The 571,134-nt window shown below is 33.4% G+C and overlaps 24 protein-coding genes and 1 long non-coding RNA gene across 35 annotated transcripts; 14 read left to right on the top strand and 11 right to left on the bottom strand.

The window, feature by feature from the left end:
- Positions 1–75,876: 75,876 nt before the first annotated feature.
- LOC126770751 (uncharacterized) lies at positions 75,877–136,903 on the bottom strand. The gene is made up of 38 exons (XM_050490287.1): positions 136,819–136,903; positions 135,713–135,879; positions 135,010–135,079; positions 134,380–134,511; positions 128,716–128,857; positions 125,459–125,601; positions 123,081–123,308; positions 122,606–122,707; positions 122,082–122,243; positions 121,828–121,929; positions 120,986–121,077; positions 120,737–120,854; positions 120,004–120,123; positions 118,824–118,922; positions 118,037–118,144; positions 117,243–117,338; positions 115,857–115,945; positions 115,235–115,358; positions 114,372–114,566; positions 114,034–114,093; positions 113,320–113,548; positions 113,188–113,241; positions 111,777–111,928; positions 110,527–110,646; positions 108,725–108,940; positions 108,206–108,280; positions 107,117–107,309; positions 106,126–106,203; positions 105,552–105,685; positions 104,830–104,982; positions 103,570–103,703; positions 102,976–103,093; positions 101,237–101,361; positions 100,303–100,568; positions 100,104–100,168; positions 99,208–99,367; positions 96,957–97,153; positions 75,877–76,004 (listed from the first exon to the last, which is right to left on the bottom strand). The coding sequence occupies exons 2-38, from the start codon at positions 135,877–135,879 to the stop codon at positions 75,894–75,896; spliced, it is 4,929 nt and encodes a 1,642-aa protein (XP_050346244.1). The 5' UTR covers positions 136,819–136,903; the 3' UTR covers positions 75,877–75,893.
- Positions 136,904–144,189: 7,286 nt separating this feature from the next.
- LOC126770750 (cell adhesion molecule Dscam2-like) lies at positions 144,190–200,830 on the bottom strand. Its single transcript, XM_050490286.1, has 34 exons — positions 200,647–200,830; positions 192,699–192,918; positions 185,237–185,382; positions 168,195–168,353; positions 167,686–167,814; positions 166,724–166,829; positions 166,434–166,635; positions 166,074–166,293; positions 165,685–165,832; positions 165,448–165,614; positions 165,283–165,373; positions 165,029–165,207; positions 164,780–164,925; positions 164,573–164,708; positions 164,338–164,457; positions 163,951–164,136; positions 163,644–163,788; positions 161,656–161,813; positions 160,977–161,214; positions 158,912–159,051; positions 158,305–158,375; positions 156,726–156,966; positions 154,665–154,846; positions 154,346–154,469; positions 154,044–154,173; positions 152,925–153,106; positions 152,389–152,565; positions 152,074–152,303; positions 151,661–151,973; positions 150,922–151,150; positions 146,994–147,100; positions 146,342–146,488; positions 145,579–145,650; positions 144,190–144,330 (listed from the first exon to the last, which is right to left on the bottom strand). Exons 1-34 carry the CDS (start codon positions 200,651–200,653, stop codon positions 144,305–144,307), a joined length of 5,274 nt encoding a protein of 1,757 aa, XP_050346243.1. The 5' UTR covers positions 200,654–200,830; the 3' UTR covers positions 144,190–144,304.
- A 65,492-nt stretch (positions 200,831–266,322) lies between these two features.
- Positions 266,323–267,502, top strand: LOC126770853 (uncharacterized). Its single transcript, XR_007669494.1, has 3 exons — positions 266,323–266,461; positions 266,803–267,001; positions 267,181–267,502. It is a non-coding gene; the product is annotated as an uncharacterized LOC126770853 (long non-coding RNA).
- Positions 267,503–268,693: 1,191 nt separating this feature from the next.
- LOC126770763 (ankyrin repeat domain-containing protein 27-like) lies at positions 268,694–272,173 on the top strand. The gene has a single exon (XM_050490310.1). The coding sequence runs from the start codon at positions 268,934–268,936 to the stop codon at positions 271,709–271,711; it is 2,778 nt and encodes a 925-aa protein (XP_050346267.1). The 5' UTR covers positions 268,694–268,933; the 3' UTR covers positions 271,712–272,173.
- LOC126770761 (serine/threonine-protein kinase/endoribonuclease IRE1) lies at positions 272,162–293,350 on the bottom strand. The gene is made up of 14 exons (XM_050490306.1): positions 293,155–293,350; positions 292,955–293,072; positions 286,337–286,588; positions 285,694–285,885; positions 284,372–284,612; positions 283,707–284,277; positions 279,072–279,253; positions 278,724–278,873; positions 277,714–277,853; positions 277,176–277,366; positions 276,676–276,809; positions 276,403–276,550; positions 275,111–275,332; positions 272,162–274,940 (listed from the first exon to the last, which is right to left on the bottom strand). The coding sequence occupies exons 1-14, from the start codon at positions 293,227–293,229 to the stop codon at positions 274,446–274,448; spliced, it is 3,111 nt and encodes a 1,036-aa protein (XP_050346263.1). The 5' UTR covers positions 293,230–293,350; the 3' UTR covers positions 272,162–274,445.
- Positions 293,351–293,727: 377 nt separating this feature from the next.
- On the top strand, positions 293,728–322,688 carry LOC126770758 (testis-expressed protein 2). Of its 2 annotated transcripts, XM_050490301.1 has the most exons (21): positions 293,728–293,896; positions 294,268–294,699; positions 294,790–294,896; positions 295,615–295,759; positions 296,928–297,436; positions 299,005–299,092; positions 304,426–304,579; positions 309,482–309,694; positions 309,942–310,012; positions 310,782–310,975; positions 311,246–311,367; positions 311,797–311,956; positions 312,504–312,620; positions 313,481–313,585; positions 314,699–314,857; positions 315,404–315,593; positions 315,725–315,825; positions 316,472–316,593; positions 317,005–317,089; positions 317,759–317,898; positions 318,457–322,688. In XM_050490301.1, the coding sequence occupies exons 1-21, from the start codon at positions 293,878–293,880 to the stop codon at positions 318,644–318,646; spliced, it is 3,423 nt and encodes a 1,140-aa protein (XP_050346258.1). In that variant the 5' UTR covers positions 293,728–293,877; the 3' UTR covers positions 318,647–322,688. The 2 variants fall into 2 exon arrangements, with proteins under 2 accessions (XP_050346258.1, XP_050346259.1); XM_050490302.1 differs by lacking the exon at positions 313,481–313,585.
- A 1,727-nt stretch (positions 322,689–324,415) lies between these two features.
- On the bottom strand, positions 324,416–352,552 carry LOC126770818 (meteorin-like protein). Its single transcript, XM_050490397.1, has 5 exons — positions 352,269–352,552; positions 328,571–328,782; positions 328,176–328,466; positions 326,197–326,383; positions 324,416–325,891 (listed from the first exon to the last, which is right to left on the bottom strand). Exons 1-5 carry the CDS (start codon positions 352,361–352,363, stop codon positions 325,675–325,677), a joined length of 1,002 nt encoding a protein of 333 aa, XP_050346354.1. The 5' UTR covers positions 352,364–352,552; the 3' UTR covers positions 324,416–325,674.
- Positions 352,553–357,488: 4,936 nt separating this feature from the next.
- LOC126770831 (transmembrane protein 70 homolog, mitochondrial) lies at positions 357,489–358,811 on the top strand. Its single transcript, XM_050490423.1, has 2 exons — positions 357,489–358,011; positions 358,554–358,811. The coding sequence occupies exons 1-2, from the start codon at positions 357,562–357,564 to the stop codon at positions 358,752–358,754; spliced, it is 651 nt and encodes a 216-aa protein (XP_050346380.1). The 5' UTR covers positions 357,489–357,561; the 3' UTR covers positions 358,755–358,811.
- A 268-nt stretch (positions 358,812–359,079) lies between these two features.
- LOC126770806 (UNC93-like protein MFSD11) lies at positions 359,080–380,413 on the bottom strand. Of its 2 annotated transcripts, none has more exons than XM_050490377.1 (8): positions 380,059–380,413; positions 373,054–373,223; positions 367,719–367,895; positions 365,915–366,080; positions 363,842–363,953; positions 363,137–363,262; positions 361,560–361,864; positions 359,080–361,305 (listed from the first exon to the last, which is right to left on the bottom strand). In XM_050490377.1, the coding sequence occupies exons 1-8, from the start codon at positions 380,143–380,145 to the stop codon at positions 361,087–361,089; spliced, it is 1,362 nt and encodes a 453-aa protein (XP_050346334.1). In that variant the 5' UTR covers positions 380,146–380,413; the 3' UTR covers positions 359,080–361,086. The 2 variants fall into 2 exon arrangements, with proteins under 2 accessions (XP_050346334.1, XP_050346333.1); XM_050490376.1 differs by having other exon boundaries at positions 359,081–361,305; positions 365,909–366,080; positions 380,059–380,411.
- Positions 380,414–381,496: 1,083 nt separating this feature from the next.
- LOC126770822 (E3 ubiquitin-protein ligase SIAH1-like) lies at positions 381,497–384,335 on the top strand. Of its 4 annotated transcripts, none has more exons than XM_050490410.1 (5): positions 381,497–381,675; positions 382,137–382,201; positions 382,359–382,554; positions 382,939–383,080; positions 383,240–384,335. In XM_050490410.1, the coding sequence occupies exons 2-5, from the start codon at positions 382,176–382,178 to the stop codon at positions 383,854–383,856; spliced, it is 981 nt and encodes a 326-aa protein (XP_050346367.1). In that variant the 5' UTR covers positions 381,497–381,675; positions 382,137–382,175; the 3' UTR covers positions 383,857–384,335. The 4 variants fall into 4 exon arrangements, with proteins under 4 accessions (XP_050346367.1, XP_050346368.1, XP_050346365.1 ...); XM_050490411.1 differs by having other exon boundaries at positions 381,497–381,679; XM_050490408.1 differs by lacking the exon at positions 381,497–381,675 and adding an exon at positions 381,701–381,926.
- A 3,438-nt stretch (positions 384,336–387,773) lies between these two features.
- On the top strand, positions 387,774–397,428 carry LOC126770765 (rho GTPase-activating protein 44). The gene is made up of 6 exons (XM_050490312.1): positions 387,774–388,140; positions 388,412–388,662; positions 388,768–388,943; positions 392,268–392,511; positions 394,521–394,670; positions 394,945–397,428. Exons 1-6 carry the CDS (start codon positions 388,088–388,090, stop codon positions 396,720–396,722), a joined length of 2,652 nt encoding a protein of 883 aa, XP_050346269.1. The 5' UTR covers positions 387,774–388,087; the 3' UTR covers positions 396,723–397,428.
- Positions 397,417–400,114, bottom strand: LOC126770805 (tyrosine--tRNA ligase, mitochondrial). Its single transcript, XM_050490375.1, has 8 exons — positions 399,877–400,114; positions 399,646–399,793; positions 399,130–399,308; positions 398,838–399,054; positions 398,496–398,574; positions 397,997–398,272; positions 397,734–397,922; positions 397,417–397,655 (listed from the first exon to the last, which is right to left on the bottom strand). The coding sequence occupies exons 1-8, from the start codon at positions 400,011–400,013 to the stop codon at positions 397,492–397,494; spliced, it is 1,389 nt and encodes a 462-aa protein (XP_050346332.1). The 5' UTR covers positions 400,014–400,114; the 3' UTR covers positions 397,417–397,491.
- Positions 400,115–400,793: 679 nt separating this feature from the next.
- Positions 400,794–405,007, bottom strand: LOC126770811 (phosphoribosyl pyrophosphate synthase-associated protein 2). 3 transcript variants are annotated; one of them, XM_050490385.1, is made up of 7 exons: positions 404,763–405,007; positions 404,542–404,655; positions 404,314–404,433; positions 402,563–402,851; positions 401,952–402,121; positions 401,573–401,687; positions 400,794–401,460 (listed from the first exon to the last, which is right to left on the bottom strand). In XM_050490385.1, exons 1-7 carry the CDS (start codon positions 404,780–404,782, stop codon positions 401,155–401,157), a joined length of 1,134 nt encoding a protein of 377 aa, XP_050346342.1. In that variant the 5' UTR covers positions 404,783–405,007; the 3' UTR covers positions 400,794–401,154. The 3 variants fall into 3 exon arrangements, with proteins under 3 accessions (XP_050346342.1, XP_050346341.1, XP_050346343.1); XM_050490384.1 differs by having other exon boundaries at positions 404,542–404,659; positions 404,764–405,007; XM_050490386.1 differs by having other exon boundaries at positions 404,789–405,007.
- A 499-nt stretch (positions 405,008–405,506) lies between these two features.
- On the top strand, positions 405,507–413,899 carry LOC126770764 (WD repeat-containing protein 3). Its single transcript, XM_050490311.1, has 16 exons — positions 405,507–405,780; positions 406,190–406,399; positions 406,620–406,817; positions 407,504–407,677; positions 407,897–408,093; positions 408,381–408,601; positions 409,038–409,158; positions 409,596–409,797; positions 410,197–410,286; positions 410,476–410,613; positions 410,875–411,144; positions 411,372–411,536; positions 411,618–411,683; positions 412,099–412,244; positions 413,161–413,383; positions 413,725–413,899. The coding sequence occupies exons 1-16, from the start codon at positions 405,610–405,612 to the stop codon at positions 413,872–413,874; spliced, it is 2,742 nt and encodes a 913-aa protein (XP_050346268.1). The 5' UTR covers positions 405,507–405,609; the 3' UTR covers positions 413,875–413,899.
- Positions 413,900–414,028: 129 nt separating this feature from the next.
- On the bottom strand, positions 414,029–438,653 carry LOC126770774 (uncharacterized). The gene is made up of 9 exons (XM_050490324.1): positions 438,189–438,653; positions 437,388–437,540; positions 425,794–426,576; positions 420,884–420,995; positions 419,918–420,051; positions 418,623–418,775; positions 418,190–418,475; positions 417,893–418,101; positions 414,029–417,783 (listed from the first exon to the last, which is right to left on the bottom strand). Exons 1-9 carry the CDS (start codon positions 438,339–438,341, stop codon positions 417,703–417,705), a joined length of 2,064 nt encoding a protein of 687 aa, XP_050346281.1. The 5' UTR covers positions 438,342–438,653; the 3' UTR covers positions 414,029–417,702.
- Positions 426,505–437,382, top strand: LOC126770801 (TLR4 interactor with leucine rich repeats-like). Its single transcript, XM_050490369.1, has 8 exons — positions 426,505–426,783; positions 426,873–427,047; positions 427,443–427,625; positions 428,448–428,671; positions 428,740–428,938; positions 432,850–433,028; positions 436,719–436,888; positions 436,960–437,382. The coding sequence occupies exons 1-8, from the start codon at positions 426,766–426,768 to the stop codon at positions 437,231–437,233; spliced, it is 1,422 nt and encodes a 473-aa protein (XP_050346326.1). The 5' UTR covers positions 426,505–426,765; the 3' UTR covers positions 437,234–437,382.
- Positions 438,654–439,554: 901 nt separating the features above from the next.
- LOC126770770 (H(+)/Cl(-) exchange transporter 7) lies at positions 439,555–445,621 on the top strand. The gene is made up of 15 exons (XM_050490319.1): positions 439,555–439,931; positions 440,023–440,127; positions 440,238–440,436; positions 440,605–440,714; positions 440,962–441,105; positions 441,298–441,475; positions 441,761–441,910; positions 441,997–442,138; positions 442,237–442,375; positions 442,680–442,943; positions 443,023–443,199; positions 443,418–443,627; positions 443,762–443,932; positions 444,283–444,444; positions 444,965–445,621. Exons 1-15 carry the CDS (start codon positions 439,800–439,802, stop codon positions 445,064–445,066), a joined length of 2,385 nt encoding a protein of 794 aa, XP_050346276.1. The 5' UTR covers positions 439,555–439,799; the 3' UTR covers positions 445,067–445,621.
- A 2,213-nt stretch (positions 445,622–447,834) lies between these two features.
- LOC126770749 (protein abnormal spindle) lies at positions 447,835–457,343 on the bottom strand. Its single transcript, XM_050490284.1, has 8 exons — positions 457,207–457,343; positions 456,929–457,126; positions 456,350–456,547; positions 450,338–456,076; positions 449,378–449,564; positions 449,014–449,195; positions 448,365–448,484; positions 447,835–448,267 (listed from the first exon to the last, which is right to left on the bottom strand). Exons 1-8 carry the CDS (start codon positions 457,216–457,218, stop codon positions 447,956–447,958), a joined length of 6,948 nt encoding a protein of 2,315 aa, XP_050346241.1. The 5' UTR covers positions 457,219–457,343; the 3' UTR covers positions 447,835–447,955.
- Positions 457,344–458,795: 1,452 nt separating this feature from the next.
- LOC126770768 (E3 ubiquitin-protein ligase ZNF598) lies at positions 458,796–464,755 on the top strand. The gene is made up of 10 exons (XM_050490315.1): positions 458,796–458,890; positions 458,971–459,160; positions 459,624–459,872; positions 460,160–460,245; positions 460,988–461,226; positions 461,380–461,494; positions 461,668–461,816; positions 462,010–462,123; positions 462,320–462,516; positions 462,604–464,755. The coding sequence occupies exons 2-10, from the start codon at positions 458,990–458,992 to the stop codon at positions 463,732–463,734; spliced, it is 2,451 nt and encodes an 816-aa protein (XP_050346272.1). The 5' UTR covers positions 458,796–458,890; positions 458,971–458,989; the 3' UTR covers positions 463,735–464,755.
- Positions 464,756–465,595: 840 nt separating this feature from the next.
- On the bottom strand, positions 465,596–470,243 carry LOC126770778 (signal recognition particle subunit SRP68). The gene is made up of 6 exons (XM_050490329.1): positions 470,015–470,243; positions 468,202–468,323; positions 467,898–468,125; positions 467,351–467,539; positions 466,746–466,876; positions 465,596–466,669 (listed from the first exon to the last, which is right to left on the bottom strand). The coding sequence occupies exons 1-6, from the start codon at positions 470,112–470,114 to the stop codon at positions 465,640–465,642; spliced, it is 1,800 nt and encodes a 599-aa protein (XP_050346286.1). The 5' UTR covers positions 470,115–470,243; the 3' UTR covers positions 465,596–465,639.
- Positions 470,244–471,486: 1,243 nt separating this feature from the next.
- Positions 471,487–472,876, top strand: LOC126770849 (60S ribosomal protein L29). The gene is made up of 4 exons (XM_050490450.1): positions 471,487–471,617; positions 471,745–471,799; positions 471,911–471,975; positions 472,721–472,876. Exons 2-4 carry the CDS (start codon positions 471,763–471,765, stop codon positions 472,838–472,840), a joined length of 222 nt encoding a protein of 73 aa, XP_050346407.1. The 5' UTR covers positions 471,487–471,617; positions 471,745–471,762; the 3' UTR covers positions 472,841–472,876.
- A 1,556-nt stretch (positions 472,877–474,432) lies between these two features.
- Positions 474,433–475,392, top strand: LOC126770842 (uncharacterized). The gene is made up of 2 exons (XM_050490443.1): positions 474,433–474,844; positions 474,944–475,392. Exons 1-2 carry the CDS (start codon positions 474,687–474,689, stop codon positions 475,281–475,283), a joined length of 498 nt encoding a protein of 165 aa, XP_050346400.1. The 5' UTR covers positions 474,433–474,686; the 3' UTR covers positions 475,284–475,392.
- A 1,974-nt stretch (positions 475,393–477,366) lies between these two features.
- LOC126770804 (facilitated trehalose transporter Tret1-like) lies at positions 477,367–490,784 on the top strand. 2 transcript variants are annotated; one of them, XM_050490373.1, is made up of 8 exons: positions 477,367–477,790; positions 477,939–478,036; positions 481,920–482,054; positions 482,961–483,044; positions 483,799–484,077; positions 485,136–485,253; positions 487,725–487,856; positions 488,758–490,784. In XM_050490373.1, the coding sequence occupies exons 1-8, from the start codon at positions 477,742–477,744 to the stop codon at positions 489,255–489,257; spliced, it is 1,395 nt and encodes a 464-aa protein (XP_050346330.1). In that variant the 5' UTR covers positions 477,367–477,741; the 3' UTR covers positions 489,258–490,784. The 2 variants fall into 2 exon arrangements, with proteins under 2 accessions (XP_050346330.1, XP_050346331.1); XM_050490374.1 differs by lacking the exon at positions 482,961–483,044.
- A 183-nt stretch (positions 490,785–490,967) lies between these two features.
- On the bottom strand, positions 490,968–496,208 carry LOC126770783 (eukaryotic translation initiation factor 3 subunit D). Its single transcript, XM_050490342.1, has 10 exons — positions 495,909–496,208; positions 495,565–495,755; positions 495,327–495,480; positions 495,012–495,121; positions 494,185–494,323; positions 493,897–494,057; positions 493,634–493,765; positions 493,002–493,208; positions 492,161–492,356; positions 490,968–491,227 (listed from the first exon to the last, which is right to left on the bottom strand). Exons 1-10 carry the CDS (start codon positions 496,099–496,101, stop codon positions 491,067–491,069), a joined length of 1,644 nt encoding a protein of 547 aa, XP_050346299.1. The 5' UTR covers positions 496,102–496,208; the 3' UTR covers positions 490,968–491,066.
- An 804-nt stretch (positions 496,209–497,012) lies between these two features.
- LOC126770799 (facilitated trehalose transporter Tret1-like) lies at positions 497,013–512,594 on the top strand. 3 transcript variants are annotated; one of them, XM_050490366.1, is made up of 9 exons: positions 497,013–497,070; positions 502,809–502,854; positions 505,423–505,520; positions 506,626–506,760; positions 506,830–506,913; positions 507,355–507,624; positions 508,105–508,225; positions 509,594–509,728; positions 509,961–512,594. In XM_050490366.1, exons 2-9 carry the CDS (start codon positions 502,812–502,814, stop codon positions 510,509–510,511), a joined length of 1,437 nt encoding a protein of 478 aa, XP_050346323.1. In that variant the 5' UTR covers positions 497,013–497,070; positions 502,809–502,811; the 3' UTR covers positions 510,512–512,594. The 3 variants fall into 3 exon arrangements, with proteins under 3 accessions (XP_050346323.1, XP_050346324.1, XP_050346322.1); XM_050490367.1 differs by lacking the exon at positions 497,013–497,070 and adding an exon at positions 498,858–498,876; XM_050490365.1 differs by lacking the exon at positions 497,013–497,070 and adding an exon at positions 499,074–499,242.
- Positions 512,595–571,134: the final 58,540 nt, after the last annotated feature.

Genomic DNA, 571,134 nt, shown 5'->3' with positions numbered 1-571,134 from the left:
GGTTCTCGATGTCACCGCCTAACTGTGACATCAATTCCATCGCGAACAAAGAAATTTGGCAACTCCTTTCTTTGTCGCACTTCCAAAAAATGGAATTCCTTACCAGCTCACGTGTTCCCCTCCTCTTACAACCCGGGTTCCTTCAAACGAGGCGTGAAGAAGCATCTTGCGGGCCGACAAAGCAAAGGCGGCTAGTGCAGAACGTTTTTCCCGTCTGTACTGGCCGTCGTCGCGTTTGGACTCTACTACCACTTACCATCAGGTGGAGTAGAGTCATTTGCCCTCCCGGCGAATATATAAATTGGCTTTTTAATCTGGTCTTAGTCTGGAATCTGAATCTATTGATTATATTTGGATCCATTTTGTTTTTTTTTATTTAAAAAAAAAAAATATTAAAGCAAACATATTCTCATTCACATCAAATAATAACGTAGAAAACATTTCACGACAAAAGCACAAAGCAGTAGTTTCATATATTTTTTAACAAGTAGTCGACCTTTTTCAGGGCCGGCTACTTATTTTTTAATGTATTATTTCTTCTTTATCTCCCGTGCGTAACGCCTGAGCCATTTTTAATATCCGTTCTAAGATGAATACGAACTTATATATAAATTATATTGTAGAATATTATACGGATTTCGCTTATATAACATGAATATAATTTCTCTTTTCTGTATCTAATCTATATAGAATAATGAGAATGAAAATTTTGTCTTAAAAAATTATAATATAATCAATGACTTATTAGAATTTTATTACTAGAGACGAATCAATAAATTTTTTAGAGATTTTTTTCCGTTTTTTTATATACTAATGTGAATGAGAATGTATCATTGAAGATGCAACATGGTTTTTTAAAGAACGGGAACTATTGTGGTAATAATATGAGTTTAGGTTGCTCGAATCGAAAGTTACAGATGTATTTAAAAAAACATAAAGACGAGATAGCACAGTAAATAAATCTCATAGTTCCCACCAAAGTCCTTAGATTCAAGTCCGGACGGGAATATTTACTGAAAATCGCTATGTACAAATGCAGGCTAATACCACAACGGTTAGCAGTGAGCTAAATTTGATCTTGAAGAACATTTACATACAAATATTAATAATATAGAAATGTTTTCATTTTGGTTTTACAGATTAATTAGAAAAATTTAATTTAAATGAAATAAAAATGGAAAATAATCTTGATTATTATATCTCTGAAAATGAAAAAATATATGTTTGACGATAAAGTAGTGACAAATAATCGTTTTACGGAATGGTCCAGTATGCGATGTGTCATGAACTAGACGACACAGCTTGTATTCGCTCAGTACCCATATATTCATTGGTTTACATTTTTTACCTTCATCATCTTCGTATGTTGCAGTACTCACAAAAAACTTATTTTAATAAAAATAAAAGGCAAATTAGCAACCAGATGATACGAGATGATTCGAGAGCGGCATAGTCACATAAAAGAGCGGCATGCCGTGTGCCGTCACAGCATATAAGTCGCTCTTACCCCCAATACCACTATACTACCGCTTTACCTAAGTTTGAATAAGCAAATAAAAAAAAGATTTAATTATGGATACAGTTTATAATTATATGTAGCGTAAAACGCACTTTATTCATTTTTTGGGCCAAGTTTTCGGAAGTTGAACTCCATTATTGTAGACTTTCTTGTTTCTCTGTAGAGGGTCCTCCAGGCGTTGTTTAGCGAAGTAGGACGCCCTTTCATCTCAGTCATTACGCAGCATCTTTATGAGATGTATTTTCTTAAAGAGCACATTGTCGTAATGCGGGGATATTTACAGACGTGTGCATTACGCAAACACTTCCCCTTCGCCATCTGAATTTAACATTGCACTGAGATTTGCTTTGTTACTTTGCTTATTAACTATTATATTTTTTGATATTTGCAAAAAAAAAAAAATTTATCATATGTACTTATATTACTGTTCATAATTATGTACGCCGTTATGTTATTTATGTCTTAAGATTTTTTAATTATATTAAAAACTAACACATGGTGTGTTCTCCTATTGAATACCTATTTGAATATAAAAACGCTTCGGAAACCTTAGTGTGTTACACGTATTTAAATATAATGTATAACGACATGTATATATGTATTATATTATATTATATATATATATATATATATATATATATAAGTTGGTGATTTATGAAATTATAGCAAATTATATCTGATCAGAACAATAACAAATTAAAGTCAAAATATAAATTGGTATTATTAGCGAAGAGTAACAAGAGTGAGTCATAAATTGCTTAACGAGCAAAGAATCTTTCCGTTGACAGTTTCATCGAAGTTACTGAAAACTTTTCCGATGTTTCTTAACATTGTTATTATTTTTGTTCAAGTTGTAATTATTTCTGAGTCAACGTAAGGAAAAAGATAAGTAATATTTTTTCTCAATAATAAGAATTTGCTGAATCATTTTTTAAGACATTTTAACGGTATGAATTTTATTTTATTTTATATATAGGAGAATTACAAGCTTAAGGTAGATGGGCAAATGAAACACTGAGCCACTGAACGTAATCTAAAGATGACCAGCATCGCACACATACAATACAGTGTACAAAAAATTAGTCATTGTTCACCACCAAAGTGCTACCAATCAAGGGGAACTAACATGTTATGTCTGTTACCATTGGCTCACTCACCATTTAATCCTTAACACACCTTCTCGTCAAGGTAAGAGGAGTGGGAACATTTTCAGCTTACTTTTTTTTTTAAATGTGAAAAAAATTCACCAAAAGTCGGGACGATGGAGACGAGAAAGGCAACAATTTAACTGCGGAAACTGTTACGTTCGGTGATTGTTCAGCAAAATGATGTTAACGATGGAATTTTATTGAGAAATCGTTTGAGGCTATCTCGCATTGTTCAAATATTGAATCGAGTGTCCTTGAGATTATAATTTAGCAATCAGTAGAGTTCGATTTAATCACATCAAGGATAAAGAATTATGTTACGATAATACGGTTGTATACTTGTAATGCTATGTGAATTTAATGAAAGATTTAAGTAAACCAGGCTCGTACCAACGATACTATAATTAGTTATTACAACTTCGTCTATAATTAGTCATATATTTTTAACTAATATTGTAACTATACTCAACATATGTCATATGCTTCCCCCTTCCTTCTTAAGTCCACGCGAGCTGGTTCTCGATGTCACCGCCTAACTGTGACATCAATTCCATCGCGAACAAAGAAATTTGGCAACTCCTTTCTTTGTCGCACTTCCAAAAAATGGAATTCCTTACCAGCTCACGTATTCCCCTCCTCTTACAACCCGGGTTCCTTCAAACGAGGCGTGAAGAGGCATCTTGCGGGCCGGCAAGGCGAAGGCGGCTAGTGCAGAACGTTTTTCCCGTCTGTACTGGCCGTCGTCGCGTTTGGACTCTACTACCACTTACCATCAGGTGGAGTAGAGTCATTTGCCCTCCCGGCGACATAAAAAAAAAAAAAAAAAATATGTTCACCAGACAGAACAACAAAAACAGTCACGTGAACTCAAAAACAAACTTTTATTATAATAATAACTGAGTATTTTGAAATCAACGATTTATTAAACATATTATTAACATAAAAAAACAGTATTATTATAACGTTACACGACCCAAAAATATTTTCCGTAGCGCAGCCGCGGGCGATGAGACAATATTTTTATTTGGAGCGGTCCTAACATATAGTCTGGCGCAATAAAAAATCTAATTTTCTATATATTGAGGTGGGTACCCAAATGGAGGCAATATCGAAGTGCTGATTTGTCGGCCCACTGAATATTGGTCTGGCGTTGATTCAAATCTGTGGGAATGCTACGTTAGGAAATTGACGATGCTTACCTTTCAACAACGTAGGTAACTTTTGCTATATGACATACGATATTTTTTGTTCATATTTAGAACTTAAATTAATATTTACAGATGAAAATAAAATTATTATTTTGTTTTTTATATTGCTAACATAATTATATATATAAATGAATATTTAATTTTATTTTCATTCATTTTTATAAAATTAAAAATTTTCATTTTTAGGAGACGCAAGCAGTTAATGAAAATAAAATAGACTATAAAAAGGAAAAAGTGATAATAAAAAAAACTAAAAGTAATATATACATATTTTTTTTAATTAAAAATCATAACAGCAGTTGTTAGTTTAAAATGAAATACTCCTAATATGAAAATAATGCATATTACATACATATTATATACTGGAAAAAAATATAATTATTAGTTTACGTTATTTCATAAGGAGTTTAGAACACGAGCTAGTCGTGTTCTAAGCTCCTTATGAAATAATCCACTCTCGTATAGTCTTATTGTACCTTATTGATGTAAATAAGTACGATGTAAAGCTTTGGTCTTACACATGCATTCTCATCGCCTATCTTTTTTTGTTAACGTTACTGGTGTTTCTGATACCTGCAAGTGTAAAATAGGATTTATTTAGAAAACAAAATATATATAAAAATACACTCGTAAATTATAGAATTTTGTTATTATTTTTAATTCATTTTTTTAAATTGTAATAATATTAGGCTCCAATTTGCCATAATCAGTAATCTTGTTCGTAAGCACTAAAGCGACCACAGTGTGTGGTTGACGCGTTCGTTGCAGACACGTTCATAACAGTATTGGAATTTGTAGTCCATGCTCAAAATACAAAGCCTTTAGTCTATTTAAGGCTCTATTATATTCTTTATATACATATATTTTACAGTTGGTATAAATTTATTTGTTTAAAGAAGTTCATTTTCAAGAGAAATCTAAAGAAACAGTTAAAAGTAAATTTTAGCAAGAGGTAAGAGTTCTGTTTCAGTTTTCTGATTTCAGAAACGTGTCTCGTATATGAGTAGTGAATCATTGAGGAAGATTATTAAAGGAGACGCAAATAGTCTATTTATATATACATATATATATATATATATATATATATATATATATATATATATATATATATATATATATATATATATAATAATATAATATATATAATAAATAATAAGAATAACTTATTACAGAAATCCTGTGACGCAAATATTTAATTCAATTCTTTACGCAAAAATTCTTTACGCAAATAATTTTACTAATTTTCGTAATTATATATGTTTTATTTAAATAATCAAAAGGATTGAATTACGTTTACTTTTATAATTAGCAGAGCTATCTTTAAATACATCCATCCATCTTGGCTTGGTGTGTGAGTCTGTCTGAGGAGGCATCGTCCATCATCATTTATTCTACCGCTAAACAGCTGCACTACTTAGTATTGTTGTGTTCCGGATTGTAGGATGAGTAACCCAGAGTAATTTCAGGCACAAGGGGACACGACTTCTTTGTTTTTAAGGTTGGTGGTGGTTTATCGAGTGGTTAATGTTTTCTACAGCGCCATTTTCTATTGACCATTTACCAACAGGTTGCCCATTTGCCAGTACGCTTAATTATTTTAAATAAAAAAATCAGGATTTCGTAATAATTAGTTACTTTAATAAATACCGTTTTATATTTTTTGTTATGTATATAAATATATTAGTATACATAGGCCACTGATAGTGAAGCTAATACGGCTATTGACAAAGGCAATCCGCGTCGAGCTGTGACTGGAACAAAGTGCGGCCCAGCCATTACCGAGCATCCCCCTAATGGAAGCAAAGTGGCCGATTACAATTACCACCGAGTGGAAAGTTGAGCTTTCACCATAATAGTACCTTTACAACTTACTTGATAATCCCTGTGATTGTTATATCTTAAGTTTTGAATAAAGTTTTGTACGGAACACTCGAAAATGCAGGTAGTAATTTGTAGCATAAAAATAGTTGTGCTATTAATAGTTTATATGTTTATTAAAATTAAGAAACATATAAAAATTAATAATAATCGAATTGTCATTTTATTATTTGTTATCAATTGCTTGCGCTTCAGGTTTTTAGTGTAAAATCTTACAAATAAAAATAGCTTATTAACTTTATAATCATAAATTTTCAGGATTATCTGAATACGGCTAGAAGAAATTGTTCTATTTTAGTACATTTGAAAGACGTGGTACTTTTTATTTTATAATTACTATAAATAATGTCTTTCTTAAATATTGCACATGTTATTTTTTAAATATATGACAGTCATGGTGATCAGGTACTCTTATATTTACCTGTCATATTCTAATACTCGTATAAATATATAATGTTATTTTAACCACTAAGTACGCGATGAATTATGAATAAAAACTGCGTGAATACCTATACAATCCAAACAGTATTTTTGAAGGTGTTATAATAATACAAGTTAATAATTATATTTTGACACATTTAATATTGTAGTCAAGCTTATAATAATTGTGGTTGAAATCCCTTTAAGTATTAGAACAAATATAATTGCGTCGACAATTTCTTTTAGAGGACGACGACAATTTTCCATTCGAGAGATTTACAAATGACTTAGGAAAATTCGACATTATTCTTTTATGTTTTATTAAAGAAACATAATAAAAGATAGAATACGTTCACACGACTCTTTTTTGTCATTTATTAAAGTTATTCAGTTTTAATTATGTTCAAGATTTGCCAAGTGGATAGTTTGGTTGAAACTTAATCGAAGATTGCGGGTTTGAGCCCGGACAAGATTTGAGTCTCATGGTTAATTTCGGCGGCGTAGGAATACCTGCAAATGTCGGATGAAATTCGGCCACATATGTATCCATCAATCTGAATTGTAACGTGGTTAACTGAGATTTAAACTCACTCCTCGAGAAGAGAGGGAGCTTTAGCCCACCTGTGGGTACATTATCAGGCTGTTATTTCACTTTACAATATTTTAAATTATTAATTTATATTATAAATATTGATTTATATTATAATTCTATAATATTATATATGATTGAATGTTTTATTTTGTTTGTGCTCATGCATTTGCTCATCGATCATCTTATTAAGTTGAAAGATTTTACAGGTGTTGTTGGCACTTACATAAACTTTTCGAAGAAAGTTTCGGAGGTTTTGCGTTCGTTCGAAAGCTTAGTATATCGTATGTATATCGTACGTCAATAGGGGTTGCGCGAATTAGTAGGAAATTAATTATAAAATATAAAACGAACGAATGTTAAACCAATGATGACAGAAAGGGGTAAATCTACTAAACGACGTTTATAAGTAAGGCTGTAAATTAATAATAAATGTTTGAATGAAAAGGTTTACGTACCACGTTTTAAGTTCAAAAATCATTACAATTACATATAGTTTTAAAGTAAAACATCAAACAGTATTTTAGACGTACCCTTACCCAAGAGAACCATTTGGTCGGAAAATTGCTAATGGAACTGACTCGAGTACAAAAAGGACACTCCTGATCTAATACACATTTTTTATGAAAGTATATTCTACCTATAGTAGAAGATTAAAGGGATTTTTATATGAAACGTGGTTTGCTTAACTTAAGCACTTTCATTTGGTAAATGTAAGAATATGAAACCTTTTATTGATAATGGCGATTATTGATAATAAAGAACATGAAATCAAAGTCAATAAAATGTTGTATGCATTCCATTAATTTTAATACAAGCTGCTCTGTTCCCGCGGGTCGTAGCATGAAGGTATATAGTCCCTTTTCCAATAAAAGGGTTAAAAAACATCAAATCGGACTGGTAGATCCTGTGTTTAGGATTCAAACAAAATTTTCAGCTTTATAATATCAGTAAAGATGATAATATTAGTAAATGAAATTACGAATTGAGGCAATGAATTGAAAAATTCACTCTTATTAAGACTTATATTATATATGTATATATTTTTTTAAATCGAACAACATCTACGTTTTCTTTATTTTATTTTTATTGAACACATGGGCGTATTTTAGTATACTATTTTAATAATACTTCTTACACTAATTTAATAGTATAGCTAAAAATAAATCACCAGCAGCAGTGCTGTTGTCTGGAGTTCTTCGTTTTTGGAGAACTTGTTCGGTACTGATTTTTTGGTTACTATCATTATTATTATTTCGCAAATATCGTTATACACCGTATTACTACTTATTTTCCATATATATATTAATATGATGTATATTTATAGTATATATTATTAGTGTTTATACTTTTTTTTGACTGATGGACCACCTGATGGTAAGTGATCAGCACGGTCCATATACTGTGCAAGAAATTTTAATCATCCCTTATAATGTCAATGTGTCACAAACCTTGGTAACTAAACGGCACATCCCTTATGCCTGTTAGTTACTCCACTACACTCACAATTCAAATATACCACAACTGGTATTGCTGTATGGCGGTGGAATATCTGATAAGTGGTTGGTATCTGCCTTCCACTAAGACATATTTTAATGATAATATTTTATGAATTCCGCTGTCCGCAAGTTAGAAGATTAAGTCCCTGGTCTTTTATTTAAGGTATCGTCACTGTAATTCAGTAACATGATACTTTGAAATTTAAGATTTTTTATTGGATTTTTTTTAATTTGAATTGCCTAACGTTATTTATGGGTATTTAAAACTGGTAAATATCCATATAAAACTAATTCAAGTAACTTCCGAAGAAAGTTATTTATTATTACATTTTGCCCATCTGTCGTTTGCTGTTTCATTCTATCTATTTAAAAACGAAACTTATAGAAAAAAATACAATGAAATCTCTCACCTTAATTAAATAAGATGAAGCTGAGAATATTTAATTTTTTTTTTAAATTTCGTCCATAGTCACGAATTTATTAAAAAAGTTAGACAATGGATTAATGTTCCCTTCACTTTTTCTTGATAAGTAATTCTTCGGCGCGGAAAATCGCAAAAGGGTTTTTAAAGTGCTACGTAAAAACGGGGAGATGGTGGGGATTAAAGGGGTGCTCGTGGGCGGACCACAAGCTCGTTAGCGACAATTTTTCTCAAAGCTGTCTCGGGAGAATTGTCACAATTCCGATTGTGACGAATTATACTAGTAACTGTGTGGGGCATCATTCTTGTTCAATTAAATATGGAAATTTAAAACTTAGAAGATATATAAAGAATAATTTCTGTTTATAATTCATCTCGTGCTTTTCGGTGAAGGAAAACATCGTGAGGTAACCTGCATGTGTCTAATTTCATCGAAATTCTGCCACATGTGTATTCCACCAACCCGCACTGGAGCAGCGTGGTGGAATAAGCTCCAAACCTTCTCCTCAAAAAGGGAGAGGAGGCCTTAGCCCAGCAGTGGGACATTTACAGGCTGTTACTGTAAAAAGAATAAGCCCCCCACGGGACACACGGTAGATGCTAAACATCTAAAATGACGCTCGTTGAGATAATTTATAAAAAAGAGAAAACCACTATATAAATATGTAGTGATATATAAATAAAACATAGACTTTCGTTTCTAAAATAAATATATTTTATATACTATTATTATAATAGTGTATAGAATGCTACTCTCATTAATTATTTAAATTAGTTATATCTGAAATATCTCACATGAAAAAGTTAAAAAGGAATATTTTAATGTAAGAAAATAATATTATAATTTATTTCATGAATTGATTAGACGTAAACTCTGAAAAACATTTCTTATTCCCGATTTATTAAATGTCTTTGCCACCAATAATTTCACTCAAATATAATTCAAGATTAATTGTAATAATAACAAAGATTTAATTCAATAATGACGGTTGATCAATAAATATAAATTATCTTTCGAAGTAGAATAGACACATGTTTCTTAATAGCAATCATATTTAGTTGGCTTTTATTTTGAAATATTGCCCAGCTCTATTACTTAGGAGGCTCGGTACTGGTTTGGATTTAATCAAAGTCCGCAGCGTGATTGTATTAAAAAGTAATTTATTTTAGTTGGCGCGGAAGCATGGCATGCGCTGTTAATTACGAAACTAATTAAAAACGTCGATTCTGTAATTAATCTCTTTTGCTGTAGCAACACGGTGCGTCCTTTTAAAATCTCTCGTTTATTTTAGTCAACCACACTTTTACCAATTTTTGAAGCGACAGTCAGGATTTAGGCAAATGGACAAAATGTTCGCAGCTGTTGCAAAATATTTTGTATAATTTAAATTAACTTTTCGACGACGAGACAAATAAGTATCAATTTGTCTATTAATTCTAATTTATTAATAATTGTACCTGTGTTACAATTTGTATTTAAGATTATTCAAATAGGAAAATCACAAATGACTTAGTATACCCATTTGAATTTTTTTAAATAAAATAGACAAGAGCTTATTAAAATTTAACTAGTCTTATGATGATGATGATGATAACATTCTGAACAATTTTGGCTAAGGCAGCAATTGTGAAGAGAGATTAGCCAACTGCAAGGACATATAATAGTGCACAAATGCACTCACTATACCCTTACTTTCATAATCCGGTGGAAAGGCAATCCGACACAACCGGAAAGAATTCAGTCGCAGGAGGAACGGCTTTACGTGCTTTCCGAGGCTCGAGACTGCACACACTTCTAAATTCCAGAGTCCTGACTACTACTGAGAATTTTCAACAGAAAAATTCAATTACTTTTCATTGGCCCGGTTTAGAACCTCGGAATTTGTGGTCTGGTGGTATATTTAGTGACTAGTGCAATGGAGCAGGTTCCAGGTTTAATATATTTTAGTTCTTTTATAGAGGGTTTGTTACTTAAACTACTTACACTTCCTGACTAATCAACTCCGCTGTTAGATATTATTAAAACTTTTCGTATAATCTTAACACAAATCGTAAGATGATCATAAAATGGGGGTTGTTTTCTTGACCCGTTTGGTGGATACACATGTGACAGAATTACAGTGAAACTAGACACACGTAGGGTCAGCTCACGATGGTTTTCATTTAGTACGATATTAATTTAATACAAAAATTAAGCACATGAAAATTCAGTGTCGTTTGTCTGGGTTTGAACACACAATCATTCGAAAGTTTTCCTTCTATGTTTAAATCAAGCTTAGATTTGAACTTCAGGATTATGAGTAGACCGGACATTTCTTTTTTGATAGAATACACCACCAATATCCAAATTCGCAATTCCTAGTTGGTGTACAAAAACATCTTAATCAGAACAGTCGAGTGGATACAACTCCTCGCCGCAGTATTCCCATCAAATATGAAAAGCTTGTGCCGAAAACCATTTCGGGGCAAGTTTAATAACGTAGCTAGGAAAATGTTTATTACTTTCGTATTTTAAAATTTATACTTTTCGACCCTGCTGCCAGCACTGTGTCAAAGCAATAAAACAATTTCTACTTTTTATTACGTCATATTTACATAATATATCCGTGTGAATCTGCTACAAACTACTCATGTGTTTTGAACTCATTTCAGCTGTGAATTAAAAACACGATCTGAGTTTCATGAGATCGGGAAATTTTAATACTGTTAAGTTTAATTAATAATATTTATAGATATATATTTTGCAAAGAGTGTTGAACATCAAAATATACGCTATTCAATATCCTCCAACCCTCCAATCCTTGGGGCGATACTGAAGCCAATATAAAAAAAAAATAACAAAAAATAACGGACAAAAAAAATCCAAACATACATAAAAATATATACGTAAACAGACGAATTGAGAACATTCTCTTTTGACTTGGTTAAAAAGAATCATAGTTACCTTACCTTTTTATATTTCTAGTTTTTCAGAAAACGCATGTAATGATAGTATTACAAAATACAGAAAAAGTACTTCCAAGTTGTATGTTGTTGTGCGTTGTTGTTGTAGTATTTCGGTATGCCATACCATTGGCATACTGAATGGAATTTTTATTAATTCTTTTTTCTACCTATGGTTGAGCCCATATAACATATTAAACATGAAATTTAACGAACCCACGCCTGAACTTATAGATAACACTGTTACATTACGTTGTGGAAAATGGCTTTTTTTTCGATTTCGATCAAACTCGCTACGAATATAACGAAATAAATTAGGGCAGTGGTCACAAGCGTGACATTCTAAAGATTAGCAATTAAACTAACGATTATATTAGGTTTTTTCCAAACTAACATTTTAAAAATTGCACTTTTCGTTTCAATGTCCAAATAATGACCGACATAAATTTATGATAAGACATGCCTATTGTAAAACGATATTGGCTGATTCATTTAAATATTTTGTTTTGATTATATCTATAATGAATATCTATGAGATCTTAAATATTAACTGATATTATTTGGATTCAGTACATAATGATGATATGACGATGATGATAGACGAGCCGGTTGGCGTGGTTGGTAGAACACTTGCCTTTCACGCCGAAGGTTGTGGGTTCGATTCCCACCCAGGACAGACATTTGTGTGCATGAACGTGTCTGTTTGTCCTGAGTCTGGGTGTAATTATCTATATAAGTATGTATTTACAAAAAAAAGTAGTATATGTAGTATATCAGTTGTCTGGTTTCCATAGCACAAGCTTTGTACAAGCTTAATTTGGGATCAGATGGCCGTGTGTGAAAAATGTCCCAGGATATATTATTATTATTACTGATATAATAGAAGTTATAATTTAAACATTATATATTACTTCTTTATCATCACGTCGAACATAAAGAGTCTTTAGGTCTTAGAAATTTTCTAAATTTTTCATATAATATATTTAATGCACATTAACGGTAATTAAAGTGGTTTCCAAGAGAATTTCTTACAGCGCCTGGATGTATGGTCAATGGTGTCTACTTAATTTGTTCATATTTTTTGTATCATTATATTATAAAACAAAGGTTTTTTATTATGACACAGAACTACACATTATAAACTAAACACACTAAACACTACATACTTTATATTATAAAAAAAAGTTTCCCCTGTACTTTGTTTTATAATATGTAGTAATTACAATACTAACTTATTATGTTGACTTTTATTGTAAATGTGTGAAGCTGTGACGGGTAACTAGTAACCTTATAAATGTATGGATAATTATATTGTTAGAGAATGTCTTCCGACGGGGCGTGGCCTAGCGGCGCGACTTGATTACGTGATGATCATCATAGTGGGGACTGGCCCTGCCGAGCACATCGGCCGGCCAAGCTGGCTTTAACACACTTCTGCTTGGACTCTCGGTTGTGGCGGATATCTCATAAATAATATTTCTTTAGTTGCTCAGTTTTGATTCCTTAGTTCTATTTGAGTGTGTAAATTGTACGTGTCGATCTACGTTTACTTTATTGTTGTATAGTTGATGATTGATTTATCTCTTTTTAAAAACCTATTTTTATCTTGATTTCTAATAATATTATATGATAAATTATTGAACATTTCAAATTACACAATATAAAGTAATTATTTTTTCGAGGAACGCGGAACATAATATTAGGGAAAACAACGGACAAACGAACATCATTATGGAGCAGACGCTTTGAAATTGCATGTTTAATTGATTTATATTAATTTAATATCAAATAATAATTATATTTTCTTTTGTCCCACTAAAGACGTAACTAAAGGTATACTAAACAGCTTTCATTATTTATAATCCCCAATTTTTATAATTTTAAGTATCAAGATGTAATAAAAATATTTATTGAAATTGTTTATCAATTTAATTTATAAATAGCAGCAATTTGTTCAATTAATAATTCGTAATACAATTCTAAGTGTTCAAATGCGTCGTGAAAATAATTTAATACCAAAAGTGGGTTAAACCTTGGATGCAGTTCTAAAGTTCTTAATAGAATTTACAGAAGAACGTGGTTTAGTTTCGAGTTATTTCTAGTACGGACTGTCGTATTCTTCCATTGAAATAATTACCGGAGGTGTCGTTTAGAATGTTTTAATAGAAATACGATATAATGTTATTTTATATAATGACAACACTAGTTTAATATTCTTAAAAGGTTTATCTAGATATTTGTATTTTATTTGTTTGATACAATAATTAAGTAATATTACTGTAAATAATTTTTCGCTTTATAAAATTGAGTTTTTAAAAGTGGCTCGAATGTTTTGCTAAAAATTCGTAAATGGTTATTGGTGTCTATATATTTTTATTTTGCGGTCAAATAGTTTAAATATAGAAAACATGTATACTTTTCAAATCATAACAATTATAATAATCTTCATATTTACTTTTAATAAAAAAAGTACATTGTATACTTATTTCTTAAATGTCATTTTAAATTCTATAATAAGCGAACTCAACCACACGCTACGTATGCACATTCTCGTTTTCGAAATAGCCTTTTACAACGCATTTTAGAGCAGCGGTGGGAATTTGAATAATAAATAATAGCGGGTAATGGTTGCACATGAAAACCCATTATACAAAATTGCTATCGCTATGTGAAATTAAAAAGTCGACAATGAAAGAGTTGGTTAGGTGTTTAAGCTTCTACTCAAATGTACCGAGTTATAATTTTATCTCCTTTGATTATTTGACGTTGTTACCGTTTTTTTTTATATTATAGTATTAATTATGCAGTAGTTTACGCAATAACGTTAAAAGGGAGCTTCGCCTGCACACCCTTCTCCCCTCTCCACTCCCCGCATTAGTGGACTTTAGATGACTTCAATAATACGCCAGGATCACAGGAAATCCTAGTGACGATGTGAGGGAAGGCACGATACTCGAAAACAATATATCTTTATTCATTACATGCAAACGTTACACTTGCTTATTGATTGTGAAAAAAGTTTTCTACTACGATTCGGCTTTAAGCACTTAAGGCCTGAGAAGAACCGGCGAAAGAGAACTGTGCATGCACGTGCGTGTCGTCGTCATCGCATCGCATTGGGCGGAAGAGATCACCACCCGGAATACGCTGGAAGTGTGCTCATGTGTGATAATGATAACGAAATCTCTCTAATTTTAATAAATAAAAATAACTTTTTACTTGGACTTTTATCCTGTAAAAAATTGCTTGCTCATTACTATCATGATATTGATCTATATGAAAATAATATTAATAAATAATAATAATAAAAGAATATGATTAATAAAAAAAAAAATGAAGTATATGATTAATAAATAACCTTTATTGCTTTGACTGTTGACTAGTCTTACACACAGGCATAAGTAGTGGTTCGTTTTATAACTACATATCAATAAATGTTATTATAAATAATTACATATAAGAAAAAAGCCTAGCCTACTTACGCGTACTATAATCCCTTATCTCGAAGATCCCAATATCTTTATTCATGTTTTTATTCAAATACCTTGAAAACAGACCGAAATGTGGCTTAGAAAAAATAGCGAACAAACAGACATATGAGAAAACAGCTTTGTTTGAATACTATATAAAGTACGTATACCGGTAATATATTTTTTAGATTTTTGTGATGACGATTAAGATATGAACTATAAAGAAATTTAATATTATTAGTATTGGACATAATATTTACACTAATAGTTCATTTATTTAATTATTTATTTAATTTTAGTTGATTATTAATATTATGATTTGATGATTTATACCAATAAGCTTTCAATTATAACATAATATGATTAATTAACAGGAATAAATTCCAGACACGTAACACTGACTCTTTCTACTGATCGTTGCTGTAATATTTTGTTGCACACAAAGCTCCTATTATTTTTAATTGAATAACTCTATCACATTTCACGTATTCTGATAAAGCGTTATATGAACGTTTATTTTAAACTAAAATAACGAAAGTGTTTTTTGTTCATTTATTGCTGCAATATAAATTGAAATCGGGAATAATTTCATTAAATTTGATGTAAAATTACCACCGGCTCAGAATGCAGTTTCTATCGAGAAGAACCGGCAAGAAAGTCAGTAGTAAGTAGAAGAACAGTTATTTTCGTTAATCTAAAAATTGACATAAAAATAAAAAAATTGAACTCAAAGTTCTTTAATAAACTTTTTATATAATTATGCACAGTATAAGTTTCATTTCTCATGTAATTTTATATCCCATATAAAATGTTGTCTCATGTTGTTGTGAAAGTTTGTGAATATCTTCGAGTATTCGCAATTTCTCGTAACGGCTCGTTAGCTTAGCGGTTAGAGCGCCCAGCTAATTTCATTAAAGTGGAGGTCGGGGGTTCGAGTCCCTCACGAGCCGGGACATATTTTGCTTTTTTTTTTTTTTTCTAATGCTTTTTTATTTTATTGACTTCTTTAAGTCGAAAGCAATGTGATTACTGGAAGTTTGTGTTTGATGTCAAAGATGATTCTTCAATCAATTTTTTAATAGACCGAACCAGACCTATGAAAACGGTTTATGCTTCACTAAGCTAGGGAAGCTTTTATTTTTATAGAAACGACTTTTGTTAAGTGTGTACAAAAAAAAACCGAGTCTCAATTGGGTATGAGAGGATGGGAAAATAATTTTATTAATAATAAAATCATTGAAATCTCTTACCAATCGAGCCTAAGCCAACCGAGCTAAGTTATAGGAATTTGACTGTAATACTTCGCTTAATCTACTTTTTAATATTTTACCTTCCTATTTAAAAAAAACTTTTTCATTATTATCATATAGTAATACACATAAATATTATTGCTCAGCTACTCATTTTAAGCCATATACAAAATATGTAAATATTTGAAATTTATAATGTTTCCTTACGTCTTACATCCATATTTATTTGAACAAAATCTCTATTCATCCGTTGTAATATAAGGCGCGTCTATATACATACATATTTGAGCTTTAGTATTTGTCAGGCCTAAACAAATATAGAGAAAGGTATAAAGAGTTTCGTATACTAATTTCACAGAATAAACATTTTTTTTTCTCAAAAATCTTTTATTTGAAGATATTGTAAGCTAGGTGGCAAAGGGTTGTCAGGCTAATTAATTATTTGAAGCTGCAAATTGCTTTAGTATTTATGTATGTACATTTTACATTAAAAAAAGGTTATTTGCGCATTATTTTTTAGCTTTAAGCTGAACGTTGTAAAAAAATACAACTTCTAGAAAGTTATTTGATTTTTTAACCTTTATAATCATATTTTATTTCTATATATAATGCGATCACTGGTATGTTTTATAATTGAAAATTAAATAATATTAAAAGAACAGAAAATTTTACGTAAGGTAATTGACAAAAAAATATTATTCGAAGATTTATTTAATTATATTTTAACTTTCTGCGTTTTTGGAAATTAAAACAATCAATCTATCAATTAATTCTTTATTCAAGTTGGCTTATAAGGGCTATTTTGAATTGTATATTACAGTATTGAATTAAATGTAAGGCGATCACCGGTGCGGAATGAAGATTCTACTATTCTAAGAAACTTATCTGTAATGAACACATGTAACATGAATGTTAATTACAGATATCAATAAAATACAATTAAATTTATGCATACTGCTTGGAAAACGAAAAATTCTAACTACATGCTGTTTTATTATTTACTAACATAATCTTTTGATGAGTACCTTTTTTATCAAAGTTTTTTTTGACATCAAATTTAAATTATTATATATTATTAATAGGCAAAGTTGATAATAACTGTGTTATTATAAAAACGGATACTTATATATACTCCCGACTTTGCAAAGTCGGAATAGAAGTGTAGATTATGATATAATATTGTGATTGAAGCGGAACATTATTTAGAAAATAACAATATCCAAAAGAATATATTTACTAACTTACATCTAATATATAAAAATCTCGTGTCACGGTGTTTGTGGTACAACTCCTCCGAAACGGCTCGACCAATTTTTATGAAATTTGTTATGATATTTAGGAGGTATGAGAATAGGTCGTAAAGTCATATTTCATACCGCTAGCTGATGAGGATGTCCCACATGTCCAGATTTTTTTTTCTATTTTTTAGACATTTTTTTTATTTGTATTTTATTTTGATTTAGCATAAAAAAATACATATAACCTCAAATTTTCACCCTCCAAACCCATCCATTTTTTAATCAAGATTTTAGTATTTTTGTATGAACAATATCAAAATAATTACTTATAGTGAACCTCATCGAACTTTCGTCTACGTCATTTACGAGCAGCGGCACGTCATTTTGACATTTAAATATTTGCAAAATATTTAACGATTTGTTTAATTGATAAGAAATAAAAACGTGTTTTATGATATTGAAAAGGTTGGTAAAATACTAAAAGATCAAATACATTATCGGTATAGCGTTTTTATCAGTAAATACAACAATTTGGTCTACTTGTGTGTGTGTTACAGTGAAAAATGTAGGCAAGACGCAAGGGGGCCCATTTGGGCCATCGAAGTAATATAGCATCAAGCATGCGTAATAATAAAGAACAAAGAACAGATGAACAAATCCAACAAAGTAACGAAAATGTGCGTGTGAGCATGTCACCATTGAACGGCTTGCTCATCGGCATGTATCCAGTAGCAAGGCTGTTCCTGAAGTCCATTCGCACACTAAAAAATATCGTAAAGGACTTCGTTCCACTCCAGATCTCTTCTTCCCCAACCATACATTGTTTTTTTTATATTGTTTTAATTTCAATCAATCAAATCAATTAACAGCCTTTCGTATTCCACTGCTGAACATAGGCCTCTCCCAAGGTGCGCCAAAGCACCCAGTCCTCCGCGTTCCGCATCCAGTCGGTCCCCGCCACCTCCTTAAGGTCATTGGTCCACCTGGCTGGAGCTATAATCATATGCTCAGCGTTAAAAAAACTATCGAAAGAAAAAAAAAACAAAATCAATGATCATTATTTATGAAACAATAATAACAATATTTAATTTATATTAGATTCTGTTTTGATTATTTGTAACTTAAAGAGAGTTTTGAAGTTTAATTTATTTTTAAAGGGCTTAAATTACTTCGAAAATATTCAAAATAAAATCCTATAGAAATAATATCATTATTCTGAATCAAATGTAATTGTTTAATGCAATAAGTAAAACTTAATTCCAATTGAACTCTGTTAGCAGCGCCACCTTTGAATAGACTGTTTGTTTGTATAGTTAGAGTGAAATAAATCATCCTGAGTTGTGTAAAATATTAAACTGTTTCAAAAAATATTTAGCAGTAATTCAATTTGTCTGTTTTAATAGAAACTGTTACTTGCTAATAATTGAATCAATAGAAAGGCAATGAAAAGACGCGGTTGCCTTACTGGAATTATAAAAAGATTAATTTAAATTAATATCTTAGGAGTCACGGCAAAATTAAAATTCTCGCACAAGAAGAAAAAATATGGTGATGGCCAACGATGCGACAGCGAAATAGCCAGCGCAAAAATTATGTTCCATTCGTATGTACCATGTTTATCCCATGTTCTACCGCCAAACAGCAATATTTAGTATTGTTGTGTTCCGGCTTAAAGGGCGGATGGAGCCAGTGTAACTGTAGTTACACTGGTTCCATCCATGACACAAGGGACAATTTAGTTCCCACGGTTGGTGGAATGGTTAATATTTTTATAGTGCCAATGTATATGGGTGGAGGTGACCATTTATCAATATTATAAAGAAAACAAATAATGGACCACCTTTTTCAAAAGTTCTGTCTCATAATGTGGGACGAATGTACGATGCCACCACTCACACAAAAATCCGTAGACTTCCTAAGAAAAATAATAATAAATAAACGCATGAAAAATTCGCAGGGTGGTGCTTTATGCATATATGTATGACTAGCTGACCCGTGACCACTTCGTTGGGCGGTAAACATTTTTACTTGTGATGAAATTATGTTTGTGGTTCAGTTAGTACTGTGCTATGATTTATTTCCTGGGTGCCATAACTCGCGTTGGACAAACATTAATAAAATAGTCTCGCGTATCTGATATTTTAAATTATCTCTTAAACTATGCAACTTCTGTGACTTATTTTCCAAATCCGACTACCACGAAAGTTTTCTCATTTTTCGGGTTAATATATAATCTATGACACTCACAAATAACGTGGCTTTCTATAGTGGCTAAAACAATTTTCAAAATCAGTTCAGTAGATCCAGAGATTACTTCGTACAACCTCACAAACTTTACCTCTTTATAATATTAAGTATGAAAATCAATAAGTTGCAAGGCCAAACGATGTCCGTTTGTGGCTTAGATTTGGGCACACCATGTTTTTCACACGGACAAGTATACGTGGCATGTTCCTGGGTGGGCAAACCATCGAGCTTTTTGTGTTGGCTAAAGACGGACTGACAAAAAATATCGTAGACTCAATTGCTCTTCGAAATTAAGTAACTGCTTTAGGATAAAAATATATTACTTTTTTTACTTTACATTTAACTTTTAATCAAACAATGAATGAATGTCCATTACATTAATGAAATGCATTGAATTGAAAAAATGAATGGTTGGTGTTTTTTTGTTTTTATCTACGGTTATCGACTACAGCGCTTCTTTCCTTCTTCTGTCATAAATCCCATCTCCACACACTTACAATAAATTGTTACTTTTTATTTAAAATTCAAAATATTCAGTATACATAATTTATATGGTAGAACAACGTTTGCCGGGTCAGTTAGTTATTATATAATTATCACTGCGTCTTCTTTTGCTTGCTTTGACATCTAGTCCAAAAGCAAATCATCGGCGTGTATAGCAAATATTAAAATATGAACAATTTTATTACTATATATAGTTTGTTTAAAAGTTTCTTTATCATAGTAAAATAATATTTAACCGATGATAGTTGCTTGCATTGCATGTATGTTTTAACACTGAAGATTTCCAGTAATCGCATTGCATTCGATTTAAAAAAGTATATTACATAAAAAAAGCATTAGAAAGAAAATAAAATCCAAAATATATCCGGCTCGTGAGGGATTCGAACCCCCGACCTCCACCTTAATGACCTTAGCTGGGCGCTCTAACCACTAAGCTAACGAGCCATTGCATGATATTTCGAATACTCGAACATATTCATGCACTTTGACAACAAAACCCTCAATTATGCAGTTATTTTGTTTATATATTACAGGGTAAATGAAGTAAATGAAGCTTATCATACTGTACAGGATTATATAAACGATAAAAGAGCTTAGAATTCATGATTTCATGTTTTATTTTTAATAAAGGATACATCAATATGACATTGAATGCAATTATTATATGTAAATTTTCAGATTAACGAAATTAGTGTCGTTAATCTTGTAAAATGACGATTCAAAAGTATGTGGCTTGTATCGATTTCTAAGTTTGACATGACGTGTGTTGTTACTGGTAGTACGTAGTAACGTAAACTATGGATGTTCTATATTATTTAATATATATATATTAAATAATGTAGAAATATGAATGTGTAATACATATTATGTATACATTTTAGCATTCTGCACTCCTTTTCTATATAAACTTTAACAAAGTTTACAAACAAACTAACTAATTTTACAAAGTTTTCTCGTCGAATTAATATATGAATAAATCACATAAAGATATGCCTGCCTAAGAAACATTAAATTAAAAGCTTTCATTAAGACACCTGCTTCAAAGTAATCCAGTACATTACAACATTCATTAAAATTTATCGTAAGCGTAAAACACTAATAATGTCTTATTAGAATTCTCCACCGCAATTTGCAGAGGGCTCTAATGATTGTAATGAATCAGTTGAATGCGCCTTGATTTAATTTTAAGAGCACGAACACTGTAAGAGCTTGATATAACTCTTGAATAAGGCTTAGTTCAGACCACAATAGACAGTGAGTAATTCTTATATTACTAACACGACAAAATTGTGCCTAGATCCCTTCAAAATATTAAAAATGTGTCATCAAAAGTAAACCTTCCGTCCTTCTAACTTCAAGGTTGCTTTGTTTCTATTAATGGGCAAGTTGGTGTTCGGAAGGAACGTCCCATTATACCAGTTGATTCTTTGGTACATTTTTAAATAGTTGTTACTATATACTTGTGATATGCGAAGCTATTATGTGATACATACAATTCATTGCCAGTCTCATAGACTTTTACATTATATCTGTCATTATCATTAACCTGAATTATGATGCACCTCTATATTTGCTGTCTAGTTTGTTAATATTTCGAAAATTTTGCTTCACGAGCACAACATTGCCAATTTTAAAAGGCACAATTTTAGCTTTAGTCTTATCAAAGTAAGTTTTTTGAACATTAGCTCGCTCGTCCATCCTTTGTTTCGATTCTTGATGGCAAATATCAAGGTCAAAGCGTTCAATATTATCTGTTAAGGCTGATAAAGCGGGAGGAGACTGATTACAGCCCATAAGAAGCTGGAAAGGTGTGTGTGTGCTTTTGCTAAACGTACTATAAATTGCTAACTGCACTTCACCTACAACATCCTTCCAACCTCTCTTGGCAGACGTATTTTCAGCAATGTCAAAGCAGTTTGTCAATACTTTCATCATTCGCTCGACTTGCCCATTCGCATGACTAACGCCACAAGCGATAAAATGTATTTCTTTTGATCAACGTTCGCAAAAACTTCTAAATTCTTTGCCCGTATATGAAGCAGCCTGATCACAAACTATTCTTTTAGGGGTTCCAAATGTATAAATTAATTCTTTAAGACAATTAACAGTAGCTAAAGCAGTAAGGTTTTTGACGGGTTTCATGTAACAATATTTTGTAAAAGCGTCTACGAATACAATGACGTACTGTTTTACAGGTTTATTGCCACTTAATTTGCCAGTCGTATCCTTATGAACTGTGTGATAAGGAACGGGACGCTTATCAATTGGGTGAAGGGAAATTTGACGTGAACCAGATTTACTTTTATTAATTTTGCATGTAAGACAATTATCAATAAACTTGCGAGTACATTTAGACATATTTGGGAAATATAATAAAACTTTTCTCTGATCTTATCCAATGGTTTTTTCCCAACCAAGATGCTAAAGAGATCCATGATAAATTTGTATGATATGCCACCGATAACTTTTTGGAATGAAGACATTTTTTTATTTTATTATTTTTCGTGGAAAATATACGATAAAGTAGCCCGTCTTGTAATACATAACTGGATGCTAGATCCTTGTTGATACTACAATTTTTTTAGATTCAATGATGTTTTTAGTTTCTAAATCATTATTCTGTTCTACCTCTAACCATGTAGTATAATTATTAACATAATTTATATTCATAGATATGGGATTGCGGCTTAAATAGTCAACGTAAGGTATACGATCACCTTTGCGATATTCAATTTCGAAGTCAAATGACTGTAAGTATGCCCACCATCTGTGGACCCTGGGAAGAAGTTCTTTTTTGTTCCGGGATGCCTTAAGATCATTACAATCGGTTACAACCTTAAACGGTATTCCTAACAAATAGTGGCGGATATGTTTGATCGCTCGTACCACTGCTAAGTTTTCCAATTCATACGAGTAGTAACGACTTTCAATTTCAGTGGAACGCATGCTAAAATATTCAACAACTTTCATTTGACTCATGTTTTTGAAAAAGAATACCTCCCAAGCCTGCAGAACTGGCATCGGTATGAAGTTCAACAGGTTTTGTGGGGTCAAACAACGTCAATACAGGTTCAAAAGATAGATGTTTAAGGATAGTGTTTCTAGCAGTATCACGTCCAGTTCCATTTAACAATATTACGGGTTAAGTCATACAAAGGTATCATGGTCATTGAAAAGTTTGGTATAAATTTTCGAAAACATCCAGCAAGTCGACAAAATTGTCGCACTTGCTTAACTGTTGCTGGTACTGGAGAATTTAAAAGAGCTACTAATACTCTATTTCTGATTGTAGAAACTTACATTTTTTTGAAATTTAGTGAAAATCCGGTTTTGTGCAATGAATCTAGAATTTCTTTTAAATGATCTATAGATCATTATAATCTTAATAAGGTAAATCTTAATCAGAATAATATCAGTGGTTTTGTGCAATGAATCTAGAATTTCTTTTAAATGATCTTAATCAGAATAAATCTTTTAAATGATCTATAGATCATAAGATTTACCTTATTAAGATTTATTTTACAAGGTATACCTTGTTCCAGCGTTTCAGAATAAATAATAACATCGTCAATATAAATTAGGACAAATTTATCTATGTACGGTTTAAGTGCTGTACTGATGGCCCTTTGAAAAACGGAAGGGGCATTGCAGACCAAAAGGCATGCGCAGAAACAAACAGACCGTCAGGGCAACAAAGGCAGTTTAACAAAGGCAGTTTTTTCGATAGAGTCTTCAGCTACGGGTATCTGGTGGAACCCAGCTGCCATATCTAATACTGTAAAGTATTTTGCTTTTGAAAGTTTGCTTATTAGGTCATCAATAATAGAAAGCGGAAAATTGTCGCGAATAGTATTGCTATTGAGTTCTCGGTAGTCAACACACATTCTGTCACTACCATGTTACTAACAAGCAGAATGGGACTCGCGAAAGGAGAATTACTGTCACGAATAATTTTGTTATCTTTTCAATCTTGAATTAATTTTTTTACGTGTTCACGTTCAGACGGGGCTAAGCGGTATGGTCGCCTTTGAACTATTTTATCTGGATTCTTTAAGCGTATAGTCAATATGCCTGTAGTTACTTGTGAAACTGCATTACCGGATGTATACATATCAGAAAAATTATATAATAGTTTGCATAAAGACTTATTTCAGAACTAATGCCAGGAGTAATATTTAACTTATCAAAATCAATTTTATGAACAGTATTTATGTTGTAGGAACTGCGATAAATTGAAGGAAAATACTCTGAAAAAGTGACTTGAAGTCCAGGGATTTCAAAAAGATTTTGACCAAGCAATATGTCGTATTATATAAACCTATCTGGAACTAAAATAAAATCTAACTCGATACTTAGGCCATCAACACAAACTAAACACTTTTTTTCGCGTTGAATTAAATGAATTGTCACAAAGCCCCGACAAAAGTGTAGTCTCGTATGTTATTTTACCCTTAATGGAATCGGCTACCCGTGATAATGCATGAGAGAACAGCACCACTATCTAAACATAATTAATTACGATTTTCTATTTGAATGATTTTTGAACTTTTATTAGTCATTGTAAGAGAATTTATAAAAGTGGATTTATCAATTTTTGATTTTTTATTTAAAAGTTGGAAACAATTTTCAATATTAGGGCCTTTTTTATTGCAATGAGCACAAATAGGAGCCGCAGGTTTTTGAGCTAAAATCTTAGATTCGTTAGAGGTTGAGGACATATTTGGATTATTATTAATGACACGGCAATCTCTTTGTACATGACTTAGTTTGTGGAATTTATGGCAACGTTTTGTTTTAAAATCTAGCATTATGTTAGGCTTGAATCGTTTAGGAACAATAACGTGATCATACTCTTTACCTGGTGTTTTGCTTTCATACGAGTTTAAGCTTTGAATTAACTGTGGCAAATTTTTTGGCGTTAGTCGTAACAAATCAGTACAAATACGAGCATCCATCATTCCTGAAATAACTGCCTCCACCAAGCGCTGTTCAGTCACCTCCACGCAAATCACCCTTTTCGCCAACTTCCATTTTCGTGTAGCATATTCAGAAAGACTACCAGCTTGCACACTTGTGTACTCAATGAAGAGCGTTAAGTCATCGTAGTATCGCGTTTCATTGTCCTGGATTCACGGCTGTCGCTTGCTGCTGTTGAATTGGTTGGAACGGTGTGACTGCTACTCGCCGCAGTAGATTCCCTTCGGGTTATTGCGCCGCTGGGTGATGACGTCTGGCCTTTTCGTGTAGAGTCGTTTTTTCAACTGCTAGAAGCTATGCAACCCGCTGTATATAGTCCCAGGATCGGAAATGAAGGACCAGCATCCTACGGTGCTTGAATTTGCTCGGAGATCTCGTGATTTGAAGCATCAGGTTCACCAACATTAATTTTGTTGCACCTGGAATCATAACAATTTCTCACCGTAGTTAAGGTTACATAATCCCACTTCTGATGTGAGAGAACGGGAGACAAAATAAATAGTAAAACCAATTTATAAGAAAACAAAGTATATTTAATACAATAACAAGTTATTATACTTATTTCTAAGCACTGAGTACAATCAATTCGATACATAAAATAATTAAGTCAAATTACATAATTAACAGAATAAATACAAAAATACGCTCACCTGGGTAATTACCAAATAAACAATTTAGAGCACCGATAGTGCTATGTTCAACACTGAACCACTTCTGATCTGTTGACATCTGTCGAGCCTTATAGTATAAAGACTTTCCATTTGAATCAATTGAACAACCGTGTTATAAGACCGGAACTTGATTAAAAAATATTATCTCCCACATACTTTATTATTTTTTAGTAATATTATAATGGTAAAAATTATACAATGTATATATTTACTAGCTTTCTTTATTACAAATTATTGTAATAATCATCAATTTTGTGGTTTCACATCTGTCGGACGTCCCGTAACGACCACGTTTTTTTTATTTATATACCTTATAGTATAGTTATTATTAACTGCTATTCGATGTTTACTGTACGATTTCGTTTTATCATAACAAAATTCGCTTGTGAATCGCTGGAATCCTTACGAAAGCTGTATATATAACCACATATAACTCTTCTTATAATATTCTTGGTATTTTGTCAATGTATCTTTATTAAATACTAAGTTAGTATTGCATGCGATATATTTCTGTTTGTTGTGCTTCTGACATCAACTGTGTTGTGTCAACGTCAAAGTTTTTTTTTCATTTTTGGCGTGTATCTACGCTATTTGCGCGCAAAATGTTCTGCCAATGTCACGTATAAAATGGTGTGAAAAAGTTTAGTTGCTTATTAAATTTTTTGTGACAAACTAAGCGTATTTCTCAAAGACACAAGTTCTTTTAACAATTAATATCTAATGTCAGAATAATATCGCTTAACACAATCAGCTAGAATTACTTAACACAATAGGCCTAAGTTTAATCAAATCAGCTTGCAGTGTAAAGGACAATGACACTTGATATTCAATGCGTAGCCTAGGATCTCGGATGTATGTACCTTCTTTAACATTTCCGCAACACCCTCTATTCTGACATGGCCCACGGACAGATTAATCTGTCACATGACTCAATGTCATCTGCCGTTGCAAATGATGCAAAAAAAAAAGATAAATACAGGGGTGTATTTATAGTGCTGGGAAAAAAAACCCATCATAACGATCTCCTTTTTGATATCGTATCCGCAACCTTTTTAATGAGGACATTTGTTACAATATTTTGAACTTTACTCTAGCTTTTATTTAAAATGACGAAGCAAACGTTACAATTGTGTATCTACAACCATTATATGTTTGTTACAAGTTTTATTGACAAAAAACGTATATGTGTAGAAATATTTTTTCCCTTTGTAAAAATTAAGCTCAAATAAAAATATTGCTTAGTCTGTTTATTCATGCATAGTGATGCATGCATAAACAGACTAAAGTCACTTATATTTCAAGTGTCAAGTTCATGAACTATACCTATACCTATACACACCAGAAAAAGAGAAAAAGAAATGGATTATAATATTGATACTTCAAAAAAGGCTAAGTATTTTTGTTCAGGGAATGAAAGTTATTTTGAATAGATTTTTGAGCCAATAAATTGTGAAATCATATCAAAGTTTCTCCCCAAAAAGGGCGAACATACTCAATACTAATGGAAAATAATATTTTCTTTCAACTGTTTACACAAATGCATAAACATCCACAACAGAGAGCACATTAATTTAGTTAAGATAGTATAATTAAAAATACAGCTAACTAAGGTATCTTCAATATCCATTACTGCATGACAAGCATCGTTGCAGTGCTGTGCAAACAGCACCGGTAGCGCGTAGTCAGCGATATCGTGTGGCCCAAATCATAAACTTACTACATCAATTAATATTAAAACTAATGAAATAATATCAGAGGCCCATATATACTAACACATAAATATAATATATATTATGTTATTTTATGCTAATATTTACAAGTTTTTTTTTATTATATATTTGCCGGGAAGGCAAACGACTACTCCATCTGATGGTAAGTGGTAGTTGAGTCCAAACGCGACGACGGCTAGTACAGTCGGAAAGAATGTTCCGCACTAGCCGCCCCCGCCCTGCCTGCCCACAAGATGCCTCTTCTCGGCTTGTTTGAAGGAACCCGGGTTGTAAGAGGAGGGGAACACGTGAGCTGGTAAAGAATTCCATTTTTTCGAAGTGCGACAAAGAGTTGCCAATTTCTTTGTGCGCGATGGAATTAATGTCACAGTTAGGCGGTGACATCGAGAGCCACCACGCGTAGACACATGAAGGAACGGGGAAGCAGATATTAGAGAGAATAATTCCTCAGAGCACTAAAATTACATAGAAATAAACTATTGTCATTTGTTCAGAATATTATTATTTTTTTTATTTTATTTTTCTCTGTATTTTCAATAATTGATAATATCAAAAAGTTAATTAAGAGAATAGCACTGTTACTGCTACAGATTTGTTGCTGTATGCCTAAAAAGCTTTTTACCGACGATTTCACCTCGATTATTGATATAAAAAGCTGTCTAAAGAGATGCACACCTATATAGCTTATTTACGTTCTAATTCGACAATCTAACTTAAAATGATAGTTCGAAATGGCCTAGTGGTTAGAACGCGTGAATCTTAATTGAGGATCGTGGGTTCAAACCCAGGCAAGTAACACTGAATTTTCATGTGCTTAATTTGTGTTTATGATTCATCTCGTGCTTGACGGTGAAGGAAAACATCGTGAGGAAAACTGCATGTATCTAATTTAATTGAAATTATGCCACATGTGTATTCTACTAACCCGGATTGGAGCAGCGTGGTGGAATAAACTCCAAACCTTCTCCTCAAAAGGGAGAAGAGGCCTTAGTAGAGCAGTGGGACAAGTATTGTAAAAACGAAACAAAAAATCAAATTTTTCATTTCATAATAATTGTAAGTCTCCGTCTGTTCGCAATAAGTTCAGTGTTATGTTATCAAACACAATTATGTGCTTACATTAACTTACACCAAGCCCGATATTTTGATGAGCACTTCACCAGAGCTTTACTAAAATGAATTAATATGACTTTAGTGTTTTTTTTGTATTTCACAAATATAAATTATAAACAAAACCGTCGTAAATAAATCGAGCACAATACTTATTCTATTCATAAAACGTAGGTATTCTAAGAGTTCTTCTGTTTTCTGAATTATTTATCGAATTCCTCTACTGAAAGATGATGGGGACATGGGTATCCTGCTGACTCCAGATGATGCTGCAGCATTTAGAAAAGAGGTGATGATCTTCAAACAGCTGAACAGATTTTCTTTTGTCATAGCTAAAAACGCTCTCAGTCAACTCGTCCTTTAATAATAAAAAAAACTAAATCAACATCGGTTCATCCGCTTAGAACCTAATGCCACAGATAGAGACACTAATGACACACATACAAATGGAAAACTTATAATACCTCTTTTTGCATAAATGATTATTATTCATATGTTTTTCATATAGTTCAATATATATCAATATATATTATATATTCAGTATATATTATATATTCAGTATATATATCACAGTAGTATGCGCAAGCGAACCCTTGACGCCTCCCGAAGAGACGGCGTGGGTACCGCTGGTTTTTTAGTGGGTACTCTGGCGCATACTCGGCACCGGTGAGTCCCACATGCCACCCACTTGTATATATACATATATACATATACACACATGTCCAGATAAACACAATATATAGCCTATGTCCATCTAGGAAGTACCCTTCATATGGAGGAAGAATTTTTCAAATAAGTAATAGTTCCGGAGATTACTTTCCTTCGAAATTTTGTTACAGTTAGTTAGTTTTAAGTAAATTGCCTTACTGATTAGTCATTTGTATTTTTTTTTTCATCAATCGCGGTTTATAAATTCAAAATTCGCGGGAGTTATATGTATTTTATCAAAATTAATTAATATGTCGCATAGTATAATTACAACAACAAATTATGAAACTTATTTTTATAAATGAAAGCAGGCTTGAAGTGTTATGTTACTTATATTTTACTAGCTAACTAACTCTTTAAGCCGGAACAGAAGAGTACTCAGTGTCAAGTGAAAGGTTATTGGGCAGATGGACTTGCGCGTCTTGCATTTCACTAACATTGCTTAAGCTACTTGTGTGTTAAAAAGAGACACATATACTCGATAAATAAATAAATAAAGGTCCTCCAGACCGATATCGGCTACGGCGGGCAATCTCAAGAGAGATTAGCCTACTTCGCAGGACATATTATACACACACACACACATGTGCGCTATAATATGTCAAACACAGGTGCACTCTCTATTCCCTTACTCTTAAAATACGATGGGACGGCAATCTGACACGACCGGACAAAAGTTCAGGCGTAGGACCAACAGCTTTACGGGCTTTCCGAGGCACGGCAGTGTACACACTTCCAACTTCCAGATCTCGAGCTACTGAGAATTTTCTGACAAAAAATCCAATAATTTTTTATAGACTCAACCTGGGAATTGAACCCAGGACCTCCGGATCAGCGGCCTAATATCTAGCCACTAGACCAACGAAGCCGTCAATAATACTCGATACTACCTAAATGAAATAGACATAAACTTTTGTGATACCAAAATTTATTATATTTAAAATAACTTTAATATTCTGAAAATCGTAATTGCATTTCTTTATTGTGTCATATTTTTAAAATAAGAATCGGTCTCAAGAAAAAATGTAAATAGAGGTTGGTGCTTCGATAAAATAAAATGAGGGTGGGGGGTTCGTTAGTGCAGGAGTTTCTCAGCGCCCTCTACCGATCGTCAGAACTTTAATATATATAGAAGTATTTAAGAATTATTAAAAAGTGTACTTTATTTTTATGATAGCACAGTACAAATTCCAATTGCGTTTATCATTTTAAAAATACTCTAGGAACAAAGAATGCATAAAGTTCTGCAATACAAAGGATTTTCAGAACAGTAACAGACATAATGTCTAATTAGATGATTTTCTGCTTTGAGAATCGAAGATAAACTCTTTGTATAATAATTGCTGAGAAAAAATTTGCTCAATCATGATTCAATACTGTTTTAAATTTGATTTTATAGATACTTCGAAACTATGTAAATTTTGTCTTATTATTTAGACAATTAGGTCTATGTACAAAACAGCAATTGCTGGTACACTTGGTGGTAGGGCCTTGCCTCTTTGCCGCTGGTTAGGTGTCACTACTCATCGCATATTTCTACCAAGCAGTAATACTTAGTATTCTTCTGTTCAAATTTGAAAGGCGAGTGAGGCAGCATTTGGACATCTGGTTATTATTTTTAAATAAAATTAAAATATTAAGTTGTTAATTCCTATTGATAATCAAACTCATGAAAAAAAATTTAATCCTTATTCTCATTTTACACTCATTGCCTTCTCTAGTAAGATAAATCAATTTCGCTAGGGGTCTTGGACTAACGATTCAAACGAAGCTATTAGTAATAGATAATTTAGCTTTAACCAAAGAGTAATTATTTGAACGATAGTAAAATTATTCTTAAAAAATAGGATAAGACAATATTGAAAGACGAGACGCCCAGTAGAAACAAAAAACCAAACCGATGATTTTAGAATTAACAATTTTAAAAGCCAGCATTGAATTTTTGAAATTTGAATATTGTGTGAAACCCGGGCGTCAGAAAAAAATCTGCCATGTGTATATCCACCAATCCATATTGATGCTACGCGATGTAATAAGCTCTAACCTTATTTTCATAAGAAGTGGAAGCCTAAGCCCAGTAATAAATGTGACAATGAGTTTGTTTGCTACGCTATCGTCTTAACAGCTCAACCGATGATCATGAAATGTTGCATACACGTAAGGGGTACAGAATAGAACATCAAGGGTACCACACCTTCCCCTCACCTGCAGGCGAAGCTGCGGGCGGGAACTAATTTTACAATTTACTAGCTGACAAAGATGTGTTGGGTGTCCGCGTAAACGTGTGTTTGTGATTAGGTGTACCTTTTAAAAGGTGAGTGTACTTATTTGTAATGGCATGGTAGTGGTAACAGCCTGTGAATATCCCACTGCTGGGCTAAGGCCTCCTCTCCCTTTTTGAGAAGAGGGTTTGAAGCTTTTTCCACCACGCTGCGCCAATGCCGGTTAGTGGAATACACGTGTCAAAATTTCAATGAAATTAGACACATGCAGGTTTCCTCACGATGTTTCCCTTTACCGAAAAGCACGAGATGAATTATAATCACAAATTAAGCACATGAAAAACTTCAGTGATGCTTGCCCAGGTTTCAAGATTCACGCATTCTTATCACTGGGCCATCTTGGCTTATTATTTGTAAATAATTACTTAAAATGATTTTCAGTCTCATCGCAACTTAAATTAAGAAGGCAATCATATTTTGTCTTGCATTGTCTTAATGTAAACCGATATATGTTTATTTATTTATATATTATGTTATATATTTTAAAGATGCAAGCAAATAGATTTGAATTTACGGAGTCAGTAAATATGATACTAAGTAATCAATTATAAAGTTTCACGTTCAAATATTTATTTAGTGACAGTAATACTCTCTAGTCCATTAATGCAATAGGTTTTACTTAATTGTTTACTTTACATAAACTGATTGAATGAGCACTCAATTCAAAAAGGGGATCCTGTTAAGACGTTCATTTAAAAATGTGTATAAAAATTTTTCAACTAGTGACACGTATTGAAAACATAATAGGCGTGCATAGGAGTTATTATTACCTTCCAAAGTTCGGAAAGTTATTGATATGGCTCAGAATATTTGTTGAAATCGCCTTAATAATTTGCATAGCTGCAGTTCTTTCGCACCGTGAATTGGTGACACATAAAATGGAAATAATGAACTATGTGTTGGTTCTTGGAAGTTCTTGTTCGATAGTACTATTATCTATATGTCATTCAGAGAATTTTAAGAATTTGACGTATTCGATTGAAAAAAGTCATGCATACTTCGTAAATGATTCGGTTTATCTAAAGCGATTGGATAGAAGATTTAAATATTTGACATCTATAACCACAGTTTTGTTCGTAATAAAAATCGGAATACTAATTTATACTCATATTGTTGATGAAGAGGCCATCGTTATATTACGTATGTTAGTATTTCATATTTTTCTGCTCATTTGCAATATGCGCTATACTATTCAATATATCCTCCTTTACACTGTTTTGTTTTTACTATCCGAACATGTAAAATGTATAACGAGGAGAATTTCCAAAGAAAGTAAATTCAATTCGATTGAAAATGAAGAAAATGAAGACATTCAAAGCGTAAATGAAGATATTATTCAACATAGAACTAGCTTCGATGAATGGACCACAGTCTATACCAACATCAAGAAATGTTCGAATTTAATCAATTCTATATTTGGTGTTCAGGTTGGTTTAAGTATTTTAAATTTAATTAAATATAAAATTTATTTTTAATTAGGCGAACAATCAAATGATACCTGATAGTGAATGGTCACCACTGCATATAGACGTTGGTACTTGATAAAAATTTTACACATTTATTAACAAAACTCACCAACGTGCAGGAGTAGCGTAGTGGAATAAGATCTAACTCCTTGAGAGAAGAGGACATTTTGCTGGACATTTTACTTGTTTACATTACAAATGATTTTAAGCAACACAAATGTTTGTAATCGCAACAACTTGGAAGTAATAGTACCTCCAATAAATATCTAAAAGATTTAATACCCCATCTTATTGTCTCCACATCTGATAAACCAACATGAGGGTATGTTGGTTTATCGTTTGTTTTGTTACCCAGATAATAGGAATTACGACTCGACGGGAATGCTGCAAGCATTCTAGCTGTATGTTATTTTTACAGCATTTATTTTAAATTGTGATCTGTAGATATTTAAACGCTAAGTAATAAATAATCATCAACTATGTAATAAAATACTTTATGAATGAAGATAATGTCATTTTGGTCACGATAAAATCTTAAGGACGATTATCCAACTACGTAATAAATATTTTAGTGCACTAATGTGTGCACAAATAAAGGTGAAGGCATCCCGGCACAAGCGCAAGACCAACAGTTTTATATTTTTTTCGAAGCACAGGGGGATAATCGGCCACCTGATGGTAACTGGTCACCATCGCCCATAGACATTGGCATTGTAAGAAATATTAACCATTTCTTACGGGTTTACTCACTTTTCCCACCAGAATACAACAAATCTACTTTGTTGCGAAACAAATGTATTGCTGTTTGGTGATAGAATAAGTGATAAATGTGTGGTATCTTCCCAGCCAGAGGTGCACGAAGACCTTCCACCGAGTAAAAAAAAAAAAATCACTGTCAATTTATAAATTTCGAACTGCTTTTAAATATTTATCGTCGATACTCTCTGAACCTTTTATATACTATATATTATATATCCTATATATTTTTATATATATCGATACTCTTTGAACATCGGGATAGGCTGCTTAAAAATCTAAAGTAAAATGAAACGGAATTAAATGGAATAAAAAATTTGGAAGATTTTATTTCAATATTTAATGGATTTGTAATTTTGTTTCAGATTACTCTCATGCTAATTACTTTAACATTTTTCTTCATCATGTATTTGTACGCGTTTACATTTTTAAGCGTTAATGTAAGTAAACACGCATATATTTCATATCACAGCTTTGAGTAGTTTCACCGATTAGGTTCTATATTAGTATATAAAAACAGGAAAGAGGGATATAGCATCTTTGATCTTAGATAAGAGGTTGCCGGTGCATTAACTGTAAAACGTGTAGGCTAAGTTTTTCTTGTTATAAGTAAATAAACAGTTGATAACAATATATTATCAGCTTATATATTTATTTATTTTAGGGCAAATTAAAACTAGTGGAATGGATGGTGTATAATTATAAAATTACGGTTTTTCTGCTTCTTCTTTTTGCGATCTCCTGGAGTGCACAGAGTGTTCAGAACAGTTCTCAACTGCTACAACGTCGCCTTGGAAAACTATTGATTATTTCACTATCAGGTAATAGTATTTTAAACAGTAACAGCCTGTTAATGTTACACTGCTGGGCTAAGGCCTCCTCTCCCTTTTGAAGAGAAGGTTTGGAGCTTATTCCACAACGCTGCTCCAATGCGGGTCCGATATGGCAGAATTTCAATGAAACTAATAACATTTTAAAATATATTATCATTATACATTATTATTATACATTACTACTATTATGTACTAATTATTCACATTGATGAATATGTTTAAATGAAACAGATCGCGTCCGATCACACCTGGTTACATAATTATCAGTATTGGTCCGTTTTTCAATAAAAGTAAATTAAGACACTATTCAAATTTTCTTTCTGCAGTACTTTCTATCCTCATGAGGACAAAATTTTAAGCTTGTTCCGTCAACTGCTTTACTGGAGGTTGGTTCTTTTTAATGACTAACCATTATTTATTTAAAAGTCAAAAACAGTACTTTGAATATGCAATGCAAAATATACAATACAATGCAAATGAGAAGGTTTGCATACTGATGATGAAATCCCTTACTGGATGTATTCAACTTATATTTAGTTTAATGGTTGATTATTTTATGCAACATAAAAATGCATTCTACAAATATATATATAGTTTGTGTTATAATATATATATATATTATATAACACAAACAACATATACTCATCAGATATTCTACCGCAAAACAGCAATACTTGATATTGTTGTGTTCCGGTTTGAAGGGTGAGTGAGCCAGTGTAATTACAGGCACAAGGGACATAAAATCTTAGTTCCCAAGGTTGGTGGCGCATTGCCTATAAGCGATGGTTGACATTTCTTACAATGCCAATGTCTAAGGGCGTTTGGTGACCACTTACCATCAGGTGGCCCATATGCTCGTCCACCTTCCTATTCTATAAAAAAAAACAACAATACCAAGTATTCTGTTTTGCGGTAGAATATCTGATGAGTGTGTGGTACCTACCTAGACGAGCTTGCACAAAGCTCTACCGCCAGTAATGGGGGGTAAAGGGTCCCCCCATTCTTTAAATTTGACAATTTTTGTCATAATAATTTGATTTACTTTTAAGTTAAACGTAGTCTAATAAAATTACTGTGTATTAATTCCTAATTTTGAATAATTAAAAATTGAATTATTTAACATCAACAAATATCAATGATTAATTTATGCTCAGCAAAGCTTGTAGAGGTCATATATATGCGCTAACAATAAATCAAATGTTTAGTCCTAGGTTTATTCGTAATATCATTTAAGTCTAAGAGCTCGTGAACGCCAGGCCTATACCATAGTATAAAAGCTGAAAGTTAAATTATAAGATGATAAAATTTACACACAAAATCGTTCGAATTTTGAGAATCGTAAAGGCTCGTCCTCGACCTATCATAGTCGACAAAACCCGAACTTCATACTAGCCAGTTCACTCCTCAATGTCCCCTACATTACGCAGAAAAACTTTCAGCTTTTATCCTGTGATGTACGTCTGGTGGTCACGGGTTCTTCTATGTAAACAGAAAACCGCCACAATTAATTAGTTATCTCATTATGTAATTTTTCGCTTTCGTTTGCTTTTTGCTTGCTTTTGTTTTTTATTCTTAAATTTTATTTCGATGGCAGCAAAGTAGATCTATATAATAGCAATTTTTCAGTAGATGACATTGAGTAAAAAATAGTAACCATTTCGAGATTTATGTATCAATTAACAAGAGATTTTTCATGATGATTCAAAATAACATTTTCTATTTATTGTATGTCATTGTTTTTCTGAAATAATGTAGATGTATTTTTTTACTTTGTAAAAGATTCAACGTAAAAGAAGACATCTGCCTGATATCTGTTTATTCGTTGTAATCAAAATATGGCTCTTTCTAATTAAAATATTTAATAAATTAAAGTAACAACGTCCAGTACTATTTTTAAAGAAATCTAAGCGGCATAAAAACAGTATTTAACATTTTTAGACTAAAATTTTATAGACGTCTTCATTTACTTTGCATATAACATTTCACATAGCTTTATTTAGAAAAAATAAAAGTATTATTACATAAATTAAATGAGTTAACTGAGAGCAGCTATACTTTTATTTTTTCTATTCCGACATATTTTAATGTCTGTCTCTGTGCTTTATTTATTATGACTGTAAACAATACCTTCATAAGAAATTGTATTCTTTTAAAACTGAAAGGTATACTACTGTATTTAAAAAATAAGTACTTATGATTAACAAACCATTAAAAAAACGAGTAATTATAAATTTCACAAAACACTGAGAAGAAAATCTTCGCAAATAATGGATTATTTTAAAACTAATTTGATTACCATAAAAAAGGTTATAGTGAATCACCCTTAAATGATACACATATGATATCGTGGACATTTATTTATTATTTAAAAAAACAATTCGTACATACGTGATTGTTGCTTAACTTTAATCGTTTAGGCAGCGCACGTAACGGAAGCTCTCAAAAAGAATACATTTTCCCCGTTTCTGCAAACATTTTTATTGATGCTTAGCTCCTATTGGTTGTAGCTTGTTGTTAAATATAATAGCCTATAGCCTTTTTTTGATAAATATGCTATTCAACATTATTTTTGATAAATATGCTTTTTTGATAAATATGCTATTCAACAAAAACATAATTTTTAATTTGAACCGATTTGAGTTAAATACTATTTTCTTAAGATAAGAAAATAGTTTTTAACTCAAATTCTTATAATTAGCAAAAATGCCTTCAAGCAAATGTTCTGGTTGTACGCATGATTTAAAAAAAGATGATGCAATGCATTGCTCGCGATGTCTTGATAAGTATCATTATGGTTGCCTCAATATATCGGCTACTAAATTTGATACTTTCTCTAGCGAATTTAAGGCCATGTGGATATGTCCGTCGTGCCGTTGTAAGGAACCTAAGAAAGATAACACTAACACACCGATCCGTCCTACTTCCACTCTCAGTAATGCTCAGTTACATGAAAATGTTACTTTATGCACTAAGTCGAAGTCCTCGACTCACTGCTCATGTATTTCCGCTGACAGTATTCGTGAAATTATACGGGATGAATTACGCTCTGCTCTCAATAGTCAATTGTTGGAAATTAAAAACCAAATTTCTGTTTTTGATCAATCATTAAGTTTTCTAAGTAATGAATATGACACAATAAAAAAGGAAATTGATACACAGAAAAAATACTTAGCGGATCTACAAAAAGAAAATGAAATGCTTCGCACATCTATTCGCGATATATCACTACGTCTCAGACAAATAGATCAGCAGTCCCGTGCCTGTAATCGAATCCAATGTGTTCCGGAGCATCGCAGCGAAAATATTCTTAAGCTAGTTCAACAACTGGGTATAACGATCAATTGCCCAATTAAAGATGAGGATGTATATTACGGCTCACGTATCGCCAAAATGAATAGCAATTCTCCTCGCCCTCGTTCTATTCTTGTCCGCTTTAGTAGCCCCCGCCTGCGTGACAACTTCATGGCTGCATCACTGACTTATAATAAGAAAAATCCGAAGGAAAAATTAAACACGAGCCATTTAGGTATAGCCGACGAGAAAAAATCTTCAATTTACGTTGTAGAAAATTTGACTCCGGAAAACAGGGTTCTTCATGCCGCTGCAAGACTTAAAGCCAAGGAACTCTCTTATAGACATGTATGGGTGCGAAACGGTAGAATATTGGTCGTCGTCTAGTTATAAAGAATATAGAACACGCCTGGAGTCTCTTTTACGATCTAATCCAAAATTTTTCTGGTCTTTTTATAAAAAGAAAAAAACAAATAATAGTATGTGTCCGGCTCAAATGACTCTGAATGATGATACTGCTTCCAATGACCCTGATATTTGCAACTTATTTGTGAGACACTTCAAACCGGTTTTCTGCGAGGAAGATGCCAACTCACACGAATCGCCTAATTCGATAGGCGACAAAACGGTTAACAACGTTTGTAACATCTATGTCACTCCAATTACGGTACTCAATGTTATAAAAAGAATGGATCCCCATAAAGGAGCATCAGCAGATGGTATATCTGCATTATTTGTTAAAAAATGCGCATCTGCATTAGCATATCCTCTTTCCATCATTTTTAACAAATCTTTATCTACAGGAACTTTTCCGTCAGCCTGGAAGAAATCTTTAATTGTTCCACTATTAAAAATGGAAGTGCTGAATTAATCTGCAATTATAGACCGATTTCTATTCTCGTTACATTTGCAAAAATTTTTGAGAAAATAGTATATCCTGTGTTAGAATGGCATTTCAAACAGGTTATTACTCCATTTCAGCACGGTTTTTTCAGTCGCAGATCGACGTCGACAAATTTAATATCTTTTACCCACCTTGTTACCACTGCAGTCGACTCACGCCAGCTTGTTGATGTCATCTACACTGATTTTAGTAAAGCATTCGACAAGGTCCCCCATATTATATTACTCAAAAAGTTATCCGAATATGGTATCCTCGGTCGTTTGCTCGACTGGTTCAAATCCTACCTTGACAATAGGGAATCCGTAATAGTAGTCAATGGATATGAATCTAAACCATTTAAAACACTTTCTGGAGTACCGCAAGGGTCTCATTTAGGTCCTATATTATTTAACATTATTGTTATTTGATTTTTATAAGTGAAATATTTCGTCTACAATCTGTGTTCACATAGTTGTTGGGTTATAACTTAGCTTGCTTATAATGTTTACTTATATATTAAATGTGTCTTTAGTTATAATCTGTTTTGTGGACCATAAATAAATAAATAAATAAATAAATAAATAAATAACATATTCATTAACGACATATGCGACTGTTTTTGTAATTCTAATTATTTCTTATTTGCTGACGATCTTAAATTTCTTCATATCATCTCCTCCCCTAACGACGTTGAATTGCTCCAATGCGATTTAAATCGATTAAGTAACTGGTGTGACAAAAATGGAATGAGTCTCAATGTTAGCAAATGTCATCTGGTCAGTTTCAGCAGATTGAAATCCAGTCCACAAAGAACATATAGACTTAAAAATGTCTGTTTACGAGAATTGACTGAGATTCGTGATCTAGGCATCATCATTGACAAAAAATTACGTTTTCACACTCATATTGATTCCATTTGTTCAAAGGGATTTAAAAGTCTTGGTTTCATTTTACGCAATTGTAGTGATCTGAAAAATCCTTCGACTTTGATCACATTGTACAACGCTTTTGTCCGTAGTGGACTTGAGTATGGCAGTGTAGTCTGGAACCCGCACTACGATGTTTACGTCAAAAGGTTGGAAAGCATTCAAAAACGCTTCTTATGGCATCTCTGCTTTAAATTCAGCTTAGCAAAAAAACTCCCTAATTACAAAGATCGAATAGCCTTTTTCAAAATGAACACCCTTGCCGATCGAAGACGCTTACTGGACAACATGTTCATCTATAAACTTATTAACGGCACTTTGGATTGTCCAGACTTATTATCGCGGATACATATTTCTGCACCTTCCAAGTCTTTGCGCACTAGCAAACGCACGATTTTTTCAGAGCATTTGTCTAAATTTAATTTGGGTCATTACTCCCCTCTCAATAGAATTATGAGAGCCTATAATTCAATAAGCGGAGACAAAGATTTAGATATTTTCGGTAATATGAAAAAATTTAAAAATAAAATATTAATTAAAAATACTCAAAATTGTTTAGTTTAGATAGTTTACTTATGTTCTTATCTTTATTCTAATTTATTGTTGTTATATAACGGTTTTTAATTAGCTTTTTTTACCTTCTGTTTGTTGTCGCTTAACTCTTATTTTGTGAGTTTCTGCTACGGAGTTTTTTTTAAATTCGAATGTAGATGTATTCATATACGTACCAGATATTTTTAATTACTTAGAAAAATTAAAAACTTTAATAATAACTTGTAGATAAGGTTAATTAGTAGACAACGACATCTGCATTTTTGTGAAAATATTTTGCTGCCATTGATTTGTTAATTAACGCATTGGCGTGGTTAGGAAAATTTTATATTTCTAACAGTTTTTATATCTATAGGCGACGAGCCCTTACCATCAGGTGGCAGATTTACACACATACCTTCAGATTATAAATTAAAAAATATATATCTACTGTACATTTTAAGTGCATATATATATAATAAAAAAATAAATCATTGATTTATTTTCAGAAACGGACACATTTAAAGCGACTAAGGACTTTCTGCACTTGGTATCAAATCGTCCGATCAAGACACAAGGGTTCGGATCAATCAATGTGGACATGACTCTCGTGCCTAAATTCGTTATGTTTTTCACTTCTTACACTGTTATAGCTCTTCAATTCAATAATGTAGTTTGAAATAATGTTTTTAACGCACTTAAAAGTATATTGTCTTATAGGATGTTTAAATTAATTAAGTTTCTTTGAGTAATTCAATAATAAATCGTTTTATTTGAATAATATTGATACTTTCTTCAATTTCATAAAATAGAGACTGGCAATATTTTCTAAATAAACTGTCAGACTTTAAAAAAACATTTTTAACGATACCCGAACGACGATATAAAGTGATGAATTAATCTTGGTTGTATTTATGAACTGGTTTGTTGTATCAAGATTATTACTTTAAAATATTATTAACATAATATAAAATTTTATTAACATACAATTATTCACTTGGTGGTAGGGAACCTATTTACACCTATTCGTCACGTATTCTACCTACTTCTTATCGTTTTTAGTTTAAAGCGTGATACAGCCTTACAATTTACATACAAAGTAATTTTTTAGGTTTGATTACGGGTAAATAAATTTAAAAAATACGCATTCTGATATTTTATAATATTTGTTGTAACAAAATATAGTTTTTAAATGAAAGTAATAGAAGTAGAGGTACAACGTTTCTTTTAAAATCTGTTCAAATTATCGAAATCAATTCATAAATAAAGAAAATAAAAACAAATGAAAGCAACATCTTTTATATAAAAAAATATTACACAATAAATGAATATTGAAATCTATGAATAATAATGATTTAATTAATATCAGAGACTACATTGAAACGGGAGGTAATAATGATAGCAATTTATGAATAATCGAATTTATATTTCAGTCTTAATATATTTTTTCATTTGACAATGTTATTATACCGTTGCCATGGACACATTCTAACATTTGTTATCATAGTTGCCATAGCATCATTTTTATATAAAAATAAACGAATGACGTTCCGAAAAGAGGTAATTGGGTATTAAGTTGTCTTGTAATGGCATGGCATGACATGGCTTGGCTTGGCATGGCTTGGCATGGCTTTATGTAGGGTGGCATGTGGCATGGCATTACAATATACTCATTTTATTTAATGTATTTTAGAATTAATTAATTTTATACTGGTTAATTTAAAATATAATAATTATAACACATTGCACGCCTGATATGGCAAACTTTAGTTAGAGCGAATTAACAAATAATATCCTCAAAATGTATTTACAGCCTTTATGCAATAAATAATATTCTTAAAAAAAAAACTGATATCAGTTTATGAATTATAGATGATAAATCCAGTGTTATTGTTTTGCATTTTTAAGGGAATCGTATAGGAAATATTTTCTTTAGAAGAATTTAATCTCAAGCTAAATTCCGGAGCTATCTGTATGCGATCTGTGGTGAATGGGCAAAGTGTACAAACAACCTGAGATATCTTTGCTCAGGTGTCGCGAGACGTGCACACACGGCTCGCAGAGTGGGGGCGACGTACAATGATCACTGAAATCTGTGCAGACAATGGATAGTGTATATAATTATTTACTAATTTGTTAGCGAGAGCCGAGACTGGACGAGACTTCTTAATGGCACGAGTGATACTTTTGAATAAAAAAAAAATAGTTTACGTGGATTTTAAGCGATAATTACATTTTCAAATTCGTGAGCACTAAGCTTTTGTGAACTTAAATCGGCTTTTTAATTTATTTAATTTATTGTCATTGCAACAAAGCATCGGAATTATGTGTCGGTATGAGTGGGATGATATTCTACCAAATGTGTACCACGGAATCTGAATGTATTGTTTTATTATATTAAATAGGTAGACTGGCAAGTGCACCAACTGATGTTAAGTGGTCACCACAGTCCACCACCCACGAAATTGTAATATTAATTAACCATCCCTTACGTATCCAATGCGCTACCAACTTTGGTAAATAAAATAACCTCCCTCACCCTTCAAACCGGACCACAACAATATTAATATTTAATTAATATTATTTTTTTTTCGCCAGAGGGCACGACGTATAAAGAAAATGTATAATTACATATAATTCAGTATACTAGGAACAAAAACTTCATGTCTATAAACTTACATTATTTATTCTCATACAGAATTTAAGTTAAAGTGCCGGCTAATACCCCGTCCGTAGTTTATGAATCCGTGTCTAAAGTACTCATATTACACATACACTCTCGGCCCGATGAAAGAGCTCTCTAGGGGCAGACGTCGGACCTTTTAATGGTAACTGCTCGCTCTCTTGTCGCAATGAAAAATAAGAATGGCAGTTTCATTGCGAAACAAAGGTAGCACGTAACAAAATATTGGAAAACTTTGGTAAAAAATTTTTTAAACCCAAGAGATATAATAATTAATTCTAACGATAAGTATAAAAAATACAGCTTGAATTATTACTTAGAATATTATTACTTTAAAGTTTTTTTTTTTAATTAATATTCTAACATATTTTAAATTATTCAAATAATATTATATTATATTCTCGAACGAAAAGTGCCGAGAGACCGTTTTAAAATTATAGAAATTTAGTATTCCTTGTAAGTTGAAAATGAATAAATTAGCACAACCAATTAATCAAAATAACATTTACATTTTATAGGATCGTTTAACTATCGTAAAATTAATGAGAACTTATAAGATTTAATAATTAAGTTCTTAGTTATAAATTTTTTAGCAGATGATTACTTAAACACTGATTTTCAATTTAATTAAAGTCAATTTATTTACTTAATACATACATAAATGTATCATTCTCTCTTTCTCTTAAACATATTTGTATCAATTATCTCTTTCTATCATCATTGATTTGACATTTGAAAGAATAACCTACTAAACAACTTTAAGGTACATAAATTTAATAAAGAAACAGTTTGTAAATGGCCCTCTCTGGTATAGAACTCGAATAGGTTTTATTCCACCAGTAGCAGCGTGCTCCAATATAGTAGACGCACATTTGACACATGCAAGTTACCTCACGATGTTTCCTTCATCACCCAGCAAGAAATGAATTGTATATAGCACATAAGAAATCAATAGTTCTTGGTTAGGTTGGAGCCCACACTAATCTGTAAGATTCATATAACCACTAGACTGTCTCGACTAAAAATTAACTCTTAATATTTAAACGCTATTAAATGATAAAAGTAAAAATTTCAGTGATACTAGTGTCTTTAAAAGTCAACATCGGCCAGTGTTTCGGGCGCGTTAACCCGTCAGCTGAAATTAGGTTATCCGGCGATGTGAACGAGTTATGCAAATTGAATCATCAGTTTTCCAACGTCCGGTTAATACAGTTCTTTCTCCTGTACGTGGCTGCGGGGAAATTGTGCTGTTTTGCATTTTGATGAAATATTTCGCTCGTTCTTTCGCCAATACTGTTGCATTTCTAAAGTTAAATTGCATATTTCGAGTCTTCTCTTTGAAATTGCTATTTAGATACAGTAAAGTATTTATATTCGATTTAAACGTATTTTCTATTATTCAATTTCAATCAGATTAAATATATTCACAGTTGTATATATTATATAAATTGTCAATATATTCACAGTTCTAGTAATAATCACGTGTGGCATGTGTAGATCTAGTCTAAAACTAGTCGTTATTCAACAATATTTATATTATCTTTAGCAGAAATGATTCGGATTTTATATAATAACAGTATATAAAAACCTCGACTTTGTCAATCATACAAATGTATGAATTTGTCATTCAATTACCATTAAGAATTTAAAAGAACTCAATTGAACACATCCAACAAGTCATAAGTCGCGTCAATATTGAATTAAAAATTTTACCTTTCTGTGCGCTAACGAAACGGCGGTTTTTTTTACAACGCTTTTGTGATAGTCCTATATTCCTTTATAATTATTAAAAATTAATAATTTACGTCAATCTTGGTAGCTGTTCAGGTTGTATTTGCACTTTGAACTTAGTATCTTGAATAATTAGTGCTTTTATTATCATTGATATATTTTTATATATTCTTTTTTGAATCGAATTGATACTCCTGCAAGTGAGCCGAGCTACTTGTAGGAGTGTTAGTGGGAAAATGTTATGTCTCTTGTTCCTGTAGCTACATTGGGTCAGTCACTTCAAACAGGAACACATCAATACTAAACATGTACCGCTGCTTGGCGGTAGAATATGTACAATATGATGAGCGGGTAAGACCTACCCAGACGGGCTTTCACAAAGCCCTACCACCAAGTAAAATCACCTATGTACTGATCAACTATATCATCGATATTATTGGATGCATTATTTAAATGTTGTAACGAATAACCAAACATAATAACTTCGGCATTTATATAAAAGTAGAAAAAAAAACATATGAAAAACACTTAACTTAATTGCGTTCATTAATACAACAGAAACGTCAAAGAATATTGAGCAGTTAAACCACAAAAAAACCCATCTTTTAGTCAATAAACTGAAAATGAGTAGAAAGTCGAATGAATGATTTGTACTGCGTTCTCTTAACTAATTCAAATTCTATAAGAAACTAGTTTGTAGTTGGTAGTTAATTTGCCCTTTAATGTAATACGTTATAAAATTACATCACAATGTCAGTAATTCGAAATATAAATTCCATAATCTATCCTCGTGCTCGGCGGTCTCGTTATCGTGAGGAAATTTACATGTGTCGGATGAAAATCTGCGACACGTGTATTGACTGACTCGCATTCGCGTGTTGGAATAAGCTCCAACCCTACTTACAATGAGGAGAGGACTCAAGCTATGGGACAGTTACATGTTGTCACTTTCTGATATCTAAAACTGCTGATGACGACCCAAGTAGGTGCATAAAATACATGTACCCAGACACTTCACTTGAGGCGTATACCCTGCTTCCATTGTAGAGCGAATGTGATGTATATTGAGTTGTTGTGGTTGATTGTCCACATCGCCAACACATAAAAATGTTTTAATAAATTATTGTCAAGAATAAAAGAAAAAAAAAATAACTATAATGTTTTATGTATATGTATTTATTTATTTTATATACTCCTTTATGTTATATCTGCCTTTTTTTTCTTCTTTCTTTGTCTTAGGTTGCCTGAATGAAATCAGTTTGTTAGCAATAAGACCTTGTACATCTTTCTTGCTTGCAGGTGTATTGTCAGTCTTAAGATTGTATTTAATGGTAAAGCCTGGTCCTTCCGGTAATATCTTAAAAATCGCGCTTTTGAGGATATCCAGACAACGTGGCGGTGTGGACGCAATTTCAAATCAATGGCCAGGATCAATCCAATCTATCGCCGTGAAAGATGCAGTGATCCAAAATCTGTGCGCAGAGCTTTGTCGTCCACACTTTGAGTTGTTTTTTTTGTGTTGATTTGAATTAAAAACTATTTTTTGCTTATATTTCATTCTTTAATCTTTTTTTTATTTTTATAGCTTTATCAGTAATAATTATAAACATAAATGATAGGTGTGTGCTTAATGATTTATGTGTTTTCACGATTTACGTCACAACCCCTAGGCCGTTACAACTCCATTATTCTAATGAGGTTTTTTCCTTATATTGAACGTTATCAATTCTAAAGTGACAGTCGTTGATAGGAAACAACCGTTCACCCTTAATAATTTCTGTCTGTAAATATGAGTATCAAATTTTTAAAATTTCTGCGAACTTTTGAAAACCTTCAATGTGTATATAGAAATTTTAATTCACTTTCGAAAGGATGGCGATTATTTATGTGTTTGAGAATATTTGCAGATGCCGTCTTAGTTTCATTTTCTATTCGATTGCTTTATAATTATTATCCTATACTTTTACAGAAACGTGACCTATTGTTTTTCACCCTAAATGTATCAACATCCGTTGTAATAATCGCATTAGCGTTATATCATTCAAAAAAATTTACAAAACTCGTTATTTATATTGAAAAAAACCACGCTCATTTTTCGACAGACAAAATATATGTGAACAATTTGGAGCATAAGTATAAAACTACGATATTATTTAATATTATTTTTATTACGTTGTCTCTTTTAGCACAAGCTACTCACACATTATTTAAACACGTCAGTCTTAGTTATTTTTCTTACATTCACATTTATAATATGACAATGTGTCTTATGCGATTTTTAAGTGTATACTCTATGCTATATTCCTACTTGTACATATTATCTGAACACATAAAGTGTATAACTCGAAAGATATCTGAGGAGAGAAAAATTCCAATTTCGACGGTATGCGAAGAATTAGCGACAATTCAAAAGGAACTCACCAGTTTTGACAAGTGGACAGCAATTTATATGGATATTAAAGAATGTTCGAATCTAATTAATTCTATATTTGGTTTACAGGTTAGTTTTATGTTAATTTAGTTAGTAACGAAATACACAAAGCTCAAACATAAATGTACTTTTGTTTCAGAACACAATATCACTTATTACAACAACGATCTATTTTATAACTAATCTGTACTCATTGGTATATATCAGTGTCAATGTAAGTGTCTGTACCTACTTATTTATTTAAAATTATTCGTTCGTTTTATGACTCGCTTGTAAGATCAAGAGGTACTGGTTTCAAACCCCAGGTCGGGATAATTAAAAGTTATTCGGTTTTTCTGACGACAAAGTTTTAGTAGCAGCCCGGAGTCTGAAACCTATAAGTATATACAATTCCGTACATCAGATAGCACATAAAGCCACTGGTGATGCGCTTGATTATGTATTAAAATATTGTAATTAGTAATTAATTCAGATTGATGTTTCGTCGAAGTCGTCATACAGGGGGTATGACGACTTCGTCTGACGCGCACTCTACTACCCTATATTTGTACCTATATATTTACGTGTGCTTGGCACGTACACTATTAATTTCGTTGCTTCTCCGTGTGAGTGTGTACACAATCAAACTCTTTGATTTTATTTGCTCCATATTTATTTATTAGTTTATCTTTAATTATACAATTTCGATGTTTTACATCTGGCAGGCGTCACGTGACAGCCATGTTTTTAACTAATTTTTCCCGTTTGGACATGCAACCTGATAATATATCGTACAGCATCAACATCAATAAGCAAAGGCGCCATATTAACTATTTATTATTTTTTATTACAGGATACTTTCATGTCAATGTTAACATTTTTGTATTTCATGAGAATCATAATGTATCAAGCAGGCATTTACTACATATGTAGGAGTGCGCAAACAGCACAGAACAGTGTCGCGGAGCTGCGTCAATGCTTGGCGAGTTTACTTATTCTTTCGTTATCTGCAAGTATGTTTGTCTTATCATTTATTACTCATAACATCCTAATATAATTTTAAAGTCAACTTTACTAATACAAAGGAGATGTATTTGTGTTAAACATACCATATACTCACAATGCCCTATATTGCTGTGTTCTGGTTTGAAGGAAGAAACCAGTATGATTAAAGGCACAAGAGATATAATATCTTATTTCTCATGGTTGGCATATTATTGATACTTACCATATTCTGATATCTTCTGCTGGTGGTAGGCTTTGTACAAGCTCGTCAGAGTAGCTACAATCCACTTATCAGATATTCTATCGCAAAACAGCAGTACTTGGTATTCTTGTGTTCCGGTTTGAAGGGTGAGTGAGCCAGTGTAATTACAGGCACAAGAGATATAACATCTAAAATCCCAAGTTTACATTACATTTCTTACACTGCCAATATATATGGGCGTTGGTTTCTACTTACCATCAGGTAGCTCATATGGCCCGTCCACTTATCTAACCATTCTATAAAAAAAAACATCACTTGCTCGTCTATCATCCTAAATTTAATTTTGATATGATAATGAGGATTTAGAGGGTGCTTTTACGTTTGAATTTGACTAGTGTATGTTGAAAATGTCCATCGGAGCTGAAATCGTTAAATAAGCCTACACTATAATTCAGATATTAATATTCAGAACGATATATTTTAAAAAAGTAAATTAAAGTTTTGTACATATTATTTATTAATTGTCATTGGTGATGTTGGAAGTAGTAGTATGATCATAAATTTATTTTCGATAGAAAAGTGCAACTGATAAGGTTTATTGCCCGTTCTTCGGGGTAGAATCTACATTCTTAAACGATAGTAGCCAGTAACAGCCTGTGAATGTCCCACTGCTAGGCTAAGGCCTCCTCACCCTTTTTGAGGAGAAGGTTGTACGGAAGCTAGCGGTCCCGATGGAATACCAGCCATAGTGCTGAAGAAGTGTGCAGCGGAGCTGTCTCCTGTGTTAACGTGCCTGTTCCAACTTTCTCTCTCTTCGGAATGTGTGCCGGAGGCTTGGAGAAGAGCTAATGTGCAACCGTTTCCAAAAAAAGGGGATCGGTCTGACCCGGCAAATTATCGGCCAATAGCTATCACCTCCGTACTTTGTAAGGTGATGGAACGGATTTTAAACAACCAATTGATCCATTACCTAAAAGATCACTGTTTAATGAATGATCGTCAGTACGGGTTTCGACCAAAACGGTCCACAGGTGATCTTCTAGCGTACGTAACACACCTCTGGGGTGAAGCTATCGACAAGCATGGAGAATCGTTGGATGTCAGCCTCGATATCTCCAAGGCTTTCGACAGGGTCTGGGACAGAAGTCTTCTCTCCAAGCTGCTGGCATATGGTCTGCCTGCTCAGCTATGCACCTGGATTGCCAGCTTCCTACACAAGCGTAGCCTTCGTGTTTTAGTTGATGGTTGCGCTTCACAATTCTTTGTAGTGAATGCTGGGGTCCCCCAGGGATCTGTGCTATCTCCCACACTCTTTCTTTTGCATATCAATGATATGCTCTCTCTTGGGATCATACATTGCTATGCAGACGATAGTATAGTGCATGGTGGATACCACGGACGCGCAGTGGCTGGGCGAGCGGAAATTGAGGAGAGGTAGAAGGATCTTGCCATTGAACTCAATAGGACGTTAGAGCTCATCGCCAAATGGGGCTCTGATAATCTTGTTGAGTTTAATACCAAGAAAACACACTCACGGCGAAGAAGTCAACATTTTCCCCTCTTCCCTCCCTCTGTGGTACTCCGCTGGTGATGCAAAGCAAAATCGCCATGCTGGGGATTGACGTTTGCTGCGACCTTAGTCCAAGGGATTACATCGAGGCTGTTATTAAAACAGCTTCACGGAAACTCGGAGTTCTGAACAAGGTGCGGCGTTTTTTCATGCCACAACAACTGTGCCTGATGTACAAAACACAGGTACGGTCTTGCGTGGAATATTGCTCGCACCTTTGGCATGGCTCCGCTAAGTACCTACTTGAGGCCTTGGACCGGTTGCAGCAACGTGCCGTACGCATTATTGGCGACGTAAAGGTCAAAAACACCCTTGAACCTTTACAATTGCGTCGTGAGATAGCAGCACTGAGCGCTTTCTACCGACTGTATCACGGCGAGTGCTCTGAGGAATTATTCTCTCTAATTCCTGCTTCCCCCTTCCTTTATAAGTCTACCCGTGCTCGCTCTCGATGTCACCGCCTAACTGTGATATCAATTCCATCGCGAACAAAGAAATTTGGCAACTCCTTTCTTTGTCGCACTTCCAAAAAATGGAATTCCTTACCAGCTCACGTGTTCCCCTCCTCTTACAACCCGGGTTCCTTCAAACGAGGCCTGAAGAGGCATCTTGCGGGCCGTCAAGGCGAAGGCGGCTAGTGCAGAACGTTTTTCCCGCCTGTACTGGCCGTCGTCGCGCTTGGACTCTACTACCACTTACCATCAGGTGGAGTAGTCATTTGCCCTCCCGGCGAATATAAAAAAAAAAGGTTTGGAGTCTATTCTCTATATGGAATACACATGTGGCAGAATTTCAGTGAAATTAGACGCAGGTAGGTTTCCTCACCGATGTTTTCCTCACCGTCAAACACGAAATGAATTATGATCACAAATTAAGTACATGAAAATTCGATGGTGCTTATCCGGGTTTGAACCCACGATCATCGGTTAAGATTCATGCGTTCTAGGGCATCTGTCTTTCGATAGCTTCATATTAAAAAATTGTACAAATACAATTTAAAAGTTTGTTATGTGTTTTTCAGATAACGAAGATCATAAAGTGATTAAAACTTTCTTACGACTAGTAACCAACTGTCCAATAAAGACGCAAGCGTTTGGATCTATAAGCATCGACATGTCACTCATACCTAAATTCCTTATGGTACTTTCATCGTACACTGTTATGGCGCTTCAAATTAATAACGTAGTCTGACTTCCTCTTATACACAACAATGGTTAGTTGACAAAATTTTATAATTATTTGCGAATATGTAAATAAATCATCGCATAATCAATTCCATATTTAACGAAGTTGTTAGAAAAACTTCGACTAATATCGACTCTTTTTTTTGTACTTACTTATATAAGTAAAAAAAAAGTACTCCCATAAATTAAAATACAGTGCAACCTTAATGAAACGTATCTAAATATAACGACCTCGATTTAACAAATTTTTCGTAATCCCCTTGAATTGTCCAAAAGAGTCAATGTAAAATATCCCTTTACATTACGATCATTTTTTCAACTATCAAGAAAAAGTATATACACCTCTAATTAACGAATTTTTTTTCAACCCAAAACCTTTATATAAAGTTCCCACCAATGTATGACTCTTAATCTAATAATTACGTAATGTTGAGGTGAATAAAATTATTTTTTTACCTCTTTATAACGAATTTTTCCCAACCTAACCTCAACATAACAAACCTCAGTTCAACGAATTACTTGATAAAACGAATATTTAATTGTTCCCTTCCGATTTGTTATATTGAGGTTGCACTGTATATTAAAATATTATAAAGGGATATGCTACAAGAGAGTTCGTCACCATTTCATACGGTGAAGATTTGTACAGTAGCTATTTTTAATTTTTATTTGTATATATTTATGGTTTAATTATTAATAATTATTATGTTATTAAAATGCTACTTATGTCATAAAATATAAATGCGACTTATGTATAAAATCAAATTTATATAATGCTTAGATACTGTTACTTGTTTATTTTTGTATCTAGTTATTAGATTTTAATAAAATGTAACACATTCTGCGTTTTATTTATTCAAGCACTCAAACTAATGTTGTTTGTTAAAGTTTATGTAAAATATGTACTGACGTAATATGTTACTACATTACACTGCATTTATATTATATGTAGTACAATAAGCTTTGTGTTATATAAGTTATAATATAATGTTACATACATTATTAAATAAGAAAAGCATGAGATAAAATCCTTCTTTAACCTGTAAGAAGTCGCGGCCGGCAGCTAGTTTAAGTATAAAAGAGGACACCTTGCTTGCCCAATAAAGGAAGAATTAACTTTGCGGAGATGGAAACTTGGTGCTATTATGTTTTGGCAAATATAAATATTATAGAAGGTGGGTTACCAGGGTGGCGGCGAAAATGACGATACGTTATATAAGAAAACACTTGTAATGCTCGTTACAACGGTTACAATACCAATGCCCGATATATTTAAAACTGGCGGTATTTATACAAAAACATCTTGACCTAATTTAATACTAAATTTACAAACTTAAAAGATAATATTAAACATTGTTTATCTTAATTATTCTAATGATTATTTACGGACAAATATTATTTAATAATACAGGATTATGTAACATTAAATATTAAAGATTAATATATTACACCGGAAGTTGATAAGCAGCAGATAACCTAGCTAGATCAGTAAAATAAGATTCTAGTAGCTTAATCCTTACATTATACATAATAAAACAAAATTATTATAGCATTGATTAATCGACATAATTTGAGAAAATATAAATAAACAATAAGCACTATTTATTAATTGCGCCGGAAGCTGACAAGCAGAAGGCGCCATTAATAAATAGAATAATATATAATAAAATGTTCCAAGTATAAACAAATATGAATCAACTATTTATTTGATTATGAAATTTCTAATTAAATTGTTAAACAGAAGTTCTATACTTATAAATAATCATCAAGATGTACCCGAACTAGCCGTATATGTAGGACCGGAAGTATTAATTGATAACATTCGGCCATCCTGTGTATGCCGTGTCCCACGGCGATCAGCGCTGCTATTGGCGCCTGGTTTGTCGCTGCTGTACGGCACCTGAAGTTGACATGTCTAAGCCGTAATTAAATCTTGTATTATCTAATTTAAGTATACAACTTTTATTTATCCTAGATAACACAACTTTTATTGGTCCTCCTTCACACAGTTTTTATTTATCCTATATCACACAGCTTTTATTTGATCTACATCACACAGCTTCAATTTGTCCTACATCACACAGCTTTTATTTGTCCTACATCACACAGCTTTTATTTGTCCTACATCACACAGCTTTTATTTGTCCTACATCACACAGCTTTTATTTGTCCTACATCACACAGCTTTTATTTGTCCTACATCACACAGCTTTTATTTGTCCTACATCACACAGCTTTTATTTGTCCTACATCACACAGCTTTACTTTATCCTACATCACACAGCTTTTATTTGTTCTACATCACACAGCTTTTATTTGTTCTACATCACACAGCTTCAATTTATCCTATATATCTTTTTTTTTTTTTTATTACACAGCACCCGGCTTTTATTTAATGTAATTTATACAATCTCTATCCTAAAGTAGTTCGATTTTTTTTTATCGGATAATTGATAGAAAGAATGGATAAATATTTTGTATAACAGTTTATTTTTCTCAATACAATATTTGTTCTGCACAAGTTTTGTTCTATAAATCTCATAACTTTCTAAACTGTCATGTTTATCAGTAACAATTTCCGCGCGTGCTATTAGTCTATTCGGTTGCCATTCAATAACTTCGTTTCCGATATTAATTATTTTTTAAAAAGCAATCTTTCGACCTTACAAGTCCCCCTAAAATTACATAGGACATACAGCCTAACTCAACATATACAGAACTCACAAGATATGTTTCATTACTATTAGTATCGAGATAAACTTGCACCAAAGCAGCACTTTGTTGTGGTATTATACAACTGTGTCTCAAATACACTGGAAATTTTGTTATAAAGTCTGTATCACATAGTTTTATATCACTAAGAGTACTATTAAAAGTATCACTACTACCAATAAATTTAACAGAACTTTGTGATATAATTAAACTGATATTAAGTTGATTTATCATTGATTGTCCGTATATTAAATCTATATCAGCTATATCGTAATTGGTTAATTCTACGAATCCACTTAGAACAACATTGTCTATGTGAACATCCACGTGGGATGTTCCCAAAGAGGTCGAATGTGCACCTCCAAAACCTCTCATTGTAACAACGGACGGCTGAATTTTTAATTTTAGCTTATCAGCATATGCCATAGTGAGAATATTTAATTTGCTGCCCGTATCTATGTATGCGATGAGACTACAACCATTAATTGCTACTACCTTTTTATACAAATCTATGTATATGTTGTATGTTGTAAATAAAACATCACTTACTTTTTGGTGTGAAGAGCTGGCCGCATGCCAGCAGCTGGCAGACGTGTGACCCGGGCGATGGCACACCTCGCAGCGTGGCACCTTGCAGTCCTTTGCTTCATGACCTTCTCTTCGACAGGCGTAACATTTCTTCGGTTGAAAGTCACTCCCTCTTGCAATTGTAGCAACGGCGTCCGCTCTTCGCCACGTGGTAGTCGGTCGCGGATGGCTGGCTTCAATTTGTCTGTAGTTTTCCAATGACGACAAATATCCGTAGTATAGTTGCTGTGGTGTACTGCATTGGAAAGCTTTCGCGTTGGCTCTTATTTCCATGGGTAGACCGCGAATTATGCACGAAATTGCAGACTCGCCAATGATATTGCATTTTTTTAATAAGGAAACCTTCTCGTGGAAATATTTTGTCATAGTTTCCGTATTCGTTTTCTTTCTAGCAAGCATAGATTCAAGTAGATCCACAAAGTCAGTAGAACGTGGGAACGCGGTCCCTAAAGCGTCCTTCCACTCCATCCATGTGAGGTCATAGTCATCCAGATCGTCATACCAGTCTCTAGCCGACCCTCGAAGACGTATCTGCATGATGAACTGTCGATCTTTGTTGTCCCATCCGTACACGTCTCCCAATTGGTCGATCTTATGCAACCATCCCTTGACGTTGCTAGATTTTTCATCCGGTCGGAACGTTGGAATAACCTCCGCATCGGTTTGGGTGACACGCCGCTTCTTATATCGCCTGTGTTTCTCCAAGATCTCTTCGTCATCGGATGAAGAAAAAAAACTTGATGATTCGTCGCTGTCGAGTACAGCGTTCTCGCAGCGTCTCCTTTTCTTCGTACCAAGTCCGTCGATATATGGGCCAGACATTATCCCACTTCTGAAGTATAGAAGGTGGGTTACCAGGGTGGCGGCGAAAATGACGATACGTTATATAAGAAAACACTTGTAATGCTCGTTACAACGGTTACAATACCAATGCCCGATATATTTAAAACTGGCGGTATTTATACAAAAACATCTTGACCTAATTTAATACTAAATTTACAAACTTAAAAGATAATATTAAACATTGTTTATCTTAATTATTCTAATGATTATTTACGGACAAATATTATTTAATAATACAGGATTATGTAACATTAAATATTAAAGATTAATATATTACACCGGAAGTTGATAAGCAGCAGATAACCTAGCTAGATCAGTAAAATAAGATTCTAGTAGCTTAATCCTTACATTATACATAATAAAACAAAATTATTATAGCATTGATTAATCGACATAATTTGAGAAAATATAAATAAACAATAAGCACTATTTATTAATTGCGCCGGAAGCTGACAAGCAGAAGGCGCCATTAATAAATAGAATAATATATAATAAAATGTTCCAAGTATAAACAAATATGAATCAACTATTTATTTGATTATGAAATTTCTAATTAAATTGTTAAACAGAAGTTCTATACTTATAAATAATCATCAAGATGTACCCGAACTAGCCGTATATGTAGGACCGGAAGTATTAATTGATAACAATATTCATTTAGTTTTATAATAAATATTCATTTTTATCAGTTATAAATTACATTGAAATAGTCTCTTCTATAGGAAAAAAACAACATTTACCCAAGTTGGAGGGATGGGTGACCTAACGTGTTAACAAAAATTACCTTATCCGGCGATGTGAAAGAGTTATGCAAATCGAATCATCCGTTTTAAAACGTCCGTTTAATATAGTTCTTTCTTCTGTACGTGGCTTCGGTTATACTGGGCCATTTTTAAAAGGTTTCAAAAACAGAAGAAAGTTATATATCGCCAATTATAGTTGATTATTAGTCGGCTAACAATAACAATAAGTAATAAATATATATAACGTCATATAAATTCAGTATTAACTAAAACTAACATAAATAGTCATACGTCATTATCCATTGTTCTTTTTTATTATTAAAGTCTTTAACCAGTCACGTTTTTTTTAATATATGTTCAACGATTACTAGGAAATGCTTTAACTCACCGACACCAAGTGCACCGGAAAAAAGTCAGAGGTACAAATTTCGTCTTTTTGAGGGCCTCTAATATCTCATCATCTGTTGGCACCTAGTTGGTATTAACGGCTTCTATACTGTTACGGAAGACGGTACGACGCTCTTTTATGTCCATCTACATATCTCCAACCCCTCTCGCTATTCTTTCATGTATATATATATAGATATTCTCAGGTCGGGCCAATAAAAAAGTTATTGGATTTTTCTGTCAGAAAATTCTCAGTAGCAGCCCGGAATCTGAAAGTTGGAAGTGTGTACATTCCTGTGCCTCGGACAGCACGTAAAGCCGTTGGTCCTGCGCCTGAACTCTTTCCTTTCGTGTCGGATTGCCGTCCCATCGGATTATGAGAGTTAGGGAATAGAGAGTGCACTTGTGTTTGCACACACACTTGTGCACTATAATATCTCCTGCGTAGTTGGCTAATCTCTCTTGAGATTGGCCGCCGTGGCCGAAATCGGTGTGGAGGACATTATTATTATTATTATTATATATATACTTTGTCACTTTACCTATAATAAGAATGTATAATATATTTATTTTAGTAACGAAACTGTTTTAATTTATTTTATTTCGTATTCCTTTAATAGTTTCAATTAATTATAAATTACTTTAAACACATCCAGTCTAATATTTCACATCCGATTGTTGCATTTTTTTGTTTATTTCAATTTGTCGAAATGGAGTAATTGACCCAACTGATTACTTCCAAGAGAAAACTCGAGTGTTACCGTCACTATAAAACGGATCTCATAAAGCTTTCGCAGGCTGGCGGGGCCATTACTTTGCAGATGTTATCACAACATAAAACACCTAAATTAAAACCTATAAAATATCGAGGACATGATTTATGTCACACGTTAATGTGGACGAGAAATTGTGAGCCCTGTTATGGGGAGGTCGTAAAATTTTCTTTTATTGTAATCGTTGTGATCCCGACTAATTGACATTTTGTGAAGAAAGGTATTTTCTGTTTTTCATCTCGGTGAGCTTATAGGTACATATGTATCTTTCTACTGTTGAAAGTTTTGCTTAAACACTCCCTAAATTCAAAGTGAAAATTTTACTTTAACAACGATGTAGTAGGAAGTGCTGATTAGTTTTATTTGAATAAATAAATTATAATGACCATAAATATTTGAAAAAAAAAATTAAACACAATGGTCACACCTGTAGAGTCCTTTTAAATTCGTCTGAGATTAATTTTGAACCACCGAGCATAACGATCCTCTCTGAGTTTCAATCATACGTCGATCTGGAAATGTTGTAATATAAATAGGATAGAAAACAGAGCGTTTGCTTGTATTTAGGTCACCTGACAAAGTATGTAAAATACATAATATATTTTTCAGGCGCCAATAAAGTCCGAGCTTATAACTTCGTAGTTTTTCCCATTTTCACTATTGGGGATGAAATTGTTTTAAGCTGAATTGGATACCCCCAAGAGAAATTCCGCATGGTCATAATTATAAAACATAGACCACGCTAAAGTGCCTGTAATTAATTTTTACAAGTCCCAGAAACATAGTGGATGAATCGTATTAAGCATTAAGAAATGCATAGTCGGAAGGTATAATCTACTTTGAGGCGAAAATAGAGGTTCTGATGGTTGTCTACTTACATTAGAGGGACATGGCTAATAGATAAGGATTGTAATTCAGGTTTTTTTGGCTCTTACACTACAAATTTTCGATGTATTTTTTAATTGTGATAGTAATCCACTTCTTATATATATTCCTTTTATCAGGCGCCCCATCCAGCGATGGCTGCTATCAGCCTGTAATTTTTTCATGTTGCACAACATACCGATTCACTATCAATTACATTATATATCAACATGAGCACCTTCGATATATATATACTTATTGGTAATAATAAAAATGTATTGAGTAAATACAAGATTATGTAGTTGATAAAAAGCATAGATTTAGTATTCGTTGATTTTCATACAGGATAAACAAAAATAATTGCTTAGGATTATTTAATGTATATTTTTTGATTGATAGACTAGATAAAAGCTGGGTTTCTTACTGGTTCATTCTCCATAGAAACTAAATTCAGAACTAGTACCCGTGGTTACTTTATAAATATAAATATAAAGTTTTAAATCCTTTAAAATTACGATTCAAAAGTGCTTTGAATAAAGTAAGTAGTCTTCAAAAATTATAGTCAAACTCTATGGGATGCGTTACAAGGTAAATTTACATTTATACACACGATACTTCCTTTAAATTATAAAAAAATGCATTTAATAAAACAATAGCATCCTAGCGTTACCAATTTTTAAAATTAATTAATAATTTCACGAAAAAAAAAATAGCGCGGCATTAAATAAAATGAATTACCTAGTAATCTAAACTTTTGTTAAAATAAAAACAATAAAATACAATACTTGGAAAAGATAATTTCCGGCAAACAATGTAGTCAAGTGTAATCGTTAATTGAAATTAAATCAATACAATAACAATATATAAATATAATATAATACATAAGCTACATAGAACGGTATCTACATATATCATAAAACGAACTTTGATCGAAAGTTGTGTCGTGTATTTTAATAAAAATGAAGAAAATTCTCAAATTCATTAGCGCTGTTGAAAATTGTTTGTTTATTTATAGAAATTATTCCACTTTTTCGAATCTATGGAAATTTTTGAGCTATATTGGACTTATTTTTGAAATTGCATGGGCTACTTTTAAAATAACAACTCGTATGCTTGATTTTACAAGTATGATATATAAAGATGTAATCCCAAACATTTTTTATACGGTGAATTTTGGATATTCTATATTTGCTATATTTTTAGCTTTCTATCATTCTAACACATTTCAAACTCTTGTCACATATCTCTCGCAAACCCATGCTTGCTTAACTATGAACTTTTTATATTTAGAGAATCTGAATAGAAAATATAAAACTCTATTATATATATATGCCATTAATATTGCTGCCATAGCAACTATACAATTTCATTCTTACATCGTCACGCATCGCATAAGCACGTATCGCAACGTATTGGATATTAATATATTCTATATTGCATATATTGTCTGAGCAATTGATAGCTTTAACTAGTGAGATATCGGACGAGAACACAACCGTTATTTCAACAGTTAGTGAGGTCGTTATAAACGATCAGAAAGTCAGCTTTAATAAGTGGACATACATATACAGGAATATCAAAATTAGTTCAGATTTAATTAATACAATATTTGGCTTGCAGGTGAGTATTACAAAGAAATAATAACTATTACAATAATGAATAATAACACAGAAACAATATAATAGAATTATATAACATATATTATATTGAATTTTTTCGATAATATTTTGGCAACTAATATTCTTGTGACGTTCTCGAATAAGGCCATCTAGAATAAACATCTTTTACAATTACAAACCTTTCCCAACTTTCCTTCCTGCAGACACCGTAACACCTCTAAATATTTCAAAAGACGCCATAAAGGCTAGGATTCTAACCTGAAAGGTTTGTTTAGTCTGCTTCTCTAAATTAAGACGAGGAAAAATCTATTTGATAAGTTAGTAAGAGAGTTAAACAAATTTAACTTCAAATTTCAGAAGCAATCACACCGGTCTTTTAAATTATGTTTTAAAGTTATTATTAAATTAATTAAACGTTTTTAATAATTTACATTGAAGCCTTAAATAGATACAAATAATAATAAAAACAGTTACCGTAGCAATAGTGACATGTTATTTACAGATAACAGTTTACCTCGTGTCGACATCAGTTTTCCTTATTCTCATTATTTATTCCGCAATATTTGCCAGCGTTCAAGTAAGTATGTTCATTAATAAGAATGTATTTAAATACCATATTATATGATTTTATCCACCTTTATTATGTTGATATTTATTGAAATTTTGCAGAGTTCATTGACACTAGGTGAAGCATGTCTTTCGATTTTTAAAATATTATTGTTAAATTTTATCATAGTTAGCTTATGTCAGAGCGCTCAGCGAGTTCGCAACTGTGTTGATGAACTGCGACATCGCTTAGGAAGTCTGCTAATACAATCGGTTTCTACAAGTATGTTTTTACCATATTTATAATTAAATTATTGTTGTCATTAGTAACTATCAGTTTTTTGCGCACATTTATTTTCCACAATAATATTAAAATCCATTTTATTTTATATATTTTATTTTATTTAAAAAAAAAAATAAATAAAAGCGCACTAATTACATTTAACAATACAGAGAAAAAATAGAGTGTGAATAGAGTTTTTAAAATATTTTATTTTACGTTTATTTATTTTCATTTCAGACATGCAAAACTACAAAGAAATCAAAGATTTTTTGCGCTTAATATCAAATCGACCGATTAGAATACAGGCATTCGCTTCTATCGATGTGGACATGACGCTTTTGCCTAAATATATAATGTTCTTTACTTCTTACACTATTCTAGCTTTACAGATAAATGAGGTAGTATAGGTATACAAATAAAATTAACCGAACAGTATTCGTATAGTTTATTAATTAACAGTATTATTGTTGTCTGTTCATAACTGTATTTTCCGTTTAAGCCATACTTACTTTCTATATTTATTTAAAAAATATTATATTTTGTATCTAGATTTTCATGTATAAGGTTATGCATTTAAAAAAATATATATTGTATTAAGTTCACCATTGTATTTATTGTTTAAAGTAAAGTACTTAAGTAAATGTTCAACGTTTTATATTATATTAAATTTTTTATTCGCAGCCAATACTACTGTATGATAAATAACAATATTGCAGCGAATATTTCTAATAAACGGATTATGCGTGTGACTTTTAACTTTAGCTTTTCCGATTAGGTATATATGTGTATATTTATTGGGTTTTTCTGTCTGAAAATTCTCAGTAGCAGCCCGGAGTCTGGAAGTTGGAAGTGTGTACACTCCCGTGCCTCGGAAAGCACGTAAAGCCGTTGGTCCTGCGCCTGAACTCTTTCCGGTCGTGTCGGATTGCCGTCCCATCGGATTATGAGAGTTAGGGAATAGAGAGTGCACTTGTGTTTGCGCACACACTTGTGCACTATAATATCTCCTGCGTAGTTGGCTAATCTCTCTTGAGATTGGCCGCCGTCGCCGAAATCGGTCTGGAGGACATTATATTATTATATTATATGTGTATATATTGTAACCTTAGAGCAACGATTGATGTTCTGTTAGCGTCCTGTGTTAAATAAATTTACTAAAACTACTACGAAACGAAGGTTTTATTTAATTATCTATAAGTAAATATGTTTAGATTTAATTTTAGTACAGGTCCAAAATTCCATATTTTGATTAATACGAATCGACAATTTTGACACAAATCTTTATATAAGTGTTCGACTGTAAACCACACAGTCGAATGTATAATGTATATATTATTTATATGGACTTATTATTTTGTGCATGTAAATCTTCGCTTAATATACATGCAAGAGATCCATTAAAGATTCAGATCATAATTGTGACTCATTAGAACTTACTCATTACTTTAAAAAATATCACGGTGGAATGGATTATTAAGACTTTTGATTGATATAGTTTTAAATATTTGTTTTCTTTAGTTTATATACCTATATTATATATATCACCTGCGAACCGTGTAAACACATGGTTCAAAGGTTCCCTTAAAGCCGGCAAAGTATCAGCAATTCCCCGAATGTTGCAATTGGCCATGGGCGAAGGTAACCAAAAGTCGAGATGGCCCAGTGGTAAGAACGCGTGAATCTTAACCGATGAACGTGGGTTCAAACCCGGGCAAGCACCTCTGAATTTTCATGTGCTTAATTTCTGTTTATAATTCATCTCGTACTTTTCAGTGAAGGAAAACATCGTGAGGAAACCTGCATGTGTCTAATTTCATCGAAATTCTGCCACTTGTGTATTCCACCAACCCGCATTGGAGCAGCGTGGTGGAATAAGCTCCAAACGGAGAGGAGGCCTTAGCCCAGCAGTGGGACATTAACAGGCTGTTACTGATTACTGAAGGTAAGCAATTACCATCAGATGAACAGTCTGCTCGTTTGCATCTTAATTATATATAATAATAAATCCGGAAGTCGCATATATTGCGTGACTTTTTAATGTGATCTAAATATTATTATACATATTTTGTAGAATAAATGAAAGTCAATATATCTTGTCTTTTTGTTATTGTTTTATTTTATATTATTAATACTAAAGTTCGACAAACAAAAACTTCGTTAGAAAATGTTAGATATTTTGTTTTGCTGTTCTGTAATCCGATTAAAAGCATTTGAGTAAGTAGATTAACAAATACAAGGAGCATGTCATCGAATGATCAACGACTCATTGTTTCATATAAAGCCAATCTTTATGATGACCACTTGCTTTCAGGTGGATTATTTGTTTATTCGTATTTCCGTTGTTAATATTAAAACCCATCGTTAAAGGTACATATGTATCTAATAATAAAATAAAAATAGTTATAATTACATTTTCCCACATCATTTGTCCACGGCGTTTCATTTAAATTATCACTTTAGTGAAATATCTATCAAATATATTCTTAATATTAAAGCAGACTGCAATATCTCGTGATTTGATTTATCGATTTCATTATACATATTGTCTTCATCATATCTAGCTTGTCTGGACAATTAATTATTTTGTATGCTACAATTTGAAAATCAAAATATATATAAAACTTCTAAAATTTATAAATTAATATGTCATCTATAAGATGGTATAATTTCTGTTTCGTTAAGTTTTGCTTATGTTAATTTGGCTTCGCTAATAAAAAGGATCAATCAAATTTTCAAATTAATTTATTTACTTTCATACTTTTATTACTTTGCGCAGACAATGTCAAGTGTAATAAGTTAACTGAAATTAAATCAATCATCACGTTGCTCAGTGTCGATTATATAACTTAATATGAGTGAAGTCGCTTTGTCGTGTGTTGAGCGTTGGAAATAAAAATGAAGAAAATCCTAACATTTCTCACCGCTATTGAAATTAGTGTGTCTGTTTGTAGATGTTATTCCTCATTATCATATGTATGGAAAATTTTAAGCTCTATTGGACCAATCTGTGAAATTTCGTGGGCTACTTTCAACATAATAACTCGTATTCGTAATTATGAAAGTAAACTTGATAATAATGCAATTTCACACATGTTTTACGCTGTTAATCTGGGATATTCAATATCCATTATATTTTTGGCTTTATACAATTCAAAAAAAATTCAAATACTTTTTGCAAATCTCTCGCAAACCCATGCTTACATAAATATGAACCCTTTATATCTAGAAAATTTGAACCGGAAGTATAAAACTATAATATGTAATTATATCATTGCTTGTATCGTTTTAGTAACTATACAATTATACCACTATATCAACGATTTTTTCTCTAGTGGCTTAACTGCAATACTAATCAATACTATTGACAATATTCATTTATTTATGCACCAAGTACGTATGATAACACAATGGCTGATTATATATTCACTATTGCATATATTGTCTGACCAACTGGTCGCTTTAACTAGTGAGGTATCGGACGAGAATACAACGGTTATTTCAACGGTTAGTGAGGAAGTTTTAAATTATCATGAAATCAAATATAATAAGTGGACTACCATTTATAAGAATATAAAAAATTGTTCAGATTTAATTAATGCAATATTTGGCTTGCAGGTGAGAATTACAAAGAAATTAATGCTATTACAATAATGTTTAATTGTAACTTTTTTTTTAATGTCCAGTTAACATCTTTGTATATATTTTTTCTTATTTTGAAATTGTAATAAATATGAATGTTCTTTACAGATAACAGTTTACCTCGTGTCGAGTTCACTTTTATATATTTTAATTTTGTATGCTACAACTCATGCCAGCATTCAAGTAAGTATTTATATTAACTTATATATACTTGTTATCAATTTAACGCATAACTAAAATATTATTAATATTCAGTAAAAATCAACGGGACTGTTGACTGTGAAGAGAAAACTTAAATATATAACATGAAATATCTTTATTTGGTGGTAGCACATTGTGCAAGCCCGTCTGGGTAGTTTACCGACTGATCACATATCCTACCGCCAAACAGCAATACTTAGTAGTTAAATATTGTGGTATTCCAATTTGAAGGGTGAGTGAACCAGTGTAACTAAAGCTACGAGAAACATAACATCTTAGTTTCCAATATCGGTAACGCGTTAGCTATTTAAGAGATGCTTATTATTTAATTTACTTTGCTGTGAAGGATGCTTACATCGCTTCCTTCGTATAAAGAAAGATTTCATTATTTTGGGATGTAAGATTCGTCGCAATTACATGATATGTCGTTCCTTTAAAAATATTAAGAAATAAGATCAATTGCCCTCAAATAGATCGATAAGAGGATCTATTTGCATTTTTCAAGCTGTGTCACTATGCGAAGGTTAGATCGTGTTGGGTTAGTGCACACGCCATTTGCCAGAACAGTAACACAATATGTCATAATCTTTTGATATTCAGTAAAGTCCTCATTTCACAGGGTTCAATGACACCAGTTAAAGTATTTATTACGATTTGTAAAACATTACTGTTAAATGTAATGGTAGTAAGCATATGTCAAAGCGCTCAGCGAGTCCGCAACTGTGTCGATGAGCTACAACGTCGCTTAGGAAGTCTCCTACTACAATCAGTTTCTACAAGTATGTTTTTCTACTATAAGCTTAGTGTTGCCATTGTAACTAATATACAGCGTATATCACACTAGTTATCGGTAAATTATTTTCTTTTTCTTATCTTTTATATTTTAATTTGATAAAAAATTATTCTTTAATAAACCAAGAGAAAGCAAAAAGTCATAATATTCGTTTTCGGAATTAGACAAAAGTATAAAGCTATTACTACGATTATATATTATGTAAAAATAAACAGTTTTGACTCGCCGCAAAAACCTCTCGTGAAATGTCAGAAGGTGATAAATGACATTGACTAAGTTATACGTATATATACAGTCTGTGAATATCTAAGTGAGTGGGCTAAGGCCTCCTCCTTTTGAGGAGAAGGTTTGAAGCTTACTCCACTACCCTGCTCCAAACCGGGTTGGTGAAATACACATATGGCAGAATTTCAGTGAAATTAGACACATGCAGGTTTCCTCACGATGATTTTCTTCACCGTAAAGCACGAGATGAATTATAATTACAAATTAAGCACATGAAAATTAAGTGGTGCTTGCCCAGGTTTGAACCCACGATCACCGATTAAGATTCACGTGTTCTTACCACTGGGCCATCTCGGCTCATTGACCAAAATAATTTTAACATTTGTTGAAATGTAAATACAAACATCAAAATATCATCAAATCACTATAAGTCGGTTGTCAACATATCACGAGTAAGTAATGAAGTGAGTCCTTACAAAATAGCACTGTAAAAGACCGACGGTAGTTCTATTAAACCATAAAATAATGATTTATTTTCATTTTCTTTTCAGATATGCAAAACTACAAAGAAACTAAAGACTTCTTGCGTTTAATATCAAATCGACCGATTAGGACACAGGCAGTCGCTTCTATCGATGTGGACATGACGCTTCTGCCTAAATATATAATGTTCTTCACTTCTCACACTATTCTAGCGTTACAGATAAATGAGGTTGTGTAGTTATATTGTTGTAATAATCAAAGCTTTATTGAACGCATCACGTTGTTTGTTGTCTTTACGCAACTTTAAAGCGTTCTGTTTTTGTTTTAAAAATAACAGATTGTGTCTGATGTTTCATTAAAATTTTAAGCAATTTATTTTTACACATGGCCGAGATGGTCCGCTTGTTTAAATCATCATAGAAAACCTATATATACACGCCATGTGTTGGAGTAGCGTGGTGGTATAAACGCCTAATCTTGTTCTCAAGAGGCAAGAAGGCCCGCCCACGTGTGGAACATTTGAAGGTTACCTTTACTTTAATGTATTATATTAATATAATTGTGTACTTGAGAGTTAGTTAACTATAAGAGTAATTGGCCATAAATATGGCATAATTGTACTACTAAGAAGTGAGGGTTCAGTATTTCATATTTTGATATAATTCCTATAAACTTTTTTGTTATGGACAATGTGGATGTATTTTTACTACAATCAACTTAGTTTTCCCTTTATTTTAGTAGTTAGCGTTCTGTGTAACAAAGTTACTAAAATAATATGCATAAAAAGCTCATTTAATATAAAAAAAGTGTTATTATGATTTAATTCTCCAGATTTTTATGGGTATTTGCTGCCACTGTGGTTAATATTTCCCCCGATTTATGTAGAATTTATTTTACTGGTGAGTAAATTGACTTTTGTATATCAAAAAAACATTGACGTACGCTCGAATTTGCTTAAGTTTTATTTTATACTTTAAAGAACATATTCTACAAATAAGTAAAATTACTAAGTAGTTTTTTTAAAGGAGATCTTTATTAATATTGTTATGTGCCCATCCAAGCCTGCGAGCCAGCCAAGTCAAGTTGGGGCGTTTGTCGGAGCAAAGTATTGTCAGTTAATTCCGCCACAGATAGCTTGTCGAGTAACATAGCTTATTGCAAACGTTGCCGCCCTTTCTGTGTTTGATAGTGTGAATTGTGATAGGATAGAACCTTTAAATAGTTTGCAAGTAAATTCCTGTGATTATTCGATATCATTCGATACGATTAATTAAAACTTCTTAAATAAAGTGTAATTATTAAATATTGAAACATATGTATTATTTCTTGTCCCTGTCACAACATACATAAGTATAGGATTCAGCTTATACTTGTAGTTAAAGTAATAATGAAATATTAAGCGCTCTATTGCTTCGTTCATTCAAAAGACTGTATCAGTCTAAGTTAAAAAATAAAATATTGTAATCTTTATTACAACCAGAAACATACTGCGAATTCGTGAAGTATGAAAATAGTGTCATTATGATATTACAAACAGCAATTTGAATAAATATGATTAACTTAGCATATTATAGTCGGTTACTTCATTAAAAATTCATAGCTTTACGCTTACACCGAATCTGAAGAGAGGTGTTATTAATATCGTTATTAAGCTAAAATGTGAGATGTTTTTGACTTTATAGTCAAAAGATACTTATGCATACCATTATGCTTAAAATTAGAATGTATGACAAAAGGTACCTTAAGATATATAATAATAATGTCCTCCAGACCGATTTCGGCCACGGCGGCCAATCTCGAGAGAGAGATTACCCAACTACGCAGGAGATATTATAGTGCACAAGTATGTGCGCAAACACAAGTGCACACTGTATTAGTGAATATATCAGACATACGTCATAGAGAAGATAGATAGACAAACCGGGAAACCCTTAGGGGACTGAAGGCCCACATAGCCAGGCCCCGAATAGAAGTGGTACCATTGGTTTTAAGTGAATACATCGGCGGGCTCAGCGTCGGTGAATCCCACATACCCTTTTTTTTTTATATGCCCCGGGATGGCAAATGACTCTACTCCACCTGATGGTAAGTGGTAGTAGAGTCCAAACGCGACGACGGCCAGTACAGTCGGGAAGAATGTTCTGTACTAGCCGTCCCCGCCTTGCCGGCCCGCAAGATGCCTCTTCACGCCTCGTTTGAAGGAACCCGGGTTGTAAGAGGAGGGGAACACGTGAGCTGGTAAGGAATTCCATTCTTTGGTAGTGCGACAAAGAAAGGAGTTGCCAAATTTCTTTGTGCGCGATGGAATTGATGTTACAGTTAGGCGGTGACATCGAGAACCAGCTCGCGTGGACTTAAGAAGGAAGGGGGAAGCAGGAATTAGAGAGAATAATTCCTCAGAGCACTCGCCGTGATACAGACGATAGAAAGCGCTCAGTGCTGCTATCTCGCGACGCAATTGTAAAGGTTCAAGGGTGTTTGTGACCTTTACGTCGCCAATAATGCGTACTGCACGTCGCTGCAGCCGGTCCAAGGTTGGTACTTAGCGGAGCCATCCCAAAGTTGCGAGCAATATTCCACGCAAGACCGTACCTGTGTTTTGTAGAACAGGCACAGTTGTTGTGGCGTGAAAAAACGCCGCACCTTGTTCAGAACTCCGAGTTTTCGTGAAGCTGTTTTTATAATAGCCTCGATGTAATCCCTTGGACTAAGGTCGCAGCGAACGTCCATCCCCAGCATGGCGATTTTGCTTTGTATCATCAGCGGTGTGCCACAGAGGGAGGGATGAGGGTAAAATGGTGACTTTTTCGCTGTGAGAGCGCACACCTGTGTTTTCTTGGCATTAAACTCAACAAGATTATCAGAACCCCATTTGGCGATGAGCTCTAATGTCCTATCGAGTTCAATGACAAGATTCTCCCGCCTCTCCTCAGTTTCCGCCCGCCCAGCTATTGCGCGTCCGTGGTATCCACCATGCACTGTACTATCATCTGCATAGCAATGTATGTTCCCAAGAGAGAGCATATCATTGATATGCAAAAGAAAGAGTGTGGGAGATAGCACAGATCCCTGGGGGACCCCAGCATTCACTACATAGAATTGTGAAGCGCAACCATCTACTAAAACACGAAGGCTACGCTTGTGTAGGAAGCTGGCAATCCAGGTGCATAGCTGAGCAGGCAGACCATATGCCAGTAGCTTGGAGAGAAGACTTCTGTGCCAGACCCTGTCGAAAGCCTTGGAGATATCGAGGCTGACAGCCAACGATTCTCCATGCTTGTCGATAGCTTCACCCCAGAGGTGCGTTACGTACGCTAGAAGATCACCTGTGGACCGTTTTGGTCGAAACCCGTACTGACGATCATTAATTAGACAGTGATCTTCTAGGTAATGGATCAGTTGGTTGTTTAAAATCCGTTCCATCACCTTACAAAATACTGAGGTGATAGCTATTGGCCGATAATTTGCCGGGTCAGACCGATCCCCTTTTTTGGGAACCGCTTGCACATTAGCTCTTCTCCAAGCCTCCGGCACACATCCTGAAGAGAGAGAAAGTTGGAACAGGCGCGTTAACACAGGAGACAGCTCCGCCGCGCACTTCTTCAGCACAATGGCTGGTATTCTATCGGGACCGCTAGCTTTCCGTATATCGAGTAATTGCAGCTCCGCACGCACATCACGTTGCCTGATTTTGATGTCAGGCATCGTATGGCCACATGCAAGTATTGTAGGTGGCAGTGCACTACAATCATCGATGACGGAATTGTCGGCAAAGAGTTTAGCCAGGAGATCAGCTTGTTCTTGCGGACTGTGAGCTAGCGATCCGTCCGGATTTCTGAGCGGTGGCAGCGAAGGTTGGCAGAAATTGTTTTGCACAGACTTGGTCAGACGCCAGAAGCTATGGGAGCCCCTAGGATGCGAAATAAGGTCATGACCAATCTGTACAATGCGCTGTGCATCCGCTCTCGTGTATGCCTTCCTACAGGACTTGGAATTTTTATTGTAGTTTGCTTTCAGTGAGTCAATGTTAGATGCTCCGCTAATGCAGCCGTTGATCCTGTGGGGAAAAACGAAAACAGAGGACTGCTTGCAAGACTTGTTCATCTTATCAAGCCGTCTAGCGATACTATTCATGACGACTCTTAAGAGTTAAGATGAACTGTTATATACCTGACTCAAGGAGAAGATAAGTCTGTTGCAATTCAACAGAGTTTTATTATGTTTTCATATTCACCACCATCGACCATGAACCAATATACGGCATATATACCTTTAACAGTTGTTGGTGAATACTACCTACCTACTCGTATCTGCATTAAGTCCTACTCGAAAGGTAAAACTCTGAAAAGGAAGCTGATCAATTTTTTTTTTTTTTTTTTTATAGAATAGGAAGGCGGACGAGCATATGGGCCACCTGATGGTAAGTGGTCACCAACGCTCTTAGACATTGGCATTGTAAGAAATGTCAACCATCGCTTACATATCCAATGCGCCACCAACCTTGGGAACTAAGATTTTATGTCCCTTGTGCCTGTAATTACACTGGCTCACTCACCCTTCAAACCGGAACACAACAATATCAAGTATTGCTGTTTTGCGGTAGAATATCTGATGAGTGGGTGGTACCTACCCAGACGAGCTTGCACAAAGCCCTACCACCAGTAATTTATTTGGTATCATCAGTATTTGACAAGCCTCATTAAATCCTTACATCGTCATTAGCCATTACGCAATATTTGAATGTGCTGTGCATGTGTATGTGCTTAAATGTAAACAAAGAATGTTCTCATAGTTCTATGGAACCAGCTATGATAAAATTAGATATAATAAATTGTTAAAAACTCGCAAAAAAGACAGCTTTTCTACAGTAACAGTTAATCTAATGCTTACGAAATATCACATTATATAATGACGGGCTTATTATGTGTCTTATTGTATGTTTTTTTTTTCACTGAATATTTGGTCGCAAATCGCCCATGTGAAATAACCTTATATATTAAATTAATTATATTTATTTTGTTACGATGTTTCCAAATATATTGTATCCATTATTTTGATGACATTACATTTTGAATTTCCATTAGTCTTTACTTTCACAAAATAATTAAACGAATCGATCGTTGAAAGACTAAATTAAGTTAAAATATTAAAACACAATCATTCGTTTTTACACCGTGTTAAACGAAGGATCTAAATTCCAAAATGAATATCAATTTTCTGAAATTCCAAATCACTCTCGAGAATTTTCTTGGTATTTTTAGAAGATATTCTTCATTTTCTAAAGTATCGCGAATGATCGGGTGGTCACGACTTGTCGTAGAATTTACTTTGAATATTATTTGGTTCTATGTTCATTGGTATTATCCACTTGAGAACAAGGGTGACAATTTATATTACATTTTAATTACTTTGTATTCCATTTCTGTGATTCTATTGGCAATATATCATTCAGGCAAATTTAACAAATTTTTGACATATATTTCAAAGAGTCACGCTTACTTTATTACGGACTCTATATATTTACATAATTTGAATCGGTTGTTTAAAATGGTATTTTTATTTTATTTTTTTAACTTAGTGTTAATAATTAGTTTACACGTTTATAAGAATATTTTACGTAATCATTACTTGCTCTATACTTTTAATTGTTTCTCATGCAATCTTCGTTTCGTTGTTGAATACGTCCTTATGTGGTTGCTTTTATATATGTTATCTGAACAAGTAAACTGTATAACAAGAAAGATATCGAAGTCAAAAGATACCCTCACTATAACAGGAAAGGATGTTTTGAGTGTAGAGGCTTCAAATCAACAGAAAGACGTCAGCATTGAAAAGTTAACAGATATTTATATAAATATCAAAGTATCCTCAGATTTATATAATACCATATTTGGATTGCAGGTTGGATATATAATTTATTACGATTAATTAAGGTCACTATGAATGGTTTTATGTCTAAGAGGCAATATTTAGCAATTTTTTTATTGATTGTTTTTATAAACTATTAATTATTATTATTAATGAATCCGGTTGCTCAACATGATACATGAACTGCTGTCAGGATGTGTATATAAAGTTGGATGAAATATTCGGTACATCAAGTGGTCTTTACGATACATAAGCTCACGTTTAGCTTACATTTTATAGATATCAGAGTCGGTATATTTAAAAAAAAACTTAAACTCAATATTTTATGGGATATTTGACGGAAATAGGTTTTTGGGCATTTGAAAAAATATACTTGTGAAATAAAAATTACCTATATTTATTTCTTTACGTATTTTTTTATACACAATTCTGTATAACTGTTTATGTTGCAATATTTTTTATTATTTGATTACTAATTATGTAATCATTATATTTTCGGAATCAGGAAAACCATTATATTTTATTTAAATAAGTATACTTACAATTTGTGATTCCTCATAAATATGAATACTTTAAAACAACCAAATTTAATTCAATTATAAAAATGTTTAATATTTCATTTCATTACAGATTACAATGTATTTGATGTTGTCAACAGTTTTCTTTATCATATGTATGTATGATTTCGTATCTATAAGTATCCATGTGAGTATGAAATTAAGGGAATATAAGACCGTTATTTTTTAAATATAATATGTTGTTAAATATAATTAATAACAATATACTTTTTTTTGTGTGAACGCACGTAAGCATATTATATAATAGTCTTCTAATGTCGGTTATAAATTTTTACAAATATTCATTTTTTTTTTATTTTAAGACTTGATGACTTGGAAATAATACCTTTATGTTGCGTTGTTAATCGCTCTTATTTTTCAGGGTTTTTTAACATCATCCTCTTTATTTATATTCTTTGTCAGGATATCAACACTACTAATCGCTCTTTGTACCTTGTGTTGGGGGGCGCAAAGAGTTCGGAACAACTTGAATGTACTACGACGTAACCTAGGAAAACTACTTCTAAAAACACTATCTGCAGGTGTATAGTTTTCGTTTGTTCTTTTGTACTAAAAAATAATTAAAGTAGCAGTTCCTAAATATCCCTTTGCTTAACAAAACTTGCCTTTCTGCGGCTTCGCATTGCTGGGTTTGTATACATACAATATAAAATCAAATAATGTAAAATAAAATATAAAATAATATTTGTCAGTATATTTGTCAGCTTTAGCATATATAATCTCGGAAACTTGAAGATTACACAAATTAAATAAAAGCCTTAATGTAACATTTGAAGTGATAGTACATGTATTTTTTTATTTCAGACATGAAGTGTTACAAGGAAATAAAAGATTTCATGCATTTAATATCGAGTCGTCCACTCGCGACACAGGCTTTTGGCTTCATCGATGTTGATATGACGCTGATACCGAAATTCGTTTTATTCTTTACTTCCTACACCGTTACAGTTTTGCAGTTGAATAATGTGGTCTAGTTTTTAATAGATTTTATAATTTGCAACTTTGCAATCATTATTTTCTATAGAAGAAGTTGGCGGACGGGCAAATTGGGTACCTGATGGTAAATGGTCATTGCCATAGACATGATACTCAGAAATATTAAGCATTCCTTACATCACCAATGCTCCACTAACCTTGGAAACTAAGGTGATATGTCCCTTGTGCTGTAGTTACACTAGCTTAGTCACGCTTCAAACTGGAATACAACAATACTAAGCTAATAGTAATCTGTTTGGTGATAGCTTAGTTTGGAGGGGCACATTGGAGTGGATCATCAAACGAACTCATTATTAGAAAATTTCAAGTAATATAATAGATAGTGTATTTTTAAGCTTTTATTATTATTAATCAATTAAACGTATGCCCTTGTGTAATTATTTTATCTGAATTTATTTGTAATTATATTATGATATTATTATTTATGAATAATAATTTGATTAACAATTTATAGCCATATACTGTGAAAAATGCATGCCGTGACTCCTTGTCTGTTATAATTCAATAAACTTCATTATAGAAATGTTTTCACTTTCTATTATTGTTTGCGTTTATTGGTAGTTCTTTAAATACAGTGACAGCCTATGAATGTACCACCTTTATCACTTCATTTCTTCAATTATTAAGAAAGTTATTTAGTTAAATATGATTAAGTACATAAACGCTTTAGCTTTATCTAAAAACGGTATTGAGTTATTACAAACAATATCACATAACGCAATATTCTATTTATTGAATACACGACATGTATTGGTTGAATATTATGTAAAGCATTAATTGTATCGTCAAGTTACTCGTGGACTGCACGGATACAGTAACCCTTAACAGTCTGCATGTGATGCTGCGTTTAACCGCCTCCACTACGGGAAATTTTACTTGACAATCTTTTTTCATACTATATAAGTGAGAAAGTTTGTTATATAATTAAAACATTAATTACGTTAAGTGTTTTCCATAACCTGAGCTGTATCTCGATACATAATAAATTAATAATTTTAACCTAAATGTAATATAGAAATTTCACTAAAACATCGGTCATTTTTTAATTGATTTTCAATCGTCTTATAGAATGTTTTTCTTATATGAAGAATAATCAATGAAAGATAGTACTAAGCTAAAACAGCTATTCTAAGGTTCTCCCATGACCCATGATCGTCAGTTAAGATTCACGCTTTCTTACCACTAGGCCATCATGGCTCATAAATAAATTATATTATCAATAAATACTAAAATTACAAGTTTATAATATAAATACAACACAATAAATACGATAGTAAATAATAGTCCTCAAATAAAACAAGTACTAAGAAAATAAAAAAAAAGTAAGATTTAATAAAGTCCAAATTCATTCATGAATAAAAGTACAATACTAGCTTGAGATCCAATTTTATATTTAACAAAGCAACACGGCAATGACACATTTCGTCAGACCCAAGCAAATATGAGAAGGAAAAGTACGCAACAGGGCTAAGGTACATAATCCTCTACCGGCGGCGAAATTAGCTTTTTCATGTAATAAAGTAAATACAATATTTGGCTCTGTGTATATTTTGTTTTTGGAGATTCAGCCTTTAATTAAGAAACAATACAAGATGACTTATATATTTCGATTAAATTTATCAAAATTTAAAAAATAATTAATGAAACATCAATATAGTTCTACTGGTTAAGAATTAATGAAATAACAAATAACTTTTGTTCGTAACTGTATATTCAACTGTTCACTATGGCATCTGACGACGTAATGCCAAAAGTGGGCGCAGCGCAGCGGTTGGATTGCATAAAAAAAATTCTGATTACTCGGATAGAAAGTATGAATATTTGTTCTAATCTTATAAACTAAAAGGCACTAATAGTAGTGATGAGAAGATCGTCAAGTGGATAACACTTGAGGCAAGCAACTCTGATTTTTACGCGTGTTAATTCATCTCATGCTGCGCGGTGAAAAAATACACAACGAGGAAACCTGTATCTACCGGATGTTATTCTGATCCGACCAACATTGAAGTTATATCTAAAAAATAAATATATTATTAGCCTCTGTGATTAAAGGTAAATTAATGTGGTAAGGAATGGTTAACATTTCTTGTAGTTTTATATTCTTATAGTCTTTTTATTGATAGCACTAAAGCTTGCCAATAGCTACGAAATAGTAGAAATAAAAAAGAAAATTTTATGCCAAATAGAGGAGAAAAAGGTACCAAATTGTTATGTGTTTGCTCTGTTGCAAGCAATATTTATTGATTTTTGTAATATTTGACAAAGTAGCGTATCCATTTTATTTTATTTTATGGTAAACATTTGTATAAAAACTGTAATTAAGCAATAATGTTATTATTTAGAATTACCCAATTTCGGTATATGTTTTGAAATAAAACTAGTTGTAATGAATTTATTTTAAATATAATAAGAATAAAATAAAAAAGGATCAATATATTTACTTATTTTTCTTCCTCATTATTATCTTCATTATATTTTCGTGAACAGAATATCGGTTCTTTGTGAAATAATTATTTCTGCATCCGGAAAGTAAGGCAAAATGTCATTCCAGGAATCCAGACTCAAGCTAAGAATACTCACCTAAAAGAAATCAGCTTAATAAACTGAATGTAATATTACCGTTTATATTATTAAATTTGGCGATACCATATTATAAGTAATATTGAACGAGGCATTTTTAAATTATACGCATTATTTATATTATTGTATATGTATGATTATTGTATATGTATGTGAGCCGAAATGGTCCAGTGGTAAGAATACGTGAATCTTAACCGATGATCGTGGGTTCAAGCCTGGGCAAGCACCACTGAATTTTCATGTGCTTATTTGTGATAATAATTCATCTCGTGCTTTACGGTGAAGGAAAACATCGTGAAAAAACCTGCATGTGTCTAATTTCACTGAAATTCTGCCACATGTGTATTCCACCAAACCGCATTGGAGCAGCGTGGTGGAATAAGCTCCAAACCTTCTCCCCAAAAAGAGCAGAGGAGGCCTTTAGCCCAGCAGTGGGAGATTCACAGGCTGTTACGGTACGGTTACGGATATGTATAATAAATAGAGATATAACAAAATATCACGTGACTACAAAACATGGCACCTTTATTTGGAACATTATAATGTTAACGTGCTTGTAATGATGAGAACTAAGGTTGTTTTTCAAAACTAAAAATGCGATTGATTGAACTTGAAAATGAATATGTGATAGGTTGTTTCATCGTGGTCGAAAGCTCTGTAGTAGGTTTTATGTTCGTTTTTTTAATTATAAGCTATTTCGTCTGCTGCTTATCTGTTAGAAAATTATCAGACCTTTTTGAACGAATGCTGCCAATACAAAAAAGGTAAGATTAGTTTGTAGATAAAAAAATATACATATATATAATATACATATAAAATATATATATATATATATATATATATATATATATATAGTGTTGTAAACAATAAACAATGAGTCAACGTACGTTATTTATATGAAATAATTTTGTCAATGATAATAAACATATTAATACGTATAAACGAAAAACTTACTGACTGACAGCTGGACTATTTGGGCTTTTACGCAGTAGGTTAGCACTAAAGAAGGATTTTTGAATAAAATTGTCACTTAACAATTCTGAATTATTTCAATAGTGAAGCCGCGGGAAAAGCGCTAGTGAATATATAACAGAAGAAAAGTGTATAGTTCAAGCATTGTGAATTACCTTAGTTTCAGCTCGGTAGGAGAAACAATGTGGCAACCCATAGTTTAGGCCTTGCAGTATGCCAAATACATCTCCAGGCCCATGTGTAGTTTCAGTGAGATCTTCTCGCACAGATACTACTGATACGGTTCCTGAAGCCACCCAATGCATGCGAGCCTCGCTGTCTCCGCCTACTACTATATAATTGTCTGGAAAAAAACAATGAAATCAAAGGCGCTTGTTTGAAAATAGAGAACAGAGAGTAAACATAAAGAATTTACCATTTTTTCTTTTAAGTTTATTAAAGAACGTTAGTTCGTATAACGTATAACGTATATATGAAGAGTCGTTCCAAGAACGTGCGAACGTTCGTGTGTACCAAGAGGGTTCCTAGCCCAAAAAACAAGATTTTATTCTTTGTGTTTTTGTCTTTCTATAAACGATCTATGTGGTTATAATATCCGTGCGAAGCCGAGACGATTAGGTATTATATTGATTAAAAAAACGTAGAAATGTTTGTTTCCTGCCGATTAAATATATTTTTTCATATCACGATTTACACCATAATTATACATAGTTTATATCAAGAGTCTCTTCACAGTGATGTATGACTCAATTAACTAACTAATTTTGCTCTATTTATCAATTTCATCATCGCCAACTTCTTATTAATTTCGCACGCATTTTGTTTGTGTTGTTTCTGTTTATATATTATCTATTATAGAACTTTTTGGCAATATCATTTATGAATATATTTTAATTAATCTGATTATTTAATATAAGACCTTCTTATTAAATCTTTTGTTCGAGATAAAAAATAATATGATTACAATATCGCCTACAAAGGTTGTAAATAAAATATAAATACAATTATAAAATTAAATTTATGATGTTGTAATTAATTTTATACAGAGTATACATGGATAATAAATAATATACCGAACTATAGGTTAAAATATAAATTGCGTTCTAAATTTAAATTTTTGATGTCATCATTAAGTACTCGGACTGTTATTAATACTGATTCATAAACAGATTAATTCCATAGAGATTTCATTAAATTTTAATTAAAGTGATTAAAGTAATATTTTTTTAAAACATGTTTTTTTTATATAAAAGTACGTATTATTTATTTTTTGATTTTGATTAATCTATTCGTATTTTGATAGCAGATAATATATATATATATATATATATATATATATATATATATATATATATATATATTATGATTATATATTATAATTAATGTATTTATATAATAGTAAGTATGAGGCGAGTTGGCCCAGTGATTAGAACTCGTATCCCCGAAGCCCAGTCGGGGGACTGGGTTATGTGGGGAAATACGAGGGAACCCATGGGGGGCCATGGAAGCCGGGTACCTTTCTGAAGGTTTGCACTGCGTGCAAAAAAAGTAGTTAGAACTCGTGAATTCAAAACGATTCTCGTGCGTCCAAACCCGGCAAGCACCACTGAATTTTCATGTGCTTAATTTTTGTGATGATGGTGATGGAAAACATCGTGAGAAAAACCTACATGTGTCTAATTTCACTGAAATTCTACACATGTACATCATCCACTAACCCGCATTGGAGCAGCGTGGAAGAAGCTCCAAGAGCAGCGTGGAAGATGCTCCAAAACTTCTCCTCAAAGAGAGGGGCCTTAGCCCAGCAGTGGGCTTAACAGGCTGTTATATTATAAAGTATTTAAGCAATAGTCATTATATACATTGTTTTTATATTTAAAAAAAATATAGTAGAATATATTATATTCATAAGTAAAATATGTAGATGGATATTGAATAGATTTGATTGTATATTTTAGATTCAAAATTAAAATAAAACGATTTCACTAGCAACTCAAAATAATGTACGGCTTAAAACAAACATAGATTTTATTTTCATTGATACAATAAGTCTTATCAAATAAAGGAAATTCTTACCTGGAAAATATATAGAGTAATCTAACATCACAGTGAGCTGACGAAGGAACGGTTCGCCAGTGTGGAATGAAGTTTGACTTTAATATACCCTCAAATAAACTAAAAAACTTTTTCTACGTATAGTCTACTTACTTTTTATTTTAATAATAAAGAATATAATTTAATCGAAACTGTTTACAGCTCTTACAGCTCTTTAGAAAATAAGAAAAAAATTTTTTTTTTCATGATATTCATAAGGATATTTCCTTGTTTTCTAAATAGAAATATTACCGATCAGCGCATTCATCACGATTATATTAGCAATATTTGACCGCGTGCTATGTTAATCGGATTACGACTTTATCCCTCTTATTAATAAAAGTTGTATTGCGATTGAAAACACAATGCTTTGTCTTCTTCTGTCAAATGTTAAATTACTGATGACAAGAAGTGAAATAAACAATACAGCTAATATTATGCGTATTTACAAGCTATACCACGTTTATAACTAGGTCCGTATGATTTATTTTGTCAATTATTATATTATTAGAATTGACTAATCTAATTGAATGTGCCAATATATACAAAAAAAAATAGTCAAATGTCGTTCAAAACAAGGACATAATACTAATAACAATAATTACCTGTCTTCCTCTTTCCGTTACCCAAAGCTGTCGGACATATTTCCAAAACTTCTTTAATTGGTAACCTATAGGTATAACAGGATCCTATGTATTTACATTAAAATTGTAGAAGTTTGAATTATTCTGTATTACGAGAAAAGTAGTTATATAAATATACTTGATTTATTAAAATAACAAACTTTAAATGAATTATACACACTTGACAATTCCTGGTTTTTCAGGACATCAATTAGTTCTTTCGTTGATTTCTCATAACTGTTTAAGACATATTTAGTCGAATACCTGCTTCCCCCTTCCTTCTTAAGTCCACGCGAGCTGGTTCTCGATGTCACCGCCTAACTGTGACATCAATTCCATCGCGAACAAAGAAATTTGGCAACTCCTTTCTTTGTCGCACTTCCAAAAAATGGAATTCCTTACCAGCTCACGTGTTCCCCTCCTCTTACAACCCGGGTTCCTTCAAACGAGGCGTGAAGAGGCATCTTGCGGGCCGGCAAGGCGAAGGCGGCTAGTGCAGAACGTTTTTCCCGTCTGTACTGGCCGCCGTCGCGTTTGGACTCTACTACCACTTACCATCAAGTGTAGTAGAGTCATTTGCTCTCCCGGCGAATATATAAGAAAGAATACGCAACTTGCATGCTAGTTGCTATTACAGTTGCTGCCAACATTTTACCACGTATGAGGTATATAACTAGTGTGAAATATCGATCAAATATATGCTTAATATTAAAGGAGGCTTTGACTCACGTGAATTGACTTATCGATTTCATTATACAAATTGCCTTTAGCGTATCGAACGTAGCTTGTCTGGACATTTAATAATTTTTTTTTTATTTTTTTTTTAAATTCGCCGGGAGGGCAAATGACTCCAAAAAAAAACACTTCAAAAAGTAGAGTCCAAACGCAACGACGGCCAGTACAGACGGGAAAAACGTTCTGCACTAGCCGCCTTCGCCTTGCCTGCCCGCAAGATGCCTCTTCATTTCATTTCATTCTTTTTCTTCTTTTTTTTTGTATGCTACAATTTGAATATCAATATATATAAAAAACTTCTAAAATTTATAGATCAATATGTCATCAATAACAGTAGTATAATTTATGTTTCGTTAAGTTTTGCTTATGTTAATTTGGCTCCGCTTATAAAAAGGATCAATTAAATTTTCAAATTAATTTATTTACTTTCAGACTTTTATTACTTTGCGCAGACAATGTCAAGTGTAATAAGTTAACTGAAATTAAATCAATACATCACGTTGCTCAGTGTCGATTATATAACTTAATATGAGTGAAGTCGCTTTGTCGTGTGTTGAGCGTTGGAAATAAAAATGAAGAAAATCCTAACATTTCTCACCGCTATTGAAATTAGTGTGTCTGTTTGTAGATGTTATTCCTCATTATCATATGTATGGAAATTTTTGAGCTCTATTGGACCAATCTGTGAAATTTCATGGGGTACTTTTAACATAATAACTCGTATTCGTAATTATGAGAGTAAACTTGATAATAATACAATTGCACACATGTTTTACGCTGTTAATCTGGGATATTCCATATTAATTATATTTTTGGCTTTATATAATTCAAAAAAAAATCAAATTCTTTTTGCAAATCTCTCGCAAACTCACGCTTACTTAAATATGAACCCTTTATATCTAAAAAATTTGAACCGGAAGTATAAAACTATAATATGTAATTATATCATTGCTTGTATCGTTTTAGTAACTATACAATTATACCACTATATCAACGATTTTTTCTCTAGTGGCTTAACTGCAATACTAATCAATACTATTGACAATATTCATTTATTTATGCACCAAGTACGTATGATAACACAATGGCTAATTATATATTCACTATTGCATATATTGTCTGACCAACTGGTCGCTTTAACTAGTGAGGTATCGGAAGAGAATACAACGATTATTTCAACGTTTAGTGAGGAAGTTTTAAATGATCCTGAAACCAAATATAACAAGTGGACTGCCATTTATAGGAATATCAAAATTTGTTCAGATTTAATTAACACAATATTTGGCTTGCAGGTGAGAATTGCGAAGAAATTAAAGCTGTTACAATAATGTTTAAATGTAACTTGATTTTTTAATGTCCGGTTAATATCTTAGTATATATTTTTTTCTAATTTTGAAATTGTAATAAATATGAATGTTCTTCACAGATAACAGTTTACCTCGTGTCGAGTTCACTCTTATATATTTTAATTTTGTATGCTACAATTCATGCCAGCATTCAAGTAAGTATTTGTATTAAGTTATATGTACTTGTTATCGATTTATCAATTTCATGCGTTACAAAAATATTATTAATATTTTGTAAAAATCAACGGGACTGTTGACTGTGAAGAGAAAACTAAAATATATAACATGAAATATCTGTATTTGGTGGTAGAACATTGTGCAAGCCCGTCTGGGTAGTTTACCGACTGATCACACATCCTACCGCCAAACAGCAATACTTAGTATTGTTGTGTTCCAATTTGAAGGGTGAGTGAACCAGTGTAACTAAAGCTATGAGAGACATAACATCTTAGTTTCCAATATTGGTAACGCGTTAGCTATTTAAGAGATGCTTGTTATTTAATTTACTTTGTCGTGAAGGATGCTGACATCGCTGCCTTCATATAAAAAAAGATTGAATTATTTTGGGATGTAAGATTCGTCAAAATTACATGATATGTCGTTCCTTTAAAAAATAAAATTGATTGCCCTCAACTCTTATCGATCTATTTGCATGTCTCAAGCTGTGTCCCTATGCGAAAGTGAGAGCGTGCTGGGTTAGTTCACCCGCCATTTGCCAGAACAGTAACACAATATTTCATTATTGTTTTGATATTTAGTAAAGTCCACATTTCACAGGGTTCAACAACACCAACTGGAGCATTTGTTACGATTTGTAAAACATTATTGTTAAATGTAATGATAGTAAGCATATGTCGAAGCGCTCAGCGAGTCCGCAACTGTGTCGTTGAGCTACAACGTCGCTTAGGAAGTCTCCTACTACAATCGGTTTCTACAAGTATGTTTTTCTACTATAAGCTTAGTGTTGCCATTGTAATTAATATACAGCGGATATCACACTAGTTATCGGTAAATTATTTTCTTTTTCTTATCTTTTATATTTTAATTTGATAATAAATTATTCTTTAATAAACCAAGAGAAAGCAAAAAGTCATAATATTCGTTTTCGGAATTAGACAAAAGTATAGAGCTATTACTACGATTATATATTATGTAAAAATAAACAGTTTTGACTCGCCGCAAAAACCTCTCGTGAAATGTCAGAAGGTCATAAATGACATTGACTAAGTTATACGTATATATACAGTCTGTGAATGTCTAAGTGAGTGGGCTAAGGCCTCCTCCTTTTGAGGAGAAGGTTTGAAGCTTACTCCACTACCCTGCTCCAAGCCGGGTTGGTGAAATACACATATGGCAGAATTTCAGTGAAATTAGACACAGGCAGGTTGCCTCACGATGATTTTCTTCACCGTAAAGCACGAGATGAATTATAATTACAAATTAAGCACATGAAAATTAAGTGGTGCTTGCCCAGGTTTGAACCCACGATCACCGATTAAGATTCACGAGTTCTTACCACTGGGCCATCTCGGCTCATTGACCAAAATAATTTTAACATTTGTTGAAATGTAAATACAAACATCAAAATATCATCAAATCACTATAAGTCGGTTGTCAACATATCACGAGTATGTAATGAAGTGAGTCCTTACAAAATAGCACTGTAAAAGACCGACGGTAGTTCTATTAAACCATAAAATAATGATTTATTTTCATTTTCTTTTCAGATATGCAAAACTACAAAGAAACTAAAGACTTCTTGCGTTTAATATCAAATCGACCGATTAGGACACAGGCAGTCGCTTCTATCGATGTGGACATGACGCTTCTGCCTAAATATATAATGTTCTTCACTTCTCACACTATTCTAGCGTTACAGATAAATGAGGTTGTGTAGTTATATTGTTGTAATAATCAAAGCTTTATTGAACGCATCACGTTGTTTGTTGTCTTTACGCAACTTTAATGCGTTCTGTTTTTGTTTTAAAAATAAAAGATTGTGTCTAGATGTTTCATAAAAAATTTAAGCAATTTATTTTAACACATGGCCAAGATGGTCCGCTTGTTTAAGGCATCATAGGAAATCTATATGTGTTGGAGCAGCGTGTTGGAATAAACACCTAACCTTCTCCTCAAAAGGAAAGAACGTGAACCTTCAACTGCCCAAGTGGGCACGTGTGAAACATTTGAAGCTTACCTTTACTTTATTGTTCTTTTACATTAATATAATTGTGTACTTGAGAGTTTGTTAACTATAAGAGTAATTTGGCCATAAATATGGTATAAATGTACTACTAAGAAATTAGAGTTCAGTATTTCATATTTTGATATAATTCCTACAAACATTTTAGTTATGGACAATGTATTTTTACTACAATCACCTTTGATTTCCCTTTATTTTATTCACAATAATATAGTAAAAATTAATACTGTAGTGAGCGTTCTGTGTAACAAAGTTACTTAAATAATATGCATAAAAATCTCAATTCATATAAAAAAGTGATATTATGATTTAATTCACCAGGTTTTCTTGGTATTTGCTGCTACTGTGGTTTCAATTTATTTCACTGGCGAGTAAATTAACATTTGTATATCAAAAAAACATTGATAAACGTTGCGAATTTGTTTAAAATTTATTTTATACTTTGAAGTACATATTCTACAAATAAGTAAAATTAATTATCAATCAACAGCCAATCGTTGTCCACTGCTGAACATAAGCCTCTCCCAAGGTGCGCCAAAGCTCCCTGTCCTCCGCCTTCCGCATCCAGTTGGTGCCCGCCACCTTTTTAAGGTCGTCGGTCCACCTGGCTGGAGGGCGCCCTACGCTGCGCTTGCCGATTCGCGGTCTCCACTCTAGGACTCGTCTGCTCCAACGGCCATCGGTCCTACTACATACGTGACCAGCCCACTGCCACTTCAGCCTGCTAATTTTGCAAGCTATGTCGGTGACTCCGGTTCTTTTCCGGATAATCTCATTTCTGATCTTATCCTTCAAAGATACTCCGAGCACAGCTCGCTCCATAGCACGCTGAGCGACTTTGAATTTGTGGACTAGTCCCGCAGTTAGTGTCCACGTTTCGGCACCGTATGTCATAGCAGGTAAGACGCATTGGTTGAAGACTTTGTCTTCAAACATTGCGGTATAGACGACTTGAGGACTTGACGAAGGTTGCCAAATGCTGCCTATCCCAAGCGAATTCTTCGATCGGCTTCCTTCTCGAAGTTGTTCCTACCGACTTGTATTATCTGTCCTAGGTATATTCACTAACAACTTCGAGAGGTTTCCCCTCGACGTATATCGGTCCCGGCACGACATTCCTATTGAACATGACCTTGGTCTTGTCCAAGTTTATACCGAAACCGACACACCGGGAAGACTAGGCTACGCAGCATTTCGGTGAGTTGTTCCAGCGACTCTGCTATGATGACGATATCGTCGGCAAATCGAAGGTGTGAGATGTACTCGCCGTTTACATTGACTCCATACTCAGTCCAATCCAGCGTCTTGAAAACGTCTTCCAACGCGTTGGTGAACAGTTTCGGGGATACTACATCCCCCTGTCTCACCCCTCTGCGCAGTTGGATCGCCTTCGTCTTACAATCCTGGATGAGGACAGTCATTGTAGCGGTGTTGTACAGACATCTCAGTACCTCGATATATCTCCAGTCGATATGACATCTCTGCAATGAGTCGAGCACTGCCTAGGTTTCGATGGAGTCGAAGGCTTTCTCGTAGTCCACAAATGCCATACACAGCGGCTGATTGTACTCTTCTGTCTTCTGCACAATCTGCCGAACAGTATGGAACATCCGTGCGTCCACGGTGCTGTAGCCTGATCGAAAGCCGGCTTACTCTGGAGGCTGGAACTCGTCAAGTCGTCTGGCGAGACGGTTCGTGACGACTCTTGAGAACAGTTTATACACGTGACTCAGGAGGGAGATTGGTCTGTAGTTTTTCAAGAGGGTTTTATCACCTTTCTTGAAAAACAGTACCACCTCACTCCCGCTCCACGTTTCCAGGGTCTTGCCATGTTGGATGACGGAATTAAAGAGGCTTGCTAGCTCTTTCAGGACCGGAGTCCCGCCTGCCTTAAGCAACTCTGTTGTGATTCCGTCATCTCCCGGGGCTTTGTTGTTTTTAAGCTGTTCTAGAGCCGCCCTAATCTCGCCTTGGTCAATGACCGGGAGCTCCTCGGAGAAATGGCGCATAAGAGGGGCACGCTGGTCATCAATACTGATTCCCACGGGTTTATCCGACCTTAAAGAGAACAACTGCCCATAAAAAAACCTCTCTACTTCTCCGACAATCTCAGGCCTAGAGGTAACGACCCCACCATTTTCAGTTTTAAGTTTTGTCAGACGCGGCCTCCCAAACTTGCGAGCGAACACTGTCGATCCCCGTTTTAGCTCAATCGCAGCCTTGATGGCACGGGTATTGGAGCGTCGGAGATCGCGTCGCGTCAGCGTTTTTATTGTTCGGTTTAAGGCCTTATCTGACAAAAACGATGGTAGTTCTCGTCGTTTTCTCATGAGCTCGAGTGTCTCAGCAGAGAGTTTTGGTACATTGTCTCTTCTCTGTGGCGGAAAACACTTGCGGGATGTGTTTTGCAGTATTTTGACCAGCGTCTCGGTTCTCTCATCAATGCTGCTTACGGTTTCCAACGCGGTGAATTGATTTCGAAGTTCCATTTTGACTAGAAAACCGACACCACCCTGGGAGAGGTTATCACCTTCGCGGAAGTAGAGTAAGTTACCGGACTCTAGAGTTATCGTCTCCTTCCCCTGTCTTCGGACTTCAGATAACCCCAGTATATGCCAGTTTATATGACTTAACTCTACTTCTAATTCGGCGAGGTGATGGTCCAGCCTCATCGAGCGTCCATTGTACGTTGCCATGTGAAGTCGTCTTATATGGTAGCCTGCCGTGAACCGGTGATTCTTAGCACCCCCTGCCTTGCCGATACCGCGACCGCTACCTTAGTCGGGCCTGCCGGTAACTGGGGGCCTTTTTTTGGGCGCATCTGCCATTAGAGAGGGTTTGCCCATACTCGCCGGTCTGGGCAGGCGTGTTGGCGAGCGCAGTAGGGGGGTAAGATGTGTATGGGAGGGGGGACGCTGCTGCCCATCCCCCCTTTTCCCCGTCCCTCAGTCGCCTCTTACGACACCCACGGGATGAGATTGGGGGAGTACTATTCTAAGCCGGTACTCCACGGCAAATTAATTAAGTATTTTTTTTCAAAATGAGTTCTTTATTAATCTTGTTATGTGCCCATCCAAGCCTGCGAACCAGCCAATTCACGTTGGGGCTTTTGTCGGAGCAAAGTATTGTCAGTTACTTCCGCCACAGATAGTTTGTCGCGTAACATAGCGTATTGCAAACGTTGCCCCCCTTTCTGTGTTTGATAGTGTGAATTGTGATAGGATAGAACCTTTAAATAGTTCGCAAGTAAATTCCTGTGATTATTCGAGATCATTCGATACGATTAATTAAAACTTCTTAAATAAAGTGTAATTATTAAATATTGAAACATATTTATCATTTCTTATCCCTGTCACAACATACATAAATATCGGTTACAGCTTTTACTTGTAGTTAAAGTAATAATAAAATATTAAGTGCTCTATTGCTTCGTTCATTTAAAATACAGTTAGTCTAAATTAAAAATTAAAATATTGTAATCTTTATTACAACCAGAAACATACTGCGAATTCGCGAAGTATGAAAATAGTGTCATTATGATATTCCAAGCAGCAATTTGAATAAATATGATTAACTTAGCATATTATAGTCGGTTAGTTCATTAAAAATTCATAGCTTTACGCTTACACCGAATCTGAAGAGAGGTGTTATTAATATCGTTATTAAGCTAAAATGTGAGATGTTTTTGACTTTATAGTCAAAAGATACTTATGCATACCGTTATGTTTAAAATTAGAACGTATGACAAAAAGTATCTTAAGATATATAATAATAATGTCCTCCAAACCGATTTCGGCCACGGCGGCCAATCTCAAGAGAGATTACCCAACTACGCAGGAGATATTATAGTGCACAAGTGTGTGCGCAAACACAGGTGCACTCTCTATTCCCTAACTCTCATAATCCGATGGGACGGCAACACGAAACGACCGGAAAGAATTCAGGCGCAGGACCAACGGCTTTACGTGCTTTCCGATGCACGGGAGTGAACACACTTCCAACTTCCAGACCCCGGACTGCTACTGAGAATTTTCTGACAGAAAAACCCAATAATTTTTTATTGGCCCGACCTGGGAATTGAACCCAGGACCTCCAGGTCTACGGCCTTACATCAAGCCACTAGACCAACGAGGCAGTTCTATCTTAAGATATACAAAACAATTTAACAGATATATTAATAAATCTTCACAAATGATAACTTTATTATTAAATGATGATGATTTACCAGCCAGCAGTACATACACCATACAACATTCACCAATTTACGTTTAAAAACTAACACGCTGTTTTAACGGCTTCACCTGATAGGCAGTTTTCTTAGATGTCGCAAAGGTATTCGACAAAATTAAGCACTACGTTCTCATATTTTATAAGCTTACTAGCTGCCTATTCTGACTTCCCACGGGAAGAATAAGGGCCTACATAAACCGTTCATATCCTAATATATAAACATACATATGTTACTATATTGTTTTACGCAGCGCATTAAAGCCTCAATTATCATCAATTTCCGATGTCTACAATAACCATCGTCATATTTTAGCCTATTTACCCAAAACGTTAATGAATTATAATACATTTAAACCTTTCTCATCACTTCGTCGATTGGTGATAACCGTATAAAATTTGTTTGGTAGTTTTTGAGTTTATCGTGAATATATCAGACATATGTCATAGAGAAGATAGATAGACAAACCGGGAAACCCCTAAGGACTGAAGGCCCACATAGCCAGGCCCCGAATAAAAGTTGTACCATTGGTTTTAAGTGGATACATCGGCGGGCTCAGCGTCTGTGAATCCCACATATCCTGTGGAGGAAAACGAAAAAAGAGGACTTTTGAGGAAGGCTTGAAAGACTTGTTCATCGTACGCGGACTAAATCTTATCAAGGCGTCTAGCGATACTATTCATGACGACTCTTAAGAGTGAAGATGGACTGTTATATACCTGACTCAAGGAGAAGATAAGTCTGTTGCAATTCAACAGAGTTTTATTATGTTTTCATATTCATCACCATGGACCATGAACCAATATACGGCATATATACCTTTCACAGTTGTTGGTGAATACTACCTACCTACTCGTATCTGCATTAAATCCTTCCTACTCGAAAGGTAAAACTCTGAAAAGGAAGCTGATCAATTAATTTATTTGGTATCATCAGTATTTGACAAGCCTCTTTAAATCCTTACATCGTCATTAGCCATTACGCAATATTTGAATGTGCTGTGCATGTGTATGTGCTTAAATGTAAACAAAGAATGTTCTCATAATTCTATGGAACCAGCTATGATAAAATTAGATATAATAAATTGTTAAAAACTCGCAAAAAAGACAGTTTTTCTACAGTAACAGTTAATCTAATGCTTCCGAAATATCACATTATATAATGACGGGCTCATTATGTCTCTTATTGTATGTTTTTTTTTCACTAAAAATTTGGTCGCAAATCGCCCGTGTGAAATAACCTTATATATTAAATTAATTATATTTATTTTGTTACGATGTTTCCAAATATATTGTATCCATTATTTGATCATTAAAAGACTAAATTAAGTTAAAATATTAAAACACAATCATTCGTTTTTACATCGTGTTAAACGAAGGATCTAAATTCCAAAATGAATATCAATATTCTGAAATTCCGGATCACTCTCGAGAATTTTCTTGGTATTTTTAGAAGATATTCTTCATTTTCTAAACTATCGCGAATGATTGGGTGGTCACGACTTGTCGTGGAATTTACTTTGAATATAATTTGGTTCTATGTTCATTGGTATCATCCACTTGAGAACAAGGGTGACAATTTATATTACATTTTAATTACTTTGTATTCCATTTCTGTGATTCTATTGGCAATATATCATTCAAGCAAATTTAACAAATTTCTGACATATATTTCAAAGAGTCACGCTTACTTTACTACGGACTCTATATATTAACGTAATTTGAATCGGTTGTTTAAAATGGTATTTTTTTTAACTTAGTCTTAATAATTAGTTTACACGTTTATAAGAATATTTTACGTAATCATTACTTGCTCTATAATTTTAATTGTTTCTCATGCAATCTTCGTTTAATGTACCACCTTCATCACTTAATTTCTTCAATTATTAAGAAAGTTGTTAATTTAAATATGATTAAGTACATAAACGCTTTAGCTTTATCTAAAAACGATATTGAAATTATTACAAACAATATCACATAACGCAATATTCTATTTATTGTATACGCGACATGTATTGGTTGAATATTATGTGTATCATCAAGTTACTCGTGGACTGCACGGATTCAGTAACCCCTAACAGTCTGCATGTGATGCTGCGTTTAACCGCTTCCACTACGGGAAATTTTACTTGACAATCTTTTTCATAGTATATAAGTGAGAAAGTTTATTATATAAGTAAAACATTGGTTATGTTATGTGTTTAATATAACCTCAGCTGTATCTCGATACATAATAAATTAATATTACCTACATGTTATACAGAAATTTCACAAAAACATCGGTAATTTTTAATTGATTTTCAATCCTCTTATAGAATGTTTTATTATATGTAGAATAAGCAATGAAAGATGGTACTAATTTTTATTTGATGAGCTTTAATAATAATCCTTCTATTGTAAGGTATGAATACTACACACACACACACATACACGCACTCACACGTAATATGTCTGATTAATAACATGCCCATTATGTATTTATATAAAGTATAGATTTTTTTGAATTAAATATTTTATATATTTAAAATAAGAACACAATGTATTATAACTTATTTTTTATAGATATTACTTTGACCAGTCTACAACTAGAACGTTTATAAGGCGACTTCGTGTCGTGAGCTCGAGTGCACTATTCGCTTTGAGTTAGAAACTTCAGATCTGATGGGAAAAGACCACTAAGTCGATCTCAGCTCGCTTTAACTACTGATGAGCGGTCTCTCTATCTGCTCTGGGGCAATAACATTCTATATCAACCTCGACGTTATGAAAACATTATCACGAGTTCCTTTGGATGATAGATTAAGGAATCTATTTAAAAACATGATAATATGTATTAACCTCTATAATTAAGATTTATTTAACATTACTACATATTATAATATATATCTCTTATTTTAAATTTATGCTTAGAATATTATTATATTATTTAAATGCTAACAGGCAACACAAATATTAAACAAATAAAACACCTGCTCATATAATTGAATCGGAAATATAAGTATAAGAGTAAGTCGATGTAAAACAAAATAATTAAATATTTTTTATTCCGGTGATGTTTTTGTTATCAACTTAATAAATAGGTACTTTCCTCGCACTTGCTTAAAGTGGTGCTTGCCCGGATTTGAACCCATAATCGTCGGTTAAGATTCACACTTTCTTAGCACTAGGCCATCTCGGCTCATAAATAAATTATATTATCAATAAATACTAAAATTACAAGTATATAATATAAATACAACACAATAAATACGATAGTAAATAATAGTCCTCAAATAAAACAAGTACTAAGAAAATAAAAAAAAGTAAGATTTAATAAAATCCAAATTCATTCATGAATAAAAGTACAATATTAGCTTGAGATCCAATTTTATATTTAACAAAGCAACACGGCAATGACACATTTCGTCCGACCCAAGCAAATATGAGAAGTAAAAGTACGCAACAGGGCTAAGGTACATAATCCTGTACCGCCGCTGAAATTAGCTTTTTCATGTAATAAAGTAAATACAATATTTGGCTCTGTGTATATTTTGTTTTTGGTGATTTAACCTTTAAATAAGAAACAATACAAGATGACTTATATATTTCGATTAAATTTATCAAAATTTAAAAATAAATAATGAAACGTCAATTTAGTTCTACTGGCTTAGAATAAATGAAATAACAGATAACTTTTGTTCGTAACTGTATATGCAACATGTCTGTTCACTATGGCCTCTGAGGACGTAATGCCAAAAGTGGGCGCAGAGCAGCGGTTCGATTGCATAAAAATGTTTCTGATTCCTTGTATAGAAAGTACGAATATTTGTTTTAATCTTGTACACTAAAAAGCACTAATAGTAGTGGTGAGAAGTTCGTCAAGTGGATAACACGTGAAGCAAGCAACTCTGATTTTTACGCGCCTAATTCGTGTTAATAATTCATCTCATGCTACGCGGTGAAAAAAAAGCAAGATGAGGAAACTTGTATCTATCGGATGTTATTCTGATCCGACCAACATTGAAGCAGAATGATGAAATAAGCTCCAAATCTTCTTAAAAAGAAAGAGCCATCAATAGGATATTCACAGGTTGGCATGCGGCCAAGGGATGGCGTCACAGAAGGCACCAGGTATCATGAATCGCCCACCAAGTGTCGCCAATAAGTTAAACAAGCTATAATCAGTTCAATCTATATACGTATATAAAATAGTTAAAATTGTATCTAGTATAAATAGTCTTATGATAGAGTCGTAACTAAAAAGTTAAAAATTACACTACAAGTTGACAGCTTCACCTCAAATATAAAGTGGAAATAAGCTTAACTAGAATGAAACACGTGTGGAGTAACGTGACACTAGGATTTAAAGCTCATATCATCGAGTTTGCGGCGCTTTTATAGCGAAAAATTTGTACTAAATAAAGTGACATTCAATAAAAGCCGCTATGAATGGTAGTGATTTAAAAATATACATACATATGTTATAAGCTAATTAACATCACAGTGGATAATAGACACAACCAATTAATAAAATTAAAACACGACTCATTATGATTAGACTTATCAACTCTGTTACAAGCCAATATACCTTTCCGATATAGAAATATATTATGTTCTTATTTCGAAAGTGTTCGACTAAAGCAAAAAGAACTCGAACTTATCCCAGCATGCTGAATTCACTGTAATGTAAAATAATCTCTCAGCCCGTATTATTGTTATTCACTTATTCGTAAGTTAATAAAGACAGCTTTTTAATACTTTATCTATATTAATAAAAAATAAAATGCGGCTCAATGGTAAGTGCATCACTTGAGGACACGTTCGTGTTCGTGTTTTTTAAATATTCGTAATAGTCCGAATTCATTTTTAGGCAAAGAAAAATTGGGAAAATTGCCCGTAAAATTTGGGAATTCGGTAAAAACTGAGAGTACTTTTTCGTTTTTGTTTTAAGTGAAAATTCAATAGGACAACGTCTGTCAGACTGGTTAACTAATTTACGAATAGTTTTTAGCGATTATTTTTATTTTTATGAAAATCATATTGAACATATTTTGACATTGCAATAAACTAATTCTATTAAATTCTTTACCGGCTTCCTAATTTGGTTAAAATTTTATAATTTTTTTTCGCATTTATCACGTTTAAATTTCAACCAATAATCAAAATATTAAAATTTAGTTCATTGGGTTCAACAAATCGTTAATATTTCTTACGGCGCTAATGTCTATGAACGGTGATGATCACTTCCCAACAGGTAGCCCATCTACCCGTTCACCTACTTCCTATTTATTATATAAAAGTCTTTCCAATCACCCGTTATTCTAGCATCAAACAGTTCGTTTGATTTATTGTACACAAAACTTATGCTCCATGAATAACCGTGGGCCCGTACCCGACAGGCACACGCGACGTAACATTATATATCACGCCGTTGGCGGAGCATTAACGGTTACATTGTGCATTGAAAAGTAGTCTACATTTCTTACAGAACAAGTACTCGTAGTAGCGTAAGTGGCCAACATTAGATCCTATGTATGATTTCGTCTTCTTTGTGATTTGATTATGAGTGATGACGGTTTTCTAGGTAATAGATCCATTCTGTTTTCGTTGTTATATCCGAGAATGCTTATAAGAGTTTGTGACTAGAGACATTTGTGTGCATGAACATGTCTGTATGTCTACATAAGTATGTATTTACAAAAGAAAAGTATTATATGTAGTATATCAGTTGTCTGGTTTCCATAGTACAAGCTCTGTTTAGTTTGGGATCAGATGGCCGTGTATAAATAATGTCCCAGGATATTATTATTATTGTTATTAAAATAGTCTATTTAAATAAACTAAATATTTTGATTTCAAATGGAGTCCAGTAATGTGGAGCAGCTCTTACTAAATAATTCGACATTTCGATTGAGTCGACATAGGTGGTTGTATAATTAATCCGCGGTCAATTGCATCATAGATGAAAGCTTTATAGGACAATAATTGAATCGGTAGCATTTCACCATTCAACGCGATTTCCATTGTATCGAAGTTATGTTAAGCGGATTACCAGCTGTTCCACTTAAAATGGGAGCTAACAATACTAAGGCATTAATTTTATTGTAATTAATACAACTTGCAGCATAGTTTATTCATCACCAGCTTATCGTGTTATTTGGAACTCTGTGATGCTTTTAAGATAAAGATTAGAGATAGATAAATACAATGAGCTAGTTTTACGTGAGCGAGAACTATCTATTTTTGTTGGGAATGTTGCATTTTATAAATTTTTGTAAGCGATAATGCCTCTGCACGCTGTTAACATCGTACATATACTTGGTGATAGGGATTCTTGTCTGGTTAGGTGTAATCCACACCACCCAAACTTTGTATTGTTCTGTTCCGGTTTGAAGGGTGAATGAAACATTTGGGCCAGTTTCATTTCAACCACAAGTAATATTAGCCTCTGTGATTAAAGGTAAATAATGTTGTAAGGAATAGTCAACATTTCTTATAGTTTTATATTCTTATAGTATTTTTATTGATAGCACTAAAGCTTGCCAATAGCTACGAAACAATAAAAAAGAAAATTTGATGACAAATAGAGGAGAAAAGGGTACCAAATTGTTATGTGTTTGCCTCTTTATATATAGAGAATAAAGTATTTTTAATTTTCTCATTTCTTACCAAAAGGGATATGAATTATCACTATATTTTGGGGCTCTGTTGCAAGCAATATTTATTGATTTTTGTAATATTTGACAAAGTAGCGTCTCCATTTTATTTATTTTTGGTATTTTTTTTTATAAAAACTGTAATAAAGCAATTCCTTTTGATAATGTTATTATTTAGAATTATTCAATTTCGGTATATGTTTTGAAATAAAACTAATTATAATGATTTTTTTAAATATAATAAGAATAAAATAAAAAAGGATCAATATATTTACTTATTTTTCTTCCTCATTATTATCTTCATTATATTTTCGTGAACAGAATATCGGTTCTTTGTGAAATAATTATTTCTGCATCCGGAAAGTAAGGCAAAATGTCATTCCAGGAATCCAGACTCAAGCTAAGAATACTCACCTAAAAGAAATTAGCTTAATAAACTGAATGTAATATTATTGTTTATATTATTAAATTTGGTGATACCATATTATAAGTAATATTGAACAAGGCATTTTTAAATTATACGCATTATTTATATTATTGTATATGTATGATTATTATATATATATGTGAGCCGAAATGGCCCACGGTTTACGGTGAAGGAAAAAATCGTGAAGAAACCTGCATGTATATGTGTCTAATTTCACTGAAATTCTGCCACATGTGTATTCCACCAACCCGCATTGGAGCAGCGTGGTGGAATAAGCTCCAAACCTTCTCCCCAAAAAGAGCAGAGGAGGCTTTTAGGCCAGCAGTGGGATATTCACAGGATGTAACGGTACGGCTACGGATATGTATAATACAAAATATCAGAAAGCACTGTAGTATGTTTTAAGTTCCTTTTTTATTATAAGCTATTTCGTCTGCTGCTTATCCGTTAGAAAATTATCATACATTTTTGAACGAAGCATTCGTTCGCCAAGACAAAAATGGTAAGATTAGTTTGTAGAAAAAAAATATATACAACACATTTATATTACTATAATATAATCTTTCACTTAAGTGTTATCTAAAACTCCTATTTAAATTCCAACAATTTTATTATGATTTCATATTTTTTATAAGTCTACGCTTCTGCTGGCTAAAAAAACAAAGCTGACCTAGCTTAAAGCTTGAAACTCACCACTTAGAAAGGAAAAGCGCTTGGGTACAATGCTGTTATTCTATTGGACGGAACAATCTCTTTGTATTTTAAATTTTGAATATAAAATATAATTGCATATAACGGGCCGGTTGGCATGGTTGTTAGATACTTGCCTTTCACGCTGAAGGTTGTGGGTTTGATTCCCACCCAGGACAGACATTTGTGTGCATGAACGTGTCTGTTTGTCCTGAGTCTGGGTGTAATTATCTATATAAGTATGTATTTCCAAAAGAAAAATAGTATATGTAGCATACTGATGGTAGAGCTTTGTGCAAGCTCGTCTGCTTAGGTACCACCCACTCATCAGATATTCTACCGCAAAACAGCAGTACTTGGTATTGTTGTGTTCCGGTTTGAAGGGTGAGTGAGCCAGTGTAATTACAGGCACAAGGGACATAACATCTTAGTTCCCAAGGTTGGTGGCGCATTAGTGATGTAAGCGATGGTTAACATTTCTTACAATGCCAATGTCTAAGGGCGTTTGGTGACCACTTACCATCAGGTGGCCCATATGCTCGTCCGCCTTCCTATTCTATAAAAAATATATATATATCAGTTGTCTGGTTTCCATAGAACAAGCTCTGTTTAGCTTGGGATCAGATGGCCGTGTGTGAATAATGTCCCCGAATATTTTTATTATTATGACTATATATATATTGAGCATATAATTTGTCATTTCGGTGCCCCATTTTTTTATTATTAACAACATAAACAATAAACAATGAGTCAACATATGTTATTTATATGAAATAATTTATGCCAATGATAAAAAACATATCAATACGTATAAACTAAAAACTAACTGACTGACATATCAACGCTGGACTACCTGAGCTTTTACGCAGTAGGTTAGCACTAAAGAAGGATTTTTGAATAAAATTGTCACTTAACAATTCTGAATTATTTCATAAGTGAAGCCGCGGGAAAAGCGCTAGTATATGTATTACAGAAGAAAAGTTCAAGCATTGTGAATTACCTTAGTTTCAGCTCTGTAGGAGAAACAATGTGGCAACCCATAGTTTAGGCCTTGTAGAATGCCAAACACATCTCCAGGCCCGAGGTACTCATGCGTGGTTTCAGTGAGATCTTCTCGCACAGATACTACTGATACGGTTCCTGAAGCCACCCAGTGCATGCGAGCCTCGCTGTCTCCGGCTACTACTATATAATTGCCTGGAAAAAAATATTTAAATCAAAGGCACTTGCTTAAAAACAGAGAACAGAGAGAGCAAAAACAGAGAGTACCCATAGAGAATTTACCGTTTTCCTTGTAAATTTATAAAGGATATTTGTTTCGATTTTTATTAAATAAGTTTACATGAAAACCAAACTTAAGTCCAGGTTAACACTATTTATTTTCCATGTGCTTAATTTGTTGATAAAATACATTTTATGTTGATACATATGTATCTATTAGTTTTTACTTAGTGGCCCAAGCCATCAAACCACATTATAGCAGCGTGGTAAACTAAAAAATCGAGGAGATATGATTATTTTGAAAAATAAAATAAAAAATATTTATAAAAAGTAGCTCAGCTATAATAATTAAAACTACGATCCTAAAGTAAAATTTAAAAATAAGTAAAATTCTAAAATATTTTCTAGTAATAAACTTAAATTATATATAAAAAATACATATTCTAAAGTATTATGTATGTTTATATTATCTATGTATTAAATAAAAATAAAAATTAAGTTTTATATGTTTGTCCTCTATGCGTTCATAAAGTATTTATCTGATTGTGATGAAAATTTAGTGTACCAAGAGGGTTCCTAGCCCAAAAAACAAGATTTTATTCTTTGTGTTTTTGTCTTTCTATAAACGATCTATGTTGTTATAATATCCGTGCGAAGCCGAGATGAATAGGTAGTATATTGATTAAAAAAACGTAGAAATGTTTGTTTCTTGCCGATTAAATATATTTTTTCATATCACGATTTACACCATAATTATACATAGTTTATATCAAGAGTCTCTTCACAGTGATGTATGACTCAATTAACTAACTAATTTTGTTCTATTTATCAACTTCATCGCGCCAACTTCTTATTAATTTCGCACGCATTTTGTTTGTGTTGTTTCTGTTTATGTATTATCTATTATAGAACTTTTTGGCAATATCATTTATGAATATATTGTAATTAATCTGATTATTTAATATAAGACCTTCTTATTAAATCTTTTGTTCGAGATAAAAAATAATATGATTACAATATCGCCTACAAAGGTTGTAAATAAAATATAAATACAATTATAAAATTAAATTTATGATGTTGTAATTAATTTTATACAGAGTATACATGGATAATAAATAATATACCGAACTATAGGTTAAAATATAAATTGCGTTCTAAATTTAAATTTTTGATGTCATCATTAAGTACTCGGACTGTTATTAATACTGATTCATAAACAGATTAATTCCATAGAGATTTCATTAAATTTTAATTAAAGTGATTAAAGTAATATTTTTTTAAATCATGTTTTTTTTTATAAAAGTACGTATTATTTATTTTTTGATTTTGATTAATCTATTCGTATTTTGATAGCAGATAATATATGTATGTATATATATACAGTATACACCATCAATTTATTCATATACTTAAATATAATTAATGTATTTATATAATAGTAAGTATGAGGCGAGTTGGCCCAGTGATTAGAACTCGTATCCCCAAAGCCCAGTTGGGGGACTGAGTTATGTGGGGAAATACGAGGGAACCCATGGGGAGTGCCATGGAAGCCGGGTACCTTTCTCAAGGTTTGGACTGCGTGGAAAAAAAAGTAGTTAGAACTCGTGAATTCAAAACGATTCTCGTGCGTTCAAACCCGGCAAGCACCACTGAATTTTCATGTGCTTAATTTGTGTGATGATGGTCATGGAAAACATCGTGAGAAAAACCTAAAGTGAAGAAGCTCCAAACCTTCTCCTCAAAGAGAGAGGCCTTAGCCCAGCAGTCGGCTTAACAGGCTGTTATATTATAAAGTATTTAAGCAATAGTCATTATATACATTGTTTTTATATAAAAATGTAGTGGAATATATTATATTCATAAGTGTAATATATGTAGATGGATATTGAATAGATTTGATTGTATATTTTAGATTCAAAATTAAAATAAAACGATTTCACTAGCAACTCAAAATAATGTACGGCTTAAAATAAATATAGATTTTATTTTCATTGATACAATAAGTCTTATCAAATAAAGGAAATTCTTACCTGGAAAATATATAGAGTAATCTAACAACACAGTGAGCTGACGAAGGAACGGTTCGCCAGTGTCAGCAAAAATGTAACAGCTCCGCAAATGTTGGCCGAACATCGCAGACATCAGGTCGCAACGAAGCACGTATGGAGTTTCCGCTACCAACACTGGTAACTGCGAAATACGTTTTGATCAAATTACACAAAAGGACTCGATGCCCAAATAGACGAAACATGTTGCTTTTAAACGAAGCTTACGGGTTCAAATAATTGCATTGAATTGAATTTTTATGTGTTAATATTTCTTTGTAATTCTTATAGTGAAAAATGATAGTGAAACTTGCGTATTTCGAATGTAGTTTGACTTTAATATAAATAATAACCTCAAATAAACTTAAAAACTTTTTCTACGTATAGTCTACCTACTTTTTATTATAATAATAAAGAATATGATTTAATCTGAAAGTGTTTACAGCTCTTTAGAAAATAAGTAAATATCCTTATTTTCATGATATTTCATAAGGATATTTCCTTGTTTTCTAAATAGAAATATTACCGATCAGAGCATTCATCACGATTATATTAGCAATATTTGACCGCGTGCTATGTTAATCGGATTACGACTTTATCCCTCTTATTAATAAAAGTTGTATTTCGATTGAAAACACAATGCTTTGTTTTCTTCTGTCAAATGTTAAATTACTGATGACAAAAAGTGAAAAAAACAATACAGCTAATATTATGCGTATTTACCAGCTATACCACGTTTATAACTAGGTCCGAATGATTTATTTTGCCAATTATTATATTATTAGAATTGACTAATCTAATTGAATGTGCCAATATATACAAAAATTCAAATAGTCAAATGTCGTTCAAAACAAGGACATAATACTAATAACAATAATTACCTGTCTTCCTCTTTCCGTTACCCAAAGCTGTCGGACATATTTCCAAAACTTCTTTAATTGGTAACCTATAGGAATAACAGGATCCTATGTATTTACATTAAAATTGTAGAAGTTGGAATAATTCTGTATTACGAGAAAAGTGGTTATATAAATATACTTGATTTATTAAAATTACAAACTTTAAATGAGTTATACATACTTGACAATCCCTGGTTTTTCAGGACATCGATTAGTTCTTTCGTTGATTTCTCATAACTGTTTAAGGCATATTTAGTGGAATACGCAACTTGCATGCTAGTTGCGATTACAGTTGCTGCCAACATTTTACCACTTATGAGGCATATAACTAGGATTATCATAGAAAATATATCTTCTACTATAAATTCATCGCCTCCTGTAGAAGTAAGCTCCGCAACAATTACGTACAAAGAAGTCGTGTAGTCCCATTGGCGTCGTGGAGTATCGCTATAATAGCATTTTATGAAATAGTGAGCATAGTCAAAAGGAATAAGAAATATTTACTTTTATATATAAAAAAATATATTTGTGTTATATTAATTTAAGTAAATTGTTAATATGGCGAATACATGTGATTATTACATTCTAATAGGTAGTAATTATTTTATTTTGCTTAGCTTATAAATCAGCGGTAAAAATATATACACGTAAACACTTAAAATGTACGAATAAAGACTAAGAATTATTTAAATATGTAAATTTAACCCCTTTGAAGATTATTCTAGACAAATAGACAGATAAAAAATGGTTTTTTTAGTTTTCGAATATTTTTTTTTATTTTATTAACAACAATAACAATATGTACTACGATAATAACTACCAATAAGTAAGTAAATAGCAATATTAAATTTAAAAAAAAACAGCCATTTTTTTTTATATTCGCCGGGAGGGCAAATGACTCTACTCCACCTGATGGTAAGTAGTAGTAGAGTCCAAACGCGACGACGGCCAGTACAGACGGGAAAAACGTTCTGCACTAGCCGCCTTCGCCTTGCCGGCCCGCAAGATGCCTCTTCACGCCTCGTTTGAAGGAACCCCGGTTGTAATAATAACATTTTGAAAATACAGACAAACACTTCAATTTTATTTATTTATGTATAGATAAAAATACTTACTCATCAATCAGATGAAGTTTTAGTGTTCGGATGATATTGAAAGGTGCGGTAGCAATCAGAGTTAGTAGCCAGACGCATGTTAACGTGTGTAACAGCAAAATTACTATCAAAAAAGTCATTGCAGACTGCAAACGATATACATAAATATTTATTATTTAGTAAAAAAGCAAAATAACAGCTTGTAAATATCCCACTGCTGGACTAAGGAATTTTAGGTAATGGTTTTGAAGCATATTCTCCGACGCAGCCCCAACACGGGTCGGTGAATACACATGTGGCAGATTCTCATTTGATAATTTCTGCATATAATTTATCTCGCGCGCGATTAAGGAAAACGTCATAAGGCAATTTCAGCCATGGCGGCAATTCTCCATATCCATCTGCACGAGATATATTATACACAGACTTGTGCCTCAGCGCACTTAAGTGCACTCTCTATTCTTTCATTATGAGAATCTGATGGAACGCGATATCCGACACGAGCGAAAAAAATGAAGGCGTAAGACCTTTAGGTACCTGCCTAGGCACGGCAGTGTAATATTCAAAGGCTACTACTGAAAATTGATTGACAAAAAAAGTAAAACCATTTTATTGGCTCAACTCAGGGTTTCAGGTTCTGTAGGACCTCAAGACCTCAGTTTGCGCAATCTTAAAAGCAAGCCACTAATCAAACCGACGTACTTAGATATATATAATATTATAGTATATCACTGTGAGAAACCGCAAAGCTGTTTCGGTTGACCTCCACTCCCACGGAAATATTTGCACTATTCTAAGAGCGCTTACACATTAACCTATACAAGCTCTTAATTTATCAAACAATATATACTGGTATTATAATTAAATATAAAACCATACTGACCGAAAAAGAAACAAAAGACTGTGCGACTTCATTTGTTTTAGCCTTTATTTATATCGATAACAATTATTGTACAAAAAAGGTTACCCTGTAAATGACCCACTGATAAAGTCTCTTGAAAAAGTTTGATTTCACAAGCCCACTCAAATACAGTAGATATTTAAAATGATTACAATTGTATCTAATAATAATGAAAATAATGTTTAAAGTTATTTTCATAATATTACCATTACATGCTTATTCTATCATCATATCATATCATCATATCATCACTACTGTTTTGTTTTGTCATAGCTGAGTCAGGCCAGTGGATAGAACCCCTGGATCTTTACCACAAAATCCATTTGGACCGCAAATCTGGGCAAAGCACTTCTTAATTTTCATGTGCTTGATTAGCGTGTACAATTTATCTCGTCCTTGGAGATAAAAGAAATCATCTTGAAGTTATCAAATTTTTCACTTGTATATTCAACACTTCACAGTTATAACCAATCCGTAGCCATTAATCGTCAATGGAGTAACGTCATGGAATATGATTCAAACCTTTTCATTGAGATAAAACGAGGTCCTGTGCCCAGCAGTGAGACATTTACCGTTATTACTTTGATTAATCATCATGATATGTACTGTTTTCAATTTGGTTTATATATCAAATACAGAGGTTGAATACCTCATATTTTTAAATAAAATGTTATATAATTATATACATATTGTTTATAAGAAAGTAAAAATTGTATGTATACTGTGTAATTAATATCTTGTTATTGGCAAGAGGTGAACAAAAAAATAGATGAATGTGACATCATATAATGTGAAAATATTCTTTTTCTAATTAATATAGATAACTGTAAATATCTAGTTTACAATATCGATAAAATACCTGCAATGTAGTGAGATTATTTGTAAGTTCAGCTGAAGTTTTCCGATAAAACTCGACCAGATACTTTAGTCTAAACAATTTATTTATCCTCAAATAATGCATAGCAGTAATAGGAATACTGAAATATTTAATAAAAATAAAAGAATTTTAACAAAAGTAAGTCTAGGTGCAATTATGAATGCTTCAATTTTATTTTTTATCTATTAATTAAAACCGTTAGATCCATTTCATGAAATTATATCGGTTTCTGTAATAAAGAGCAAAGTATGCGAACAACATGTGTACTTTCTAATCCCTCACTCTCTTAATTTCATTATTAGATGACACGAGCGGAGAGAGTCTAGAGAAAATACCAATGGCGTAGCATACTTTCCAAGGCACGAGTGCTTAAACAACTTCCGAACTCCGGGCTGCTACTGAGTATTTTTTGACAAAAAAACCCAAAGACTTTTGTATTGGTTCCATTCTAGGTTTAAGCCTAAGACTTATGGATCAGCCGTACACGCTATCTTATGGATCAACAGTTAGTTCTCACGATATATTTAGTGTACGTAACCTTCAGTTATATGTAGTATATATATAACGTCTACTCACGAGAAGCAGAAACCAAATAGTTCAAGTGGTAAATTAGTAAATACATCTGACCAAACCCACAACTTGTGTCTGTAATACCGGGCGCGACATTTCGTTGCATCGATTATTAGATCACCGTGTCGGTTGAGATAACCCTGTTAAGGTGACAAATGAATATAATCATTATCATATATAGATAGAAATCTGAATTAATAAATAATGCTACAGAATGGTTTTGTTATATGCATATTTCTTAAGGGGTTTGCAAGTAATTTTATCAATAAAATTCACTTCGCGCTAATTAAATTTAGTAAACATTGTATAACGGATATATACATATATAAACAAGCTTGATGTCTCTCTTTCTATAAAAAGTGAGCTAACATTCGAAAGAAGAAAACATTGTGAAAGAACGAAATACAATTTTTCATTGTTAATTAATGGTTTGACCATTATTTTGCCATTTTTTTTACATATTCACCCTTTTTTTTATAGAATAGGAAGACATTGGCATTGTAAGAAATGTCAACCATCCGTAACAGCCTGTGAATGTCCCACTGCTGGGCTAAAGGCCTCCTCTCCTCTTTTTGAGGAGAAGGTTTGGAGCTTATTCCACCACGCTGCTCCAATGCGGGTTGGTAGAATTCACATGTGGCAGAATTTCAGTGAAATTAGACACATGAAGGTTTCCTCACGATGTTTTCCTTCACCGTAAAGCACGAGATGAATTATAATCACAAATTAAGAACATGAAAATTCAGTGATGCTTGCCCGGGTTTGAACCCACGATCATCGGTTAAGATTCACGCGTTCTTACCACAGGACCATCTCAACCATCGCTTATAGCCAATGCGCCACCAACCTTGGGAACTAAGATTTTATGTCCCTTGTGCCTGTAATTACACTGGCTCACTCACCCTTTAATCCGGAACACAACAATATCAAGTATTGCTGTTTTAAATCTTGAAAACACCCGGATTATAATAGTTCAAGAACAAATACGTCGGGATATTCCACGCTCATCGCATGAGAAATATGGGAACAAAATGTCGTTCCAATGGGTGGAATGACAATGAAGTAAAAGTTGCTCTTAAGACCATTAGAAAATATAAGCTAATCCGTTAACTTTCGATGTTCCATGAGATCGAAAATTTTATATAATGGATCAGTCACCTATCAAACAGGTAAACAACAATACTAGCATTTAGGTGAGGCCTAGTACCTAACCACACGAGACACCTATGTAATAAAATTATTTGTTATAAATGAGACAGAACTTACCTGATGCATTGATAAATAAACTTTGATGTAGAAATATATGTCGAAAATTGATTGCAACCAAAATATAATGTAGCAGTTGTTTAAAGTTATAAGTTCGTACAATGTCAGAACGTAATTTGCTGTTACCATTATACTGGTTAAGTAACCGAAGCCCTTGAACGAAAAACATGATAATAATTTACTATAAATATAAGCGTCTCCATGGATCACAAACGTTGCATTAACATTTTGATTCGAAATTTGAATCACAGCGAATAAAAAAGTTTTTTTTTTAATCAATAATAATTTGAATAAACACATCTGGCGCAATGTCTCTTTTGAAATTACACACACATTTTACATCTCAACTTACTAAAGAATTATTTTCAATAATATTATTATCATTAAGACTTATATTATACTACTATTTATAATAAGGAAATGAGTAAGTCAAAGTTATTAGCATAACAATTTATCAAATCTAGCGTACCTCAATTGCACAAATCACTAAATTATTGAACGTGAATTGTAGACATTGTTGACAAAATTTCAGACATTGACAAGCACGTTGCACATATTAAAAAATTGCAATCGGTCAGTGTAGATTTGGCTTTTATATAAGTTATTAATATTGAAATCTACGTCTAACAAAACGATACTCCAATGGTCAAAAGGAACCTACAATATCGCCACAGCTAGGTATGAGCTATTGAAAGTAAAGCCATATTATAGTTAAAGAATACCTGATACATTCTGGACCCCGGTTTCAGAAGATTGTTAACATCTAAATAACTCTGATACGTCATAACGCTGACTGATGACTTTGCCTGGCTCACGTTGCTTGTTGATTGAGAACGTGGCAGTGAATATTGACCGCCTTTTTAAAAAAAAATAATGATGATGATATTCTCCTGACCGATTATGGAGATGGCAACTATTGTCAAGTTGTACAAGTGTGTGTGTAAACACAAGTGCATTCTCTATTCTTAGCAACGGCTTTACGTGCTATCTTACGTGCTTTCTGTTCTTCTTAACAAGGGAAGGTACCCTTGCGAAGCAGTAGAATATTTACAGAGTGGGACTGGTTCTCTCATTTTAGACTCCTCTAACACAAAATGCAAAGCATAGTTACTTGGCGTTTATATGATACCTGGTATAAATTGCACCTAATTGGAACTTAGTGCATTTTAAATATAACTATATTTTTCATATAGCTTTAAGAATATTAGAATTAAAATATACTAAGCAACCTTAACATTTCCACCCAATATATGTTTATCTATTTTACAGAAGTAGTATAGAGCTTAGAATAATAACCTGAAGTATCAAATTTACTGGAACCGCTTCGTGAATCAACTGCAGAATCTTGTGACATCAGATCGAAATCAGAATCGGCTACAAAAATAAATCTTGGTATAATTATAAATTTAAGATCTACTAAAAATTTTCTCAATTGCTTTTATTCGTCATGCGCCACCAATCTTGGGACCTAAGATGTTGTGTCTCTTGTGCCTGGAGCTTGACGGGTTCAATCAACCCTGCAAACCGGAACACAACACTACTAAGTACTGCTGTTTTGCGGTAAATATCTGATTAGTGGGTGGTACCTTCCCAGACGAGCTTGTACAAAGCCCTGTAGTACGTACTATTGGATATGAAAAGGGGAAAATAATACAATTGTCTTTTCGTTTTCTAATGATACCGAAATATAAATATGAGTTCACATCAACTAATTGAAGTAAAAAAAAACTTGGTTGTACACAAAACAAAAGAATAACAACATTATACAATGCTCAAGATTAAAGACCTGTAACAACAAAATTGGTATTCCTAATGAAAAGCAATGTCTACCAAACAACCTACGGGTAGAAGAGAAATATTGCTGCAAAAACAAAAAAAGTCAGGTGACATAACTATCTTTAACATATATAAAAATATATACAAATATATATATACCTACATATTACTACATATAATATACATACATATAACGTGCCATATTGACAGTCAATCAATTTCAAAGTAAAGCGTTGATATGGTATTAAAGCGGTTATGGCTGGTATTGAGTGGCTTATATACAATGACATCAGTTAAAGTGTGGTTTTACAGTTTTGTGGTCGTAAAATGTTATTTTTTAAAAATAACGACCCTATTAAACTTTGGTTCCATGTTCAAATATAGCATACACATTTTAAAAATCATTTTAAAGTTGTAAATTGAAACAGCTTTGTATAGGGCACGTAGCAGTCCCAGAAAACTTTTAATAATTTCAAGATGGAACAAACAAAGTTTGTTTCCAATTTCTCACCTGAGGAGTCGTCGTCGATGTTATCCATAGATATAGGTAGGATGTAATCTTTCGATATCTCGAATGCCTTGTACAACGGTTCTTGTATTCTTGGATAATACTTGACCAAATTAAAGAATGTTTGCGATGGTAGTACCAACAAATCTAAGTTTCTGCTAGCATAGATTGAAACTTCGGAACTTGAAATTGTTTGCTGAAAAGTCGTATGCAAAAATATATGTAGTGTAAGCTGTTACTTTCTAGTTTTAACCGACTTTGCCAATAAAAAAATGGTATTTATTTAAATAAATAATTTCTCTTTAATATATTTCATAGAATTATATGAGTATGTCAAATATCATTAAAATCTGCGTCCAATATGATCTAAGAATAAGTCTAGATGTATATTTATACTTCGATTTAAGTAAATATTTTGTGAATTAGCGTGCGTATAAATTAGAGACTGCACGAAGTCAAGTGGACTTGACAGGGTCAGCTGACATTCGAGTCTGCTTAACTACTATCGAGCCAAAACGCGGAAACACGTTCACAGCAACTCTTTTGTTGCCATGACAACCTAGAGCCTAACATGACAATAGCTGTTCTTCTATTTTTATTCATTATTTGATAAAATGAACTTGATAAAATCTATAGGTTTTTTGGTAAAAACGAATCAGTTTTGCAAATCCACAGGCGATATATCATCCTGCCTTATGTGCGGTACAATGTGCGACCGCATTTAAACATGCCGTGCATGTCTTGAGAGTCAGATGTCAGTCTGCACCTTTGTTACAGAATTACAGGAACATGAGACAAATAACTTAAATGATAAAGTAAAGTTAGTGAAGCATTCTCTATAAAAGTAAATTTACTATTAACACAATCAATGTTATATAACAAACTATAATAACTAACCAACCAAAACTAATAAACTCGAAAGAAATTTATAACATAAGCAGGTTTTTGTTTTTTAGTATCATTTTTTGGAAATTTATACTTTAAAGGGGGTGGGCTCTCCTTTCACTAACTGTGTATGAATTTTACCGGTACGAAGAAACTTTACCTTAAATGACCGCAAATATTATATTAAACGAAATCAAATATACTTACACCCGTAAAATTACCAAACATTCCACCAGGACCCATACAAGTAATCATTTCGTTATATGAACTTAAAACGTCTACCTGCATTTTGGATTAAAAAGTAATAATATGTTAATATTATTTTTATATCTTTGTGATAACTATACTTTTATTAGCACTACGGTAAATAAAAGTTATAAAAAATCATCATATTTATGTGTTTGAATATGAATAATGATGAAGAGAACATGCAGCATTTTAAAAGTGTATTTCTATACCATCCAAACTTCAATATAATAGTTTAAGGTTACTGTTGATAATAAGTTAGTATATAGCCTTTATATACATATTAGCGGCTCCATGTGGCTTCGTTTGCGTTAAACGATAGTACTCCGCCCCCGCGTGTCATAGCATAATGTCATATTATGTAAGTAGTAATAATCATAACGCAAACGGTTTTTCAAATCGTATGTTCAGCTTTATATAATAGTTTAGATATATTATTTACTATCATAAGTCACCTCCACCAATATATTATTTACATACCTTTCCTCTATAAATTATGTAAATCTTAGTCTGCATGTCCTTGCACTGTACCACAGTATCTCCTTTAAGAAAATACATCTCATGCAAGTGCTGCGTGATAACTCTGATAAAGGAGCGCTCGACTTTCCCGAACAAAGGAACTTCGCGCAGCGCCCTCTCGTACATGAACACGAGCGTGTCTTCCATTAACGCGGAGTTTAAACCACGGCATATTTTCTAAACTCATGATAAATGACTATAAATTTCATTATACTAGTTAAAGATGTATGTATCACTACGTATTGTAAAACAAACTGCCCACGCTGCGTTTATATAACAGTCTCAACGCGTTAAACGTAAAAAAATACCGATCGGGTTTTCATATGATTTTCACCAATGAATGAAGCAAGGAAAGTTTAACTATATAATTCAATAATAATTTATACGCAAAAAAAATTAGTCAAAAGTTAATTAATGTTTTAATTATTCAAAATATCATAGCTCTATTTCTTTTCAATTTATTTATTTATTAGTACTTTATAAGTACCTATATAGCACTGGTGGTAGAACTTGGTGCAAGCTCGTCTGGGTAGATACCACCCACTCATCAGATATTCTACCGCAAAATAGCAGTACCTGGTATTATTGTGTTCTGGTTTGAAGGGTGAGTGAGCCAGTATAATTACAGGCACAAGGGACGTAACATCTTAGTTCGCAAGGTTGGTGGCGCATTAGTGATGTAAGCGATGGTTAACATTTCTTACAATGCCAATGTATATGGGCGTTGGTGACCACTTAGCATCAGGTGGCCCACATGCTCGTTCATCTTCCTATTCTATAAAAAAAATATATTTATATAACAGTTTATGTCTTTATAGTTTAAGTATAGTTCGATGAAAGGTTAATTGAAAGGATGAAAGGTCTGTAAGGCATTGTTAAAACCGTTACCGTTACACATTCACTACACCCGCAAGTCATTTTTTTTCTCAATTTTGTAATTAAATCATTCAAGAAAACGAGTTTACAAAAAAGATAACATATTTTACAATGTGGGTTAGTAGGTGATTGTAACTTTTTAAAACCAAATATTTATTATAAATATTTAAAAACGAGATTGCCTATTGGATAAATTTCAAACGCCGTTGAATTTCGATATGCTTAATTTATGTTTTAATTACTAATCTCGTGTTAAATGGTGAAGAAAGGCATATGTCAGATATAATTCTGCGACCAGTGGGTTATCGACGATTGCGAAGCGTAGTAGAATAAGCTCTAAGATATCCGCGTAGCAAAATATCTTACGATACATGAGCATGAGATACTTGTAATAGTAATAATAGCCTGTAAATGTTCCACTGTTGGGCCGAGGGCTTCTCTTCTTTTGAAGATTGTTTGGGGTCACGCCGCTCCTATGCGAGTTGGCGGATATACATTTGGTCGATTTTCATTAGATGTAAGGTTTCCTTACGATATTTTCCTTAACCGCCAAACACGAGATGAATTATACAAACAAATTAAGTACGTGAAAGCTCAGCGGCGAATATTTGCAATATTCGACACAAATGGTATTATATATGCCAATCAGTTGCCTATATGACGAGACCGTATTTAAAATAAAAAAGGGAATCCGTCCTGTACAATTTTTAATTAAAAACGACCCTGTAAAACAGCGTTAAAATTTGTAGTAAAATACATTGATTAATTTTGAAATAGAGAAATCTAACTCTCATCCAAAGCGGACGAGCGTTTTTGTTCACATTCAATGTTAAAAAAGTTTCATTAAAAGATTTCAAAGTAACGAAGGTAATGAAAAATTCACGCACCTGTGGATCGCTGCCGTGAGTTCTTTTCCAGACGTATTCAAAATATTTCAAAGTTTTCACAGTCAACATTGGATCAACGTTCTGACGATTCAAAAAATCAACCAAATCTCTTGTTTTTTCCTGAAAGTTCGTACACTGAATTAATTTAAAATAATATTGTTTTTTTACCTTTCCTAATGAGTAATACATTGGCTCACTCGCCCTTTAAACTAGAACACAACTATACTAAGCTTGCTATTATCAGAAGAAAAAAAGAAAATCTCTCAAAGAGTATCTCACGAGTCAACGAGTGAGAGTTAATTAGTCGTCCACTTTCCGCGTACCCTAATCTTCATAGTTGAATATTATAACGTTAATATATATTTAAAGAGTCCTTGTAAATGCTTCTTCGTTATGACATACATTTTTGCTCAGTGACTTCAGAACATGCCGACAAATTGCTTTCAGCCTGAACTAATTAAAGCAGTTGGACCAAAATCTTAATTTTTAATATTTTTACATGAAAAGCCTTTTATTAAACTTTGCGTAGAATTTATTAACCATATTTTTTTGTACATTTTTTTTTCTAAATAAAATATCAAGCTAGAATAAATTCATTTCGAAAGAGTGAAATTAATTCGCAGTATCATATTCTTAGAAGGTTTTTATGACGTTAATAATGTTTTAAATTTACTGTGCTGTCATATTATATTCAACTCATCGTTCATCGTTTTCGTCGTTTTTTAAATATTCTTATTTTCCTCTACATTTTTAGTTTCATATTCATTCATCTTCGTATGAACTTGAATATTTATAACTATCTATGTACCTCTTAATAAGCTAGCTAGATCTATGAGAATTTTCCGCTACCACTGTTTTATAGTGGAACACATTATTGTTAATATGTTTTTACAGCATTATTTTGAATCAATCTTTAGTAAGCACCGATCTTTCTGCCTCAAATCAGCGTGTCCTGTTTTTTCTTCGTTAGTTGCACTCTATTGTTATCGCTTTAAATTACCTTACGTTATACTGTGTGACGTATAACTATCGCATTGCCATTATAACTAAAACCTAGTTGTATTCTCATCGATTATAGGGTCGTTTTTTAAGCCATCAAAAGTCGGCTATCACAAATGTTTAGTATCAATGTCTACATTAAATTACGTTTTTAACGTTAGAGGTTTATGCCTCTTACTTATAATTCAAAACGAAAATTTAAATCGCCAAAACCGAATGTCTATTAAGATGATAATAAAAGTAAATCTTACTGTATGAGAAAGTAAAGCGTGTGAGGCTGCGGAACGTGTTGATGCGATGTAGCCGTACATGCACGCGAAGTACATCAAACCAACTATTTGCAAAGCCATTGTCAACCAAACGTCAAACTTATTAGAAAGGGCTACTGGAGTACATCCGCAACCTAATTAATTCGACATACATTATGTTAGAATTTAATTATATATTTGTTTACAAAGAATTTGATCCACTCGAACATTACATTTAACGATATAAATAGAAGACATCAGAAATATTAATAAACTTCAAATTTCCAGAGCGAGAATTGTCACTTATGGTTAATAAAGGATTACATTAAAAGAAGCTACATAATTAACATCTCAAAACAAATCTCTATCCAATTCCAATTGGAGAATAAGTATGTACTTTCAAACATCATTTAGTATCTATGTGTATCAAAGTTACATAAGAGAACAATGTATTTTTTTTAAATTAGATAGGTGGACTGTCAAATGCCACCTGGCGATAAGTGGTCACTATCACCCATAGATATTGGCGCTGTAAGAAATATTAAGCATTCGTTATATCGCCAAAGCGCCGCTAACCTTGAGAACTAAGATGTTATATCCCTTGTGCCTGTAGTTACACTGGCTTACTCGATCCAGAACACAACGCCAGCTATTGCTGTTTAGCGGTAGAAAAATTAGTAATTAATGGCTACGTCCTAACGGACTGGGTACGTCCAAACGGCCAAAGCCTAATCCAAGTCATATCGTGTTTCTCAAATTTCAGAAGTCTACATTTTGATATTTTATTGCACAGAATTATTCTGATTTTATTATATGACATATATTTTATTTACGAGCGAAATGGAGATGCTCTCAGAAAAGTTACATAATGGAATTATGGTAATTACAAAACTCATATCGTATCGCGGACACAGGATAGCCACCCGTGTTTCAAAGTACTTACTTTTAAAAACAAGTATCGTAATTGTATCATTTTCAATGTATGAAGTGCTCATAATTTTTTTATCTCTTTTGTTTGTAATAGTTTTTAATTATGTTTCTAAGCTAATGGCTTCACAAAGCATCAGTAATGGCTTCACACAGCAATACCGATTTAATATTCAAATAAAAGTTTGAAGTATGTCACATGTCAACAGGAGATGTGGTTTTCGCGCAAAGAAAATATTATATAAAATATAATGTAGGTATACAAAAATTATTTCATTAAATTTGAACTTTATTTACCAATGCAATATTAAAGGATTATAAAGGATTAGCAATTTTACTTCATACCCCCTTTTAATAAAATTTTAATTGGTAAGTTACTGAAGCGTCGTAACGCCATTATAACCTCAGCGTGTTCATTCTTAAAATATATACATTATATACCAATAAAATATAAGTTAATACTACTTCTAAATTTAAATTTAATTACCAACAAATATCTCAAACACCCAGTAGAAGGTCTGAATATATTCTGTCACGGCATCTAAAAAAATTATATTTTATGAAAAAGAAGGCGACAAAAATTCACAAAATGGAATATTTCAATAAGTAAGTTTTTTACATTTTAGCCTATACTTCTTTCCAGAAAGCAGCAAAACTCTTGAACAATTTGTCATAATAAAACTTGAAGTGGGTACTGTGAAGGGCTTGCAGGAATTCATAAATATGAAGGCAGTTGCGAAGTTGACTAGTGCTAGGGCAATCGGGAGGAATTTAAGCAAAACGACTGCTTGATTCACTTGCATAATATCGCTCTCCCAGTACGAAAAGGCTCCAGTTATTCGGAATACCTACAACAAGTTATTTTTATATACTAACTGCACTTGCATATAATAATCATCTTTTGTAAATTAGTAGTTTTATATACCGTGAAATATCAATAGTTTGTATAGTTGTGTTTCGGTTTGAAAGAACAAAGGCATGTCTTTTTGAAGTGTTTACAAACGACTTATGGTGATATACTATGTATTTTGATATGTGTATTCTTGAAATGTTATGATTATTATGGTCAATGTCACATGCCACTTTCTTTCATTTCAGGACCGTATACTGCGGTAATTTTCGAGTTTATTCTTACAGAATAGCCCTCCTGTTTTTATGTGTATTTGTAATACTTGAAATTCAAAAACGTTTTAACTATACTATGAAAACTTATTTGTGTGAGGTACAGATAGGGATCTGTACCAGTTTCATTATTTGTGACTTTATTGTTTCTATGTTTCTTTTTAGGGATTGCATCTGGTATTTGTGTTAATCATATTAAGAATTCAATTACCAATAAAATACGATTAATCCTGCAGAGATCAGTATCAGCATGTTCATTTACAACTTTAAACTGGAAAATAAGTTATTATTATTACAAGATAATCGTTTTATATATTTGTAAGTTTCACGTAGCTAATGTACAAATTATGGCCGCACGGATTGCTAATAAAAAAGCTTCCAGCATTTCCCCGTTGACTTGCAATTCCGATTCTATAAACGAGAAGTGAACTCAAGATGGTTCACCAACTAAATCACTGTTTCATTCTCATCATCTCATCTCATGAAGTGAGTGAAAGAGATGGTAAGTAAACTAAATTATCAAATAATAGAAGTTATGTTAGTTCTCACCAGTTCTTCAAAAGGGAAAACGCTTATGAAATCCAAAAGGAAAGCGTGCTTCATATATCTGATAGTGGTTAAAAATGGATGTGTTATTAGTAACGATTTGTCATCGTAGTACGCCACATACGCCATTATTACAATGTCAATATATAATATTATATCGGCCCAATTGTAAATACCGATGTTTTTACTCTGTTTTGTCTGTAGCGATATAATTTAATTATTCAATATTTTATTTTTAAATTATTAACTTTTGTGTTTATGATTCATCTCGTACATAACGATGAAGGAAAACAAAGTAAGAAAACCGATAATGTCACCGATAGTGGCAGACACGAATATCCACTGAGCCGACATGGCCCAGTGGTTAAGAACCCTTCACGTCTTAAGCGATGACTGCGGATTTAGACCATCAATCAATTTTCATGCGCTTAATTTGTGTTTAAAGCTCGAACAAAACCGTTAGGTAACCTGTATGAGTCAGATGTACATCTGCAACTTTATCTATCCACTAATCCGCATTGGAGTAGCCTCCAACCTTCTCAAAATTTAATTTGTTGTAGAATTTCAATTGAACAAAAGCGTGAGGTCAAAAAGTTTCATTTTTACATTAATTAAAATATATGAATAAATCATAAACGTCTGTTAAAAATATTCCTAATTATATTTTCACTGAAATGCTTTGTTAAAAAATTATAATTATTCTTATGTATTTCGAAATATTTAAAATTTTATAACAATGCTTAATTACGTTACATATAAATTAATAATTTATACTCTTTCAAATTGAAATTTAAATATTTAATTAAAATTGGTTCCTATAAATTATATATAAAATTTTAGTATCATTATATAATATTAAAGCTCACAGCAATATTATAGGGCACGGTCAGCACATAATATATGGCCATTATAAATCTCACTGTGCACCAGAATTTTAAAAATAATCCATGCGGAGTTATACATCCAGGAAGGAAGAAATATCTTAAGTATCTAGAATAAAAATAGCTTTAAAAAATATATTATTATTTGAATTGTATTTAGTACATAATATATTAATTAAATAATGACTGGCCTCAAGAATTTGCTATCCTTGTTAACCGCGTTCGATTAAAAAAAATAGCTATATATAGATAACTAAACATTAGTTTCGCCAATTTGGCACAAACTCTGAAGGCTTATTATCAGGGAACTATTACTTAAAGTTAACATGTTAACTTGCTGTCCAATAGTAATTTGATTTAATAATATTATACGAGCGAATATTTTGTCATATTTTTTATTGTATTGCAAATTATTCTATATGATAATAACTAAATATATATAAATATTCGTTAAAATAGAATCTACATAGATGGATAACGACTGTTTTTTTATATTAGAAAACGTTTCAATGGTTTAAAAAAAAATAATGCTTCTGTGAAAACAATAAATTCTTAATTTATTTCGAAAATATATGTACAACTATTTTTTCTATTATATTAATGATACCTCATTACGCCTAGCCTATCAAAAGCCAGTATATATTGATCTCTCTGTCGTCGCCCGCTCACTACAACGAAACTCTCTTTAATTTCTTGCTAAAATCAAAACGAATCTTTATTAGCAGCATTAAAATTTGTCTTATTTAAACATATAATCAAATAGTTATAATTATAACTCGATTGAAAAAATTAAATCAGTGTTCATTAGGCTCTTAGTCCTTCACAGCGTGCCACACTCTGATGGAGTGTGCCGCTTGGGGACCTCAGCGCCTGTCCCTGGCGGCCTTAGTCGATGAAGACCTCTCGCTGCCGAGTGTGATAAACGCCATGCTTGGTAGCGAGAGATGCTGGTTGGAGACGGTCTCCTTCTGCGAAAATGTCATGTCGCAGAAGGAGGCAGCGGAGCGGGAGCGTGAGGAGAGGGCCTCCGCTGACTCGCTTCACCGAAGAAGACCGGGGAGAAGGCGTCGGCGCTATGCGCATCTTCTCCTCCCGCCCTAAGTGTTGCCGGGGATAGGGGGTCTTTGTACCCTGAGAACCCCCTAAGATTTGGAGGCCTGCAGAGGCGGGCCAACCGTCGGGGCGTCACGGTAGTATGCGCAAGCGATCCCGTGACGCCCCTCGAAAAGGCGGTGTGGGTACCGCTGGTTTTTTAGTGGGTATTCCGGCGCATATTTGGCGCCGGCGAGTCCCACATAGGGGGGTATGTGGGACTCGCCGGCGACTTCAAGTGGGGGAAACGCGTAAACGCGTTTTTCCAGAGAAAAAAAAAAGGCTCTTAGTCCTTAAAAAATAAAAAAATAAGAAGGCCATAATATATATTAGGTCTACGAAAAGAAAATGAGGTTTTATATCAATAATTCGTGAGGATACCAAGAATTGTAGAAGAATAAAGTTATTCCATGTTTTAATGAGATGTTTAATCTAAGGTTCATAAAACATACCTACTCGTATTTGTTCAAACTATTTGATTGATATAATATTTGCTTAGTTGTTCTTGAAAACAACTAAGGTAATAAAATATCGATATAGATTTTGAATCGACAAATTTATGGTATATATTTCAAATCGTTCTATTTCAATGTGATTCATCCAGCACTTATTATAACATTCAAACCATTATTTGGTATCGTAATCTCTTTGTTGATATATTGTAATAGGTTTCCGAACCGATAAAGTGAATATAAATAATAAATGTAAAAAAAAAGAAAATAATACTATACGTTTTGGTACATAACTAATAATTCTATAAATTTAACCCTTCAATTAAGCGTAAAGCTGGTGTTAGGAGGTCGACCAATAGGCGACCCGAAAACCATCGCACTATTAACGCTACATATTTGAATGTGTTTCATAACCCTATTTAATAATTAATAATGTTAGGCACTCTTACTGTTATCCTGTTTGTTTTTGTGTCTATTTTACCGACTAGTGGCTTACTCTCTTCGAATTGTGACGTCAGATTACGTATACCAGGGTCTTTGATAACCTAGAAAGTAGAGATATATTACAAATGCGAAATAATTTCATTATTTATTTATATTTGAAAACCGAAATGTTCATGTAACATATTACAACAATGTAACATATTATAACAAGATTGCAATAAAAAAAAACTAAAACATTTTTTTTTTGGATTTCATTGTGGTTGAGTTTTTATATGTCTAATTTGTTTTTATAATTCATATCGTGCGGAGCAGCTCTGTGGAATAAGTACCAAACCATATCAATGGGATGATTTTGCTCTACCCGTCCCGGCTTCGCGTAAGATAGGGTAGGGATATAGAGAGGGACAGGGCAAAAAAAAATAAAAAATAAAACAGTTATATTAAAGGACAAACATACAAAGAATACAGAAAACATATAATGTATACAAAAAAACTATCGCGAGCGTAAAACTCACCAAAGTTTTATCAAAATCGGAATTATTATTTAGGACCACTTATGCAACATTTGTCAACATTTTGTCATAGAACAGTTTTGAGGATAGAGCAATGGATTTTTTGCAAACAATACCAGTGCAAATTCTACTGATATCCGAATGAGGGTTCATTTGAGTTTCTCTAAATAGGTCAACGGAGCGAAACTAAATGAAACAATTCTTATTAAACTAATTGGTATACAAATTGATATATATATATACACAATATATTTACTGTCAGATAGTATTAAACACATGTATCATACGTTCATAATAGGCTGACTGATGTCAGGGAATGTGCTCAAGCTTAACACGAGCGCGGTGTATTCAACATGGAGCAATATGCAGTTTGTCGTTGTCAACACTGTATGCACCTGGATATGTTGGATAATTTATAATTCACAATAACTCGACTGCTTCATATGTCAAGGCTACTTAACAAGGGTGAAGATACCAAGAACTTTGATTCAAATTCCGGGTCATGATATTAAAAAGTTGGTATTTTGATTGTTCTTTTTGTTGGGAAATTCTCTGTGGCAAGATCGTTAAGCCTTTTTCTGGTTGTATTGGATTTGCCATAACATTCGTTTATGAGAGTGCATTTGTGTTTGCGTCTACACTTGTACATCATGCATTAGATTAATTCTCCTTTAGAAGAGCTGCGAAATCGATCTTCTAGACATCACTATCATTACAATTCATATAAGATTATTAAAATTCATATTAAATTATAAGATTATTAATGAATATTTCATTAATTTATTATTTGTATGGGCAAATCCTACAAGGTTCTCATTAATAATTCCAACAGTTTATTCGCCAAACAGGCACAGCATAACATCTGAATTCCCATTGGCAGTGTATAAAACAAGTGATAGTTTTTTATAATAACAATATCTGTGGATATCTGGATAGCGGTGGTCACTTACCATCACATTTAACCTATCATTTTTATTTAAAAAGATTAATAAAAAAGAAAATTGCATAATTTTCATATTTATCAACGAAACTAATGTTTTTTTTTTTTCTTCTAACAATAAAAATATATCTTGCCTTTGGAAGTCCATATAACATTTCCACCATTCCAATATTACTGTTTGGTCCGATTGAACATTCAATTTTTCCATTATGATTTAGCTTATTGCAATGACCCTATAAATAAAAGAGTAGTTATTTATTATACACTATCATTATATTTTATATTTAATGATATATCGATCAAAATTATAATTATTTTTATTGCAACGGGTTGGTAATCATTTTATATTATAATAATTAGTTATTTATTGGAACATAAAAGTTCAGAAAAATAATCAAAACGTTACATGATTAATTTTAACACCATATTTTTATTTTATATATAAATTTACATATTATATAAACAGCAAAAATAGTAACTTAATTGATTATTGCTTAACAACATGTCTTGTTTCAATGTCATCTATCAGTACAGTACAGTACAGTAACAGCCTGTTAATGTCCCACTGCTGGGCTAAGGCCTCCTCTCCCTTTTGAGGAGAAGGTTTGGAGCTTATTCCACCACGCTGCTCCATTACGGGTTGGTAGAATACACATGTGACAGAATTTCAATGAAATTAGACACATGCAGGTTTCCTCACGATGTTTTCCTTCACCGTTAAGCACGAGATGAATTATAAACACAAATTAAGCACATGAAAATTCAGTGGTGCTTGCCCGGGTTTGAACCCACGATCATCGGTTAAGATTCACGCGTTCTTACCACTAGGCCATCTCGGCTTGCACTAGGCCATCTCGGCTTATCATCTGTCATCTATCATTTCCAACAAATTACATTATTAATATACAATATTATATTAAGAACACAAGTGTGCGCAAAACCATGAGATTAATCGTTTGGATGATACTTATACAAAATTAAATTGCAAAATTTGTCCAAAGTATACTGATAAAGGTAAAGTAAAAAGCTTTAAAAGGGAGTTGCAAGTATATAAGAGTAGGTATATGTACATATATGGCCTATCGCTGAAAGTGAAGTCACTTAATATCATAGAAACATTAATATCCGATTTATATCATCGTATATAAGCTTAACAAGTAATACACAATCTAAATTGGCTTCAAAGTAATTTATTAAGATTAATGTATTTGCATAACTTAATTATGTTATATATTAATAATCAAAGTATTAATCATTAAGAACTTTTATAACAGACAATGACGATTGGTAATATAATAACGTAATTATCTTAACCTTTATCAAAATGTACATGTCTCGTCCGATGTCGCCCGCATGTTGGACGATCTCATTGTCTGGTAAAACTATTGTCTTTGCATTAGACGCAACTGTCTGGAGGAAATCTCGACTGCAATTCTGTATAAATGCTTTATTACTACAACCGATCATTTGCTGAGAAAATTTTCATTGACTGAGTACAATAAAAAAACATGTTTATATATCCTTAAGTAGTTTTTTATCCAACTTAATGTGTTCAGTTACCTATACCACGTGGACGTTTTTAAAGGCCGGCAACGCCCGGTGTTGCAGTTATCCATGGCCGGTCGTCACTATCCATCAGTTGCCTTCTGCCTCCCCCCCCCTCTATCATAAAAAAACGTAGTCTGTGCAGTTTTAGAAAAAAAAAAACAAAAAATATAAATACTGACCCCAACCACTTGAAAAATATTATATATAGTAATTATCTGGATTTGAAGACTTAACGAAGAAGATTACCTTTGTTTCCCCGTAAATGGATAAAAGTCACAAATTTGATGAATTAAGCATTCACATCTTATATGAAAAAATTAAAGTCAAGTAATAGCGTGGCTGATAATAGAGAAATGATAGTTTTTTAATTTAATCTAAGCGAATATACAGGTGGAACTATAGAATTAACCATTGGACTATTTAAAACAAAATTAAAATCATTATTGAATATTTGTTTGTAAATAGTGCGTAAGTTAAAAGTTAATGTGACAAAACATACTTGAAACAACGGACAGCACAAAAGTTTTTCAATCGTCTCTAGTGACAAGATTTCCTGTTGAATGTTACTGGACATATCTTTAAATATTTCTTCATTAAGGACTGCGCTGTTGTAGTACCTTTTCAAATATAAAATATTCTTTTTAATAGAATAACGGTACTCTTGATTTTTCAATAACTCCAAAAATATGCAATAATTTAATATATTTAACATATATATCCTATCTTATCTTGTGTTATATATACTTACCATTGGACGCAAAAGAATTTTTTCACTCGCGCTTTGATTTTACTGCTAACATAGTTTACTGAAAGGAAATAAAATAGCTCTCTCATGGATTCCTGCAACAAAAGCTTATCTCAGAATATATATTAAAAAACTATACAAAAAAAATGACAAATTATTAAATGGAAGTTTTACGAAAATATGGAATGTAACTTTAAGAAAATATTTACATTCTGGAATTTTATACTTTCGTCTGGTTATAGTTCGTCTTCAATAGGTATATTTAAACTGGATTTAAAGTGATAAAAAGAATATTGGAGGCCGTATATTCGCAGTTACTAGCAACATAAGATAGTACCTTGGACTTCCGCAAACCTCATTGCCAATATATTTAGTTCTTGTAATGTCTATGTACCGATCAGATTATTTGATGCGAAAGATGTAATTAGATTTTTAACCTAGTGTCGCTTTCTAGTAGTAACAAAAATTATATAATATCATATATAAACTTTAAATATATCTTTTTTAATCTATATAATTTTATATAATACAAGTAACTCTGCGCTGTTTCACCTTACTTAATGAACAGACTATTACGCAAAAATATTTTTTTCAAAGAGAAATTAGCGCGTTCTAACAATGTATTTTGCTTTATATTACGACTATACACTACTTATATGGATAAAAAAATCACTGGACTAAGATTATCAGATGGTTTTCATGATTATGCTCTCAGGTCTTCTTCTTAGAAATTATTTAATGTTTATAAAAAGATACCAAGTAAATATATATATAATATTAAAATAATAATATAATATTAAAAACTATACTACTTAAAAGCGACTGTAAAGATGAATTTAAATTACCTTGAATTTTAATTTCCTCTGCGTTGATAAAACGTAGATGGAACATATTTTTGCAATACAGAAACACGACAAATACGTTCCTAGTACTATTAAAATTATAACCTATGGACAGGAACAAGGTAAATTAATTGTATAAAGGATATTATTTAGAAGGAACCTTAGAAACAAGCTATTGGTAAAAAAACTAAAATCAGAGAAGCTTTGTTTTAATTAAAATGAATGATTTAAGGATTGTTTTTTTAAATACTTTATACCAAGCCTAAGTCCTCCACCCCCGGAGAAATAACTGAAGCGCCACTGCCAGTGAAAACAGATGTTCCAAATGAAAGAGCTGAAGATACAGGTGTTTCATGTTTCGCGTTGTTTCTGACAAAAATCTTTGTCTCCCAATAAATGAGTAAACCCATCCACGTATTCTGCAATAGTGGTACAAGAACAGAATCAAAGCTATGTTCTGGAATGAATTGATATTCATAATACATTTTGTTTTTTATTGGAAGTGCGGCTGTCCCAAAGCGAATTTGGGCAGTTAATGTAGTGTAACAGCCTCTATATGACCCAATGCTGGGTAAAGGCTTACTGAGGATAAGATTTGGAGTAAATGCATATTTGGAGCAATCCAGCTTCCTCACTATGTTTTATTAAACCAACGATTTTGAAAATTTAGTGGTACTTACTTGGGTTTTTTATCTCGGCAGCTATGCCACCACAAAACCTATGACTACGTTCAAGTTTAATGGTTGTATCTTTTGGCAACAAAATGAAAATCAAAAATTACCTCTCTGCAAAGATTTTTTGGACAGGCGAAAAGGAACAAAAGACATCCTGACCAGTAACAGAATATGATAAACAATAAAAAATACTTCGTCAAACATAAGAACTGAAAAGATGGAAAAAATAATAATATAATCATGATTATTATATAAAGAATATTTTTTTTTACTTTTTGTTTAATTTATTCATTCAATAATTGATACTGGTGGTAGGGCTTTGTGCAAGCTCGTCTGGGTAGGTACTGATGAGTGGGCATCAGATATTCTACCGCAAAACAGCAATACTTGATATTGTTGTGTTCCGGTTTGAAGGGTGATCTTAGTTCCCAAGGTTGGTGGCGCATTGGATATGTAAGCGATGGTTGACATTTCTTACAATGCTAATGTCTAAGAGCGTTGGTGACCACTTACCATCAGGTGGCCCATATGCTCGTCCGCCTTCCTATTCTATAAAAAAAAAAAAATTGATATTATTTTTACCTTAGCGTTGGTATTAAAGTTTTTCTGCCATTTCTCTAAGTAGTCCCATATGTGCCAGACTTGTAAAATCGGAAACACGACGGCTATTAGAGAAGCAATCGATTCCCCACTCGGGTCTAATGTATCAGTAAATATATACATTGGAAAGACTGAAAGAACGTCAAGATAAAAACCAATAGTGGACATTTTCTCCTCGGCTATCTCTCTTACTGTTTCCTTTCTCACATTCTGCAATTTAAATTACCGCACTATATCATGACTATAATGGAGATTAATTTGCATGTTGAAAATGAGATATGATTTGGTTCAAATGCTTGAAAAACTTTGTGATAAATATATCGTTACTATTATTCCGCAAGCTCAATAAAAGCTTAAATCGACTGAGTGACTTACTAATAAAACTTTATTATTTAAATAACTATTGAGTTTGGAAATAGAATTAGTTCTTATTTTAAAAAAAATATTATTATTAGTTAAAATATCATTGGAATGTATATTATCTAAACTTATTTTTAAAATATATATGTAATTTATTACATTTTCAAAGAAAATGTTTTTGGTATTCAAAGAAAAAAAAATACCAATAATAATTGATTGGTTTTTATAATGTTTCTCAATGTTTATTGTTAATGTAATTTTTATAATTAATTATTATTTAACGGATATACTTCAAGAGTGATCGTATATAAATTAGAAGTAAATGTCGACCCTTAAGAACCACTTGTCTAACACATTGGCTATTGTTAATATTAATATTTATAAAAATACCTAATAATATTTATATAACAATAAATTAAATAAAAATATATCCTCTTTTTATTTCCATTTATATTCAATTTCTGTCATCTTACTACTTAGCAAACATTTCGTTTATTTTATTTGTATAAAAATAGTAGCTATAAACTTTTTATTAACATAAAAAAATATTTTTTTTATTTATTAGGTCCTGACGTATAAAATTGGCGCTTTGTACAGGAGGAATATAAAGTAATTTTTTTTGTAAAATATATTTAATTAATCAAAGTATGCACCGTTGTTATCTATGCACTTTTGTCATCTCATAGGTAGTTCATTGATCTCTTTACTAAAAACCATGGGGGCGAGAATCAATAAACTCTTTGAAGGCGGTTTGGACTGCCGCATCGGAGTTAAATTTTTTTCCTTGTACGACGTTGTCCAAATTCCGGAAAAAATGGTAATCTGTTGGAGCAAGGTCCGGGGAGTACGGTGGATGTCGCAAACATTCCAATCGTAGCTCATCTAGCTTAGTGGTTGTTTGTTGTGCAGTGTGTGGTCTTGCGTTGTCGCGAAGCAGCAGTGGCCTAGAGCGATTGACCAATCTGGGTTGTTTAGCAGCTAGTTCTTCCTTCATGGCTTGCAAATTTATTTATTAAAAACAAATTAATGACTATTTTCAAAACTAAAATGTACCAGCTAAATGAATGTAAAAATTTGAATTTGAAATTCTTAACCAAAGACAAAACGCAAATTTCATATGTAAGGACCTAATATTATTATTAAAAAAATTGTTACTCGCAAATGAAGAAAACCTTTAGAAAAATTTGTAATTTGTTACTTAAATATCCATTGGTCACTAAAATACCATTTGTCCATTTCCTTAAAACTATTTACAACATTTCAAAAGCTTGGAAATCACAGTATCACACCTTTTCAACGACGGCGGTAGTGAGTTGAATATAAATATTGAGCAACAAGCCAGCAATCACGATTGTGTTCACGACTCGCTCCCAGTCAGACTGCAAGGAATCGGTCCAGTGGGGGCACATTATACACACAAATATTACCAACAGAAAGTGAGCTACATCGAACATGTTCGTCTGGAAATAAAAAACATATCTAGAAATATTGTAATACATCTACTGATGCATAAAAGTATAGTAACAGCCTGTGAATATCCCACTGCTGGGTTAAGGCCTCCCCTCCTATTTTGAGGAGAAGGTTTGGAGCTTATTCCACCACGCTGCTCCAATGCGGGTTGTTGGAATACACATGTGGCAGAATTTCAGTGAAATTAGATATACAGGTTTCCTCACGATGTGTTTCTTCACCGTCAACAAAGAGATGAATTATAAACACAAATTAAACACATGAAAATTCAGTGGGCTTGAATCCAAATCATCGGTTAAGATTCACGCGTTCTAACCACTAGGCCATCTCGGCTTTCATTCAATAAAAAAAATATCTAGAAATATTTTAATACATCTACTGATTCATAAAGATATACATAGTTTATTTCCTTCAAATTACTATTATTATATTTAATGTAATAAAAGTATGAGTGGTATTATTAGTTATTAGACGGGCAGATCTACTTTCTCTTGAGAAATTAATTTGGCAATAAAATGTTTTCAACGTACAAAATCAGTATTCGGTTCCAAAATCCAGGGAAAATTCGAGCGAAGACATATTCGTGGTTCGTCTACGGTTGTAACATGATTAGACATACAATATAATTCTAAGTATTCGGTTGTAAACTTCCGCTGTTTCTCATTATTTTCATCTATAAAAGATTTATATTAAGTTTGAAACGAGAGTTAATAAAATGCCGTTGATCTCCGATTTCAAAAAAGCGTAAACAGCTTTAGTAGCAATAACTAGAATAAATTAAAAAGTACATAACAATAATAATTGTGGACGGGAAAAGGCTGAAAAAAATGATAATTTTAAGTAACTACTAATTTTAACTGGTTTATTTTATTTTGTATATATTGATAATTATATTTTTACAATTTAAGTTTATTTGTGTGTAGTACATTTATAGTTAAAGTAACTACATACAAATACAAAGTGCCACAGGCCAAGCTGCCGCCATCAGCGGTATGCAAACGTCGCGTTTGGCACTATAAGTCGGCAGATTGGGACGGTATGCGCGATTACTATGTGTCAGTCCCTTGGAAGGAACGTTGCTTCAGTGGGAATGACCCGACAGCTAGTGCCGCTGCTGTTGCTGATGAGATCATATTAGGAATGGAATACTACATTTCTAGCTCAGATCTCATCAATAGGGGTACGCGTAACCGTTGGTTCACTCGTGAATGTGCCGACGCTGTATCATCCAAGCAGGCGGCATATCGCGCGTGGATCAACGGCTGCATTAGTGGGGCATCTAACATTGACTCACTGAAAGCAAACTACAATAAAAATTCCAAGTCCTGTAGGAAGGCATACACGAGAGCGGATGCACAGCGCAATGTACAGATTGGTCATGACCTTATTTCGCATCCTAGGGGCTCCCGTAGCATCTGGCATCTGACCAAGTCTGTGCAAAACAATTTCTGCCAACCTTCGCTGCCACCGCTCAGAAATCCGGACGGATCGCTAGCTCACAGTCCGCAGGAGAAAGCCGACCTCCTGGCTAAACTCTTTGCCGACAACTCTGTGATCGATGATTGTAGTGCGCAGCCACCAACAATACCTTCATGTGGCCACAGGATGCCTGACATCAAAATCAGGCAACGTGATGTGCGTGCGGAGCTGCAATCACTTGATATACGGAAAGCTGGCGGTCCTGATGGAATACCAGCCATTGTGCTGAAGAAGTGCGCGGCGGAGCTGTCTCCTGTGTTAACGCGCCTGTTCCAACTTTCTCTCTCTTCAGGATGTGTGCAGGAGGCTTGGAGAAGAGCTAATTTGCAAGCGGTTCCCAAAAAAGGGGATCGGTCTGACCCGGCAAATTATCGACCAATAGCTCAGTACTTTGTAAGGTGATGGAACGGATTCTAAACAACCAACTGATCCATTACCTAGAAGATCACTGTCTAATTAATGATCGTCAGTACGGGTTTCGACCAAAACGGTCCACAGGTGATCTTCTAGCGTACGTAACACACCTCTGGGGTGAAGCTATCGACAAGCATGGAGAATCGTTGGCTGTCAGCCTCGATATTTCCAAGGCTTTCGACAGGGTCTGGCACAGAAGTCTTCTCTCCAAGCTACCGGCATATGGTCTGCCTGCTCAGCTATGCACCTGGATTGCCAGCTTCCTACACAAGCGTAGCCTTCGTGTTTTAGTAGATGGTTGCGCTTCACAATTCTATGTAGTGAATGCTGGGGTCCCCCAGGGATCTGTGCTATCTCCCACACTCTTTCTTTTGCATATCAATGATATGCTCTCCCTTGGGAACATACATTGCTATGCAGATGATAGTACAGTGCATGGTGGATACCACGGACGCGCAGTGGCTGGGTGGGCGGAAACTGAGGAGAGGTAGGAGAATCTTGTCATTGAACTCGATAGGACGTTAGAGCTCATTGCCAAATGGGGTTCTGAATCTTGTTAAGTTTAATGCCAAGAAAACACAGGTATGCGCTCTCACAGCGAAAAAGTCACCATTTTACCCTCATCCCTCCCTCTGTGGCATACCGCTGATGATACAAAGCAAAATCGCCATGCTGGGGATGGACGTTCGCTGCGACCTTAGTCCAAGGGATTATCATCGAGGCTATTATAAAAACAGCTTCACGAAAACTCGGAGTTCTGAACAAGGTGCGGCGTTTTTTCACGCCGCAACAACTGTGCCTGCTATACAAAACACAGGTACGGTCTTGCGTTAAATATTACTCGCACCTTTGGGATGGCTCCGCTAAGTACCTACTGGAGGCCTTGGACCGGTTGCAGCGACGTGCAGTACGCATTATTGGCGACGTAAAGGTCACAAACACCCTTGAACCTTTACAATTGCGTCGCGAGATAGCAGCACTGAGCGCTTTCTATCGACTGTATCACGGCGAGTGCTCTGAGGAATTATTCTCTCTAATTCCTGCTTCCCCCTTCCTTCTTAAGTCCACGCGAGCTGGTTCTCGATGTCACCGCCTAACTGTGACATCAATTCCATCGCGCACAAAGAAATTTGGCAACTCCTTTCTTTGTCGCACTACCAAAGAATGGAATTCCTTACCAGCTCACGTGTTCCCCTCCTCTTACAACCCGGGTTCCTTCAAACGAGGCGTGAAGAGCCATCTTGCGGGCCGTCAAGGCGGTGACGGCTAGTACAGAACATTCTACCCGACTGTACTGGCCGTCGTCGCGTTTGGACTCTACTACCACTTACCATCAGGTGGAGTAGAGTCATTTGCCATCCCAGACATATAAAAAAAAAAAAACGTGTAAAGATGGGATAGTAGATCTTCACTTGTTTATCTAATCGTAAGCTCTTATTCTTAGTCTTATTAAAGAATCGCTTTTTGGAATATTACACAATCATTTTGATACAAATTATAGCACTGATTAATTATTTACTAAGAGATAAAAAATAATTGATTAAGTTTCGTAAATATTTTTACAAAACTAACTTTTTTTCATTGTATTATAATATTGAATGTTTTTTTAACTAAACTAAATTATTCAGAAATATTTATATTTAGTTTCAGTTGGAAAGTGAGTAGTAAATTTTATAACGTCAAAAGGCTATTTTCGTTTAAATATAGCCGTATATTTGGTCATAATATTATCAAAAATATGTAATTTTTCACATTTATATTAATACCTTAGATATATAGCTACACAAATACATATATACAGATACCGTCCTCAATTATTATTATTATTATTATTATATATATATATATATGTATATACGTTACATATATATTGTGATTTGAACCCAGTACCTACCTTTGTAGTACATGTGTGAATCGTCGACGAAAGTGGGGTCTTCTTCTTCAACTCCACTTAAATGATCTTTAAGTAGCTTCATTGGTCTGTAGCGTATCCTAATCAGCCTCGAATCGTTTCTATCATATTTAGTGATAGCTTTCTGAAAATAAAATCATTCTATACGGAGATAAATGTAGTAAAAAATAAGTATCTTAACGCAGGGTTGTGTATAAGAGATCAGTAATTACAGGCACAAGGGACATTAGTTCCCAAGGTTGGTGGCGTAAGCGATGATTAACATTTCTTACAATGCCAATGTCTATGGGCGTTGGTGACCACTTACCATCAGGTGGCCCATATGCTCATCCGCCTTCCTATTCTATATAAAAAAAATAACTACTTGAGTGATAGCACCGCCCCTTGCATGAATCATATTACAGACCGCAATTATGTTTATATAGTATGACTATTTTTAAGTTTTTTTCTTTTTTTTCTTGTATTTGTATTTTTTCCTTCTAAGTGTGCAATAAAGTTATTTAATAATAATAATAATAATAAATAATATCTTCAAGTGGCCAATCTTATAGAATACCTGTGCAGTATATATAAAAGTTCACAAGTGTGTGTAACGCAAGCTGATTTTTGATATTATCTTTCTATATTTATCCGATGCGACGGGCATTTGACACGACAGGAGAAATCAGGCACAAACTACAATTTAAGTGTGGTGGAATAAAGAAACCCACACACATACATACCTACAAGTACATACATGAACTATGAAAACATTGCAATCTTATTTTGGGCAGTCAGCTCATAAAAATTCAATAGCACTTGTTCAAATTGAACACGTAACCATTGCTGAAGATCTCGTAGTCTATCTGCTGGGCCATCAAGGCTCAATTTCATAAACGTAAGTTCTATATTGTTTTCAGACGTCTCAAGAGCGGACTGGAGACTAACGTCAGCCTTACGTCTACTCGAGCTGATATTAAACAAAGCTAAAATTTCATATTACGCTTTGGTATTGTGTAATATTATTTTTATATAATTTTAACTACATACTTTGTTTGTTTTTTTTATTTGTACATCGAATTAGGCTGCCTCTTACTGATCAATAATATAAACTGATTTTGTATCAATGAATTTACTTAAAATATTTAATTAACTTGTATGATTATATTGCCATCAGTAAAAATGTTTATATATTTGTATTTTTTTATAAATAATATCCTATTTTCATTAGTAAATTACTTTGTTTATATTAAGAGATATAAATAATATGTTAAAAATTCATTTAATTTCGCAGATCATTTTACATTTACCAATAATGAAATTTAAAATTGCTATTTTTTTAATAAATAAGGTTTATTATACTGTACAGGATTATGTAAATAATGACGAGTATGTGATTATTTAATTACATTTAATTATTTTATTGTAAAAAAAGAATAACTACTGACTTTTGCCGGTTCTTTTCGATATAATCTACATTCCGAACTTAAAACGACGATTCAAGTGCTTGTGAATAAAGTATGTTTTGAATTTAACTGTCATCACGTTGGTGAAAGTCCTTGGGTTCTTAATTTAAATATTTCATATTTGTTGTAGACTTATTGACGATGTTTAATATAGCTTATACGAGTTTTCTTTTAGTGACAAGGTCTATGGGCAAAAGTATCTATTCAAAGGGGCCTATTTGTTCAACTTTATTGTATAACTACATATTATAAAACAAAGTCTTTCTATCAGATAGACAAACCCGGCGGGGTAACTTTGTTTTATATCTTTGTGTTAAATCAAATGTAACATTAAATCGCTCTATAAGATTCCCATTCGTTACTGAGAACTAGACAAAAACGTTTTGAACAAGATCGATTGCACAAGTTACACATGACTTCTACAGACATACATACTCGTAAGGCACTACGGCAGCTTTCCCGCTTGCATTACAAAGATGCAAATGTGTAATAATTATTCAAATATATATTAAATTATACTGAAGTCCGTAATTGTATAAATTAATGTTTTTTATGTAAAGTGTTTTATGGAACTTTGCAGACAAGATGGGATGAATATGAATGGGCCTAGGTGTGAGGCATGATATTTGTAAGAAAGTAGGCGAAATGCATCTTTATCTATTATTTTTGGAGCTTATTCCACCAAGCTGCTTAAATGTGGGTTAGTGAGTAGACATATAGCAAAATTTCAACCGCAACATAAAGGTTTCCTCGAGATGTTTTTCTTAACCGCCGAACTCGAGATGAATTATAAACACAAATTAAGCATATGAAAGCTCAGTGACGCTTGCCCGGGTTTGAACTTGCAATCTTCGATTAAGATTACCGAGTTATATATTATATTTTATTAAATACCTGCTTAGCTTTTGATATTTTAATTCTAGTTTCAATTTTTTCCCGAATTTGTCTAAGCGTGGAAGGATTTTCTGTTAGAGCCCGAATAAAGTCTGTCCTCTTTAATACCTGCAAATATAATCAATCAATACCTAAACTTATTTTATTATTTCACGTTTACTTTGTGAATGTTTTATAATAACGTATGCTATTTGATTTTTATATACACAGATTCCTTTTAATGTTATTTATTTGTTTTAAATCTTCAAAGCCTTTGAAAGAAGCTTAGCTGCGTTCATTTAAATAAAATATATGGGTTCTTAGTAAGATATATTTAATGCCTTAAGCGCATTACTGTCAAGTAAATGTCATTAGCTTTACGTCACAAATATATTACATATACATAGAGTATAAGCGGTATAGGTAGGCGGATGAGCAAATGGGCACCTGATGGTAGGTGGTTACCACCGCCCATAGACATTAGCGACGTAAGAAATATTATCCTTTCCTTACATTGTCAATGCGCTACTAACTTTGGGAACTAAGATGTTATTTCCCTTGTGCCTGTAGTTACACTAGCTCATTCACTCATCAAACCGGAACGTTACGATACTAAGTACTACTGTTAAGTGGTAGAAAATTGTGAAATGTCAATATATACGACATTGTAAGACAGTCAAGAATACAAGCATCAAAACGGTGTTATTCTTTAAGTACTCATCCGTGAAATGGTGACAAGCGACTTACGGTTTTAAACTATTTTGATGTGAATATTCTTAAAATGTTACGTTTATTATGGTCAATATCGCATATCACTCTCTGGCATATCACGGGATGCAACAAAGTTGACTTCTGTAAATTCCTCTTCAAATAGATATTTAAATGTATCTTTACATTGCAGCAAGCCAAGGGGCATTTTAGCTAAATATAAATCTTAATATACATGTGACGGTTTTCATTACTAAATTACAAGTAATAAAAAACTGAGCGTGTAGTATCCCCTGTATGATTACGTTATGAGTTAAGTCATTTCACTTTACTCGCCTTATATGTTATATGAGGTCGTCAAGGGATATCAGGTTTAGTTCAAGATTATTTTTGAGTAAATAAATATAGGGCTATTTATGACTAATTATAATTGTATGATGATCAAACATAACTAGTGTTAACTTAACAGACGAACTCAAAAACAATCATTATTCATATACAAATTTACATTTTGAAATATGTAATTTATTTGTTTCAAAATTAGTTTTATTGATATTACTCAAGTTCGTCAATAGCTACCGAGCAAAAAAGAAGAGTAAATCGGTTGAACCATAGACGATAAAATCTACTGCTTTGATTATTTAATTTTATATATACCTGTAGTTCGACATACGTCGCCGCCTTTACAGTCACCTTCGATGGTATTGAATAAAATAAACTTATTTCTCCTAATACCTGAAACGACAACCAAATTTCTATATTATCTTTTACAAACTGACTTACATTAATATATTTTTTTAATTCGATTAGTTATTATAAATTCAGCAGGGATGCAAATTTGTGACTAAAAAAAAATAAATTGTTTTAAAAATATTTGAATTTTTCTAGAATTTTTATCAGCCATGTTATGTAATAATATAGTATAAAGTTATAAAAGTACATAATTATATCAGTACATTTTTTTAGGTTATAATAATGTATTAGCAATTTAAAAATAACTCTAATTAATTAACATATCTCATAAAAACATATTTACATTATATAATGTATAATTTTCGTATGAACTTCATTAGTAATCAATTACTTTGTCCTTATTTGTTCGAGGTTTCATCGAAGGAACTCAAGTTTTGCTTCGATAAAGTTTTAAGGAGTTTCATTATAAGCGAACTTCCTACGATACAATATATTTAACCCGCTGACCGAAATGACGTAAGCATAATAAATAAACTCACTGTTCCCTCTTTGAACGCAATCATCGGGCTTTCATCATCTTCATCAGACAACATCTCCAGCACGCCGCATTTGACGAATATGATACCATTCTTCACCACATCCTGGTTCCACACACACTGACCCGCGAGATACAGTTCGTGTTTCATCAACAAAGATACGTGTCGCATGAAGGATTCGTCTGTTAATTAAGATAATATAATTGGTTGGAAAGCAGATAAAGCTTGTGTCCCATTTTTCTCTGATCGTATTGATATAAATATCCTAGCGGTTAAAAAAATGCGAAAGGAAACAACACATGAGAAAATCATGTATGCACAAACAAGCAAAGGGGCAACAATGTGGAAATAGCTCCATAACACGGAAGACGATTTCTGTCTAGTAAAAATTTACGGGCTGTACTTGATTATTTTAAAACGATTAACACATAATCGATGAAACGAAGGAAATTAATACCCATATCTTTTAAAAGCAAGGAATCATGAAAGTGTCCGACGTTTATATCAAAAATGAGTTCCATCCTCAATGGCACTGGAAGTTTTTGTAGATGATGCGTGGTGAGAATGCCATCTTTCATCTTCCAAAGTTGCTGCTTATACAGCATTGCTTGTTCCACCAGCCATGAGGGCGCTCCGCGGAATTTAAGGAAATCAATCACATGATGGTACTGGATGAAAAAAAATCATTTCACTATACATTAATCCATTTTAACACATGTAACTATTTTTTTGATAAATTTGTAAGAAGTAGCGTATGTTAGTACGTTGTACTCAAAGGTATCTTGACACTTGTTATCATATTTTTATTTTCGTCTTTAATAATTGTATTCATTTATTTAATATATATCAAATGCCGAAAAGCGGGCTTAGAATGCGTTTTTCATTGCATATGATTCAGTGACGTCTACCGTCTTACTTTCGTCAAACTTTAATCACTTGACATAATTATTAAGTACTTATGTCAATTTTATACATTTGGCATTTATCACAAACGACATCGTCAATTAATATATTACTTGTCTGGACCCGTAGGTTGGGCGAAACGCTTTGTCAAACGATACTTTTATAAAATAAATTATATTGTATTTGGGTAGTTTATTTCTTTTATAAAGTACGAGTAATTTTTAATTGTACTTCATTGTCTCGTGGAACACTTAAAGTTTTATGAATTACCATTGAAATCGTAACACAGTCGGGCTCGCACCAATTTCTGACACCAATAAAAGATAACGAATATTCAAATTGAAAACAAAATTCAGACTGATATCTGTGACCAATTTGTGTTTACAATAATTGTCATACGTATAATCCAGAAGCTTTTAATATAAACATACAACAACCAATAAATAAAAATTAAATTAATGAGAAGTAAAGTAATTTAACGGTCTTACCTGTTCAACGAAAGTAGACCATCGACTATTTTCCAAAACAAGTTCCCAAGTGAGACCTCCAATAAAACGGTAACGCATGAAAACGTATCCAAATATCATCAAAAGTGACGTCAACCATTTTTCATGACTATGCTGAAAGTGTAAATAATATAGCTGAATAACTCATACCAGTAAATAGGATAAGTCGACCTTAAACGAAGGTCATATCTTGAAATCCAGATGGGCACACAGAGTATTTTTAATTCATGTGTGTGTGTATTAACGATACCTGTCACGATTAAAAGATAATTTTCATATACTGTTCACTGATTGTCGCTTCATCTTAGTATAAAATAAATTATAAAATATACAATTTCACGTATTTCATGTTTAGATTAGTTTATCTTCCTAGCAAGATTTCTCTATTAACTCCATTGTGTGGGAGAGAAATTAACCAATTACTAGTAGTGTGCAAGAGAGTAATAAGTGATAAAGTAAGTATATATATTTTTATGTATATTTTGTGATCGAGAATGAAATCTCAGCTGATTTTTTCTTTGAATTCCAAATAATTAAACATTAAAACAGCAATTACACGTTAATCTATTGTTTTTTTTTATTATACTAAAATTTATTTTAGTATTTAATTACAAGTGGAAAGCTATCACCAAATATGCAGTTGAAGAAACGCCCCGAGCTGTAGTACCAACATGAGATGTAACTGCAAAACGAACAGATTTATTTAACATTAAACTATAAGCATACAAGAATTTAAAACAAAATTCTCCCTGGAGCCGAGATGACCGTGTCTACTTGAATCTTAACTTAAGATCGTAGGTTCTAAAAATAATCGTGATAAACCAGATGTGTCGAAAACTTATCTGCCACATGTGTATTTCATAACCAGCATTAGAACAGCCTGGTGGAATAAGCTCCTAACTTTCTTCTCAAAAAGGAGAGGCTTTAGCCCAGCAGTGGGACATTTATTTTATTCTTTACTAACTTTTTTTTGAAGAATAATTTCAATTGAAAATCAATCCTATTTTAACCGTAATTTATATATTTATAGGTTTATATAAATAATTTTTGAGTAAGTACAAAAGCGAGGCAAATCCAATCTTTGTAGATATGAACATAAAAATAACAGAATGTTAATATATTTTTTTTATTTTTAAATTTTTATAGTAAGTGTACACTTAAAACAGCAGCAAATTTTAATAATATGTTTATAATTTGTTTTCGTTAAAATTAATTATATTTGTACATATTAACTTATAAATATATAAAAAAATTCACTTCATAAACATGGCCCAATATTAAAAGATTGAATTTAAATATTCAAAACTAATCTTACCTGTCAAATTCTATCTTTTTGCTAGTCATATCGTATCCTAATGAATAATAGTCCTTTATAGAATCTGTTTTACGCAAATAGTACCAGAGACATGTTCCACAGTGCAATACCAAAATTACGAATATTATGTGCTCCATGACGTATAGTTTTTTACGAGAATTCCGCATCTAAAAATTTTTTAATTTAAAATAGGAAAACAGTCTGGTTTTGTAAAAAGCCATACCATCAAATTCTATCTAAAAATAAATTATTTACTGTAGACCATTATATACCGAAGAAGAGATAAATATTAATAATTTTATAAAATATAAGCGTTGCTAGTCTAAATGATACCAGAGAAATACAGATAATTTCAATTTTTTTTTAATAATTTATTTTTCTTCATATATAAGTCAAACAAAATTAATATTTGGTTCACATTCGTCATGAGTTCATAACGTCTACGTGCAAAGACTGTCCTAATAAGAAACGTGTAAACGACCCAAAATATCAAAATCCGGCCTTATTTGAATGAGTCTACACTTCAAGTAAATCTTTATAATTTATCGGGAAATTGCTTTATAGGTCTGTAACACCCATTTAAAGAAAAACTTTAAATTGACGCTATGGACACATTATTGATTTGTAAGTTGTAAACCTAGTAGTAGTTTACTAGTACTACTAGTAGTACTTGTAGTAGTAGGTCTACTGGTGGTAGGCTTTTGTTTAAGCTCATCTGGGTACGTACCACCCACTCATCAGATATTCGACCGCAAAACAGCAGTACTTGGTATTGTTGTGTTCCTGTTTGAAGGGTGAGTGAGGCAGTGTAATTACAGGCACAAGGGACATAACATCTTCGTTCCCAAGGTTGGTGGATGTAATAAATGATTAAAATTTCTTACAATGCCGATGTCTTTTGGCGTTGGTGACCACTTACCATCAGGTGGCCCATATGCTCGTCCACCTACCTATTGTATAAAAAAAAACCTAACGAATAAGTGTACAACATGAATACGTCACACTTCGATTTTTATCTTTCTGTCATTATGAATTTAATACTTAACAGAAGAATAAAAAATTTCACGCATGACATAATATTTATAAAAATGAATTAATTTATTTACCTTTTCATTTACATTTTGGAAGAAACCAATCAGTCTGTAAATGCGTCCGATACTCAACCATCTCCCAAGTAGTAATATCTCATCGGATCCATGTTTGTGTTTAACTATATTTTTATAAAAATGTCATATAATTAGTATTAAGTATGTTGAAACAAATTTTAAGCATGTATAAAAGAAACATTGAATATGGATTGCCGAAAACAATAAATATTTACTTACATATAATAAATAACGGCACCAGGCTGATAACGTCGTAGGCTAATAAAATATAATTCCTCGTGTACACTCTAACGTGCAGTCGTAATATAGGCCAGAACATGTGTAATAAGTGTATGAAGACATCGGTAAAGAACAACATCTCGCCAACAACGATGCTCACATACAATAAAACGATGGGTTCTTTGAAATAATAAGCAACAAAGAGATGTACTATGTACTTGTATATTACCACGGATAATATCAAAACCTGAAATATATCAATCTGTTTTAACATTAATTCTAATCAGTAGAGCTATTCTGTAAATGTTTACTCGAAACACCGCAAAACACGATCGTGAAATGTCAGAAAGTGATGTGCGACATTGATTATATATAACATTTAAAAATTGCACGCATCAAAAAAAGCGCATCCACATATGTTGGCTTCCATTATGTAACGACTAATATACGAAGTGGTTGTTTTCAGAATAGCAAAATTTAAGAGTTAATAGCGAAATAGCGTTTACGGGTCGCCTATCGATGTAAAGTTGCAGGTTCGATTCTGACCACTAGGCTATTGTCGTCACTCCTAACACAAGCTGTACGCTTAATTGGAGGTTTAAATAGGAATATAATAATTTAGAATATAGAAATTATAATAATAGCAAAGCCCATTCTGAAGAAAGTATGTTTGAATTAGAGAAAGTACCACTTATTGTTTGTCTAAGTTCTCCACAAGACTTTTCCCAGCAGTTTTTGACGGACTAATACGATATATCATATCATAAAATTATATTTAACCTGCCACCACATATTCCATGGTGCCATTACCAACATCCGAGTCACAACACCGAATCGCCCTTCCCAAAGGCATTTTCCTCTATAATTATTAATTATGTTTTTTGCTGGAATATTTATATGGCTCGCTCGCCCAGTCGCAGCTGTGGCTATTGTGCTGAAATTTATTAAAAGCCTTAATATCGCAAGGACAAGCTTTAACATTATTCAAGCTGATTTAAATTTAAGTGAGTTATTTGGAAATTCAGAACACAGATTTTTTTATGTTAGATTGAAATAAAAAAAGATGGAATGTTTTCTTTTATTAAATTAGGTAGACCGACTACAACAGCACGGCAAATGGTAAGTGGTTACCACCGCCAATAAACATTGAAACTGTAACAAGTATTAACCACCCCTTTCATCGTAAACGCTCAACCAATCTTTACAAATCAGCTGTTAAGTCCCTTGTGCTTGTAGTTAAGCTGACTCACTCGCCCTTCAAACCGGAACACAACAATATCGAATAATGTTGTCTGGTGGCAGAATACGTCATGAGCGAATGTTTTCTACGAGACGGGCTTTCATAAAGTTCTACCACCAAGTAGACAGATAGACTTTAATTTTAAGCAAGTTACTAGATATTTACTAAATTGAGTAAGTAATCGCTATAATTTTAACATCGCATTGGGGTTTTATTTTTTTTAGTAGCCGTTCCGTGGAATTTCTCATTACTGCTCCTTTCCCGTGTATCGTATAGTATCCTTAAATAAAGGGGATATTTAATGGTAAAGGATTTTTCAAATGTAAAGGTATTTCTCAAAGTATATTTTATTAAACATATTCAACAACAACCAACCACTCTGGAACCAACCAACCGCTGGCTTTTCCGAACCGATGTGACATAGAAACCTTTGCTAAAGGAACTTATTCCTTAATGGCCGGCAACGCACCTGCAAGCCCTTCGGTGTAGGTATCTATGGGTAGTGGTAGTCACATTCCATCAGGTGAGCCACCTGCTCGTTTGGGCACTCTTACATAAAAAACTTACCCAGTAAAAGTTCCTAGAGACGGTTCGCTGACACTTCTTAACATCACGTTAGCTTAGTATAATCAACTTAATGAAAATCCTCAAGAAATGTAATACTAGACAAATCTATTGAGCATGGCTTAATAGATCTTGATAATTGTATTTTTATTTTATTTTTACTTCAATATATGTAAGACTTTTTTTGTTCTTTAAAGTACCATAGACAAAATAAAAGATAAAAATCATAAATAAAATGTGTTCCCACATATTTTTAATAGATAGATATTATCAATGATTTTTGTTATAAATAGTTATGATTATTTTTTATGCGGCTGTTATTAGCTATTCCATGCTGTAATGGTTAGTACAGTCGCTGTTTTTAATTTGGATTTATATATAGTCATTTAAATCCTCGATGTAAATAATTCAATTGTTTTTCTACATTTCAAATTTAGTAATGCTAACAGTTTAGCTAAAACTTTTTAATTATTGTCCCCATCCATCCTGGGTTAAGGTAAGGTCTACTCTTTTTTTTCATATTTTTTTTCTCTTTTAATTCATATAATTTAAATTGATGAATACACAAGTGGCAGATTTTCATTTAAAATTATTAACTTCTAAAATTGCTTATTTCAAAGATACATAATACGTATTAACATAGATACACCTTTTAATATGTTTATAAAATAATAAGATAAATTCAGTTTAATTTCAAGTTATATTTGATGACAAGAAACAGTTATTTAATACTTATACAACGAAACTGCGGTTGATAATTTGCATGTGAATACTAAAATATATCATACATAGTAGGCAGAGGTGTTAGTTCTAAACCGTTGATTAATAGGACACAGGAGACAGACTAATCTGTGAAGCTTGGCAATTTGTCACTAAACTTGTAGCATTAACTAAGTTAACTATTTTCAACTAAAGTCTCAATTTCACTTACTAATTATAGAATTTGAAATAAAGTGGAAAAATGTTACGAGCTAGTTGCACTACGTTTATTTAGTACACAAATATGTACATTAATAAAATGTTCAGAACTTTGGACTTCGTACGTTTTATATTGATTATTAAAGTATGAGTTTAATTTATTAATTTAAAACGTAAAAAGAAGTTACGTTCATGAAAATTAATCAGTTATTTATGACTTATAAAAAAATATTATAATGAAACCAAATGAATTTAAATGTTTTAAGGAGTCAAAGCAAATAAAAAAAAATATTTATATTTATAATACATACACCTTATCAAAATATAGTTTACTTTAAGACTATTCGCTGGCACCGATTTCAAATATAGCTGATTAGGTATGCTAAATAACAATAAAATAATAAAAAAACAATAATTATATTGTCTTATTTTTTTTTGTATGTTAAGCTGTTGACTAAACTTGCAGAATAAACTGTAAAATAACGATCTATAAGTACTCGAAGCACATATTTAAATTAAGTAAATTTATTATAGACTATTTGAAGTGTAGTCTTAAGATAAAAAAATAACATTATTATAATTTATTTTAGTGAAGTAACGGATTCGAAGCGCCACTAAGAGTTTTATGTAAACGACTGGATTTCCGTTCTTTAAAATCCACTCCATCTGATTGTTTTCCTTTCTATCTAAATCCTACCGAAGACAGATAAAATCCAGACAATCGTGAAACGTTTATTCGATTTAAATCGAAGAAAAATCGATATTCAAATTCGGTTTACTCATATACGATAAGCTAATCGATAAATGTACTTCGGCTACTTATACGTGTTATCAACTCGACCCAAAACTTCCTTTGGGTAGCCCTGATAATACTTGGAGGGACCGTTTTCCATCAAGCTGGATTTCGGGAATAAAATTTGCATACAAACGTGTTATATACGGTAATATACTTAGAGAAACTCGTTTTAGAACTAACATCTGGTTTCGGTAAACTTTTAGGTACGATTGTGTACGATAATAAGTATGTTATGATAATTTTTAATATTTCCATATTAAAATTTCAGTAATATTATTAAAAATACTTTAAATATATAATTATAATCTCATAGTAAATTATGTTAATTAGCAACAAATACGTTATTTGAATGACTGGGTAGTAAAAGTGTTACATAAATTAGTACTTACTATTTGACCCGACACATGCAAATTGCCTGACGATGTTTTTCTTCACCAGCATAAGATAAACAGTAAATTCAAATAAAGCACATTAAAATCTTTATCGCTTGGCTGGATATAAGCATGCCCATATAACCACGGCGCCACATTTTATCTTATATACATTATATACATATATAAATTGGATTAGAGGTGGCAATGCCTTCGGGTACAAAGATTTTAATTTTAACAAAAAAAAAACTTATTTGATTCATACGCGGTCGAGAATCGCAGCTGATATCATAATAACATAAAATAGTAATGTTTTCTTCTATGTAGAATGACTGCACCGGACGGCGCATTAACAGTCTGATCTACGCGTATCTACGAAAAGATTTAATTAAAGTGCTTTTGAAGACCACATCTAACTGTGTATTTATACCGAAGCAGCACTGATACAACCCTAAAGTGAACATCGTTGGTCGAAAGCACTGCAGTGCGCAATTTATATAACACTTTTACTACCCAGCCACATGTTGCAGCGATTTAATGCGCGCGGTCTAATGGCCACGAAAATCCTTTAGAATTAAAGAGAATTATCTAGAACTACTCTGCAACTGTTTCTATAATATTCTGAGGAATACTACGTTGTTATTATGAAGGGTTAAAGTAGAATTGAATATAGTATTCTTGGTACTATATTGGAGCGTTGAGATTTTAGAATTAAGCGTTGAGATTTTTACGTATAATTTATTTCTAAAACGTTTTATTATTGCTTCTAGTAACACTAAATACGGGGCATATTTTTATTGTTATTGTTATTAACTTTTATGTTATTTATAAATAACTGTGAGCTTCGGCTTCACACAAGTAACATTAGGGTTTATTATATATATTAAAAGAAATAAATCTATAAAAAAACATACAATCTGTATAATAATTAATATAATAATATATATATATATATATATATATATATATATATATATATATATATTATATATATATATAAATAATATATATATATATATATATATATATATATATTATATTATATATATATATATATATATATATATATATATATATATATATATTTTAAATTTGAATAAGCCTTAAATTTATTAATAAGCAAAGTTAAATACATTGTACAGAATATTATTTATATTTATTAAACGGATACGATATATAAAAGAAAGCCTGGCTTATTGATTTTCCACTCAAGTTCTATTAATGCGATAATCCTGTTACCGTCTAATTGCTCTGTCAGCTTTTAGACTGGATTACTGAATGAAGCACGTTCATAATAACATTGTCCTTCTTCAATCTACTTGGCTATTCTCAATACATTAATGCAATATATATTAAACAAATCCCATTATGATTACATATATTCGATATTTATTGGTTACTGGATATAACTATGTAGATAAAGAGCAATGAACTCTCATTAAGTTTTTATTATTAATAGATTTTCCAAGTTAAGAATACAAATACAATATATAATGCTAGTAATATAGACGATGCCTTCTTTCGTTGAACATTTTAAATATTTTATATTGTTGTTAGCTTACGGATTGTTTTTAAATTTTAATTGCATTTTAAAGAAATTGCCGAATAATAACAACAAAATTTCAATTAACGCTATTTAAATATTAAAGGTGCTTCCCCAACTGGTTGATCAGCCTCAATCATATTTATTCATCTTGTCATATTTTATTTTTGTTGGAAATCGATCGGATTGTTTGATGTAACACAAAATACGTATCAAGTACGTCTTGCTTAACAATTTGGCGGTCCAAATTGTTAAGCCGACCGACCGATTAGATGAAGAAGCCTTCATGAAACATGATATAAAGGCAACGAATACTCCATTAATTTTAATTCTTTAAGGAAAGTGAAGTAATGATAAATTATATTTGAATTTATTTAACGAATTTGGGAGTAATAATGGAAGTCACTCTTTGTTGATGTGCATTGGAGTAATGTTTTACATAAGATTAAGTTTCAAAAGATAATTAGAACAAATAAAAGTTTTTGTTCCGTTAAATTGGAACAATAAAAAAAAATTGGGTTTTCTGAAAATGCTAACGACAAAATAAATGTACTTATATACGAATAAAGTAATAATAAAAATATGAAAGTCACTTGTAAATCGGTCAGTCACATCGAAATAAGTTTGGAATAATTGAATTAAATAAAAAATAAAACAAACGAAAAAATAATTTAAAAATAAATAATTATACGTAGAACATCGATTTTTATTTAACTTTATCACAGTGCGACTCTTATCTTTGACTTGTTATGTAGCTCAGCGTAATAGATCTTTAGGATACAATAGGATATTATGGCGTCACTTCATTTGACGTAGCGTGCTTATGTAATTATTATTATTATTCCAAACGAAATAATGTGTTAGTATAGTATGTGATAATCAATGATAAATATAATATATATAATCAATGAGTGATTATATTTGCTTGATTTGCAAAAATATGTCAACCCAAATAGCAAATACATGTTTTTGCTATTTGGGTTGTCATGTATACCTACCGTGTTTTCAGTTAACATTAACCGCGTTAAAATATGCAAATCTTGGCGGTGACTACACTTAGTTCGCTCAGTACCTTCACACCGCTCATGCATTTATTGTTTTGTAAATAACAATTTGTATATTTTTTTTTTTACAATGAAATCGTCGATTTTTAACACTGGCTAGTGTGATCGCGATATTTCAACTAAGAAATCCAAATTAAAATTAATTTTATTATATAGCTATGAGGTTTTTTTAAAGATCTGATTTTCATTTGTTTTCCCGTCGTTCAATCATTCTTTGATATAACAGTTTCTGCGGCCATTCGCTTCAACGTGGCTTTGTATAATCAAACAAAGCGATATCAAAGCGAGGGGAAGTGCTTTTAATAATAGAAATATTTTTAGATATGTAACCACTTCAATATAATTACATACTAAATATATATAATTCTTTTATTTGTAGAATCGTCGACTTGATTAAGTACTTTTTTTAAAACACCTATACTTATAAATGCGAATATAACTCATACAGAGTTAAGCTAACCTTTGAACTGAATTTGGTATGAAGCATGCTTGAATCCTAAGTAAGTATGAAGGCTACTTTTTTAAACCTAACGGTAACCGCAGTTGGTGTTAAGCCGCGAGTGTAGCAATGGGCAAAACTTGTAATTTATATTTGTCTTTTTCCTATTAAGTACTTTCGAGGATTCTTGTGATTAAGGAATAAAAGAAAAACATGGTAATATAAATAGACAATATTATTGTAAAAATTTTTGTATACATATTAATATGTATAACGGAATTTTCTAATTAAGTTGACTAGATATTTTTCACTAAATGTTTTGGCAGTGTACTTCAACTTCCCGAGTCTTGTGAGCAACCTGTGAACAAAAAACGGATCTCCTTTAAAAATATATAACAAAACTATATCTGATATATATCTTAGGTGTTTTTGTTATTCCTTTTTTGTTAAATGAGAATATATCATTTTTAATTACGTTAAGAACACAGGTGACCAAAGTACCATCTGACTTTTAGTAATTGCGTGGACCAGATATTGGCACGGCAAGAAATATAATTAAACTGTCAATACACCAAACACCAATTAACCAACTAATTGGCAATTGGTATTGGTTCTGTTCAAGCTAGTCTGGTCCACTCATGATATATTCTACCGCCAAACCAACCAGTGAGCCAGTGTTCTTATAGAAACAATGAACATAACATTTTAGTTACCAAGCTTGATGGCGCATTGGCAATGTAAGCAATGGTTAATATTTCTTACGGCGTCAATGTCTATGGACTTACCCTGAGGTTGTCTATTAATCTACCTACCTATTTGTAAAAAAATCCCAACCAACAGCTACAATGAGCATAAAACGATATTAAAAATCTACATAAATTCATATAACATCATATTTATACAAATTAAATTCATTAAATTGAAACAGATTTATGCTAGAAATTAATTAAGAATAGTATAGAATGTTTGATGAAATAGGATTCCTGTAATAGATATATTAATTAACGTGCCAATACTAATTAAACCGATGCAAGGATATGGATTCTATTTGACGATAATAATTAGTCTTCGAATGAGTTATATTGAAATATCAGAATTAATCCTTAAAGTTGCATTTATAATATGAAAATAAACATATATATAAAAGTCGTGTTTATCTAGTGAAAAAAAAGTTACATCGTTCTTTTAAAACCATATACCCGTAAGTGGATACCGTAGTTCTATTATCTAAGAACTCACATCGAATTTCACACGAGTAATGTTGAAAACAAACTCACAGTGATAGGCTAATTTGATACTTGTAACCTTAGAACGTTATAGTTTGAAAAGTCAATGTCGACTGTCACTTTAGAACAATTCACAATCGTGTTATGTGAATAGCCTGACAGTTTATTGCGTGATATTTGTTTAGCTATTTTAAGTTTACTAAATTCTCATGTTATTTAAGACGGTTTATTCGAAATTGTATGCTAAGTTTATAATAGTTTTATTAGTAATTAACTTATTTAGTTATTATATCCTACATTATTCTATTTGTTTTTAGTACTTTTTACGTAAAGAGATAAACATATTATTAAAATATATATTATATATTTTTAAGACTTACCGTGATCAGGGCAGTAATGTCGTCGGCGTCGGCGTCGTCGTTGAGCCTCGCATGCGTCCACGCATGTTTCTTCTATACATAAATAGAATAGAATAGAAATATTATACAATTATAAAAAGAATTAAAAGAAATATTTGATTAAAATTGAGCTACTTCAATATTTAGATGATGAAGCATTTTCAAAATATATTTATTTGTGTACGTTATTTTGATTTTAAAATAAAGTAAATAAAAAATAATATGTCAATCGTAATTTTTTTTTGAAAGGTTCAAATAGTTATGCAGTGAGTGGTTGCGTTGAATACACTTTTAGCACTATTAAGAAGTAAATTGACACGTGAAATTGACCAATTAGTGCCCGAAACTTGTGGCTATTGTAACAAAAAAATTTAATTGTTTTGTTTCAGCTTGTAAATAACAACAGCTACAAATCAACATTTTTAAAAATAAAACTAACCTAACAACGTTATTTTCCTTTTCAATTAAGAGTGAAATTTTAGCTACAGTAATTATTACTTTGTTGCAGCACATACTCGTAGGTAAACTTTAGTATAAAATATGTATATAATGATATTGTTGTCCAAACTATATCCTGAGTGTCATGTTAATTAAAACTCAGCGTAATAAATTAAATATATTTTTAAATTTATAAGAAACACACAGTAATATACTAAGAAAATGAAGAAAAGGGTATCCTCTAATATTGTATTTTTATATGTTGGCATTTATTATAGTCTATCTGGAGTATTGAATAGCTCGTCACCATCACAACAGGGTGGATGTGCAGGCGGCGCGGCGTCATCTTCATGTCGGGCCAGCGCGCGCAGTTGCAGCGTGTAAGCGCGCGAGCCCCCGCCCGGCAGCGCATCGCCACCCGCGAACGTTGCGTACGGACTTATTTCATACACGTCTACGACAAAGTACAACGGCATTACTAAAATTCATATTAAGGTCCCGTATCCATCAAAGTGGAGACATGTGGATCACACACGCTCACTTTGATAGTTACCGGATCTTAAATAATACAACGACACGAACTGATATTCAATATATTTTCATTTAGTAAGAACTGAAATGACCGATGTATTTATTTATTCTTTATTGCAAACAATTTACAATTTATAAGAGAACAATAAGATCATTAAGTATGCAAAGTGTAAATTTTATATGCAATGAAATTTCATAATTACTCAACTCGTGTTCATAGTATTTATGTGACTTACTCCCAGCTTCCCAAACGCTGATCATAACCAAATTTTTCAGATGCTATATATTTCCTATTATGTTTGAATACAAAATGCAACCTATTGTGTTGGCTTATAATTGAGTTTTTTAGCTACTAATAAAACAGTTTACTAATAGAATAATAAAATTTCCAACAAATATCTTTCAAAATTTAGTGTTATTGTTAAAACCTGGCGGGTCCGGAGGTAGTTTGGGTGTAGGGTGCGGGGGCGGCCGGTACGTGCCGCAGCCCGGCTTGTCGCCGCTAGTGATTACACGAGCCACTGCCCCGTCGCTTCTGTATAAAAGACGAGTTACCTTTATAAAAATCTTTAAAAATATCAAGTTATCATTGACCTTTCATAAATAAAGGTAGTGTCCGCGAAATCGTTTAGGTGAATTTCGTAATATAACCTATTTGGTGACATTTTGTAATAAGATATGTTACCTGATCTCAATAATAGATGGTAATATATTGTCATTATTATGTATCCAAGTTTTAAACCGAAGCACAGATAGGTAGACAGATTAGTCTATGGTTTGTCCCAATCAAATGAAAATATATTTCATTCTTTTAGGCTTTTAGTTATTTTGTATTTTTTTTAAATATATTTTATATATTTACATGCAATTATTAGTCATCATTTTGCAACATTCAAATGTTACGCTACCAAATCTTTGTAACCAAGAAAACCCGGCAAGAAACTAAGTAATGACTATTTCAATCAATTAAATAACATAGGTATGTTAATAAACTATTACCTTCTGAAAATCAACAAATACTATTGTTACACATTTTCATCAACTATTATTTTATAATAATTTATTTATTAATCATTTTTAATTTCCGACTATTTACTTAATTACACGAAAATAATGTTATTTTGCAAATGTAAATATTATCGTGATATATCGATCTGAATGCCACCAACTAAAAATATGACGTCTATTAGTCTGTCTAGATTTCAAAAATGTTTTTCTACTGCAATAAAGGATATTGTTTTTTATTGTTACAATACACTATCTGTATTTCTATTTGCAGGTGCGATATGTGAAATATTGCCTTTGATTAAAAATTTGCACGAGTTTTAAAAACAAATCTCCAAAACTGTAACATTTTCTGACATCACTATTGTGTTTTGATTATCATAACCACCATGACCAATATCATAGTTTGTAATACACGATATACTATACCGAACCGAACCGAACCGAAACAGCCTGTGAATGTCCCACTGCTGGGCTAAAGGAATCCTCTCCTCATTTTGAGGAGAAGGTTTGGAGCTTATTCCACCACGCTGCTCCAATGCGGGTTGGTGGAATATTGGATAATTGGATATACTATAATAGACTTTGAAATAAAAAAAATGTATGTGAATAGATTTAAAACTGAAGTAACAGCCCGAGTTGAAGGCCTCCTTTTAAGGGGGTTTGGACTTTATTTTAACATGCTACTACACTGCGAATTAGTGGCAGAATTCCGTTCGACATACGAAGGATTCCTCACGATGTTTCCACCGATCACGAGATGAATCATAAACAAATTATGCATAACATTTGAGCCTGCGATCTTCATTGAAGATAAATGTATCACAAGCGATTATATATAAACATTACCAGGTAAATAGCAAACATTCCATCAACATTAACGTGAACAAAATACACGTCTCCGTGTTAAGCTCGATGCGCAACTAACATCCATCACACGTGTTTATACTCCGAACACCGTACTAACGAAACTATAATGCATCCATTTTACGACATCATATTGTAATAAAACATTTATAGCCTTGTTTGTTGAAATACGATTTTGTCGCGTAATATTTCTTTATGTGTAATAAAACCTGCGTTTATTGTAATAGAAGGTCCGTCGGATTTCCGATATATTAAGAAAGGCATAGTTCTAAATTGGACGTGTAATGCAAAATATCGATTTTGAACTACAAGCCATGGCGAGTTTTTTAGAAAGTTTAAACTATTTTTTTTCATATCCAATATCTTTCACTACATTATTACGAGATACATATATTCAATTACTTTAATTATTTTTTTCTCTACAAAATAAATAATATTAACGGTATTTTTATACAGGGAAAGAAATTATGTTTCAATTAAATTGTCAATAAAAATCTTAAGTCAGCTCGTTGTCACTTGGAACAAAAAATATGATATTTTCGTGCGTACAAAGAAACTTCTTGCGTCAGCAACGTTCATTCAAATTGTTCTTTTATCACTTTTCGGGTAGTTTTCGTACTGATTTTGACTCAAATACTCAAATACTCTTTGACGAGCCGGTTGACGTGGTTGGTAGATACTTGCCTTTTGCGCCGCAGGTCGTGTCGGTTTGATTCCCACCCAGGACAGATATTTATATTTATAAACATGTCTGTTTCCCCTGTGTTGAATGTAATTATCTATATAAGTATGTATTTACAAAAAAAAAGTAGTATAAATAGTATATCAGTTGACTGGTTTCCATAGTACGAGCTCTGCTTAGTTTAGGATCAGATGGCCTTGTGTGAATAATGTCCCAGGATATTGTTATTATTATTAAAATAGTTGTTTTTTTATATATACTCTTTTTTATTAAAATAATATAATCTTCTTTTAATTATACCTAAATCAGCCTGAAAGCCCTTGGAAAATTCTCATTTTCTTTTTAAAATATATATTATTATGTTAAAATAATTTAGGTGTAAACTCTTTATTTCAACGACTACACAATTCATTTAAATTACGAATCAAGTCTATTTTATTGCGCGCCGTTTTCAAAAAGTAGTTAAATTTTGATTATCAACATCATATTCTCATAAATCTTAGCATAGAAAATTAAATATTTCAACATGTTATACGCTGGTTACGAGAAGGTAACCCATGAAATCCTAAATCCAAGAATCGAAAATATGTTTATATATAATCTGTAAGTCTATTGTCACAACGACTACAAGAAAATATTTATTTTAAGTCGCTTAAATTATAAAGTTTGTCAGTGATGGCGCGACGGGGATGTAGCAAGTGATATGCGACATTGATTGCAATAGTTATGACATTTAAATGATATACGCATCAAAATAGCATATCACCATACGTCGGTTTCAAATTCAAACATTTCGGTGAGATACGACGTGAGTCCTTAGAGAGTGGTAATGCGGGCGGAATTGCACAAACCCCTTCCAATGGTTATAGCTGTATCGATTAAATTAAGTTTAATCACTTTTAAGTGTTCAATTGATTACAATTCAACCGAGCTTAGTTTAAATAGAATGTATTGTTAAGAATAATCTACTACTATTGGAAGAAATTGTTAAGCAAAATAAGCTTCGAATGCTTTACAATAGAGGCGGAATGAAAGCTACATAGAAGGCTTCGATACACTTTAAAGTAATATTAAATAATACTATGTAATGGATTTTAATACTTCAACAAAATGTTACATCTGAAGTATTATATTCAACAAATAAATAGATTCTTAAATAAAACTTCTTCGAGCTTTGTAGCATGCACGATTTTCGCAAACAAGCGTCTGATGCAAACTTGTAAGTATAAAATAAAAAGTGTATTGTATGCATTTGTTTTATTTTTAATATTTTTTATAATATAGTATCAAAAATAACCATAGTGTTAGTTCTCTATTTTCATAGAAATTCGTCTTTTTACACAGATACAAAATTTAATTTAAAAAAAACTATGTTTTTAGAATTAGTTTCGCATTACATGAAACTATCGCACACCGCAGGTTGCGTATGTATAAATGGAGATCAATGAAGAAATACCACAAATATACTACACGTATTAATCTTACAAAGACTTTGAAATTAGTGCACTTTGACTTCGAGTACTTGGACAATTGAAATAAACAAGTACATTTTTTTCTTTTTCTCATTAATCTACAAATAAAAATGATATATTTAAATTTACAAATCGTATCAAAGCTTATAATACAGTATATGTGTCGCACAAAAATGCTCTGCCCATTAATAAAATTGCATAAATTAATTAAAGCTTTATCTTAACAATAGCAAATCAATTAATTATTGCCAAAATAAATGTGCAGAGAAATCTGAACCAGGTGTAAACGAATTACAGAGATAAAAAACAAAAATAAATCTGTATCATTACCTTTTCCGCCTCAAAAGTATAGCCAATATAGTCAATGCTGCAAGAGATAGCGCTGCACACAAAGCCAATAACAATGCTAGTTCCCCAGCAGTTGCAGGAAAGGGAGCGTCAACTTCCTCTGCGTAACTTCCCTCAGCCGGCGTCGTTGTAAACTCGTACACCTCACGAGTCCAGCCAGCTTCGTTAGACGCACGTGCCGCTACACGATATCTTGAGCCTGGGTTTAATCCTGTATAAAAATAAATACATAAGAAGTTGAAGGATACATACAATGATACTGTATTTAGTTGCGGTATAATCAATCAATCCAGTGAAGAAAGCGTGCAATTATTAGACAATTTTACTTAGTAACATGAATGTGATTGCGTTGTTAGTGATAAAACATATTAGTTCGAGTATGACCTTACAACTGAAATCCTTTGATTTGATTTTTAAGCGTACTTCCAAATAACACGCTCTTATTTAATACCGTAAAGGACAAATGTCCTTATAAATATTACATATTATATAAATATATTATTCTATCCAACGGATACAAACGTAGTAAATGCACTAGACTTATAAGGCAATAAAATTATTATTACATTCATAAATGCTTAAAATAATATCAAATATTACAGGCTCTTATTAATTAAATGTACTAATATCTTAACTAAAATTAATTATAAAAAAGTACAATAAATAAGAGTTTGGGTTTAAGAATTGAATAATTTAGTTAAAATAATATAATATGACTCACCACCTAAAATAACCTCTCCTCCAACCGGCACATCTCTTGCTCCAGCGACCCCAGAACCAGCCCATTCTAATTTTAAAGCCACTGGCCCACAACCACCATCAGACCACATGCTCGTATCAAATCTTGCATGTGTGGCGTTTGCTCTTATCCATCTTGTATCTGGTGGCGCCGTGGGAGGACCCCCAGAAGTTCGAATAGATATTTCAGCCCCTGGAGCTCCACCAGCTGAGCCATAAGCTCGATATGCCGATCCACAACGGAGACCTGTTAAAGTTACTGGTCCTGGGCTTGCTGATTGTATACGCCATTCACCCTTAAAATATTTCTTGCATTATTGCTCCTTATAATAATCCTATTTTTCCTTAAAACTATTGGTAGCAATATATTTGATCCAAAATAATCCAAATACTTACCTCTGGTGCAGCAAGCCTCCAATGTAAAGTATACGCCTTTGGTAATGCATGACCTTGAGCTCTAGGAGCAGGTCTAAGTTCTAATTCCAGTTCTCTCGATCTTGCTTCCAATAAAGCTAATCCTGGAGGTATTGGTGGTCTCAGTACATAAACTCGCCATGTCACAGAATCTGAACCATGTGGATTTTCGGCCACACAAGTGTAATTGTCAGCATGTGATAATTCTAAGTCTATGAACAAAATAATGTAGTCAAAACGTATTTCAATTATATTTTGTAAGAAATAGAATTAAATGAACAACATTTGTAATCTCACTTCGTATTAAAAGGGCATCTCCATCCAAATGGAAAGGTGCTCGAGGATGTAAGGGACTTCCGCCTCGAAGCCAACGCTTAGCTGGTGGAGGAACACCTCCGACGACACAACGGAGTGATAATGAACCACCAGCGGCTCCTACTGCGACACCGCCGAACGAAGAAATACGAGCCGGTGCTGGTAAAGATTGAACTAAATAAATATAAAGAGGAAAAAAATTACAGCCTATTAAATTAAATACAAGTGATGAGATATGTCTTTATCATCGTTATGTGTCGTACGAGGTTTACTCGAACTTCAGTTAGTAACAATTCAATCTAGTATCGTACTACTGAGACCTACTTATAAATATAGTAATTTCAAAAACTAACCTTCAATATAAGGGATTTTTTAATATACTTTTTTATATTTAGTTTTTATTGAATATATTATAGACATAATAGACTATTGGCATTTCAAAAATCAAACACATTAATATAACAAAATAAAAAAATCAAATGTGGATTAATTAAAAATAATATTCATCATCCGCGTACCCAGTGCACTTGTCTGACAAGCTATAACCGAGGACGGTGGACCCTCTCCAATAACAGTAGCAGCTCGAACCCATGCTTCATAAGTCCTGCCTGCCCGAAGACCACGTAATGGCTTCATGCATTCAATCGAACCTTCACCATCAGTGCACGCATTGACTCGAGTGACATTTGCTTCTTGAGAACTAAAAATAGTTTTACTTACATTTCCTGATTTGGATTTTCTTAGTTTATCAATGTCTATAGTGAATAATTATGTAATGAGTCGATAGCTTTTGTTGTACAAATATTTTTTATGTAATGTAAGAAAAAACTTATCAGATTTTTGTTTCAGTAATTATTACCGTTTGAGTAAAGATTCAACACTCAAGAAATATATGATAAAGAAATTCACAGAATAAATTCTTCTAACATTTATTTCATTCAAAGATTATAACAACAAAATGGCGGTTCTAATGAATAAGGTTTTGTTTGAACTGGAAACGCATTGTAAACAAGCGTAGTTGATTTTAATTATTTCCTATTAGCTTGAAGCTTTAAATAGGTCACTTTAATAATGTTATATTAATGAACACAGAATATAAATTAAACAAAAAAAACTCTACCCGTAATTAAAATATTACAATAAATCTGAAAAATTACCCAATAAATAAATTTGTTTTTTATAATATAACAAGACTTGCTAAAATAGGATAACGTAATTAAGCATAAAGGTAAAATCACGTTATTAAATAAATCAAACTTATAATGTGAATTAATTGAAAAGTTTATTACATATTTTACATATTAGTTTGATTCCTGAATGGCTATTAAAACATGTTTCGACTTCGTGCAATGTTCCTCTATGCAAAGTCAAATATCCATACAAAACCTTACCACTTAAGTAAAAAAACAAACGTAAAATAAAAAAAATTAAACAAATACACTAAATTACAAATCTCCACAATATCAAAAGGTTCTTATATATTTATTTGCAGACTAAATTTAATTAATCTACAACCAAATATTTTTCTTTCAATTTATTTTAAATTAATATCCGTAATAATTCTCGTTCAATCTTTTTACACCCCCTTTTTATTTCAAGCCACTCACTAAATTGTAGACCAAGAAAAATGGACATACCCAGATAAATCTTTAACGTAAAGTGAATAATGAGTCAGTCTCCCATTAGGCTCAAGAGGCGGCAGCCAGGACGCTCTCAGCGAGCGCTCACTAAGAGCGATCAGTTTCATGCCACCCGGAGCGCTCGGAACTACAACATCATTCGTATCAATTACCGTCTTAGTAATAAATTCAAACGAATTCTTAACCAAAAATAATTAGATGTAGTAAGAGATTAAATAAGAACATTTCTTTTTTTAAATTGTAATACATCGTTCAGTTAAGAATAAGCTAAAAGTTTTAATTTAATGAAAGATACGTACCGTCTTCGTCTGTTTTGCAAACTTGGGGTGCAGATAATGGACCATCTCCGGCAGCGTTGTGAGCTCTTACTCTAATTTCATACTCAGCATAAGACGTTAAACGTGATACTGTTGCTTCTTCACCCTATCACGAAAGACCATAAGCATTTTGTTTAAAAGTATTTAATAATTTTATACTTTTATAAAAGTGTAAATGTTTTACATATTACATACAGTTATATCAAAAGTCGCTTAATACTTTTTCTTAGAACTTTTATAGACGGTTTAAATATTTACATAGATCACTTATTTTACATCTTTTATCGAAAATTACACTTACTTGTACTCTTAAATGTGCATCTTGAGTCGGTTGTAAAGGATCAGAATCTCGTTTAGTATATTGTAATGTGTAGTGGGTTATTTGTCCCCCCCTTGCGTCTGGGTTTGGTGGACGCCATGATACACGAAGCGAAGTCGAACTACTCGAGGTGCAAGAAAGGTCTTCTGGACCTCCAGATGGTGCTAGTAAGAAGAATGATGATCTAAATAATTCTTGTCAAATTACCCAACGTAAAGAAAATAAAAATAAAGAAAACAATATAATATGAAATAAAATCTTAGACACTGGCAAAATAGCTTGCAAAGGAAATTCCCAAAATACGAGGTCTTGGCTTCAGTTGAGATCAATATTAGCTTTCAATGGTAGCCATTAAAAACTTCCCAACAATCAGTGAAATATAGCCATACATATAACAGATCGTCTCATTTATCTAAATTGCTATTTTAACATTAAACAAATAAATTAATATTATATTTTTATAGAGCTTCATGAGAAAGAATAACAAAAATGAACACCGAAATACATACGATATTTGTGGATAATAATTTGTTAGGTATTGTTTTTGAAAATTCTTCTGCGAGTAAAATAAATAAAACAGATAAATAAAAACTTTACACTTTAACTTTTTGTTATAGCAACTTTCTAATTTTGCACGTATTATTTTGGACGACATTAAAATGAAAAATTTATAGCTAGTCTTTAATTCACAAAGAGCTATGAAAGTCAGTGCTAACCCTGCTTGCTTACTTACTGCTTTAGTGCAGGAGAGAATTCTACATTACAAAATAATTAAATGGAACATTTCGTAAGCTTCGTTTAAATTTAGACTACTGAAGCTCCAACCTCCTTTAAGCACGAAGGTTGAATACTTTAAAAGGTAATTTTTATAATGGATATATGTTTAGCTTTTATCCGTAGCGTTATTATTATTATTATTAAAACCTTTATATTATTATTAACCTTTCGTCAAGTAATGTTAATTGAATGACATTTTCATATACATTGGAATTAATTTATTATATGAAGTTATGTAAACAAAGTTACATAAGGATTTTTGTGTGATTGTGGTTCATTTTTTGAGTATTTATATTAATCAGAAGTTAAAATAACCTTATAGGACGCAATATATAAATAAAATCAATGTTTTTATGCAATTATTTAAAAATATATTTCGATGTTATAGCTGAAAACGTTGTATTAAGGTTTAAGTGTACAAACAGGTAGACTTAAGACATTAGGGAACAATTATTTTTTATGTTTCGTGAATATCTATAATATAACCGTCTTAAAGTTTTTAAATATGACGTCGAACTTTTTTATTTTACACAAAGTCACGGAGAGATGACATTAGGATTAATTCATTTCATTTTTAACATATAATAAGATCATTTTCAACATAGTATGAGAAATTCGAATACAAATTAAATAGCAAGCCTTGGAAGTGTAGCAGCGGTAATAGTCATGCAAGATTTTTAGACAACTAGTTACCAAATAAAATAGCAATAAAAAGTCAGATAAAATCGCATAAAAATGCTATCAATTTGTTCCGATCCGTTTGACCTGGATCGGAAAGGCCACGGTTCAATTAAGCCATTTTGCATTTTGATGGGAAAATTTACGATGGCCGCTTTGGTGTGGCAGCGTGAATATATTCATGTAGCTACGACAAAACTTATGAGTGCCTGTACAACTTCGCCTTTATTGGACTTCTAAAGTACATACTCGTTCTTCATATTTACATATTCAAATGAGTCTTGTTTTCTAGGGTCGTTTTTTCCCATTCCCGTTAAAAGTTTTTTTTAACTTTTTTGGGACAAAATTCGGAATGCTTCACTTATGTTTTAACATCTTTCTGGTGAATTATAAAATAGGTATATCACATCGTTTTTCACATACTTTTTATGATACTTCTTAGAGCGTAAAGTAGTTATCATTTCAAAGTCGGATTTGAATACAAATTTTTGGTACATACGATATTAAAATGATATGACGTAAATGGGTACAATAATAAGTTTCACTTTTAACTGTCTGTAATAGAAAATTTAAGATATAAAAACTCACGTGATTCTAACGTATGTCGATAATGGGGCGGTGACAGCGGTCCTGTGCCAGCTGCGTTATACGTTCTCACGGTAACACCATATCTAGTTGCTGCTTTTAAGCCTCTAAGTGTCGTGGTAGTAGCATCCGCACTTGCACCGCTTTCTGATCCTGTATCAATTGTCTTCCCCTCTTCAGATGCTTCCCACCACCGAATTGTGTAACCTAGGAGAGTTCCATGCCAAGTTTCACGTGGAGGAGCCTAAGTGCAAAAACAAAATAATACTATGATTGTGAAAGTTACCTTTAAATATGTATATAATATACGTATGAGTATATCCTAAATCTAATTGAGTCTTTTTTTAATGGAATTGAAAATAATATTAATGTATTAGATATTAATAATAAATAAGTAAATTACAGTAAAGAACTTCCAACAAAATTGGTGAAAATAATAACTTAAAAACAAATTCGTAAACTCTGTAAATGAAGAGAAAAACTATCGCATTCAAAAGTAAATCCGCATAGCCACTTTAAAAACTTAGAGCCAACACCGCTATATCTCGATAAAAACTGTATTTTTAAACAAACTTGCAAAAACTATTTTAATTAAAACTGAAAATTCTTCAACGAAAGTTGAAAAATAAGGAATTAAAAAAAATATGCTACATTTATATTCAGTTCGCAAACAGTAAAGGATTCAATTCTTTTAAAATGTATATTGTACACAGTTTTTCCCGCGAATATAAATAATATAATTCAGAATATAATTCAGATATAAAGAATTATAGAATAATGCATGTGTTCCAACATAGTAAATAAACATATAAAATATTGAAAAGATTTTGTTGTTTCAATAATGGAATTGTTATTGAATAACACTTTTAATAATTCATTAAATATATAATTATGATATAATAATTTTAAATATTTTACAGTTGTTTTTGTTTTTGGTCTGGAATCTCTTGTACGTCTTATGGTAATAATTTACAAAAACATTCCTGATAACAATACAAAAAGTTTCGATATTAAAAATAATCGTAATCTAAAACTTCATTTGGTTGATAATAAACGGAAACAATTTAATCAATATATGTTATATTATTATAATACCTTGGTGTAGCTCTAACGTGAAATGGACGCCACTTTAAAATTCTCTTTAAAAACGAGGTTAATGTAAATACGCTCTCTTTTCTTAAACTATTTATTTTAAAAGTAATGCTACAAAACTACCCACAACAACATAATATTATCTTATTAAACTTCAGCAGATTACTTCTGAAATTAACTTCTATTTTGAAACATTCTCAGTCCATTTAATTGGATATAAAGGTGAATTAAATTACAATGTTTGGTAATGTAAACGTTATCTACACTTGTAAAAACCTGTTTTTCTATCAATGCACAGCCAAAACTACGGTCTAGAAAGCTGATTTTTGAAACATAGGGTTATGTTAAAGCAAAGCTAAGAAAGGATTTTTAGAAATTTTAACTTTAAGGAGGAAATACGATGAGATAACTTTGTATGAATTTTAGTTAAGAAGTCAGAACGGGCAGCTGGTTATTTTAAACATAATACGGCGTCATTATGAGGTCTTACCTGCCAGGTAACTTGAAGTTCCCGAGCTCTGAGTGCTCGTACCGTGATGTCACGTGGAACACCTCCGGGCGCTTGTGTGTGTAAAATTAATTTAAGCCTAGTATTTACAATTAATTAATCCACAAAATTACTTATTTATTTACTAATGTATGCGTCTATATGATATAATTGATTTAGGTACAAAGAAAACAATCTGATAATGATTTTGGTATTTTTAATATACTGATTTTACTGTTGCTTAAGGTGCTGAAATGAAAATAATTCACTACAAATGTGTATAACATAATAAATTAACGTTTGTTTCTTTGGCCACTTGTACTGGATATAAAAGTTAAAGCCATATTAGATATGTAATTATATGAATCTTCAGCTATAATTTTTATTATGATTTTCACTTTATATATCTCACAATTTTCACTATTATATCTCTTATTTATTTGTCTAAATCATTCTTGAGCGTATGAGAAGAAATGCCTTTAAAGAAAGAAAAAAAACAGGTACCTTTTTATTCATGTACGTGTAATAAAAATAAATGAAATATTTAACTATTAATACTTACATTATATTAAATGTCGAAATGTTTACGATGACATGACACTAGGCTTACCTTCTTCCCGCGTTGTGAAATGCAAGGGCGATGTGTAGGCAGAAGCTCCTACGTCATTGAATGCCGCTAATCTGAGCACGTATCGGGTATCTGGCGACAGGCCTGCCACTGACGCGCCAGCTCTACTTGGTCCTTCAGTGCTACGAGGATATTTCAATTGCAAGTGTTATACAAAAAAGTTCTTTATTCAAGATGGTATATAATATATATAAATATTTCTCGTCATCGTAATTTTACAGGATTAAATTGCATTTAAAGCTGCTCTTCGGAATGTAGATCTAACAAGAAAAATCAGCTAGAAACTACAAAACAACGACTATATGAACTGTGTTTATTCTGTTCTGTGTTCTTTGAATATCATGAATCTTGAAATCTGAATTTGTGTTTTTTTATACAGTGCCATATTTGAGTGAATATCACTTGTAAAAAAAAATGGCTAAATTTTGTCTTTATAATGCTTTCTTGGAATGTGACCTAATAAAAACGAGTAACAGTTCATTTTCATTGTATCGTGTAACTATAAATATTAATTATAATATTAGACAATAATAATGTCCCTTCAAACCCTATAAACATATCTTCTCAAGAATATTAAACAGTGACAAAAATGGCAGAATTTCAAAGTTCTAAAAGTCTTGCTGGATTTGAACCCACGACTTTTGTTACGTTTATTTCAGATCTGCTTAAATGAGAGCTTATTTTCATAACACGGTATGTGTTAACCTTCATTATGTATACAGTTGGCAGTGAGACGAAATTAAAAGAGCACTCCACATTCATGAGACTCTAAAAACTTACGCGATATGGAGCAGTTCGGAATTAGCAAGAGTGGAGTACTTTGAACGAGTTCAACCAAATGCCGAGTAAATCTGCTAATTTTTGAGGTGAGAAATTTTAACACTGTTCAATATAATTATACTCATTCTATATGAAACATTTTTAATAACCTTAGCCGTTATACGAGTAAGTAAAGATAGAATCGAGATTGCATTTATGTATGTCTTTATAGAAAACTTTAATTTGAAATACCGTGACAGTAACGTAAATCACACTGATTAACATTGTTAAAAATGCGTTTTTTTTTTACGTATTGTTACTAGACTGCTGTTTTCATTCCACATAAATCGCAGTTAACGTCAACGCTATCAAATAGATGAAAAAACTCGCACTCGCAGTATTCAGTTAAAGTATTATGTCATTTGATTTATATTATGATTGCTAATTTAGCCTAAATTTATTAGAATGCAATTTGTAAAAAAAATTAAATATTGTTTTAATATTATTATGGAAATTAAAGTATTATTTAAATTTCATTTTAACTTTAATTTGTTAATGAAGTTACTACATAAAAATAGAATTTATCACAGAATTGTATAATTGATGTCATACTATTTTAAATTTACGAAATCACCAATTTTGTTTATATGTGACGCAGTGCTGTCATTTGGATAAATATTTCATTAAGCTCTGCATTAATAATATAATTAATTAATTAGTCATCAGCTATATTGATATCAACCCACGCTAAAATCACGGAACATAATTGTCTATTGTCGAAGTTACGGTAGATTGGTATTATAGTATGTGAATGATTGATAGATAGAAGTTATTACTTGCTCTCTTCTGGGTATCTAAAGAAATACCGGTTCCAATATTTTACGTACGTATGTACGTACGTACATACGTAAAATATCGATTCGTAAATGTTTGTGAAACATCTACGTCAATAAAATTTATTTTGATTTCAGTTTTGATATAATTAATGCACTTATAAATAGTAAACTTTATACACCTACTCATGCTTCACATAACGCTTCGCTATGCATCAATAAATTACTGACTTCAAATCGATCTTGATATGTCCCAAGAATATTGATTGATTTAGAAATAGGTCCCAAGATTTCGAACATAGTATGAATAATTAATATTGAAACAATACTTGATGTACACACAAAACAACATTGTATAAGCTATATCAGATAAACATACTGTTAAGTATAAATGTTCTATTATGAATTACTTAAAAGATTTATAATCAACTAAAATAAAGCATAAGAATACTTACGCGACGTGAAGCAAATCCGAATTAGCCAGTGTTATGTTAAGTACGTCAGGCGATTCCCACGTGTCGAGCAGAGCGGGCAGCGGCGCGTTAAGCGGAGAGTTTGTTAAATCGCGAGTGAGAGGGCGGTACTGCAATGAGTAGTGTGACACAAACGCGCCGCGAGCTACGCGCCACGTAACGCGCGCTTTACGCGACCACACTTCTGATATTCGAACTTCCTCGGGTGTGTTCGGGCGTTCTGCATCGAGAAATTGCAATTTTTACACTTTGTTTTAATTTATAAGTAACATGACATGACCGTTTCTCAATAGGGAAATAGTTTCAGATAAAAATACTGTACAGAATGGGATTCAAATCATTTAGTATTTTTGTTGTCCTTCATCTTCACTTAGTATGAGATTGTAAACGCAAATTAAATTCAAAAAATTCCTTTGCTTCGGTATACAACCGTCTTTTAATATCCATTTATTATATCCTGTGAACCTTATATAATAATAATAACTTAATAAAATAATATTTAACTTACACTCGTGATAGAAAAATTAGTGTAATTTTTAGACTAAATCAGTTAACTAGCACATACACCGAATTTACTGTGGTTATTTACACTTGCAGAAACATGAGGCCTGTTAAACGTCAAATTCCAAAGTGTAGTGGTCAGCACATAAAACCTTCTTACCTTTAACAAAGAGTCGAAATAGTAGCTCATCGCTTCCGTATAAGTTCCTGGCCATACACCGATAATCGCCCGCGTGTTCCGGACCCGCATGCGATATCGTTATTTCTGACGTCATTCCCCCGTTGCCTAAATCCCTCATTTCGACGCCACCTGAGCCACTGTGATAAAATACGCAGATGTTATCCAAGTTAACGATTATAGTTTTACAAGACTATATTTTGTCCTATGAAATGTACAAGCAGCATGATTTTTTTTTCGAACGATGTTAACACGCGTGACAATCTAGATATATGGCGAACGAAGGCTACATCGAAATAATTGCAAGCATTTGAACGTCACGACACTACTGCTCTAGTACGGTGTGCTTGTCAGCCTTATTCGTTTCGCCTACATTTGTTTTATATTCTGAACTTAAAAAGAATAAACATTCTTTACAATTTAATTATATTTCGTTCATGTAACTAAATTCTTTCAAAGAACGTTCAACAAATAAGGACACAATATTTATAGTAATTATATATACGAGTATTTTATTTACAATTCTATCTACTTTTATATTTAGGAGATTTTTCTTTGACTTTTTCAAGATGTAAATAAAGGATTATTTACATCTTGAACTACCAGCTAGGACTACTACATATTTATAGCCTCAAACTAATTGTAGCTTCGAGCTTAGTTTCTGAGATATGAAAATATGTTTGAATGAGGTTTGATACGTGATGTAAGATGACTTAATAATAAGTAATTGTAATTCTATATTGTACAATGGAGTTTGAGTTTGATATCATATTTGGTACAACAACAATATTTTGTTGTAATTTTGTAATCTTTTAATTTTAATTCTATCATTTTTTTTTTGTGCAACTCAAATATTTTACAAACTAGAGAATTGTGGCTTTGTTGGCGGGCGTTAATAACTGCTTCACAGTTTTACACTATACCAGTTATTATTGTTCACATTTTGTTTCTGATTTAATATGATGATTTTTTAATAAATTATTATTATTATTATTATTATCGTACATGGAGGATAATACTTATTGTATAGTCATAGTATTTATTTACATTTTTATTAATATTTATAGGAGGAATGCTAGTATTGTCCGATTTTTAAGTAAAATATATTACTATTTATACCTCCAATTAAGAGTATAGTTTGTGGACGTAGGAATGGAGACAACAATAGCCCAAGGAGTCATAATCGACACTCAGAAACTCAGAATCAAACTCAGGAGTCAGAATAATAACCACATAAACCATTGCGCTTGATATGTATTTTTATTTTTAAAAAAAACATATCGCTTAAAATCGTTAACTGACTTTACGAATTAATTACGAAAAAAACATTTAAAACTGTCACAATCATTTGGTCTTTTAGAATCCAACTACAATTATACGTGTATTTAATTAGAAAAGGTTTTTAAAATATATATATAAATATCACACATTGTATAGTGGCAAAATCTGCAATAAATAACGTACCATACGTAGAAAGCTTAGCGGCGCTTGATGAGTTAACACAAACGATAATATGGCTCGACAAATTAACACCATAAAACAGAATTCATCAGATTACTAGCGAATTAGTTCATTCCCACTCGCCTGACAGCCACGACATATTGAGCCTCGGACTAGCATGGACTTTAATAAATAGTCCCTAATTATTTAGCCGTATTTATGTTATTGTAAATATTTATATATACTTACTATTACATATTATATTACATTTTTGTTATTATATGTTTATTTTTTAAGCTTGTCGTTATTATATAGCTTAATATTTTTGTACAGAGTACTCATTATAAGACCTAATATAATTTAGTTATGTTTATTTTCAAAAACTTACAATTGGCTGATTGGTATGCCGATTTTATTGTGTTGTTTTGGTACATCACATTGCATTTTTTGTGCAATGTAATCAAAAAAAAGTTTTTGTAAATGGTCAATTTTAGAATAAGATGTTAAAAATTTAACCAAAAGATACTTACTGCAATGCCAGGGGTCTGGCGTCATGAGTCCAATGTATGTGTATTTCTGGTTCTCCTCGGACAGTACAAGTAAGTCGTGCCGTGGATCCTCTAACCACCCATCGAGTCTCACCTGCACCACCTCCACGAGAAAGCTTTGGAGGTTCTACAGGAAGGAGTAAATTAACATAACAAATCTGACAACCACATTTTTATTGCGGAGAAACTGTTGAAATTATTCTTGATACACTATTGCTACTAATATCTAAATCAGTTAACATTTTTGTCCAATAAAATATTCAACAAAGAAAATTGAAACATAATTTACCTCTTATATCTAGGTAAAAAGAATGATGCAAGAATGAATGCTGAACACGCGCCGTACATCGATACCACCCCTCATGCTCTGGCGTTGCGACCCGCAACCAAACCGTACCGTCAGAGAGTATCGAACCTTCGCTAGCATCACTTGATTCTGATTGACCCCAAAGGATGTGTCGCCAATTTTCTCCCTCTGTTGGGAATGCCACCGTTATTATAGCGGAAACGTGAGCACAGGAACACAGTAAAAATATACTAAAGAAGGATAATTGTTCTATATACATACATGTTTTCCAAATTTACATGTTTACTCATCGTTTTTTATAAGTTACAAAATAAATCATGGCTAAAAAAATATAAAAAGCAATGACAGATGAAAATTAATAATAATTACCAGAAGAAAATTCCCAAGATATTCTTGGCATCGGTTGTCCCTTAGCCGAACACGGCAGCAAAACAGCGGCACCAGCTGACACCGACGTATTCTGAGGGCGCCACACCCATGTTGGTAGTTCTATGCGGAAAAACTGCTTTATTTATTATGCCATTCAGCATGATCAGATAAAACGTCTTCTTAGTCATGTAACGATACGACAATTAATGTAAAGTTGTATTCTTAAAATAAATACCTTTAACTATAAGCGATGCGCTGTGAATCACGGTTCCAAAATCATTAGTTGCTTTACACGAATACTCTCCACTGTGCATGGAATTCAAATCTTGAATTACCAATATTGTAAAGAAGTCCATATTCTTCTGTTCCACCTGATAATTAAATTATATGAATTTTATCTTAACAAAACATCAAACGAAAATTAGTATTTTGTCATTATTACCTTTAAAGTTGATGGAATTGGTAAATTATCTTTGAGCCATGAAAACTGAATGGGTTTATCTCCTGAAATCAAACTACATGTAGCTTGTGTACTTCCACCCACTTCTAGTTCTTCAGGAAACTGAAATGGTGCTATTTTTGGTGGTTCTGTCAATAAAAGAAATATATTGTTTCACAATTATGTATCTTAATCCTACAAATATTAAAAGTTTGTAGTTAATATACACTTATGAAAGAAAATCTCTCTTACTATGAACATCTATTCTAACAGTTCTTCGCGCCAGTTCTCCACTTTCTGCTCTCACTTCACAAGTATAACTTCCGGCTATAGAACTTCTAACTGTAGTTAATCGTAATATGCCTCGTTCTTCATTCGTTTCTATTGATGTTTCAACTAAAGAACCATCTTCTCTACGCCAGATAACTTCCCTAACAATTTAAAAAAAAATGTCAATAACTTTAAAAATATTAAAGCGTGCCGATGAAACGCAAAAAGTGACTTACTTAATAGGATACCCAGAATATGGACAATATAAGGAGACATCTGTATCTGTCTTCACGTGTATTGGAGGCAAATATCTTATATTGGGAGCACCTGAAACGATTATTATTACTCATATGTAAAATCTATAACGAACGTACATAATTTTAAACTAAATTAATTATTACCAAAAACATTTAATCTTGCATGATGTGCCTGAGAGCCGCCTGAATTAGTTGCGTTACATCCATATCTTCCCCCTTCATCAGCGCTTCTTATTGTGATACTTAAAGTTGATACAATTGTCCCTTCTTCGCCTCCATTTAACGTTTCCGCTCTAGTATTCACACTATATCTTTGGACAAAAGATATGTTACAATAAAGTTTTTTAAAATAATCCGCTACAAAAGCAATATCTAACTTACTTTTCAGGAGCGGATGGCAAAGGTCTATCGTCTAAAGTCCACAAAATTCTCGGCGATGGTATTCCAGTAGCTGCACATCTAAACGCAATAGTTTGTCCGATTCTCGTTATTGCTTCGCTGAACGTCGATACCAGTCTAGGCGGCCTGTCTAAAACGCAGGTTCTGGATTCACAGTGTGTAATAGTAATTAACCGTGTTTTATCCGATTGTTTTTTTTTTCTTGCATTTATTTTGATGAATTTAAAAATAGCTTTGAATTTAGTATAATAATATTACTCAACAAAAAATACAGCTAATTTATTTATATTTACACGTGTAATATTGTTACATAATTTCAAGGTACTACTATTTCAACATTTGGAAACCATACAATATATCAAAAATATTACCAGCTATTACAAGTTCAGCACCAGCTACTGCAGAGTCAGAATGGTCATAAGCCGTGCATTGATAAAGACCAATGTGGTGTGGTCGAACCGGACCAAGGGCCAACCTTGGTTGAGGAGAATGTAACGGTCGGCCCTCATGCTGCCAGCTTATTGTGACCCCTCCCCCTCGACCTCCTTGAATTGAGCAGTTGAAATGACCGGTTGCTCCAGTGCCTAACATCTAAAATAGTAATTTCCTATAGAACGATCTCGATTTGTTAAAATTGATTTAATAATATTTCAATAGTTTCAATTGATATAAGATTTATACATTACACATGCGATAGTAAAAATCGTTCTTAAGCACAAATTATCACTTACCAGAGGATTTGGTGTAACTATAACCGTCAAGGGTTCATAAACCACAAGTCGTACAATCACGCGCGGGGACGTCTCCGTCCCCTGTGAACAAGCGTACCGCACCGCATGGTGCGTACGTACGCTTGGCAAAACGAGTGTACCTCCGCGCACAACCCCTTCACCCGCGGACACCCATACACCATTCGCCTCCTGTCGCTGCCAACTGACGATTATTTCCGTGAGAAATTTTGGTGTACATAGCTAATATGACATTATAATATTTTTATATATAATATTTTTAAAGCACTTACGTAATAGTATGTTTGTTGATATGTCTTAATATACATGGTAGTAAAACTGTATCCCCTGTACGAGCTTCGATTGAATTCACTTCTATGTTTTCTAACCAACTGCTATCTGTACACGACACGACACGAATGAGTTATAAGTAATCATAATGAATCAAAAATATAGAGAAAATAAAAAATATGAGTATAAAACATTTTGTTGTATATAGTTGTTGCTATAAATGACTATTTATCATGAAACTGAATATCAAAATGTTACGTATGCAAATCATGAAATTAATGGTAGGGAAATTATTTCGGTTGACAGCTTTAGCGCGCGTTAAAAATTTAACAATATTAAACAACGCATCGAAATGGATCGAATATCAAGTTGGACTAAATACATATAATGGATATTAAATGATTACATTCAGTGTCATTTACAAAAAAGCAAACGTAATAAAATTAACATCAATGATATATTATTGAATTAACATGGAAGCCTGGCTTCCCTCACGTTTGTGTTTATTTGTGACAAAAAGTTACCCGCGCTTTCATTAGATAAAACGTGATTTAAAAATTTAAAAACTTATTCTAATTTTGGACAACTTTTATACATTATATATTTATATATATATTATATATATTTTATACTAGTATATAGGAACATTAAGTATCACAAGTTTAAACCATGACATAAATTAATAAAATGTTGTAAACAAAGTAAATTATATTTTCTATAACCAACGGTGTGCGCAAAATTTAAAATTAATCGGCTTTCTATAAATAGACCTAGTTGTAAAGTAAAAGATTTGACCTATACGTGTAAGTCTTAAAAATTGGTATATATTTTATTCTTTTTTGAAACATATGAAGTTTTAATTATATAAATCCTTTCTGTTTTCTACTGAAACTTCTCCGTTTTATTTATAATGTATTCGAATATGACTTAAGCTAAACAGAATGTAGTAAACTATTGAAGTTACCATCTGTTGTTAACTTCAACGGCGGGCTGGGCGTGTCGAGCGCCAAACACGAATATTCCGCTTGTATATCGGCCTGCGTCAAATCTGAGCCAAGTAACAAGCCGCCGGCTCCCGACACCCAACGTGTTTCTAGAACAATTGCTGACAGCTCACACTTGATATTGTCATAAACTATCTGTAGTCGCTATGGAACTAAACAATCATCTAAGTTGTAAATTAATATTGTTTAACTTTCTAGGTCTGCCATCATAGTACTATTGTGATAGATTAAAAGTGAATGATCAGGTATATGACAAAATTTGTATTCCTCTAAGGTACTTTGAGGAATACAAATTTTGTATATAAATGAATCAAATGCTAAGGAAGTTTAATGGCAAAAATACAACACATTGAAATTTTAATGGCCAATTAATGCCATAACACATCATTTGTAACATGAAAAAAAACCACTATACACAAAATGTAATAAAAAAACACGCTTTATGTAAATATGGGCCTTATTGAGTTACCTGCTCCCATATACCCTGAGGATAAGGGCAGTCCATCCTGTAACCACGTGATATCAGCCAAACCAAACTGTGGCGATACTTCACACCGAAGCACCACGGATCCTCCAACCTTCGCGGGAGTAAGCTGGCGCACCAAGTGTGAGAGCACGCTGTCTTCGACTGAGACAAAATGATAGTAATTCTTAGACATTTTTTTATTAAATATATTATTAGATATTTATTACTTATTTAATGAAATAGGACCATTCACGTAAGACGGACAAATGGGCCACCTAATGCTACGTGGTCACCACTGCCTATTAACCATTGGCTTTATGAGAAATAGTCTTTACATCGCGCATGTGCCAATAACCTTGAGAAGAAAGATGTTATGTGTCTTGTGCATGTAGCACCACTGGCGCACTCACACTTCAAACCGTTGCGGTTTAAGCAAAAGCAAAGCATACAAAGTATTGCTGTTTGGCGCTAGAATATCTGATAAGTGGATGATACCTACCCAAACAGGCTTACACAAAGCCCTAACACCAAGTAAATTACATTCGTAATCGACGAAAATATATCATTTAAAATTATTAAAAGAATTTTAAGAATATTTGTAGGAATTATGAAACATTTCTTAGTTTTTTTGTTGGTCTTCAAATCCCTTACAAAATAACAAGCAATTGAATTAAATATCAGAGTTGCAGAAACAATTGCGGTAGAGGTCGCTTCGTTTGTCTGGCGTTATCGTTATGAGGTTTATTATGCGCAGAGAAATGATATTGTTACTTTTTATTATTTTCTATACTTATAAATGAGACGTTTTTTTGTGATGCCTAAATGAAAAAAAAACTACTAAGCAACTGCAGTGCTATTCTGTAAGAACTCAATATTTAAGATCACGGTGGTACATTTTAATGGGACACTAAACTTGGAAACTAAGATGTTATGTGTCTTTATTTACACTATCTCACTCACCCTCCACATCACTTTTGTTCCGGCAAAAGAATTTTAAGTATTTCTTAATAAGCTGAAACAGACATGTAAGCGACGCGCGTTGTGAAGCCCGGAAACAATTCTTGCTATGGATAAATAGTGGAAAGCCTGTTGCGGGTCGTTTATATGAATAAATGTGTGAAGCTAAGAGAATATTTAAATCACGTCTGAAATGGTGTCAAAATCATCAAAATCAAATTAAGATGGATATTTTAGCTTCACATCATTCCAACAAAGACTTCCACACTTTTTGTAAACACTCAAATAATTTAAATAATAAACCTGGCATTCCCGTGAGCGTTGATGGCGTTAGTGATTCTATTGAGATAGCAAATATTTTTGTAGATCACTTTTCTGTTAAATCGCCTCTAGGTTCTGCTTAATTTTCAGTCTGGAGATAAAATTAGAAAAAAAAAGTTACCGCCTTTGACATTGCACAGACAATAAATAATTTAGGTAGAGCTAGATCTCCTGACCATCAGCATCTACAACAGGCTGGTCCTCATTTGCCCAGAATCTTGGCAATGTTATTTTTCCTTTGGTCTATCTCATGCAAATAAAAAAAAACAATTGTGATACCTATTATAAAAAATAAAACGGGTGATAGTTCAGATAAGAATAATTATAGGCCTATATCACTAGCTACGATAATTTCCAAAGTTTTTGACAGTGTGCTCAATAATAAACTTAATAAATATTTTAAGCCACATGATAATCAGTTTGGTTTTCGATCCGGTCTCTTGACTGAAACTGCAACATTAAGTTTAAAGTAAACTGTAAAATACTATAAGGACCGTAAAATACCTATTTATGCATGTTTTCTCGATCAAAGAAGCCAAGATGGCCTAGTGATTAGAACGCATGAATCTTAACCGATGATCGTGGGTTCAAGCCCGGCCAAGCATCACTGAATTTTCAAGTGCTTAATTTGTGATTATAATTCATCTCGTGCTTGACGGTGAAGGAAAAACATCGTGAGGGAACCTGATGAGCATGTGTCTAATTTCATTGAAATTATGCCACATGTGTATTCTACCAACCCGCATTGAAGCAACATGGTGGAATAAGCTCCAAACCTTCTCCTCAAAAGGGAGAGGGGGAGAGGAGGCCTTAGCCCAGCAGTGGGATATTAACAGGTAATTACTACTCTCGATCTGTCGTAGACATTTAATTTGGTTGCCTATGATATCCTTTGGACAAAGCTGGAACAGACTGACAGATCCTTGGTTCACAGGGTGCGGGCCATCTCAAACAAAATTCTAATCATGGATAGTAACAGACTAGATTGTATATTTATAAAATACTGTTGTAAAGTTTCAGCTGGACCAGTAAATTTTATAAGTAGTAGATAGTAGTGTTTATTTTATTTTGTTTGTAATTTTGTATATGAGTCTTGTTACTTGAATAAATAAATTATTATTATTACTTTTTGGTGTATAATAAATAATAATTTTGCGATAAATATGATGAGTACCGACTCATACGGTATTTACCCAGACGGGCTTACAAAAAGCCACATCACCAAGTATCATCATCATCAGCCGAAAGACGTCCACTGCTGGACAAAGGCCTCCCCCAAGGATTTCCACGTTGGCCGATCTTGCGCTGCCCGCATCCAACGGCTTCCCGCGACTCGTTCTAAGTCGTCGGTCCACCTTGTAGGGGGCCTGCCCACGCTGCGTCTTCCGGTTCGTGGTCGCCACTCGAGAACCTTTCTGCCCCAGCGGCCGTCGGTTCTGCGAGCAATGTGCCCCGCCCACTGCCACTTCAATTTAGCAATTCTTCACAAGTATATAAAAACTTAACACCACAAAAAGTAGATGTTACCTTATAATCTTTTGCAAACCACAAATATACGTATTATTTAAATTCAAATGAATAAAAAAACATTAAACAGCCATCCATTAAAAACTCATTACAACTTTACGTAATAAAAACCTAAAGTAATATCAAGTAATTGCTTAAAAGCCTAACAATATTTGAGTTGGTATAAAAAAATTGTGACTACGAAGAGGACTTTATTATAAAACTGTTTTCATTTTCAATAAAAAGACCAACCCTTACTTACAAGAATGTTACATTTCGTTACCGAGACAAAGTCTTTTAATCTTTAATCAAAATTTTCCAATTACATCAGAGAAAGGTAATAAATATTAGAAAGGTAATAAATATAACAAAAACGTTGTTCCATAATATCCTTTTTTTTCATCGTAATAATGTAATTGATACTTTCTTAATTTTCATGTCATATCATACATCTGTATTATTTATTAAATCTGAAAGACGTTTTTTATTTAAATTCGTTACCATAGTCAGTGGTGTTCGTATTTGAATGTTGTATTCTACATTCCGAACCGGTGGTAGCTTTACATTTAATTTAATAATGTATACATGACAATTCAAGTGCCCTTATAAGCCTACTGAATAAATAATCGTTTGGTTTGATTTAAATAATTGTTATAATCAGTCACGCGAAGACGCTTGCTGATTGTAGACGCGTTATTGTCGGATTGCAAAACCGGTTTAATCACCACTGCGCTCGACACCGCGTCGTAACGTTGTTTACAATGTTGAGTGTTTTGTTCGAGTATAATGGATAAATATGACTACTAATGGATCCATATACAGGTTGAGACGGAACATATAATGCAAATTGATAGGAGTGATAACTTTGAGTATTCAGGGGAAGATGGAGAGATTAGGAACCGTGAGATGCATGACAACGATAGAAGACCAAATAAAAGAAACAAGGAGGCTAATAGAGAAGAAGTTTGGTTTACCGTACAAGGAAAGGTAAAAGGTTTGCTCGTGACAGGGACTTTAATGACTGGGAAAGAATACCAGAGGACCAGATTGAAGTTTGCATTACATCCACTGAACTAATTCCAAAACAATTTAAACTGGCTAAGATTTTGAAATCAGAGAACATACAGAATGTTGTTCGTGTTAAATACATAAACTCATTTAAAGTGTTGATTCAGTTTGACAAAGAAGATAGTGCTGAGAAATTAATAATTAACAAATTCTTTAATGAAAATGAATATAGGACATATAAAACTATGGAAATAAATCTAATTTAAATGAAATTTTAGAAAGTTTATATAGTAGTATACCAATTATGGGAGTAAAGAGGTTAAAACGCAGAAATAGCTCGGATGGAAGATGGGAAAATAGCGAGGCTATGAGAATATGTTTTAAAGGGTCATCGTTACCATCAAAAATTAAGATGTTCGACACCACAGTAATAGTAACACCCTATGTATTCCCTGTTACGCAATGTTCTCGATGCTGGAGATACGGACATACGATAAAAATTTGTCCATCTAACAAAATTTTTAGCCCGAAATGTGGTGACAACCATCTAAATTGTGAGCGATCTTCATTTATTTGTAATAACTGTGGCGGTAATCACATGGCTATGACCAGAATATGCCCAATTTATATTAAAGAAAAACGAGTTCGAGAGCTAATGGCAGAATTTAATTGTACATACAAAAAGGCACTAACTATTTATGTTCCACCCAGCCCCCCTCCAGCACCTGTTATTTCACGTCAAGCATTTCCAACAATTAATAAAGCTAACGATTCGTCTACAGTTAATGGTTTAAAAGAATCTACCGTAGATGAAAATCTCACAAGATCATACGCTGAAGTCAACAAAAACAAAATTAAACCAAATTTTTTACCAAAAAAGAAAAAACTAAGGAAGGCCGGAAAAGCAAACGTCGATAACGATGATAATATAGAAATAATGGAATTTAACAATTTGGTGACAGTGGAAGATAGATATTCAGAAACAGAAACAGTACGCAGTGAAGAACAAGGATATGGAAAAAAAGGGAATACATACAAAGATGAGCGAGGATTTGTTGAATGGAAATCAGTACTAAAAATGCTAAAAAATAAAATATTAAATAGTGGTTTGACGTGGGAAGAAAAGATTAAAGAATGCTTAAGTATAATTTATGAAGCTGTATTATCGACTATAGTGAGATTAATATCGGAGTGGCCATGTTTAAAATTCTTAAGCCAATATGGATAGGAACAATATTCCACCATCTATAAACATACTCAAATGGAATGCTGAAAGTCTACGACCAAAGATACCAGAATTCGAACTAATATTAAATCAGGAAAAAATCCATATTGCCTTAATCAGTGAGACTTGGTTAGATCCGGACAGCTTTTGTCATTTAAGTGGGTATAATATTTTTAGATCAGATCGCAGAGACGGATTTGGAGGTGTAGCTATAATAACACATTGGTCTATAAAAGCTCAACAAAAATATTTGAATATTTCGAACTCAGGAATTGAATATACATATGTTAAAATATTTAATTGCGGTGACATTGAAAATATAGTATCTATATATTGCCCCCCAACAGTTAACATCTCTTTTCAAGACTGGAATGGATTTTTTTCTAAGTTTAATAACAAGAATAATTGCAGGAGATTTTAATGGGCATCATCGTTATTGGTCCAGGAAACATGATATACGATGCTGTCAGATTTTTGATGCACTATTAGAGAGTAATTGTATTTCTCTGAATAATGGCAGTGACACTCGCATACAAATAGTCAATGGTCTGGTTCAAAGAACAACTCCTGATATATCATTAGTATCTGAAGACATAGCTATTAAATTAACGTGGAATGTTTTGAATGAAAGCCTAGGAAGTGACCATTTAATGATAAAGATTAAACTAGACATAAACTTAGGCTACACAGTTAGGAAGCGAAGAAATTTTAAAAAAGCAAATTCGACATTATATATATAAGTCATCAAAAAGCCCCTTCTTGAGTATTCAATTCCTAGCAACAATCAACTTGCATATAACAAGTTCATACATACATACATAGACATAGCCATAGTCAATGCAGCTGCAGAAGAAGCAATTCCATACACGAAAATTTTTGAAAATTCAGCAAGATCTAGTAATTTTAAGCCAAAGCCTTTTTGGTCACAACATATTTCGTCGTCAGTGGCTTAGAGAGACGCTTAGCCTTAGCAGAATTTAGAAGAAATCTCACTCCTAACAATCTTAATAGTCTGCAAGAAAAGATAGGACAGACACAAAAAGATACTAGACGTGGTAGATACAAATCATGGCAGAATTTTTGTGATAATATTAATGAGGAAACTTCATATTGTGAGATGTGGATTCGTATGAAATGGATCAAGGGCTACGAATCCACTCAGAATGTTATAGATAACGAAATTGCAGAAAGTTTACTACGAAGTTTAGCACCAGATTTTGTATCACCGAATCGCCCAATATTTAAGTCCGATAATGTGAAGCTTAAAACTCCGGTTACGGTACAGGAATTAAATAATTGTTTGAAACGATCAGATACAGCACCAGGGCAAGACGGCATAGTTTATTCAATGATTTATAATTTGCCCCATTCTGGTAAGAATATACTTTATATAACCAGTTTTTATCAGAAAGTTTCATCCCTAAGCAATGGAGGAAAGTTACAATAGTTCCTGTACCGAAACAATATATATATATATATATATATATATATATATATATATATATATATGTCGCAATCGTATCATCTCTGGAACGCTGGCGCCATCTGTCGGCGCTCGACGGAGTCAATGATTCACCGGCTGAGCGGCGCATACGACACTTCTTGTGCAGCGGCCAGTGCGGTCGAATATTGAAACCGACGCGCGTTCCTAGATATAGTGCTGAGTGATTGAACATTATAAACGAGTTCATTTATCTACTGTGTTTCGTTGCTCCAACATTACCCATCGACGCCCGCAACTTAGAATTTAGAAACTATGGACCGTACTAATGAAGCTGAGACTCATCCTGCGTCATATAATTCAAATAAAATAGTCAATGTGGCGGCAAACGATATTCAAAATGCGTTAGATGTATTTACTCAACGAAAAACCAAAGTTTGCATCTTTAGTAAATGCAGGTCTAGAAGTAACACGGCAATCCAACTGTTAAACAATAATTTTTGTTTACAAGAAGTCGATAGTGTTAAATATTTGGGAATGTGTTTAGATAGAAGCTTAAAATGGGGTAGGCACATTAATGAAATTAGAGACTAAACTCTTAAATTTTTAAATATTTTTAAAGTGTTTGCTGGTAGTAAATGGGGGATTCATCCAATACACCTACGTCGACTTTATATTTCAATTATCCGTAGCAGACTTGATTATGGTAGTTTCTTATACGATATCGGACTAAATAGTCACCTAAGTAAATTGGACAAAGTAAAAAATCAGTCAATGCGAGTTATTGGCGGCTTTATCAGAACCACACCAATACATGTCATGGAGAGTGAATTATATATACAACCTCTAAATATCCGAAGGAAATATCTTGCCAGTAAGTTTGTGCTAAAGTCTAGGTCTGTCGAAAATAACGTAACTGTAAATGTTTTAAAAGATCTAAACGATATGTGTAGTAATTATTACTGGAGAAATAAAAAACTTCCTCTGCTCGTTACAGTCTACAGAAATTCATGCCATTATTCTGTTATATCAAATAAAAAATTACTATGTCATTCTCTCCATACATGGGTCAGTGGTATAGACTTATCTAATAATATATTTCCAGTAGTAGAAGGAATAGCGATGTCAAAAACACTGTGTAAGAAATCAGACATGTTAAGTAGCTGTCGGACACTTCTAGATAACAAATATAAGTCGTTTTACAAAATTTTTACCGACGGATCCAAGGATACATTCGGTTCAGGTACAGCAATCTTTGACTCTCAGGCAGATATAAGAATTAAATTTAAAATTAAGGCAGATATATCTATAATGCATAGTGAGCTGATTGCAATTTCGGAATCATTGTCATATGCGTCATCTTGTACCGGAAGTCAGGTTGTTATACTGTCTGATTCAAAGAGCGCCCTTTTTCATTTGGCTCGGTTAACCTCGACCTTTCGAGGATACCCGGTAGCCTATGATATTTTAGAGTCCATATGCAATAGACAAAGTGCAAATAAAACAATAATTATCCAGTGGATACCTTCACATATTGGAATCATGGGCAACGAGGAAGCTGACAAAGCAGCAAAACAAGCTATTCATGACGGAATTCCTTATCAGTGCATACCGTGCAGTGACGGAGAAAGAATACATTTCACTGCCCCTCTCTTTCCCATGGGTGTCGTAAGAGGCGACTAAGGGATATCTGAGCGACCATCTGCTCATCTGGTGGTAGGATGCTAACATCCGCCTGGCTTGTTACCACCGTACGCATGGTGAAAAACTCGTGAAGTGGCTTGCAGCCGCGTTTCGAGGTCAGCCAGCGTACAGCAAGAGCCCGAGCGAGTATTGCCGCGATGGGTGTTGGTCCAATTGGAGACGGCTGTTGAACCAATGCCGGGGGAAACTGTATTGACCTGCCGGACAGGGAGACCCGAAGAAACGGCTGTTCCGCTGGCCGCCCGTGGCATAGTACAGGGGCCCGAGCGTGCCTCACCAGCTCGTGAAGCTGCCCCACCAGGCCACGCATAATCTCGGGGTGGACCGTCGTGCCGGTTGGTGACCGGTAGGTGGGGTCCCGGCGGCCACTTCCGGGGGGGTTCGGGGGCCCTTCCGTCCGGCGGGTCAGTGTATTTTCCCTTTTGGCAACCACTTGGGGAAACACGCCTCCACGCTTTGCCCATCCCTATCGTGGCAATACATCGCTCGCTTCACGTCTCTTTTCCATTCTATTTTTCCCAAATGGCGCAACAAAACAGAAATAACGGTCGTACAGTGGTGCACACCCCCACCATACCCTCGCTGTTTGAGGTCGAGTTCTCTAACATCCGAGGACTCCACACTAACCTCAACGCTGTCCACCACCATCTCGAGACAGCACGGCCAGCAATGTTGTTTCTCACGGAGACACAAATACTCCGTCCTGCCGATACCAGCTACCTTAATTATCCCGGCTACACGCTTGAAGAATCCTTCAAAGCGAAAGCCGCAGTATGCTTGTTCGTCAGGACGGATGTTTGCTGTCACCGACTGCGCTGCTTGGAGGACCCCTCCTTCTCCATGTTGGTGGTACGTGTGGACCTGGTTCGTCAGAGCCGAGTCTACGTGTGCCTCTACAGATCCCACAATGGTGACTTGGAGACAAGCCGATTATTTGACCATCTTAGTCGGGTGGCAGATGCTGCGCAAGAGCAATTTCCTAACGTGGAATTGGTGTTTTTGGGGGATTTTAATGCTCACCACGAATCCTGGTTGAAATCCCTCAAAACTGACCATGCTGGAAGAACTGCTCATGCTTTTGCTCTCACACATGACTTGACCCAACTGGTTGATCAGCCCACCAGGATCCCAGACATTGATGGGCAAGCACCTTCTCTACTGGACCTTCTGCTGACTTCTCACCCGGTGGAATATCAGGTTGTGGTTCAGGCTCCTCTTGGCTCTTCGGATCACAGCCTTATTTCTACCAGAGTGCCACAGGCCAAGCTGCCGCCACTAGCGGTATGCAAACGTCGCGTTTGGCACTATAAGTCGGCGGATTGGGACGGTATGCGCGATTACTATGCGTCGGTCCCTTGGAAGGAACGTTGCTTCAGTGGGAATGACCCGACAGCTAGTGCCGCTGCTGTTGCTGGCGAGATCATGCTGGGAATGGAATACTACATTCCTAGCTCAGATCTCGTCAGTAGGAGTACGCGTAACCGTTGGTTCACTCGTGAATGTGCCGATGCTGTATCAGCTAAGCAGGCGGCATATCGCAAGTGGATCAACGGCTGCATTAGCGGGGCATCTAACATTGACTCACTGAAAGCAAACTATAATAAAAATTCCAAGTCCTGTAGAAAGGCATACACGAGAGCGGATGCACAGCGCATTGTACAGATTGGTCATGACCTTGTTTCGCATCCTAGGGGCTCCCGTAGCTTCTGGCGTCTGACCAAGTCTGTGCAAAACAATTTCTGCCAACCTTCGCTGCCACCGCTCAGAAATCCGGACGGATCGCTAGCTCACAGTCCGCAAGAGCAAGCTGATCTCCTGGCTAAACTCTTTGCCGACAACTCTGTGATCGATGATTGTAGTGCACTGCCACCTACAATACCTGCATGTGGCCATACGATGCCTGACATTAAAATCAGGCAACGTGATGTGCGTGCGGAGCTGCAATCACTTGATGTACGGAAAGCTAGCGGTCCCGATGGAATACCAGCCATAGTACTGAAGAAGTGCGCAGCGGAGCTGTCTCCTGTGTTAACGCGCCTGTTCCAACTTTCTCTCTCTTCGGGAAGTGTGCCGGAGGCTTGGAGAAGAGCTAATGTGCAAGCGGTTCCCAAAAAAGGGGATCGGTCTGACCCGGCAAATTATCGGCCAATAGCTATCACCTCAGTACTTTGTAAGGTGATGGAACGGATTTTAAACAACCAACTGATCCATTACCTAGAAGATCACTCTTTAATTAATGATCGTCAATACGGGTTTCGACCAAAACGGTCCACAGGTGATCTTCTAGCGTACGTAACGCACCTCTGGGGTGAAGCTATCGACAAGCATGGAGAATCGTTGGTTGTCAGCCTCGATATCTCCAAGGCTTTCGACAGGGTCTGGCACAGAAGTCTTCTCTCCAAGCTGCCGGCATATGGTCTGCCTGCTCAGCTATGCACCTGGATTGCCAGCTTCCTACACAAGCGTAGCCTTCGTGTTTTAGTTGATGGTTGCGCTTCACAATTCTATGTAGTGAATGCTGGGGTCCCCCAGGGATCTGTGCTATCTCCCACACTCTTTCTTTTGCATATCAATGATATGCTCTATCTTGGGAACATACATTGCTATGCAGACGATAGTACAGTGCATGGTGGATACCACGGACGCGCAGTGGCTGGGCGAGCGGAAATTGAGGAGAGGCGGAGGAATCTTGTCATTGAACTCGATAGGACGTTAGAGCTCATCGCCAAATGGGGCTCTGATAATCTTGTTGAGTTTAATGCCAAGAAAACACAGGTATGCGCTCTCACGGCGAAAAAGTCAACATTTTCCCCTCTTCCCTCCCTCTGTGGTACTCCGCTGGTGATGCAAAGCAAAATCGCCATGCTGGGGATTGACGTTCGCTGCGACCTTAGTCCAAGGGATTACATCGAGGCTGTTATAAAAACAGCTTCACGGAAACTCGGAGTTCTGAACAAGGTGCGGCGATTTTTCACGCCACAACAACTGTGCCTGCTGTACAAAACACAGGTACGGTCTTGCGTGGAATATTGCTCGCACCTTTGGGATGGCTCCGCTAAGTACCTACTTGAGGCCTTGGACCGGTTGCAGCGACGTGCCGTACGCATTATTGGCGACGTAAAGGTCACAAACACCCTTGAACCTTTACAATTGCGTCGTGAGATAGCAGCACTGAGCGCTTTCTATCGACTGTATCACGGCGAGTGCTCTGAGGAATTATTCTCTCTAATTCCTGCTTCCCCCTTCCTTCTTAAGTCCACGCGAGCTGGTTGTCGATGTCACCGCCTAACTGTGACATCAATTCCATCGCGAACAAAGAAATTTGGCAACTCCTTTCTTTGTCGCACTTCCAAAAAATGGAATTCCTTACCAGCTCACGTGTTCCCCTCCTCTTACAACCCGGGTTCCTTCAAACGAGGCGTGAAGAGGCATCTTGCGGGCCGGCAAGGCGAAGGCGGCTAGTGCAGAACGTTTTTCCCGTCTGTACTGGCCGTCGTCGCGTTTGGACTCTACTACCACTTACCATCAGGTGGAGTAGAGTCATTTGCCCTCCCGGCGAATATAAAAAAAAAAAAAAAAAACCTTTACATAGTGAAATTTTAAATAAATTCAAGAAAACATGTAAACAAAACTGGCAGGAATATTTTGATGAACGATCGCGACATAAAGGTATATGGTATAAGACAATTGTATGTGAACTTACTCATTGCCCATGGTTTCAAAAAATTAAAAGTAGCAAAAAAAATATTGTGTTATTTATGAGACTTCGTTCCGGTCATATTTCGTCAAGCAAATTTAATTTTATGATGGGCAAAACCAACACCTATAAATGCGTACAATGTAACTGCATGGATGATGTTTATCACCGATTGATGGAATGTGCGCGGAATGCGTCGTTCCGGCCCCGTTTATTAAAATCATATAATGTGGGTATATGTAATAGTTGGCTTGCGGTACCATCATCAAACGAAGCTAAGCTATTATTGAAAATATATATATAAAATGCTTGCTCATTTTCAATAATACCTTATATAGAAAAGAAAAGATGATGGATGTATTATATTATTGAAGTAATGTTAAGTTAATTAGGTGTTAAGTTGTTTTGATTTAGTATAATTATTATGTGTTTTGCTTGTAGGGGGGTGACACAGTCAATCCGATGACTAAACTCCCAGGTAAAATAAAGGAAAAAATAATAATAATTGTTATAATCTTCTTCCTAATACACAACAATAATGTTTATATGTTCTTCCTACTTGAGTTCCTAACTATTGCGATTGTGGTGGAAGGATGGTAGGATGTTTTGTGAACGCGAGTGAAGGATCTAGCTCAAAAAAACCAATTATATTTTTTGTCCTTCAATATACGCTTAGCAAAATTTCAGACTTCACCCGCGCGTTCCTTACACGCTCTCTTACAACGACCGGTATGGTATTTAATTATTTCGCGTTGCACATATATACAAATTATTGTGAAGACTATGGTATAGTTATTTTATTTACAATATGATTTTTAATTTAAAGCGCTGTCAAATTTCTCTCATCTCCAACACCCCAGCGATTGCAGCGATTGCAAGCGACTGATTTAAAAAACAAATATGTGTATGAAGTATGGGTGACATATGACTGAAAATTAGGTTTTTAGTGGACAAAAAATATAGTAAGCTCTAAAAAAACTATTTACTGTTATAAAAATAAAACGAAAGAGCTTACAAAATCCCCAGTAACAGTGACATATACACTATATATAATAATAATCCAATTTTTGTCACAATAATTTACAGCATTACGAGTATAAATCATAAAAATGTAAAGATGAGAGAATATTCGTGTGTTTTTCTAACGAGAAATTTTTATACTTTGAAAATATAATGTAGTTTACATACAATATAATATTTTTAACCTAAAACTAAGTTTACCCAGATCAAATAAATGATTAGCAATTATGCTTTATACTTAAGATTATCATGTTCTATGGACCATCTCGCTTCACTCATCAATTCATCAAGCAATTTATATACTCGTATATAAGTATTGAAAGCGACATTCACTTTACACTTTACATAATTTTCTTTATTTATATGTATTATATAATTTGCTAGATATATCAGTATGGGAATGTAAACAAGGCAATATTATTTACATTTAATCATCTTTTTATTAATATTACCTTTATTGTGATTTTTTTAAATCAAATCTAAGAAGTTTCCTGTCTTCTTTGAGATTTGTTATTTCATCTTAATGCATTGCCTTCAATTAGAAGTGTGTTATTATAATTTTATTTAATTTCACAACGTATACTGTCTTATAACTATAACGTCGATATATATATAAATAAATGAGATGATTTATTTGTAATGCCTAATTGAAAAATTTACCAAACCAATATATACAAAACTTATACCAGAAGTTGCGGCGCGTTTTGGGGAAGTTTTTAGTAAATAATATTATTACATAAGTAGCTAGAACTTCGTAGTTAGTTTCCATACATTTAAAATGACTATTGACGTGACTATATATATATATATATATATATATATATATATATATATATATATATGTTTTTATTTTTTATTTTAGCCTACTGCGCGTGTTATAAAATTGTATTAACTTTTATTATTTAAGGAATTTTATCTTCTTTTACCTTTTACTGCACTGAATGTAACGTTTGTGTTGGCGTCATATGTACAAGGCGTAGACTGAAAAGCAGCCTAGCTGAGATTACGACCTTTTCACCAAATTATCAAATATCATATTGTTAACTCTTTTGTATGGATTTGTTACTTAATTTTGTTTTTTTTTTTCTTTTGGTGAATATTATTATTATTATTATTATTACATATCAATAGAGTTGCAATTAACAAGTTGATTGATGTATTTGTTTTTTTCAAAGACACATGTATTTTTCTTGAACGTCTGCCGCAATATGTCGCCAAGTGAATGTTAATGACGCTTCCACCGCTCTCGCATTTTAATATTCTCATAAATCGTTTGTAGCTTCAGTGTTTCATTAGCTCTTTTGTGTACGTGACTTTTAACGATGAATTAACATTTATAATACTACTAAGAATAATTAAAAGTCTTCTAAAACTTGATTTATTTTATACTCCATTCGAATCGTAAAAAGAAGAAGAAGCTTTACTTATTCTATGCAATTAAGTAATAGTATGCACTAAAATGATTAATATATCTTAATTTATAATATACTATTCCACTGAACTACTTATATCCACATTTTACTTCCAAAGTTCCAATAGCAACTTTGCTGACATTTAAAATGCTATATTTTTGAGAATTCGTAATGAATATATGTTATATATAGATAATTAAAAATTCAGATAAAGATATAGCGTCAATGCGATATCAAAGTTGTTTAATTTTTTTAACACTTCCTGTGGTTAGAATAGGCTATACGAACTGTACTACACTATGTATTGTCACCAACACCGATATAGTACAGTACAGTAACAGTCTGTGAAAATAATACTTTTTTTTTGAGGAGAAGGTTTCGGAGCTTATTCCACCACGCTGCTCCAATGCGGGTTGGTGGAATACACATGTGACAGAATTTCAGTGAAATTAGACACATGCTGGTTTCCTCATGACGTTTTCCTTCACCGTCAAGCATGAGATGAATTATAATCACAAATTATGCACATGAAAATTAAGTGGTGCTTGCCCGGGTTTGAACCCATGATCATCGGTTAAGATTCACGCATTCTTACCACTAGACCATATCGGCTCCAAAACACCGATATACGTGCCTGCAATATGAAATTCAAGCTATTACATTATTTGACCCACACATCATAACAGTTGCTGTAAAATAAAGTTAAAATAACTCCTGGTCAACCAAAATTGGGTATCTAGCAGTAAATTATAATATCTGATTTACCTGTAATAGTTTTCGGAGAGGCAAGTTTTAATAAGATAAACTGGAAATAGAGCCTCGGAGCTCAACGTTTAAGTAATATTGTTACCGCCGAAGAATTTTTCTTGAAAACATCCGACGAACAAAAGGAAACTTACCGTGTTCCAAACTCGCTCTAATGTCATTTTTAATCCCTTAATTAAAAGTTTTCCCGTGTAAAAACTCGGACGGCCGTGGGCTGTTTTTCATTTTATTTCATATTTTCCCCGCTGTAACGGAAAGTTAATTGGTTCAACTCAACTCAAAGTTGTAATTTGTTTTGCCCTCTTCCCAGTACATCTGTTTATTATGCAATCTGTTGTTTATGGTTCGGTTATTATCATGGCATTTCGAGCGTAAAACTAAACATTTACATACACCTACGATGGATCTTCATAAAGTCATCTATTTTCAATATTAAACTAACATTATTTTGCAATTGTATTTATTCTTACTTTCATTATTTTAAAATGAAACATCTATTGACATGCCTCGGGCAAGAGCGACTTCTATGCCGTGACGGCAAACCACATGAACCTCCCTTATACCATCATCTCGCTCTCCACCACCGCTCTTTATTCCCTGCGTGTGTGGTGCGTAAACTATTTACTTTCTTACTTTAGATAATTACAATAATAAGAAATATATTTATTATTAGCAGTTTTATTGGTTAGTTTTCCTTAACTATTAATTGTTTTAAAAACCATCAATATATTACTACGAATATACAACTACTAACTAAGAATATACTACTACTACACGTAATTAAATATTTATTTAAAAAAATCGTTTGACTCGATAGTCTAGTGGCTAGTTTATAAGGCTTCAGATCTCGAGGTCGTTGGTTCATCGAAAAGTTATTGGATTTATACTAATAATTTCGCAATAGCTCGGACTATGGAAGTTGGAAGTATTTTCACTCCCATGCCTCGGATATCACGTAAAGCGGCGCCTGAACGCTTACAAATTCGCCATCCCATTGGATTATAAGAAAGATGGACAGAAAGCTCTTGTATTACGCACACACTTGTGCATTATATAATACCAATATTTAATGCTAATCTCTTTTGTGGATGGACATCATAATTAAAAATTATTCTTACGTTAAGTAATTATTGCAATTATATTATTAAAGTTACATCTAAACCTGTTATAAAAGACAAAACCACCTACATTAATAAATTTAATAAAAAGCACCTAAAAAGAAAATGGATTGATAATTTATAACTGCAACATAGAAGATAATTAATTTACAGCTCAATGTAGAACATTCCAGAAATAAGATAGTCTTTTAACATGATTACTCCGGGCGGGCCGGTCTAGATAATAGGATGACAGAAACTAGATTTACAACTCGAATGTAGTTAACTTATTAATACTTTTTAAATTGTTAACTAAAGAAAAGTATAATGATTAAATAATTTAAGTAGCTTTTCAGAATTAATTAAAAATAGGATTTGGCATATGACATATTTCAAAACATAAGAGCCGAGATGGCCCAGTAGTAACACATGAATCTTAACCAAAAATTGGGAGTTCAAACGTAAGCGAGAACTACTTGATTTTCACGTACTTGACTCGTGTTTGTTTAGAATACATCTCATCATTGACGCTCAAGGAAAACACTTGACGGATAAAAATCTGCCCAAGAAGAAAAAGACAACAGCACCACCTAGCTCATCAAACTAGAACTAAGAACTATCCAGGTGACCGCAGAAGTACAAAAAGAAACCTTCAAAATTGATGAAGCTTTGTTTGAAGGTTGAGTGAGCCAGTGTTATTACATATAAAATGGACGAAATATCTTAGATCCCATTGTTGGCGGTGCTTTGTGATATAAGAACTGTTTTATACAGTGTCATTGTCTATGCACTAAGATGGCCTTCTAAGTGTCGTTATTTCATAAAATATATTAAAAAGAAGTCGCAATATATGTTCAAAATTACTTAGTGATATCCAAATCAGCATAAATACCTGGTTGAAGGAGCATCGGTCTTGACAATGTAACTCCTGCACGATTTGATGCTTTGCAGCGGAGTACTGCGCTGTTGCCTCCTCCTCCCGCGTCGACCAGCGACCGCCGCGCTCCTACCACTAGCCGACCATCGCAAAGAACATGTCTGTGAAAAAAATATAATGTTAAAATTATGTACAAATAGAATCTTTAATAATAGTCTCCAACATTTGTATACGTTAATTATAGTCACTATGTTTTTAATATCATTATTAAAAAATATATATAATGAAGTATTATTTCTGTTACTTCAAGCCGATGCCTTTCATAACATTGTATAATGTTGTTCTGAATGCGGTTTCTTAAGCAAATAAATTGTATTTTTTTTTCAATCAAACAAAGAAATATTTTTTTTACATACATAACATTAATGAAATCGCAAGATATCGACTGTGAACATCAGTATTTTGATTCAAACATTAATTCAAGATAGTAGTCCTTTGACCAGTAACGACTGTTCTCGTTAGAATGGTATTGATTTCAAAGTTACCAAACTGTCGTTAAGTCTTGAAACGATGTTTAAATGGTACTTCTTAATTAGCCCTTTCCTTTATATTAAATAGTAAAATAAAGCTTTGTCTCAATTTATATAACTTCTACAGAATATGTATACCAGATGCTTGCATGTGTGTATGTAATTTATTGAAAAATGCGAGAATAGAGCGAACTGTTTCAGTTACTACTATTAAATAGCCCAGTCCTCGTCCACCCTCTGGTAAAAAACTGAGTCTTTCTGAAACTTGTTGAGCACATCTCGATAGATAACGAAAGAGAAATCGCAATATTAAATAATAACAATAATTTGACACTTACGGATTATTTAGTAATAAATTTGTTTATTTATTTATTTATTTTTTTGAGATAGTTCAACCTAACTCGATGCTATTAGTCAACTCCGTGTGAGAAGCCCTGGACATCGGTCGGTTAGTATTCTTTGGAGTGCTTGCAGGCGATGACGTGCGACTGATGTGAAGGTGGAACCAAAGTCACTCTTGATATATCTTTCTATGGCACTCAATGAGTGATATGAATATCTTTTTCAGGTAATAGGCCTGTCTCCTTTCAATTATGAGACTATTGTATTCTTTTAGGAGGCGGTAGAGCGTCAAATTTGTTTTTTTTAAACGTTCTTCGGTTCATTTCTTATTTTATCTCTCGTTACACGATACAGTATTTGTTGTCATTAATATTCGAAGTTAACACATGACATATAAAACTTATTTAAATAACAGGCCATTATCTTAATACTCGTATCTCTAGAAGCATAAATCTTTGACCGTTTAGGGGTTTACTAAGATAAGGGTCATCGCGATCAAACAATATATATGACGGCGCGTTGATAATTTCAGTAGGATATTTACGTAGTAATCATAGTCTGTTCAATTTTAATTTTCTGATAATTATTGAGATTTTTTGTTATAACATTTTTTTTTATGACAGTTAGTTATTTGTGATAGAATAATCATTTTAAGAGCGGGTAATCCCGAATAGGGTAGTGCGTCGTAAAACGTGCTGACAGCTGATTATTCACTTGTCACCGTCACACGAGGCAGACATTTTCTAACCTATTGGCTTTCAATCCAAGTTAATCAAACTAACCGTATTTTATTTTTTGTAATTGTACTGGGAAATTAAATAACAGTGTACTAAACAATTAAAACGTGTATATATATATATAATATCCGACTTATATATATATATATATATATATATATATATATATATATATATATATATAAGTCGGAACTTCAGAAGGGCTTTTAAAATGATCTTGGCTGTTATCCTCCATGGTGGGCGTGATAATGGCGGAATATCCGAAATAAAGACACGTTTTAATTGTTTAGTACACTGTTGTTAAATTTCCTAGTACATATATATATATATATATATATATATGTACTAGGAAATTTAATAACATATATTTAATAACATATATATATATATATATATATATATATATATATATATATATATATGTACTAGGAAATTTAATAACAGTGTACTAAACAATTAAAACGTGTCTTTATTTATATATATATATATATATATATTACTATTATTATTATAATAAATATTATTGCCTCTACTGGTGACAGGGCTGGTTTATTTTTCGCCCAGAAAATCGTAATTACGATTCAAAGGAGGAAATGCTGCCAGCTCTCTTGCCACCATTCCACGCGGTCACGATTTATAGAGTAATTATTTTTAATTTGTATTTATTTGAGACTTTCATGTAAATAATATATAGTTACGAAGAATTAAGTATACGCTCCACACACTTACAAGAGATCAGAAAACGGTAACGGAGAGGTAGAGAAAGCGTTGACACTCTCTTATCGTTTGCCATTACGTCATACGAGTCGATCAAACCAAGACCCACAGACTGGTCTTTCATATGAAATAAATTTTGTGGATGACTTAAAATAAAGATTTTGTAAATAATTGTCTACGAATTTATTATTTGTACTTGATTTATGTAGTACGACTAAAGTTCTGACGTTATAGTCTGGGAGTAAAATCTCAAGAGAAAAGTTAAGTCTGTACTTGTCCTTGTGTATGTTTAGTGGCGAGGTGTCCAAAGTTTACTTCAACTTGGAGAGTCAACAACGCCGTGCTAAAGCATGCGTCAGTCTTGAAGTAATTCAAACTAACAAGTTCACGCGAAAATGATACGTATTGTGATGGGCTGTTGTCCTATTTTCCCTTTTATAATCTGCATGCAGTTGTTTGTACTGTTTTGTATCACTTTTTTATAATGATAATATGTTTCTATTGCTGATAGACTACAAAACCCAACCTAGTGTCACCCGATTGATTATTTAATAAAAAATATATACCTTAGCATATAAATAATTTAAATAATTATCGTGTTAAAAATAATAAACATACATTACATAAATAATTGTTATAAAAACATCGTAATTAACGTCACTAAACTTCAACTTGTATCTAAAAAAAATATCCCCAAAGATAGTTTTATTTTAATTAAATAGTTAATAAAAATTATTCAGCCAAGTCTATTCACTGCTTTTTTCCAAGTGGTGACAGGGACACATTTTCAATTCCATAAACTGTCAGGTGAAGAAAAACGTTGAACACGTGCCTCGGTCATTTGTCTTGGAACACGTGCCGTAAGTCAACTGTCACTATAATCGTTTATTTCATACCCACTCTGCAGTTTTATTACAAAGTAAGCTGTTCCATTTGATAAAGCATTGTTAGGAAAATGTAAAAATATTATTCCCGACTTTCAGAGTTTTAAGACAAATCGGCTACAGTTGTAGTTGTAGTTTCGTTAACTTAACCATGATAATAAAAAATGTAACATAAAAAGTAAAGTAACAGCCTGTAAATGTCCCACTGCTGGGCTAAGGCCTCCTCTCCCTTTTTGAGGAGAAGGTATGGAGCTTATTCCACGACGCTGCTGGAATGCGGGTTGGTGGAATACACATGTGGCAGAATTTCAGTGAAATTAGACACATGCAGGTTTCATCACGATGTTTTCCTTCACCGTATAGCACGAAATGATTTATAAACACAGATCAACCACATGAAAATTCAGTGGTGCTTGCCCGGGTTTGAACCCACGATCATCGGTTAAGATTCACACGTTCTTACCACTGGGCCATCAAAAATTTAACATAACACTCTGCAAATGTCCAAAATGAACCTATGCTTCACTTCGGGAGTTTCTTGTACTGGAAGATTTTCGAGATTATCCTACCTGTTCTCTTGCAGTTAATGGGATATATTTTACACATTCTACCAAACGCCGGTTTCCACACAATATTTTTCTACACCACGATACACGATTATAAATACAAATTAGGCAAATGTCCTTAAGATTTGAACTTGGGTTTTATCGTTAATTTTTCCAACCGGCCTATAAATGTCCCACTAGTAGGTTAAGTCGAGATGGCCCAGTGGTAAGAACGCGTGAATCTTAACCGATTAACGTGGGTTCAAACCCGGGCAAGCACCTCTGAATTTTCATGTGCTTAATTTCTGTTATAATTCATCTCGTGCTTTTTGGTGAAGGAAAACATCGTGAGGAAACCTGAATGTGTCTAATTTCATCGAAATTCTGCCACATGTGTATTCCACCAACCCGCATTGGAGCAGCGTGGTGGAATAAGCTCCAAACCTTCTCCTCAAAAAGGGAGAGGAGGCCTTAGCCCAGCAGTGGGACATTTACAGGCTGTTACTGTAGTAGGTTAAGGTCTTCTCTTCTTTTTGAGGAGAAGTCTTGGAGCTTACTTTACTATGCTGCTCCAATGAGGTTGTTGTGTAAACATACACGACATTTTACTTGAATCCGTTTATTAATGGTTCTTTATAAATCATATTTCTACCATAATACATTATATTTAATAGTAGTTAAGCTTAAGAATATATATTCTTATGATCTTATAGTTTGTACATTTTCTTACATATACATATAAAAAATATTTCTATTACCGTTTGCATTATATGCGCTTATTATATCAAATTGTAAAATTCAATAAATGATTTCACAATTCTTATCTATCCTCTTAGTGTGCCTCTAAACCGTTGGTAGCAATTACTAGCAGTATTGGTTTTCTTTTGTGGTTTATATGTTAGATGATGATATAGTTATAAATAATAAAATAAAGATAGTATAGTTTTAAATAATAAAATATGTGGTAATATAAAAACATATTTTAGCTCTTAATTTTTTCCAATAGTATTCCAAAAGATCATGAAAAAAAAATTGAGTCCACTGTTTTGTGAAACGGTAATATATATATATTTAAACAAACACACGCGGCTTGGTATATCGCCATTTAGTTATAATCCTTTACTAAAATAACGTACGTCAACTTTCGTGTACTATGGGAACACATCGTCGAGAACCCGATCGGAAACCCAACCAATTTATTAGCGGCGACCGGGAAAGTCGAATTAGTTATGCCACATATCATTCGAGACTGGGAATAGTTTGCTCGAAGTTTGCGATGAGATGTCCCATATCTCTAGCATCGAGCGAAACTATTTAATAGACTCGGATTTTATTTGGAAAAATTATAAATTAAATTTTCTTAAACTTTTAAGTTACGAAGTGAATCATCATTTTTTGATTAATTAATCATTAATTATTATTATAACCTCTGTTTAACATCATAAATGATTACAGTCTTTGAAAGCTTGAAATGATTACTTTATGTTTATTTCTAGTGACTATAATGTACTCCTGACCAAATTTTAGCTATTGCCCTAAATCACATAGCCATCTGCGCAAAACAAATTTTAGTGTACAAATACTGGTGCGCTGTATTTTCTCTTATGATACGATGGGAAAATTTGACAGATTTTTTTAACAAATATTATGTTTGCTACTACTGTATAATTATACTATATAGTTATTGACTGCCTCGTTGGTCTAGTGGCTTAATGTAAGGCCGCAGACCCGGAGGTCCTGGGTTCAATTCCCAGGTTGGGCCAATAAAAAATTATTGGGTTTTTCTGTCAGAAAATTCTCAGTAACAGTCTGGAGTCTGGAAGTTGGAAGTGTGTACACTCCCGTGCCTCTAAAGCACGTAAAGCCGTTGGTCCTGCGCCTGAACTCTTTCCGGTCGTGTCGGATTGCCGTCCCATCGGATTATGAGAGTTAGGGAATAGAGAGTGCACCTGTGTTTGCGCACACACTTGTACACTATAATATCTCCTACGTAGTTGGCTAATCACTCTTGAGATTGGCCACCGTGGCCGAAATCGGTCTGGAGTACATTATAATTATATATTTTTAATTTGATTATTAATTGTACAGACATTTAATATTTTTACGTCTGTATTATATTTTGTTATAAAAATTAAGCAATATCAATTTTTTATTGAAGAAAGTATTCTATTTCACACTATCAAAGAAATATCTGAAATGATAATACGTCCGTTTTTTTTCTTCAAATATCTTATCGTAATTTCTATTATATAAAGTAAAAAATAAAAATGTTACAAACGCAAATATTCTAGCATAAAATGTATAATTGTTCAACCGATGAAAATAATGTAAAAAGTTTATCCATGTATCGTAATATATAATCAATATTCATAATGTTCTCTTAACTCTGAAATGTACGTAAAGTAACTTTTAAATTCTCTATAGGTACGAATACCAACAACTGCGGCCACAACAAAGCAAAACTTAAATATGAAACTATAAGCAACAAAACCTTGTCCATTTTGTATTGGAACTTCAAATAAAAGTTTCTGAAAGCAAATCGTCCATGTAAATATAGTCTGGATCTAGAAAATTCTGAAAAGAAATAATCGTAAGATGAATTTATCATGAGCTTCAATAGTAGTCGGTTTATCGGCAAAATATTTAAAAAACTAGGTAGTCGTATTATTTTTTTAGTTACTTATTTTAGTCATTTTTCATAAGTTATTATACAATTATTTTATTAAAACTTTTGATTTCATTTTATAATATTTATATTATATATTCATTTTAACATAAAACTGTTGTTTTAATTAACACAGCGATACCATTTCTTATTAAAATAACATAAGCTATCGGTTTATATGATTAACTTAAAATGCTTATATTTTTAATGATCTGATTTTATATAAATATAATTGACTTAAGTATATAAAAGTATATATTTAAGAGAGGCAAATGTGCCACCCGATAGAAAGTAGTCACCACCACCCATAGACATTGGTGCTATGATATTAAAACCGATTCACCAATGCACCACCAACCTTAAAATATGTAAAAAGTTAAAACATTTATTTAATAAATTCTTCAATGATTTCTAATCAACTGTACCGAAGTAATCTAAAGATCAGTCAATCGTTTACGTACAGAATAGATGCGGATAAACTTATTCAAAGATCGATTTGTACATAACGTTCCTAACTTACTAAGTTTAAAACGAATTACCATACATTATATATTGGTTCGCTAAAATAATGTATAATGGAATTTAGTTTCGTAGCTGTGTGTCAAATTAAATAAATGTCTTTAGTACATGGGACATTAACCGACGAAATGACTACGATATTATTGTAAACGAACTAATAGATATCCATAAAATTTACTTTTCATGTAAATAGCATTAAAATAGTTACCTGAATTGAAAATGTTTACTGCAGATATTTAAAAAAAAACAATTAAAAACTTCATTTCAATTAAAAGTTAAATGTTATTCTCGAACCTTACAAGTAGTCTGAGTAAAATATTTTTTTATGAATAAATTAAGCACGTTACCGATCGTTTCGATTTAACAAGATTATCAATCTTGTTAAAATATTTTCGACCTCGAAAATTGGTATAGGCAACTAGAGCGAGAAACTACGAAAGCGCCGTGATTTACTATCCTGCATAATAACTAGGACGTTAAAAATTCGTGGTAAAATGTTTGTATGTTAGAAAATTACCTATATTTAATTTATTAGTACCTCAATCCAGGTATAGTTGTGATCACTTGGCCCTCAGCAGTGACCCAATGAACGTCAGGTGTAGGGTGGCCAGTTGCGCGACAAGCCGCATATGCACCACGTGTCGCCGGCCATAGTACTCGTGACGGCGGCTCCACTACGAACTGGGGACGCTTATCCCCCGAACTAGCCGCCAGGCCAACCGCTAATGTGATGCCGATGACCCATTGTATCTCGTAACCTGTGCATCAAAATAAATCATACAGTTAATTTTTCAACATTATTCAATGTATTTTTTTTTAATTGAAAACGTATTTTTATCGTAGTATCCCTTACATCGCAAATGCACCACCAATCTTGGGAACTAAGATATTATATCCCTTGAGCCTACCGTTACACTGACTCATTCTTCAAACCGAATCACAAAAAATTCCTGCTTGGCGGTAGGATATATGATAAGTGGGTGGTACTTATACAGACAGGCTTGCACAAAGTCCTACTACCACGTAAATATTATTCTGCAATTATATATTTTTTTTTTTTATAGAATAGGAAGGTGGACGAGCATATGGGCCACCTGATGGTAAGTGGTCACCAAACGCCCTTAGACATTGGCATTGTAAGAAATGTCAACCATCGCTTATAGACAATGCGCCACCAACCTTGGGAACTAAGATTTTATGTCCCTTGTGCCTGTAATTACACTGACTCACTCACCCTTCAAACCGGAACACAACAATATCAAGTATTACTGATTTGCGGTAGAATATCTGATGAGTGGGTGGTACCTACCCAGACGAGCTTGCACAAAGCCCTACCACCAGTACACAAAGCCCTACCACCAGTAATTATTGCGCTAATCCCAATATACCATTATAGGTGAAGGTGTTAGGACCTTGCTTCGCATCCGTAAAAATAAATTTAAAAAAACTTACGTTTTATTCTATGACGTCGTACAAACATAATTAAGCAACAAACATCCAAACACATAAACAGCTAGAGATCAGACAATTTGGCTAATAGTCAGAATCGAACCTACGACTTCACATCGTACATATACCCACATATATTGAGCTCATCGTGGAAGAAACTTCGACATTGAAATTAATTTTAAATTACAGTTATTTTAAGCACCTACTTAATGTGAATAAAAAGACAGTATACTAGAAAAAATAGCTAAGTATTTTTTAAGACGTCTATCGCCATGAACTGTCAAGGAAAGTGTAAAGTTGATAAAATTCATCAAACATCACACTCATCGTATATGTTTTAATTCAATACTATGATTATAATGAACATTACGAGTTTTTCATAAATTTTCATACAGCTTTCAAAATTGGAATACAGTTTTGTAGATTCACGATTTTTATGGATCCAATTAATCTATATTTTCACGATTTATTATAAAGCATAAAATGGACCGTAACATAAATCAGAGAACGCGTATATCGTACAAGCTCTCGTTATTTAGCACGATACGAATGCAAGGCCGATTATACAAGTTGAGATTTCAAAAAAATCTCGTATAACGCTGTATAATTTAAATTCGCCAATTTACACCCTCATATAAAAGTTGTCCTACATAGTTAATTTACAAGAGAATATTTCGTTCCATAACAAGGCTCGCGACATGAATACTAATTGTGTACACAAAAGGTCATTTAACAAAGTGATTATTTGAAATATCATGATTTATGTTTACATATTATAACGTGATTTATAATATTTATTTTATAACGTGATTTATCTATGATATATATATGCTAAAATATCACATTAAATAAAAGGTAAATATTTTTATTTGAATAAAATAAAACTAAAAGTGCTTATTAATCGTTTTACAATTGGAATGTCTGTTCCAAAAATAAATAAAAATATTTATTAACATAACAAAATTTACACAATTCTGTAAATTACTTTCAACCAAATAATCAAGCAATCGATAATTCCATACTTTTTTATAATTTTATACAGATTGTATGAATTTTATTTACTGCACTAAATCACAAAGACTAGCCATCTGCGCTAAGGAAATTTTAGTGTACAAGTTAACGTGCCGTTTCTCTCATGGTCCTAAACCATCGAAATCTAGACAATAGAATTTAGATATTACACCAACTGGATATATTATTTTCGTTTTTTTTTATACTAACTCATTGTTTTGCTCTTTGCTTGCATTTATTCTTTGCTTTGTGCGTCGAATCTTACAACTTATTAAGTATTTTAAAGCAGCCCACTCAACCGATTGATCTGAGACTTAGCAGATCATTTTATTGCTGATTACGATACAATCTACTGTATTTACAGTAACAGCCTGTGAATGTCCCACTGCTGGGCTAAGGCCTCCTCTCCCTTTTTGAGGAGAAGGTTTGGAGCTTATTCCACCACGCTGCTCCAATGCGGGTTGGTGAAATACACATGTGGCAGAATTTCAGTGAAATTCGACACATGCAGGTTTCCTCACGATGTTTTCCTTCACCGTCAAGCACGAGATGAATTATAATAACAAATTAAGCACATGAAAATTCAGTGGTGCTTGCCCGGGTTTGAACCCACGATCATCGGTTAAGATTCACGCGTTCTTACCCCTGGGCCATCTCGGCTTTTCTACTGTATTTAAAATATTACAATTTGCGATGCATGATATCAAATTACATTGCCTCTTTGGGAAGTGAAAATGTAATACTTAACCTCATTAATTTGCCATTGACAGTAACAAAATTCTAAAAAAATTCAAAATTTCTAGAACACAAACGAATGATTGACGTGAAATGACATTGAGTGATAATTTTTTGTCTTGTTTTCTTGATTGACATACAAACATGCATCGTTACCTTTTAAGTTCGGCAATTTAAGTGATTGTCAATATTACTACGACTAAAAACAATGACAAAAAAATAATTTATGATAAAAAGTGGCGTATTTGATGGCAAATGGCGCTGCTCATGCGGGTTGCAATATCATCCAACACATACAAGTTTCCTAACGATGTTTTCCTTCACCGTCGAGCGAGAGATGAATTATAAGCACAAGTTAGGCAACGCTCCCATGGAATAATCCAATATTACAAAGTCAAATTTTACAGGAAAATTTATTTTGTGTTTTTTGGTCATATATTTTGAATTCAAGCCATTTTCTGATAATTAGTTTACAGTACCTGAATTAAATTATATACACAGATGTTATATATATAGCGTCTGTGTATATATTCATTAAAGTATACCTTTGGTAAAATTTATTTACAACCATTTAACTGAAACTGTCTTTAGTGAATTATAAAAATAAATTCAGTTAACTCACGGTTATCGCGGTAAAATTGATAAACTTAATACCATATATATAATATCAATCAATCAATCAACAGCCAATCGTTGTCCACTGCTGAACATAGGCCTCTCCCAAGGTGCGCCAAAGCTCCCTGTCCTCCGCCTTCCGCATCCAGTTGGTGCCCGCCACCTTCTTGAGGTCGTCGGTCCACCTGGCTGGAGGGCGCCCTACGCTGCGCTTGCCGATTCGCGGTCTCCACTCTAGGACTCGTCTGCTCCAACGGCCATCGGTCCTACGACATACGTGACCAGCCCACTGCCACTTCAGCCTGCTAATTTTGCAAGCTATGTCGGTGACTCCGGTTCTTTTCCGGATAATCTCATTTCTGATCTTATCCTTCAAAGATACTCCGAGCATAGCTCGCTCCATAGCACGCTGAGCGACTTTGAATTTGTGGACTAGTCCCGCAGTTAGTGTCCACGTTTCGGCACCGTATGTCATGGCAGGTAAGACGCATTGGTTGAAGACTTTCGTCTTCAAACATTGCGGTATAGACGACTTGAGGACTTGACGAAGGTTGCCAAATGCTGCCCATCCCAAGCGAATTCTTCGATCGGCTTCCTTCTCGAAGTTGTTCCTACCGACTTGTATTATCTGTCCTAGGTAGGTATATTCACTAACAACTTCGAGAGGTTTCCCCTCGACGTATATCGGTCCCGGCACGACATGCCTATTGAACATGACCTTGGTCTTTTCCAAGTTCATACCGAGACCGACACACCGGGAAGACTCGCCTAGGCTACGCAGCATTTCGGTGAGTTGTTCCAGCGACTCTGCTATGATGACGATATCGTCGGCAAATCGAAGGTGTGAGATGTACTCGCCGTTTACATTGACTCCATACCTAGTCCAATCCAGCGTTTTGAAAACGTCTTCCAACGCGTTGGTGAACAGTTTCGGGGATATTACATCCCCCTGTCTCACCCCTCTGCGCAGTTGGATCGCCTTCGTCTTACAGTCCTGGATGTGGACAGTCATTGTAGCGGCGTTGTACAGACATCTCAGTACCTCGATATATCTCCAATCGATATGACATCTCTGCAATGAGTCGAGCACTGCCCAGGTTTCGATGGAGTCGAAGGCTTTCTCGTAGTCCACAAATGCCATACACAGCGGCTGATTGTACTCTTCGGTCTTCTGCACAATCTGCCGAACAGTATGGATGTGGTCCACGGTGCTGTAGCCTGATCGAAAGCCGGCTTGCTCTGGGGGCTGGAACTCGTCAAGTCGTCTGGCGAGACGGTTCGTGACGACTCTTGAGAACAGCTTATACACGTGACTCAGGAGGGAGATTGGTCTGTAGTTTTTCAAGAGGGTTTTATCACCTTTCTTGAAAAACAGTACCACCTCACTCCCGCTCCACGTTTCCGGGGTCTTGCCATGTTGGATGACGGAATTAAAGAGGCTTGCTAGCTCTTTCAGGACCGGAGTCCCGCCTGCCTTAAGCAACTCTGTTGTGATTCCGTCATCTCCCGGAGCTTTGTTGTTTTTAAGCTGTTCTAGAGCCGCCCTAATCTCTCCTTGGTCAACGACCGGGAGCTCCTCGGAGTAATGGCGCATAAGAGGGGCGCGCTGGTCATCAATACTGATTCCCACGGGTTTATCCGATCTTGAAGAGAACAACTGCCCATAAAACCTCTCTACTTCTCCGATAATCTCAGGCCTAGAGGTAACGACCCCACCATTTTCAGTTTTAAGTTTTGTCAGACGCGGCCTCCCAAACTTGCGAGCGAACACTTTCGATCCCCGATTTTGCTCAATCGCAGCCTTGATGGCACGGGTATTGGAGCGTCGGAGATCGCGTCGCGTCAGCGTTTTTATTGTTCGGTTTAAGGCCTTATCTGACAAAAACGATGGTAGTTCTCGTCGTTTTCTCATGAGCTCGAGTGTCTCAGCAGAGAGTTTTGGTGCGTTGTCTCTTCTCTGTGGCGGAAAACACTTGCGGGATGTGTTTTGCAGTATTTTGACCAGCGTGTCGGTTCTCTCATCAATGCTGCTTATGGTTTCCAACGCGGTGAATTGATTTTGAAGTTCCATTTGGAACTTTTCGGAGCCTTGAGCAGCTTGGAGCATGGTAGGTCGGAGAGTAGACCTCATCATTCTCGATCTTTCGGCTTTTAAGTTGATATTTAGAGTGCCTCGAACCAAGCGGTGATCACTTCCGGTATTAAACCTGTTGATCACTGAAACATCTCTAAATATGTGCCTTTTATTCGAAATGATAAAGTCTATCTCGTTCCTTGTCACGTTATCGGGGCTTCGCCAGGTCCACCTCCTCTGAGGCTTCTTTTGAAAGAAAGAATTCATCAAAAAAAGACCCTGCGCTTCGAGAAAGTTTACCAGCATTTGCCCCCTGTGATTTCTGCAGCCCAAGCCGTAAGGTCCGACTTTCGATTCACCGCTATCTTGTACTCCCACTTTAGCATTAAAGTCTCCCATAACAACATTGTAGTGGGCCCTCGAGGTGTCGTTGAGGGCCTTTGCGATGTCCTCGTACATCGCTTCGACCACATCATCAGAGTATGTCGAAGTTGGCGCATATACCTGTACAACCTTCAGGGAGTACCTGTCGGAAAGTTTTAGGACAAGGTACGCTACCCGATTCGACACACTACTGATTTCCACAATGCTGCTAATGAGATCCTTTTTGACAAGAAAACCGACACCACCCTGGGAGAGGTTATCACCTTCGCGGAAGTAGAGTAAGTTACCGGACTCTAGAGTTATCGTGTCCTCCCCCTGTCTTCGGACTTCAGATAACCCCAGTATATGCCAGTTTATATGACTTAACTCTACTTCTAATTCGGCGAGGTGATGGTCCAGCCTCATCGAGCGTCCATTATACGTTGCCATTTTCAGTCGTTTTATACGGTAGCCTGCCGTGAACCGGTGATTCTTAGCACCCCCTGCCCTGCCGATACCGCGACCGCTACCTTGGTCGGGCCTAGCGGGCTTGCCGGTAACTGGGGGCCTTTTTTTGGGCGCATCTGCCATTAAGGGAGGGGTTTGCCCATACTCGCCGCGCTGGGCAGGCGTGTTGGCGAGCGCAGTAGGGGGTAAGATGTTTATGGGAGGGGGGACGCTGCTGCCCATCCCCCCTTTTCCCCGTCCCTCAGTCGCCTCTTACGACACCCACGGGATGAGATTGGGGGAGTACTATTCTAAGCCGGTACTCCACGGCAAATATATATAATAATATTTATTCAATATACAACGAAAATTTTCACCACAAAGCGCTATTACTGTTCAAGAATTTTAACAAATCAAATATTGCTATTCTTCTATCATTTCAGTCAAATCTATGTTTTACTTCATCTTTAATTTGCTCAATTAGTATTAGTATATTTTTTCACAATTCACTGCAATAAACATGTAATCGCTATAACCGAATACTTAAGAACTATTTTCCAGTAATAATGTTAAATACGAATAGAAACGAAATTTGAAATCTTACATGGTATCCCAACTCACAGATGCTAAATTGAATATAAAATGATTTCCGGTAATAGTAGACTACTGTTGGACGTCAATTCGTGTTACATTAATGTTCGCAAAAGTATCGAAATTCGATCATAATGATTATTAAAAAATTGAGGAAAACAATATATGAATTTGAACCTTTCAATTTTTTGTACTCGTTTTCGAATTTTTACTTTATAGATAAAACTAGAGCTCAATAGTTACCAAACATAAAAAAAACGAAAATTGATTGATTGAAAAGAAAAAAATATATCGAGCTGTCTGTATATTTTTTAGTCTTTAGTTGTTTAGTCTTTACCTTTTTATATATAGATTTTCTTTTAGATACATTATTACAACAATATTTAGTGTTCATAAATTATTTTTATATTTATACATATATTATAAATAATTATTTCAATCTAAGCTCAAAGTTATACTCTAGCTATACAACTTAAAATTATGCTTAATTACTACTAGGAAAGACATTTCAATCTTGGCAAGCAGCAAAGTTATTCGAATCGTGAGTTAACGATAACAACAATGTCGCGGATAACAGGAAAAGTGTTTTCAATTAATCGAAACCGAATTTTTTCCACGAGAGAAACCAATCGGAAATGTTTTGGCATTTTAAATAGAAATTAACTCACAAATTTGAAAAATAAAATCGTAGTATGTTAAATGTAACAAATTGTTCTTATGTTCCATTTCATTTCATTCTTATCACTTTAAAATGTAAAGAATTTTTATTTGTAAAAAGTCCTAATCATGTCCTAAGCATGTAATTAATCGTTTCAATTATGATGTAACGAGTATTTTTTTTTATTTAATTAGATTTAGATAACAATATTACCGGAAATTAAATATAATTTTTAATAACGTCATATTAAAAATAATCAAGTAAAACTTAAATAAATAAATAAAAAATAGTAACATTAATTGTGCCGTTTGATTTAAATAATTGTTTTTTGAACTTTTTTCTATTTACTTTAGATGAAACATTTTAAAGAATACTAATGTAATTCAGTCATCTTTTAATAAATAAGAATAATATTTTCCTTGAGTAACGCATATATTACAATAAAGTAAATGAATTTGCTTTAAAAGAACAAAACATAAAATTCAGTTTTTCAACAAAATAGATACTGATAAAACGATAAAAGTTCCCTAATTATAAACAAACCTTTCATTCCGCAATCACAGCACACCGAATTTAGAAACCATTGTCAAAGTCGCAACACAATCAAAATACGCTAGTATCAGTCACAACATTTCACATCTTAACAATATGCTATACTTAATTCAGAAAGAAAATCATTTATGCGGCGCTACGCGTCGTTTAACGCAAAAGTTTTTCAGTAAATCGAATACCGCATTATACACATGCGTTTAGTTTGAAGTTCGCGCGCGGACTGAAGCGGCAGCGAACTGGGGACAGCCACCCACTCTTCGGATGATAATAGCTATACTGTTACGGGGTGGCTCAATTAGATACTATAGTCTATATAATATCCACATTTCGTAGACACATTATAGACAAAACTTACATTACTCTGAACTATGATGCTTACTTTGTTGGCGCTGGTATTATTTGAATAGTACATTTGAATATGGTAATATTATATTCTACAATGTATATCGAATCATATTACAATGTATTCATTGTCACACTATTAATGTTATTAAAATATATATATATCGATTTAATAAAAATGGCAACACTAAGATTTTTTTTTTTTATATTTGTACGAATAAACGCAAAAAATATAGTTACTTAGATAATGCTTATGTAAGTCTTGTTATTGAATTCGAAATACCTTAAGATTTTAACTTAACAATACCATTTTCTCTTATCGTTTGAATTTAAAGCAGTAGACGATAAAATCTATTTCCATCAGAAGACAAAGGACCTTACCCACAAAAAGAATGGAAGTAAGTCTTATTTCAAAGTGCCATTGAGCTGGCAACATTTAATTGCTTTGCAAAATAGCCAGCCAGCGATGCATTTAAATCGCCGTATAACCATTACACTTGAATAGCTACTCTCACGCTTAAAAATGCATAAAAGTTATGAAAGAGCTTTAGTTCGTAAAATAACTTTAGTTTATTATTTTAGGCCTTAATTCTTTTCAAATTACCGCGTTTCGTAAAATGGTAAAATTTTCAATATGAAATATACTATATTTAGAAACTATAATTAGATATATTTATGTAAAATTTATGAAATTTATAAAAATAAATAAAATGGAAATGTGTCTGTTTTTGAGCTGTCATACCAAATTAACTGTCATCTTTAAGTTGATATAGCAATTTTCAAGTTATCAAATCAATTATTATTTTTATTTTTTGAGAAATGACCTTTCCGTTTGGGGTTGTCTTCAAAACGGGTAAAATTACAAATATAAATAATTGATATAAGTTGGACCATCAGGTGGCCCATTTGCTAGTCATTTTATCTAAATTACAATATGCAAGATATATCGCCAATTATATAGTTTCATAATATTAAATATATATGTCACGTAAAACATTGGAAATTATAAAAATGTTTCAACAAACTTTCCAAACGTAGACATAACACAGTTATACCGCTTAACTTCTCTTAGATTTTACTTCTGGATAACTGCCAGACATCCATTATATAAAAATTATACTTTCCTCATAAAATTTACACATACATACATTTCAATGGTCAGATATTTCGAAGCAAAAAAATATTGAACATTTAAATAATCGAAAGAAATTATAAATCTAACAGTAATATTACGATATGAACGAAATACATTATCTTTGTTAAAAGGTTGCTGTAAGTTAAGCACTTTAAAAGCATGTTTAAGTATGTATGTAATATTAATATTTATTGTACGAAATAACTTCAAAAGTTTCACTCAACCAACACGTTTTGATAAACAAAGGAATACCTCCTAGTTAACGTTGCCTATAAAATATCAAGTATTTCGTTGAACTATTGGCTTGTAGTGAATGTAAAATCATTTAATTGTATTAATTTGATTTACCCCCAATTTTCATTTTGTAATAGATAGATTACGTCGTATATCTAAAATTAAATTTCATTAAATATAATTGTAAATGAGTGGCCCTCGATTTCAACTCGGCAAGTTATCAGACATTGATATAGTTGTAAACGCCTACGAATGTTACGCAAATGTCTACAATAATCTTGAATATATAAACTACCTATTACAAAAAAGCTACAATTTAACGACAACGTATCTTATGCTTGGATGCAATAACACGTCACACCAAACACTGTTGAATAGGGCACAAAATATAAACAACAAAGGAAATTTTGCACTATAACCTTAAAATGGCGATCCATAATTTAAACCCCATAATGAACAGGCTGAAAACCATCCAGACTAGCCTAGGAATTCAGAATCCCAACAAGAAAAAAAATAAAATCGCAATACAAAATTTATTATTGTGATGCTTTTTGGAAACCAAAACATGCAGCAGCACAAAATACCGAACTATAAACTGATAGAACAATACAACAAAGACACGGACAGAACGAAAAAATATGGTGATTTCAAGACAACATAAATTGCCTATTAAAAACGATCATTAACGATAATTTTGAATAGGATTTTCATAATATTTATAATACGAATGGATTCACCACATTATCAAATGAAATAATTTCTTGAAAGAATAATCATGAAGTTATTATAAGCGCTGTAACCAAGTTGCCCAGAGGAATAAGTTTGTATGTAAGCTGTCATGATTTGACAATTTATTAAGTCAAATAAGTTATAATTTTGAGTGAGGTTAACTGGAAAGACCTGTATGATATGAATTCATTTGAAATCAATAAAAGATTCCTTTTATAATGTTTGATGTCAATTTTATATTTTTATTAAATTAAATTACATTTTAATCTATGTTTACATTGGACGAATGATAAATAAATGTGCCGTCGAATAGGAGGGCGTTAGTAGCTACGACACAGTATAATACTGTTGCAGTTACTATAGTCTTAGAAATATCTTTCGAACGGGCGTGGCCTAGCGGCTCGACTTGATCACGTGATGGTCATCGTGGTGGGGACTGGCCCTGCCGAGCTCATCGGACGGCCAGGCTGGCTGGACGCACTTCAGCTTGGACTCTCGGTTGTGGCAGATATCTCATAAATAATATTTTAGCTGATCAGGCTTGATTCTTTTGACCTATTTTTGTGTCTAAATTGTACGTGTCGATATACGTTTACTTTATTGTACTATTTTTCTTTAAAAAATATATAAAAGTACAATATATTGTTTATGATATGTATTAATTGTTCAAAATCAATAAATAAAATAATATTTACAGTATTGATGTACGTTGATAGTTAATCTCGTTAAACAATGTTATAATGTGATTTGTAAAAATAAAATAAACTCATTGATGTATATGTAATGTTTCATTTTAAAAGCATGGTAGAAGTTTACGTATGAGTTCTGGCCGGACATTGCAGATTCAAACCCGAGCAGGCACCAATGATTTTTGCGGGGCTGAATTTATGCTTATAATATATTTGTGCTTGTCTCGTGTAGGAAAACGTCATTAGGATAATTTAGTTGGTAGGATAAAATTCACAATGAAGATCCACCAATGTACATTGTAGCAGCGTAGTGGTATAAGCTATAAGTAGTTTTCTGGTGGTAGAGCTTTGTGCAAACTCGTCTGGGTAGGTACCACCCGTCAGATATTCTACCGCAAAACACTCACTCACGGTACTTGGTATTGTTGCGTTCCGGTTTGAAGAGTGAGTGAGCCAGTGTAATTACAAGCACAAGGGACATAACATCTCAGTTCCCAAGGTTGGTGTCGCATTGGTGATGTAAGCGATGGTTAACATTTCTTGCAAAGTCAATGTCTATGGGCGTTCGTGACCACTTACCATCAGGTGGCCCATATGCTCGTCCGTCTTCCTATTCTATAAAAAAAAAGTCTTCTCAAGGCGGAGGAAGCCTTCGTTAATTTTGTTGCACGATATTTGAATAACGTGTAACTACTATGACCTTTATGAGTAAATACTGAAGTAATTATATTATTAATATCTGAATCTGCAACTGTTCTACAACATGCAATAGTTTGTTAAGTAAAGACAATTTGAAAAAAGTATATTTTGAATTATTTTTCACCAAAACACTGACGCAATGAATCATCAATTTCGATACTTCATAACTAAATCAAGTCTATGTGATGGACTGGAACTTGATCTTGCGTATAAAAAATATCGTCACGGGACACTCAACAGAACTTATTGAAACAAGTTATAATTAAAGAAAAACAATAAATAAATATTCTGTAACATAAATAAAAACAGTTTCATTAATAATATAAATACAATGTGTGTTTTTACGCACTACGTACACACAAGGGAGTTGAGAGCATGACGGCATGAAAAAGCGTCAGGCCGTGCGCCGTCACGGCATACAAGTAGATCTTTTTCCCAAGGCGCCATGATGTTTCAAATCAACATACTTCGTTGATCGTAACAAATCATCAGATTTATTACTTGATAATTAATCTTCACAAGTTATTTACTTCTTACATTTCTTGTAGATCAAAGCTTCCAGAGATTCTATATGTTGATTAAGACCTTTTCCGAATAACATACAATCAGGTCCCTATTCAGGAACGAGATTTTGTAACATCAATTACGTAGCCTATCCTTTCATCCTAATAAGATGGATAATGTCTTCATCGGAGTTATCGAATTCATTCAATCTATTGGGAGCCCTGATTTGCCTCCGCCTCGGATTCAAAGCGTAAAACATTTATCGCAAAATCGTTATTCGAAAAATAATGTTCATTTCAATTTAGTTACAGATTTATTATTCTTCAATAATAGTAATAGACTATTACTGTCAAACGCTGGTATTATTATTTTTACTGACATAATAGAACTATGAGTTTAATACAATTTTATGTATTCTAACCAAAATTACGTTAACCGACTTTGATAGGTGACGATAATGTGTTGATACACCGTTCACACGAGTCAGTTTATTAACTAAATTGATTTCAAAATTACTAAATTGATTACAAATCATATAAAAAAAATATCAATCAAATTGTAAAAATAAAGATAATAGAATTAGGTAAGAAAAATTTGATAACTCAACTTTCGTTTAATTTCATACTTCGATATATATATATTTTTTATTTTTGATGATATCTATGGACAAAGATATAAAAAGAAAATAGATAAGGTCGCGTAGTAAATCATAACTTTTACTTATAATGATTTACCTTTCACATCATCGTAGTCGGGTAAAAACATCTTTATGATAACTACAAATAAATTATAACTATATTTAGATTAAATATATACTTACATTTAATTAAAGTAATTATATCAAGACCTTTGTTAGTAACGAGTAATATATAAGGTTTTCGTCAAGGAAAGCAAAAATAAGGAAAAAATACAACGTAACAGAATGGCGGTAATCAATTGTCTCATTAGAGCTCGGCGTGAGCAGGCTAACGATATTAAATTAAGACTTGAACACACTATTCAAAGCATATTATAATATTTTAATAGTGGTCCGTAATATCGCTACATATTATAAAACGAAGTGCCCCGCCACGTTTGTCTATCAGTCTGTACTCAAAAACTACCAAAGGGATAGTCATACGGTTTCCACCAATGGTTATAGTGATTTATGAGGTATGTTTAGATGACTGAATTATACTCATTAATGTTTTGTGTTAACTGACTGAAATTTGATGATTATTGTTGATGATGTCGGAAAAAATCTTAGCGACTTGGGAGTCTCGATGTCGTGCGCCGTGTATTACGATAACCGTTTTCGACAGCTAGTGTAGATCGTAATTAATTTATAGCTTTCATTTAAAATATTATTAAACAAATCAATATTAAGTGTGTCTCAACCTTAGGTCGATATTGAATTAACATTCGTAGATAATAGAATATAACTGAAATCAAATATTATGATTATAATTCAGCTCGAGTGCCCTTATCAGAATTTATAACTAATTTGATTGTGACCTTTTTCTTCATAATAATTTTCTTTACTTTATTTAATATCTAACGTAATTCGCATATAATACGAATCTTGTTTCGAATATAAATTTATATAAATATCAACGGATATTTGTATTTGAAAATAGTATATTTGTATATACATATATAATATATATATATATATATATATATATATATATATATATATTATTCACGCGTTCTTACCACTTACTATATATATATATATATATATATCGTGGGTTCAAACCCGGGCAAGCACCAATGAATTTTCACGTGCCTAACTTGTGATTATGATTCATCTCGTGCTATACCGTGAAGGAAAACATTGTGAGGAAACCTGCATGTGTCAAATTTCACTGAAATTCTGCCACATTTATATTCCACCAACTCGCATTGAAGCAGCGTGGTGGAATAAGCTCCATACCTTCTCCTCAAAAAGGGAGAGGAGGCCTTAGCCCAGCAGTGGGACATTCACAGGCTATTACTGTTACTGTACTGTGTGTGTATTTTTTTATTAAAAAAGTTTTTATATGTATACTATCCACTGTTTTTAACTCCCCGATAGCATTACTGCACTTCAACTTCTATACAGCTTAACGCTTGGCAGGATTTGCTAGATTCGAAAAACAAAGTTGCATCACTTCCAGTTGTTTTTAATGAACAGAAACTGAAGAGAAATTGATATGCCGGTTCAGTATGTCATCCACTTTTATTTTACTATGACGAGTGCAAAGATTGAATAAAACCTTCAAGGAGAAACATTTTAATTTTTGAACGTAATGATAGTTATAACGTGTCATTTTTTAAAAAGTATAAAAAATGTAATCAAACAAACATTTCATATAACAACTTTTCATCCTTATGTACTTACAATAATTATGTTCTACAAATTCTTTAATAATGAAAAAAAAGGTTATTTTATATTAAAAACCCATACGGTATCTGGAATTTATCAGCACTAGGCTGTAAGTTCACATTTTACACTAAAGTTTTAAAGCCAACTTTCGTATCGTTACTTACTTGAACAGCTGTGACGCAGTTATGCGGTGTAGTCGTAAATCGTTAGAAGGTAAAAAGTGGACAAAGTTAGCGCTCATACCAGCGGCTTTTAAAAACAAAGTGAAAACATATGACTCTTTTAAGATAATATAACTTTCTAAAAGATAAAAAAGTTTAATAAAAATTTGTCTTACGAGGTACTTTAAACTTCTAAAGTTATATTTATATGTATTTTTTTTGTAATAGGAAAATAGAGCATATCTCAACATTTATGATCATTGCTTATAATGTCACAAAATTATATAATACTTTATCGGTGATTTGTTCAAGCATATTTATATCACGTGATCAAAAAAGTTATTGTTAATATTTTATATAGATATATATAATGTATGAATTAAAATGCGGTAATTCGATTATAATTCTAATTCGCAATTAACGGGATAAACCAAAACACAAAACAAAGAAAAAAAAACCTGACTATCTGTGCTTGGTAACTAACCTGTGCTTGGTATTGATATGTTCCGATTTAAAAATCGAATGTGTCAATATAATTACAGGCAATTACATGGTAAATCCAATGGCACGTTAACATTGTACAAAATAGTTTTTACTTCTTGCAGTACTATTGCAATGCCGTAGGTCATATGCATTTACCTGCCTTAAAATATTAGAAATCGAAAATAGAAAAACGTTTCTTATAACAGTGTAACAAGTGATATATTGTAACAAATAATTATTGTAACCGAATTAAGCTAGTGTTCGTCCAGTGGTCGAATTTCACCGTAATAACTTCCATCAACTGCTCTAAACGGCAAAGTAAATGTAAATAATAAATAACGTTCTATTTCCAAATTTTTTATTAATAATTCTAAAGCTCATCAATAGCTACCAACCAAAATAAGAATTGGCTGACAAACAGAGCAAGAATAAGTACTTAACTGCCTTCAGACATAATTACTTTAATAAAGACAAGATAAAAGTTTCAATTAAATATACACGTAAAGTATTACAAAAAGTTTTAGTCTTTTAAAACATTTCACAAACCTTAAATGTAAAAATAGGCAAGTTTTGTCACTAGAATGCAAAGTAAAGTCTCGCTTCTTTCAATGCAACAGCAGTTTACGAACTCGTCTGCAACTCGCAAGTTACATGTAAATTCAAATTTTAGTTGCAACTTTAACGGTTCGCAGGTAATTTGAACATGGAATGTGCATTTGCGTAATGTTTTAATACAAGACTGTAGGATTTAGCAGGAACTTTTTTCATAATAATATATTATAGAGATGCTTATTTATAAATATATGCAAATATATTTTATATGTATTTGTTAAATATTTAAAACGAGAGCTTTTAATTGAAAATATTAATTTGTTTTTCTGACTATATATGAAGAAATTAATATCAAATATATTTTAATGTAATGTGCCAATTGATCTACTTTTCTTCGATAAATTTATCATTTATTTTTCGTTCGTTCATGTAATGTTCATTTTAAATTAAGAGTCGAATTTGTAAATGAACTATTATCGTGGTATACTGGTGTGAATTAAAATAGGATGTAATGTAATTACACGTTTAGCGAAGACTGCGAGTTCAAGTCCGGGCAAGCTACAACAGTTCACGGTTGAAGTACGTACTCTTACAGAATAGCATTGCTGGTATGAATCTAAATAAGTTATATAACATTATCAAATATATCAAAAAGGCTCTGCGAACTCACGAGTACGTTCTCGTAGTGTGAGCGTTCTACCGCAGTCAAATGTCGGAGACTGGTGAACTATGATTCTTGAAACTTTGCCGTACGCTTTCTGATAGGAAAGTTAGTAATTAATTTATAGAGTACATTTTAATGTGACATTTTTTTATAATATAATTATTTTTTTTTTCGAAACATTAATATAATTTGATTTTATTTAAATTTATTTTTCATATGTGTCATGTTTTTTTTTTATAGATTAATTACTTTTTAAATACAGAATGGAATTATTTGAAAATAATCACCCCGTGGTTCGAAATTCAAAATTTTTACATGTACAAATTATAGGAAACGTCCGAAAATTGTACCAAGGACGCTGGCGCTAGTACCTATTTGAAGTGCTAAGCTTAGTCATTGAGCTAAGGAGGTATCAGCTCTTGGGTCACCAAAAGCTATCAACCACTGGTCTATTTGATAAATGGGTAAAGTAAAAAAAAATAATGTAAATGGTAATAATAGTAACGTTAACATATATTATAAAAAAAATCAAAATAAAATATATTAAATATATTTATTTCACAAGGTACTCTGTAATTTCATCGTACGAACGTTACCAAAGTTTCGACGCGCGATTTTACAGTCAAGATGCGAAGCGATGTCTGTAAATTGTTTCTGTCGACTTGCTACGATTAACCCACAATGAATTAATAATGTTGAATGGCAACCTGCATCTTATTCTCAGTTAGTTGCTGAAACTGTAACGAAGTTATAAAACTAACCGACATCGTGACATAAGTACAGAAATTAAATTTATACTTTAGTTACGTTAACGTAATGCATTTTACAACAAATTTCCAATAGTTGGTGCTAATTCATTTATATGCATCTCTGAATCGCGCTGGCAAGATATTTTGTACGAGGTAATATTTCACATCTATACAATGATTATACAATTTTTTTTATGAACAGTGAAGAAGGAACTCTAATTAGCTACCCTTAATTAAAAAAAAAAAACAAATCAATATTTTAATTTATAGCTAGACAACCGAGAAACAGTATTTTAATAAAGATTTTAATTATTAGCATCAATACTTAGCTACTAGAAAACGATAGAATTTTGTGCGTCATTCTTCGCGTGGGAGACTAGGACAATTTTGTTTGAATGGTAAAGCAAGCTACGACGGTTGTACTTATTTAATATAACTATCAGAATTTTCTTTTTTAATACATAATATTCATCAATATAAAGTAACACAGCAAAAGCTGTTTTCACTTAAAGGATTCGTAGGTAAAAATTAAGGGACGATTATTTCTGAATGATTTACATTGCTGGTATCGTTTTACATAAAAATCTGGTATGAATATAAACTTTGTCGTGGTTAGCGGTACGGATTTTCGGTCATTGACCACATAGTATCGCAATCTACGAAGTTCCCGACGGAGGCTTACATCCGGAATAGATAAGCCGCCCTTGTATCCGTTTCAGTCCAGGCCACTTGACTTGTTATGCTCCATTTAGTATTGAGTAGAATTTCATCCTACTAATGATCGTGTTGATTTGCTTCTAGAATATAAAATATTCCATTAAACTTCGTTAAATGTTTCTATTATAAGCATTAACAAGAATTTGAAGTAACTTTATTTACAAATGAGACATTATTATTGAAAATAATGATAACCGCTTTATGATGACGCAGTTCTCTTCTCCTATAACTTCCCTCGATATAATTAGTTTAAATTGAATTGTGTTTTCTTAATTTCCACGTGTTAAGGTCTCCCGACATTTTAAATCACCGCCGATCATGAGATGAATTATAAAATCAAATCAAATCAAACTATCTACCGTAAATTCTACCGCAAAACAGCAATACTTGGTATTGTTGTGTTCTGGTTTGAAAGGTGAGTGAGCCAGTGTAATTATAGGCACAAGGGACACAACATCTTAGTTCCCAAGGTTGGTAGCGCATGAACAATGTTGGTTAATATCTGTTACAATGCCAATGTCTATGGGTGTTGGTGACCACTTACCACCAGGTGGCCCATTTGATCGGCCGCCAACGTATTCTATAAAAAAAAAAAACATGAAAATTTGCGAATCTGAGTTCGAAAACGATACACACGTTCTAGACACTGGGATATATCTATCTATTTAACACATTTGGACACTATTACTCTGACTTAAAAAATATTACATTATGAAAAAAACTAAACGAAATCAGACAAAGATTATTGAAACAAAGCGCAGGACACAATGCAAGCGTGGCAGTGACTTGCAGATGGTAGCATCGCTAATAGCTGCATTGTTTGTAAAAACTACGCACTACCGGAGTACTAACACTTTTTTATTACACGGACCTTACACGGTGGTGATTTTGTAACACGTTTTAACAGAATTATCTTCTTTTCAAATCTAATTATCGAGTATCTGTCGACATATTTCAGCTGTGATATTTGTTACGTTTTTCATTAACTACCGTAACAGCCTGTGAATGTCCCACTGCTGGGCTAAAGGCCTCCTCTCCTTTTTTTGAGGAGAAGGTTTGGAGCTTATTCCACCACGCTGCTCCAGTAAGGGTTGGTGGAATACACATGTGGCAGAATTCCAGTGAAATTAGCCATATGCGTATTCGTCACAACGTTTCTTTCACCGTAAAGCACGAGATGAATTATAATCACAAATTAAGCACATGAAAATTCAGAGGTGCTTGCCCGGGTTTGATCCAACGATCATCGGTTAAGATTCACGCGTTCTTACCACTGGGCCATCTCGGCCTTTTCATTAACTAAGCCTTAATTTATTTATTGACTAAAGTTTATATGTATATAATATACATAATTGTTTAAGATATTAAATGTGAATATAAATAAAATATATCATAGAATAGCGAGACAAAGTGCAGTCCACAACAGCGACGCGACAAGGAAAAGGCTCGCTGATGGCAGTGCTGCTAATAGACGCGCTGTTTAGCAAGTGCGAGCTTCCGGACCGGTCGAGTCGGAAATGGCGCCTCCCTGTAGACAACCTTCATTTCCTCAGCAGTCCTTTGCGTTTGCTCCTTGGGGCGGTAATCTGGTTTTGCTTAGAATGCGACAAGCCGGTATATATTACTTTAGTATTGTGTTCCGATGGCAAGGAAATGTATTATGAATTATTTCGTATCTTCGCTATATATTGTTTCATTCAACGGACAAAATAATTAATATTTGATGTTTATCAATTATTTTTATTATAAAAACATATTCTATAGAAGGACTTTAAAATGAACGTTATCATAACTTTCAACATTCATCATAAATATGCAGAGCAACTTCCTCTAATTAGAGTGAAAGCGCCGAGAAAAAAAATAATAAAAACAATTTTTTTCTCTTTATAAACGTCGAGCGCTATTCGTGTATCAGAATAATTTATCTAGGCACCGTAATTTATGCAAGGAGTACGTTCGCCCCTCGAATAACATTTTTTTTTTTTGCAGGCATTAAATCCTTTTTGTTTCGAATGCGCTAAAGGAACAATAAAGCGGACTGTCGGTGAGAATGGAAGACAACGGGATCGCGACGGGTGTTGTCACACGTTTTCTCACAAATGAACATCGAGCAACGAGTATCTAGCGAACAATCCGTGTCAGAGATGACTTTTTGTTCATTTAACAATGACTATCGACTCCGAGCATTGTTTAACTCTTGCATTGCTGCTAACGAAAGTCTTTCATTTATATATACTTATTAAGTACTCATACAGAAGCCAATTAACTCCAAGTGCAAACCTCTTTAATTTATTTATTAAAAAAATATAGAACTGCGACGATGTTAATTTTCGTACTTTAATTTGTTTGTAATTTATGTTTAATCAGAACATTCGAAATGTATTGCAATCAAAAGTCAGAACTGCATTGGCCGGAGTAGTACGGTTCACGGAATTTTAATTTCCAAGAACGAGACGTAAGTACATAACGAATTCATTAATTTCAACCAAGTTTTCAAAGGGTACTGAATTACACTAATTTTATTTTGAAGTTGCAAATAAAATATAAGTACAAAGATCCTTATTATACTGGTTCCAGAAAATTAATAGATAATAATAATACTTAATAATAAGGATAAGTTAAGAAGAATAAGTTTAGAAGAGGCACAGAATTACACAGAGACAGTTACAAATTATGAATTATAAGAATAGGACGCGGCGGATACAATTTCTTAGAATTTTGAATCGAGTTAATCGCGGGTAAGCGTACAGCTGACTGCCTCGATCGGCCGGTGCATCGTCCATCCGCGCGGCGCAAGCGCCGCCCCTCTGTGACGTAGTCGTTCGAGACAATGGGACCGGGCAGCGGCCGATCTATTTATTCACTACTAACAATTATGTTTGCGTGTTTTATATTTATTTATTTTTATATTTATGAAAATATATAACCATGCTACATCACCCCCCTTCAGAGACCGGGTTACGGGCGATAATAGTCGGGAAATTTTACAATGCGGCCCGAGTGTGTTTTCTTAATATTATCACCGGAAAAAGATAACCTCTGATGTTTCTCTCGTGTGTTGTGATGATGAGTGTGAACGTTGGATGGTGGTGTATTGTGATGGTGTGTGAGAGTGTAGGATGGTGGTGTGTTTGTTGGATCACTAAGTATGTAGACCGGTTTTAAGCGATCTATCGATACTGTAACCTGTTTACCATTTACCATGATTTTGTACACCTTGTCGCTACGTGAAATAACTAAGTGAGGTCCGGAGTATGCTGGTGTTAGGGATCGCTTAGTGGTGTCGTCTCTGAGAAAAACGTGAGATGATGTGGGTAAGTCCTTATAAATGAAACTTTTGACCTTACCACTGTGGTGTGAGCTTGGCGATGGATGCAAGTTCCGCACAAAACTACGCAACCAAGACAGGTAGTCCGTCATGTCTGCCGTTTCTTCGCTACGAGGATCGAGAAAGTCGCCAGGTAGTCGCAGAGGTTGGCCGTAAACAAGTTCAGCCGGTGAGGCTTGTATGTCTTCCTTGTATGCGCTGCGAATTCCCAGTAAGACAAGAGGAAGGGACTCAACCCAAGGTCCATTACCGTGGCAGGTTATTGCAGCCTTGAGCTGCCGGTGAAACCTCTCCACGAGTCCGTTGCACGCTGGGTGATAAGCCGTGGTTCTCCGATGCTGAAAACCAGCACAGACAGACAATTTTTTAAATAGGGCTGATTCGAATTGTCTGCCCCTATCGGTAACTATATCTGTGGGACAACCAAATCGAGATATCCATCCACTTAATAAGGCCTTTGCCACAGTTTCTGCGGTTATTTCCATTAGAGGGATTGCCTCAGGCCATCGCGTAAAGCGGTCTACGGCCGTAAGGCAGTATCGGTACCCGTGACATAACGGCAAGGGTCCTATCAAATCGATGTGGACAAACGCGAATCTCAATTGTGGCAGTTTAAAATTTCCCACTGGAGCAAAGACATGCCTGGTCACCTTACTGCGTTGGCAAGCGAGGCAATTGCGTACCCAGCTCCGGCAGTCTTTCCTTACTCCAGGCCACACGTAGCGTTCTGAGACTAACTTGGCAGTAGCATTGGCACCAGGATGACTCAAGCAGTGTAGACTTTCGTATACCTGCCTGCGTAAGTCTCTGGGAACAAAAGGTCTCGGGGTGGTGCTACTGACATCGCAGTACAGCTTATCCCGAGATCCAGGAATTTTTATTTGCTGGAGTTGCAGAGATGTGTTGCCTTTTAACAGCTCTGATAACTCAGTATCAGAACTTTGAGCTAAAGCTATTCTCTCAGGGTCAACAGGTTGGGTGATTTCCTCAATACGCGACAAAGTATCTGCCACCACGTTGTTTTTACCAGATATATGTCTGATATCGGTGGTAAATTGAGCTATCAGATCGAGGTGGCGAAACTGCCTAGGAGAACAATTGTTCTTACGATTATGAAAAGCGAAGGTGAGAGGTTTGTGGTCTGTGTAGACTACGAAGTCGCGAGCTTCTAACATGTGCCTGAAATATTTGATGCTCTCGTAGATGGCAAGCAGTTCACGATCGTAAGGCGAATACTTGATCTGAGCTGGGCTTAACTTTCGAGAGAAGAATGCAAGAGGCTGCCATGCCCCCTCCTTCAGCTGCTGAACGACCGCGCCAACAGCTCTATCCGATGCATCAGTGACCAGGGCCAGCTTTGCGTCGCAGTCTGGATGTGCTAACATGGCGGCTTGACAAAGGCTGTTTTTGCAGCTTTCAAAAGCCTCAACTTCCCGTGCTGTCAAGTTGACTGGACTGGAACCCTTGACAGAACCAGATAGTAGTTCGTTTAAAGGTGCCTGGTAAGTCGCTGCGCCGGGAATAAACCTACGGTAAAAATTCACCATGCCTAAGAAACGACGTAATTGTCTTACCGTCGTTGGAATGGGAAATTCCTTAATGGCATCTACCTTAGACGGCAGTGGTGTTGTTCCCTGAGCTGTGATGCGATGACCTAAGAACGTGACCTCGGATACACCGAAGATACACTTAGAGCTGTTTATAACCATACCGTATTCTCGGAGTCTGGTGAAGAGCTGGTGGAGGTGCATCTCGTGGGTCTGTTGGTCTTTTGAAAATACGAGGAAATCGTCCAGGAAAGCATATGTGAAGTCAAGACCTCTGAGCATTTCGTCGACGAAACGCTGAAACGTCTGTCCGGCGTTACGAAGTCCAAACGTCATGTATGGAAATTCATAAAGTCCGAACGGCGTTGTAATAGCGGTCTTCGGAATATCCTCTGGATTCACCCTGATTTGGTTGTACGCCTTTTCCAGATCTATTGTGGAGAATACAGTACAGCCGGAGAGGCTGTGAGTGAAGTCCTGTATGTGACGGATGGGATACCTGTTTGGAATCGTGCGAGCGTTGAGCATCCTATAGTCGCCACAAGGTCGCCAGCCGTCATTTTTCTTTGGCGCTAGGTGTAAAGGCGATGCCCATGGTGATTCGGAAGGACGACAGATACCACTTTGCAGCATGGTTTCAAATTCAGCCTTCGCAATTTTAAGCTTGTCTGGTGCTAGCCGGCGAGGTGTACAAAATACTGGTGGTCCAGGTGTTGTTTTAATGAAGTGCATCGTATTGTGTGAGTGTGTACGGTGTATGCCAGGTGGGCGAGTAATATCGGGGTACTGTCGTAGTATGTCGTGGTATGCAGAATTACCAGAGATTACCTTTACCGATGATATTACGTCTGCTGAATGGGCAGACGAAGCCGGGGACGTAAGCGTAGTTGTGTTGTCGATAAGACGCTGGTTTCTGCAATCAACAATTAAATTGTAATAAGACAAAAAATCCACGCCTATTATCGCCTTCGTAACGTCCGCAATAATAAATCTCCAAGTAAAGTCACGACGTAACCCTAAGTTTAAATTTAAATTAATAAAACCGTAAGTATAAATTTGTGTACCGTTAGCCGCACTTAACTCGAACTTCGTTTTTTCACGTCGTCCTGATAAGGCTGATCGGGGGAAAACGCATAGATCGCTGCCGGTGTCCACTAAAAATTGGTTTTTGGTTCTGCGATCGGTCACGAATAAGCGGCCGGTACTCGGGCAATCACTGGCCGCCATTACTGATCGCCCTTTGCGTTTCCCGACGCTCGGTAGTCACATGGCGGTATACACTTTTTAGCACGTTCGCCGAAATGTTGATGGTACCAGCAGTGTGATGAAGATTTTGATCGCGTAGAACTCGAGCGATGACGACTGCGGTTCCGGTATCTAGACCATCCGCGCTCTCTCGACATCCTTTCTATTTTTTCGGTTAAACTAGCGACTTGTTTAGCCAGGGCTGCAATTTCGGTATTTTCACTGCTATTACTCGTGACGGCTGATGTTGACGCCATTTGAGGTCCGACCACATCGCTAATTCGGTCAGCTAATTCCGCCAGATCGTCCATCGTGCTTTTCGATTGCGAAGCAATAATTGCTTGCATATTATGAGGGAGTCGACTTGCCCATATAGTGCGCAGGAAGTCTTCTGGTACTCCAGGTCCAGCTAAGTTCGTAAGATGCCTGTAGAACTGTGAAGGTTTTCTGTCTCCTAATTCCTCGTGCATGAGGAGCTGCTTTAATTTCTTCTCCTTGGAAGCAGATAATCTTTTTATCAACTCGCTTTTTAGCCTTTCATATTTATTAGTAGTTGGGGGGTAGGTGATTATGTCCTCCACCTCGCAAGCATATTGAGGGTCCAAATTCCCCGTTACATAATAAAACTTGGTCTCGTCAGTTTTTATATTTGACAGAGCAAACTGTGCTTCCATCTGGGAGAACCAAAGAGCTGGTTTCTCGGCGTAAAATGGTGGGATTCTTACACCAACCCGAAATGATTCATACGTGGTCTCGCCCGCATGTTCCGGAACGTTCGGTGCCATTTCGATGCGTGCTTTAGGCTCGCTCATCTTGTTTGTGTTCTTCGGGGTCACCAGTTGTAGTGGTATGAATGTACAATTAAGAAGGAGTGTTGAGCGAGTAAAAGTTGAAGAGAAAGAGTTTATAGATAGAAAGAACAGTTTATTGGAAGTCACAAGCACACACACACTAAAAGTCAGAAGAAGAAGAATAAGTTTAGAAGAGGCACAGAATTACACAGAGACAGTTACAAATTATGAATTATAAGAATAGGACGCGGCGGATACAATTTCTTAGAATTTTGAATCGAGTTAATCGCGGGTAAGCGTACAGCTGACTGCCTCGATCGGCCGGTGCATCGTCCATCCGCGCGGCGCAAGCGCCGCCCCTCTGTGACGTAGTCGTTCGAGACAATGGGACCGGGCAGCGGCCGATCTATTTATTCACTACTAACAATTATGTTTGCGTGTTTTATATTTATTTATTTTTATATTTATGAAAATATATAACCATGCTACACACGTATACAATTGACGTAAATTCTAATAAAATAATAATAACACGATATGACAAAAACAATAATTTAATTTAATTTTTTGAAATGTTTTACAAATTCTTTATTTATTTAGTAAAGTTGCATTAGGTACAAAAGATTGCAATATAATATGATAATTATACAACCGCTATGTAACATTTGAAAAACGAATTTCATAAAAACAATATTGGAATAGAAAAATTAAACGTATTCATTTTATTCGAAAAAAAAACAAAGACAATGTGACAAAGTAAGAAACGTAATTTTTCTAAATTAAATGCATTTTTTACTATGGCTTTTGTGATTACACAGTAATTATTTATTTATTAAAACATATATTATTTTATTAGTGTAAAACAGTTTTTTTTTTATTTACGTCACTGAAGCGAACCGGGAAAGTAATGTAGTTGCCATATTTGTTTGTATATTTGTTACACCGTTAAACGTCACTAATTGTCGGTATACAATAAAAATTGATATACATTATGATGCTTGCAGAAATGTATTATTTCTCAACTTTTGATGGTGAATAAATGTCATAGTTTTTATATTAAATAAGGATAGATATTGTTATCAAGCCGTTTAAATGAGATAGTGCCAAATGCTACAATAATAAGTTAATATAGTGTGTGTGTGTGTGTGTGTGTGTGTGTGTGTGTGTGTGTGTGTTTATACTAGTATAGTTCTCCTCGGTCGTTTGCTTCATTGCTGAAGGTCGTGTCCACCCTGATCTAGGGTCTGGGTCACGATCTCTGTGAATTTTCTCCAGTCCGTCCTGTCCTCAGCTTTCCTCAGGGCTATGGTCACTTGGAGACCAGTGAGTTTGGTAACTTGATCCAACCACCGTGTGGGGCAGGGGCCACTTAGTCTTTTCCCCTCTACTTTGTCAAGCACCATCAGTTTGTCTAGGCTGTCATGCTGCCTTCGCTCTATATGACCAAAATAACGAAGGACACGCTGGTACCAAATACTTGACAGTCTCGTTTTTATGTACAGTTATTGCAGGATCGAGACATTGGTTCTCTTGGCCATCTACGGTACGTGCAGAATTCTTCGCCAGCACCAGATCTCAAACGCGTCGATCTTCTTCCTCTCCAGTGAGCGAATTGTCCAGTAATATCTATTGGTAGTGGTGATTACTTGCCATCAGGTGATTCATTTGCTTGACCACTATCTTATATCAAATTAAAAAATTATCATCAAAGTCATCGAGTAACATACAACAAGTGATAAATCCATTAGTTTTCTTACCTTATTCCACTTTAATGTTAGAAAGAAAAAAAAATCATAAGAAAAGTTTTACTTAACAATAGAAAACATCACGAAATAAAAAAAATAAGGCATGTTTGGATCCCTTTAGTGAAAAAAATATGATAAACACGACTTAAATATTCCTATGTCCAAAATATACTCGAAAAAAACCGGAGGTATTTTTGTTTAGAGCTTAAAGTATTACCGAAAAACCGGAATATGTATGTACTCAGGTGGACATTGCAGCTAAAAGCGATATCGTGTCACCGTGTCGCGTCGTAGCTCTTTCATCATTGAGCTTACACGTGACATTAGGGTTAAATGCTGCTGTTTAAAATATATAACAGATTTTTACACGTTTTTTTAACCTCATTCATGCTTGGTGACAATAATGTGCTTCAGTATATTACTATACTATAAACATTTTTTTTTCCGCTGGAAAAACGCATTTACGCGTTTCCCCCACTTGAAGTGGGGGGGTATGTAGGGCTCGCCGCCGCTGAAGGCGCCGGAATACCCACCAAAAAACCAGCGATACCCACACCGTCTTTTCGGGGGACGCCACGGGATCGCTTGCGCATACTACCGTGACGTCCCGACGGTAGGCCTGCCTCTGCAGGCCTCCAAATTCTAATAGGTTCTCGGGTTACAGATACCCCCTAGCCCCGGCGACATTTACGGCGGGAGGAGAAGGTTTGCATAGCGCCGACGTCTTCTCCCCGGTCTTCTTCGGCGAAGCGGGTCAGCGGAAGCACTGTTCTCACGCTTCCGCTCCGCGGCCTCCTTCTGCGACATGACGTTTTCGCAGAAAGAGACCATCTCCTTCCAGCCCCTCTCGCTACCGATCATGGCGTTTATCACGCTCAGCAGCGAGAGGTCTCCGCCTACAATGGCCGCCAGGTAATGGCGCTGAGGCCCCCATGCAGCACACTCAATCAGGGTGTGACGCGCCGTGTCCGAAGGCGCGCCGCACTCGTGGCAGGAGGGAGTGACCTCCCGCCTCGCTATCCGGTGCAGATACCTACCGAAGCCACCGTGCCCGGTAAGTACCTGTGTCAGCCTGAATGTGAGTGTGCCGTGATTCCGTTCCACCCAGCGACTCAAATGGGGACGGACCGCCTCCACTGTCGCCAGGCCTGCCGAGGAGGACCCCAGATCCTCCTCCCACCTGCAAATCAAGGCTCGCTGGGCTAGAGCCCTGACTCGCTCCACCTCCGCCAATCCTGGACGGTCGCCACTCGACCTCGCTTCCACCCGGAACCGGTACACTTCCGCAAGCACCTCTGCCTGGAGTTCCCAAGGCGGATCGCTCGCGAGAAGTGTCGCTGCCGTCCATGACACTGTACGGTAACCACGTATCGCTCTTACCGCTATGACTCTCTGTGGTCTCCGAAGAAGAGCCTTGTTACGAGCAGTGAGAGCGTCCACCCAGATGGGTGCACCGTACAGCGCCATGGAGCGCACCACACCAGCGTACTATACTATAAACATGTGGTAACGTAATTAAAATCGTTTATTAAAAACACGATCATCGGAACGATCAATATGAACATAGTTTTGTTAATAAATTTAATTTATTTTTCTTTTTTTTAATTATTTAAATACATAGCAAAAAAAAATATTAATGTATATGATACGCAATAGAGAGCGTTGCGGAGGGGCTAAGAGAGCCGTTAACCGTTACGGCATACAAGTCGATCGTACCTTCAAGGCGCGTCTATCGGTGTTTCACATAAAAACTCCACTGTAGAGTAATAAAACAACACCCAAAATAAATACCCAGGTGGACTGCAGCTAAAAGCGGTTTCATGTTGGTGCGTAGCGTCACTCAGTCCTCGTTTATCACCCAGTTTACATGACCTTACGTTGGGGATAACTGCCTCTTTTTATTACCGTAAAAAATGTCTGTTTTAGAGAATATAATTAAAACACTACTACAATGAATTTTCTATTTGCGCTCTTACGTCAAAGGGTACCTGGATTTATTTTTAAAGATAAAGAATTTCATTTTAACTATTTATTCTTCTTAGTTTCAAATTAAACGACACAATAGCTGTTTTAATTAACTTTCCTTTCGTATATACATATATACGAACTTTTTATTTATAAACTTTTTATTTATAAATAAAAAGTTCCACAAATGTCACCTTTGAATATACATATAAACGTAACAATTTAATAAGAGATAAAGGCTATAATACAAAATCCCCAAAATGTACCACTCATTATAAATACTAAAACTCAATCTTTTTAAAGACCCTCAGAAATTCAGTTCTTTGTTCAAAAATTTTCACTAACGTCAGAATGGACGATTCCGGTTAAAATATCTACATTTTTTACGGGCTTACTTGAAACGGCGACGTAAATCCGTGCTCTGAAAGCCCGCCCTCACCATTTTCCTCTCGTGTGTACAGTCTACTATTGAAAGAGTTATTCCAGCACCATGAAGGTTCACACAAAGAGGCTTTTATCGCTGGGGCGGACGCGCGAAAGTGCCGCTAGCCGAACAAAATCCGGCACTACATGAATACTGCTAAGTAGGTTAGCGTATTATACAGTAATTTACTCAGGAAAAATATATTTAAAAAACATGAATATATTAACTTATTTTATATGTGTGCTGTCTTTTTAAATATTAATAATAAAATGGTAAAGTTACTTATATATAAATTAACACAGTATTAATTTAGAATGTTCTAAAACTTACTTAGGTAAGTGTTCGAACATTTTAAGTGATTAATATAAAGATATAAATACAAAAATCGAAATAAATGTAACGCAACTGTATCCTAATTTATTTGTCCAAGCTGGCTTAATGGATACAAAAAGATTAATTGAAGATCAGAAATGTAAACCTGGTTGCAAATTATTCTGCGCTTAATTAAGCTTATAATTAATCTTTATGTGTATTGACAGCGTGAAGTGGCGTGGTGTGAAAAACTCCAAACTTTTTCCATAAGTGAGAGGAGGGATATACCCACCATAGAAATATACTATAATGTGTGTGTGTGTGTGTGTGTGTGTGTGTGTGTGTGTGTGTGTGTGTGTGTGTTGATATTGATTGTCGAATAACATAAAAACATAATTTCACCTTGCAGTCAGCATGAGAGGCTAGTTACATAATTATTAAGTACATTCATATTTTAAACAATATATTTACCTTAACAATGAAATAATGAACCTACATTTTACATTTTGTTTGTTTTTATAATGAAATTCACAAACATTTCTCCTAGATGTAAAAAAATATGACTGAGATGGAGTAATTATAGTAGTGACTAGAAAACTGATTAATGCTTATTATTATTATATAAATAAACTTTAGGTATTTTTTATACTATTAATAAATCTTTATTTAAATATTACTTGTGCATGCATATATGTTAAGATGACTTCCTGGCAATCTTAACTAGGAATTAAACCTTTTTGGTACCGTTTTTCTTTAATTATGTCTATACAATTATCTTTATATACACTAATACATGAGAATAAGATTTTTAAATTTGCTTAATTAAAAACATTATGAGCCAATTCACATAAAACTTATATTAGAAGATGCAGCGCGTTACGAAGGTTTTAAGTATATTTATCATGTAATATTCATATTATTGACGTTACAGGAGTGAATTTCATATTCTTGTTATATATAAAGAGCTTACCAAAGTAGAGGTGCTCTAAAAGAGGATTTAGTGATTTTTATTTTTTAAGTGGTCGATTGATGTAAGTTCAACATATCTGTTTTCGTATGTATCAAGGTATATTAATATAATAACACAAATGTTACGTGAATAAGAAGTACAAATATTTTTTTTAAAGTGGCATCGTTTGTGCATTTGACAGAGCATCACGGTAGTATACGAAAGCGATCCCGTGGCGCTCCTTGTTAAGACGGAAAGGATACTGCTGGTTTTTTAGTAGGTATTCCGATGTTCGGGGCGCACTCGGTGCCTTGGACACCGGCGAGCCCCACATATCCCCCCCACTGTTCTCGTGGGGGAAACGCGTAACGCGTTTTTCCCCCACGAGTTTTTCCAGCAATAAAAAAGCTTAATTATATAGGATATATCAAAAGATTAACCAACTGACTATAAACGTGAACTTTAATTAGAGTCTAAGCATCACACAGAGTTGTGCATGAGTAGAGACTTATTCATTTTGAGCTTGTAGGTGCAGATTGGAAAATTTGAATTTTATATCGGAGACGAAATTTTAACTTCTTCAAATCGACCTGCTCAAAGTTTATGTCTTTAACGTCCCAAGGCAAATAAATATGATCGTATGCGATTTAGGGATCAGAAGAACAAGTCACGCTGAAAGCGCATTAACAATTTTTTAACTTCCGCTTTCGATTCGATAGTAAGCGCCAGTTTTGCTTTATTATACAACGGTCTTCTGTATGTTAAACAACAAGGACACGTCTCATTTTAAGCACAAAATATCTCAACTACTTTGCTTTAAGTACCAGTTAGATAAGCTGAAGCCCCGAAATACTCAGATAGGCTAATGAGAATCATTTACTTAGCGCCGCTTGCATACTGATGGTTGGGTTTCATTTTTATGGCAAATGTCGTAAAATTTCGTATGTATAAAAGGTTAACATTTAACAATAGCGCAACGGGCTTAAGCCAAGATAGCCTAGTGGTTAGAATGCGTGAATCTTAACCGATGATCGTGGGTTGAAGCCCGGGCAAGCACCACTGAATTTTTATGTGCTTAATTTGTTTATAATTCATCTCGTGCTTAACGGTGAAAGAAAAACATCGTGAGGAAACCTGCATGTGTCTAATTTCATTGAAACAACGGGTTATAGGCTGAGTAGTGAAGTAAAAGTAGTAAGTTTGGTCCTGACCTCTTAAACTCTTGTTATCCTTACTGCTAGCAGAACTTTTCTATGTAAATTTCCAAATTAAGGAGTAGAAAGGTGCTGGAAGGTAATGTTTAATGTATCAGCAGGCTAATAATTGAGTTATTTATTTAAAAAATGAGGCAAAATTACGTAAATATAAACAAGATGTTATGTAAAAACTAATTCCTTAATCAAGTTAATCATATTTTAGTCAAGTTAAATATTAGTTTCCTTTTATTTTTAGATAGCTTAACGGTAAATTCCCGAAAATCCCGACTTACAAAAAGTATCTTTGCTTAAAATATTAAATATTACAACTCATTTGGATTCCGCTTTCTCGGAACACAAAGGGAATTTATATGTCTATACCATTAATGTTACCTTTTATTTTGTATTATCTTCCTTATAAAATATTCTTATTTTATGTCTATGATAAAATAAACAGTCCTGTAATATTTCTAAATGGAAGTCTTAAAATGTATTATTATATAAAGTATCTGTGTATATATTAATTTAATGAAACTTTATCTTTTAACTAATATCCCACACCTAGGCAAAGACGTCTTCTTCTTTAATTTAGATAGAGCTTGTTCGCTACGCTGTTCTATTGCGGGTTGGTGGATACATAAGTGGAAGATTTTTATCCAACACATGCAGGCAGTAGTAGAGATCCTCTCTTTTCCCTTTACTACCAAGTATTTATTATATATAAAGTATAAAAAAAATGATAAATTCTAAAATAACATATTTATCTTGAGCTTGCCCATTTGCAGACATATTACGCCTACAGCGAATTCCATCTGACCGCAATTCCTTCAAGAGAACCGTAATCCACTCGACTAAAATAGTTATCTATACCAAAATCTCAATCGGCTTAACGTTAAGGCATTATAGAAAAACCAATAAGAACAAATTTCAGATCAAACAATATCTGTGTGACCACAACAAATATCTCCACACCACTACAAGCAACCCCGCAACCGCATTAAATGCTTAATTTAAATTAAATTCAAATGGTATTTAAAATCCTATATTACGGAGATTGTGTAACGATAACAAAAACTGCGCCATTATTCAGATAAAGTGCCTAATAGAGCATTTACGGTGTCGAGAAAATACTTCTACTGAAGTTTTATGGCTTTTTATTGTTTACTGCGCCGACCCATTTTAAATGTGAGTTATTGGCCAACATACAACACATGTCTGACATATATCTCTCTGAATCAGCGTAATACAATATTCTACGCAAGATTTATAAAATATAATACTGTTATACTTTTTTCTTTTTTTTACGCGACATAATCTAATTCGTTTATTTGCTTTGCATCCCTTGGGTCGTCGAACCATAAGAAGATCAAATTTAAAATGTTTTAATTTATTAAAAATGAAATAGAAAGGCTTTGACAGACAAATAGACATGAGAGTAATTGGAGACACAAATGTTTGATTTCTTCATGTTCTCATTATATACACTTCCGTAACCTGGTAAACGTTATTAATCTGATTATTATAGATAGAACGTAAAAATAAACGGACTTACTTATAAAGTTTGGTTAACAATGATTTCTTTCTTCATTAATTTGACAGTTGAATGAATAAGATTCAGTATAGTCCAAGTAATCATCTCCTAAGCAATATTTGTATGTAAAGCCGTAATAGTTTTAATGTATTTTTTTTTTACGATAAACGCTGTGATCGTTGTGGAGGAGAGTTTTTTGTTGATTTGCAAATCCTGAAAAATCTTTATTGATAATATTTGTGTAATTTATATGAGTTGAGAGACATCACAGAGATTTTCTTACGCGGCACCCATTCTACTATGATGTTACTTTAACTGTATTTCTTGAAATATATATTTTTTATAAAAACCTATCTACCCTTCCCTTTACACTAAGTATGGGTCAAAATAAAACATTATAAATGTTGAGGGACAATTAATACCCTTTTTTTTGGCCTATAATCTTTCTGGGTGTACACACAAAAATACACCAACGTTTCGTCTCATTAGGATGAATGATTAAGGAACGCATAGAGGACAAATATTCATGCATTTTTATTTATTAAAAAAGCAATAAATCTCAAAGCTTCATAAAAATAAGAAGGAATCAAGAAACAATAAAGTAATTATTTATTGTTGCTACGCAAAGATAATACGTGCGTAGAAACGAAGACGAAAGTAAAATTGAGGACATTATTAACGAAAAATCTGGAGACGAAATTCGAAACTTTATATTAAGCTGCCCGTTTCGATTTCGCACGAGTGAAATTCATACAAAGTAATATCTTTAATTTTTTTAAATGAATTGAGAACTTATGTTTTCAATTACAGATTATGAAAATTTACCACTTTTAATTTATGATGTAACTACGGCATAATTTCGCAAATAGAACCATTGTCATTTCGGTACAGTAAACATTTTAGTGTCATAAGGGGTACCGGTGGCTTTTGAGTAACGCATTGAAACCAATTCCAGCTGTCACCTACATGAAGAATATTTTTTTATTTCAAATTAAGTCAGCCTTTGATACGTCGCCGTACATCAGTAGGAACAGAGTAGAACACGCTCCGTTACCTATAATCTCAAAGACTTGGAAAGAGATAGAATTCCATTCTATAAATCGACTATACATTAATTATATATATTTTTTAATCTCATCATCAAAATATAAATTGGAAAAAACCATGAAATAATTCGTGTAAAATAAAGTGACATAAAAATTCATCAACACAACGGGAGAAAATTGAAATTAACAATAAAATAAAAACTCGCCATCACAAATTAATTTAACGAAATTATTTTTAATTAATTATTCTTACATAATAATCAATTGGAATTCTCGATATCGCTCTTTTTACATGCTATGTCAAAATAATTATTTTGACAGCTCTGAATTTGTTGATCAATAACAATATTTTTTTTAGTTTGGCGTTGAATAATGCCAATGCTTTCAATTAAAACTAAAAAAAAACACTTGTGGTAGGGCTTTGTGTAAGCTCGTCTGGGTAGGTACCACCCACTTATCAGAAAAATGAGTGAGCCAGTGTAATTACAGGCACAAGGGGCATACAATCTTAGTTCCCAAGGTTGTTGGCATTGGCTATGTAAGCGATGGTTGACATTTCTTACAATACCAATTTTTTAGGGCGTTGGTGACCACTTACCATCAGGTGGCCCATATATTTCCCATATTACGTGCGCCTTCCTATTCTGTAAAATAATAATAATACATAAATTTATTTAAAATTCTAAAACATTATTGCGTTTATCTTATAACAATGTATGTATTTACAACGAAACTTTTTGGGAATGGCCCAGTGGGTAGAACACGTGTATCTTAACCGAAAAATGCTGATTCAAAACCGGACAGGCACCTGAATAGCCATGTGCTTAATTTGTATTTCTAATTCATCACGTACTTGGAGCTGAAGGTACATCGTTAGGAAACCAGCAGGCACGCTTTCATTCAATACATGCAATATTGAATGAAATTCCGCGTATATATATTATACCCATCCGAATTGGAGTGTCGTGGTGGAATATACTCTAAACCTTCTCTTAAAAAAAGAGGCCTTAGCCCAGCAAACACACATTTAAGAATATATTCATTTCATTATTGATACATTTAATATAATCCATAAAGATTGAGTATATATACTATTTGAATAAATATAATAATATTTTTGTTATCTACGCATAAATAGTTAATAGCCTGTAGCCTTCTCGTAGCTAAATAAACAAAACCTAATTCATACAACAGAATATGTACTTTTCAGCATAAGTAGAGAGATTACAAATAAATCCCTTCTAAAGGATATTCAGGACAGCTGACGTCACAAGGAAAGTGATTTTCCAATATGTCGAGAGGGCTTAAGCACGCGTCTCCAGAATTTCTGTCAGGAGTAATTCTGATAAATGTCATTGGTCTTTTATAGGAGCTACTTTAAGAATGTTAATATTACTGTCATATTTAGTCTACAAGTTTATAAACGTTTTTATTAATATAAAAATGTATGTATGTAATTTTGTGTGTATGATAGAAATCGATAGAAGATGGCTCGAGGTCAAATATAACTGAGTGATTAAGTTCTGCATATTGTTATGATTGATAGAAACTTTACCATTATTAATATTTGTTTATAACTAATCGCATAATCAATTGTATCATGGTTAATTTCCATGTATATCCCCCAATCTGAATTGTATTGTAACTGCAGCGTGGCGAAAAAAACTCGAAACCTTCTCTGCAACTGGAGATGTCTTTGCTCAACATTAAAATATTTAATTTCTATTACATTACTGCGTGGATTGGAACGTAATTTCATATCCATGAGATGATTTTGACGTATGACGTAATTCTCTTCGCGCGTGGGCGATATAAAGTGTGAGCACGACGTTTAAAAGTCAGCTAGTGTAATGAGTTAACGCTCTCAAGAATAATCTTCACGAGTAAGAGCACGGATTTCGTGTAACCCCTTGCTAATCATCTCAATAAAGTCCACTTATCCACCAAGTTATCGAGAGTACAATAACAATATGTATATATAAGCATATGTATAAGTTATTAACAATGCAATTTATTATATATTTACATTTTTAATTTTCACATAACAAATAAATACTATTGCAATTAACAATAGAATTAATAATTATTCTGTCACATTAGACAGCTCGTTACAATTCGAACTTGTTATATTAATTACTTGTTACGAAATGCAATTCGGGTTTTAGTTATTCGAGCGTAAAGAAACACATTTATGTAAATACTAAATATTGACTAAGCCTTTGTTCTGTTTTACTATTTGAATTTAGTTGAATTCAATTGCGTCCATATAAACTTGTTTTTGTTGATTCGCTTCATCATTAAAAACAAATTAAATTTTCATAATTAACACCAGAATTATTTTTTGTAATAAAGACATTTACAGTTAATTAATTAAGAACAGAGTTGGCCCAGTGATCAGAACACATCTAAACTGTAAATTTCAAGTTCAATCCCAAGGTCATCACCCAAATTTTCATGGGCTTATTGGTGTTTATCATTTATCTCGTGCTCCGCCATGAAGAAAAACGTAAGAAAATAGAGAGTGCGCCTAAAGGGATAAAATGACACAGTAAGAATTTAGGCGGAGAACCAAGGACTTTACGTGCATTCCAAGGCACCGTAACAGAAACACTGTCAATTTCAAAACTATCATTTATTTAAGAAAATAATTTAATTATGATTAGAGAATGGAGTAAACTTTTTACTAGTCTGATGCGAGGTTAGAACATAATATATCGGGATCAACAGGTTTATAAGCTAGCCACTAAGCCAAAGAAACAGTCTAGTAATATACAAATCAATAAAAGTATTATCAAAAAAAAATCACGAAATATTTCTTAACATGGATTAATAAATACCTAGCCAATATATATATATATATATATATATATACATATCAATATTAAATATTATAACACAAATATTCCATTGAATAAACGCATAAATAATAAAATATGACCCACGAAAAATAAAATATGCTTGAAAAATTTTATGAAAATTAATCACAGTAATTTGTAAAAACGGGTAAAAAATATGAAAGCGTAATGAAAGAGTTATAATTTTCGGGTCGGTGTTACGGAACACGTGCATTTTGTAACCGCAGAGCACATATTATACAACGAAATGACGAACTGTGGAACGAACGAGCATTGTACACATTGGAGTTAAACTATAGGATTAAACGAACTATATTTGTTTTAATAAAACATACAATATTAATTAAGAACCGCTAATTAAATGCAACAATGGAATAATAGAGTTGGTTAATATAGAAATAAGATATAGTAAAAACATTTATTAATTATTTAATTCAGAATGGCAGATAAGCGCACCACCAAATAGTGAGTTATTTTGTGTGCTGTGTCTGCAACACAGCGTCTATGGGCAAAATATAAAATCCTCCTAAAACCGTAATGCGGCGCTAACTACACTGAAAAAATGTTATCCCACTGCTGGGCTAAGGCCTCCTCTTCTTTTTTTAAGAAGATTTGGAGCTTACTCCTCCACCCTATTATAGTTTGGAATTCTTTTGACACCATTAGTCGTCAATATTGAGATATTAAGTATCTGAGCTTAAGTATCTGTGTTCTTATTTCACTCAACTGCAAGCTAGGAGCTAGCTAACAGCTTGTTGACGGTGTTAGCAAGAAACGATATAAATAACAAAAAGTAAAGGTTATATTTAATAATCTTGTTTTTTATGACTGGAAAAACGCATGTGGGGGAACCACATGATGTGGTGGGGTTTGGGAGGCTCGCCAGCGCTAAGAGCGCCGGAATAGCCACAACAACAACAATTGGCCCGCTTTTACGGCTAGGCCGCCTTTAATCTAGAAGGAACTCCAAGTCCCGGCGACGCTTATGGCGTGGGGAGAATGTGCGTGTAGCGCCGACGTTTTCTCACTGATCCTCTTCAGGTGGAGTGGGTCAGTGAAGGATTCTACTCGCGGCCTACTTCCGTGATATGACACTCGCAGTAAGAGACCATCTCCGTCCAGCACCTCTCACTGCTGAACATGGCGCTAATCACGCTCGGCAGCGATACTTCTAAATTATCCTATCTCCTGAATCTGTTTGAAGGGCGAGGGTATGTGGGAGTGTTTCATATTTCTTACACTGCCTATGCTATTAAAATAATATAAATATCTACGTATATGATAAAAACTTAATCAACATTATTATTATACAAACGTAAAATTGAGACAAAAAGAAAATATAATAAAAATCTAATATAACCTTAAAAGTATAATAACCTCGTAGGAAGCTGGTAGCAATATTATGTACGTATTAATAAGCTGATATGAACTCTGCTTTATATGAAAACTGAATCACGTTTAAATATGTAATGTAAATGAAACCTTACATTTGCTAGTACATAACATGTATATAAATTTAATATATATGTAGGAGGCATTGTGGTAAAACTTATATGTGATACTGTGTGTTAACAGGGGCGTAATTATGTACATATCTATGTATTTAAATATACACAAATAAAATTAAAATAGCTACTGCACAAAGCATAACCGCGTGGAATGCTGGCAAGAATACTAGCAGCATTTCCTCTTTGAATCGCAATTCCGATCCTATGGGCGAAAAATTAACCAGCCCTCTTGTCCCAAATAGAGGCAATAAGATAAGACAAGTATACTTATTTTGAAGACAATTAAAAATTAAAAATTATCGACGAGGATGGGATTCGAACCCACGTGTGCAGAGCACATTGGATTAGCAGTCCAACCACTCGGCCGCTAAAAAAACTTAAATATTTTTAACTCATGTTAAAAAATATATGGTTTCATATTCGTTGACTTCTATAAAGGAACTAAAAATATAATTGTTTATAGTTGACTATTTATTTCATTCGAGAAAAAGAATAAGTACTTAGTTCCTTGTCGTTTCTTCGCGATAGAATCTACATTTTGTTCCGGTGGTAACTTTACAGTCAATTAAATTCTGTAACATAAAGATTCAAAGGTGCTTATAAGAACTCATATGAGAATATATTGATTTGATTTAATTTATTTGATAATAATTGGAACATTTCCAGTTGATCTTAGTGACCAAGAGCCTAAAAGAAATTGAACTATAGTCATAGAATAATTATAAAAGTCATTGAGGGGATAATCATTTTATACTAGAAGAGTAAAAAATTATTATAAGATACTAATTAATTATTTTTAAATTCTAGACGGATTAGGATATCTTCTTATTTAGCTTTATTTCAAGAACTATTAAAAAAGGGTTCCAGAAAAAACTTTTTCTTTTAAATATACATATAGGTTTATGTTAGTTATATGTTTTATACCTTTCATCTTACAAAATGGTTGAGCGAGCTCAAATAAAAATAGATAAGTACCTTAATGAATGAAATGCAGATTATATTTTTTATTCTTTTACTGATATCCAGTTCAGTTTTCTGAAAAATGCGGCGCTCTCATTATTACGGTTCATAATTCTCATTACACACATCCAATTCGATGAAAAATATATTACAAGAGTTTTCGCCTGCGGCTTCTTCCGCGTGTGAGGCTGAGGCAGGTTTAAAGTACCCTATGTCCTTTTTTGTACTCCTGACAACGTGAATACAAATTATGATGATCAGTTGAGTATTTAAGGCGTGAAAGCCAAATAGAAACAAAAAAACTAATATAATTTGTAAGGATATAAAAATCAATAGATTAATCAGTGATGTGATCTAGATACGTCATTTAATGAAGGGAACCGTCTGTATGTGCATTATCTCACTTTTACACACATCATCTGATGGGTCAACAATAATGTATAAAGGTTTACTTCCCAACAGGATTATCTATCTATCGAATTACTTGAATAAAATTCTAATCACTTTAATACTTTTACTACACAGATCTTGAACTCAGGGCCTCGGGCTCTGCGGCATTATAGATTTTTTTATCGCTGGGGATATATTCGGACGATACCTTCATCCTAGGGGACGGAGACAGTGTATGTCAGATTCAGACCCACTAAAACCCTTTTGGCTGCCATCCTCACTAGAGCCGGACATGTAAGGAACACCGCACGAACCCTAGGCCTAAGCCCTATCTTCTAAGTCCCGGGCGTCTGGGTTGGCCAATAGACCAATAATGAGGTGGAATGAATAATGTAAGTTTAATAAAATTATTAATTAGTAAGTCTAATTGTTTTAAAGAAAACTAGTTCAGGGGTTAATATGTCTAATTATTGGTAGTTTAAGTTGTCTATTTTATTTATTAATCCTTTATTGCACACAATTTACAAACATACAATAACAAGTAGTACATATAGTATGCAAAGGCGGCCTTATCGGGCAGTCGTTGTCATATTTCAAATATATTTCTCATGTAAAAAACTACTACGTCTACATTTCCAATTTGTAATATGATAACAATGTGATTATATCTGTATTTTGAGTAAAACGCGCATTGCGTTTGCAATTTTAAAAAAATCGATTGATTTTGAAATTATGTTTGATATTTTAAATTAACATAAATATTAGCATTAAATTTGCAATAATTTTCTAGGTGAATAGGAAATTCTCTAGCTGTGTGGTTACAAAGCCCTGCACTTAAAGCAACTGGTGCACTGCTACCGCACTCTGAAATGTAGATCACCAACGAGAAACAAGATCTCGAAACAGCGGCTCCTTCAAGAATTACAAATGCAAATACGAACGTTAGAAAATTCGTCTGTTTCACTCAATTTAATTATCTGCAACAGTGATATATTTACCGTTTTGTTAATAATATTATTACTTATATTTTTTATATTAAATTCGGTAGGGCACTGTACGAAACATTAATCATCCCTTGCATCGTCAATGCACCAGTAACGATGAGAATTAAGATGTTATGTCACTCGTATCTGAAGTTACATTGGTTCGCTTACCCTTCAAAGTTATATAAGCGTTTTGTTGTGAAATACTAATATATCTTACACAATACATCTAATACTAACAATTGATAAAGAGATATAAAAACAATAGTAAATGCAAAACGACATTCTATTTTTAATTTAAAAGTTTAAAATTGAAATTCACTTTATTTCCGAACAGGGAATCGACAAAGCCGTATCGAAAGCTTCAGTTCGGCCGGTAATCCGCCTACCGTTATCGTTTCCAGCGCGTGACCTGCTCCGATTTCAGATATTCCCTGGACTACCTTCGGTAAATATCACTTAAATACGTGACAAAATTAATCTTGACACTTAAGTTAAAAAAAAAGTTTTCTATAATTTAATATGTAAGTAATTAAACTAATTTTAAGGCTAAAAATTATAACGAGTATTCAATTTAGTTCATTAATATTGTAATATAATATTTATCAAAATTTTACAAAAAGAATGCCAATAAAATTTCACTGCTGAGCTGAACTGGATATATATATACCGTTAAACACATTTTAATTACTCATTGATACAACCTCGAACTGTTTCAATACAACACGGATACTATAAAATTTAGCTCACATATATTTTATTTGTTTAAAATATTTGCACGTTACTAACAATATAACTTCGCATCCGAAAATTCTGAATATAAACAACGAAAGTGGAAAGCCGGTAAAAAATGAAATGGCATTAAAAATAGCAATGTCAATAAAACAGAATTTACCGTATGAGCAGTCGTTGATGAACGCAAACATTCCGAAGCGTGTGGCTTAATCCGATTTTCAATTATTATTATACAAACGACCGCTTTCTGTCCCATACTGGGAAGGTCCCATAAGGGAAGGCATATATGCAAATATACCAGCATGATACTGTACTGTTCGACCGGCCTAAAATACCAGCTTATAATAAAATTTAATTTACTTTATCAATCTCCGGAAATTTCATCCTAAATATTATTACCAAGGCTTAATTAAAATTGAAATTCCATAAATCTACTGACAGTTTCTAACAAATGATTTTTTTATCGTAACGTATTAAATATTATTTAGTGATCAAACTTTTAATGTTCACTTCGTAAAGTACAGTTATAAATAGGTAATTATTAATTAGTAAGTTAACTTTCTTGAACAACTTTTAATAAAAGATTTGCTTCGATTTGACGGTTAAGTCAAACAAGATCTTGAAACAATCAATGTAAATGTCTTTAAATACTGCCTCGTTGATCTTGTGGCTTGATATTAGGCCACAGATCCCCAGGTCCTGGGCTCAAACCCCAGGTCAGGCCGATAAAAAGTTATTAAGGTCTTTGTTATTCTAAGTAGCAGCCCGGAGTCTGGAAGTTGGAAGTGTTTACGCTCTCGTACCAAGCACGTTAAGCCGTTGATCCTGCGTGTGAACTCTTTCCGGTCGTGTCGGATTATTGTTCCATCCGATTATGAGAGTGACGGAATAAAGAGTGTCATCTGTGTTTACGCACATACTTGTGCAACACTGAGTGCAATAAAAAAAATATTATTGGTAAAAAAGCAAAAACACTTCTTTCATATATTTGTTTTATTAAGAGTTCAGTGACAAGAACATGAAAATCCAAGCCGAATATATATATGTAAATATAATATATAAATGTACAAGCCCGTTTAAACATCACTGAATTTATGTGCCTTATTCTTAATTTATCTCGTAATAAAACCTGCATGTGTTGGATGAATATTATAATTAAATTTGGAACAGCGGTATTATTTTTTACAGTATTAGGGTATTATGAAAAAACTTATACTTAAGTGTTGATTTTTGATATCTTCACAATGTCGTGTTTTTGTTTTTATATAATTAATTTAAAAAAAAAAACAAATAACAGGATTCTACAATAATCAAAGAAAGGAAACGAAATTATATGAACAATAATGATCGGAGTCCTTAATTATTTCTCACTTATAAAATATCACCATAAAATTAAAAATAAATCGCTAAGAGGTGAAGTGATCGGCCAATTAATGCAAATACTCACGTGCTATGGGAAATAAAGTTCCGCCCTTATATTATTCTACACCATTCTCTAATATATAATAAATAATAATATTTTACACTGTGTACAATTTTCCAGCTTTAATCAATATGAATTACAATGCAGAGCCATCAATACATTTTTATTTATGAGCTATTTTTATAGATGTCGAGTGTTCATTGGGAGGGAATCGGTTCAGTGTCCACTCATTGGTTTGATGTGCCCAATGGCTCGGAACACGATACGTATTGTTCCATTTACACATACGAATGTGTGTCCGATGCATTGCTTTTATTGATTCCACATTTTAAAAGATGCATATATGGGTGGGTAGGTTCGGAATGGTGTATAAAATTTAACGTATGGTGACAGTTCAAAAATGAATCAATAGTCTACAACTGTTCCAATGTAAGACAAAAGAGTTTTTCTCGAAAAACAGCAAGATTTGGCATTTACTTTAGCGATCATCACACGCATCTAAATGACTTCCATCACGGTTTCATCGCGTTATTTGTTTTATCGAGGATGGAATGAAAAATAAACAATAATTTACCACGGTATAAACTCAATAGTTTTTACGTGAATTGGTTTCTTAATCCTGTAGTAGTGATCCATATTATTTCCACTTAGCTAAAGGCGTTAACTGCTATCCAAATAATATATTACCAATTATTGTTCTTAATTATTGTACTTACTCGTAATTATCACCGTTCAAAGAATTATGATTTCTACCTAACTTTATTATTTCCCCAAACTAAATATATAAAAATAATTTTATTAATATGACAGTTAATAACTGTCGATCTTACGCTAAAAGGACATGGCCAATTTCAGTAGAAGCGTCCAAGCAATGTTTTTTAGATATAGATTTTTAATAACAAACACAATAGCTACAAAGTAAATTAACAAATCTATTTTAAGCAATATTCAATACAGAATTAATATTCTATGAAATATATTTACATAAGGATTATCTTTATTGAAACTACTTTTTATTAATTTTGAAAGGTAAAGAAATATCAATTCAAATTATTTCCATATTATTAAAAACCAGACACAACGTCATTCTTTAAATGAAGTTTCGACATTAGTAAGATTAAAGCCGACTCAAACGTTAGGTACGAGTGAAGAAAATCCTCAGACTTTCAATTTAAACTAAGTGCAGTGTCTACTTTGACGCCTAAAAGAAACTTACAAAGCAGATACCAATACGGTGCAAACTTTAAAACAAACACGAATGCACCTACTATTTCCAATCAAACGCGATTTTAACGCTACAAACGTAATTGTGCACACATGTACGCAATTTATCATATATCTGTATATAATGAAGCGGACAACTTCGGGATAATCGAACAATGCGTAGTAATGCAAATCGTCATTATGCACTTCAAAGTGTGAGCGACGCGAGACCACTACAAAAGCGTCAACGAACAAAGTTCCAACATTATCCTGCAATTATCTAAATGCGAGTCTCGCCGATGGATCATCACAGATTATGTTATATATTACAGATGTGGTCGTGATATTGTTTTAATCATTCAAACCAATCACTCACGTCTCTTTTGAAATGTTATTCGATATAGGATGACTCATATTCGGAATTGAATGAACGCCAATAACGGCTACAGTCAACTAATGAAATTATAATATCTGTTAATAACATTAATAAAGTATCTTTACAAGTGTTTATATTAATATTTAAATACACTTCGACAATAACTCGACTAATGAAAAATCATATCATAATGTATTCCTCAAATTAATTATGATTATGGTCGAATTTCGACCGCAGGACGAAGCTTAGTAAATATTAATAAGTAATAAATGTAACATCTATTCACTTTGTGCAAGTTCGTCTCGGTAGGTACTCACTCGTAAGATATTCTACCGCCAAACAGCAATACTTATTATTATTGCGTTCCGATTTGAAGGGTAAGTGAGCCAGTGTAACTACAGGCACAACAGACATATCTTTGTTCCCAAGGTTGGTGGTGCATTGCCTATGTGTTAATGTTTCTTGCATTGCCAATGTCTATGGGCGATGGTGACCAAATACCATCAGGTGGCCCATTTGCTCATCTGTCTAATTATTCGATAAGTTCACCTACCTATATAAAAAAGGTCAGAGTGATCGGATATCTAAGACGGCACAGCCATTGCTAACGTTCTGTTTTGTACACATGTAATCTATAAAAATACGTACATCAATAGAATTACTTTCTTTATAATAATATATAACGATAAATAAATTTAGGGAAATTCAATAAAACTAAATGAAGAAAAAATACATTTAAAATTTATTAACTCCTTACGAAGTCACTAAGTGATATAAACGTATAACTTAATTCCGAAAATGTCGTTAGAATTACTTAGACGACCTTTCAGGTCGACCTTTTATCTATCTCCCGTAACGAAGCCGTTTGCGCAAATTGTAATAGCCATGAATACGGATTGGTAAATTTTATACCTTTAGTGAAATAATAATAATTCAATTTATACACTTTATTTTCTACCACACATTTAATATTTTGATTAAATTACCAAGTACCTGGGCGATCGAGTCACGCACGGATCTAATAATTAAGTTTTTTTCGAAAAAGACGGCTATTTATTTATTTATTTATTTATTTGGGAAACAAACAATTTTAAAAACACTGTAATATAAAACAAAAATAACAAAAATCACACATCAATCAAGTTTCCACTTAAAGCTAATACAAAAAAAAATAACAAATTGAATTAAATTAAATTAAAATTGAAAGTAAAACAAAAATAAAAACTGCAAATACATTATCACTTTAGGTAAAAGAGTTAAAAACAATTAGCATTTTAAGATATCACGAACTGCTCTTTTATAAACACCAATTTTTGGGCAATAAATATCTAAGTTTTGGAGGTTATTATTATAATTTAGGCAAGAACGGTACAAAAACACATTCTTTGTAAATTTATTTTTACATGAGGGTACAAAGAACAAAGAATTATTTCTAGCACTAAGACGAGGACATTTAAATAATATGTTACTTAGAAGATATTTAGAGTATATATGTAGAACTTAAAAAATAAAATCCCATCTAAATAAATATATTAAAACAAAATCGTTAGAATCGTTTCCCAGATACACGAAATATATAATACGTATATACAACAATAATTTTATTTTTTACATTATAAAATGTACTACTAGGTACTTAATGTACTAATTATACAGTCACTGTGTGCAATATTTATCTAAAACTAGCCGTATATCCGATGTAATTCGAATAGTTTAGTGATTCGATATGCATATACTTCAAGTCACTTATATATCTGAGTTTTGAATTGGGGGTAAGAATATATTATTCCTCTTAATATTGCGGTAGCATAAAACATTGAACACTCATATGAAATATGTAAAATTCATTCAGGTGATTTTAATAAGAGTTCAATTTTATTCTGGGAAACATAAAATATTAAAATTGAACTAGATATCCCAGACTAAAAAGTATCGTAATTGCTACCTTAGTAAAGTAAGTAGTAACAGCCTGTAAATGTCCCACTGCTGGGCTAAGGCCTCCTCTCCCTATTTGAGGAGAAGGTTTGGAGCTTATTCCACCACGCTGCTCCAATGCGGGTTGGTGGAATTGTGGTGGATTGCTACCTTAAGTTATAAGTTATCTGTGTACCTCCAACCCACCAGTACTACCACCAACCAGCTTTACTTCATATTGCTGTGTTCCGGTTTGAACGGTAGATTAGCCAGTGTTATAACGTGCACAAGGATTATACATATATATTTTAGCAAGATAAAATAAGATAAAAAATACACAGACAAAAAAATACATAGGTAATTTATTTGAAATCCTTTATATTTTTCCTTTATATTTTTAAAAATATATAAGATTGATATCGTAAGAAAGTTATATCCAAAGAGGTCATAGGCTCAGATTTTATTTTATAAAATATATAAAATAAAAATATTAATTACTTTAAAAAGGAAATCCTTAGAAGCTAAAGTCAAGTCGCTTAAAGCTCAATACGGATTGTTCTCGAAAAAGACTTTTATCTTCATTATTGTTATTCTGTATTTTTCCATGAATTTGAATTTGGCTCAAAGCGCGATTTATGTCGGTTCCACTGAAATCCTTGATCGAAACATTGAAGCACCTTGGTTTTCTGAAAATGAGTATTTTATGCTGATGATCTGTTGGATAAAGCCTTAAGTGATATTAAATGCGTAACAAAGGTATAGAAAGGAATATTCTACATGTATATAAAACAAGAACATAAGATTCACACAAACACACACCCACACAAACAGCTTTTTCACGTCAATAGTATAAAAAACGAGTGAAACTGCAAAGCACAGCCACGTATATATTCAAAACCTTCTTTCACTTATACCATCTTCTGGTATAAGTGGTTAGTAGATAAATTGAACCCGACTTTATTTTTTATTATATACGTAAGATTTTTTTACATTGGGGACTTAAATAAATACATTTTTTTATTAAATAGGTAGAGGGACTGGTAAATGAGCCACCTGGTGGTAATTGGTTGCCACCGTCCATAGACAATGGCGATGTAAGAAATATATCATATATATCAAGCATTCCTTACATCGCCAATGCACCACTAACCTTGGATACTAAGATGTTATGTCCCTTGTGCCTGTACACTGGCTCACTCACTCTTCAAACCCGAACACAACAATCCAAACAAATAAAATAAAACGTGTTCCCCTCCTCTTACAACCCGGGTTCCTTCAAACGAGGCGTGAAGAGGCATCTTGCGGGCCGGCAAGGCGGGGACGGCTAGTACAGAACATTCTTCGCGACTGTACTGGCCGTCGTCGCGTTTGGACTCTACTACCACTTACCATCAGGTGGAGTAGAGCCATTTGCCATCCCGGGGCATATAAAAAAAAATACTGAATATAACTGTTTGGCGGTACAATATCTGATGAGTAGGGCTTTGACCCAGACCGGCTTGCACAAAGACCTACCACCAAGTTAATATACCATACTATATACCATATATGGTAAGCTTGATTTATATTATAGGACTTTTATTAAAAAACGAGTTATACTATATCTTAAATATTTCAATGAAATATAAAACCACGAAAAAAATCGATATAATTATAACTGTGTCACTCTGCGTGACAGTGCGTCTGCTTTTGGTATCAATGCCTTAAAGTACACACAATAATAAATTCAACTATTTTTATTTTCTTAAAAAATAATTAATTCGTACTAAAGACTTTGTTTTCACCGAGCCTAACACATTATTGTTACGTCATAATTGGTGATAGATATTTGTGCCAGTCCTTCCGTGACTGTCATCTGGCTACCACGGGCTCACACGGATTATTCTACCACTGAACATCATTAGTTAATATTAATATATCCGGAAAATAATTAAACGTTAGGGCGTCAGTTTTTAAATACACAAAGAATCTATAAGATTGTAATAGTTTTGATAGAATGTTTTATTCATTTATTTACTTCTTACAGCGACAAGAAATACACACTTTAAAATAATTATATTATCATTATGTAACTTAGATTTACTGCGAGTAAATTAAATTAAATGGAATTCAATATCCACTTAAATAAGATCAATCTAAACAAACATGTGATAATAGCGGTGTACTGCATGCATAGCAAATACGAACGATATAGCCTTATAGGGCTTGCTCATGCGTGCCTGCAGCGTCGCCGTCGTTTGAACACGTCCGCAGATTAATGCACTCAATCGTCTGAGTGATTCGTATACGCCTTGGGCTACGACACTATTTAGGGTTGATCACCATTTTGCATCAAATTCAATTATTATTATATCATTTAATTTGTACTTTGTTATTTGTTTATATAATGAACCAGAGTTGTATCTGTAAATTAATTTAAGATAAAGAATTATCACGATAAATAATAACGCCAAAAACAGTCCTCGTTATTGGCGCGACATAACAGAGTTTCGATCAATTCAATATATATTTAAGAGATAATATAATTAAAGTGAGAAAAAAATATATAGAATATCCTTATTTCGGAAAAAGTTTCTACGGTATAATAAAAAAAAACTTACATATATAAAGAATATTGTAAACGAAACCATTACGTCATCAGGTAATCAGAGCAGTTCTTTTCGAATAATTAAAAATACAAGAACCAAAACGATAGAACTTATAGAAAGGTGACACGTCGTAACTGGACATGTAACATTCAATCTTAATTTTTATCAATAGAATATTGTAACGTTATTAATTTGACGTAAAATGCAATATAATTTTATATCAGTTGCGGTCCAAACCCTGTTTCCTATTCGCATTGAAATAGAACGATGTACTATATAACTGCGTGATAGTAGATTGTCTGGTCAGCTGAGCCTATTCAAACGTGCCTTTAAAAGGACGCCATGACCAATATTAATATCATTACATGTATCTAAATAATAATTTCAAACAAAAAAAAACAAGATTTTGTCATTCCTAACGTAATTGTTATTTCATTTAATAAAAGTAAGAAATTTTGGCTACTAAATAAAAAGCAGGTTTTATAAAATTAATAGTGTCTAGAATCTATTTCTTTAAGTTATGCAATAACTGTTTCCTAAACAGATATTTTTTTTGGTCTGTACTTTAGTATTTTTATGTTAAAAATTATTAAGATTTTTTTTCCTTTTTTTAATCTGTAGCAGAAATCTTAACGTGGCAGTCAAATTATTCGGTACAAGTATAAGTTAAGCACTTAAGATTCCGCAGTCGAGTTGCCGTGTAATTTACATAATAATACCAATTACGTCTTAGAAGTGTTCATTTTGAAGTCCGGATGCGTGACAAGATTTCATCTGAATCTATTAAGAGTGAAAAAACTTTGTGATTTACACGGGCTTGAATTGTTCAATTTGATATCAGTAGCATAACATTCGAAAATATATATACGTATTTAACGTGACTCGTTGAGAATAGTGTTACAGTACATTTTAAACCATAGAATATAGGTCAAAACACTTTCGTGAAACATACGTGCAATGTGCGACACGGTAAAAAAAATGGGGTACACAGTGAAAAGGATCACTTTTGCTTTTTTATGGTCATTATGTTTGAACGCGGCATATTTTCCAGAGGCCATATTAAATCTCTAAGGATTTATAAAAATGCTTATAAAATAGGATTTTCTCCGTGTTAGGGGGAAACGTTTAATGCCCGCGGCACCTAGGACATTGTAAGGGCTCTCGTGAAATACTGCCTTTGTTGCGGACCTACAACGGTGCTACAGAGCCGCAATTTTGTACACACTTTACAATTGAAAAGGAAGATGGAACATTTCTCAATGGGCTAATTTTACACTTCACCGCCTCCATCGGAAAGTAAGGAAAAATCTCGCTAAGAGGGTTCTCTCTTAAGGTATCTCTTTATCCAATTTTTTTGACATATTTATTATTAAGTAAATTCTTAAGTAAATCAAAGTAAAAAAGATAGATAAAAACAATGATTGAAATATATAAAGATAAGATAACTCAAAGGTACAAAGTCTTAACACGACGTCAGGGTTAAATAGAGTAGGCTTGAATGCTGACATTCCTTGCTGTGCAATTTTCATAAGCACGGTTCGAGCATGTCGTAATTAGTATTCGCAAAGAAGTCCTTTTACAAAGTCTCACGGCTGCCGTACTTCAAAAAGAGGTCCCCGCTCTAAGAGCCCTTCAGCAAAACGGAGCGTGAACTTCATACATGAATTTTAATGATATGACACTGCAAGAAACGGGTTGGTAATGAATTAAATTGCCCTTTAAGCTAATGCGGAGTTCGTGTGGAAGAATTTTTGATTCTCCAAATGATAAAATCAACGAATAGGCGAAAATATAACCTACACTAGGTTTTTATTTAAAACCTACTTATGTGAATATAACTAAAGACACGTTATATAACGCACCTAGTTAAGCATAATATACTTTTATAAAATCAATAATGTTATCAGTGCTAGTGAACAAAAATGATTATTAAATGACACACGTATACAAAACTTTTTAATATCTTCATCATATGACCCCCTACTGAGTCGTAAAGGTAAGGTAAATGGAGGATGCCATAATAAGGGTAAGGGAACCCTTTTGTTCCCTTGACACACTCGGAAAACTAATTATGAAAATTTGAGAAACAAAGTCCGCTAACATTTCCAAATACTACAATTGTACGACAGTATTCTACTTTATAAAAAAAAACATCAACACTTGAATGAACGAAGACGTGGCAAATAATCTGTAATGACCGTAAAATGAAACGTAGGACGCTTGTTATGAGTTATCTAAAATCCTTTAACCTTAGCCATTCGTAGTCATCAAAACATAAGTGGGTAGTACGACACGCTTTTCTACCATATTTTTTTATATTTAAAGGTTTATAAGAAATATTTTATATAAAAAATATAATTTTTCTATGAGAAAGCGTATTACAATCGACGGGCCTAGTTTAAGATCTTAAATAAACAACTTATTTATATGAAAATTATTAAAATCGTCGCCAAAAAATTTCCGGACTCATATTGGTTAAGTGAATATAAAGCGTATAAAACAAATAAAATTAAAAAGTTAATAATGATAAAAACCAAAAACTTTAACATGAAATTTTGTTATTTAATGATTATGAATGGTACGTTTCAATTTATATTTATTGCCTACAAAATGTACGTATTTGAAAAATTGAAATTGGAAAAAGACTTAAAACAATAAATCGTTACAGCAGTTTTGAAACAATAGTGCTCTCTGATTGATAACCAATCCAATAGAGTTGAAACAACGTCAAGAGGGTTTTAATATCAGTATTTAAGTGGAAATAATATAGACTACATTTTTAAAAACCAATTCACCTATACAGTACATTTATTACAAATAAGTATTGGATATTTCAGATGTAATTACGCTTAGTTATTTCAATCAACTTCAAAAAGAGTTACAATATATTCGACATTTATATTTTTTATGTATGTACATATTCACCGATTACTCGTGCCTATGAACTTATGTGATTGAATTAAATCTAATTCTATGAAGTAAGTGATCAGGTATCATCTATTTTTTGACACATAAAATACGGAACGAAATAAATCAATTTGATACATTTTCAAAAATATATGCTACATGACGTTTGTGTGATTTTTTTTTTCGTAATCGGTAAATTTGTTGTTTTATTTAATATCGTTGGTGGGAGTCATTTGAAAACGCTTTTACGGAACGCACTATTAATAAGCTAATAATAGCTGTTTATATATATGTATTAACATTATTTAAATGTGAAGAAATTAAAATACGTAACCCTATAAGTTTCCGTGAGTTCGAAGTTATATATTTATTTTGTAAAAAACATAACTGAACATTTCAAATTCAACTCTAAGCCTCTGGTCATCTTATTTCCTTAAAGTATCTTTCTATTCTAGCTCTGTAGCTATATATTTTTACATACTTTTTTAATAAGTGTATATAATGCACTCGTCTTATAAGTACGAGCAATGCTTTCCATAACAAGAAAGATTGCACGCCGAAGGAAAAATTGTAAAAAGTTTTATTGAGAATAGATATTCGCAGTGTAAGATTTTCAGGAAATCTTAGAAATGAGTAAAAATAAAATAAAATTTTAGTGTCCGACCAAACCTTCGGCTTCGGCTTTAGCGTCGGCCACATTCAGCCTAAAAACGGTTAAACCTTCGGCTTCGATCAAAATGGGCCGAAGTTTTGGCGGTGCTTACATAACTTCAACAATTTTCAAATATATTTTGCTCGCTGCCCTGCTCTCGCAAACATTTTATCAAACAATTAACCAATCAAGTCTTGTGTTAATTTTAGGCAAATGAAATAGTTTTTACTGTTAACGATTGGAGTATAGTTTGAAAATTTTAGTAAAATAAAATGAAAAGCACTTCAGCGACTTGTCGAAATCAAAATATACAAATATATATTTGAAATATCTTAACAATTTTGCCTAAAACAAAAATATGAGAACATTTTAATTTGAATAACTTAAATAAAATAATAACTCTACCAAAATTATTTAACGTATATGGGTATTTTTTTTTTAACTTATTTGAATGAAATTCCAGGAACCAAAAATATTTATTTTTCCTATTTTCAAGTAGCTGCGGCTGCACTAGGCCTTTTAAAGTTCACCGTGCCGTATCTACATCGAAAGCTCTTACTCTGCCCGGTTTCCATCGATACTAATTAATAACGCTCCTTCACAAATGTTTTATATGCTTTTTATATAAACTAAACGCATGATGAATCTGAAGTATGATCATTGAATGTTACAATCATGTTACATTTTAAATTCAAATATATAATTATCGGAATGTATGACCAGTCACACGTTTAAGGGTAAAGAGAACAGATTCTAGGTTGAAAATTAAGTGCCCTCTTACAATGAACAATAATTTATGATATAATGGAACGATTGTCAAGACAAAAGTGCAGTTTTAAGCTTTGTCTTTTTTTATTTGTTTTAGGCAGGCGGACGAACAAATCGGCCACTTGATGCTAAGTGGTCACCACCACCCTTAGACATTGGTGAGGTAAGAAATAATAACCATTTCTTATCTCGCCAATGTCCCTTGTGCCTGTGGTTACACTGGCTCACTCACCCTTCAAACTCCGGTTTGATTTGCGTTCCGACGCAATAATACTAGCATTGCTGTTTGGCGGTAGAATGTTACATGACGAGTGGGTGGTACCTACCCAGATATCAAAGGTATCTAATATAATTTCCACTTGGTAATATACCAATAAGATATTACATAAAAATACTTTATATAAATGACATTTTAATTTCAATTCTGCCTCTTATTGACACACCCACCCACAAATATAGTATAGCGGCAATAGATGCCGATGATCTGATGAGTGAGTGGTACCCAGGCGGGCCTGCACGAAGCCCTCGAAGTAAGTATATAATATATTAAAATTCAATTCTCAATTACAGAATTGAAACAAAACGAAAAATCTTGTCATCTTAAGTATTAAGTGTACTTGTCGTATTTAATTAGTATTACTCAATATTTATAAATATAATAGCAAAAGTAAAATTAGTTCGTTACGTTGTCCAAACCACTACATGTTGTCATACCTTCCGCGGACTCAAAATATTACTGAACTAAAAAAACAAAGTGTATACGTATCAAAAATTGCGTCCGAAACGTTTTAATAAAACATTGTACCTAATTCAACACTCATCACGCTTTAAGAAAATTTACCAAAAATTACCTCATTAGTAATTTATTAGTAAAGAAAATTTAGGTTCGTAAAATTAACGCACGCGTAGACGACAAGGCGCATGAATAACGATATGTTTTAAGTGGATGCTGTATACTTCATAAATATTTATAAGAGCGTATCTATGTGATATGCGTGAATTAACTTGTATGAACACTGAAAAGGGCCTTATTACAATTTCCACTTTTCCTAATAGCTCTCGCATGTGCGCCCGAGCTGCATATTATACGTAATTCGCATATTTTGCGGTTAAGCACACTTGCAAAGTAATTTATGTGCATAGGTTATACGTTTGAAAGAGTCGTAAAAGCATCTATGAAATGTTTTTACAAACAAAATGTTAATATAGAGCAAGCTCCATACGTATCACTCAGTTAATGAGATGCACTTAATTAGCATTCTTTAAGATATAGATTATTATTTCTATTTTATATTGTATCAAATATATTAAATTTAAATTCAATGCAAGGATTTAATGAGCTAATATGTTCCTATGGATAGAATGGAATTCATGGAAATCTTAACCGAATAACGCGAATAGTACCACTGAGTATATGCTTAAGTTGTGGTTATAATTAATGTCGATGTTAAGGGAAAACATTGTGAGGAATATGAATCCGCTGAAATTCTGCCACATGTGTATACACCAAACGGAACTGAAGTAACTTGTGAAATAAACTACATTAACTTCTTAAGAGGAACTTTGTAGGATGGACGTGGCCCATTTGTAGGATATTTACGGGCTGTTAGTTGGTTTTAGAAAAACGTTTAAAAATTTACAAGCCATTTTTATCAATTGATGTCCTATGGCAGTAATACTCAACGGAGGATATAGCCAATTGCGCATGTATAGAGTTAATGTGTACTCTCAATTCAGGACCTCATGTTTGGTAGCTTTACATACTAGCCACAAGATCATCGAGCTAGACAATAACTCAAATAAATAAATAGTTCTATACAACTTTTTTTCAGCCTTTTGCCTTTCACTGCTGGACGAAAGTCTCACCCCTAGAACGCCAACCATCCCGATCTTGGGCAGTCCACATCCATCCCGTACCTGCCACCTTTCTTAAATCGTCGGTCCACCTTGCCATAGGGCGTCCTACACTACGTTTGCCTAAGCATGGACCCCACTCTAACACGTGTCGGCTCCATCGGCCATCAATTAATTATAATTAATCAAACCATGTTTACTTAAATAAAGCGTGTCATATCATTGAATCACACTCAAAGCGAACTCCCTATTTTATTTTGTAACATACCTCGTGTGGTAAGAGTAAGTTCTTCATCAGAGAGTACTCAACTATTGAGGCAAGTCAACTTGAATGTCTTACTAATAGGTGCTTGAAATATCAACCGCTCGCGTTCTCGATTCCCGCATCTTTGGATTTCTTTTATAAAATATTCTACTACAATCAGGCCCAGGTGGTTCTGTGATTTAACCAAAGACAAATTCAATTTAAGTTTTAAAGTATCCTGCATTAATTCCCATTTAGTTCTGCTATTTATTAAAACATTAAAAATATATGTTTGATGTTTGTGTCGTATTCCATTTATCTGAATGAGTTTTATTTATTGCTATTGATTCGTCAAGCGTAGTACCATCATCATACAATAAGTGGCTCAAGAGTCGTATCTGATATTATGAAACTTATAAAAAATCTTAAAAAGAACGTATATGACAAAGTCCAAAATGTATTAAAACATATACCAACCAATAAATATCACAACTTTGACACAAGCAGCGATAATAATTTAATATTAAAAGTAGTTTTTTCTTCAACGATTAAAATTATAAAAACTGAATTGTAAATCCACATTAGTTGCAGAGTCCAGAAGTCTCGCTAGTACAGTTGTCAAAACTCTGCCTGATCAAATTACAGCTCGTAACGTTTCCTACTGTCAAGAATCAACAACACACTATCCTAGTTTGAGGACTTAGTAATAATAAGGTCAAGTCAAAAAAGTTGCATGCACGAGATTATCTACTGGCATGCATAACAGTGTTGTTTTACTAACTGAGGTTGGTGGATTTATCGTCCGAAAAAGTCACTTAATTTATAATAGTTACATAACTTTGAACTGTGACAAATCGACGCCACCATGCAATAATTTGCAAATATGCAAAACTCAAATTTTACAGGAAACATATTTTTCTGTTTCATATATCATAATGTGTGAAGTTAAAGCTAATTAATTGTGCAATTAGTTTATAGTATCAGCATTAAATTATATAACAGACTTTGTATGTCTTTGTAACAATTTATAGGAAACTGTATCTTACTTTAGTGAACTATTAAAATTAATTAAATAATATTAAATTACGAATTTAGTGCGGTAAATTTGTTACTGTTACTATATATGTATATATCTTTATTTTATTCCAGAATCAAACGTAACAAAAATAGAAAAATGAATTAACTAACATTCTCTATGTCAGATCCAATTCACAATATCGAAAGCTGAATTTTTATATTGTGTTGAAACTGTGCCGAACGGAAAAACTGCTACGTATCTGAAAGTTTTAAACACCTGCAATGCGAACAGAGAAAAAAAATCTGCCTGAATTCGCACCCGATAATACTCTTTGAATAAAACGGATGTAGAATAAAAGGTTTTATTCCAGCTTAAAGAGCAATTTAATTAAGTTATATCAAGCTTTGTCTTTTACTTATATACATGGAAAACTATGCTATGTATAATTACTTTAAAGAAAGAGCCTATAAATATCCTACGGACCAATACTTTAATTTATTCTCTAGATAAAAATAATAGAGTTAATTTGACAAACGCTGCTCCGATTTGAGTTTTCGGAAGAATGTGTTTCGACAAAGAGACGTTTTACTCACTATATGAGATCCACAAATAAATATATCTGTATAAGTAATACACCCGGATTTTAACTATGGAAATTCGCTTTAAGTTTTTTTTTTTTGGTAGTCCCTTAACCCTCGTAGCAACCTGGTTGTATCCGATCAACTTAGGTTATTAGGTTATTAGACTAGTTGACTAGCTCTATAAAAATTAGAAGTACAAACCTTCTTTAACAAACCTACAAACTTCTTACAAAGATAGTTTTTAAGCCGTCATTGCACCGTCAAGCACGGGATCTAAAGTTATGTCTATTGAATTGTAATACACTGACACGCTCACTATTATATAAATACATACAATGTTCTATATACTTAACCAAATTATATAAATTTTATGTAATCATGCATAATCTGCTACATCTACAAAACATATGACTGATAAAATGTGTCAAAAATCGTGAATATATTAAGAACACTCTTTATAAATTCAAATATATTTTATGACATTTATATAAATATATGATATCAAACGCTTTATCTTGATGCAACAAAGAGCATCACTAACACTTTTTTTTTCTTTAAAATTATAAGTAATTAAAATATAAATTTTGAATTAAAACAAAAGGATACGAAAAAAATAATAATTGTGTTTACTAAACACTTTAATATTACTTTTAGTATAGAAAGTAATGAATGGGAAACACTAAGTTGGCACGTGGATGCACACTGTACAAAGCCCTTGAACAATGCTTTGATCCGGCAATCGCAGAAATGCGTTCCGTCTTTTAAATACATTTCTATTAATGGACAGGAACAACAGTTGTTTAATATTAAAGGGCGCGCTGAACTGCGAATTCAAACATCATGTGAAATTATAAATACAGTGTATTTATGTACATAAAACTCCCTAATTTTTAACGAACTAAAAAGAGGGTAAAAGTTTAAACAGATTTTAAAGTATATAAATAAACTATACGACCGATTTGTAGGATTCTTTAACTGAGGTAAAAAAAGGAAGACTTTAAAAGTATTAAGATATAATACAGTAGCGCACTGTAAATGAGAATTATATATAAAAAATAAATAAAGATACCGAAACAGCCTGTGAATGTCCCACTGCTGGGCTAAAGACCTCCTCTCCTCATTTTGAGGAGAAGGTTTGGAGCTTATTCCACCACGCTGCTCCAATACGGGTTGGTGGAATACACATGTGGCAGAATTTCAGTGAAATTAGACACATGCAGGTTTCCTCACGATGTTTTCCTTCACCGTAAAGCACGAGATGAATTATAACCACAAGTTAAGCACATGAAAATTCAGTGGTGCTTGCCCGGGTTTGAACTTCTGAAATTTGTTCTTACCACTGGGCCATCTCGTGTAAAAACGTAGGTACGACATGAGATGAATTCCACTTTGAACAAATAAAGATCATTAATTTAAAAAATATACATATAATATATCCCATAGAAAAAAAACTATTCTAGTTTTCTCAAATAGTTTTAATTATAAATGTTGCTTAGGGTGCCGGTTAGTAAAGGTTAAAGACATTTTTACATGTGTCACAAAAAAGAATATATGCGAATATACTTCTCGCGGGCGATCCGCCCTGGGAACTCCAGGCGGGGGTACTCGCGGAAGTGTACCGCTTCCTGCCACGAGTGTGGTGCGCCTTCGGAGTCGGCGTGCCACACTCTGATGGAGTGTGCCTTCATTAAATAGAAGAATCTGCCCATATCATTAGAAGTGATATTTGCAGGTCATTACTTTATAAATAAGGAGATATTCACATATCTACCACAAAAACTGTAACAATAGCTCAAAACACGTAGAATGATTGATTACTTAATTAGAGTCCATTTTCAAAAGCACCGGAAGCGGCCGGGCTCTACCGGATGCTTTGCAGTGTAAGCTAACCGGAAACGTTCCGGGATGTTATCCGCGAAGCACTTCCGTTAGGCTATCCACCTATGCCTTTATAAACGACACACAATCGTCGTATAAAATATCTATTCCCTCTTTTAAAATTTTGTTATATTGACATCGCGTCGGGTCAATTAAATATCATCACTACATATTATAGCACAAAGTCCCCCGCTGCGTCTGTCTGTCTGAAAGCGATAAACTCAAAAACTTCCAAGCGGACTTCCGTAAGATTCTGACCAATAGACAGTAATTCATGAGGAAGGTTTTCGTGTATGATTCATTAAAGTTTTGTGTAAAGTGGCTGAAATAGTACGATGATTGTTGAAGATGTCGTAAAGAAACTTGACTGGGAGCTTTACTGGCGTGCGCTGCATAAACTAATGGTTATATTATGTATTACGATATATAAATGTTTTATTTAGAATCTTATTTTACCCGTGCGAAGTCTGAGACGAGTAGTTAGTGTCACTTAAAACAAAATTTAAAATATTTCGACACAGCAAGGTAATTAATATTTTGACGAGCCGGTTTGCGTGGTTGGTGGATGCTTGCCTTTAACGCCGAAGGTATATTTGTGTGCATGAACATGTCTGTTTTTCCTGAGTTTGTGTGTAATTATCTATATAAATATGTATTTACAAAAGAAAAATAGTATATGTATATCAGTTGTCTGGTTTCCATAGTACAAGCTCTGTACAAGCTTAATTTGGGATCAGATGGCCGTGTGTGAAAAATGACCCAGGATATTATTATTATTATTATAAATCACGACTGAATTCAATGTGAATTAACAACATAAATTCCTATTATTATTTAATAAATAATAAAACAAAATCTTTTACTGAAGATAATCAGATAAAATATTAAATACTGCACAATAACTATAAGTTAAAATTGACATTATTATTTCCAGGCAATATTGGCGTACTTCCAAATTCTTTGGAGCTGTTCTGTGAGAATGTCTCTCGAAACTCGAGGTAAAACTCGATCATGAAGTATCAGAAACTGATATACAACATTTGCTACAATAATTAAGCATAAAAATATTCATATCACCGTAACACTTAAGTTTAAAAATCTTCAAGAGTTCACCGACTTACTGTTTTCTATATACGAGTATTTAAAAAACTATGAATAAAAAAATGTAACCCGTTTGCATTATTTTTTACTTTTTAGAGCAGGTTTTCTTACGTTTGGAGTTGGTCAACATAATTTTTATATTTCTTACAGAATAGATTTGCTTTGAACGGAAGAAGAGATGCAGCGCAAACTGATCGGGCCAGTTCCGGTAAGTTACGTGAAAATTTTTTCTTGTCATATATTATTAACAATCCTAAAATATGATTACTATTTACTATATATATTTATATACATTATTGGATAAAAAGAAATACACAAAATGTGGGCTTAACACATAAAATATATATTCAAATATGTATTATTCATACTAATACTACGAAATACAAAAACAATATTACTCTATGTATGATCGATGGGATGTGGTATTTTATAGCTAAAATAAAATTATTTTAGTATGTAACTAAACAACAACAATGTGTAGAGATGAAGGTAAATTTTAAAAGTCGTTCTTATTATGTCGATTTTGGCCACGGCGGCCAAACTAAAGAGATATTAGCAAATTGCGCAGGACACATGTCCTGCATTATATTATATTATATTAAGCATTTTTAATAGTACACACGTGCACTCTCTATTCTCTTACTCTCATAATCCGATAGGACGGTAATCCGACACGACCTGAAAAAGTTCAGGCGCAGGATAAACGCCTTTACGTGCTTTCTGAGGCACTGGAAATTTTCGACAAATAAACCCAATAATTTGAACTGGCCAACCTAGGATTTGAATGCAGGACCTCGGGTTTGTGGCCTTACATTTTTTTTTTATAGAGCAAATGGGCCACCTGATGGTAAGTGGTCACCAAACGCCTTAGACATTGGCATTGTAAGAAATGTCAACCATCGCTTACAGCCAATGCGCCACCAACCTTGGGAACTAAGATTTTATGTCCCTTGTGCCTGTAATTACACTGGCTCACTCACCCTTCAAACCGGAACACAACAATATCAAGTATTGCTGTTTTGCGGTAGAATATCTGATGAGTGGGTGGTACCTACCCAGACGAGCTTGCACAAAGCCCTACCACCAGTGACCATCCAGCCACTAGACCAACGATGCAGTGTGCAAATTATATTTTATTCAATCAAATTAGATTACTAATACTAACATTAGTAACGGATTTACTACGATATAGGGATACAAATACACGAATGTATTTGCAATGTTGATTGGAGTTCCGTAGTCAGGTTGTGCTGGAGATACGCCGGAAGTGGGAATGCATTGCGGACGGATCGCACCCGTTCCGGACCGTTATGTGTGCGCGCCACCGGTCCCTTATCATTTGTTATTATTTATTCTGATTTATAATCGGACATAAAATATGACAGATGCATATGTATTATAGGAAATTTTATTAATTTAACTATTAATTTTGTTTTTCTAACTTTAATAATATGCATTTAAATAAGAAATATTAAAATTATAAAATATTTTTACTATAATTTATTTTTTTCAATTTATGAGAATAACAAAATACTTTTAACAATAAATGGTTTGTTTTCTTTGTGTCAGTTATAAAAATATCAATATAGAATTTTAACTTAAATACTTATATGTCGAAATATACATTATTTTTTAAAAAAGATCGAAGTCTATATAGCCATAATCGCTAGAGCGCTGTCTATTTTATAGTCAGGAATTAAAATTCATACACTGTAACGCCCTACATTCGGGGATAACGCTTCACGGTGTAGCGCGCTGGGTGCTGTAAGCGCTAAGTTTTTTATTCAGGATAAATACTAGCTGCTTGTGCAGTACGGAATTGCGTTTTATTTTTTAAATTATGCGTTAATGTGTATATTGTCATATTATAGAAATAATAAGAAGTTTTTTTTTTTTTCATGATTATACTTAAATTTTTCAGTCAATATTGTAGTGAATTGCTTTAAAACTTTTTACAATGTTTGAGTTAAAAATTACATTTATTGAAAAATAATAATACAAAATCTAGTAAGAAAAACTTAAAAATATCAAACTCGATATATATTTACTAAAATGAAAAAAATCCTCATTATACTTCCAAATAAAATTCAAATATTAAGTTAGATTAGAACGAACTCACAGCGGCAAAAATCAAGTCAAAATTTAAACAAAAATATTTCATGAAAAACATTTGAATGACCTATTTACTCGTACGTAAGTTATCTGTTGTTCTTTCAAAACTCGTTGGCATGCGGCAGTAATTAACGAACCGCAACGCATTACATACGGAATACCGCGGTAAAATATGGTATAATATAATGGTCATGCATTTACACGTTTGTGTAGAACATTTACAAAATTAACCATGTGCTTTATAAAATTTAGTTACACATATTAAATCTGGTTTAAACTGGTTTAGTCTAGAACTCTGGAGACTGTTTGCTCTGAATCCAGCTAAGCTCTTTGTTCTATGATAAAAACTCATACAGTTAGACAGATAAATGATGCATTACCAGACCGTATGAGAATTCAAATTAGGGTGCAATGTGCTACTCATTTTGATCAGTAATCATTTTTTCATTTGCATGAACCGGGAAATTTAGAAAAATAATATTGTTAGTTACATCTTAATTGAACATAAAAATGTTAATTCAATATTCTTTTCTTTGTTGTTACATATAATAACTGCTCTAGTAAATATATCCTACACTTAATAAAGGATAAAATTATTATTTACAATCTAGTCACAACAAACTGGAAAGGAAATGATAACCTAAATCTTATGTTATTATTGATGATGATAATATTGTTCTCCTAACCGACTTCGGCCAACTACGACGACGACATATTATAGTTCACAAGTGTGTGCGCAAACGCAGGTGCTCTATTCCCTCTCTTTCATAATCCGATGTAACGGCAAATCTGGTGCAGGACAGTTTGTAAATAAAGGTGAAACAATAGCTGTTGAACTATCGCTGGTTGGCGTATCACATCAGATTCAATTAATCAAAGGAAAAAATAATATAAACCACATATAAAGTTAACAAGAAATAGGCGCCCAGTTACTAAATTAGTAAAATTAACTCAATCTTAATAAAGGTCCTAAGAAGTAAATAATTTTAAAAATTACTGCGTGTTATTTTTTTTATTATTTTTTTTTTTATATTCGCCGGGAGGGCAAATGACTCTACTCCACCTGATGGTAAGTGGTAGTAGAGTCCAAACGCGACGACGTCCAGTACAGACGGGAAGAACGTTCCGCACTAGCCGCCTTCGCCTTGCCGGCCCGCAAGATGCCTCTTGACGCCTCGTTTGAAGGAACCCGAGTTGTAAGAGGAGGGGAACACGTGAGCTGGTAAGGAATTCCATTTCTTGGAAGTGCGACAAAGAAAGGAGTTGCCAAATTTCTTTGTTCGCGATGGAATTGATGTCACAGTAAGGCGGTGACATCGAGAACCAGCTCGCGTGGACTTTAGAAGGAAGGGAGAAGCAGGAATTAGAGAGAATAATTCCTCAGAGCACTCGCCGTGATACAGACGATAGAAAGCGCTCAGTGCTGCTATCTCACGACGCAATTGTAAAGGTTCAAGGGTGTTTGTGACCTTTACGTCGCCAATAATGCGTACGGCACGTCGCTGCAACCGGTCCAAGGCCTCAAGTAGGTACTTAGCGGAGCCATCCCAAAGGTGCGAGCAATATTCCACGCAAGACCGTACCTGTGTTTTGTACAGCAGGCACAGTTGTTGTGGCGTGAAAAAGCGCCGCACCTTGTTCAGAACTCCGAGTTTCCGTGAAGCTGTTTTTATAACAGCCTCGATGTTATCCCTTGGACTAAGGTCGCAGCGAACGTCAATCTCCAGCATGGCGATTTTGCTTTGCATCACCAGCGGAGTACCACAGAGGGAGGGAAGAGGGGAAAATGTTGACTTTTTCGCCGTGAGAGCGCATACCTGTGTTTTCTTGGCATTCAACTCAACAAGATTATCAGAGCCCCATTTGGCGATGAGCTCTAACGTTCTATCGAGTTCAATGACAAGATCCTTCCGCCTCTCCTCAATTTCCGCTCGCCCAGCCACTGCGCGTCCGTGGTATCCACCATGCACTGTACTATCGTCTGCATAGCAATGTATGTTCCCAAGAGAGAGCATATCATTGATATGCAAAAGAAAGAGTGTGGGAGATAGCACAGATCCCTGGGGAACCCCAGCATTCACTACATAGAATTGTGAAGCGCAACCATCAACTAAAACACGAAGGCTACGCTTGTGTAGGAAGCTGGCAATCCAGGTGCATAGCTGAGCAGGCAGACCATATGCCGGCAGCTTGGAGAGAAGACTTCTGTGTCAGACCCTGTCGAAAGCCTTGGAGATATCGAGGCTGACAGCCAACGATTCTCCATGCTTGTCGATAGCTTCACCCCAGAGGTGTGTTACGTACGCTAGAAGATCACCTGTGGACCGTTTAGGTCGAAACCCGTATTGACGATCATTTAATAGTTTAATTATTATTTTATTTTAATTTAATATTTTATATATTAAATTAAAATAAAATAATAATATATATAATTTAATATTTTATTTTTTTAATTTAATAGTTTAATTATAAAAGTCGACTGCTGAAAAGTCCATATAAATTCATCACTTGAAACAAATTTTCAATAACTTATTTATTGCAAGCATCAGATTCACTAATTTAATAATTGAAAATTAATATTCGAAACATTTTTAGCTTAAAAGGTTTTCGTTTCGAACTCCCAAAAACTTCATTTGTCACGTAAGCATTGCCAAGTCGACTAAAGCAATCGTTAGTCAGGCGATTTCTTCGCAATTTCATCGACCGGTTGCGACGGGATGCGCCAACAATTTGGTAGTCACGGTTGCTTGGGTTCTAACATCGAGTGTCACACATTTTACAACCATTTGCCTTTAAATGCATACTATTTGTTCAGGTCTTGGCTACAGCCAACAAGACATAAATAAACACAGGCGATAATATATTTTAAATTTCGTGAAATAATGAAAACTTTCTCTTCCTATTTCTTTCTTCGTTTCTTTTACTGACCCAGTGGATAGAAAACGTGTATCTTTTTTCAAAAGTCTTTGGTTTAAATCCGGGAAAACACTACTGTCTTTTTTCATGGACTTGTTCCGTGTTTACGAGTATAATTTATTTCGTACTCGGCCGTGAAAGAAACGGGCATGTGTCAGATGAAATTTTGCCATATCAATATCTAAATTTAGTAAATCATACTAAAGCAGCGCGGTAGAATAAGTTCCATGCGAGAAAATATTTTCTCAACCATTGGACATATAAGATCTGTTACCTTTTACTTTTTATAGATTCTGCATTAAGTTTCAGTGATTAATTTTTCATTATAAAATAATGTATAATAAAATAGTAATATATATAATAATGATGATCACTTCATTATTTACACCACGAATATATAAAGTTAACAATATAAAGATTATAAAACTCTTAACGCGCCTTAAGGCGGTGGTTGTGGAATAAACATTAAATCATCTACTTTGACAGAATGTGAACATATTGTGAGAGTTATATTTGTTTATTTCTGTAGGTCAATTATCTTTTTTAATTTATAATATTGCCACATTGTTTCTCTGTTTCTCTTAAGCCTGTAAATGTCCCACTGCTGGGTTAAAGCCGCCTTTCCGCAGCCATTTTGGCTCTTTCTATTGATACTCATAATATATTTTAACCTTTCATATATGATAAATATGAATAAAAGTGTCTAGCGTGAAAACTAAAAATGACAACTTTTGTTTTGTTCATAAAATATTTAAAAAATATTGATATCCTCAAAATAGCGGTACAAATAACATCGAATATTATATAGTGAATTAATGGTGTCCACACATCAGACGCATTTCACGCCAGACAGGACAGAGATAGGGAATCGGAAGGGACACCGAACCACCGCTGCTTTCCGCTGGCGATATCAACTGTCCCCTATACTTTACCAGATAAAATAAATATATCTATTAATGCGTGAACAACGAAAATATTTGTATATATTTTTTGTATTTATTATAAAAAAGGAAAATGAAACACTAACGGAGATTCATAAGATATTGTGTCATAAAGTATTAATAAAATTGGTCAAAATTAGTTTAAATAAATGAATTTCTACCACACGTTATCTAAAATATCTTCACTAACCTTGAAGTGTCTATAAATATCAGAATACTTAAATACATAAAAAAAGGCCGAACTTTGGACATTAACTAAAAGTTACTCGGTTTCATTACGTGTAGTTACGTGACGTTACGTTATTTATATTCAGATGAGTCAGATTTACTGCAAATATTAGTTATACAAATATATGTAGGTATTTGCTATGGACAGGTTCTTATGTTTTTCCCCTATCATGATTTGTAGAACACTTAATTCGCAAAATATTTTACTTAGTACATTAAAATTTATATACAATTTAAAAAACAAAGTTATTATTCCAAATTCTCCCATAATATAAATGGTAAAAATATTAATCGTATTATTTTTACCGGAAATTCAAAGAATGAAACTTATAATTTCTTATTGTCACGGTATTAAAGCAAAAGATAAATCTCATGGCTCCCGTTCCCTGGCTGCAGACACCGCAATACAACCGGGAGCGCGGCGTGAACAACTTTACAGGGACACGAATACGCTTTTAAGGAGTCAGCGACGCGTTGCTTTGTATGCTGCTTGCTCGCACGAAATAAATATGTGGAACTAACTATTTACTTTAAAGCTTAAACAATACGGAGCTCACTTATCCGCAAATGCATTTTACGAGCCCCGAGCGACCAATTATATACTTGAAAAGGAGAAACCAAGTTATTCCGTGAGTATAAGAAGTTACAAGCCAAGTCCATAAAGAAATCACAGCTAAACTAAACTTACGGTATTATCTTCTGTGTGCCTTGTAAGGCGTTTATTTTATTTTAATGTAAAAGAAATCACGTCTCTTGCAAACACAAATACAAATGCCTTCAGTTTGCTATTGCTGGTTATTTTGTTATTTAGCAGTTCATAACTCTTTTTATATTTACATTTCTTTTGGAGAATAAAAACATATTTTAAATAATATTATAAATGCGAAAGTGAATTTGTTTGTTACATCTAAATACTCAACCGATCATCGTAAAATTTTGCATACACGTTTTCAAGGGTACAGAGAAGCACACACCTACCACTTGCGTTTCCCCCTTACCAACGGGCAAAGACTTGGGTGGAGACTAGTTTTAAAATAAAAGTACGATGCTGTTAATCCTTACAATATTTCACAAAGGATATCACACAAAAGCCATGCAGTTAAACCAGCCGTAGCTTAAAATTCAAGTTAAAAGGCAGAGTATTTTTCATCTTGTTCTATGTCTGCCGCAGACGTAGCAAAGATGTTGCTTTGTCACAAAGAACGCTTTCTGAATAAAGAATAAGGAACAGCCACCGCAGATTTTAAGGATCACAAATAGTGTTAAAATAACACCATTGAAGTAAGCCGTTGAATTAAATTACATAGATGACACATTTAGTTAGTTTAATTAAAAATTTTGTTTAACAAGTGCTACTGTAACGTTTTGCCCGTGTACCTTGTAAAAACAAGAATAAAAATTATTAACTCTATTTAATGTTAGTTATTTTAGGTAATTAAAACAAGAAAAAATCGGTGCGTCATACGAAAATATGACAAACACAATTTTTTATCTTTTTTTTTAAAGAATTATTTTTCTTTATAAATATTCAATTCCATTTTATTTGTAACGGTAGCTACAATTGCGGGCCGCTGTTTATAATGGGGTCTATTCAACGTTGAGTGACACTTGAGGAAATGGTACATTGTTGCAACGGGTGTGATGACATGGCAGGCAAATCTTCACAAACAATAGTGAGTAATGTCACGAGGACTCTTCAAAGGTGTTTGTGATATTTTTGAAGCGGTTATTTTGTTTGCAAACAAAGCGTCGATTTAAGTGCGAGTGGGTGATATATTACCTTAACTTATATTTCGTGATTAAGGATTAACAGCTTCAAAATATTTCTAATAATGAAGATTAGAAATTGTAATATTTTATAAACAATATTAAAAAAAATGGCAAAATAATAATTTTACTAATTTTAATTATTAAAAGAAACGAAATTAATATAATTAAATCTTAATTTATTCAATACGATTCTTTGTCTTACGCCTACTACATTCATATTACATCTTCGAATTTCTGCTGTAGTACAAATACAGATACAATTTTTTTATTAATTTTGTGAAGTGTAATCAAATAACCAATGAAAATTATTGTAAAAGCGTTGTTTTAATAATAATACCTTAATTTAAGCAACTAAACACTTACTAATTATATATAACGGGTTAGAATCCCCAACCGAATCTTTAGGCACGGTGATGTCAGCTAACCTCACCCTCCTTATCAATAATGAATTCAATAAAATGTGAAATTAATAAAGTAATTAATGAAAACCACGGACAATGTACAACATTTTTAATGCACAAAACACTTTCCATATCCTTTAATGAAATCTGAGTTGTACTCACACAGTGAATCCACACCTTGCCTCGACGATAGTGCCCAGAAAGTAAATCCTCGAATTCCCGTTCACCACTCTAGCAACCATCGCCTGCGGCGCTCAGCGACGGCTATCCTCTCAAGATGGCCGTCACTCAGTTAATACACACACTTTTAAATAATGAATTTAAGTTAACAGTTTTATCGCAACATCATTTTAACTTATTAAAACTTATAAACTTATAAAACAATTTTTAAGAATATTTAAATTATTCTACACTACTTAAAATTTTAGAATATAAATCTAATAGTAAAACATTAAAAAAAACTGCAGTCAATTAATACACTCCTTTTAAAATAATGAAATCAAAATTAACAATTTTATTGCAACACAATTTTAATTTATTAAATTATGAAACAATTTTTAAGAATTATTTAAACACTGCTTAAAATTTTAGAATATAAAACTAATAATAAAAACATTTTAAAACTGCAAACAAAGTTTGCCGGCTGAGAGTAAAAATTGAACGCTATTTCTTTTGATGTTACAGAAATTCATAAACAAAAATAACCATTGTTACTTATAAATTGTAAGTTTAATTTTAGCAATCATTTTGTTAATTCAGAACGTAAAATTAATAAGAAAAACATCTTTAAAAACAACTAACGGTGTTAACGGAACTTGCCGTTTTATGATATCTAAAATAATGAAACTTATTTACTTAAATGTAATTAAAATAACTAAACAATTTTTTTTTTATAGAATAGGAAGGCGGACGAGCATATGGGCCACCTGATGGTAAGTGGTCACCAACGCTCTTAGACATTGGCATTGTAAGAAATGTCAACCATCGCTTACATATCCAATGCGCCACCAACCTTGGGAACTAAGATTTTATGTCCCTTGTGCCTGTAATTACACTGGCTCACTCACCCTTCAAACCGGAACACAACAATATCAAGTATTGCTGTTTTGCGGTAGAATATCTGATGAGTGGGTGGTACCTACCCAGACGAGCTTGCACAAAGCGCTACCACCAGTAAATTATTTATGTGTTTATGTGTGATTTTTTTATAAATCCAGATAATAGTTTTACAATTGAATTTTTAATTTAAAGATTAACTTTTTAACAAATAAGGAGCAATTGTTCGTCTCTTAAAAGAATACTCAACCATTACACCTTCTTTTTAATATTACCTAGTCAAATCATACATTTTAATCTCAACATTACTAAGTTAAATAAACTTGTAAATTATTTTGGAAAAATCAACATTGAGGAAAGAGTTTCATGATTTTACGTCGACATATATAATACAAAGTCTTAACAAATGTACAATCATTCTGTTAAATCTTTTTCATAATTTTAATTAAAATATCAATTTTATTTCATGATATAATCGAATTCTTAACAAAATTTCAATCCAATAATAAAAGAAGAAAAGAATCGATCGAACGAAACTAAGTGTCGCATTTATAATATTAGTAAAATAATAACTTGTAAGATATGTGTATTTTTAATACACAAAACTCATAGGCCTATAAAATAGGTACATATGTAAAAGAATACCATAGAAAATTCCAAAAATAGTTACCCACGAACATGTATGACATGTAACATCATTGAATTTCATACAGGAAAAATTCGTTAATAAAAATTACCCTATTTCTCATGGCATTCAGACTTCACCCGTATAAAACAGTCCACTTATGCATTCTGAGAGGAAGTGAGCAAAAAGTGAATATAAAAAGTGGCACATCCGGAACGCCCGGGCCGGTCGGGAACAGTCCGGGAGGCGTTCGAGATGGAATTCAAATTAACCACTTCATATTCCGGCTCGCGCTCAGTGAAACATTTATGTGAACCACCGAATTATAAAATGAAACACTGTTACGTATTATGATAGGTCGTTACGTTATTTGAAAATTACGTTTTTTTATTTTTTAACCATTATATCAACAGAAAGAATAGCCTTTGTTATTATACTTATATTTTACATTTTACATTTCAACAATTTTCTTAAATAGAAGAAATTCAATTCTGCCACGGATCCACAATTGAAATTTTTTTATGACTATTTTTCAAATAGGATCAGTTTTATATAAAATCATTAGCCTTTGAACAAAGTACAGAACTCTAATAATTTTTGACTTTATTCCTACACGCTGCATCAATGCAAGATGTTTATCTTCACCGAATGCGAGATGAATTATAAAAACAAATTAAATACATCAGAACTCAGACGTGCTTGCTCGAATTTAAACTAATTAACTTGGTAAGATTCACGTATGGTATCTAGTGGATCATCGACTCAAAACTTTTAATTTTTGATTTATTTAATTAGCAATGGAATGGCAAATGGGCAACCTGTTGATAATTGATGATCAACCATTACACATAGACATTGGCACAGTAAATATTAATCTTCCCTTACATCACCAATGTACCAAATACCTGGGGAACTAAGATAACTCTTGTGCCGGTAGCTATAATGGTTTACTCTACCTTCAACCCGGAACACAACAATGCTATTTCTGCTCGGTGGGTGTTACCTACCTCAACGGATTTGCCCTACCATAATTAAATTTAATGTTTATATAAAGACACGTTTTTATGTTATAACTTTGTCCTTATATATGTTGATTAACCCGCGATCTCATAAAACAACATTAGTATGTATGATCTCATCAAGACTCGAAAATAAACATTATAAAAAATTTTGAAAATTTTGAAGTGCAAAACGCGAGCATAATTTAATCATTATTTTATTGTATAATAGTAATTACAATATAAATTTTATGTACCCGTAACCGTAACAGCCTGTGAATGTCCCACTGCTGGGCTAAAGGCCTCCTCTCCTCTTTTTGAGGAGAAGGTTTGGAGCTTATTCCACCACGCTGCTCCAATGCGGGTTTTTAAATTTTATGTATCTAATCATAATTATTTTAATTGATTAAAACAAACAGTAATGTATATTTACAATATGGATTTTCTCTGTCAACAATATTATACATATTTTTCATTATCATTATATAATTTTGGGTCTCTAAGAACTCACATGAAAAATTAGACTTATATAAATTGACCTTGCAGCATACATCTTTATATTTGTACGAGCATGTATATACTATATTTGCATATATGTTTAAGGTGCAATATCTCGAACAATACAAGAGGAAATCGAATCAATCGATTGTGTAATCTGAATCCGATCATTTATCAAGCATATTGTAGTGTAAATGTTAAATGCTACATCGATGAAAATACTGACGACCATTTAAAGAACAAAGGAATTAAGGCTAAATGGAAAATATAAAAACCTATTTTATATATATTTACCGAACTATTTCAAGTTTTGGATAGATTACATGTTACAGTTACATGTTATGTACAGTGTTCGTGACGAATTTCCTACTTCATCGCTGTATATATAACTTTTTTATGTTATAGTTAGGTAGACGAACAAATAGGCCACTTTTTGTTAAGTCACAGCCGCCCATAGACATTGCCGATGTAGTATAAATATTAACCATTCCTTACATCGCCAATGCGCCACTAACATTAGGAACGAAGATGTTATGTCCCTTGTGTCTATAGTTACACTTGCTCACACACCCTTCAAACCGGAACGAAACAATACTAAATATTGCTGTTTGGCGGTAGAATATCTGATGAGAGGGTGGTATCTACCTAGATGGGCTTGCACAAATCCCTACCCTCTAGTAAACTCATAAAAAACTTACAAAAAAACCCTCGTAAGTCTCGATCTTAATAGTCGTGTTCGAATACAAAAAGATTATAACACATTTAAATAGTTCGGAAAACCAGCTTTAAATTACTTATGAACCGAAATGGCTCAGGAGGTAAAATCGGTGTATCTTAACCGAAGATCGCGGGTTCAAAAAAAGGGTGCTTGATTTATGTTTATATTTCATCCCGTAGATTCATCGACTTTAAAAATAATAACAATTATTTGGTTTATTAAATTTCAATCTATATTTTGTATTTTGCTTATAAAGCGAATATGTTTTATAAGTTCATTTATTATGTGTTTATTAATATAAACTTTACTAGTATCTAAAGCGAATAGTTTGCACCCTTGGAGGCGGAACAGTAAGGTTTAACGGCGGTTAAACCGCGCGGAGCTGCTAATATAATGTATAAATAATAAAAAATATGTTATTCAAATATATATTTATAGTATATACATAGGTTCATTAGTATATTTTAATAAATAATGCACACACAACTTTTAAGCTGAATGCTTTCCGTTCGTAAATATAAACATATTTGTGAAATGTATGTAGCGGAGTTAATAAAAGCACGAAAACTCTTGAACAGTTCAACGTTTCTCTTTAGAATGAAGTTTATGACTTTAGAGTCATAAACTTAAATAACGCTTATGCACATCATAGAAATGCACTCGCGAAGCTGAAAGTTCGTCGCAAGGAATGGACGAACAAAAGGCTGGCTTTAAAAGCTGCTGCTCTTTCCTTCGCGCGCCCTCATTTTCAAATAAAACACCTTTAGTTCAACTATATAAAAGACCTTTTACCATTACGTACATATCAATAGAACATTGCGAGTTTATAGCGCGCCAAATTAGGTACCCTTTGAAATTGTTTACAAACAAAATAGTTGACCTTAAAATTAAAAAAAAAAAAAAATTAAAAAAGAACATTCGTGTTTTTTTAATACTGTAAATATAGCAAGGAATAATTTTATTTTACACCGCCTATTAAACCATTTAACACAATTTACCATTTGTTGACATTCGGCGAAGCGGTCATGTGTGACTTTTTTATAAAATAACGTGAAAAGTTCGCAAGCAAAATATTCCGTATAAAAAGATGACGCGATTGCAATGTTTTTATCAAGTTTTTTCTTACAATGTAAAACACATTATAAGAACCTTAAATTCACGCTTGTTACAATAATACCCTAAATTTAAAGCGAGTGAAACAACGAAGCCCCGCTATTTATATAATAAAATTATAATATACACTAAAACTAAACTTCTCCGATACGCGCTGCATCTTCGGTGAGTTATTATTATTTCTTTAAATGTGTTTACTTAATGCACATTTGAGAACTTAACAAATAAAAAACTAGCGATTTGTCATTGAAAAGGACAATACCTCGATTGGGAAAATCTTTATAATGCTTATCAATTAACAAGTTGCTCCGCGAAACCATAACTATTTATATAAATAGATCATTTATACAAGTGAATCATTCAGTTGTAAGATGTCAGACTGAAAAACATACGAATATGGATATTACTGTAAGTTTTTTTAATTGCACTAATTTTATTCAATCATAATTTCAAACCAAGCAACGACTTAATATAAGATTTATTTATTAAATTAATTTATTAACAATATTACTGTTAAGCATATATGCAATTGTAAAAATTAAAATAGTAAATATTAAAAATTAATATTAATAGTGGTGAACTAAGCTCCCTAACCTAACTCCTCAAAAAAGGGAGGAGGAAGAACATTTACTTTTCCATTTAAGGTTTTTTATAATCCATCACTAATGAACATTGTTAAAACATTTATTTTCTGTAAAAAACATCTAAAAACAGTATTATTTAATACCAAGTTACGTTTATTATTTCAGATTGCTAACCTCTTGCTTACGTGTTTATTTATAATCCAAGGGATTACTTTAACGAGAAGTGAGGATAAAATCCAATTAAATGAAAAAAATAATCCGTTAGAAAACGTTATATTATATGATAGTACACAGGAAAGTACAAACAAAGATACAGATCAAGATAATGTTAGGGTCAAAAGGCAGTTCGGTTATTATCCCTATGGTCAGTATTATACCTTGTCTATCCTTTTTTTTTAAATTTAATCAGCTGCTTTTATTTCAAAAATATGCAATAACTCCGTTGCGAATAAACCTTAAAACTGTATTAAATTTATTTAGAGTTTAGTATACAATATTGTTAAATATTTAAAATTCGTTTTTAATTTTTATTAAAAATTTTAGGTTATTATCCACGCCCGTATCCACTACCAATACTTATAGGAGGGATCGGGATCGGAATTGGTAGACCAGGATTTGGTTTCGGTAGACCGAGTTTTGGTGGACGAGGATTTGGATTTGGAAGGCCAGGTTTTGGCGGCAGGGGATTTGGTGGTCGGGGCTTTGGTGGCCGAGGCTTTGGCGGCCGCGGCTTTGGTGGGTTTGGTGGACGTGGATTTGGTGGAAGAGGTGGCCGTGGATAAGATCATTACTGTTATATAAATTACATGGGCTAACTATATAAATATGTTATGTTTTAAAATAATAAAGTACGAGTAATAAATAATATTGATTTTTTACTTTACCTTTATTTATTTTAATATCTAATATTAGCAGTTAGAAGTATGGCACTATTTAATATTATACTAATCTATCTACAATAAATAATATTATAAATCTTGCTCACATTTAGCCAGTTTTCCAAAATTAGTAAAATTATAAATATCGGTATTATTTAGGTCCTTACATATGAAATTAGCGTTTTGTCGTACTGACCACGTTGATCTAAAATATCTCCTCTTTGGTTAAGAATTCCAAAGACTAATAAAAATCGAAATCGTCCTAATAACGAAAATCCAGGAGATAGATGTTAGGAAAATGTCAAAACTATAAAAAATGCCAAAAATTGTCTTTGATCTCATCTCGATATCGTTTATAAGATAAGCTTGTGTGTATTGACGTGAATAGTATAGTGTATATACAGACTAAAGACCAATAATAAAAATAATACAATAGACATCGAGGTAGAGTGCCTCTTGGGTTTTCTTTGTTTTTTTTAAGCAAAAATCTTAGCCCTTAGGATGTTTCTGCAGTGCCTGTATTATTACCATGTCCTGGATGCTAAAAGCTTTATTAAAACAAGGATACAGTATGATTTCTTAAAATTGTACTCGTATGAATTTGGTACAAGCTTCTGCCCTGGTTTTAAAAATTAAATACATAAACAATTATTTGTACTTTTACATTGATTGCATTCTCAGCCCTCCAGCAGCGAACCTAGCGTGCGTTAGTTACCTAGTTATTGGGTTTTTCGGTCAGAAAATTCTCAGTAGCAGCCAGGAGTCTGGAAATTGGAAGTGTGTACACTCTCGTGCCTCGGAAAGCACGTAAAACCGATGGTCCTGCGCCTGTATTGTTTCCACTCGTGTCGGATTGCCGTCCTATCAGATAACGAGAGTTAGGGAATAGAGAGTGCACCTGTGTTTGCGCACACACTTGTGCACTATAATATCTCCAGCGTAATTGGCTACTGAGATTGGCCGCCGTAGCCGAAATCGGTCTGGAGGACATTATTATTATTATTATTATAACTCTGTTGAAAATAACAAATTGGCTAAAGTAATATACATTTTTAATATTATTTACTGAATAATTAATGGTGGTTTTCCAAATAAATAAAGAAACGTTTGTTTACTTGTCGTCACGACATTCATGACATCTGTGTTTTGACATTACGTGTATTTGGCATTCGTATCAAACATGTGTTTTTTGTATACTCCTATACTGTAACCATAGATTTAACGTTTTTTATATAAAACTAATAATTTATCTCGTATTATAAATAGAAATCTGGTTCCAAAATTAAATTAATATATTTTACTTTGAATGTTAGATTAAGAAAAAAGTTCAAGGAGATACATTTGCATTAATGATCCTAAATGGCCTTAGCATTCATTGGCTAAATAGCGATTAAACAGTCAAATCATTTTCTGTTGCTATGGAAGGTGCCTATGATGAAATTATTTCGGACAACCCATTTTTCATAGAGTTCAAAAATGAATATTCAAATTTATTTCAACATTGTATATCCCAATCGTGGATAATATGTGTGCCTCGTATTGGAAGCCTAAATACACGAGTTTTTGCCGTTGAAGATTTCTGTGCTCATGTGTTGGTGCCTAGTGACGAATTACCTGAAACACATTACAGCACCCTCACCGAAAAACAAGTTACAGTTGCCAATAAAGTGATTACACTTGAAGTTACCAAAGGCTTGCCACTACAGAGCCACGTATTGTTTGAAGAAACATTTTATACTGAAGACTTTATCAAATATAAAGTATGGTGTGTAGAAAGCCCTTTAGAGCCAAATACCAATGTTGGTGACAATGCTGTGACTAAAGATTGTCTATTATCTATAAATGACTGCATTGACTTGCTCTGGACTCAAGCAGCAGGCCGACAAGTACTAGATCAAATAGAACTCAATGTCCAACAATTTCTTAAAAAACATTCAAGTTTGCCAATAGCTCTTGCTCCTTTGAGAGATGCAGTAAGTGAATTGTACACTCAATGTCTTCAAAGTACTTTACAAAACCGTAGGCTTAGGGAGAAATGTAAAATATCTAAACATTTACTTGAAAATATAAAATTATCTGTAGAATGTTATATGCAACATTTGTTATTCGACTCGCTGTTCAAGCCAATCTGTACAATATGTGCTTACGAAGATTCCCATTTAAATAAAAAGATTAGAAACATGTGTGACATTCAACTCCGAGATCTTGACATTAAAAAGGAGTTATATCATGCAGTGCCAAAAGCAAAGCAAATCCTTTCAAAAATTGTTACATATAATACTGTTCTAGAAAAAGTTCTGTGTTTAAAACAAGCCTTAAATGCCATTAATAAAACAGATAACAGTCATAATATTGTGCTGTTAACTGCAGATGACTTATTACCTGTGTTTGTGTTCTTACTTATCAAATCTGGTTTACCAAATTGGTACAGCCAACTTAAATATATGAAGGAATTCCGATTTAGTGGTGTTGGTAATGGCGATGGTGATGAAAGTGCATTTTTGATAACAACCTTAGAAGCTGTTATAGAACATATTCAATCGGGAGCTCTTGCAGGCCCACCTAATCCAGAATCTTATTATTATGAAAGTAACCTCACAGAAGACAATTTAAATGATATTAATCAGAGGAAAAATAGTTTAACAGAATCAATATCAACATGTGATACAAATAGCAGGGAAGAAACTCTGGAATATGTGTTTGATCTTATTAAGGCAAACAATTTTGAACAAGTACAAATATTATTAGAAAAAAATCAAAAACATTTAGAAAGTCTACAACAGAATGAAGAAAGTGCCATAAAGTTAGCTGAAAATCAGGACTATGATGATGAAGATGACAATGATGATGAAAATGACGTAGAATATGAAATGGAGATATACCAAAAACTCTGTCATCCTTTATGTAGTTGTAAGAAATGCTGCTCCAAGATATCAAAGAATCTCTTGAAAACTTCACCAACTGTATCATCAAGAGACAGTCATGGTTTGACTCCGTTACATGTTGCATCTATTCATGGTAGAGCAAATATAGTGGAAATCGTTATTGATATGGGAGCAAAGGTAAATGCAACTGACCTCAATGAGTGCACACCTTTGCATTATGCTGCAGCTCGGGGACATCAGAATGCTTTGCTATTACTTTTACATTCTGGAGCATCTATTAATCAAGCAAATATTGACAAGAATACTCCATTACACTTGGCAGTTAATAATGGGCACATGAATTGTATAAAAGCTCTTATATATTTTGCAGAACATGGTAGAAAAAGACTTCAAATAAATTGTAAAAATGAACATGGAAATACTCCTTTGCATTTAGCTTCCAAGTGGGGATATGAAGGAATAGCCAAATTGCTAATAGAAAATGGTGCAGAACCATCTCTACAAAATAGTAATAACAAAACTGCATTTGATTATGCTCATAATTTAAAAATACTACAAGTGCTTAAATCAAGCACACCTAATTTATATGAATATATCCACATAACAAGTACAGATGTTAAGACATTGAATTGTAAAACTGATAATCCTGTAACATTAAAATTGCAGAATCTTAAAGTAAAAAATAATGAATTAAATAATGTCTCAAAAACTGTAGAAAATTTAAAGAGGATAGAAAGAATTTTTCAAGCAATATCTTATGGTGATGTTAAGCTTGCTTGTTTTTACATGAACATTAAGTATGAAAATTATATTAATACAAATAATATAACAAATAGGTCATCTTGCCATCCTCTCTGTGAATGTCAACTCTGTAAAAAAACCCACCAGACAGTCTCTGACTATGATATCAACTTTTCTGATACTAATGGGTTTACAGCCCTGCATTATGCTGCAAGATATGGTTTAGATGAACTATGCAAAATACTTATACTTAACAAAGCCAATATAAATATCTGTAATAAGAAAGGCCAAACACCCTTACACTTGGCTTCTTTAAATAATAAAACTGTTGTGATTCGTTTCTTACTTGATAATGGAGCCGATATAAATGCAATTGACTATTCTGGCAACACACCGTTACATGACGCAAGTGAAGTTGGAAACATTGGTGCTTCTAAAATTTTATTGAATTATAATCCGAATTTAAATATGTTAAATGGATCTGATAAATCTGCAATTGAAGTAGCTAAAGAAAAACTTCATTTAACAATAATAGATTTAATTGAAAAACATACAAATAAAATTAAGTAAATATAATACTCTAAGTGTTTAAAGGTTTAGACATATACATAAGCCAAATAACAAATCAATATGTATATTCTACATAATATATTATCTTATAAAATAACATTGTTATTTTCAGTTTGTTACATTACTAACATATAGATTGCTGTCAAATTGATAATTCCAGATTAATTCTATTGTAAACTCCTTTAAAAAGCAATCTCCTTTTACAATATTTTAACTTTTTGTACGATTCTATGAAATAATAGCCTTTTTTATTTTTTATAACAATTACTTTATTTATAATAAATGGGTTTGGACAATGTGCTTGAGTATGATACGTGCAATTTGCAATCCATATCTCTCTGTATATCATGCACAAATATTTTAATAGTATTGTGCGTTTTTTTGTGCCATAAGTGGGATAAGGTTTATTCACTATTTATATTATTAAAAAGACTTTTTTTAAAACCACATAAATGACTTCAAATTGAACTAATAATATTATATTGTATTTATTACTTTGTGTTAATCTACAATTAGTAAGATAATATTTAAATTTAAAATTATATCCAAAATTGCGATGCAGCTGTCCTATTCAAAATACACAAATAAAAATGAATCTATTGAAGTTGTAGGATAAAATATAATAAGACTGACTAAATGTTACTATTTGCTTTTTATTTTTTTTTAAAATTCCTTTTATCACGACAATATTATTCTGTTTGAAATTAGTTCACTATTCAAAATTGTGTCGAATAGCAAAATTGTTAATAATTAATTATAATGTCAATTATATTATATAAAAAACTACATGTAAATATATATCACAAGATTCCTCTTCATTGACTTACCCTTATTTACATTTTATTATTAAGTTCGAATAAATATATACATTTATAATAATAACAAGTGACAATGAGTTCAAAAATAAATACATTCAAAAAGTTACTTACTTTTATTTTTCGTTGAATTAATATATACTTTTAGTAATTGAAATTATGTTTTTCTGACAAAGGTTATGTTTGAGTCTACATAATGTGCAGTCGATATTAAAATTATTATTATTTTACTGGCTTTTATTTTTGAGTTTAAGTAAAATTTAATTTTCCACAAAATGTATGCACCAGATTCGCATCAATCTTTATGGATAAATGTACAAAACCATCTATATTTTGTCATGTGGTTAGATTATAATTAATACCAAAATATATATATAATCATTGAAATAAAAGTTTCAAATAAATATATATAACTACAGTAACAAACTTATACAAATATTTCTCTTTTAATATAAAAAAACCAATCTAGCTTTCATTCTAATCAAACAACACTACATCTAAAATCTCCATCTGTCATAACATTTTTGTCAATTTTAGCATTTACATAAATGCTATAAATGTCTAATAAGACTATATTCTCGAAAATTTGTAAAAAAATATAAACAAATACAAAATATTAAATTCTTACAACCATTTTTAATTATATTAAACTCTATGATTATTTTATACTTGTTTATATTTTATACAAATGAATTTAAAATGATATATATGTATTGTAGAGTTAAGGAGGACTCTAATCTTAAGGGATATCGATTGGATAACAACCTAAAAACGTAGAATAATATTTAATTAAGTACCGGAATGGCGCTACTGAGCAACATAAACAAGACCTAATATTTACATTAGCCAATTACGTGACACTTGATCTGGCATCGGGTTTTTCCCTTTTCAACAGATTATATAAGTAATTTTAATAAAACTGCTAACGTAGACGTAAACTTACCAACGGGCTTGGCATATGACGATTGTTGATTTGATTGTTGATTTCGTATGTATAGACAATGGCTCAGCTATCATAGGACAAGGCGGTGGTGCGGTGCACCACTGAGGTGCCCCATTCACCAGGGGCAACATATGAAATAGATTATATTTCCATACTATTATACATTGTTAGACCAACTTTATTATTATAATATTTTATATTACAACAAAGGTCATCTAACATTTCTATACTTCATCCGCCTAGCTACGCTACTGTGGTCAAAATGTATCGATTATTACATATCAACAATACACGGAATAATTTAGATAAAAGTTTCTAACCAATTCGCCAATTACTGTCAAATATGCTTTATTCCATTTTAACCACATAAGCCAATAAAGAGCTTCCGATAGGACGTGGTTATATAATATTATATAACATATAATGTAATAGATTGCATTTTAATTTTGTCGTAATCTAACAATATTGGTTTTCCTTTAAATTTTTATTTATGGTAGAGTAAATATGAAATCCATCTTAAAAGTTGTATTGGACGCTTGCTAAACATACCTCTATCCCTCATTACCTCAAGACTCCATATCAGACAAATATAAACTTATATACAATTTTGAAGTACAAAAAGTAATTATATACTGTGTGTATATATATAATTATTTTTCATAAAACTGAAGCTTATTAATAATAATAAATAACACAAAAATAAAACATGATTAGCATCTTCTGTAATCCTTGCATTGTTTTGGTCCCTACTTTCAGTTTGTTATAAAAAATGTTAAAAAAATCTTCATCTTCATATGTAATAAAACCATTGGGAACATGAATGATGTACAAACATTATGTAATAATGTTTAATAAACGCTCCCTCACTGAAAATCTCATCTAGTACCTAAATTTAACTACCGTCCAGTAAGTCTATTGAGACCATTTTCACGACTTAATTATACGAATTACACTTAATTAAATATATAAAACTTAACTATTGCGGAGGTAAGCTCCAGACGGGAATCTCTTCCCTTTTCTTCTCCTTTTTCTTATAATAATGTCTATCTCTCATTCTCACGTCATCTTGTCTGAGTATCCTGTAATCTGCACTTTGCTGTGCTTCACTGCGCCAGTTCACCGTGTCTCCACGTTTACGAGGGGACCCTTCATTTCTATAAAACTTTTTCTCTTTATCGTTTTCATCAAAGTAAACTTTACTTTTTAAAAACAGTTCATTCTTCTCGATATCACTTGGAAGTAATTCTTCATTATCCATATCGTTGCCGAATTCTATCACGTCGTCTCTGTTGAAGGTGAAGGAATGCGGGTAGTAAGCCTGTAATATGTCTTCCTGTTTGTACTGCTGCATCTGTATCCACACATGAGGCAGCAACAGCGGGAACCTCCTCAGCCAGTAACAAACGAATCCATCGGGCAACTTCCCGAGGCTTTCACGAATTTCCACATCCAATTCCCTGTAGTGATGTTTCTAAAAAATCAAAATTGTTAATTGAATACGTGATCGATATTTAAATTTTACTGTCTACGTTAAAAAAATAGGACGGGACAATAGGAGAGGAATGCCCGGCGCAATGACGACCCACATGTATAGGCTTCAATATGAAACTCGTCCAGTCCAACTATGAGCGAGTCGCTGACCTTGTTCCGTATGGCGCGCAGCAGGTGCGCGACGCTCTCCCCGCGGTAGGTGCGGCGCGCGCGCAGGTCGGCGGCCACGGCGCCGCACACGTGCGCGCGCCAGTCGCCGCGCACCACGCGCCGCGCGCCGCGCTCCAGCGCCGCCCCGCCCGCCGCCCCGCCCGCCGCCCCGCCCGCCGCGCCGCCCGCCGCGCCGCCGCTCTCCACCTGGTCGCTCACGTCCTGAGGCGCAATGCATATTCTATTTATATATATGTCGCAGAATCAAAGATAGGACGCCATAATTTGAGTACAACGCCGTCTAAAAGCGGTTCTCGGAAACGTCAAGTAGTACGCTCGAGTAAGGTCGATACAGGAATTCAGAGTGCCCACTCGACAGTAATGAGTTGTTAATGATTTAACTCTAGGTTTTCTGAACGCTCTCGTGCAGGGGACATTGGAAAGGGACTCCGGGGCGAACGGTCGTCTTCCTGTATCGAACTTGCTGCGTTTCCGACCACTTTAATCGGCGTGATTAATTGTTATTTTGTGATTATCGATTGTAAGCGAACAAATAAACAGCAGTGCTACGAGACTGAACTTTTACATTGCGCCTCCAACATGTCTGATGACGGCTCCGTCAACGAATTGCCCCACGTGATCTACCCCACGCCGTTATATATCACAAAAATAGTTGTTCAATTAAGTATGATTAAATATTCATACAGAGTAATCTTTCATATATTTTGACCCTTAATTAATTGAGACCTAATAATAAAACCCAGGTTTCGTCTCTTTTTCTCACTCTTCTATACTAGTTGCACAGCAACAATATAACAGTCTTGCACCTAGATTTTATAAAAAATTAAATCAATTTTCAAGTATAAAGAACATTAATAACTATCAATTAAAAGTCAAAACTAAAACATGACTAAAACAACTTAATTATGAAGATGTTGAAAAACTATTAACTACCTCATAAATGAACATCCACATCACACGCTCAATTATAGCACACACACACACATTTACACACTCACGCACACACGGTTTGGATTAACTTACAATAATTAGTAATAAGAACCTTTGTAATACTTTTTAATAATTATTAATGGGAAGGAACTGACTTCTGACGCACGGGTAACACCAGTTCAGAAGTCAGGGCTACTTTTTATAATATGTATGTATGTATGTATTGGATAACAATAAAGTATTATTATTATTATTATCACGATTTGTGCAGCAAAGCGCAACTATATTTATATACGTTAGATTTTTATATTTACATCCGAATTCATCTGATATTATCTAACCTGCAAGAAATTCAATATGCTCTGCTTTCCCCAAAACATGGGGTACTTGAGCACGGCGGAGCAGGATGGCCGCGCGTGTGCGCGCGCGCTGATCATCGCTCTGATCAATATCTTCGCAATCAGCACTTCTTCTTCGGGCAACACTTTTCTATAAGCGATTAAAAATATTAAATATTAATAATAATTCGACAGAAACTTTTCGACTTAGAAATGAAATTTAGGCTGTAATTCTCAGTAACAATTGTGAAAAAAGAATATATATATCTCACTCACTCTAGTTGGTCCAAATTATATTCCCCGGTAAGTATGTTAGCTTGCCTCCTCAGCACGTCACCAAAGGGATGATATCCCTTGGACAGCACGTAGTAAAACACACAGCCCAAAGAAAACATGTCAACTGACGTTGTCTGTAAAATATTTTAAAATTATCAGATAAATGGCAAAGATATCATTAATCATGCTGAAAGCATTTTTTTTCTATTTCTATTTTATTCACTAATTGTGTTTTCTTTAATTTATATATGGTATAAATGTAAAATGTAAATAATAAAAATGAACTTTGTTGAAGTTTTAATAGAAAATACATGAAAATCATCGTATATTAACTCCACGCTATATATGTCTTGTCGATTAACGATTTATTAACAGAAGACATTATTTTTCTCAGATTGATTAATTCTAAATTGTGGAATTTTATCATAGAAAGTTGTACTTTGGTCCGGGAAGAATTTTTTGGCGGTTTTTATATTATTAAAGGATATGTCACCACTCACCGTTCTTTCTCCGTTAATCATTTCAGGAGCGATCCAGCCGTCAGTACCGGTGACCCCGGAACGCCTCGAGAAACTGACCCGTCCTATATTCAATTTCTTCGACAGACCAAAGTCTGATATCATTGCGCGAACCTCGCCGGTCCCGGACGGCATAGACAGCAGAACATTATGCGGTTTGATATCTCTGTGAACTGGCAACTTTAAATAAATCACAAATTCTATATTTAAATACCATTTAACAGATTAGAATATATTTTTTCATTATCTTGCACAAAACGGTACAACCGTGGTAATGTTATTGTGAATTAAATCAATAGCTTTCGAACACCCCCATAAAAAACTTTACAAAATAGTAAGTGTAGTATTAGAAACAATGTATTCCAACTTTTTTTTAAGCTTTAGTCTATTATAAAATTTATCGAGATGATTTGCGGTCCCTGAAATGGCTGTCTTAAAACGTGTTTAAAGCACACTCAACGTTTTCGTACATTATGTTATGTAACGTACGTACAAAAAAGTTTTTATGAAAATCATTTACCAATATCCATGGAATGTAAATGCGAGAGACCCAAAGTCGCCTGTCGTAAAACCTCAACCTCATTGATTTTGCATTCGAAATTCAATTTCTTCTCGACATAATCCTGTAACGTCGCTGAACACAGCTCTAACGCAATGTATCTAAAAACAAGCAAAATTTATTACAAATCTTATCTAAATTAAGTGCGCGCACATTTTATATACAATATCAACTCTTAAAAATAGAAAGCATGACCCGCTTTTGTAATGCACACATCGGGGAGCGTTCAAGTATTATGTAACAAGGGTACATAAATGTCTGCGGTCTAGAATTTATTTTACTTTTCGTTGACAAACTTAGCAGGCCTATACATATATATTATATTTTACAATCTATATTAATATTACAAATATATTTATGTTACGCTTTCACGGTTGAGCCACTGAACCAATTTCGATGAAATTTAGTATGAAGCAAACTTGAACCTCAACGAAAGAACGAACTTTTTTACACCTTACATCTGCCTCAGCCACCATAAGATGCGAACGAAACCTAGTAAATAAGAAAAAATATTATAGAATTTTTCAATCAACTATTTCCTGGATGTCTACAATAATAAGGAAAATCCTTGGTAATATTTGAATGCTCCCTAAGTGAATATCAGTGGGTCTAGTAACTACTACATGTCTAAGGGTCCGTTCACACAGACCGGCTCGGAGAGGAGAGCAGATTTTTATCACGTTGGAAACAGTGTTTTGAGTGATTGTAGTAAAGTTTATTTTTGCATTTGCACCTTTTTTGTCATTAAAAATGCCTGAACGCGCTTCGTGTGAAGTAATAAAAGGAGCCGACCGGCTCCGCTTGCGTGCTCTTTCTCGCTCGCACCCGCTTTCAGATCTCTTCCAGCCGGTCGATGTGAAATAGTTGGCGGCTCCGCTCCGGCCAATTCCAAGCGTATACGACCCGGTCTGTGTGAAAAGAAAAAAGCAGGCCGATGCTCTCCGAGCCGGTCTGTGTGAACGGACCCTAACCTGAACTGTTTATCTCGCTCCGTGCAGTAGTAGCGCACGACGTGCGCGTGCGCGTCCGACTCGCGCAGCAGCGTCACCTCGCGGTCCGCGAACGTGAAGCACTCCGGCAACAGGCGCTTCACGGCCACCGCTCGCTTGTCGAATGTCCCCCTAAAAACATTGTATTACTTTTAAGTAATTTAAAAAAATCTATATATATTTAGTACAACCTTTAATTTAAACAAAATTTATATGTATATTTGAGAGTCAATTGTAACTAGCTCCAAGAGCGTGCGCAAATTTCAGCTCAATAGATCGATTAAAACTGATAATAAACTTGACATTGTTACGTAAGCTGATTCCACTCACCTGTACACAAATGTTCCTTCACACCCCTTCCCTAACACTTGATCTGTGTAAAAGCTGATCCTGCCGATGCGCACCTCCCCCTCTCCGAGCTCAACCAGCTGACCTGTCACTTCTCCTTGAGAAGAAGTAGATGAGTTCGAACTTCGTGAACCGCCTTGAGATAATTGTTGGAACTCTCGAGCCTGAGGATGTATCGGTTCATTATTCTAGTGATTTAAGCAAACTCGTAAGTAAGATCTCCCTTTCTTCGGGTATTCTATTACCTGACAGCATAACTTTATATGTTTAAAAAATAACTACAAACAATATAATGAATGTATAATATTACTCAAGTCAGACTATGAATGGACGAAGTGGACGTGATCATTTACCATAATAGGCAAGCGATTTACTCGTCTGCCTTCAGATCGAAACAGAATGGGATAGTTGGCAACATTTTAGTGCATTCGTAGTTTAGAACTACTTTCATTAAAATCTCATCTCATCTCGAGCACTCCTCAAAGCTTTTGTTTTCATTCCACGCGACATCGACGAATTAGTATGTGGTCATTTAAGGCAACTAAAAGCCAATAAGCAAATATTGAAATTGTAGATAACGAATTACGCTAAACTATACGAATATACATAGCTAAAGAGTTTGTTTGAACGCGCTGATCTGATTCTATTAATTCGATTTGAAAAAAAATGCATTAGATATCCAATTTTTTGAGAGGTTGACTATATAACAACATGCGCGCACGCAACAAACTTTAAAGTAAATAAGACTGTGTCAAGTTGCTGCTCCGCCCCCGGGTTGGTAGCATCCATCCAGGTGGCAGTGGGTTTAACGCGGTTGAAACCGCGAGGAGCAGCTATTAAATAAATAAAATATAAAAATACCGATAGCATCTTAACTTCCTTTAGGATTTAGATAACGATAAGACAAATGTACTGGTGACCTAATACTACGCCATCGTTGTCCATAGATAAAACATAAGAACGAATTTATCGAACACAGTTCTATATAACATTAATTGTTATAATATGTATATAAAACACACAACAATTGTGTACATATATATCAGTTGCCATTTAAAATACGCTTTATCTACATCTATAAATACTAATAAATGAGGATGCGCTTCTGGAATCATCTCATGATCATCTCATCTCAGCCGAAAGACGTCCACTTTGTCCAGACAAAGGCCTCCTCCTCCTCCTCCTTTTCCTCCGGAAAAGTACATATATATACGCTTTACCTAAATCGCTTGTCAAGTCAACATTCTTAAAAGAGACGTGACAAGCTTGAATTTCATGTTGTTAGAACGGCCCTAAGATAGATAATTGTTCAACCCATACGAAGTCGAGGGACTTCGTATGGGTTGAACAATTATCTATCTTAGTAGATATTACGTAGGTATAAATTATTTTGGACTTTAATAGACGACGATCGACGTTATGAGACAAACAAACATTACTTATAAATGATGCATTTTATAGACCGCTATTATTATTATTATTTTATAGAAAAGGAAGCCGGACGAGCATATGGGCAACCTGATGGTAAATGGTCACCAACGCCTTTAGATATTGGCATTAAATAAATGTCAACCATCGCTTACATAGCCAATGCGCCACCAACTTTGGGAACTAAAATTTTATGTCCCTTGTGCCTGTAATTACACTGGCTCGCTCAACCTTCAAAGCGGAACACAATATCAAGTACTGCTGTTTTGCGGTAGAATATCTGATGAGTGTGTGGTACCTAAACAGGCGAGCTTTCAAAAGCCCTACCACGAGTAATTAATTAAGGCCAATAAAACTAAAGAAATAACTATATTGAAGTTTTCGTCAATATTATTTATACTGCTCTAAAAAAATTTTACATTCAAGCCCAAAAAATGTTTGTCCAAAAATTCCTCCATATTCGAAGACCCCAACTTTTTTATACACAACGTTTCATATTTATGTAAATATATAATAAATGACCTAAATACATTCGTATATACTTGCAGCTGGTATCAAGCTATCGATCGTTTTTCAAGGACTAACTCATTTCAATATTACCTATACCTAAACATCAGATGCATATAGAGATACTGCGGTGTTTAGGGAGGCGATATGATAATTGGTATCGATTTTACATGGTTTAATCGTAAGCCGCGTTGAATCAAATACTATGTTATCACACGCCTTAAATAAATACATTATTAAAAAAATATTATAATTATAAAAAAAAGAATATAACTACGACCATGGCAGCAACTTTCAACGGAGACTAGCGAATAGCTATATTACAGTATAATACAGGTTTTTTGATCCTTGAGTATCATAATTCAATAGGACGAGAATCCGACACGACCGTAAAGTTTATAAAAAAACACTTAACGTACTTTCCGAGGAGATTCGAAACACTGCCAACTTCCAAAAAGCTATTAGGATCTACTTGAGAGAAAAACTCGTTAAATATAGGATGGCAATTAATTCGAAACATAAAAATAATAAGGTATCTCGAATAAAAATAAATAATAATCACGCAAAGGCAACACGGTAATGGTTTCACTAGGATTTATTATGTTAACGATAAAGAATTTATAAATTAATACCGCAAAGCATTATTTCCCATTATTGTTTAAATTACATTTGTATACGATCCGTACTCATGGGGGTTGGCATACTAATATATTATTTTTCCCGCTGTTTTAGTCAGAGATTTATTTTTAAAGTGTGATAATTGCTTCTTTTATGTAGCGATACAAATATATAAGTACCGTGCGCTAAATATATAAGTACCGAGATGGCCCAGTGGTAAGAACGCGTGAATCTTAACCGATGATCGTGGGTTCAAACCCGGGCAAGCACCACTGAATTTTCATGTGCTTAATTTGTGATTATAATTCATCTCGTGCTTTACGGTGAAGGAAAACATCGTGAGGAAACCTGCATGTGTCTCATTTCTCTGAAATTCTGCCACATGTGTATTCCACCAACCCGCATTGGAGCAGCGTGGTGGAATAAGCTCCAAACCTTCTCCTCAAAAAGAGGTATGGAGGCCTTTAGCCCAGCAGTGGGACATTCACAGGCTGTTACGGTTACGGTTTACAAATATATATTTTAAAATCAGTCTTAATCAAATATATCTACGCTAATGACGATAACCTGATAGATTTAGAGTACGGCAGCCATTCTCAAGCGAGACAAGCTAACTGCGCGGGGTATATTACAGTGTACGAGCGTGTGCGCAATTACAAGTGAACTCTCTATTCCCTTACGTTCATAATATGTTTGGAAGGCAAGTACGACTAGAATTCAGGCGCACAACTAATGGTTATACCTGCTTTCCGAGGCACGGAAGAATAAACACTGCCAACATCCAAACTCTATATGCTGAGAATATCCCTACTAAAAAGACCAGTAACTTTGTAATAGCCGGATGAGGTTTCATCTCGAGATCTATAACATTAAAAACTAAGACAATTAACACCCCTACAAGAAAGTCAACTGGCACACATTTCGAGTTAATGAAGAAGTCATCTGGCGTCTATGACGTCAAATAATTATTTAATCCTGAAACGTAGATTGTGTTGCTGCCTGGTAATAAGCATGAAGGCACATTAAAATAACAATAAATTAAATTAAAGATAAGATATACCGAAAGCTAATTCAACGTTTGTGGAGATACAAAAACAATAAAAATAAAACACCAATAAAAAAACCTAAATATTAGCCACTTACACCAACCAGGCCATATACAGCCATAATAAAACATCCATCGCATGGCACACATTTCGTTACCTACATGATGTTAATGATTTATAATAATTGAATTATTCGTCTAGGCAAAATTTAGTGATATTTATCATTTAAAAACTAACAATCAAATACTCAACTGTTTAATATTACCTTTAAACACACACGGCCTTATATAATTTTTTGTTTAGCAGGCGAATTGTTAAACAATGCTGGCGTTTTATTTTTCTTTATTTAAAGAGTTTATTCGTTAAAACAAATATTTGCCACTCTCTAAAATAACAATAAGTAATTCAGTTATTAATATTGTTATGTATTCACAATATTACTTAATCCTTTCTATTGTTAAGGCCGAGCTTAACTAATTTTAATAATTAAGAAGCTGTTTCTGTATGAGGTTCAAATGCTGTATCTTCTTCTTTCGTATGTCAAATCAACGATGACCCAAGAAATCAATGTTTTACTAAACACCCGTTTAACAATGTTTATAAGTTTTTTTTTTCATTTTAATATTTAATTTACTGGTAGTAGGGCTTTGTGCAAGCTCGCCTGGGTAGGTACCATCCACTCATCAGATATTCTACCGCAAAACAGCAAAACTTGATATTGTTGTGTTCCGGTTTGAAGGGTGAGTGAACCAGTGTAATTACAGGCACAAGGGACATAAAATCTTAGTTCCCAAGGTTGGTGGCGTATTGGCTATGTAAGCGATGGTTGACATTTCTTACAATGCCAATGTCTAAGGGCGTTTGGTGACCACTTACCATCAGGTGGCCCATTTGCTTGTCCGCCTACCTATTCTATAAAAAAAAAATAATGTATACCGAAAAAAAAAATTTGAAGTTGTTAGAATATTTAACACTTGTTTAGAATATTTAATATAAAAAAACATAATTACCAACTTACCTGATAACGCAGATACCAAAACATGGCGATGACCAATCCCATCAAGATAATAAGCAGCACTTTCAACGCCTTGTTCTCTTGCTGATGGAGCCAGATATACGCTTGCTTGTACCACAAATCCGGTCTAAAGTGGAACTCCTGGAACTCCTCAGTCTGAACGGAAACTGATACGGAACTGGACTTCAAATTCGTCTCATTTTCACCGTCTTTCTCGGTGTCGGTATGAACTTCTCCATTTATCAATTTGACGGCATTGGTCTGCGTTAAATGCGCGTTGAGGAAGTTCATGTTCGGCAGCTGTGGCGTCCATGATGTGGTCAGCTCTGGTACTTTATAATGTCCGAGGAGTAAATACGGTGGGGCTACGTGTAAGTTCAAATCGTTTAGTTGATAATGAACGTTTTTAAACGGCTCGTACGTGACTCGTTCCGCTTTCGCTTGGTTTTCTGTCACGGGACCTTCTAGGAGTAGTGGCCTCGTGTGCCCAGTGGATATTGTCACTGTATTTTTGTCCACCAGCGAGGACAGTGCGTACAGACCGTGATTGTGCTCGCCTATGTATAAAGTAGGACTGCAATCAAATAATGAACAAAACATTTTATTTATGCAATATAGTAGTATTATAGCATTCACATCATAACGGGATAAATTAAAAGATAACTTACTACAATTCAATATTGGAATTCTTAATTCCCTGACCGTTTCTTAAAGTGGAAGCATCTTCCATGATATGGTCTAACGTGTCATCCCCTATAGAGTTGAAAGGGACAGATATAAGTCCTTCTCTGTCTAGCAAATAAGCGGCAACGACTGGCGTTTCAAAGTTATGTGACCACACGAGGTCACCAGTTTTTCGATCAAATGACATTATCCGGCCATTCGATGTTGATGTAAAATGTATTATGCCTAAAATAAAGATATCAAATTACATACGATAAGCTTTGAGTAATGAGTATTAACCCAATGAGATATTGTGAAATGGCAGGTCAATAGATAAGGGATAAATAATGATTACTCTATTAACAAATCATTTATCAACTTGGTAACATAATATACACATACATATATTAGAGTTTAGAAAAAATACATTAAAAAAAACATGAAAATTTTTTTAATTGAAAAATTAATTTTGATATGGAATAAAGTGTTATGAGATTAAAAAAAGGCACAATATTTGTTGATAAAATGATATAAAAGAGGATTTAATAAATTATATTTTAACAAGCAGTCAATCTAAAAAAATGAGAAATTGCATTAATGCATCTAGAAATTACGATATAATCGGTGTTATTTAACACGCCGGGTAACAATGTTGCGATTATTTCGACTGTTATCTCTCAGTGCGTTCTTGATAAAGCGTAAATAATCAAAATTCGCATATTCAGTAAAAAAAAACCCTCTATAAATAAAAATGATTGATTACAATTATGAATTCTGTTAATCTTTAATGATATATTTACTAACATATAAATGCGATAATATGTTTGTTGGTTTTAATTTTTTTTTCTTACACTATCGAAGCAATGCAACTATAAAAAAAATAAAAGATATGGGCTTTGTAATGCAATTTCTTTAAATTCTTAAATTCGAAATTTAAATCTAACATTGAGTAATTCTTATCAATTACTTTCTTTAAAAAAATTTTTTTTTAAATTCGAATGTCATTTACCTGTTAAGATTTCTATCATTTAACGAATGCTAAATATTTTAAAAAACCTATAAATAGATTTCAATGACTTGCTAAACTACATTGTCAATAAACGTAAGATCATTGTACTAAGGACGTGCGTCGTGTATTAAAAGATATGAAACGCAAGAACGGGAATTACTCAAACTATTTTAGTAAGACTAAAACGACATGTTACAAATATTCATAATTATAAATATTTAAAATATATATAACGAGGACTTAGAAAATTAAACTTGTGCCTAAATAAAAAATTAAAAAATAATGTTAGGTTAGTTTAATATTTAACTTATTTCGTACCATAATCATTCAGCATTTCTTTGCCCATCGCATGCGAGGTGTAGTCAAAGAATGTGACATTCCAATTTTGATTTTCATTGTTAGCATCGTGCATCAGTATGTTGTATTCTGTGCGAGCGATGTAAACACCACGCTTTTTGCCCTCGCACGTGTGATCATTGTCACTGTTAAATATCTTCGAAGTGTCGAAGCCTGAGGAAATTCTTGTTTGTAAATAATTATGCAAACAAATAATCAATCCCGTATATGTGGTAAAAGCGTTTAAAGAGAACATTTCGCTTTCTGCAACTTTAAAATTTCATACTAAGGAAGTTGAGATAATATCAAAATCATTATGCATTAGTAAAATCAAATAATATTAAATGTTTTTAGCTTAAAATATAAAACGTGAGACTTGGTAGAATTTCAACCAATTAATTAAGCTATTTTATTTATAACCTACACTTTTTAATGTCAAAAGTTTGAAGTGTCTGTGTCGCCTCGTGATGTAATAGTCGCAGATTCGATCGTGAGCCCCTCGGGCTATTTTTTTCATCACTTCTAACACATAAGCATTGCCCCTAACAAGAGGGGGAAATATTAGTACTTCCGTAAAAAAAGGGGTTGCTAGTATTAAAAACTATAAGTCCTAAACTAAATATACCTGAGACATGTTCCCTGGTCCCAGTTAGAGGATCGAGCATGAACCACGTGTCACTCTTCTTCCCTGTATAAAGAATCCCCTCGGTAGACCGACAGGGCGCATTCGCTACCAACTCCGGTATCGTGAATGGTAACTTCTTGAGCATCTGTTTGTCTCCTCTCGGACCATACATGTAGAGGAAACCGTGGCGAGGATCCGGCAGAAATTGAGGCATGAGATTTGCATGTTGATTCGGGACTTTTACTACAGGTTCTACAATAAAAAAATAAAGCTATATCCCATTGACAGTTACTGGCACACAATACTGTAATTAAGGTGTTATTTTAAATAATGAATTTATAATAACGTCGTTATCACGTCAAGATCGTTCCGCTTGCATACAGCCAGCATATCAACTGTTCCGAACGTAATCCGTGTTACCGAATACGTAACGTTTTTTTTTTCGTTTATATTTTTTTTTTTTAAGCATTTCATAAATCTGAATCTATTTGTCGAAAATTAAACGGATTTCTGGGCAAACCCCTCCCTAAATGGCAGATGCGCCCAAAAAAAGGCCCCCAGTTACCGGCAAGCCCGCTAGGCCCGACCAAGGTAGCGGTCGCGGTATCGGCAGGGCAGGGGGTGCTAAGAATCACCGGTTCACGGCAGGCTACCGTATAAAGCGACTGAAAATGGCAACGTATAATGGACGCTCGATGAGGCTGGACCATCACCTCGCCGAATTAGAAGTAGAGTTAAGTCATATAAACTGGCATATACTGGGGTTATCTGAAGTCCGAAGACAGGGGGAGGACACGATAACTCTAGAGTCCGGTAACTTACTCTACTTCCGCGAAGGTGATAACCTCTCCCAGGGTGGTGTCGGTTTTCTAGTCAAAAAGGATCTCATTAGCAGCATTGTGGAAATCAGTAGTGTGTCGAACCGGGTAGCGTACCTTGTCCTAAAACTTTCCGACAGGTACTCCCTGAAGGTTGTACAGGTATATGCGCCAACTTCGACATACTCTGATGATGTGGTCGAAGCGATGTACGAGGACATCGCAAAGGCCCTCAACGACACCTCGAGGGCCCACTACAATGTTGTTATGGGAGACTTTAATGCTAAAGTGGGAGTACAAGATAGCGGTGAATCAAAAGTCGGACCTTACGGCTTGGGCTGCAGAAATCACAGGGGGCAAATGCTGGTAAACTTTCTCGAAGCGCAGGGGCTTTTTTTGATGAATTCTTTCTTTCAAAAGAAGCCTCAGAGGAGGTGGACCTGGCGAAGCCCCGATAACGTGACAAGGAACGAGATAGACTTTATCATTTCGAATAAAAGGCACATATTTAGAGATGTTTCAGTGATCAACAGGTTTAATACCGGAAGTGATCACCGCTTGGTTCGAGGCACTCTAAATATCAACTTAAAAGCCGAAAGATCGAGAATGATGAGGTCTACTCTCCGACCTACCATGCTCCAAGCTGCTCAAGGCTCCGAAAAGTTCCAAATGGAACTTCAAAATCAATTCACCGCGTTGGAAACCATAAGCAGCATTGATGAGAGAACCGACACGCTGGTCAAAATACTGCAAAACACATCCCGCAAGTGTTTTCCGCCACAGAGAAGAGACAACGCACCAAAACTCTCTGCTGAGACACTCGAGCTCATGAGAAAACGACGAGAACTACCATCGTTTTTGTCAGATAAGGCCTTAAACCGAACAATAAAAACGCTGACGCGACGCGATCTCCGACGCTCCAATACCCGTGCCATCAAGGCTGCGATTGAGCAAAATCGGGGATCGAAAGTGTTCGCTCGCAAGTTTGGGAGGCCGCGTCTGACAAAACTTAAAACTGAAAATGGTGGGGTCGTTACCTCTAGGCCTGAGATTATCGGAGAAGTAGAGAGGTTTTATGGGCAGTTGTTCTCTTCAAGATCGGATAAACCCGTGGGAATCAGTATTGATGACCAGCGCGCCCCTCTTATGCGCCATTACTCCGAGGAGCTCCCGGTCGTTGACCAAGGAGAGATTAGGGCGGCTCTAGAACAGCTTAAAAACAACAAAGCTCCGGGAGATGACGGAATCACAACAGAGTTGCTTAAGGCAGGCGGGACCCCGGTCCTGAAAGAGCTAGCAAGCCTCTTTAATTCCGTCATCCAACATGGCAAGACCCCGGAAACGTGGAGCGGGAGTGAGGTGGTACTGTTTTTCAAGAAAGGTGATAAAACCCTCTTGAAAAACTACAGACCAATCTCCCTCCTGAGTCACGTGTATAAGCTGTTCTCAAGAGTCGTCACGAACCGTCTCGCCAGACGACTTGACGAGTTCCAGCCCCCAGAGCAAGCCGGCTTTCGATCAGGCTACAGCACCGTGGACCACATCCATACTGTTCGGCAGATTGTGCAGAAGACCGAAGAGTACAATCAGCCGCTGTGTATGGCATTTGTGGACTACGAAAAAGCCTTCGACTCCATCGAAACCTGGGCAGTGCTCGACTCATTGCAGAGATGTCATATCGATTGGAGATATATCGAGGTACTGAGATGTCTGTACAACGCCGCTACAATGACTGTCCACATCCAGGACTGTAAGACGAAGGCGATCCAACTGCGCAGAGGGGTGAGACAGGGGGATGTAATATCCCCGAAACTGTTCACCAACGCGTTGGAAGACGTTTTCAAAACGCTGGATTGGACTAGGTATGGAGTCAATGTAAATGGCGAGTACATCTCACACCTTCGATTTGCCGACGATATCGTCATCATAGCAGAGTCGCTGGAACAACTCACCGAAATGCTGCGTAGCCTAGGCGAGTCTTCCCGATGTGTCGGTCTCGGTATGAACTTGGACAAGACCAAGGTCATGTTCAATAGGCATGTCGTGCCGGGACCGATATACGTCGAGGGGAAACCTCTCGAAGTTGTTAGTGAATATACCTACCTAGGACAGATAATACAAGTCGGTAGGAACAACTTCGAGAAGGAAGCCGATCGAAGAATTCGCTTGGGATGGGCAGCATTTGGCAACCTTCGTCAAGTCCTCAAGTCGTCTATACCGCAATGTTTGAAGACGAAAGTCTTCAACCAATGCGTCTTACCTGCCATGACATACGGTGCCGAAACGTGGACACTAACTGCGGGACTAGTCCACAAATTCAAAGTCGCTCAGCGTGCTATGGAGCGAGCTATGCTCGGAGTATCTTTGAAGGATAAGATCAGAAATGAGATTATCCGGAAAAGAACCGGAGTCACCGACATAGCTTGCAAAATTAGCAGGCTGAAGTGGCAGTGGGCTGGTCACGTATGTCGTAGGACCGATGGCCGTTGGAGCAGACGAGTCCTAGAGTGGAGACCGCGAATCGGCAAGCGCAGCGTAGGGCGCCCTCCAGCCAGGTGGACCGACGACCTTAAGAAGGTGGCGGGCACCAACTGGATGCGGAAGGCGGAGGACAGGGAGCTTTGGCGCACCTTGGGAGAGGCCTATGTTCAGCAGTGGACAACGATTGGCTGTTGATTGATTGATTGAAACGGATTTCGCGTAAACATAAATATTGACTACGCAATTTGTATCAACAGAAAATTCAATTCAAATTTATTTGCATAGATTGAGTTACAGTAGATATTATATAATTAATATTATATGTTGATGACCTTACAATCTACTGTTATTTGGAATGCAAATATAATAGGATTCTAAATCTATTTTATGCTTCAAAATATTGAAATTAATGTTGTATGGCGACTAAATCAAACAAAAGTAACCGTTTGTTATTTTAACTTCACTTTATATACTTTTATCTGCGACTTGTCTTAAAATCATACTAATATTATAGAGAAGTCAGTTTTTTCTTTTCATCGGTTTCACGCAATTTCCGATTGGAATGGAACTCATTTAGTTTAGTTACATAGCAAATATAAACCATATATTATGTTTAATGCGGCATGAAAATTGTCGGTCCAGATTAAAGGCGGTTTCGAAGCGAACGTTGCCAAAAGTATGTATGTAGAGATACACAATACAAAGAAATATCTCATAGTAAATAACATAAATTTTTAAGCGTCTTACAAATAGTTTTAAAAATATTACGAGATATTTGAGTAAACGCGTAAAAAAAACACGCTGAGTGCGGAGCAATTTCGTGCGATCCGTTAGCATAATACTGGCGCAAAGATTTATATCGCCACCAGTATCTTTAGGTATCATTGGTTAAAAAACATCACAGGAAAAATCTACCACGGAAAATAATAAGATTTTTGAAAATTTTCAATCAACCCATATTTGATATACTATAATTTATAACAAAAACAAGCTCAATTAATAACAATCCACAAATTCAATAAATCGAATTTAGTTATGTCTGTAACACGCTATACCAAGGCCGCAAAATTATAAAAGGAAAGAACTAAAACATATTTATATGCACATGCGATTCAAAGTTATCAAAATCTAGTAAAACAAAAATTATAAATATCCTTACCAATATTATAAATGCAAAAGTTATTTTGTATGTTGGTTTTTTACGCTTTCATGTCTTATCTTTTCAAACGATCATCATGCTTTTGCATAGACGTTTTCAAGGGTACAGAAAAGGACAGAATACCTAATACCTATTTATTATATAATCTAAAGTATAAGCGTTACAAGTCAAAAGGAACGGCATATTGGAATATAACAATCCTAACAAATAGTAAAATTGTGAGAGTTTGTTTGTTTATTCATTTGTTACGTTTTCGCGTCTTCACTACTCAACTGATCATCATGAAATTTGGCTTACACTTTGTTAGGGGTACAGAAAAGGACATAAGATGGGGTACAGAAAACCACTCCACCAGTGGGCAACGCCGTTAGTGGAAATTATTAAATAGATATAAAAGTAATAGTTTTTACATTCAACAATCGAATAAAAAAAATCATATAAATAACCCACATGTTATACAAATTTTATTACATGACACTCTAGGCAATGTGGAATTACACATGGCCGGCGCTCGATGCGCGTATGATAAAATATAAACGCATTAATATTGATAACAAACTCCAGGTACGTACATTCGACAGACAGATATCTTTATCAAATAGTAATTGGAGAGTAATTTTTACTAAAAATATAATCAAATATAATTTTTTTTTTTTTCACATAGTGATAATAAAACGATTAAAATGAAAAATGAGTATATTTTGTTATACACAATTACGATGGAACATGTTTCTAGAATTTACGCATGAGATTTTAATGAATTTTGTTGCTATTGTATTATTTGCGGGGCAAATTAGGATGTAATGTTATATTGTGAAAAAGTTTTTATATCACCAGATAATAAGGGTCTATAGTTTACAATAAATCTAGCCAGGTCATAAACTGTAGACAAAATTATGAATGGCAAAGTTTTAATTTTAAGGGCATATTCACTTAAATTATATAAACACTAACCTAACAGAGATAATAAACTTTTATACGTTTTAGATTGTTACACCATATTTTATCTGTTTTATTATAAAATATCTGTATGCAATAATTCGACAGTTTACTTTGTCTAGATTTATTAAAAACTTATGGTCAACCGTCAACTAATGGTCCATACAATTAAAGTTTTATTAGTGACATATACACTAATTAAAATTGTCACAGGGCTTTGTGCATACCTGTCTTTTGGATACCGTACTATACACTATTAATTGTATTTTTTTTATTTGCAAATATCCGGATTATTTTTTGTAGCGTGCATATATCTGTGTACATTACATTCACAACATATATAACATGAAATCTTATTACTTTATAAATCTTGCATGTACAATCTGCCTATGCACTTAAAAATAAATCAACTCAGTACACATAACGATAAGACTTAAACTAGAACTTTGCAATCACATTAGCCTTATAAAATCATTTACCTAAATATTACCGAAGGAAAATTGACATAATAAAATGGGAAATACCAATATTAAAAAAAGATTATAGCTATTAACTTAAGCTACATAGAATTATTAATATATAACATTCAAAGATATTATTAATTTTTGTGGATAATTATTTATCACTAACTATTAATCCCCTAATTAGGTTAAAGACTAGCGTAATCTATGTATCTTTTTTTGTTTCATGTTTTATAATATACTATATTAGACACTGAAAATAACTTTAAGGATAAATATAGATAATATCTTCTACTTATATTTATTGCATGTTAAATAACATAGGACACTGCCATAAATGTTTTAAGAATTAAAATATGTATAAGTTGTTTTAAAAATAATTTATATTCTAAATGTTACAAATGGATGATCAATTTCATTAAATTAAACTTTCAAATAGTACAAGCAATAAACAGGAAATTATAATTGAAAACAACTTTAATTTATATTTTGCAAAAGCATTTATATTTTTAATAACAAATATTGAAGAATATCTTCTACAGATTTTATATTTTATTTATTATAAGAAAATAAGCCACAGCTTATTTAATTTATTAATTAATATCAAAACTTAGAATATTACATTTACCCAAAGTTGCATCAGATGTTATGGTCTTGTTGCTTTATTAAAAATTCACAGTAATACTTGTGAAGGACTTTTAAAATCGTTAATTAGGTCTTATTAGAGTTATATTATGATTAATTTCGTAATTTATGTTACCGTCTTTAAGTTTCCAGATAATATTTCCCGATTGTGGTTCCACAGCCACCATGCCGCCCCCTAACGTGGCGAACAGCAAAGGCCGGTCATCTAAAGCTCTTGATAATTCTGTATTTTCCTGTAAAATAAGCACTGTTCACGTCACATTCATTTCACCTTGCACTTTAAATATTTAATGTGGGCATAACAAAGCACTTCACCTTTCTATCTTTATCCACAACAGATCCGACACCGAAGGATTCTACCACGAACAATATAATAAATAAAAACTTCATATTTGTTTCAGCTTCATTAATTAATATATAGTAATAAACCCATTCTTGATAATAGATATATACCTACTTAAAATATAACCAAAAAACACAAAACTGAAAGGATATGTAGTCGCGAAATAATAATCACAAATGATGAGAGAATTGTCGTAGGTACTTGTCAGATGTCATATTATGTACTATCTACTACGGATGACAGATCTACTACAGACTATAAAAACTAATAAATAAAAACAAACCTAATGTCAATAATTATGCTTGTTTCGTTCAAAAACGATTGTTATTTATTTTATGAAAAATAAGAAGGTAGAGCCAAAAAAGGTGATTAATTATCTTTTAAATCAATTAAAACATTGTACTCGTGAAATAGCAATTTAATAAGAAAAAAAGTATTTATAATATCTATGATAAATTGAATTCAATTTGAAAGGAATTGACAATATGACAATGACACGAGACAATCAAAACGTCAAATATTATAAATTTCAATGCGAACTGTTTTCCATGTACATACATTGAACACAGTTGTGTAAAACATAGGGAAAAATAAATAGCATACAATAATATATTTGATATTGTAATTTTTATAATACTACTAAAACTGTAAAGGTGAACGTAAAAGTGATGTGGAATAAAAGATAAGATAAAAATATGGAGGTTTCAGGCGCAGGTACAAATAATTCACATTTTAAATATTTTATAAATATTTATTAAAATTTATTGAAATACTGTTTTACTAATTATATAATCAAGTACTTGTTAATATTTAAATGTCTGTTTTTTTTTTCTTCATTTAATAATATCTTAAGTTAATTTTTTGTTTCTTTGACAACAAAAGATGATAACACTAAAATCATTTTGAAGTGTGTATTAAATCTTAGTGTATTATTTAATGTCTTTGTTCTTATCTTATAACAGATATTCATTATATTATAAAACTGATTTCCAAATGTTTAAATTAACGTTACATAGTGTTAAAAAAATATCATTATTCATACACACATCTTGATTTATTAAGATTAAAATAGAATTATGTTTTAGGAAAATCACCAAACACGTCACTTTCGTTCAGATACAATGCAAATAATGAAGAATTAGAAGAATTGTTCCATGCATGTGATGATGATCCTCCAACTCCTCAGCCTGACCCACCAGTCAGGTCTGAGAGTGCTAGTCCAAAGAAAACAGAGAAGTCACCTTCCATAATAGATAAATATTTTAAATCCATAAGAACAGAAAAGCTCCCAGAGAAAGTTGAAGATGTAAAACAGGATCCTAAACCTGAAGAGAATCGTACTCCTATAGCACCCAAAGAGGCTACATCCTCCCCAATGAAAGAATATTTAAATCGTCTTGGGAAACGAAGTATCTCAGAAGTTGTTCCAGAAAGTAATGAGACTTGGAAAATATTTCATGATTTCAAATTTAAAATTGCACAAGCTGTTGAAGATATGAAAACTCGCTCAGGTGACGGTTAGTGTAACTTCTTAGTTCATATTTAAAATTATCATTTGTAGGTGTGAGAGTTTGTGTGTGTTTTAAAATCATAATTATTTTTATTAGAAACAAAAGATAAGACATTGCCAAGAGAAAATTCAACATCTGATTCTGAAGAATCGTCTGCTATGAAAGATGTAGATCAACAAAGTATTGGTGACACTGACAACCAGGTATGTTAACTTTTTTTTTCATATAAATACATATATATATAAGTTTTAGACTATACATTCTTTATTCAGGCTTAAAGCACCGTACAAGAATAAATACATAATAAAAGAAGCGGGAATAAATACATAATAATTTGTGTTTATAATTCATCTCGTGCTTAAAGTGTAGGAAAACATTGTGAGGAAACCTCCATGTGTCTAATTTCATTGAAATTCTGTCTCATGTGTATTCTAACAATCCCCATTGGAGCAGCGTGGTGGAATAAGCTCCAAACCTTCTCCTTAAAAGGGAGAGGAGGCCTTAGCCCAGCAGTGGGACATTAACAGTTACTGTACTGTAAAGAAGCGGGGACTTTGTTTAGTATATTACTCTTATTATTACTGTAGAATATCATCGTTACTACTATAAAGTGAAGTAAGAATAAATTATTTGTATTAATGCTTTGTGTTACTTATTGAATATAAGACGATAAGAGATAATCAAATTAAAATCTTTTTTTTAGCTTACAGTAATATATTTTTATTAAAATGTGACAATTTTTTTATTGAGTAATATTTAATACATACATATAAATAATAGTAATGAAATGCTTATATGAATTTAAAATAATTTCACTCGCTTTAAAAATAATTAAATCATATCCCGAAATAATAATCATAAAAAAAGATAACACAAATTGTTTTTTTTTACAACGTCACGTGATAAATGTCTTGTCAATAGGTATCGTCATTAGATAGCAGTATACAGAATTTATCTGATGTGACTCAGCCCTTAACAGCCAAGCCTACTGAGTATGATTTGTGTAAGGAATTAAATACAACCAAAAATCATTCGGAATCCAGTGATGACACACATAAGAATTTAGGTAAGTGTAAAAATAGAAATAATTTACTAACTCTAATTACTCTACGTATATAGTTTTTTTTTTAATAGATTGACTTGGGATGAGTCATTTTATTGCAAAAATGTTTCATATTTGATAATACGTAATATTAATTAAAGTCTGTTTTATAGATGTTAAATAATTTTTAATGTAATAAAATAGCGTTTTTTTTTTTTAAAGTAATCCTCACTAACGTTATGCGAAAGTGAATTTGTTTGTTAAACTTTCACGTCTTGATCACTCAATCGATTGTCATGATAGTTTGTATACACATTGTCAGAGGTACATAAAAGGATATTGGGTATCTAACACCCCCACCCCGCCCCCCTCCCTCCGCACACGCCGGCGGAAACTAGTTATTAATAAAATCAAATACATTGTTAGTTTCGAATGGATAAGAGCTACTTGTTTTACGTATACAACAATCTTTTTTAGCTTCTATTTTATCTACATATACTAATTACAGAGCTGAATACTTTGGTTTTTTGTTTGTATGTTTTAAAGTCTTTTTATATTAGATGTCTTATTAAATGAGACTAATTAGCATAATGTATTTTCACGCTATGACCCATGGGGGCGAAGGACTAACGTTTGTCGTTGGTGCGGTTTCACCAACGACAAACGTTACCGGAGCAGATAGTTTTTATTATAAAGCTGGGGAGTTTTAACTTTAAATGGTTAAATGCGTTTATATCGCGAACAGCCAGTCTGATTTGAATAAAACATTATTACGTCAGCTTGTTTAGTGAAGAACCTGAAGGCTGTGTGAACGATCAGAGCAATATCCAATCAGTCCTGCTAACAAATATTTATTCATTTATATATCTTTTTAAAACTCTGACGTTTCATGATGATCGGTTGTGTAGTTAAGACCTTAAAGCGTAACAAATAAACAAACTCACTTTGCATTCTTATAATATTAGTAAGGATTTATTTATTAAAAAAGCATTATAAAGGCCAATATAATGAGTGAAACACTTTGGCTTATATGTTTACATATATGTATACGTGTATACATATATAATAAAGTCATTGCAATATATTAAGATTTTAACTTAATCTTTAACTATGGGAAGTGAGGTTATTTTGACGTTTGTATTTTACCAAGTCTTGTAGAATATTTCACATCCAAATTATAAAATTGTTATAGCTAACAGCGAATCTGATTTAACAAAAGAATTACAAGACAGCCTAGAAGTTGAATCGGGCGTCGAAGCTCTGGAAGATACGATAGACGCTTTCGGTGACCTGAATCAAATAGATACGGATATTCAGAATCAAAAGCGTGACTCGGCTCATATACAACCAATTCCCACGTGTGCACCATCAAACTTCGGTCTTCCGCCTAGCAAGAGTAACTTACACAAAGAGGAGCCGACGAAGAAGCCTAAAACTTACTTTTTAAAATTTTCAATGTATCTCCTGACAATATTTCTTTTAATTAACTATATCCTGTTTCCAAATTGCCAAATTTGGAACGGATTTCTACTCGGCATCTGGTTCTTCTGTCTCGCGAGCAACTTTAAGGAATGGTTGCTGGATAACTACTTCAGCGATGAGCCTCGAAGAAGTTTCTTTCAGTTGAATCGTACAGTTTCGGCGCCTTTTATGTACACAATACCGTCGGTTAAGGAACATAGGCCACTCAAAAAATATGAGGTATGTCTTTTTTGACTAAATTAAATATAACCTTTTTCAATCAAATACGTATTAAAGGCAAACGCTATTTTATTTGCTAATAGCACTACAAACTTGATTGATACATATATTTTTAATAATAGAACACTATTCCAGTTGACAGCTTATATTCATTTTAATTTCTCTTTCAAAATTCCGATACCAACTTCGCCGACATTCAAATCGCCATTTTATCACAAAACCGTAATGATGAATGACCGATTATTTAGGATATCACGTCAATTCAATTCCAAAATTGTTTATTTGTCTTTACTCCACCTGTAATCGGAATAGGCTATAATAAAGTAATTTAAAATACATTTTGATTATACTAAAAAAAACATTTGTTTTACATCATTCATACTTTTCAAGTATACTTTGGTAATAGCGAACGAGGTCGTAATTATCTCGCAACGTTTTTTGTTTTTCATTGCATTCTTTTTGCGTCAATATTTTGAATAAAGAACGAAGAAATTCGTTTTTTACTTATTTCAACGCCATTTTTACAATTTGTTTTAATATAAACTTGTTGACATTGTTGATGTTGATTTTATACTACATAATCGCAAACGTGTAGTAAACAATCATTTTCTGAATAAAATACAAATGATGGTAACGCCGTTGAAACGCTTCTTAAAAATACTAGCTTCTATAAATCTGTGTGTGTGTGTGTGTGTGTGTCAAAGTATTTTTCTGAAATCATTTAAATATCGAACTCGTAATCATATAACGTCGACTCACACTTATGCAATGTAGATAAAAAAATTACAGCCAGTAATTGTCCTATTTTTCGGTAAAGTCTCCCTCTTAAGGAGCTTATTCCACCACGCTGCCCTATTACTGGTCGGATATACATGTCGTATGTAATCCGACACATGCAAATTTCCTCACGATATTTTACTTCATCGCCTAGCACGAGATATGATATTGAAATATATTAAATACGTCGTACATTAGAACCAACGATCTTCGCATAATATTCACGTATACTCTAACTGCGTGCTAAAAATATTTCTGCTTAAATGTAAAATTAAAAAATATAATTAAGGGTTCAATAATTTTTCTATGGACTATAATATATTAGACGCATTGAACCCTCCTTTTAAAGTCACGCAATTTGATCACGAATATATTAATATAAACGAGTACGAACTCAACGAGGTCTCAGTACATTATAATAAATATAATAAGCCTCTATAAATCAATGGTACGATGGTCGTCTACCGATGATGATACAGGCCTAGGGTCCGTAGGTTCTTCGTTTCGTTGTTTTGTCACTTTAGCAGAACACTAGTGTCATTAATTGCGAAAAACTGATTAATATTTATTTAACTAATTTTCGATTACATCTATATTTCTATCTTTGAAACTGAAGGAATTATAATTCGTATATATAGATTTGAGATCAAAGTATTCTTGAATTAAAACACCTTTATAATTTTCATTCATTGATATTGAATGATTTAATTTATATAAGTACAAAAAAATTTCAAGTCCGTGCGACAGAAGTCACTGGTATTCGCTTGTTCTTATATTTTAATATTTTGCAGGGTTGGATGAATCACTACCGGTATCCGGACTACGACCCCTATACATACCACATAAATAAGACAACCACCGCCTTTATGAAACTCGAAGGTATGTTCATATATACATACATATAACTTTATTGTTTTAAATTATTTTCATTGTAGCGTATTTTTGCGAGTAAAAATTATTAACCATTTTAATAGTAATTGTACCTACATGATTACGTCACTACCACTGGCTCTGAATGTGGATTGGAAAGAAACCATCATGAAACTCAGTTAATACTCTTTATTACATATTATATAAAGTAAATACTTACTATTGCGTGTAATAAATGTTTTCAATTTAATTTTGTATGTCCAACATGAACACCGAACGCGAATTCCACAGTTTATTATTTTATTACCAGCTATTTTTTAACGATTAACATGCCTATTCTATTAATGTTTCTTATTTTATTATAGTCTAGAAACTATAAAGGTTAATTATAAATAATATAAGACTTAAGCTTATAACTAGCAAAGGCTACATTTAGTACTAAAAGGTCGGTTAATATTAAATTCCAATGGAAACAGCTGAAAGTCGTGTTACACGTTACTTTAGTTTTTATTTATTTATTCCATGCCTTGTAAATTACACATTTGTTTACATTGAAAGAGCGTAAGCAAGAAATGTAAATATAATACTAATAAAACATAAAAATCAACATGTTTTTATACTCTGTGAAGTACAGCACTCACTTACGACCTTACACACTGAGAGCAACGTAATGTATAAAGAAATGATGCATTTGTTTTGTGTGAATGTGTTTTATAAGTCCTAACTAAAATATCAAAGTTAAACCGTACCGTATATATGTGTGTTTAGGATAAAATATTAAAGTCTTAAATTCCTTGGACATGAAAACATACCGACCAATGAAATTACTAACACAATCGAAATAATATAAAGATACTCAAAGGCAAGGACAACACGTCTGTGGAGATTTGAAGATATAAAAAAATGATCCTCAAAGGTTTCTAAGAATTAAAATTTTATATAATATAACACAGCAAAAATAGGTATACTTTACTGGTGGTATTTACTGGTGGTAGGGCTTTGTGCAAGCTCGTCTGGGTAGGTACCACCCACTTATCAGATATTCTACCGCAAAACAGCAATACTTGATATTGTTGTGTTCCGGTTTGAAGGGTGAGTGATCCAGTGTAATTACAGGCACAAGGTACATAAAATGTTAGTTCCCAAGGTTGGTGGCGCATTGGCTATAAGCGATGGTTGACATTTCTTACAATGCCAATGTCTAAGGGCGTTTAGTGACCACTTAACATCAGGTGGCCCATATGCTCGTCCACCTTCCTATTCTATAAAAAAAAAAGGTATACACCTATAATAAACGGTAAAAGATGGCAGATTTAGGCACCGTATTTTAATCGTATTATAAATATTTGATGTACAACAATGTACTTAAGTAGGTATGTATTAATTATACTATTCCTAAATGTGATAGTAACGAAGTTTTGATTTAATTAGTTATTAATATTGGTGATAATGATAAGATAATTAAAGCGCGTGTTCACGTTGTTTATTATAGGTATATATAATAACTCAAATGACACAATGCATTCAATTGACAATAAACCAACAAAATAATATTACATAAAGTTCTATTTTCAAAAAATATATTTACATTTAACGTTTCGTTAAAAAATATAATAATTATTATACAACAATATAAGTAAGGAATATAAGGAAGCTCAATGCTCTAATGTTATCTAACTTTTATTGTTATAAGAAATATTCTTTGAATTAATTCCATGACGCTACTCCAATTTTGGTTAGTGGATACATAGTACAGTACAGTAAATAAATTAATTCGCTTGTATTTAATTACAAAAATAAAGTCTGGTCTAGTAAATTAAAAACCTACGATGTTAAAACGATTCCTCTAAATACACAAATGTAATTAATTAAACAACGGACAAAACACTTGTAGGTCATTCGTTGCATGCGAACTAGTTGCCTATATCATAACCAACTATTTTTTTTTTAATAATCGTTTTTGTTCATGTGTAAGGAATATAAATTTCAAATCAAGCGATTAAATAGGGCTTTATATCAACATACTTCTAACTATTATGAGAAGCTTTTATAAAAGTATTTATTTTTAACTATTTGCTTATTACAGACCTGATAAGTCATTGAGTTATTTTAAAATAATTTCATATTTATACGCAAAAACATAATGTTTATTCAAGGCATATAAAGACTATATTAAAATTCAACAAGCTGTTCCCGAGCTTATCTTCCAAGCGTTTAAACGACTTTATGTAAAGTAGACGCACTTGACCTTAAGGCGGATTTTCTCGCGTATTTATAATATTAGTTCAAATATTTATCTAAAATGGTGATTTACTCCTTCAGAGAGACTAGCCAACGAAGGACACATACTTATCTTCGCTCTTATTTTATCCTCTAAATCTGATGGAACGGCGAACCGATACGATTTATGAGAACTTAAAGGCAATACTGACAACTTTATGGGAGTTAAATCACTACCAACTTCGAAACTCCCAAGCTGTTACTAAGAACTTATTGATAGTAAAATCCATTTATTTTTTTATAGGCCAAACTTGGGATTTTCCCAAGATCTCGGAAACTGTAGGATTATAAGATCGACGAGCCAGAAGAAAGTTACCTCTTTTAAAATTAAAAACGGTGGCGTTTTTTAAGATTCGACACCACGGGCACACAAAAAATTTCGGCCCCTAAATTTATGAAAAATTACGTATTTTATGGTTATTTAAGAGTAGATAGGTAACTAATAACTAGTTTAAGAGTAGTTGTTTGATGGTGATTAGGTAGGTTCTTCCAGTTCCTCTACTGGTGGTAGGGCTTTGTGCAAGCTCGTCTGGGTAGGTACCACCCACTCATCAGATATTCTACCGCAAAACAGCAATACTTGATATTGTTGTGTTCCGGTTTGAAGGGTGAGTGAGCCAGTGTAATTACAGGCACAAATGACATAAAATCTTAGTTCCCAAGGTTGGTGGCGCATTGGCTATAAGCGATGGTTGACATTTCTTACAATGCCAATGTCTAAGGGCGTTTGGTGACCACTTACCATCAGGTGGCCCATATGCTCGTCCACCTTCCTATTCTATAAAAAAAAAAAAAGTTCCCAAGGTTGGTGGCGCGTTGGCGATGTAAGGGATAGTTAACATTTCTTACATAGCCATAGTCTAAAGTGCGTTGGTGACCACTTACCATCAGGTGGCATTTGCTCGTCCGCCTACCTATACTATATAAAAAAAAAAACAAAATGGGTACCGATTGTGAACGGCGCCTAGGTTGCCGCCCGGACACGTGTCCCCTTAGCCATAGGATAAATACATCACTGATTATAATAATAATAATAATCCTAATTCACATAACATACAAATCACAATATCTGAAAAGTTAAATAAATATCAAGATCTCGCCATAGAAATTAAAACGCAATGGAAAGCTCAAACAGTACACATAGTCCCAATAGTCCTATCATCCACAGGTATCGTGCCAAAATCCTTGATACAAAGTCTGAACACCTTACAAATGCCAACATATGTCCTCCATATAATTCAAAAAGCCGTAATCCTTAACACCTGCCGTGTCACCCAAAAGTTTATATCATCATCCACTTTATCATCAACGTTTTTAATTTAAGCAACACTCCTTAACGCTTGGCTGCAGCCCGCGTTTTAAGTTTAAACCCTTCGAAAGAAGAGAAACTTTAAAAGTTAAATAGAAATAATAATAATAATATCCTGGGACATTTTTCACACACGGCCATCTGATCCCAAATTAAGCTTGTACAAAGCTTGTGCTTTGGAAACTAGACAACTGATATACTACATATACTACTTTTCTTTTGTAAATACATATTTATATCGATAATTACACCCAGATTCAGGACAAACATACATGTTCATGTACACAAATGTCTGTCCTGGGTGGGAATCGAACCCACAACCTTCGGCGTGAAAGGCAAGTATCTACCAACCACGCCGGCTCAATTATAATTTTAAATATACATACAGTAAACCTTGAAAGTACGTTGTCCCCATACATACATTTTTACCAGTGGTAGGTAGGCTTTTTGGGTACCATGGAATCATTAGTTATTCGATCACACTTCGATGACATGACATGACATCTTAGATCCCAAGGTTGGTGGCATATTGACATTGTAAGCAATTGTTTATTTTACACTATACCTATACCAAACAATTGAAACGACATTAAAACTCATCGAAATGTTATATGTATTAACAAAACAAAATGAATATATTATAATTATAAGAAGTATAAGGACATTTATTGGAAAAATATAAGAACTATTGACTTTTACTTTTATTAAAATCTGGTTTATAAATTATTATTGCAAAAATGATATTAGTGATAGGCCTGACCGTATTTCGAGCTGCCTCCCGCCAAAAGTGTATTACTTTTTAAAACCAATCTGACAGCATGACGTATGACGTTCGGAAAGATTGACTTATTCTGCTTATATATGTATATCGAAAACGCCTTATATGTCTTGCTCGTCAATAAGATCATGCAAAATTGTTTTGTATTACGTTCCGCGTGAAGGCTGATCGAGCAAGCAAGGGCAATTGACATATAATATCTTCGGTTAATACATAGTTATCTTCGTAACTTCAACTATATATCAATTATAACTTTGCTTGCATATAAATGCAGTATAAGAAAAAAATCTTGCGTTATACATATATAATTATACATCCCGGTTCATATACATATATAATACTATGTAATTGGTCAAACTTTTTTTGTATTTCCATGGAAATTTTAACGACCTTTTTCTTATAGTTAGCATTCGTTGATTTCCATACGGGATACATAAATATAATTGTATATGATTATAATATATATATTTTGATTAAAAAAAAAAACTACTGAGCTACTTATAGGGTCTTCTTAGTAGAATCTACATTTCAAACCGGTGGTAGCTTTATATTAGACTTATGACATTTATTTAATCTTGTTACTTGATGGGAGGGCTTTGTGTAAGCTCATCTAGGTAGATACCACCTTATATTCTACCGTCAAGTAACATACTTTGTATTTTTGTGTTCCGGTTTAAAATGGTGAGTGAGTCAGTGTAAATACAGGCACAATGAGTGATTAATAATTCGTACAGAACTAATGTTTATAGTAACTACACTACACAGCATTAGTGTTACAGTTAGGCGGGTCACTTGCCTGTTTGCCTAATAATTATAATAAAAAAATATCAATTTACAGTGTTTGTCTATTCAAATCTAGTATTTTTTGATTGTTTGAAATATTTTTTATTAAAATATACCTATCTATTGATTGCTAAAAGATCTTGGTAGACAAAATGCTTAATAATGACAGTTTAAAAAGAAAGTTATCCTTAGGATGCAATCTGCGCATATCATACACAAAAACGAAAATCGCAAAACGGGCGCTATGGGACGAGAAGATCGAGAAGGTCACATTCTACCAACACCGACTGTACAACCTAACCGGGGCGAAGGTCATTTTGCTCCCCAAGGGACTTGTTAAGAGACGGTAAGTTATTACTTTATATATATACTACTTAAAAGTAATAGTCACAAATAAAAATACTCCACCTACATACGTAATTCTTATAAATTTCAAAATAGTAATTTTATATTATGAATATTTTTGTAGTTAGTATGAAAATTATAGTTTCTTATTCAATGTATCACAAACTTTTGTCGACAACAGAAAAATTGTTGTTGTAAAACATTCAGTTCTATAATTATGCTTAGGTGTCTTTTTTTTTTCGTAAATCTTTTATTTTATATAATCCTGGCCCTATATTACCACTACTGTTTTAGTCGTGATGAGGTAACAAAATGACAGAGACATTTCGCATTATTATATATTCATTTAAAACTAAAGTTGTCGATAGAAATCTTAAAATAGGAGCTTTGTTCCATTACTAAACTTAATATTGCGACTGTCAGGTCTTTCGTGTATAAAAATTACGTTCCAATTTTAAATTGTAATTTCATATATAAATTAATTAAATGCTTACAGTTACGTCAGTCATTGTCACAATGACAAAAGTAGAGGAATTAAATATTAACATTGTGTTAATTACGCAAGGAAACAAAACATTTTTATGCTCTTCTACTTAATTACTTACTTACTTTTACATATGACCTTTTGCTTTTTTTTAGCCAAATATTATGTTATTTGACTGCTATTATAACATGCCATGTAAAACAGACCCGAAACACTTATTACCAATGTCATATACATTAAATGTCTAATTGTAGTAATTATAATGCACCAAAAACGTTAATGATTATATCAACCATTCGGTTTCACTTACGTCATTTACTTCCGTTATGTTTCGAGAAGACTACGTCACTAAATAGGAAAAGTTATTAATCATTTAATTATTTTAGTAAATTATAACAATTTACACAAACTTTAACTTAACGAAATAAAAACAAAAAAGTTTTATGCATTCTTATTTAAGTGATTTTGTTTGTTACGATTTTATGTCTTAACTACTCAACTGACAATTAAATTTTGCATACATGTCGTTAGGGGTGCAGAAAAGGATATAGGGTAGCTAACACCTGCCACCGCCACGGGCCTGCTAGTTAGTTATAGAAATTAAAAAGGTCATTTAATGTTAATAGTTATAAACTAAATATTCACCTAGGCACCTGGCATTTATCTGTAACAAGATAACCTATCTTCAGATCGTTTATAATTAACAATACTCCTCGTTTTGTGTGGATATATTTGTGGCAAACTTTAAAAAGCAAAATGAAATATAAAGATTTATCACTCAGTTTTATCGTCTTCTCTCGTGATACGCTTGATGCATTTTTCGCCGGAACAATCGAATTAGTGATTCAACGGCGATAAATTCCGCTAGGATTCTAAGCCGAAGTACAAGGACACTAATTACGTCTATATGATTATCATTTAATTTAAATTTATTAGTCTTATTCGCACATCGTGTGAGGCAGAAACAGTATTCTGTAATAACAAACTTGAAACTCACATCAGACAAATTAGTGTAATGCCCCAACGTGATATGCGACTTTAACCATAATATTGATCACATTTCAAAAACACGAATCAAACAGTATATCACAATAAGTCGGTTGTCAACATTTCACGGATGGGTAATAAATGGCGGGTTCAATCCCGGGCAAGTACCACTGAATTTTCATGTGCTTAATTTGTTTTTATAATTAATCTCGTGCTTGACCGTGAAGGAAAACACCGTGAAGAAACCTGCATGTGCCTAATTTCATTGAAATTCTGCCACATGTGTATTCTATCAACCCGCATTGGAGCAGCGTGGTAGAATAAGCTCCAAAACTTCTCCTGGAAAGGGAGAGGAGGCCTTAGCCCAACAGTGGGACATTAACAGGCTGTTACTGTTATAAATTGAGTTCTTACAGAACATCACTGCTGTATTAAAATATATATCATGCAGATACATGGTAGCAAGATTGCTACCATGCATCATCAATACGCTATTTTTTATATTTATTGTAATATTTTTATATGATTTATATTATGCTTTTGTTATATTGTGTACGATATGACCATTTCAATATCCTATAATGAACGTTGAAGGTAATTATGTTATCTTGACCTGAATGTTCGAGTGAATGACGAAACGAGAATACGTCTGAATGTATACATTTCAGCTTAACCACACTATTATATTTATGTCTAGCCGAACCCGCGGCTTCGTCGGCGTACAAGTCACGAAAATATTTCAATATCTGCCATTTTAACGTATATAATGCCTATTTCAATATATTTAGATACTGGTGGTAGAGCTTTGTGCAAGCTCGTCTGGGTAGGTACCACCCACTCATCAGATATTCTACCGAAAAACAGCAGTACTTGGTATCGTTGTGTTCCGGTTTGAAGGGTGAGTGAGCCATTGTAATTACGATTGGTGACCACTTACCATCAGGTGACCCATATGCTCGTCCGCCATCCTATTCTATAAAAAAATTATTAGGTAGCAGCGGTTAACTTATAAACATATTACCTTAAAAACAGGCAGATTGAAATCACAGCCAGGCACTTAAATTTTCATTATCATCATCGTTTGTATAAGCATAGAGAGAAATCGGAAATTGTGAGCAACCAAGATAGGTACGTGAACTTTAAGATGTTAAAACTTTTGATAAACTCCACCGATGTTTTTAGTTTTTAATCGTTTTGAAGATTTCTCCCGAACAAGCAGAAAGACTAGACTAATTGTTTTCCTTTTCGTATCTCACAAATAGCCTAGCATATAACAACTTTGGAATAACAGAGGTACACTTTAATTTTATTTATTTGTATCGATTCTCCTGACGAAATTCAGACAAGTTCCTTACGTTCTCGATAGAAATTAGCCAAAACGCAGGAGATAATTAATGTAGTGTAAGTTTAAATATAGATACGCTCTCTATTCCCATATATATTGTTATAAATTTCCACCTGCGGCTTTGAACACCTAAAGGTTTTAGGTTTCTTATGTACTTTTCTGTATCCCTGACATATGCAAAATTTCATAACGATCGGTTGTGTTAGAATATAAAAATCTCACGTTTGCATTTATAATAATACTAACGATACTATATCCTCAACTCTCGCAACGCCAACTTCTGTACTTCCGGCTGCTACTGAGATTCACATAACAAACACTCGATAACATGTATTGTACCGATAGGGGATATTACTTTCGGAGTTCGAATCCCTGGTCCTTATAATCTTTAACCGTATAAGACAGCTAGTGTAACTAATACCTAAGTACCAGTATGACGTAGTTCGTGATCCACGTATTATTCATTTACACATTTTTCGTTAAAAATTGATAAGAAAAAATATTCTAACGCAAAATGTCTTGACTTTGAAGTGAGCTCATTAAATAACCGGTTCTATATCAGACTGTTCTTACAGAATCTGTATAAACTAATAATCGCTAATTATTCTATATATTTTAATATTTCTACTTACAGGATTCGGCTGTTACTTTTTTAAATATGTTCAATGTTTATAATAAAAGGTCATCATTGGCCGGAATTATAAATGAACCACAATGATCGTTTTTACGATCGAAAATTATATATATGTATATTGGAAGAAAAATCTAAATTAATTTGCATTTTAATTACCTATATTTAAAATACTCTTCTTAATTAATTAATACATTCAAATAAAAAAAAAATTGTGATCTATCGTAAATATAATTTATAGGTAGAACGTTTTTCGTATTTAAGGAAGTTCTGCACCGATTTTAAAAGTAACAGCCTTATCGGTTCCCGTCAACCAAAAATACTATTGTCGCACCGTAAAATAACGCTCGACAAGAAATGGTCATTGACCTTTGTTCATTATTCCGTAACTAGCGCCCGTGAAATGAGGTTGAAGCACTTGAGTGACTGCAAGAGCTCTCGTAAACATTATCAGCGATTATTCATTAACAACCAATTTGTTATATGAATTGAGATCAATTCGACAACTTCTTTCAAATAAAAGACAAAATGACGAAGTATTAAGATTCGTTCTTAAAGTGAATTGATTACAATCGCTATCAGGTATGAGAATTAACATTGATTAAACTCATAGATCAAAATTACATTTGAAGAGCTTTTATATCAGACAAAGAAGTTACCAAACGTGTTCGATTATATTTTATTGAAACGACGGATTGGCGTTTAGCTATATATAATAAAGCTAAACTAATATTAGTGCGGAAGTAACTCTTGTCAGTCTGTTTTTTACCTTATAACTACTAAACCACTAAACAGATCGTTTAAATTTGAAATATCCTGAGACCTGAATATTGACATAGTCATATAAACTATCGAATGAACTTCTCGTAGTAAAATTATATATTATTTGTATTGTATGTAAGAGAACATTTTTCACATCGTCGGATAAAAACCATTGATTCGGTCGTTTCTGTTCATAATATACTTCTGTTATTGTTAATAACAGATGCCAAATCCAATGCTTATTATACCATGTAAATTCGAAAACTTTAAAATATATCACACTCATCTAATAAAGTATTGGTCTAATACAAATTTGCTTGGATAGTTATGCGTTAACCCTCGACGAGTTCGACGCATGATATAAAATTTGTTTCTGTATAATATCATTGAATAGAACACAGGTTACTTTTTAATTTTTAAAAATAATTTAGTGGCTAATAATTTCACAGTACAAAATATTTAAGTTATATTTTATCAATGAAATATAAAAAAACTCATACGAAATTACCCATATCGTATGTAGCTTAAAAGGTTTTAATCTACTCATAATAGGCGAAGATGAAACAAACCTCCTCAAAATAAAGGAGAGCTGTATAATAGGCAAACTATATTTAGACAACTTAACTGTCTAGTGTAAAATTTTATGATTTAAACCTTTTGTGCCAATAAAATACGTTTAATATTTTACACAAAGGCAATGGAGCAAAAAGTACCCGATTTGCATAATTTTGAACGAGAAAGAGAAGATTCAAGTGCTGGAGAAAGAAAATACACCTGCGGAGAAGAAGCTGTCGGAATCGTTAGAACCGAAAAAGAGCAAGGAGTTGCCGCTCGAGACGGAGAGCACAGAGACTAACACTAGTCCGGAGAAGAAAAGGAAATTTATATGGAGAAGGAAAGAAAAAAGGTATTGTTTATACTTTGATCATTTGTTTTTAATGCGTTAAGTGTCTTCGTCAGCTGTCCCTGAGTACACTGTTGAGTTTTAATGAAACTTGTATAAATTATCTCGTGCGTGGAAGTTAAAGCGTATTGCGTGCGACGGATGAAATTTTTGCCAGCCAAGGTTTTAGGTAATAGAGAATAAAGGACTTATTATTGTAATATACAATTACAATAATAAATATTTAATAATTTTCTTATTTTTTTTTTAGCATTTCACACAATGACGGAGAAACCGGTAAAGAAGGTCTGCGACACAGATTAGTTAGAAAAATGCATAGAGGTTAGTTTTTTATTATTTATTTTATATTGTAACATCTTTATCATTGGCTATATAGAAAATTGTAATAAAAGTTTTTATTTCTTATGAATGTAGGTAATACATTGTTTTTTTTCTTATATTGATCTATCTACTGCTCATTTGACGTTAAAATGAAATATAAAATGGACTAACAAGAATGACCTTGGTCTTAAATATTTTTTTTTTTAAATATTTCTACGACTGTTTATCCAGAACAAGTATTGTAATCTAGCAATATCACATAAATGTGACTCAAAACCAGTTTCATTGAAATGTTATTTTGCAAAATTAAAATAATTTATTCCTTTTGTCGAGAAATAAACACTGTACATTTTATAATAGCCAAGCATAATAATAAGTTAATATAGTTTTTATTATGTATATCTTCTCGGTCTAACATTCGATTGTCTACTGTCTTTTACTTGGTGATAGGGCTTTGTGCCGTCTAAGTAGGTACCACCCCGTAATCAAGTCTACCGCCAAACAGCTTATTATTGTTCCGCTTGAATTATGAGTGAGCTAGTGTAATTACAGGGGCAAGGGGCATACAATCTTAGTTTCCAAGGTTTTAGTTAAGGTTCTTACGGCGCCAATTTCTATGAAAGATTGTTTCCACTTACCATCAAGTGATTTGCACTTTTTCACCAAAAAATGGTAATTTCGCTACAACCGCACCGGATACTCTCAATTCGTTTGATATAAACATTGGTTCATTGAACATTACATGATATCTGCCTATTTTTCTTACTAGATAAGAAAATAGACAGCACGTCGACGGGCACTGAACATGAAAACCAAGGTCACGTCGATAAAAATACTCAACCGGAAGACAATGTTGAGACGGAAATTGAATTTACCACAAAATCTATCACCAGCACCAAAGATGACGACGAATATTTAGATGAAAGTGAGCTGTCTCGCATTAAGGAATTTTTAGAAGAAACCGTGAGTATCTATATCGTGTACACATATATATGTTACTTATATATTTATCAAAATTCACATAGATTTTCTTCCGTTCTCTCTAACCATATCCCCAACTTATTGCATATGTCGTCCTAAACACATCGCCTAGTCAGTGGGGCGTTTCTATATGTTTACAAACACCCCACTTTCAAATGATACAAAAATTAAACAATAGAGGTTGACGGTTGACGGTTCCCATAGCAATAAACTAAAACATTACTACATTAACAAATTGCTCCTTTGTTGCAGGAAATCGAGACAGGCGTGGAGGGCGCGTCGGAGGGGGAGTGGAGCGTGCACGTGAAGCAGTCCAAGGACAAACATTCGCACCTGCATCTGTTCGCACGCACGGGGCGGGATAAACACGAATGGTAAAACTCGAACACACTTCTGAAGTTCTATATTTTAAACACTAACCGAAAATCCAATTTCCAAAATTAAACGCAAAGTCAGTTAATTAACCTGACTGTATACGGAACGCTGATTGGTCGTCCATAGCGTTGATGTTTGTCTTTGACCAATGACCGTTCTGGATTTCGAAGTGTTTCGAAAACTTTGATTGTAGTATCTTAATTTTTTTATGGTGTATGCCGAAAAGTAAATATAATAAATATAATAAATAATATAAACAGAGTAATTTTTATAGTTTTAAAAATTTTTTTTTTTTAATTTTGTTTTTTTTTTCGTATATGTTATATATATGATATAATATGTCCGATATCATCGCTGTTTGTGAACTGATATTCTAGTTGAATTGCATAGAAAGAATACGAATTACTTTAATGTTATGTATTAACCAGGTACCGTCGCTTCATGATAGCGATATCAGAAGCAAACGCGTCCGTAGACAATTCCGGCTCCGAGGAAAAGTCAACTAGCGACAACGCACAAGAGACGAAAGACGGTATAGAACTCGCCGTGTATAAGCTATCGGAGAAGGACACCGTCGCGTTCGCTAAGGTATCTAGTTTTTTTTTTATAGAATAGGAAGGCGGACGAGCATATGGGCCACCTGATTGTAAGTGGTCACCAAACGCCCTTAGACATTGACATTGTAAGAAATGTCAACCATCGCTTACATAGCCAATGCGCCACCAACCTTGGGAACTAAGATTTTATGTCCCTTGTGCCTGTAGTTACACTGGCTCACTCAACCTTCAAACCGGAACACAACAATAACAAGTACTGCTGTTGTGCGGTAGAATATCTGATGAGTGGGTGGTACCTACCTAGACGAGCTTGCACAAAGCTCTACCAACTGTAACAAAGCTCGAATATCGAAATCGATATTTCAACAATGCTAATAAAATTTATCTATACAAAGAAATTAAATTGAAATGCCTGTTTGTGATTTCAAATAACGGCCTCTATTTAAGTTAATATGGCTATTATAGTTAACAAAACAATCATCTTTTTTCAATTAAAGTCAAATCAAATCACCATAATTATTTACGAATTTTGTTAAAAATAAATAAATTCTTGTGAATGATAACGTCGTTGTTTTTAGAGTAAAACAAATGATACCGTAACGGAGGGCGTCACGATATCTCCGTCGCACCCCGCGCCCTCTATCTTTGAGTCCTACGAGAAAACCTTCTGGCCGTATTTGCAGAAAATTATACAGGTAAGTTTTTTTTTTATATATATGTAATCAATTTATAAAAACTTTATTGTAATTATAGCCGAGATGGCCTAGTGGTTAGAACGCCTGAATCTTAACCGATGATCGTGGGTTCAAACCCGGGCAAGCACTACTGAATATTCATGTGCTTAATTTGTATTTATAATTCATCTCGTGCTTGACGGTGAAGGAAAACATCGTGAGGTAAACAAACCTGCATGTATCTAATTTCATTGAAATTCGGCACATGTGTATTCTACCAATCCGCATTGAAGCAGCGTGGTGGAATAATCTCCAAACCTTCTCCTCAAAAGGGAGAGGAGGCCTTAGCCCAGCAGTGGGACATTAACAGGCTGTTACTGTTACTGTACTGTTATTGTAATTATTAAACCTATCTCGATATCTGCATTAAAATTCTGTTGTTGAATTATTTCATTACGGCTTTCAAAATTATATACACGAAAGTTAACTTTTTATTATAAGCTTTTATATAACGTCGTCTGTTAGTATATACGGGACAAAACTTGTAACTAAATCCACAACTGACTGGTATGAAATTTAGCGTCCATTTTTTTTTAGATTTTTGACAAGTGACAATAAAAATCAATACTTTTTTCATTTGTTGCATGTATATTAAGGCTTGTGTTTAAACGTCACAGATTTCTTAATAAATTCGTGTAATGGTTAAGAGACTAAACATCCTCATATAAATACGTTTTTATAATTCCTCCTTTTCACAGCACGTTGGCATTTATATATAGGCTTTGTAACACGTTGTCTAAGTCCAGTTTATACAATTGGATATAGTAATACTTTGGGTTATTAAAAAAATACACTTTTTAAATAATGAAATATAATAACAGACACATGAAGCTCCGTCGAAACAAAAAGCTGATATAGGTGTTATGTGCCAGTTAGAGCCGACTCCTCATGAGCGCTCCAAGCACAAGAAGAAGAAGAAAGGCGATGTTCGATATTTCGTGTTTTATCTTATGTATTAAAGTAGATTACATACTAATTACTATCAGCCTTACTAATAAACGTTGTATAGCGAGCGAATTTAATTGTTTGGATAACTAGTTGCTTCGTGCGGTTTCACTCGCGTTTAGCGATACTGCTCTGTCCCCGTGACTCGTAGCGTGATGTCTCAATAAATAGGCTATCTAAACCAAAAAGTTTATTTTCAAATCGGACTGGTAGATTCCAAAATGAGTGCATCTTTGTTATCATTAATAATTTGATATTCGAAAGGAAAACCATTTTAGAGAAGAAAAAAAACCTGGTCGTAGACGGAGGAGGCACGGTGCTCGGTTTGTGACGTCTCCTCGATTGACGCGATGACCGCATGCGCTCCGCAATGCGCTTACACCATTCCGATACTCTTAGGACATTCGTCTCAGCTCTCAAGTGACCTTTTCTCAACTATCTTTTGCCTTGCTGTTAAAGTCAGTAGGAACACCAAAATAGAAAATAATGCCTTAGCCTCCGAACCGACGAAGTTATAAAGGCCCTTAAGTCCAACGAAATAAAAAAAAAAACAATTTTATGTAACCAATACAGTTGCTATAGAACGTTTATCAGTGCGGACTATGAAGTATTAATACTAGTAATTAGTAAACCATTGTCCACGTAACTTAAAAACATCTAACAACTAACGGTATCTTAAAATGCATTCATTTTTAATGTTTTTTTTTTTACAAATCGATAGAGTAATTGCTTAATAGTACATTTTTAGTTTGAGAATATGTAAATTTTAAAACTATGTACGACTGATATCGTTATATGTTTTATAAATTGTATCCTTGTATTATAACAATAGTTATAAATTAGTAATTGTTTTATAATATCTTTCACGTTTACTATCTATTTAATAATGTCGTTCCAAGATTTGATAAATAATAGGCTGTTTCTAATATATAAATATGGATCTTCCTTAAACTCATGTTTTGATGAACCCGTCTTTAATATGAAAAACATTACAGATTAAAAATATTTAACATATTTAATATGTGGTGTCCGGTGATTCCGGTTCGATAATAAGTATTTTAATATAATAGTCGTTGCATTTTTCCGTCGCGCAGACTCAGAGCTCGTCCCCGGAGTGCGAGTGCCGCTCGCTGCCGGCCGAGCTGACGTGGATGAACACGCTGCTGGCGCGCCTCATGTACGACGTGACGCGCGACCCGCACACCGCCGCGCGCCTGCAGAACCGCATACAGCGGAAACTCAACACGCTCAAGGTCAGACCACGCCGCGCGCTCAAGCTATAGCCTTTCTTACATATATATAACGGGGTGGTATGGATCACGTGGGGCAATTCGTTGTCGAAGCCGTAATCAGACATGTTGGAGGCGCAAAGTAAAAGTTCAGTCTCGTAGCACTATTGTTTATTTGTTCGCTTACAATCGATAATCACAAAATAACAATTAACCGCTCCGATTAAAGTGGTCGGAAACGCAGCAAGTTCGATACAAGAAGACGACCGTTCGCCCCGGAGTCCCTTTCCCAAGTCCCCTGCACGAGAGCGTTCAAGTGTCCGATGTCAAACCATTAACAACTCATTGTTCATTAACTGTCAAGTGGGCACTCTGAATTCCTGTATCGACCTTACTCAAGCGTATTACTTACGCCTAAAGACGGCGTTGTACTCAAATTATGGCGTCCTATCTTTGATTCTGCGACATATATAAGATCCCGTAGTTCTCATCTGGCTACTAGTTTGCTAGTCTGCCTTCCAAAAATAAAGACGGGGTGCGCCAACCTACCCGCGAGTGTTTCGCCCTCAGCTGCCGTCGTTCATGTCGCCGCTGGTGGTGACGGAGCTGCGGCTGGCGGGCGCGTGTCCGCTGCTGTGCGGCGTGGGCGCGCCGACGTGCGACGCGCGCGGCGTGTGGCTGCACGCGCACCTGCGCTACGACGGCGGCGCCACCATCACCATCCTCACGCAGATCAACCTCATGAAGCTCAAGGAGAAGAGTTAGTGCCCTCTTGATATTTGGCCGTCGCACCTACCCCGCTGAATTTATTTCTAACGCAAAATCCGATATCGCTTCCCAGACGAATTTAAATCGTTATTTATATTATTTTTAATTATATTTAATTTTCAGATGTTACGTTAGAGGATCAGTTACTCGGTTCGACTGATAACATTATAGAAAATGAAGTCAATTTCGACTCACAAACGGGCTGCGTTTCTCCGGAACTAAAGGTAAAGATTTCAATTTTCTTTTCTTGTCTATTACTCAGCCTTGACTTTTATTTTTGTATTCACAAAACAATTGAGAAAATGAAAAAATCTATTTTTTTTATATATAAATAATGGAGGACATCACGTATTATGTGTTCCAAAAATTAAGTGCTCAATAAAAAATAATTTTATATGATATCAAAATTAAAGTTGATTTTACTGTTTTCAACACGTAAATTGTTTATGTCATATATAAATTCAATGTCACATGAATAAATAGTAGTAATGCACTCAGCATTATAAAACTTTTTCAATTATTATACGTTCTTTAAACAGAGGAAAAAAGCCGAGATGGCCTAGTGGTTAGAACGCGTGAATCTTAACCGATGATCGTGATTTCAAACCCGGGCAAGCACCACTGAATTTTCATGTGCTTAATTTGTGTTTATAATTCATTTCGTGCTTGACGGTGAAAGAAAACATCGTGAGGAAACCTGCATGTGTCTAATTTCATTGAAATTCTGCCACATGTGTATTCCACCAACCCGCATTATAGCAGCGTGGTGGAATAAGCTCCAATCCTTCTCCTCAAAAGGGATAGGAGGCCTTAGCCCAGCAGTGGGACATTAACAGGCTGTCACTGTTACTGTAATGTTACTGTAAACAGAGGAAAAAGCCAGCGATTTACGATTCCGACGTAGAAGACTCTGCGGAGTCCAGCAGCGACGACGACAGCCCGCCCGTGCAGCCCGTCGACAGCGCAGAGAACATCGTGCTCTCGGAGTCCACGTGAGAACTTTACGCTACTATTTCTTTTTAAATATTTAATTTGTGCATCATATGTGTGCTTTATCATTTTTCGTTTACGATTACTTAAGTTTCATACATTTACTTATTTACTTTTTCATACATTTACTTTATTTTCTTACATTTTTCGTGTACGGTTTTTTCTCGTTTATCGCATTTATTTGCAACAGGTGCAATGTGGTTTTCTTTTTCATTTCTCCGTCCCTCTCCTGTCTTTCTCCCTCTCACTTACTCTCAATATATATGCATATCTCTTTCCCTCGCCATGTTCTTAGTCGATCTCTTTTTGCACAGGTCTCTTACACAATCGTATAAAAAGATAATATTATTAATTAAAGATTTTGTTTAAAATGTTTTTTATTGGACTTCAACTAAAACTATATTTGTTTACAGAACATCAACAAACGAAGGTGGATCTTCAAAGAAGAAATTCCTTCGAATGGTCGACAAGATAGCAACGAATAAGTACTTTCAACAGGTACGAAAATTCGTATTTTATCTAAGTACCAAGTTTTTGAAACTTAACTATTTACACACATAATATTTTATAAACGAGATAATCTTATAGCTTGAAAAGCTACTGCCCGTATAATGTCGGAATTTTTGTGACACTTTTTTTGGAAACAACCTAAACGACTCGCACGCCACCTATTGCTTGTTTCTGGTACTATTTTAAAATGTTCATGCAAGTATCAATAACTGCTCTGCAAAGTTTTAATTCCAACAAATGAATGATATGCGATAAATGATATATAATACGAACTAAAATATGCATTCATTTTGTATACGAGTCTATTAAAAGATGGGCCGCGACCCTTGTATATATATTTTTTTATAGTTTAGGTAGGCGGACGAACGAAAAATGGTCACCTGATGGTAAGTGGTCACCAACGCCCATAGACATTGGTATTGTAAGAAATGTTAACCATCGCTTACATCGCCAATGCGCCACCAACCTTGGGAACTAAAATGATATGTCCCTTGTGCCTGTAATAACACTGGCTCACTCACCCTTCAAACCGGAACAACAATACCAAGTGCTGCTGTTTTGCGGTAGAATATCTGATGAGTGGGTGGTACCTACCCAGACGAGCTTGCACAAAGCCCTACCACCAGTGAAATATCTAATATTTTTAATTTATCGCAGGTAACGGACTATAAGTACGTGAAACGTGCAATGGAAGGTTTGTCTAATACGGACATTAAACTACAATTGGAAGTGAACGGGCTAGAAGGAAGGCTAGCTATCAACCTCCCCCCACCCCCTCACGACAGGCTGTGGATCGGGTGAGACATAAGTGATAATTTTATCACAACACTTATGACTGTTTTTTTTTATAATCTTAAAGTTTAAATTAGCTTGCATTTATACACGATTTTACTACCTTTCTTGGTTATTTCTCTTGGTACCTCAAAAGTTAGATAGGCATTTGTAATACGTCCATCTCTTATAATATTATTTTATGATATTATTATATAGGTATTAAGTTCATATTATATAGAGCCAAAAAATAGACAGTCATCATTGTTTTATTTTATAACATTTCTTCATTTAACGCTTCTTCATGGTTTTGAAACCGTACTGAAATATTATAAGGTTTTCTAAATATTGATATTGTTTTGACGTCTAATACCGTATCTTATGAATAACGTAAAATTAGTTTATAAGTTAGAATTTAATATTGAAGTATAATTATGAGATGAAATAACGTGATCGTATTGTATTTTAATTAAAAAAAAAAAAAAAAAAAAGCTAATTATTATTCTGCATATCGTGAAGCGAGTAATGACCGCTAGAATATAATGAATATATTTATTTTACGTGTTATAATTATTGTATTGTAGATTTTCAACAAATCCGCAACTAGTGCTGAAGGCCCGGCCGGCGGTGGGGGCGCGCACGCTCCGCTTCGCGCACATCTCCAACTGGATCGAGCAGAAACTAACCAAGGAGTTCGAGAAGGTTCTCGTGCTGCCCAACATGGAGGACATCATCATTGACGTACTCACACCCACGCCCGTGGAGTTTGAGTAGTGTTGAATTCGTTTCATATGTCAAGGGTCGTCTACAATAAAACGGTATCGTATATTAAAATACTATGCGAAAAACAATATGTATGAATTGTAAGAAAGAGACAAATGTATTGTCGCTCGTTAGCTTTCTTACTCTGCGTATACTGTACCTGTTGTTAGACCAAGCTTATTCTGCTAAACTATAAAATATTCTCTCATAAGCGTTTCCTATGTGACCGTGGGCTATTGACATTTGTTCGCTATAAATATTTCTATATTGTTTATATAATGTGGATCAAATGATATTAATGTCTTATCCAGTATAGAAATAGCCTAACATACTGTTACATATATAAATTGAGGAGAATATACCAGTATTATAAATGGTGATCGTTACAAGCGCGAGACAATTTGGTGTTTACATTCAAAACGCCTCGTAAATCGTTTAGGTCACCGCATACCCCATCTAACCTTATGAGTATATTTTACACAAAATATAAACGTGTTTGTTACATGATATTTATCTAAGTAGGAATTATTTATATATTTGATTTTTATTGTTTATATAATATATTTATTTGACTATACAATTTTTTTTTATGTCGATAAATTGTAATTTAAAATTTTATAGTCGTTCGTGCGAATTAATATAGCTTTGTGTACAAGATAGTATAGTTCTTTGTATTTGGCATTTACTTGTAAAGTTACTATTGTCGTTTAATAGTTGTTTTTTTATATATAATTATTATTAAAAATTTAAATCTCTGTAGTTAGATATAAAAGAAATAAAATATAACCAAATATATAGTCCTTTGAAAGGAGTGAGTTCAAATAATTAAAATCATCAAGCATTTATAATATTTGTTATGACGAAGCTCAAAAGACTAATAAAAAAAAAACATAAAAAGACATTGTAAATATGTGTAAAATATAAAATTATATTGATTAAAATGTTCAAATGTGGTCTAAAATTTATAAAATCGTTCTCTACTAAAATTATTTACAAATATATAGTGTATGGTTATAAAAATATGTAGTATCATAGCAAAAAATAGAATTAATTTTTAATAATTATTTATATATAGTATAGTATTGTATCATATACTTTGCTTATATAATTATTATTAAGCAAGTTTTCTTACATTTAGCTATTTTAATTAAGTGTTAGTTAATTCGTGTGCTTTGCAATGACACACATAGAAAAGCTATTAATTTCCTCACTAATAGAAATATTCAATTTTCGAATAGTCTAAAATGTGACAAATACAACACTAGGGCGGTATACTTTGATTCTCCTTAGAATATTTAATATTTTATTTAAATTTCATAAATGTTAAATTTTTATATACACAAATAAATTTATCCGAGCTTCCTAGAAATAAAAGTTTTGACAATAAATTCAAATTAAATACATACGTAAAGCTTATCTTGTAGTATAATCAAAACTATTAAAAAAAAGCTAAGAGCCAAATTAATGTTTTGTTTCTGTACCTTACTGCCAACTGTTAAATTGATAGACAAAAAATAAAATCAAATTCGTTTAAATTTTAACGATTCCAATGGCAGGTTCGATTTGCTAATAACTCTTCTATATCATGCACTAAACACACTTCACGATTAATGAACTTAATTAATGTATAATTTTAATTTAGCTTTTTAACTTCCGGTAAAAAAAGCCGCCGACATTTAAAACGCAATTTTTTCACGAATCCGTAATGAGTACCACTGTACCATAGATTATTTACTCGACCAATGACGTCATCTCAATACAAGGTCAACTTTTTTTTTAATACTGCCATTAGAATCGGCTTTAGGTATTTTTTTCCAACCAACACCAGTAATAATAATAATACCCAACATAATCTACGATCATTATTCTTTAGACATTTTAGGGCACTTAGGGACTCTGAACAAAACCGACTTGGTATTTAAACATACGTACGTGGCTAGAGAACATGCTTCTTCATCAAACGAAAGGCCAACAAAGCTATGGGTTTCGTAAAATCTTTCTGATAGATTTTTATAAACTTTAACTGCCTTTTTCTAATATAATATTTGTCTATGGACCGTAACCGCTCTACTCTTATCTAGCATAGACATCTATCTAAAGTTGTTGTTAGTGTTTAGTAGTGAACATTTGTATATGTAAAGTGTTTTTTTTTTATATATATTACAATGGCAATGGAAGGAAAAATCGGACTTTTAAAAATCTTTAAACTACATAAATATGTATGAATTGTATGTAAGTACGCACGTACTTACCAATTAAATATATTATATTATATTTAAATTGAATGATTCTTGAAAATGTTCTCTTCTCTAGATATATTTAATTTAAAAAAAGTAAATAGTTTCTGAAACATCATCTGTTGAAAAGACAGTAAAACTTTGTTGACGGAATTTTCGCCATTGGTAAATAAAAATATTTGCGCGTATTACATCATATTACTATGTTATAAACTCTAATACAATTTTATAAATGAAGGTGTTTATCGTAATCTTAATTTTTTTTAATCGTTTTGAGTAATTGCTTATTAATTATTATTGATAAAGAAATGCGTATTGGCGATTAAATGTAAATGAATGTAAAATTAAAGGCTGAATGTTTTTGCTCATGGCTTCATAACAATTTTTTAATTTATTACGAATAAGGCAACATTAACACTGGTTTAATGTATAAAAGCGCAGTCGCTTTGCAACGTGCCTAAATATTTATAATTTGAAAATTTGCATAAAATTATTAAAAAGAAAACAAATTTTATTTGTCAAATTAAATTATTATCGATGGAATTGTGCTTGCTAAGCCATTATATTTTATCTGTTATTTTTTAATTCGGATGTGTATTTACTTTTTTTATTCGTATTTACAAAGAAGATTTTAATGTTTGCTAACAATTTTAATTATTTTCAATATTTAAATAAAATAATATGGATTTTTTATAGCAACATTTAAAATTATCTATTTTCAAGAAAGTCTAACTTAAATCTTGTGAAATTTTTCATATGTATTCTACATATCACAAAATAAATTTAATGTACCTGTTCGAAATAAATCTATTTTGGTATGTACAATGTAACTTATTTAATAATCATTATATTGTCTTTGATTATTAAATAATTAGATATTTTGTGGTAAAATAATTTCGCGTTGCGTTTGTAAAACACACAGCCAAATGTCGATATCACGTTGATTCCTATACGTGGCTGTTATTGATAATTAATTAATTATGTTTTAAAATGTGCATCAATATAAGCCGAAGTTTTTAATAAGGTAGCCAAATATTACCTAAAGTAATACTTTTGTGGAGTTTCTTTTTCGTGTTACGTGTGAAATGTAAAAATGTAATCTATTTAATATAATATTGTTTATTTTATAAATGTAGTCCTGGGAAAGGAAAATCCATGGACAAACTTTGTTTTACGAATTTTGATGTATAATTATCTTGAGTAGGTCATGTTTTTATTTCCTTGATTTATTTGAAAACAATAGACACTGTGTTATAGTATCTTACGGGTACGCATAGAAGTATTAATTATGTATTTATGTTTCGTTTTAAATAATTATTATATCAATATTAAAATTTTTTAGAAAAATAAATTCGGTTAGTACCTAAGCTTCTTTATTATGGTACATGTAAAATAAATTGCATCTTTTTAACTTTGTCTTGCAAAGTTAATATTTTTAATTTTTAAGTTGACAACACCGCAGTTCACTTGGAACATGTATGTACTGAAATTAAATCAATGTAATAAAATACGATATAACACACATAAATGTGTGTTCAGATTTTCATTCGTGAAAAATTGCATAATGTAATAAAAAAAATTAAATATTATTTTTCTACAAAATTTAAGAAATTGTAACGTTTTCTCTAATGATTACGGTTAAACTTACTTTCATAATATTCGTACCAAAAACGACTTCTATATTTCTCTATGTATATAGTTTATCAAATTATAAAGTGTTTATGTGATATTAAATATAGTTAAGAGTTAAACCGTGCCGAGTAGTTTTTCTATGTGGTATCAGTTGTGATTTTATCAATAAATAAATTGCTATATTTCATTTTGTTTGTTTATTTAATCCAAATATACATATTTATTTATACAGAGTAGGTAATGAGAACTTGCGAGTCTATAATATAATTCGTATATTACCTTAGGCTTCCATATATTATCTTAAGCTATAAGAAGAAATGATATTTTACGTTGTTATAAATAAATGAAATGTCGTTGAAGTCAACAACCAAGGCATATATAATAATATTAAACTTGGCTCTCATTTTACATTTATGTTTTTGATGAGATAAAAAGTACTAAAAACTTTCTACCATCTTAATTCGATACCTTTCATAAGAATTAATGTTATGTATAAAGAGCACTTTACAAATAATGTATTATTTTAGAACAAATTTGATTACCACAGAAAAGGTTATAGTGAGTTAACCTTAAAAGATAGATGTAAACTATCGCGGACTTTTTTTAGAAATTTTCAAGAGGAACAATTACGTTATTATGTAACTTTAACCGTTCAATACATTTTTCCAGTTTTCGCAACATTTTTCATTCAGAATGACATTTCATGCTTCTTACTTTAAAATCACATACCTCCATACAACTTTTATCTTTTACATATCTTTACGCGCGAGCAAAGCTGCGCGCAAAAGCTAGTATAGTATCGAAAAACCAAAATAAATATGTATCACATATATTGTTATATATTTTTTAATCCGTAATATGTACAGTCACCAACACCCTTGAACCTTTACAATTGCGTCGTGAGATAGGTTCTCGATGTCACCGCCTAACTGTGACATCAATTCCATCGCGAACAAAGAAATTTGGCAACTCCTTTCTTTGTCGCACTTCCAAAAAATGGAATTCCTTACCAGCTCTCGTGTTCCCCTCCTCTTACAACCCGGGTTCCTTCAAACGAGGCGTGAAGAGGCATCTTGCGGGCCGGCAAGGCGAAGGCGGCTAGTGCAGAACGTTTTTCCCGTCTATACTGGCCGTCGTCGCGTTTGGACTCTACTATCACTTACCATCAGGTGGAGTAGAGTCATTTGCACTCCCGGCGAATATAAAAAAAAAATTATTAATATTAATGTTCGACATGATTACTTAAACTGAAATAACTTTTTTATTTATAAACCGATTGAAATAAAACAAATATTAAATTTTAAGTAAAGTTTGCCACAATACATTAGTTAAAACCGCAACCATAGCAGTTAAGCCGTTTCTAATATAAATACGCACGGAGAATCAGACTAAAATACTAACAATCATTGTTTTGGGTTCTACTGCGTTTATAAAGCTTATACCAATAATAGTTTTACTCGTATATCTTCCATGTATACATAGCGATCAGTTACATTTTTATTATATGTAATAGAAGATATGACAGCCTCAATGTAACTTTTAAGTTTCTCTTACTGTTTATTGAGACCAACTATGTATGATCTCCTGGTACTTGAGACACTCGCTCCAAACCAAAATTGTAGTTATCCACGTTCGGTGAGACCTTCTTAGCCACGATACATTAGTGAAAACCGCACCCAAATCAGTTAAGCCGTTCCTAAGATGCGCACAAACGCAATTCTAACAGTCTTTGTTTTGGGTTCTATTGCTTTGATAAAGGCCCTGATAATAGTTTTACTCATAAATCTTCCATGTACAGACAGCGTTCAGTTACGTTTTTATTATTTGTATAGATGATGCACAAATTACTTAAATATAAAATATAGGTTTAGAAGGATAAGGGATGGGTTATATTGAAAACAAAGTATTTTATTTTTAACTATTTTATTTCATTCAACAGCGTTTAATATCAAACTTTACACCATATACTCTCACATTATAAACATTTTACACTCATATGTACACCTGAGGCACACATTACGTCATATAACTATATCACATATCGACACCTATCTTATAATATATTTATATATTGTTGACAATATTTGTACATAACTATATATTATCTGTTAATAATTCTTCTATTTTTAAATATAAGTAAATGTATATAAGAATATGTTTTATACAAGTATCTTCCTTGGAAGCACGAATAGGAAGCTAGTTCCGCATAAGCGGTATATATTTCACAATATATTAACTTTTAATAATATAATTATTTTATATTACAATTTATTTGCGACTGTTTAATTAATATTATTATGAGAAAATTGATACAGGAAGACTAATGATTGTCATATATTTATAATAGAATAGTATTTTTGACTTTTTATATAAATAAGTCATTATAATACATAATATAAAAGTTCTCTTTGTAACATAACCTAACTTTAACGTATGTACACAGTTGAGATCAACCTTACATTCTAAATATAACAGATTTTGGCACTCTGGACCACATTTTCCTTAATATTTATAAATATGTATTGCGGTATACCTTTTATAATAATTATAAAATAAATGCTATATTTTACAATATTTATTGTGTACATAGCTTTATGGCAAGTAAAGACTTAAAATAAAATTATAAATATGAAAGATTGCGTAGGAATTAATTGAAATATTTTACTAGGGTTACCAATACGCATAGTTGAATTATATTTTCGGCACAATTTGTATAAATGGTTTCTCCAGTTAAATAACTCAATTATGTTCGTGGTTATTAATCATTGTAGGATAAAAAAAATATGATTTTTTTCCTATTGAATAGGTACTTACTAGATATTACTGTAATCGTGTAAATGAAGCGACTCCGTTGACAGTGTCTGCTGTTGGTTTTATAATGTTTACCGGTAACACTATATATAAATTTGCTACTCGCTCTCGATAAAACGTAATCTATAACTAACTACACACTATATGTACAGTATTTTTCCTTATTTTGCATTGGTGGTATTTATATATGATTCGAGTTCAAAATATAAAGAACAAAACTGCTACTGCTCGGACTTTTCTACAAAAGTGTCACAGTGCTCAATATTTTGGAAACATTTATGTACATTTTACACAATTTTGTTCTAAGCGATGTATCACATACTCCATACGTGAGGTGTCGCAGGCGTCGGCCGGCTCGGCTCAGTGCTGCAGCGAGCAGTGCGCGGTGCCGTCGGCGGCGCGGCGCTCGACCAGCGCGCGCCAGTCGCGCAGGCGCGGCGCGCACACGAGCGCGTAGCGGCCGAGGCGGCGCCGCGCCATCAGCAGGAACTCGCCCGCGCCCGCCGCCGCGCCGCACGCCGCCGACACCTGCACGTGCGCCAGCAGCGAGCGCCGGCGCCGGCGGTCCGTCGCGTACCTACGACCGATTGATAATTATCGATACATTCTAACGTTTATTTCAGGCCGAACGATTTGGCAGAGAAGTAATCTTGAATAATTAAAACATGATAAAATCCGACTTTTGCCTCGAGCGATTATTTATTAGTAAAAACTTTCCTATTTCGCTAATCGATATGTAATCGCCTATCGCTACGAGTACGAGATAGTGGATTTTTTATAACTACCAAGAGTATAATAAATTCATGAATGTTTCAATTTCAACTTAAAAAAAAAACAGTAATTAAAACCTAGGCTGAAATATAATGTTTTATAAATATTCACCTATAGTAGCGGTCGTCGTCGAGACTATTGCCGATGTCACCGATTTCCCCGGCGTCGTCGACGCTGTCAGCGCTGTTTGCGCTGTCGGCGGACGCGGTTGCGCGCAGCAGCTTGGTGAGACGCCACGTGAGCTGTGTAGCGTCCAGCTCCTCCCGCTGTTCGCTACCGACGATCACGCCACGGGACACTGTTGAATTATATATATCTGTTAGCAAATACCTTTTCAAAACTCATTTTAATACCAATATACATAATATAATTAAGAGAATTGACCAAAAGGGTCAATGGGTTCTGCATTATAGCTGGTAATCACATGTATATATTATATAAAACTAAATATTCGATAAATAAATATAGAAATTGGCATGTCTAACAAGTATAGATGTGTGGTAACTTTGGTTAGTTTTTGTTATAATAGTTGATAAACTGAGATCATGATAAATGTAAATAAATGTTTACATTGACAGTAATTGTAATATTCAACAATTGAACTTGTAGCGACCTATAGGAACAACATCGCCCTACTACTCAAGATACGTCTTTAATTTTAATTTTATTTTATTTTTTTTATTTTTCGTATTATAAAATTGTAATCCTATGTGACCTTACTTTAGTTATAAATAATAACTGTACAACCATTTCTGTAACGCTGTTGATTACAAGTAAAAATAAGTAAATAAATAATCAACTAGCACTTTATTCTAACCAAAGACAAAATGTTAATTTTAAATGCAAAATTTATTTGCATTGTCCTCGAGCAAAAACTAAACTACTGACCATAACAGATTCGTTATCTCCAAAGATACTGTAGCTTTTGTTCCGTGTCCGAAGCTTTTTGCTTATCTATCAGTAAGCGAATGTGGACTTGCTTTTTATAAGTCGCTTTTGTTTGTGGGAGATAAGTGAATAGTTCTAAAAGTTCATCGACCCCGCCTCGAGGAGTAATTACTGACAAGGCTTTTAACTAACGAGCCTCATATGTCTCTTTCCTCAACCTCGATACAATACGCGAGTATTTATAATACAAAAGTAATATTCGTTTTTTTTAATGTTCTCATGAATTATTTATTCTTACGCTATAATTTAATTTTGTTGATTTTAAAATTTAAAAAATCAATTACCACAAAACCTACGATTAATAACTTAAAAACATAACAATAAAAATTATATATAAATGTAAACATCCACCAAACGACCGCGGTTGAGGTCTCGCTTGACCGATGTCACGCAGTCAAAGAATATCAATAATTATTATGTAGGATGACACACAGAAATTTCAATGATACGTGCTAGAGGCGGCTAATAACGGCCGCCCACCGCTCCGGCATCGGCCGAGCCATGACATAACTCCACCATTATAATCTATCAAGCGATTAGAAAAAATATCCACGCTCACTCCCCGCGGCGTCGCGTGCCTTCAGACTCGTTTATCCTGTACTTGTCACTTTGCTTATTATGGACGTAAATTGAATCTAAGTAGTCATCCCATCCTACTCCTACTGCATATATAAGAGCTTCCGTAAATCGAGACCGGTACGGGCTGCATTTTAATTTGTGTCCGCAACGACTGAGCGGTACTTACAAGTTACAACAAAACGCCATAATTACATATTTTCTAATTATTTCGACAAACAGTTTTTCCTCTAATATCCAGTCTTTACTGATGCACAAATTAACAAAGTAATTTGAATTATAAAGTTAATTTAAGGTCCTAGAAATGAAAATTGCATTGCGGTTGAAACTGTATTTATTAGCTTTTATAACATTCAGTAGGGTGCGACAGCACTGGTTTCTGGTTTCGAGCTGACTCATTACCGCGGTGGTCAATTACTATTCGAATTAAGGACGATATTTTGCTCCTATTAGCACTGCATATTATGAAATATTGCCTATTGAGGTCTTATCAAAAGAAACTCATATTAATTAACTTGTATATATTTGCACGGAGAAGAAATATCAATTATATATTAAATGCTCACCGAGATCACTTGTGCAGAATGCCAACTCCAATTCGGATTCAGAGCAAGGCCTGCAGTCAGCTGTGGCAGGGTCGTAGTGTCGCCTCACAAGCGGCCTGGCCTCGTATTTAAACGTTGCTACTCGTCTCTTAGTTCCCTCTTCTGGTTCGGCTTCGACATACAATGCAGCTTGTCCATGTCGGCTGTGAAAGCAACGCAGCTCGCGCACATCGCCGTCGTCGGGCGCGTACAGAGGTACCAGTCTTCGAACGCCTTCCACAAAGATGCGTGCTGGAAAGCGATCTGCGACATCTGTAAAACATAAATTGGTTGAAACAAAGCCATTGTAAATTTCAAAATGCATTCTTCCTGTCACCGTGTAATCATAACATTAATCGTCGAAACCACAGGCTTACCTGTCTTATTTTGCCGCAATGTATGGAAAAGATCAGGCGGGTCAGGCCGTCTTATGACCCGAACGCAAACAGTAAAGTCGCGCTCATCGGCCGGCAGCGGCGGTTTGAAAAGTAGCCGGAGTGCGCCCCGGGGGTAGAGCCACGACACGCTGCCCTCCCGGCAACGGAGGTAAACCGGTGTCACGCCACGCTCCGCAGTCGACGTCAACCCACTGTAATAGAAAAAAAAACCTTAATGTGAAATAATCATATGAAACATAATAATGTTTTTCATTTTATTAAAATATAAGAAATCCAGTTTGTTTATGTTGTAATTTCAATTCTTGTTGTTTTTTTATCATACGAAATTGTTGTCATAATGGTAAAAGAAAGTACGTTTGTAATAACAGAGGCACGAGGGTATGGAACAGATTCTTATAAATATCAACTATGCCGTTGCTAGACTATTTTAAGATTTGTTATAACTTAAAACATTAAATCGCATAATTGCACATTCTTAAAAGATTTTATTTTTTTTTATGATGTATTGCCTGTGTTATTGTTAGTTAAATGCTTGACGTCGAGATGTGATCAATGGTACATATCACGAAATGTTTCTATAAAGTTGCCTCGAGCCAATTGTCCGTTCAAATCTTACATCTGCCACGTGGGCAGAATTTCTGGAGTAGCGCCCACGCCCTGCCCACGGCTCTAACAAAACATAAAACTGAAATATACGACGAAGGGCACGCTATAAAAGATAACATGCATAGTTCTACATGCCTTGCGACAGTCATAAAAAACGACTAGGCTTTTATGTAAAATGCATTGTATGTGTGGCCTGTCCGACGCCTCTTTATTAGTCATGTTGAAGTGCCTTTGAGTCAGTTACGATTTATATGGCATTGTAAATGCGCATACTGCGGGGAGTATTCAACGTATAAAAAGCGAGCATTGCAGGAAGTTGTTCTTAGCCTCGGTTAAGGTATCGACGTTGAGCCCTTACATGATCATCATATTTTTAAATATTAAATTCGAATTAATAATAAAAATCTAACCTGATGACGTTTTTTTTCTTTAATTTTGTTAATGGATTAATAAAAATGGACCTTAATATTTTAAGAGTAGCCATTTTTTCGTTTTGTACGAGTGATTTATAAAATGTGCTTCGTCGAGTCACATCCTTAATACTTTCACGTCATCGCAGGGCTTCCTTAATCCTCCCTAATGGGCTGAATCTTGAAATATGTGCGTGTATTATGGTCTGACATAAAAACTGGTCGTCGGTAAAGATAGGGCTTTCCATACCGCACTTCTTATGACTTCCATTATATGGACGAAATTTTAATAATCCATATAATATAAATTTTAATAGTACCAATAAATTTAAAACGCTTATTTGTAGGCTAGAATCATCATTAAACTAAAATAGTTTTACGAAAATGTTAGGATATTAAACGAAACGTTAAAAAGTTATTATGCTGCAAAGATTGCATAGGCTGCGGCACACGTGGATGCAAGGGTTGTCAAGGGTTAACAACCTTGTATAAAGTATATAGACTAGAAGTATGCCGAGAAATGTAGCACTATCCTTATACATTTGCAGATTACGCCGCATTACGATTACCAAGATGTGATTTGCAAACATTTATAGCTTGATTGATTGCAAATTGGCAATTGAATTAAAAAGCAGTTTGAATATTAATTATAAGTTACATAATGGCAACTTTTAACACTAGTAAATAACCACTCTAGTTTTAATGCTAATCATTTCGTTACACTTTTACTACATTAAATATAATTGACATTAAATTTTTTTTTTGTTTTAGTCATTGTCAATCCCTGACGCCATTACGTTATCAACGCGCTAAAGCAAACACGAACAAAAAAAACTATGTTACGTAAAAACCGCATAGAAGTTTTTGTTTCTCAACGTAAACAAAAAATATTACGTGGAGGGGTGTTAACTGCCATGGGTTGTTCCGCGTCTTTAGTGGTCACATTTTTTGTTAGTTCTACGCGAACATACACGGAATTTTAAATCTTTCACCCAGTTAAATATACTATACTAGAATTGTAGTTTTGAATTAATGTGTTTTTGCGATAAAGTCTAAGCTTTTGTGTAAGATACTTGATATCAAAACTGGTATTACGAGGTCGTTGAACAATATAATATTTGTGCTAGATAGAAACAGGGTAATAAGAGACTTGCAAACAAAACTTATGCTAATTTTGAGAAAGAAGAAAAAATAAACGCGTACACAACATACTTACACAAAAGATTAGAATTATTTATCTTACGACGATAAGCCACTACAAAATATTACACACGGGTGACCCTATACAAAGCTACTAAGCTAAGCTACAGTTTCTCATTTGCTTTTTATAAATCGTGTTAGAAAAAGAAAAGCTAAACACAAGGCAATCTTCAGTCATTATTGACGAATCACGGCGACGATAATGGACTAAAAGCTTCATTTGCGTAGTAAAGGTTACGAAAATAAAGAAAAACATGAACAAAAAACGATCTTAATATATTTTATCATAATTCTGTAACCCGACAACGTGTATGCAAACTTTCATTATGATCGGTTACGTAGTTAAGTGTTAACAACTAAAGAAACTCACTTTCGCATTTATAATATTACTTAGAATAAACATATTTGTGATGCTAACACACTTAAATTATAATTTGTTTAAAGCGGGTGCATAAATTACACATAATGCTACTTAATCGTATAATATCGAAATTTATATGTGAAAAATATTCAAGATTTTTTAAAATGATCTTTACAATGCTCTAAGAGCAATTACTCTTTACAGCCTTTTGGAAGATATTTTATTATCTTTATAACGCCTTTGTTATTTTACGATGAAATAGAGTCGTTGTTACAATCAATAAATTGAATTTTTAACGTATGGGTGATAAAAGATAAAATATCGAAACGCTTGGTTGAATATAAAGTTTTTTTCTATCGTCATAAATGCTGGGGGAAATCTAACCAATTAATATATCAATTAAATAAAGATGATTCTATTATGTTTTAATTATGTATCATAGAAAGACGTATAATTTTTTAAATGGTCAATTAATTCGAAAATTGAATGTTGATTTGGCAATTTTGGCATTTAATTTATAATAATAAAAATTTAACAAACCACTTTTAAAGTTTTATATAACGCAAAGCTATATAGTTTATTTATGTAATAAACTTTTTAATATTCTAGCTTTTTTACGATACTACTTTGTAGTACATAGTATACTAAATTGTAACATATGCAGTCGAATGAAATGTCAAGTTGAAATAAGTTTTTCTTATCTGTGATAAAAAAATATTTCTTAAACTTGCCTATAAAAAAGTAAATCTTGTATGAAAGCATATTTTTCATATCTCCTTATGGAGAGTTGTAAAGAAAGTTCGTTAGTGCACTACAAAAAGTCCCATAAAGCTTTATCACAGTAACAGTCGCGCTAGAATAATAAAATAAATGTGTATCTTTTCTACGAAGACTTTTATTTATTCTCGCCCAAACCTGACGCGAGATAACAATGAGTCGTACGTTCAACCTTCATCTACGATAGGGTTGTATATCTCTCATTCACATAGAAGAAAATATTTTGTTCAATAAATTGGGAAAATTTTTACAATTCCCTATTATAGAATTAAAACTACTAGCTACTTATTAAAAATGGAAAAATAATTATAACGTTGATAATTTAGAAATACATGGCAATTTAAAAAAAGAAGTTTAATTAAAATGAGTTTGTTGTTAAGATTTGTTTTCTATTTCTGGTTAAATGGCAACCCTAAAGAAGACACGAGCTGCGCCCGCGCTCTGCCCACGCGCCAAGCCGGTACTCCGGTAGCGTATTACCATACTCGATATCATCATACCACTATTATTGTAATGCCTTAGATACGTCGCGTCTTGCCTTCGTAAGTTAACATAATAGTCTGCGTTAATTCGCATTATTTACTTGCACTCTGATTGAAAAATATGACGCAAATTTAAAATTCAATAATTTACTTAAAATATTTAGTTTTAAAATTACATTTACTTACAAAGTATATGTAAACACTTATATAGACTCCGTCCTAACGGTAGTGTATTTGCATAATTTTATCATGCTATCTACAGAGTCATAAATAATGTATATGAAACAATAAATATATAATTCTAATACCTAGGTGCGGTATAAACGAGAGCGAGATAAAATCTAGCGAAGTCGAGGCGGATATGGTTATACATATTGTGGCCGATACAATTTCAAGTCTCTTGTCCCCGCCATCGCCACGAGCCTTGCTGCGGCGAGATTTATAGGCTTTCAAACTCACCCACACAATGGCACAGCGCACAAACGATATTTTTTAGGTCAACTCCAATGCTGAAGCAAGCACGATTTTGTTACGATACTGCACTGTAATGACCGTTTTTTGTCTTTATAATCTATGCTTCGATACTGGTACGAAATAAACTATAAACTCTTTATAACGAAAAAATGAAAGAAGATATATTTGGAATGTACTTACATAATGATTACTCACTGTTTCAGATCTATTTTGTATTTAATAGTTTATTTCAAAATTGGATCAAAATTTTATCGTTATAAAAAATACTATATATGAATATTGTACAAACATAATAATTAAATCGTAACGACGACGTATTCTGAGTCACGTATAATAAAGTTCGTCAAGTGCTCGAGCAATAATGGCTCCCCATAAAAACAATACACATGTGTCCAATTTATTGTAAGTGTCAAAGCATGTATGGATTTCCGTGAAACAATGGTGTTGTTATAGCTTTAGTTTAGTATACATCTTAGTGGTATAAGACAATGGTCGCGGCCGAAAGGCGCACGTGCATCTTCATTGTATTCATATGTTGATATAACCTGAGCCTCCATACCCAGACAAGATCGAAACAACCCTTACCTACTTAGGTATATAATCGAAAATGTGTAAATAAAATTAAAGAATACTATTTGTCTTGTCTCCTTTTAAATGAGTAAAAAAAACTTTCGCTTTGAATATTCTCTATGCAAATTTTGTTATCATCTGTTTCAATTTCAAAATGAAAGTTTGTTATATTGAAATGGACATAATATATTATAAAAACAACTACCTTTTTGGTAATATCTTCAGATCAAATTCTATAAATTTGTCATTTAGATCGAGCTATATTCCAGATAGACCATTACGTCGAATGAGCGGTTTTAGATTCGTTTAGAAACGAACGTGTATACGCTGCAAGTGTATTAGATCTTGATAGCACTGTAATAGTATAAAATGGTAGTGATGATTCGTCCTGATTGTATAATGGCAGCAACTCGTGCGGGGCGGCGGCGTGTGGGCGTCCCTCCGTCACCGATCAACTTATACGTGATTATTATTTTCTGCACCTCACAAATCATGTCTATAGATTTATTCCGACTTTGCAATTCAAGACTTTACTATCAATTGCAAGAAAAATTATTTATAATTTATATTTTTTCGTTTTTATATATTTAAGCGACTATGAATAGAGAGATATATAGTTGAGGATCTTTAGGGAATACATCACTGTTATGACGTGTTTTATTTGTTTATAATTCGTATACTGCTCGGCGGTAAAGGAAAACTTAATGGGGAAATCTGCATGTGTCGTATTATGCCACATGTATTGTATACCCTACATCAGCGTGGTGGGATGCTATAAGCCTTCTCCTCAAAAGGAGAAGAGAAAGAAGTTCCAGTGCTGGGCTAACCCAGCACTGGAACATTTTTAGTAATTACATTACTTGTTCTTCTTCTTCAAAGGAGAGGCTGTTACATTGAAATTATATTTTATTATGTATGATTCTTGCTTACTGTTGCTTTAATAACTCCCGTATCACCTGTACAAACATGCTACGAAGACTAGTCATACTGTCGCGATGGTAAGTACGTGACTAATTTATTTATACTACTTACAACGGAAAGGAAATTGATTCAGCGTTAACAATGTCTTATCATTTATCTCTATGTAGAGATAAGAGATATACAAATGTTATTGATGGTTAATAAAATAAAAAGGTAAAGAATTTTTAGATAATGAATTTGGTATTTATCCTGTTGATCAATGCCTTTATTTATATTGTATAAATTATTGCCAATAGAATAAGACGACTTAAAAAAATAACACTAAATTAGTACCACTTAACTCGACTAACTTTTAAATGTAATTTATTTTGCATTCCATTGTCATCATAAATTAATGTTTTTGTAACACGACCAATCATAAAGAACGTTTTTTATTAGTTATTTAAATGAAACACGAATTTGGCTGAGTACGCATGTGCGACGACGACGTCACCGGCGCGGCGCCAGCGCAGCACATGTATCGCGTAGTTGACAGACGTTGTAAATAAATCGTTTTAAAACAAACTGCCTTACCTACTGCTGACCTAACGATACTTATAAAAATAAACTTTTGATAAGGAACGTGAGATTTTAAATTAGAAAATAATATAAGACAATCATTATAATATTAATATTACAAACGTAATGTTTTCATGTTATCTATAAAAATAATTAAAACAAATAGATAAATCAGTGAATAAAAAGTTAAAAATGTAAATTTTTTAATTAAATTATATCAAGTATGATAAAAAGAGGTAAATTAAAAAAAAACTTCAAGGAAACTTAAAATGTAAACTACCGTAAACAAAACCCTTTGCGGCACAATTACACGCAATTTGAAGAACATCTAATTAGAGCGTAGTGAGGGCACTCAACATAGCACATGCTTTGATGATTACAGTTTATCTTAAAAAATTCCTCGGCCATAGAAGTGAATTCTTTTGCATGGAATGAAAAGTTTTACGAAAATTATGCTTCGTAACTAATGAACGTAGTACGACAAAAACCCTTTCAAGAACAATTTAAATCGCAGCTATAACAAGGTCCTAAATGCCTTAACACACTTAAAAGTACACAGATTTAATTTAATAAAATTATTTCAAATATTATCAAGTTCTCAGCAAACATATTTTTGTTAAATATGCAAATAAACGAAAATTGAGACGAAGAATGAATCGCATGGGAATGTTTATTGATAAGGTGATAGCAATCATTTTGGGCGATCACATGCTTTCGCGTGATCACGCCAATCGTGGGAATGATTACAAATGATCCACGTCATTTTACGATCCCACCACTATAAATTTATGATAACAATATTTCACAGTCAATAAAAAAGACGAATGTGGCTACATAAGTAAAAAAATGGTCATTATGAAAATAAATTATGAAAAGTAAAATTGAAATATAAATATGTAAATAAATATGTTTCTAAAAAATAAAGTTATAAGCATTTTAAGCTTATATGTATGAGTATGTAGGGTAAACGTGTCTGAAACCTAGAGCAAACATCTCATCGCCGTGTCTCCGTCAGTACCTCGATAAGAATTGGTCACACGTTCTAAATGACAAGTGTCAGAGCTGTCAGTGTACCAATCTGACCTGTTTGTCAATATTATGTCGATTTGACTAGTGTCAATCGTGACGCCTCGAGATCTTGTTTGATAAAACATTACATTTCGTAATAATAGTGAAATAAAAAGGCACGTTCCAAATTATTTTCAGCTAATTTGGTTTTATAAAATCTCTGTACAAGACATATTGACATACTTGAAAAGCTCAACGTATATATATGTACGACACATATATATGTGTTGAGCTTATGTTGAGCATATGTTGAGCTTTTCAAATATGTCAACAAATATATATATATATATGTACCTACCACAGGTATACACATTTTGTGAAATAAATAATTTTATTTTATTAATAATGTTTACCAAATAATAACAATTCATAAAGACCAAAATTATAAATACAAGTTATAATAATATACACAACTTTATAGTTGAGCCTAATGAAAACCTAGCTAGTTTTTTTTTTTTTTAGAATAGGAAGGCGGACGAGCATATGGGCCACCTGATGCTAAGTGGTCACCAAACGCCCTTAGACATTGGCATTGTAAGAAATGTTAACCATCGCTTACATCACCAATGCGCCACCAACCTTGGGAACTAAGATGTTATGTCCCTTGTGCCTGTAATTACACTGGCTCACTCACCCTTCAAACCGGAACACAACAATATCAAGTACTGCTGTTTTGCGGTAGAATATCTGATGAGTGGGTGGTACCTACCCAGACGAGCTTGCACAAAGCTCTACCACCAGTAAAGGAAAGTAGGAAGGAATAAAACAGGAAAAAATATATGTATACATATATTAAAACATGTATACATATATTTAAACATATGTATACATATATTTTTTTTAAATATTTTTAACATTGAAATTACAGAGGTCGCAGTCCTTATCTCAGCTTGCCAGCTTTGTATTTTAAAAAATATTTTTTTTAAACCTCGGTTGTCATATCTCTTTTTTTCATAATTGTATCTATAATGAGATAAATTAAAACCCGGTATAAATTTAATAACTGAAAACCTTATTTTATTTAGTTGTGAATTTATTTTTATGTAACTATTTGCATTCATAGGCGATTTCGAAAAGTTGTATTTTTATCTTCTGTTTTAGCTCGCTTTTGTAATTTCGAAAGCGAAATTTTCAAATACTTAACAGTTTTAAAGGATATCTACCAAAGTAGATATGTGGCTATCTATCTATTAGATAGCCGCATCGTCCCCATGCCCGCATATGAATGTAGTTCACACGAGCGATCACAGACGGAATACGAAAAGATGCGTGAGAAGGAGCCGTGTGCTTTGCGAATTGAATACTAAGACTTCACTTACATTTTCATTTACTTTACTTGCATTTATTTTGTTGCTTTTTTTTTCTTTTTCTGGAGACAACTACGCTAGTTCATCACATAATATTCTACCAATGTCGCGTATATTAGACAATCGTCCCGACTTCACACGGCTAAATAATACGAAACATGTATTTTGGATATGATTTGCGTAAAATCCGTTCTTAGTGAGCGTCTACGTCGGGGAAGGAGTAACTGTGACAAATATCGAGTTAAACGGGCGGATGGTTTAGAAGATGTCGTGATTCAAAGTGGTATTTCGCTTATATATACACAGAGGACACATATGAGATCAATTGATTTCAAAATATGAATTGTTTAATGATGATGAGTATAAACTATATAATATAACATTATATAACTAGAATAATTTTAATCCTTTACAAATATTTCCTTTTTCTTTTTATTTAAGATATCAAATTTAAAAAATAACGTATATCAAAATTTAAAAGTAACGATTTTTAAATATTTTGTAATTCACCTGATATATTACTGTTATACAATTTGTTATATACTGTAATAATTGTCGTAACATATAAACAGGCGGCACAATAAACACCGTAAATCTTATCCGTACACGAAATGACAGCGGCGAGTGTGCATCGTGATAAATCTCACGAAGCGGTGAAACTGCGATTTTTAATCGAGATATAAGCTGGTTGTGCTTTCCTAATTAAATTCGTCTTCATGCCGCTATATTAAAGAAAATACCAATAATTCACCGTAACCGTCAATTTATATTAAAAAATGATTATTATGATTGTGGTGGTATAGTCGTAACGTATAAAGATTTAATGGATAAATTGATAATAATAAAATATTTAAAATAAATAAGAAATTAAACTCATTAAAAAAATGAAAACCATTAGTCAATGTCAACATTAATTTACTATTAACATTCCATAATAAACAGTATTTTCAGAAATTGCAGCTTTATAATGTTATTATTTTCTGTTTTCGTGTTCACTTTAGTACTTACCTAACTATACCCCACAAAGTTAATAAATTGTTTTAATGTGGCGTAAACGGAGCACAACCGTGACAATGCAGAGGAATGTTGCAGCGGACCGCCAGGAAGTTGAAGTCAACTAATAAGTAAAATTTCGAGCCTCGATAAATCGATTGCACGAAAACGATCCTAAATAAAAAGTCTAAGGTCATTTAAGGAAACGTATTACCGAAACGAGAAGAAATTTATTACATTTGCTTCAATGAAAATTTTAATTCAAATTATACGCTTTTACTCAGCATATGCATTAATTTAAATAATATCGGATCGAATCGAAAGCGGTTTTAGATACTTAGTAGTAAAAGGCGGCTAGTACAACAATGCCTGGTCCAGTCGCCAGAGGTTGTAAACTCGATCTAGCTGTGCGGACTGGCCTCTATATTTTCCGCATTGAGATTGCGTGCCGCGTGCCCGGCGGCTGCGGACAATTTATAGCTCGGTGGAACCACATGTACATGCTTGTTATTATTTAACGGACCTCTACGCCCTGGACAGACTTCGCCCCCGGCCAAATCCAACGCAAACTCGCTAAATATGTACAGGCTTGCAATCCTACAATATGACTAACCCAACATTTTTACATATTAATTATGTATTTTGCATGTTTTGAATCGATTACGAAATTAGAATGGATTCGTGTAATTAGCAGGTAAATTACCCAAGCCATATTCAATTCCTGGGACCGTATTTGTACAAAGTTATGGCTAACAGACTTGAGATTTTATGGTAACCAAAATCATTTAAATGCGCTTCTCTGTATTTGGTAGTGGACAGTTTTTGTTGCATCCGATTTAAATATTATTATAGAGGGTTCCAGTTGTCGAATCGAATGCAATACCTTACAAAGCACGTGCTTAAGTATCGAATAACGATGTCGATGCAATGACGAAAAGAGCTTGGCAAACGGGTTAGACGTTAGAACATTGACGCATAATGCCCGCGCCCGACTCCGTATACAGCGGGTGCGAGTGAGAAGTAGCGGCAAGGATTGGTATCGCCTCAGTTGACCGACCTTGTGGCACGCGCCGACCGCACTCTAGTCTATTTGATTTACCGACCTCATTAAATCTAATTCTACAGCTCTACACCCACGATAAATTATAATTGCAGTACTATATATCTTACGTCAGTGCAGTTACTTTAATATAAATGACCGCCATACAACCTAGGCGATTTAGAAGGGAACAATGTCGCAATTTGAATGGATTTAAGGAGAATATTTATAAAGATCGCATGCGAATAAACTGGTATGCTTTCAGCAGTCGCTAAACATAATATTTCAATTGAAATCTTAATATGTCTTGATAACCTAATAGTCAGTAATTAGGAACATACTTACCAAAGCTTCAATTTCGTAGAATGATTTGGCTACACATTATGTTAAATTAAAAATATAAATATTTTAATGATGGTCAAATCTAAATTTGGTCGGAACCCAATACCCAATTATAGTGTCGCGAATACCGAAGCCATTAAATCAGGCGAGATGACGGCCAAACCATCCAATAAGGATTTCGCAAAACTGACCAGCACAGCGCCGACACATTCCGATTCCTTATATTGTTATGCCTAACAATATCTCATTAGAGTGTTATTTTTCTTTTGAAAAAAAATGAGAATTGATTTCGATTGATAATTACAGTTAATGACGATCATAATCAATCGCAAAATTTCAGCGCGTCTCAAATGAGACAAAGCTAAATTATGATGTTAAAAAAATTGTTTTTACTAAACATTCTAAACGTAATGCTTTTAATGCGTGTTAATTCTTCATGTTACTTAAATAAATAAAAAAATATTAAATTAAAAAATATAAAAAGTTTTTAAGTTAAAATAAGTAATACGAAAAAACACTGTAATCGTAAATTGTTATTTATATATAATGTTTTAAGCATAAATAACAATAACCAAAGACTGATTTATGTATAAATCCATTGTAAAAATCCGCATATTCTATGATGAAAATACAATTCTATGCTGACTAAAAACAGGTTTTATTTAAAGGAAAGATTTTACTGATATTTTTTCCTCGCATTTAAATAACAAATTTGACATTAATTGCGTTAATCAAAAAAAGGTTTTATATCTTTCAATTAAACTTTTACATTTTAATAATTGTAAGTCATAAAATATTTCTGCTATGTGTCTAATCGATGCTATACACTATTATTCTTACATTGTAGAAAATATTAACGAAAGAAATAAATATGAAGAGTATAATGGCACTCAATAGCACATCAACTGAAGTGTTCGGCCAACAAGATCCTATTTCATATCAGTGAAGCGACAATAATGACCGCATTGATGTATACCTGTTTTAATAAATATTCTTTACAGTTTTGCTTTTTAATTATTCTTCTTACTTTTTATGAATACATTCTCAATCAACAATAATGACGAAATAATATAAAACGAAGCATATATCAACAATAACACAGTACCGAAGACCCAAAACTCTGACACGAGACACGATTTGAATTTTTCAAGTTACCAAAATAAGGAGAATAATATATTACCATAATATTTAAATACTTAAAAGCTATATCCATGAATAATATTTGTTATTGCAACATCATTTATCTTACGAGTTTTGTGCCAAATATGTATATCGAATTTTCGCAATAGGCTCAATGATTTGAATATTAATGGATTTAGAGACCACTATGAATCAACAATGGCGACCACAAAGAGCCCTTTGTGTCGAGATTCCATAAAAAAACACAAACCTCGCGCCCACGTCGATCCTATTTAAACATGTTTAGTTTTTATAAGCATCGATATATTTTTCATATTCCGTAGTTTATGTATCATAATTTTATGATAAAATAAAACTTGGAGCATACTTTTATATAAATCGGATAATGTCATGTTAAAACATTTTATTCCATATAAATATGTATATATATTATAATAAAGTGCTAATTTATTCTCATTAAAGTAGTTATAAAAGTTTATTTGAAATACAACTTGCGATTACTTTTGACATCTAAATTCGCTACTATTTATATTAACTAGATTTTGCTCGCGGCTTCGTCCCGTGTTTTGTTTGGTCAGTTTTAGGTATAATAAGTCTACGTCCTTTCTTGGGGTTGAAGGTTGCAAGCAAACCAACAGTCACTTTTACATTTATAATATTAGTATTCATTAATCGGTTAACAGGTTTAACGTTTTATAATCATATTTTCCGTAACATATCAAACATTATAAAATCCATTATTACATATTTTTTATAAAAAAACATAGTATAATATCAATTAAGTGACATTGTTAAAATATTTATGTGATTCTAAAAACTAGCACCACTGATTTTAAATCTCACAGCCTGTGACAGTATCGTCTCCTTTTATTTTAATGGAGTGAAATTTATGTTCATTAAAAATTTATGACTCTGTTATTCTTTTTTTCATAGCCGCGGCTGTTAATAAAAGTTACATTAACAGTCGCATCCACATAACCCTGGTTTTATAGATATATTGTAGAAGACATCATATGCTTCCCAACCAACCAAACAGTGTAAACATGAAACACCGTCTTGATTTAAGTGGACTTTTCTAACTACTAGGAATGTGCATTGTGTATTTAAAGCCGGCTGCGCGTCAAGCATATACTTGTGTCAGTAGTGGCCAGTGTATGTTTACAGAGCTCGTTAGACACCAAGCGCCATTCGAACCCGCCTACACCTCAACCTAACCGGCCATTGGACGCGTCAGCTTACCATTACCAGGGAACACTCAGCTCTAACGTAAATTATCGTCTCGGCATATTTCATGAACCGAACAAATATTGATTTTCGAAGCGCAATTGTGATTTAACGTCCGACGGCTATAAATAATCCTTTCAAACTTAAGCTTCTCATCAATCATAAAAGCACGTATGTATGTATGGTGTGTTATTGCTACTTTTTTCTCGCATCGCTCCGCGCCTCAATCCGTGACGAAATGAACGTACGAGTAATGCAATTTTGATTAACTCCAACGCGAAGGAGAAGCGATGCTGATAATGAAGACATTATTTTATGACGTGAATCGCATTTCAATGTCGCTATCGAGCTTACACGCTCTAATGAAGTTTTATCTGTCGAATTGTTCCAATTTAATAACTCTTTTTGCAGTTATCACATCGATCACAAACATCATAAATAATGATGCAATACGAACAGTCTGATGTTTCTTGCGATTGTATTATCGATTATATTCCGTAAACTATTGTATCTTGTTTCTCATGATTAGAAAGAACAAAAAGTGTTGTCGTCCTCGATTGTTAATAGTGTTTTCGTAACACGCAAAACGCTCATAATGCTGACTTTCACTACAACAATCGTACTCCCTGACAAGCCAACCTCGAGATCAAGTCACGAAGGACAGACAAGACCACAATAGATCAATCTTTTTAAAACTGCGATTGCGTGTATGAATACACTTTTACGTAATAACATTATCGATACTAGTTAAAAATAATAATATTAGTAATTATGAATAGACTAAATATTAACATACATTAGCGTTTCTACACGATACGTAATATTAAATATTTTTAGAAGGCTGCGGACCTTTACAAATATATAAACAGGGAATGCTTTTACATAGTGAGCACACGCTATGTGTCGAGGTGCGAACTTTAGGGGTAGATATACACGAGGCGTGAACGCTAAATCGTCGCTCAAATACGGAGGTGTGAAAAGCATGATCGTGGCTTTCTTATTGTGAGGTAAGCCGACCGGTCTAATAAATCCGAATGACCGCTACCCGTTCGCTACGTGATCTATGCTCAACACCAGTGCTTATAGCTTAATTCATTATGTTTAAGTCTTAAAACTTAACTCCTAATTCTATTCAACGATTTTAACATCATATACAAGATATTTTTTTAATTAAAAATATAACATATGACATTTGCAATATTAAGGATCAGACTCCATTACACTTATCTATGCGTTTTGTAATATATAATAGTCTATGATTCTAATGAGTTGAAATAAAGTATATAGTCCCTCATACAATTTTATATATATACAGTTTTTATTAATAGTCAATCCGAAGCAAAACATAATTTAGCAAATATGTTACCGAAACATTAAAGGATACTTTTCAACGGTCAATTAAATTATTCGCTCAAAAAAAATAATAATTATGTTTACCCTTATGTCCGATAATTTGATTTCTAAAAGTATTATTAGGTCCAATCTTTTATACGGATGACGCGAACTATTGGCTTGAATGAAAATCTATTAGAAAAAATGGATTGTTTTATAAAATGCATGCATTCGTTGTATTTCTTAAATTTTGAAAAACTCGATCACACATCCGAGTGACATTCGACTCAAGTGGCCTTTCTTCTATATTCTGTACCGTACCTTCAATATTAACCTTATGTCCAATTAAGCTTTTCTTTTTTACTATTATCTTTTCTTTTAGTTGAAATTAAATTAACAAAAAACAAATACAGTGACTATTGTCAGCCAATTAACACGAAGCGATTTCTTAATTTTCAATTCAGTAAAACCTTTTTATAATATTTAGTAAAAATATTTTAAACGATCGTTCGTTCTGCATATCGAATGTCACTTGCGTGTTATATCAAGTTACAAGAGCGAAGCTGTGCATTCGTGTGGAATTAAGCAATTTAACACGAAAACCAATTATTTACGTTAAAAGGGGAAGTCAAAATTATAAAAGTGTAAAGCGACAGGAAATAATTCAAGTGGCGAGATTTTAAATAAAATGATATAAAAAGTTATTGATGACATTTTTCGCTTTTCTGCCATTATCATTTATATCAACTAATATATATTATATATAGAAATTTTATTATTATTATATTTTAAAATTAAAAATAAGCAATTTTTCATTGTACATTAAAATCGATGCAGGAGACCTAATCACTAAGTATGTCTTAAGTCTTATCATTATATACTATGAGATTTGATCTCACTGAATTTACGCGTATCGTGCTGACTCGACTTATACTATGGGCAGATGTGGGGCAAATATAAACATTTTCTATCACGGAAAATAAAAGAGACTACGTAGACAGTCCAGAATTTGTGCGTAGGCCTAACGGATTACGCCACCAGCCAAAAGACACCTGCCCAGGCAAAAATACCATAATTTTACTCTAACCGCTTCGGGATGGCAGGACCTCAAATGTCAAAGTATCTCAAAATATATCTGTATAGTTAAAATATTCAATTTATAATTTCGTATACAAAATTCTCAGGAAATTGTGAAATTTACGTGTAGATAACAATTATTAATCCATTACACGTAACATACCAACTTTGGATTCCGAACACTTTCAATGGTGTCATTTATTTAGTTTTTAATCTATGACGCATGGTAACAAATCTTCTTCCTTCCATAATGTCACATTAACATTTTTTATTGATAAACCTAAGTGGAAGATGTTAAAGATTTTTTTTCGCTTTTAATCCATTACAGAATAGTCGTATTTATCAATTATAATTAAGATACAAACGCTTATCTATATATATATAAATATATATATATATATATATATATAGATGACCTATATCTTACAATGTTACCTTAACATACAATGTTGAAAAAACAAAGAAACTCAATTTAATAGGGAGCTCTGTCACTGATTATATAAACAAAATAAAAATGATCCTACGTTACGCGTAGGTATTTCAAAAGAGAGCCGCGGCTCGCAGCCATTTTTTGTCATACTAATTTAAGTATCCCTAACAGTCGTATCCTTTAAGCTTACACCATCATCGCAAAGGATAGCTAGATATCAAATTGTTGAAGAAATCAGTTCATGCTTATTTTTTAGCGGTCGAGATTGCAAAGGGCTATAAATGGTGGACTGGAGCCTCAGGCGGGTGCCATTTGCAATCGGTTATGGAACGACCGCGAAGCTGTTTTTACATTATAATCGGTCGTCCCAGCTCACGTCTTTTTTTAGTGTCCAGATAAGCGAAGATTGTAAATGGCAATGAATGCAAAGAGGTTTTATATTCCATTTACGGCAATGGATATTTTTCGTAATTGAACAATTCTGAGTGGTTATAAATGTGGTTAAAAATATGATTAGTCTTTTGATGTTTATTCCTATGGTCCAATATTACATGAAAAATTATTGTCTTAATTTACTCGGAAGAGATAATGGGCATCAATCCATTATAAATCTTGTCCACAAGAATTATCAAGTCTGCTAACCAGGAGGGACGCCATGACAAGAATCAAGTTACACGTCAGCCCGTGCCGCCTCATTAGCGACGCGCCACGTTATAAAGTAAATAATAACTTGATGCTGTATACGAAGACCGGCTCGAGTCATTTACATAAACAAGAAATATTATCATATTCAAAAGTCTTAACAATCGAATTGTTGCTGAGGAAAAAAGTTGGTGGGCACCATGACTTGAAACAATAATAGTTTGTCCGATGGGTTAACAAATATTGTAGGCACTATTATCATTCATTCTCAGCGTGGTTCCTGATAGGCAATGGTAGAAGAACAACATATAAATATTGATTTGAATCTTTCAAAAATGAACTATTATAATCGTCGTTGTGTCGAGGAGATTGAGACACATTAAAATGCAGCTCGTGCGACGGAGGCCCGCGCCCGCGCATCCACTATAATAACCGCTCTAGACACCACTAATGCATTATTCAACGAATCCTGCTGATCTCGCATACCGAATTTTTTTACCAAATTCTCTCTTTTGAAAAGCGATAAAATATATATAGTCTATCTTCTTTTCAATATAGTGTCGCTTGTTTTTTTTTATTTTTTTTATTCACAATCAAGTAAGTATAAACATACTTATTTACGCTTCCAGAAAATCGTTTCTATTACTACATAAAGCATAAACTTTCGACATCGATGGTTCGGCTTGTTTTTTGTACATCGATTGTTGTAAGATCTTTAATTAGCACCGTTAAGCAACAGCAACCGTCTCCGCGAACAAATTGAAAAAATAAACAACATCACAAAGAACAGCTTCATCTAACCTGTTGATACAGCGCCGACCTACATACGCGAGTAATTAGTTAAGTTCATTCAAAGGATTCCATGTCCGACGTCTGTATTCCTATCACTTTAATTTTTCGTTTTAACTTCAAAAAGATATAAATATATAATGAAATGTTTGTACATATAAAACTACATAAAAAAATTAAACATGTCTCAAGTTCTATTTCAATGGGATGAATAAGCTATAATGTATTTCTATTCTATTCATCACTTAACTAGCTTGACTGCTTGTAATTTTTACAATATTTTAGTTTTTTAAAAATACCTACATCATCGTTTTCTTTTTCGAAATAAACGTGAAATCAATCTTTAAATAGAGCATATTATAATGGATGAAATATCACCTCAATTATAGTCTGTCTTGTCTGGGTTGAACAATTAATTTTATATGACTTGGCATTTTATTTGCTAACCTTCAGACATATTCCGTTCACAATTAATATAACTTTTGAATAATACGTTTGGATTAAATTGTTGTTTGGTTTAAAAGTATAAACATCTAATAGAAAGACATAGCTATTAATTCAAATAAAACACGACAGCGCTGTTGTAACTTCTTTCCTAAACTAGGCCAAAATGATTATTCTTAATCAACAATAAAACGTGAGGTTTTATTTTCGATTATAACTTAATCATTTCATAAAAAAATAATTGCAATAGCATGTCTGTATAATTATTTATACTTATCATTTTAAATTATACAAAACGTTATTTGTAAACAAATAATATGGACATAAAATAAGTAAGAAATCATTATAAATAATTCCTGCATCATTCCTCGGTGGACATGTGGCGTACTGTATTGTATTACCACGCCCGTAACACCAGACATGTTATCTCTGTGATTGAACTTCAAGCACATAATAAAATATTTCTACGTATGCCTGCAGCGTGAGCCGAAAGATGATCGTAATAGTCACCCCTATCAAGTGCCTTGGGAACTCGCGTTAAAAACCTATACGAATACATGTAGTAATAAAATTGTTAAGTAAGCACGTTTGTTGTAATTCATTTAGAAATTTTATTATAGGCAATTTAGTACATCTTATACAGGTATATACAACCAATATATAAAGATATACTAGTCAATAAATTGTTTGATTCCACGGCAGTTTCAACGAGCTCAATAGACTTGCCTAAGGCGAGCGTCTCGAACGGAACACGTGTCGCTGATTGCCCCCAATTGGCGAGCGAATAAAAACAATCGTCGCTTAAAAATAACAGTGATTTCATCCAGCAACATGTGATGGATGTTTTCTCTTAGTGGAACGAAGCGCGGAGTTCCCAGGCTTATCCCATGTGAAATGTCCCTATGTCGCGATCCCATGAACTGCCGAATCATTTTGGAATCGCTAATGACTCGGACAAATATATATATATATATATATATACAAAAGACAAGTACGCGTAAGGACAGTGAACTGAGGAAACTTCCCGGAACCCAGGGCGACGACATAATGCTCTATTTAATACAGAATCTGCCATATGGGGAGCGGTCCTGAACTGACTACACGCTACAAGGCCATGACGTGCGCTACGCACCATCTGATGTTTTATCATTTAATACGTAAACAGATAGCCACATCCGTGCTTCGTGGTCATACTAAATATGGGTCAAATTCAGGAAGTAAAACCGCAAAAAATCACAAACACATTTTTATCATTGTTTTTATCAGCAAAAGATCGTTCAGTATGTGGTAGGCGTTTATAACTTCCGCCGTTGGTGTTGTTAAGATCGACTTGATTAATTGCTTGCTCTCATAGACACTGTCATTTGCGTCGATATCTTGTTTTTACAGCATCAAGAAAACCCATTAATGTAGTATGTAAAATAAATTTTCACCATGTACACTGATATTCGATGAAGCTATTTATTACTTCATTTGTTTTAAATATATAATCTTTTTTACAATTTTCTAATGTTTTTTTTTCTTTAGCACAATAACGCTGGTATCAGATAAAACATCTCTGTAACAACTTCTTATGTATAAAATGCAACAAAACGTGGCACGAGACCAGGATGTAGACACATTTAGTCGAGCAACAAAAACTGGTATTTGTCATGATGTCAGCAGGGTCGCTTTTGTCGTGGCTTATCGTCTATTATCTATTATGTAGAAACCGCCATTGTTAAAAGCCGAGAATGATTTGTAGGCTGGCGCCAGGATTGAGCATTTAAATAATCTTTTGCTTCCATTAAGCTGATTAACTTTCTTCAAGTTATTTTTTTATATGCATGACGCATACATAATGATATTACGCACATCCGCTCCAGCTTGGGATACAATGTAAGTGCATGGGGCAAATTAATAAGACATTTAACTTGGTACAAATATGTCGACGTGTATGTCTTAATTGACGAATGTAATCATTTTGCCGAATGTAATGATATTTTTAGGCTCAAGTGGTATTTCAAGCACTTTGAGCACGTAGATATAACATTAAGAAACATTTTAAAAAAAATCAAATTAAATAATACATCTTTGTTTCAGTATGAGCTTATATTATTACTTATACGGACGAGATGGCCCAACGTTAGAACATGTGAATGTTAACCGATGAAAATGGCTTCAAGCCCAGGCAGGCACCACTAAATTTTCATTTGCTTAATTTGTGTTTATAATTCATCTCGTGCTCGGCGGTGAAGGAAAACATCGTGAGGAAGCCTGTGATGTTGACGATGATGCCTTCTGATAAAAAATTGCTACATATCTATCCTTCTTCTTAATAAGGAGAGGAATCCTTCACTGCCCAACAATGAGACAGTCACAGGCTGTTACTAGTGATTTTACAGTTTATACCTACCTATAACACACATACAGATTACATTACGTACAGCGTAGTAAAATTGTCAATTTAGCGTAGCTACTTATCAATCAGTGCAGCGTATCGTGCGAACGCGTCATAATAGAGGATATTATAATAAACAGCCCGGACCCCTCCGTCCTCCCTAATAAATATTAATGTATGAACTTGAGCCCCACTGTACAGGCCAATGCTGGTCCATTGACACTCAATTTACTCGTACTTTTTGCTCAATACACTGATATACTCTCGCGTTAACGTTCTTCTTGCATTCTTTGAGCACTTTATGATTAGCGCCGCTTTGTTTTATATCTCGTCTCGTCTTTTAGATTAATTGTTCTTTTAATTATTTGATGCTGCACGTGTTATTTATCTTAGTATAATATGCAAGATCAAAGTTTGAGACTCGAGGCCGTAAAAAGTTTAATAAAAAAAATATTTTTTACTAACAAAACCTATATAACATTATTGTTTTTAGGACTGACAGACAAATCATATTATTTTATTATTATATTAGGTAAGTGGACTGGCAAATAGGTCTTCTGATAGTAATCAGAATAGAAGAAAAATAGAGCACCCACGTACACATTTGCGCTGTAACCAATTCTTTCATCGCCAATGCGCCAACAATTTTGGGAACTAAGAAGTCCCTTGTGCCTGTAATATTATTGGCTCACAGAGAAAGGCATTCATTCTCTCATTTTTATATCATAAACATTTATGTAATAATAAACAAGTATATAATAGAGATATGTTTATACAAAAACTCAATAACTGAGATATAAAGACTGAACAAATCACTTGAATAGAAGTCGAGCTTTAGTTAACAATATCAACTTTTTATTTAATTCATTGTAGACAATAGCCACACCCCCGCTTAAGTCCGGAAGGGTCACGTGTCCTCAAATAGAGAGGGTGGACGAGAACAGTTTTCCCATAGCTTTCCCACGCTACCCCAATGAAATGGGAATAACATGGGAAACCATACTTGTTGATTTTGTTCCGTAATCACCCTTCACTAGCATCATTTCCGGGGCGCAATAGCAATTAAATTAATTTCTTCTAATGTCCCGGACGTGTTGACATATGCTTAAGTCTTGCTAAACTCATTAACATTAGACGTTTTATAGATGACAGTGTAAACGAGAATATCTATTTTATATCGATCACGATTTATATGAAGATTTCCGTTCATTTTATTTATTGAAAGTTTTAAAATTACAATAATTACCTCATTTATATTAAAGTATTAAATGACTTTTAGAATTTCAACGAATCGTTTGAATGTTATTGATTCGAAAATATGTTCCTAATCTTTGAATTACTAAATACTTAGCAACAATTTTAGGTTCATTTTCAGCATGCAACAATATATATAATGAATACGAAATAGGTTGGTATTAAGCAAATTGCCAATTGGACTCCGCCGCAGGCTAAGATACCCATACGAAGAATTCCTATAAAGAATTTATATCCTACTTACGAAACATTTGATTTATTTTCCGAAACACGAAAAAAATCTAAGATTTGCATAATGTATATTTTATAGTCCTATGTACAATTAAATATCAAATGTCGAACAATACCTTGACATATGTAATTTTGTCATATTATACCTTTTATCTGTATTTTTTGCGTTTATAATTGCAATCATAAATTTTAGCTGAATAAGTATCCGACATTTGTCAGCACGATGTTTAAAAACAGCAAAACTGTCATTTACGTTAAATTCAATAACGTTTGCGCTGGTTTAGCAATAACATAATATATGAGTAATAAGTTATATTTATTTCAACATTTGACATAAAAAATGATAATTAGATGTCTTTTCCATTTTGAAAGGAATTCCAAATTTGAATTTGGTGAAATTCAAATTTTGTGAAATTTTGAAAGCTAGGCCTGTTTAAAGTTAATAATCAGTCACGCACGTTCTGCTTCTTTTTTATCTGTTTTATCTAATATATTGGTAATAAATATATCTAAAAGTACAGGTTCTGATTGCAAAGTAATAAACAATCAAACTCCATAATATTAATTAGTATGATATATGATAGAGATGGTATGATATACAATGAATACAATACAACATATAAACTATGATAATCAAATACAAGAAGCCGTGATGGCTTAGTGGGGACACACTCGAATTTCGACGTGGATCACGCGGTCAAATCGAAATCGCAGCAAGAACTATTAAGTCTTAACGCGATTTATTTGCTTGTAATTCATGTCTTTTTCAATTGTATTCCACCGCATATATATCCAACAACCCGAAGTAGAGCAGCGTAGTGAAAAAACTCTTAACCTTTTCCTTATAGGAGCCTTTTGCCTACCAGTGAGACATATTACTGACTGTAGATTGTTACTTCTTATTTACATTTAACCTTGATAAAGCTGAGGATAATTCATAATATTTAAAAATATATTCAGTCGTTGTAATACAGCCGCCATTTTAAATATCTTATTAGAGCAATAAATTATAATTATTTTTTATAATCGATTTTATGTGATCGTAAATTATTCTGAGCAATGATATTAAAATACTAAATTATTGTAATATTGTACGGTTAACATTATTGTAAGCTTACTACAATACACTCATATATTGTATTCTTAAATCTGTTTTGGGCATTTCCATAAACAAAACCAGTATTGAATATAAAAACGGTGATGATTTAATACAAAATGGCACCTTATTAGAATGGACATAAGATCTATTTTAATAATATTCTTAATAAGAAAAATAAAAGTCTAGTTGGATTATGGATTTGAATTTTACACTTTTTTTTTGTATTTTGTAGATTTTTTAAGACGTGTTATTTAACGTTAAATAGGAATTGTTCAAAAATAATTCCAATAAGTTAAATATGTATTTAGATATCAAATATTTAAAAGCAAACGCCGCAAAAAGTGAATATTTAAATTATGTACATACATAAACAAAAATGTATTGTTACTATACCTTCAGCTCTGTATACATTAGTTATTTAATAAAATACTATTTATCATTAACATACAATATATCTTTTAATAATAACGATACTGAAAAAATAAGAAATGTATAAATAGAACAATGTTATCGAATAAAGTACATACCTGCCAGTCCAGTCGCACTGATCACCAATAGTTCCCGCCTCCGCAATGCAGATCAGACCCAAAACAACAGTCCAAAACACTGTCTCTGGACCCATTTTTAATTTCAATAAAGTCAAGTAAAATTACACGAGAACTAATATCACAACACCATCGCTTCAAATGTTCTCTCTATCAAACTCATAATTCGTCCGTTTAATTTGTTTTGACACAAATAAACAAAACGTAATGATAATGACGCAAACGACAACCCTACTTCAGTTCTCAAATTGTACTAACTTAACTTTCGTTTCAAGGTATGATAGAGATGGTAAGGCCACTTTACTACAGCTTCCCTATTACTTCGTGTAAGGCAGACAAGGATGGCAATAATAATATCGCAAGACGAAACAGGTATATATTGTCATCTCAACACTTATCGTATTTAGTATAATAAACCCTAAATCCTGGTGTGGAGAGTTGATAAATAAAAAACCGCTTAAAATTATATATCGAAGCTTTTCGTAATGGCGGGAAAGACCGTGGACTTCTACAATCAACAATCTTTTAAGCTTAAGGCGGTTGAGGTACCGTTTTACGTATAACAATAATTATAAACATGTTTTTATTATGACAGCTTATTGTTTTGTGGTATTTATTTAAGTGCTTGTTTTTCGAAAAATACGTATATACCTAATACAAAATATCATAAATTCTGTACACTCTCCATACCTAATATTAAGCTTAAGCTATCGAGTTTTATAATCCATTTTCTGTAGATTAATTTAATGAAATATCTATAACATAATTTTAATTACAAATTTAAGACTATTATTAAAAATAAAATAAATTTAAAACAAATGGAATACTTAAATTATATATAATTTGCGTTGATATATTGTGCTAAAACAGAACACAAAAAATGTTCAATTCTTGCTAAACCAAATCGTAAAAGCAAATTATGCCATTATGAGCTTATTTGCACTTGCGATTAAAAGCTTTATTTGGATGCATTTATAAGGTTACCCTACATTTTTTCTACTATGATCCAGCATTTTTTTATAACATTTTGAGATAATGCCTACACTAAATTATGGGTTAAAAATTTTAAAATGCCGATTTTGTTGCTAAGTAATGGTTCGATTAGTGAGATATGATTTTCGGTACGCTTTTGCGATTTAATTTTTTTTACTCGCATTCCATGTTTCCTACTTGAGTTTGGAACAATATATTTTCATGCTTTTTATCAATTCCATTCTTTGGAAACAAAATATTTTGATGGCGATAGGGCTTGTCACGTGTTAGCCTACGTTTGCACTCAGATAAACTAAATCAATAGCCCATGTTTGCTCGACGTAAGATAGCCGCTTTGTCGCCATTCAGTCTTGCTTACTTTAGGTCTGATTCGCCTTCTTATCTTACTAACCAAATATGATTTACTGTCCATTTGTTTTAAGCGTTATTTTCTAATTTATGTAGCTATTGTTAAATTTAATATTCGTTAACATCTTTCAAAAATTATTTAACTTAAGTTTTTATTTTTTGGGTAATATAACATTTAAGAAGTAAGCTGCATTTTAAATACATATACAAATCGGAAACATTTCCAGATTCATGTAAAAACGAGTTCGATTAATTGAACTTTCACATTATAATCTATTGTAAATTCAAGAAAGACACAGAATAAATAATTTGTTTATATACATTTCGTATTTTTGAGTAGTATCGACTTAACCAGAAACGATATCGGTTTGCGCACTTTTTAGATGAACATTAGCAAAACTGTATTACAAAGACTACAGCTTAGTACTTATTGTCGATTGTGTTATCCTTGAAAACAACAAAACAAAGAAAATGTAAGATAATCTTTGACAGCATTTTTCTTCCTTATACAATATGCTATATTTACCAACTATTTTTTAATTATTAGTTAATTTTTTAATAATTATTTACATAATTTTAGATTGAAAGGTTCAATCGATTTTCATTTGCTTAATTTGAGTTGATAATGCATCTCGCACCCTTCATCACGTCTTAGTTTTTTACCTATTTACATTTGATGTACACATGGATAAACTAAACAATACAAAATTGTACACCTCAACTCAATGTTGAAATTTTATTAGCGTACAGTAGTAGGTTTCAATTAGCGGTAGGTAAGCGCTAAAATAAAAATCATTTTATTTTAGCGCTTCACTCGGTCATCATGCTTGTACTCGATATCAAAAATAATACTATAAGTAAACGTACCTATAACAATTTTAGGACCGGTAGTCTCATTCCTATGCCCTATTTTCTAATTACGTCACGTGCATTGTATAGATATCTATTGTTTATGAAACGAATGCATAGGAATTATCAAATGTAAATAAACATATTATTTTTCTATAAATAAAAAGTTTAGTTTTATAACTTTTTCATTTTCAACCCGTAGTAGCTTAATGTGTGTGAATGTTTATATTAGAAGCTGTAAAGATTTTAAAACAAAAGCCCTCATGTGTTTGTATGGCTGCTATTAAAAATATGTATAATTACTACAAATATTTAAATACTCAAGAATTGCTTATAAGATTATTGCCAATATTTTTATAGCATTAAATTGGAATATCAAAAAGATTTTTTATGTATAATTTTCGTTGGCTGCCTATTTGTTTTAAAACTAAATTCAATATAAGACTTTTATTTAACAATAAAACTATACTTAAACGTATAATACTATCGAATATAAACATCCGTCGTGGCATGAAAAAATGAATGACACAAAACATAAATGTCATTAATTTATACTTTTGTTGCATAAGCAAAAGAGTTAAACTTTTTAATATTTTTTTTTATGAGCATTTACTTATAAACGTTGTTTAGCAGATGATTAGTTAAGCAATTCTGTGTCTTCTTCTTTCGTATGCCAAATCAATAATGACAAAATAAGTGAAATCAATGATTAACTATACAATCACTAAGCAACGTTATTAACGTAAGTAAAAAAAGTAAGTAAAGTAAGTAAGGCCACATATTAGTAACTAATTTTTATATCCAAAAATGGCAAAATTGCACGATTACAGATTGAATGAGGCTTTAAAGGCTATTGCGATTCCCTGGGGCCTAGGTACAAGGGGTGCTAATTGCTAGATAATTTCTTGCCCTAATTACTTTTATTGTCCGGTCCGGGGATAAGAACCCGTGAAATTCTAATATGCAAGCGTACAAGCTGACCATTGGATAAACAGACAGCGCAGTTTATGAATAATAATTATTTACCTCATATAGCTATAAAATAAGAAAAGCAAAAAAAACTTTAAGCAAGTAGGCTTATGTGGCATTATAAGTTATTAGGTCCTTACATATGAAATTGGCGTTTTGTACGGGAGGAATATAAAGTCAATTTTTTTTTTGTAAAACATATTTAATTAATCAAAGTATGCAGCGTTGTTATCTATGCACTTTTGCCATCTCATAGGTAGTTCATTGATCCCTTTACTAAAAAACCATGGGCGAGAATCAATAAACTCTTTGAAGGCGGTTTGGACTGCCGCATCGGAGTTGAATTTTTTTCCTTGTAAGAAGTTGTCCGGAAATATAAATTCCGGAAAAAATGATAATCTGTTGGAGCAAGGTCCGAGGAGTACGGTGGATGTCGCAGACATTCCAATTGTAGCTCATCTAACTTAATGGTTGTTTGTTGTGCAGTGTGTGGTCTTGCGTTGTCGTGAAGCAGCAGTGGCCTATAGCGATTGACCAATCTCGGTTGTTTAGCATCTAATTCTTCTTTCATGGTTTGCAGTTGCTGACAATAGATGTCTGCCGTAATCGTTTGGCCAGATTTTAGAAAGCTATAGTGAACGACACCGGCGCTAGTCCACCAAACACTCACAAGTAACTTTTTCTGAGTCAATTTTCGTTTAATATAAATAATAATTGCGACGAGCGCTCCCGATTATCGTACAGTATCCACTTTTCATCACAAGTAATGATTCGATTTAAAATCCTTTCATTATCGTGTCGGTTGAGCAAAGTTTACTGGTGGTAGGGCTTTGTGCAAGCTCGTCTGGGTAGGTACCACCCACTCATCAGATATTCTACCGCAAAACAGCAATACTTGATATTGTTGTGTTCCGGTTTGAAGGGTGAGTGAGCCAGTGTAATTACAGGCACAAGGGACATAAAATCTTAGTTCCCAAAGTTGGTGGCGCATTGAATATGTAAGCGATGGTTGACATTTCTTACAATGCCAATGTCTAAGGGTGTTGGTGACCACTTACCATCAGGTGGCCCATATGCTCGTCCGCCTTCCTATTCTTTAAAAAAAAACTCAATTCATGAGGTACCCATCGTTCAAGTTTTTTTACTTTCCTGATTTGCTTCAAATGGATTAATACAGTTTTATCACTTACCCCGAAGCCTGCAGCTATCTCTGAAGTGCTTTGTGATGGATCCGCTTCCACAATAGCCTTTAATTCTTCATTTTCCACTTTGGTCTCCGACCGTCCACGGGGTTGGTTCTGAAGGTCGAAATTTCCAGAACGAAAACGTTGAAATCAAAAACGTACAGTGCTTTCTTTTGCGACACCAGCGCCGTACACATAATTAATCCTTCGAGCTGCTTCTGCAGCACTGGTGCCACGGTAGAACTCGTATTCGTAAATATACCGATATTTCATGTCTTCCATTGTGCAGTAATAAGCGACGCAAAAGAAAAAATAATGAGAAAAAAACAAATGAATGACTGTTTTCAAAACTCAAATGTACCAGCTAAATGAATTTATAAATTTGAATTTGGAATTGTTAACCAAAGAGGAGATATTTCAGATCAAAGTAGTCAGTGCGACAAAACCGTAATTTCATATTTAAGGACCTACCTAATATTTAAGATTTATTTTTACTCAGTTACTGACTGATTATTTTTGGTAGATTCTACATTTCAAACCGGATTTTGTTGTGTAAAATTAAATAAATGTATTTATACACAAATAAATGTACTAATATAAATACATTTATTTAATTTTAAAGCGGTTAGATATGCCAGATATGCCAGATATTTATACAGCGAAAATCAAAGGACAAGACAGAAATAACACAATTATTCATATACTTTAACGTATATTTATAAGATTTTATGAAATGAGTAGAATATACATAATAATTATTTTCATAAATTATTACTTTGTACGCAATTTTTTATCTTAAATTTTTACTTGACCGTCCATTAAGGTTGACATAACAAGACAGATGACACTTGACACTCACATAAATGTCAGACACGATCATGAGTTAGAAAATAATGAAAAATATTCTTCAAGAAGTGCATTTATAACTTAAAATGATTCGCATTTGCCAAAGTTTCGCGTGCTTACACATAAAGGGCTTGATTAAACCTGCATTATTCAAAGACTCTTCGTTAAAATCCACAGTTATAAGTGTACATCGAATAAATTCCAGCAGGAATTTTGCTACCAAAGTAAATCAAGAAAATGAGCTAGAACGGATATATTATGGCCCGCTTACGCCGCAAATAAAAGCTGTTAAGATATTTTCAGTTAGTTCGAGTGCGGCAGGTTTAGCAGCCCAACCTATTATAATACGCGAAGCAACAACTATCGGCAGCACGTCTCTGCTAGTAGCATTATGTTCAGTTGTAGGGTTTTTCACATTTGTTACACCGTTATTATTGCATCTCATTACGAAAAAATATGTGACCGAAATTCACTATGATCCTAAAACTTTAACCTACAAAGCTACGACTATCAATTTCTTCTTAGCATCTGTGCAAGTAAGTTTGAAAGGCTTTTCTCGTATTTTTTTTTATTTAGTATACAAACAACATAAAAAGAGATTTTATAGTAAGGGCGAACATTTTTTTTTTAATAAAAATAAATTGTGATTATTAATGCTATTAAGCCCTTGAGTCTCAAATAAGTTTTGCAAATAAAACAATTATGAAAGAAATGGCTCTAAGCATATTTTTTGTTTAATACTACAAAGTCCCGATATCATAATATTGATTTGTATATTTTGTGGACAAAGTCAAAGTCAAAAATCTTTATTCAATATAAAAGAGTTACACTTACTTATTGATTGTTATAAATCTCTCACCGGATTCAGAAATAAACACCTCAGACCTGACAAGAACCGAAAGAAACTCAATGGGATTTTTCTTATTTTTTTTTTATATCTCATCCTTTACAAGTAATATTCAACAATAGCAGAATAATTTATTTTTTTTTCAATTTGAAATAACATTAACTTTTTAAAACTTCTGTATTTACAAAAAGGCCAGAAATGGTAATTTTATAAATATTTTAATTGTTTCAGTTGGATTTTAAAGCGGAAGATGTGGTTGTACCTGATATTCCGGGAATGTTTACAACCATGGTAGCCAAGGGCAAACCCCTTTTCATTGAGGCCAGACACTTCACAGATCCCCTTTATTACGCAAAAATAATGGGTTATGATAAACCCTTAGATTTCAAACTTGGAGTAAACAAGGACAATGAGGATGATAAAACTAGTTAAATTTCATATTATTATTTAGTTACTAGAGAAATAAAAATGATAAATTATTGATTTTAATTATTTTTTTTTCATTTCCTTTAATCTTGCTATAAATAATATTATTAAGCTATATTTAAATGTTAACAATTAAAAAACATAATGGTCTTCACCTGAGCTGAGAGGGGAATAAATTCTGTAGATTTCATTTATTTCACCCAAGGAGTTATGATAAATACATATGAAATAGAATATTAAACAATAAGTTTCAATCAAACATTATAGCCAAATGTAATACAATTTATGAAATGTTGATCTTATTCTTTCATTTTACCTAAATGCACTCTGTATACAAATATCAACTGATTTTGATGCATCTACTCCATAACAATGAGAAAGAAGTGTTCCTATAGCATGTTGAGTATTTCCCAAAAAAGTTTTTGAAACTGGGTACACAACCAATATTTTCCTAAAAAATTATGCTGATAAGAGATGCAGTTAAATAAACTAAATTTAAAAATAAAACCTTTATTAATAAAATATATATATATTTTAATAATTACATTATTTTATGAAAAACAATTTACAACCAGAGATGTTTACAATGTTTGAATGTTTAAAAATGCTTTTAACAGTTCAGTAAAAAAACAGAATAGATGACTAGACAATATTGCTAAAACCTTTTTTCGACGATTCACTGCAAAATATAATAAACATAACAATACATTTTATAACATAACAAATTCCTATATAATGAAATATTTACAAATTAATTTATACAAAATATTTATTTTATTTGTTGGCTGGAATGTTTCCGATTATTATTTCTATACAATTTAAAAATATATATTTTATTCAAGTTAAAAATAGCTGTATTTAGTTTTAAGAAATTAATATAACTAATTTATTCCTATGTTAGTTGAATTACTTTTAATAGACATTTTTTAAATAAGCCATTATAATATCTGTATTAGCAAAGAATTTTAATTTTTGAAAACATTTTTAATTTTAACATTTACTTTTGTATATGTTATATATGGTACTTTATACCAATAATTGTGTAATAATCACTATATAATTGAATAGCTTATTCCAATTATAAATATATATTAAACCAATGAATATCATTTCAGTATCATCAACATTGTGGCCTGCACCTGTATTCAGTCAATCATCAATAATACTAACAAATTCGAATGTTTAACTATGATAAACCTTTCCATTAACATCTGAGGCTTCTACTTTACCATATTTATGAAATTGCATCGATACTTATATATACAATTTGTTTGGAAAGATGACATTGTAATTGTACACTCTTTTAATGACGGTATTTAAAATGTATTAGTAGTGTCTGAGATCTTAGACGATATTATTAAAAAAAAATTAAAGAACAAAAGCCGTATGAGTAGAATGTTTTTTCTTTAATTTAAATGAAATTGTTTTAACAAAATATCAAATATTATGTCGTAAAATTATGAGAATTTAATCAAAATTAGGCAACTCATGAAATCACTTTTATAGTCTCAATTATTATTTTTTAAAATAAAAATTCATGATATATGTGAGTAGTTAAATTAAAATAATATAAGTCATTTAGATTATTTTTTAAATGTATTTACATTTTGTAGTATTTACTAGAAGTTGTTAATTTTTAACTGATTCACTCTTAGGCCAGTCATCTCTCATCCTAGTTATAAAAGAATAATTACTAAAAATAGCTCTAATGTAATATATACTGTAATGTTAATATTCAAGATTATAATACCTTAAAAGTTTTATTTCTTAATTATAAGAAATAAATAAAATAACAATTAGCTAATGTTCAAATAAAGTTATAGTATGTGTTTTTGTCATTATGTTCGTGTAGTTATTTTCAAATAGTTTATTTAATTTATTACACTTATTAAATTGGAAATTGAAATTCTACTACGATTAACGAAAATCATAATTTGTTTTTCCGCAACATGGAAAAAACCATATTATTCAAATACTAAAATGAAAACCGAGAGAAAAATGCAAATTGATCATAAGATTCGGCTTAGTTCAGAAATGGGTAGTGATGTATTAGTTTTCGAGGTCTGTCAGGACTACTCCGAATGATGAGTCCACTTGTGGAATATAATTATATGAAATCTGACGTACGCAGCGCGGTAACGTAAACTCTGAAGTGATTAATAACTAATTCATAGTGCAGCGAAAAATTAAGCTTCTATAAAAAAAAATAACGTTTTAAGAATATGGAATGTAAACGCGGCTACAATAAGTGGAGCCGTAAATCGCTACATAATCGAAATCACACGTCGGCGGTCGGCGGTCGGCGGTCGGCGGTCGGCGGTCGGCGGTCGGCGGGCGCTCAGTCGTAGTGCAGCGTGTTGTCGGCGAGCGAGTGCGCGGCGGGCGCCAGCTTGTCGTCGGCGGGCTCGAGCGCGGCGGCGCGCGCGCGGACGCGGCCGCGCCACTCCACGCGGCAGAAGGCGGCCGTGCCCGCCGACGCCAGCACGGCCAGCACGCCCAGCTGCACCGACAGCGGCGCGCGCGACGAGTAGAAGAAGCACGACGCGGCGGCGAGCGACTGATCACGGATCGATTGGAATCATTAGTTCAGTTAAACTGTACTACATAGTTATGTTTTATATATTTATATTAATAATAAATAAATTTATTATTATTATATTTATATAAACGTGATTTCCGACATCTCGCTGATTTGTTGCTACGTTATATGTATATATATAATGCTTCTATACTGAATAAAGATTTTTGACTTTGACTTTAAGTTTTTCTTTTGTAGAATGAAAGCAGAATCTAGAAAAATTAAATACTGACCTGAGTGAACTTGAACAGAGCGAAGGCGGATGTGCTATTATCCGCGTACTTTCCGCCCAGCATCGAGTAAATCTGAGTATTGTAGCAGGCGTCCCCAAATCCTAGGAGGAAGCTGCAGAACATGGCCAAGTAGGGGGAGGGTGTGATGTATGAGGTGTCCATGGTGTCGCCGAAGGGCGCTGCGTTCGGCAGATTGATGAAGATCAGGAAGAAGCTGGTCATATGGATGAGGTAGCCCATAATGACCACAGGATCCCGACCCCATCTCGTTGTTTTGTTACCGAGGATACCGAAAAGAGCTCCACCTAGAATTAAAAGAATTTATAAGCGTTTTTGTTAAAAAATATACAAATATTTAATATTAGCGTCTTTCCTGAAAAATCTAACATTATAAAAATTTAAAATAAAAAAAAAAATGCAACAAGTATTTTATCACGTATCCTTTACTTTACTTTAAAAAATAAACAATCATTCGAAGTACATAAATAATATAAAAATCTAATCAAATAGACTTTTGTATCGACAAGCATTTACCAGGTAAACAAAGATTATATAAAATAGTATCTACTTTAGATAACAATGCGTTTTCTACTAAATAGATAACATTTAAGTACCTCTCCGATACATAACACGAACTAAGGACGAATATCTTCTTGACGTAAATAATGACATCGAAATAACATTATTACAATGACAACACTCGACTAGTGTTAAAAAATGACGCTAGGAGGTCACGCAATGTGTGCGATAAAGGAAAATAGCAATGCGGGTTTGAACAAAATGTATTCAACAATTGTCGAAACTATTTCTAAATCTTATTTTTGTCAAACTGACTGAATTTTATTCTAACCGAAAGTGTAAAGATGAAAAAAATGATAACGTCAATGCGCGGGCGAACATACAATTCAATAAAAGAAATATGACTATTTCTATCTTTATATTTATATAATAGCATTGGGAATATTATTATATGATGTGTAAAGCTTTCGAACGACAAAAAAGGCGAAACTAGCGAAAGGCTAAATTCAAATGTTTATTCATTTATATTTTGAGACAAAATCACAAAAAAGCAATTTATATAAATACAAAAATATTTGATGTCTGTTTGGGATTTATAGACCAATTATCAGGAAATTCGCCACGTATACGAATTTTTCATGAAGAAGTTTTTTATACCCTACTTCGTTGTAACTGGCACGTAGATGGTGCTGCAGCATATCAACTTTTATACCGTCCAATCGATCAGCATGAAAAATGAATACAATGATGATGAAAGAAAAATGAAAAAATGATACATACATAAGCAGGAAAAGTCTGTTATATCTGTATTACTCTCGACCTCCGTCTTCCCCACCGACTAATGACACTTCAAGTTAACCTTCAAATCAAGAGGAAACTTCTATTTTAGACTGTATCATCACTTTCATCAAGTGTGATAAGAGTCCTGAGTTTACATTAAAAAAAACTATATACTATACAAACAAACGCACCACGATTTGCTCCATACATTTACCTAAAAAAATATCTACGTTTTGCAGTTTTTTTACTTATAGTATATGTCTGATCGATGTACTTACCAAGAACTTCTCCCATACCGATGAACACTCCAGAGAGGCCTACAAGTTGTTTCGCATTTTCGCCCATTGCAAGAGTGAATCCAATACTGGGACTGTACACTCCACTGAAGAATGATAATTCTACACCTGTAAATATTTAACACATCTACATTAGTGTTTTTGTAGAAAAAACTATTTTTTATAAACCGAATTATTATTTCATAGTCTTTTGATTCTATTTTAATTTTTTTTTTGATGATTAAAATCAATCCTTTTCCAAATTAATCATAATCATTATTTCAATTTAATGAGCTGTTTACAATAGTGTCAAATTTTATTACTTAAAAAACTATTGTCTTGCATATTTAAAAACAGTTTTTTTCATATGTTTTTTTTTAAAACAATTTTTGATAAAGGTTTTTAAATATGGAAGGCAAGCAGTACAAGCAATATGTGTAAATTAATCCTTGATCTCATCAGGATAACGGGTAATGTCCTTTACATTACCTTGGGTATAGAATTCTTGCTAAATATTGCTATGTTATTAAACCTAATATGTTAGGATATCTAGTAATATAATGCCCTGGAACTTATATCACGGTCCGAATGAAACCATGAGACCCCTCTTAACTTTGATCCTACCTCTCTAAATAAGTATCAAATTAAAATAACTGTGACTCCAGGACAACTAATATAAGTAAATATACATAATGTTAAAATAATAACCTGTATAAACAAAAGCAGCACTCAGCAGTATCATGTCGCTGGTGCAGAACAGCCTGAGCGCTCCTCGGAACGCCTCCATTGGACCTTCGGAATCTGATACAGCCATCTCGCTCTAGATAACAAAAATATCTGATAATAGATAAAGAATTCAAAGTCTACTCTTACGGATACTGGATACGGATGATGGATCTCAAGCAAATACCAAAAGTTTTGGCTTATTTACATTTTAGACATTTATTGGGAGATTTTAAAGTAACTAAATTATGATATATGTAAGTAAAAATACACAAATCGCAAGTTTTCGAGTTTTAGAAATTAAAATATCATTATGATTGCACGTGAGCGTTAAATTTTCAATTGACGTCAATATGTCGATTTTTAAGAGTAAGTATGCTCTAGTAGATAACTTAGATCGACACGAAAAGAACTGGATTTTTAAACACTTATTATTTATTTAATCATAAAGCAATTTCTTCCATTACGCAGTATGTCAAGAACTGTTGCTCTGTAAAGTCAAATTTACGATCGCCCGAACCGCAAATGTTTCCAGTAAATACATAAGCATCCAGATTCCCTTGACCGAACCGTAAAAAGCCTTTATAATGAGCATCGCAGATATGTTTATTATGAGTGTAGTTTGTTTTTTATAGTTTGACCCTTGGCTTGAAATTTTGGAGTCTTAACTTAAAAACCCGAGATGGCGTAGTGGATAGAACATATGAATCTTAACCGACGATCGTGGGTTCAAAACCGGGCAAGCACCACTGAATTTTCATGTGCTTAATTTGTGTTTATAATTCATCTCGTTGACGATGAAGGAAAACATTGTGGGGAAACCTGCATGAGTCTAATTTCACTAAAAATTCTGACACATGTGTATTCTACCAATCCGCATTGGAGCAGTGTGGTGGTATAAACTTTAAACCTTCTCCTCAATATAAGAGAGGAGGTCTTAGCCCAGCTGTAGAATATTAACAGGCTGTTACTTACTCAACTTGTACGAACTATATCAGCAAAACAAAATTATGTGGTTATTTTAAAAATATGATATAAAAGGATTTCTCCTTTGCATTCCTTGATCTTTTCGAAAACATATATATGTGATAAATAATCGATAAAACAACGTTATGTATCCGTGTCAGGGTCAGGTTTATCTGCTCCGCAGAAAACGAGATCCGATCGTGAATTACATTTATTCCTAATATTAATGTGACAATATAAGGTCAATTTTATATTCTTGTTATGCAAAAAAAAATATTAAAAAAAAAATCTAATCGAAAATATTACAATGGAGACTCCATACATTTTTATAACATAATTAATTTTAGAAATGGAATGAGGCGAATTATCAGACATCACGATTAATTAAGTAAATTTTACGAACTGTGTAATTCAATTGCGTTTCGACGCTTCGCTGTTATTATCACGTCACATAAGAAAATAATTTTCTAAGTTACTAACAAGGCGTTCATTCATATCTCTTTAAATCATTAATGGTTGGAGCTGAAATTGACCAGTGATTCGAATGTGTTCTAGAAAACTTTGGTAAATTTTGAAAAGATAACAGAAAGATTGCAACGTGTTGAAATAAATTATCGACCCAACTTTGTTGGTAGGGCTTTGTGTACTGGTGGTAGGGCTTTGTGCAAACTCGTCTGGGTAGGTACCACCCACTCATCAGATATTCCACCGCAAAACAGCAGTACTTGATATTGTTGTGTTCCGGTTTAAAGGATGAGTGAGCCAGTGTAATTACAGGCACAAGGGACATAAAATCTTAATTCCCAAGATTGGTAGCGCATTGGCTATGTAAGTGATGGTAGACATTTCTTACAATGCCAATGTCTAAGGGCGTTGGTGACCACTTATCATCAGGTGTGCCATATGCGCGTCCGCATTCCTATTCTATAAAAAAAACAATCAGTAGTAATAAATATAGGTACTTATATTTCATAATCATACTAAAAAAAAGGAATCATTTCAAATGGAAAGATGGCAACACCGCAAAGCTTTTATATAGTAATACTAACAACGTGAAATGTCAAAACAGTAATATAAATAAGCGACCTTTACATCATCAATGGTCGGTGCTCGTCTGGTCGGCCTCAACAGCAGTATGAAGACGATGCCCACGGCGCACACCGCGGTCAGCGCGCCGAACACCACATTACGAGTCTCGAGGTCTATGTGTGTCTTGCCTTGGAACTTTATAAAGACGAACAGGTTGCCGAAGAATAAGCTGCAATCATATATATACATATATGGATTTATTATAAACATTTTGTAATTAATATATATAATATCCTGAGACATTTTTCACACACGGCCATCTGATCCCAAATTAAGCTTGTATAAAGCTTGTGTTATGGAAACCAAACCACTGATATACTACATATACTTTTCTTTTGTAAATACATACTTATATAGATAATTACACCCAGACTCAGGACAAACAGACATGTTCATGCACACAAATGTCTGTCCTGGGTGGGAATCGAACCCACAACCTTCGGCGTGAAAGGCAAGTATCTACCAACCACGCCAACCGGCTCGTCAATGATTAATATGGTCTTAAACATTTACCGGGGAAATATGTATTATTCATTTTGTAAACCATTTCTTCAGGTAGCTGAGATTTATTAAACTTTTAATTGCTTTCCGATAAAAAGACACGACGAAGAATAATTTAAATAACTCCGTTATTAGCCTTAGTATAGATAACTTTGAAGGCGAATCTAATATTCTAAATAATATTTCAAATGTATTTTTATTTTAATGTTATAGGTCAGGCCACCTGAGTTAAGTGGTCACCACCGCCCATAGATATTGGTGATGTAAGAAAAATTAACCATTCTTCACATCGCTAATGCGCTGCCAACGATGGGAACGAAGATTTTATGTCCCTTGTGCCTGTAGTTGCACTGGCTCACTCATCCTTCAAACCAAACCAACCAACGCAACAATACCAAGTACAGTGAGTGAGTGTTTTGCGGTAGAATATCTGATGAGTGGGTGGTACCTACCCAGACGGGCTTACCCAAAGCATTACCACCAAGTACATATGATAAGGTTACAGATATGCACATATCAATTGTATATTCAAGATATCATCTAAGTTGAAACAGCGTTTGAACATCCTATTAAGTATTAGTATACTGCCATGACGTTAATACTAGCAATATTTCTATAAATTACAACAATTGCACATGAGTAAGTTGTTAATAAATTGCAATAACTTATTATAATATATAATATATTTGCTAAGAATCTCTTTGTCTTATACTTGTGGAAATTCCCTATTTACGAAATGCGCATAATATTGACGAGCCGGTTGGCGCGGTTGGTAGATACTTGCCTTTCACGCCGAAGGTTGTGGGTTCGATTCCCACCCGGGACAGACATTTGTGTGCATGAACATGTCTGTTTGTCCTGAGTCTGGGTGTAATTATCTATATAAGTATGTATTTACAAAAGAAAAGTAATATATGTAGTATATCAGTTGTCTGGTTTCCATAGTACAAGCTTTGTACAAGCTTAATTTGGGATCAGATGTCCGTGTGTGAAAAATGTCCCAGGATATTATTATTATTATTATTATTATTTAAGAATATATGAAAATATCCACGACAAAGGTAAGAAAAGATAGCGTAACTATTTATTGTATAGTCTATTTTTTGTTTATAAGAAATTCGTCGATTTTTTTTATTTGCATATCGGGGACTGTAGCCGTATATTATGATGATCTAAGTTTAATTTTATATTAAGTACTAAAAAAAAAAATACAATTTTCAATGTTCACTTACTTATATATCTTTCATATATTTAGAATGATTTACATAGGACATGTTAAATGTAAATGTATGTAAGGACATTTTACCTGCATTGTAACATCGCCCAGAAGATTCCAGAATTTCTAGATATAGTCTCAGAATCACTGTTGAGCGTTAGGTAGTTCCCTTGTCCCGTCCATATCGCCGCCGCTCCAGCGCCTATCAGCACGCTCGCCACGTACAGAAGCCATGTGCGCGGGAACAGGAATGTTACTATGAAGAATCTGAAATTAAAACGTAAATTAATACAAGTGACTACTTTTTTTTTTTTTTTTTTTATAGAATACGAAGGTGGACGAGCATATGGGCCACCTGATGGTAAGTGGTCACCAAACGCCCTTAGACATTGGCATTGTAAGAAATGTCAACCATCGCTTATAGCCAATGCGCCACCAACCTTGGGAACTAAGATTTTATGTCCCTTGTGCCTGTAATTACACTGGCTCACTCACCCTTCAAACCGGAACACAACAATATCAAGTATTGCTGTTTTGCGGTAGAATATCTGATGAGTGGGTGGTACCTACCCAGACGAGCTAATACATGCTATATGCACATGCTAATGTATATAGAATATGGTAAAACAATGTACATCGTAGACAAATCACGCGACGTTAAATATGGTTGGTATATAGTATTTTAATTAACTAAGTGTATGCTCAGTGTTCGAACTGTTTACTCGCTTACTATCAATTAGCCAATTTGTTCGACAATCTCCATAAAGAGGTTTATTAGAGGTTTATCATTATTACATTTTACTGTGATTATATTTATGATTAAATATATATTATTTAGAGCCAGGAATACATTAGAGAAATACAAGGAAATATTTCGCAACTGAAATAATAAATCATAAAAAATGTTACATGCAATTTTTATAATTCCATACAAGGTTAAACGCAATTTTCATTAATGTTTCCTACAATCGTAAATAGATAATTAAATGAAAATAATAATTGAAATAAATATAATTTAATCACGACCTTATCTATTAAAAAAAAATAGCTTGTTATATTACAAATCCATACAATCCGCATTGTGCGCCGTTTTAACTTTTAGTTATGATAGCAAATGTTACGCAATAGGAACGATTTATTTCATTCGAGTTAAGCAGATAACAAAATTATTGAAATAAACATTATTTAAATCCATTGCTCATCCAACAGAACAATTATCTAATTACGTTGATACTAATATTAGAAAGGCCTAGGCCTAGGCCTAGTGGTTAGAACGCGTGAATCTTAACCGATGATCGTGGGTTCAAGCCCGGGCAAGCACCACTGAATTTTCATGTGCTTAATTCGTGTTTATAATTCATCTCGTGATTGACGGTGAAGGAAAACATCGTGAGGAAACCTGCATGTGTCTAATTTCATTGAAATTCTGCCACATTTGTATTCTACCAACCCGCATTGGAGCAGCGTGGTGGAATAAGCTCCAAACCCTCTCCTCAAAAGGGAGAGGAGGCCTTAGCCCAGCAGTGGGACATTAACAGGCTGTTACTGTAATATTATAAAAATTCATGTATTGATGATGTATTGATTATCGTTTTTTTTCACATGAATCTGAACTACATTTACGATATTAATTGAACAGGCAATATTGTCAGAAAGAAATCTTCAGACTGGCTTATTTTTTTGGTCCACTCTTGTAAGGCGAAAGTTAAAAATGTAATTTATCTATTTTATGTAAAATAATTATAATGTATATTTGATAATAAAACTAAAACCGATTTGGAAATATAATCTGGTTGAATTGGTTTAAGCAATTCTTTCATCCTAATAGTGTGCTAGAAGTCTTTAAGCTTGCTTATGTTAATTAAATCTCTCGCTCGCAAGCATTCCTTTACAGTTTTGTTTTTTTTTTGATCTTTTAAATTTGCAACTTAGATTTCATAGACAATTTTTTATCTACAAAGAAAACAGAAGTTGTTATACAGATGCCTATAGGTACACAGGTTTGTATATATATATTTGTACGTACCTATTAAAGATGTATAGTTCAATATAGCATATGAATAAAATAATAGCTTTTACTTATAGTAAGCAAATAATGAGTTATAATTTAAATTTAAATCCTTTATAAAAAAAAGTTAAAAATAAAAGGTGGGTACGTAGTACGTTACATATGAATTTAATTATTAGTTGTTGACAAAATACTTCCTACTCTTCTGCCAACTTTGGCGAATTTTGAAAGTTTGGCATATAACAATAAACTATTGCGAATAATAAATCGAAAACATACTTAATATTTGAAGAAATCAGAATCGATCGAAACTCATTATCTTGCATACCACACTTGCCGGGTTCAATGTTTTTGCCTGAAAACTGTTTCCGTACAAGTAATTTTATAAACAAGGTCACACACTCGTACAGATCGTATGTACAGTAAAGGCGTTCATCGTGACGTAGACGAATAACAAAATGGGCGGGTCAACTCACCGGCCTTGGCTGGATTCTAGTGAAGGTACTAACTAGATCGAATAACTACAATTTCCATACATTCCATTTATTGCTTTGACCTATTGCCGCAAATAATGGATAACAATTCTTTCTAAATTTGTAAGATCAGCAAAAAAAAATTCAAACGAGCCTCTACAATTCTTCAGTTTGAAGGGCCGGTTGGCGTGGTTGGTAGGAACTTACTTTAACTTTTTTTACTTGCCTTTCACGCCAAAGGTTGTGGGTTCGATTCCCACCCAGCACAGATATTTGTGTGCATGAACATGTCTGCTTATCCTGAGTCTGGGTGTAATTATCTATAAAGTATGTATTTACAAAAGAAAAGTATTATATGTAATATATCAGTTGTCTGGTTTCCATAGTACAAGCTCTGCTTAGTTTGGGATCAGATGGCCGTGTTTGAATAATGTCTCAAGATATTATTATTTGTTAGCTTTTTGTTGATGTGCAATTATATCATATATAACAGACGTGGTGTTTTATTTTAAGGTTTTTATTAATCGGTACCTTAAGTATCTCCACTATTTGATATGGACTAATATTACACGATACACAATATCAAGCTATCAATTGAATATATATTTACAGACAATATTTTCTTTATTTAATTATTTAATACAATGCAAGTATTTACTAAGTATATCCTTTTTGAAATAATATAATATTGTTAATATTTATTATCAGTGTTACGTCATTAAAAACTATTCATCTTAAAAGCCTTTAAATGAGAAAATAGATTAAATACCAAGATATAGCGTTGCTCTCATTAATAACATGCTTAATGAATATATATCGAGATTAAAATAAAGTGTACAGCAGGAAAAAAGTAGACAAAACACATCGGAAAGTAGCAAAGGTCGTTAAACATTAGTCGTTAAAAAAAAAACGACATTCAATATGTTTAAAATGCAAGCAGCGATGTCAGAATAACGGATCCCGTATCGCCCGTGATGTGTGCTGACTTATCAATCTGTTGGATTTGTTTTTTTTTTCTACCATAAACTCGCATAGATTATATTAAAAAAATGGGTATTTTAAACATTCTACACGTTGTGCATAGATATGTATATACTCTTACGGTTTTACCTATGAGCTTTATAAAAGACTGAGACGACTAATTAGTGAAACACTGATATTATAGATTAGACATTCGAAAGAAGAAGACACAGCATTAACGGCCGTACATAAAGCAATGTGCCTTTAAACCAGGCAGTTTCTGTAAATAACATTTCATTAAGGTTTACATTCAAACATCGAAAGGTGATTGACACAAAAGCTCACATTAGACATTTTTTTTTTCATTAGCATTTTGCACTCTTCTATGATTACATAATATTAAGATAAGAAATTATAACGAATTTTAAGTTACGTTGTCAGGAGAAATTACTGCAAGCTACGCGGCACCATAACGAATGGCTCTAACGAACACACACATGCATACAAAATGGTTCTCGATTATTTAAACAAATTTGAATCTTATTCACTTGAATTTAGTGTGGATACTTCAGTAAATAGTTAGGTAGTTAAAATGATTATATGATAAATTCAACGAAACTACCGATTGCATGTGGTGTTATGGATCTAAGTATAACAATACACTTTCCAAAATTCAAATTTAAATTAAAAAAAAAATATTAGATGTTTATTAGTAGACAATAAACATCTAATATTTTTTAAAAACACGATACATAAAAAAGACAAGGTAACGATAAATAATTAAAAAATGAAGGTATCGTGTGAAATTTTTAATAATCTCTGTGGTGACTTTGAAAATGTCGAATAAACATATAAGGTAAATGATAAGAAAAATGCAATTTAATTACTCTTTGATGAAGTACAACCGTATTGCGATAAAGGAAAAACTTCATAGCGTTTATAATCCAAGATAGTCCAAGTAGATCAGTAAACCTACGCCTGCTATAGAAGTTAGAATATTACACAATGTAGCCGTTATTAGAGCGTAGGTACTCGACTACTTGAATAAATTTATATCACGCAATTAATAACATACAAATAAACAAACTAAAGTAACAACCCTTAATTGTCTTACTGTAACATAAGGATCTATTTATAAGGTAAATAATTAAGACATACCCACGTTAATGCTATTCTGTAATAGCAAAATCGAAACAGATAGTTTTCATTTGATTAAAGAAAGACAGTTAATATACAGTTGAAATAAAAACAGTCTTATCCGCAAACGATTTTTGCGTTGTTTACTTTATAATTAATTTATCACAATGTATGACATTGGCACGTATATGAATGAAGTTTTGGTCAATGTTCCGCTATGGTTCTAAGACTAGATTACGAAGGTCAACTGGCCGATTCTCACAACACAACCAGAAAAATGCCAATCGAGTTCAAAAACATTATGTTCAACTTTTCAAGTTAATGTTAGTAGGCATACAATTTGGTACCTGCCAAACTTGTTATAGAGTAAATAATAATTATTTGTAATAAATTAAAGAACACCAAAAAAGTCAAATAAGAACTTGTGCCAATTAAATAGTTACAAAGTAAGATCTATCAATAACAACTAATAGACCAATCGTTCGAGTTTAGAAAATATTTAATGTTCTTTTTTGTATAATTTTTTTTATTATTATATTATTTGCATAATTATGCCAAATACTAAATACGTGTTGTCATCAAGTCACGCGTTTTTAATTACACATATTTTGATGACTCGTTCGAGTGACTTATGGCAAACATTTGCGTCGTCCGTCTATAATAATTATTTCGCTCGCAGTAAGGAGATATTTTAAGTTGTTTATGGGTTCAGTCTATACATTGATGACGTATTTGTAATATTTGCGAAGTCAAGTACCACTTATAAATTAAAATTATCTTTTATAATAAATTGTACATTGTTCTTCATTGCATTTAATTCTAAGATAAAATGGACAAGAATACGTACAAATAGGTTAGTGCTCCGATAAGCATGGCGCCTCTCGGCCCCGTGATGCTTATGATAGATGGAGCCATCCAGTTGCAAATAGCCAGCGTTGCGTAGATAATGGCGAGCGAGGTGTACCCATCGCCGGTGAAGCCTGGGTCATCCTGTGTTATACTGTCCAATATGGTTTTCTGGGAACAAACAGATAAATTAATGATATTTCGGAACTATTACATACAACATAATATTACAATTATACTTATACAAAATTATTTACTAAGATTTATAATTTATACAGCGTTAAAAAGGTCGTAGTAGTGTAGTCATTGATTCCTGATACAAAGTAATCCGAGAACAGAGAGCCGAGTTGATCCAGTATGTTGAAAACGTGGATTAACTGAAAAACAAAAATATTTAATATGAAGAGCAAATAAGAACAAGCCTCACTGAGTTTTCATGTACTTAGTTTGTGTTTTAAATTCATCTCCAATTTGGCGCTGAACACAAAAATCGTACAGCAATCAGCATGTGTCACATATAATTCTTCAAGTCGTATACATGTAGTGAAATAAGGTCTAAGCTCTCTCATTAAGAGGAGAGAAGAACGTTGCCCGGCATTCAATCATTTACGAGCTGTTATTTACATATTAAACTTGCTTAACTAATATATTATTTGACCCTAAAATATTGCGATGTCGAGAGGTCTTCGTTCAAAAGAATTCGTTATCGTATATTAAAACAACATTAAATAAGATAAACTAAGTTTTGCCTTGATGACAACTTAAGAAAAAAAAAAAATCCTGAAGACAGACAAATATTCGTTCGGTACGAATTGTACGAAGAATATAATTTTCACAAATCAAAAATGATGATAGTAGCAGCGGTGACAATTTCATGTAGTCTGATTAATAATTATGCCAAGATTACGGACGTAATTGGCATTAGGTATCAGTGTTGGGTTACTTGTTTGAATCCAGAACAAGGTACTCAAGTAAGCAAGGCCATTATTTATATTTAAACCTACACAAATTTGAAATACAAAATCGATAAAGTTGCAACATAGTTACAGTTCATAAGTGCCATCCATTTCGAAACAATGATGCAACACCTTAAGGATATACCCATATCGGAGTTGGATAAGCCAAAAACAGTAATAAACAGGCATTAATATCGCAATATATTGATTTAAGACAAGGCGAGGTTATACCGCTTGTGTAGTTGCGATAAAATTTATGTAACGACTAACGACATATATTTTATTTCGAAAAGTCAACTTAGCGTATTCAGTGTATTGTCAATTCCGAAATTGACGTTCAAGTTATAAATACACCATTTCAGAGGTCTGCATAACAATTTTTCTTTATATTAAAGTGGATTTCAAACGAGCTTAAACATGTAAACTCTTTGTCTAACTGTCTGTGTGTAACTTGTCTAAGGCCTTTTCTTATTTTGACGAAATGGTTAGGAACTTATTCTACCACGCTGCTCCAATACGGATTGGTGGATTTGGCAGATTTTCATCAAACACGTGCACTATTTGCAACGTCGCTACTTTATTGGTTTTAATAAGCATATTATATATGGTAGTTATTGTCATCGTATCTTTTTAAGTGGTTTCTATTGTCAAGCAAAATATTTAAATATTATTACACTAATACTCATATTACTTTCTCCTCAAAAAGAGGAGAGGTGGCCTTTAGCCCAGCAGTGGGACATTCACAGGCTGTTACGGTACTCATATTACATAAATCATCAAATGAAAATGTTGTTACATCTATTTGACGCATAACGTTTACTCACACATATACAAAGTTCGCGTCGTAAGAGAATGTTATGCACTAACATTAGAGCTAAATATTTAAGAAAAAACCATTAAATGACCAATTAATAATATGTAATAGGTATGTTATAAATATTAATACGCCTTTAAAATACCAAAACCTCTATATTACAACAAATCGTTAGGTAAAATCGTTTATTCTTAAATAGATGTAATTATTTCTACATAATTGATTTTCTCGAACTTATTACGCATATTAAGTTACAAACAGGAATCAGGACTCAATATAAAGTTTTTTCATAATGTTTTAAAATATTTAATTGAAGAAAACAAATAAAATATATTAATATATTGAGACTTAAAGTCCCATTAAAAAAGCGAGTTATTATTAAAAAAAAAAACATTTCTACAAAATTAGAAGAATTAAATGCAAATTTAAATTGAGTACATCTTAGATGAAAATGAGACGTCGGAAGCATAAAATTGCAATGGATCAATTTTATCAATTTTAAACACCCCAATGTCACAAGTCAAAAGCATTAGCAAATTTATATATTATCGAAGAATATCATATTTGACTGATAATAATGTCAACATTACATGACATGTTATTGAAAATATACCCTTGAAATTTCGTATCACACCAATAAATCGGCCTGACCTAAATTGTGTGATCCTTGAGTTGATCGACTATAGACGAGCAAAGATAATATCATCAGTTGTGGATAATGGCAATATTTTGAAATTAATTACGTTAAATGAACGTTACACAATAGCATTAATATGAATACATAGTACCACAAGAAGTACCTACTAAAAATAATATAAAGATTCGTTATAAACCTTAAAATAAGTTACCTACCGAATTAGAAAACTATCGCCTCGAGTTGCAAACAAATTAAAACAACTTTTAAAGTTGAGTGCAATTAATTATGCTTGAAATATTCTACTCTTATTAATAATTAATTATTTAAGGGTATAATTTTATCAAATAGATTGAAACTTTTCTGTTTATTTAGAAACCAACCTTTTTAATATAATGGATTGCAGTCATAATGAATTTTATTTTATTATATTCTACCAAAACATTTTATTTCTTTGTGTACATTCAAAATATCTGGTATACATAACACTCATCGCTGACTAGTATAAACTATACTTAGTAATTGAAAAAAAAAATAAGACATAACAGTTACGCCAGTAAAAAAGTGTTACACAAGCGACCATCGCGATTTCGGACAATGATCTTAAATTCTCAATTCGAATTACATAATTTAAAAAAAAAAACATGATCACGTCAATAACTTGTTAGTACGACCGGGGAAGATATTATTGCAGTAATAAATTATGCTTTCTCGACCTACATTAAGTAAAAAATAATTCCGATTGACAGGCCGTAAACAGGATATCTTATAGGGTCAACTAATAAAGTTGAACAAAAACATACGAGCTATATATCTCTATAACAAATATTATGCGTTTGCCTAAACTCTTCGAAAATAACTCAATCTTTCGTACTTTGTTAGAATACTATATTAAATTAAAAAAACAGTAAATAATGCTTTAAGCGTAAACTACAGAATAATATAAATAGATTTTAATTGATATATACTTTATATATGTAGATAAATAAGTTACGCAATCGGGGTTACCGAACGATATGAATTTCCTGGACATAAATCACGAGACTGTTGAAGAGCGCTTTATTATTTTAGTTTAGAAACAAACAAAATAGTTTATTATTTGCAACGAAACTAGAAAACACATCTATATACTCGCATAATTTTTATTAATTTATTTTATTTTTATTATTTAATAATTACTATTAAACCTGTAATTGCCTCAGTGCTGGGCTGAGGGCCTCCTCTCCCTTTTGAATAGAAGGTTTGTGGCTTATTCCACCACGCTGCTCCAGAGGTAGGTGGAAGTACATGTGGCAGAATTTCAGTAAAATTACAGGCATGTCGGTTTCCTCACAATGATTTCTTTCACCGCCGAGCACGCGAATTATAAAAACAAATACCGTATTTGTTTTACAACGCGATCTAATCACTGGGCCATCTCGGCTCTAAATTACTATTATCATCAATTCATAAATGTAAATATAAATATTGTTAAGGTTTCGCTGTATAGATCAATATTAAAATCGGTCCTGTGGGTAAACATTGCAAGTTGCAAGAGACGAAATGATCCTACGGTTTATGCTAGATGCTAATTTATCATGTTTGTGTAAAATAAAAATAATTGTGCATATACTGTTTTTAAAAGTTAAATAATAATTCACATGTTAAGTTAAATACATTTTACATGTTATTTGATTTCGAATATACCATTTATCAGATGGCCTAGTGGTTAGAACGCGTGAATCTTAACTGACGATCGTGGGTTCAAACCCGGGCAAGCACCACTGAATTTTCATGTGCTTAATTTGTGATTATAATTCATCTCGTGCTTGACGGTGAAGGAAAACATCGTGAGGAAACCTGCATGTGTCTAATTTCATTGAAATTATGCCACATGTGTATTCTACCAACCCGCATTGGAGCAGCGTGGTGGAATAAGCTCCAAACCTTCTCCTCAAAAAGGGAGAGGAGGCCTTAGCCCAGCAGTGGGACATAACTAGCTTACTAAATTTGCACCTAGCTGAAAAAGTATTGTTGAACATATTTTTCTTGCACAAAGAAGAAACAAGACATAATTTAATATTGATTTTGGCTTTATTTCTTTTCCTGGAATAGTTTCTTAGTTATGTAAGATTTGCTATTTTTTATTTGGATCAATATCAACAAGTTATCGCGGAGTCTGATCTGATCTGAGCGTCATCCGAGTCTTATGTCGGTTATGATAAATGAAGTTTTCCTTAAGGATACCGATACAAAGTGATTTCAAAATGCTGTAGTAATCGGTTCCTTAACAATAGTATTTACTTAATATTAGTTCATAGCTATAGTAAAAAATAAGAAAATGATTTATTGTTCCGTAGAATGAAAATATTAGGTGTAAAATTTTTACATGTAATTTTTATCAAAAAAATTATGTATCATCAAACAAAACTATAAGATAAAATTCTTTTTTATAAACCAAAAAAAAAGGTCCTATAATTTATCCCAGTAGATCCTAATTTAAATAATCTTGTTTAATTAATAAAAACTATTTGAAATCTCAAGTATGAAGCAATAAGATGAAGAGCTTTTTTATCTTTTTTATTTTATTTTGATACGTAATCTACATATATTTATATATGTATTATGTATACATACATAAGTAATAAAAAAATTCCAGAGACCTGGTTGTTTAATATACTCCGTATATTGTCAGTAGATTTGAAGTAAAGATATCTCGAAAATTAAGAGATTACCCATTAAGTAATAAAAAAAAAACATTAAAATATATGTACACAAAAGTAGCTAGCACACAGCTCTTTGCTGGTATTGGTCTCTAATGTTTTGCAGATCGTTATGTAGTATTTTAGATTTATCTTGGATTAATCACTTTTAATAAATCGTACATACTCATGAAGGAAATATAAAACAAGCTTAACCAATACCGATAGGGTTTTCTGTAGAAAGCCCTATCGCACTTACGTTCGCTCGCTAAATATTCTATCTAATAATTGGATAATTGGCAGTTTGATCTGCAATTAAGCCAGTGGCATAAAGGAACAAGATCCTAGATCCCGTGGTAAGCCGTAAATATTTTATTACTCAATCACACAGACGCGCGTACGCATATTCGCGAGTAAATGTCAATTCGTGGCCTTTATGGAATGTTCACCTTTTTGTATAATGTACACTTGGGAATCCTTTTATCTATCACAATACCATACCTATTATGATTAATTTATAAGAGGAAAAATATTGAAACTGAAATATGTTATACATATATATTTTAGTAAATATTGATGAGTAGCAAGCTTGAGCCCTATATATAGGGCAAACTTATATTTTTTTATAAATTTTGAGTTACGTTTGTTTCACTTTCACGTTTGATATACTCAACTCGATAATACTTATTATAGATAATTCTTCGCGTTCGAATATATTTCAATCTAAGCTGATCTAAGCCAATGGAAGCATTATAAATAATTTAATATAGTAAAATGATAAAATCTCATAAGCCTACTTCTAAGTAAACTTATTTACAAATTATTTACACATTAAAAATAAATTCTATACTTTTATTATATGATATTATATCAAACTTATAATATTTATAAAGGTAAATTTACTTGGTGGTGGGGCTTTGGAAGCCAATCTGGGTAAGTAACACAAACTCATCATGTATACTACCACCAAACAGCAAGACTAGTACAATGATATATGTATTATTGTGTTCTGGTTTGATGGGTTAGTGTGCCAGAGTAACTACAAGTTCCCAAGGTTTGTGATTGATATTTACAATATAAGGGATGATTAATGTCTTACAGTGCCAATGTATGGGCAGTAGAGTCCGCTTTTCATCACATGACCCATGTGAGTTTGCTTGTCTTTTTTAAATAATAATAAATTAACATTAAAATATAAGCCAGTAGATTAAAAACTAAGAGTATTATCATCATTGTTATTTGCTACCGATTATTTATTTTTTTTTGGGATAAAAACAATACAACTACTACATTTATATGTATAACAATATAATCATATTTAAATGTATTTTTTTTTTATTTTCCTAATTTAAATATCAATGAAAAGAAAATATAATAAGTGCTATTAACATTAAAATTTGATATATCTGAGAACACATAATTTATGGATTAAGGCATACTTAATGCAATGCAATAATAATTTAATAAAAAAATATTATTTGAGAACAACAAAACAAATCATATTTTTTATATATATATTAGAAAATCTTTAGGATTTTTATAGTTCTAAATTTGAAATTATATTTCAAGGGAAATAAAAATATTATAACACAATACTGGTAGAATAGCAATGACTAAAATGTTTCATTAGCTTCAATCTCCATCAACTAGTTGTGAAGGCTGAGTGTGAAAGTAATACATTTTCATTGCTATAATGCAATTGTTTTCATTATATATTTTGTATAATTATTGCTTATAGTCAATCACACAAGAAATCGCAATAAATAAATTTCTTTTTTGTGGATGAATGCATATTTTTACCGATATAATATAAAACATCAATTATTTTACTGTTTACAAATACAAAATGTTACAGTAACTTATTTTTAAATATTTTTAACAAAATAATATTGATTTCACATTTTCCTAAGAGAACACTTACCTCAATATTTCCCATAGTTTGGAAAGCAGTAAACACGAACATAAATCCGAAACCAAGCAGAATAACATTTAAAAATTTACGCTCCATGATTATTTCTTATAATAAAAGGGCAAAAATTAAACTTATGTACAATTTAAAAAATAAAACTAACTCTTGATTCAAATGCACATCTAGTACTATTTTTTTACTATACTTGTTAATAAACGATCGCACTATATCGGTAAGAGTTTGCTTTTGTAGTGTTAATAACAAATTCTACGACCATTCTCCAAATATTCAAACTCCCACCACTGTTTGTAATCGTCGTGAAACTCTTTGCAACCGCAACTCTTTAATTAACTAATTTTAGTTCTTATGTTGTTACAAATAATAACCATATTACAAAGACAAAGAAAATTAATAACGCAATTGAATGACGTAAGTTAAGAGTGGCAAGTAAATAAATAAATATGTCAATGTCAAAAATGATAAAATTGTCAACTGACATTAATGACATAATTGTCTATGGTTATCATAGCGATTCTAGGGACCGCATGGAAGTAATCTGTGTACGCTAGGGACATTGCTAATATGTACCCCGTGCTGATACAATTAAATAAAAATGGAGTCCAGTGGGTAGCTGGGCTAACCGTAATATGAAAAACGTAGTGATTACGTACATTACATGTATATGACAGGGCCATTGCATTGCGCAAATTTGTACAGGCCCTATTTACGTGGTCTTGTCTTTGATGGCAGGTGCTGGTCGATCAACAGAATAGTAAGTATCGGTTTTTGGGCGAACACTTGAAAGCGTATTGGCGTTATTCCTTTCGTAGTTTCACGTCAACAACCAACAGAAGTTTATATTAAGTATTTGAATAATTGTTTTTTTGTTGTATTAGGTGGGCAGACTGCCAAATGGACCACCTGTTGTTGACTGGTCAGCACTGGCCATACACATTGGTGATGTAAAAAGAAAAGAATTTCACAAGAAAGGGTTTGGGCTATCTTCGGAGGAATCGCCGAAAAGTGTCTCCCGGTAACACCGGCCACCGTGTAGCGTCACCTATGAATTTCACATTAATTTATGAATGTGCTTATTTCAAAAACATATTTAAATTAAATTTGGAATAATAAAACTTTGGTTAGAGATAAAAATCATAATAACAATTGATAATTATTATCTATTGTAAGCTTGGATATGCGTTTTTTAGTCTCTCATAATAAAATTTTTAGCTTTAAAATTGAGAAAATTCCTATTTAAGATTTTTTTTTATTAATACGTGATGTGAATGTGTAATAAGTGTATTAACACTTAAAAGTAATATTATTTTGCTACTTCGTCAAACATTTTTTAACTAGAAATATTTTTAAATCATTGCTACAAAATTACACTGGCAATTATGTTTACAATTTATCTGGGATTACCCGTGTCCCTCAACTAGTGTTGTTCTTTTGTATAAAATCGATACTATTTATGCATATGGAAAAAGCAATTCTATGCTATTGGTAGAAACTAAAAAGACGATATAATATACGTAACAGGTTCTAATATGTATACTAATTCCGCTTGGTAGTAGAACTTCTGTTCTATTCAAGTTAAAAGTGTTCTGTGCTTCTCTCTCTATGTGCATAGTAGGTACTTATTACGTTACTACTTCAGATTATAAACCTTTTGTTTTACAATCTGAGTTTATTACCTACTAAAACTGTAGTAGATAAGAGTCACAGCGTTCTGTACATATTTGATACGAGTACATGAATTATCTATAATATATACATTGTGATTGTGTCGTGATTAAGTTGATTCCCCATAATCAATACCAAACTCAATAATATTTCAGCAACTGAGCATCAAGTGTGTTGACGTATCAACTATTATATAGGTACTTTTTTTTGTTTTACGATGTAGAAGGTCGCAATCACGGATATCGAGTCTCAATTAAAAATAGTAAGTTTTAATAAAACTAAAACTTACTATTTTTTAGTTTTAATTAAGATCAAAATAAAAACCAATCTGTATTTTACTATTAAAATTGTAGTACATTAATTTTAATATGATTTAAGTGTTTGTTAAGTGATTATTGTATTTACAGAATCATTCTGCCATCTAGTTGGTGTCATTAATTATTAAAATGGCGAAAGCAAAAGTGAACAAAAAGTGAGTACTCAAAGAGTAAACTGAATTTGTTAATAAGTATACATTTAAGTCATTATTATGATTATATTTATTGTCTTTACATAATCGTAATGCATTCAACTTCTATTGTAATATTATAGTTTTTCTTTAAAATATTAATTAACCAATTAATTTGTAGGATGGGTGCTGTATCAGTTGAGCTACCTGAGTGTCCGGTTTGCATGGATGTCATGTCAGCACCCATATTTCAATGCCAATCTGGTCACAGTATCTGCAACTCCTGCACTAGGATCCTACTGCCACCAATTTGTCCAATCTGCCGTCAAGCAATGACTCAAATGAGAAACTGGCAGTTGGAGGAATTAATTTCTAAGGTTTTTATTATGACATTACAAAGTATTAAGAGTAATGATATCATTTAACATATTGTATTTCTACCTAGAAAAGTGACCGATGAGATAGTCAGCTCCTATTTAAAATCATTTGACTTAGACTTAAAATGTGATTTGATTAAATGCAAGCCCAAACCAGTTTACAGTACTGTTTACTATTGCAATAACAAAATTGTGTTGAAAGGGAGTAATTAGGAATTATTTTATGAATAAAACATTGTAGTTACACTATACTTTACTTACAATTTATTCTTAATGATATCATGAATATACTTATTATGAATCATTATTATAAATTTCATAATAAAGTTGAGATAGTTTTACCTATAATAAGTTTTGAATACACAACAAATTTGCAAATTTTAGGCTACTGTACCCTGTCCTAATAGATCATCTGGCTGTGTGTTTACCATGGTCGCTATGAACATGGAAGATCATCTCAAGGAGTGTATATTCCGTGAAATGGCTTGTCCCATTGGGATAGTTTTTGGACGATGCTCTTGGTCAGGTAAATAATAATATTTCTCTTATAACTGATTAACATATTATTGCCTTTACATTTGAATGGTATTGTTATCTTATGACATTATTTTATAAATTGGTTATTAGACAAACAAATTCTAAAAATGTATGTACATTGTCTAGTAATGCATTACATTGCTTACAGGAAAGTTAAAAGATATTTTGGACCATTTTAAGGAGCGTCATTCTAACAATTGTTATTTGAATACTGATTCTGAAATTAACATAAATAATGTCTCAATTTCTGTTGATGAAAGATACATGTATCTGATGCCTCTAGGCAAATTTTTGTTTATCTTAACCTTTAAGATTGATACTTGTCAAAAAATGGCATATTGGGCTGTGCAGCATATCGGAAGCAAGAAAGCTGCCCAGCAGTATGTCTATGGAGTACACATTATGAGCAAGCAAGATGATAAACGGCAAGTAGTATTCTTAGATAAATGCTTTAATGATGCATTTGATGTGAATGAAGTATTCCGCCAAGCAAGATGTGGTGTTATGCCACTAACAATGCTTTCTCATTTTATAAAGGATGGAAAATTATCATTCAGTTTTATTGTTCAAAGAAGTCAACCAAACTTTAAAAACAAAGGGAAGGGACATGTTACAGAAAATAACCCAAAAAATAAAGGACCAAAGGTTCCTGGGCCTCAAAGTGCCAGTAATCAGTCAAGAGGTAAAAGTCCGGGACCAATGCACTATCATCAACAAAAAGGCACAAAAGGTGGTCCTCATGTTTTTAAAAATAATAAACAGTAGAATGTTAATAAAGCAAGAAATATAAACAATTACTTTGAATATCTATAATATTAATATTATTCTTACTTCATAAATCTAATTAGGAAATTTAACTTAATAAGACCCAAAGTTATTAATAATATTTCATTCAATTTATGCAAAGATAATAAATAAAATTCCTGTTATAACTTTATATACCTAATACATAAATATATACAATAAATACATTATTTACTAAAAGTAAGAGATTGCTTAGCAAGTGAATGTTTAAGTATGACATGTTATGAATAATATTTTTACATATTAGCGGTTGTTTCTTTTCTTTCTTTTCTTATTTTCTAAAACTTGTTTCGCAATTTAAGGAAAATATGCTACATCTTATGGTTTCAAATTTGTAGCTAGCTTAAACATTTGTGATATCTTAATTCTTTGTTATGTGGTAACTATAACTTGTATTTTCAAACGTTTTGTCTACAAAATTAATTAAAACTAATAAATTATTAATTTATTTTATTTATCATAATTAATACCTATCATACATTTTTCTAAAATGTATACGTGACGAATAATTGACAATATATTGATCTGAAAAGATAATCGACAAAAATAATTATATGAACAATATATTAATTAACTGTATTATTATCGCTATTTACGTATTATTTATGACAGATGTAAACGGCATAATCAAACGGTCGTAGACAGAGAAACTAATAGACGCAATGACGACTTCCTTCTCACTTACACAAGAAAGAGAACGAAAATTACGTTACAAATGGGTTAGACAGAGATAGAATTATCAAATTTTTTGTCCCTTATTGCGTAACCAGGTTTGGTGCTACTTAAGTAGCGAAACAAACTTGACAGTTGCTGCGTTCATTGTGTTTTTTGTTCAATTTTCGCTTACTTATGTGTTAGAAAACGATTCTAATCCAGTGAAAAGGCCGAGAAACAATCCTTATATCATATCGAAGGTTATACAATGGTGCATTGTCGTAATATTTCATGTTAAAGTGATAGCAAGAAGAAAATTGCCAGCGTGTGTTTTTACGCGTAAGTACGACGATTTTTTCCCTAAATATAGTTTCTCAGTGATGTTTATTTATGCCATAGCATGACAGAATCTTATATTGCATTAAAATCCTAAAGATAATAGGATTTTCCATTTTATTTATTTTTTTTTAAATTAATTTTATTAAAATTAATTTTTATTTTATTATTATTAGTTTAACAAACTAATAATAATAAAACAAAAATGAGATAACTAGTAATAATAAAATAAACATGAGAGAAGGGGAAATTTAAATTAAAGACTTAGGATTTATTAACTCTGACAAAGACTTACTAAAATTCGCGATTGATTCCGTAAATAAATGGATACTGGAAAATTTAGAATTATATTCCTTACAAACTGTATGTTGAAGGAGTTTCGCGTATAATTAGTTTTTAAAAAGTACGGGTAGGTATGGTGAATCTATATAATCCCTAAATAATTTAAAAAAAAAGATTGATCTCTCAGCGTTCACGATCACGATCAACTAGTGCGGTAATTGGAATAATTTCATTTGTTGCACGACATTTAAAATTAAGGCATCTTATAAATTTCCGTTGAATTTTTTCTAACATCTCAATGTATAAATTGTATTGTGGATTCCAAATTATAGATCCATATTCCAAAATTGATCGTACCAATGCTTTATACAAAAGAACGAATTGAGTCAAACTTAAAATATTTGCTAACTCTCAATACAAAACCTAGCATGCGGTAGGTTTTAGATGTTATCTGGATTAAATGCCACTTATACGTAAGCTTACAATCCAGATTATTTCCCAGATCCCTCAACTCGGCCACCCGATTTAAGGGATTGATATCAAGGTGATAATTGTAAGTAATTGGATTTAATTTTCGTGAGAAAGTAATAATTACTTTTAGATACGTTTAAACTAAGTAAGTTATTTTTACAATATATACAGAGCCGATCGAGATCTTCCTGTAATAATAAACAGTCAAGTGGAGACGTGACTGTTCTAAAAATTTTCATTTCGCGTGCATATAAAAGCAAAGAAGAATGTTATATTATATCATTAATGAACAGATTAAACAGCAACGGGCCGAGATGAGAACCCTGGGGAACACCTGAAGTTATAGGTACAAACGATGAAAAAAACCTTTTATCGTGACAGTTTCACTACGTTTGCGAAGATAAGAAGACAGCCAGCGTAGAAGATCGCCGTGTATACCGAGACCTTCATTTTTGTTTATTAATAGCGTATGGGACATCTTATCAAAGGCTTTAGAGTAATCTGTATACACGACATGTACAACGATGTACAAATTCGCAAAGATTTGTTTCTGTCGATTTTTTTATTAACAAAGCCATGCTGCTATCTCATTAGAACAGGTCTTAGTAAGGGGAAAACTTTATCATATATATTTTTTTCGAATAATTTTGCGATTGCAGACAATTTGGAAATGGGTCTATTCTTTACATTATAAGTACCAGTACACACAGTAGGAACACATATTTCGTACTATTTTGTATAAAAAAGGAGACATTGCAAAACTTAGTAACTTCCAACCCATAAGTCTCCTCTCACACATTTATAATCTGTTACTAATGCAGTAGACTCACATGTCACTTGGATAAATCTTCAGAAGAGGTTTCTCTACTATCGACCACCTTCATATGATAAAGCAGTTGCCAGAGAAGATTTGACTCTTCTCATTCTTTTGATTCTTGAATTTAACAAACCTATGTACATGACCTTCATCGTTCACAATAAAGCCTGCAACAGCGTTGAACAATAAGTCGCGTTCAAGTCTCTCTATCGCTTCTCCTGCTCTAACAACACTCCATATGTTGGTGTGCTCCGAGAACTGTATACGTCGGTAACCATGCAGGTGCAGCTGCATGACTTAACTAGAGCTATTCCAATCAAGAGGCAGAGAATGTGAAATGCAATTTTACCTAAGCGTCTTACGGATGTTCTAGTAAACGTCTTTAAAACGCTAGCATGGGACTAATCTGGAATTGGGTAGTTTTAAGCTAACATCGAGAGAGAACTGTCAAAACTACTTGTCTCAGATTTTTTATCAGAAGTCCCAAAATTTCTACAGCAGTGGGATTTTATCACTACCTAAAAATGGCATTAAGTTATCGAACAAAATGGCACATATATATTATAATCAAATGTAAATAAAGTATGATAAAATATACCTTGATTTTGCTTATAAAATACGAAAAATGTTTTTCGCGACCTTATATTTTAACGGAAACTATTCATACAGGTGGCCCATTTGCCATTCTGCCTACCTACTTACTTAAAACATAATAAGGAAAAAGTCAGGCTCTAAAATACACTGCCGTTTATGATATTAGTACCTATAGATAGGGATTACCGTAAAAAAAGGCTATATTATCGGGGTTTCGCCAGATCAATCTCCTCTGCGGCCAACTTATTTTAAAAGAATAAGTTCATTAAAAAAAAGAACCCATGCACTGAGGAATTTTATCAGAAATTTACCCCTGTGATTTCTGCAGCCCATAATAACATTGCAGTGGACCATCGAGGTGTTCTAGTTTTTGAACAGTAACTTAATTTTTATAGGTGCTTAATTTTTCTTAGAATATTTAAAACATTCCTTACATTCTAAGAAATAAAATTATCTATGTTCAAATATATTTCTGGCTCTCCTGAAAAATAGCAATATTCATCACCATTTAATTGCATATGTTTTTCAACTGAGAAGTAAGAGTGCGTTGTATTTTTTAAAATATAATTTCATGATTCATTAATTTATTAACTTATTATGTAAATGGCACATTAAGATTACTTTATTAGTCTGTTTTTTTTTTCATAAAAAAATAAATTGTTTACAATTTGTATGTTGTCTGTGGCTTACGATATACAATTCTGACTTCAGTTCTGTTTCTGACTTGTGATTTACATATCTGTGGGCTTTATTTTTCTGATTCACAGCGATTTCTGTAAATTATGCTTAAAAATTAAAATTATATTACATAAAAATAATAATTAAAGTAAATTTTGAAATGTAGTGCCTTATTAAAAAATAATTATATATAGTGTTTGGTGGTGTATTTCTATCGCACAGCAACCGAAGATGATCTCATTGACGTGCTGACATTAGTTACGTTCTTTTCGGCGAGAGATCTTGATCTTTTTATTGTTATTGACTTCACCAAGTCCAATGACCTTGTAACATTTAAGAAATTAATAGAAAATAGTTAAAATGAAGAAGCAATTCTACAGGGTTAAGCAACTCGCTGACCAAACCTTTTCAAGGTACATGTATTATCAAATATCAGATAAGATTTTGGCCGCTTTGTTGTCGAACATAATAAGTATGTTACACCAATATTGTATTAGACATTAAATTTTGTATGATAAATAACAAAAACAATAAATTAGTTAGCGCTTGTTTTGTTATATTATATTTTATATGATAAATTTGAATCAGTATTTATTTAAGGAAAATTGTAAACATTTAGAAGTAGAGCATAATATATCTTAATATTAGTCATTCAGTCTTATAACACTATTTTACTTTAAATAGGGGTGGCAAGGGTGAAGCATTGACTGATGAGTTGCAAACAGCTGATAGAAAAGTAGAGCATCTTCGGAATGCTCTCCAACTTATTAGCAAACGTTTATCTACTGGTGCTGGAAACACACAAGGACAAGATCCTGCAGCCCGTGAGAAGAGACTCAAAAAACTACCTGAGTATCTTTTAGGGCTCTCGATGTGTGAAGCTAGCAATTTTGACGATGATGACAGTATTTTAAAATATATTCTCTATGAATGTGGTGAGAATTAAAATATTACTTATCAATCTAGCATATTCCTTTTAAACTATAATATTAAATATTATATAAATATTTTATTAAAGTGTTTATTAATTCTTTTTTAAGGAAAAACTGAAAAGTTTCTTGCTAATGAAATTGCTGAACATGAGCTCAAAGTAGAACAACTTGTATGTGCTCCGTTAACAACAATAGGTGATCAAGACCTGCCTGCAATAATGAAAGCGAAAAAACAGCTCAGTAGACTTATGAGTGAAAAAGAATCAGCGGCCAGCCGATATCATGTGAGTACTATCACAGAGCAAATTATCTATTTGATATTGCAATAACACAACAATGTTTTCAACTGAGTCACTATCAATCGATATCACTGCCTGTGATATAAATAACTTAGTGGGACAATTTAGCATTGCTTATCATTTTTAAATGGTGTGGTTGCATCACTCTCAGTCTTCTATCCAAAACATTTCGGAGAATGTGCTCAGGAATTACACGAATTGATTCCTTCAGCCCCTTTTTACTATCGAACGGCCAGGCAACACGACCAAAGCGCCAAAGGTACACAGTGGAAATTCCCCGCCTACGTACAAAGTGCTTTGAGTCTACATTCATCATTTGCACTGCGAAACTATGGAATGCTTTGCCTGAGTCTGTATTTCCCGATTGGTACAATGTTGGTGTCTTCAAATCCAGAGTAAACAGGTTTCTTATAGGCAAGCGTGCTACATCTTAGACCGTGTCGAACATCAGGCAAGTCAACGGTCAAACGCTGGCCTATTAATTGTAAAAAAAAAATACTAGTTTTTTTTTGTTAAAACATAATTTATAATATTAATGTTGGCATTTAAATTTGAGATATAAATATATAAATCTTTTAACTAACCCGTTAAATAAATAGGAAAAGTACTACAGTAGGGATAATGTGGGACATATTACGCTGCTTATGATGCTCATAAAATATATACCATACTATAACATATATAATACAGCACAATATAGAAGTAACACAAAGACAGGCAGACAACCCTGTAATAATTCTGAGTATTTCGGACTTAATTTAACAATTTATGCCTGAATTCAATTTGACATTGAAGAACCACACCTCATGCATTACATGATAAACCAAATCAATTATAATTATTAGAATTCTTAAACATTGTGTTATTTGAAACTAAATATAATATAGAGAACTTGGTTGTAAAAAAAAAAAACAAAAATCTTGATATTTTAGTTTATTCTATAGTATTAAGACAGTGTATGAGTAATATATAAATAAATATATATAAACAATTAGGATTACGACACAAATTACATAGTAATGGATATATTATTATATTTATTTACATTGATTTATTAAGAAATGCCTAATGAATAACTATCAATAATAGACTGTTAATATAATTGTATTGTTTTATTATAAGTTAATAATAATGCATTGTAATATTATTAACTCTGCTAATAACGGTCTATTAGTGTTTACCTAAATTGACGTTAACTTTTTTTTTTACTGATTATGTAGCAACCATATATATTATTAAATATAATATTGAAATAATAATTTTGACTAAAGGTAAAGGACCTTATCTTTTATCAAACTCACTGATGCTGAGAAAATGTATTAGATAAGTACAACGTTTGAAATTAAACCTCAAAACTGTACTTTAGGATAAGATAACAACTGTGTAATCAGTAGGGCCATATTATGTTCACCTTTAAATCAGAATTACTCATCCATACAAAAACGTAATATAATCTATAATTTTATTTATAATAAAATATATTAATAAATATAAATGTATTTCCTTACATAATCAAACTCTTTTAATCTATATATTAATATATTATAATTATTTAAAATTGATGTGTCTGTCTGAGACTTAAAAGTTCCGCTTTTTTTTGAAGTTAAGTTGACTATTTACAAATTACCAAAAGCACTTTCCGGCAAGTGACATTTTTGTATATGATTTGATCATATTTAATATAGATAATGATTAATAATCCGATCAATACAAATCGATTTAGTCCAATTAATTAGAGTCTAAGTCACTGCGTTTTTGAGTTTAGCGCGAGTTTCGAAATAGGAAAAGTTACAAATTTCTAATCATAGGAAGTATTCTAAAATACAATGTAGGAATTATTTTCTCAATATCACTGTGTGTGATAACAATTTAAAGTTTGTGAACATATTTATTCCATATATAGTACAAATCAGACGCGGGTAAAACCGCAGGGCACTGTTCAGTAAGGGATTGTAGGAATTGACATTAAAATTATTAAAGATTTCAAATATGTATCCTGAATTGTTATGATGACTCAGTGATATTCATTTGACAAATTATTATCGATTGAAGTTTGTTTTCGCAAAAATCATACAAATATTTTTCCGAGTTCATTACCTGATTGTCATAATCTGCTTTTATGAGTGTCATTATTATTATTTTTTTCAATAAAACATTAAACATCCAATAAAGATAGAATTGGAATTTGTTTAATGATGAGCGTAGGATTATTATGAAAGTAATTCGTCTGGGTAGGTACCACCCACTCATCAGACATTCTACCGCAAAACAGCAGTACTTGGTATTGTTGTGTTCCGGTTTGAAGGGTGAGAGTATAATTACAGGCACAAGGGACATAATATCTTAGTTCCCAAGGTTGGTGGCGCATTGGTGATGTAAGCGATGTATACGTCTCTGGATGTAACATTTCTTACAATACTAATGTTTATAGGCGTTGGTGACCACTTACTATCAGGTGGCCCATATGCTCGTTCCCCTTCCTATTTTATAAAAAAAATATATCACAATGGCAAACATTATTCATTAATTCCAACTACAGTGTGGGACAACAAGGCTATTGACAAATTAACAATGATTAAAACTTATGTGTGACACTCCTTATGATCATAAGGGCGTCCTTTCCTTAAGTCTATAAAAACTCAGCTTAATGTTGAAGTTTGTAAAGGCAATTAGATAAGGTTTTATATCTAAAAATCATATAATGAATATCACTTAAACACATTAAATAACAAATAACGTCATTTAATTAACGATCGAAATTTTGTTATAAAGCTAATTGATAGTATTAAGAGATGGAATTTAGGTGTATGGACGTCATTTAAAACTGTTGTTATGTCTTTTGGAGATATCGTAGTGATAAATACAGGAAGCTCTTTGTGTACAATTTGTTACTAAGATATGAAATGCATTTTTATTTCTCTTTTTCCCCTTTCAATATTGGATCTGTTCGTCATCAATAGGAAGAGCAGTTTCTCCGAGATGTAGCAAAATGTCTTAAGAACGGTCTCAATTTTGTCTGAACTCATCGTCAGCAATGTTACGCAATTTAGGCGCAGTTTAATACACTATCCCCCTGTAGTCTTTGAATGATCAGTGTCGGATGAAATGATTCTATATATTATTTATCAATCAATCAATCAACAGCCTTTCGTAGTCCACTGCTGAACATAGGCCTCTCCCAAGGTGCGCCAAAGCAAAGGGGGTGCGAACAGTATTATCTATATCTAATAATAATAATAATGCTGAATAACTGTTTACGATAAATATATATTTTATTAAATTCTTTAATTTTGCATTATTCGTTATTAGCATTTAGAACGACAGAAAGAAGAAAATCCTACCAAATTGAATGCAGCAAAAGAAGAATTAGAGGACGCCGGCAACAAAGTGGAGGCGGCGCGGGACGCGCTCGCCGCGGACATGTTCGCTCTCGTCGCGAAGGAGGCGCAGCTCGCACACACACTGCTGCAGTATGTGAAGCTGCAACGAGCTTACCACGAATCTGCTCTACATTCCTTGGCGGACACTGTGCCCGAGCTCGAGAGGTTTATAAGTAAGTTTTTTTTTTATATATTTCTTTGAAACTTATACGCAAATGCCTTAATTAAGATTTTGTTTTATTAAAAGATTATAAATTATAATATAATTTTGCTTTTTTATTGCATATAGTAATTAATTTTAAAATATTTAAACTAACAGTTGTAACAGTAAATTTTGTTGTATTAACCCAAGAAAAAAATGACTTCCCTATATGTTAGATCTTATAAAATATCATTTTTAAATTTTAATCCAGTAATTAAATTGTTCCATTTCACTTTGTAGTTTTTCATTTTATTTTCATACAGTTTGTGAAGATTCGAAATAAACTATTTTAGTATTTGATATTTACGTAAATGTATTGACATTTATTTACACATGTGCATAACCGCCAATTTAGAAAAATATTTAAAAAAAAAATCTTTTTATTGCTTTATTTATGTATTACCTTTAAGCATCATCTTAATTATTATATTTTTTTAATTTAATTAATAGAAATAACATTCATAAGCACAGAGCAGTAATGATCTAATACAATGCAATCCTCTTTAACAATCCTACAAGAGCGTTTAATAAAACCGAGGGCCATTAATAGACGCAAATTATTAAACAAATTTTGTTCCTTTTATAGCAATTCGTCACCTCGGTTTTAAACACGGTGATGCAATGCTAACTTCTTAGAATAAACTATAAATTAAATATTTTTTTTAAAATTACAAGTGTAGAGAAATTTAATTGAAAATCTCGTATTCGAATAATTAATAATATATGTAAGGGAGAACGAAAAAAATGCTTCCTGTAAAAATATATTCATTTCATTCATCAAACAATTAAAATGGTATGACTTTAAAATATGTTCTCTAATATAAAATGTAAATATGGATTTCTTCTTATGAACATACATAGGTATTGCCTTTCCGCTTATTCCTTATCTGTTATATTTTTCCCGACATTATTGTACATATTAATTCTTAAATAATTTAAGCCTGTGTCGAAAAAATACATAAATACTTCAAGATCTTCGGCTTCATATATGAACACGTAACAGCCTCGTTCCTAACCCAATGTGTTTTCTAAAAAGTCGTTAATTCTAGTTACATATTTAACACCAAATATTATTTTATATTGAAATGATATCTGGGAACCTACCAAAGAGCTGCTGGGTAATCGGGTAGAGGTTAGTAGTTATTGATTGACGTTAGTATTAAAAGTGCTCACTGGTGGTAGAGCTTTGTGCAAGCTCGTCTGGGTAGGTACCACCCACTCATCAGATATTCTACCGCAAAACAGCAATACTTGATATTGTTGTGTTCCGGTTTGAAGGGTGAGTGAGCCAGTGTAATTACAGGCACAAGGGACATAAAATCTTAGTTCCCAAGGTTGGTGGCGCATTGGCTATAAGCGATGGTTGACATTTCTTACAATGCCAATGTCTAAGGGCGTTTGGTGACCACTTATCATCAGGTGGCCCATATGCTCGTCCACCTTCCTATTCTATAAAAAAAAAAAAAAAAAGTATCTTTTAAAATTTTCCAAACTCGTAATATATTGCTTTAATGTATTATCAATAAAATACCTAACGATGATCATAAGTCACCACATCACACGTCATTATCGCTGTATTTGTGTTTATTATCAATTATATTATATATCTTTAATCGTAATACACGACCTCTTATGTATTCTTAATTCTTAAACGCATCGACAGTGCAATTAAGTCAGAAACGTCGATAATCGACACGGTCACCATAAATCGATTTATAGCATTTCAATTACAACCGAGCAAAACTAATCAATGTAAATAATTTTGAATTTTTTGATATACAAAATGTATTGTAAACAAACTCATTTTTGACACGACGAGGGACACACATCCAGTAAAATTGTACCTGCAACTATTTTAATATTGTTATAGCTCATTCAAAGATCAGCAAAGGTCACAAGACCACATTACACACAGACTCTGTTGATTTAGACAATTCGCTTATCGACGGAAGTGTAAGTAATTAATTTCGGTGGCTGCAGACGATAGCTCGGTGAAGCCAGTGTTCGGGTACCCGCTGGAGGAGCACTTGCGCGTGACGGCGCGCACCATCGCCTTCCCCGTCGAGCTGTGCGTGTGTACGCTGCACGAGCTGGCGCTCAGCGAGGAGGGACTGTTCCGGATAGCCGGCGGTCAGTATTACCATAATGTTATGGCAACAATAATAGCAAACTTGATTTATTTTTATATGTATATGTACATAAGAAAATCTTGTTTTATTTGATTCTGAATACAAACATAAATGTGTACAACCTGTCTCCAGGAAAAATGCTCAATGAAGTGCTCTTTAATTTTTTATTATAATAGCGGTAGACGAAGGAATTATAGTATAATTCTTAATGAACGTAATATTTCACCATTTTAAAAATTATTATAGTATGGCAATTAAGTGTAATGTTTTTTCAGGTACATCAAAGGTGCGAAGAATGAAACTGTCATTAGATGCCGGCCTGTTTAATGTTCCATTGCCTCGAGATTACAGAGATATGCACGTCGTGGCCTCAGTTTTGAAGTCCTACCTTAGAGAACTACCCGAGCCCTTATTGACTTACCGGCTTTATGAAAACTTTATACTAGCTTCACGACAGCCTTCCGAACAGGCCCGACTCAACGCTCTCTGGGAAGCCATACATTTATTGCCCGATGCCAACTTCCAAAATCTCAGATATCTCATCAAATTTTTGTCTGCTTTGACACAAAACCAAAGCACAAACAAAATGACGCCTTCGAACCTGGCCATCGTCATTGCGCCTAACTTGCTGTGGGCCGCCGACGAGAGCACTTTCGATATGAACATAACGACCGCAGTCAACTGCGTCGTCGAGTTACTCATCAAGCACGCCGACTGGTTCTTCAAAGATGACGTTAACTTCTTTATCTCGTTTACCAAAGAAGACCTGCTGCCCGATCACTGCGAATACGGTTTCACGCCTACTTTCGTCCAGGGCTACAACCAAACCGTTGCACTGAGTCAGGAACAGTCAAATGGCGATTACAACAGTATGAGTAAATCTTTGTACGATTACAATCACCAAACTGCTCAGAAAGTGACGGTAGACGGACCCGGGCGTCATTCGAGAAGCAACAGTCATGATACTAGCTTAATATTAATAGATAACGATATGAAGAAAGCTCAATCGAACAGCTCCTTGTCTGATCATTCTAGTCCACCCCACGGTAGTCCTAAGCCAATAATGCGGCGGAAAAACAAACCACTCGCACCGGTGCCACCGAACTTTACACCGGATAAGAACAAGAAAGTTGAGGCGCAAACACAAGTTACCGAGTCGACGAAAGACCTGAATTCGGTCGTAAAAGAAGTCGAAAAGCCGGCCAAACCCCCGCGGCCGGTAATTTCAGACACCGGCAAAGTCATAACGGGAGTGCAGACGATCAATCGATCGACGTACAGGCAGAACAAAGCGATGAAGGAGGAAGCGGCCAGGAGCGGAAGCCGAGAAAACCTCGCGGACACCCGGAGACAGAGCTTCGAGTTCGAAAAAGATAAGTTTGAAAATTTAAAAGCGACGGAAAATAAAAGTGACAAGGAATCCACACTAGTCGTGAAGAACGTGACCGCCCAGACGGGCGTCGTGACCAGAATGAAGGTCATAGGCGACCCGGCGAGCGGGCCGGCGTCGCTGGGGGCCGAGAGGAGCTCGCTGGAGAAGCCGCTGCGGGCGCCCCTCGCGAAGCCGTCGTCGCAGCCGCCGCCGCGCCCCGTGGCCGCGCCGCGCACGCTGCTGCCGGCCGCCGACGCCGACGCCGACGTGCAGCTGCGCCACAAGCCCGCCGTGCCCGAGCGGCCCGCCACGCTGCGCCCGCAGAGCTTCCGCGGCACGCGCGCCTCGCTCTCCGACAACCCGGAGGCGGCGCCCACCGTGCTGGAGCGCACGCACATCTACACGGTCGACAAGCAGCACCCGACCGTCATCCAGGTGGGCGGCGGCGCCGACGAGGACGGCCCGCGCAGCACGGTGCAGCGCACGCACAGCTCCGGCGGGAAGGACGCGGACCTCGAGGAGCCGAAGAGCCTGAGCAGCGCGAGTAGGCAGCTGTCGCAGTCGGAGGGCAACATCACGGAGGGCCCCAAGTCCCCGCGGGCGCAGCCGGCGCGGCCGCCCCGCCCGCTGGTGCCGGCGCCGCCGCCGCCCGTCGCGCAGCACGAGAGCACCGACCTCTAGTCCACGTCGCCGCAGTGTTCCTTCGGCTTTGAGTGTGGCATGGCAATAAACAGAGTATTAGGAACGTAACGTCTCCCGATGAGATCGTTTGGATCGTGCGGATTCGGAGCAAGACTGAAGCCCTCTATTTAATCTATGCTAGTAAATAAAAATAGACCGCTTAAGACTTTTCGAGGAGTACATTAGTATTGTTGTATTTCTTTGCAGATGAGTTATTTATTTTTTTTAAACTGTAACTTTTTATTATAGATATATTGAGATGCAATCGGAAAATCAAAATAAAATATCGCTTTATCGATTCACAAGTATGTTAATTTTTTTATTCGTTATTCCATACAAACATATCAAAATGAGTCAATTTAGCTTTTTATGCAATCAATTATATTATGTTTCTAAACTTTGTACAATTTAGGATATATTTTGCAGTAAATCCTTGTGATATTAGGAGATTCGCTAAATACGCCGAAAGGTCGGCGTATCCGGCCGAGGGCAGGTGCACAAACGTATAACTAGTAGCCATATTTTTGATATTTATAATAGACAGTGCGTTAGTTGTATCAGCCACGCTGTTTCAGTGAATATTAATATAGGCTAATATATGTTATGTAGTATTTATGACGTTTTATGTGATATGCATTTTATTAATTATATACTGCAAGTATACAAGCTTCTGTTGTAAGTAATAACAATAAAATCTATAAATTATTTTATATTTTTATTTACAACACAAAACATCCTTAATAAAATATTAAAACAACTTAAAAATAACTCATGTGTGCCATTTAACAATATAATAATTTCGTTTGCCCACTCTTATTAATGTGACAAAATTTGGCAGTATGTGTGCAGACTCAGTAATAACTTCATCAATTTTCTTTATTTTCTGGTGGTTTATATAGAAACCTCCCGCCTGAATTATCCTTATAGCATCACCTGAAAATTTACAAAGGATTTGTAATAATTGAGCTAACACTTATTTTACATAAAATAAAATTAAGAAAAAATATTTACTTTCTGTGGGAAAACACTTTGCTTTCATTCCAAGATCTAATACTGTTATACCCGGGGACAGAAGTAAATGTATAATTGCAGCTCCTTCAAAGATTTGTTCCATATCAGTCGGTGTTAATGCAATCAGAGACTTCACATCTTTACTGTATATGGCTTCAGTCGTTTGTCTTGCTTTTCTCAGACCTTCTTCTGCAATTTTTAATTAGCTAAATCAAATTTTGAAAACAGAATTCATATAAATTATTTTAATGCTATCGCTGTACCTCCATGAACTAATGTTGTTAACTGATCGGCAAGACACTGCTGTGGGTACCTCTGATCTGGCTGTTGTTTATGTTTGAACATGATATCCTTAATTTCTCCTAAACTGTAGAATGTGAACAATTTCAGCAATCTCTCCACATCTGAATCCTTTGTTCTGATAAAGAATTGATATAAACTATATGGGCTTGTCTTTTTAGGATCCAACCATAAAGCATTTCCAGCTGATTTTCCAAATTTGTCCCCTTCCTCTGTAGTTACTAATGGTAATGTTAAACCTATAATGCAAATGTAATTAATTTAAGACGAAAGAAATATTGTAATCAATAATTTAAAAATCATTTTTACAGCTTTACTTATAAATATTGTTAAAGTGTGATTACATAATCGAGGTTGTATCTTCCTCTTTCGAATATCAAATCAATATCGAAAGAAAGAGAAAAAGCAGTGTTTAAATCACACAGAATATAAATAATAGCAAAAAGTTTTAGCATTACCTACCATAAACCGTTTCCTTAGCTGCCCTGCTAATAAGTTCATGGCCTGCACTTATGTTTCCCATTTGATCACTTCCACCTATCTAATAAAAAGGCAATGCTATAATTACTCATTATAGTATGTTTTATTAAGTGTTTAATTATTTTGTTTATATTTTACTGTATTCTGATTTACCAACATTATTTTTTTAAATATAACAAATTAATAATTTCATGTATTTAATAATACGAGACACGGGCGTAAATAGAAAATATTAACAAAATTAACTAGTTTAATGTTTAATTTTAAAAAAAATATCACTTTTTTATATATATTTTGTAAATTACTAAGTGAATTATAAATTACCTGAAATCTACAATTAAATTCCTTTAATAAATGCAGCCAATCATAAGACTGAAATATTTGGTAAGCGAATTCAGTAAAACTCATGCCTACATCCGTATTGATTCTGTTTTGAACACTTTGTTTCAGCAACATTGTGCCCATTCTAAAGTTTCTCCCAATTTCGCTTACAAATTTAATAGAATCAATTTCCCTGTACCATATCTCATTATTTACTATTCTGTAAAATATTTCTTATATTTAATATAATCACAGAAATTCTAAAATAATATTTAGCAATATTTAAACTACATACTTAATAGGTTTTAACATATTTTCATCTTCAGACCAAATATATTTTTTGTGATTTTCAAAAACATTTTCAAGATTATTTTTGATGCAACTAATATTCTTTGCAATAACATCCTGTGGCAGTGCTATTCTATCTGTACTTCTTCCACTGGGGTCACCAATACAGCCAGTTGCACCCCCTAACTGGAGCAATAAAGACAAAGTTTTAAATAACATGGAAATAATTTAATCTGTTGCATTATTACTTTTAAATAATTAAAGACATCAATGGATGAAAATGTTATGTTACATTTTTAAACTTTTTTAATTTACTATATATATATACACATTATGTTACCTTGAGATGTTTTGTTTTAAAACTTTAAGAGCTTTAAATTTAATGGATGAATGTCCTATATGTCACAAATAAGAAAACGACTCAAAAAAATAAAACCGACTTAAAATCAACTTTTTACATGACAATTTCTTCCACTTATGCCTTCAGTTATCTAAAACTATAGCAACTTTTTAACTTCTTTACCAAAGCTATAACGTCATGTCCTCCTCTTTGCCAATGGATAAGGTTTATTATAACAAGAAGATTTCCAACATGCAGGCTGTTTGCAGTAGGATCAAATCCTGCATATACACACTGTGGAGACTTATTTAATAAATTCAGTATTTCATTTCTGCAATTTTATTTAAACACATAGAGAATATTGCTAGTACATCATAAAATCATGCATTTGAATATATATGAAAAATAACTAACGCTGCAGTATTTGGAAACATATCTTGGTACATTCCTCTTTCATTTAACTTTAATATATTACGACTGCTACTAAATCTTTTGGCCGTTTTCCATAAATAAAACTTTGGAAAGGGAATGAAACTTTTAAAAATAGTCATTATTTAAATTTGTGAATATTTTTAGTTAGAAAATATTAAAATTTTATGCCTATGACTAGAGTTAACCTCAAAATTAAAAAAAAATTCAGATCAACTATGATTATTTTAGTTATGTGTTAATGTATGTCATTTAACAATAAATATTTAATTGAGTTTCTGGCTTAGTAATATGTGTTGATAACAAATTATTTAGTATATTTTAAATTTGACATCAATTTACAAGACAGTTCGAGCTGTCACTGTACTAACTTCACTTGTCAAATAAAGACAAATAGACGATGGACAATAATTAATGTTACTCGTATAAATAATATTTGACCGTTGTCTTATTTCTGAAATTTTAATAATGGTATTATTTTAACCAAAAAAATAGTGCGATATTATAGAGTAAAGGATACCGAAAAAAAATTCCAAGCTTAGCAAAAATTTCAATAAGTTGTTACATTCATTAAGCGTGAAATTGTATAAAGCTATATTTTGTAATAGGGTAGGAAAAATCATATTTATTCATGCCACAAAAATATTTAATCAAATAGTATACATATCAATAACAGTACAATATATAATATTCAAGTTATGTACGACTAATCTATACAATAATATTTTAACCTATATAATATTTTTATAAGCTTTGGACTTTATCAAACATATTAACAGTTTTTTGATTCTCATAATTATAAATACATAATCACAGTTAAGTTTTATAATTTTCTATGTCACTTGCAGATCAAATTATGATGAACATGAATAAGTCGATCATAATTATTCTAGTACTTAATTATCTTTAAAAAAAGTATAATTAATAATAAGATTGATCAAGTTTGAATTCCTGCTATTTGAAAATGCGTAAAAAAAGCTTGAGAAACTTACAAAATAAACTATTTAGTCTATCATCCTACATACAATCAAGATGACTTTAGAAAACCTGATTTATATTCAACGACTATCAAATGACGACAAACTAAATAAACTAAAATATATATTTAGAATTAAGCATTTTAAAACTAACTTCTTTACTGATGCTTAAATGAAAAATATAACCTTAAACTTTTATCATTATGAATAATACTAAAACAAATACTTAATACTTATATAAAAACTTTTCACATGGTACACCAAAACAATTTTTTTTTTCATATTACTAATCTTCAAGTGTGACATTTTTGAAGAGATATGACATAGATTCTTTATTATGGATACGTCTGATAGCTTCACTCAGCAGTACAGATATGTCAATGGTTTTGATTTTGTTGCATTGCATCTTCTGCAGCTCATGAGGTACGGTATTTGTTACAACCACCTCATCGATGGGCGAGTCTTCAATAAGTCGTGGTGCATCTGAAGACAGCAAACCATGTGTTGCTAATACATATATTTTGTACGCTCCACATTCCTTTAGTACTTCTGCTGCTGCTACAAATGATTGGACGTCGTCAATCATGTCGTCCTAAAAGTATACATAATATATTTAGTGTTAATATTTAAATATGACATAAATTTAGTTTCAATTCAACATGAACATATAATTATGGCATAAATTTAATATGTATGATACATACCACCATAATAGCAATTCTGCCACCTACGTCCCCAACAACATTTATTGGTGGTTTCTCTTTAGCTGGGTGCACTGGTACTCCAACAGATACATCCATAGTACGAGACCTGTCCACACTAAAAGATCCACAAAATTATTATTTTTTTAAATGTTTAGGCAGACTCGCAAATGTATAAACTAAGATGTTCCTTGTGCATATACACACCCTGGCTCACTCATCCTTCAACCCTGAACACAACAATATAAGTACTGCTGTTTTGCAGTACAATATCTGATGAGTGGGTGGTACCACCAAGTCTTTCAAGTAAAGTTCAATCAAGTTTTATTTTTGATACACAATTTTTCAAAGTGCAGAAAGTTTTACAAAATGTTTTATCTACCTAGGCATGCAGGGTGGTGAGTATCTTCCATCTACTTCATCACTCTCTGCTTCCTTCTGTTCACCATGAATGACAGCAATGGCAAGCCGCAGTCTCTCGGCATATGATGTTGCTTTCTTTGCTGAGCCTGGATTACGGGCAACTATTACTGAGTTGCGATAATCTGGGATCTGGCAATAGTATTATTCATCATTATTAATAATATCTTTATGTTATATATAAAGATTTGATAGTAGACTAATTAAACAGTTCATTCATATGGTTAGCAATTATCAAACTTTTCGATTTGGTAGGCACCCCTAATAAAAAAATATATATTTTATAGGGAATACCAACGAGGCAGTCACATTTCACTAGTTATTGAGTGACCAACAACGACTGTGCATCTATAATAGTATTATAATATATATGTGATAGTCACTCTGTTTGTCTGTTACCCTTTCAAGGATAAACCACTGAACCAATTACAATAAAAAAATTTATAAAGAAATGAAGAGACATAATACATACTTTCTTGTTCCTAACATTCGGGCACAGGTGAAAATGAGTATTTAATAAATCAATTTCAACATAATTTAGAAATACAATGTTCAGTAAATATAACCACTTACACTCTCTTGTATATACTGCAACAAGAATGGTGATGCTCTCAAATTGTCGACTGGACAATCGAAGAAACCTTGAATCTCTTTTTGATGCAAATCCATTGTAATAATATGTGTAAGGCCTGATTTACACATCATTTTAGCCAAAAGTTTTGTGACAATGCATCCACGTTTCCTCATTTTGCACTGCTTGCTGTATGGCAGATACGGAATGACTCCAACTATGGAACGTGCTGAAGAAGTTTTGCATGCATAGGCTATAATCAGTAGTTCCATGATATTGTTATTAACATCCCTGGAATAAAAATAATATGATTAAAATGATTTTAATCACTAATTAGCATTTAATATGTATAATATATACAATGAAGTGGAAAAAAATTATAACATTCTCTTTACAAAAACAAAACTGTAACAAAAATAGTTTATTACAGTGGACTGAAGTCCAAAACACATTTCACCATCAGCAATTTTTTTAGATAATATACGAATGCTGCCTTATATAATGATCATTATTATTTATGCACATCTTGAAATCCATCTTTAAGATATTTTACTACAGATTCTTGATATATCTAACATCAAGCAATGGAGTTTGTATAGTTGAATATACTAATTTCAGTTACTACCAGTCCAATTTGAAAACCTTTTTATTTTTGCATTAGAGGCATTTATGAGGATGGATAATAAACTAGGATCTTAGGAAATTAAATGCCTTATTCAATAGCTTCTATGAACTTGCAGATCTTGTTTATGTTAATAAAAACAATGTATAAATATTTACATACTGATTTGTAAATGTAAATAAACAAATTAAAATCTGGTGATTCCCATTGTGATGTCATTTCCTGCTACTGATACAAAACTGAATTATTTCTCAAGACACAAAAATATAATAATTGGAAGACCAATAAACTTATATGTTACCAAGTCTAGAGAAAAATAAAACAGAATTGCTGTGATCAGTTTAATTTTTTAATCACCAAAACAACAAAAGTATGTTGTATTAATTTAACATCTATATTTATTATCCTTGTTATAGGTGTTTTTTAAACATTTCTCTTCTTTGCCAAATCAAGCTCATCTTATCAGATGGCCAATTCAGTTAACATTATCACATGACTAATTATTGCAATATAAATTGTAAACATTAAAATGTTTATCCCTCATTATAAGCAAAAGTACAAATATAAGTATAATCATTTTTATCACTCCAAATCTTTCATTCATTCTTTGTATTATTATGCAATAAAATATAATATAGTTTACTGTTATAATTTATTGCCATATATGTAAGAAGTTTTGGAACTTATACCATTTAACTGCAACAGTGCATGTTGGTTGATACACATTTAGCAGAATTTTATCTAACAGAAGTGAGTTTTTCATATCATTTTCAATAGCAAGCATGAGACTAATTATAGACACAAAAATGGAGCATATGATAATTTAGTAATTTCTGGATTTGAACCTGCTTTTATCATGTGCTAGCAAATGTCCAATCTCGGATCTCTTTATCAAGTGCTAGCAAATATTCTATCTCAGATCTTAGCAATAAGAAGTTAATTATTAATTTATTATATTGAACTATTTACTACAGTTTCTTGATATTTATTTAATATTCTAATCCATTCAAACAAACTAACTGACATATTTTCTTACTGTTCATTTTAATTATGTTTGCTAATTATTTAATTTGAAGTTTATGCTAAAAATATCATAGAAAAGGTAGAGTTAACTCCTGTTTATCAACTTACTTTGTTCCAGTTTGTACTATATAGATATTTTTTCCTCGAATAGAATCTGCTATTTCCACCATAGTTTCTCTGTTTGTTTTGTGATAGACCGAACATCCTCCTTTACGTACTCCTAAGCGACTGTAAACAATATGCATGGTAAGTAATTGGATGTATATAATAATGGACGATGGTATGAATAGAGGTTAAGCGATGTAACCCCTATTAAGAAATGTGTGCAATAATTACTTAGCAATTAGGTCAGCCAACTCGGGGTGTGAATTACCACTCAAAATAATGATATCTGACGTGGAATTATTCTCCATATTGGCCTTTCGCGAGCGATTTGTGAATCCCACCAGCCTGCACAACAAAAATGTTTATTATGACTAACCCCTATGTTTTGATAGTTATTAAAAAGTCTTGACGATTAGGTAGAGAAGGTCGGTTCAACAAGAAAAACAATAAACCTGGTTTTGTTGAGTAACATAATAACCTGATGGCTGTCCTGATTACTGCTGAACGAAATAAAAATACTAGCAGGTTATCTTTTGTAATTACAGGATAATATATGAAAACTTTTTCGCATATAGACTTGATATTAAAAAAAACTTCAATCGGCGATTCCTAAAATTAAAATGATTAATGGTAATATATTGAAAGCCGCACTCCACGATAGTCACAGATTACAGATATTAATTAGTAATTTAGTACGATATTCGACAAATATTATAACAGATTAAAAACGACCAGACACAGATTAGGTATATTTCATTTATTCGTGTGTAAATCTGCAACTACAGATAAAAAAAACTATTTTGAAAAATAGAAACAAGCTTTTATTAATAATTATTCTACACATATGAGTCAATAAGTTGAAACTGGAAATATATTGTCACCAAAACATTCTGTTAAATTTCAGCTTATTCTTTTGGAATGAAACTGGTTTAAAAGTTCAGCCTTTGCATGATTTGACCACATAAAAATAAGTATGTTTTGTAGCCTATTAAAGGTACCGTCAAATTTATACAAAATAATTTTAAGTGTAAATATTAATTTTAAATAGGCTTTGTTTTTTTAATAAAAGTCAACTATTAAATGATGTTTTAGTCTTTATGGAAAAAAGTTTTTGCCCCACTTTAAAAGAAACTTTAAAAAGATAAAACTGTCAAGCAAACCGTACAGGCATACAGTCAAAGTCACAAAAAGTCAAAACAAAACAATGTGATTGTGATAAGCAAGCAATACATTTGTTGGTTATCTTTAAATATAAATAGTGCAAAATAATATATCATTATACGAAAATAACCCTTTAATATGGGTCTTACCAAACAATATTTACGCTATGCACCTAGTGGTACTTTTAATGTAATATCTAGTGCCGATTGTAACAGTGTTCATGTAACTTTGAACGGAGTTAGTGGAAGATATATTGCGGTTGGAGCGTGTGAACATGTTATTATTTGGGATATGAGATTGGGAGAAAAGGTGAGATTTATTCCATAATTAAATTCAAATATTTCATTTTCTCTTAATATTAATTACACAATTTGACGAGATGGTTGGCGTGGTTATACTTGCTTTTCTCGCCGAAGGTTGTTGGTTCGGTTCCTACCCAGGAACTATCTGTCCTGACAGACATTTGTGTGCATGAACATATCTGTTTGCCCTGAGTCTCAGTGTAATTATCTATATAAGTATTTATTTACAAAAGAATAGTAGTATATGTAGTATATCAGTTGTCTGGTTTCCATAGCACAAGCTCTGCTTAATTTGGGATCTGATGCCGTGTGTGAATATCCTAGTATATTATTTATACATTATTAGTATTACAATTATTTATATTATTATTAGTATTACAATTGATTCATATGCAATTCTTGAATTTAACTTTCAGGCTCAAGTAATACCTGGAGAAAATGTAGTGGTGTCCCAAATAGCTGCCAGTCCAAACGGTAACCACATGGCCGTGGGTTATGTAGATGGCAATATAAATGTGTTTGAGCTGATCAACAATGAGATTGTGTGTGTATTTGCGGGACACAAGTCTGCAGTAACATGTTTACAGTATGACGAACAGGGCCATAGGATTGTATCCGGCTCAAAAGTAAGTTTTTTTGTTTATAGCCATTTATTCCTTGATGTTTTTTTTATAGATAATTAATTCATTGCGTTTTTAAAATAAAAACATAAAATATAAATGAATTTCATAACATATTTCATATATACATTATTTATTTGTAGAAATATACTATAGTGAGCTTTATGTGAGGAGTGGTAATGTTTTTCTATTAGATTTACTATTTATATTCCATTATTACTTTTAGGATACTGAAGTAATACTTTGGGATGTGGTATCAGAGACTGGTGTAGCACGGTTTAGTGGACATAAAGGTGTCATCACTAGTGCTGTTTTTATAAATGGAAGAAACTGCATAATAAGTTCATCAAAGGATACATTTATAAAATTTTGGGACATTGAAACTAAGCATTGTTTTAAAACTCTGGGAGGACATCAGGTGGAGGTATTTATTATTCATAATCATTATATATTATGCTGATTTCCTTCTGACCAACTTTGGTGCAATTTTTTATGAACAAGGACTAGCTAAATGCCAGCCCACTCTGAGTTGATACTGAGAATCTCTTGTCTGAAAAATTATATTGTCACTATGAACTAATTATAACCGGGACTAAAGTTTTTAAAAGTTGAACTCAGCATTTAATTAGGCTACTAGTGGTAGGGTTTTATGCAAGCTCGTCTGGGTAGGTGCTACCCACTTATCAGATATTCGACTGCAAAATAGCAGTCCTTTGTATTGTTGTGCTACGGTTTGAAGGGTCAGTGAGCCAGTGTAATTACAGGCACAAGGGACATAACGTCTTAGTTCCCAAGGTTGGTGGCGCATTGGTGATATAAGGAACAGTTAATATTTCTTACAATGCCAATGTCTATGGGCATTGGTGACCACTTACCAGCAGGTGGTCACTTACCATAATGTTGTCAGGCCCATATGCTCGTCCACCTGCCTATAATATAAAAAAAGGCAGTTGACCCTCTGCAGGCACTCTATGTTACAGTTTAATATACTTTACAAAATACTTACAATGAACAAAGTTGTCTAGAAACTAGTTAAGTATGATGTTTCTTAATAAATATTGAGCTGTTTATTAAATTATTTAATCATAATATAAAAAATAATGTTTTTAGGTGTGGTCTGTGGCTCTTCTTAAGGAAGAAAGGTACTTGGTCACAGGCAGCATGGATCAGGAGCTGCGTGTATGGAAACTTAATTGGAGTGATAAAATCAAAGAAGAAGATAAATTAACAAAGCAACTTGAAATTGTTAAATTAGAAGACACAGACAATACCGAGGATACTTCTGTAAGTTTTATTATATATGAATGGCATCGTGCTTAGAACACGTGGATTAACCAAAGATTACGGATTTGAATTTGATAAATGTATTTTTTCCCATAAGCAAATACATATATACAAGTTTCATGGTAAATGTTCAAGCTGTATTTAATTTTAATAGATGTAAATAGATTTTACTATTACACGGCTCTTTGTGGCTCTTTTCATTTAGTGTTTGTCTTTCAGGTCTTACAGTGCCATCAAGTTGGAACACTTATTCGTGGCGGCAGAGGAAGAGTAGTAGGTCTGTCAACGGATCCTGGGCAAAGTGTTTTAGCGTGTCATGGGACAGATTCCTTGTTAGAGTTGTTTGCCTTTTGTTCAGACGAGGAGGCCAAAGTCAGAATGAATAAAAGAGTCAAAAAACAGAGAAAAAAATTAAGGTAATAAGAAGTTTGCAATCACTTTTTCAATAGCCAAGGTGGTCAAAGTGATTAGAACAGAGAAGTGATCCTTTCTAAGGATAGCGGATTCAAACCCAGGCAAACACCACTGTATTTTTATATGCTTAAATTGGGCTTAGAATCCATCTCTTGCTCGGCGGTGAAAGAGGAGTTTTTAACGTGCATGTGTTAGACGAACAGATGAACAAATTTACAATTATTACTACTTATTGTAGTTCTAGATAGACTCACTATAATATATTTATATAACATTTATTCTGTGGCAGCAAGCAAAAAGAGAGTGGTGACATAGATCCAGAGACAATAGACGTGTCAGAAATCCTCACATTATCAGACGAAGTACGAAGACTGAGTTCTGTAAAACTCTCAGCCAAGATTAAATCCTCCTGTCTCTTAATGGGGACCACGGGCGAGCTGCGTGTGGGGGTGACACTAGCTACTAACACCGTGGAATTGCACAGCTTAAATATGGCTGAAGGGAATGAAGGTAAGGTTTAATGTAATTAAAATTACAATTTACAGGATCTTGACGTTTCTTATATGCGGAAATTATAGTCTCTTATTTGTAGAATGCTTTAGTTTTCTAATTTCTTTAATAGTGGTAAAAAATTGTTTAAATTTTTCCATATTCCCCATACATCAGTTATTCTAATCCTAAATTGTTATACATTGTACTGATGCATATTAGTAAGAAGTTTTAAGAGTCAGGGATACATCGTAATTACAGGTCAGTGACTATGAGCGATGGTAACCCATTTTGATTACAGGCACAAGGGACATAACATCTTGGTTTCCAAGGTTGGTGGCGCATTGGCGATATCAGCCTTGCAAAAATTACAATTATTTTGCTAAAATAATAATTCATGAAAATTTCTATCTCGAATATAATACTTAAGTGACTGGAATGTGTTTTAATATTTCAGTGAAATGTTTGAAGCAAATAACTCAACCGGGACACCAAAGGGAGCCAAGATGCATTGCGATTAGCTCAGATAATCTCGCCTTGTTGTCCGCATCCGTCGACTCCATTAAACTTTGGAACAGGTTAAATTTAACTTTTATTTAGATTACGTGTAGCCTTTTAATTTAGATAGAATGCTTGGTAAGTGCAACAATTCAAGATCGTTACAAATGATCGTCTAGTTGTTTTAATGGGATATTTGCTAACAGTCGGGATATATATAACGTTGTCAATTTAAATATTAATTATGAAATTTAATAATTAAACTGCATCCAAGGAGTTTTCAATCAAGCTAAATATAAGTGTTTTATCTACAAATAAGTAAGTGTAGCAAAACGGTGACGTTAAAGCTGCCCGAGTCTGTATTTCCCGGTAGGTCCAACGTTGTCTTCGAGGCCAGAGTAAACAGGTTTCTTATAGGCGAGCGTGCTACATCCTAGACCGTGTCGATGCTTTAGATCAGGCAAGTCAACGGTCAAACGCTGGCCTACGTGAGATAAAAAAAGTAGTGACGTCGCAGGTCGAGCCAGACGTGCGTGCGCAGCGTGTGCACGGGCGGCGCGCGGCCGACGAGCGCGTGCTTCGCGCCCGGCGACCGGCACGCGCTGGTGGCGCTGGCGGACGGCGCCGTGCTGCTGCTGGACGCGGCCGCCGCGCGCGTGCTGGAGACCGTGCCGGCGCACGAGCGGGACTGCTGCGTCGTCGCGCTCACGCCGGACATGGTAACTATGTATATCTGGATATACTATCAAATTCAGTCGCTGCTTGTGTCCGCTAACCCCACTTTTCAGTTATTTAACATATTTTAATTCAATGTCAGTCGTTTATTTACTCGTCTAGCGGTGGGAATGGGCTTTAATTTACATTTATAACTATCGATAGTGTGACAAAGAAGTAATAAAAGACACAATTTCAAATGTACTTTCTTTTAACCGTCGCTTATTGCCAAAAGTATTCCTTCAATTTAAAAGAATTCGAAATTTGCTAACGACGCTTAAATTGTTGTTTTAATTTATTTTAAACAATCTGCTTGTGAAAGTGACATACTAGGAAAAGTTTTAATCTAAATTAGTATAGAAAAAAAAACGTAAGCAATTTTTAGATGTCATCGTTAATTTTAGCGCGGGTGTTACACTGGCGGCGGCGATAAAACAGTCAAGTTGTGGCAGTTTGAACTTATTCCAGATACAACAACCGATTCAAAAGCGAAGGTATGTATCCTATGGTATTATTTTGATCTTCCTTTGAATACATATATGATTGAATTTTGAATTAATGAGTTATTTTAAAATGTTGAGCTGTTTTACTAATATAACAATGGACTGTTGTAATATTTTCAAAAGTACTTTATTTTTTATTTTTTCATATCATTTTTGATAAAATTCAATATATAAATTCAGGTACTGTCGCTTCTCCATACGAGGACATTGGAATTGGAGGAAGCGGTCACAGCAGTCAGCGTGAGTCCGAACAATAAGTTCATAGCGGTGGCCCTTCTCGACTCCACGGTCAAGATATTCTTCCTCGACACCTTCAAAGTGAGTTGTTGATACTCTTATAAATCACGTATACGTAATATATTTTAGTAACGTCAGCAGAACATTTCTAAAGCACTAGTTTTCGTAGTTAGTATTTATGTTAGTTATAAATATAAAATGTAACAGTGAATAATATTTTAAAATGGTTATTTATTTTAAGTGTTTGTTACATAGCCTATAAGTCCATTGAATGCAGTCACGGGTAAAAAGGGCCGTTCCAATATCGTTTTCTCATATACACTCACTTTGCGTGTTTTTCAGTTCTACTTGTCCCTGTACGGACACAAGCTGCCGGTGCACTGCGTCGACTTCAGCTACGACTCGTGCTTAGTGGCGACGGGCTCCGCCGACCGCAACGTGAAGGTGTGGGGCGTGGACTTCGGCGACTGCCACAAGTCCATATTCGCCCACAACGACTCCGTCACGGCGCTGCGGTTCGTGCCGTCCACGCACTACTTCTTCACGGGCTCCAAGGACGGCAAGGTCAAGCAGTGGGACGCCGACACGTACGAGAACATCATCACGCTAAACGTTAGTCGTTTATTAAAAATATTTTTAATTCCATCGGTTTAATCGTTCCATTCACCGAAAATTCGCCCTTATATGTACAAGTAAAAAGGTATTAAAGTGGCGCATCACAGAAAAGCTATCGATGAACGGCAAAATAATTCGGTACGCTTTAAATTTCCCCGTGGATGATGAAATGCTTGTGAAGTAAAGAAGTCAGTATGTTAATACGAGTCGGCGTGTCGTCGCAGGGCCACGCGGGCGCGTGCGCGGCCGTGTGCGTGGGCGCGGGCGGGCTGCACGCGGCGTCGTGCGGCGCGGACGGCGCGCTGCGGCTGTACGCGCGCACCGACGAGCCGCTCGTGCTGGGCGACCGCGACGACGACGAGGAGGGGCTGGCCACCGGCGAGCGCCACGTCAGTGCATTTACATTAGATCGCTGCGGTTTAAACTATACCGGTTTTGATGATCTTCTCTTTTGTTACTTTTCATTGCAGGCGCCGGTTCCCGGTTTGCCCGGCCTCGTTATGCCGACCAAGAAAACCATCGGTGCTGAAAAAGCTGTAAGTAAATCGATTAGTTTTCAACCTCTTCGTTTCTGGACGATTGTTTTTCGTCGAAAAACAAACTATTTCTGGAGACCGGGTATCTAGTTTCCGTATATTATGGGCATCTTTGAACACTGGTGGTAGGGCTTTGTGCAAGCTCGTCTGAGTAGGTACCACCCACTCATCAGATATTCTACCGCAAAACAGCAGTACTTGGTATTGTTGTGTTGCGGTTTGAAGGGTGAGTGAACCCGTGTAATTAAACCTTAATTAATAATCTTAGTTCCCAAGGTTGGTGGCGCATTGGATATGTTAGCAATGGTTGACATTTCTTACAATGCCAATGTCTAAGGGCGTTGGTGACCACTTACCATCAGGTGGTCCATATGCTCGTCCGCCTTCCTATTCTATAAAAAAAAAAAAACACTAGGCGGATTCGCTGGTGGAGTGCCTTTCGCTATGTGCGGAGCATGCGGCGAGCGGGCCCGGAGCGCCGCCGCCCCCACTCATGGCGGCCTACGGCTGCACCACGGCCGACGACTTCTTACTGGAGACCGTCAAAAGGATACGTTCCAGGTGAAAATTAGTTAAATTAGAAAATTCTATTCGACATAGCTTGAGTAGTGTTGTAGTAAAAAGTGAATTAAGAAAAAGAATGCGTATTTGTATACGAAATAGGGGATCTCATTTTGAACACGAATTATGAATAATAAACAGTGTAATTTCGAAAGTATGGAGTAACTAAAAAGATTAAGTATTTTGTTTTTGATTTAAATTCAAAATTGCAATGACAGCTCTGGTTTATCTCTCCTTTTTTACCTATTACCCCTATTAAAATAATCTTTAACTACTTTGCATTGAGGTCCTTTTGTCTTTGATCCAGATTTAATTTCTTAACAATAGCATTTCTTAGAATTTCCTACCTGGTCTCTTTGTTATCTAATTTTCTCCTGAGTTTATGATTGTTACTGTACTTTTTATGTACCGATGGATAGCGATGGAACGCAGATGTTTTTAAAATGATCCGCACGATAAGAGCCATAGTGATTTTTACAAAAAAATTGCGAGTAACTTAAAGAATCAAAATTAAAAATCGAAAAGTTGTACAGTTTTGGATCTGTAATTTAAAAATGCTTGAAGATTGTTTTTGTTTTATAACTGGTTATTATTAACTAGGATGTACCCTAGCAAGAAATACAAAAAAAAAATAGGGAAAATACGTTGATTTTTTTTTTTATTGAATTTTAGAATCTTAAACATCCTTTAAATAAAAAAAATATTAAAAAATTAATAACTCGAAAACGATACACTTTTGCATGAGCATTTTGGGGGTCATTTGATAGCTATTGTCCTGAACTATAACCCTTTAAAAGGATCGTGACATATTACCCTGTAACCCTGTATAACGGAACACACCATACCGTATTTATTTTAAAATAGTTTTCTCATCTTATTTATTTGGAGTAGAATTTATAAAGTATTTGTATTGTAGCGAGCTGGAAGAGGCGCTGCTGCTGCTGCCGTTCAGTGCGGCGTGCGCGGTGGTGCGCGCGCTGCCGGCGCTGCTAGAGCGCGGCGACCATACCGAGCTGCTGTGCCGCCTGGCTCTGTTCCTGCTGCGCGTGCACCGCGCGCCGCTGTTGGCGAACCGCGCGCTGCGCAAGCACCTCATACAGATACAAGCCAAGGCCACCTTGCGGCTCACAGAACTGCGGGTGAGCATGCACCGTTTCTCGAAGCTATCCCTTTTGATATTTATATGAACGGTCTATAACGAAATAAGAAAACGAATAACGTAATGGATAACAGCAGCGAAGAGGAGAAACAGTGTATAGTATAGTATTAATGTTGCATAATTTGATTAATTACCTAAAATTACGATTTACTGTTTGCAATACCAAAATTTCATCACACAATCGGTGCTTGTCCAGGTTGAACCCACGATCATCGGTTAAGGTTCACGCGTTCTTACCATCTCGGCTCTTCTCAATTCTTAATAAAAATGATGTATTTGCAAAATTGTAATGTGCGACCGGGCGCGCCCCGCACCCCGCAGGACATGGTGGGGTTCAACGTGCACGCGCTGCAGTGGGCGCGGCGCGAGCAGGAGGCGGCGCGCGGCGAGCAGCTGTTCCGCGACGCCGGCGCCCGCGCGCGCCGCCGCCCGCGCCGCGCCGCCAAGCGCGCCCTCGTGACCGTCGTCTAGCCCACTCGCTCCACATATATGCATAGACGCTACCCGCTCGTTTCATTTCATTTCCCGTCTTGACTCATTACAGTGACGATGTTCTCCATAACATCTCTATAATTTATTAAAATAGGTACGTGAATGTTTTAAAGGAACAAAAAAAAAACAAAAGTTTAGCTGCTATATTTTATTTGTAAAAAAATATTCTACTCACTACATAGCCAATATATCAGTTAAAATTTAATAATTTAAGTATCCATCCCTGCGTAAGTCACATTATTTATCATCTATACAACAATAACTAATGTTTGACGATGAGTATTCGAGCGACGTGTCGGAAACGTCGCCGACGGATAATTTATGCTGAAACTTACGTTGAAATGAGTTTACATTATTTGACACGATCGACAAATTTAAAGACAAACATCAAATTCGTGGTCCTTTAAGTTTATTGGAAAGTAGACAATATTAAGAATACAGTAATAAAACATACGATTCGAAAGGAGAACGTGTACCGTATAGTGTAGAACAATTTTATTTTAGAGCGAAATGTCACATAAGACCTTATTAACCCTATTCTTTTACATGGAATCGTTGAACACTCGATACGAACTCACAAATGCTAGATTATTGAAAATAATTGATAAAAAAGTAAAGTATATTCTATATGTCAAGCAATTGTGAGCTCTGTACCGAGCACGCTTATAATTTTAATTGACAATATTCACTTTACATTATGCGGAATAACTTGAGTTTAGTGCATACAATTGCTCATCTCTACGTATCACAATGTTATTGCTTTTCGGAAACACACACACTTAACATATCACATACCGATTTGAATACTATCATCGATAATACAATCTCCACAGCGGAGTTAATGATTAAAATGTTACGTACAAAATAAAACAGAAGACATTTTCATAGTTTGACCGTCAGTCTTATTATCGTAATATTTTTACAATGTGGAATTATTTTTAAAATATATAAAAGCCAATATTTCAGCATAAATTATAATATAACGAAATACACGTGGTACCCGGACCGTGTACCGCGTACGGTACAAACGAGAGTCGAAACAAAATCACAAACACATGCTTGTTAGACATAAGCACACAACACAACCGATTTGTTAGTAACTCGATATAAATTGTTCACATATCTTAATACCTTAGTCCGTAAATTAAAACTAAGTCATAAATAACCGAATAGTTATAATATAACGCAACTGCATCTCATTTTCGAAGACATGAAATTTACGATTGAATACAATCTTGAAAAATATTTCTAATCGTGTGTGTATATAAATACTATATATTTCTATGAGGTGATTTTGTAAGAGATTCAACCAATCGTTAAACCAAATTATTTATTAATGTATTCTAGATAAAACTTAAAACGTAATACAACTAAGAAAATGTACAGAGTAATAATGGACAAAAATAATACTGTATCACTACTGCGAGCAGCAATATTAGTGGGGGAAGCGGAACGTACGATAACGACGCGGCGTGACCAAACCACTTATCAATTATTATAAATATTCACTGAATTCATTCAAACAAAATGGATATATCCTAAATGGAACAAAATAAAAATCAAATGTTACTTATTTAAATTACTTTCAAACATTTTTAATACTCGTTTCATAATGCCTTAAAACGATAGACATTTTCATATCGTTAAGAGAGAGCAGGAATATAGAGAGCGAAATTTGAGATTATTTGAATATGGTATATCCGTTATAAGGTATATAAATTTATTGTCAAGGTAAATTGCATTCATATTCGGAAAAAGGGAAAACGATGCCGAGTACAAACGTTACAGCATCTTCATCTACACAGTGATCCCAATTATAAAAGATAAATAATCTCAATTTTTAAAGCTTTTCGAATACAATATTCACGCGTTCGTGATAATATATAAATATTGGCTGCAACAGAGGTTACGTAGTCGAACGTTCGCATAAAAACGTATAAAAGGTAAGCAAGCTCTAGCTAAAGATATCACAATGTCTCATAGACTGTTTTTATTTTACTGGCCCGTGGGGATTCATACAATAAATAAATTAATGCTAAATTAAGTAGAGACGTTAAGTAAAGGACGGTGATCGAATGAGTTAAGATAGAGGATTGGCGACAAATAAACAGCCCCGTGTTAATTACAATACAAGTAATGTAAATGCCTTACGCTTTCAACACAATTATTTACAAAACACTGACCACAATGAGGTGATTCCGTTAAAAAAAAAAAAAATATAATGCCACGACGATTTGGTAATGCGTATTATTTCGAATGCTTACCCAGAATTCGTAACATTCAACGTAGTGGAATATTCAATATTGGTTCCTTAATTTCTCAACAACTAAAACTAAACTATAACTAATACAGAAATGTATATTAAGTATAACGGCATCATGCAGATTAAAAATGTGCAATGCTACCTATATATATATGTAATAATTATGTATATATATAATATATATAGTTAAATATATGTCATGAGAAGATTATTACATAATATTATTGCTCATTTATGTAACCTATGTAACCTAAGCTTTTGATAATATCTAAGTCAATTTCGCTTAAAATATTGTATGGTGAGACTCAATTATTATTGCTCTGAAACAGACCGTATCGTACCTTAGAATTATAAACGAAAAAAAAAAATACTCGTCTAAATCGAAAATAAAATACTTACATTTAAATACTGACCGAAATGGGAAATAAATAACTATATATTTTACGAATCGTCATTAAAACTAAGTAAATAATAAAAATTTACAATATCCTTATAATGACCTAATCCTAAATGAATACTTGCTTCCTGCAATAGGTAACCGTAAATATAATTTCATCATTATCAAGAGAGCATTTAAGGCAAGGTTTCGAACTCATTAGCGGTCCTTAGCAATCGATTATGAGTTATAAATGTAGTACATTCGCTTATGCGAATTTACACGTTCGAGTTAGGAAAACGATTTAGACAAAACGACACATATTCACATATTAGATTCTCGTTTCACAACATACATAATTAATTGTTTATATATCACAATGTAGGGGAAAATATTCGAACATCTGATAAACATTGGTACCATTAAACGTATCCTATAGGCACTATGAATTACTATCGAACGCGTCATATATTGCTTTAATTGATGCTCTTCGCATTTTTAATAACTACAATTCATGTAAATCAGATCTGTGACGAAATACCATTAAGTGAGATTAAGAGGAACCTAAATTTAAACGAGTGCTTTAATTGGTTGTACTCTATTATGGATAATAACTATTAATTATACTGTTTTAATACTTATAGAGACAAATATATTTTGAAATATACATTAATGTAGAAAAATATTTATAAATTGTAATATTTATCTATCGTATTATCTATTTCTATTTTGTTTAAGTGAAAATATTTTATAGTTTAAATTTAGATTCCATTAACATTTGTGACTTTTCGTAAAGTTACGAAAATACAATTGAAATTTAACAATAAAAAGGCTTTCGCCTCTAGCTAACTAGTCGAAATTCTTGGATATACTTATTATATTAAAAGATCTTTTATTATTTGTGACTGTTTAACGATTATTTTTTATGAGTAAACATTAATCTCAAATCTTTTGACAGTCATTGCTTTGGCGCATTTCGGAATTGTCTATGGTTTGTAACTGGCCGTTTTTATAAACGCGATTTAAAATTAGAACATGTTGAGCTCAGGCAGTGCCCATAGTATTTGTAATGGTCGCATAAGAGGCTAGGAGGGGGGCGCATACAGTTCTGTAGTACTGGCAAAGTCACGTAGTTCTCGTAGTAGGGAAAGAGCGTATCACAGGGCAGTCAGTGCGTTTCCTCCGCGGCCACGTGACTCGCCACCAGATTGAGTGGCGCCTCGTCGTACTCGGAAATACTTCGGCCCACCTGAAATCGGGAATCGGGTTATCGAATAATTAAACGGCGAACATGTAGGCTGTACTTCGCAAATAGCTAAACTAACGACAGGAGCTAGCAAACGAGTCCCAGCGCCTACCTGCGAGCGGTGCGAGTGCGTCTGCGTGTGCGAGCGCGGCGAGTGCGCGTGCAGCGCGGCCAGCAGGTGCGGCTGCAGCTGTCGCCGCAGCGCCGCCAGCACGGCCTCCTCCGCGCCCTCCCCGCCGCGCGCGCCGCCCTCTGCCACCGCCTCCGTGCCGCCGCCCGCGCCGCCGCCCTCGCTCCCACCGCTGCCGCTGCGACGTGACTCTGAAACGAACGCCGATCGTTAGCTGGGTATGATCTATCCGACGAACGACCGGATCGGATCCCTGAAGTCGACCGACTCGATACGTACTGTTTCTGGGATGCTTGGCGTCGTGGCGCGGTCGCCGGCGGCGCGTGTGTATGGTGTCGCGGCGCATGGCGGTGGGTCGCGGCACGCCGTGCAGCTTGTAGTACAGGCCGCACGCGTTGCACACCATCTCCCCGCGCGCGTCGCGTCTCCAGATGGTGGTGGTGTGCGTGCCGCAGTTGCTGCACGACAGCTCGACGCGCGGCGCCCCCCGCCCCGCTGCCCCCGCGCCCGCCGCCCCAGGCGTGCCCGGCGCGCCTCCACCTACCGCACTCTCAGTTAACTCCTGCTGTAATAGAAGATACAAAAGTTGAAGCAATTGTAATAAAAATAAAAAACTCGTTACAACATATTTTTTTTCTACGTCCGATGGGTAGCTTGTTTTGTCGTCTTTTTTTAGACTAGTTTTCATTATAAATTTCACCTATAAACTCACATTATCGTGCGTGATGGGCCAAACGTTGGAAGCCTCGTGCAGGGGCTGCGCGCGCGCCGGACAGCTCTGCTTCCTGCGCGCCGTGCCGCCCGCGCCGCCCGCGCCGCCCCCGCCTCCCGTCGCACCGCGACCCGAGTTTGACCACTCACCGTTCTAGAAAAATATGACAAGCGATGAGTTCATTATATATTATTATGAAATCAAATTTTTAGTCAATATAAGATTTAATTAGTTTCCGTAACAGCCTTTGAATGTCCCACTGCTGGGCTAAAGGCCTCCTTCCGTTTTTGAGGAGAAGGTTTGGAGCTTATTCCACCACGCTGTTCCAGTGCGGGTTGGTAGAATACACATGTGCCAGAATTTCAGTGAAATTATACACATTCAGGTTTCCTTACGATGTTTTCCTTCACCGTAAAGCACGAGATGAATTATAATCACAAATGAAGCACATGAAAATTCAGTGGTGCTTGCCAGGGTTTGAACCCACGATCATCGGTTAAGATTTATGCGTTCTTACCACTGGGCCATCTCGGCTTATCTATTACGAGTATATACATTTCAACAAAGGCACGGCCTGAGTCGTTTTGCAGAACAGCACCACTCAAAATTTTACCTTGCGTTTTACGTTCTATTTAATCGTAATAGACAGTGATTCAATATGTTATCTTTTCAAGCTAAGTAAAAGCTAATTGATACAAAAAAAACCCGGTGATAATAATTAACAAAAAGGTAAGCAAAAGAACAATTCGAAGTACGTTAATAGAGTTCCTAAGCTTTATATAGAATACAATAAAACCAAAGAAATAAAAATCCATGTACACATCAATGACATATTAATAGATGTTTACGGAAATATATTATAATAGATATTGTTTTCCGGAAATGTACAAGATAGGTAGATAGCGTCGTGTCAATGGAGTCACGTTTCGACGACAATGAATAATGAGCGAGGCAAAGTCTGAGGTATTAACATTATCAAGAGGATAACGTACTTCAGAAGAGATTCGTATGCATATATATTAGACTTCAAGCTTTAAGGAAAATAATGCTTACGTCGCTCACAATATCATAACTTAGTACGGTTCAGTAATTGTTTTTTTATGGTTTTAATAAATGGATAAAACTTTTATTATCCAGGGATCAATTAACTGTGCTTATTTGCTTTTTAATAATCAATAGATTTTATCAGAACGAATATATAGCCATAGAAATTATAAAGAATCGGTAAAACTTCCGTTATAAGTTCCGTTATAATCAGAAATAATTAGTGGATTAGTGACAATATTTATACTAACCGGCGAAACGGCACCGTTGGGCAGCATCTGCGCTGGAAGAGGCGAGGTCGTGCCTCGCAGCGGTGACACGGTCATACCAAGGTGTTTACTGTTGATCAACCGCCTTAGAAGCTGCGTCGCTTCTCCACCACGACCTTCAAGCACATGCAGCATAAGTGGCGGTGTTGAACCCGTGGCGTAACTGGGCGCATAAACGCATCGGTGCGACGATGCATTGTGCTTTTTTATGGTTTTATTTACGAGCGCAAATTATTATAGTAATGAGCATAAAGTATTATAATTATATATAATACTAATATAATACTTTTACTACTATAATACTATAATACTTTTAATACTATAGTTTCCTAACTGCCACCAATAAGGTTTCATACATGGTATTACTAGTATGTAAATAAAATCTACTTTAATGAATAAGTTTCATTAATTGTTTTTTTTTTAAATATGGTGCCTCCTAATATGGGGCCCTCTCAGCTCGGGAGGTCCTGGTGCAGTGCGTTGTGTTGTATCCTGATGATAGCTATATCTCTGAGACTCGTATATTAATAAGTTATCGGTTGTCTAAAGATAAGGAAGTACAACAAAAAACAGCTGATATTATAATTATTCTTCGGTAAAAAAGATAAATAACAAAATAAAATAGGTACCAACGAATAAAATAAGAATAATTATTATCAGCCTTGAAAATATCCTATGCAGGACTAAGGATCCCTCTCTTTTTGACGAGAAGGTATAGAATGTCTTTCCACCAAGCTGTTCCAATTCGGATACGCTTATGACAAATTTTAATTTTTACACCTATTTGAAGCACGAGATGAATTGTGAACATATTTTTATATACATAATAGGAATTATTTTTATACACATATTTATATAAAAAATTAAGCAATTTCAGAAATATAGATATTAATATCGTGTATATATATTAATTAATGAAAGCTACTTTATAATTTGTTTTGAACTTACCATTTTGTCTATGAAGGGCTTGCCATAAAGAATCTTTGTCGCCTTCGTTTTCATGCGGCGGTTTCGGGGAGGACTGGGCTGATGGCACTGACTGGGTTTCTTCGGGGTCATCCTTGAAAATAGCAAAGAATATTTAAATATTTACATACATTAATTACATTGCATTTAATATTCTTACAAGGTTCAAACACTTTCTATATCATTTATATTATAATTTCGGTACATATTATAAAACAGAGGCCCCATCGCGTCTGTTTGCCTTCCAACGCGATCTCATAAACAACCAAACGGATATACATAAGGGGGTTTTTAAAGATTGTCATTTAATCTGAAAAATGAGATACGTCAAAATAAAAAAGATAACCACTTCAGTAAATTTTAATATATACTTAGAAACCGGAGTACCTATTTAATCGACTTACACAAAAAGTCCTTTTTGTAATTTATGTTCGTATTAAGGAAATCCTTTGAACGAATATTATAAAAAGTACTTCCTATAACGTATTTTTTAATTATATATAAATATTTTTATGACTTCTAGCCAATAGTTACCTTTGTACCTATTTCCTTGAATCCGTGGCTCTGTTAGGTACACATTTAAAATTTATATAGAATTGATAGATATAAATAATTACATTGAATATAATGAGTATTGATAAATGTAAAGGGAGATGAAGAACGGAGATTACATTCGAGTCGAAGACATACTCGGCCAACCTTAAAGCCGTATGAAATTTAAAAAAAATGTTATTTTTTTTGTATTAAAATAATCTTTAAATGATTTTTAAAACATGTGTGAAAAAATTATAATTATAGCATGTAAACTTTTTTTTTATAAGCAAATCAATTTGGGCGCTCTCGTATAATTGCTCCGTCCGAGTTTTGACTGTGACGTCATTTCGCCCAATCGTTATTGCGGGCGACTCTTTTGCGATACGCGCGTTGGTAATTTCGTATTTATTTTAACCCCTTTTTGTGATTAGACGCCCCAAATACGTTCTTTCACTTATAATAATATTACAACGATTATAAATATATCATTTTATACTAAAATAAGAGCAGTATTTCCACGTAGACTAACATATAATCTACCGAAAGTCGATCTTATGATTGCGGATTCTTTCACAAATTATGCGAAATATATTAGTGACCTCATTATTATTTATTTTGATCTTTTGTTAATGCGCATTGATCATAACTGTGATCGGCAATTATTCCGTACGTACTCTTCATGTAGAGATACTGGTGCTTTCGATAGAAGATAATATCGATATAAAATATATATACATTTCCTATATTTTAATTTTACATACACAATTCGGGGCGCGATAGATACGATACAGAGCCACGGCATATTATCGTAAATTTGCTTGTGATGAAATTGCGAATAAAATTAACAATCTCGAATGTGAAGGATGTAAACATACTATGGCATTGGTCACATAGCGATGTGAGGAGCCTACTTGTAATGAAATAAACAGTTCTTGAAAGAAACCTTCTTTATGTAAAAGGGGTGCAAACAAGCAGGAGGATAGAATTTAGACGCGATGCCCCGTGGTGAAATTCAGCGCCTGGGATTAATCTACTCTATCTAACAATTCCTCGGAGTATAAAAGAAATGCAAAGTGCAAAGTGCCATCTCTCCCACCCAGAAATGACAGCAGCACTCCATGTGGGGCTGAATTTTCGCCTTGTGGAATTTTAGGCGGGGAGCTGACGTAAAGTACTGTCTTACCTTGTTGAGCAAACAAAGCTTCTATAGGCTAATTTGGCTTCACCTTCCAATAGACCGCGGAACCTAACGTTCCGATGACAAAAGGTGACATTTTAGAAGTCATAAATCAAACTTGTATCGTATTGGGGTTGAGTTGCACCAAATTTGGTTGGCCTCAATCTCAGACTTCGGTTAATAAGCACTTGTGATTTCAGACACAAGTTTATGCTCATCGACGTGTTCCCGACAAATATTAGCGCGGCCGGTGTATAAGGCGACTACAGTGCTGTTGTCTGCCAACATTGAATATTGCTAATTTGCACATGTCATTAATATGCAGAAGAAGCAGAGCAGTACACAAAGCCTTGTGGAACGCCAGAATTGACGAATTTTATGTAAGAGCATGCACCGTCGACAATGACCTTGATGGTCCGATCTGGCAAAATTGGTGATCCAGTTGCATTATTTCCTGGGAAGCCCAATCAAAAGCTTTTTCTTTGTCCAGACTAACTGCTAATTTTGTTGTAATTGAGTCCAAAGTTCAATACTGTAACATGGTAATTCAAAAGTGCCCTTATAAGCCTATTTGAATAAAGAATTATCTGATTTCATTTGTATCATACGTACTATATTAGACTACATATTTGACTTTCAGCGAAACATAATATGGTAAAAATCAATTTAAATGGGTCACAATCATTAAGGATTTTTTCAACGTATACCATTGGCGATACGGCGTTGTTCACAAATTCTCTTCATGATTAACAATAAACTTAAGATTAACGTTGAAAAGCATTTTTATTAGATACAAACTCTTATGACAATACTATCGGTATTCAACTTATCAAGGCCGTATTACGAACATTCTGGATTATTTATTTATTTATTTATTTAATCGATACACCACAGTATTTGAAATATGGCACTTAAAACAAGAATACGATAAAATGACAGATACAATTTCAAACACTTAATAGGTATATACAGCATTAATAGTTACGTTAGCCTCCAATAACAATTTTTTAACAATACTCTATTTAATAAATACTACAGACTGCAATATAACACGCTTATTAATTATTTGACATTCAAACAATTAGCAAAAAAATAAAAAAAATGAAGTAAAAAAAATAAAAATAACTAACAATAATTACAAACAACGATAATATATGGATTATGTTTATATTAAACGAATACCTATAACTAGCCTGCAAAAATTAATTATCGGATCCTCAAATACATTAAAATGCTTATCATGAAAATATCTACTTGTTTTTGTTAATAATATATACATGGAAAAAGTATTTTCCCGAGTTCTATTTGTTGAATTAGTATGCTATGGTACTGTATAATAAATTTATGAAAGTTTTTTTTTTTATACTGACCGAAATATAAATAAAATCAAGAATAACGCGAAAATACAGGCGAAATTGTATGGGCGAGCGAGCAACGTTGGGCGATGTGACGTCACGCGTCGATCGGTCGCTCCAGAAAAGAATTTAAGAACTCGTAACTTTAAAAAATTGTAAAAAAAAATCATTTTTGCAGATATCATAAAAATTCTTTCGCCAGTATTTTTTATATTTTAAATATGATTTTTTGAGACCATAAAAATAAGATCATCTTCCTAATTATTAAAATTAAAAAAAATATATATCATTAGGGAATGATGATAACGCTTTATTTTTAATTATGGTAACTCCCTTCTCCCTTAAAATTGGTAACTTGGTGTTGTTCTAGTGGCCAGTTTATAAATAAGCCTCTAGGCCTTAGGCCCTCAGGTCAATTACTGCATTCCACTGTAAGGAAGCTAGCAGCGTAACACTCTACATCTCAGGAAATAACGCAGTTGGTGCAGCGACTAAATATCTCTATTATATTACCTTCCCATCTGGAGAGTATGAGAATATTGCGTCTGCGTTTGCACACACATTTGTGCATTACATCGTGCAGTTAGCTAGTCCTTTATTATTATTATAATTTTCTAATTTACATCTTTGTTATGTAGCCGTGGATTTCGCGCCACGAAGGTATACGCGAAGTATGTTCAATGTTCTTGTTACTTTATTGAAATGAGTAGGTATTTAATCCATGGTCATGAAGATCCGTATCGACAGCCATATTTTTAATTTCAATACATATTTCTTTTGAACTATTTATTTCCAGTTGATTCTGTAGTCTGAGAAATTGATAACGTAATTCTTAACTATTACTACTACGTACTACCATAGTACATCCATGGTATTCATTATGGATTCGTGAAAAAACGGCGTCCTAAACATTGGCGAAGATGTTATCGGAACTTTGGAAATAAAATTCAAGAGGATATAGGTAGTTTAATGTAGTAGTAACAGCCTGTAAATGTCCCACTGCTGGGCTAAGGCCTCCTCTCCCTATTTGAGAAGGTTTAGAGCATATTCCACCACGCTGCTCCAATGCGGATTGGTGGAATACACATGTGGCAGAATTTCGATGAAATTAGACACATGCAGGTTTCCTCACGATGTTTTCCTTCACCGAAAAGCACGAGATGAATTATAAACAGAAATTAAGCACATGAAAATTCAGAGGTGCTTGCCCGGGTTCGAACCCACGTTCATCGGTTAAGATTCACGCGTTCGTACCACCGGGCCATCTCGACTTTTAATGGAATAGTGTTTAATAAATATATTTTAATTAATCGCATATGTAAATCTAAGATTTGCTTATCATTACTCCTAAGATTATAATAAACTCCCCATATTATAAAAATAAATTGCATTACATCGTCTAGGAACTACTAGAGGAACAGCTGATTTTAAAATAGTAAGTAACCGATTCCGATAATTACCGAAGATTTTCAATAATTAACATTAACAGAACAGCAAAATATTTATTCTAATGATAATATGTTTAGCACTTCTCCGGCCGTCATGATATTCCACATTTGTGACTGTTTGGTTTTTACGTTAACGTTGTGGTTATAACTATACATACATATATGTGTTATTACACGAAATATATCAAGTTTACGTCACTGCCAGCTCACGAGCCGGAAGAATTATTTGTCACAAAATCTAAACACAAAAATTATGATACATTAATTATAGAGATACATGTCGTGTTTTGCATTTTAAGACATAATTATTTGTGGTTTAAAACTAAAGTTATGTAATGGATGTGTGTTAAATAAGTTTGATAGAAGTAATGCGCTCACCTGCGACACCTCAGATATGTCCATCTGTAATCGGTCTGGATCTGAACCACTACTGCTTTGACTGCATTCTTCGTATACTGAGTTCTCTTGTGACTGTTTTGTTTTGTTACATGTTCGTCCAAATATGTGTTGTTTGTATTCATCCGCGAAGCTAGATGTTTTATTGCTCGTTAACGTTCTTTGAAGGTACGACCCCGTGACGTCACGTTCTGCCTGATCGCTCGGCTCCACTGATTCATTCTTAATTGAGCCGTATAATGAGAGGTCCATTTCTTTATGGTCATGGTCGTCGTTGCTACCAGGACTAGTAGCGCTCTGTGGAGGGTTATAAGCGCTATATTGCTCCTCGGCGTACTCCTGCGCATAGGTAACTTCGCTGGCACTGGGCGCATGTGTCCTGTCAATGACGCTCGTATAGTTAGGCGGGAAATTCTGAGATTCTTCGTTTTCTCGCTGCGCAACCGTAACAGCCTTGCTTATAATATCGATGACGGCATTACAATGCATAACCTCTCTCGCTCTATCGGAAGGCGGTAAACTCGGTCCGCTATTGAACATTATGTGAGGACTTTCCTCAGTCTTGATAGCGTATTTAGTCGGATCGTAGTTTTTTATCTGAAGCAGTGTCACTGCCGCCTGCCGGCTCTCCAAGTTTTTCATTTCTTCCGTTGAGTCAGGGGATCCAATTTCGGAATATTTGTGTTTACTAACATCATCGTACTCGCTATCGTTCAGTGGCCTGATTATTTCTTCTAATTTGTCCGCCGTTTTGTACAGGTTATCCTATAAATAAAAAAGCAATGTTAAAACAAAGGCTGCTCAATATTTACAGAGATAATAGAAACAAACATTAACCAATGAGGAGCTCGATCATTTCATGACACTTGCTGATATCGCTTGCCGAGAGGCTGATAAGATAAGGCATCTTTATCGGAAGGTGTTCGAGCAGTGTCCTTTCTAATTTCGAGGAAGATGTACTTTCTACGTGAAGTGAGTAATACTAAACTGCATTTTGGGTCATATCGGAGCGGCGCCGGCTATGTGCCCCCATGCTTATATAGTTATGGTGTCTGTTCTAGGTGTTATTGTTATTGTGTGCCCTACTTTCCACGAGTCGAGCTGAGGACGATGTGAAAAGCGGACCTTGTGATATATTCTTTCAAGATGTCAATAATCTCACGTTAAACTGTTCGAGGCGTAACATCGACAGAATTCCCTCTTGGCCAGAGCAAATAAATAAAGTTGCAGACAGAGGTAACGCAGTTACGTAAAAGATGTTAATTTACTTTCATAATAGTTCAATATGTAGGTTGACAAGCGCGTTGATTCTACAATACGCTCTGCAATATATACAATACCTATTTCTTATCAATTGGTAACTTGTTTTTTTTTTTTATTGATTTGCAGATATATTTTCAATAATAAAATGATATCCGATTTGTTTATTAATATTAATATTCAATCTTTATTATTATTAATTATTAACTAGAAGAATATAACTAAATAAAAAGATAACTAGAAAACATAACTATAATCTAAATTCTTTTAGTGTTATGATTTATTCGTATCTGTCAAATCCAAATGATAAATTATTCATAACGATTTTAAAATTATTACGTTGCAAAGATATTTTTGCGTATTTTTTTCAGATGGTCACGTGTTAATAACATTTTTCAACAACAGCATAACAAACGTCACGGAACTGGGCAGGGTGCCGGGGAACAAGATAGCAATTAGTTTCAAATCGAATCGTATAAGGGAAATTGAGGACGATGCTTTCAAAAACATACATCGCTTGGTATACTTAGACCTGAGCAATAACCGTCTATCAGGTACCTTTGTTTTGTGATAGATCGCTGATAAGTTGATAAGATTCTCCGTATAGAACATATTTATATATAACCTCTTTGCAATTACTATAATTTGTTAGTCACTGACGACTATTAAAAAGATAATTATATATGTTATATTGAGTTAGAAAATAAAGTTATGTGACTAATTATACGTGTAAAAAACACTTGATCGTTTTATGTACTTATATTTGTGATGTTTAACAATAATTGATAGGATATCGTCGATATAAATCACGACGTTTGCATGTCGCGTTAGTTTGTTTTATCTCAATTAATGTAGCTGATTATACATAGTAAATATAAAACATACTGGTTTATTTGCGGAAAATTATCATTAATCGTTTATTTTCCATTGAATCATATTTTTAACAAACTAAGTAATACTTGATTTCTTATATATGTATGTGTGTATTACACCTATCTAATTTGAATTATAATATAATTCAAATTAGTAAGTGTTTAGGTTCCAATTAATTCTAGAAAGTTTTCCACATTTTAGCAAATTACCAAAATTACAATGTTATTAAAAATGTTTTTTTTTTTTAAATCTAATATTAATTTAATAAAATTGAAATAAAGTATAAGAAAATGTTGAGAAAAATACTAAATAAAAAAATACGTGCCAAAATTGATCTGCTAATGAGGTTATGTAGAATAAAAAGCAATTAGCATACACGATATGTATATTTTTATCCGTTTGTTAATCGTAAGTCGGCATGTGATATTTAAGATGTGTTTAACGTAATTGGTTTGTTTGCGAGAGTTTATACGTAATCGACTGGTTTTATGTTTATATTTTAGGTGATGTGCTGAGAAGCGAAATTTTCCAAGGACCTTACAATGATGGAGTCTACAGTCAAATCGCTTTAGAAACATTGAATTTGGGCTACAATGAAATACATTCCTTAGACAAATATCTATTCCAGTACACGCCAAATTTAACTCGACTTTATCTGAACAACAATCCTATTGAAATACTTGATCATGTTACGTTACTCGCCGTCTCAAGCGCTACGAAACTAGAGGTAACAACAATTCTCTAACTGTCAATAAAAAAAAAAGAAGGCTCATACCAAACAACAATATCTTACAGGTTCTCGATTTGGCTAAAACGGACATCGACAACATTCCACTAGACGCGTTTAGGGGACTGGTGAATTTGAAACAGATAGACCTCTCTGGGAATCAATTTGTAACCGTGCCAGAGAGCTTGAGTCTCGTCGGAAGCACGCTACAGTACCTGACTTTTAACAACAACCCACTAGTGGAGCTCAATGACGATAGCTTTATAGGTAAGATGAACACATTCATGGGTAATGATGCGATTAGAATCCAGTAGGTTATTTTAATATGGCGCCGCGGGCACAAAGAAAAATGTCCGCTCCTAAATTTTAAGGACAAAGACGTATTATATTTTTAATTAATTAGTAATTATAATAATTAAGAGTAGGTGCTTAACTAATAATGGGTTTTAGAGTATTTGTGTGATGTTGAAAACAACACAAAATAGGTAACGTTTACATGACTTGCCGCCCCGGGCACGTGCCCCTTTGGCCATTGGGAAATACGCTAATGGTACCATACCAACAATTTTAATAAAATGTATATTTAACATTAGAGAGTTACTTCATATAATACAATGAATTATTAATAATTTACTAAAAGAAAATTGTATTTCGTTCATTCATTTTCAAATAATCAAGAAAACAAAATAGTTTGTTATTTATAGAATTTATAATAATCATGTATTATTCAAATAATACTTAATGAAACACTTAAACGTTTAAATCGTTAATAAATTTGTGCGCGCAATAAGAGAATCAGAATAAAGAGGAATACATACATATGTATTTCATATATACATATGTATTTGCGGTTAAACTCTTCGTTATATTTTAATTAAACTTCATTAGCAAAACGTTAAATAAATGTATTATGTTTACGTTTTATAACTTCGATACCGGTGAAAGTACTAAAAAGCATAGTTTTCTAGTATGAGATAAGAGACCGACGTGACTAGAGAATATGTTGTTCAAGATCTTTGATACACATTACATAAGTAGTTATATTATAAATTTCATGTGTATGACGAAAGCTTTCTATTTTCTCGGCGAAAGTCGATATTGATAATCACATTATAAAGGGTATCAAATTGTTTAAATTTATCTTTAACCTGAGGCGTTTGTTTTATATACATTATATATCTATAGGTAAGTGATAGAAAAGTATTTAAATATATCGATGTACTGACTGATTTCGGCCTCGCCGGTCAATCAAGAGAGACAAACCGACAACAGCGCTGGAAGTATTACAGTGAACAACGGTTTGCTAACAAACAAGTGCACTCTTTAATCTGATGAGGCGGCAGATCCAACATGACCGGAAAGAGTTCAGATGCCGGACCAGCGGCATTACATGCTCTCCGAGGCACGGGAGACATGTAATGCCGTTGGGATATTGCCAATTTCCAAACTCTGAGCGGCTACTGAAATATTTCGACGGCAAAACTTAAAATTTTAATGGGTCGAGCTGGGGTTTGAACCGCGGACCTTAGGATAGCTAACCACAGACCAACGAGGCAATCGTATGTATAATCTATCGAAACGGTGGTAGTTTTTACAACATTATATTTTCATATTTTAAACATACCACATTATGTATTGAGGAATCGATATTCGTTATATCTCAAAATAAAATTTATTCTCGTCTTACGTAAGAGAATAAGGATCTGACATTTTCATGCAGATTGAAATATATTTAAATTCCATTAACAAGATGTGACGACAATGAAAGTAGATGCAACGCGACACTTGGTCTATTAGTTTACGATATATTATAATACGTAACAATACATATTTTTTACTTGCTGCTAGTGCTTGTGCAAGCCCGATTGGGTAGGTCCCACCCACTCAAGCGCATATTCTGCCGCAAAACTTACATATATGCACCCATATTACACCCGGCATTAAGGACGCACCGGTGTTCTTAGAGCGTCTAATCCAGGAACGAATAATTACATAATAAAAAAAAAACGATGCAATATTAGCTTTACACAGGCGAAAAACAAATATTAAATAAACTTTATTACAAACAAATTAGAATTAAGCGTTAAGGTGCGGAGCAATATAGGATTTTTTTATGATTTACTGGTGGTAGGGCTTTGTGCAAGCTCGTCTGGGTAGGTACCACCCACTCATCAGATATTCTACCGCAAAACAGCAATACTTGATATTGTTGTGTTCCGGTTTGAAGGGTGAGTGAGCCAGTGTAATTACAGGCACAAGGGACATAAAATCTTAGTTCCCAAGGTTGGTGGCGCATTGGCTATAAGCGATGGTTGACATTTCTTACAATGCCAACGTCTAAGGCGTTTGGTGACCACTTACCATCAGGTGGCCCATTCTATAAAAAAAAAAAAAGAACTGGACAAACAGAACGGAACGGAGAACACGTGAATCTTAATCGAAAATTGCTGGTTCTAACTAATCAAGCGAGTAATTTGTGTTTATAAATCATCTTGAGCTCGGGGGTAAAATAACACATAGCGAGGGAACATGCATGTGTCTTCAGGCCGCATTGGAGAAGCATTATGGCAAACGTTAGAAAAACTTTTTCTTAAAAGGAGAGAAGGCTTTAGCCCAGCAGGGGACATAACCGAATCTTTTTGCGTTGATTGTGTCTTACGATACATATATTCCATTGAATATTTGTTTAAATTATCAATGCGGGTACCACCTACATAACATAGCATGCATACAAAGCGCGCACTTTAGAGTGCCACACTCTTATAACAAAAAGCGTGACATATAAGTAACATCATATCATATCATTTAAGTAACAAATTATACCAAACGCTTGCCGCACTTATAGAGTCTATTGTGGCATAGTTTGTACTTGAATAATCATAATTTATGGATTAATTTTTTTGAAAAACGAAGCATGTTATGTAGTGCTAAATGTGAAATTAAAAAAAAACACGCTGATGGGGAGACCAAGCAACGCGATCGGAGCGAACCCTTGCTATATAATGGGGCCCTACTAACTGGCTGCTTGATTGTTAATAAAAAAAATCTGATAATCTAGGTCCAAATATAATGCTGTTATTGACTTTCCTTGAAATGCTCCAGGCATCAAATGACAACCAGTTCGTTTAAAAAGTGACCATTCTAAACTGCACTACTAAAATTAATGCAATTTTTATTATAATACGAATACACTTATTTACCTATTATATTTCCTAAATTGTTATTGTAAACGACATAAGTACTTAATTTTTTCAAGGAAGCTGGATGAATTTTTATGAAACATTTTCCTTAACTCACAACCTTTGGATTAACTTAGTATGTCTTTTAGCATAGGCTTTCCCTTTAAGCTAGAACACAGCGATATATATAAAGCATTGTTCCTAGACAGAAAAGTTAGAGAATTGATAGCACATTCAGACGGGCAAGCATTCGCCCTACTTTCGAACACCAATCAATATTTCGAATATAAATTATAGAAAATACCAAACACTGTTTCTATTTATGTCGTGCTCGATCTCTAAACTAATCTTCAAACAAATCATTCTGTAGAAAAATATATACATACAAAGTTTGCGTTTCATACAACTAGTTCATTTCACAGAGATCCAAAAACCGTTAATTTGACTGAACTAATCTTTTTTAACAAACACATAAAAAATACGAATAGCAATAAATACTGTTCTGTCAAATTGATTTAGTAATTGTATATTTTAAAAACTTTAATTTAATACAAAAAAAAACTACAACAAGTTTGTGGGCGTGACATTTATTGTCAACAGATTTCTTATCATGCGTTTGATTACACAGAGTCGAGATTATAAAGATTACAGTTAGTTATATTTATCAAAACAAATAAACCATGTTACAGAAACTCTTCTATTGAAATTTAATATATAGTAACGAAATTTGGTAACGATGTCATCGCTGTCAGGTTTGACTGTGAGCCAGGTTTAGGATTAGAGCACGAAAATCTTGCCCACCTCTGAAAATTTACAAGCTTAATTGTGTTCATTATTTATATCGTACTTGACGGTGAACTAAAACATCATGAGGAAACCAACCCGCACTGGAGCAGACTGGTAGAATAAGCACCAAGCCTTCTCATCTAAAGGAGGGACCTTGGGAGGGACTTGTAGTCCAGCAGTGAGACATTTACAAATTATAATTTTACATTTTAGGCTTGACGAATCTTCTTGAATTGGAAGTCGGCGAAAACGACTACCTGGAGGAAGTAAAGCGAAGCACATTTACACCACTAAAAAACCTACGAGTGCTTCACTTATGCCATAATAAAAATTTAAAATACATAAGCCATAATGCCTTCCGAGGTGTAAAGGACAAGTGGACCTTAAAAGAGGTAAATATTTGGATAACTCTATGGTAAAAACAAAACCGTTATTAGTATCACTTAATGAAAAGAAAATAACTTTTCCGAAATCACTAAAAAGAATACATACATAATGGAATTAAATAATCTCTTTCATATATATAGATATTTCCAAACCATAAACTTATACGGGAGACATCTTAATAGAAAGAGTTATCTGCGATTTTGCAGACATTTAACACGATTCGAACCTTATCAAGAAACTCTTAAAATTATATTAAAATCTGTCCTTTACTTCTTATAGTAGACAAAAGCGCCGGCGACAAGAACTATGTCATTAAAATTAATTAAAAAAAAACGTTCATTGGGACATTGATTTCGTCGATCGATCGTTTTTAATAACATATCAAAACAAAGCTAGAAACATCAAAATAAAAACCGTTACGTGATCGAAAAAAAACCGAGCAAATTAGATTATTTAGGTATCTAATATCCAACAACACGTACCTAGTTCGTTCATACATTCACACGTATGATGATATTGATTGATGATAGTAATGAAAAATAAATTATGTTTTTTAGTAACATGATCATTAGAGTTATATTAAGGTAGAAGTAAGTAATACTAATCATTACGAGCTTATTTCGTACCGCGTGGATTATTAATGTAAGACACGATGGCGGGCACGGATATAGATTCGACTCCTTTTGAAATTCTCTCTTCTTGATTTTGGCAGCATAGAAAAATAATAATAATTTAACAAACTCTATCATTAGGAGCTAATTTTGCAGTACCTTGCTTGATTGATTGAAAAGAAACAGACAAATAATATAAAAAAAAAAAAAACAATTTTCTTCATCCACATCAAGAAATAATCTCGTCAAGAAAATATTCTATGTAATCTTATTTTAATTTTGGCACATCTACATATCAGATACTTTAAAGTACAAGTATTCGTAAAGCAGAGGTGCACTCTCTTTTCTTTAACTTATTTAGTTCTATTTTAAATTATTTATGTCGAGATTTTGTATGTTTAAACGCGCTATCTCGGAAGTATAACTTATAAGCCAATTTATTGAAAAATACTACGACCCTATGGAGAGCAGTAGTAGAATAGAAGCATAAACTCCAAGCAATTTGGTAAACTGTTACGGTATATATTTAATAAGACTTGTGCTTGTCGATATTGGACCTTATTCATTATTGATAATTAAAGGAAATCATTATACCTTAGTATTAATTTGCGTTTTTCGATATTTTTTTATTGATAATACTAAAGCTCGTCAGTAGCCAAATGAGAAATCAGTTGACAAACAGAGGAGAAAACGTTACTGAGTGCCAATTCTACTAATCTATAACGTTTACGATACGTTCCCGATTCAATTCCAATCCAACTTTGACTATTCTATATTTATTTGACTCGGAACCGAATCGATATGATGTTAATATATACCATCATATTAAAACCATAACTAATTGTTAACTTTTATGCCAATATCGATAATTAAATTAAAGAATAGCAAAACGTATAAACGGCAAAGATTACGATTCGGTTTTTTTGCGATAAAGTGATTGACACTTTGTTCTTAGTAGAATCTGAACTGTTTTGTTTTGCCTATTTATACATCCATAGATGAAAATGATTAAGTACTCATCGTATATGCAACATCTAATCTAAAAACACGGGCGTGACCGCGAGCCACATACTGTATAAGATCATTAATGTTTTCGACACACCTTCGTAACAAAATATGAATTAGTTTTCCTTGTTATTAAACGATTAAATAACACAAGACTACGCTCTATAACATTCAGACTAGAAAGGCTATCTGAGATGTTAAATACGCGATCACTCAGTAACTAGTGATTTAGTTATATTACTAAACGTATGTATTATGTCGTGTACTATGGCTTGAGTCTTAATGTAATTTACCTTAGCATCGTTAAAAACGACCTCAATTCATAGGAAGATAAAACAGTCTTGTAAATTTTAAGATGAGATCTTTGCCCTTTTTCCATAATCCATTTATAAATAGACTTGTTTTATTTAAATTATTTTTATCTTCCCATCTTTGTAATATATCCATAGTTTATAAACAGAAAAAAAAATATAAATGTAAAAGTTCGTGCGTTTGAATGTTCGTTATTTAATTAAAATGTATTATAATAAAACTTGTCTTAATCGTCGACAGAGAACTTTTAGTTATTCATTTAAAATTATTTACGGCACAACACATAGCCCTCAACGGCTAGTGAATATATAAAATACAATAAAAAATAAACTTGGACACCATAGACGATGTATTACGCGCGTACGCGTAGTATAAGTAACAGAAATAATTCAAACGTAAACTTGTCCTTGGAATTACCAACATAAATAAATCCTTTCACCAAAAACTCGATATAATTATGCAACATTAACATAGTATATGTTACTTTAATACTTAACACAAATCAAATCTAAATATTAGTAGTTAGATCCTATTATACAGAGAGGATGTTTGCATACGACAAAAAAAAATTGTTCGCTATTATTAGACAGGAAGTGGTTGTAAAAAAATATTTATTAATATATATTCTAAATTCTAATTTCGATTCCATATTTAATATTATTTCTTCAGCAAATTCAATTCGTGATTTTAACATAATTATTTTTTCATACAATAATTATATGACATTAAATTAAAAATTGTTTTGTTTAGCGCCATCTTATTTGCACACGCAAATAGTATACGAAATATCAAAATACAAAATAATTTGCATTTCACCCATCGTCCATAAGATTTTACTCTTATTAAATTTATTATGGACTATAATATATTATGATATTAAGTACTAAAAATAATACTTTAGACTTTCGTTACGTTCCTCAAGCCATGCGTCGTCTTACTTTTTTTAGGTATTTAAAAATATTAAGCTATAGAATAACAAACACATCATATAAAATGGTAATAAAAGTTTTAAAATCCTATTTGATCATATTATTATAATTTCATCAATTACAGCTTTTACATAATATATATATTGGTTATTCATTATTTATTTTATGCCGATTAAAAGCAACAAATATTTACAATTTAGTTTAAATCTGTAGTATCATGTAAATAGATAATAATAATGATATTTCAAAAATAATATATAATAGTTTTCCTTTTCTCAATAAGAATGTAAGATTTTTTACTTGATTTTCAAATCTTATCTTAATTTGAATATAAGTTCTGATTAATAGATTATATTACTATTTATACCTAGTCATCTAACCAAATCTTTTTATTACAAGATAACTCATGAAAGCATTATTCATTACTAAAAATTATAATGAATACAGTTTTGTATAAAAAAATAAAATTATATTTAAATTTAATAGGTATTCTAAATAATACAAATGAAAAATCTCTGCATTTTAGTTCGGCCCAGTTATATTTTCCGAGTGGACAAGAATATAACTGGGTCAGCTGATCAATCATTTTATACATATTATACTTATGATAACAGTTCATTGCACAATCTATACTAGTGTTATTTTTCATGTTTTCATTTTGTTAAACATATGATGCTAATTTCAATTGTACAAGTTTTGATAAAACACAAAAATATTGTTATCATAATTAAAAATTATCAACAACATTGACACATAAATAATAAACATAACATCAATACTACAAACTAACTGATAACAAGCCAGTCTATGTTTAAGATACCATTCTATATGTCAACAGGTATACCTAGATGACAATAACCTAAGTGAGCTTTCAATAGATTTACTACCATGGGATAAATTAGAGGTTCTCGGTATGACTGGCAATAGTTGGCTATGTAACTGTGATTTAGCCAATATCGTCACAAAACAGGATGCAGGCAGTAAATTTAAGCCAGGCGAAATACCTTTGTAAGAGAACTTTTTTCTATTAAAATAATTCTTGTATTTAAGATTTTTAAATTGTTATATCTATGTTTCAGTTGTGCCGCTCCTATGAGACTGAGTGGAGCATACATCACAAACATAACAGTATCTTTCTGCCCACAATTTGATACAACATTTGCACCCAAGAAAGGATTCTCTATTAAAGATTTAAAACCAAAACACATACTTTGGAGTATACTTGGTGTAGCCTCTGTGGTTGGGATTGGAATGATCTGTGGACTCTTAGTCAATTTTGCTAAAGCTTTCTATAAAAAGAATTTGAGGAGCCAACCAATTAGATACATAAATATTAACGATGATTTGGCTTAAGAAATAATTTTGTTTTCATTTGTATTATTATTAGTTTTTCATTTTAACAAGTTATCATAGAAAGTAATATATTAATGTAGATATTGTAATTTGTGTAAAAAAAAAATGTTATATATTGTACTTATGAAAATAAATATTTTTTTAATAAACCTACCTCTTTTGTACCAGTCAGTGAATTGGCATACTGTACAAATTGTTCCAACAGAAGTTCAGATTTATGTGACAATTCTCTAAATGTATGAAACTCATCAAGCTTGTGTGCACAACTCCCACAAACCACCTGTGGCAGCATGTCTTCCGGTGATACCTAAAATATTATTCAAAGCATCAAGTACATTCACTTCATAATATCTCTGTCATTAAGAGATGATGTGGCCAGTGACCTTTTAGTGGTGTAATCATAGATGATGATTCATCTATAGGTAATCTGATAACAAATAACAAAAAACTATAAACCTCTTAGAGTCTGGATAAATCAACTGAGATTATTTAAAGATGAATAGAGTTCTCCCTCATACTAACTGCAGTGCTATATTTAGATAATATTAATTCTTAAAATAGCAGAGTTGTTTGATTAAAGATTTCGTTTTATGGGAAAGTTTAGCGAATGCATGTAAATAGATATCGAGTATATCTGTCGAGATGACCGGGCGATTAAGGTGCAGGAGGTTACGGCAGGGATGATCTAGTGCGCTCCTTTGTTATCAGCGCGCGGCTGATACAGCGTGCTTCTACTCGCCTCGCCTATCATTTCCACGAACGACATTAGTCATACGCTCGAGCACTCAACGCGTGGGCCGTAATATGATATCACAATGCGAAAATACCCAACACTCGCGAGAAAGTTAATGGCGCTTATCAGTATCCACAATCTCTTACGCTTAAGCTAAACTTTCACACGAGAAAAAGACAAGGTTTACATCGACAAAGCAAAATATGATCATAAATTAGTTACCATTATTGACAAATATGTCATTATCATCTCGGAAAGTCGTGATTTATCCTTATCACGGTCAAATATTGGAAGTTTAACATCACTGCAATTATCGCCACAGAATGATAAACAAAGGCGACACACTGAATGGAACTTCGGCGGCAAATTACACATATTTAGAAATCAAAACAGAGAAACGTGACCACAACGAAAGAAAACATCTAGAAATAAATGTTGTAACTAATATAAAAATTAAAAAGATTTGTTGAAAATATAACTCAGCGTGCGATGATGTAGGATACATCACATCGCGATTGTCAACCAAACGAACGAGCAAGCTACACACACATAGAAATATACCATTGTTTACGGTACGCTGATTATTGCGCGTGTATGCGCTAGATTGTGGCGCTAGTAGCTCAACAGTTGACATACTGATAAAATGATAACGTTGTCAAGTGATTTCTGCTATCATTTTTATCTTAAATGCAAAGATTTAGTTATCCAATGCATTTGATTTTATAAAAACATTTAAATTTATATTATTATGACAAAAGTGATATTTATTTTAAATTAATACTTCTTGAATGTACTTCAAATAATTTAACTTACCTACTTGTTGAGGAGATAGTATTTCAAAAATATGAATATCCTTTCAACTTTAATAAAATATTATATAATGCAATATTCAATAACGGTACTAAGTATTGAACATTAAATAATATTAAAGCTGGGCTTGTAAGTAAAAATATAATAAAAATATACACTATGGTATAGTATGATGGTCTTAGTAGTAATTCTAATTTCTTATGAAGAAAAAAATATAAAATAAACTTTAAGTGTAGATATTATTATATTATTTATTTTGGTTTATTTATCGAGAATCGCTCGGCAGAATCACGTCAATGCAATAATAAGGGGAAAACGTAATGTCCCTGAAATCCGCGAAAAGAATAATGACGACTTTAATGATGCTATATAAGTACGGAAATAAAAGAAGGTAATGCTAATATTATAATATAATAGCTATATAATATTATCTATATTAGAGCTATATATCTATAAAAAAAAATTTTTCGCCGAAGCGAAACAATCGCTTACTATAGTTTTTCAGCATGTATAAGCAAACACTAATGTTTCATGTATGACTTTAAGTAATAAAAAATAAAAATTATATATATATATATATATATATATATATATATTTAGTAGTAGATTGAAATGTAAATGTGTCTACTTTGGCTTATATTTCATATAAATTATTTTATTGTTTACTCCATTACTTATTTCTATTATTTGTCTACTCTAAACTATTCATAATCGCTATTGATTTTATTAACGTAAATAATACGAATCAATAATTATCTGTGACGTGTGTTATTTTGACGTTTTCCATTGTACTGATACCTAACTGAAGGCTGAAAGAAACATAATGTTGTTTTCCTAATTCTAATGTAAACAATGTGAAATTGGAAACAAAGTGAAAAGTGTAGTTTTTTCAAAATCCTTATTTAATACACTTAAATTTATATCCCTTTTTTTAATACACTTAAATTTATAATAATAATTAAATGTCTCTATTGACATGCGCATTAAAATTTTATCAAATTCGTTTTAATAAATACAGTGAAAATGAGTACTTCTTTTTCACCAGTGATTGAGGAGACAATTTCAGTAACAACATCGGATACAGCTCAATTAGTTAGCAATGAAGAAGCTACTTCATCGAATTACACACAACTCAATAAATCTTCAGATCTCCAAGTAAGTGTAAAGATTTAAAGAGTACCTTTACAATGCCTAGCTTCTATTGATTGTTATTTATGGAACATAACTTTGTATATATCTAATCTAGGAATCAGTGGAAGATGATTTGCATGGAAGTCATGGTGTAAGAAGAAGGCAACCAGTGCAGAAAATCGAACCAGGCTCTTTAAATATTCTATCGGCTAAGTATGAGGTAGTAGATATATTATGTTTTCTTTTCATATAAATAACGCTAAACTTTAAAATGAAAATATTCTGATTTCAATATGAAATTGGATGTATAATGTAGCTTATATTTTGCAGAGCTTAGATTATGACACATGCGAGAATCATTTACTCTTAGATGAAGAAAGAAAAAGAGGCTATCCTTTTGTTGTATGGAAGGATATAGCTCGATGGGTTATTGTATTGCTCATTGGTGTAATAACTGCCCTTATTGCCTTTATTATTGATATATGTATAGAAGAATTCTCTAAAATTAAATATGAGCAACTCAAAAAATGTATCCTTTACAATTAATAAGTACATTATAGATATATGTAGTTTGTGAACTTATATAATTTAATACAGCATGATAACTTTTTTTCAATATTTCTTTTCAATTAAAATAAAAACCTTTTTTATTTGCTATAATTTCATAACAAAATATTTCCTTAAACTATTAATTTAGCTGTGGACAAATATGTGTTATTGGACAAACTGTACATACCATACCTGCTGTGGGTTTTAACAAATATTTGTATAGTGTTCATTGGATCAATGTTAGTGGCCTATATTGAGGTAAGTTAAACATTAAAATATACATTACAATAACTCGATTTAATATACATTTTTTTTACTATTTTTTTTTAAATTATTTAAAGCTGGCAATCGGGTCATATAATGGTATGTACCGTTTCCGAGGTAGTCAGCTTCAATAGATATTGGCACTGTATGATATCTTAACCAACCCTTATATTGCCAATGTGGCACAAACCTTGGAAGCTAAGATGTTATGTCCCTAAATAATAATGTTTTTTTGTTGTAGCCCGTTGCTGCTGGCAGTGGCATTCCACAAGTAAAGTGTTATTTGAATGGAGTGAAAGTGCCAAGGGTTGTAAGGATCAAAACACTATTCGTAAAGGCTGTTGGTGTCATCACCGCTGTTGTTGGTGGACTGGCTGGTGGTAAAGTAAGTTTATTATTCAATTATTTGATGTAAATATAAATTGTAGAAAAAAAAACTAAAAAATAATGTTAGAAAGGTAATGTAATTTAGGTAAATCCCCAAACATAGGCCTGTTTTTGGTCAACTAATAAGTAAATGTTATGTTTCTGTATTGAATAAATATTTTGACTTCAACTATTACTCTTCTTTGTTCAGGAAGGTCCTATGATACATAGTGGGGCTGTAGTGGCAGCAGGCATATCCCAGGGGAAAAGCACAACCTTCAACAAAGACTTTAAGATATTCCAATATTTTCGCGAGGATCATGAAAAACGTGATTTTGTTTCGGGTGGAGCAGCTGCTGGCGTGTCTGCGGCTTTTGGAGCACCTATTGGTAAAATAGGCTAAAAACCACTTAGTAATAAAACTTATGCAAACTCTATATCTTATAAACTAGCTTAAAACGCGTATCATAGAAATTATTGTATTTAAGAAAATTTATGAAGTAAATATTTTCACACGTCCATATAAGTTATCACTTCCAATACCCTAGATTGAAAGTTTTGCGTATTAAAATCTTTTGTATATGAAAACCTAGCAATACCTGGCATGTGTTGCCTGGAATGGCAATTGCCTTATTTTTAACTAAATAAATGAACAATTGTTTATAATTTTGTAGGTGGCGTTTTATTTTCTTTAGAAGAAGGCACAAGTTTTTGGAATCAAGCTCTAACTTGGCGCACATTTTTTGGAACTGTAGTGTCCACTTTTACGCTCAACATTGCTTTGTCAGCTTATCACGGTCACCCAGGCGAATTGAGTTATCCAGGTAAAAAAAATATTACAAAACGTAAACGTATAGTTTTTTATCTTAACTTTTTTATGATAGGAATGAAGTATGGTCTTCTATTACAGGTTTACTGAATCTCGGAAAGATGGAACCGTTTCCATTCCAGTTCTACGAATTACCAGTTTTCATGTTCTTTGGAATAGTCGGAGGATGCTTAGGAGCTTTATGGAACCATATCAATTACAAATTATCCGTTTTTCGCATAAGGTAAATGTACTTGTTAACAGATTACCGGAGTTACAATCGAAATAGGAAAGTAAAAAAAGAATGTGTAACTTTTGTATGAATATATTCCGTGGTGGTAGGTACGTGAGCGCGGCGTGGCTGCGCGTGGTCGAGGCGTGCCTGGTGGCGGCCGTCAGCGCTACGTGTGGGTTCCTCATGATGTTCCTGTTGGACGACTGCCGCCCGCTCGGCGAGGATCCCACTAAGGTTCCGCTCCAGGTATGTTTCATGACTACTTGCTTTTTATGTTTCGTCAGATAACGATATAATTTTTATACTGTCGTTGTTTGTGGTACTGACTGATGTGCATAAGACCGCGGGCTGCTGCTCATCAATAAAGATGTAGGTTTCGTGTAATATGTTATAAGAGTTTGTGATTTCTGCGTTGTTTGCCCTCTAGCTTTTCCGAATATGCCACATTGAGTTTGGATTTATTTTTTATTTATTAAAGAGGCACCGTATTCAGAAGCTTTTTTGGCAAAACAAATATTCGTCATAATTTAAAAAAATAAAAAATCCACAGCTCTTCTGCGCAGACGGCGAGTACAACACGCTAGCGGCGATCTGGTTTCAAACGCCCGAGGCGTCGGTGCGGTCGTTCCTGCACGACCCGATGGGCTCCTACAAGCCACTGTCGTTAATGTTTTTTGTCCTGTGCTACTTTCTTCTGTCGACGTGGACTTTCGGTCTGGCGGTCTCCAGCGGTCTCTTCATACCCAACCTTCTCACCGGCGCCGCCTGGGGACGACTACTTGCTATATTCATACAATATATGCTGCCTCAGAATGTAAGTTTTTGCTTAAGGATAAATATATTAATTTTATTATATAATGCAATATGACTATCCTATATTATTCCGTGCGCAGAGCATCAACCCCGCGAAGTACGCGCTCGTGGGCGCGGCGGCGCAGCTGGGTGGCGTTGTGCGCATGACCATCTCGCTCACCGTCATCATCATCGAGACCACGGGGCAGATCTCCAATGCGCTGCCCATCATCATCACCCTCGTCGTCGCCAAGTGGACCGGAGACTTCTTCAACGAGGTGCCTGACGTCTATTTAACTTCAACTCATCTTCTCGCATAAATTAAGCATTGTTAATCATAAATTACCGAAACACAAACTGCTTTGCTTAGTTTCGCCTTCTGCTAAATGTGTGGTGAGGGCTTGTGCAATCCCGTAAAGGTTGGTACTACATACTCCGAACTGTGTACGTGTGATTGGAAAGGTGCTCTTCATAATCATAGGCTATGATTTCGTAGGGTATCTACGACATCCACATCCAGCTGGCGGGCGTGCCGCTGCTGCCGTGGGAGCCGCCGCCTCTCGCGCACAACATCTACGCGTCCGAAGTGATGTCGCACCCCGTGTTCACTCTGCGCACCGTCGAGAACGTCGGACACATCGTCGAGATCTTGCGGGTCGTGTCCTACAACGGGTTCCCCGTGGTCGACCCGCCGCTGGCTGACGATGTAAGTCCTTACGGTACAAAATGCCATAGAAAGTATAACATACCTAATCATTTCACCAATTTCGGGAACTAGATTTGAGTCTTAAAATAATTGGATTTTTAAAATTAGAAGTTAATAAGGGATATCATTTATAGGCGGAAGTGACGACATACAAACGATTGCGTGGACTTATTCTGAGATCCCAGCTGATAGTTTTGCTGCAAAATAAGATTTACAACGAGAATGCAAACACGACGTGGTCCAACTTTAATGTGGACATGAATATGTTTAGGCGGGAATACCCCAGATATCCGTCCATAGATGAGGTGAGTAAAAATGTATAAAGTTGTCATAAATGAAAAGCAAGTTTGTAATGTGTTAATTATTATAATAAAATTTCAAAGCTACATTAATTTAAATGTTTTAGTTGGTATGTGTCTGGTAACATTTGAATTTGGCAATATTTGTTTTCTAGAAAAGTGTAATGTAATTAATTTAAGTGACAATATAACAAGTGTGTTTATTTTATTTGTGTAATCAAGGTAATGTTGCAAAGTCCGCCCCAAGTTGGCACCCCTAGCAGAAGCCCCTAACTACGGTGCTGTTTAATTTAAATGTATACAATTAATATATATGTAAATTACTAGTAAAGTAATATTAATTTAAATTATCATAGCTCGAGATATCTGACTGGGAGAAGACGTACACAATAGATCTACGGCCTTTCATGAACCCGTCGCCGTACACGCTCCCGCACCGAGCCTCGCTGCCGCGCCTCTTCAGATTGTTCCGCGCGCTCGGCCTTCGACATTTACCCATTGTGAATGACCATAATGAAGTAATTCGTTTACTAATTATACTTTTTCCAATTACTACGCGGGTCGGGCCAGTAAAAATTTATTGGGTTTTTATGTCGAGAAGTGTTCAATAACAGCCAGGGATCAAGAAATTGAGAGTGTTTACCTTCGTGCCATGAAAAGCCGATGATCTCTCTTGCCTAACAATATTTTACTACTCCACCAAACATTACATGAAAAACACAAATTAATTGTGTGAAAACTCAAAAGAGTTTGCCAGAATCACAGGAACCTTTGTTAACACATTCCACAACTAATTATATTTTGTTATTGCCATTGATTTTATGCGGGTCATAATTTTCTGGCAATTTAAGAATATATATTCTTTAACTGGTCCGATAAGTATTAATCAAATTATAACAGTGAACCAATTGTAATTAAATTTTACATAAGGTTACATAAAATGTAATTACAATATGTGCGGGAAAAAATGAATAGGTAAAATTGCAAGGAACAGTTTTTATGAGATATCTGACAGAAATTTCTTTTTTTTTTCTCTAGGTTGTAGGAATGGTAACACGTAAAGATATAGCCCGATACAGAGTGTGGAGGCATTGCGGACACATGGGCATGGAGGAATTGTTACTTTCTAGTGAAATTTAACATACACCTATAATTAGATTACAAGACACGGATTCTGTCATGGGTGAGTCTGGATACACCCGTCATATGGAAATGGGGGATATTGCCGTGTAATGTAATTTAATTCTTATACAATATGACATTGCAAGTTCCAATGATGTATAATATGAGTCGAATATTATTGACTTAACCATCCTGTTATTTAATGTACATATTTTATTTATAGTTGTTTAGCCTCGTCAGTCCATTATGTACAAATAAATGTTTGTGGTAATTAAAATCAGGCTATGATGAAAGGCTGGTATTAAAATATAGAAGCTAAAAACTCAATTTTATAGATTAAGAATCAATTAATGTACTTATGTGATCAATTTAAATCAAAATGACATTTACCAAAGCTATGTATGTGTAAATTATGAAGTTAATGTTTATAAATGTTTTATTAAATTGTCTTTTAAATGTTTTATATATGTAATTTGTTTATGGTAAAGTTTATTTAGGCGTTATTTAATAATAAACGTTTTAACGACATTGAATTTTTATTATTATTTACAATTAACAGAAATGTTTAATAAACACTTTAGTTGTAGTTAACCTTCATAAAAGTTGCTTTGTACACACTGTTCTTTACAGCAGCAAGTTGCTTAATCTTTTTTTATACTATATGAAGCACTACTAAAGATACAGACGAGATAAATTTCTTTCTAGTTTTAATTATTGACAAAAAGCTCCCATCCTATACCGGCCCATAAATTTATAAACAAAATCACTGGCAGTATCACTAATATAAGTAATATGTAATTGACGAATTCATCCATTGATAAATTTTTATCTTCTGCTATTGTGTTATTAATAATTACTCGTAGAAATATAATATACGTTTTCTTCGAATCTTTTCGATATTTTGTTTAGGCAGTTCAAATGTCAGCTGTCAGTTGTTAGTTATGATCTACACATAAGCAAAAAGTATACAAAAGTGTTGCCAGATGTTTTAAATTGGTGGACGTACGATTGATTAATAGTCATACTTTTAATTGGTTTTAATAATTTTATTAAATATTAGGTTCTTACATATGAAATTGGCGTTTTGTACGGGAGGAATAAAAAGTCAATTCTTTTTTTGTAAAATATATTTAATTAATATAAATATGCACCGTTGTTATCTACGCACTTTTGCCATCTCATAGGTAGTTCATTGATCCCTTTACTAAAAAAACCATGGGGGCGAAAATCAATAAACTCTTTGAAGGCGGTTTGGACTGTCGCATCGGAGTTGATTTTTTTTTCTTGTGAGTAGTTGTCCAAATTCCGGAAAAAATGGTAATCTGTTGTAGCAAGGTCCGGGGAGTATGGTGGATGTCGTAGACATTCCAATTGTAGCTCATCTAACTTAGTGGTTGTTTGTTGTGCAGTGTGTGGTCTTGCGTTGTCGTGAAGCAACAGTGGCCTAGAGCAATTGACCAATCTCGGTTGTTTAGCAGCTAGTTCTGCCTTCATGGTTTGCAGTTGCTGACAATAGATATCTGACGTAATCATTTGGCCATATTTTAGAAAGCTGTAGTTAACAACACCGGCGCTAGTCCACCAAACACTCACAAGTAACTTTTTCTGAGTCAATTTTCGTTTATCCTGCCCGGATTTGGTTGGGTCTCCAGGGTTCAGCCATTGCGACGAGCGCTTCCGATTATCATACAGTATTCATCACAAGTAATGATTCGATTTAAAATCCCTTCATTATTGTGTTGGTTGAGCAAAGTAACACAGCAGTCGACGCGTGTTTGCAAGTTCGATTCACTCAATTCATGAGGTACCCATCGTTCAAGTTTTTTTACTTTCCCGATTTGCTTCAAGTGGATTAAGGGTCCGTTCACACAGACCGGCTCGGAGAGCATCGGCCTGCTTTTTTCTTTTCACACAGACCGGGTCGTATACGCTTGGAATTGGCCGGAGCGGAGCCGCCAACTATTTCACATCGACCGGCTGGAAGAGATCTGAAAGCGGGTGCGAGCGAGAAAGAGCACGCAAGCGGAGCCGGTCGGCTCCTTTTATTACTTCACACGAAGCGCGTTCAGGCATTTTTAATGACAAAAAAGGTGCAAATGCAAAAATAAACTTTACTACAATCACTCAAAACACTGTTTCCAACGTGATAAAAATCTGCTCTCCTCTCCGAGCCGGTCTGTGTGAACGGACCCTAATGCAGTTTTATCACTTACCCCGAAGCCTGCAGCTATCTCTGAATTGCTTTGTGATGGATCCGCTTCCACAATAGCCTTTAATTCTTTATTTTCCACTTTGGTCTCCGGCCGTCCACGGGGTTGGTTCTGAAGGTCGAAATTTCCAGAACGAAAACATGGAAACCAAAAACGTACCGTGCTTTCTTTTGCGACACCAGCATTAATCCTTCGAGCTGTTTCTGCGGCACTGGTGCCACGGTAGAACTCGTGTTTTCCATTTTGCGGTAATAAGCGACGCCAAAGAAAAAAATAATGAGGAAAAAACAAATGAATGACTAAGATAGGTACCAACCTGAGATAGGTTATACTATTTATAATTTTGGTTATTTTTATTATAATTATTATAATAAGTTATTCACAGGAATTATTGATCAGTCACCAAGGAAACTCGGCGACTGATAATGTAATAATGTTGGACGCGACGAAGTAGGAATAAAATTAACTATAACAATGAACCGGTACATATATTTAGAAGGACTTTATTATTAAATAAAAATAAACAATTATTTTAACATTTTATTGTAAATTATATTAAATTACACTCGCAATAATATACACCATTAGTTAAATATATTAAAAATAAATGTTATTACGTCAACAAAATATTCATGATAAAATAACTTTTCACTAAAATTAAAGTGGGAATATAATTAATTAGATAAAAATAATTGAATTACAATTCATAAGTTTCAAAGAGGCAACAGATCGCTTGTTGGGGGTCCTGAAAATATCGAGGCTTATCAGCTCTTATGATCCCATAATCTGGTTCAAGAGCCGGCAACAAATAGCCACTATTACAGCAAATGCTATGATTCATATCACGCAACGATTGGTTCATTGTGTGTGAAACATATTTAGAAGGCTGGGGGGTACTGAATTTATTTTTTATCACATTACTCGCCATCCTTTTCATTCGCATTACATTTCCTCTAATTGACACGAGTATTTTGTGGTTTTCGGGTTCATGAAGAAAATTGGTTAAATCCTGAAAATAAATTTTATTGTTGTTGTTAAGTTCTTTTATTTTTACTTTACGTTTAATTCTAAACAGTTATATACTATAGTAAGTTACAGCTACTTACGCTCTTAACTTCGTCATACTTGGAGAATAGCCAGAGGTAAGTTGACAGTATGCAAAACAATTGTGTTTCGCTGTTACTGAAACGCCACATGAATTTCAGTACTGGAGGTATTCTATCCCTCTGTGAAAAAAACATGACGTGCAATAAATTTTAAATCAAATAAGTTTTAAATTTGTACTTAATTTAAGTACATTTGCGTAGCTATATGCATCTACACTAGATCTTTATCTAAACCAGTTCTGACATAAAATATTATAACATTTTTATATAAATTCATACACGTATAAATATGTACATATATACTCGTATAGCCTACGACACACACACGTCGAACAAGATTTACTTATATTGCGAATGGACGGCGGATAATGTAAAATTCGTTTATTTTTTTTTGAATAGAGAATTTTTATATTAACTAGTTTTCGTCTGCGGCTTCACACACGCTTGGTACCCTCCTCTCTCTCTCTCCCTGATAACGTGTAAGCCAAATCACCAACCATAATGATCGGTTAAGTATTTAAAGTGTGAAAGCGTAACAAATAAACAAGCAAATTCACTTTCGCTTTTATATTATAAGGGTATATCTTACTATCTTATTGAACAAATTTATTTGGTCAATTGCAGAACGAGCACGATTTTATCAACTTACTGCATAAATTTTAGGTCCTGTTATTTTGTATCTGGTCAAATTAACCAACAGCGATGCCGCTGATTTCAGCACTTCCACACTAGAGATAGACCTGTTCGTCACAGACATGTAGATATACACGCGTCGCACAACTGACGAAGCATTTTCGTTGTACGTTATCGGATATACTTCAGTTAGAAGTTCTGAAAAAAATAATTTTATATTTAAAAGTTACTTAATACTAAAAATTCTTTATAATATAATGGTGCTTTTATCTGTAGCAAAATCCCAAGAATCAATTCGTTTTAACACTGTCATGTGTTATTCTATTCAAAAAATAAACTGATTTTTTCGATTTATCGATTTCAGTAGCTACACTACTTACCCACAGATCTAAATGCCCGTATCACAGTTTCAATGTCCGACATCTTTCGGAGTACCTCCATTGCATCCTCGTTTCTCTCCTTTAACGACTCCTGTGATGACTCCAAGCCTCCATTGCGCCATCGCCGACGTAGCTCATAGGCATGCATGCCGCTCACCATACGAGCTTTGTGTCCGCGAAAGAGTGCCTATTTGTTTAGAATAAATGATAATTTTAGTCTGCATTGATATTATTTCCGTACAATTAATACTCAGGATTAACGGGCCAGAGTTCAGAAGAAGTAAGGTGTTCGTGGTATTTTTTATGTACATAATGTACTGCTGTTACCCGTAAAGATCTCTACAGCGTCATCGGGTTGGGAGACGAGTCTTAAAATAATTAAGCCAGATGTTTGGAGCCCACTTACGCACTCGGAAAACGCGCGTCCTAAGGGTGCCTCCTGTAAGGCCGGATTAAGATAGCTCTAAAGGGCTATACTTGGTCACATTAGAGCGGATTAGAATTCCGGAATGCAGAAAAAAAGCCAAGATGGCCCAGTGGTTAGAACTCGTGAATCTTAACCGACGATCACCACTGAATTTTCATGTGCTTAATTTGGGTTTATAATTTATCTCATGCTTGACGGTAAAGGAAAACATCGTGAGAAACCTGCATGTGTCTGATTTAACTGAAATTCTGCCACATATGTATTCCACCAACACACATTGGAGCAGCGTGGTGGAATAAGCTCAAACCTTTTCCTCAAAAGGAAAAAGGCCTTAGCCCAGCAGTGGGACATTTACAGGCTGTTACTTTACTTTAGAATATTGCGACGCTTTGTCGAAATATCTAAAAGAGTAATAGTTTACCTCTTGAATTTAACTTAAAATCTTAATGTCTAAGTGACATTAATTCTTAGTTTTTTTTTTTAACAATTGCATGTTGTTTTTTTTATTTTAATTATGAATACCAATAACTGACCTGAATTTTGGTAGCAGCCCAATTTCGCTGTTGTTCTGTTCTTAATTTTAATAGATTTTCCTTCTTATATTCAACTGCTTTACGAATGAGATGACCTCTAATAAAAGCTTGTATTTTTAGGATTATATTTCTCTTTTCCAAAAATTCATTGCGTAACAGTCTTGTTAACAGTTTCCCTCTCCATTGTTTCTGAACAAATATAACTTGTTCGCGGTATCGTTTATACCACGACTGAATGAAATATCTTCGAGCATTCTTTTGAATACATGTAGCCGCTACTTCTCTTTGTTTTTTTAAGAAAACTCGATGTCTTTTTAATCTATATACAGCTTGTATTACTAACACTGTAGCACGTAAACGTATGTATCGTTTCCTTTCAATGAAACTTCGGACATGAGCTTGCAGTTTTATTATGGACGTTCTGGATTGTTCGTACTTTTTTCGTTCCATTTTCGCTAATATATAAGAGCGATAATGTCTTTGTATAGTAATGGCTGCAGATCGCATACAAAGATAATATCTACGAATGATTCGCATACGGACAATTGATTGTAAAGTAATTATCTTTTCTCTGATGTTTATAAAATTATTTCTGCATTCATTACGTCTTCGGATAGATATGTACCACATTTCAATTTTTTCGATAGCCATCTTCCGAGCAAGTTTGCGTGCCGCATTTCTGGCTCTTATGTTACGTTGAATGAAAAGAGCCGTACTTCGTAAACGGATATAGTCATTTCTTAATTTTCTACCATGCATAATTTCTCTAAATCTTGTTTGAATAACTGTCACCGCGGATTTTAACTTAACATAATCGCTTCTTTGTTTTCGGCCAACTAAACGTGCCCTATAAAACTTTTGTATTGTAATACAAGCTTTTAGAGTACTATCAAATTTAGCCTTTGCTTCTAACATTAATTGCTTGGCTCTGTACCTTCGTTGCAAAGTTAAAACAGCGAATTTTATTTTTAAATAAGATTGTCTTTCTTTTCGCATAAAAATAGTTGCCTTGAATCTTTGCTGTAAAGTAATCGCTGCTTTTCTTAATTGTAAATACATATTTTTCTGTGAGACCCCAATTTTATAAGCCCTATAAAATGCTTGTATTTTTTTAGAGGCTTCCAATGCTTTTAAGAATTTTTTTCTTTCCTCTTTCATGATATTTTGAGCCCTAAATTTATTTTGCAAGTAAACGGCTGCAGAGCGTTTTTTAAGATAGACTTGTCTCTCTTTCCTCATTGCTAACAGAGCCCTATATCTTCTTTGTACAACGACAGCCGAGTGTTTCATACTCAAATATCTAGATCTTTGATACCTCATGTCTTTAATACTTCTGTATTTGTTTTGTATGTAAATTGTAGCCGATAACAATTGACAATATTTTTGTCTTATTTTCTTAGTCTCTTGATATTGTTTATAATAGGTTTGGATTACTTTTGCCGATTGTTTCATGGTTAAATATACTTGCCTTTGTTGTTTTGTTATCAAATATGATCTATAAAATCTTTGAATAGTTATAGTTGACGTTTTTATTTGAATATATTCTGCTCTTATTGTTTTCGTTAAGAGATAACTTCTAAAATGTTGTTGAATACAAATTGTTGCAGTTTTCATTTTCAAATATTCAAGCCTTTGCATTCTGCCAATAATATAAGCCCTATACACATTTTGTATAATCACGCAAGCCCTTTTAGTCTGTAAATATTGTTTCTTTACTTCTTTCGCTTTTTTCGAACATCTAAACCAATTTTGTATTTTCGATACAGCATTTCTCTGCTGAATATATAATTGGCGCTGATGCTTTCCTAGTAAATATGCTCTATAAGCATTTTGAATCACAATACAAGACGCTTTTATTTTTGCATAATTAGATTTATCTGTTCGCATTTGTAATAGAGCTTTATATCTTTTCTGTACTACTATGGCTGCATTTCTTAATTCTAAATATCTTTTTCTAATTTCTCTCATTAAAACAATGGCTCTGTATCTTATCTGTAATGCCACAACAGATTCTTTCAACTTCAAGTAATTATTTCTATCACGTCGCATAGCTAATAAACTTCTATATTGTGTTTGTATTTTTACAGCCGATTTTCTTAATAAAATGTATTTATGACGTTGATCTTTCATTTCTAAGTACGATCGGAAGTATGTCTGAATTTTAATAACAGAATTCCTAATTGTTCTATATTCTTCTCTAGTTTCTTTCATCTTTAAATAAGCTTTGAAACGCCTTTGAAGTACGATAGACGAATTTCGTAATTTTAGATAGTACGATTTTTCTTTTTTCATTTTCTGATTAGCTTTGAATTTTCTTTGTATATAAATAATTAAATTACGTTTTTGAATGTACTCCGCGTGCATTATTTTCATTTTATACAATGATTGGACTTTAATAACAGCATCTTTCAATTTTAAATAATCAGTTCGAGCATTTCTCATCACAATAAGCGCTTTATAACGGTTTTCTATAATTCGAACAGACTTCTTCAATGCTAGGAAATATCTGTGATGTTTCATCATTCTAAAGTAACTCTGTATGAGTATGGCACTTTGTTTTGTCGCTACAAATTTTTGCATATCTTTTCTCATTAATATCTTGCTTCTATACTTTTGTTGAATGAACAAAACAGACCTTTGTAATTGAACATACCATTTACGCGCTAAATATTGCCTGATAATACTCTGGACGAGTACAATTTTCTTTTTGATCGCGTTATAACGCCTCAGACATAGCCAACGTTTGACATGTGCTTGTATAATGGTAGCTGATTTTTGTTGTAATTTTTCCCTTTGTAAACGCAATGCCTGCAAAATCTCTTTCGCTTCCTGAACTTTCTTCTTATTCTTATACCACGTTGCAATTTTCACAGCACTATACTTTTGTTTCCTTAAGTGAGTACGACAAATCCACATCCGGCAATATTTTTGGATTACAATAGTTGCAGTTGTTACTTGATACATCTTATATTCTACCATACGATTATATTTGATTCGTCTCCACCAATATTGAATGGTACTGGCTGCTGTGTCACGTTGAGCCATAATCTTCTCTTCTTCCTTTCGTTTTTCAACAATAATATCATATTTCTTTCTCCACCAAGTTTGTATAATATTCGCAGCTTTTTCAAAGAGCGGCGCTCTGAATACGTGTATCAGTTGCCATAAGAGGGACAATGTCTTTTCTCTGTGCCCATCTGCGATATCAGATGCAGATATATCACCAACTATAACGAAGTTTGCCTCTTTCAAAGCGTTTAGAGCCACTTGCACGTTATGTATCTTTTGAAGGCGAGATATTGCCGGTGTTCGTAGTTGATTTAGCAAGCCATTTTTCATCAAGATAATTTCCATAACTTTAGTTAATCTAACTCCGTCTCGTATATCCACTGCTATGTTGTGAACAGCGTATTTATATTCATCTAAATAAGATTGTTTATGACAAACAACATAGCCAAGAGGTCTCAGATGTTTTGTAATATCTCCAATGCCCGCAATCAGTTCTCTTGTGAAACGTAAAATAATATCTCTGCTTTCTTTACATATAGCATTTCTGCAAAACAAGCAGGGATCATGAGGTATTATTTTCTTCTGTTTTGCTTGATCTAAGAAAAATACAAGCATGAAAAACTTTTTAAGAGTAAACTTCTTTATGGCCTCCATGTATGCTGGCAACAACATATTTGGTGCAGATGATTTAGAATGTTTGTTTTTAAGATGAGGATTTTTGAACATTCTATGAATAATAAACGTGGTAAGACCTTCAACATCGCTGTTCGATTTAAGAGGCAACACAAGACCGTAAATAGCTTCTAAGCCGATACGAAGCCATAATGGATTGTAAGAGAGTAGTAACTCCATTATTATTTTTTGTAAACCAATATCTAAATGTAGATTTCGGTCCGTTCTTATTGCAATCAATTTTTTTTCAATTTGTAGATTTAACTTGATGAAAACCTGAGAAATTTCTGGACTTAATAGCAATGCTCTCGCTGTTCGCCGTAAGCTGTCTAGCCTGTGACTATTGTGGTAAGCGCTGCACACTTGTTCTTTAGTTGGAGCTGCAGGTATTTCTTTATTCCTATTCTCAATCCAAGCTTTTCCTACATCAATTTTCTGTTCTATATTACTGTCTAGATCAGCAGGTGGAGTCAAAATACAATTGAGCCACCTTCTAAATTCATTTTCAAACTTGTCTACAGCTTCCTCATCGTAGAAGTAAGTTGTTGAAAGAAATGGGTCTACAGTAAATGACTGCGAGTAAACATTACCCATATGATTAAGAGAAATATTTTGGTTAATGCTTTTATTTGTGTCAAATGACTGATTCCCCTTTCCAGTTATTGAATCTCTGCTTTTTATTAGTGTTTGAGAGATATTTTTAGATTTCAAGGACTTCCTCGGTAATGTAGTAGGCATCTTCCACAGTTCGGGTTCAGCTCTGACTGCTCTTTTTGACCAAGCTGACTGTCGATTAGATGACACTGAAGACTTCGAAGAATCATCTGCTTTGTCGAAAGTTCTATTGATAGTAAATGTTGACATTTGCTTATTTGTTTTATCGAACAAATGAGTGTCCGAAAAATGTATGCTTTCTTCTGGAATAGATTGTAAAGGTGGGGTCAGAGACCTAGGTGGTGATTTTATTTCGGTTCTCAAATCATTATTCCAAGGATAACTCTCAGGTCTAGCTAATACATTTCTGTCAATGGTATCTCTATAAAAATGTTCCTTGAATAGAGCATGTCGACATACTTTCGGATTTGACTCTCTCGGAATAGCTTGCTTTGAATCTCCGTAGACTTGGTTAGAATTAAAATACATTGGAGTATTTGGTGATTCTTTTGTATAAGTATCAGAACTTATTCTCGCATTGTCTTCAATTATGTCATGAGTCTCATTATACATTTTCGGTATAATTTTTCTCTCAGTTGAAAATCTTTGAGGAAAGAAAGATAAATCACTTATACGTGAAAATTCTGTGTTTATTGAAAAATTTGGACTGTTCAACTCTTTAGGTGAAGATGTGTTTGGAATTTTCTTATTCGGTAATGTAGGAGTTTCATTGCATTGATTGTTTTCATATTGTACATGATGATTAACTGTTAACCACTTGTTCGGATTCTGAGATGAAGTTATGCATAGAATTGAATGAGTCTCATTTTCTTTGTTACTGCCTTGAATATCTAAGCTGTCATCAAAATCACTCTCAGAATTAACGCTTAATATTATTTTTGGACCTTTGACTAATTTATCATTTTTTGTAGGTAAACTTTTGAGGGGCGTAAAAGAAATATTATCAAATACATCAGTCACAGAAGAATCATTAATTTGTCTATTTGAAGGTTTTAAAATATTGTTTTCATTGGTATAAATTTCATTTACATTATATGATTTATCATAGGTTTCATAAAGCATGTCTTTCTTATTACGTTGCACGTTGGAAAATATTTCAGATGTATTAAAATTTAAGTCTAAATTAGTTGGTGAGTCAAAAGGACATTTTTTCAATTTTGGCTCCATGGAACAGTCATTGTAAGATACATTTTCTTTATCAATTTGATTAAATACTTTATAATGAGTTGAATGGACAACATTTACTGTTTTCTTCACTTTTGTTGTGTTATAAATAGTTTCGACTTTCTTTTTATATATTGCAGCTGGGGACTTCTTTCCCGACTTCTTTTTAATCTTACCTGGTGATATCTTTAATTTTGTATTATTTTTGCCTTTCACATTCTGAAAGAGATTTATTTACAATAAATTATTATTATTATTATTTAATAAATTAAAACACATACAATTATATTATACAGTCAAAGTCTTATAACTATATTATACTATTATTCTTAGACGCATTTTGTATAAACAAGGAATAAATTATGTAGCAGTATGATTATTGTTTACCATCTCTATTATTAATATAAAATAACAATTGTGATTCACTTTTAAGTTTTTTAATTAAAAAGTCTTTATTTCTATATTAAGAATAGATTTATTTATAAATATTACCATAACTGATTTGAGAACAATGATAACATCATATCTCCCTCTATTTTCATTTGTAAATCGTATTGTTTCCCGTAGCGCTGTGGGCTGAGTAGGTGTCCACAGCATAGTTATGCAATAGCATGTTTCCGGTTCCAGTTCCAGATATTCTCCAGGCAATTGTATTATTAATCCAGGTGGCAGAGACTTACCAAGTGTTATCTATAAAATGCAAACCAAAAAATTGTATGTAAGGACTAAATAGACAAATTATTAATATTTTTATCTAACAAATCATGATTCTAATTTGTTTCAGAACCTTGGTGAAACTACCTTAATGTACCATTGAACTAGTTACTTAACATTACCTATAAGAATTAAAATGAGGATATGACATCATATATTAGTAAAGTTACATGACAGCCTAAAGCAATTGATATTTATTCTGTTCAATTGTGAGACATTAAAAACAATAAATTATTTTCAACAATGAGCATAGGCTCAGAAAATTATTGAAATTAGCATAAAATACAAAATATTGATACTTTATTCTTTGTATTGATACTTTATTCTTTGTATTATTATTAACATTAACTTTAGTACCTGTTGGATAGCTTTAGAAGGGTTTAATATTTCCAAATTTTTTTCACATGTTGTACCGATGACTACATTGTCAAATACCACTTGGGGCGGTCTCGAAAAAGGGGCCAAAATTAGTCTGGGGCACTCTTCTTTAGGAGACGCCCTTTGAACATTTTCCTTTCTTCTAGCTCTTTTCAAATGCTCCGGAGTATTTTCAATCTGATATAAATATTACTTAAATTAAGCAACAATAGTAAATACTGGAAATTAATAAAATTTCTATTTTATGAGGAACCTACCTCGAAATACATTATTCCGGTTCACTCACTACCACTTAATAATTAATAAGCTACCGACGCTTATCTATTCGTCACTTATGCAATTATGCATAACTGCATTTTATTTCGAGAAGCAAAACAAAAGTTGATTTAAAAGTTTTAAGCTGTTTATAATTCAAAGTACACATTCAAAACTAAAACCGTTAACTGGTATGTCCAAGGTATGTCAATAAATTAATACCAAAGAGAATAGAATCACTTGAAACTTGAATAGAGACATAGACCTTGTTGTAGGTATTGACAATTATTATTTCATTTAACCGTTAACGTTAAATTATAATTTTGTAAAAATATATTCGTAATTATTGAAATAACTTATTTTTAGTGAAAAGAAAAAAAAAACAATCAATATATATATACATTTTGTTTTGTTAGGTCTCTGGATATACCGATTTATATTTTTCAAACATAACAGATTACTTGACTCACTTATTTTACTATTTGATTAATATTGTTGTACTGTAATTGTGATTGATGATCAGACATTGCAATCGTAATAGTTAATCATTTATCTGATTACATTTTGTCCGAGCCTTCCTATGAGACAGCGTATTGTATATTCGGTATTGATTGATAACGCCGACTAATTTAAATACTGTCTCTTACACCCGTTGAAATAGTTCTACAGTGCATTTATATAACTAAAAATAAGAATCCAAACACAATTGGAATGACATCTTATATTTATAATGTTTTTCATATTTCGAACCCAAACTAAGTTTTATTGTTCTTAATTTTATCTAGGTAATTTTAACAGTTATAGCATGATTACTAACCACTTTTACGAACAATTTAGTCCTGATAAAATTTAAGCCATCTTTAATTACTTTTGGAGAGTAAATCTAATAATTATAATCTCATATTTTTTAGAAAAACGAGAGTTACCGACATAATTTGCAGGCAGAATGGGCAGTGGGCTAGCTACGTTTATCTAAAATAGTGAGGAATATCAGTTTAGACAAAATAATATAAAAATAAATGCCGTATTAGTTGACAAAGATGGAATTTCTACAATCCATAGTCTTTGTAGACAGACAATAGTCTATACTTATATACAATATTATCTTTCACTTACAATCCAATCGATAATTAAAACGAAGTCTTTTATTTTTCATTCTACGTTTTAATTATCTATGAAAGGTAAAGGTAGAGTGAGCATGTCTTTGTGTATTAAAAAAGTCGGTCAAATGTATGAAATTTAAATGGTGTTTCTGGAGTTTTGAAGGAACTGTAATAGTTGGTAGATTAAAACGGAATTAGAGAGAGAAATTTAAACTTTCGCATTAAAAAGGCGCTATTTTCAAATTATTTTGTTACTCAAATTTATAAATCCCAATTAAAACTCACTCATGTTAATTTTAGGTAATATTCTCTAGCTACAGGTGTGCTATTATAATTTATTTATAGAACTTTTGTTTCAAACATTTTGTTAGACACTTTTTCGAGTGAAGAACCTTGTATCATATAAGACAATTCTTCTTAACTATTCACTCCATACATTTAGCGATATGTTGTCAGTGTCAAATATCTTGAATCTGTCATAAAAGAGTTGTCAGTTGGCACTTCAGCCAGATTTATTGCTTATTCAGTTATTCCTCTTCGCCCGTCCGTTCTTAACATCTGTGACCCAAGAATCTATTTTCTGGTAGGTATTTATCCTTTATCATGCATTCTTGTGTTACATAAATTACTATTTTATATGAGTGCCATATTTTAATTTTATAGAAAATCTACATTGGATATCATGGCCGAATCTCAAGCGAACGACAACACCACTTGCGTAGTGTGTTTTAAAAATGTCGTGTATTTCTCAATTGGCGAATGTGACCATCCTGTGTGTTTTGAATGTTCGACTCGCATGAGAGTTCTTTGCCTGCAAAATGAATGCCCAATATGTCGTCAGGATCTCTCAAGGGTATGTCTATATTACACCTTTATTTAAAATATTATATGCATGTTAATCTATAACACGATTAATCATAATAGGATTTATTTAATTCATTCAAAAAAAATCAGGATAGAAATATTTCTTACTTTATTTCTATCTATTTTTTTATTTAGGATAGCCAACTTGAAACATATAAAAAAAGTAATTAAAGGATATTGTGCAATACTATTAAATTAAAAATGTTTCGCAATACGAAATTTAGTTTTATTAATTTATCATTAAACATATATCTCTAAAACAAGCCCTGATTATATCTTATATCGTACTTCTGTTGTCAATATTTTAAGCTTTAGAATTTAGTTGCAGCTGGTTATCCATCAAATCAATATATAATTTAATGAAACGTGCAGCTATTTTATATAAACTTTATTTCTGCTTTGTAGGCCTTGAATTATATATAAAAATGATTAATGTTATTTTCTAATTGCAGGTTGTTTTCACAGACACAGTGCACACTTATAAAGAGTTAAGGAATAGACCATTCTCTGATAGACTATTTGAAAGGCAGTTTAAGATAGGATTCTGTACTGAAGAAATAAAACATGCCTATGAGAGTCTGCTTGAGAACCATTGCAAAATATGTGATAAGACACAGTTTCGTACATTTAGTATGCTCAGTGAACATATGCGGAAGGTCCATGAGCGTTACTTCTGCGATCTTTGTGTTAAACATTTAAAGGTATCTATACTATACTATTGGTATTTGTAAATATAATTTTTAATTCGCTTTGTTAACAAGGCCAGGGCCAAATTGTAACAGAAAAGCTTAGTTCTATGTGCAATTCCATTTTTATTAAGCTTGTACAGCTTTTACTATCTTTGTTTCTAAAATATAATTTAGTAAATAATGTTGATAATAAATTAAATAGATAACTTTTTAACTGTGTAAATGTAAATTAGACTTTTACCAGGCATTAATTGCTTATGTATTAAAAAAAGCAATTAATATTTCATTATAATTTTCAGATATTTACCAGTGAAAGGAAATGTTACACCCGGCAAGAACTTGCTCATCACCGACGGAAAGGAGACATTGATGACACATCTCACAGGTAAAACAAATTAATTCTCTGGTTAATAGATTTTATGACACGAAATAGCAGGTGAATGCTCTTACATGTTAAAGTTATCATTTGAATTATTTTCGAATTATGTATATTTGTTACATAATACTTATTGTGTGGATTTTATTTGGGTACTATTAAATTTTTTTATATAAATATAATTTTAATTATCAACTCCGTTACACATGTAGGGCTCCACAGTTACTATTATATAATTTGTGAAAATATTATAAAAGTTTTTATTCATTCTAGTTACTTATGAATTAAAGTTAATATAATAGTGCAGAAGATAATTAATTTGCTTAAATTGGTCAGAAAAACTGTAAGCACCTATCTAATATGTATTCAATGCTATAACAAAAATCTGAATGATTAATAGCTAGGCTAACAGAGCTAGAGTACATCATAAATGTATTATGTATTATACCTTGTTATTATTCATTGTTTTTATTGAGAAGACTATTATTTTCATTATTCTGTTGTAGGCTTCAATAAAGACAAATTACATAAAATATATATTTATACTTTTTTTTAGTTCAATAACAATATAAGTCTTACTTGGCCAAGTTATTTACGTGACGATTAGAGGCGCGTGTAACGGAGTGTGGACAAAGATATTTCTAATATTGTTATGCTTTTAAACAATTTTAAAGTCTACATTAATATAACCGTTGTAGTACATAATACATATATTAACATAAGTTGTGTTAATCATATATTAAATATATAGAGGCCATCCACTCTGCGAATTCTGTGAGGAGCGATTTATGGATGCAGACGAATTATACCGCCACTTGCGAAAGGAGCATCTCTACTGCCATCTGTGCGACGCTGACGGTCGAAACCTGTACTACGCGTCGCACTCTGCGCTTGCGCACCATTTTCGCAACGAGCATTACTTGTGCGAGGATGGCGAGTGTGCGGGACAGCATCTCACTGCAGTGTTTAGAAGCGAAATCGATCTTAAAGGTTTGTCACCTAGGAAGAATGAATAAATTATATTTATCATCCCCCTTGCCTCATTACACGCAAGCATTAAAACTTCCTATAACAATATTTTACTTGATTAGTAATGTATGTAAGATTTAAAGTGTCATCATGAATCTAGTTTTTGTGTCGCAGCTCATAAAGCGACCGTGCACGGACGCGGCCTGACGCGCGGCGCCGCCAGGCAGGCGCGCACGCTGGAGCTGCAGTTCAACATCACGCCACATTCAGTCGCGCCGAGAGCACCTCGGTGTGTATATATATATTAATATGCAACTTATATCAATATATTGTCTTCAAGTAGGTAAATATGCTAAATCGCTTCGAAAAATAGTCTAAATTGGATAGGTTTATTTTGTAATAAAAAGATAATTGAACGATTTAATAACATGTAACAAATGAGGACTAAAAGATTTTGCGCAGAGAACGTGTGGTAGAGGCTCCGTCGCCGCCGGCCCCCGTGCAGATGGTGACTCCCATCGATCCGGGGAACGTCGAGCAGTTCCCGCGACTGTCAGCCGCGCCCCCCGCCCCCGCACCGCTCCTCGCGCATGCCCCGCGCTTCCCCAGAGGTAACCCCTCCCTCATGCGACACCGCGCTCGCTCAAAGGTAACCCTCCTCCGGCATTATTGCACGTCACCAGCGCGATCACCTCCGATCTCCACCACACATTACACCTATAACTACCCCCGAAGCCTCGAGCTTCTTTGCCAATCAAAGTGGCCGTAAATGAGCCAACAGCTCACGCTCAGTGTCCGCCGCAGGCGCGGACCGGCTGGCGCGCACCGACCGCAACTTCCCGGCGCTGGACGGCAGCGCGCCCCCCGCGCCGCCCGCGCCCCGCGCCGCGCCCGTCGCCGCCGCCGTGCTGCGCAACCGTGAGTCGCACACTAGTATTTTATGATAATTATATAAATTCTCTCTACGTTTTTATCATTAGCTAGTTTTCGCCCGCTCAAAATCTTATCAAAATCGGTTCAGCGTAACAGGCAGACGTTAGTTAATTATACATATATAATATTAGTATAATATATAAGCTATTAACGTAGTACCTTCGATTTCATTTGATTTAAGCTTCGAAGCCAAGTGTCTCCATCCAGCTGCATAGTCAACCGAGTGCCAGCAACTTTCGGTTGACACAGACGAGTGGAAATCGCATATCTATCCCGTCGCAGATGAAGTCGCCGTTGTCCGATGACGACTTCCCGTCTCTAGGTATCGCGAGAGACGATCATCCCAGTATTGGAGCTGCAACAATGCAACCGCCGAAGGTAGGACCGAAGATGACAAATTAAAAAATAACAATTATCATAAACAGTTTGTTTTTTTATCACATTTATGTATTATTTTTGTTTAAGGTAACCATGATTAATAGTGAAGAGTTAGGAGCAATAAAGAGCAATCAAACTAAGGGTCAAAGAAGTACTGAATCAAAAAAAGTACATTTAAACGCCGAAGCATTCCCCGCGCTCTCATCGTCATCAGTCCCGAGCGCGCCGCCCCAGTGGATAACCATATCGAAGTCTAAAGAGAAATCGAAACCAAAGTCGGAACCGCCGCCGACGCCGCGAGAAGCTGCCTTTAACCCGGCCGCTGATTTTCCAACTTTACCAATCAACGTTAAAACTAAAACCAAAAAATCGCAGCAGCCCGTACAACATCAAGTTTCTAATAATAACCCGCCGAGCGAAAGCAATAAAAATAAAAAGGATAAAAAGAAGCCGAACTCGAATCAAAAGGACATATCGCTAGATTCGAATATCATTAATCGAATAAACGACGTTAAGATTAGAAAGGAATACATAAATGCCTGTGTAAATAATAACAACAACAGCGTCGAGCCGGATAGAAAAATTAAAACTACGAGCGAAGCGCCATCCGCGAACGTCCAGAAGAATACCGGCAACGGGGATTTCGCAATGACCCTAAAGGAGTATCCGCCGCTCAATCCGCGCGCTGAAACCAACGGCCCGCAACGAGTTGAAAACACAACACAGCGGGCCAATAACTTTTCGCAGCGAACTGTTCAAAACGGCAGCGTCCCACCGGGTTTCAAAAAGCGACCCCCCTGCGACGGAATGACGTTTACAAACTCTGCCGGGCAGACGTTCTCCGCACCCGTGCACTCCTACATCCCGCCGCCCGACTTTGAACTCAGGAACCGCGCCCTCGTCAAGAAGTTCGCCGTTGCACTCGGCGGAGCCGCTGCCGTCGAGAACTTCAAGGTCGCCTCGCGAGCCTTCCGCGACAGCAACATTACCGCGGACGAGTTCTATCAGCACTGCCAAACTGCCCTAGGAGACCAGTTGGAGTCCGTGTTTCCCGACCTGGTCGCCTTGTTGCCGGATATCGCGAAGCAGCAGGAGCTGGTAGTCGGCAGGAACATCGCGTCACAGCTGGACGTGTGCCCGACGTGTGGCCAGCTTTTGTCGGCAGCGGATCGCATTGCCCACGACGCGGCTCACTGGCCGCCGCTCTCCTCCCGTTAGATCGATGGATGTAACTGTGATAACATTTAAATTAATTCGTGTTCACATATTCAGGTGTATATTGTATTCTATAAATTTATAATTGATCAATCAGACCAGTCACGTGTGACGTTAAATGCATACGGATTTCATTTGAAGGTGCTTCTTATTTCTCTTAGTATGTTGTGTATACTAAAAAATAATCTATAGACATTCTCTAATCCTCAATGTAAATAGACCGAAGTTAATTCTTTAAGCAAACCGAAGTTTGGACTGCTAGATTAAAATAGCTTTTAATATATAAGTTCTGAAGTTAATCCATTTTGATTACATCTAAAAATGTATAACTGATGAAATGTAATAAGTATGTGGATGTTACTCTAGTATTGAAAGTACGTAGCGTATTATAGACATGATAAATTAAAAACTATTATTTCGAGCACATTGTGTTTGTTATGTAGACAAATAGTGAAAATAATGTCCGCTCATAATTTAGCATGCTAATACAATTTCTAGTATAAATGTCTCAATCATATTAGTGTCAATGTTTTTAAAATTATCACGGCGTTTTCAACAGCTTGTATACTTATTATATTTCAATTCCACATAGTGTTGTTATAAATAGTTGACGTCATGAAAATGTGAATGTCAAAACATAGCTTAGTATCACATTAACCATCTGTTTCTGACGTCATCTTTGATTTTCATTGATGACCAAAGACAAATTTACTAATTGACTAAATACTGAATGCTAATTGGTCGCCCACTGCGACATCGGCTACCAACGACCAATGACAATTCGTATCAACGTCGAATTAGTTAATCTTACTTTAAACAACGTTTCAGAAACTAGAGGTTAGCTTTATAAAGAGTAGCGTTTTTTTAATTTAATATGTAAATTAATTATTATAGACTTACAATCAAAAGTGTATGTGGTAATACAAATTGTAAATGTTACACGGTGTAAAATATATTGTTTCAAAGTTATATTTTGTACTTTCAACTAAACATCTTTAGTTTATGTTAAATATTTTTGTTATAAAGAATGCAGTTGTTTTATTAAAGTAAACCTTTAAATCCTTATATATTCAGAAGCACTGATAAATTAATGTACGTTACGTATATGTATGTAAATATAATAAAAATATCGTATAGCCTATTCAAAATTGATTCCCTAAAAAATTGCGTTTAGGACATCGGCAAAGTAATACAGAACATTGTAATTAAAATTAAAGTAGATAAGTCGAATATTTGTGTATTGTAAATAAAGATTAAAAAAAGACATCAAGAACTGTTTCTAATGCATAATTTAGAAGAGGTATTAGTGGAAATACCGAGATGGCCCAGTGGTAAGGACGCGTGAATCTTAACCAATGATCGTGGGTTCATCAACCCCGGGCAAGCACCACTGAATTTTCATGTGCTTAATTTTTGATTATAATTCATCTCGTGCTTTACGGTGAAGGAAAACATCGTGAGGAAACCTGCATGTGTCCAATTTCTCTGAAATTCTGCCACATATGTATTCCACCAACCAGCATTGGAGCAGCGTGGTGGAATAATCTCCAAACCTTTTCCTCAGAAAGATGAGAGAAGGCCTTTAGCCCAGCAGTGGGACATTCACAGGCTGTTACGGTTAGTGGAAGAGATTTGTGTATATATACCACCCAGTCTATTACCGCCAAACACCAATAGAAAGATGATAGGAGCCAGTGTAACTACAGGCACAATGGACATAACATCTTAGTTTCCAAGGTAAAGTATTGACTATGTAAGGTTCTAAGAGAACATTTTCCAGTCTACTATATGAAATAATAAAAAATAAGATTTCTTAGAATAAGTTAGTTTGAGCACATTGTGATTGAAAAAAACAACATTTTTTTGTAAATAATAATGTATTCTAAATATATGTACGAATACTTTTAACTATTTGTCGCTTTTACCCCATCCCAAGAAGCCCTTCACGAGTCCCGTGATGCCAGCACCTTGTTTCTTACTATTTGCCGCACCAATTTTGTCATCTAGATTAGGAAACTCGATAAAATTGCACGCCAAGTCGAAGAACAGAGGTTTGCAAGGAACCGCTTCCATCGGCGGAGGCATTTTAAATATATTAGGATTCTTCGTGAGCATTTGTGTCTCTTCGCGGTAATCGTCTAACCGGTCGGCGAGTGGCTTTTTATCTTTGTACGACTTCCCGCTCGTATATTTTGTTTCTTCTTCGTCATCGTCATCTTCTAGAACGGAGTCGGCGTGCACTTCAAATTTGCAACTTTCGATGTCCTTCTGCAAAGCTTTCAATTTCTCCAGCAGCCACTTGTCTTGCAGTTTGCTGGCGAGCGATTCGCTCGTATATGTGCCGCAACGTTCCAGCATCGCAAGCGCCTCCCTGAAGCGTCTGAGTCCTGTCAGTACCTGTGCTATATAATAGCAGCGGAACGCTTTGTAAGCCTTCAACTCCGTCTCAATTTCCTTTTGATAAACAGCATCGTTCTCAAAGCCTTGAAGCTGCTGTAGTTCGGTATAATTCTGCAGAATGATTTCGTATAGCCTGGTCAAGTCTTGAGGGCGAACCTTTTTCCCATCGATCGGAGTGTTGCTTTTACGCGCTTCTTCCGCTTGCTGTACGAGCAGATTGTTTCGTTCAATTGTGCGAACGAGACGTAAGTACATCAAATACGAGAGCAAGTAATTAATGCTTGACATTTGATTCGACTCTGATGGCGATTTCAGTTTAGGATCGTTTTTGATTTCGTCCTTGATAGCTGATATAGCGTCTTTGCAGTCCATGAGTATGTTCTCGAGGATGTCGATCTTAGCTTGAGTATTTTGTGCATTTGCGACAGATTTTTCCAAGTCTTGTAGAGCGATGAGGAATAATCGCACTTTCTCCGGACGAACGGTAACGCGACGACCGCGCCATTCCACTTCGTGCATGACCCCGGAGCGAGACTCCCTGTACAGAAATTATTACAACATAATTTATTACTTCCGAAGGAGTATCTGCATTTCTTTAAATTCTAGAAACATACTTAGCTTGAGCCATGAGTGTATCCAGGTTTTCAATTAGTCCCTGTCCGCGCATAGCGACGAGGTCCCCAGCAGCGGACTCGTCGCCGATGTTATACGCACAATAACGTAGACTAGGTTTTAATTCATCAACCTGGCAAAATGGTAATACTTCTTTAGGAAATCCACTTTGAAACATATTGGTTTAATCAATAATCATTTATTAAAATAGACCCACCACAAGCAACCTGAGGCTAAAACAGAACAGGATTAATAAATAATTAATTAAAATAACTTAAATGAGAGAGGTTAGAAAATTATGACCATTGGTTTAGACTGTGCATGCTCTACATATGCACATTCGACGGGCTTAAATTCTAATCTTTACATAAACAGAAACTAAACTAAGCTATAGTGCGATTTTATGTTAAACTATTCTGAAGGCTCTAAAAACATTAAAATCCCATGATATAATTAATCTTATATACTGAATCATTCCCTTGCTAACGTTCTTCAAAATGGAAACAGTGGTTCCCGTTTGACGAATGGACTGACGGACGATAGATAGTGATGAACAAACGTGATATACTATAATAGTGTACGTGGGTGGTAATTATAAGGAGCTCACTTTCTGCTTGTACACGAGCCTCTCGTCCTCGGGCAGCGCGGCGGCGAGTTTCTCGAGCACGAGCTGTGCGCGCTGCAAACTCTCTGCGGCGGGGCGCCACTGCTGCAGCTCCAGCAGCAGCGCGCCGCTCAGCCACGCCGCGTACGCGCCCGCCTCCAGCTGCGTGCGCGCGTCGCACGACCCGCTTTGCTGGGATTTACAAATATTTACGAACAATAGAGCATCAAATTAATATTTATTTCATTCATGTTACTTTTATACACATTTATGTTCAACTATGGTACAAAAGTAAATATCGCACGTATTAGAAAACGATTTCACTATAGTTATATTTGATAATTTTTTTAGTGGTGATGTTACAATAATATAAAACTGTTACTCTGAGGATACAAATATATCAATACTACCATTAAATTCAGGATTCGATACAAAATTAATGCATTTCCTTGGATATATATTTTATATTAGTCAAGTAATATGTTATATATACATATTTCAAAAAGTAAGTCCTTATAATAATTACGAGTTTACTTTTTTTTTAAATCACCTCGCAAAGTTGTAAGAGCATATGGGCGTGGGCACACGCTTTTTTCAATCGCGAGACGAGATGGAACTTCTTTCTCGGCTCAGTGTTGGCTTCCTGGCGCAACTGCATGGCATGTGCCCAAGCTCGTTCGGCTTGCAATAACGGCACACATAGTAAACGATTCTCAGCATTCGAAGCAGTCAGGTGGGTGGCCGTCACATCACGGCGGCGATAATGACGTCTGTCGCCCTGTGATTTTAAAATGATTAATATTATCAAAAGCAAGTTTGTTTTTTTATTAATTTTTGAATAATAAGATACGTACCTGAGGAATTTTAAGCACTTTACGTAAACGCCGAATACGACGTGAACAGTATCCACGATACCGCTGGTAATCGCCGTGACGAAGTCCGTGTTGTTGTTGGGCATCCTTTATTATACGAAATACTGTTGCCTTGTTAAGAAATTATTCGTTTAGTTGTTTATAAAAAAATTAGTAATATTGCAATATCTTACTTATTTCCTACGAGTTTAAAGTTACTAATAACAATAATATAATTATTGGAAATGAACCACTATTATTATTACAAGTTATTCCCCTTTATATAAAGAAGAAAGTAAAGCCTAACGTAAGTAGTAATACATAATTGTAGTTACCTATAGCAGAAGAACCAAACAAAGAACTTAACAAATATTTTTAATATTCAACATCTACATACAAAATCAAGAATCCAACCATTGGGCTGATCCATGAAATTATAAAAGAGAAATAATATATGAGAACGATTAAAAATTATTATTAATAACTAGCACTCCTTGGCTTTGCTTGTGTCATAATTAAGGATTTCTAAGTACCAATTTCCATAGCTATTTCTTTAAAACTAAAAGATTTTTATACAAACTTTTATTACCTTTATCACTACTACACACTATTACACACTATCACTATGTTGGGGGTTACATTTTCAAAAATACTTCCTTAGTGTTAATTTACTGTGTTATTACACAACACTAAGAAACCCATATGCAATTTATCATTATGCTAGTCCCAGTACTTTGATATAATCAGATAGTCAGTTAGTCTTTTACATATAATCAATACATAAAAAAACATCAGGTATTCAATCGGATTTCAGTCAGATTAATAAAATATAAACCAACTCGATAGCTAATAAAAGCTTGGTTAAAAGAAATATATGAATGAATAGTTTATTAATTTTGTTATTTTGTACTCACAGTCAATTGAGTTATTTACATAAACCAATTATGAAATGTAAAAGGTCATATCACACAATATTTTATAATAAGGGACACTATTTAGTACAAGATTATAATTATAAATGATAAAAAAGCATATAAAGTAACTGTTGATTTTCATACCGAACATAAATTACACTGTATATGATTAATGGAAAAGACTAACCACTGAGATTCTTTACAGGATTTTCTCTGTAGAACATTCTGGACCGATAGCAGCTTTTAATTCAAGCTATTTAATCAAATGAGGATTCAAATTTGATTTAATTTTGACACGCAGTGAGTTTTAAAGGATAATAAGTCTTATATATATTGCTTAACCTTGTATTCATTAATTAATAAACTAAAATGATATAACACACTACTATCGAATCAAATACTTAATTAAATACGACATGGACTGTCCCTAAATTAAGTCCATCACATAGAAACACCATGTACAGATTGAACCCAAATGCTATGTGGTGATTCCTTTTATATTAGATTAGGTATGAATATAGTATAAAATATTGTAAAACTTTTCAACATAATTGTTTGAAGTTTTATTAATTTATAATTGAGTTTTGTTTTCAATATGGTACTTACATTTAACTCTGTTTTTGAAAGTGTGATTGATTATTTTTTTGTATTTAAATTGTAGCAAATTATTGTCTAATTCAGTAATAGTTGTACTTAAGAAAAATGTGTTTACGATATTAAGTACTTAGATATTGCAAAAAAATGTTTAAGTACATTGTTAGTATAACATTTAGTTCAATTGGAATATGACATTTATCTTCACCATAAAATTCGTCAATTACATTTAATTTTAATAAAGCATTTAAAAAGTACCATAACATTATCATTGGTAAAAAACATTAAAATGGATTTAAAAAGGATACTTTCTAATGATAAGGAATTCGGAATTTTAGCGTCCTGTTTCGTTTCATCGTTCGCAGCTATAGGCTGCGCATCTCCACTTTCGCCTTCCAAAACAACCATAGTTAATGGTTTCTCTTTATAAGTGTTTAGTTAAAACTACTTAAATTTGTGATCCAGGGCAGTACAGGAATTAAATAGGCACACGTCACGAAATTATCGACAGTGGACACCTGATTATATCACTGTCACTTTGTCAAATTGTCACACTTGTGTTTTTAATTTGTCAGTTTTGACAGTAATTTGTGACTTGTAACTATTGAGTGTAGAGGTAAGGGTAAGTATCTTTGTGTATAAAAATGGTCACACAAACCCACAAAAAATCTTACCTTTTTTTCTTTCTTCGCTGGCGAGTTGTTTATGTGCCATTCTAAAAAAAATAAAGCAAGCAGTAATAGCTCTTTAAAAACATGCTCTAATTGATAAAAGTAACAGTTATCATATTGTTGTATTCATTAATTAATAAACTAAAAACTTTACAATTGAACCTTTACAATTGCGTCACGAGATAGCAGCACTGAGCGCTTTCTATCGTCTGTATCGCGGCAAGTGCTCTGAGGAATTATTCTCTCTAATTCCTGCTTCCCCCTTCCTTCTTAAATCCACGCGAGCTGGTTCTCGATGTCACCGCCTAACTGTGACATCAATTCCATCGCGCACAAAGAAATTTGGCAACTCTTTTCTATATCGCACTACCAAAAAAAGGAATTCCTTACCAGCTCACGTGTTCCCCTCCTCTTACAACCCGGGTTCCTTCAAACGAGGCGTGAAAAGGCATCTTGCGGGCCGGCAAGGCGGGGACGGCTAGTACAGAATATTCTTCCCGACTGTACTGGCCGTCGTCGCGTTTGGACTCTACTACCACTTACCATCAGGTGGAGTAGAGTCATTTGCCATACCGGCGCACATTAAAACATTAAAAGTTAAATTTAGTAAATTTTTGAAATATTCGAGAATAAAAGGATTTATTGATAATTCTTAATTATGTCGTTAGGATCAGAAATATTCCTTAATGCTATTTAAAAAAAATACTTAAAATGATTATTTTTTGACTAATTAATATAGGTCTAATGTCTATGGGCAGTGACGACCATCAGGTGGCCCATGTGCTCGTCCGCTACCTATATAATGAAAAGAAGCTAGTCAACGTTAAACCAGTGCAATATGAGATCCGTAATTTAACTACATTATTTATCTATTTTTATATGTTTATTAATTTAGTTTTATAAATTTGTTAAAAGAATAATTTGAAAGTGAAGAAACTCTTTTATGTGAGTATCTGTGTCTCTCTAATTCCATTTTATTCTAGCGAGTATAATCATGTTCATTCAAATTTTACTCTCAAGCTCCAGCAGCGCCATTTAAGTTTCATACATTTATGAAGGACATTTTTTTATACACAAAGATACTTCTCCTTACCTCTACACTCTATTATGGTTTTTGACTGACGTCACTGTCAGATATCAGGCATAAGATTTCCCATCCTTTTCTGTCACAGCGTAAATAAACATTTTGACGTATTACCATCTCTCTCTTTTAAGTTCTCGATATTGTGTAGGACTGTAGGTTAGAAAACTTAATTTTTAAATTTCTGAAAATATCAAATCAATCATTGCAAATAATTAATATCGTGCAGTGTTTAGTGAAAGAGGTTTATTGTATATATTTAATAAACGTAAAATTTCTTTTCCAGACTAACATTTGAAGTAAAATGGCAAAGTCAAAGAACCATACAAATCATAACCAAAGTGAGTAAATATTCAGAATTTGATATAAATGAAATGAAACAAATAATAAACAGTTTGTATATATAAATAATTTGTGAAATTGTAAATTAAGATGGGATTAATTTCTTACAGATCGCAAAGCTCACAGGAATGGTATTAAAAAGCCAACGAATTTCAGGCACGAATCAACCCTCGGTGTAAGTTCTTATTATTATTTAATGGTTACTAGAATTAAGAAAATTTAAAAGATATTAACATACAGAATTAAATAAATTCTGTATGAAAAATGAAACAGTAAATTAGTTTTTACTTATATATGGGTTTTTCTAATATTTGAAGGCTTTAATAATGTGTTCCCGTCTTCGGTGTTAATAAACTAATAAAAGTTAACAAGACATAAATAGATGATGATGAAAATGATTTTAAGCATTTTTTTTCAATACATATACAATTATTTTCCTGACCTGTAATCTCTGAGGTTACATTAATTATAAGTCTTTAAATGTGCTGCTCTAACAGGTAACGTTGATTAAGTATTACCTGTATCTTATTAAAAATTAGCCCATTTGCCAATCAAGCTTCCGTGGTCGGAAGTCTATTATTCACCTTTTTTTATTTATTTTTATAGAATAAGAAGGTGGACGAGCATATGGGCCACCTGATGGTAAGTGGTCACTAACGCCCATAGACATTGGCATTGTAAGAAATGTTAACCATCGCTTATATTACCAATGCGCCACCAACCTTGGGAACTAAGATGTTATGTCCCTTGTGCCTGTAATTAGACTGGCTCACTAACCCTTCAAACCAGAACACAACAATGCCAACTACTGCTGTTTTGCAGTAGAATATCTGATGAGTGGGTGGTACCTACCCAGACGAGACTGCACAAAGCTCTACCACCATTAAACACCTGATAATATTACACAATCTTCTCTTTAGATGGACCCCAAATTCTTGAGGAACCAACGGTTTTGCAAAAAGGGTAACCTGAAACCTGCCAAACAACTGGCTCGTGCTGCACACAGAAAAGCTGCAAGAGAAGCTAAGACTAAGAAATGAACATCTAGTTATAAGTCAATAAAGCAGTAAAACAAACTTGTTTTTTATTATGAAATCGCTCACTACAAGACTACAATATGTATTAACTACTTTGCTATCATCATCATTACTACAGTGCAACCTTAATATAACGTACCTCAATATAACGACTTCCTCGATTTAACAACTTCTTCGTAATCCCCTTGAATTGTGTATAAGAGTCAATGTAAAATATCCCTATACATTACGAACATTTTTTGCGAGCAACCTCTTTTTGAACGAATTTTCAACTATCAAGAAAAAGTATATATACCTCTAATAAACGGATTTTGTAAATCCATAACCTTTATATAAAGTTCCCACCAATGTATGACTCTTAATCTAATAATTACGTTATGTTAAGGTGAATAAAACTATTTTTTTACCTCTATAACGAAATTTAGACCAATCTCACCTCAACATAACAAACCTCAGTTCAACGAATTACTTGATATAACGAATATTTAATTGTTCCCTTCCGATTTGTTATATCGAGGTTCTGTATCTATAAATTTTGGTTCCAATGATTTCTAACACACACTCATTATTATTACTAACAAATGGTTTTATACAAATTATGTCATCAATAGAGACAAATTTTATTGAAATTAGATTTTGTTTTTACAAATAATTTTCTTCAATATTTACAATTGACTAACTCCTATATTATTTAAATTTTGAAGTTGAACTGTAAATAATTAAAAATTTCGTCTTCACCTAAACTCTAAGTGACATACTCAGTGATCACTTTCAAACTTATCAGACATCGTAACATATCACTTAAAAAACGACGGCACTGTTATACTATAAAGTAGTGAATTTATAGCGAATACTATTTTCTTATACACATGCTATCTGTAAGGTACTCATTAGCAGAATCTCCAAATTAGCTAGCTTTTATGTTACACATAGGTTTTATAACTAAAATACTTTTTACACGTTTTATTCGTATATTAGTTCAACATGAATTATTTTAAAGTTTTGGTTCAGTATAAGGAAATTTTTTTTAAGTAATTGTGTGTATTGACAATTTTAAAAATAACGGTTATCTTATCGATAATATATAGAATTATTTAACGAAGATAATGGTATCACCACGTTGTTTTAGTATTCATAATATCCGTATTGGTTTTAGTATTCATAATATAATAAAACTAATTCGATACCATGGATTGTAAAATTGAAGTTGTCACTGTTTTACATCTTAAAAATAAATTTGATAAAATATTGCTTTTCACTACTCTTATACACAGTGCAGTTGAGTAAAAATATCGATATATCAATATATTTAATTGTATAAGCTAGTAAAGTACCTACCATATGTTAAAATTACGTAAAATAAAGGCAAAATTAGTAACCAGCCGAAACGTATGAGTGAAGTAAAAGTAATCCAAATATTTTATAGATAAGTCAGTGGTGAGTTCGATGATCATTTTTTTTTTAATATCGTTTTGTATCCGCTTTTAATTTTATATCGATATATCGAAAAACATAAATCGATACATCGATTGTTTTTCCCGTTCTTATTACAAGCTTATTAATTGCTTTCAGCTTTATTTTGCTTGTCAAAAAGTTGAAGTGCGAGAGTTTGAGCGATATTGTTTTAAATGTTTATAATTATTGTTTGTTTGCGTATAAATTATAAATAATATAGCCCATGGTGATATAATTAATTAATATAATAACCTTGAATTTACGTTTGCAATTGTTCTTCCTTAATGAATAGTTTTCATATAACTTTGTTTTTAAATCTTCGACCACAATTTTAACGTGTGTACGAACGAATATTCATTATCTAATATATATCATTAGATGTTATAATTAAACAATGCAAGAAGCCGAATCAAACTTAACTACAAATTATAATGCTCTCAAAGAAAATCCTCAATTTTTAATTACGCTTATAAATAAATATGTAAAAGTAGATCTTATTAAAAACACGACCCTATATGGATATATTCATTCCATAGATCCTATTAAATACAGGTAATCAGATAATAAGCAACTTTAAATATTATTCTGGAATGTTATTCTTTATTTTGGTTTTACAATATTCGATATTAATATTAACTTTTTCTATTTCAGCATTATTATATTAGAACATCAAAGTAAAAAATTTCAAACTACTGTAATACCAGGTCATGCAATAATGGATGTGACAGAGGTAAATCGAGAATTAAACGTGGAACTTCCGATGAGCAAAAATTCAATATCTTTGAATGAAAGTAGTATTTTAGAAAGAAAACAGAAATTAATATCATGGCTTAAACAGAACTTATTGCCAGTGACAGAATCTGAAGACAATATAGCATTTGGAAATGTACTAATTTTACCCCCCTATAATATAAATGATATATGTACAGATAATGTTATGGTAGCCACGCAAGTGAAAAACATTATGAATAAAATGCCCGAAAACTTTTAAATATGTAATTAATTGTTAAATATATAAGAAATCTTATTATATTGTATAATATATATATATATAATCAATTTTATCTGTAATTTTTTTTTCAAATAAACCTTGCTATCTATGTGGATGTTTATATTTCACGTTTGTTAGTTTAATTATTAAAAGATAAATTAAATAGATATAAAACATGAAAAATGATGTTTTGTATCAACCATTATTTTACCACACCATGCAAACGTTAAATTTGCACATAAGTTTTGTTGAGTCATGAAAGACAATAATATTATCAATCAAATATCCACATTGAAGCATAAGGGGAAAAAAATTTCTACAAGAGAGGCCCCTACTACTACTACTATATAAATAATAATTATCAGGATTTCATACTTTTATCTACATTTTAATAAATAATAATATCAAAACGAAAGTAACCAATATTTTATTAAAATTAATTTTTATTGATAGTTCTGAGATTGAAATTCTAATCAATTATTCTAAATAGTTGTAATTGCCAAATTACATATATATTTTCAGTAGACAGTTATCTGATAAGTCTTTTCTTTTATAAATAGCTGTCACCCATGTAGGTACCCATCCGCATTTCATATAATTTCATTAATTGTTATAGCTGTAATGAAGTAACACACAGAGGCGTACGCATGGCACGATCAAAATCGGGGATCGAAAGTATTCACTTTTAAGTTTGGGAGACCTCGCCTGAAAACTTAAAACTGAAAATTGTTAGTTTATAGAGATTTTTATGGACAGCTAAATTTTTGGAGATCGAAAAAAATAGTGGGAATCAGGGTCATAACCAGCCCGGTACCTCTCTCGAGCCATTAGTCAAAGAGCACAGGGACGTTGAAGAAGTTAAGATTATGGATTATTAAGTTGAATCTAAAACTCAATTCCCCAACCGAAAATACCGAATAGAAATAAAAGAAAAATTATTTTATAAGATAATAATAATTAATATAAAATAACAATTAATTTATTGTTATATAAAACAAAATAATCGTATTCTAAAATTGCCGTTGCACGTCAGTTCAAACTCATATAAAAAAACTACGCGTCTCCACGGGGTGAGGAGGTGTCGTTTGAAAGGGGCAACCAACCCCTTTAAAAAACAACCATTATCAACCCCAAATTCAAGGTACGAATTTCAAATAATAAGGATTAAGTACTCTTGGTGTTTTTTGAGAGAATTGTTAAAGCCAATAATGGTTTGAAGAACATAAGATTTTTGAATAGTGAATACGAATTGCTATTTACCCATCTTACGATCACCATTTCAAATCCTGCCTGGCAACACAGGGTAGAATTGTCTACAAGGCGTAATTTAAAAGCGTCCAAATAAAAAACGTTTCGTAAGTTTCGAAGTTTCTTGGCGTGGCCTAAAAACTTTTAGGAACGCCTTTAACGGCTGGTTACTCTTAACTTAAAAAATATCGGTTACTGATGTACAATCACAATTCGTTTATTACAGGAACCGGGCATGTTTTACAGGTTGACACATTTATATAAGTATTCTTGTCAGTTAGTTAAAACTGAATGCACTGACCGAACCAACACATTTCTCGTATAAGTGACTGGTCGGACTAGATTATACTCAAAATTTGCTTGAATTCCTTCCATAAATAAATTTAATAATATTTTTGGACCACTATTATATAAGGCAAACATAAATTATTTAATCTATTAAGTATAGAACTATGGCACAAGCATAATAATAAATACTATAAATATATTTTAGTGGATATAGGACGACGTAAAAAATTTAATTTAATCGAGGTTTAGTATATCAATTTTTTTTGTATCAAATATAATATGTACTAATATTCAATAAAAATGTTAATACTTTAAAAATAATAGCACCATACTTAGTCTCCAAATGAATACCCGCAATTATCGCAATATATTTTTTGATACCTTTACATTTCGTTCGTATAGCTTAAAAAAATATATCAAATGCAAATCGTTAAACCAACATTTATTCTTTTCCATTATTCTGAAAAATTAAATATTTGCGCGGGTATTGTCGTGCTCCCAGATATGACAACATTTTCGTAATCTCATTACGAATTCATTCGCTTTATTTACTGTGGATTTTATCACATGTGACAATAGTGTCGAGTTTCATACAGTAAACGTTGTACAGCGATTGTAATGTAAGGTTGTGTTCAAATAGAATCAAAAAAACATAGGCTAATTTATTTTTATTACATTAAATAGGGAGATATTTTTAATAAGCATGGTCATTGTGACGTTTAATGTTAGATCATACAAGTGAATAGATGACTTGCGAGCAGTGAACACAGATAATTATTATATTATTAAATGTATTCCTTTACACCGATGATAATAACTATATGGCATTTGATTTAATCGAACGAATTCTGTATGTTTTGTTGTTTTAATTTTGTAATTCGTAAAAAAAAATATGTATTGAGATAAAATCAATCATTTAAAAATGTGTGTACCAAAGAATAGAAAAGTTCAATATTTGGCGGGTATATGTGGTAAGTTTTATTAGGTATTATTATTAATTATATAAAATTATGAAACGATCATAATAGCAGAAATTATTTTGTATGGTAGAAATGAGACTAACTATAAAGACTGGCGTATATTGGAATTTAGAAGTACAGGGTTTTTTTTTATTGCCAGTTTCCTTCGCATTTACATTTACTGGAGCAGTAATATCATGGCCTTCTCCAGCTATACCGAAGTTTATTTATGGTGATACAGGCGTAGAAATTACAGATGTGAGTGTATTGAGATATTCTTTTTAAATACTAAATATGCAATCGAAAATTATTAAATATATTAATAATAATTATCTTAAATATATGTCGTTATCGGCTTTTTCCTACAAAAACTTAAGACGAAATTGTCGGCTGAGGTTTAATATACTATAAGCTCTCCGCTAAAAAAGGTGTAATTTTAGTTGTTTTTTATCTACATTACATACTTACTTTATGATATGATTACATACTTTTTAACAGCTCTACAATTAAGGTAATATGAATTTTAGCCGACCGTTGATCGTTGGTAAGACTTTGAACGATATAATAAGAAATTAACTGAAATTTGTTATTTGCTGTTCTTTTCTTCCGCATATAAAACAAATGTCTATTATCAAACCAGTACAGTTTTTAAAGCTGTTGGAATGTGTTTTCATGTATAAAATACCCTTTTGCATTACTCGTGGTGGAAGATCTGTTCCTTTTCGTAGTATTCCAGTATAGTTTCAGTTGTCTTGTAAGTTAATTAATTATATAATTATAATAGGCATGATGACAATATTAAAGAATTAAAAAATAAATGATTTTAGAAAAGAAACTATTTTAAAAGGATTCTAAAAAATAATGTCATTTTAATATACATATTGAGATGAATAAGATTTTTAATACAACAAAAGTATAAAATTCTATAATCGGCCATTTTATTTGAAACACCAATCAGAGCGAATGACGTCACGCATCAGTATCTATAACCCTTTCTCTTGAACAGTTGTTGTGTTTACGCGTTTCAAAATTAATTTTGCATCATTTAATTAGTTGAGTCGTTGGTTATTCGGGGTTTTATGAAGAAAATAAAACATACAAGAACCGTCAAAGATTGTACAAGGTTTTGTTAAGGCAAATTCTTCTAATTTGCCCAGGATTGATTTGTTGATGTTAGGAGAGTTTCTTTCATCAAATAAAGACTTTTGTTCATATAAATTTCGAAATGTGAAAACTTCCTTGTAAGTACATTTTAATTTATCTTTAGTGTTATCATAGGTTTTTTTCTGTTAGTTATATAGTATTCCTCGCAGATGAAGAGCCCTTAAATTGTTACCAGTAAGATTTTTTAAGAAAATATTTCATTTAGCTCCACTACTGAATTTGTGAATTTACCTATTTACGAATACTTCTATAAATCTAAATGTTTCATAAATATATAATAAATCTTTATGAATCAATTTGTTAGATGTTGATATTGATGTATTTTTACACAGAGGGACCGCATACCACTTGTAAAATTTGGAATTCATTTTTAAGCTTAGGAAATACGCAATACTTTTTGATTTTCTTCGTTGAGTATAGACATAATACAACGTTTACTGTCGTTTACTGTGGCGTGACGTCACGTGCAGGCGCCATGACACTTGCGGGTGTTTTCGAGCTAAATTTAAAAATAGGTAAATGAAAATGCAATTATTTGCGTAAACAATTAGTTTATTACTGAAATAAAATGATTTTTAGTAATAGTAGACGTGTACCTACATTATAGAAGGTTATTTCAAAAACAGTCATCATGCCTATTAAGCGAGCGTAATTGTTGGAAAATCTTTATGACCATGCGTGTTTTTTTTTTGCATAAAACCTTCGATCAGATATATTTATACGGCCAAGAAGGAAGCTATCAAGACTCTTTTAACGTTGAGCGAGAAAAACGACGCGAGGTGTACCATCGCATTCTTTAAACTGTTGTTTCAGTAAGTGTTCATAGTGCGTGCATTAAAATATGACAATGAACGACGTCGTACGTCGCGTATTCATTTATATGGAGCTGGATAAAATCGGTAATTTACTTTTCGTGTGTACCACTTATTACGTTTCGACGAGATTAAGAGAACCAAATTGACCTAACGGCAAAAGGGAGGAAAATGCGTTTTTCTAGAAAGAATTTCGGCGAATGAAAATTTTATAAATGACTTCATGAATCAAATAAAGACTTCGTTTCCGATATCCGATAATATGAACGGAGACGATATTCTGATTACCGAAATACAAAGACGCGATTGCGTCGCTGTTTTTTTTGCCAAACCGGCATAAGATACTTTTTCACGAATGGTACGAAGAAAAGGACTCCCGAGAAGAAGGACTACGAAGCTGCACCGATAATCATCCGAAAATGTATAAGAGTGTGTCAATTAAGGTAAAAATAATTATCTCCGAATGAACTCGTTAAAGATGTCGAAGCCGTTGTTCCTGAGCCATTGAAAGTCTTCCTTTCTGTAACCATTACGAAAGATAAACATTATTATTGCCACAGAACAGTGAATAAAATGTTCAGCGATAATCGATGCTTTAACTGCAACTGCACATATTCGTTCATTTTTTTCTCCGCTCCAGAAAACGGAACTTCTCTATACCAAAAAAAGAATCGGTTCAAATAATTTTATTGGCAATGCGATTGTGTGCACCTTACAGAGAACTTTGAGAATATGTTTCGTACGTATTAGCAGTTGCAAACGTTGCTCGGATTACTCCTCCACCACTTATTGCTACAAGTTGTATGACGTTGTGAAAAATATTTTCCATAGCTATGGAATTTTTAATTACAGTTAATTAAGTTTCATGTTGCTGTTAAACTATTGATAACGTTAATATAAATAAAAGATTTACTGATAAATACTAGATGGGAATGTAAAATAATAATTCTGATAATTACTATTGGATGAATTTTGTACTGAAAATTTAGCATGAGTGTTTTTTTTATATATATGTCCGGGATCGCAAATGAATCTACTCCACCTGATGGTAAGTGGTAGTAGAGTCCAAACGCGACGACGGCCAGTACAGTCGGGAAGAATGTTCTGTACTAGCCGTCACCGCCTTGCCGGCCCGCAAGATGCCTCTTCACGCCTCGTTTGAAGGAACCCGGGTTGTAAGAGGAGGGGAACACGTGAGCTGGTAAGGAATTCCATTTTTTGGTAGTGCGACAAAGAAAGGAGTTGCCAAATTTCTTTGTGCGCGATGGAATTGATGTCACAGTTAGGCGGTGACATCGAGAACCAGCTTGCGTGGACTTAAGAAGGAAGGGGGAAGCAGGAATTAGAGAGAATAATTCCTCAGAGCACTCGCCGTGATACAGTCGATAGAAAGCGCTCAGTGCTGCTATCTCGCGACGCAATTGTAAAGGTTCAAGGGTGTTTGTGACCTTTACGTCGCCAATAATGCGTACTGCACGTCGCTGCAACCGGTCCAAGGCCTCAATGTATCTTTGGCTGGTTGTTGTATAGAGGCAATTTTGATGTTTTATAACTTAACAAAAAATATACCATATATCTATTGTCCCTGTACAGATATTTGAATGTTGTTCAGTTGTAAGTAAAACTTATTTTTTAAGTGTAAATACAAAGAAAAACCTAAAAAATGTTTTCGTTTTATTATTGTCGTATTTAGTCTTATTCTACGCTGTTACTTTTACGAAGCTTTTAATGTCTCGTCTCCAGTATGTCGCTCTCACTTAATATTGGAATACCATCAGACTTGAAACTCGTCACGTTTGAGAAACTTTATTGGAATGTAACCGGGCATTTAATTAAGGATAAAACTTGCGAGTTTAAGCATTTCTAATTTCAGACATTAAAAAATTAAACCCTTATTTTTCTAATTTATGTAGGTACTTACAATTATAAAGAGGGCCGTTAGGTAATGAAAGCATTTTAAATATTTTTCCTGTTCATATGGACATAAGTTCTTTAATGTGATATATAATTAATGTTAATTACATATATATGATTTCTGGCTAGTGATTGAATATATTTTAAAATGTTATTGCTTACAATTTAAATAAACAGTGATTGTCTTTGATAATTAGCCAGCAGGTTCGCCAATTGGCAAACTGTAATAGCGTTTGTATTAATTTGTCTAGGAACAAAGTTCCTGGGTTGTATCTTTGGCCGCACTCGGTGCGTTACCAGGATGCTATCTTGGCAAGGAGTTGAGCGACAGGACGGGTCGACGCCTCACTGTTCTAAGTGCGCCTCTTCCTGGATTTTTGGGTGCTGTATGTCCTTAATTTATTTGTTGAACAATTGTCTTATTTACGTCGTTACATTAATTGCCTTTAAAAAAAAAAGAATTATACCTTGGGTATATATACATTATTGCAAGTTTCGTGGTTATTTCTATTTTTTTTTAAATACAATACATATGTTACTTGCTGATAATGTAGCTTTCTGAAGGTGAATGAATTTTCAAAATGAGAATGGTAGACTTTTAGTTTATCCATTAAACAAACATACATTCAAAAAATTAAACCATTTCTACTTTTAATATTTGAATTTTTTGATTGTCATTTTGTTTTGTAGACGTATGAACATAAAATAAAATAAATAAAAAAATAAATATAATATTAGTATAGATCAATAACGATGTTATTTATTTTAAGTAGAATAATAGCGTAATTCATTCAATAATTATTGCTACATAACAGATTTTAAAAGTAATTTCTATTAATTTAAAAAACATACATTCTTAATTTAAATATATAAATTGTTTTTTTAATCGTATCAGTGAAATAATGTTTTGTTATCTTTCTATATTTTTCATACTTGGCAGTTATTTAGCGTAAAGAGTTGTGCAATATTTCTTACGATGTCTTTAGTCAGTAGAGACAGATTATCATATCATTATTCAGAAAGAATAGTACCAGCATGTAAATGTCGCACTGCTGGGCTAAGGCCTTCCTCTCCTTTTAATTTAAAGGTTTGGTGTTCTTTTTCATCGAGCTGTTCCCATGCGGATTGCTCGATACACATGTAGGTTTCTTCACGATATGTCCCTTGATCGTAGAGCACGAACTGAATTATAAACACAAAAAATATCACTTGGTCAGATATTGGGCCATATCCCCACTAGTATTTTAATTATATGGTTTAATATTATTTTTCTAATAAATAGTTTTTTTTAGCTTATTATTTTGTATACCAAAAGTCCGATATTGATGTGCTTGGCGCGAGTCCTAATGGGTATAGCGAATGGAATAACAGCTGTGGTAAGTATTATATAATTGTTTGCTACGGGTTGCCATATGGGTATAATATAGTATATATATATACATATACTGTAGACATAATGTACACAATACAATACACAACATATACACAATACACTATTATAATATTGTGAGTTGGGATTGCCTAGGATATTCGCTAGCTTATATTTGATATTATATATCAGGCTTCGTGTTTGGCAAATATAAATGTTATTGGATTTATCTACCGTTAAACAACTAATACGATATCAGACCGGAGTTTGAAATTTGCAGTGTTTACACTGTCGTGCCTTGGACAGCACGTAAATCCGTTGGTCTAAGTATCTATGTCCAAATGAGAAGGCTACGAAAGCCAGATAGTAGGGCAAATGTACGATGACTGATATTTCTAGTATCCGTATGCGAAAGGTATAGTTTTTTTGATATTAGTATATATATATGCTTACTGGTGGTAGAGCTTTGAGCAAGCTCGTCTGGGTCGGTACCACCCACTTATCAGATATTCTACCGCAAAACAGCAGTACTTGGTATTGTTGTGTTCCGGTTTGAAGGGTGAGTGATCCAGTGTAATTACAGGCACAAGGGACATAACATCTTAGTTCCCAAGGTTGGTGGCGCATTGGTGATGTAAGCGATGGTTAACATTTTTCAGAATGCCAATGTCTATGGGCGTTGGTGACTACTTACCATCAGGCTCGCCCGCCTATTCTATAAAAAAATATATTAAACGATATTTATTAATTTTATTTTCCAGGTTACAATGATATATCTTACCGAGATAGCCGATAAAGATATACGTGGCTCTCTAGGAATGTTGGTGCAAGTAATGAATAATTTGGGTAGTCTCGTTATATACAGCGTGGGGCCGTTCGTTAGTTACACCATTCTGAACCTAATCGTTTTATCACTTTCACTTTTTTATGGGTTAATATGCTTCTGGGTTCCGGAGTCCCCGTACTATTACTTGGCTAATGGAAGATTGGCTGAAGCGAAGAAGGAGTTTATGATAATAAAAGGCACTAAGGATGAACTGGTACGTAGTGGTCGTGGTATTGGTTGAAAACTATAAAAGCATTGCTCAACAACGCATTGGGGCAGAGAAGGCCCAACCTTTTTTTTTAAACCTATGTGCTTACCAATAAAAGAGTACGAACAATGGATGTAACTGGATATAATATTCATTATTTTTATTATGTGAAATTATTTATATTAATAGCCGAGATGGCCCTATGGTAAGAACGCGTGAATCTTAACCGATGATCGTGGGTTCAAACACGGGCAAGCACCACTGAATTTTCATGTGCTTAATTTGTGATTATAATTCATCTCGTGCTTTACGGTGAAGGAAAACATCGTGAGGAAACCGGCATGTGTCTAATTTCACTGAAATTCTGCCACATGTGAATTCTACCAACCCGCATTGGAGCAGCGTGGTGGAATAAGCTCCAAACCTTCTCCTCAAAAAGAGGAGAGGAGGCCTTTAGCCCAGCAGTGGGACATTCACAGGCTGTTACGGTTACGGTGAAATTATTACACTTGTTTATCAATTGCCAAAAATCTATCAACAGTTCGTAATGAAATACACAGATGAGAAAAACCGATGAAAGACCGAGCCGAGTTATACTCTTTCGATGTACTTAACATATTTTGTTTACAGTTAATATAATACAATTATTTATTTAAAAAGGTCACGAGTTGATTGTTTTACTACCAGTGACGATTTTCTACAATTGAAGGTATTCAAGTGTAAAGTTTAATTGAGTTCAATGCTCCCTGTAGATAAAATCATCGGTCTTATATAATTAAATACAAACATTATATTATATCACAAGTACCTACAAGTATTCGTTAAATATATATATATTTATATAATAATAAAAAATAGAAAATGTTTCAGAGTTGTTGAGTGAATTGTTTTTACTACAGTACATCTACAATTTCCTATTAAATTACCCAATAATTTAAGAAGAAAGTACTTTTTCTTAAACGGTTGTAAATAACCTCTTTTTTAAATACAAACGATCTACTTGGAAATTCTATAATAGTTGAGGTTACATGTCAAAAAGAAAATTGGAATACGTTTATTTTCAGTGGGTCAACGAACAGATCGACGTGATGCGCGCGCACGTGCAAGAGAATATGGAAAATAAAACAACGCTTAAGGAACTAACGAAAATGAAATATAGACGGACTATTTATATAATAGCAGGTTAGTAGATTATGTAATACAAACAAGACCCTGGTTCGTGTCAGATAAAATGCCTTCGACAATTGTCTGTGTATTTTGCTAAGCTAATCTATGGTTGCTGACCATAGATTTAAATGTTATCTGTAATTTTGGATTATATGTAAAGTATAGAATTAAAACTTAACTAAATTAAAACAACTACTAAAAACTAAAACTAAATTAAAACAGTTGTAGGTATATGACTGTCTGCTAAACTAAGGCCTCTGACCTCTTCTCCTTTTGACAAGAATGTACAAAGGAGTGCATATCGCAGTTTATCCGTTTTCATATTCTTTAATTTTACTATCGACTATTACGGTAAATGTTTCTTTCTTACATTTCACGACTGCAGTATGAATATTCTGCAAGAACAATCTCGAAACTCGCCGCAGTAAACAGTCGTGAAATGTTAGAAGGTGATGTGCGACATTGGCCATAATAGTTAAAGCATTTCAAGAATACACAATCAAATAGTATATCAATATAAGTAGGTTGTCAACATTTTACGCGTGAATATTGAAGTGAGTTCTTACAGAATCAGGGCCGTCTGTAACCTATTGGAGACCCTGGGAAAATTAGGACAATGAGGTCCCATGACCGTGACATTGAATATTTTTTTTCGGTAATAAATATGGGTTATTGTTTAGTGGTTCGGTAGGAACTAGGGGGTCTCTATCGATGAGGCACTGGGCACGTGCCCAGTGGGATAGAGGGCTAGAACAGCACAGCAAGTGTCCCATAGATTTTTTAAATATACTACAAAAATGAACACGAGGTGAATAATACGTTCGTAACACATGGGAAACTCAAGCTAGGTTAAGGTCAACTAAGTCTAGTCACTGAGCTATCTGAGCTCGCGTGGCATTCATGCATTGCGTGATATTTATGACCAGACAATACAAATGTACTATTTTGTTGCTATCTTATCTTACGCAGTTATAATTAAACATCAGGCGATGAAAATTGTTTAAATGCCACATTAGTGCAGCTCTTATGCTATGTAGTCCAGTAAAAATCCTTTTAGATTTCCTCACCGACACTTTTTCATTTTCTTATTTATATACTTGACGACCGAGCTTCATTCGTTGGCAATTAATTAGTTTTTTTCTGGAAATATAGATATACTTAAAACGCAAAACTTGAGCCAAATCGTTGATCCGTTTCCGAAATAAATTTATATATTACATGACGAAAGACTTGCTCATTTATTAGAAGATAAAGATTATGTCTTATTGTTATAATAATAATAATAATAATCTTTATTTGAAAATATAAGCATTACAGTATTTACACCAAGTCGCTTATATCTACACTAATTACTAAACATTTTTTTAATTATTCATACTAATTTAACATAACATACTACAAGGATAAACAAAATAAAATTTAGTAAAACAAAAATAGAATTAAAATTTGTAAACAAAATAAGCTTAAATCTATTTAGGAACCACAAAATTAATTTTTAAAATTCTGAAATATATAAATTTGTTTGAACATAGTATAAAAGGGATCATAAAATATGTCTACATTTCGACAATTTTGTTGATATATTTGTTTCGTATAATTACTGGTATTTTTTTTAGTTTATATTATAATTGTAAGTGTCGTATGTTATAATTGTTTTCAAAATATAAGAACCTACACAACGTTATTTATTTCAACGTCCGAATGTGAAATGAGGTTTTATATTGTTGGGTCATTGCAGGTAAATAAAATGAAACAATACAACATATTAATTTATAAATAATTTGAATATGAATGATATTTTTTTATTATATTAACCATCTGTTCTACCTTTTGCATGAATTAATCTATATCTGCCCACGGCGTTTACCATGTAGTTTTCACTCTACCTAAAAAAAAAAAATAGCAATGTGAATTATCAATCCAGAGTTATACCTAAGCCTACAAGGCATCGACCTAGCGAGCTTCAAAGCCTGGGCTCAGTTTAATAACATACATAAAAAAAATTAAATCGGTTCCAAAATAAGTTCTCGGCATACGTGGGGCAACTGCAAATGATATATATATATATATATAAACTTAGAATATATTTATTTGTAACAATAAAATGAATAATATTCATTTTGTTCACTTGAATTTTATTAATTAATTTTATCGACACTATTCAGGTGCATCTTGTTTTCTCCGGTAACTGTAAAACAGTAACTAAGCAAAGGACTACAGGCTTACTTACAAACGTTGCTTAATTAGTATTTTATTAATCATTGATTTCTCTCTTTCAAACATTATTGATTTGATTTTCGAAAGAAGACAGCATTGTTTAACTGCAACGTTTATAAGTAAGGCCGTTAAGAGAGAAGTGTATCTAAAGAGAAGTTATAAGAGAAGTGTATTTTGGTTTTTATTGTTTAATTGTTGTGAATTATGATTGAAAATGTGTTTGTTACTGTTGAGTTACAACATAATTATTTTAAATATTATTTTGTCAGGACTCAAACTTTTACAATATATGACTGGGAGTTTGGCGATACAGTCGTATGTTGAAATCATATTCAGACACAACACAAGCATATCGGGGCCATTAGTCAGCATATTGTATGGATTTGTGCAGCTGGGAGCAGGTGAATATATTTTATGTATTATAAATGGACTTATTTGCCTTGATATAATAAATATATATACATACATATGTAAAACTGCCCTAGTATATATGTAGTCTATGATGTCTATAGAAGCAGCCCATAGACATTTGGTATTACAAGAGTGTTACCATTTTCAAGTTGTTAATTTATTTGCTTTGCTATAAATAAAAATAAAATGTTTTTTATAATGTGCAATATCCATGTAGAAGATATACTCTCTGCCGTTATATTTAGATAGAATTGTTATAAACCTTTGTGTAAGTGCCTACTAAATATGTTTATTAAGTATTTTAAATCGTTCGAAGTCCATTAATCTGTGATAAGATGACAATCATTTTTAACGCACGTTTGAAAATCTTTTTAGATGTGATAGCAACAATTCTACGTTTTATCTCTAACATGGTTTAAGATAATGCTTTTTATTGGACTTTGAACTCGTTTGAATTGACTATATAAAGCATTAAATATTATAACAACAATAAAGTATTGTATTATTTTGAGCATATACACATATACATGCAATACATTTAGAATTCAATTTATTAATATATATATCAGTATGACTTTTTACATACATTTATTTAAGTATCTGTAAAAGTGTTGAAACCAGGCCATAATATCAATTAAATAGTCCGACAGGAAATGGCCCCATAAACATTACTTAATACTCTAACAACAATGCCCTAAATGCTCCACCTATCTAATATGCTTCGTTCCTCGTGCCTATAGTTAAACTGGCATACTCACTCTTCGATATGGAACACAACAATATTAAGTAATACTGTTAGGCAGAATATGTGATGGGTGGGTGGTATCTACCCAGGTGAGCTTGAACAAACCATCAAGTAAAGAAATAAAATTATATGCTTTTTTGTTACAGGTATATCAGCGACATTTTTGAGCAGATATTACGGTAGGAGAATTCTTCTATTTATATCAACATTAGGCGTTGCCGTTTCTTTAACGTTAGTCGGCATATATTTCTTCTTACTCACTTCTATCAACGTGAGCCCCGACATTATGTCGTCATTGTGGCTGTTACCAATTATCGGAGTCTTGAGTTTTAATATATTATACGCTGTGGGTTTAGGTAATATACCGTATATATTGCAAGCCGAGTTATTCCCTATAAACGTGAAAACACTAGCATCGAGTTTAGCAACGATGATGGCGTGTATCTTAAATTTTATCGTTACAAAACTGTATCAGAGTGTTAAAGATATGTTTGGTATTTATACAGTTTTCTGGTTGTTCGCTAGCATTGCATATATGGGTGTGTTTTTCACGTATTTCTTTGTACCTGAAACGAAAGGTAAGACTTTGGAGGAGGTTCAAGATAATATACAGAATGATGAAGTCGAAAGACTCAATAAATTATAAAAGTTAACCTATCGGCTTATATTTATTGGCCGATAACCCGATCGATACAATGTGGGTATACAACACTGCAGTTAAATGATCAACGTATTAACAATTTTAAGCTATTAAAAATACTTCCAGTGAGAAGCGTTTGCAATTCATTAAGGGATTTATCAATTTATCGATCCATAAAAATGAATTTTAAGATTGAAATTGTTACTAAGTATATTGATAATGTTGACTATTAAGTAACTATCTTTTACCTGAAGGTTGTGTTCATATAATGTAGACATAAGGATAATTGATTAATATGTACTATAAATCAATGCGATATGTACTTTTGTACTTATATATCTCGTAGCTATTGATTCAGGCTTACGTAAAAGTTTACATTTAAAATAAAATGCGCGTTGACAAGTTATACATAAATAGGTTTTATTGAAGTCGAAAGTATTTTGTTACGTATGACTACGTTACTTGTAAGATATACTCGTTTTATGATCTAAAGATTATTACGAGATACAAATATGATTTAATACACACAGACACAAACAAACATACACAAATCTTCACACGCTAAAATATCTATTCGAGTATCGCATATTGTGTCAACGCAATTATATATACTAATATACATATATAAAACAGCAGTACTTGGTATTGTTGTGTTCCGGTTTGAAGGGTGAGTGAGCCAGTCTAATGACAGGCACAAGGGACATAAAAACTTAGTTCCCAAGTTTGGTGGCGCATTGGTGATGTTAGCGATGGTTAACATTTCTAACAATGCTAATGTCTATGGGCGTTGGTGACCACTTACCATCAGGTTACCATAAGCTCGTCCGCCTTCCTATTCCATATTTTTTTTATAGTTATACTAATTGTTAAATAAGTATACATAATAAATGCATGATTTTTAATAATATAATTAATTTAAAAATATTCTTTACTGTAACAATGTTGTGAAAATTTTGTTTGGTAATTGTTTATAACGAAATAATTGTTAAAACCTTATTACACGTATATCATTGGTTATATCTATTGATATAAACTATATGCACATTATATATATTTGACGAGCCGGTTGGCGTGGTTGGTAGATACTTGCCTTTTCACGCCGAAGGTTGTGGGTTCGATTCCCACCCAGGACAGACATTTGTGTGCATGAACATGTCTGTTTGTCCTGAGTCTGGGTGTAATTTTCTATATAAGTATGTATTTACAAAAGAAAAGTAGTATATGTAGTATATCAGTTGTCTGGTTTCCATAGCACAAGCTTAATTTGGGATCAGATGACCGTGTGTGAAAAATGTCCCAGGATATTATATTATTATATAACTTATAGCTTCAAGACAGATAATAGCATTATTCGTCTCTATGATGTCTTACGTTAATGAGTTGGTTAGGTAGCTTGTTTTAAATTATTATTATTATAGTAGTCTTTTTCTACTCAATATGATTATAATAGTGCAACTTTACCAAATATATTAAATGTATTTGAGTGAAGTAAGTCATGTATTAGCCATATTATATTACTAAATATTGTTATGTCATTTTTAAGAAATAATGTGATTTATTCTTTTAATATATACATTTTAAAAATATTTTGACCTCATTAAATAATCAAATAAACTTTAATATAAAATATTTGTGATTTGTACAAATAGTTCTTTAAATATTTTATACAGTATATTGTTATTTTTTTATGTTGAATTTGTTAAATAAAACGCATAATTTAACCGAAAGATTGTATTTTTTGAATAAAAATATGTAATACATACTGATTACTTAAATGAAGTGCTACAGAAGTTCAAGTTGTACCAATATATTGTACTAAATCCTCTTGTTGTTCCCGTAAGAATACAGCGGCGCGAAAGGCGTATCCGCAGGTTCATCTCCACTCTCTTCGGAGCCATCTGACTCGAATGTATTGTCCGGAATGTCGTACAGACGAATCAAAGGCTTGTTTGGATCCTTCATGATCAAGTATTTACCTGAAATAATTGTTTACATATAGATGAAGTGTAAATATATTAAAAAAGTTGGATTTGGTTGAACATACAAATCTCAGTAACTATATCCGTTTTGAAAAATCTTCATGGAAGGGTTAAGAATTACATATATTCACACAACCAACCTTAAGAATGGAGAATTATTAACAAATTTTAACTAATCTATAAAACAAACTTATATGTTTGAAGGAGGCAGGTATTATTCGCATAAGGGTACTATGAGAGATGGGGCCAGTAATGTGATAATAAATGACATGGAGTTTTAAACCACATTGGATTACTAATGAATATTTACAAGTCCATCGTGGCGATCTATATATAACTTGTATACAAGATATAAATGCAATAGTCTAATCATAGTCTGTCTGTCATAAAAAGCCGAGATGGCCTAGTGGTTAGAAAGCGTGAATCTTAACCGATGATCGTGGGTTGAAACACAGTTAAGCACCACTGAACTTACATGTGCTTAATTTGTGTTTATAATTCATCTCGTGCTTAAAGGTGAAGGAAAAATATTGTGAAGAAACCTGCATGTGGCTAAATTGACTAAAATTCTGTTACATGTGTATTCCACCAACCTACATTGGAGCAGCATGGTGGAATACGCTCTAAGCCTTCTCCTCAAAAAGGAGAGGCCTCAGCCCAGCAGTGGGACATTCAGGTTATACGATCAAATGCTTATTTGTACAAGTACACACATTGTATTGTTTGTTATATTTGTACAGACGTATTTAATAATTTTTTTGTCTGTCAAAGAGTGAACCAACTTATTATTAAATTGATGTAGGACGACAATCCTTTAAAATATGTTCCGAAAATAACAGCAAAACCAACTAGGATATCCCAATTTTTTTTTAATTAATGTACTTTATTTAAAGATTGAAATATGCATATAAAAATGTTTTGTTTGCTCACCATCCTTCTGCTTCATGCAGATGTCGATGATACAGCGTAGGATACCCCAGGCGTTATCCATGGAAAGGTTAATTTGAGCCGCGAATTCGTGCGGTTTGAACTGTTGCGTGCCGAGGATCACGTGACGCGAGTTGTCGCGAACCTGCGCACGAGACACGTAACCGAACTTGATCTGGTCGGAGCCAGCTAGCAGAGCCTGAAATGAGATAATTAAGTACTATTATTAAAAGTATATTAATTATATATATAAAATTATAACGTGTAATTTTATTGAACTACTAAATGAAGAAATGTTAGAATTAAAATCAATCTTATGTGACTTATATTTTGTCATAAAAAAAATCTTATATATTCTAAACATTTTCAAGCATTCAGAAAGTACTAATTTAAAATAAGCAGTTATTACTTATAAAGAATTTAAACATGTCCATTGTCTTATCCCAAAGAAAAGTGGTAGGATGGTGAAAGCATAAAGCAACGAAATATATGTATAATAATAAAAGTACAGTAGAAAGTAAATTAAAAGCCTGTGAACATCCCACTGGGCTAAGGCCTCTTCTTTCTATGAAGAGAAGGTTTGGATCATTCCAACTCGCTGTTCCAATGGGGTTTTAATGGATACACATGAGCCAGAATTTCATTTAAATTAGACAAATGCAGGTCTCCTCGCGATGTTTTTCTTGACAACTGTACACGAGATTAATTATAAACACAATTAATTTGTGTTGTTCATGAAAATTCATTGGTGTTTGCCTGGGTATGAACGTTCACACATTCTAGGTTAAGATTGACACATTCTAATTTCTGCTATTTTATGATATTGCGGTAAAAAAATATATACCTGTACTGTCCACTTAGCAAGCTTGCACGAGTTGTTCCTCAGTTCATTAGCGAGCACCGCTCCTCGCTGGGTGTCGAGTTTTTGGCGCCACTCCACTCCATTGGCGAGCTTCGAATCCCATTCGTTAAGCGCCTTGATACTGAGAAACTGAGTCTCGTTCTGCGGACCTTGCATCACAGCGTCATGCTCGCAGCGTGCGACCAGCACCTATTATTTTGTTAAAATAAAAATGAATTGTGAATGCTACTTACATATTAAATTATAAGTAGAAAAAATAAACAAGTCAAACTTTAATTATTATCTTATGTCCATGACATTAAGACAATTACAAGATTGCTATAAAATTAGTCAACAAAGAATGAATTAGATTCATTATAATGGCAACCTAAATATTAACTTTAAGGATAATGGTTGACTATCTTCTGTGTATTAAGTCTTAAGTTGTACATCCTTATATGACCAGATACTGTCAATGGCTCACCCCCCCCCTCCGATTTTTGTTTTGTTAATTATAATAAGTATTAATTATATAACTTCCAACTTTTTTTATTAATTTAATAGAGCAATGTGCTTTGTTTGTTTACCGTGACAATTTGGCATGATTTTCATAAATTTCAATTAATAATACTTACAACACCATTATTTAGGTTCCACTTGCGGTAACGGTATCCAACCGATGCCACCTCTCCCTCTTCCTCCTCAGAAACAAATGGATTCGCTTCTGGGAACTTAAACTTGGGCTCATTCGGTCCTGACTTCAATACCTTGATAAGGGAAACAAAACATATTATGATATTTATTTTGCACTACAGTTGATTAGTCTAAACTGCTAAGTATTGTATTTTATTAAAACCTTCCTCCATAGTTTTATAATTTTTCTTATTAATATAATCACCTGCTGGCTGAAGTTATGATTGATGAAGGTTGCTTCCAGTGCAAGGTTGCGTGGAGAGTTAATAGAGTTTCCATCGTCAGCCGGTGGCTCCACCGAAGTCTCATTAACAGTCAGCAAGTCAAACTCGGTGTTGTCACGCTTGTCCAGAAATAGCTTGTCACCTATAAATTTTTATTTTGTTATTGTTGCTTAAAACTATTAATCTTATAAGTCTCATTTTTATTTTAAGCAAACTGAAATTAATGATATAAAAATATTGCTTAAATGAATTATATTAAATATGCTTACCAATTTTTTCAATAACAATGTCCCATGAATAATTAGAGCGAGTGCAGCACATGATAGTTGCCAAGATGGTATCCGTCGCGTATACGGTACCAGTAGTCTTACTTAGGCGACGTATCACGGGATCATCGGTGGTTGTGACCTGTCAATAAAATTATGCTTTAATGTTAACACTGGCCAGGTCTTAACCATGTAAATTCAATTTTCAAAAAAATAACTTTTAAATATTTTGAAATGGATTAATAAAATTTACACTTTTTTTTAAATCTTGATAAGATAATTGGCTACTAAATGGTTATTCTATCTCTAGGCATTAGTATTTCTAACCTTACCAATATTTAGTATAATTTGAGCTTTTATATCTCTTAGATACATAATATATCAAAGAATATTTTTTAATCAAGACCAGCTTACAGACTACTTGTTTATTTCAATTTAATCATTTTGAGCCATGATAGTTTATTAAAGAAAAAATTGTACAGCCTGTCAATGTCCCACTGCTGGGCTAAGGCCTGTTTGGAGCTTATTCCACAACGCTGCTCCAATGCAGGTTGGTAGAATATACATGTGGCTATTTTCAATGAAATTAGACACATGCAGGTTTCTCACTATGTTTTCCTTCACCGTCAAGCACGAGATGAATTATAAGCATAAATTAAGCACATGAATATTCAGTGGTGCTTGCCCGGGTTTGAACCCACGATCATCGGTTAAGATTCACACGTTCTAACTTCACTGGGCCATCTCAGCTTTTTTAAAGAAAAAATAAAAGAAAAAATTGTAATTGATATAAAATGTTAATAATTGTCAAGATATGCAGGAATACTTACCGTATGGAAGATACGATCAATACGCTGCAGAGGCTTCTCGTGCTTTACATTGACACGGTCGTAACCCTTATCATAATATTCCAAGGTGCCACTACACACAATATCCTCACCTGAACAAAAGTAACTTTAATGGTACAAATGATTTTATAAAACTGTTAATTCTACTTGTTTCTCTTAAAAAATGTAATGTGACCATATGAGAAATACAGTTAATAATCTACGTTTAGTAAGATTGTATAACATTCACTCATTTTTACAATCCGATATATTTTATTGTGTTCTTTAACATTCTTCTATTTGATTGAAAAACAATACCTTCTTTAATTCCGGGTAGAGAAAGCTTAGCCAAGCGTGGAAAGTCCATATCTTCAATTGTGACCCAGGTTGGCCTTACAGTAACAGAGGCATCACGAATTTTCATAGGTGCACCTCTTGGACCCCATCTTTTACCGAGTTTACGGTCTCGTTGCTACAATAAAAGGTTTAAATTTAGAATAAACAAAACTAGTTTAAAAGATCTGCTAAAGGTTGTGATGTAGACACAAAATACTACCTTATTCAGGGTGGTCATGCCACCAGGCGTACGAGCGCCTCTCGCACCACGGCTACGTTGTCCACGAGCACGGCCGCGTTGATACGGCGGCTTTTGCTCTCTTGTTGAATCCACCAGATGGAAAGTACTTTCGTCTTCATCGTGGAAGTATGCGTATGACGAACCAGCACCAAACTGAGACGCGTACTTATCTACAATAAATTGTAAATTCATTGTTATTCATACATAAAACAAACGGAGCTTGAAAATAAATCTAAGCGTTATTAATGCAAATCATAACCTCAAACAATTTTTACACCATTTTTATCAAAATTATATTATTCATACAAGCATTTAGTTCTTACTCTGATATTTTTTGTCTTGTACTACAGTCCAATCGCTAATCTTTCCCAAGCGGTCGCCTTTGCTAAATGGCTGGTATGGCATGTCCCTAAACTGGTCGGGCATTTCGCAAGGCCCCCATCCTGTGGGATTATCCTGAATAATCGGAGCTACAAATCGTATCGGCTCTTCGGCCGGTAAAACGTGTTCTGACATCTCTTCAATGTACCGCGGTACTTATTTTATATTGCAATACTTATAATAAAATTTCAGCATGCCACACGACACTTTATGCCGTGTCCTTTCAAGACTCGATTGTCAACTAGGCATAGGTATCTATGGTAAATATTCACTTTTCCTGTCACTTCAAAGTCAAAGCAAGCACAGATACTAAATAGATAGCTAAAATATCTATGTAGAAAATATCAATAATTTTGAAAGATTAAATATGTTATAACAAGCTAGCATAAATATTTTTTAATATATATATATTCAGATATACCTAGGTTGAATTCAAGTAAATTGAGAAATAAACATTTATTAATTTTTCTGTTTGTCTGTTGGGTGTTGAGAATTCAATTATTAAATTTTATGCTTGTTGATGATGTTATATATATATATTTTCATAGAACAATAGAACATAGGCACTTATGTATAGTGATCTACTTCTATACTTAATAATATTATATTATACGCAAATATAAAACATGATAGAACTGTATTAAATTCCTCTTTTTGCCAACGATGTCGCCTTTATCATATCCAAACATAGATTATAAGGTTATAATTATACGGTTATAATCTATGTTTTGATATGTCACTCGGAAAATATATATTTTCTGTCTTCAAATAGAAATACACAATTTTTTCAGTATTTAAATGTTCTATAAGATATTTTATATTTTATTTAATTTAGCGTCATAATTGCTACACGTTCTATATTCATGCAACGGAATTTTTGCATTTTACTGTCGACAATCACGCACGTGAGCGACTAATAGCACATTTACTACTCTTTATTAAAAATAGAAATTAAAATAAATTTATAACTAATAACTGCTCAATTATAAATATAAATACAAAAGTGTAGCGCCGGTTTTATCTCCTACCGCTAGTCTCAAGTCTATGGATTCAATGGCAAAGAGTATACATACTTTACTGTCTTAAGTCATTCAAGAAAATGACGTAAGTATTAATTTTAAATAAAAATAATAGATTATCACAGAAATTGTTTTCGGCTAATTTCTGTAGCAATAGGCTATGTTACTAGGTGAACGAATGAATTATGATTAGACTTTATCGACAGATCCAACAAATCTAACCCCGATATTTTTTTATTTATATACTATTGAAGCGTCAGTACCGCAGTGATTCAGGCCACCTGGCGATGTAAAAGTCGCAGGTTCGATCCTTGGGCCTAGGCTTGGGCCATTTGTCATCCTCACTCTTAACACAAGCTACTGGTGGTAGGGCTTTGTGCAAGCTCGTTTGGATAGGTCGCACCCACTCATCGGATATTCTACTGCAAAACAGTAGTACTTGGTATTGTTGTGTTCCGGTTTGAAGGGTGAGTGAGCCAGTATAAGATTGGTGGCGCATTAGCGATGTAAGCGATGGTTAACATTTCTTACAATGCCAATTGGCATTGGTGACCACTTACCATTAGGTGATTAATACTTAATTGGAGGGATAATTAGAAATGTTAGCAATTTCCTTAAAAAACGGGAACTGATAATATCTATATTTTTTAATTAGGTGCTTATTACAATACTTTACATCTTAAATCACGTAATAATTATGGTCGTATGACTTTTGTAAATGCAACGCTACCTCGGATCAATAAAAATCTCTCGGCTTACTCGCCGTACGTTAGTAGTAGCTAGCTGTCAGTCGGCATGATTTTTTCCGACATATTCAACAAACTTCGTCATATTTCACAAAGTTTTAAATTATGCATCTAAACCTTGCGCATGAATCATTCCACCCATCGTTGAAAATCGTATGAAAATTTTACTGATAATTCATTTTTCTATGGAATAGGAAGGCGGACGAGCATATGGGCAACCTGATGGTAAGTGGTCACCAACGCCCATAGACATTGGTACTGTAAGAAATGTTAACCATCGCTTACATCACCAATGCGCCACCAATCTTGGGAACTAAGATTTTATGTCCCTTGTGCCTGTAATTACAGTGGCTCACTCACCCTTCAAACCGGGACACAACAATATTAAGTACGGCTGTTTTGCGGTAGAATATCTGATGAGGGGGTGGTATCTACCCAGACGAGCTTGCACAAAGCTCTACCACCAGTAAAATGCTAATATATACTCCTTAAAATTAATAATATTTATTTCACGTTACAAACGTTTTTTTATAAATATTAGGCGTCCATTACAAACTCATGCAGGCATCAGACAGTTTCATAAGTTGTGAATTACAAATGAATGTTGGGATGATGACGATTATCGACATTAGACGCTCATTATCATGTAACTGAACTGCAGTTACATGATAATGTATGCGAGCGGATGTAGTGTACAAAGCTGAATTAACTTCGTAGAAGTATGTGTTTTTCAAACAAAGTAATTGCAAGTTTGTATTCAGTTATGGCCATAATCAGTCATCGATTACAATTTTCTAAGAAATTAAATGTTATCTTCTTATTACACTGTAATTTGATAATTGCTATTTTAAAAATATTTTATTCGTTTTGCTATTATTAGCACTACAAACAGTTCTTGACTGATATTTCTTTAATTACTTAATTAGAATAAATCACTATCCATAATATATATAAAATATCCACTTTAATTTTACTTTCAAATTTCCCATAACGCTTCGCCGTTGATTAAAATGCACTTTTTTTCACGAATGTTATATTATCACAGATCAGTATTAAATTTTTTAACCAATGACGTCACTTCCATAAAAGCACAAGGTTCTTATACTTACTATTCCTGTCCAAAGAAATCCGAAGAATAAACATAGGTACATACAAAAGCTAGGTTGTAATACGTAACATTGTAATGCTTTGCTTACACATGCTATTAAAAAGCATACTCGCTTATGTGTGTAATAAATGCTAGCGATAAAGCACACCACCACAACCAATGATAAGCCAGAGTGTAATATAACCGCATCGGTTTAACCACATCGAAAATAGTAAGTGTATATTGGAGCGAGTTTCGTGGAAACATCGCACGCGTCTGACGTGTTTTTTATTTTAAATACTAATTATAATTTATAGAAATGTTATTGTTAAAAACAAATAAGTGATTTAAGTTGTTTACGGTTGTTAACGATTTTCGTACCTCGCTTGATTTATCGCTTTGACTGATAAGATTACGCGAAACCGTAAGTGTGTTATTTTATTTATGCTAATAATTATATTTGTAAACATAATCATGTTTTAGGATTACTTATGACGATAGTACACAAGCTGTAATCAGGATAACTACTATTCTATTAAAACAATAGAACATTCATTAATTATAATTAAACATAGTTTTTCTTGCTGAAATATTTTTTCAATTGAAGGATTTAGGGATGATTGATATCAAAATGCAGCTAAATCAGCTTGGAGACGTTTGTCTGTAGTAGTGCACCGTCAGCAGCATAAATAGAAAAAAAACCTTTTCTAGTTATATTTTTATTACACTTATTATTATACATATTAAGTCTAATTTTATATCATGAATTTCTGCAATTGCAGGCATTACATAGTCGTTCACATTGTCGTTTTCGGTCAAAAGATCATTTATAATAATGATAATTAATTCGTTCTGATATTGCATCTAAAGCCTCTACCCTAAAATTAATTTTCCACTACAATATAACGTGTAGATTGTAGTTAATCATATATCTATTACTCTACAGTTTTGCCTCAGCTATTGTTAATGTAGCGTTCATGTTTATTGTGTTTTTTTTTTGCTTTCCACTTCACTTTCCCCCATATATTTTACTATGAAATAATTAAAAAGAAAAGAATAATAAACAAAATGACACTTGACAAACTAATGCTACTTAGTTCACGGCACGTGGTAACTAATCAGGTAACTTGTTTATTTCGATTTATGACACTCTGTTTATTAAACTATTATAACAGTAGAATTCTTAGATCTGACATTCAAGTAATATTCCAGTGATACTTAGATAAATTAGGAGTAAAACGCTATTTTATGACCAGTACTGGTACTCTAAACAAAAATAAATAAAAAAATAAAGATAACAAATGCCTATAATAGGCTATTTCTTTAAATTACAATTTCTTAATAAAATCTTTAATTATATTTTTATATTATAAAGCTGGAGAGCTTATGTGATTCAACGCTAAGCTGAACCAGTCCGTTTTGATTAATTATTTTTTAAATATAACTTTACGAGAGCGTAGTAATGACCATAAAAAGTTAATTTTTCTGGCAAACTGTATTTCGTATAGGACAAAATTCGAGGCACAATTATTATTATACTCCGTCCAACCATTTATTTTACTTTTGACATAAGAGCACCAATGAAGTTCCATAATTATTGACAAGCAACCAAAGTCAGAAAAATGCAATTCTTTATGGTCTCTGTATTTTCTTTACAATAGTGAAACGACGTGCTCTATAATCGCCTTTATTAAACATTTATCCTTCCAACAGTTACTGATATCGATATTTATTTTGTAACGAAGATTATTCAAGTTTTTTTTTCCATGTAAAAATATAAAATATGGCAATATAATTTTTTTACAGAAATATATCATTTTATCAATAAGATAAATAACAACATTCGACCAGAATTACCTATATAATTTTCGCTTGTCTTATTAATTCGCACCAATACGCCACAGGTATTAGAGGTCCACCATTACGGCTTTTCAAAATAATCACGAAGACGTAACACAAATTTTCTTGATTGGCCTTTAAGCTCTTTACCTACATTTTGCAAGTATCTTACGGGGAAGGTAGTTTAAAACTTCTTATAAAAAGTCGTTTACTTTAAGAAATCGATTCGGTGACGCATTTCGACAACACTAATTGATTAATAGTTGAGCTGTCAAAAGTAAATAAAGGATTGGATGCAAAGGATAAATTTGTACCCACTTGAAGAAGGATTAAAGATAATCAAATGTTAGATCTATATATTACATGCGATTTGTTAATAGCTCTGCTAAATTTCCGCTACAAACAGTTATTAATAACAATAATAATAATAATTATTATTATTTATTTCCATGAAACATAGTTTTACAGATATAATGATTTCTTTATAAGTCTCTAATACATTTCGCCCACGATAGGCACGCGAATATATTTGTTAACAAGTAATTAATATTAAATTGTACATTAAAATAATTATATTAATATATGTATAAAAGGATGAAAATAAAAATTGGTTTAAATGTAAAAATAATTAATTAAATTCAATGATTTACTTAAGTTTATACATTTAAGTGCATAGTTAAATAATAAAAAAATTCATTTACTTTATTTAAAATAGGTCCCATAACCGTCAAATCGTCATGGTTAAAAACCGGTTCGAAATGTAGATTCTACCGAGATTCTATTAATACATCTCCATTTAATATTTGTAATACAAAATTATTCGTTTTTACTACTTATAGGTATTCAATTTAAAAACGACATGATAAAATATACATGATGAAAACCATAGGTACTGTCACTGGTGGTAGGGCTTTGTGCAAGCTCGTCTGGGTAGGTACCACCCACTCATCAGATATTCTACCTCAAAACAGCAATACTTGATATTGTTGTGTTCCGGTTTGAAGGGTGAGTGAGCCAGTGTAATTACAGGCACAAGGGACATAAAATCTTAGTTCCCAAGGTTGGTGGCGCATTGGATATGTAAGCGATGGTTGACATTTCTTACAATGCTAATGTCTAAGAGCGTTGGTGACCACTTACCATCAGGTGGCCCATATGCTCGTCCGCCTTCCTATTCTATAAAAAAAAAAAATATATATATTATTCAAGATCTCGAGCAATGATATCACGCCAATTCAGTGTCAAGTTGTTTATTTGACTTTACTCCTCATGTTGTTGGAATAGACTATATATACAAATATAATTGATTGAATTCCATTCAATTTCAAACAGTTATACCATAAAGTCTCACCTCCTAGTAAAACCGTGCGTGAGGCTTTAGATGCAATATCTACTAGCTTATTATCGTAGCTCATATCCATACATCTACAAAAATATCTATAAAATATATTATAATTGATTTATTCTATATTACAGAATTTTTACACAATTATTATTATTACAAAAGATTACTATGTAAATTTGATTAATGACCTTTTTTTAAATCAAATTTAAAATAGCCCCTCCCGATCCCCACCCGACGACGAAAGCTGCCTATAAACGCAGGCCGCATTTCCACACTGTATCTATTAAAATATATAATTGCTTAACCCAGACGAAGTCGCTACCTAAAAAAGAAAACAGTAATATAAACAACAGCTACGGGGCCTTATTTGATTTTATATAGCAACATGAGTATGAAGTATGGAGGCCGAGGCCGAAATGACTCAGTAGTTCGAACAATTAAAGCTTAACCGAAGATTACTTCCAGGCAATCGCTATGAATTTGCTTGTTTTTAATAAATTTCGTGCTCGCCGGTGAAGGCACGAAGCAGCGTGGTGGAATGAGCTCTAAACCTTCTCATTAGGCGGACATAAACAGGCTGTTATTTATGCAATGTTTATCTGTTTATAATTATAGTATCGCAGCTCGCAATATACATATTATTACTATAATGAAATAGTTATTATATATCTATATAAAATGTCGCCCTCACGCACGCCCAGTCAGTGGCGGCATTTATAAATAAAAATAATACAACATGAAAAACACAAATATAACGTAGTTGTTTTTTTACATACTAAATATTGAACGACTTTTTTTATTTTCAGAACATGGAGAAAGGCAGAAGAGTCCAATATTTTGCGGCATTTGCTTGTGAGTTTTATTTTTTATTTATGAGAAAATATTCATTTATTGTGTAAAATAATGCTGAATATATGAATAGGAATTAAAATTACAACCTTAAAAACTTGTAGTTTCGAGTGTCGTCTACATTTGCAAAGTCGAGGCGAGTAGTTATTTATTAAATAGATTAATATTGACATACATTTTTTTAATCAGTAGATAGTGATTTGATTAATATATAGATATAGGAAAAAATTCGATACCAATTATAATATTGTGCTAATTTAAAATAAAAAATATACTTCGTTCAGTTGCATTTTAAAAGTATTTTGGAATCGGTACATTAAATTACCGCCATTTAAAATTAAAATCGTGTTAAACAATGTTCTAATTTTATACTGTTCTGGCAAAAGGTGTATATAAAAATGAATCTATCAACCAAAAACATTTGTTTTGTTTGAATATACAACTTGATAAAATTAAGAATAATTACATACAAATGATGGTTCTGGTCTAGTCATCGTCCCTTCAGAATCTTCGGCCTGTACCAGAACAACGCCGGCACCGCCTTAGTGGTTGCTCTTTTCTACGAATCGGAGTATTAATGTTATATTGATAAGTACTGTTCATTACAATTGTTTCACGAATATTGAGTCTCATGAATATTGAAAGTCTTCGCTGCTCAAATTAACTTCACCTAGAATGTGTAGGTCATATCGTGCAAGTGAATTTCGGTTCTAATCGATTGCGATTCGGTGTTTCACACACCTGGCTTGCGATACTTAATTATATTCAGGAGTGTTTCATAGTTTTAGTAAAATTAAAGAAACACTTGTGAATATCCTACTGCTTGGCAGAGGACTCAGAAAAGTAAAAAAAAAAAGAAAAGATCCAAAGGTTATCTCCACGCAGACACTGTGGCAGAACTTTAGCTGCCACATGCAGGTTTTTTTATATTATAGGTAGGTAGGACTAGCAAATAGGCCACCTGATGGTAAGTGGTCACCAACGTCCTATAGACATGGGTAATGTAAGAAATGTTAACCATCGCTTTCATCGCCAATGCGCCTTCACCTTCAAACCAACCTTCCCAAGGTTGTTAGATGACTAAGATGTTATGTCCCTTGAGCCTGTAATTACACTGGTTCACTCAACCTTCAAACCGGAACACAATAATACCGAGAACTGCTGTTTTGCGGTAGAATATTTGATGAGTGGGACCACCCACGGGTACCAACTGGTACCAGGCTGGGTACCAACCCAGACGAGCTTGCGCAAAACCCTACCGCCAGTAAAGTAGTTTTCTCACGATATCCTTCTTCGCCGAGTAAGAGATTAAAAACAAAAATAAAATAAGTCACTGGGTCATCTCGGGTCACAGTATATAGTTTTATTAAGACATCATTTTATATTATAATCTTGAAATAACATACGCTTTGTAATGTATTTTTAATTTTTTTTTTAAAGTTGAAGAGTTCTATTTCTAGTACTCGGTTTCGGGGAACCAATATACGATGAATTGTCTTCATGTAAACGGTAGTGTGGTGTTATACGTTAATCTTTACTCAGATATCTTATTTCGTGATTACGCGAATGGTCATATTTTTTATACGAATAGCATTATTAACATTGTGTATACATATTTTTTTAAATAAAATCATTCGATAGTTTACTTAGAACTTAATTAGAAACAAACTATAAGTATGACTAATCTAAATTATGACTTGTTGTAATTTGTTAATTTTCCCTATTAGAAAATTATATTCAAATTTTCGGTATCAAATATGTAAAATAACAAAGGAGTGGATAGTACAATATACCCTGTGGCATCTTTCGTTTGTTATAGAAGTTATTTACTTATTGTTCTTATAGAAGAATAAGCTCAAATTCTTCATCACAATGGGAAGCCTTAGCCCAGCAGCGAGAAATAAACAGTCATAGTTACATTAACATTTTCAATATTTAAACCCAAATCAAACGTATTAATTCAAGGTTGACTGCCTCTTTGATCTAGTGACTCCTGGAATCCTGGGTTCAAACCCCAGGTTGGGCTAATAAAATTTTATTGAATTTTTCTGTCGAGCTTAGACTCTGAAATTTGAAAGTGTGTACACTCTGTATTTTTTTTTGTTACAACATTCACAGGCTCACAGTTGCCCGTGCCTTTTTTTAATTTCAATTTATTTTACTTAAGGGAACAAGATTTTTGACGCACTGAGCACTACAGTAGTTCCTAGTTTTTTTTTATTTTTTTATTATATATATGTATGTTCCTTAAAGGTATTATTTATTTTTATTTATTACATACTACTTTTATTTATTGCATACATTTATTACATCTTATTATCATTTTATTCATTTTTCTATTGTTGGGTTGCGGACCCTGCACCATGTTTGATCAGTGAGAGCACAGCCTCAGCGACAGTGCTGTCGCGTTTGTGAATAGCCATTTTTAGGCTGTGTACACTCTGCGCGCATACAGTAGTGCACCAATCGTGTGCAGTTGGCTAATCTCTCTTAAGATTGGCTGCCGTGGCCGAAATCGGTCAAGATAAGCATTTTTTCTTTCTTGTAAAAAATAAATAATGAAATTTTCAGTGTCTCTGGCAACCGCTACAATGGGAGTTTTATCTGCGTGGCCAACTCCTGTTTTACCAAAACTGCACAACAATGAAACAAGTTTGAACATAACGGATGTAAGACACTACACACTACACTACACTTTTACTTGTTTAAATTTGCAAATCTCATTCCATGCAAAGGAATCATAGCAAAATCCTAGTCTTAAAGAGGTCTTAAATTTATAAAATAAAAATCGATGCATATAAATAATATTGAATTTTAAATAAAAAACCTTTATTTTTTATTTTTGCCCCTCGATTGTCCGGTAACGGAAACGGGTAAAATACAAAAGGCAATAAATTAATTATTATATGTAGTATCCCATGATGCCGTTTAGTTTTTTTTCATCAAAATATGTTGTCTATAAAAAATATTTTGCTCGTTTATTATATTCAATAAAATAAAGAAACTGATAATGATAGTATTGTTTGTTTGTCTAATGAGTAATGTTTCTTAATTCGTTTGTGTTTTAAACATTAAATTAATTGTTGTAAAAATATGTGCATTAAGTAATAATGTTTTAATGTTGTCATATTTACTTGTATCGTTACTATATACTAATGTGATATTGATAATTTAAATAACGTTTGATAAAAAAAAATTAAATGCAAAATCTGTCAGATTAGTTTTGTTTATAATTTTCACAATAATCCCGTCTTACGCATATGTACATATGCATTAAGACATTAGATTACAAAATTTTGTCTCGTTTTAATTTGTCATTGATATTGATTAAGCCACATTATTTATTGTTTAAAATTACTTTTTTTACATATTGATCTCATAAGATTTGGGTCCATGATAATTCCCGGAATCCGGGTCCGGAATCCCCCGGATCCTTTTAAATATCGAATTCTGGTAAGCTCGTATTTCATCAGTTGCACAAGTAATCGTTTTTATATTTCCTATCTATGTAGTTGATCCTACATACGATCCGGTTGCATCCGGTATTATGTAGTATATACGAAACCAAAAATAATTCACGCGTACATTTCTCTTTATAGAATTGAATTTTTAAAGCGTCCAGAATTTAATTGAATAACATATAAAAAATACCATTGAATATAAAATAGTTTAAATAAACTAATATACGTGCTCTATAAAGTCTATACTATAAAGTAATTGGTTAGTTTTAAGTTAAAATACAAAATATAATTACTTATAGGATTGTCCTTGCAGAATGAAATAGCGACAATGCTGGCTATGTCTTCCCCAGGCTTCGTATTGGGCAGTTTGGCTACAAGATTTGTCTCTGATATGTTTGGAAGACGAGCAACGGTTCTTACTAGCGCTGCACCGTTTGCTACCGGAATGGTATACAATTCATTCTCTTTTTTTTTGGGCAGGAAATAACAAAGTTTGTTTTGAATGTATTCTTTTCAGTTAATCGCAGCAACAGCATACCAAGCTTGGCTACTTTGTGTGATGAAATTACTTTGGGGATTTGGAACAGGAATGGTTGCAACTGTAAGTATATTTAGCGTATTATATTATAATAATTAAAATACTGTTTAAAATATAGTAATTTAATGCATTCAATGGTTTCGGACATTCTCAAGTCTCAGTTACATTATTTGATCTTCTGATGCTCGGTTGCTGTGATTAAAAACAATTTGTTTTTCATATTGTTGGAAGAATGGCTTAGGAGGCGTAATTTAATAGCGTCCCAAAAAAACGCTACATGATAAAACTAAAACCTTCGGTTGCTGGTACCTTGTGCTGTTACACTGGCTCACTACTAAGTATTACTAGTTAGCGGTAGACTAATGAATGGGTGGTACCTACCCAGACGAACTTTCATGAGCAACCAAAGCACAAGCCATGTTAAATATAGAATAAAAACCGGGCATAATTGTATTACTTTTACCTCTAAATTTACTATTTTACTATTTCCAAATATTTTTTCAGGTTATTTCAATTTACCTCGCTGAAATATCAGATAAAGATCTGCGCGGTAAACTTTCAGTCGGCACCAGGTTTATGTTCAACTTTGGAAGTCTTCTGATGATATCCATAGGACCGTTCGTGTCCTATGATATTTTAAATTATTCTATATCAGTGTTGCCATTGATTTTTTTTGTGGCGTGTCTATGTATTCCTGAGTCACCTTACTACTATTTAAAGGAGGGCAAAGTTGAACTAGCGAGAAGGGCTTTGTTGCGTTTAAAAAAGAAGGAGGTAAGGGATTTTATTATAGTATTGATATTTTATTTAATAATTCATCCTTCCTCAAATAACCTTAATAAATAAATGATTAAAGTGTAGAGTTAGTATTTGTTGATTTCTATGCAGAATAAATAATAATTCAATTGTATTTAATTATCTGTGTAATTTGACCGTCGAAAAAGAATAACTACTGAGTTTGTTGCCAGTTCTACTCGGTAGAAGATATTTAGAATCGCTGGTAGCTTTATTACCTTGTAAAATGTGCTCGCACGAGTTTACATCAATGAATTATATTTTGATTTGATTGTCATATTGAATGGCTAAATCAGACTGGCTAGAAAAAAGTGTTACCACTACGAAAATTTATCGTTATATGTGAAAGTTATTGTGTCTTGTATTACATAACAAAGAACACATAAGTAAGCGTGCGTGTGCGAAACGAACTTTCTTATGTATCATCTAATTCACTAAATCAATATATATCAATTGCAGAACGTTGATAATGAATTGGAACTGATGAGACAGGACGTATCAAAGGAGATGAAAAACTCGAGCTCAACTGTGGAGCTTTTCACGGGCAAACAGTACAGACGACCAATAATTATTGCTGCAGGTAAATAATATGGTTAGAATTTATTAAATTCAATACTTTGCTTGCTTGCGTTGCTTTTCTTGAATCCATTTATTTAGCGCCAGCCAAGTATTATACACTCCAAGAAAGATATCGCAGGCTTTTGAGATCGGCTCCCTTAGGAATGTTTATTTTTATAGAATAAAAAGGCGGACGAGCATATGGTCCACCAGATGGTAAGTGGTCACCAACGCCCATAGAAATTCACTTACCCTTCAAACCGGAACCGTTGTGTTCAACAATACCAAGTACTGCTGTTGTGCGGTAGAATATCTGATGAGTGTTAACTCTAACACCAGTGTTTTTGCTTGTGGGTTGTATACCCGCCACTATATGACTAGTTGTGTTCTTCTGGTATTAACAGATTCACTTAACGCTCTTATCACTCACATCTCTTAATTGACGCCCATGGGTTGAGATAATGCCGTTCTAGTTTACTCTTTTGAAAACCTTCGGGATATATGATTATCCCATTATTAATTACATTAATGAATGATCTAGGATCTTATTTTGCATATAATATATTATGTTCCTGTTTCTCTATTTCACACAGTATCGTAAAAATACTACTTAATTGAATTTAAATACAATTTCATCAGGTGTTAATTTCAAATACGAGTCGCGTCGTATGATATTGAAATTGAAAAGATACGATCCTTTGTTCTTTGTGAGTGGATTAGCAACAAAGCGCTTTTTATGATCGTTGAAGTGATATCAAACTTTAATTTACTCTTTTGTTATAAATATATATAAATTATTCAATACAATAATTGTTGATGACGTTATAAATTTAATTCATAGTAATTTCCATACATTTTTGCTATGTGGCATGAACTTATGATATTTATCTATCTTATAATTATTAAGTACCTATAAAGATAAAAATATATAAACAGTATTTGTTTATTTATTTATCTTCTAACGGTGCACTAATACAAACGCAAAAACATCTAAAAACTTATTTGACTTTAGATAATTATTTTTATTCAATAGCGGTAAGCCGGATTTCGATAAAAATAGTACGTATGTTATACATAAATACACAATGTCAGATTATAATTTATGTCCTGTTACTCATTCGGGAATTTCCTTGATAATAAAACCATTTGTACCTGGACGTCATAATCAACTAATTTTTTTAAATATATATTGCTTCATATATAAATAATGTAATGAGTAATGGCGTTTTAATCTTGATCCATTGTTTTTTAGTGGTAGTTTTGGTATTTTTTTTCTGAACTTTCATATAGAGATATATAAAAACAGTGTAAACATATGTATGTAAATAATTATAAATGTACTGTTGTGTGAATTCTTTTTAATGTTAGTAAAACATAATTTGGTATTTAGGTTTAAAAATAACTCAGATAATGACTGGAGCTGTAACGATCCAACAATACTTGGGAAGGATTATGCAGGAAATTGACTCAGATATGAAACTATCGACGCTTCTTATTATTTTCGGTGCTGTTAAATTTCTTGTTGGTAAGTTTGACGAAATAATAATGTTTTTTTATAAATTTTTATATGTAATTCCAAGTGTGAAATGGCATTGTACACTTGAATTATTTAAAAAAATCGAAAACTTTATTCGTTGCCAGATTATAAAAATAAGCTGAATTATAATATTCATTCAATTAGTAACTTGAAACGAAGTAGTAGTAAGTAACCTAATTTGTATAACAATAATATTGTTATACAAATTTCTTCATTTCAGGTATAATGTCATCATGTTTAGTGGACAGAGTCGGGCGGCGACCACTTCTCATATATTCCTTTTTAGGTACAGGGATCTCATTAGCGATAGCCGGCTCATATTTTTTCTTACAAGAGGTTGTTCTTGTTGACCATTTGTCACTTCGTACTTTTGGGTACGTCCCTTTTATCGCATTAGTTTTTTCTAATGTTATATCAACCGTTGGATTCAATTCCATTATAGGAATTATTCCAGCAGAAATCTTCCCTTTGAACGTGAAAGCTGTCGCTATGACGTCACTAAACGTTTTCGGAGGTTTCTTAGGTTTTACGGTAGCGAAAAGCTATCAAGCAATCAAGAATATCTCGGGTCTTTGGGGAGTGTTATTGATATTTGCCTTAGTAGCAATATCAGGTGCTATTTTTTCATATTTCATTGTGCCTGAAACTAGAGGCAAGAGCTTACGTGAGATACAAGATATTTTAAATATTGGTGCTGATGATGTTCCCGAAGTGGAAAGTACTGAATTGAAGCAACTACGGGAGGAAAATGATATTAATCATAAGTGTTAGTGCTCGAACAATTGTGTGTTAGTTAGGAGATTTATTCTGCTTTTGATTATTGATTTTGATTATTGAATTTATATCTATATACTATAATTTATACATATATGCCTATATGACTGCCTCGTTGGTCTAGGAGCTTGATGTAAGGCCGCAGACCCGGAGGTCCTGGGTTCAATTCCTAGGTCGGGCCAATAAAAAGTTATTGGGTTTTTCTGTTAGAAATATCTCAGTAGTAGCCCGAAGTCTGGAAGTTGGAAGTGTGTACACTCCCGTGCCTCGGAAAGCAGGTAAAGCCGTTGGTTCTGCGCCTAAACTCTTTCCGGTCGTGTCAGATTGCCGTCCCATCGGATTATGAGAGTTAGGGGATAGAGAGTGCACTTGTGTTTGCGCACACACTAGTGCTCTATAATATGTCCTGCGCAGCTGGCTAATCTCTCTTGAGATCGGCCGCCGTGGCCGAAACCAGTCTGGAGGACATTGTTATTATTATACATATATGCTTTGGATACATTTTGAATGATAAATTACATTAGACTTAAGAATCAAAATGACAACGCTGACCAATGTTGTGATATTTTTATACTTTAATTTTAGGATTTAATATATATGTCATTAAAATAAAACTATTACAACTATCACATACATATATATACAATGTTTATATAATTATTATTCATTTTTGTATGAGTAGTAATTAGTAATATAATAAACACTTTTTTAAATCTGGAAATAAACGTTTATAAAATGAAATATTTGAGATATATAGAAACGTCATAAATACTTTTGTGTCGTTTGCATTTGTTTATTGCTGGCTCGGTCTACGAGTTCAGGTGGAGTAAGGTAGTGGAAATAGTTCCTCGTCTTATATCATAAGAAAGGTAGTTATGGAGTTTGCTGGTTGTAACTGTTTAAGGTTTCAAGTTTGTGCCAAAGGATTGAGTATTTTTTCGGCATTTGTGTTCAAAACACGACGTATTATTAATTTTAACTATCGTACTAGTAGTAGTTTTTAATATGTTGCTCTTAATTTTTTAATATTAAATTTATATAATAAGTTGCATTTGGTCCTTATTTAAAATAGGGTAAGGTAAATAAGCATTTTCAACCACCGTATTTACATATATTAGTTTTTATTTAGTGTTTATTGATTGGTTACGTAATGAACTTCTTGGCTATTATATAGTTTAGAATATTTAGTTTAGAATTTGTTTTCTCAGTTTGTTATTCGGGAATTTACTGAATTAAACCATTTTTGTACGACTGTTTCCTTTTACCTTTTTTTTCTTTTATCACCGCCACTTATCACGTAATTGTACTGCCAAACAGAAATATTTAGTATTGTGTTAAGGACAGACACAAAGGATATAAGGAATGGTTAATATTTCTTATTGCACCAATGTCTATGGGGATGGTGACCATTTATCATCAGGTTGCCCGTTTCCCAGTCCACCTTCCTAATTTATAAAAAAAAATATGCGTCGCTTTAAACTAATTTTTATATATTTTATAAATATTTGCTCTAAAACCAAACATTTATTATTAAGAAATATAGCTTTAATTTTGAACTTTTAGTTCAGGGGAATCGCTGAACGTGACTGCTATGTTATGCTGTTAAATAAAATAAAATTTATTCTGACTGAATAATTATAAATATATTAATTATTAATTTTAATTACAATAAACTTGTTGTTGTTTCACACTTTATATGATTAGTATTTACAGTATTTTTCTATAAGAACTCGCTTCATTACTCACCCGTAAAATGTCATTGACAACCGACTTATGGTGATGTACTATTTTGGTGCGTGTTTCTTGAAATGTTATCATTATTATGGTTAATGTCGCATATTACTATGTGACATTTCACAACCGTTTTCTCCGGTGAGTTTCAAGTTCGTTTTTGCAGAATAGCCCTATTGGGTGATTGAATTTCGCTCGGCTGTTTTTTTTGTGAAAATTAGCTTTTTTTCAGAAAGGTCACCTATATAGATAAATTTAAAAAGCAACATATTATCTATTCACAAAATTTAAGTCAAATCGTTAGAACCGAGTCCGATAGAAATAAAATAATTTTTTTATAAATGTATTATTAATTAATTATTATTAATTGCACATTTATTGTTATAAGATAAAATTTAATAAAATCTTTTTAATTTTGTAAATTTTGGTTTTATTTTTTTACATTTTCCCATGTGTGCTCTGTGCAAGTATCTGATGCATAAATGATGAAGATAAATAAATAAGAAGAAAAATAAAAAAGAGTAGAGTTAGTATTCGTTGATATTAAAATATTCAATATAATAAAACTACTAGAGAATCCATTTATCATCAGGTGGCCAATCTGTTCTTTCGCCTACCTATATTATAAAATAAAAATAATGTTTTGTAATCAAAAGGTCTACTATTGGTGGTTATTAAGAAAGTATAAAGACTTGTTTGTACATATAATATCACGCTACGACCCACGGGGTCGGCTGAAACGCGCAGTAGTTACTAATCAAATAAGATGATAGAAATTAAGTTTACTTAGAAGTTTTATTTATACGAAATTTCCATATCATTTTGAATTTGTTCTTAAACTCATAAATAGATTGGTTAGTCTGCCAAACACTGTTCCCTATTGTACGAAATTCGAAGAACGTACGAAACAAACATTTGTATTACAAAGCTTTGCTGCCGGGCAGGACCTTTAGTTATGTAGTTTTACTCTCATAGATCAATAAACTATCCATCCATGACGACGTATTTTTATAATTTGTAATTTATTTTTCATATCAAACGAAAAATGAATGATAAGGTAAAATAGGAATGGATTTGAATATATATGTGATATATATATATAGAACATTTAATTAATGATGTGAATTATATTGATATAATAATAATTTTTTAGGGTTCTATAAATCCGATTAAGATCTGTGGAAATCTTATATAATCGCTGTAGAATCTTCTGGTCCAGAAACAACTGTCATTTTTGTCACCAAAAATTATACACATACAGAGTTGTGAGGTTTCCCTTAAAATGGATCTATAGAGTATTTGAACGAATTCCAATTTTGAAGGCACATCTTGGTAGATAAGATTAGAGAAGAATTTAAATGGTAACATGACGATGTTGAAGAAAATATAATTACGAAAAGCTTTAGTGCTAGCCTCAATCATTTACAGGATATCGCAATCGTACGGAACCCACGCACGTGACAGACACGGTTTTTATTAAACATATAAGTAGTACACTCAACATTATTTTTTCTTCTTTGCTCATATTTGCTTTGCTTTTACTTTAGACGAGAAGCCGGATATTGTCGCCAAGATTAATATTTTTCTACCAAATAGTCATTCGGAATCCAATTATCGCGACAAGATATTCGCTACGTAGTATAACATAAGAATTTAGTTTACTGGCTTATTTAATTTTCACTTTTCCATAAATTTCCCGTCATTGAAATTAATTTGGACTAGATATTACCAATTGTTTTATAGCCGGAAACAGCTGTGACTATTTTGTAGTGTAAAATTCAGCGACAAGGTCAAAAAATACTGACAGCTATTAATTTATATTAATAAATAATTGTTTACTTAACCTGAAATAGGCTCTAAATCTTTTTCATTGCTTAATAGTGCTTCCGAACAGTTGCAGTAGAGTTTAAATTTCGTAGTAGTCTCTCCTGGAAACGCTTCATCTAAAAATCGCTACAACAGCTGGAGATGTTGATTTTAAGCCTTTCTTGAACTGTAACTAGTCACGTACATCACATTTGTGTCCAAACTTCTCACTTGATGCGGGCTGTAACAAATTCTAGAGAAAAACCGTATTCGCACAACCAGGCGCACGCATAATAATGCACGCGTGTAATTCAGCTCCTTCTGGTGGATATTGATGAGATGGTCTCATTGTTTGCTTCCATTGCAGCCACAGGTACATCAAAAAGAGGTCTTTTTGTCTGTGTTCGAGAAAGCTTTATGCCGCATGAACCTGCCGCACTCGTAAATTCTGCGCTTGGTTTCAATTAACACGTTCCTCCGAAGTCAAAGCAGGTCATTGAGGGGCGGAATCTCTTGCTCTTGCTTCCCGAGCTCTTGCACGTCAATTTTGAAAGTTACGTATCGCACGCAACATATATAATTGAGGTGTTGTAAAATTTTATAGAAACTCCACAACTACTCTGGTAACAAGTACGAGTTTTATGTATCATACCTACTATATTCTCGTAAGCTTTATCAAATGCGACAATTCTCGCTTGAATCAATCAATGAATTGCTGAGTAATCACTACAGTCGTGCTGCGCGCAATAACAGCGCCATTTACGCCAGCGACATACGCACTATAGAGTAATGGTTTCTATCCTCTAAGTAATGTTAATAAGCTCTTGCCGGTAGGTGCTATACATCCAAAGTAATAACTATTATTCATATCGAAAATGGTTTGTGAAAATGAGAACATTCATATGTTAAAATGTCAGCTCTATTTCACGAGTATGCTGTCGTTATGTACGTCAAATTTGAAATTAAATGCTTGAAATTCATCAGATCCATCCGTTTTATTCACCTTCAAAATGCCATAATGTTAATGGAAATGCAGGAAATGACGACACAATGACGATATTCCCGGTAATGTAATGACGTACGTTTCTACGCTAACGTTAGCTGTTGTATTGATCGCTATCGATAGAAGTTGTCTGTTATGGAAACACGTAAAGAAAGTTATATCGCTTTTTACAAATAAAAAAATCCATAAACAAAGGAGAATGAACAAAAATGTATGGACCTTAGTCCAAAAGTCCAACACTAACGAGATCTATGTGATAAAATAGTCTACTACTAATTATAAAATTTTAACCAGATCGTAAAAAAAATACTTTCTGTTTAATGGACTATATGTCAACATAGGTGTTGCGAAGCTTCACTATCTATCATCGCGGGGTGCGGGGATGCGCCTACCAACTTAACTTCACTTGTCGTCTCGACTCGCGTGCGCGACACACATCAGTTCTTCATCTTATAATTATTTATCATTAATACAAGTATTCAATTTCCAAAGTCTTCGTTATTTTTACCACCACAAAAGCAGCTATCGAAGCTAACAAATGGTCCTTCGAGCCGGATGTCACTAATAAAAACTTGCGTGCACTTGCCAGTCTCGGCCAAACAACTGACCACTGGGATACGCTTATCATTCATATCATGTCTAAAAAATTAGATGAAATTCCTTTTAAGGAGTGGGAAGAATTTCGTAGTACATTAACAGGTTACCCTACTCTAAAACAATTCATAACTTTTTTAACAAACAGATCTGATTTATTAGACACTATACAACAACAAATGACATATAAACAAAACACTCAACAAAAACAAAATACATTTAATTTACAAGTACAACACATACAAAAAACAGATACAAAGCAAAATAATATTAATACTACATGTCCTATGTGCAAGAAGAGTCATTTCTTATTTAATTGTCAGGAATTTAGAAACCTTGACGTTAATAGCCGTTTACAAAAAATAAATAATTTTAAGGTTTGTAAAAATTGTTTACGTCCAGCTCATATAGATAAACATTGTAAATTATCACACTGCAAGTATTGGAAGCTTAAACATAATACACTCTTACACACACACATACAAAATCAAACAGAATTACCAGTAACACTCACTTCATCTACAAATACTTATATACAAAATACTAAAACCTCTTCCGTACTGCTTTCCACAGCGTTGGTGAAGGTGATGGATTCTATAGGGAGACTTCGCACAGCTCGCGTTCTACTAGACAACGGCAGCACTTCTAACTACATCACGCAGCACCTCTGCGAGAAACTAGGTTTGACGAAACATGAGACGAGCTCCACTATTGTAGGTATAAACAATCAATGTTCCTATAGTGCAGAGTCTTGCGTCATAACTATCCAGTCTATTTCGGGTGGTTATCATGTTAATTTAAAATGTTTTGTTCTCCCAGAAATAACAAAATTATTACCACATAATTATATAGATATCACACATTTGCCTCTTCCTTCGAGCATTCAACTAGCAGACCCCTCTTTCAATATTCCCTCGACTGTAGGCATACTGCTCGGGGCAGAAATATTTTGGGAAGTTATAACTAACAATTACATAGATTTAGGTAAGCAGCGTCCTAAGTTGCAAATGACTAAATTAGGTTGGTTAGTTTCAGGCATTATACATACACACACAAAACATAACAACACAAATAATAATACAGAACATTCTTCTTCTTGTCACTTTCTTCAAAATGATGAGTCAATACTTAACTGGTTCTGGGAGCTGGAGGCGGTATCTTCCGAGCACTGCTTATCACAGGAGGAACGAGCTTGTGAGCGAACCTTCGCGGAGACCACAGCACGAAACAGCGACGGCAGGTTTGTAGTCACAATACCATTAAAAGACTCACCTGAAGTACTCGGGGATTTCTATGCAGCGGCGAAGCGTCGTCTTCTTTCCTTGGAGCGCAGATTTTTACGTGATTCACTTTCAAAAGAAAGGTATTTACAATTTATGTCAGAATATCTAGCCTTTGGGCATATGTCAGAAAATAAGCAAATTATGTCAGATAAAAATATTAACTATTACTTACCTCATCATGGGGTGATTCGGGAGTCAAGTACAACGACCAAATTACGAGTTGTCTTCGACGCGTCAGCAGTCACAACTACGGGTAAGTCTTATAACAACATACAGATGGAAGGACCGATTGTACGAGACGATCTCTTATCTATTTTACTCAGATTCAGACAACATAAATATGTAATCTCAGGCGATATAGAAAAGATGTACCGAGCTATTCTCGTTACACCTTCTCAACGCCACCTACAACATATTTTATTTCGATTTAATTTTACAGAACCAATTAAATCATATACACTTAACACAGTAACGTACGGCACGTTATCAGCGCCATACCTCGCGACTAAATCTTTAGTTACATTAGCAGATACATGCACTGATATTGAAGTAAAAAATTCAATTCGCAGAGATTTTTATGTCGACGAATACCTCAGTGGGGGCGACTCTGTCGCTTCTGTCATCGAACTAGCTAAAAATGTTACAAAAATTATGGATACTGCTAAATTTAATTTAAGAAAATGGCAATCAAACAATACAACTATATTAAGCAAAACACTGATCAACAACAATCAGAAAAAACCTTAGACTTGAATGATTCACTTCCCAATAAAACATTTGGGTTAAATTGGGATTGTAACTCAGACAATCTTTTCTTTTCTATAAACGTTCATACTAATAAAACGAAAATATCGAAGCGCGTTATTTTATCTCTTATCAGTCAAGTCTTCGACCCTCTAGGTTTATTAGGCCCGTGTACAGTCGAGGCAAAAATTCTAATGCAGAAATTGTGGCTCGACAAATGCAACTGGGATGACGAGGTCTCTTATGATATTCAAATTAAATTTTTAAATTTTATTAATTCACTTGTAGATTTTATTAATTCACTTCGCATACCACGTTGGGTTTGTCTCGATGCGTCAGTTACGTACGAACTACACACATTTACAGATGCTCACGTTAGACAGACGTACTGGCCATTGGGGGGGAGGGGCCTCGGCAGGCGTACTGTTCATGGCTGCATACGTTGCTCTAGGTTTAAACCAAAACCTATTCAACCCATAATGGGTGACTTACCGCGAGATAGAACGCACCTTGTATTTCCGTTTCTACATACGGGTATCGACTACGCTGGGCCGGTGCTGATTGCCGATCGAAAGGGTAGGGGCTGTAGGCTTACGAAGTCATATATATGTATTTTCGTGTGTATTGCAGTTAAAGCCTTACATTTGGAGCTTGTGACAGATTTATCAAAAGAATCGTTTCTAGCTGCTCTTCATCGTTTCATCGGTCGTCGTGGAAAGCCTCAAACCATCTCCTCAGACAATGGAGACCTTTGTTGGTGCGAGTAACGATATTTATATCTTTTTTAAAACTTATTCAGATGATATATAGACAGAAGCTACAAATAAAGGTATCGATTTTAAATTTATTCCGCCCTACTCTCCACACTTCGGTGGATTGTGGGAATCCGCTGTGAAGTCCGTCAAACATCACTTACGGCGCATTCTTTCCCTAACTCACTTAACGTTTGAAGAGATGTCAACCTGCTTAGTTCAGATAGAGGCAATCCTTAATTCCCGTCCTTTAACACCTCTATTCTCAGATCATTCAGACCTTTCCTGCCTTACCCCAGCCCACTTCCTCATAGGACGAACTTTTCTAACTGTTCCTCAGCCACCACTAGACAATGAAAACATTCAACAACTGCAACGCTATGAACGAATTGATAAACTAAAACAGCAATTTTGGCAGCGTTTCTCACACGAATACGTGACTGCGCTGCAACGGAAGGTCAAGTGGCGGTCTTCCAACAGGGACCTGGAACTGGGTTCCATGGTTCTCGTCCGGGACGAGACTCAGCCACCGCTCTTATGGGTCTTGGGCAGGATAACAGGACTTCATCCTGGACCAGGCGGGGTGAACAGGGTCGCTGAGATTCTAACCAAAAAAGGGACTATTCGGAGAGCGTATAATAACAAATGCCCTCTTCCGGAGACATCTAGCTGTTGAAGAATCCTTCAACCCCGGGGAGTATGTTGCGGCGCTTCACTATCTATCATCGCGGGGTGCGGGGACGCGCCTACCAACTTAACTTCACTTGTCGTCTCGACTCGCGTGCGCGACACACATCAGTTCTTCATCTTATAATTATTTATCATTAATACAAGTATTCAATTTCCAAAGTCTTCGTTATTTTTACCACCACAAAAGCAGCTATCGAAGCTAACATAGGACTTGTTAGTAGTAGATATTTGGACCATTTTTGGTCATTCTCCTTTAAATTATGACATGACAATATCTGTACTATAAATACTTTAAAACATTGATTATTTCAATTTGTAATTTTTAGCCGTTTCCGAGATTAGCCTGGACAAACAGACAGACAGACAAAAATAAAAAATGATTGTTTTGGTTTTGGTAATTCGCAAATAGTCAACCTACCTTTAAAAGAGGCAGTTATTTTAAAATCACAGACAGACACATCAATTTTATTTATATGTATAGAAGAGCCTATTAGTCGATAGTAAATCTATAAATATAATACAAATTTAACTGATCGCTGTCTGTACATAGAAGATATACGGGTAAAACTATTATGGGGGGCCTTTATCAATGCAATGAAATCCAAAACAATTATGATTGTTAGAATTTTTGTCTGCTTATCTTTGCAACCTAATAACCTTCTCCTCCAAAAGGAGAGGAGGCCTTAGCTCAGCAGTGGGACATTTACAGGCTGTTACTTACTTACTTACTTACTTATCTTTGCGTTTGTGCGCGCTAATTTTAGGAACGGTTTAACTGATTTAGATGTGGTTTTCACTAATGTATGTGGCAAACTTCACTTAAAATATAGTGTTTGTTTTATTTCAATCGGGTTAAAGAATAATAATGGCAATTTAAAAAATAATATCCAACATTTATTCGTTACAAATCAGTCTCATGTACAAGGAGGCCATAAACAGTGAACCTGCGGGCACAGCTAGTTAAATAAAAGTAATAGCGTGGTCACTCCATGCTATTATATTTATACGTTGATATGCATGCAGGAAAAATAATAAAATATGATGTTATTTAATTAAAATACCTATGTAATGTCTCGGTCGGAAATGAGTACTTACCGAGTTTTTAGTCAATTCTTCTCGGGATAATCAATAATCCCTAAGCTTAGAATTTATTTAATCTTGTAAAATGATTCACAGCTATTTATAATATCATACTCGAATGATGTATTTGTTGGTTTATGATATTTGTTCTTAAATATAATAATTAAAAATTTTAGAATGCCAATAATTTTTTTTTTAAAGATTTTGTTATAATAGTTTTGTAAGATTTTAGGTTGGTTTTACTCGAGGCTTATACATTAAGAATCCGATCAGTTGGCGCAGCTAATGTTACCCATAGTCGCTACCTAATCCAGGCTCTGAGGGGTTTGGTAAACACTAATCTCAGCCATCGCATCTGGAGCACAGATAAGACAATATTAGCCACAGAGCCGACATAATAAATTGTTGAATCTCTTATTATACTCATATAAGATATTTTATGTCCATGCATTTTTTTTTGTAATCTACAGTGGGGAAGTATGTTAGTATATTTCATTTATTTATTGGTAATTTCAATTTTAAAATTGACAAAGTTATTGGTCTTGTTTTGTGCTCAATCACTGCCGATACTTTTCTTATCGACTAATCAATAGTATTTGTAATTTATTTATAGAAGCATTGATTTGGTTATCATTATATAATGGATTTTATTACGTCATTATTCTTTGACAAGGAAGAAATATGGACTCGTTCGTGACTTATTTCCAGAAACACCCATTTGGAATGAATAAACATCGTTCCAATATCAATGACATCGATTCGTTATATAAAACGTTACAGTTAAATATTATTTTGTCGATTATTCGTAGAGTAGAGTATTCGCTCAATGTTTATTTTCATGAACGGTAAGAGTACATTTCAATTAATTTTTGATATTGTTTGTATATGTGATATAAACATACGAGAACCATGTTTTATATTTGTTCAACGTAACTGCTTCGTTGATGTAGTGTCTAGATTATATAGCTGCAGATAAGGAGGTTCTGGGTTCAAAACCCGGGCCAAAGATAAAAAATCACTCTTTCTGTCATTAAATTCTCAGTAGTGTCCCGGAGCTTGGAAGTTAACATTGCTTACATTCCCATGCCTTGGACTTTCAGTTGTTTTATATTTAAGTTATAGAAAATGAGAAGATGAGATGTAAAAGACAGAGGGACTTTAGATTCTCCGGCTCTGATATTTAGAGGGGGAGAAATATCCGGGGTATCTTGCCGCAGGCATGGTGGTCACAGTTCGTCCCCTTTCTTAGCCGATGGATCAAACGTTGTATGATAAATGATAAAACAGATTAAAAAAGTTTTGTAAAAAATGTAGTATTTAATTAATTTTGTATTTAAATTCAGAGAATCGTCATAAGTTCTGTGTGTCGTTTTTAAAATTCAATTACACTGAGTAATACATATGTGTATGTTGATAAAGAATATATATAAAAACGCATTCTAGTTTTTTAGAATGTATTAGATTATTTACTAATTTCTTTCTTAGTACAAAAACGTCTATTAAAACCGGAAATACATTAAAGCGTCAGCAATTATGGTCTTATCTTCGACTTGGGGTCTGAGCGACTTTAAATAGCCGCCATTTTCCCCGGTAGATTCGGCAAACCGCGAAATGTTTCAGGCAAAGCTCTAAAACGAGGGTCATAAAAGACATTACGTTTACAGTCATGTTTGTGTGGTTTGTTATCCTAATATCCTATTAGCCCCGATTAAAGACTACAGTGGAATTACAGGGGTACATCAACAGTTCCTTTTATTCGGTTTTATTTGGGGACTACGAATGAAAATAGTACACCCAGGACATATTTATCCAAATTCAAACCGTTATTATGTAATATATGTTTTTTTAATGATTGCATTTTTTTATAATATAGGTAGACGGACGAGCATATAAGCCACCTCATGGTGGTCACCAATGCCCATAATCATTATTGGCATTGTAAGAAATGTTAACCATCGCTTACATCACCAATGCGCCACCGACCTTGCGAACTAAGATGTTATGTACCTTGTGCCTGTTATTACACTGGCTCACTCACCCTTCAAAGCGGAACACAACAATACCAAGTACTACTGTTTTGCGGTAGAATATAAAATGAGTGGGTGGTACCTACCCAGACGAGTTTGCACAAAGCCCTACCACCAGTAAAAGTATTTATATTACTTATATTTTAGGTGAAACATGGCTTTGAACGATTCTCATTTTGCTACGTTCTTTTGTTTGTTGTTTTATTTATAGACATTGTTACGCTTGGGTAAGGATCTATGACCATCTCAGGTGCTTATCAACGGTACCTACATGGAATAGGAAGGCGGGAAGTATTATCTTCCTGCCACGAGAGTGGTGCGCCTTCGGATACGGCGTGCCACACTTTGATGGAGTGTGCTGCTTTGAGGTCCTAGCATCTCTTCCTGGTGGCCTTTAGTTGGCGGAGAGCTTTCGCTGCCGTGCGTGATAAGCGCCATGCTTGCTAGCGAGACTGCTGAAAGGAGATGTTCCTCTTCTATGAAAAAGTTATGTCGCGTTTTTTAGTGAGTATTCGGGCGCATTCGGCTCCGCGAAGTCCCGCGTTTTGAGAATGTGGGGGAAACGCGTAAATGAGGTAAAAAAGCGTGGGCTGCTTTTTACTATAATTTGATATTAAAATTATTATTATAATAATGATTCTTATGAACTATTTGTAGCATTTGATGCTAAGCACCCTGCGATTTCTTTAATCAAATTAATTTTTATTATATATATGACAGAGATAATAAAATTAAGCGGGTATACGACGTCACTTATTAGAATAGCAACACCACATAACGTGATGTATGTCATAAGACATGTATTTTATTATGCAGCCGACTGATGGAAATATAAAATATAATGGTGTCTGTCCATAGTGCGTGTGATCGTTTGTCGAGCGACCCACTTGGTCCCTTGTTCTCTTGCTTTCAGGACAGCGCCAGCGCCGGACGTACGCACTGACTGATTTAATAAAATCATCATATTGGATGACAATGGCGGCCATTTACATGGCAATCCATTTGAATCCTCGATATGTATATATATATCTCGAGGATATAATTATTATTTTGCATCGCACAGTGAACTTTGCATCACTATAGAACAAGCTGCCCATATTTAAAAATTTTTTTTTTACTTTTTATTTCGCCTAGCTATAAAAGCGTGTTTGTTTCAGTAGCATTGATTTGTTGTATGTTAGTTTTGACAGTGTATATGTACAATATATAACTTAATCAAAGTGATTATACCACGCCTCCCATTACCCATATAATCAGGTCAACAAAGACAACGTCCTACGCGTATTTGTCAAATTTTGACACCCAATTTAGGAAATGTCAGATGCATTAGGGATGCTTATGATAATTATAAATTTGGACATATTATTAATATTGAAGTGAATTAACTAAGTTCATTCATTCTATTGAAAGATTAGAAGGGAACTGACCGGTTGATTGGTTCGACATTTTTTATCTACTATTAATCTTTTATTAGAACTCTTTTGTTATTTTTTTATTCTATGATACGTTAAACTATAAATTAATCATTATTTTATATTTCTATGTTTTACGGTACACGTAAGTTTGGAGCAACAGTACAAAGAAAAATTGGATTCCAAAAATGTTGATAGTGACGCTGCTGGAAAATGAAAACTTGTTATTACATAAATTATAAACGATAGGAAAATGCAATTCTACATTCCGTACCGAATATTAATTTATACTAATATTATAAATGAGAAAGTAGCTCTTTCTGTCTATTTCGCTTTCAAGTCTAAACCACTGAACCGATTTTTATAAAATTTGGTCGAACCTCAAGTATCCTCTAATATCCCTCTCTCTCCAATGGGCGAAGCCAATGGGAATTAACTAGTTGTATAAAATGTCAGTAGTATACCGCACGCATGTATTATATAGGTTGCCATCATCACAGATGATATGCTTGTGGTTACACCTCAATGAATATAATGACTTGAGGGTAGCCTCGAGGACAAAGAGCGTGCATGATACATTAATTACGAGGCAGTAGTGTGTATCTTCGCGGTTAATCAGTTTGATGTTGCGATTAATGTATTGACACTCATGTCCATACTACTTCATCAAATAAGGAGCAAACTCTTCAAATAACCCTAAACAGAAGCTATATTTAAACAAAAATAAGTTATTGATACTTTTTGATTTATTTGTGAATATATATAAAAATATATTACTTTTGTTCACTTTACATTTAACTTTTAATCAAACAATGAATATGTCCATTACATTAATGAAATACATTGAATTAAGATATGAATGGTTGGTGTTTTTTGTTTTTATCGGCGGTTATCGTCTACAACGCTCCTTTCCTTTTTCTGTCATAGATTCCATCCCCACACACTTAAAATAAATTCGTTACTTTTTATTTAAAAACCAAAATATTCAGTAGATATAATTTATAGGGCCAGCTAGTATATATATAAATATATAAGTATAAATATTTTTTATTTTTATTTCTAGGTTTTTACAAAAGCTGCTGCTTCGCCAGCTTGAAATCAGTGTGAGACGAAAATCCTGCAAAATCTGCCATTGTAACGTAAAACGTACATAAAGTTTATTGAATTATAAATGAAATATTTAAATTATTTGGTAGGAGTGTTAAACTATAAAAAATGGTTTTGGTAACTTAGAAATAGCTATATTAATTTAAAAATAGGCTGTTGTTTTTAAATTACAGATAGACTTTAATTTTATTTGTTTGTATAGATATCATTCTCAATCTCTCAATCTCAAGAGAGAAAGAACAATTGTACGGGAGTCTGTAAAAGCAATTAGAAAGACATAAAAGTATATTATAAATCGAATTAAGAACGCGTTAAAAATATTTTTTACGTAAGTAGTAGAAAAAAAAGAAAGTCTGTGAAAAAGCTAATTAATCGTTCGTTGGTAATGACATTGGATAATTGTTTCAAAATTGTTAAATATTGAGGAAAGAATTTTCTCTAACGTATACATTCTAAAGTTAGGAACACCCTCTTGTTGAGTCTCAAACTTTTATGTAATTAGAGTTTTATCTTTGATGCGAAATTACCGAACCTTTTCTTTAGGCTGCTATAATTTTCTCAGTAAATTCGGCAAACCGTGAAACGTTTTAGCTTTTCCGAAGAAAGCTAAAAGGGTGTTATGTATGTATATGAATGTTCTTGTGGTTGGTTTTTAATACAACAAACGACTTTAAATTATTCGTGGGTTCTTTGGTATTTAATTATATTTTGAATATATATTTTAAATTCGTACAATACAAAATGAGTTACGCAAATTATTTATGTAATAAGGTAATTATATAAATACTTATGTTAAGATCATTTTAGTGATTTTTTTTTTATCAAATCAAATTGAATATAAAATTAAAATTGTATTTAATGAAATTATTTATATTATTATAAGATACACTCTCAACACTTTCATAAAATTATTAGGAATAAACAATAAAATTACAAACAACACTTAAAATTCATTAGAATTAGGCATTAGCCTAAGAATTCTAATAAGTACCTATTTATAACATAAGACATTATTACACTCGAACAGATGTTTCATAAGGGACACCAAAAGATTTGCCTTAATCCGCAAAATTTCGGGTGAAATACACTGCTTTTCATATCGGAAAGATGTTGTCAAGCGTGTGTAAATAATGTCCGAGAGACGCCAACGCCATACGTTAGTGGGGACAGAGGAATGTAATCCGAAAGATTGCCATTTATCCTGACCGCCGGCATTCAACCCTTAAACCTCCTTTTCACATATTTTACATGCCAAAGTTTGCGGCATGAAGACTATATCAGGCTAAAAGTATAGAAATAAGAAACTAGGCTAGATTTAGCAAAAAGGTCTCATAATATTTCTAAAGTTCGTAATTACCGACTGATGTACGAATTTATTACAACTGATTTTTTGTTCTAGTACCTTGTATGTCTGCAGATCATGAGGCTTCGGATTAAAGTCCCTGCCCATATAATCTATTCAATTTATCAAGAATCTCTTAACTTAGTGGCAGCCCATAAGCAGTAATTTAGTACGGAAAAACTGTATTTATCGTCAACAAATAATTGCAACTGCGATAACGAATGTATCAACAAGGCGAGACCAGATTATCAGTAGATCATAAGCTCGATAGTACGTCTTCGACCTTGAAGTAATAGTGTAAAACAATTTCTTTAAAAATATAACAGCTTGTCTTGTGATTTAAAGGGAAAATGCTGCTAGCACTCTATTTTCTTTATAGCATAGGTAGGCAGACGAGCATATGAACCACTTGACGGTATCGCTTACATCACCAATGCGCCACCAACTATGGGAACTAAGATGTTATGTCCCTTGTGCATGTAATAACGCTGGCTCACTCACCCTTTACTCAATCGGAACACGACAATACAAAGTACTGCTGTTTTGCGGTAGAACATCTGATGAGTAGGTGATATATACCAGAACATCACATACGAAAACTAAATGTTAAAACTGGTGTTATTTTTTTAAAAAGACATATTTATATAAATAAACAGCTACTGTAAAAATTATAACCGCGTTGAATAGTGGCTAGAAAAACTACTTTACTGGTGGTAGGGCTTTGTGCAAGATCGTCTGGGTAGGTACTCATCAGATATTCTACCGCAAAACAGCAGTACTTTTTATTGTTATATTCCGTTATGAAGGGAGAGTGAGCCAGTGTAATTACAGGTACAAGATACATAACATCTTAGTTCCCAAGGTTGGTGACGCATTGGCGATGTAAACAATGGTTAACATTTTTCATAATGCCTATGTCTATGGGCGTTGGTGACCATTTACCATTAGGTGGCCCATATGCTCGTCCGCCAACCGTATAATATAATAAAAAAAATATATAATATAATATATAATAAATATAATATAATAAAAAAAGGCCCGTACAAAGCTCTATCACCAGGAATAGTCTTCTGTAAAACATGGTTAATATATTATGGTTTTACTAAAAAGATAATAAAATAATCGTAAAATACATAAACATTTTTTAGCTCCTGTATTCCTGATCAGGTGATGATATTATATAAATACTGAATACTTGATCGTCCTAAGAGGTTTTTTATGGTGGACTCTAGTGTGCCTCTCAACATATAAATAAAATTATTTAATATCTTGAATATTTTGCAAACATATATTTAACTATTTCTGGTATATAATATTACATTAAATGATAACAAAATAAGTAAAATTAAATATTATCTTCTTCTTAATAAATAAAATTGTATGTCTATATATTATAATTAAAGGCACAAGGGACATAAAATCTTAGTTTCCGAGGTTGTTGGCGCATTGGCTATGTAAGCGATGGTTGACATTTCTTACAATGCCAATGTCTAAGGGCATTTGGTGACCACTTATCATTAGGTGGCCAATATGCTCGTCCGCCTTTCTATTCTATAAAAAAAAATTATATGCGTTTATAAAATACTTATCCGATTCCAATGAAATTTTGGTAAGATGTTCTGGGTATGCCAAGGCCTTCGCCAAAAAAAAAAAAATTTTTTTCTTTGTATGTTTGTCCTTCAATATAAACGTTTTAAGTAGAACCCTTATTTTCTACCCATGAGAAGTCAGGACGGGTAGTTAGTAATACGATATAAATGTTTTTCTTTAATTATTGTGATATATATTAAACAATTATTTACATTAAGCCTCAAATATCTATATAAATAAAAATTAAAAATAGCTACTGTACAAATCGTGACCGCTTGGAATTGTGGCAAAAATGCTATCAGCATTTCCCCTTTGATTAGCAATTCCAATTCTCTGGGCGAAGAATTAACCAGACCTCCTGTCACCAGTAGAGGCAATAAGACGAGGTAATAATGAAATAATGTAACAGCTTAAATAAAAAAAATTAGGAAATGTGTTGTGCAAGTTATTTTTTAAGTCCTGATTTGAAATAAGTTTACTGATTAGAATGCAAATTTAAATATTTAAAATGTGCTACTTAAACTCTCATAATCCACGATTAGTTCATTGACTTTACAGAATTCCAGTCATATCAAGCGTCCGTCCACGCATCGAGGGGTTCGAGAGTTTCTAAAGGCCCCTTGATATCTCTGATGTCAGATAGACGTGTGTATTCATTCTTCAGAGCCAACATTTGAGCACTACTTTATGGCCGCAGCATTGACCGCTTTCACTATCACTCCGACGATCGAACAATTTAATGATTGTATATTTTCTAGAAATTCTTAATAGTTCGAACGAAAACTAGTGATTTAATAAGATCATCTCTTGAAAAATTAAGACACCTCTTATAAATAATATATATATGGTCCAGTGGTAAGAACGCGTGAATCTTAACCGATGATTGTGGGTTCAAAGCCGGGCAAACACTACTGAATTTTCATGTGCTTAATTTGTGATTATAATTCTTCTCGTGCTTTACGACGTAGGAAAACATCGTGAGGAATCCTGCATGTGTCTAATTTCACTGAAATTCTGTCACATGTGCATTCCACCAACCCGCATTGGAGAAGCGTGGTGGAATAAGTTCCAAACCTTATCCTCAAAAAGGGAGAGGAGGCATTAGCCCAGCTGTGGGACATTCACAGGTTGTTACTTACGTAGTTTTAATTATATGAAGAAACTTCATTTGTTACGCTTTTAATAAATTCGGCCTTGTTTCTTCTTAGATCGTCTGCAAAGTTTTGATTCTATTTAGATTTGATATAAAGAAGAGTAGGTTTCATGCCGAAAGACCTGAAAGAAAGGCAGATTGATAAAACATAATCAAATGCATAGGATAGATATATACATTTATATTTTTAATATATATTGTAATTTATTGCAGAAGTGTGTGCGCACTCTTTATTTCCTCACTCTTTCGGTAACTTATATTCTTTTTAAGGCACGGTAGTCTAACATTGTTTCCAAAATACGGGCTATAGCCCTTATACTGCTATATATAGCAGTATAATTATTGTCAATATCCTGTTTTGTACAAAAGCATATTTAAATATAAAAAAGTTGACTAATCCTTTTAGGAAAAATAAAATAACCTCTGTAATATAAGAATTTTTATCTAGGCGATTAAAAGGGCACCCCTTCATAGGGACAGTAAAAAAAGTTATCTCCAAGTCCGTTTTACGGAAACGAGGAAACGATCATTGCCCGTTTGTAATTTATGGCTTTGTTTTGCCTACCTTAATGCTATTTAGATGAGGCTTCACTTAGTTGTTCAGAAAATGAGTATAATATTTTATTAAAACGATCCTTTTTTTATTGTAACCTGGATCTTTGTTTATTATTTCGCATAATTAATACAAGCCAATACTAGTTTACTTAATACGCATTAGATAAAGGTTTTAAAGAGAGGACACGTCACATCTACACGTGAGGGCATTATTTTATTACGTATTTATTTAGCTGCTACAAAAAACGTTAGCATATTCTTATTCTGAATAGGTGCCTGGTCGTTTTTGTTATCAGGAATCTTTCTGTAAAGATTTTTCTTTGCTTTCAGTCTTTAATGACTTAGACTGGAACAAAGTCAAATCTACATATAAAAGAAACATGAATGACTGAATAACTTACATTATCAAAATACTACACTATTCATATAATCAGAGAATATTACAAAGTTTAATGTTTTAAAATTAAGTTGTTTTTTTTTCTCTAAAACTCTTATAAAAAGTCACGTTTCATCTAAAAACACGCACAGATAAATGGCACAGAATTTGAAATAGAAGACTAATGTTGCGCCGTTTGCCCGATTCAGCTTTTTCGCTCGCATCTTTAACGTCTGCGGTTTTTCTGACACGAAACGGGTCTAAAGCGCTAAAGCATGAGGCGTCCAACAAAAACATCCATCGGTCTTTTTAAGGAATTAAATTTAATACATCGAGTCCATACTATTACATATTTTATAGGGTCAACGTTGATTCAAAAAGAGTAGATTGTTTAATTAAGCCATTATGAGAAAACCTATCCAACTTCCTTGAATAAGAAACCTTTTGTAATCAAAAATAATTTACCACAATGTCATATGAACATTTATGCTTAAAACAAAGCGAGCTCCCAGAGGAATACCTACAGAAGGTATCTAAAACGAAAACTTTCATTAACTGAATGTGTCCTGAGATTTTTAGATGATATTGCATGAAACCAGAGACGTGACTCTTTAGTTGATAAAACTAGAAGCCAGGTTTCGTCACTTGTTCAAATTTTTACATTAAACTATATTTTTTACCTTTGATGTGATTGTTTGTTGTTTTGCAAATAATAATATAATATGCAATTATAATTTCTTAAAGAGAGTTACCACGAAATATGTTTTAACAAACTTACTTATAAATCAATTATATCTACGTACCTTACTTCAGGTTAATTCGCCTTTCATAATTTCTTCGTAACCGTGTTGAGATAAAATCATTCATTTCGTCTGCAATTCAAATTTTCTTTAGAAGTTTGTTAAATTGATTAGCGGATTTCCAGTGCCTTACGTAGAATTGTTTATAGGTTATAATTTGCTGACTTGATTTACATCTTGTAATTGAAATTGAATTGACGTATTTCAGTATTTTTTTTAAAGTAAAATGCATCTGTTATTATACTTATTTCCGCTTTATAAGAGCTAGATCTGAAACTTAGCTTGAATGAACTTAAGATATATTTGTTATTTATTCATTTTTTCCCCCTACTATAAACATTATTGACATAAGTCATGTAAGAAATATCATTTATTCTTATAACTCACCAACCTTGGGAACTAAGATATTATTTTCCTTGTACCTGTTACTTGTTAGTTTGGGCCAGTGGCCCACTCACCGATCTGGAACACAAAAACACTTAGTATTACTATTTGGTGTTAGAATATGGATGAAAAGTGGTAGGTACCACCGGACCGGGATACAGCTCAGCATACGTAAGAGGTGTGCCCCGCCTGGAGTGCGGAGAGGGAGATCCTGGTCCGTGAAGTCGGACAAGACCTGTCCCTGCGAGCAATCGTGTCGGCGATGCTTCGCAGGGAATCGGCGTGGAGGGCCGTAGCCTCCTTCTGTGAGACCTTCATGGTTCAGAAGGAGACGGTGGAGCGGGAACGGGAAAGGGCCGATCCTGTTCGGCGGAGACGACGACGGCGTCGTCTCGGCCCTCCCATAGCCCAAACGCCCGGGGCTTAAAAGATAGGGCGTAACCTTGGGGCCGTGGATGCGTGAGGTGGGGGTCTAACGTGTCTTATTTCAGACGGCCCTGTGGAGGACGGCAGCCGTGATGGCCTCGAACTGCCGTACGCACTAGCGAAGAGTGTGGGGGGGCGAGATTCGCCCCCTGATGAGAACTCCGTCGAGCCACGAGTGGAGCAAAGCACGCGGATGAGTTATATCAACACGATCCCGCATCCTCTCCGATCCGTGCTGAGGACGGCCATCGCAGTGGTTTTAGTGGCTAAGAATCCCACATAACCCGGTTTCACCCCCATAGGACCCGGGTACCTTTCTGAAGGTTTCCACTGCGAGAAAAAAAAAGCTGAAACTTTAGCTAACTATAAATGATAATCTGTAAAATGATGATGATTGAAAGTTAATAGGAACAAAACAAAGTTAAAAAATGAACATTTTTAGATATTTAGATACTTCCAATGTAAGGAGAGTTCAGATCTATATTATCAATCATATTAAATAGGGTTCAGCGTGTATGTGTAAAGCGCCCTGATTGCCATACTACACATAATACACATTTCTTTTGTTTTTCGATACTATATATTTAACTAGCTATTCCCCGCGGCATCACTAGTAAGTAAAGGTAAAGGATAAATGGTTGTATGGAAGTCTATGGTTTTTAAGTAAGAAGCGTGAAATATCATTCTGATTGGAAAAATGTATATTGCGGTTTTTTTTCATTAGTTAACTTAAAGTGATGACTGTAGTTTGACTTAATATATTTTATAGTGACCTAAATGGGTTGAACCAAAATTTATTTTATACAAGTCTTCCGATCAACGATGCTGTAGCGCAGATGCTCCCGTCGTCCACATCATTGTTAATGTTGAAATGACCAAATGCACAAATATTTTTTAATACCAAAATATTCAGATTAAACAAAACTATTAAATTTTTTGAAAACTTTATTTATCTATGCTAATATTATTAGAATCCGCGATAGCATTTAGGTCTTCTTTTAAGGTTGACTCACTATAACCTTTTCTGTAGTAAAAGTTTACTGGTGGTAGGGCTTTGTGCAAGCTCGTCTGGGTAGGTACCACCCACTCATCAGATATTCTACCGCAAAACAGCAATACTTGATATTGTTGTGTTCCGGTTTGAAGGGTGAGTGAGCCAGTGTAATTACAGGCACAAGGGACATAAAATCTTAGTTCCCAAGGTTGGTGGCGCATTGGCTATAAGCGATGGTTGACATTTCTTACAATGCCAATGTCTAAGAGCGTTTGGTGGCCACTTACCATCAGGTGGCCCATATGCTCGTCCACCTTCCTATTCTATAAAAAAAAAAAAAATCAAATTTGTTCAAAAATAATGCATTGTTTGCGAAATCGTTTTTATAAACATGGCATTAATTATTATGAAATATATCGAGATAAGATCATAGACAGTTTTTGGTACTTTTTATAGTTTTGACTATTTCTTTCAACAGGTTTACTGGTGGTAGAGCTTTGTGCAATATATTTCGTGGGTAGGTACCACCCACTCATCATCAAATTTATAAACGTTACATAAGTCTACCTGTTGTCTTTTAGTTACTCTTTCAGAAATGTTACTCTTAGCGCACCTTTCACATCGAAAACTTATCAGCACAGCACCCGTCTAGCACTAGATAGTATTTAATAATCCTGTTAATAATTTTTCGTCATTTCTTCTATATAATCTAAGGCGGTATATGGTAGATATTTTAACATTTGATAAGGCAAAAACCAAACTAGCCGATCTTCCAATACTATATATAAAATTATCAAAATACTATTCCACTATACTTTTTTAACAGGAACTTACAAAATATTTACAATATATGCATTCTTATAAGAAAAAATTTACTTACTCACTCCTTAGCTTATCCTTTATGATGTTAAAGCAAACGAATAAACGTGTATACAATGCGTACGCGATGTTCGAGTCTCTTATAGAAAAAAATGTTTGCCTATGAAGGTACACTTTATAATAAATTGCCGTCTACTTCAAATTCTGTGAGCTCATTTAATGTATTTAAAACTAAACTATCCGAACATATTATTCAAAACTACCCACCCATTTTAAAAGTACTAACGATTACTTAGCTTTACTTTAATGTATTGTTTCCATATAAGTGACATTTTATAAAAATTAAAGATATTTAAACCTAACACTTCTAAAAGTGATGACGTCTCACATAAAACTATCATGAATTGAAGAATATGGCGTTCGTATGTGGTCCAGTATACAGTCCAATGTTCGCACTCAGTTGAGCGCATAACTCCCTTTGTCCAGTACGAAGTTGAACATCTCGCTTGAGAAATCATATTGCTTGTCGGGCAAGCTGTCTCTTCGAACACGGAAAGATGGTTTTATAATAGTCGTACGGTACTTTGTTAAATAAAACAATTTTATAATACTTCATATCAAATACTTCTTATATAAATCGTATGTTGAATTATATCAATAGAATTTGTACAAAAAACTTTACTTTTAGTTTTTGGTGGTAGAATTTTGTGCTAGCCCGTCTGGGTACCTACCCTTTACACCTAGCCGTCGATTCGCGTCCGATCTTACACAGGTATTCTCCAAAACAACCGTGACCGGTCATTACCTGCGTAAGTCGGAAGGTGACTCGTCGCTTTCGTCTCATCCAGGTTTCGAAGGCTGGCAGGATCGCTCCAACGACGCGTTTGCGTGCGTATCGTTCTTCACAGAGACGGAGCTAAAGTTTCAGCTAATTCAACTGAACAGTTATTTTATATTTATCGGATAAATGTCCGACGTGATTCTTTAAATTGCCATATTTTTTTATTTATAAGCCGATTGAAATAAAATAAACACATTTTGCCACAAGTGAAAACCGCACCCGAATCAGTTAAGCCGTTCCTAGTATAAGCGCGCACAAACGCACAGACAAACAGACAAAAATAATTGTTTTGGGTTCTATTGCGTTGATAAAGACCCCCAATAATAGTTTTACTCGTGTATCATCCATGTACAGACAGCGATCAGTTACATTTTTATTATATGTATAGATTATAAACTCATACAGAACTCATATAATAATAATAATAACAGAACTCATATTATGTACGTCATATGTGTCCATTTTATTGCTCATAAGGAAATACTATTTTCGTTCCATATTTGAAATCATAAAAATGTTAGCATTCTTGAATTTAAAAATTCTCTCGTAAAAGGACATATAAAATTAGATTTTTCTACAAGTGGCCGTTTGCCGTTTCAATATTTTTGAATTGGACATCATTTTATTGTTGGGTAATGAGAAAACGGCTTCTACAGCTTCGAAGAAACTATCTACCATTTTTCGTTATTACTTTATTTATTCAACTTTGCATCATACGGAACCCTAATGTTCCACATTAGTCTGGTTATATTATATTTAAATATTCTAACTTGAATTCCCGTTACTCGTAGAAAATGTTTACGATTTTACAACAGCATCCTCAGAAAGCGTTTCAACTTTCTTTGATGCTAAGTTCAAGCACCTGGTGAAGGAACCTTCGTGTGCAAATTAATTATAAACATTATATTGGTTATTATACACATATAAGTATTTTATAGATGAAAGCATTCCTTGGTTATTATTCTCTGCCTGGTTACATTTACAAAATTAAACAAAAAAAACCTATTTGCTGTTTGTTTATTAATAAGTGTAATCAATATTGAAAAAATAAATTTGAATTATCTTTTTTTGTATTAATTTACACACCAAAAGTTCAATCAACAACCAAACATTACAAATTAATTTTAATTCTTACATATATAAAGACAAATGTCATCATTAAATACAGAGTACCTAAATGGTAAAATGTTATAAAACAGTATGAGAATATCTATGTTGTCATATTATGATTAAGTACTGTCAGTCAGGAGTGCGGAGAGGTCAGAATTTATGTCTTTATTTTATTATGACCAGTTTTAACATTCGTCTGTGAATATAATGATACATATTAGCTTTATTATATTTATATATAAATAAAATTTGTATAAAATTTAATTAGATTATTTGTTAAGCATTTATGACATTGCCAGTCTGTTTACATGACTACGTGTTTGATATGTAGAATATAATTATTTATTTTATTGCCTTACTGCGAGAACAGAAACGATTTTTGTGTATGACAAATAATCAGAAAATTGCTAGAAAAAAACAGATCATAAATTTTACTGAAGTCAAAGGTATCGGAGTTTATTACACCACACTGATCGGTTTGTTGATAAATATGTATATACCGGGTATAATCCGATCCATGCTTATTTCATCATTACTGCAGAACAAGCACTTGAAAATTCAATATTTATGGATTTCGAATCCAATATTCGGTGCTATATACATCTCAAGTATAACATATACTATATAAAATAGTCGACTAAAATAACAAATAAAGCTTTTAGATTTTATTTACGCTTCAACTTTAATTGAGCTTGAATATGAATGGTTTTTAAAGTAAGATCGTAATGCAATAACATCACAATATTCTGTGTCTAATAATGAAATCAAATTGCGCACAAACTTAACATCAGACAAAAGCCTTTGCGTCTAGAATGGCGTACCTTTGCATTTAAAATAAGCAGACCAAGTAATGAGCTAGTAGCGCAAAATTACTATATTAGTTTTATAAGAAATACATATATACTCATTATACATATAACAGAATACTCATGTTAACATTAGTTATAAAAAATAATGTGATGTCGCTCGACTTTTCCATATCTAAATTATTTTGTTGTTTCGTAATAAAAATATTTCAACCCTTGTATTTATTGTAATTTCATTGCTGTTGCGTTATCACAACTTCTTCGCATCGATTAAATTATTCTGTTTTACTATCAAGACCTACCAGAATTTATAGCAATTGTTATAGAGGATGACGTGTTGCAGATACACCGTAGCGTTGAGTTCCGTGATATGAAAAGTATAAAATACTTTTCCATGAAAAAAAAATATATGTGCCAACATTTATGGTAATTCGTTATACGGTAACGAGACCCATTAATCTCAAACAGAATTGCCAACATTCATTTTTATAGCTGTATAATATTTGATATTCATTCTTTTGTCTTCTCTTTCATTTAAGTGATTTAGCGCACTTCCGTACGTCATAAAAATACGTTTACGTCACAAATACCGCCAGAAGATGTTTCATAAGGAATACCTGTAATTACTACCTATTCACCCTTCCAAAAGAAACTAACAGAGTAACTAACTAACTATACAAAGCATGATCAGCAGTTATATTTCTGATAATTTTACTCGGACGTGCCTAGAGAAAGCCCTACGATTGGTGCCATTTAACTTATAACTAATAAATATTCTAGTATTACTTAATCGCCTGGCTGCCTCGTTGGTGTATATGTCCTGGGTTCAAACCCTAGGTCGTTGGGTTTTTCTGTCAAAAAGTTCTATGTAGCAGCCCGGAGTCTGGAAATGGGACGCTAGTACACTTCCGTGACTCGGAAAGCACGTAAAGCCATTGGTCCTCTTTCCGACCGTGTAGGATTGCTGTCCCATCGGTCGTAATCCGAGTGAGATAAAACAAAATGCATCTGTGTTTACACACACACTTGTGTACTAAAATACTTCCCGCGCATTTGACTAATGGCTCTTCCGACTAGACGTCATCATCATCATCATAATATAATCTGTAATATAAGTCTGCTGAGACATATATGTATATTTTTATTATAGCATTGGAGGAATAAACGACTACATTTAACTTGCTATTCGTCGTTTGGCAGGGTATTAATTACCGAGAATAGGAAAGGCTAGGCTATCGTTGCGAAATGTGTAATTTATATGGCGCTAATGGAAGTGGTGCTTAACTTATACGTACGATAGAGGATAGTCCGTTGTAATTTTGGGTCTTCTAAATTATGAAAGCGATAAGTTTTTCTTTGATATTGTGAATATAAAAATGTCGATTCTCATTTTACTTATTTTCGATTGTTATAAGCTAGAAAACAATACAAAATATTACGAGTATAAACTATGGGGGTGTATGAAAAAAGGACTGTTTTATCAACTTCGATATTTAAAAATATATGTGCCAACGTTTATGGTAATCCGTTATACGGTAACGAGACCCATTAATCTCAAACAGAATTGCCAACATTCATTACTGTAAATATTTTAATCCTATTTAATACTTAATAATCTCTTTAGAGCATTCTCTAAACTTATTCATTCCCATCGACTTTTTAAAAAAAAGCCTGTTTTAGTTTAATGTTTCAGAGAAGAAACATGACGTGTACTACGAAATTTTCGTAATTTTAAGGCTTTACTGAAAAAAAAATTAAAGCTGCTGAAGCAACTCGTGAAATTTTTAAATATGACGGAAAAAATGTCCTAGACCAGTGCTTTGTGCGGCTTTAGTTTGGAAAATTTAGCAGTGGAGAAACGACTTTATAAAGGAAGAAGGGCTCAGGGCAACTATTAATAGATATTGATGAGGTTTTGCAGAAAGCTGTTGAGTCAAATCCACCCACAAGTACTCACGAACTTGCCAGGGAGTGGAGTGTGTCGAAAGATATTGTAAGTCACCATCTACGCTCCATGGGGATAGTGAAAAAGAGCTGTAGATTGGTCCCTCACGAACTTACTCAGCAATCAGCTAAGAGGTTAACAATTTGTGAGAATTTATTGAAAAACCGTTCTGATATGAGATTTTACCGGAAGATTGTCACCTGTGATGAAAGATGAGAATGGCTAGTAACTGCTTTTCTGGTTGCTGCAAGGGGGTAATTTGATAAAAAATCCATGCTTTGCGTTTTTTGGAATTTTGAAGATGTTCCCTAATTTGTTCCTGATGAATTTTGAACTCTACTGCGACAACTGCGTAAATTTTACTCCAAATTGTCAGAACCTTATCCTGCTTTGACCAACCGAAAACGAGTTTTATTCCAACAAGATAATGCTCGTCCTTTGCCTTTTCCCGTCGAACCAAAGAAAAGTTTGAAGAACTTCATGGGTTCGAACTCCTGCCTCATCCACCATCCATGGCTCAATTTCTTCAAGAGAAAAAATTTGATAATTTTGCGGAAGCTAAAATTGCGGTCCAAAAGTTCTTTGCCAGCCATGCCAAAGAATGGTATCAGCATGGGATCAAGCAATTGGTCAGCAGATGGCTAATGACGGTTGATAACAATGGACTATACTTTGAGTATTAATGGTTTTTTATATCAAAGAAATAATGATACAAATATTTGATTAAAAAACGGTATTTTTTTTGATAATAATAATGTTAATGTTTCATTTTTGGCATCGATGATTTTTACTTTAAGTGAGTGTGTCTACTTGTGTTCTTCTTTTCTTAGATATTTTCAAAACATAAAGAAATTCATGATGATTTTTTATAATTTAGACCAAACATTGTAATTGCCTTGTGGCACGAAATACATTTTAATTGTTTTACAAACGAGCCTGGTGCGGCTCAAAATAAGGGCTTGTTACAAGTTATGGAGGACCTACGGGTATTAACTTAGTACGAAATGCGTAAGCTTTAGTAAGATGTTTTTTAAGTTGAATAAACCTTGCTCTCTTTTACTAGGTACTTTAGTTTTACTTAAATAAAATATTACTATTTTAGGGTTTTATTATATTAAAAAGAATTAAAATTTAAAACGGATAGTTTTTCCACACACGTGTTGTCCGCCATAGGTTACTGGTGGTAGGGCTTTGTGCAAGCTCGTCTGGGTAGGTACCACCCACTCATCAGATATTCTACCGCAAAACAGCAATACTTGATATTATTGTGTTCCGGTTTGAAGGGTGAGTGAGCCAGTGTAATTACAGGCACAAGGGACATAAAATCTTAGTTCCCAAGGTTGGTGGCGCATTGGCTATAAGCGATGGTTGACATTTCTTACAATGCCAATGTCTAAGGGCATTTGGTGACCACTTACCATCAGGTGGCCCATATGCTCGTCCACCTTCCTATTCTATAAAAAAAAAATAGGTGTATTTTCCTATGATTTGGATTTACATTATTTTAATGAACCTACATGTTGTTATTACTAGACAGTATTACAATATAAATTTTGGATTATTCACGATAATACAGTAAATACAAGTTTTAATTAATCTACGACGACGTTTCGCGCCCTATTGATGTTGAATAAATCAACAAAATAGTTTAAAGATCGTGCGAATGCAAGAAATGCACAACGAAGCATGTACACAGAGCTAAAAGCATAAACACCAATTAAATTTAGAAGACCACATCAAGTAATTCGAGATTCAATAATTTACGCATTTCTATTATTTTAAAATATTGTATTATATTCTTAGTCAACGTTATTACATATTTATATAATGTATTTATGTATTTTTTTATTAAAAAGATTAATATGTAGTCCAAATCTGTCTGTAGTCGGTTATAAAAAAAAAACATATCCGTCGATCGCATAATCATTATAATTTTATTTTCAATATCAAAATTATAATATGTAATTGAAACCTGAATTACCTTGCAAGTCTGACTTTACTTGGTGTTCAAGGATATTGTACTTACATTAACGATCAGTGTTAATAATGTCTTCGTTTTAAAATGGGAGAAAATATTTTATTGATTATATTAGTTAAACAATATATTACCATCGTAACAAATTGTGCGGTCCTTTTGTGTCTGAAGGTACTTACACTAGATCTCCCTTCAATTCCAAATTCTTATCTATATATCATTTATACTTTATAATTATATTATTATATGTGTTTTATTGGGATGTAGATATGTGTAGTTTATTATATTATTTACTTTATTATACTCTAATTGTTCTCATGTAATATTTAGTTGTCGCTCATTTAGGGGGGTTTATTGCCTTAGTCACCACGCTTGGCAGGGGATTGGTGACCGCAGCAGCTGGAAATCTTTCGCTGATAGCGCTGCTTCCCGCTATCAGGATTTGCATTTTCGGATACCAGTATTTGTGTGGTTATACCGCCATGATTTCGGTCGCCAGAGCCTCGTTCGTTGATCAGCAGGATGCTTCAGGGGCAGGTGAGATCGGGATGATTGGCGTTCTATGGGGGAAGCTTTCGTCCAGCAATAAACGGTGATAATCTGTAAAAAAAATAAAGTTAGTATCTCCTTTTATATGGAAATACATTTACCTGTTCTCTTACAAAATTTATTTTACCATAGCTTGTCTGTGAGAGATCGCTATAAGCGATAAGACCGCCTTTGCGCACCATTTGTTGTTTGATTGTTTCCTATTACTCTTATGTTACTTGTATGTTGTGTAATAAGTATTAAATAAATAAATAAAATTGTTTATTAACCCATTTATGATATTAAGTTACATATCTATGTATTAAAAACCTTGTTTAAATTAAGCATTCAAATTTTATTCATGATCTTAAGCATCGTATGTAAGATACGTCTCCTACATAATAATACACCTATTGATAAATAGGTCGTAGTGATCTAGCGATATTACTTTTACGACCGTTTTTACATCCAATCTCCGAATATTTACGACGAACTCAGTTACGATCTGAGTAAATGCTAGGGACGGTTAAAAGGGACGTAATCTTGTCCTCGCTAAGCATATTTTGATTCATACGCGATTTATTTCGATATAATAACTTTCGAATAAAAAAAAATTATTCCTTGAAATTTTTTTTAGAATAATTCTTAAAATGACGTTGTTTCAAAACATCTTATGTATTAAAAGTCATGTTTCTTTTTGTGCGTGTGATATAAGTTCCGTAACAGCCTGTGAATGTCCCACTGCTGGGCTATAGAGGAGGCTCTCTCCTTTTTTTTTTTGAGGAGAAGGCTTATTCCACCACTCCGCTCCAATGCGGGGTGGTGGATATAAGTTCGTGTCTTGTTTATCCATTTGGGCTGATAATTTGTCCAGTTTATGTTGGAATGTATGTGAGCGTGAGCAGGGTAGGATGGGAGCCAGGATGGTCTCAAGGTGCTGGAGGAGCTAGTGAGGAGTTGTAGTGAGATCAGTCTTTTTCTTCCTACTTCGCCGTGCCAGGAGTGAAGCACGGCAGGTGGTATATGATGCGTATGCTAATGCGATCCCATGGTCCATGGATTTGTAACGAGAAACTCGCTCATAGAAAAGGCTGGGGCCAATTATAATTCCTATTTCAAATTATATTTTATTCTAAAATACTTCTCATTATAATATTCTGTTTGTTTTTCGAAAGAGAATATGTTTTATTTTCTGTTTCGATTCGTATGAATCAAGTGTATTTTGATATCCACGGTAGATAAATTTACTAGAAAAAATCACATTCCTTAAGGAATATCTCGTGTTCAACCCTATGTATTCGGTCCCTGGGGTGCCTCCTAGTTTGTTATACAGCACAATAAAACTAATAAACTGTTCCTGAGACTTTACTAAATTATCGTGGTTATTCAAATACATGTAAAACTTTTACTATCCTATAAAAATTTTCTATTATAATACGATATTTTACAAAGGGATTGAAAATATTAATATGATAATCGTTATAGTGTAATATAATAGTAATATGATAATTATGCCTAACTTTCGGTTCCAATTTGAAGTATTTTTCATTTATTCATCAATGTTTATTATGCAAATATTACAATTCTTATGTAATAAATCTTAAAATATATTGTTACAAATTCCAGTTATGAAGAGTTATTCCGATGAAGTAAAAGTAATTTATGTTATTAATACTGTTATAAACTTAAAAAAAATATGATGTAAACGTGTGTTAATTTCAATTAAAAAAAAAAGCTTTCAAAAATTAACTTGAGTGACGCGACACGGCTGTTGCCATTTTTGTATAATAATTATATAGAAGCCGTATAAGTTACCAATGAAATTAATTTACATAAAATTGACGTGTAAATTTGAGAAAAAAAATGTACTTAACAATTTTGTTTTAATTGAACTTATTAAATTATGTCAATATAATTCATAATTAAAAGATAAAGTCAAAATATTATTTGATATAAACACACTTGCTTATGGATTGTTATTTATGTATTTGGATCTCCAACAGTTGTACATAACACACATTCAAATCACTTATTACATTACTTAGTTAACTAGGTACAACCGATTACAGGAGAACACACCATTCCCAAACACAATTACAAAATATACAAATCAAAAATAAAACCGTAACAGCCTGTGAATGTCCCACTGCTGGGCTAAAGGCCTCCTCTCCTCTTTTTGAGGAGAAAGTTTGGAGTTTATTCCACCACGCTGCTCCAATGCAGGTTGGTGGAATACACATGTGGCAGAATTTCAGTGAAATTAGACACATGCAGGTTTCCTCACGATGTTTTCCTTCAGCGTAAAGCACGAGATGAATTATAATCATAAATTAAACACATGAAAATTCAGTGGTGCTTGCCCGGGTTTGAACCCACGATCATCGGTTCAGATTCACGCGTTCTTACCATTGGGCCATCTCGGCTCAAAAATAAAACAAAAACAGAAAATATAAATATTTAAACAAAAAACAAAAACAGAAACAAAAGGTAGTAACTAATTAAATTTTTAAGCGAATTAACAGTTTATACTAAGATAAAAATCACTTTTTTTAAGGTTTTTTTAAGCTACTAATTAAGCTAGCTGAAGCCGAAGGTTTTAAGTCCCAACATATACATTTTTAAAAGCAAACTAAAGATTTCACCAATGATATATTAGACACCTATAGCCTATCCCAATGAATTAAGATAAACAAACCTTAGATTTACATATTCCATGCGATTCGCTAATACTACTTTATGCATAAACCGTTTTTGATTAATATATCTTCGTTTATAATTCTACTATACCACTTTAATTTTACTTCCGAAGTTCCGATAAAATCTCCTATATTTTTTCACGAACCCGTAATTAATACATTTGATTATTTTAAATCTCTATCATTTCAAAACAAGATTTAATTTGTTTATTTATCTTTACTCTTCGTAAGATTGGTCAAATATCTTATTAAAACTGTTCCATAGTGCATCTATTATAATATGTAATCTTTACAAAACAAGATTTCACACAATTTGTGAAATCTAGCTGAAGTAAATAATATATAAATGTATTAATATTTAATAATTATAATCATTATAATTTACCTGGTTGTAGGGCTTTGTGCAAGACCGTCTGTATAGGTACTAAGTAACTAATCATATCATCAGTTATTCTATTGCTAAACAGCAATAGTTAGTATTGTTCTGTTCCGGTGTGACGGGTAAGTGAGCCAGTGTAACTACAAGCACAAAGGACGTGACACCTCATGTAGTACCCAAGGCAGGTGGTATTGGTGATGTAAGGAATGGTTAATATTTATTACGGCGCCAAAAAAGCCGAGATGGCCTAGTGGTAAGAACGCGTGAATCTTAACCGATGATCGTGGGTTCAAATCCAGGCAAGCACCACTGAATTTTCATGTGCTTAATTTGTGTTTATAATTCATCTCGTGCTTAACGGTGAAGGAAAACATCGTGAGGAAACCTGCATGTGTCTAATTTCATTGAAATTCTGCCACATGTGTATTCTACCAACCCGCATTGGAGCAGCGTGGTGGAATAAGCTCCAAACCTTCTCCTCAAAAGGGAGAGGCTAAGGCCGCCCAGCAGTGGGACATTAACAGGCTGTTACTGTACTGTAATGTACTGCCAATGTGGGTGGTGGCGACCACTTACCATTAGACGGCCCATCTGCCCGTTCGCTACCTATATTATAAATCTTATATAAGAAACGGTAATGTATTCTCGAATTATTCTAAATAACGTAGCATACGTTCTATCTTTGCCGTGTGGTGACGGCGACGAATATCACCACCCCATCTCATCCCGTGGGGGGCGTAGAAGTCGACCCGAGGGAATATACACCAGAGAACGGGCAGCAGCGTCTCTCTGAGTACTATGACTAACTTACTGCGATCGCCAACCCGTCTGCCAAGCGTGGCGATTATGGCATATCCCCTCATGATTCGCGCAACTAAACCACGGCCCCTAGTCCCCGGCAGCCCTGCTATTCCTAGCCTTGGTAACAGCTGTGGTAACGGCGGGGCAGGGGGTGCTAAGAATCCCCGGCAGATTTCGTGTTACCAACACCGACGACCTCTGGCCCTGGCAACATATAACACGCGTACACTGCGGACCGACGAGAAGATCATCGAACTGGAGGAAGAATTGAGCAGGTTACACTGGGATATCGTCGGATTATCCGAAGTCCGAAGACAGGGGGAGGATACGATGATCCTGAAATCCGGTAACCTTCTCTATTTCCGAGAGGGCGATCAACTGTCTCAAGGTGGTGTCGGGTTCATAGTCCACAAGTACCTCGTTAACAACGTTGTGAAAATCGAGAGTGTGTCGGCTAGGGTGGCGTACCTTATACTCAGAATCACCAAGCGGTATTCTTTGAAGGTCATACAGGTATACGCGCCGACTTCGACACACTCCGACGATGAGGTTGAGGTCATGTATGAGGATTTATCTAAAGCCATACATACCAACAAGACTCATTTCACTGTTGTAATGGGGGACTTCAACGCGAAGCTGGGCAAACGATTCGGTGATGAGTTAAAGGTGGGACCTCATGGAATTGGAGACCGCAACACTCGGGGCCAGATGTTGGCCGACTTTATGGAGAAGGAGGGACTCTTTATGATGAACTCCTTTTTCAAGAAGCCAGGTCAGCGTAAATGGACCTGGGTGAGCCCTGATGGGAAAACCAAGAATGAGATAGACTTCATCTTGTCGACGAGAAGACAAATATTTAATGACGTCTCCGTGATCAATGCAGTCAAAACTGGGAGCGATCACAGACTCGTAAGAGGCTCGTTAAATATCAATGTTAAACTCCAGAGGTCCCGACTGATGAAGTCTACGCTCCGACCATCACCTCTTCAAATCCGAAATCCCGAAGCCTTTCAGCTCGAACTCCAAAACCGATTCGATTGCCTAGCAGACTGCGAGGAAGTGGACACATACAACGACAGGCTTGTGGAAACTGTCCGTACGGCTGGGTCTAAGACCTTCAAGACCAGCCGTACAAAAGGAACCAAAAAGATCTCTGCCTCTACCCTACGGCTTATGGAGGAAAGACGGAAAATGATTCTGACGTCCCCAGCTGATGCTGCCGGCTATCGGCTGATCAACAGACGGATTTCAAAGTCTCTAACTCGCGACACTCGCCAATTTAATACAATGCGCATTAAAGAGGCCATCGAGCGGAACAAAGGCTCTAAAGTGTTCGCCAGAGATCTGTCTGTTGGTCAGAGTCAACTGACAAGGCTGAAAACTGAGGATGGCAGAATAGTCACGTCAAGATCTGAGCTGTTGGAAGAGGTTGAGAAGTTCTACGGTCAGCTGTACACGACAGCTCAATTACCTGTCAGTAGTCATGCTGCAGATCCCAGAGCAAGACTAACCCGACACTACACTGAAGATTTTCAGGACGTCAGTCTTTTCGAGATTAGAATGGCTCTCGGACAACTCAAAAACAACAAGGCACCTGGTGATGATGGTATTACAGCCGAGCTTCTGAAGGCGGGTGGTACACCGATCCTCAGGGCTCTTCAGAGGCTTTTTAACTCCGTCATTGCCAAAGGTCAAACGCCAAAAGCATGGCACAGAAGTGTGGTGGTACTTTTCTTTAAGAAGGGTGATAAAACCCTTCTGAAGAATTACAGGCCCATCTCACTGCTGAGTCATGTTTACAAGTTGTTTTCGAGAGTCATTACGAATCGTCTCGAGCAAAGGCTTGACGACTTCCAGCCACCCGAACAAGCCGGATTCCGGAAAGGCTTTAGCACCATAGACCACATACATACGCTGCGGCAAGTTATACAGAAGACTGAGGAGTATAACCAGCCACTTTGCTTAGCGTTTGTGGACTATGAGAAAGCCTTTGATTCGATCGAAACCTGGGCTGTGCTGAATTCTCTTCAAAGGTGCCAAATTGATTATCGGTATATCAGGGTGTTAAAGTGCTTGTACGAGAACGCCACCATGTCGATCCGACTCCAGGATCAGAACTCAAAACCTATCCAACTGCAGAGAGGTGTAAGACAGGGAGACGTGATATCTCCGAAACTGTTTACCGCTGCATTGGAAGATGTTTTCAAGCTTCTGGACTGGAACGGACTTGGCATCAATATTAACGGCGAGTACATCACTCATCTTCGATTTGCCGATGACATTGTAATTATGGCTGAGACCTTGGAAGACCTCGGCACTATGCTCGATGACCTCAGCAGGGTTTCCCAACAAGTGGGTCTAAAAATGAACATGGACAAGACGAAAATCATGTCGAACATCCATGTTGCACCCACTCAAGTCAAGGTTGGAAATTCTGCACTCGAAGTTGTAGACAACTATGTCTACCTAGGTCAGACCATCCAACTAGGTAGGTCCAACTTCGAGAAAGAGGTAAATCGTCGAATTCAACTCGGCTGGGCAGCGTTCGGGAAGCTACACGATATCTTCTCATCCCAAATACCGCAGTGTCTCAAGTCGAAAGTCTTCGACCAGTGTGTGTTGCCAGTGATGACGTATGGATCAGAGACGTGGTCGCTCACAATGGGCCTCATAAGAAGGCTCAAGGTCACTCAAAGGGCAATGGAGAGGGCTATGCTCGGAGTTTCTCTGCGAGATCGAATCAGAAATGATGAAATCCGCAGGCGAACCAAAGTAACCGACATAGCCCGAAGAATTGCTAAATTGAAGTGGCAGTGGGCGGGGCACATTGCTCGCAGAACCGACGGCCGCTGGGGCAGAAAGGTTCTCGAGTGGCGACCACGAACCGGAAGACGCAGCGTGGGCAGGCCCCCTACAAGGTGGACCGACGACTTAGAACGAGTCGCGGGAAGCCGTTGGATGCGGGCAGCGCAAGATCGGCCAACGTGGAAATCCTTGGGGGAGGCCTTTGTCCAGCAGTGGACGTCTTTCGGCTGATGATGACGTTCTATCTATCTCCTATGTTGTGCTATTTCTAGGAATAATCATATTTGCATTTATACAGACTAAGTTCTAATCGAATCTTCTGATCATCGAGATTGTCCATACTATCAATAGCTTTAAAGCAAATTATAAGTTTCAAACTGTATCTAAACGTGATACGTATCAATATTATGTAACATGTATATTTTAAGCATATAAAAAACCAAGCAAGCAATGTAAGCCAATGAAGTACAACTCGTCTCATTCACTGATTAATTTTTCTTCCATCAATCAGCAATCATTTGTTTAGTGTGATTATAACCGCGAGGGATAAAACTTCTTAGGGTCTTCTTTTCAAAGTGAATGGTGCATTGTCGGTGTAAGGATTGGTTAATATTTTTCACAACGCCAATGTCTATGGGTGGTCGTTACTCTATCATCATGTGACTAATTTGCCAGTTCGTTCTGCCTTTTAATCATAAAATAAAAAAGGAAAAAATATATATGATGTTCTCCTGACCGACTGCACATAACTTAGTTTTCATGGCTGACAGCGTATTGACAGAATATGAAATGATTACCATTTCATGCTTCATGCGACGCTCTGACGGATGCCCTGCCTATGCAGGTCTCCATTCTCTAGGGGGAATACCAGGATACTTAGAACCCCCCTAGTCCCGGCGACGCCTATTGTTCATGGCAAGAAGGTGACTATCATGTGCAGGTATTTACCGAAGCAGCCGTGTCCGCTAAGTACATGCGTCAACCTGAACAAGAGGGGGACGTACTCAAGTGAGGACGTACCACCTCCACTGTCGCCAGGGCCGCTGTGGGGGACCCCAGGTCCTCCTCCCGATCCACCCGACTTTCGCCGACCTTGGACGGTCGCCGCGATCTCTCGCCTCAGCGCGGAAGTGTACACCTTTGCGAGCACCTCCACCTGGAGTTCCCAAGGCGGATCGCCCGCCAGGAGCGTCGCCGCTGTCCAAGACACCGTACTTATACACTATAAACCTATGCGGCTCATCATGGCTCGTGGGGACTACGTATGTGGTATTTACCACTTAACTAGGTTCCCACCTGTGGCTTCGCCCGCGTGTGAGAGTGGGGGTAAGTGTTAGGTACCCTGTCTGTATCGTGATATGATAACGTGTATGTCGTTTTTTTTAGAATCGATTAAATTATCAGAGTTTAAAGCAACAAACTCACTTTAGCCTTTATAATATTATTTAAAATTAGTGTACTAATTGCTTTGATTTTGTTCCCTTATATCGAATTCAGGCTGGGGGCAGCAACTAGTTACAAATCTTGGACGGGAAGATTAATTTATTGATATTAGCGCTGTCAAAGGAACGCGCTGCGCCGCTTCCTTTGAATTTCATGCCCTATTTCCCTGAGTAACCACAGAGAGGATTACGCAATGCTGGTGAAGCGATGAACTGTTTATTTTCAATGCCGTTGTAATTTAAAAACTATAGAAGTTCATGTTTATGTTTTTTTTAATTTTATTTAATATATGTAGATAACAAATGAGAATGCAGTAGAAATCTATAATAATAGAAATATTGGTGTTTAGGTCGTATGTGAAATGTGTAATTTGCAAAAGATTAAAAACTAATTATTGTCTTATATTTTGCATCATATTATTATTTTGTCTTTTGATGTGTCCGTGACAACGTAAGTATTTAATTTTGAAGTATTAAATTTCTTCAAGAAAATGAATGTTAATGTTTAGATACGACTTTTTGAATATACAGTAGCATACATGTAAATATATTCAATATTTTGATAGTTTTACGTTCAGCTTATGATACTATAATAAAAGAGGATTACTAAAGGTATGTTTCAAGTGAAACTAGAGTCCGGAAATAAATACTAAATTGTAGTGGAAAAGCGTGATCAAAACATCTGCCGAAATGTTAAGCGCTATTTATTTTTAATGGCAAAGGAAAAAGTTGATGATGCCATTACAAAATAAAAAGTAATGGTAAATAGATCTCCCACACAAAAGCACTTTGTTTTAATTACAGTTCTTCTTTTAAAGGGTTCATTCTTTTTTTTTTCTTAGCCTAGCATGTCCAAGGTCTTTGTGTCCAATTAGTTGTAACTTGCAGTATTTATTACACGCAAAATGCTTTTTGGAACTAAGCGTGTTAAGGGTCGTTTAAATCGGTGAATGTTAAATTATAATCATTCAATGTATCATCTTAATGAGATTCTCATGTCATGATTATATTATGACCTGCTTTACAAAGAGAATTGTTCCTCAGCGAAAGTGTACTATTATGTATGAACATTTGTTAAACTGCACGCGCGTTAACTCTCGGAAACATTTCTTGACGCTGATTGTATTAGAGCTTCCTTTTGTCACAGAAGTCCTCGGTGTTTCTTAACTATTTATATATGATACTTCTGACTTTGGAATGAGTTTCTTTATTTATAGGATGAAATATGTGGAAGTGGGATACATGTTGGTAAAAGGCAGAACTAAGATGTCATATCCCTTGTTATTACTTTGGTTCAAACAGGAACATAGGTTACATGAGGCTATTTAATGTTAGAATAATTGAAACATAAGCATGCCATTCCATGCAATTTTAAGTGAATATAAAATGTAGAATGTCACTTTCTAGCTTATAAACAATCTTTATGCAATTAATCACGGTCCTTTATATAATCCGACAGACCTACAAACACATTTATGAACGAGAGTAGGGATAACATTATTTCGGATTGCTTGTGATACTTTCTAATCTGACGCTCTGTTTTCATTAGAGGATCAAGGTAGAATGTTTATGAGCCACTGTAATTACTATACTCGTAATTACGCAGGACAGGATATTTCTTTTAACTCGCCTTGTGGGGACGGAAATGAGATCCGGCGTACATTCATCGTACTCGTTCCACAAAGCTTTACGGGATTAAAAGAGAACACTATTATTCTTTGTTGATATTTATGTTTAAAAATACATTTACGGGTTTAATTTTAGATTTGAATAGTAAATAAAAAAATAAGTAAAGTAGTAGCATGTAAGCCTCATCGCTGGACAATGGATTTCTTTTCGCTTCTTATAAAAATATTTGAAGCTTATTCCACCACGCATCACCCCACTTGGGCAGATTTCCTCACGATGTTTTCATAGCCAAATTGAGTGTAAGTGAAATTCAGTGGTGCTTGTCTGGGTTTGAACTCGAAATCTTCGGTTAAGATACAATTGTTCTTGACAGTGGACCATCTCAAGCTTATATATTAAGAAAAAGATATAATGCACATCCAATTAAGATATTTGAGGGTTAAGAGGATTATTTGTGAAGAATGTATATACATACTAAGCGAGAAAGCGTAGAGCGAAGTGTCAACCGCTTTCAAGAATGAATTCGAAATGTAATCGAACTAATGCAGTAAAAGATTTTGTGAAACCCAATCGTTTAAAAGATTTCACTTATAGTCAGGCTCGTAAATGACAATCCGAGAAAATAATTCATTAGTAGTTTTAGTTGAGGTTAAATTGAAATAAAAAAAAATTAAGCTAATAAATTTACCTCACCCGCTGAACGACATATGGCCTAGCAATGTTAGCAGGTTTTATTCTGATTTAAGCTTAGACAATTGTAGTAACCCAAGCGCAAGCGTTTGTGCAGGTTGATTTAGAAATATATGATTTAAACCAATTATTCATAACATAGCAGCTATACTATACTTATTGCTATCCCATCCGTATCAAATATCTTTTTGCGGTTTACCAAGGATTTTTATATGCCGTTATCCTTATCCACGTCTCATGATACCTCTATGTAAAACTACATTACGATCGGTTCCATGGTTTTGTCATGATGTGGTGGTAACAAAGAAACCTACAGAGCTATTTTAGCATTAACTCTTATATTGTAACTAATAGCCGAACAAATGGTAGGTTTACATTCAATTTAATTTTCTAACGTTTCGTTTTCGCGATTAAAACGTGCTTATGAAAAAAGAAATCTCTCTCTGCTGGGCTAAGGCTTCTCTTTTTTGAAGAGATGTTTTGAAGCTTACGTGACAGATTTTCATTCGTTATATGTAGGTAGAAGCCGAGGTGGCATAGAGGTTAGAACCCGTGAATAATAACTCAGGCTCAGCTGAAATCGCCGATCGAGCTTACTAGGTAAAATATTTTGATTTGTAGTTTGATTCGGAAAGTTATTGTAATGGCAATAATTGCCTGTTGTTAACTTAAACAATTATAGATAGTTTATACGAGTTTGTCAAATTGTACTATTATAACACTTTGCTACTAAAATTGGTTTCCAATTTAATTAAATAAAATAGAATTTTCACGAGTGTTTGCAACATAAAATATAAATAATATGATCATAAAGTCTAGACGTCTATATGACTTAAGTTTTTGTAGAATATTTGATGATTTGTTAATACATTATTCGAAATTGATGATTTCATTAGAAAAGTTAGAAGCTAGTGCGTACATTTTCTGTTTCATAGGTTTTTTAAGGTTTAAGACATTTAAGACATTTATTTTCTAAAAAAGAACAAAGTCCACTTAAAGTTAGGAAATAACATTAAATATAAAGTACTAATTCATAAAAAAGCTATTAATTCATAAGCTGGTCCGTTTATTCCAATTTTTTTATTTTTTTGAAATAACAATAATAAAATAATAAAGTGTGTGAAACTGCGTCGAATCCTTTTTTTCGATCAATAAATATACCTAATGCAAGATTTTTATCATCAATATTCGGTGTAATTTTAGTTTCTAGGTCTATTGTAGCAGAATGTGGCCGAATTTAGGACGAAAACCATATTGTTTTTGATAAAAGAAGTTTATTTCATGTAGGTATTGATTTAATCGTGTATGTATAATTTTTTCATATATTTTTGATAAAACTGGCAGCACGGAAATAAGTCGGTAGTTGCAAGGATCGGCTTTGGTGCCTGTTTTAAGTATCGATGTTACTCTAGCAATTTTAGGACTGGAAAGTATCCATCATTAATTGCCTGATTGATGCAACGGCTCAATTCTCTACTTATAAGATTTTTTATGCATTTAATTGACTTAACTGATATTCCATCTATACCAGTACTTACATTATTGCTGTAAACATTTTTTTTATGCTTCTCACTTCTATTTCTGTAAAAACTTCAAGTTTGCTAAGTGTACGTGTTGTGTTGTCGGTTAGTGACTGTGGGGTGTTGTGATATTTAGACGGTATTTTACTCGCTAAGATTTGACCTATACATGTAAAATAATTATTAAGACAGTCACATACATTCCGAACATCATCAATAGTTTCACCTTTTATAATTAGATTTGGAGGAGCACTCCTTTTGTCTTTGATTTTATTAATTGCAATTGTAATTATTAAATTCGACATACATTTTGGCTTATGGCATTTTATAAGCATATTATAGTAGTAATTGTCCTTAGTGTTTCTTATATTATCTTTCACTCTATTTCTTTCAGCATTAAAAGACAACATTAGTTCTTTATTGTGCAGATCTTCCTACGACCTTTCCTTTTTTTATGAATATATGATCATGATTCATTATTTCCGTATGTAAAACTAGGACGTAATTACGTGGCTTTTCGTGTTTCAATGCTAAAAAGGCTGAAACGCGATTTTTGCATCATTTTCATTTAAAATTCAACGCAATGGTTTTTTTTTATATTAAAGGCGGATGAACAAATGGGCCATCTGATAATAAGTGGTCACCAACGCCCATAGACATTGTAAGAAATGTTAAGCATCGTTTACATCGCCAATGCGCCACTAACCTTGGAAACTAAGATGTTATGTTCCTTGTGCCTGTAATTACCCTGGCTCACTCACCCTTCACACCGGAACACAACAATACCAAGTACTGCTGTTTTGCGGTAGAATATCTGATGAGTGGGTGGTACTTACCCAGAGCAGCTTGCACAAAGCCCTACCACCAGAAAATTAATGTCTAAACATATAATAATAATATATGCTAAGACATTAATTTGACTGCCTCGTTGGACTAGTAGCTTGATGTTAGGCCACAGACCCAGAGGTCCTGGGTTTAACTCTCAGGTCGGGTTAATAAAAAGTTATTGGGTTTTTCTGTCAGAAAATTCTCAGTAGAATCCCGGAGTCTGGAAGTTGGATGTGTGTACACTCCGTGCCGAGGCACGAAAGTACGTAAAGCCGTTGGTCCTGCACCTGAACTTTTTTCGGTCGTGGCGGATTGCCGTCCCATCGGATTATGAGAGTGAGAAAAGAGATAATGCACCTGTGTTTGCGCACACACTTGTGAATTATAATATCTCCTGCGCTGTAGGCTAATCTCTTGCGATTGGCCGCCGTGGCCAAAATCGGTCTGTCTAAAGTCTAAACAATTGTTATGTCTTAAATAATTTTTTTTTATACTTAATTGATATACAATATTTATGATATACAATGATTTTTTTACAACATCAATTTTCAGTGTAAACTTTTTTAAATATATATATAATAAGTTTTTAAACTTATCAAGAAAATACTGTATGAAAAAAAATCCATCATATAATAATCTAAGACTATTGAAAAAACTATTGTGGGCTTGGAAAGTATACCTTATATTTTATTTCACTCTTTACATATTATATTACATATATATTACATATTAGTAAAATCATATAAGATCTGTTTAGTTCGAGTGATTAGCAAACCTCGAAATATATAATATGTCATGTTTCGTTTAATGTATGATATTTTGACATTATAAATATATTTTATTATAGTGAAAAATAAAGACAAAGATTTTTTTTTAAATTTGAAAATCCGATTGCAATGAATAGCAAATAAATTATTTTAAGGATATTATTTATAAAAGCTGTTTACCCGGCGATTAGTTAAACAATGCTGTGTCTTCTTCTTTCAAATGTAAGAACGTAAAAATCTACAAATTAATTATATTTAAAAAAAAATATTCCTTATTCGTATTCATAGGATGATTATTTCAACACAACATAAGACCACAATTCAACGTAGAAATTTTTCTCTCTAAGAAGTAAAAAATTAAAAAACCACATAATTTTTCTTTTTTAAAATGTATTAATAAAATATTATATTACATTAATAATAAGCGGTGATATTGAAAAATTCTTGTATTGTATTTAAATGAAGCAATAATCGAAAATTCAATTTGCATATATACGACTTTGTTTGAATAAAACAATTTCCTTAAGATCAAGCTCTTTCGAGTTCGCAGTTTTATTAAAAATAGGATAGACTGCAGGTGCTGTCGGCGAGCAATGTCTACGTCGCCACTAACCGACAATTCAATTCTATTCTAACTTCTTAGAGCTGTAGACACATCAAGAAGTCTGCCTTATATATTTTATAATTTGATAACGGCAGTTCTAGAATCTTCCTTATAACTCTTTTGTCTATTTGACCATTTTTGGTTTTCTTATATAGATGTTTGTAAAGTTTTATTAGATCATTTAAATAATTTCATGCTATATATTTAATCTTTATGTAAAAATTAAAGAGCAAGATTTTAAAAATGTTCAGAATTCAAGTAAGTTTCAAATCGATTTAAATAACAAATTCAGACACGCAATAGCAAGATTTTCAAGAGATAAAGTTAATAAAAAAGCTTAAGTCAGAAGAAATACTAAACATGTATATCTTTAATTCCAAAGTGCACCAGTTAAGTAGCAAATAAATTATAATGCCGTATCATTCTTGTTTACAGGAACAGGATCTTTTTCTTATATTACAAATTATGAAGCTCTACTTTGTATTAAGTTCAATTAAGTTTAAATATTTTTTAACGCATATTTGTTAAAATAGAAATGAAAAAGTTTTATAATAATTTGTCATAAATCAAAGAAGAATCACGTCGGATTGGGTTCAATTGACCTTGGTCAATCTATTATTTAAGAAAAAAATATACTTTTTCGATAAAAGAAAAAAATAAACATTTTCTACTTTTGATAAAAATAAAAAACAAAGGGCACTTGATTATACACGGATGTAATTCTGAGTTTTTAGGCAATCGTCAATAATGTCTTTGATGCATTCTCTTACTGAGATCAAACGCTATTATGCAAATATCTCCTCGGGTTCCGTCGTTCGTTTGTTCTTTGATTACGCGTCGAATCAAATACGTCTGGAGAAAGAAAAAATGCTCTAAAGCCCTCACATTTTTACCGACCTTAAAAATATATGAGTGTTTCAATTTCTGTATGTATATTTTAGTTTATGAAACCAATATTTAATTACTTTGGGAAAAATCCAACAATAGCTAGTCATTATAATGTAACGCATAGGCAACGTACAACTGTCAGGGAAATTTGAAAAAAAAAACCTATTGATTTTTCCTCAAGCTGCGATAGCAGTGCCTAATTATAGTGTGAACACGGACAGCATTTTTTGTATTATTTTTTAAAGCATATATAAATATATTTGTATATTTAACATAATAATTAGTATACATTTTTTAAATTTGTTTTTCTGAGCAACAACTTGAATTTACGGCCACCCATTTACACCATTGGACGTGGGCGTGCATATTATAATTTTCGATATTTCAAATGGTAATGATAATCTTAAGACCGGATTAATTAGGTTATAATTTTTCTTTATATTCAATGAAATGAAATTTATATTTTTTCTAAATTAATTACTAATTAATATGATCCTTTATTTTGATATTATACTTAAATAGTGTATTTTTACCCTATATGAAGCCGGGGGTATGTGGAACTCTCCGGCATCGAGTGCGCCGGAATACCTACTAAAAACCAGGGGTATCCAATATGTCTCTTCATGGGGCTCGTAGAATTTCATTTACTTTATTTAAAGTAATTTTATATCCATGTTAAATCTCCGTCTACTCCGTCCTACATCGTAGTGAAATAAAATACATATAACTTTTTTAACCTATTCGTAAGATGTCGAACAAAAAACAATATTGGTCCAGTAGTGTTTTGCGTGATATCCGAACTAAAATCAATATGCAGTTTTATAATTTTTGCACATAATGAAAGATATAAAATAATCCTTTCTCTAGTGCTTTGTAGTCCTTCATCTCTTCCTCATCATCGTATCTTTTCAGAGTTCATACGGATCTATGAATATAAATGAGATTAAAAAAGTTGTTTTATACGTCAGCACACACGAGTAAGCAAGTAAGCGTCAACAGCAGTGCCTTAAACGTTAATAATAATTGGGTTTCGTGACAATGTAATCGACTTGTGTATAATAAAAAAGATTTGATTTTTATCTTACATTTTTTCCCCAAATGACTTGAAAAACTCTTCAGGACATTATTTTGAGTGTTTTGTTTATGTAATTTATATCTTTACGGATTGTGGGTTATTTTAATGGTTTTTTAAATAAATTCGCTTTATCTCAAGAGAGGTTCCATTTAATTAAAAAAAAAACTAATTATAATGGAATGAATTAAATGAAGTTATGGTATTATTATGTAAGCGAACGATTACATAGGTAAACTATATACATGTTTTTATTGATATTATGCGGTTTTTTTAGTTGATCCTTGGCAAAAGCGTAGAAGTTTGTAAAAAAATGAAATGTTAACAATAGTTGTTTGTAATAAGACAGTGAGACAAAGGCAAACGATAAATGTCAGATAGTTATAATATGCACATCAACTGATGTTTTGTAATTACATCTTTATTCGTTTATTATAATGAGGCACAAATAAATCCTTTTTGTAACAATTATAATACTATCTTAATTGCTTTACAGAAACTTCAATATTTGTATTAACATTGCTTATACTATACCATCGTTTCCAAAATCTCTCCTCGTCCAAAGAGACACATTATTATTCCGATTTAGTCTCACAACTTATTTTTTCGTATCCACGGGCTCCTTATAAATTACTTTGGGCATTCTGCTCACTTTGAGTTGGATGTATTTTTTGCCAATCAAAAACTTTGATTCGTTATGCCCGAAAAAAGTGGAAATATTTAAGGCATAATAAGGCGAATTGTTCTCAAAATTATCTTTTTCATTTTATCAAGATTATAATCAATGTTTTTTTTATATATTTCGGTAAATCAAGTTTACTATAGTAACAGTAAACAGGTTGTCCATGAGCCACTGCTCAGCTTGGGTCCTCCCCAATCGGGTTAATTATAATACGGAATTATAAGCTCAAAGATTTAAACCCATAATTTTCGGCTCAGGTGTTGGTGCTCTACACTTTGTCGTCTCGACTTTCACGATCATGGTAACACAATGGCCCAGGGTCGCGCGCCCGGAGTGAAACTAAAATGTTAGGCGCGCGCCAGTGACGTTAGCCATGTTGTTTGTTTAAAAATTATATATTTTAAAAGATCTGTAAAATAGAATTCGATACTTTTCTTCTTTTTACAGTCGACTAAAAACAAAGTGTGGTTCTGTTAAAGTAGAATGGAGCCAACCAATCATCACCCCTATGTGTTGGTTAGTTGTTAAGCAATTTGACCCGGGTCCCAGGCGGGGAGCAAAAGCGTAAATGTGTGCTCAATCATTTTTGTCATACAGTTTACACCTTGCTGACCTCAAATTCATGGAATAATAGCAAACATATTAAATAGAAAAGGTAAAGCATGTATTTATCATAATGTAAACGAATGATCTAATAAACGTCTAACAATATAAAAACTCCACTAAGTTAACATAACATGACACTGATAAATATAAAACTTAAGTTAACATACTATAAAAAAGTCATTCCGAGAAATAAAAAGATTCCCAGAGGATATTAAAAAAACATGCATTTCTTTATTCATTGTCCATGCGAATGAACGCGAGAACAGCATAATGAAAATAAACAATATGTTTGATTAGTTTAGTTATTAACTGGTTTTCTAATTCCTGGTGTTTTATTATTGGAGTAGTTTAATGAATAAATACATTTATGAATGATTTTAGAATGCCATGATAAATGATGAAGCCTCCTGACCGTATTACGGGCACGGTAATATCAAGGACTTGCGCTGTACTGGTAATAAAATTGTGCCCAAGTGTGCACAATTACAGAAGCAGTAATTACACTCTCTAATAATTCGATTGGGTCAGAGGTCCAACGCGACCGTGAAAGATCAAGCGTGGGCCCAGACTGTCAACTGCCAAACTCTAGCTTGCTATTGAGACTTCTTGACATATTATTTCAATATATTTTATAACAGGTGAATTGTTATCCATATCGAATAATTGTTTAAATAATTTTCACTGCATGCGGAGCATCGACTAGTTCTATTACTTATATAATAAATACGAAAGTAAGTTTGTTTGCTTGATCATCATGAATTTGCATACATGTTGTCAGAGGATACAAATGGGCATACCCAAAAACGCCCCCCTTGGTCTCGTAGAGGACGGTGACTAGATATAATAAATTAAAGTTTGAGTTATTAGCAAGTAGTTTAAACAATATTGCTTTTCTGATTACTGGCATACCATTATCTTCTTAGTAATTCTTCTTATTCTCATTTTAACAAAATTCTGTGGTTTAGTTAGAGTGAACTCATGACTCAGTTTGACCAATGTTCATGTCGGACGTACTACGCTTGCTAACTTGTCTTGTCCTATATATGGTAAGATTATAGAAATTCTCTAGGTTATAAAATTGCTGTTGCTTTCAGTTGGATTATTAACGTACCAAAATGCAATTGTCTTACATATATTTTAAACATTATTAAAAAGATAAAATTGGACTATATTTAAGATACACACTGGAATTTGTGGATTAGTAGACAAATTTATTAATTGTTATAATTAACTATTTTTTACGGCGGTATAAATAAACAAAAAATTTCTAAACAGTATTATTCAATGTTCAATTAAACTTAATGCAACATTAAATGTGTTATAATATATATAATAATATACAATATGTAGTCTAAGGAAAAGAACTATTAATTGAACGAATCATGAGAAATCACAACAAGGATTAACAAAACTTATTGTATTTGTTAAATCTTGTACCTACTAAATTTTTTACCTGTTAGAGAAATTATACTGATATTCTGGTTTCCTTATTGGATATAAAGACAGATTTAGTTGGGTCTGCGGTCGATATGCTTGTAACTAACGATCGTACATTGTCGCTCTGGTAATTTAGTTAGTGCACTCATAAATTCCCATTACTGGCTAAATAGGGTGAACGAGACGATATTTTAAAGTGTTCGGTTCGTTGAGCTTTGCGCAGTGTTAGCTAATGCGTATGCATCGATACATATCTTAAAATTTTATACCACACTCGCCCTAAATCTTATATATTTATCCCAACCACGGAGAATTTTGAAAAAAATCTTAAAGATGTTTTTTTTATTGTTATCCTTTCGAATACATAACAAACTTTTTAGTTACGCTTTCACGCCTTAACTACACAACCGATCATTTACGAATAGCCATATTAACTTAATTTTAATTTTTTGAATACTGTATATATAGACTAATAGCAAGAAAAATTTATTTAAATAATGTATATGTAAAAATTTTTTGTTCAATATTGTCAAAGTATGCAAAGTAACCCGAAGTTACCGTTACCCATTGTAAATAAGTCAAAGGATTTGAAAACTTGAAGTGAAGTAAAGCATGAATCTCAAAACCGAGCAAGTTGGACAGTGCACGCTTCTAACCTCACCGAGGGGAATTAGGATAATAAATGAAGTCAAGAACCATTAGTTCGAAGAGATCTAAGATTCCACATACACAAGCTTCTGAAAAGTTTTTTATGCAACTGTATAATAAATCAAATTCAGATTCAAATCCAGAGTAAACAGGTTTCTTATAGGCAAGCGTGCTACATCCTAGACCGTGTCGATGCTTAACATCAGGCAAGTCAACGGTCAAACGCTGGCATATTAATTGTAAAAAAAAACATTTAAATCATACATGTATTTGAACAACATTACTGTTGTTCAATACTAAACAAAAAGTCAAAATTCGAAAATAATAAACAAAATATAAGTATTCGTTAAAAATGTTTGAAACTAAAAATCTAATTCTAAAAAACACTAGGCGTTTTAAACAACTTCTCTCTATTCAGTAAAACTATATTTCTAATTTTCGCTATTCAACGCTGCACCCGAATTGTTTGTGGAGAGATGGTTAATGTACCTGATCATTGCAAGTTCCTGAAGTACAATGTGCGTTATTGAATTACCGACCTTATTTTCTAAGTGGTAAGATTACATTTTGCATGTTTAGCTTTTGAAACAATGTATGTGTAGTTCAAAGGGATGGCTAAACGCTATTTGTAACACATTTAGGTTACCTTTGGTTTAGTTTAATCATTAATGAAAGTGTTTATTTAAAGGTCAATTCCAATGGTGTTTGAAATTTATTCTATATTTTATTACGAATTATGAGTAAGTCTGATTTCTAAAGGTTTTTACTAAAATATGGTTCATAAATTCTTAATTATATATTTTACAGGAAGCATTTTAGCTATTTTTATAGCTAGTTTATAGGTGACAATTGTTTCATATGTATATCCGATTTTATATATATATATATATATATATATATATATATATATATATATATATAAATTTATTCGAAATGATTAAATCTAAAATATGTATGTATCAATATATACCATACCATAACACCATCGCGGAGTGTCCAAGATTAAATATATTTAATAGTGAGAAAAGTTATAGGACTTTTGTAAAACGTATTACGTATGAACAAATTCAACTTTAATAATGGAATTGCTTGCAGAAATGCACAAAGTATAATTATTAAGGAACACACTGGTTTCGTGGAGAACGTGCTCCGAATTACTTTTCATGTGTGATAATGTTTTTCCTGTTTGAGCTTTTACACTTCTCACTTGTATAATAAGCAGTTTTATAATTTTGTCTAAAAAATCATATTTGACTTTATTTTTTTTTAAATATAGTCAAATATGATGCAAAATAATAAGTTTGCACATTACATTGCAATCATTTATGACGCAAATTTTGTCCATTTGAATTAGCCCAAGTTTTTCTTTATTTATTTTTTTGCATTACTATCACCGCGATCTAGTTAGTGGCTAGAAAACGTGATCGTATGTAAAGATTGCGGGTTCAAACCCAGACAAGCACTACTGAATTTTCATGTAATTACAGGCACAAGGGACATAAAATCTTAGTTCCCAAGGTTGGTGGCGCATTGCCTATAAGCGATGGTTGACATTTCTTACAATGCCAATGTCTAAGGGCGTTTGGTGATCACTTACCTTTAGGTGCCCCATATGCTTGTCCACCTTCTTATTCTATAAAAAAAAATGTGCTTAATTTTTGCTTATATCTTATCTGGGCCGTGAAGACAAACAACGTAACTTCATGGGTCCGATGAAAATCTTACACGTGTGTAACCACCAACCTGCGTTTTAGCACCGTGGTTAATTCCAAATTTCTTAACGAAAAAAATGAAGCGTTGGACCAACGGAGGGTTATTTACAGGCCGCTACTTTTTAGAATAACCGGCGCATTATTCAGTGACACGATATGAAATAAGAAACATCACCATAAGTATTAAGGGATGATACCAAAAAATAAACGCATCCTGAGTTATTTTTACGGCTGTCGGATAACTGGAAGCATCGCATATTCACTTGGCAATTAACTGGGTGTAGTCATAAATTCCCATTATTGGGTAAACAGGGTTACGCGTGAGAGTCAATATTTTACATTGTCCAGCCCGTTGAAATTGCGCCAAGTGGGCTACAGCGTTGAAGCATAGTTTGATCACTGAAAACAACTTAACGGCTTATTCTATAATTAAGATTTTGGATGCTTTCCAAAATCATCACAGCCATCGATTTATCCAGTAGCAATTATATTTAAGGTAATTTAATATCGGGTCTCAAATAATGGTCGTAAAATATATAGAACATGTATTTTAATGTCAAATTTTATTTCATAGTATCCGTTTTTATAGCTATGTATATTTATGTATATTGTGCCATCGCCCTCTATACATTGTTTCTACGACAGGCTGACAAAACTTCAAGATTAGATATTGCCTAGAAAATGTCTATTAGCCCTTTTGCCGTCAACAACAGTTCTCTTGATTATAGTAAGAACTGTGGCACGAAAGTTTACTTCAAATATTTGAAAATAATAACTTACCATTTGAATGTGAACTTTTTATATATTTATTTAATTTTTTATTTGTATTTTATGGAAACAAACAGTACATACTAAATTTCATAAATATCAAATATTAATAAATCATACCGACAAAAGTTTCCAATGATTGACTAACACTTAAAAAAGTACAGGCGTAGTATCCGTTGCACGGATAACATTATCAATTAAATTTAATTAATATATTATTTTCTATTTTATTTTATTATTATTTATTTATAGGAAATAGTTGTAACTTGTAACAAAACAACGGAGATCCAAAGTGAAAATTATTTATGAGTGGCTAAAACATTAAATGCAAAGTTTCTTGCCGGTTTGGTTTCACATTCTCAGCACGAGGAAGTTTCTAAAGTTTATCCGCATGCTAAATTCTAAGCCATAGTTCATAGTTCTTTGCCGTTGGGGAGTTAGATCATTATGGGTGCACTATATTACATTTTTAATGTAAAAAAATTAAATTATGTTAATTTTTATCTAAGCGCTTTGGAAAAAATAAAAGTTTAACGTCTTCATCTAAAAGACCCCACAATTTAGAAGTGCAGGCTTTTAAGCAATACAAGTAAATTATATTGAAATTTATCTCTGTGATTTAAAATATTTCTGCCTTTTTAAATTTAATATGGCTGTTTGTAGGTTACCAAAAATACTACTATTACTATTATTTTGGTTGTTCTTGTTCAGGGGTTATGTTTAAAACGTGTAAAATTACAATTATATAAATAAATAATAAATAAAGGATTATTAGTCTTTCAAAAGCTATAAGCACTTTAACTTAATGTACATATTTATTTAAGGCGATATTATATGAGTAGGTAATAATAACTAAATACAACGAACGAGATGTGTCGTGAAAATTATTTCATTAACCAAACTTTATTAGTAAACGTTGCTTAACGAATGTTTAGTTATAGTCTAAGCGGGGACCGCATAAAAGGATCAGGATAAAAAAATGTCAAGTTACAGACCACCAAACCAGTGGCTTGTTATTATATTTATCTAATATCCAAAAAGAAATATAGTGTATTTTTGTACTTATATTTTATGATCCTTTTCGACTATTAAACACTGATCTCGCTTTATCTGTCAATATTAATTTAAATTTAAAAGAAGAGGACACCGCGTTGTTTACTATTTTTTAGTAACTAAATAAGTGAAGAAGCTTTTATAAGGCCCTATGTTTTTATTTTACAACAGACTTATTTATTATTATTTATTGATTTAATTTAATAATAATCCTTTCATTAATCATCAAGTTTGATGTTACACGTCTGAACGTCCCGTGACGGCCTATTTTTTTATATTTTAGTGTTAATGTTGAAGAAAAGCTTGTAAATTACGGATATCTTACGCAATTATTCCGCCGACAACAGTATTTTAAGCAGTAATTAGAAAGAGTTATTAAGATAACAGACTGGAGTTTTTTCACCGTTGGGTCGTATTATTTCTTTGAAATAAAATACTTCCTTCTGTCTTTTATCTGCATTTGCCTGTATAACTTAATGCTATTTTGTTTTAAATATATATATATATATATATCTTTCTTTCTCTATTTCAGACTTATGCAAGGATGTGTTTATCGTGTCTGTCTGTGACCGATTGTGATTCAAGAAAGATTTAAAATAAAATGCAGACGTATTGAGATTTATAGAGAAAGCGTTTTCAGAAGTGAGTATAATGAACTTTAAACACTGTCACAACTAGATGGACGCATGTAATTGAACAATAAAAAAAAAAACTAATTAAAAACAATTTTTTTTCACACAGAAACCTTCTGTAAGGTACGTACCTTTTATGGGGTTGCCTCAAATATAGATTACCCGACGTCTAATTCTAAAACTTTGTATAAGAGATTTGTAGTTCATCAAAATCTCTACAGCAAAAGTCAAAATCTACATGTACTTATCTTTTATAGATAAACCACACTTCACATTTTTATGTTTAGTTTAATTATCACGAGAATTCATTCTTATCATTTATGTCTTACTTATTTTTCCTTCCTACCCCATCCCTTCCTTATTATACACTTTACATATATTTTTAGGATATATATTGAGATATATATGTATATATTTTTACTGCTGTATTTTTACTTATTTTACTGGTGGTAGTGCTTTGTGCAAGCTCGTTTGGGTAGGTACCACCCTCTCATCAGATATTCTACCTCAAAACAGCAGTGTTATTGTTGTGTTCCGGTTTGAAGGGTGAGTGAGCCAGTGTAATTACAGGTACAAGGGACATAAAATCTTAGTTCCCAAGGTTGGTGGCGCATTGGCTATGTAAGCGATGGTTGACATTTCTTACAATACCAATGTCTAAGGGCGTTTGGTGACCACTTACCATCAGGTGGCCCATGTGCTCGTCCGCATTCCTATTCTATAAAATATATATATATATATTGTTAAATTAAATGATATTCTATCTTTTTGTTTGTAATGAACAAATAATAAATAAATGTGCTGTCGAATTGCAGGGCGTTAGTGGCTACGACACAGTATTATACTATTGTAGTTACTATCGTATATATTGTTTATGATATGTGTAATTTGTTCAAAATAAATAAATAAATGAAATAAAAAAAATAATCACAATTAATACCTAACATAATTTATAAACGTTTTATGTAGATAAATATTGCATTTGTAACTACACTTTGTAATTCGAACCAATAGTTAAAAATATTACATAGCAGATGAACTAGCACAGTACGGGCGAATGGGTCAGTTGGCTACTGTTCATATCTCATTTGTTCAAAAATATCTCGGGAAAACATACTTAAAGAATTATAGCATGCTTGTTTATGGAGATTTATTAATATTCCTATTTAATATATTTATATCTGGGTAGGTACCACCCACTTATCAGATAGGTATTCTACCGCAAAACAGCAGTACTTGGTATTGTTGTGTTCCGCTTTGAAGTGAGCCAGTGTAATTACAGGCACAAGGGACATAACATCATAGTTCATAATGTTGGTGGTGTATTGGCAATGTAAGGCCTATATGCTAGTCCGCTTAACTATATTATATAAAAAAAATTCAAATGTCATGAAAAACGTTATTGAAATTATAATATCATTGAGCTTATACGATACGTCCCGAGGGGCTATATATGCTGTATATATTATAAAAGTAATTTAAAAAAAATGAAATATGGACGCATAAAAATAAATTTATAACTTTCTTATGAACCACGAGCAATACAAAAAAATATGAAACGGTATTTTACGGTCAGTGTTGTAAGTAAGTAACCAATATCATTTTATGAAAACAATTCTCTCGAGTGTGCTTTATATTTAAAAAAAATTGCTTGACTGACTTGTTGATCCAGTGGCTAGCTTATAAGGCCGTAAATCCAGAGGTCTAAGGCTTAAACCGCCGACCGGTCCAAAAGAAAGCCGGGTTTTTATGTCGAAAATTCTCCGTAGCAGCCCCGAGTCTGGAAATTGGCAGTGCTTACATTCCCGTATCTGGGAAAGCTCATGAAGCCATTTGGCCTGCGCCTAAACTCTTTCCGGTCGTGTAGGATTTGCCATTAGACTATGAGTGTCAGTGAATTAAGAGTGCACTTATGTTTATGTTTGCGCACATATTTGTGCACTAATAGTATGTACCGCGCAGCTGGTTAGTGTCTCTTAAGAATGGGTGCCTTGGCCAATATCAGCTACGAGGACGTCATGACATTATTTTAATCGTGCCCCGTTGATTGCTGCAATTTTATACGGGTACGATTTTTTTAGATGTATATATTATTTTCAAAAGTTCCATACCAGTTTACTGGTGGTAGGGCTTTGTGCAAGGTCGTCTGGGTAAATATCACCCACTCATTAGATATTCTACCGCAAAACAGCAGTTTTTGGTATTATTGTGTTCCGGTTTGGAGGGTGTGTGAGCCAGTGTAATTATAGGCGCAACGGACATAACATCTTATGCGTTAAAAACACGTGTTATTGTTTAATTTGATCATAAAGCTACAGTCAACTAAAATAACGACTTACTTGAAGATTTTATCTGAGTAAAATAAATAATTCTCATCGTACATTTTATTTGTTGGTATTTCCTACAAAATATAAGTACATCAAACATACCAGTAACTATTATTTGATAAAATCGTCCAGTGTCTCGGGACGGTATTTACATAAAAATAATGACTGAACTGGTTTCATATCTCGTCCAAGATTCAAGAAGCGTCCGTATCATTAATTTTACGATCTTGGAGACCATTACGACACTTGTTCGTACAAATTTTACAATAGGTACTTTGTAATGTTCTTTAATTTCGCGAACTTTGTAGTCTTCTTTCTCGAGATAATTACGGGTGCGTCTTTCATCCGGTTTTCTTTGAATTTGTCCTATTTCAGAAAGTCCGAGTAAAAAGGTCAGAGGTTTTATTAAAATGTTACAATTGTAAATTTAAAAAGTATATAACAAAAGATTAATATTTAAATAACTTTTTGAGATCTTTAAATAAATAGACAACAAAAAATCTCTTTAAAATATATAGTTTTATAAAAATAATAATTTAAGCATGTTTGTATTTTAGAACATTTTAAATAGTTTTAAAATCCTTACAACTAGTTTCCGCAACTGTGATCAAAGCCAGATTAACTGACTTTGAGCAACGTATGACGTAATGTGCTCATTGGTCATGAGCGATCAGTATTTAGTTAGGTTACTTAGTTTGAGCCTTATTTTGGGCGCATCTGCCATTAAGGGGGGGGGGGGTTTGCTCATACTCGCCGCGCTGGGCAGGCGTGTTGGCGAGCGCAATAGGGGGGTAAGATGTTTATGGGGGGGTTTACGACCTTAAGAAGGTGGCGGGCACCAACTGGATGCGGAAGGCGGAGGACAGGGAGCTTTGGCGCACCTTGGGAGAGGCCTATGTTCAGCAGTGGACAACGATTGGCTGTTGATTGACTTAGTTTGACTTCGTTCATAATTTATAGAAACTGTCGATTACTATATTTTTTTCAATTTGAAAAGTTAGTGCAAAAAATAAGGTCCCTTTTTCGATCATATTATAATCCCAACAGATTTATACTAAGTTAAAACGGCTTGGGCTTGTTTGACAAGGTAAATTTAATATCCCTTTAAATTCAGTTACAAATTTTAATGTCACCTAAAACCTTTTATAGATGACGAATCCTCAGCAATCCGCTTAAGGGCCGCAGGTGAAAAAAAAGTCTTATTTCGCAAGATTTCATAAACTCCTGATCAAAGAAAATAGCAACGAATACAAAACGATATTACTTTAAACCACTGAGACGATAAAAACTTTTGATCTTATATATCATTAGATCAACAAGTGTTACCTTTCACCTTCCGTCACTTTGATGTGTGAATTAAGCATAATAATAAAATAAGCAATATGCGGATGACAATCATTACTATATCTAGACTATATAAGAGAGTTTTCTGATGTAACTTTTATTAATTTGAATTTTGCTTTATTATTATTATTATTAAATGACTTTATTACACATTCACAACGAAAAAAGAAAAGACAAACAAAAGTTCAAGAGAAGCGATGTTATATAAAAAAAAATTGTGGACCTCAACATGATGCGTGCAAGGGCGGTCTTATCACCCAAGTAGTGATCTCTTCCAGACAACCCTGCATTAAGATGCTGGCAGGACCTGACGGGCGAGTGCATTGTACATACATATATAAATGTAAACAATACATACACAAAGATACATATATACATTTATAAAACATACAACATATATCAATACATATATACATACATACATATATCTATTTACAATACAATCATTTATAACATTAAGAGTGGACAGATGAAGTGTGAAGGAAGTAGATAGGTTACAGAGATAGGTAATAGTTTTTAGTACGAATTTTGAAGATAGAAATTGAAGAGGATTGACGGATATCTGATGGAAGTGTATTCCACAGTCTTACTGCCTTTGCCGTGAATGAGTTAACATATCGTTTAGAGTGACATATCGGCAAACTTAATTTGTTGTCACTCTGGGAGCGAAGATTGAATTGAAGAGTTTAGTCCGAACCAAAAAAATTAAAGCGTTCTTTCAGATAGGGACGAGTACAGGGGTGAAATAGAATAGAATAGAGGAGAGAAAGAACGTGTAAGTTGCGGCGATCTTTGATTGTAAGCCACCTAAGGGTAGAACGATACTCTGAAATACGGCCAAATTTCTTCAGTCCAAATATAAACCTTATGCAAATATTTTGCAGACCTTCCAACTTGTTAATTAGTTCCTCTGTCAAATCATCCAATTTTGGATTATGCGGATGCGTGTTACCCTGTATTGTTGTTGTTGTGTTTAAATAAATACAACAATATTTTGGTTTCAATTTAGTAATGTATTTTGTTATAAATTTTTTTTCGAAGTTTTTTTCGAATACCCTCGCTTGTTTATTGGTTTTTTGTTGTTTTTCGTCGTGACATATTGGCTTTGTATATGGATTTTGTTTATGGTTAACGATTGGCTGGCCTGTCCTATCTAGGGCTGAACGTGCGGGGCTTTGCTTCCGGTGCGGCGTCGATGGCTACAAATCGGTGGGCTGCACCGGGAAGCTGCCTGCACAGTTTGCGGGGAAGCTGGAAAGCCCTCCAGGCACATGATGGGGTCGAGGGAGTGCAACCCACCCATCACGAAGGGTAAGGTGATCTTAGGCACACAGACCACCACCAATGTCGGACGGCACCAGGCCGAGGAGGAAGATTCCTTCAGACGAACCTATTCCATTGCGCCGGGCTCTAGTTACACTGGCTTACTCAGCCTCCTAACGAGAATACACATTTCCACAATCAATCAATCAACAGCCAATCATTGTCCACTGCTGAACATAGGCCTCTCCCAAGGTGCGCCAAAGCTCCCTGTCCTCCACCTTCCGCATCCAGTTGGTGCCCGCCACCTTCTTAAGGACACATTTCCACACAATCACAAAATCAACTAATTTCTTCTAGAAAAAATCAATCAAATACTTTTTTTTTAATTAAGCTTTAATTAATAATAAGTATACGTATAGTTATATATTATATATTCTTTCTTTATTTAAAAGTTTTAATTTACATTTAAATAACATGAGATTTCCGGTCGACATCGGTTGCATGCTGATACACTGAATAAATAAGATAACAACGTTTTCAGCAGAACACGAAACCGGAAATATGCTTGGCATTTAATTCGAAAATTCAGTAATAATGCAGTCAACAAATATTAAAACACGCTTTAATGAGAAAATTTTACATTTAAAAGTAAAGCAATGTAAATTATTTTAACTTTAAACTTTAAAAAATACTTTTTTATTTTATGACAGAACAGATATGGCCGCGAACCGTGATGGTTCAGTGGATAGAATATATGATATGGAAAATGTTAATAGAAATGAAATTACATGAATACGAAAGAAAAGACCTTCATCTCTTTATAATATTAATATTACAAGGAATTTATATATAATAATAATAATATCCTGGGACATTTTTCACGGCCATCTGATCCCGAATTAAGCTTGTACAGAGCTTTTACTCTGGAAATCAGACAACTGATATACTACATATACTATTTTTCTTTTGTAAATACATTCTTATATAGATAATTAAACCTAGACTCAGGACAAACAGAAATGTTCATGCACACAAATATCTGTCCGTGTGAGAATCGAACCTACAACCTTCGGCGTGAAAGGCAAGCATCCATCAACCACCGGCGAACCGGCTTGTCTTCGAATCGAATTTATTGAACTAAGTTATAACTCCCGTTTAATTTTTAATTTACAACTAAATATGAATTTTCACACATGCTAACGACACACAGGTTAACTTTAAAAATGTACGCATTGCGCGTAAGTCATGGTCTCTCATTATTTTCTCGCAGTAGAGAATTCTACTAATGGAAGAACATCATTATCCCGAGGGATATCAAAGTGCTGTCATGGGGTAAGCCACTTGGTAATAAAATAAGACTTATTAGTCCTGAATTGTTTTGGTTCTTTTGAAGAAAATAATAATTTGAAAAGTTTGATAATTAATACCAACACTATATAAAATGAGTTTATTCTTTACCATAGTATAGAGGGTATATTTAAGATTTGGACGCTTTGGTGAGCATAATACTATACTCGTGTCAGATGGGCTCTTTATAAACCTTCATAACATAGTGTGATATAATATCAACAAACCTTTATATTTGTTTTGTGTGAATAAGAAAACCTTTAATTATTATAATTATAGAAAAGAAGATTGAAATTTACGATGAAGTTTAATATTGTGTGTGTGCTGTATATGTGCGTGTGTATGTGAGGCGTTGTTTACCTTTCATGAACCATTATTAGTTCGATATATTGATAGCTTTTTGTTTTTAACCATTCAAACATTATTTCTTTAACCTTATAATATTTAAGGGGATAAATGTTTTATTAATGGTATTGTAAAGTAAGGCACATTTCGTTAGAAATTGTTAACTAGCAAAAGAAGTTTTGCTTCTTCTCGCTAACATTGAATAAAATTTTAATGTATGTTCCACGATTGGGCAAAGATCTGTGTACACCAAGGTTTTAGTGGTCATTTCACTATGCTGATACAATGTGCACTGACACATCTTGAAAATCTTCAACATATGGGTTTTGGTACGATGTTTGTTTATTTATTATATTATTATTATTAAGTCTTTATTGCACGCAATTTACAAACAGTATATGAAAGAACATGTAGTTCATAAAGTATGCAAAGGCCTTATCACTTACAGTGAGGCAACCTCTA

Source organism: Nymphalis io, chromosome 9, assembly GCF_905147045.1.
Source record: "Nymphalis io chromosome 9, ilAglIoxx1.1, whole genome shotgun sequence".
Classification (NCBI taxonomy): domain Eukaryota; kingdom Metazoa; phylum Arthropoda; class Insecta; order Lepidoptera; family Nymphalidae; genus Nymphalis; species Nymphalis io.
Note: the sequence above shows the minus strand (reverse complement) of the source record. Positions and strands in the feature narration are given on the sequence as shown.

Coding starts and splice junctions, on each gene's coding strand:
- LOC126770805 (XM_050490375.1), bottom strand. CDS start 400,013: ATGACTATTTTTAAAAGTTTCATTCCCTTTCCAAAGTTTTATTTATGG. Junction 399,794..399,876: donor ATGTTTCCAAATACTGCAGC/GTTAGTTATTTT, acceptor ATAAAATTGCAG/AAATGAAATACTGAATTTAT. Junction 399,309..399,645: donor GACATGACGTTATAGCTTTG/GTAAAGAAGTTA, acceptor TTATTGCTCCAG/TTAGGGGGTGCAACTGGCTG.
- LOC126770750 (XM_050490286.1), bottom strand. Junction 164,709..164,779: donor CAATTCCATCAACTTTAAAG/GTAATAATGACA, acceptor TTTAATTATCAG/GTGGAACAGAAGAATATGGA. Junction 156,967..158,304: donor AACTTCAAGTTACCTGGCAG/GTAAGACCTCAT, acceptor TTTTGCACTTAG/GCTCCTCCACGTGAAACTTG.
- LOC126770774 (XM_050490324.1), bottom strand. CDS start 438,341: ATGTGTAATTTGCCGCCGAAGTTCCATTCAGTGTGTCGCCTTTGTTTA. Junction 418,776..419,917: donor CCAACGGTGCCGTTTCGCCG/GTTAGTATAAAT, acceptor ATATTTTTCTAG/AACGGTGAGTGGTCAAACTC. Junction 417,784..417,892: donor CGCACTCGCACCGCTCGCAG/GTAGGCGCTGGG, acceptor TCCCGATTTCAG/GTGGGCCGAAGTATTTCCGA.
- LOC126770849 (XM_050490450.1), top strand. CDS start 471,763: ATGGCAAAGTCAAAGAACCATACAAATCATAACCAAA. Junction 471,800..471,910: donor CCATACAAATCATAACCAAA/GTGAGTAAATAT, acceptor AATTTCTTACAG/ATCGCAAAGCTCACAGGAAT. Junction 471,976..472,720: donor GGCACGAATCAACCCTCGGT/GTAAGTTCTTAT, acceptor TCTTCTCTTTAG/ATGGACCCCAAATTCTTGAG.
- LOC126770761 (XM_050490306.1), bottom strand. CDS start 293,229: ATGAAGTTTTTATTTATTATATTGTTCGTGGTAGAATCCTTCGGTGTC. Junction 276,810..277,175: donor TGATTAACGGAGAAAGAACG/GTGAGTGGTGAC, acceptor AATATTTTACAG/ACAACGTCAGTTGACATGTT. Junction 274,941..275,110: donor TGCGCGCCATACGGAACAAG/GTCAGCGACTCG, acceptor TTGATTTTTTAG/AAACATCACTACAGGGAATT.
- LOC126770799 (XM_050490366.1), top strand. CDS start 502,812: ATGGAGAAAGGCAGAAGAGTCCAATATTTTGCGGCATTTGCTT. Junction 506,761..506,829: donor CACCGTTTGCTACCGGAATG/GTATACAATTCA, acceptor TATTCTTTTCAG/TTAATCGCAGCAACAGCATA. Junction 509,729..509,960: donor TGCTGTTAAATTTCTTGTTG/GTAAGTTTGACG, acceptor TCTTCATTTCAG/GTATAATGTCATCATGTTTA.
- LOC126770768 (XM_050490315.1), top strand. CDS start 458,990: ATGGCCGAATCTCAAGCGAACGACAACACCACTTGCGTAGTGTGTTTT. Junction 461,817..462,009: donor TGCCCCGCGCTTCCCCAGAG/GTAACCCCTCCC, acceptor TGTCCGCCGCAG/GCGCGGACCGGCTGGCGCGC. Junction 462,517..462,603: donor CAACAATGCAACCGCCGAAG/GTAGGACCGAAG, acceptor TTTTTGTTTAAG/GTAACCATGATTAATAGTGA.
- LOC126770818 (XM_050490397.1), bottom strand. CDS start 352,363: ATGGGTCCAGAGACAGTGTTTTGGACTGTTGTTTTGGGTCTGATCTGC. Junction 328,783..352,268: donor CAGTGCGACTGGACTGGCAG/GTATGTACTTTA, acceptor TTTCTATTACAG/TGGGTTGACGTCGACTGCGG. Junction 328,467..328,570: donor ATTGCGGCAAAATAAGACAG/GTAAGCCTGTGG, acceptor TATGTTTTACAG/ATGTCGCAGATCGCTTTCCA.
- LOC126770804 (XM_050490373.1), top strand. CDS start 477,742: ATGTGTGTACCAAAGAATAGAAAAGTTCAATATTTGGCGGGTATATGT. Junction 478,037..481,919: donor CAGGCGTAGAAATTACAGAT/GTGAGTGTATTG, acceptor TAATTTGTCTAG/GAACAAAGTTCCTGGGTTGT. Junction 482,055..482,960: donor TTCCTGGATTTTTGGGTGCT/GTATGTCCTTAA, acceptor AGTTTTTTTTAG/CTTATTATTTTGTATACCAA.
- LOC126770783 (XM_050490342.1), bottom strand. CDS start 496,101: ATGTCAGAACACGTTTTACCGGCCGAAGAGCCGATACGATTTGTAGCT. Junction 494,058..494,184: donor CATTGTTATTGAAAAAATTG/GTAAGCATATTT, acceptor AAAAATTTATAG/GTGACAAGCTATTTCTGGAC. Junction 493,766..493,896: donor ATCATAACTTCAGCCAGCAG/GTGATTATATTA, acceptor TCCCTTATCAAG/GTATTGAAGTCAGGACCGAA.
- LOC126770831 (XM_050490423.1), top strand. CDS start 357,562: ATGATTCGCATTTGCCAAAGTTTCGCGTGCTTACACATAAAGGGCTTG. Junction 358,012..358,553: donor TCTTCTTAGCATCTGTGCAA/GTAAGTTTGAAA, acceptor TAATTGTTTCAG/TTGGATTTTAAAGCGGAAGA.
- LOC126770778 (XM_050490329.1), bottom strand. CDS start 470,114: ATGGTTGTTTTGGAAGGCGAAAGTGGAGATGCGCAGCCTATAGCTGCG. Junction 468,126..468,201: donor AAGTGCTTAAAATTCCTCAG/GTACGTATCTTA, acceptor TTAAAATCACAG/GGCGACAGACGTCATTATCG. Junction 467,540..467,897: donor TGCTCTTACAACTTTGCGAG/GTGATTTAAAAA, acceptor TGTAAATCCCAG/CAAAGCGGGTCGTGCGACGC.
- LOC126770758 (XM_050490301.1), top strand. Junction 311,957..312,503: donor ACACCGTCGCGTTCGCTAAG/GTATCTAGTTTT, acceptor CGTTGTTTTTAG/AGTAAAACAAATGATACCGT. Junction 312,621..313,480: donor ATTTGCAGAAAATTATACAG/GTAAGTTTTTTT, acceptor ATATAATAACAG/ACACATGAAGCTCCGTCGAA.
- LOC126770749 (XM_050490284.1), bottom strand. Junction 449,196..449,377: donor ACGGGCATTTAGATCTGTGG/GTAAGTAGTGTA, acceptor TATTTTTTTCAG/AACTTCTAACTGAAGTATAT. Junction 448,268..448,364: donor AGTATGACGAAGTTAAGAGC/GTAAGTAGCTGT, acceptor ATTTATTTTCAG/GATTTAACCAATTTTCTTCA.
- LOC126770751 (XM_050490287.1), bottom strand. CDS start 135,879: ATGCGGAATTCTCGTAAAAAACTATACGTCATGGAGCACATAATATTC. Junction 121,930..122,081: donor GGGTGGAGGACTTAGGCTTG/GTATAAAGTATT, acceptor TCCTGTCCATAG/GTTATAATTTTAATAGTACT. Junction 117,339..118,036: donor TCAGTCAGCCTATTATGAAC/GTATGATACATG, acceptor TCTACTTTCTAG/GTTATCAAAGACCCTGGTAT.
- LOC126770764 (XM_050490311.1), top strand. CDS start 405,610: ATGGGTCTTACCAAACAATATTTACGCTATGCACCTAGTGGTACTTTT. Junction 411,145..411,371: donor AGAACATCATCACGCTAAAC/GTTAGTCGTTTA, acceptor GTGTCGTCGCAG/GGCCACGCGGGCGCGTGCGC. Junction 412,245..413,160: donor GTCAAAAGGATACGTTCCAG/GTGAAAATTAGT, acceptor TTTGTATTGTAG/CGAGCTGGAAGAGGCGCTGC.
- LOC126770801 (XM_050490369.1), top strand. Junction 428,939..432,849: donor CAATGACGATAGCTTTATAG/GTAAGATGAACA, acceptor TTTACATTTTAG/GCTTGACGAATCTTCTTGAA. Junction 436,889..436,959: donor AAGCCAGGCGAAATACCTTT/GTAAGAGAACTT, acceptor TCTATGTTTCAG/TTGTGCCGCTCCTATGAGAC.
- LOC126770842 (XM_050490443.1), top strand. CDS start 474,687: ATGCAAGAAGCCGAATCAAACTTAACTACAAATTATAATGCTCTCAAA. Junction 474,845..474,943: donor ATAGATCCTATTAAATACAG/GTAATCAGATAA, acceptor TTTCTATTTCAG/CATTATTATATTAGAACATC.
- LOC126770811 (XM_050490384.1), bottom strand. Junction 404,434..404,541: donor TTGGCTGACCTAATTGCTAA/GTAATTATTGCA, acceptor TATTGTTTACAG/TCGCTTAGGAGTACGTAAAG. Junction 401,688..401,951: donor TCACCACCCTGCATGCCTAG/GTAGATAAAACA, acceptor TGGATCTTTTAG/TGTGGACAGGTCTCGTACTA.
- LOC126770770 (XM_050490319.1), top strand. CDS start 439,800: ATGAGTACTTCTTTTTCACCAGTGATTGAGGAGACAATTTCAGTAACA. Junction 440,437..440,604: donor ATATGAGCAACTCAAAAAAT/GTATCCTTTACA, acceptor CTATTAATTTAG/CTGTGGACAAATATGTGTTA. Junction 443,628..443,761: donor ACCCGCCGCTGGCTGACGAT/GTAAGTCCTTAC, acceptor TATCATTTATAG/GCGGAAGTGACGACATACAA.
- LOC126770763 (XM_050490310.1), top strand. CDS start 268,934: ATGGAAGGTGCCTATGATGAAATTATTTCGGACAACCCATTTTTCATA.
- LOC126770822 (XM_050490410.1), top strand. CDS start 382,176: ATGGCGAAAGCAAAAGTGAACAAAAA. Junction 382,202..382,358: donor AAAGCAAAAGTGAACAAAAA/GTGAGTACTCAA, acceptor ATTAATTTGTAG/GATGGGTGCTGTATCAGTTG. Junction 382,555..382,938: donor TGGAGGAATTAATTTCTAAG/GTTTTTATTATG, acceptor TGCAAATTTTAG/GCTACTGTACCCTGTCCTAA.
- LOC126770806 (XM_050490376.1), bottom strand. CDS start 380,145: ATGGAGCGTAAATTTTTAAATGTTATTCTGCTTGGTTTCGGATTTATG. Junction 363,954..365,908: donor CGACCATTGATGATGTAAAG/GTCGCTTATTTA, acceptor TTTGTTATCTAG/AGCGAGATGGCTGTATCAGA. Junction 361,865..363,136: donor CGGTATGGGAGAAGTTCTTG/GTAAGTACATCG, acceptor TTTTAATTCTAG/GTGGAGCTCTTTTCGGTATC.
- LOC126770765 (XM_050490312.1), top strand. CDS start 388,088: ATGAAGAAGCAATTCTACAGGGTTAAGCAACTCGCTGACCAAACCTTT. Junction 388,944..392,267: donor CAGCGGCCAGCCGATATCAT/GTGAGTACTATC, acceptor ATTCGTTATTAG/CATTTAGAACGACAGAAAGA. Junction 392,512..394,520: donor CGAGCTCGAGAGGTTTATAA/GTAAGTTTTTTT, acceptor CGGTGGCTGCAG/ACGATAGCTCGGTGAAGCCA.